Source organism: Vanacampus margaritifer, chromosome 12 (assembly GCF_051991255.1).
Source record: "Vanacampus margaritifer isolate UIUO_Vmar chromosome 12, RoL_Vmar_1.0, whole genome shotgun sequence".
Classification (NCBI taxonomy): Eukaryota; Metazoa; Chordata; class Actinopteri; order Syngnathiformes; family Syngnathidae; genus Vanacampus; species Vanacampus margaritifer.
The window spans coordinates 6,047,202-6,534,788 of NC_135443.1; the positions used below are offsets into that span (position 1 = coordinate 6,047,202).

General features: G+C 40.0%; 28 protein-coding genes, 1 long non-coding RNA gene and 1 pseudogene across 68 annotated transcripts; 16 read left to right on the top strand and 14 right to left on the bottom strand.

The window, feature by feature from the left end:
- Positions 1-546: 546 nt before the first annotated feature.
- ftr14l (finTRIM family, member 14-like) lies at positions 547-5,409 on the top strand. Its single transcript, XM_077581461.1, has 7 exons — positions 547-1,128; positions 1,688-1,783; positions 1,997-2,230; positions 2,448-2,607; positions 2,692-2,802; positions 3,381-3,517; positions 4,505-5,409. Exons 1-7 carry the CDS (start codon positions 730-732, stop codon positions 4,886-4,888), a joined length of 1,521 nt encoding a protein of 506 aa, XP_077437587.1. The 5' UTR covers positions 547-729; the 3' UTR covers positions 4,889-5,409.
- Positions 5,410-6,201: 792 nt separating this feature from the next.
- LOC144061228 (transmembrane protein 150A) lies at positions 6,202-31,671 on the top strand. Its single transcript, XM_077581466.1, has 8 exons — positions 6,202-6,461; positions 6,710-6,945; positions 14,343-14,390; positions 15,718-15,804; positions 17,651-17,718; positions 22,215-22,342; positions 26,389-26,566; positions 27,338-31,671. Exons 2-8 carry the CDS (start codon positions 6,836-6,838, stop codon positions 27,595-27,597), a joined length of 879 nt encoding a protein of 292 aa, XP_077437592.1. The 5' UTR covers positions 6,202-6,461; positions 6,710-6,835; the 3' UTR covers positions 27,598-31,671.
- A 56-nt stretch (positions 31,672-31,727) lies between these two features.
- mat1a (methionine adenosyltransferase 1A) lies at positions 31,728-41,441 on the bottom strand. Its single transcript, XM_077581462.1, has 10 exons — positions 41,147-41,441; positions 38,366-38,443; positions 36,840-36,962; positions 36,546-36,658; positions 36,296-36,439; positions 34,760-34,885; positions 34,587-34,679; positions 34,324-34,506; positions 34,047-34,180; positions 31,728-33,617 (listed from the first exon to the last, which is right to left on the bottom strand). Exons 1-10 carry the CDS (start codon positions 41,211-41,213, stop codon positions 33,515-33,517), a joined length of 1,164 nt encoding a protein of 387 aa, XP_077437588.1. The 5' UTR covers positions 41,214-41,441; the 3' UTR covers positions 31,728-33,514.
- A 7,718-nt stretch (positions 41,442-49,159) lies between these two features.
- Positions 49,160-52,388, top strand: LOC144061231 (peroxiredoxin-like 2A; annotated as a pseudogene). Its single transcript, XR_013296127.1, has 6 exons — positions 49,160-49,658; positions 49,730-49,880; positions 50,436-50,527; positions 50,603-50,743; positions 50,828-50,992; positions 51,966-52,388. The product of XR_013296127.1 is annotated as a peroxiredoxin-like 2A (transcript).
- A 161-nt stretch (positions 52,389-52,549) lies between these two features.
- LOC144061229 (peroxiredoxin-like 2A) lies at positions 52,550-57,645 on the top strand. 5 transcript variants are annotated; one of them, XM_077581469.1, is made up of 7 exons: positions 52,604-52,714; positions 54,017-54,193; positions 55,151-55,324; positions 55,536-55,627; positions 55,696-55,836; positions 56,575-56,730; positions 57,035-57,645. In XM_077581469.1, the coding sequence occupies exons 2-7, from the start codon at positions 54,043-54,045 to the stop codon at positions 57,128-57,130; spliced, it is 810 nt and encodes a 269-aa protein (XP_077437595.1). In that variant the 5' UTR covers positions 52,604-52,714; positions 54,017-54,042; the 3' UTR covers positions 57,131-57,645. The 5 variants fall into 5 exon arrangements, with proteins under 5 accessions (XP_077437597.1, XP_077437595.1, XP_077437593.1 ...); XM_077581467.1 differs by lacking the exon at positions 52,604-52,714 and adding an exon at positions 52,832-53,463; XM_077581468.1 differs by lacking the exon at positions 52,604-52,714 and adding an exon at positions 53,835-53,856.
- Positions 57,646-61,119: 3,474 nt separating this feature from the next.
- sfxn3 (sideroflexin 3) lies at positions 61,120-66,616 on the bottom strand. Its single transcript, XM_077581464.1, has 11 exons — positions 66,366-66,616; positions 65,478-65,651; positions 64,507-64,677; positions 64,058-64,156; positions 63,136-63,211; positions 62,964-63,049; positions 62,762-62,889; positions 62,616-62,665; positions 62,459-62,508; positions 62,313-62,360; positions 61,120-61,357 (listed from the first exon to the last, which is right to left on the bottom strand). The coding sequence occupies exons 1-11, from the start codon at positions 66,491-66,493 to the stop codon at positions 61,261-61,263; spliced, it is 1,107 nt and encodes a 368-aa protein (XP_077437590.1). The 5' UTR covers positions 66,494-66,616; the 3' UTR covers positions 61,120-61,260.
- On the top strand, positions 65,961-77,359 carry LOC144061218 (PDZ domain-containing protein 7-like). Of its 4 annotated transcripts, none has more exons than XM_077581448.1 (15): positions 65,961-67,834; positions 67,911-68,048; positions 68,121-68,295; positions 69,260-69,436; positions 69,712-69,859; positions 70,585-70,645; positions 70,787-71,149; positions 72,854-72,985; positions 73,195-73,340; positions 73,417-73,508; positions 73,602-73,693; positions 73,815-73,883; positions 74,165-74,596; positions 75,058-75,158; positions 76,479-77,359. In XM_077581448.1, exons 1-15 carry the CDS (start codon positions 67,666-67,668, stop codon positions 76,647-76,649), a joined length of 2,466 nt encoding a protein of 821 aa, XP_077437574.1. In that variant the 5' UTR covers positions 65,961-67,665; the 3' UTR covers positions 76,650-77,359. The 4 variants fall into 4 exon arrangements, with proteins under 4 accessions (XP_077437574.1, XP_077437572.1, XP_077437575.1 ...); XM_077581447.1 differs by having other exon boundaries at positions 66,011-66,042; positions 66,867-67,834; positions 67,911-68,295; XM_077581446.1 differs by having other exon boundaries at positions 67,911-68,295.
- A 166-nt stretch (positions 77,360-77,525) lies between these two features.
- LOC144061219 (leucine zipper putative tumor suppressor 2 homolog) lies at positions 77,526-115,265 on the bottom strand. 3 transcript variants are annotated; one of them, XM_077581452.1, is made up of 9 exons: positions 114,973-115,265; positions 99,211-99,327; positions 84,427-85,065; positions 82,620-83,252; positions 82,366-82,488; positions 82,098-82,244; positions 80,773-81,264; positions 80,167-80,271; positions 77,526-79,803 (listed from the first exon to the last, which is right to left on the bottom strand). In XM_077581452.1, the coding sequence occupies exons 3-9, from the start codon at positions 85,030-85,032 to the stop codon at positions 79,627-79,629; spliced, it is 2,283 nt and encodes a 760-aa protein (XP_077437578.1). In that variant the 5' UTR covers positions 85,033-85,065; positions 99,211-99,327; positions 114,973-115,265; the 3' UTR covers positions 77,526-79,626. The 3 variants fall into 3 exon arrangements, with proteins under 3 accessions (XP_077437578.1, XP_077437579.1, XP_077437577.1); XM_077581453.1 differs by lacking the exon at positions 99,211-99,327; XM_077581451.1 differs by lacking the exons at positions 99,211-99,327; positions 114,973-115,265 and adding an exon at positions 95,668-95,916.
- Positions 115,266-125,950: 10,685 nt separating this feature from the next.
- LOC144061560 (semaphorin-4G-like) lies at positions 125,951-155,549 on the bottom strand. Of its 6 annotated transcripts, none has more exons than XM_077582122.1 (17): positions 155,412-155,549; positions 155,228-155,330; positions 150,705-150,729; positions 150,487-150,619; positions 144,038-144,189; positions 141,841-141,903; positions 141,652-141,750; positions 140,961-141,051; positions 140,777-140,884; positions 137,878-138,041; positions 135,992-136,167; positions 134,883-135,027; positions 132,432-132,654; positions 131,487-131,602; positions 131,259-131,413; positions 129,952-130,010; positions 125,951-128,358 (listed from the first exon to the last, which is right to left on the bottom strand). In XM_077582122.1, exons 4-17 carry the CDS (start codon positions 150,617-150,619, stop codon positions 127,418-127,420), a joined length of 2,625 nt encoding a protein of 874 aa, XP_077438248.1. In that variant the 5' UTR covers positions 150,705-150,729; positions 155,228-155,330; positions 155,412-155,549; the 3' UTR covers positions 125,951-127,417. The 6 variants fall into 6 exon arrangements, with proteins under 6 accessions (XP_077438248.1, XP_077438249.1, XP_077438245.1 ...); XM_077582123.1 differs by having other exon boundaries at positions 155,401-155,535; XM_077582119.1 differs by having other exon boundaries at positions 150,487-150,729.
- A 1,528-nt stretch (positions 155,550-157,077) lies between these two features.
- tp53bp2a (tumor protein p53 binding protein, 2a) lies at positions 157,078-185,394 on the bottom strand. Of its 3 annotated transcripts, XM_077581611.1 has the most exons (21): positions 185,272-185,394; positions 184,872-185,021; positions 174,188-174,335; positions 173,498-173,611; positions 171,979-172,049; positions 171,059-171,160; positions 169,589-169,763; positions 169,284-169,465; positions 168,659-168,823; positions 166,513-166,560; positions 165,793-165,985; positions 164,849-164,899; positions 164,307-164,396; positions 163,661-163,782; positions 163,212-163,578; positions 162,241-163,085; positions 160,988-161,125; positions 160,772-160,905; positions 159,826-159,992; positions 159,154-159,353; positions 157,078-158,842 (listed from the first exon to the last, which is right to left on the bottom strand). In XM_077581611.1, exons 2-21 carry the CDS (start codon positions 184,896-184,898, stop codon positions 158,801-158,803), a joined length of 3,381 nt encoding a protein of 1,126 aa, XP_077437737.1. In that variant the 5' UTR covers positions 184,899-185,021; positions 185,272-185,394; the 3' UTR covers positions 157,078-158,800. The 3 variants fall into 3 exon arrangements, with proteins under 3 accessions (XP_077437737.1, XP_077437738.1, XP_077437739.1); XM_077581612.1 differs by lacking the exon at positions 166,513-166,560; XM_077581613.1 differs by lacking the exon at positions 164,849-164,899.
- A 532-nt stretch (positions 185,395-185,926) lies between these two features.
- On the top strand, positions 185,927-203,705 carry xpo5 (exportin 5). 2 transcript variants are annotated; one of them, XR_013296206.1, is made up of 33 exons: positions 185,927-186,135; positions 186,578-186,699; positions 186,781-186,853; positions 186,945-187,082; positions 187,487-187,669; positions 187,761-187,787; positions 188,257-188,442; positions 188,532-188,608; positions 188,684-188,716; positions 188,964-189,054; positions 190,591-190,674; positions 191,217-191,342; positions 191,418-191,508; positions 191,598-191,708; positions 192,768-192,880; positions 192,961-193,116; positions 194,579-194,620; positions 194,695-194,784; positions 195,254-195,453; positions 195,555-195,657; positions 195,754-195,935; positions 196,007-196,107; positions 196,222-196,318; positions 196,385-196,520; positions 197,161-197,259; positions 197,349-197,395; positions 197,519-197,628; positions 197,837-197,896; positions 199,071-199,165; positions 199,245-199,352; positions 199,475-199,612; positions 200,310-201,330; positions 202,423-202,620. XR_013296206.1 is itself a non-coding variant. In XM_077582118.1 (33 exons), exons 1-33 carry the CDS (start codon positions 186,034-186,036, stop codon positions 202,570-202,572), a joined length of 3,636 nt encoding a protein of 1,211 aa, XP_077438244.1. In that variant the 5' UTR covers positions 185,927-186,033; the 3' UTR covers positions 202,573-203,705. The 2 variants fall into 2 exon arrangements, 1 of the variants encoding a protein (XP_077438244.1); XM_077582118.1 differs by having other exon boundaries at positions 200,310-200,474; positions 202,423-203,705.
- A 646-nt stretch (positions 203,706-204,351) lies between these two features.
- Positions 204,352-228,357, top strand: LOC144061768 (uncharacterized). Of its 2 annotated transcripts, XR_013296270.1 has the most exons (5): positions 204,352-204,660; positions 205,831-205,936; positions 213,426-213,522; positions 216,441-216,527; positions 224,943-228,357. XR_013296270.1 is itself a non-coding variant. In XM_077582506.1 (4 exons), the coding sequence occupies exons 1-3, from the start codon at positions 204,445-204,447 to the stop codon at positions 216,509-216,511; spliced, it is 393 nt and encodes a 130-aa protein (XP_077438632.1). In that variant the 5' UTR covers positions 204,352-204,444; the 3' UTR covers positions 216,512-216,527; positions 224,943-228,357. The 2 variants fall into 2 exon arrangements, 1 of the variants encoding a protein (XP_077438632.1); XM_077582506.1 differs by lacking the exon at positions 213,426-213,522.
- efemp1 (EGF containing fibulin extracellular matrix protein 1) lies at positions 224,950-256,498 on the top strand. 3 transcript variants are annotated; one of them, XM_077582505.1, is made up of 12 exons: positions 224,950-225,093; positions 229,351-229,515; positions 230,801-230,895; positions 231,936-231,981; positions 232,672-232,935; positions 247,602-247,724; positions 248,595-248,714; positions 249,173-249,292; positions 250,330-250,449; positions 252,720-252,846; positions 252,927-253,119; positions 254,489-256,498. In XM_077582505.1, the coding sequence occupies exons 3-12, from the start codon at positions 230,812-230,814 to the stop codon at positions 254,648-254,650; spliced, it is 1,359 nt and encodes a 452-aa protein (XP_077438631.1). In that variant the 5' UTR covers positions 224,950-225,093; positions 229,351-229,515; positions 230,801-230,811; the 3' UTR covers positions 254,651-256,498. The 3 variants fall into 3 exon arrangements, with proteins under 3 accessions (XP_077438631.1, XP_077438628.1, XP_077438629.1); XM_077582502.1 differs by lacking the exons at positions 224,950-225,093; positions 229,351-229,515 and adding an exon at positions 229,535-230,538; XM_077582503.1 differs by lacking the exons at positions 224,950-225,093; positions 229,351-229,515; positions 247,602-247,724; positions 248,595-248,714 and adding an exon at positions 229,535-230,538.
- Positions 256,499-256,895: 397 nt separating this feature from the next.
- On the bottom strand, positions 256,896-273,897 carry tppp3 (tubulin polymerization-promoting protein family member 3). 3 transcript variants are annotated; one of them, XM_077581668.1, is made up of 4 exons: positions 273,790-273,897; positions 258,470-258,665; positions 258,044-258,197; positions 256,896-257,222 (listed from the first exon to the last, which is right to left on the bottom strand). In XM_077581668.1, exons 2-4 carry the CDS (start codon positions 258,655-258,657, stop codon positions 257,028-257,030), a joined length of 537 nt encoding a protein of 178 aa, XP_077437794.1. In that variant the 5' UTR covers positions 258,658-258,665; positions 273,790-273,897; the 3' UTR covers positions 256,896-257,027. The 3 variants fall into 3 exon arrangements, with proteins under 3 accessions (XP_077437794.1, XP_077437793.1, XP_077437792.1); XM_077581667.1 differs by lacking the exon at positions 273,790-273,897 and adding an exon at positions 259,184-259,440; XM_077581666.1 differs by lacking the exon at positions 273,790-273,897 and adding an exon at positions 259,216-259,438.
- Positions 265,770-304,004, top strand: mark1 (MAP/microtubule affinity-regulating kinase 1). 3 transcript variants are annotated; one of them, XM_077581663.1, is made up of 19 exons: positions 265,770-266,220; positions 271,450-271,650; positions 275,616-275,669; positions 289,672-289,720; positions 290,719-290,784; positions 290,973-291,043; positions 292,317-292,373; positions 292,616-292,852; positions 294,449-294,568; positions 294,890-294,989; positions 295,069-295,181; positions 296,368-296,521; positions 297,344-297,525; positions 298,206-298,297; positions 298,377-298,517; positions 298,998-299,249; positions 300,671-300,697; positions 301,226-301,270; positions 302,497-304,004. In XM_077581663.1, exons 1-19 carry the CDS (start codon positions 266,170-266,172, stop codon positions 302,840-302,842), a joined length of 2,358 nt encoding a protein of 785 aa, XP_077437789.1. In that variant the 5' UTR covers positions 265,770-266,169; the 3' UTR covers positions 302,843-304,004. The 3 variants fall into 3 exon arrangements, with proteins under 3 accessions (XP_077437789.1, XP_077437791.1, XP_077437790.1); XM_077581664.1 differs by lacking the exon at positions 300,671-300,697 and having other exon boundaries at positions 265,771-266,220; XM_077581665.1 differs by lacking the exons at positions 300,671-300,697; positions 301,226-301,270.
- An 865-nt stretch (positions 304,005-304,869) lies between these two features.
- On the bottom strand, positions 304,870-305,747 carry LOC144061312 (high choriolytic enzyme 1-like). The gene has a single exon (XM_077581652.1). The coding sequence runs from the start codon at positions 305,647-305,649 to the stop codon at positions 304,870-304,872; it is 780 nt and encodes a 259-aa protein (XP_077437778.1). The 5' UTR covers positions 305,650-305,747.
- Positions 305,748-307,079: 1,332 nt separating this feature from the next.
- LOC144061313 (uncharacterized) lies at positions 307,080-310,871 on the top strand. The gene is made up of 2 exons (XR_013296159.1): positions 307,080-307,310; positions 309,487-310,871. It is a non-coding gene; the product is annotated as an uncharacterized LOC144061313 (long non-coding RNA).
- On the bottom strand, positions 307,561-317,132 carry LOC144061311 (leucine-rich glioma-inactivated protein 1-like). Its single transcript, XM_077581651.1, has 8 exons — positions 316,570-317,132; positions 316,418-316,489; positions 315,657-315,728; positions 315,478-315,549; positions 314,018-314,089; positions 312,287-312,456; positions 311,778-311,942; positions 307,561-310,243 (listed from the first exon to the last, which is right to left on the bottom strand). The coding sequence occupies exons 1-8, from the start codon at positions 316,794-316,796 to the stop codon at positions 309,426-309,428; spliced, it is 1,668 nt and encodes a 555-aa protein (XP_077437777.1). The 5' UTR covers positions 316,797-317,132; the 3' UTR covers positions 307,561-309,425.
- Positions 317,133-319,290: 2,158 nt separating this feature from the next.
- On the bottom strand, positions 319,291-326,595 carry LOC144061310 (cone cGMP-specific 3',5'-cyclic phosphodiesterase subunit alpha'-like). 2 transcript variants are annotated; one of them, XM_077581648.1, is made up of 21 exons: positions 326,128-326,595; positions 325,894-326,046; positions 324,513-324,602; positions 324,298-324,438; positions 324,133-324,207; positions 323,868-323,932; positions 323,021-323,087; positions 322,889-322,936; positions 322,577-322,726; positions 322,350-322,493; positions 322,199-322,264; positions 321,974-322,120; positions 321,644-321,751; positions 321,454-321,563; positions 321,185-321,272; positions 320,982-321,082; positions 320,799-320,906; positions 320,635-320,698; positions 320,471-320,545; positions 319,983-320,066; positions 319,291-319,538 (listed from the first exon to the last, which is right to left on the bottom strand). In XM_077581648.1, exons 1-21 carry the CDS (start codon positions 326,593-326,595, stop codon positions 319,347-319,349), a joined length of 2,544 nt encoding a protein of 847 aa, XP_077437774.1. In that variant the 3' UTR covers positions 319,291-319,346. The 2 variants fall into 2 exon arrangements, with proteins under 2 accessions (XP_077437774.1, XP_077437775.1); XM_077581649.1 differs by lacking the exons at positions 324,513-324,602; positions 325,894-326,046.
- A 2,739-nt stretch (positions 326,596-329,334) lies between these two features.
- On the bottom strand, positions 329,335-335,078 carry LOC144061694 (centrosomal protein of 55 kDa-like). 2 transcript variants are annotated; one of them, XM_077582375.1, is made up of 9 exons: positions 334,962-335,078; positions 334,530-334,587; positions 333,248-333,310; positions 332,817-332,967; positions 332,604-332,730; positions 331,349-331,496; positions 330,595-330,669; positions 330,343-330,465; positions 329,335-329,693 (listed from the first exon to the last, which is right to left on the bottom strand). In XM_077582375.1, the coding sequence occupies exons 2-9, from the start codon at positions 334,551-334,553 to the stop codon at positions 329,496-329,498; spliced, it is 909 nt and encodes a 302-aa protein (XP_077438501.1). In that variant the 5' UTR covers positions 334,554-334,587; positions 334,962-335,078; the 3' UTR covers positions 329,335-329,495. The 2 variants fall into 2 exon arrangements, with proteins under 2 accessions (XP_077438501.1, XP_077438502.1); XM_077582376.1 differs by having other exon boundaries at positions 330,595-330,654; positions 332,604-332,733.
- A 761-nt stretch (positions 335,079-335,839) lies between these two features.
- Positions 335,840-362,163, top strand: myofl (myoferlin like). Of its 3 annotated transcripts, XM_077581288.1 has the most exons (55): positions 335,840-335,985; positions 336,451-336,506; positions 336,594-336,685; positions 339,030-339,138; positions 340,680-340,755; positions 341,023-341,195; positions 341,346-341,474; positions 341,902-341,964; positions 342,059-342,109; positions 342,439-342,469; positions 342,538-342,653; positions 342,857-342,983; positions 343,054-343,157; positions 343,236-343,304; positions 343,379-343,422; positions 343,495-343,577; positions 345,203-345,238; positions 345,638-345,673; positions 345,775-345,899; positions 345,998-346,111; positions 346,969-347,146; positions 347,926-348,050; positions 348,140-348,249; positions 348,315-348,507; positions 349,644-349,799; positions 349,875-350,006; positions 350,158-350,321; positions 351,317-351,431; positions 352,415-352,517; positions 352,582-352,718; positions 352,790-352,954; positions 353,973-354,060; positions 354,219-354,296; positions 354,628-354,809; positions 354,882-355,040; positions 355,170-355,271; positions 355,339-355,500; positions 355,671-355,836; positions 355,916-355,986; positions 356,058-356,072; positions 356,390-356,488; positions 357,156-357,284; positions 357,545-357,700; positions 357,842-357,933; positions 358,033-358,203; positions 358,338-358,486; positions 358,577-358,716; positions 359,866-359,954; positions 360,037-360,132; positions 360,204-360,345; positions 360,429-360,528; positions 360,609-360,802; positions 361,447-361,556; positions 361,638-361,785; positions 361,944-362,163. In XM_077581288.1, exons 1-55 carry the CDS (start codon positions 335,898-335,900, stop codon positions 361,983-361,985), a joined length of 6,180 nt encoding a protein of 2,059 aa, XP_077437414.1. In that variant the 5' UTR covers positions 335,840-335,897; the 3' UTR covers positions 361,986-362,163. The 3 variants fall into 3 exon arrangements, with proteins under 3 accessions (XP_077437414.1, XP_077437415.1, XP_077437416.1); XM_077581289.1 differs by lacking the exon at positions 356,058-356,072; XM_077581290.1 differs by lacking the exons at positions 345,203-345,238; positions 345,638-345,673.
- A 151-nt stretch (positions 362,164-362,314) lies between these two features.
- parga (poly (ADP-ribose) glycohydrolase a) lies at positions 362,315-384,104 on the top strand. 3 transcript variants are annotated; one of them, XM_077581293.1, is made up of 19 exons: positions 362,315-362,686; positions 363,920-363,985; positions 364,067-364,419; positions 364,519-364,636; positions 365,949-366,081; positions 366,237-366,359; positions 366,438-366,518; positions 366,910-366,984; positions 369,643-369,735; positions 371,037-371,191; positions 373,370-373,449; positions 373,541-373,601; positions 373,956-374,031; positions 375,630-375,777; positions 378,073-378,151; positions 378,268-378,376; positions 378,467-378,572; positions 380,251-380,379; positions 381,221-384,104. In XM_077581293.1, the coding sequence occupies exons 2-19, from the start codon at positions 363,957-363,959 to the stop codon at positions 381,412-381,414; spliced, it is 2,142 nt and encodes a 713-aa protein (XP_077437419.1). In that variant the 5' UTR covers positions 362,315-362,686; positions 363,920-363,956; the 3' UTR covers positions 381,415-384,104. The 3 variants fall into 3 exon arrangements, with proteins under 3 accessions (XP_077437419.1, XP_077437417.1, XP_077437418.1); XM_077581291.1 differs by having other exon boundaries at positions 364,067-364,636; XM_077581292.1 differs by having other exon boundaries at positions 363,923-363,985; positions 364,067-364,636.
- Positions 384,105-386,140: 2,036 nt separating this feature from the next.
- On the top strand, positions 386,141-403,455 carry ogdhl (oxoglutarate dehydrogenase L). 3 transcript variants are annotated; one of them, XM_077582569.1, is made up of 24 exons: positions 386,141-386,238; positions 386,317-386,434; positions 388,062-388,270; positions 388,392-388,562; positions 389,546-389,648; positions 391,894-392,009; positions 392,797-392,951; positions 394,100-394,246; positions 394,340-394,430; positions 394,496-394,675; positions 394,753-394,881; positions 395,360-395,539; positions 395,699-395,851; positions 397,026-397,128; positions 397,219-397,347; positions 397,528-397,678; positions 399,100-399,227; positions 399,310-399,488; positions 399,824-399,895; positions 400,531-400,656; positions 401,132-401,204; positions 402,299-402,462; positions 402,537-402,691; positions 402,772-403,455. In XM_077582569.1, the coding sequence occupies exons 3-24, from the start codon at positions 388,064-388,066 to the stop codon at positions 402,893-402,895; spliced, it is 3,036 nt and encodes a 1,011-aa protein (XP_077438695.1). In that variant the 5' UTR covers positions 386,141-386,238; positions 386,317-386,434; positions 388,062-388,063; the 3' UTR covers positions 402,896-403,455. The 3 variants fall into 3 exon arrangements, with proteins under 3 accessions (XP_077438695.1, XP_077438697.1, XP_077438696.1); XM_077582571.1 differs by lacking the exon at positions 386,317-386,434 and having other exon boundaries at positions 386,168-386,238; XM_077582570.1 differs by lacking the exon at positions 386,141-386,238 and having other exon boundaries at positions 386,248-386,434.
- A 1,603-nt stretch (positions 403,456-405,058) lies between these two features.
- On the bottom strand, positions 405,059-412,641 carry chata (choline O-acetyltransferase a). The gene is made up of 15 exons (XM_077582150.1): positions 412,557-412,641; positions 411,483-411,573; positions 411,188-411,379; positions 410,882-411,000; positions 410,439-410,492; positions 410,186-410,366; positions 409,674-409,851; positions 409,421-409,590; positions 407,834-407,934; positions 407,611-407,745; positions 407,232-407,354; positions 407,030-407,159; positions 406,242-406,304; positions 406,035-406,172; positions 405,059-405,968 (listed from the first exon to the last, which is right to left on the bottom strand). The coding sequence occupies exons 1-15, from the start codon at positions 412,619-412,621 to the stop codon at positions 405,627-405,629; spliced, it is 2,082 nt and encodes a 693-aa protein (XP_077438276.1). The 5' UTR covers positions 412,622-412,641; the 3' UTR covers positions 405,059-405,626.
- A 1,353-nt stretch (positions 412,642-413,994) lies between these two features.
- Positions 413,995-417,475, bottom strand: slc18a3a (solute carrier family 18 member 3a). The gene has a single exon (XM_077582000.1). The coding sequence runs from the start codon at positions 417,236-417,238 to the stop codon at positions 415,670-415,672; it is 1,569 nt and encodes a 522-aa protein (XP_077438126.1). The 5' UTR covers positions 417,239-417,475; the 3' UTR covers positions 413,995-415,669.
- Positions 417,476-427,218: 9,743 nt separating this feature from the next.
- On the bottom strand, positions 427,219-434,816 carry rgra (retinal G protein coupled receptor a). The gene is made up of 7 exons (XM_077582957.1): positions 434,461-434,816; positions 434,066-434,222; positions 432,460-432,581; positions 430,950-431,103; positions 430,764-430,881; positions 428,372-428,485; positions 427,219-427,390 (listed from the first exon to the last, which is right to left on the bottom strand). The coding sequence occupies exons 1-7, from the start codon at positions 434,537-434,539 to the stop codon at positions 427,247-427,249; spliced, it is 888 nt and encodes a 295-aa protein (XP_077439083.1). The 5' UTR covers positions 434,540-434,816; the 3' UTR covers positions 427,219-427,246.
- Positions 434,817-438,072: 3,256 nt separating this feature from the next.
- Positions 438,073-449,006, top strand: lrit1a (leucine-rich repeat, immunoglobulin-like and transmembrane domains 1a). Of its 2 annotated transcripts, none has more exons than XM_077581645.1 (4): positions 438,073-438,225; positions 443,423-443,883; positions 446,305-446,610; positions 447,119-449,006. In XM_077581645.1, the coding sequence occupies exons 2-4, from the start codon at positions 443,568-443,570 to the stop codon at positions 448,171-448,173; spliced, it is 1,677 nt and encodes a 558-aa protein (XP_077437771.1). In that variant the 5' UTR covers positions 438,073-438,225; positions 443,423-443,567; the 3' UTR covers positions 448,174-449,006. The 2 variants fall into 2 exon arrangements, with proteins under 2 accessions (XP_077437771.1, XP_077437770.1); XM_077581644.1 differs by lacking the exon at positions 438,073-438,225 and adding an exon at positions 440,773-441,066.
- Positions 449,007-449,230: 224 nt separating this feature from the next.
- lrit2 (leucine-rich repeat, immunoglobulin-like and transmembrane domains 2) lies at positions 449,231-453,315 on the top strand. 2 transcript variants are annotated; one of them, XM_077581647.1, is made up of 4 exons: positions 449,232-449,441; positions 449,662-450,452; positions 450,955-451,688; positions 451,821-453,315. In XM_077581647.1, the coding sequence occupies exons 1-4, from the start codon at positions 449,323-449,325 to the stop codon at positions 451,845-451,847; spliced, it is 1,671 nt and encodes a 556-aa protein (XP_077437773.1). In that variant the 5' UTR covers positions 449,232-449,322; the 3' UTR covers positions 451,848-453,315. The 2 variants fall into 2 exon arrangements, with proteins under 2 accessions (XP_077437772.1, XP_077437773.1); XM_077581646.1 differs by lacking the exon at positions 451,821-453,315 and having other exon boundaries at positions 449,231-449,441; positions 450,955-451,814.
- A 2,397-nt stretch (positions 453,316-455,712) lies between these two features.
- On the bottom strand, positions 455,713-486,932 carry cdhr1a (cadherin-related family member 1a). Of its 4 annotated transcripts, XM_077581642.1 has the most exons (18): positions 486,795-486,932; positions 486,441-486,605; positions 468,736-468,831; positions 468,198-468,343; positions 468,063-468,113; positions 467,644-467,733; positions 466,840-466,926; positions 466,128-466,244; positions 465,153-465,296; positions 464,984-465,062; positions 464,789-464,889; positions 464,343-464,546; positions 463,533-463,685; positions 462,808-462,972; positions 461,671-461,738; positions 459,927-460,155; positions 459,340-459,597; positions 455,713-458,129 (listed from the first exon to the last, which is right to left on the bottom strand). In XM_077581642.1, the coding sequence occupies exons 3-18, from the start codon at positions 468,770-468,772 to the stop codon at positions 457,566-457,568; spliced, it is 2,493 nt and encodes an 830-aa protein (XP_077437768.1). In that variant the 5' UTR covers positions 468,773-468,831; positions 486,441-486,605; positions 486,795-486,932; the 3' UTR covers positions 455,713-457,565. The 4 variants fall into 4 exon arrangements, with proteins under 4 accessions (XP_077437768.1, XP_077437767.1, XP_077437765.1 ...); XM_077581641.1 differs by lacking the exon at positions 486,795-486,932 and having other exon boundaries at positions 486,441-486,703; XM_077581639.1 differs by lacking the exons at positions 486,441-486,605; positions 486,795-486,932 and adding an exon at positions 470,511-470,711.
- On the top strand, positions 475,303-482,795 carry chst3a (carbohydrate (chondroitin 6) sulfotransferase 3a). Of its 2 annotated transcripts, XM_077581102.1 has the most exons (4): positions 475,303-475,601; positions 479,003-479,163; positions 479,244-479,762; positions 480,938-482,795. In XM_077581102.1, the coding sequence occupies exons 2-4, from the start codon at positions 479,084-479,086 to the stop codon at positions 481,629-481,631; spliced, it is 1,293 nt and encodes a 430-aa protein (XP_077437228.1). In that variant the 5' UTR covers positions 475,303-475,601; positions 479,003-479,083; the 3' UTR covers positions 481,632-482,795. The 2 variants fall into 2 exon arrangements, with proteins under 2 accessions (XP_077437228.1, XP_077437229.1); XM_077581103.1 differs by lacking the exon at positions 475,303-475,601 and having other exon boundaries at positions 477,799-479,163.
- Positions 486,933-487,587: the final 655 nt, after the last annotated feature.

Here is a 487,587-nt window from a genome sequence, read left to right on the forward strand (position 1 = left end):
TAAATGTGCATATGTCACAATGGCTTTTTTTTTTTTAATCTAGTACAGCACATTTACTTTTAAGTGCATCACATTTGCATTTAATCCGTCAGTACATTATTCTCTTAATTGTCATAATTTTGGAAATTATAAAAAAAAATACATGCGTTATTTATTTACATGTATTTCATAGTTCACTAGTGGTTGATGAAAGGGTTTCATTACTGAAAGGCTCTTATCTGACGAGCCATGTTTGAGTGCCAGAAATGTAATGATAATGCTAATATTTAGCACAGAGTAGTGTGGTATGTGTGCCATTAATAGTAAGCGGGCTCCCTCCATTAGAATCAATTAAACTGTGCTTAATGTTACATTGGTTAAAGCTTCTACAGTATGTTTGTTAAGTTGTATTATACTTTTAGGCACATTCCACCCTTCTGAGTCTTATTTAGTGAGTTCTTGCACATTTAAAGTCAAGGAGCATGTGTTGTTTGTCTAGTTTCAGGTAGCGTCACCCGCCCACTCATTTGACTGGGAATACTGGTTTTACAGTGTGAACAGACCACATAGCTCACATTCTGTCACACACATCAGTTTCAATGAAGCGGACAACTTAAGGAACTTACTGTCTCCTTGTTACTCACTTGTGTTTTGAGTTTTTGGCTGTGAATCTCAAGACCTGTTCTTTAACTCTAAATTAATTAATTAATTTATTTTTTCTCCCCACATTGTGTCTGACTCCAAGACAAAATGTCGCACCCCAACACTCTGGATTTAGACCGAAACAGCACCACGGACCGATCCCGTCGCTCCGCGAGCCACGGGCAGAATAGGACGCAGGCCAAACGTGGCGAGGTCCTTTGCGACTTCTGCACCACCAGGAAGCAGAAAGCTGAGAAGTCCTGCCTGGTGTGCCTGGCGTCTTACTGCGAGACTCACCTCCAGTCTCACTACGACTACCCGGCGCTGATGAAGCACAAACTGGTCAAAGCTACCGGCCAAATGAGGGAGAAGATCTGCGCTCAGCACGACAAGCTGCTGGAGGCCTTTTGTCGTACCGACCAGACGTCCGTGTGCGTCCTGTGTATGATGGATGAGCACAAGCACCACGACATCGTCCCGGCTGGAACGGAGAGGACTGAGAAACAGGTTAGTGGCATACCATTAAGAATTCATATAGTGGGGTTTTGTGTGAAATTTAAGAATGAACGAAAATATTTCAACAGACATGTTCGACTGCTCAGTGTTTCAGTACTTTTTTTTGCTTTTCTCTAACAAGCGGCTAAATGGCGAAATTCACTACTTTAATAGATAAATGGACCAATCATTTTTCTGATACAATTAGAATCGGTGCTTTAACAGTCTGACATCATGAAACCAAGACTCACCTAACAATTGCTCAACATTACCTCGTCATTAACCCCCCCCCCCATTGGCGTTCAACAGAGCACGGTACTTGAACCCTTATTTTAACTTTGTTTCAGCTGTAGTAATTTTTTTAAAGAGTTCTATAGATACATTTGAGTTGAGTTGAATTGAATTGAAAGTACTAAAACGTTGAACCGTTTGACGTATGTTTTGAAAAGTTCAATAAAAGCTGTGACGCATTTTAGGTTCATCCTGAAATATATCCCGAAAACCCCTTAACTCTAACTTTTTTGTTAGAAGAGAAATGTATTTAATTGTAATGTTATCATTTCCCCAATAGAAACAACTCGGCACCACGCTGTACAAATCCCAGCACAGGATTGACGAGAGGGTCAAAAAGTGGCAGGATCTCCGACAAGCTGTGGAAGCTGTGAAAGTAATGGCCTTCAATTACCTTTTTAAGCTAATAGTAGCTATTTGTTTACCCAATTGCAGATAGGTGATGATAATTGTGCTAATGAGAAACCGTACCACTGTTTTGGTTAGCAACAAAATTCCAATGCCTGTCAATGACAACAATATGAACTGAGAACATTACAGCCCAGATTTGTCTTATGGAAATAAATGACCAGCTAATCCTAACAAACAGCACTCAGCTGAGTCCGTGTTGGAGGAGAACGAGCGGGTCTTCACGGAGCTGCTGCTCTCCATTGAGAGGAAGTACAACGAAGTCAAGGAGATGGTGCGCTTGCACGAGAAAACCACGGTGAACCGCGGTGAAATCCTCCTCGACCGCTTGGAAGAAGAGGTCACCCTGCTGAGGAAGAGACACACCGACCTGGAGAAGCTGTCGCACACCGACGACCACATACACTTTCTGCAGGTGGGCACGACCTGTATTATAACCCCTGGGCGTTATTTTATTTTGAAATGGCTTGGTCAGAACCAACAAAAAGCCAAAAAATGGTCAAATAACGCCCAGGGGTTAAGTTGTCATTAATGTATAGAATAAAACAAAAAAAATGTTTTATCCAAACATATACAGTAGTTATAAATGTATTTTTTTGTCATTCATAGATTCTACTTTTGTTTCTTCCCAGAGCTGGCAGTCTCTGTCTGGCCCTTCGGGTTACGAGGACCTAAATAACGTCAGCATTGCTCCTAATTACTCCTTTGAGACCACCAAGAGAGCCATCGCCGGCCTGAAATTACAAGTGGAGGAAATCAGCAAGAAAGAGACGACTAAAATCTCCGCAGCAGGTTGGCAGATGTATCTTGCTCAGCCACACCCATGAATTGTCTTCTATCGTTAAAGCTGTCACGTTCCCTTTGTTTTGTCACCAGTGAAGGAAGTCTACATCACACAAGAAAGTGACAAAAAAAGGAGGGAATCGTCGTTTTTGACAGAGCCGAGGATGACGGAAGAGCCAAAGACCAGAGAGGATTTCTTGAGATGTAAGTTATACCGAACTAAAATATCAACGCAAGATTTTCTTTTTTTCTTCCCGTTTCTTATGTTGTGAACTTTGAAAGTGGTAGTGAGCACTTCTCCTTTGGGGCTGAGGTCAGAAAACCAGTCAGTACTAGTACATCATTTATCTTAATTATTTTTGTTCTGGGATTATTCCGTCCTTGTTGAGCTAAAGATCCAAACCAGATTCCAGAGAACAGAACGGGATGTGTCCTGTTGGGAAAAAAAAAGCTACCAGAAACCAGCGTTACAATAATAACACCTGTGACAGAACAGGTTTGGTGAAATAGGAGAAAGCAAGCCTACAAATCAGGATCACTTTAAGCAAACACAGGTGTTCCTGCAACGGCTTGAGTCATTCAACAAACTCTGTCATAGTTTTAGAAGGCTGCTTTCAAAATGATGTGCAACATAAACTTTCCTGTTTTGTGATGTATAAAATCAATGTGTGTCCCACCCATCAATTTTACACATTTTCAGCCAACCTCTTGAATGGTGTTGGTGCATTACCACAATTTCAAAATCCCCGGCCTCAACATTGACTTATTATTGTTTTGTTCAGATTCTTGCCAGCCGATTCTGGATGTAAACACTGTACACCGCAACCTTCACCTCTCTGAGGGCAACCGGACCGCCACAATGAAGAATGAACCTAAGAACTACCCTGATCACCCGGAACGATTTGACCACTGGCAACAGGTTAGTACTTATTATTAGTGTTAACCCACAAATCACAGTTTCATCGTTTTGATGTCAACCCCCCAAAAATGTATTGACCATAAGACATTTAGGTTAATGTTGCATTAGTGGAAAATGAGTTAAACAGCAAAATCCACAAGTTTTTATCAATATCAGAAGGCGGCCATTTTGCCACTTGCTGTCCAATGAAAATGACATCACAGTTTCTCAGCTCTCAGGTAACAACCAATCACAGCTCAGCTTCAGAAAACAGGTGAGCTGTGATTGGTCGTTGCCTGAGCCCTGAGCAACTGTGATGTTATCTTCAGTACAGAGTAAGTGGCAAAATGGCCGCCCCCTGAGTTGGATAAAACCGTCTAGATTATGCTTTATAACCCATACTTCACAAATATAATATTAATCAGAATGTCATGTTCAGACTAGTGAGGTCGCATATAACATTGTCAAGAAATGTTTAAGGTTGACTTCCTCTGTAGCATTTTTAAAATGTTTTTTTACAGTGTAGACTTGCGTCACTATACCCTAATTAAGTGACACCCCCCACAAAATGGTGGTCACACACTACATGAAACTCCTCAACTTGCTTTTACATAGTTCCTTGGTGCCAAGATGCCACAAGATGGTACCAAATCACTATTTGACACTTCTCAACTCACTTCAACATACACTGGATATAAAAAAAGTCTACACACCCCTGTTCAAATAAAAAAAAAATTGTGTTATTAAAAAAATGAGACCAAGATAAGTCATTTAAAAACTTTTTCCCACCACTGATGACATTTCCAACATTGATGAAAAGTGAGAAGAGAGCTGATCAGAAGAGGCAAATGTTTTTTGGAGAATGTGGGGACTATAAAAAAAAAAAATCACATGGTCTGTTTATATTGGTAATTATATTGGTGTGGAACGTATCTCCCACGATAAACTTTCGAGTTTCACTATAATTCCTTTGCTAATTTTGTGTTTTTCTCTTCCCTCGGTTTCAAGATTCTTTGCAAAGAAGGCCTGGCCGGGGCTCGCTGCTACTGGGAAGTGAGCTGGAAGGGATCGGAGATCGATGTGGCCATCTCCTATAGGGGCATTTTCCGAAAAGGGAACAACAACGCGTGCAGTCTAGGCTGGAACGACAAATCCTGGAGCCTCTACTGCTCAGATTCCAAGTTCTCCTACGTGCACAACAACAAGAGCACGGACATTCCCGTCCCGAGGTCATCTCGCATCGGCGTCTACTTGGATCACGCGTCGGGGGTGCTGGCGTTTTACAGCGTGTCTGATGCCATGCAGCTTCTGTACCAGGTCCGCACTTCTTTTACGGAGCCGGTGTACCCCGCATTCAGTGTGTGGGGCTATGGTAGCACCATTAGACTGTAGGAGAAGAATTAATTGACTTGAGTGGCATCTGAAGTGGGACACACAAAGCATTTTTTTAGCATTGTAACTGATTTGAGTGTGAAAAAAAAAAAAATCAAGTCTGTGCTTAGCCTACTGCTCTAATATTGTGTGGTGTATTTGACATAACTAACACCACACATAACCATATCAACATCGATAATTGTGAGTCTCCACCCCCAAACCAGAAGACTGGTGTACAAGACTGACATCAGAATAATCATTATAGACAACTGAGAATCGGGCCTTTGCTGTTTGACTGAAAAAGAGAGAAATATTCAAATTGTTGTGTGTACCCCACTTATTTTGATCATTGTTGTTGTTTTGGCATATCAAATTTACACTTAAGCATATTATATGAGCTACATAAATATGCTTATGTAATTTCTTGTCCCAAAAATGAATAATGGATTTTGATGTTTCTTATTTGCTCACAGAGAGCATGTTTTGTTTTTTTGAATTTGTGAAATGACTGCAACTTTAATAAATATCAAAACTCACAACGCTTCAAATGTGGTACTAGGATACATGAAGGCCCCATTAGTGCATTTATGTAAATCCAAAGTATGGTGAGAAGTTGAATATGTGACTTCATACATGAAGGCCTGAGCCAAGATCACTATGACTCACTATGAGGAAGCAATGCTAACCAAATGACACTGTGCTGATGATAATCAAAACATCCATCCAAGTTCCAGCTAGTCATTATCTGCCTATATACACTCTAGGCCACTGGCTAGTCCCCATGATGCAAAAGTGAAGATAATACATTAAAGCTCACGGGGGCAGCAGAAACACTTTATTAAACGGCTTACACTTTTTCCTCTATCATAAGTTACAGCATAAAAGCAACCTTTCAGGCACACACTTTTTGTTATGTACTTTATTTATGTATTTATAAATTAACAATTCAACAATAAAAAAAATGACAGATTGTGTTAGCTGAAAATTAGTCTTAACTTTTAACAACGTTGAGATATTACAAGAGAATGTTTATTTACCAAGCCCCTTTAAAAAAAATATTGTACAATAGTTTAATAAACCATACAAGGCAGCATAAATATATGGTTTCATATACAAATTCAAAAAGTAACTTAATTTGTTGCTTGGTGTTTTGATGCTAGAGAAGCGTGGAAAACTGGAAAGTTGCTAAAAAGTAACAAAAAGTGCTAAGTTACCATCAAATATCCTGAGGTCCTCCTGGTTGACTCGACAGCGCCTCCCCGCGCTACTCCTCGGCACACGCCGCCGGCACAGGTTGTGAGGGGCGGAGTCAAACAGCTGGATACCCGGGAGTGTCTCGTGGCGGCTATCATGCAGGTCGGGCTACACGTTGAAGGCAGACGAACTCCCCCTTCTTTTTCCTTCGATAACTAAATCGTCTAAGCGGGATGTCCTACTAGAAAACGACATAAAACTACCGGTTCTGCGCCCTTTTTGCATTTTTTCCGGCTATCCGAAGAGGAGAGAGGACAAGTCGACGAAAACAAAAGTTAAGAACGAAGACTTTTGTGGAGGAAAAAAATACACTTACATGAAAACATTGCGGCGGAAGGTGAGGAAAGTGTTCAGGTTTTCTATTGATGCTCGCCGTTATTTGTTGCTAGCTTGCGGCACGAGACTCCGCGTAGCATTCATCGTTTTATTCATTGCCATTGAATTAAGACGTGACTAAAATATCATGTGTGCAATGTTAACACAACACCCCTGTTTGGTAAGCGCGATTCAAGGCACCTTGTGCTCGATAAAAAAGCAGAAAATTTCTATACAAAGTAATATTGGTTTTCTTTCCCTCCTTTTCAGAAGCTGAAACAAGCCCACCGTCCTTCTAGTGTGCCCGACTTGTTAAAAAATGACTCATTTGACGCCAGTGCAGATGTCAGCCCCACACAGTTAAATGTTAGAACTACTTGAGCACATATTGCTCGGATGGTCGAAGAGGAAAAAGAGGAAAGAGGGTTCGTGGTGCCTGCTATGTCTCTGTGGGTGATCCTGCCTGTTAGCCTCCCAGCACTGACCATCACTGGGATCTGGGTTGTGTAAGTATTCACTTTTTTCTTTTTCATTTTGTACATTGTCATTGAGAACAAAAACAGTGAAAGCATTCATTTCAATCATCTGGGGTCGAAGTATGAAGTCAAGTCCCAAGGTTAGAAAATCCAGCAAAAATCAGTCAAGATCACCTAAATTAAGAGTAGATTGAGCATTTATTAAAAATCCTTCATATCCATCTTAAGGTCCAAGTACGAGTACACTTTTTGTAATTCAACTATTTTCTCACTACTCTATGATGTTTTTGCACACTAATGGGACTCTGTTGTCATTCTAGTAGGATACTAAATGTTACTGCAGGCAAAACCTGACACTACTTGACATCTGTGGACTAATAGTACTACAAGTGAAGCATTAACTAGTGTAAATCTGCCGGTATTAGTAGCATGCAGATGTCAACTAGTAACGTGTACTGATCATCATGTAGTCTACTAGTATATGGACCATAAAATGGATATCAACGATATTAAATCTGTGTTCGAATAAGGTGTATGATTACAACAAGAGTTTTCTTACTAGTGCAAAGAGTGTACATAGACCATAAAGAGGATATCAATGATATTGAATAAATACTGAAAAGGCCTCCCTTATACCTTACAAAAGTGGTTATAGATCTTTGGGGAGCTTCTTTGGAAAGGAGAAAAGGCTAATGAGAGAGAGAGCTGCATTTAAGAAACAAATATCAGAACTCTTACTTCAAATAAGGGTTTATCGCTACAGGTGATTCTCACGCACCAAGCCCGCGTCACGTAATAGGTTGAGACAGGCTCACAAATGAGGCGATGAAGCCTTCGAAACGGCTTTGGCACACTCAGTTGTGCTCTGGATTAAAGTCAAGGGAGACTATGCAGAGATTTCTAAAAAAAAAAAAAAATCACAAAATTCCTTGCATCCTTTTCCAACATCCTATATGAAGTGGCATTTTTTGTAATGATGGCGAAAAAAAAAAAAACTAAATTATGGAATGTGTTATGCATACTTCAAGATAATACTTTTTTTGCTTTGAAACAAGCGCAGACTTCCCACTAATTACAACCGCTACATTCGACGTAATGTTGAGTTGCAGTATATTTTCGGTCAATTCTTCGCTTCTATGCTAGTCTAGACTCGAGTCTACTTTTACATGAAACCGGTCCATTGGCGTAAAACAAAAGGTCAGAGAACTGCTCAGATTATTAACAAAACTGCTGCTTCCTCCTGCCTCCAAGAGAGCAACGCTGCATGTTTACCCTGAATTCCTGGGAGCCATGGCAATTGCATGTGGATTAGCTCTCCAAGAAGAAGCACTCCAGAAAATCCCCATTTAAAATAAATAAATAAATACAGTGAAATGTGCATGACAACCTGTACATCTTCTCTCTCGCTTTTTGTACACTTGAAGGGAGTGAGTACCTCCTGGTCATGTTCGGGCTGACAGCGCTGGTATTATGCCTTGTTATTAGAAGAGGAATGCAAGCTATAGGAGCGAGTCGGGGGAGAGAGAGAGAAAAATGGCCCCGATCCAAATGTTCACAGTTGTGTATGGAGAGTGCAACTTAATGTATGCACGATGTCATGTTAGTACAAGAATGGCTTAGCAAAGATTAGTATTACAATACTGTTGATGAATAGTTGAAGGCAGTCTGTCACATGATGCTGATTGACATTCGATTTGAGGTGCTGGAGCTATCCCAGCTGACAATCCAGACCAGTCAATCACATTCAGGGTTAAAAAAAAATGGTATCTTTAAAACCATGGACGATTAATAGATAGGGCACATTAAGTTGATTTTACTCATCACAAAAAGGAGGAGATGAACAGATAAATAGTGACAATTTTTGTTGGGTTGTGTAAAGAGGAAGTCTACTTCATTTGTTTGTGTTGTTGCATTGGCAAGTGTTTCCCAACACTTACTGAGCTAAGCATATATTTGACAGGAGAAAAATGTTCAAGAAAGTTTTTTGCTAGGTTAATTATGTACCTTCCTGTCATCTATTGAAAGAGCATTTAATTTTTCTTCCTGGTTTGCACTATACATCGGTGGCATAGATGGATGAACCAAGGATGCATTATTTCTTGTAATATGTCATTTTTGATAGGACGTGCAAATCCTTGTTGTTGTGGCATTATCACATCTGTGTATACAAATGTACTCTCGGGAAAAAAAGTGGTTTGGGGCATCCCTAATTTTTGGACCAATTAAAGCAACACTAAGGAACTTTTGGTTTACGTTAATTATGGCGGTGCCATATAGACAAAAGTGGTATTGTTATGTCAGAAGGAAGACCACATTTCCTATGAAGACAAGCGCACTGCGTTGCCTTTTTAGCTCGCGCCAGCGAGTAAAATCCGGGCCAATGTTGATCCTTGACTGTCCTTTCATCCGGAGTAGCTTTTGACATATGCCATAAAGCAGTCAGCACATTTGTAGTTTTTTTGTGTGGCAGAGTTCCTACCATCCTCCTCAAAGTTGCTTAGTGCCAGTAAAAATGATACAGGCCCCCTCAGGCCATGGAAAAGGTACCATTCAACTAGTTTTAAGTCGATGTTTCATCAGAAGCGTTATGAAAATATTGTATTAAGGTTGAGAAGTTCCTTAGTGCTACTTTAAGAGAAACTGGATAATTTCCCATGGCACACTGGTTATGAATCACAGACCTTTGTATAATTCAAGCCAACCTTGTGAAAACAAAAGATAGCTTAGGACACACTTTATGTATGCATGCAGACCTCTACTGTATTTATGCACGCGTGCATTTATTTCTGTCTCTGCCAAACCCAGTTTTCACCACCCTCGAAACCCAGGTTCCTTCCTTTCGCGTTGACAAGGGCGCCTTGTTTTGAGGGGCAGTCAAGGGTCTCCCCCCCCCCCCCCCTCCTGAAGAGCACAATGCCAAAGGATGTGTGACCTGTTGCATAACTTGGTTCTTCGACCGCAGGCGACAGGATAGGAGTAAAGTAAATAGTGCAGGGACATAATGTAAAGCGTGAACTGTGTGTATTGAGCAACACTTTAAACAACAGTCCGAGTTAGAGTTAGGGTTACTAAGACAAAAATAGTCAAAAATAAGCTTCAGGTTCACCTGAAAAAATGCAAAATGACAGTGACATTATCCCAAAACAAGCTTTTTTTTCACCCTCATGGCAGTTGCAGCATGATGCTTTTGGGGTTGACGAAATAAATGTCATGGAAAGCCTACTAGAACATCAGAAATGTTCGGGAGCGGTGATTAATCAGAGGCACTTTAAATGGCAACAGGTTTGTGCTGACTCATATTTAATATACGTTTGAATGTGATTGGTTAATTCTGGTCTCAAAAGATCACAAAAATATGACATTTGAACAAGGGGTGTGTAGACATTTTATCCCCACTGTAACTTTTAAACTGTTAAAAAGCCCCATTTTATGGCATTATTTCCTTTATATGTGATCATTTTTAATGGATAACTGGTTTAGAAGGAGAAGTCAAGCAAAAAAAAAACGGTGGCACCACCAGGGCCACATGAAGACATGGCGGCCCCGGGCTGGCCCGCAGGCCTCAAGTTTGAGAACTATGTGATATAATGTTGCAATGTTCGGTATATAAATAGATGGAAATAGAATTCATAGTTCATGCATCACACCCTTTCCTGTGGTTTCCCCGTGTTTTTGCACAGGCTTTTGGAACTGTTGACCGTAGCAGATTTTTCCACGAAAGAACCTCTTAAATATTCCATTTATAAAAATAAAAAAAACATGCTCCACTCCACCTCCACGTGCAGTTAAAGTTTTAACGGCCGTCGCCGAGCCACGGGAGACGATTTAATTTTGTGAACAAACCTATTATTACATCATGAGAAACTCTAGTTTGAGCTCCGTCGCATGTACGTTCATATGAAAAGCAAACCAATGGAATCATTAGTAAATGTCAGCCAGCCACGGTTTTCCTTTTCTTGTAGTTCTGCGAAGGCAATCGCTCACTAATCCCAACGTGTTTGCCAATATCCTCCTTTGTCTTTGTGAAGATGCTGTCAGCGTTCAAGCAGGGCATTTAAAAGCTTAACGGCTTTGTTAGCCAGCTACCTGGAGGCCATTTCACGCTCACCTGTGGGGTTTCCTCTTGAAAGACATCATGTCTGCCATATGGCTTATACGACTTCACGTTACCGTTCCAAGCAGGAGCCAAACACGCATTACCGAGCTTGAGGTGGAGGAGGGAGAGGAATTCGTTCACACTCGGCGGAGGCCAGTGGGTTCATGTAAAAATTTATAATAAAACATTCTTCCTTGATTGAACATTCTGTTTATTCAAGGTTGCACTTGCCTTCAGTCTTAACTGTAGCTTATCCAAATAGTTTGCATTTGTTGCAGTTCTCACTTCCTCACATGCGAAAAGATAGTTTACCTCTGTTTTAAGCAATTTTCTTAATGAGTTGAGCAATATTTTTCAAAAATATGAAACGTACTGTATGTGAACAAATCTAAAGGATTGACTTTTGTGCTTTTTTCTTCTTTTTTTTTTGTTGAGAGGAGTGGCGGATGGCAAGTTGGCAACAAAGAAAACAACAATGATAAATGAGGACTGGAAATGCCACTTGAGCTTCTTGGTGCAATATTCAAAGTACTCTTTTCAGGGTTGTAACGATACACCAAAGTTAACTCTTTGACTGCCAGACGTTTTCAGAAAAGGGATGCCGTGGGTGCCGGCCGATTTAAGCATTTTTGACTGATCTTTCAAGGTCCACAGAAAATTATGTGTTTGGACTATGGAAACACACATACTACCAAATGAAAGATTGGACTCTCATCTTTCATCAGAAAAAAGTTTGTTTCTACCTTATTCCGTTTTTCAGTAATCAACAATAGAAAATGGTTAGTTTCACCTCGGTTTGGAAAAAAACGTCTTTTATCGTCTTTGGCACTCCTCCATAGGATTTTACTAAACGTTATTTAACGTTTTTGGCAGTCAAAGAGTTAAGATCTAGTTTTGTAATTTTTTTAAATTAAAAACTAATACAATAATTGAAAAAAAAAATCAAAGAACAAGCAAAACATAATTGATAGCTTTATTATTGTTTCTTGCGTCTGATTTTGCGGCGGTTCAAACTCCATTAGTGTTGTCACTATCGATTTTTTTTTTTAATAGAAAAAATTAATCTATTGATTATTCAATCGATTAATTGACTAATCGGATAATTTTAATTTTGCATTAAAGTGTATTACAAAAGTATTTTTTCCCCCTGATTTGTGATTGGTATTCGATTCGTATGGTGATTTAAAAAAAAAAAAAAAAAAGTGAGCGGGTATTGATGCTGTACTGTTACCGGTTCGGTCATTGTTTTCCAAAGTAAAAATGGATGTTTGTAAATGTCTTATTTTGATTAAACACAGAAGATAATCAGTCTTTCATGAAGGACTACAGAAATCTTAGTAAACAATTACTGTTGATGTGCTGAAATCAGAGGATTTGGACAATTAAAAAAAAAAAAGGAACCTAACGTTTACTTAATTATTCAAATAGTTGTCGATTAATTTGATAATTGATTACATGTCGATTAATTTTGACAGCTCTAAACTCCATGCCATTTTAATTGTGACTTTACGGGGATTCAACTTCTCCTGTATATCACACAGGCCGCCATGCTTTGTATTCTGACAGCTTGCGACAACACAATCAATCTAGCCAGGCTGCATGCAGTCGTTCACGTGTGTGGAAGCAGGTGCGCATGTCAGAAGATGTTATATGGCGCGGACACTTTCAGACTTGGAAACGTTCCTAATTGGCACTTAATCTCTTGCTTGAACCGCTCTCTAAAAAAATCACAACAGAAAGTCTGCGTCTTTGATTTTTCTTCTGTCGAAAAAGAAGGTTTTGATCTGTGTAACTATGAATAATGAGGAGTTTACTGAGATCAGAAGGCCACTTGTGCTTTTGATGATTTTATGCCGTTCAGTCTCATTTGCATCTCTGCTTTGTGCGGCTGGTCCACGTATGGACAGAGCAGGAAGGACTGCAAATCAATTTGACTATGACAGCGTTAGATTACGCAACAATCTGAACAACAGTAGTTGTCATTATCTTGCAGATAAAAGGTCCTCTGGTCACTGACTTGTGAGTGATGGAACTGGTCAACGACCTCATCAAAGACAACATCACTGTTGGGTAGGCGCTGTGATTACCCGAGATTGACTCAAACCATCCATTCATACTGTATCTGTCTTTAGCCTTATCGAGTTGGGGATGGAGTGATAAGAAATGGCAGTTTGCCTTTGCCTAAAGCACGGGTGTCAAATATTGTTTTCATTGTTAGCCACATCATGGTTATGGTTGCCGTCAGTGAGCTGATCACGACGAGTAAATCACAGTTTGGTGCGTACTTTGTTGTTTGGGCACAATGTGGGAGCAAATTGCTTATCATTTATGTCAACGGGAACAGATTCAATGACCTTTTAAAATGTTGAAAAAGTTTATTTTTGGGTAATTGGATTTAGTAGTTTGTCTTTTCGGGAAATAAAGGATGCAGACAAATGTAGCAGTTTGATTCATGTGAATTCTTACTTTTTTTAAAAAATTTTTTTACATGCTGCACTTCGACTCATGTTCGCGTAAATGAGTTAACAAGTGTGCCGTTCTGTCAAAAGCATACCTTACATACTCATGATTTTTTTTCTTTTTTTTTGATGTCATCATCATTGCTCTCCTTTTTTATTTTTATTTTTTTTATATATATATATATTTTTTTGTATTTTTATTTTTTTTTGTATGTGTGTGCGTGCGTGCATTCATTAGTTCACCTAAAACCTATAAAAAATAAAATAAAAATCCCATACCGTTTCCCTAAACCGAACACTTCCAGCCAGAGTCGTGACTCGGTCAGGAGACCCGAGGAAGGACCAAAGAAAAGAAAGGAAAGTGATATATACTCATACTCATGATTTTCTTTCACGTGTGTGATGTGATCCAAAATCTTGTATTGTGTCGATTTAAAGAGGTACTTGTATATCGTTGACAAAAATGTTTGGCGTACGAAAGGTCATATTCATATTTTGTGGTGGTGGAAGAGGCAGGTGGACCCGAATGCAGGAAAAACAGCCCGGAGAACACTTTAATATCAAAAATAAAATCCATTCAAAAGCACTGCAGGCAAAGTCACTTTACGAGACATTTTCACCGAAGAACAACAGGCCACACAGAAAATGACAAGCACCCAACATGGGCTAAAACACGCATAACAGGAGAATGTTGGAAAAGACGTAAGGCAGGGGGGAGGAGCTTATTGGTTGGGGAGCAGAGTAGCAAGCGTTAGACGGCCAAGAATTCACAATTTAAGAAGCCATCTCAACAGGAAAAGGCCAAGTACGTAAACAACACCCCATAAAAGTAGTGAATTGTGGCTAATTACCCCTTTGCTCTCCTCCTCTAGGTATGCCATGGCCCTGTACAACCAGCACGTCTGCCCTGTGGATAACTGGTATGTTCATTGAGCTGTTTTTACCTTCTCTTTTAACTAATGCCATTATCTGTATGTAACCAGGCAATTATTTTAAAGTTCAGCCTCAAAAGCCAGTTTCACATGGCAACATGAAATTTGGACAAGACCGTCTGTCGTGCAAAGAACCTCAAAAAAAAAAGAAAGAAAATGGACAGAAAATCTTCCGTTTTGGATCGAAGCAGCCATTTTAAAGTCAGTTTTGGTCATTAACCAAGTATTTCTTAGAATAATAAAAAAAAAATCTCCTAAAGCCAGTTTAATTCATTAACATGAAATTTAGTAGACACGTGTATCATGTGTAAACCCTCACAGATGTCTCCAGTTCTCATGAGAAAAAAAATAGCTTGTTCGCATAATTTTTCGGGGCCTATTTTGTAGTAACATGAAATTTAATAGACATGTCATATTTCCTTATTTCGCTTCTGTTTTTTTTTTTTACTTCCTTTTCTTTACTTTATTTTCTAGTATGTTATTGCTCTGCTCGTGCCATATGTACAAATGCAATCGCGAGTGTATGCATGCATTATGCATGTAGCATTTGCTCTGTTTCTGTTGATTTGTTTATTATGAACAGCACTTTGTGCTGCATTTCCCATGCATGAATTTTGCATTATATACCGTAAATAAAGTTTCTCAAGATGCCATGTCTAATAAGACGCACGAAGTCCACCATATTGGTTTTAAAGCAGCCATTTTAGGGGTTGTTTTTAGGGCTGGGTATCGATTCTAATTTCTTGAATTGATTTGATATTGATTCACAAGAGTTGATTTAATTCACTTAGATCCGATATTGATTAATTATGGAACATCAATTCTTGAATATCAAGGACATGTTAAAAATGCTACAAACATTACGTTCAAAGTAACATTTTAAGGAGGCAGTAACTGGTTAAATGATTTAGTTTATTAATGAAAGTAACACGTATTATAATCACTTGCGTGTACATTATAAGAAAACAGAAAATTTTTGATTTAAATTATATTTTCTTATGAATTTATGTGATAAAAACATTAAAATAATCGATTCATGGTTTTATGAATCGATATGAGGCTCAACAAGGAATATCCACTCGATATCGATTTCTTTTATTTTTTTAACCCAGCCCTCGTCGTTTTGCCCATTTTCAGTGGTCCCTCCAAAACAAACTTCTCCCAACAATCCACAAAGGTTAAATCAAAGCAACTGGACCGCTCTGGCGTATTGGCGATGTTTGACCTTTTAATCCCAAAGGCTTCTACAGCGACAAACGGGGGTTTTGCTGTACAGTCAGATGTCAGACAATGACGGACCCCTCTGCCGTTCCAGGTTGTACAACCAGTCCTGCGAAGAGGAGCTGTATCTGCAGAGTGGACCAACGTTGTGCTGCACGCTCGACAACATACCTCTCATTAGGTCAGTGAGGACCCTCAATCGCCCTCTTCCCACCCCCCATCCACACTCCTGCACGTCTTCCCCTCGTCGCTGTCGTGTCTGTCTGTCTGGTGATTAAAAACAGGAACAGCAGGCCATTGTATCGCCAGCAGCCCCCCCCCCCCCCCCTCGCCGCCTTGTGGATAAAAGTCACGTGAGCTTAAAGGAGACACTTCTCCTCATGCACGTGTGCCGTATGTGTGTGCGCTTGCGTTGGGGAAAATGACTGAAGTATCCCGCCTTCCACTGTGGCTGGTCAGAGGCGGAGCCAGGCCCCATGCAATCATGTAAACACACACACTTGCAGAGCAGTCGGTTTACATCTTTGGGAACAAACCCAAGGCGCTCGCTGTTTTGTTTAACTTTCGGGCTTTTGAACTTGAAAGGCTCATTAGACCCTCGAGAGTTTTGCAGGTTTATGTAACATGTCTGGATGAAATCTTTTCAAGAAAAGCCAATAAATCACGCCTTATGTCCTGGAAGATAAATAAGAAGTGAGACCAAACAAAGGGGTTATGTAAAATGAACAGAGATATAACTACGGGGGGGCTACTTGTCTGAAGTTCTCCTAAATTGAACATGTTTTTCTTGGCCTGTGATGCGGGACTGACTCCGCCAGGTTTGGTAGAAATAGAGTTGCCAATTTCTTGCATAATTCAGCTGACAGACGGACACTGTATACGTTTTGACTTTTAAGTTCTCAACACATAACTTGAATGCAAACGGGCATAAAAGGTCAGATGCTGTTACACGGAGCGAATCTTTTGAAGTTGAACACAGTTCTCCCATTTGTTCACACCTTATTGCCATTTACGGTGGTATTGTACCAAAAAAAAGAAAGCTAAAGAAAAAGCCAAGCACATTTGGATTAATTCTTAGTTAAAAAAAAAAATATATAAAAATCAAGTGTGTCCAGTGTCCACTGTATCGGACTGTGCGTGAACTGCATGTGACTGCAGTCAGCTGAGTTGGCTTTTGGTGGGCAGCAGCTCCGGGTACAGACAGGCGGCCTCTATTAACAGACCTCCAACAAAACAATTGCTGTGTGTAAGAGAAGCTGTGTGTGTAAAAAAGAAAAAGACGTTTAGATCCTAGCTGTATAGCAGCCTTTATCACACCACTTTGGAAGAGTCACACTGTTTAATATACAGTGAAGCCACTACTATAATGGGGTTCATTGTTCGCACCCATGCTATAGCGCAGATTTTTGTACAATCGTTTTATTTTTTTATACTGTGCATGTTTTTGCAATATGTGCAGGTAAGTCCAATTTTAAAGTTGGGCGATTTCAGTGTAGCATTTCCTTGTGCCTGTCCTTGAAGTCTACTGGAAGAGTTGCATTACCATACTGCAATTTGGGATTTTAATATTAATTTAATTTATATATAGCATCTTACAAATCATGTTTATAAAGTGTTTTGACAGAAGAAAAGCATGCTTGAAACAAAATGAGACACAATCACCGTATAACAAAACGGACACCAGCTATCATATAAAGCCAATTGAAAAACTCTGGCAAAGCAAGAACTGAGACCATGAGTTCTACACTCTGTATGTGTTGTTGGTCCATGTGTACATATAAAGAGTTGCAGTTGTTTCAAAGTTGATGCTAACTGTATGCTAAAGTCCGGCTGCCCGCCGTTCAGTGTTTTGAAATATACGTTTTAATGTCTTTTGTTATATGCATAATTTTTTTTTTGTTATGCATCGGATTGACAAACTTTGACCTATCACAGCTGGGTGTACTCTGGGACTGATCGACTAACGTGGGTTCGCTGTACTTTATTTTTGTGTGTGTCATTAATGTCCATGTCCTCTGGTCTTGCAGTAAATGTGGGACACTTCCGCCGGAGAGCTGCTTCTTCAGCCTTATCTGCAGCACAGGCTCATTCATGGGTAAGGAATCATGTGCACACGCTTACACAAACTCAATCACCCCCCCCCCACCCCCCGTCATTAACGCTTTGTTTGTTTATGTCTCTTGTGATCATGACTACACCAAATTTAGCTCCTTCCGAAATACAAGTTATTTCATACTACTAGGAAAACGCAGCTTTTTACTACTAGGTGGGATTACATTGACATGATCAAACTATCGCTGTCTCTGAATTGCAATGCTTTGCACTACTTTGGGGTTTCTTTCAGTTGCTTTCACGGGAGGGAAAGAAGCAGAAGTACAGCATGATCTGACATTCTAAAGTGTCATATTTAACTCATTGATGGCCTTGAAATCGCCATGAGCACAAACACAACGGATTGCGAATGATAGCCTATTTATATGAACTGGATTGCTTCACATTTAACAAAACAAACAGGGTCAACGCAACAATTTTTTTCTTTACATCTTAAACAAATTTGACAAGACTCTACACATGACTCCTACTGCTTTTATAGTGTGTGGTGTACTCGAGATGAGCAAAATAGCAACCAACCGCATATCTACTGTCAGTTCTGAGTAGGGATTGGAATTTAGGGATTCTAATTTTATTATCGATACTGCTAATCAGTCTGATTCCTTATCGGTTCTCTTATTGATTGTCATTGGATGAGGGAATGGAATAATACAAACGATATAATTGATGTCAATGTCATATTTAATATGATAATGCAAAAGATGTTTCTGCTCACACCATAGGTAATCTTTCATAGACGTTGGGCCATCTGGCCTTCACGGAGTTTGATTGGAAGCGATGGTTATCGTTGTCTTTATTAAACTTGTGGGCCTAAAAATAAGAACAATAAATTACATGAACTTGTCAGGCTTAATTGGTTACGTAAACAAGTGACATCACCACTGTCCATAAATGAATAGCGCTGCTATAATGATTGACACATGAGACCAATGTCCAATATCCTTGCAGTATCTGAGAAATGCATTTTTTCACCCTGTAACATTAATCATTTAAGTGCTGTAGAGATGTTTTATCCAGTAATACAACAAATGTCCCTTACACACGCTCCCACCAGGAAGCAAATAAATGTTACCAGGAACTCATTCCCGCCATATGAATTACAGTAAAAACAACTGTACCCAACGACCACACACGTGCGGCAAAAGTGTGCTGCACTCCCGTAGACCCAAAGAAAATACGTATGAGATGATACAAAATCATGTGCCGGTCCAACATTTTTATTTTTTTTTGTTAGTCCACACGTGCTGTTCCTTCTGCTAAGTGCTGGTTCTGACTACCCTCATGTAGTTAATGTTTCCCAGCTGTGGCTCACACATGCTGTGTGTGTGTGTGTGAAAGTACGGAGGGAGGTTGCGGGGGTTGGTTCGTCTCCATGTTTATTCACGAGGAGTCGCCATTCTGCTATTTACAGACAGTCCCTTCCCTCCGATTGGCTGGCACCGACTGTTGCCTGAGCCTTACATTCATCTGCATTCAATGTGTATAATTTACAACATTCACTGCGCTCTTGCGGGTGCTGTTAACCCCTTCATCAACAGCAAGCATGCATTATTTTAGCTACAGCTGCTTGTTGCTGAGAACCAATAGGTTCCTTTTGTTTTTTTTCTGTTTCCAAGTACAGTTTTTCAAACTTGCTATATAAAATAAAAATGATACTGATCAAATACAGAGGCTCTTTTGATCTATTCGCTAAGGGCCACTCAGGGTAACACAATGCAAAGCGCAATAGATGGGCTAACAACTCATCTAGACAGGCAATATAACAATGCTCTTTCCTTTTCTTTTGTGCAAAACAACTATCGGTGCAGCTTATTGATCGCCAAGCAGTTGTGATCGTCTTTGTGTACAGTATATAAATATGTCTGTATAATAGTGTCAGCCAACTTAATCTTGAAGATTGTCGCTACCTACATAACTTTTTCTTTGATTTTGATTACGCTGATTGCAGAAGTTGAGAACATGCAATGCTAACGTAGAGCTCGTCGTAGAGCAAGTAGCTATGGCTCCATGTAAGTAGGTTAAGTTGACGTGGTATGTAGTCCTACTAGAGCCTGTTGTAAAAAAATCTGTGCTTTAGTTTATTAGCCTATTGATTTATATGGTTCAGGGGTGAACTCGATGAAGTGATCATTTCAGTTTGATTTTTTTTTTCCCTTGCCCATACAATCCTTCAAAGTCGATGCTTGTATTATTTGTCCGCTAGGAATAAATTAATACAATTTCATGGATCAAGAATAGAGGTTGTAATTGTAAAACATTGCTTCTTCTTTTTTTTCTTTTTTCTGGAGAGCTCAGTATTGTTCATTCGGTAATTTTACCGATTTGACATGTCATCATCATTGCTCTCTCTTTTTTATTTTTTTATTCTATATATTTTTTTATAATTGTTTTTTTTTTATGCGGGTGAGTATGTGCATGTGAGTGTGTATTCATTAGTTCACCTAAAACCTATTAAAAAATCCCATACCGTTCACCTAAACCCAGCCAGAGCTGTGAGGCCGTCAGGAGACCCGAGGAAGGACCAAAGAAAAGAAAAGAAAGGAAAGCGAAATAAAACATTGCTTCTGATAGTTTAGGCCAGCAGTATTCGCCGCAACATTTTTTAATATAATCTTAATTTGACTGTTCTGTGTGATGCGAAATGAACACGGTCTGTGCTGCAATAAAACAGATTGAGTTAAGACTACAAGGCAAGAGCTTGTCCAGAACCTTTGGATGGAGGTCAATTACACTGCTCGCCATCCAGATGGAGACATTGAATTCTGAAGGAATCTACATAACCCGTCAGCATGACGTGAACTCCAGCACACCCAAGAGAAATCAATCCACCTAAACAAAAAATGTAAACACGGATGATGCATGTATCAAACAGGCCAAATGTTTCTTATCTTTTGCATTCTGTCGACTTTTGGACATTTTACAAAAGTTCCTAAAGCCAGCAAGCTGGAACGTCCTCATCTGTAATGATTAAAAACTCATTTTGTAGAAATTGAAAAAGGTCCACAGTCGGCCAGTCTGCAGCAGAGAGACTGAAATGCTATAATCTAATGCAATAAACCGCTGTTGACTTACTTATCCCTTTAGTGAGCCAGCATGTTTCCCATTTTATACAAGAGGAGGGGAGAAAAAAGGATGAGATTGTTTACAAGGAGATGCTGCTCTGCCCCCCCCCACCCCACCCCCATCATTGCTACTTAAATCACTCTGCCAGGACTTTTTGTGCTGATGAGCCAGTCGTCGTGCAAAGTAGCCTTCAGAAAGACACATGATTCGAGCTCGTTGAGATGAATCGAATAATTGATTGTACATGAATATCAAATGATTTGTTTTGTATCTTGGCCGTTAATAACACTCCGAAGCAGAGATGAGCAATTTCGAACAGCAAAGTGTTTCCTCAGTGCGGCCACGCTTGCCATGACTACGCCGGTTTGGCGACGAGCACCCCCCCCGTCGATTCCCCCGCTCCCACAAAGGGACAGTGACAACAGTTTAGTCTGGTATTACAATATATGGGCTGCGTGTCAAGACACCAGGGGCTCCTTGTCCCCTCTCATTCTGCCACCTCGCCTCCGTGGCCCAGTTTTTACCGTGAGGCTGGTCAGCCTGCGTCAGCTGCAAAGGTTTCAGACAAAGACAAACTTGGTGGGGGCTTGCTTGTCAGCACACCAACAATACCCCCCAGTCACAGCCCATTAGCCCATCAAACGGTCATCTGAACCCTTACAGTTGTGTTTCATTTCCCTTCACCTTTTATCTTTTCTAAGACCGCACCCCCACCACTCATACTCCTTGCACTTTCCCGCCATCTAATTTTCCTGCCTTTGCGAGACTAATTCCACATCCTGTAATTTTCAATCATCTTCCAAGAAATTGTTTTTGGTCTTCTTGGCATGAACGAGGTGCGCTTGAGTCAACATTCAAATGAAAGCCAGACTCGGTGTGGTATAACAAAATGTGCGTACTGTAATCTGCTAGAGCAGTGTAGTCACTGTTTTTCTTTTTAAAGACAATAAGCAGTATAGCAGTGGTTCTCAATTTTTTTTACACAGAGTATAATCTCAACAAATAATTGTCTCTTCTTCATGTACCACCATAATGATCAACATTATTAGTGTTCAGCAAAAATTAGGCTGTTTTTTTACCCCCTGAAATTATGTATCGTCGCTATGTGAATAACACTCATGTCCATTTTTTTTTTTTGCATTTTATGTTTTTGGCATATGTGCATTCAGTTTCATCCCCAAAACATTTTTTTTTTCTAAATGAGAAAAATGGACATAAGTGTTTTTCACATGGCAGCGACAATATTTAATAGTATTATAAGCCACTATGACATGATGCACAACTTTTTATCCTTAGTGTATGTTTAGTATAATACAGCAGATTGTAAAGTGTATTTTGTACACCATGATCCAATTACTGTACTGGCGAGCGAGCCCGAACTGCCTCTATAACTGTATGTTGCTCTTTGTTCCCCAGTCATGGTGATCGTGCTGCTCCGCTACGCCCACGTCATTGAGAAGCACCAAAACTGTGTCCTCAACACGGCGAGTCTTTCCACAGGCTGGATCTGTGCCGCTGGACTCATCATGGTGGGCAACTTCCAGGTACGCTCTCTAAACCAAATGCTCCAGTTTACTGTTGACTTGTACTTCATAAACTGGGTGTAGTATTTTCAAACTAAATGATCCAGTTTACAAACTAAAGAGAAACCTACAAATGTGAATTGTCCCGAAATGGAGTCCAAATTGTATGGACTAATTTTCCGCAAAATTTCCTGTACAGTCGTTTATATTTATATTTGTGTGACAAGTAGGACTATTTCTTCAAACATCACCTTTATACAGGGATGTGATTTTTCCGCTAATTCGCGGAATTCCGCTTTTTTTATCCCCCCCCCCCAAAAAAAAAATCTGATTTTTTTTATTTTTATTTTTATTATTATTATTTTTTTTTAGTAGTAGTTCATTGTGTATGCACATGACTCCGACAGATAACATCTTCTGCTATAACAAAGACATTTGTGGTATGCTCTAATATGAGTTACTTTTCATTTGGTCATGATACAATTATTTGTTCATGAAATTTGAACTCTTCAACATTATTTATGTGTTAACTTAGTAATCACATTAGTTAGATATGATGATATTCTCAGTGATAGTTTTTAAAAGCAAAGGAAGTCCAATGTTTTTGAATGTGACTGATTTTGAGTTGACTAAAACTGCCATTTTATATGGGATAGTTCAATATACATTGAAAATTTATGCTGTTGTTTTGTCTATTTCTTTGTCATGTGAGTGCATTGAAAGTACTTAAAAACACGGAAAACCCATGAGCTCCGGGGGGCCTTGTCCCCCCACCAGGGCACTGCCCTGGACCTAGCTGGGTGCCAGCGGCCCCCAGACCCCCGGCTAAATTTTCAGATAATTTCACTTTGGTCAAATCACATCCCAGTTTATAGTTGAAGGTTTATAGATGAAGATGAGCCTAAAACACCGTGTTTTGAAATTCAAACTACTTAGAAGTCCACCGGATTGAATTTTCCTTTGTGACTATTTCTTAATTATAGTCAAACTCATGACTTGACCTTCTTTTAGCCATTATTTATACATTTCTCAATCCTCCTCCCTAATATACACTTCATGTATCTTGCATTCACAAGGAGTCGTCCATTAATGTTTATTAAAGTCTGTCTGATGGAGCTGTTCCTATCCACTTTGCTGTTGATGTTTGTTCTTTGGAAAGAATCTGCTTGGTTTAAATATTTGGAGAGCTGGCTGGGTGCCTCGATGGATGTCTGCTTTTGTGCATTTTTTTTGGGGGGGGTGGAGATGGGCACGCAGAGGGAAAGAGCATTACGGGAATGCTAAATGAAACTTCCATCTGTGATTGTGTGGAAAGAAGGAGATGTAACAACATGGAAATGCAGCAAATGGACTGAATTAACTATTGACTGAAAAACTGTTGCGACACAGTATAACTATGTTGGACTTGCTGGAATGACAATGACTTCCTCGCAAATGTTATTTTACGTCATTTTCAAGTTAGTTATTTTAAATTGTATTCTTTCATGGGTATACTCCTTGTGTTTCTCCCCATGGCTGTACATAACTTTTGGGGGGGGAATAGATAAAAAGTGTAAAAGTAGACGTGCTTATTCGGCATCTTACAGTAAAAAAAAAAATGTAGGGAATAAAGGAAAGAAATAATTTAAAAAAACAAGTAAAGTAAAGTAAACTTACGTGGAAATTCCACCCAAGTACATTTATGTGGAGTTAGTCTCACCTGGTTCCCACTTCTCCTTTGGGGCCCTCCCCCTCTGCACAAGGAGTGCGATGGGAGGCAGGTCGGGAGTGACTCACGAAGTCTGGCATCGACAGCCGAGGGTTTTTTGGTCAGACCCGTTTGCTAGAGGCTCTATCTTTAACCAAACACAGGCGCTTACACTTGCCACACGCACTCGGAATGCTTGCGGGGAAGGAAATAGAGACGCAAATGATGGTGGATAAATAGTGACACTCCAACACGGAACGCAAGAAAGGGAAGAACAGTTTGTGCAGCGCGAAAGGGAAACATTGATCAAAAAGGCGGGAGATGCCTGATGACATCGCCCGCGCTGTCGCCTGCCGTAGTTTGTTACGTAAGGTGCGGGCTGGCAGGACAGCTGTGGTGTGGCCACGGGGGCTTTCGCTGTCAGGCAGACTGACGGTTTGGGCAGGGAAGGACATAAATAGATGGAGCATGTCGCTTGTGAGTGTGGCTTTTTTTGAAAGTCCTCCTCGCACTATTACAGCGATTAAATACAATACGTACAGGCAGTACATGTAGATTTGATGGTGAAACACAAAAGACTGTTGCAATTAAGCATAGCGGTGATTTTTCGCAGAGGGGGAAGAATATATGCCAATGAGTTGTGTAAAGAATGGGTTAATTTACATCATGATGTCTTAGTGCTGCTGTTTTGGTCAGCAACTGAGTTCAAATGGCTTAAGCATTTAACTCTTAAATGTCCATGTGTAAACGGTTGTTGTTTTTTAAGAATTGAGAATTGCACTTATGACCTGTTTTTGTTGTTGTTGTTTTTTTTCTGCCGAGAACACAGCCACTTGTATATGAGAGGAATTGTATGTGTCATATTTGGATGACTGCGCTGACAGCCTCCAATATTTTAATTTGGTATTTCAGTCGTTGAACCGATGAGGCATACAGTGATAGGACCGGGCGGGTCTTTTTACATCTGAAGCCAGCTCCGCTCACATGATATGACTCAGCTGCCACCAAGAGGCTGAAAGTCCACTTGGAGAAAGTCTTATATAAATGTTATTTATCCAGCTTTGATGTCAACACCAACTCACAGCTGCGTCTGCAGACGTGACATCAGATGTAACCACGATGCTCTGAGGTCATGTCCTATTTCACTCCCTTGAAAAGTTTTAATTGTGGGCCACATTGTAGGTATGGTTTCCCTTAGCGGACAACTAAGACTGTGAAAATCATATATTAGAAGCAAATAGAATTTTGTTTAAAACATGTCGATATTTGAGTCCTCTATCTTAATGCTAATGCTAAGTGCTAACACATCATGTTTTGTGAAAATCTGTTAAGTGATGGAATTGCAATTTGTTTTCTTCCAAAATGAAAAGAATGAATCGATTTAGTAAGAAACATGAGGCAGACACTACATTTTGCTTTAGTGGGCCACAAAAAATGATGTGGCGGGCCAGATCTGGCCCCTGGGTTTTGAGTTTGCCACCACATCATCGTGTCCTTTACATGCCGTACATCACCTCCTGTATACACACACACGCTCTTTCGGTAAGTAGAGTAGCGAGGGCGTCATGCATCATTACACCTTCACTCCCTTAATGATGGCAATTAGTCACACAGGCTGGGACACCGAGCAGCAGGCTCACATGTAAACACTCATGCACACGCTTCAATTCACACGGCAATGTATGAATTATGTACTGTAGTAAGTCATCCATTCTGTTTGATGAATTATTCTTGCCATCAATGAAATACTGGACGCATAATAATATTATCTTGTAGACAAAATGAAAAGCTGTAATTTTGCTCAAGAAATATATTCATCATGTGATGCATAGTATTTTCCTTAAAGAGATGAGAGAAAAATACCTCCCTCCAAAAAAAGCACGTTGCAGTTATAGTGCCTGTTCAAAATATACAACATGCAGAGCTCACCAAAATTGACAGTCTGCGCTTCATGACACTTGGATTGCGTAATAAATTTGCCCAGCACTGTACATAAAGCTGGAAAGACGTGAAAGGCTTTGCCGTGATTGATCTTTCGCTGCGAACAAATGACAGGCCCGCATTTCATATCACACCGTCGGTAAATCTTCAAGGATTAGCCTTGTGCACAGGACTGTTCAGCATGTTCTCGCTGGGTCAACGAGGAAATAGCTTAGAAGCCTGAAGCGTCTTGCTTTTCGCTCTAATCATCTTGCAGAATTATGCGCCCAGTCGCACCTTTAGTCTAGACTGCACAGTATTCAGAGAAGCGTCTGAATTCTGGAGAGCAGGTGTGATTTATTTATTTTTTTTTCAGCTTTCATTTGCAGGTACAGTGGACAGCAACACATCAAATGATCAATGTCTGTGGTCCAATACTTTTGTGATCTCCATCTGCTAGGTGGACTATGCCAAAATTCTCCACTATGTCGGAGCGGGCATCGCCTTCCCCACCAGTATGCTGTTTGTGTGCCTGCAGTCGGCGCTGACCTACCGACTGGCCAAGACGCAGGGGGAGTACAACGTGGCACACCTCCGGCTCTGCATGACCCTGCTCGCCTTTGTCGCCCTGGTGCTCAGTATCCTCGAAAGCCACTTTATTAACCAGCGATTTGTGTTTATTTTGTACTTCGTATTCATATAGTAGAGAGTTTTAGTATCTACTTCTCGTCAAACTTTTTGACAGGTGTGACATCACTTCCTGTCCCACCCCTTCACGACCGTTCTAAGTCCAGACCCTTCACTCCCAGTCTAAGTCCTGCCCCTCACTCCCAGTCCTGCCCCCTTTACCCATATATAGGCAAGTTTTTTCCTATGACGTCATATTTCCTACCCCACCCCTATGCCCATATATGGACTTCCTATGATAGAATACTTCCGGTGGCTGAGATTTCCCAACATGTATTGTTTAGACCCCCCCCATATGGCCAAATATGGACTTCTTGTGACGTCAACGTGTCCATATTTGGGTAAAAGGGGCGGGGTCTGAAATGAGTTAGACTGGGTGTAAAGGGGCGGGACTTAGGCCGGAAGTGAAGTTGCAATACAGGAATTGACGGCACACCGAAGTAGATACTCAACCTCTCTTATAGTGATTAAAAAAAAAAAGATTGATGTTGAACTATGTTACCGGTTCAGTCATTGTTTTGCAAAGTAAAAGCAGATGTTTGCAAATGTTTTATTATTTTGAATATACACAAACAGAATATTTACTCTTGAGAGGCTGAAATTTGAAAAAGAACAAGGTCTCTAAATGAGTCATCAATTATCCAAAATAATAATGATGCTAATCGATGACTTGTCGGTGGCGCCTCTAGTTGTCTCCAAAAGCTCCTTAATGGCGTTTCCAGGCGGCGTGTTTTTCTGCCAGGAGAGCTTCATCCTCCAACACGCCTCCGCCATCTTCGAGTGGGTCTTCTGCGTCATCATCATGCTCTTCTACGGGACCTTCGCCTTCGAGTTCGCCGGCATGTCGGGGGACACCGTGGCGGTGCTGGCCCGAGGGGGCTCCCTGGGGGACGCGGGGAGGGAGCACAAGATGGACGCGCTTGGGCCTCCGCTGCCGCTGCCGCTGCCGCCACACCAGCCCGAAAACATGTCCATCCTGTAAGGCCAGACATGCTCGGCCTGGATTATCCTTCCCAGACGGGGTTGTCAAATCAGTTGAGTCACTCAATCACGTGACGATTTGAACAAAGACAAACCCCCAGTGGAGAGCTTTTTTTGTCATTGCGTCAGACTTTTCGCCTGTCTGCATTTTGCACACGTGTGAAACCAAATTTTCCATCCATCCAGCCAGCCTGCCTTCAGTTATTAGCAGCGGAAAGCCAACGCTCGCATCAGATTCTGAAAAATCTGTTGTCCCCCCTCTCCCGCCCTCGTCTCAACAAGTGACCTTGGACGATTTCCTCTTCAGGTGATTGCAGCGAGGCCTTTTTCATTTCATTTGGTGAGTGCGCGCATGCTAAACAAGAGGCTGCTGGACAGCCGCAGCTGAAAGTAGAATGCGCTGCGCCGTATTGTCTGCTGCTTACGAAGACGGTCAGGAGGGAAGCAATAAACTCTTCGTGTTGTTCGACAGACGAGTATGTAACTGTTACGTGAATACTGCTACATAAAAAAAGGGGACCTGGTATGTGTTTTTGTTCATAGTTTGTTTCGGATCATGTCATCCACTCGTGTTACTGGGGCCCTTTTGAATTGCCCAAGGTCGTAATGCTAAAATAGATTCATAATTAACACGGCCCAATAGAAGAAGAGAAGACATTTCTATTTCATTTTTTCCCTTCCTTTACCACCACTCGCATGTCAGCAAAATAGTAACATTTCAATTTATAACGCCCCAAAGAATCATGATCATTTAGTTAACAATGGCACCAACTGAATCACAATTGTTTGCTTCCACTTCAAGGTCAGTTTAGTACTTGATTGCTCTTGTTTTGTTTTGCTTTTGTGTGAGACCCATAAATCCAGAAAAATCCTTGACTTTTAGCTATGTCACCAGCCTTTTATTTTGTATTTTTTAATCTGGATATAGAATATAAATCAGTACATACGGTGCCTTGCGAAAGTATTAACCCCCCTTGAACTTTAATTTTTTTTTTTTACCTTTTGCCACATTTCAATTTTCAAACGTAAAGACAGAAAATTTTATATTTTTTTCCCACGTGAAGAATCAACACCAGGTGGGACACAATTATGACATGGAATAAAATTATAAGACATTTAGAGCTTCTTCTTTTTTTCAAACAAATAACTGAAAAGTAGGGTGTGCGAAATTATTCACCCCCTTTTCTCTCAGTGCAGCCAACAGACTCACATGTCGTACTTTTCTTTTTTTTTTGTAAAAAAAAAAAGTGTACATTTCATTCCAATTTCCAATTGTGTTTTTCTATTCTTTTAATTTCCTGATCATAAAATGGCCACAAGAAGCCCATCCCTAAATTTTCTAGATTCATGTTTGAAGCCTGAAATTCGACAAAAGGTCAAAAAGTTCAAGGGGGGGCTAACACGTTCTATAAAAAGTGATCAAAACTGATACTACCTTGGAAAATTCTGGCATGTTCAGGCTGTGTAAAAGGGGCTTTAGTCCCAATCAGTTTGCTGTTTACAGAAGACACATTTCCACCCACCGGTGCATAACAGGTCCCCTTTAACACAGCAAATGTTTGTTCACAGCGCCATCCCTATCACTGTCTGTTTGTTCTCATGTCCTCCAAGTACTGCCGCCACCTCACAATGCAGACGGTTGATTGTCCAAACGTTGCCAACAAACCTCCACCACTATACGGTTCTCCGCCAAAGACGCGTAGACACGACGCAGAGTCCGCAAGTCCTGCACGCTCCATCCGCATACTGTAAGCTTCTTACCTTCTCCAGTATTCTTCATAGAGGCGATAGCGGCCATGTTACTGTCAAGTGTGCCAAATATCAGTGCGTACCTGTGGCCTCGGTGCTAATGACAAGCCTCTCGCTCTAGTCTCTAGATCGCTGATTGTAACATTATCACGCTCCTGAAAAGCAATATTGTACATTCGTTTTTAATCAGTATTGTGTTACAGAATGTCACCGGACACAACGTTGGGTACACCACAAACACGTCCCGTACAAAGATTACGACACTTTTACCATGACTTTTAAGTTTTCAGTGTTTGGGCAAATTTACAGAACATTCCCAGTTTATCCGCCTGTGCCTTTTTACACAGAACCCGATTTCCCTTTCACACGGTTGTCGTCTCACTTTTGTTGCAAATCTGGCACTGCCTCTCAAAGGCGATTGCACCAGTATGTGATCGCAAAATGGCAGCAAATGACCATGAAAGGGAAAAAAAACAAAAAAACTTTTGATAGCATATAATTTTTTAAGTAGCACGCAGTCATTTCTAGGTGTACCTAATGTTGTGGCCTAAAATAACGCCAACATGTTTTTAAGACATTTTTCAGTCATCTTTATTTTCTTCCATTTATTGACTTAGTCGGACATAATATGCTACTATGCTGTACTCTAAGGTGTGCCTACCAAAATGACCTATGCAGCTATTGTCACACTTGTAACGCGTTTTAATTCATATTCATATCAGTCATCATCATTCCACACTTTGGTCACTTATTTATTTTCATCAGTACACTGAATTGCGTGTGACTCAACTGGAATTGACTTGTTGTCCCTTGCTCCCTCTACCGGTCAAAAGTTGTAATTGCAGAAGCTTGGTCTTACCTTTTTTTATTCAAAGTCCTTGTGTCCTCGCTCATTTGTCTTGAACCACTTAAAAAATGACCACAAAACGGCTCTAAAAATGTTAAATATACATTATTTTCTATTTTAACAAGCCTGAAATATACAGATCATTTTTTTTTGTTTTTAATAATTAAAGGCCAGTATGTTTACTTAACTAATTTTTCATTGGGAGGAAAAAAACAAATCTAATATCCATAAAATACATTTAAAGGAATATTTGTTCATATTTTTTTGTGTGTGTCTTATTTATATATAAAATTTTAAAACCATAGAAAGTCCTGGTGACAAAAAAAAGCCCCTTTGAAAAAACATTTTGTTTATTGGATGGCACGTTTTTTTTTGTTTGTTTGTTTTTTTACTCCGTTCAAAACGTGCAGCAGCAAAGATTTTACTATTTTTCGCCAGGGTGATTCTTTGTGAAGAATATTTTTTTACTATTGATGTACAAAAATGTCCCAAATTACCTTTTTAGTTCAAGATTGTAATATTTTGTTGTATTTATCTACCAGATGGTGCCAGTTTTCCCAATTTAAAGCAGGCAGTTGTAAAAATGTCATACAACTTTTACTGGTTTATCGCAAAGTTAGCTCGCCACTGAAATCATAAGCATACTTGATTTACAAAAATGTCACACATTTTCCATTTGGATTTCAATTTTATATACTTTCACCAGATGATGATGCCACTCCCCTTTATTCAAAGCATGCAGAAGTGATGTCTCGCTACTGAAATAAGCGTGTCACTGTATGTACAATGTACTCCACCTTATATCTTTTCTGTTAGCTTTATAATTTTCATATTTGTCCACCAGATGGTGCCCTCATTCAAAGCATGCAGCAGTAGAAAAAAAAATCCCACATTTGTACTGTTTTCCTGCCTCAATTCTAAAATAAGCGTCCTTCATGACCCTATCCATAGTTAAGAATTCTTTTGATTTCTATATTGCCCACCAGATGGTGCCATTTTTTCCAAATCATTTCTGCAAATATAAACATTTTTTTCGCCCCCACACAATATAATTTTCTTCTCATTTACTGACTCATCTTTGCACTCAGGAAAATGTTAGGACACAATTCACCTGCTTCTGTTCTGTTGCCTTCTGCTGTTGAAAACCCGTTGTGTACATCTTTTTTTATGGTTCATAAGCAAAAACATTCCCGCCTTGTTAGCTCCTTGGGCCGCTAAGCCACATCATGTTAAGTATTAGCAAAGCTATCATGCAATCATTAGTAGACTCCGGAATAATTAACCTGTAAACCTCACATTGATCAATATTAAGTCTCTATACTGTGTGTGTATATTCAGTACTCAATTATGCTGCCTACGTGCCTTATTACTTTGATAAAGCAAACCAAAGAGGTTGACGTTGTAAATTCTATTTTGATGATTGTATCCTGTGCGTGTGTCTATGCCTTAATGTTCAACAAATAAACCCTTTTAAATAAATATTCTTTTTTCCCCCCCTCCCCTTTATTGCACAAAAACGAAGCACTCTGCACACAGACATTTGACATCTTTAATTTTCTTTGTGGTTTAATTATTTACACAATCCAGTTATACTTTGCCAACAAAAGATGACCGCAGCGAGGACACTGATCACTTTTTTGTAGAATTAAGACATGAAAAGCTCAACAAAAAAGAAAGAAAAGAATAATGCCCCATAAAACACACATTAATACTTTCTTGTTGCTTGTTTTGGATATGAGCAAAACAAATCACGGATCACGGAAGAAGGAAAAGCATTTGTTTTCGGAATTGCATGGCAAAAACAAAAAAAAACTTTTAATAACGGTATTATTAAATAAGATGAGCAATTGTGATTTTTTTTTTTAATTCAAACGTTTGAATAATTGCATGATTAAAAACAGGCACCAGGGAACTTTTCATAATATTAAATAAGATTTTATGATTATTATTTTTTTTTTTAAATTTAATTTGCCCTTTCATTTGCATGATTTAAATAACAATTGCCGACTTTGTAGGACATTAAATATAAGCGTTTGTGCTCGTTGGGGGCTATTTACATTTCATTTGTTTTTAAATTGCATGATAAAAGCAAAGAACTGATTCATTTGCTTTTAGTTCCATGAAGAAGATCACTTTTATTGACACTATTAAATTGATGTTTCATTTCTTTTTTTGAATGGATGGCAAAAACAAAGGCACTTTTAGGTCATTATTAAAAAACATTATTTATATTTCATTTGCTTTTGGAATTACATGGAAAAGGCGGTTCAGATAATAGTTGGATGGATGGCAAAAACAAGCACCTAATTTTTTAGGACATTATTAAATAAAAGGGATTTTCCCGTTTGATTCTTTTCATTGTGCAATAAATACAAAGCACTAACTTTTTTGTCATTAAATTACGTTTTGGGGATTTTTTCTTTTACTTTTACTATTTTTACTCTACTTATTATTGAATATGAGTTCTAGTCAATTCAGATTTTACTTGTTTGGGGGATTGTCTTGCTTTTTGTCATTTTGAGGATTTTTACACTGGATTTATTTTATCGCACAATAAAAACAAAGCGCTAAGTAATGTTTTCTGACATCATTAAATTTTATGACATTGTGGGGTTCATTTATTTTTGTGGAAATTGATGATGTAAATAAAGGCACTCGGCAACTTTTTAGGACATTATTAAATACGATGAGCTTTTTTTTCCCCTTCAATTTTTGCTTCTTTTGGGGTTTGCATGGCAAAAACAAACGCACTTAGCAACCAGTAGTCGCGGCACCATTTTTTTCCCGTGGCATTGTTAAATATGATGAACATTTTGTGCCATTTTGAAGGCTTTTTAGATTTGTTTTGAAAACAGCGTGTAGAGGTCCCTGAACGTGAACATCTGTACACAACTGGCTGTTTTGACACGTGCTTGGTTGTAACATGCTTGCGATGAGATAAAGACGTTTTATTGACCTGTTTTGGTGGTGCACCGTGACGATTGTGATTGCTTTCCAGCAGCACACGTGACATACAAACATTGAGAAGTGAAGCTTTGGTTGAAGCAGTAATTACACTAATAGTTGTTCAAAAAAACATCTCCGCGCGGGGCTGTTGTACGTTCACAGCATTGAGGTGTTAATGATTCTACATTTAAAAAAAAAAAAAAAAAAAAAGAGCACCGAGCAACAATTTAATAGGAGGGATGTCTTTGTTCCCGCGGTGTCCTTCATGTTACACCGCCTCACCTCCACACTTTCTCAGCCCCTTAACTTTGGTTTGATTGGTTTTGCTTTTGGTCCATGTCCCCCCGGTAGTATTTGTTGCGAGGACATGAAGCGCTTAGAGGACGAGCTTTTTGGGAGCCTCCCAGCTGAACTCGGGTCGACCGAAGTGGCCGTAAGTGGCGGTCTGTTGGTAGATGGGCCTCTTCAGCTGAAGCTCCCTGCAGAGAAAGGAAGGTAAGAAATGCCGGCTGCATGCAACTTGAGCTTAACTTTGTTGGGGGTAAAGAAACCTGCTGATTTCGTCTGAGTTTTGGCCACCAGGGGGCAGTGTAAGTCAGACATATTGTACATGTAATATTTTGCTAAAAGTCTGCTGGCTAAACGCTAATACATAACATTATTGAGGCTTACTGGGAAGCTGTGACCGTCCCCAACAGACGAAAGAAAAGTAGCAAAAAATGTTGAATTCTTTACATTTTGTCTGATGATGTCATTGCCGTATGTTTTTTTAAATTTTTTATTTCAGTGACGCTACCACACAGACACAAGAAGCCTTTGGAAATGAAGCTTTGTGAAAACCAATGAAAATTCAGCAGGTGAGGACAACACCGAGTTGTCTGTACCTGTGCTCCCTCTGTTAGCTTTACCTGACGATGACTCCTGGCCTCAGGTCGAAATTCTTGTTGACGATGTGCAGCAGCTCCGACTCGCTTTTGTTGGACGAGCCGTACGTGAACAACGAGATGGACAGAGGGTGAGCAACACCGATGGCGTAGGACACCTGGAGGACACGTGCGCAACATCACACACAGGTGCACATTTCTCACCGCCATTTTAGTTTGAAGCAGTCGGTTTAGGATCAATTGGCTCAGGGAGTTTTTGTTTTTGGAGAATTCAGGGTGACGATTTGGGGGCGACACCCACCTGCACCAAGACCCTCCTGCACAGCTTGGCCTTGACCAGAGACTTGGCCACCCAGCGGGCGGCGTAAGCGGCCGAGCGGTCCACTTTGGAGAAGTCCTTGCCGGAGAAGGCGCCGCCCCCGTGAGCCCCCCACCCACCGTACGTGTCCACGATGATCTTGCGACCCGTCACGCCGGCGTCTCCCTGCGGAAGACAGAGTAAACCGAGGGTTCGAGCGGGCTCGGTGATGGCGTGGCGGACGGTCCGGGTCTCCGGGGCGTCACCTGAGGACCCCCGATGACAAAACGGCCACTGGGCTGCAGGTGATAGACGGTGTTGGCGTCCAGGTACTTGGCGGGAACCACTGCGTTGATCACCTGAGAAGAAAGTCACTTCATTAGGTACAGAAAAAAAGGTGAGAAATCCAAAACCCTGGCCAGATGCAGCAGCGTCGTACCTTCTCTTTGAGGACCTTCTTCTGTTCCTCCAGAGAGATAAAGTCATCATGCTGCACCGAGATGACGATGGTGTGGACTCGCTTGGGGATCACGGCGCCATCTTTCTGCTCGTAATGCACCGTCACCTGCGGGACCGACAACAAAGGTGAGCTCATCCTCCACTTTCTCCAAACAAACACGCTGGGAATTCATCTTTTGTCGTTCTACGAGGGATTTTCTCAGGAGGTCAAAGCGTGCCGGTTATCTACAAAGACTGTAAGGCCTCATGTCAACAAATTTAAAATAATGTAATAAAATAATAAAAGCATTTATGAGACATGCTTATCAGGAATTATGATTATTGCAGCTACGTTTTATTTGATTTATTTGGCATATTTTGACAAGCAACACAGCTATTGTTTTTAATGGACTAAATTCACATTTAGGTCTGTAGACCCTTTATAATTTTTTATATTTTAATTAAAAAAAAAATACTGCTATAAATAATAAATAATGCATAATAAAAGACAAAGCAATATCATTGTAGTAGTAACAGATGTAGCATAAATTGACTTTCCCCCATTAACCCTAAAAATGTATGTAAAGCATATCAATGACAGAACAATAAATCTATGACCAAACAAATCAATAAATGAAAGCGAGAATATTGTCTAATAATGTTGAATTAATAATACTAAGATGATATAAAGTAGAAAAGGCAAAAACAAATGAATGGATTAACAAAATATTTGCCAATGGAAAGTTTCTTTAACCAATCATGTTTCAAATTGGTCCTTGGTGGGCCAGACGGGCCTATTGTTCCGTCCTCTGATTGATCAACCAGAGCAAAACTTGTTCGACTAACAAAACATGTCAGTCGCGAACATTAATGTGAAAATTAGCAACTCTGGAGAGTATGATGGATTTGATTTAAATGTTTCACGTTTTTGTCATTTGATTACTGTAGATACGCTAAATACACTCAAGCCTTGATTCATATTGTATTTTTGTATTGTACTGATATTAGTTTCTATAATTGCAAACTCATAGTGGCACTATTAACTCATTCAAAGCCAAAAACTTATAAATATGTTTTTTAATACTTTGTACTGCACTCCCAAAAACATATTTATATGTTTTTTGTTTTGTTTTAAAGGCTAGAGAATACAGAAGGCTTTGACGCAGCTTCTGACATGAAGAGGTCGCTTAAAGCAATGGTAGTTATTACCCACCCCCCCCAAAAAAAAACGGCCAGCAGGTGGCAGCAGAGTATAAGAGATCAACCAGAGTCATGTTGCAACAAGCCCTTTTCCCAGTGTTTTCAACAGGTTTGTGAATAATGATGAAACTTAGCTATATTCTAATGCTAACTGCTGCAAAATGGAAACAGATACAAATATTTTTTTTTCCTGATAAAAGAAGAGACTCTAATCTACTCTTTCTTTTGGTAGGTTTTATGTTTTTATTTATATCATCAGAACAGCGAATTACAGTAAGTTAGGTAAGTCCCTACCCTGCTATTGGTGTATATATATATATTTAAAAAAAAATCATACCTGGGTTTTGGAGTCTGGGCGCAGCCATGGGATGACGCCGCTGCGTCTGAGTTCGGCCATCTTGGCGTTGAGCTTGTGGGCTAAGACGATGGTGAGCGGCATGCACTCCTCCGTCTCGTCCGTGGCGTAGCCGAACATCAGACCCTTGAAAATACACAAAGTTGTACCACACGTTTTGGTTCAGCGGTTTCACGACGCTGTAATTCAACATGCAAAATATGGACGTCGGTGCTGTTAGCAAAGCCCCCACCTGGTCTCCAGCGCCAATGTCCTCCTCCTTGCGGTCCACGTGGACACCCTGAGCAATGTCTGGACTCTGCTGCTCTAGAGCCACCAGGACATTACACGTCTTGTAGTCGAAACCTGACAAAACGACAGCGCAGATTTTTTTTTTTTTTAAGTGGCTTTTGCTTAATTTGGCAACAGGATTACATAAAATTTTATTTATTTAACTTTTTTTTAAAAAAAAAAATACCACTAAAACTGGTTAATTAAGGAGCAAATCTGGATTTGTGATATTTTTTCTAATGATTTATTGTATCACCTTTATCGGAGTTATCGTAGCCGATGTGTTTGATGGCGTCCCTCACCACCTTCTGGTAGTCCACGTTGGCGCGGGACGTGATCTCTCCACACAGCAGCACCATTCCCGTCTTGCACACCGTCTCTGCGCACCAAAAACAAATAGTGAAATACGGCAGTTTATCGTTTACTATGTTACACACTAACTCTGAGAATATAGGTCAAAATCTGCAATGTAGCAAAATAATACGAATTACAACACCAAAAAAAGTTACAACCCAAACCAGAATAATGATTAATTTATGTCTTTTTAGTGTTTTTTTTTGTATCTTTTTTTATCCAGTAATTGACAAAATAATCTGCAGATTTTTTTGTATTTTTGCATACCGTGTTTATGTGTGGCTGATCCGTGTGTTTTAAATAAAGTAGCTGTTGTTAGAAGGCTTTTAACTCATTTGCTACCAATAACGTATAAAAACGTTCTATTTTAAATATTGCCATGATCCCAAAAACCTATTTATACGATTTTTATGTTTTTTTTTTATGCTAGAGCATACAGAAGGCTTAGCCTCTGACCCGAAGAGCTCGCTTAAAACAATGGTAGTTATTACAAAAAACGGGCAGCAGGTGGCAAAGGAGTATAAGAGATCAACCAGGGCCATGTTGCAAAAAGCTCTTTTCCCCAGTTTTTTCAACAGGTATGTGAAAAACGATGAAACTTAGCTATATTCTAATGCTAATTGCTGCAAAACGGAAACAGATAGAAACGTACTTTTTTTCCGGATGAATGAAGAGACTAGGTTCCATGTTTTTATAGCAATAGAACACAATATTCTGTAGGCCTTGCAAAATCAGTTAAAATCCAGTAAAACAGCCGGGAGTGAAGGGGGTTGCTTCAGTGAAAATGGCTGCGAGTGAATGAGTCAATGACTGTAACACCAATGCTAACTGGCGTTAGCATGCAAATGGCGTTTCAAATTATGTTAGCCTTGAGCTACTGGACTTTTGTTAGACTGAATGATATAGTTTGGTTGAACATTTTGGTGGTTGAATATTCAATGTTTTTTTGTTTTATGGGCAGCATGAAGCAAGCTCAATTCTTTGTCTTTTCATTTCCTCACAAATGATGCTATACGATGATCTCCCATTTCTTGACGACAATTTAAGAAAGAACTTGCGTTATGCAATACTTTAAAAAGTGTTTTTAAAATGTAAATGTTCTCAAACCATGTGTTAGGAGTAAAACTTTTTTTTTTTTTTTTTATCGCAAGTCAGTCCTGGAATATATCAGCCGCCATAAACGTAGGTTCAATGTACTGTAAAAACCCACAAAAAGGGTTCGAGCGGTGAACACAACTATCTTCAAGAAAGATCTCAAAAACGGTCAGACTTCGGCCTTTTGCGTTCGCGGCGATGTGGCAACCAACGTCTGCTTAGGTTCATCGCCGTGTCACATTTAAGAAGAAAGAAGAAGAAATGCACTCCCAGTGGCCTCCATTCCAGATGGAATTCAGGCCGGAGTGTTTCGGAGCGCTCCAGTTCACGCACCACAGGCCACTTTGGCGTCGGGGTCCTGCTTGAGATGCGCGTCCAGGACAGCGTCGCTGATCTGGTCGCAGATTTTGTCTGTGGGAAGAAAACAAATCAATGAGGGAGAATGAAGGAAGTGTCAACTCAGACAGACGGTGCTAATCAATCAGGAGCGCGTGGACATATTTTCTGCATGTGGCTACTGGAGAAGTTCAGAAAAGAGGAAATGTGAGGTGCAGCGTGGCGGGACAATGGGGCGCACTGAGCGCCCCATTCATCTCTCGCACGCTTTGTGTGCACCCCCCCGACACGGACATGATGAAGCAATCTGACACACGGGTTACATCAGAAACAGCAATGGCAATGTTTTCTAGACACAAATAGTAAATACAGTCATACTAAAAAAAAAATGGCAATATGTATTCAGTATATATGAGAATACGTATATATTCTAATTTTTTGAGTACGACTGTTCACTTATACTCAAATAATTAGAATATTTTTTTTTAGTATGGCTGGATTTATAATTAAAATAAATATGATACATAAACATTTTTAATTACAAAAAATATTTATAAAATTGTATCCTTTTTTGTCAATTTTTTTTTGCTGATAAAATGTGCAGGACCACACATATACCCAAAATGTATGTTTAAAAAAAAAAATAAGGAAGATTTATTTATAAATATTAACCTTTTTTCTAAAGGAATAAGTCTAGTTCATTATTTATTTATTTTTAAAATAAATATGACAATAAAAAACATAAATATTTTTTATTTTATTATGTATTTTCTAATTGTAATTTATTATTTTTCGAGCGACTATTTAGGTTTTTATTTTGAATATTTGTAGCATTTTTTTTGTCAAATATAGTATAAAATCTATTATACGGTACTTTTTTTTTATTATCCATGAGTACAATTTATTTTTGGTGTTATGTTTTAAAAGCAATGTTTATTTTTAATAGGAATTATGAATTTGTAAAAAAAAAAATTCTGGACCAGGCCAGCTACTTTACCTGTGAGAACAGAGCAGACCTTGAAGTGTGTTATCAAGTCAAAAGTTTGTACGCTGCACTTTGCTTGCAAGGCTGCACAATGCTATCAATTACATAATATACTGTATATAACACTATATTTAAAAAATCTATAATAGTGTGTAGGAACAGATTTCAGTAAATAGAAAAGTTGTTGATCCTGATGAGTGACAAAAATAAGAATGTTATCGTCAGTTGAACTTCAAATCTTAAATGTGTGTCCAATTCAACAAATCCTTCACTTTTATTTATTAAAATGGATGTATAGAAAATTATAGAGTTTTTTTCATTAAAAAAAAATGGTGACAAAACTGTTATTTGAGTGATATTTTGGGGCACAAGTTAAAGGTCCAGTTACATGATGTACGCGTGTGTGAAGCGGGTCAAGGTGTTTACCCTGCTGTGCCGTGTTTACTGATTATGGATGGAGCAACGTGGACTTTGACAGGATTATGACACATTGACAGGAGGAGGAGGAGGCGGTGCAAGGAGAGGGGGGCGAGGTGGGGTTGGTGGGGTTACGGGGGCGATCCAAAAAGTCCGATGAATGCAAGATGTTTTGATTGAAGATTTGTCATATAAAGGCGATTCTTTGCTTTGAAAGTTTTCCACTCCAAAGCCAAAAGTAAAATGTCGGCTTTTTTTTTTTTTAAGTCATGAAGCTTGCAATTTCTCTGCAAAGGGTCTAGTTTACCAACAGCACATGATATAATTTAGTAAGTCGGCTTCCCAGAGAGATACCAAAATACGCGTCTTTTTGTTTAAATGAATGCAGTGGCCTTCACATCCATTCATCTTCTATACGGCTGATTCTGCCTAAATACAGTTCATTTGTGTTCAACTTTAAATTTCAATACATTTAATCTTTGAGAGATGCTTGTTTTTAAACATTTATTTGGAAACATTTTATTTGACTTATAAGTACTTTTTTTTTTATGTTCCTATATTTAAGTGCAGTGTTAATATTTATATAGTGCACAATGTTACAGTGGGTTGCAATAATATTAAATACACTTTTTCCAGAATAAAATCTCTTTCAAATAGCTAATTATTTTCTAGTTTCGTAACAACTACAGTATATACGACTATCCCAGCTCACTTTGGGCGAGAGGCGGGATATACCGCGGACTAGTCGGCAGCCAATCGCAGGGCAGATAATAGCATTCAATTTAGAGTCTTCAATAAACCTAACATGCAATTTGGGAATGTGGGGGGATATGCATAAGGATTTTTTTTTTTTTTTTAAAGGCGATTCTGATAACAGACTGATTGGTGATTAATTAAAAAATAATAATAATAATAATTTTCGACTTTGGTCCCCTAACATTTATAACAATAAAGATATGACAGGCAGAATATGTGACAGTTTTACAATACTTGTGTTTGTTTGATCTTACAACAGGGAGAAAAATCAGCCCCAATTTTGATTTATTTTTTCGGTGTTTGAATGTCATCATCTTTGGCGTTTGTTGTAATAAGTTAAATATGTAAAGTACATTTTAAACAGCTACAATTATTATTATTTTTTTTAAAGGGTTAATTAATCGATCAGCCCCCATCTTTTTTAAGTTGCTCACTTTTCACGCAACCTTACACCCCCCGCTTGCAAACAAGCCCCCCACCCCACCCCACCCCAGCGTGAGCCTCAAACACATGTGCTATGAATGGGATGCCGAGCATGCCTACTCCGGGAGTAAGTAGGAAGTTTTAAAAAATAAAAAGCAAAAGTTTTTTTCGGGTGGCGTGTGAAATGCGAAGCTCACCTGGATGTCCCTCTCCCACGGACTCCGACGTGAACATAAACGAGCCGTCCTCCGGCAGATCACCCATTTTGCGTTTTTTTTTTTTGCTTACGGGGGGCAGCTTTGGGCAGTGTGTGTGTTGGGATAAGGGGAGGGGGGGCTTGTGAAAGGATTTCCTCAGTTCCCACAGGCGAGCAGTCCTGGTCTTTGACAAGTTTATATTCCCGCCGCCGCCGCCGCCGCTGCTGCTGCGTGTCTTTTTTCTAAGGGAGAGCGAGGCAGCCAACACGAGTTCTGGGCTACAAAACTCCACGTCCGAGTGCACATGCTCCTTTATATAGATACATGGGCTAACACACACATGCGTGCGTCATGTGAATCCGTGGGATAGTCCATTCCAGGAGGGTGGGGGTGGTGGGGGGGGGGGGGGTGGTCAATGGGAGGGTTTGTGGTAACGGCACGTTAACCCCTCGTGGGCCATGAGATGCTGTGGGGAGAGCAAGTGAAATATCAGAATACACATTTTCACAAATGAGGATTAAAATTCAGGAATGAAGGGAAGTGAAAAGATACTTACAGTTGAGATCAAAAGTCTACACACCCCTATTCAAATGCCAGTTTTTGGGTGATATATACTGTATATATATAAAAAAAAAAGAAACTTTTCCACGATTGATGTGACCAATAATAAGTACACCGCAATTGGAAGAAAAACATTTTGAGAGGTGAAGTAAAAAAAACTAAAAACAACTGAGGTAAAGTAGTTGCACAAGTGTACACACCCTCATAACTGGGAATGCGGCTGTGTTGAAGAATTAATCAATCACATTCAAGTCAGCGCACACCTGCCACCATTTAAAGTGCTTATGATTAACCACCAATAAAAATGTGATGTTCTAGTAGGCTTTTCCTGACTAATTTTGCTTCACTTTCCGTAGTTACTTATTTAGTTACCATTACAGTTACTTAGTTACAGTTTCTTACACACTGGGCACTATGGTTCTGTGTTCAGCATTAACCAACCACATCCACATGATTAACCACAAATAAAGTTCAGATGTTCTAGTAGGCCTTTCCCGACCACAACCAAAATAATAGTTTAATTAAAAATCTATATATAAGTTCTCACATCTAACTTTAAAACGTAAAAGTGTTGATTTACTGTTACATAATGATGAAACATTAAATAACAGTGCAGTATTCATGCTGAGGTGTTTGTTGAAACTGATTTTGCATTTTATATGATTTTTTACCATGAATAAATATTCAAACGTATTTTGTTTTTATTTTATTTTATTGAAATTTTGCGCATAGCAATTAATATTTCCTTTAAAATATTATTATTATTTGTATTAATTATTATTAAATCGTTTATTATTATTATTATTATTAAATTCTTAATTTGTCTGTTCATTTAAATAAATGTGCGCATATATTTTGAATATAAACATTTACACTAAAGTATAATGTTTCTCTTAAAAATTGTATATGCTCATTATCGATTACTATCGCAGTATATTGATGGTATCTTTCTGATATTTGCAAACCCCCTGCAATATATAGAACTGGGTAATTGTTAAAATTATAAAAGAGAACCACAAAAAGAAAAAAGGAGTAAAAAAAAAAAAAAAGAAGAAGAAAAAAGAAGTAATTATTCAATATGTGTACCTGAGTGGAGCACAGCATCCATCACATGACATGATGGAGGCAATAATTGCGTTAGGAGGAGACATTCAGCTGTTTTTCTCAACGCTTGCTTCCATCCCTGCGCAGCCTGAGGCTCTGATCTGCGGACCATTTCCTCATCATCAACATCCTCGCTCGTCCTTACCTTCCTCAAAAACAACAAGTAGGATGTACGCGTACGCCAATCATAAGAAACAATGCTTATTAGCTTTTCTTGTAGAACTTGTAGCGCTTCTCAATACATTTAATATTACTATTATTACATCAACTCTGCTCTTACTGACTAGCGATAAGAGATGACCATTTTTCTTCAATTTAGGTTATAGGTCACATTAATGGTGGACAAAATTGGAATTGATTTGATTTATCATATCATTTAAAACATGGGTGTGTAGACTTTTCATAATATGCGCTGTAAGTTGCTCTCGTGTATCTTCTTTTGCGACTTTGCCACTTCCCCCCCCCGCAGGAACCGGATGAAACCAGAGAAGACTTGAACGGTACCGAACAGAACCGGTTGAAAGTGTAACAGGCGGATCCGCCTCTTATTTGTCTTGGATGGCGATGGGGGGGTTGGGGGGTTGTGCTGCTGGGCTGTTTGTTAATGACTGACTACGAATGAGCTTATTTTTCTTTTTCCTGACAAGCTCGTTCTGGTTCTGGTTAAAGATAAGTGCTATCTATCGAGTCGGCTGTCCTACATTTCCAATAAATACTGCATTGCTCATATCCTCGCCGGACACAATATTTGGCATACGGTATCGGTTTGGTTAGTTTAAAAAAGTTTTTTTTATTCAAAAGATGTGAGTGTATTGAATGGAATTGTTCCACTTAAAAAAGTCAAATATCGAATCGTCTTTTATTAGAAAAGATATCTCCAAGGAAAGAAATGTCACATTCACAGTAACCTACTGATAAGTACGTTCATTTTATGAATTGACAACAATAAGTCATTACATCATACCCAATCGAACGAAACCGGAACATGTCGAACCAAATCGAATTTTTCCGCTTAAAAAAATAAAACATTCTTGAATCAAAAATATCGCACCCCATGTATTGCGATACGTATTGAATAGTCTTGTATTGGAGAGATGCAAACCCCTAATATACATATATATTTATATACAGTATATGTATGTACTCTGTATATAATATACAATACATGCATATATTATCGGTAGTTTTATATTTTTTTGTTTAAACGGAAACCCCCAGCTAGCAATGAAAATAAAAAGATACACTACAGTAATTTGATACATTGTAATAATAACAATTTTAGTTCTAAAGACACAGATGCTCTGGTGGAATGTCTTGAGATCAGTGAGTGTTATATTTTGTAGTCACATTTATAATAATGCTATCTCTGTAAAAAAAAAATATTTAAAAAAAGACACAATTGTACAATAATTATAACCTTTTGTTCCTGATTGGTTGGGATTGGTCACATGGTTCTTCTGCCATTTTGAATAAAGGTACCTAATGAGGTCGCAACAAGGAGCTATTAAGATAATCTTTGATAATTGGTATAATATCATAATTTGATCATTGTCAGACTTCATATTGCATTTGCAAAAGAGAAAATATTCATATTTGATGTGAAAATGTCTTATCCATAAGCACTGCCATGCTTCACGTATTTGCGTTCAAATAGATGAATGGGCGAGATGCAGGCGGCTTTATGAGTGCGACTCAATCTAGTTGAAAGTCCAATGTGAAGGTTGACGCACGGAGTTGTGCCGGCGGGCCCCTCGCGGGGACGGCGAGCGCAACGATAAAAGGCCCGGCGACCTTTGTGTTGCCTTAAACAACATTTTCAAACATTAAACTACTCGGTGGCAAACACTCACACTGACTCGAGACAGGGGTTAATGACACCATACACTGTATGAGATTCATTAAACTTTCTAACAGTTTGACAGCTGCAGTCGTCCTTAATCGGCTTCGTGAGAGAACCCTCTTTGTACTATGGGTCAAATGTGCCGTAAATAATTGGGGCTAAAAACAAACAACAAAAATGTATGCTCAATTTGAGTAAAAACTGATGTTAAATTTGAGAAAATACAAAAAAAAAAATCATGCATTTTTATGGCAAGAAAAAAAATTGGAGCAAATAATTACATTTACTAAAAAAAATTATATATTTTTTATTAAACTATAAATGACCTTGAACAAAAATTATATTGTATACAACATTTTAGAATGTTAAAAAATAATATTTGCAAAAAATAAAGTTCAGCAAACTAATATACTTGAACATTTAAAAATATATATATGAAAAACAATAACTACATTTCTGCAAAAAATTACTTCATACATCATTTTAGCGTTTTTAAAATTATATACAAATTTTAATACAAAAATTACATTCATACTAAATTTCGACATTTATTTCAAATTGTATTATATTTTTTCACCAAAGAATTATAATTATTCAAAATTTGAGATTTGTTCAAAATAAACAATTATACTCAAAATATCTACCCAAATTTACCCAAATTACTAAACACTACTAAATTAATTAGATATACAAATTCACAGATAATCATAAAATGTAGTAAATTTGACTCAAAATTTCGCAATTTTGAGCATTTTTAATATAAATAAAATGATACTAATAAAATAAATTAACTAAACGTAAGCAAATTTGAACAAAATAATTAGCTATGTAACCCCTTTTCATTTTTTATACAAAATAGATACATATATTTTTTTTTCATTACATTTATTGTATTTGAAAGAACCAGAATCTGAGTAAAAATAAATTTGCAAAATTTGACTTTATACATTTGATGATTTTTAAAATAAACAAAATATTAACACAAAAATTCAATTTATACTAATTTGAATGAAACATTTACACTAAATTTATTTATTTATTAAACTAAAGAGTTATTTCTTAAATTAAACTCAAAAAATGAAACAAATACATGCAAGTTTAAGAATAATCCGTCTGTCCATCCTACGTTTGAGAAAAAAATGTCCAAATGTACCAAAGTTTGAGAGCTATCCATTTCTGTGCAACTATTCATACTGAAAATGTGTCAGAATGACCTGACAGTGTCGCTAGGGTAACACCTCTTTGAGGTCGTCGGGGTTGGGGGTGTCGTTTGGGTTGATTTTGACTTGACTTGTATGAGATAAACTCCTACGGGTTGTAAAAAAAGTATGTTTGTCTTTCCCCTTCGAGGGTTCAAGGACACAAAGTTCAACGCCACCAATGCAAACCGAGCACTCATCTGACCTGCAACCGCTTTCATGTGGACAATGAGTTTGCTTGCAGATTTCATATAACACAATCGACTGATTTCTGCGGTGCACTGAACCTTTTCTAGACGTTTTGACGTAGTAAATAGAAGGACATTTGGTTAGGGTTCGATTGAGCCACTGAGAACTACAGTGGCCGCTTTGGCGGCACCGAGAATGACGAAATGAATATTGAAACTGTATCTCTTTTACATGGCCGAAATCAAGGATTAGTTGTAGTTCCATTTTCTGATATAGTTGAGGTTCAAAGTGCTATGGACGACTCAAAAAATATGATCGTGCTTTAACTTGGTATAAGTGAGTATTATTTATCATCTTTCATGAAATACTGATGGCTTTGAAAATAGTGTCGAACATCCCTTGCTAAAAATATATTTGAGCAAAAAAATAAAAAATACAGTATATTGTACTGTACTAAATTTGAAAGGGAAAGTTGCAGATTTGATCAAATTTTTTAAAACTTGATTTAAGCTACACAATTTACCAAAAATGTGAACATTTTAAAAAATGGTACTACTTTTGATGAGGGGGGAAAAATCAAATTACAGTAGAACACTTTTTTTCCGAAAGATTTTTCAAAATATTCTTTTGTTTTGCGGAGGGATTGTTGTTTGGGTTTAATATCCTCCCAATGTATTTCAATATTTTCGCTTTTTGCAGGGGTCCACTTTATATACATTTTTAAAAAAAAAATTCTAATTCTATTTCAGGTTGGCAAAAACTTTACATTCGTACTAAATTTCTTTCATCGAATAGCATAGTTGCATAGGTCATATTTGAATGACCCCCCCCCCATGTTTTTGTTTTTAGTAAGTTAAAAATGACTTTTGCAAGTATGCTATTAGGCTAACAATGTCAATAAAAATACCAGTGTGCTACTTTTTTTCTGAAAGCAACTAAGCCGCTAGGCTAACAATTTCAGCAAATATTTATTTTTTTGCAGCAATACTTATAAAACGCCACTAGGTGACAGTATCGTTCTGAAAACGCCATCCTGTTCTGTTTACGTTTCATTCATCATAGGGTGCGTAGTTTTAATTTACTTTAGTTTTACAGTTAGGATAAGCCTTTTGGAAAATGAATGAATGAGTGAATAGGTCACCTTGTTCACTGTATGACAGTTAAATATTTTCAAATGATAGTTAAAACATGGCCTGTGCACTTTATAAATCGGGCAGTTTAAACCTGGAACACATGTATTAACTTTACATTACTTCCTACGGGGGGAAAAATAGCTTTGAGACTACCTGGAAGTCGACCAATGTCACCAATGTTATCAGTGAAGTGAACTCCATGTTCTCGTTTGATTGGCTTCACTATAGCAAATAAAGAGTCTCGGCCAATGGCTGCGCGGGAGGTGGGGTGCAGATCCTGCGCTGTGATAGGCTGCTTACTCGCCCTCCCACCAGCAGTCCAAGCACAGTTGTGTGTGCGTGCATTATGTGTTTGTACACTAACATAAGACCTCGCCTGAACCTCTCAAGTTGTGCATAACACACATGGACTATTTTGAGCATATAGGGCATTTAATATTAAGTTACATAACATTGCGTAAAAATGTTTATTACTATAGTGTCATATGCACTAAGCAGAAGGAATGCAGCAGCTGGTAAGTTGTCACCTGATATCCCAGCTTGCTTCCAGCCAATTTGGACCCCAAAGCACATTCTTCTGTGAGGCAGTTACGGAACTGTCACTACGGGAAGCTCTTTGAGCATTCATTGGATATCATTCATGTGCAGCTTCGGTCCATGTACCGGTGTTCTCTTTGACCTCACTAAGAAGCTGGAAGACTATTTCGCACAATTTAAAGATGAGAACATGTTGAGAAGTAATGAAACACTGACGATACAGTCCAGATCTACACTAATGCAAACTACCAACTCACTAATAAGCATATACTGTACGTAACTGTGTATAACGGGTGTTAAAATGCCTAGAAACGAGAAAAGTTTTTATCACCCATTATCAGTGACTCACAAACTAAAGCCACTTTACTACCACATGCTACAGTGGACCCTGGCATTCATCAACCTGCAAAGTTGTTATCTAACACTGCAAGCTGTTAAAGAAAGAAAAAGAAAAGTACATGAAATAGTGACAGGATGTTTTTCCAACAGTGGACATAATCTATATATAGCATTAAGGTCCTAAAAATGCAGCTATATCTGATGGCGTTACAATATTAACGATGATGATATATTGATTAGATAAGCCGGTTAGTTATACAGTGCATTCAAGTTAGCTTAGCTTACATTGGATGGATGGATGGATGGATATCTTCACATACCTGAAGCCAAGACACACAGATAATAAACCAGCTAGCTAGCTGGTTAGCTGTAGAATGCAAATGAAGAATGCTTTCAAAATGCTGATTGGTGCCCTCTTAAAATAAATAAATAAAGAGGATAAAATTGCCAATTAGCTTGTAATTTCAATTTTAAAAAAATATTTACAAAAAAAAAAAAATCGAAGTTTGTAGTTAGCGCTTGAATTTCAACAGTGGTGACATTTTGCAGTACTGCTAACTTCCTGCGGAGGTCAGCATTGATCCAACAATCTCAGGGCTTCTGCAGACACCGGAAGACTGACGCTGACCTGCAAGTAAATCATTTGCTTGCAAATGCTTCCCTTTGAGACGTTTATTATATGATGTTGATGACATTTAAGAATATATAGTATTAATATATGTGAGATTGTTTTTTGATACATCAACTAAACTAAACATACATGAACTGCTGGGGCCTCATCTGTCACAAGTGACGTGGTAGATTTGGTACCTGGGTCTTTGGTGGTGATTTATTTAATCCACCTCTTAATACCTCCACTATTATGTTGACATTTTAGAAACCATCAAAACTATACAGTAACACAATATAATAGCACACAACTTTCCTATGTACATCATCTGGACCAGTTCGCAAACAATATTCAGGTAATAAGTTCACATAACAAAAACATATTTAAATGCATTATACTCACCAGAGATGCTGGTTGTTCAATTTATCAATTAATTCAGATGTTTATAGATGTATTTTACTGGATTTGCACCATCCGGAAGACAAAAAGTAATGACATCATTGAAGATCAGCGAGCCTCTGGAGACCAAATTTCAAACCTTATTTGTTTAAACGTTTCCTAATATAGTTTAAATTACATCATGGGCTAATTCTGAATGCCCTGAGCAGATTACATTGACATAGCAACACAGAGACTAAAATCTGATTGGACTAAAAAAAACAACAATTGTATTATTGTACTTCCAGCATTCCAACCAAAATAAACATGATGAATAATAACACTTCAATGGAACCAATATTAGCATTCAGGTTGTAGGTCAACACTTGTAAATGTGTTTAAACCAGTAGAGAAGGCCTCACTTGCCCTGACTCCCCCCTGCTGTTGGTGACTATACAACAGCGGTACCTGGTACTGAGGGCTCAGCTCAACACCAACCTCGTTCCACATCAGCCACTTCTTGAGGAATTCCTGTTATGTTGTGCTCACGTAAGAAAGGCTTTTCGCTCACTTCAGGGCTTAAACCGCAGATCCCTGCTCATTAGCGGGCGACCACAGGCCGGTGAGTAACATCTCGCTTATGGGGACATTTTGTTGGAGACGCTGCTGATGAAATGAAATGTGTTTATTTAGGCGGCCATGTTGACGGTGAACGCCATCCTGAAGGCGGTCAGCTTGTTTGTGGCCGAGTTCATCAGCTCCGTCACAGACTGGTTTCAGACCTCGCCGACATGGGCCGACCTGCAGGTGCTGGGCGACACAGAGCTGAAGACCACTGGAGGAGGTAAGTCGGGGATTGTGGAGGTAAAATTTCATATGCAAATATGGATCACAACATGAGGTTAACACAAGCTCAGCTTTGATTGATGCGGTACTGGGATTGAGTAGGATTCAAAGGGGAAGTCAACCCCCCCCCGAAAAAAATCTTGACAATAACACGTTATTTGTGACCTCACTAGTCTAAAAATGATATTCTGATTAGTATTACATTTGTGGAATATGAGTTATATTATGAATATATGAAGCAAAATCAAGCCGTTTTTATCCATCTCAGGGGCGGCCATTTTGCCACTTGCTGTCGACTGAACAAGACATCAATGTTGCTCAGGTCTCAGGTAATAACCAATCACAGTTCAGCTTCAAAAAAACAGGTGAGCTGTGATTGGTCGTTGCCTGAGCCCTGAGCCCCACATTGATATCATCTTCAGTCGACAGCAAGTGGCAAAATGGCCGCCCCCCTGAGATGGATAACAACGGCTGGATTTTGCTTCATAACGCATTATTGTCAAGAAATGTTTAAAGTTGACTTCCACTTTAACTGTGTTTTTGTGTCTTTTAGTCCATGAGAGACACCAGGCCAGAAGTCTATGGGAGAAGAGCGGAGCGGTGGTCATGGTGGTCCGCCGGCCTGGATGATTGCTGTGCAGAGAGGTGAGTAACTGTGTCGCTGTTTGTGTAACTTGTCTCACCGTCATCATTTCAAGAGACACCGCTATGATTATGCAGGAGGCCGCAGAGCTGTCCTCTCTCAAGTCCCAGCTGCAGGACTTGGAGGTGCCTCTCTTTGCTGTGGTCAAAGCCAACCTGGGCAAGGAGCTGGACTGCTTCAAGAAGTACTTCACTGGGAAAGTCTACGTGGATCAGAAGGTCTGCCAATTACGCCCAAGTAGAATTCACTGTTGCGCAGCGTAAAGCCGTTAAGCCGCTTTTTTTTTTTTTGTTTCCTCACAGAGAAATTTCTACGGGCCTCAAGAGCGCTGGATGTTCCTCTCCGTGTTCCTGCGTATTGGAGTGTGGCGGAACCTGTGGCGGGCCTATCGCAAAGGCTTCAGAGGAAACCTAACAGGGGAAGGACTAGTGCTGGGGGGAGTCTTTGTTATTGGGCCTGGAGATCAGGTAGACCCTTTTTAAAGATTGCTATTTTTGGCTGTTTTGTAAGACGTGGAAAGAGAGTATGAAGTCGTCACCTTCTAAAGTAACTTTTTTTCAGTTATCTTCACTCTGCATGGGATTAAGTCATCCTGGCGATATTACGCCATCTGAGATAGCATCATTAAGATACTTTTACACTGCCTAAAAATGTTTACGTTAATGCTTGCTCACTCTCACTGTCCAGACAAACGGACACAAACATGGAGTCTTAACTGCGACATGTTTAAAAAGGTCCCTCCTCTCCCAATCGAGCCCTTTTCTTCTACTGCCTTAGCCGCGCCCACGTAGCAGCGCAGCATAACCTAAACAATGTGTTGGTATCCTCTTATGTGCGACTCCACGGTCTGAACTGGTTTTAGCTGGTTTGTGTGCAAGGGCGCAGATAGATGAGGAAGGTCAAAGGAGGAGAAAGGTCACAACGACCTACTGTATCTATTTTGTGTGAACCAAAGTGGTCTAATCTCACAGAACTAAGACGAAAGTCAAAACAGCAACAATGTGTTGCTGTTCTTTATAAACGGCATCGATAGACTGGGAAGACAGTCAGCCTGGGAATTTTCCATCTTCCGAGATAGAATCTTAAATCCACTTGATATCGGAACTTCTTTTTAAACCGTTGATACAAGTTATGATATTTTTCCACCTTTTTTGTGTCGAATTTCTGTATAAATAGCACAAATGCAGAATGGACGAACAAAGTTATCCTAGTCATTTTCCACCTCTGAGGTTGAATATGATCATTTAACATTAACAATGCTACGTATAAATGGTACTAACACAGAATAGTAAGGAGAAGGTGGTATCACACGCCCCTTTTACAAAATCTGGAAAATCCAGCATGAAAAACTAGAAATCCGTTGACGTAAACAGCCTCAATGTATCAATGTAGCCACCTTCATTTATTTTTAAATGCTATTTTCTTGTTTGTGTTTTTCAGGGAATTCTGCTGGAGCATCGTGAGAAGGAATTTGGGGATAAAGTCAACATGCTGGCCGTCCTCAGAACAGCCCGCAAAATGCGAGATGAAATGAAAAGTTAGACCTGACCTGATCGAGCCTTATGCAATAATGATGAATGCAGAGCACTATTTCAAATGCCTGATGATGTCATTATGAAATGTGTCAAAACAGGCCACTTTGACAGTTTGTTAACTTATTGTTTCTGGTTTGCTCTCGCGGCCTTTTGTGCGCTTTAATGACGATCTGACTCTAAACTCTTCTGAGGGAGCAGCTCTGATGTTTGTTCACAAACAACCATGCAGCCCACCTGACGCTATGAGGAATAACAAACTATGACATTTTTCGTCCGTCTTGTGTTTAAACACGTGATTCAACAATAAATGGGCGGTGACATATACTTACCCACTGATTTATTTATTTATTTTTAATCTCGGGGGTGGATAAAGTATGGCCTGCAGGCCACCTACTTGGTGGAATAGTGGTTAGCATTTAGAAAGTCTAAAAATCATCTATCTATCTATCTATCTATCTATCTATCTATCTATCTATCTATCTATCTATCTATCTATCTATCAAAAAATAATCTAATCTATCGTGCCATCCACTCAGCAAACTGCGAGCGATCCATCTGTGCTCGATTAGTTTCCTTCCCTCGGAAGAGTCTTCAATCTTGGGAGTATTAGTGCGCATGCGTGGAAGTCGCGGTCGCTAAGCTTGTCACAGAAAGGTGAGTCAATTTGAGTGTTTATACCGCTGCCAATGTGTTAATTTGGTACGGAACTTGGCGACCCACAATGTGCATATGACGTGTTTAATTCCGACGGACGTGCGGAAAACCAGAAAACCAATTACATTTCTTATTTAGCGACTAAATCCTAACGTCGACGCGAGCTAGCTGCTATTAGCGGCATTTTTAAAGGTTTCATTCAAAGTGTTTTAACTGTTTCGCTACCAGTGTTAGCTTTGAATTTATTTTGTGTGCGCTACAACCCACAAAGACTTCATAAACCCATAAATTAGCAGTACGTGCTACGGGTTAACTTTAAATGTCAGATATCTGTCGCGTCGACACGTTTAAAGAATAAAAAGAGTAATTTTGACGATTTTTAACTGCAGAGAATGGCCTGCCTTCCCAATTAACCACATTGTCCCCCATAGGCAACTCCTAATACACACATGCAAGCTAATGAAAATTACATTTGAGTTAATACTTTTGATGCTCACTGTGCTTGTCTAGTAAGAAATTTTACAACTTTACCTTATTTATGTGCACGCAGCGTGACCGGTGGCACAATTACACAACCTAGACTCTTCCTTATTGCACTCGTGTGTGTTTTATTTCCCAATGAGAGCACATTCATTATCAGTTGTTCAAGTACTCCTTGTACTTTCCAAATCAGCCCTATTTTGACGTCGCCAACACATTTTGGGATTTGTCTTGGACTGAGCTGATCCGCAAGCAGGCAATGGAGACAAGTTAGTATACCGTATTTCAATATTTATCTAGATTTGTCATTCTGATTTCAGCGCAAGAGAAAGTATTACTTTAACCGTGGGAAGTTATAAAAGAGGCATATCCGCCTCACTATCGGGAGTTGTAGGTTCTTATCTGTTTGACGATCTGTGGTGCTTTCACCATTCTGGATAGTTCAGCTTCATCCTGTATTTAAAAAAAAAAAAAAAAGTCAACTGGGTAGGTTCCAGCACACCTTTTTTAGGACAACCACTAGAAAATGGATAGACGTTATGAAAGACTTACAAAATGGCTGTCTATAGCAGTGATTCCCAAGTGCTGTGATGGAAAATGTATCTTCAATCATCTATGCCATCAACAATCAGATCCATAAAAATTCTTCCACAATATGGAAGGTACGAATAACCAGTGTCCACTTGTTGCACTTTATGCAATGCATGTGTCTTGGCCATTACAATCATTTGCATGGTGACCTGCGTATTAAGATGAATTTGGCATGCAGAGTCATCGAAGGCGTCATATGTTGCCATAAGAGCCTGTACATTTTTCTTCCAGCACGTGCAGTGAATCTCACCGCGGCAATGCTGGCAGCTTTGAGGCGAATTCTGCCCCCTCCTTACTATCGCCGCGTGGCGTTCCCTTCCTGCGTCGCTTGCTATGAAAGAAGCCCGGTCGCTCACTTTCACACAAGTAGATCCAAAGCCAGTCCCGAGCCAGAGAAACGCGCTGCAGGCAAGGATTCACTTCGTTAATTATTCTGTAGTTGTGTGATGTCTGTCACTTTGTTGCGGAACCGGTGTGACTATTAACGGCTTGTTACCCTCGCGCTGAGCAGGGCAGGGTTATAATAGTTTAGAATTTAGTTGTTCAAAGTCAGCTTTAATCAGGTTTTTTTTTTGTGGTTTTGTTAGTTTTAGTATTAGTTTTATTTATTTTTATTAATTGGCATATTTGTGGAGTGTAAGATAAAATAACAATTTGACCTTCCTTCTTCCGTATGGCTGTAGATTATTACCAAAAATAAATCCATTTAAAATTAGCAGTGAAAGATTGTATGTGAAATTGACAAAGATGTAAACTAAGGTCATTTTCGCTATAATTATGGTTTTCGACTTATAAATATAAAATGAAGTATCCGTTTTCTCGTCAACGATAACAACCTTGGCGCCGAGTTGTGTAACAGAACAATGACCAATTAAAATATCATTTTTAGTGGAACCTTCAAAGCCGCTCCTTTTTTCACTCGCATTTGACCCCGCGGCTAATACAAAGGTGCGGTTTATCCATCCCATCACAAGGGGGCGCCACTATAAAGAAAGCGCAAGAGCGTCGTCAGGCAGAGAAAAACAAACCAAGTGAACTGCCCGAATACAGTAGGAGAGACGGAACGAGAGCGAGACAATTTGCACCCTCGTTATGGAAAATAAAGTAGCGGGAACCCGGTGCGGCTTAGCATTTTTTGTTTCTTCCTCCACTGCACTTGAGTGGGGGCGTATATGTGAAAATTGCTCTTTACAGAAAATTTTTACTCTGTAGCCGCCAGTGAAGGTCATGTTGACAAGTCGTTCCAGACTAATGTCACTGTGTTTAATATTATTATTTTTATTTTTATTTTTTATTTTTTTAAATGCTGATAATGAAGCTCATTGTGCTAATGAGTCAACCGTTCTATTTCTGTTTGTGCCGCAGATTTGGGGTCAGTGTCTGACCTGTTGGGGATGGGCTTGTGGTCTCTGGGTCTGGGGGCCGTGGGGGCCGCCCTCGCTGGCATCTTCCTGGTCAACTCCAGTCTGACTCTCCCCAAAGTCGGCAAAGCCTCGCTGGAAGATCTCGCCGATGCCGACCTGCTCTCCACCACTGACGGTACAATAATACGAACCGCGTACTTCTTACCCAACTCAAAAGAGATCAAAATGTACAATTGCAACAAAATATGTAATGATTTTACAAAAATAAGTTGTGATCTAAAAAGAATGGTCAGTAATTACGCTAGTTGTGTGTAAAAGTAAATCAAATCATGTGCTACTTATAATCAGACCAAAAAGATTGTCAGTAAAAACGATTGTGTCCGCAGATGGCAAACTCATCAAAGCAAAGAGTCTGTGGGAAAAGAACGGCGCCGTCATCATGGCCGTGCGGCGACCCGGATGATTTTTGTGCAGAGAGGTGAGATCGCATGTTCCGTTTCAGTGATCCGGAAGCACAAAGAATCAAACGCAAACGTTTCCTTGCAGGAAGCTTCCGAGCTGTCCTCTCTGAAGCCCCGTCTGGAAGAGCTCGGGGTCCCTCTGGTGGCCTTGGTGAAGGAACGCGTGGGCACGGAGATCCAGGACTTCGGACCGCACTTCGCCGGGGACATTTACATCGACCAAAAGGTCAGCCGTCCTTTCAAAACTCACACATAAGTTACAATAGAGAAGTAATAAGATGCCAACGAGTGCTACGGGCGAGCTAACAAAAACGCAGGATAATTGAACTGCAATTTAAAGGAGATTTGCACTACTCAAAAAAGCCTAAAATTAGTTCAAAATGCATTTTAGCCCTGGAGAACCCAAGAACCCTTTTCTTCTTTGGAAAATTATGAATTATACATTAAATGACTGCTATAAATTCACTGAACACCAAAATATATGTTTTTTCAATTTATTCCCTAATTCAGGATTAGGGTGAAATTTGACCCTTTGGGATTTAGGGGTATCATTTCGAAAAATCCGAATAACAAAAACTGTCAGTTAAACTATTTAGAATTTAAGAAAAATAATCAATCAAATACACAAGCTACATTGAACAATATATATTTTTTGTTTTATTTGTTGCATTTTAGCCATCTTGTCACCACCACTCTGGCTCATGTAAGTGCAATATTCATCCACTAGATGGCCCCATGCAGGGGTCAGAAGTGGCACTCTGGACTTTTGAAGTTAAATTTGTAAAAAAAAAACAGGTCTTTGTTATTTGAGTAGCAGAATTTATAGGGGCCAAATTTGACCCCGTGGGTTCTCCAGGGTTAAGTTCACCTTGAAATTTCCTACCAAACCCGTTCAGCCGGCCCAGTTAAAAATGGATTTTTGACATCAATAACCGTGGCTTTATTCATGCCCACCACCTTACAGAAGCACTTCTACGGGGCGAAAATGGGCGCGATGGGGCTGCTGCGCTTCGGCGTGTTGCAGAACTTCATACGGGCCTGGAGGTCCGGCTACCAGGGCAACATGTTGGGCGAAGGCTTCATCCTGGGGGGCGTCTTTGTCATCGGCGCGGGTGAACAGGTAGCGTACAGAAAACACACAGGGGAGTACGGAAAGACAATTTGAGCATTTATTCCATATTCTTTATCTCATTTAAGGTGCATGTACTCGCAAGACTTTGAGCTCGTAAACAAGTGTCTCACTAGTCACGTTATTTGGTATACTAGTAAAGAAAAGCTGTTGACTAGTAGCATGCAGTTGTCAGACTAGAGCACAATTTGTCCTCATCTGACCTTGATAGCCATCTTAACGGAATAAACGCTCAAACGGCTTTCCGTAGCATGAGACGAACCACTCGGCGTGAACTTCGCATTGTGGCCAACAGGGGGTGCTACTGGAACACCGCGAGAAGGAGTTTGGCAACAAAGTGGATGTGGCGGATGTACTCCAAGCCGCCGAGAAAATTGTACCTCGCAAATAAAGTCAATTAGAGCACTGACTACAAAATAGTGAATCTAGAAAGTAACTAATAAACATACGTGTGTCCGCTATCGACACCGAGGCCAGTTTAGCAAGTCACTTCTATTGGAAGGAAAAAAAAAAAAAAAAAGCTGTGAAATGTACAACTGACTCAATTGGTCAAACGTTACCTCTAAAGACACTTTAAAGCTAGACGGGTATGGAAACGGGGTGAAATGAGCACTAGATTATTATGGCACACATTTGTCCCCCATGCCAACACCGCCAGCTGGCCCCCCCCGGACATGACGGCCGTGCGTGCGCTTATGTGGTCGTGCGTGTGAACAATGACGACTTGTCTCTAAACTCTGCGACGAGAAGAGCAAGTTTGATGATCCACACACGTGCGTTTTCCTCAGATGCCGCCAATGTTGTCGTTCTGGGGCCTTCCGGAGTGTGTGTGTGGGTGGGAGACATTTGCGTGCGCTTGTACATGTGAAAAAAAGCAATAAATAGATCAATACAGTACAACCCTCATTGACTTGTTTGATTTTGTTTAACTGCAGCTACTCGCAGTAATGACATCAAATACCAAAAATAATGTTCGCTTTTGGAATTAATGCCTTTTATTTTGTGGTTGTAGTTTCCAGCCGTATACTACTGCATCGCATCATACTGAGAGCAGTTCCTAATATTTTTAAATAATATTTGTAAAGGAATTTATTTGTTGTTAAAGTGTACAAAGTGCATCGGTGCCGTGATTTACAATCGTGCCATTAATCAGTTTTAGCCCCACACACAAATTCGATTTTCATTATTTGTTGAAATATCTGCTAGTTTTGTTAGCCCATCTATCGTGTATCGCATTAGCATTAAGCTAGCCGACTTTTGGACCCGCCCAAAGCAAGGTTTGTAATGGCCTGATAGAAACCACGAGCAATATTCGACAAGTCTACGGCATGACTGAATGAAGCTATTTATAGCGTTCATGACTTTTGCCTTAGCACAAAACTGAAGAAAAGTTCTCAAAAGAGTTTGCAAGTGTTGAACCTCAAATACGTTCATTTTTTTCCCGTTATGAAAGAAACATTTTATCCGACTCCACAAAGTTTTTCTGGCAGTGTACACTGTAAAAAAATAATAATAATAAAAAATAGGCAACTAGTCCTCCGGAATAAGTTTTTGTGATTGAGATTTTGGACGGCAAATATCCCAAAATTAAATGGATAAACCCACAAATCACACAGTCCAAAACTTTGAAAGTTATTTTCAAATCAAACGGAGACATAATTGGATGTCAGTCACATATTTTATTGTAGTACTGAATAAAATGCATGTCAAGAAATGAAATGGGTATATATGCCAACATTTAAAAAAAAAAAAAGGGAGTGCACCTTGCCAGTGCTGACACAGCATTATATGACTAAAACATTCATGGAGTGTCACATGGATTGTCGCAACATCTGTGCCTTCAGTACACATCTGAATTTGTGCCATTACAGTGCTTGACTGCGACGTGACTGGAAAGCATCAAAAACACACGAGATGTAATTAATGAAGCTCTTTCAAAACAGACATGTTTTTTTATGCATAGCGACAGAGTGGAAAAACCACTTCAAATAAAGCTTGCGGCCCAAAAAAAAAAAAACATTCCTCTTTGCCTTGTAGACTTTTGTGCCCATCTTTGGATACATTTGTAACCTCTTCAAATGTATCAGTACTGTGCTGACTAACACCTGCTAAGTGTTGCTCTGAGGAGAGACGAATTAAAATCGGCAGTTCGTAACGGAACGACACTTGGCGAGAACAATCTTCAGTATTTGAACTTTGCAGCATGAATACTTCCTTGTTGGTTTTGAACAGCGACGTGATTCCTTGACAGGAGCGACAAATGCTCGTATTGGTTGAAATGAAAGCGATGTATTCCTGTTAGGTGAGGTATTATGAGATGAATTATGTACAATTAAAAGATACAGTAGAGGATGTTGGAATGAAACCGTTCAGGAATACAACAGTCGAAATAATTTATCGCACGCTGGGAAAAATTCACTAAAGCAAAAAAAACAGAAAGATGTACATACTAGAAATAGGACTTTGTTAACCATGAATCAAAACGGGTTGCTTGTTAAGTTGGTGCATTCAGGGACACAACTTGGCTTGAAAGGGGGAAAAAAAAAAAAATCCCTCTATGATAAACATTTACATTGTTTACATTGCATCCAACAGCAACAACAGAACTGTATTTCCGCAAACATCTAATAACTGTAATGGGGGGGGGGGGAGATTTTTGGACAATTTGACATCGTAATGGCGTCTCCACTCAACATAAGATCATTAGTACTGTATAATTCGCTTGGAATTGTTTAAGGCTTCGGTGCTGCTGTTTTTGGTTAGCAACAGAGCCGTTAATGTCAAAATTGAGGCGTCTGATTTTCATTTGATTTTATTAGAGGCGTGGCCACTATTTGAGGAAATACAGTGCAATGTGTATAGCGATATAAACGATATACCGTAATATAAACCCTGTTCAAGCCAAACACAGCAAAAACACCACAAGCATTAAAACCAACACCCCCCCCCATTTTTTTCCTCAAGTATTCATAACTGCTTTACACGGGCAGCACTGATACCAACTGTGCTTTACATTATAACATTTACATTGATATAGTTTCATAATAATGTTAACACGTTCCACACCTACATACCGTACACCATATGTCCGACACAAAAAAACTATGGCTTCCCCCTTCAAGTATGTTGAGAACTTAAAAATAAAACCACAAAGAAGGAAACAAACATTGTCAGCTTGTTTCATTATTGCTTAACTCCTTTAAATCATGGCAGTGTGCAAGTCTGGTTACAATGACAACTTTAGGTCCACGTGCCAGCCGCTGACTCACTTTTCCCGCGGGAAGCGTGCTGACTTAGCGATAAGCTGTTTGAAACGTAGGAGTATGTTCTCATCCACTGTGCAACAGGAGCGTAGTAGTTTGACTACATACGTGCGTGTGCGAGTATACGCAGTAGGGGTGTGGCAACAAAAAAAAATCGATTCTCATTTAGTACGATTCAGAATCCATTTTCAATGTCCCAAAATCAATTTTATTTAAATTTATTTATACCGTCTTGCCTTTGTGTGTGCCTTTATTGGGAGCGCTGTTCATGTTGTACCCAATTTGGCCACTTAGGGGCAGTGTGGTTCCACTCGGTCACTGTTAAGTTGTAGCTACATTAGAGAGTAGAAGGAAAAAGTCACATTCAAGTTATTCCAATAAAAGTAGTTTTTTTTGCAGCGTGGAGCCGTTATTTTGAGTGATAAAAGTGCCGCGAGTAGCTCACTGGAGTAGATCATTACAATTCCTTACACAGCCATCAATTGAAGCAAAAATCATTGTCAATCAAAAATCGTTCTTAATTGAAAATCGATTCTGAATCGAATCGCCCACCCAAGAATCTGAATTGAATCGAATCGTGAGACATTCAAAGATTCCTACCCCTAATACGCAGTAGCTCATTATCGGCAATACATTGTGGCTTAAGCACGCTTAAAGCTGAGGAATATTTTTTGCAGCATTACAAAGATTAATTAAATGCTTAACCTTTAAATTTTCAGGAGGAAAATACCTTTTTTTTTATATGTAATCTAATTTCTATGGTGGATTTAGTTTTTGTATGCTATAATAATCATCAAAATGACACAAAAGTCAGGAATTATTTCATTCTGAGGAGCTGTTATTTGCTGCCTTGAAAGCTTGATAATTGCCTATAAATGCCACAAGATAGCAGTGCTGACCAGACAAAAAAAAAAAAAAAACTGGAATCTTTCCACTGAATTTCACTCTTTGAATCCTACTATTGAAATTGAATTAAGTGTTCCACTATTGTGGTTTATTATGAGCATTTCTGGTTTTATAAATGAATGCCTGGCCGGATCGAGGGGTAGGAAGGGCTTGACCTAATGAAATAAATCAATAATAGTACCAGTGTAGCGGTACAGGTGGACAGTGACGTTACATTCAAGTTCATGACTAAATACATCACATAAAAATCTTTCCTCGGGAGCAATTCCAAAAACAACAACATATAAAAACAAAAACATAAATAAATTGCTTGTGTAACCATATGTGTGTGCGTGCCGTGCGCATGAAGGTCCTACAGGCCCTTGTTGAAATAGACCACGGTGGTGGCCGGGTTGCTCTGTCGTATCCTGTCCTGAAGCTCCGCCTCCAGCCCGCTCACTTTCATCGAGCTGCAAACATGAAATAACCGAAAGGGCGTGGAACAAAACCGCATTGTTTACTTAACTGAGTGTAGTTTGTGTGAGTGTGCGTTTTTTTTTTTTTTTTTTTTTTTTTGTGGTGTGACGTGGTTGTGAGCTTTCAGTCTAGTTGAGCTAGATTTGATTGAATTAGTTTTCAATCAATCAGCCGACGCCCTTTGTTACGAAACATAGAAATTAAATTTGCTAAAAAAATGAAATAAATTTTAAAAAAAACAAACTCGATGTACGAATTCATCACAACAAAAATATGAAATTAAAAAAATAATAATTCTGATTTTAACTCTTTGACTGCCAGACATTTTCAGAAAAAGGGATGCCGTGGGTGCCAGCCGATTTAAGCATTTTTGACTGATCTTTCAAGGTCCACAGAAAATGATGTGTTTGGACTATGGAAACACACATACTACCAAATGAAAGATTGGACTCATCTTTCATCAGAATTTTTTTTTTGTTTCTACCTTATTCCGTTTTTCAGTAATCAACAATAGAAAATGGTTAGTTTCACCTCTGTTTTGAAAAAAACGTCTTTTAACGTCTTTGGCACTCCTCCATAGGATTTTACTAAACGTTATTTAACGTTTTTGGCAGTCAAAGAGTTAAACTGAGTGCTATGGCAAATTAAATTGTGTATTTTGTACATTATCTGTGCAGTTTTAAATGTAAGCCATAGGATTTAAGCGTATTTAAGTGGCAGGTTATGTGTTTTGTGCATAGTTTGTGTGTAAATTTTGTTGTACGTTTTTTTTAGTCTGTGGGTGGTTTTCTTTTGAAGCGGGCGCGTTAAACTGCTAATCACATTTTTGAGCCTGTTTATTTTTTGTTTTTGTGATGTGTGTGTTTTTTTTTTTTAAGTGTGCGTGTCTGTGTGCATGCATGTGATTTGTGTATGCTTTTGTTTTGGGGCTCATTTTGTGTGCGTTACCTTTTCTGTGGGAACAGGGCGCAGCACAGAGGGGTAGCAAACACCAGACTATCAATCAAAGAGAGCGCAGGGTTATTATTATTATTATTATTATTATTATTCAGATGGTTTCAAGCCCAAAATCGTACGTCCAACCGCCGACTTACCACAAGCCCACGAGCCCCACCTGGATTGGAGCGTTGAGAACAGGAAAGCGCTGCAGGGAGGCAACGACATGTTTTAGGTCGGAATGTGGAAGGATTTTTTAAAAAAAAATTTTTAGCCTAATGACAACGGGGCCGCTACATGACGGAAGAATGTTACCTTCATGAAGGCTCGCTTCTCCAGTGCGTTCATTATGACGGGAGGAATCGCTGAACGGGTGGGGAGAGAAAAAACTAACATTAAGAAACGCAACGTCATCCACGAAGTATGACCGTCGGGGAAGGAATTTCCTGTTGCTTGATTACCCATAGCCGGCACCGCCATGCCAATCCTGGACACCACCACTTGCATGATGGCCTGCCGGGCCGCGTTGGCAGACTCTCCTAGCCTGTTTCCGTTCTCGTCGGTCACGGGAATGCCGTACTTCAACTCCCTGAGGGGGGAGGGGGGGGCACGGAAACACGGTTCGAGTCCAGCAGAGCAGAGCTGCGGTGACGGAGATCTCACCTCTGTCTCATGAAGGGAATGTTGATGCAGTTTGCGGCGGCCACGGCAGCGAAGGGCACGAAGCGGCTGGCGATGGGCGGGAGGCGCTAAGGGAGGGGCACGGACACGCTTTTAAAACCAACGGGAAGATTGCTGAGCCACTGAACAAATCATGGCTTTGATGGGCCGTTACCGTGGCCAGAGTCTTGAGGCCCAGGGCGGTGATAACGGCGCCGGTGGTGGCGCTCACGTACGCCGCGCCGAGCTGACTGCAAGTAAACACGTCAGGTTGTTTTTTTTAGTCGGACATCAAACTTCATTTGATATGCGATTTAAAAGGGAAATAAATAGAATAATACATGCTCTTCTTTTATATTTAATTATGATGCTCATTGTATTATAATTAGGGGTGTCAAAATTGGTGCGTTAATTTAATTAAAGTTCCTTTTTTTTTTTCTTTTTTTTTACGTGCAATGAATGGAGAAGCCTGTACGGAGCAGACATGTCCACATCAAAATTTAGCAGTAGTAAAATTGAATAATAATGCATATATTTGTGGAGACTGGGGTCAAATTATATTTTATAATTTCTTTAAATGTGCAAGAATTTCACAAATTCGTGTTAAAGATGAGATTATTGCACTGAGCTGTCACTGCCTTACAGATGGAATTATGCCATCTAGTGGCAGAAAAATGACCCACACAAATCAATATCACACTCGGGTTGTTGTTGTTTTTTTTACAGTACAGTATATCTTTTTAATTTTAACTCAATTTTATGAATTATTATGAAATTACTGCATCAATGACTACAAGATGCAGCCATATTTCTATTAAAAAAAATTCCCACTATCATGTGAACAAGAGTATGAAAACTTAGGGGGGGGGGAAGTATTATACAATGTACATTTTATTATAAATTTAGAACAGATATAAAATTTGCGATTAATCGTGAGTTAACTATTGAAGTCATCCAATTAATTACGATTAAAAAAAAAAATGAATCACCTGGCACCCCTAATCATAACAATTTACAAATAATGAATATTACGCCTCTCGCAATACTCTTGCCAGTCCTGATCAAGGGGAAAGTGAGAGGTGGGTGGTGGTCCATACTTGATAGTCATGGGAGCGTCGCCACTGCGGTTGGTGTAGTTGACCACCGCGTTGAAGGACTGGTTAACCCACTGCCAGAAAACCACCGCCGGTGTGGTCCTATAAACATGTGACAAATGCTTCATAATGCGCTCCATTGTCACCAAGCGATCATGTGAGCACGAGTGCTCACAAAAAAAAACAAAAAAAACTTTTGACACATTCAAATCAGGTCAACATTGTGCACATGACTACCGACGTGTTGCCTCCGCACAAGTTGTGGCATGACATTTCTTTTAGACTCTTTAAGAGGATTTTCACTCTCAACTGGGATTAAAGCTCGAGTTCAGTCACCGTGATGCTCTCTCAGTACATTGAATGAAATGAAATGTAGTCATTCAGCATCACTGAATTAATTAATTAATGAATTAATTAATTATCACACAGAGTAGAGGCAGAGAAGGCGGTACCTGTAGAAGGTGAGCATGCAGCCAGTGATGGACATGTTCATGGGCACCTGAGCGGACATCCGGCCGATCACGAACATCTTCTCGCCGGTGTCGGGGTGGAAGGCCGAGTCGTACACGTACTTGGCCCGCCACAGCTGGTCCTCCGTCAGGCCGGGCGCCACCACCCCGGACCTGGAGAAAAATGGCCACTTATATATTTCGTTTTGTAGTGTTTTTCCTACATTTCCATAACGTTTATTTGTAATATAATTGATTTGATTTCAATTGCATAAAAATAATAAGTTTTAAATGTAATTTTAAATTAGATTCAAATTTAATTGTTTAATTTTAACTGCATTTGAATTTCTTTTACACTTTATTTTAATTTCAGTGATGTATTTTTGGTTTTTACATTTTAAATAAAACCAAAATTATAATTTATTTGACTGTATTTGATATACATTTTACATGATTAGAATTTCCAATTATTTTACATTTTAATACATTTCAAATTACCAGTAAATGTATTTTAATTTCAATCTAATTAAAAAAAATTATTTGTTAAATTAATTGTACTATCTTATGTTTTTATATTTTAAGTTACATTCATTTAATACATTTCAATGTACTTAATAATTTAATTTATTTTTATTTAACTTAATTTTTATTCAACCAGTTTTATTTATTGGAAAAAAAAATTATTACAGAATTAGTCAAGTCAGTTTTGCTTTTTCTTTAAATTATTATTATTATATATTTTTTGCGTGACAACTACAGAACCCAAACTGGAACTTGGGGCAACATGACACATGGCCTGGCTGCTCAATACAATATGAGCAACACAAATTCATTTATCATTTTCAAGTGAAGATATGAACTGTTAGAATTTTACAAGACATATCAAGTAGCGTACATTTGTGATGCTAAAATGTACTGGCTTCTTCCTTTATCTGTTCTCCTATCCTGCTTCCAAAGCAAGGCCAGCCTTCTACCTGTAGTTCTCCACGATCACCCGCGCCTCCTCCAGCGTCTCGGAAGACAGCAGGACGTTCCTGGGGTCTGTGACCATGAAGAAGTGCATGGCGCGGCCCATGAATGTTCCTTGGTCCCATCGTGGCTCTTTGATGTTGATGTTGAGGGGCAGATCTCCGGACATCTTGGGTACCCTTGCATTAAAAAAAAAAAAAGACACTGGTTCATCAATCATACAGTGGAACCTTTGAAGTCGATGCTGGTTGACTTGCAAGTCGTTAATAATTTAACATTTTCCTCAATAGGAACTAATGGTATCTGTTTTAGACTAAAAACAAAACAAAAAACATAACTTTCTCCCTTACTAATGGACAACCAAGTATGCACAACAGCTGAAACGGTGCAATCAAGGGCGCCAACATGTTCCATGTTATGACGTTATGATGATGATGATGTATGTTCAGTAAATAACTGAACTATAAATGGCATTTATTACGGTTACGTTAAAAACTCAAATCTGTATGGAGACCTGGCGCGTGACCGTGAGCTGTCAATCAATCTGAGCCAATCCAGTGCAGCACACCGGTGAGCATTGGAGCTTTTTCATTTAAAAAGGTGACGTGTTTTCTGATACATAAAGTCCGGGATTGACTAAAACGGCCACGACCCGTCGAATGAGACATTGTGGGGGCAAAATAACTGCACAGCTTCTTCCCCAAATTCCACCATTTCGGCGCCCTCATGGTTAGCGAGTCAGTCGGCTTGGCTAGCGTAGAGCATTTAGCTCGCCGGTGTGAGTCACGGGGGGGAAAGCATCGCGGTGAGGTTTAAACCGCGCAGTCGTCGCGTTATGATGTGAATCAAGAATATTCAAACAGACAAGAATGTGCATGAAATCTAGACGTTACCTGTTCAGGTTGGATTTGAAGACGATTGACCTCTCAATATCACGACAACCGGCTGGGAGAGATGTGTAAAGTTCAAGTGCCCTTTGCAGTGTTGGAAATTTGGCGTTTTCTCCAAGTTGACGGCTCATGAACCGCGAAATACACACAAAAAGAGACCAGCGGAAGAGTAAATGTAGTTATACGTTCATAATATAGCCAGCGTCAAGTTCCCTAAAGGCAAAATTAAACATCGCGTGAGTAAATTTTGTAAAATTTCGATGTATTTAAATGCAGCACAGAGCGACGATACGAGGGTGAACAACTCGACATTTGATTGGTCAGACAAACGCCCTCTCTCTGATTGGTGTTTTTGCCTTTTTTCCAGTGGCACGAAAAGAGACTAATGCCATCGACCTTTTATTATATTATATTTATAATGTAGCATTTCGTATAGTTATATGACCTGACGGTGTTTTCATCATAACTTTTTTTTATTAATTATTATTTTTTCTTTTTTTCGAGATCCATGACGGTACGTCTATGGGAATACACCTTTTTGCCACTAGATGGTGGTGTTTCGCAATATATTGTCACGACCCAGACCTCCACTGCCAAGGCAGTAAGTAATTCTCAAACTGTTTTCACCAAGTAAAACCAAACGAAAAATACGTAAGTCTCCCAAGTACCATCATCATGACTAACAAATTAAATCCAGCAGTGGCCTAAGTGTTCATCAAAATATCGCATCGTATCGTATCAAAATACGTCACATATTTCCACATTTCCACCTTGTATCTCCTTCAGTACTGGACTAGTGGGTGCACAGCTGCCGTGGGTGAAGGTGGGGGGCGGGGAAGTGGTGGTGGTACTTATATAACAAGCTTACACCTCGTATGACACCTGGAGAACATATGAGTCGATACTGTTGCAGCACTGCACGGGCATGTCAGGTATGTCATATTTACACATGAAACTGTTCTGAAGAGGGAGAATGGGTGAGTCATGTCAAAATACTCAAGTACTTGAAATACAGTACTGACGTATTAGTACAGAATTCCTTTCCACCACTGGCAAGTAGTCATTGGATAAATAAGATGGACTTTTACCACCAAGAAGTCCCCCCAAGACACAGGATCTTCCCAGGATGGCTTGTCACATCAGACACCCTTGTTAATTAAACATGGCTCAAGGGGAAAGCACCGTGCATTTCTGCTTGGACTTCACAAGGAGGACGAGAGTGAATCTTAAAAGTGGACTTTCTCCTTTCGATTACCCTCCAAAAAGTCTGGATGACTGAGGGGAGGCTTGTGGCACTGGCGTCATGGCTCACTCCCGGAGGGAGATGACAAACGGGGGTGGGCGCCTCCACGTCCACAACGGGGGGCAGGCCGGGGGGTCCCACAGTTATATGCTTAAGAGGCAACAAGGACACAGACGGAGGTCATCCTCACCTATGGGACGAGTCATCCTCATCAATGCGAGTGCACAGGGTGAGTCGGTCGAGACAAATACAGCTAGTTGACATCTGCGCACTACTACTACTGTTTGGTGTATTTTTTTTTTAAGGAGGAGATGACAGTAAAGACATCCACACAGTGACAGTGGACAAGACTGTGGACGGACGACTTGGTTTCAGCGTTAGAGGCGGATCTGAACATGGACTGGGCGTTTTTGTTAGTAAAGTGGAGGACCACAGCTCAGCAGGTCAGCAAGAAACGCTACGAAAATGCCGTCATTCATTTCATTCTGGACTCGTCTACCTGCTCCCCAACCCAGCTCAGGCCGGCCTGGTCGTTGGGGACAAACTTGTGGAGGTGAACGGCGTGAGTCTTCAGAGCATCACTATGAGCAGCGCCGTCAAGGTCCTGACAGGAAACAGCCGCCTGAGGATGGTGCTGCGGCGGGTGGGCAAGATCCCCGGCATACGCTACTCCGAGGAGAAGACCACGTGGTGAGTGCACATGCTAACTTCTACCATATCCTTCTTCCTTGGTGTTGTATTGCAGTAGTGGATGGATTACTGCTTTCACATTTTGGTCATTTGATGATCTGATAGTGACTTGGCTGTAGATCAGCAGCCAAAAGACGAGAGAGGAAAAAAAAGAAAGACTTGAGTTAGAGCCATATATAGAGAGAGTTTGGCCAACTTTGTTTCAGCAGGGTAACAAGATGGCGTCCATGTGTCATGTGATCAGCAGTTGACCAATTGCACTGGTCAACTGCTCAGATTTATATTACTAATCTGATCATTCTTATGACAACATTTTACATCCATAAATGTAAATTCTTTCATTCTTACATAGGAAAACGTATTTCATTGCTTTCCATTGTGAAATCAGGCAGTACATCGAGTCCACTAAGTTTTCTCGTAACCAAAAGGCTATAGAGACATACAATTTATGCAAACATTTTGATATTTTTTGTAAACGTATCCCCCCTGGCATGTTGTTTTATTTGTTTTCTTTTGTTATATATAGTCAACAATTGTTTCAGTCACTAATTTGTCATTGTTAAGAATGGCTATTGTTGTATGTTTTGTATTAATCAATAAAATAAAAAATCACAAGGCTGGGTCCTCCGAAGGCCGAATATGGCGGCTGCATGACGTCACTCCCGGCGCGACTCGACGGCACGCACAGACTTATGACTGATTTACACATTCATGGATTGTCGGTCAATGTGCTACTTACAGCAGTATTGACAATCCATTCGTATGTAAGTCCGCGCGTGCTGTCGAGTCGCGTTGGGAGTGACGTCATGCAGCCGACAAATTCGGCTATCCGATGACCCAGCCTTGTGAATGGACTCAGGCGACACCACAGCGCCCTCTGCTGGATGTCTTGAGGCACCGCTCAACTTGCCTCCAATGCAAAATGGCTCCTGGTGTTTCACATATGTTTGTACTTATGTATTAGGGTGGACCTGATTCACAGGAGGATGGTGGTGGAGGAGGACGGACACACACCATCAGAGGGCAGCGCGGACAGCGCCCTCCGCAGGATAGTGCATCTCTTCACTACGTCTGACGATTACTACCTGGGCTTCAACATCCGAGGAGGACGGGAGTTTGGACTGGGAATTTACGTCTCAAAGTAATCATAATTTTCAATTTGTAATTTAGTGTTTCTGGCCAGTTGGCTTCTTGAAATTGCAGTTCAGTATTATTTTTCCAATAAGTTCAACATATCGAAAAACTCACCAATTTTGGCAAGCATGTTTATCCTGGTAAAAACGAAAATTAACCACAACAATACAATTAATAAAAATAATAATAAATACATTTAAAAAAAATGGGTGGTCATAGTTGTTGCAAAAAAATATATATTAAAAAAAAATTAAAATTAGTCTTTTCATGTCCATTGGTCAGGTTGGACCCGGGCGGGCTGGCGGAGCAGCACGGCATCAAAATGGGGGATCAGATCCTGGCGGCCAATGGGGTCAGCTTTGATGACATCACACACAGCAACGCCGTGGAGGTCCTGAAGAGCCACACGCACGTCATGTTAACCATCAGGGTGAGAACTTAAAGACATTTTCACTGACTCAACAACCTCATGTCAGTGTGACAGTGTCCATGGTTTGCCCTGTGACGGAGGGTTGTCTTTGTTGGCACACAATACCCACAAAGTGTGTTCAAGATCTGCCGTTCTCTTTTTGTGCTGCTCACATCTCAGGTTGCGCATTGTGAAAAGCGTCCCTTTTAATTATTGATAAGCGGCCTGGGATCAGGTTCGAATTGGCCTATGAACCGATTCATCACATTCACTGTCCCCCTCAAAATAACTCAGTGCGGCTATTTATGTCTAAATTGCTGACAACAAAAGTGAGCACACCCCCAAGTGAAAAATCCAAATGACATTACCCTTGAAAACATTGGTGATGATTTGACTTCATGTAGGCATGGCGCGAATGCTACAGCTAAATTGTAAAGAAAAACAAAAGCCTAGACGTTTTTGCAAAAGTGTTCACACCCTCTTAATTGTGGATGTGGTCACAATGGATCACATTCAAACTGACACGTTTTTATTTCTTGCTGAACTCTGAAGGTCTGCGTCAATTTTGTTTCTCTTGATTTTTCTCTTAATTGCGATATTGTAAAACGTATCGGTCACATTATTAGTGGAAAAGCGTTTGAAATGATTGATTTATCTTGATCTCATTGCTTGACACAAAGTGCTGCCATTTGAGCAGAGGTGTGTAGACTTTTTATACACCATATCATTTTTTTGTGCTATTACAGGAAGCTGGAAGATATCCTGCATATAAGGAGATGGTGGCAGAGTACGGTTGGCTGGACAAATGTATGTTGAATTTTTACACGATATGCAAATAATGTTTATGGAAGCGATTATCTGGAAACAAAACAAGCCAAGCTGATATCTGTGTCTTTTGGAGTTTTTGTTTGCTAGAATTCAGACAAAGGGAAATGCTCCATGTTACAGTTTCAAATGGGTCATCAGCGTTGGCATCGGGTTCTTCCCAAGGCTCCGAGTCGCACTCGTCTGTGTCGTCGTTGTCGTCCAGCACCCCCGCGAGCTCCCTCAGTGGTCTCTCCCAGTTCCTCTTCCCTCCTCATGTCTTCGGGTCCGACACTGCGGACATGGCCATACAGACGGAGGCATCCTCCACACAGGGCCGCACGGTCGGTGCCACGCTGCTCCTGAAGGACACGGTCATACAAGGGAAGGGAGAGGTGGGCGGGGGCGGGGCCGGGCGTCAACAAGGTCCCCAGACAAAAGTCCTCATGGCTCTCAGTAGGCCTCGTAAGCCAATCAGACGGTCCCAGAGCCACAGCCCCGTCTCAGGTGATTATGCTACATTTCTATGTACACTACTTGGTACTCAGGCAGTATACATGATAAATACTATAGAAAATAAATACGACTACTAATAGGGACATTTATGTAAGTACAAATAAATATAGTTTTTTTTATTTATACAAACATTTTAAAAATATTAAAAAGTTAATTACAGAAAAATTTATTTTGATTCAAAACTATTATTATGCTTCTTTATAATACTTTAAAAATAGTACAAATATTTTAGAAATATTTCAAAATCATTTCAAAATATTTCAGCGTATTTGGAAAGTACTGTATTCCAAATATTGTAATACATTTAAAACAGTACAAAATTAAATATTTTTTAGAAATTACATTTTCAAACAATATATATTTTTTAAAACATCGAACATATAATACCTTACATATATATTTTTTAGATTTCTAAAATGTTGAAATATTTATTTTTATTTTAAACAAGCAGAGATAAATGTTTCGATAATTCAATTTCCATCAACTTAAAATAGATTTAATGGAAAATTAAGATGCTAATAGAAAAATACATGAATGTTAAGTAAATTTTAATCTCATTAGCATGTTATTTAAAAAAAAAAAAAAAAAAAAAAAAAAAAAAAGGGGTTAGTATTTTGAGAAACGTATGAAACAAATTTTATATATTCCATTTATGATATCATCCATCAAAAAAGAAAACATAAATTGAGCTTCAAATCCACCTCATTTTCAAAATCAGCATTGCAGTCAAAGATGGACTCGCCTTCAACCTCATTTCCATAAACAAACTGTTCCATAAACAAAGAATTATTTGTAAGTGGTTCATCCAAGCTAGTTGACTTGTTGGCCTTCCCTCCTCATTCGTCAATGCATTAGCCACTTGGCTGATTGGGTTCTTCGTATGGATGGCCTGCTCGGGCAAAGATGGATGCCATTTATTAGCGTTACATTACACACACGCACACACAGAGAAGATTTATTGTGCGCTACAGAAGAAGCGACATCAAGCCAGTTTGAAAGGAACATGTTTACTGGTCCGTTCTTAAAAAAAATAAAAAATAAAAAATATATATAAATAAATAGAAGTACAAGTTTTCTAAATAGTATTTAAAAAAAAAAAATCACTTTCAAAATATTAAATACATAAATAATCAATTACTGACAAAAATATTTTTAGAAATCATTAAAAAATGTAATATTAAAAATATTGTAAATTAAAAAATAAAATAATAAATTAAACTTTCATACATAATTTAACAAATAATTGTTAAAAAAATAATGCATTTCTAAAGAATGAAAAAAATAGTTCTAATAAAATATTTTGAAACATTTTAATAAATTAAAAACTTTTAAAATTTCAAAAATTGGAAACATTATTTTTGCAACAAAAGTGAACGAGGACTCCCGACAAAAAACGTACTGTGATATCATTTAAAAAGTAAAACAAAAAAATCTAACTTAAGAACTGTAATAAACAAGCATGAAAACAGAGTTCTGACAAAATACTATATTTTTACAATATTTATTTTCAAAAGAATTAAAATAGAAGGCTACTATTACCCCAACTTTTTAATACTTTTAGAAATTAAAAAACAACTTGTGCCCGCTAAAGAAGTCAAATCTGTAAATGTCAATGTCATGAATCAATATGTATGATGGTAATAGTAACAACCCTGCTTCAATGTGATGAATGCTGTTTATGGATTGTTCTTTCAGAGGAGCAGCAGAAGACCAAAGTGGAAAAGACGACGCGCAGCCCGGAAGACGAGCAAGCCAAGCTGCAGCGCTCCAAAACGTTTCTCAGCCTGTTTTTCAAGAAAGATCGCAAAGACGGGAGCCCATCCAAAGGTCAGATCACGAAGCGCAATGTCACAGATTCGACTTGGTCATAAATAATCACACTTGGTTCAAAACAGTAATGACTACGACAAAAGTATTTGGACACGAAGTAATACAGGAAGTGAAAAAGAATGTACACTAGAAATGAAGAGTTCAAACCAAGCCAATAAAGTTTTGTATGGTTCTAGTTCCAACTATGTATTCCAACTTTGCTTTAGATAAAGGGCCTGATGGGATGACCTCCCCCAGGGAGTCCCATGCCAGCCTTAAAGGGGAGCAGTCGCCCTTGCAGCACGTGGAGGTCGTATCCAAAAAGCTGCTCAGCAAGGACGAGGTGGCCGCCGTCATGAGGCATTGTCAGCGGGTCAGTCTCCAGCTTCCATGGCGCATGGATTTATTTAAAAAAAAAACATAACAAAAACAATTTTATTCTCCTGCAGTTTTTGTCTGAGAAGATTCTGGACGATTTAGTGCGCCCCCTTTTGGCCATCTTGGACCAGCCAGAGAAGATTCTGCTTCTCCGAGAAATAAGGTCTGATGCAAAAAAAAAAAAAAAAGAAGCATGACGTAATTATAGCATGATATTTTTATTCATTAATATATCATTTTTATATTTTGCATCCAGAATGTTGATTCCTCCCAGTGAGTTGGGCCGCTTTGACAGCATGGTGATGCCTTTTGAAGTGCACGCCTACAATCTGCTCAAGAGTCCGGTTGGTGAGAAATACACTCGTTAGACTTAACTAGATTAAAAAGGACAATAATTGGCTGACATTTATTTTGGGGTATTTTTTTCTTCTTCTTCAAAATGAAATCATTTTCTGGGTTGTTGTCTTAGTGCGTTCTCCAGTTTTACGCTCCCCTTGCTGCGGAACCCCTCGACGGCAGCTTGTAACTCCCGTCCCAGGTATGTGCACGCAAACCGGTTTCCATGGTGACGCCAGACATGCCTTTTGTTGCCGTGGTCAGTCAAGGACGGATTTTCAGTGTGTGACAGCAGCTTACAAACAGCTTTTTTAAATTGCAGTAAAAAAGCTTCACATCATTTTTTCATTGAAACTTATATGTTCATCAACTGTAGTTAAAATTTTTATATATATATATATATATTTTTTTTTCTATTTTTCTACTTTCCCATACAGTATATATATTAAAAACATATTTTGGACTGACCCGTTTCATTTTCAGACTTCCGTGGCGGCTTCCTTCTCCAGCCGGTGCCGAGGGCCTCTCACGTGATTGACAGCATGGAGGGACTGACTTTGTCTCCATCGCAGGTGTTGCGCCCCCTGCTGGACATACCTGTGGACACTTTCACCTCTTCTTCCTCCTCCTCCTCTTCCTGGTCCTCCAACGGCCTTGGAGGAGGCGAGCGAGGAAGGTCCCCCGTGAGGAGGACGAGGAGGAGGAAGAGGGAGGCCAGTCCAGACTCCACTTTGAGGAGTCACTCGCAGGACTTTGCTGAAGTCAGCGTTCGTGTTCCCTCGCCGCGTCGGACCAGGACCCCCCTGAAGGATGTTTTTGAGAGGACGCCCGCGGTCACGCTTAATGGACACTCGCAGATGGCGCAAGACTACCACGTCTCCACTTTGACCATCTCCAAAGACAAACAGTCGCTGGGTGAGTACAAAGTCAGTAAGACGTCATTTTCAAGCGAATATACAGAGGATATAAAAAATCTACACACCCCTATGCGAATGCTTAGTTGTTTGTGGCTTGTGCTTTTATAATGCGATGACAAAAGATGTCAGGAAAGGCCTACTAGAACATCTGAACTTTATCTTGGGTTAATGAGAGGCCTCATCCCTATTTTAAAACTCATTGTGAATGAGTAACTAATTAGTAATTGTAACTAAGTAACTGTAGCTGACAATGTAACTGACTGTAACCAAGTTACTGTAATCAAGTAATTGTCGCTAAATAACAATGGCAGCAAAAGCCTACTAGAACAAGTCGATTTTTTATTTTTTTTTTTAAGAGTAGTGGTAGTTAATTATAATATACTATAATACATAATATTTATTATTATAATAAAATTCCACTACTAGTACAAAATACTAGTGTTGCATGTGTATGTGCAGGTATTAGTGTGTCTGGGGGGATCGAGTCAAGAATTCAGCCTGTCATCAAGATTGAGAACATCTTCCCTGGAGGAGCCGCTTCAATGAATCCTGCTCTCAAGGTAAGCACTAGGTGCAACTTCACTTGCACTACTTTTTCTAATGCTACCGTATAGCAAGATATTTGAGCATCTCGTCAACATCTCACTAGAGCGCTGAATTGTCCATGTACTCATATGCTTTTACTTGAAAACAACTAGCAGATAACTAGTGCAGTTTTTCCTTACTAGTAAGATATTGAGCCCTTGTTGTTCTACTAGTGCACAGAAGTGGAAGGCAGCATTGGAGAAAGTGTTCCAATCGTTCTACTAGTGCACTGGATTGTCTTACTCGTGAGAACAAAGAGCATACTAGTACACTCACCTTAAACTGGATATTCCATATGACAGTTCTGTGCACTAGTAGAAGACTAAGGTGCACTTGTCGAACCACTACATGCTAGTGAGACCAAATCGTGCACGAGTTGACATCTGTGCACTATTAGTAGTGCTACTAGTGAATATCTAGATGTTAACTGGAATTTTATCATGTCACATGTAGTACTAGTAGCACACATTTATCAACTAGTGCAGTTTTGCCTCACTGTCACTAGTAATGTGATTTTCCTACTAGTACACCTCAATTGTATTACCAATGAGGACAAAGAGTGAGTGTACATGGACAACAGCCTGCTATGCCACTATTATTATTATTATTATTATTACTACCACCACTAGTACTACTACAAGGACTACTACCTTCCTCCTGTTTTGCCAACCTAATCACGCCTAATGCACTAACTGAGCATAAAGCGGGTCAGATTAGGTGGCCATCTATTTAATTCAAATAAATTACTTTTTATGCACTTTTTAATCCCCTCTTTGCATAAATGGATCCAAATCTTTTTATGTCGCTGCGAGGGCCTGCGGCAATAAAAAAAAAAGAAAAAAAAAAGAAGAGAGAAAATAAAACAGAAACAAATGCTTTGGCGGTCTAAATGTATTTTTTTTGACAAATGAAGGAAACGGAAACAGAGCTGATTGGTGGACAACAATGGCCGTGTGTGTTTAACCTTCACCACACAGGTGCATCCTCGGCCTTGAAAAAAAAAAAAAGGATGACATCAGAGGAATTTGCTGTCAACACGCGTGTACTTAACACACTGCGGAAAGTGTGCGTGTGCTTATTTTATATTGAAGGGAGCGGCCCAGTTGCGTCTGACATAAATCAGCTTACTGTTACGACGTACAATATTAGCATTTATGTATGTATTCATGAAAAATTGTGCAAAAAAAATGAGAACTGCGTGTACACCAGAGGTTTGATTTCCAGAGGTTTGAAAAAAAAAAAATTAAGCTTGTTAAGCAAGTATCATCAAGAACTGCACGTTGTTGTGTTCACAGGCCGGCTACGAAGTGCTGCGCGTGGACGGCGAAAATCTGCAGGGTGTCACTCACCAGCACGCCGTCAACGCCATTCGCCGCTCGTTCCGCAACAAGGCCAAAGACCCCATGGTGCTGGTGGTCAAGGTGCCCAAGGAGATGCCCGCCCAGCACCCTGAGGGAATCTGCTAACAACTTTACCAAGAGGCGCTCATTGTACAATGTTTTTTTATTTTAATTATTATTATTATTATAGTTAAATGCCACAAAAAGACTGTCATTTATGAAGTTAACATGCGGCGAGCTGTCTGCCAGCAAAGGAGATAATCCCAGGCTGCTCCATGAGATTTATGGCCAGATTAAATCTGATGTATTACGTCAAAAGCCAGGGGTTTTTGGAGATGATTGCAAAATGGCTGCTCGGCATTTGCTCGGCGCTGGATTTCTGTCTGGCACAAGTGCTGCCTGCTCTGGAGCAATCTGCCACTTTGCAGCTTTAATTACACATGAGGAGGAAGAGCAGGATTTTGGGGAGGGGAAAAAAAAAAAAAAAAAAAACTACAGGCAGGCCGTGACACAGTTTGAAGTCAGAAAACAACATTGGGGAGTAAGTGAATACGCACTGTAGTGCCTTAGTGAGGAGAACAAAACAAAAATACAATTACACACACACACACTACAATTTAAATAATCTTTTGGATATATTTGTATTTTTGCTAAGGAAAAATGCTACTAGGCTAGCAACTATTTACAGATGTCAGATTTGCCCTGGTTTATTTCATATATTGTATAAAACAATTTCAGATTGTGATATTATTAGGCAATAATTGAATTTGCACTTTCCTATTTTATATTTTTGACGTTTATGCATTATTTAAAAAAATTAATAAATGGCAAGTTACTCACCAGTTACTTTGCACTTGAGTGGTTTTGTTTCACTACTCCTACCCAAATATACGACAACTTTTTACTTGTCATTATGCCTGCCTGGCCACTGTATGGAGACATCTGGAACATGAAATGGTTAATAATACACATCCGCCATACGAAAACACATCAAAAGTCCGGTTAAAGGTGTGACAGCTTGTTCTTTACTGAAAAACAAGGTATTCATTTATACAAGAAATGTACACATTTACATAAACATCTACTTTATGAATCAAGTGTGACGCAACATAAGCTAACGTATAAAAGGATAACAAAAAAAGAAGCCACGACAAAACAAAACAAAATAATGAGTTAGGTTCCTTTGGTCTAGAGTCACAATGGCTACATATGAAATATATGAGATAATGTGTTATACTATCAACGCTTTTACATATTTACACACACAAAAAAAAAGAAGTAACAGTCTGGAAACTCTTCCCAGGGACACAGTAGATCTCTTTATGAAAAAATAGGAACAAAATGTTTATTATAATGATTTGTAGATTAATTTTTGGGGGGCTTTCTCTCTGCCAGTTCCGCTGAGGTTTTATTTCCGTCTGCATATAATAAATCTATAGACATTCATATAGATAGAATTGGCATATGAAACCCACACCGGTGCCACAAGAAAAAAAACATTAGTAGGTGCTTTATTCGTATTTCTATATAAAAATATACAACCTTCACACTATAGATTTCCTTTTCGATATATATTTAGTCTATAAAATTTAAACTCTCTTATTCTGGGTAGTAAAATAATCAGGATTAAAGTTGACCTTTTGGAGCTATTAAAGTTTGCCTCTAAAGTCTGTGTTGTGTACGTGGTTCAAATTTTGTAGCGGTGGAAGAACATTTGATGCGGCGTGGTGGGCTCGTGTCATCGCACGTCTGTCTCGCAGTTGGAAGGACGTTCGGACTTTAAGGAATTGTTGTTTGTCTAAATTGTGATTGGCTCATCTCCAAAAAAGCTTGGGAAGACTCAAATTCAAACGATTGTGACTTTGTGCTGCTGGAAGCTAATTAAAGCCCGCTTGGAAGGAACAAATGAAAAAGTGCGCATACAAGCCCACAAGTTCAAACGGAAGAGGGGAAAAGAAGCAGCAACGAGACTAATAAAGTCCATTTTTAGTTTCTTAACACTGCTAATAATAGCTTTTAGTGAGAAGGCAGACAAGAGAGCAAGAATCACAAGCATCTTGCTGACATCTCTCACTGATGCACTTCTTTTACTTCCTCTCAGTAGGGACGTATTATGGAAAATAAATTTTTCATTGCTTGTATACAAATAGTTTTGTCTCTGGAGTGTCTGTCCACCAATCAGGTATAAAAATAAAACCACCAAGTAAATCTTAATTGACTGTATTTGCCTATTTTTCAGACATACAAACATTTTTATGTTCAATAAAACATTTTTTGGTTTATTACGTCAAGTCCAAATTTAGAATTGAGCCACCTTGAGTGTAGTACCACATTGTGCCACAATATGCCTGGCAGCACTGAGATCTACTGGAAGCAATATGGGAGGGGTAAAACTATTCAAATAATCTTTTTTTTAATATGGTTCTCTATATTGCAGATTTTAAACTATGCGAACAAAACGGTATGTATTTGTACTTCCTGATCTATGCTGGTCCCAAATCTAGTGTAACATTCGAGTTCTAGAAATGAAAAACACGCTAACGTTAGCTTACACTGTTTCTGTTCTTATACTCCTGAGTCTGCAACCGCGCCAAACTGAGCCGAGTAGAGAAAATCAATATTAGCCAATATGTTGGCTCACTATCGCCCTCTGAAGGGTTGGAGTAGTATTACCAGATGAAAAGAACCTACACGTTAGCATGCGCTAGCTAATATCCCCCTTAAAGAATACACAACACAACATTAAGTAGCAGACGTGTCGGGCGTTATCATCACATGACATGACATGCATGCTTGTGCGCTGTTGTTTAAGAAAATGTGCACTTGGCCAACTTTTTTTTTTTTTACGGTTTCCAAAAATCCTCCCTGATTTGAACACTTCACACTGCTTCAGAAGAAAATGTTTTTGTGCTGACTTTGTAGTGGTGGAATAAAAGTCTTTAAAAAAAAAAAAGTGCAGGTGAAACACTGTATGAAAAATCACGAGGAGTGCAGCAGTAGAGGAAGAACGCACCTTTGGGAGCTGCTCAAGAGGTAAAGCCAGTCGGTGAGTGTTTTTTTTTTTCTTCTTTCTGTCCAGCATTTGCGGGTTGGCACGACGCCTTTAGATCTCGGTGGCGGTGATCTCCTCAAAGTGGATGTCGCTGCTGCCGCTGTGCACCTCGTAGTCGTCCCTGTTCTCCAGCTCCAGGCTGAGCTCCCGCATCACTCGCTCCAGGTCGCGGTTCCGTCGGTACATCTGGATGTAGTTCTGCTGCAGCTGCTTCTGGTAGCGGATCACCTGAGGGTCCGGTTCCAGATTAGGGAAAATGACTCAAGCAAGCCAAGTACAAATACTTTCTTTTAGTAAAGTTTTTTCTTTATAATATGCAATAATATGTTGTATGTGACCACCCATTAATCTTAGCATGGTATTCTGATTAATATTTTGCATATGTGGTGTAAGAATTAAGATCCACATTTGTATCCATTTCAGGGGGCGGCCATTTTGTCAATCTCAGTTGACAGCAGGTGGCAGAATTGGACAAAATGGCTGCCTCTGAGATGCATAAAAACAAATGGATTTTTCATCTTATTTCTTATTCCACAAATACATTACTAAATCTCCGCTGTGCAAATGAGTAAAGACTGAAGGAATTTTTACCTTTTCCTTCTCCTCATGCCACACCCTCCGTTCATCGTCGAATCGAGACAGCTGCTCCTCACTTGTCCTCCTCTCATACATCAGCTCACCCTTCAGCCTGTCCACCTGACACAAAGCACACAAACATTATATAGTCCACCATCCTTATATGACCTTATTTGATTTTCTGTTTCAGTTCATTGTAAAGGTTTTTTTTTTTTTTTTTTTTTTTTACATTTTATTTTAATTAAGTTAGGTATCCCACATTTTTTACCCTTAGCAGTAGTACTCAAACATTTTGCACTATTTTGTCAGGCTTCTCCATACCGTCTCCTGGACAGGCTGTTACTACAAAGTGAATTTCATTGTTCTGTAGTCTGTACTTGTGCAATTACAATCAATTTGATTCCCTTCTATCATGTGACTCAACTGGGACTGTGGTACAAAGAAGTGTGCTCGGGACATGACTACATCTGTACTGGAAGAGCATATTTGACAAATCAACTCGCTTGGCTGTGAGAAAAAGTGAGTGTCCAGGAGTGACGCCACCCCAGACTGATTAATCAATTGATGAAAAAGCGTTTAATGTCGTCATTAATGAAGTAGCTGTAAACGGACGTTTCGTACCTGTTGTCTGAGCCCCAGCAGAGTTTCTGCATTCTGCCTGAGCGCCTTGGCTTCATCGCTCTCTCCTCCTCCCCATCCCACGTGACCATCCTCCACGTCGCGATACACGCATGGGCTGGGCCCCCCCCTCCCGGACAGGCCCCGACTCGGATGGAGGGGCAGGCCGACGCACTGGATCTTCCCGCCGCTGGCCATCAGAGCGTCGCGGCGACGCAGCGTGTCGTTCTCCAGACGTGCCAGCTTCTCCCGCAGCAGCTCGGCTTCGCTCTTCTTCCTCTGCAGCTCGTTCTCGCACACCTCCAGCTCCAGGGAGCGAGTGCGCAGGGCCGCCTGGGCCTCCTGGCAGTGAGCCTGGCCGGCCTGCAGCTCCGATCGGGCTTCTCTCAGCTGGGCTCTCAGCGTCACAATGTCGCCGGCTTTCTGACTCAGCTCCGACTGGATCTCCTTCAGCTGTTGCTTGAGCAGGGAGATCTCTCCTGACTTTTGGCACACCTGCAGCCGCCAATGACATAACATTTGTTGTTGTTAGTTAATAGCGGGTTTTTTTTGCCATTACAATTTGCCTGTATTAACTAACATTTATTTATATTTTCAATATATTGAGATTAATAACTAGAGACCGACTGCTTAATCAACAAAAATTGGTCGTTAGTTTGCAGATTTTATTTATTTGTTACACAAACACTTAACACACAAGACAAAGATAATGACATTCGAATACCCGTCCCAATCCGTGAAAAGAACAAAATAAGGCAGATTTGAATGTATGGCCTCAGGTTTCAAAGTAGTTACCCTAACCCTAGTTTGAAACCCTACTTTGAAACCCTAACCCTAGGGTTTCAAACTAGGGTTAGGGTTTCAAAGTAGGGTTTCAAACTAGGGTTAGGGTTTCAAAGTAGGGTTAGGGTTTCAAACTAGGGTTAGGGTTTCAAACTAGGGTTTCAAACTAGGGTTTCAAACTAGGGTTAGGGTTTCAAAGTAGGGTTAGGGTTTCAAACTAGGGTTAGGGTTTCAAACTAGGGTTTCAAAGTAGGGTTAGGGTTTCAAAGTAGGGTTTCAAACTAGGGTTTCAAAGTAGGGTTAGGGTTTCAAACTAGGGTTTCAAAATAGGGTTAGGGTTTCAAACTAGGGTTAGGGTTTCATACTAGGGTTAGGGTTTCAAAGTTGGGTTTTAAACTTGGTTAAGGTTTTTAATTGGGTTTTAAACTAGGATTAGGATTTCAAAGTAGGGTTTTAAAATTAGGGTTTCAAAGTAGGGTTGTAAACTAGGATTAGGGTTTTAAAGTAGGGTTTTAAACTCATGTCCCCAAAAAAAGGTGTCCCACCTCCCACTTGGTCTCCTCAAGCCGTGGTCCGAGCTGCGTCTGTTCACGCTGGATGGTGGCGCACCTCCGCTCCAGAGTTTCCCTGTCCTGCAGCAGGGACGAGAAGTCCTCCTGTAGCTTCTTTTTCTCTTGCTGGAGTTGAAATATCTGAGGACATAAGAGCATTATTGGCTTCAAAACAGACTTGAGATCGCAAAATTTTATGCAAACTGTTGGGACAGTCAAATAATGTGACATTAAGGAAATGAATGCATTCCAAATAGCCAACCTGTAACTGTAAAACTTGCTGAGCCCTCTGGGCCTTCTGAGAGGCCTGCTTCATCTTGCTGGCACAGTTCTGCCTCAGCTCCTCCATCTCTCTTTCACAGCGACGCTGCTTCTCCTCGTACACCTTACAGGGCAAAGCATCCGGCTTGTAAGGTTTAAGTTGCTGTCCATTTTCTTTATGGTTAAAACATTTTATTGATTTATTATATGCAACAGTGATACGCTGTCAGTGTTGCCAACTGCCTTGGGTCTCACCTGGCAGATGGCGGCTTCATTCTCGTCCAGATTTTCCCGCAGATGCTGTAGCTCCATGTCACGCTCCCTAAGCTTCTCCTCCAGGTCCCTCACCACCGCCTCGTAGCCTTCCACAGGCGGCGAGGAGTGGCCGCACGAGCCGCTGTCCGACAGGGGCTGCCCGCGCCCGCTTAGCGACCCCGTGCTCTTACTGGACGATGAACGTCCGCTATCCGAGTGACCGTGAATCCCCATTCCGCCCGAAGTGTTTCTGATCAGAACCTGCCCAGGCTCCGGGTGAGCTGACCCGGAGCTGGAGCCCTCGCTGGGGGCCAAACTGTAACCTGTGCTGCTGTGGGTGGGCAGGCTGGAAAGGGAGTTTCTCCCGGAGTCTGACATGGAGCAAGACTGGCTGCTGCGAGCGTTGCGCCCTCCGCCGAAGGAGTCGCGCTTCTCCTCCGAAGAGGAGCTGCCGCTGCCGGCCACGTTTGGGCCACTGGTGGAGGCCGCGAGGGGAAGGAGAAGGTTGAGGCTGCCCTGGCTCTCCGACAGACTGCAGCCACCTGGTCGCGGGGACAGGTAATGCACCGAGTGGCGATTCTTGGGAACGACGGGCTTGAACGCTGTTGGACGGATCAGAACTTTCTCCATGTTCTGAAAAGGACAAAAGCATAAAAGTTCAGCGGTGCTCGAATTAGAATAGACTCTCTCCTTTTAGCAGTTAAAAAATATATAGCTTTTTTCTGTTCCTTAATTAGGAATTAGCGGTAAAACAATCCTGTTTCTGACAAAAGTGGAGAAAAAAAACAAAATAAAAAAGGACAAAGACAATCTTATTAAAAGACAAAGCACAAAGCAGAGTGGAACACAGTGTGTGCTAGTTTGTTTTTCTGATCATGGAATGAACGTGCGTTGTGACATTGATCGACATGAGCGCGCAAGGTGAGTGACTGTCAAATGATCCATTTGATCCTGTCAGGTCGGTGATGAAGCGTCTTTCTGAGCGGACAGTGATGAATCGGCAAGTAATCCGCCATAAAAACGTACACATCTGCGTGATTGCTTCATGAGATGCTGTAATTGAAGACAATGTTTCATGTGTGCATCGTCAGAGGTCACACACGATAATTTGTACACACATACGGTTATTTATTTGTAATAATTTTTAGGGATGTAACGATAACAGCGATATCATGATATTGCGATATTAAAACTGCCACAATATCGTCGTCGTCATGTGACGATATTATTAAAAGCAGCATCTGTTAAAAAAGTCAGAATGATTTTCATTTGTGCAGTTCTAGCACCCTCTGGTGGCTATTTTTTTTAGTGCAGTTTAAGTTTTTACAAGGTATGTTTTGGCCCTTCTTTTTAAAATCAACTCTAATGGTCAGATAAAGGGGAACGTAATATGCTTGTGAACCGAGTCAATATGTGGCGGAACTCAATGTGTGCGTGCATTAGCAAGTAAGTGCCTCAATATTAAGTGTGATCAGAGATTGTATGTTGATTATATGTATTGCTGTTATGTACAAAAGCACAATATTGTGGTTTTTTTTGTAGGATCTCTTTTTTTTTTTTTTACAATATTTTGACCTCTTTTTTTTATATATTGCCAACCTCCCCACAATATCGTGATAATTATCATATCGTGATGTTTGCATATTGTTACATCCCTAATAATTGTTCCCACATTAATAAAAAAAATTATAATAATAATTATAAATACACCTGGAGTGGGCAACATTTTGTGCTCAATTGATTTTTAAGGTTAAAAAAAAGTATGTAATATATTTATATATTTTTTAAAATACAATTAACTACTTGCCTTCTCAAGCTGTCCAGAAACTGGGATGAGTTTGGGGGGAGGTCCTCCTATATTGCCATTCAGAGTCCTATTGCCCCGTTGATCCTCCGAGTCGCTGCAGGGACTTACAGCCGCCACGACCAGGTTGTCATTCCAGTCTCCGACAACCACCTCACTGCTCACGTATGCCAAGTTATTATTAACCCCACTTGCCGTAGCACCGGCGGTTGTTGCACCCCCACCAGCTGCAGAGTTCCCGGGCCGAGGCTGCTTCTTGGTGGGCAACGGTGGAGGTAGAACCTGGACTTGGGGGTGTTGTTCTTGCGTTTGGTTGCAGATAAGCAGCAGCTGCTCCAAGGAGCTTGCGCTGCGGAGGGTGTTATCCTGGAGGCGGAAGCAGCTGGTAGCCGGCGTCGAGCGCCGCTGCTTGGCCGTGAATTCGCTGGCCGCTCGGCAGTGCCTCTCTTGGTACGTCCGGCCCGATATCAGACTGCTTACGGAACCCATAGTGGTGGCCGAGCTGCAGGAGACTGAAGGGGAGTGAGAGGAGGATCGCGGCTGGCACAGCTGGACGTCGACAGCGGGATTGGGGTGGTCAGTGACAGGAAGAGCCTGAACCAGAGCCATGGCACCGCGACGGTGTTAGCCACACCACGCACCCTGTGGTAGGAGACAGGAGAAAACATTTACAACCTATATTCTAATACTCGTTTCATCAAATTGTTTTAGTTTACACCCAACAGCGTATTCTTGACCGTCAACTTTACATTATGAGTCAATCCATCAATAATCAGGTTTTATTACAAATCTTGGCAACAAAGCCACCAAATTATTAACAGATCCAATCTCTACTGCCTCATGCATTTGGCAAAGGTACCTCCCTAACAACGCTGCTGCTAATTTCCAATTGCAGTAATGAGGCAGGAGGAGAGAAAGAGTTTGGGTTTAGCAACAAATCAGTCACGATTGGCTGTGTGATTTTGGGGGAATGTCCCCGTCTGAACCAGACGTGCCCGAAAAGTCATCACCGATTGATCGGATCCAAATATTGCGATGAAACGATGTTAACTCGATGCCATTCAAACTGTAAGCGTGGAAGCAGATTAAGTCTTTCCGTTTGCAGATAGTATTATCAGTGTCGGCTGCCCGGGTGAACACACATCCTCAGCCTGTCGTGCCAAGCCTAAATCTGTCTGGCCAAGCGGAATAATCCACAGCAGATATAAGTGCGCACAGTCTGCCAGGACTAACACCATCGTGGCACCGTGGAATACATCAGTCGGGTCCAGTGGAAAAAGATGTCAGGTGATATATGCTGCTTGAAACTACAAAACCTCCATGAAATGTTTTATCCTTACTTAAGGAAAATAAAAAATGTTTTTACTCATGATGAAAATGATGAAACTCATGATGAAAGTTACCATTGTCTACATTGACTTACATGTTATTTGCATATCAAATAAATTTGCAATTAACCAATTCTAGATGCCCCGAAACGTGTTTTTAATAAGAAATTATGAAAATAAATTTTGCATGAATGTGTTTGAAAACTAATAATAATGACAGCATTACTAGTCAATTTTTTTACGACACAAGCAGCGACACAAAGCAAAATAAATAAATGAATAAATAAAAATCGAGCAAATGATAACTCGTAGATCGAAAAACCTACAAGTTGAGGCACTCATAACTTAAGGTACCACTGGACCTGGAAACAAATATGGAAATGTTGAAGGTACAATTCTAAACTGTTTGTGGGTGAGTGCTTTCTCAAATCTCAAACTATTTTCTTATCGCTCCAACTCTGACAACTTTTATGTTGTTTGTGGTGGCGAGATGTATAAAGAATCTTGGACAATCTGTGCAACAGATGTAGGCATTGAAATAACAAAAACAATACTTTCCTGAACAACCTATTGTAGTTTTCAAATGAGCAAACGGACTAAAATAACTCCAGGAAAGTTGCCGATGGTGAGGAAGTCACGCTATCCGGCCCACGATAAGAAAACAAGGCTGCCTAATTATTTGTAATTGATCAGCCAATTGTGTCTTGAGGCAGGTTTTGTGACTGCACATGTGCAAGTGATCCACAACTGTTAACGGCATGTTTGCGATGCGATTGCTTTCCGTACCCAAAACAATAACACCTCGTGACCACCTTCTATGTTTTATCGCCTTATCCCTACAACCGCTCATCTGAGGACTTCCCAGGCAAGGGATAATAGAATTAACAATCCTCTGAGAACGTCAAGTGTGACCCCCTGAGCGCTAACCCAGTGACCCCCTGAACTCCAAGGGTCTGGTTTTGTTCCGGCCACTTGGGCAATAAATCCCCAAAAGCTAATATCCCCTCTGATGTGATGGAAGTCTTCTCTTCATGGGTAAAATAGTAGTAAATTTAGACCACGGGAACTTCACCCCAGAACAAAAAACCTTTGCAGGACCAACCATCTTGTGTCTGGACTTTGAGAAATTTAGTTTGGGGTTCATTTATCGGGGCCAAAAGACAGTCAGGGATAGCACTTTGGCAATGTCCATTGGTCTGAAACCACATTAACGACTCAAACATCAAGACGTTTTCCAATCAGATACGTTCAGTGCTGCACACCCTAGATTCATGGATGTTTCAAAATATCTTTGAAGAGTTCTGATATACCACTGACCTCATTTAGACAATAGGTCCAATGGTCCAAAAGCACAATGATCCTACCAAAGGTTCCTTAGGTAAAATTTCATCCACTTTTTTGTACTGATTATCCTGTTCAGGGTTGCAATGAGTTTGAGCCAATCCCGGTTGACTTTGGGGGGAAAGGTAAACTCTACCCTGAACTTGCCGCCAGTTATAACTGAATGTGAAGTGAAACCACAGTCTTGTACCAACGTCAAATGAACCACTACACTACCAGTGACGAGGGTAAAAATCCCTTGGTTGGAAAGGACCATAATTAGAATATTTAAGTTCCAGGAACGACAAAAAGTTACTATAACATTAGGTTGAAATGTGACTTCTGTGTCCATCTCCACTTTCCTTGTTTATGCATCGTTTCCTATATCAGCACAAGGCAGAAAGAAGAAAACTATTGTCATCAGTCCTAAAAATAGAAAACATCTTAAGAGGCTGAAATCATCCAGATAGTTTTTCACGGGATATTTCTCTCGGCTAGGCATTTGAGTCGACGTTTAAAAATAAACTCCAATCGAGCCGCAGCCAGCAATCATGGGGTCAGCCCGGGGGCACTTTACACTGCATCCTCACGCTCTAAAACTATGAAATGATGCTGAATGTCTCAGAGGCAGGCTTAAGACAGCGACTTGAAGGTGCTTGTGTGTGCTACCAACTGGCCAAGGGTGATGACAGAAGCAAGAGCTTATCAGGTAGTTCTCGAATAACAAGACACACTAGCAGGGTCCTTGATGGGCAAATAATCCCGTTATTATAAGACTGTTAATACCGGCAGCCTATTCTCAAGAGCGGAAGCACATTATTCCGCAGCAACACATCATTCCTCGCAATCACGCGCAACCTCCAAAGCCAAGCTGTTCCGGAGGGATGGCGAAAGAAAAAGATGAAGGTTTCAGGGGTGATGAGACAAAGGCGAACCGGGTGGAGGTCATGATGGGGGAAAGGGCGGGTGTTTGGAGTTCAGAAGGATTCCATCCAGTACCTGCTTGTCTAAAAGAGAGGCTCCACAGAGGCCTTGGGAAAAGCAGAACTCACTAATCCTGTTTGGCGAGCGCACAGACGCCTTATGATGTCCTAGCAGGGGAAATCAATCGTGAAGGGAGACAGTTACAAATAGTACCATCACCCCCCTTTTGCTTAACGCCAAATGTGTCTTTTCTCATCTGTCTTCCAAACATCTGCTTCTTTGGGATAATAAAGAAAGTAAGGCATTTATACTTTTAACCATTTAGTCTGATAATTCAAAACTAAGACAACATTTCCAACTCATTTGGACATTTAACATACCAGTCTCTAATTACCTTGACATCTTGCAAAGTTTGTTTTTCATCAGTAGTGTCAACACGTTGTCGAGTTTGCTTGCAAATAGTATCGAGTATTGTGTACTAATCAGAAGTATTTTTCTACTTGTTCTGCTTCTGTAGGAACAAATATGCATGTCTCTACCCCCATCCCTCCCTCTAGAGTCATACAGACCTGAAAGACATTAAAGTCTTTTTTGGCAATACTTCCTTAAGAGTGGGCCTTGACAGTCAGTTGATTGGTCAAAACAGAATTGCCACTTCCTTAAGTGTTTCCTCAACAACAACAAAAAAAGGTTTGTCTTATGACAAACAGCAACACAGCAAATGAACAAAAACTGCCTGTTGTCCTCCACTGTGGTCTTTTGTATACTGTGGACTGGAGCACTCCTCTTTGTTTATTCATTGACGGGTCACACTGTGTCATGCTGCTATGATGTACAACCAGCAGTGGAAACACAAGCCAGATCAGATTTTACGGTTCCAAATTGTACCGAGACAAGATGAACCAAACTATTCATCTCTTCGGGACACTGCTTGCTCTTGTCATCTCTTCGGCGTGGTGATTAATTTTAAGCAATAAAAAGACATGGCAAATGGAGCCGTCTATCCAATCCCCTCCACACCCGCACGACTTGCCCAAGCTGTGTGGTTAGATTTTCAATCTGCTTCTGTAGTAGCGACACGCACAGCATGACTAACCATGGGCAAAGCCGGCGTGTCGAGGAGAGCGACAGGTGGGGAGTGTAATATTGTCGGATCACGGTCCCTGCATGAACAAACGCTTGACTACACGTTTGGGAGCCACATGAAGAGGCATTCAAGAAAAATATCTTTCTAGGGTCACAAATCAAGAGAGTTTAGAATAGTGCACAGTACCACAACAGTTAAGATAAGTCATGAAAGAATGTAGCCAGAGTTGGGCGTTGAAAATGGGAGGAAATATTCCACTTTTACAGCGTGGGTGGCAGCCATTAATCCTGAGAGAAAGTCAACAGGCCAGTAGGTGAGTCATAGGAACAAAGAAAGATCCACTAGTGCAGGCAAGAAACCCACCGACACGCGCAATCAGTCCACACTACATCACGCTCGCATTTGTTTGCCTGCCATCCAGCGAGAAATGTCTATTACAAAGACATCCCGCCAGCTCACAGTACGTTGAGGGGAGTCTTTTCATGTGTCGCCAGAAGACTTGAGGTTATATTATCCCGCCATTCCAACACTGTGACTGTCTTGTCTGAGAGGCTGCTTACCGTCACCTTCCCCCACATGGCCTCTCTCTGTCTCCGTCTCTCAGCGGGCCAGTTTGGCATCACAAACAGCCGCCTGGGTGCCAAAGCTCTTTTTGTCCACTTTGGCAACGGAACATGCTTGATTGCAACTTCGAACAAAAGCTGTGAGATCAAGCGTCCAGGCGGCTGGGACTTGATTAAGCAGCCTCTCTCATATGAAGAAGGGGGGGGGGGAATAAGCCAGTTTACTGGTAGTAATTGGCAACAGACGCAGTCCACTTCTTTCCTCATCTTTTACAGTCAATTTGGTGCTGGTTCTGGACTTTTCCTCTCTCTGTTTGCAAGCGTTACCAAGGAAGCAGAGACCCGCATTGTTCATGTGTAAGAAGAAAGAAGACGGGCAGAATGGGAGACGTTGGAAAGACAGATTTTGTAAAGATCTGAGAGCCTCAGTGGCCATTCTGAAGTGGGGGCAAGTGAGGCAGTGCACTACCGGAACAAGTTCATGTGTGGCATTACCAGGAAAAAGAGTAAATATGTTGATTGAAATTCCTGCCCATGCTTACAGTTGTCAAGTATGATCACGAACCACGCAAGTTATTTAGTTTTTTTTTGTACAAAAATGCCACTGAATAGCCTGACATGCATTTTTTTGTGTGGTTTGTTCACAGATGTCAGCAACTGGACAGTATGTCACATTTCTCTTTCAGGCTCGCTGTTTTAATTCCACGCTAGTTATGAACTAGCTAATGCAGCTAACGCCATGCCACCTACACTCCCCGCAATGGAGACCTGATAAGGATTTACCCATCCGCACCGCAGCAAACCAAGCTGAGTGCAAACATCGTTTCAATTTGGATGCAAGAACTCTTTCGAGTGTGGGCTGACCAAAGCCAGATCCCTCCTACAGGCACACTCCAAAATTCTCCGAGGGGGTTGACAGCGAGAGCAGCCAGCTACTGACAAAAAGTAGAATGCATTGGACATCAACGACGACATGAGGTGACACAGTCTCGTGAAGACGAGATGGTCATCCGGGGACACAAACTGTCTAGCGCATGCTTATTTATGGGTTCAATTTGAATCAACTTGCCCCGTCTGTGTCTCCGTTGAGAGGCTCAGATGAAGAAAATGAGGTTACAAGCACAGCCTGTCGAGGAAAAATAATTAGAGCAGACAAAACATCTGGTCATAGACTGGTCAACGGCCTCCATGAGCTAAATTAAAGTATGAGCTACTTTTCCTTTGCACTGTTCAATTTTCTCTAGGAAATAATTCTAATTGATTATGAAAGTAATGGATGACTAATTTAACTGTGAACAACAGGCTGATTATTTGTTACAGTTCTGGGGCAGATTGGCTTAGCACTTATTTGGCCAGATGCAGTCTGGTGCAGGTGGAAAGAGAGGGGTCGTAGCTGTCTGTTAAAAAAGTAGGAAGATGGTTGAAATTCCTGATCTGCTGCATGTTGTGTTTTCCAGGAGTTTTTCCAGACGCTGACAGCTACCCGACGGCGGTCAGACAGGCAGACACTGGAAATACCAAGAGTGTCATTTTTAAAGATGCAGTGGACTTTGTCTGTTTGCGAGAATCAATGATACCACTTGAGATGTTTAACTTTGAGGAGACATTGATCTGAGACTTAAATTTAGATGTGCTCTGTCTGCAGAAAGCAGACGTTTTCGATCTGAAACTTCACCACCTTTGCCTCAGGCTCTGTGTACAGTGGAGGGCCAGTAATTCAGTAGTCTCTCTCTCTCTTTTTGTTAACGGAAAGATCCCAGAAAATTGCTGCATCAGAGTTGTAATAGTATCTCAGGCTGGCCCAGAATGTGGCTGGGGGAAGGAGATCAGTGTATGAAGCCCCACAGGGTACGACAAGAACAGTGGCCAAATGGCCCTGGGCCATGACAACGCGTCAGGTCATCATGTACCTTACGGACACTGTCTTATTGGGCCAGTACAAATTTCTACGGTTGATGAACCCATCAAATGGAGAGAACCAATTTCATGAATGTATACACTTGCTTATGACAATAAAGAGGATCCTTCTAATTATACGCCTTTGGAACACAACCCAGCCAATATTTGCACTTTCATATTGTAACATAGCATTCTGCAATCAGATAATTAAATCTGTGAGGACCTCAGCGCCAGCATTTGGTTGGACGTGGGGAATACTTGTTGGATTGCGACAATTGCTTACAACACACCAAGGAGAGAGAAAGAAATGTTAAGTGTTCCAACTCCAAACATCTGTCCTGGCGTTACAGAATTTTGCAGCTACCTCGAAAGATGGAAAATTTATGGGTCAACTCTGTCTCTTTAAGGTACTGATGGTGTAGCGGTTCACTGTAATAATTTCAGTGCATGCAGCGTGGGTTCAGTTCCCACTCAGTGGCGGTAAGATTGCAAGTGTGCTTTCTGTCTTTATATGTGCCTTGTGATTAACTGGCCAACAGCCAAGGATGGAGACTTTCAGCCCAAGTCTGTTTGGATAAGTTCCAGCTGAAGGCGGACTTAAAACAAAAATAACTATAGAGAATAAATGTACAGTGTCCAAATGGTAAGCATATCTGCTTCACAATTCTAGGGTAAGGGATTTGAATCTGGGACTCTTGAGTGGAGTTTGCCTGTTCTTCTGGTGCTTTCGTGGGTTTTCTAATTTCATGTTAGGTTCGTTGAAGACTTCTGATTGTTTGTGGGTATGGAGGACTAAAACTGCCAAAATTCAAAATCAATAAATGACAAAATAAACAAATAGATAATTAAAAAAATATAATTTGAAAATTAAATAAAATTTTAAAAATATATATATATATAAATGAAAATAAAAAACACTCACTCACACCACACACACACACACACACACGTATATTCTTTTTTTTCTCTTTTCATTTTTAGTCATGTATTTATTTATTTAATAATTTATTTATTTAGTCATGTATTTATTTTGGCAGTTTTGGTCCATACTGCCAGGACGAAATGTTATTCAAATGAGGGGGCGTTCCTAAGCGTGTCTTGGGTTGGACTCCGCCATTGCAAACTGCCTTTCAATGGTCGAGTGAGCGGGTCGGTGAACAAGGAAGTCTCGCCGGCTTGCATTGGAGAACTCCAGCAATGGACGACTATCTTGTCCACTGTCACCACAACTTGCGACTTGAGTCGCTCGACAACAAGTCAATAAATGACTAAATAAATAAATGACTACATAAAATAAATAAATGACTAAATAAATAAATGACTACATAAACAAGCAAAAAAATAAATGAATAAAAGTGAAAATAAAAATAGACATAAATAAAATATAATTTAAAAAATCAATACAAATATATATATATATATATATTGTTGTTTTTATGTCCATTTATATTTATTTTTTGGATAAAATTAAAAAATATATATATATTTTTTTTATTTTGGCCGTTTTGGTTCTCCATAGTAGGGGTGAATGTACGCATGAATGGTTGTTGTCAGTATGCGATCTGCAGGTGACCAATCCTGGGTGTACCCTGCCTCCCTCCCAAAGTCAGCTAGGAGGTAAAAACGCCAGCTATTACAGGCTGTGTAAAAGCGGATGCATAGAAGTTTTCCCTCCTTCCTTCACCCCCTGCAGCCTGTGGCTGTATGCACAGCAGAGGGCCATTGTTTCGCCACAACACAGGGCAGAGAGCAGAGAGAAAAGGCCTGTTATCTCCAACATTAGATTAGGCTTGTGATGTGAGAGTGGAAGTGGGGGTGGGCTGTTGCAGCTTTACTCATTTAATTATCACGTGTAGTTTTCACCCAGGCTGTTTTTGTTGTTTTTCCAGCAAAGTCGTTGCAGTGAGCTATTACTTGACGAGGCAGTGGTGCTAAACGAGTTGCTATTGCATAAGCAGCTACGCCTCAGTTCAACTGGGCTAGCCTTGATGTATAATTCACTTGTACTCATCTAAGAAAATATCCGACATATGCGTCGACGTACTGAAGCGTTTGCGCTGCTCTGAATGCGTGTCGCTGGGAAAGCGGAGAAAGATGGAAGAGGAGGAGGAGGAGGAGGAAGGGGGTAGACTGGTTTGGAAAAGTCTCATTCAGCAAAGTGAAGAGAAGCCAGGCCCACTTCTAATCTCTCGGCGTCTCCGCTTGCTCTCGGTCTCCCGTGCTAGGCTTTACATAAATACCTGGCTTGTGAGGTTGAGCTCAACAAGAGCTTTTGAAAAAGTGGATCTGAGGACAATAAGAAGAAGATGAGGAGTTGGAGTGAAAAACAACAACCTTGAAACCTGTGCAGTTTGTGTCCATATATGACTCAGCACAGAAAGGGTGGGGGGGGGGGACAAAAGGGTTCCGTGCGACCTGCAGCACACGTTTACCTCACTGGTTTCGCTTAGAGGAGATGAGGTAACTCGCCTTCCTCTGATTCAAAACCTCATCACCCTCACCATTTTCCATTTCAAAGTTACGTCAGCACCCCAGCACCTGGCCATTTATGGCGGCCATGTTTACGGCGGCCACTTAATGGCGGCCTTCGCTCACATGAAAATGTCAACACGTCACCATGACTACTATAAAGAGTGGAGGGCACGCTCTGCCGACTATAAACATATCTGATGGCATCTTACAATATGCGGCCAGGGGCATGCGGGTAGTCTTGTAATTACACGCACACACACGCACACACAGGAGGAGTGGAACAGTGTGTCAAAGTGATTAATTCCCTAAAGAAACACAAATTCTGATACCGCTAGCCTGAAAGTGTGTGTTGAGCCTGCACCTTCTTATCTTCAATGCTATGTGTACACAGTATATGGTATGTGTGAGATTAAATGACATCCTCCTACAGGCCAACTATCTTAGGGTAAACTAAACCTGCTTTCTTTTTCCTTTTTTTTTTTTAGGTCCTCCAAGGCAAAAAATTCAAATCAACACTTCAACAACCTATAATGAGCAGCACAAGAAAAACTCCTCATTCCACAACATCACTTTTAATGGTGATGTTTGTGCATTCTGGATCATTTATAACAGCTCCTGACGAACAACTCACTATCTTGTAACTAAATGAGACCAAGATACAATTTTCCAGCGTTAATTACAATAAAAACCTCCTTATGCAGATGACTTCATCTCAGCCCCTGGCTATAGGGTTCTGACATTTACTTGTGCCGGAAGGAAGCGTATATACCAGATTGAAATAATAAAAATAATACATCTTTGAGTGTGCACACCCTCTTTTAACTGGGTCGCAGTTCGTTTATTCAGTTACAGTCACATAGTTCCAAACTGGGGATATGGCTGTTCAGAATTAACCATTCCGCTTCAAACAAATGTTAAATGGGAGTCAGCACACACTAGCCACCATTTGAAGTTGCTCTGATTAACCCAACATTTTGAGCATAGCTGTTCATCTCCTTTTTTTCCCCCCAATTCAGTTTGACAGGATCACACTAATGGTGTTAAAGTTTTGAAATGATTTATCTTGGTGTCATTTTTTCACAAAAACCTGGGGTGTGTAGACTTTTAAATGACCACTTTAATTGATCCGAAAAGTATTATTTAGTTACGAATGTATTTTTGTTTATCTATTCATGCTAGCAACAAATAGCGACAGGCAGAATAATTCAATTGTATGTGCCTTACACAATAAAGGTTGTGAAATTACATAAAGGCGGTGTACAAAATGTTCTAATGTTTGAATTCGTTACCATTTCAGGCCAAAATGTCGTCATGCGTTTGAGATCAAACGTCCCCTTCAACGAAAAGTTTGAGTGTGGACAGCTGACCCAAGCATCCAGCTGCTGCTTCCACTTTCCAACATTCATTATTTAATGTCCGAGATGAAATCTGATTTAAGCTTCCCGTGCCGTTAAGTCCATTAGGAATTTGAGAGTGCTCCTGCTAAGCAACTTTTTGTGTCCAGCCTCCATTTGTGGCCCTCGCATCAACACAAAAGTTTCCTCCAGGAAACTTTGCCTTCATGCAAATGAGGCCAAACGGCAGGATGGTGACTTTGGAGCATTTGCAAGACACACAAACAGATATGCCGTTCCATTATGCAAACACTCACCCCGGTGCGAGCCCTGCATCTCTGCCTCCACTTGGGTCTCTGCTTGTTTTGGGGGGGAAATTAAGTGAAAATCAGTCCGGTGGCCGCCGGTGTTGCGGTCTTAACGTTTTCCCGGCGGCGCCGCCCTCGCCTCTGCATCGCTCCGACACTTCTTCATATCCTGACACTTTTCAAAACGGACGCCCCCCTTTTCTTTTCCTCTCCTGTCCTGTCCTCCTCGCACTCTTCTCTGCGCTCCCTCCCTGCTTGCCTGCATTAGCACCGCCTACAACCCCCCCCCTCCACTCCTCCCGCTCCCTCCCTCACTTTTGTCTACACCCCCCACCCCTTTCCTCTTGTTTCCATCTTTAACCCACCCAACTTCCCTTCTCTTTTTTCGACCTACCTCTCTTTCTGCCAACTCCTGCATAGGATTATGTCTTATTTATTTAATTATTTTGGAGGCTGCGCATAAGCACAGGCGAGGCAACACCCCCCTTTTCCATCCAATCATCAGCATCCGACACTCTGTGGAGAAATTATTAACATTAATCGGGTGAGGGCGTGACAAATTACATAACGTCAGATCACCCGTCCAGAGGTGACAGAGGACGTTCATTAGTAAGTAGATTGTAGTCACTGATAGAAATTTGTCATGTGGAAAGCCGTTTTGAGCATTCAATAATATCCTTGAGATCTGGATTAAGGTCAATGTACTAGTTGACCGAGATGCCTCACTAGTAAATCAACTGACTCTCATTAGAATTTTTACTACTTGTGCAAGACTAGTACAATTCAACCTACTATGCTGCACTAATAACACTACTAGGCCCAACTAATAGCACGTCATGCACTAGCAGCACCAAAATGCCCACTGGTACTTTTGTTTCACTAGTAACATAGTTGTCCTACAAGTTTACCAAAGTTGTCCTACTACTACGAGCATGCAGAAATACAGTAAAGTAGTGGATTTCTTTTTACTAGTAAGATGCAGTTGTACTAAAATTCCGTTGAACTCTGTTACTAGTGAGGACAAAGCGTATACTACTACATGGACCTTAAGATTTATATCCTTGAGAACGAATAACTGTTAAAACAGGATTTCCTAAAAAAAAAAAAAACTATTTGAGCATTTATTCAACATCTAGGTCAACTATGGCATACTATTGTAGTAAGACAAGTACATGCCACTAATGTGTCCAGGGAGCTACTAGTGTAATTCTGCCTAGTGGTGTTACTAGAGCAGCACAGTAACTGACTCGGAGGCTTAATTTACTACGTCTAGTGTTAAAGTAGCATTAGTTGTGGACATTTTTTTTTTTATTAGCAAGAAACAGTTATTGTATCGGTGCGCCAAACAGGCTTACTAGTGATGACAGAGAGCGTTACTAGTACATGGACCTTAAGCAGGTATCAAGATAGGATATAGAATGAATGCTCAAACGTCTTTCTATGTAGCTGCGCAGAGAAGAGAAGAGAAGCTCACGTCAAGGCTTTTTGCAACCTGATCCACCGCTGGGATGCTGAAATGAGGTTGACTCCTGCTAATGCACGTGATTAATGCACCAACTGTTTCAGCATCAAGTTATTTACAGATCACTCACACGCACGCACGCACGCACGCACGCACACGTTGCTGACTCTTGCTGCGTGCCAAAGTGGACAACCAGTAAGAGCTGAGTAATGCTGGACAAGAGTAGACGTGTACGCATGTGTGTGTGTGTGTGTGTTTTTTTCCCCCACTTCAACATTTTACTTAAACTTTACATGTACTCCCCATGATTCCCTAGGCGGTCAACAAGTGAGAGGAAAGTTCACTTTAGCTCTCCCCCCGCTGCACTTTGCTGCCATTAACACTGGCCACCTTGCCACGAAGAGTAACACAAAAAAGCTTTTGAGCCTCGCACGCATGTGTGTTGCATGTATGTGCGCAAATGTCAGCTCAGGTTTGATTTTCAGCATCTGAACGAGTAGAGGAGAAAAATGTCATCATCAGTAGTTAAATGTACGGTATGAACACATGTCTAGCATCATGACAAAAGTTGTGTTCACCTAAGTAAAAAAATGAAAATCTCCACGCAACTTTTGTACACCCTTCGTTGACATGTCTCGGAATAAAAGTGTACATTTTGTGAGAAAACATACATAACATCCCATTGGTCTGCCATTTTTTTTTTTCATCTGAGACCAGCTTTCTAGTAAAAACATTAGTAAAAACTCAAGGTAGACAGGTACATTTGCTACCAGGAACATTGCAGAATTTCTAGCAAAGTGGCAGGCCATACATCTAGCTCACACCCGTCTCAATTACAGCAATGAATTATGGGCCGCAGGTGGTCAGTCCTGGAGGGTTAAGGTGAGGCGAAAGGAGCACAATATATTTTGGTACCACTATAAAAAGTTTAAAATACAATGCGGGGCTATTTTTCGAATTAAAAATACATTTTAAAAAAGCTGCAGAGTTTTGGGGAGTGGGTAGACCAGATTAAAGTTATTTTAATGCATTTCAAGGTAGCAGAAATCCAAACCCTTCAACTATCATAATTAATTTAAACCAACTGTTTATAGAGTGTTTGCCCGATCACTGTGATGCCATAGAAGTGCTAAAAAGCTACATGTGGATGTCAACTCCAATCCTTAATAAATGAATTAAATGTTCCTGATGTGACACACTTTTCATGAAAACTATATGTGGGGAGGGGTTGGGGGGGGGGGATTCAAACCAAAAATGTAGGGACAGTAAGCCATTTGTATTACGCGAGGGACCGTGTCAATACAGGCGCTGCAAATCGTTCCGATCTAGTGAGGGACGGGGACAGCTGGGTCTGGACAAGAGGAAACAAGGAAGCCTGTGATGAAGAAATGCTGGAAGGAGGATAAGAAAGACAGCTGCTGCTGTGTTGTTGTTGTCGTCCGCACACGCTTATCACAGCGCGCATCTCGCAAAAACACCGCCCCCACCTCAGCCATGATAAGGTCAGGCTGCGGTGTCGCATGGCCCGCAGGAGGTTGAAACACAAACAAAGTCTGAACTGTAGATTGTGATGAGGAAACGCGATGGAACTGAGGTGCAGTGAGGTGAAAAGCGAGCTGACAGAGGGAGGATATATGATTTCGTATCAGCCTAAGTGCTCAGCTGTGACTCCCTGACCCCTTGAACTTGTAGTCACCCCCTACTCTGAGAGTCATTCATACCCAAACCCGATCCCCTCCACCGACTCTTCAAAGACAGAGGCCAAGAGCCCCAATTTCCATAAATACACTACTCACACAAAGTAACGGATATATGGCTTTTGCGTGAAATATCAGATGAATCAAAAATGCACCATAACACACTATGACAGTCTCAAGTTTATAAAGGCACATGTACAACTGTTCAATGTCAATACATTTGAAAAGATGTGCACTTTAAATTCAAGTTCCGCCTGAAAAGCACAACATCCCTAAATTTTCAGGTGTTTTTTGTGTCTGTGTTATTTATTTATTTATTTTCAACACTAAGACAAGTGCATATGGAGTATCCTCTAATGTAGTCTGGAGATGATGTCAAAGTGTGTTCTTTACCTCACTCTGTTGCCCAAAGTGCTCCTCCTGCAGTTTTGGTGGAGACAAGGTAATGGCAGACAGATCTCATCCCAAGGCTAAGATCATTTTTGGGCCTCCACTGGCTTGGCCACAAGCCTGGAGATAAACAAAAAGCATACTTTATTCAGTAACATTGGCAGATATTCAGATGCTGAGGCGAGGTGAGGATTGTGAGGGGGTAATACTGCCCCCAGCTGGTAACACTTGAGATTTGCAAGAGCATTTTTACTATTCTACACGTTTTCATTGTCATTTGCTAGCTCAAAGGTTTAAGCATTATATTTGTATGGATTTTTGTCACTTTTTGTAAAAACACTTTTCTACATTAGTCAAGTAGCACAGTGGGATAGATGTACTGGATAGAAAATTTACTAATAAGGACCTAATGATTAAGGTACATACCTTCCATCCATTTTGATCTTCTGATTGCCAGGTTATTGTGCAGTTAATGTGATTTGGATTTTGGTGCGGGGGGGGGTCAGGCTTGCCAGGCAGATGGTCTGGCCCTTCCCAAAGATTCTTTATTTAAACTGCAATATGGAACTTTTTCCCCAAAAATAACTTTACAGTAAGCTTTTTATTTGACCATTTATGACCGAAATGCCTTCTAATTAATAGATTAACACCTTAGCTGTTCACAATTGGTACTCCTGCAAGCTCTGGCCAAAAGTTTACAGACTGGAATCGGGTTAGTATGTGTGTATGTGAAGAACGGTATGTGCAGTTTAATTTTTCATCAGCATTCGAAATGGAATATTCTACGTTCAGTAGCTTTAACTGAATCTTGAAGCAAAACACACATAACCTTGTGCCACCCTGCTTGAGGGTCTGAGGGGAACACCCACACGGGTGCAGATTAGAGCGAGACTATTAATCCTCGTGTTAGATAGATTACACGGCTGTGGCAGCATATGTCCTCACTGCGGTCACTGCACTTAAAGCGAGTATCTGATGCCAACTTCCGCGGTGATCAAGGTTAGGCCGCTCGATCGGGGCGCATCGCAGACAACTTCGACGGTCACACATATGAGGGGTAGTCCAGGCCCTTTACTGTGCTCTGTCATTTTGGTGAGTTATGCCGTTTCGTCCTGGAAGTGGAAGGTTGAAGGAGAAAGTGGGACCTGTCAATCAAAAAGTCAGGCTGATACTGTGCCAAGGAGATGAGGCGATTATTACCTCCTCCAAGGAGGTTGTGTGTTGGGCTTGAAGGTCTCACAAAGGGGTATAAATTACATTGTGAGCTTTTAATGTTCATTGCTCACGTCCCATTTTTTTTCTGTGATAATTTTTTTTCATAGTACTTACTGCAATGCTTTTGCATCTGAGAAAGGAGAACCTCAGTCATGCACTTTTAAACATTTCAATTATTAAATTTACAAACAGTATTTTCTATACAGTACATACATTTCATGCTAATTTTGGGGGTATTGAAATATCTTCATTTTTAATTTAAGTTAATTAAATTTAATTAGTACACTCAATTTTGCTTCAAATAATTCAGTCACTCACTACCATACAATTAACTGCATTTTCTTCAATCAAGAAATCTAGAGTTAAAAGCGTACAGTTTTTTTTTGCCAGTAGTGTGTATGTATGTCCTATTTCTACACTGACATGAGCACAAATCTCAAAATGTATTCCATGGCTGCTTGTTGTGACGTTGAAAGAAAATAAATAAAGGCAACGCTTCTTTGTTGTCATAATTTGCCCCGTGTGATGCTTGGCCCACTTTTCCAGCCTGCTCACATTGTGTAAGCACGCGTACATAAAACATGATTTGCTGCTTCAATTCCTGACTTTTATTCGTCGGGGATTAGGTGGCAGACGACGCCCGAGTCATCAGAAGAAGCAAAGCAGAGGAGAGAACGCAAATGCGATCCTTTGAAAGAGAGAGAATGAGCGTGAAGCTGAGAGTTGGCAAGCGTGCCGAGAACAAGCTTTAATCGCTGACCTCCAAACTTACAACACAAGACAAACGGCCGTGATTAATGAGAGCCATTCGTCTTGGCGGTAAAGAAAAAGATGTGTGGGAACCGGCGTTTGTTCGCGAGTGCCGCTCTGACAGATCCATCTGCAGGTTATATTTCACTCTTGTCTTGTTAGCACACACTTCAACCTCTGAACAATAAATGGAAGTCAGGCTTGGTGCACTTTCACCTTGGGCCACTAGAGGGCAAATTACTGATAACCACAGTTCTCACTCGCCATATTCTTGTTCACTTTTTGCGGATTTGGTGTATTGCAGATTTCATAAAATTTCATATTGCGGATTTTATGCCCAATCACATGATTTTGCGGTGATCATGTGACTGGTACATGACTATGGTATGGTAGGATCAGAAGATAAAGTGCCATGTGTCTATAGCTACGTTAATCGCTTCCCTAACTCTTTGACTGCCAAAAACGTTAAATAACGTTTCGTAAAATCCAATGGAGGAGTGCCAAAGACGTTAAAAGACGTTTTTTTTTTCAAAACAGGTGAAACTAACCATTTTCTATTGTTGATTACTCAAAAACGGAATAAGGTAGAAATAAACTTTTTTTTCTGATGGAAGATGAGAGTCCAATCTTGTTTTAGCAGTATGTGTGCTTCCATAGTCCAAACACATAATTTTCTATGGACCTTGAAAGATCAGTCAAAATGCTTAAAATCGGCTGGCACCCACGGCATCCCTTTTCTGAAAATGTCTGGCAGTCAAAGAGTTAACTGCCTAAACCCTAAACATCGTTAACTAAATTAATATAGCCAACCACTGCTAGTTAGAGCAACATGTAATCCATCCACAGGTGGTCATAGACAGACACATCAGCCAGTGCACTTTCAACCACTAACATACAACAATAAAAAGGACATTCATTTACGAGTTGCTCACGACAAACAACTTAGTCAGCACACAGACTGTCTAGGCTAATAGTTAGCCAATTAACAGCCAGGGCTCTCCTGAGCCAAAACAGCCAAACAACTATAAACTCATTAGCTGACTAAGATGCCACTCAAAAGGCCAGGCCAAAGTCACAGATACTACAGTGTAGAACATGACCCAAGTAAAAAAAACAACAACAACACAATAATTGATATTTTGAAAATACATGGTCACTACTTTTCAGATTTTTCATCTGCCGCGCAAACAGCCCTCACATTTACAACTACGGATATTGACTTACCATAACAAATATGTTTTTGGAATGTGGGCGGAAGCCAGAAAACCAATACAAGCACAGGGAAGCCGCAATAACAAATTAAATTCGGATGTCAAAAAAGGACCCCCTAATTGACACAATGTTCCCGAACTACAGTTGTGTAAATAAATAAAAAAACAGACACTGTTTACAGAATTACTGTACGATATTCTTCTTTTCCAACCTCCAAGTCGTCTTCAGTCATGGTGGCCAGATTAGATGAGATAAAGAGTGTTTTTGGAGCCAAAATTAAAGCTAGACTGTGAAAAATCCCTCTTGGGAAGAGAATGATGTTGCATTTTCAGACAGATGACTAATGAGGGTCTGCAGTGGGATACCGGACAGACATGGGGGGGGAGACCACTTGGTGGAAATAAAAGAAATGGGAGAAAGAAATACAAACAATCTCACAACAAAGGCATCTAGAATGTTTCCAATCGCACTTTTTCGGTGTCAAAAGCTTCATCTTTGCCTTTTGTGCTTCTTCGAGGTAGCTGCGCTTTCATTCGCATGCCTTCTTATCTCGTCTGTTTTCTCTGTCTGGAGCTTTTTTTTTTTTAATCCTCCCTCCCAAACACTTTTCTATGAACAGACGCCTCCGCGGAAAAAAAGCAAATGAAACGGACAGATGAAGTTGCCATGGGGCTGTTACAAACACTCAACGGCAGCATCTGTCAGCATCTGTCTGCGCTGGCTTGGAGGAGCTTTCAACAGAGACGACTTGAAATGACTTCAGTGGCGGCCTGCGGATGACTATTCAGCCTGAGCCAAGTCACGTTTCACAGCGAATGCCAATCACACGCGGGTTGATGACGGTGTCACCAAAAACGCATGGAAAAATGATCCCGTTTCAGTCCGGGAGGAAGCGAAAGCGATGTGGCACGAGGCGTGATGAAAACCAGACAGTTTTTACACGAGTGCGTGTTGGGAACGCATTTGTGTCAATGAATGACATTCTGTCCATGCGTTGACTTACAGTAAGTGCGCGATTGGAGCACACAAGAAAGGTCCTGTCTGTGGAACCGCCACACTTTTTAAGTCACCAACTTAAACAGTAGTGGTAAAGTCCTCATAGCATAGGGATCATGGGGAACAACAATATAATATAACTCAGTGGCGTGTCCATAAATTTAAAAAAATAAAATAAAATAAAAAATTCTAGATTTTCACAGACTTGGTCTGGAACATACAGTATCCCTTACGATTGAAGTAACCAAATGGTCTGTATTGAAGACGCTCTATTGAAATCAATGAATCACATTTCAGCCAACATTCCAATATGGTTTGAATCTATCGTTTGTATTTCATGCGGTTTTTGCAAATTACAGTCAATCCAGTTACAATGTGGATATGACAATCTGTTCTGGGGAATTTGGGGGTGTTGGATTCATGCATTATTCACGAAGAAAGATGCAAAAAAAAAAAAAAAAAAGCACTTGTGTTGACAAAACACATCCATATTTAAGTGCAATGGATTGATTACCCAAAAAAAAAGGAATACAAGACCAGATGGCTTTTCCTTAATTTTGCAACCTTACAGGGCAGGGGTGGCCAAGTTCGGTGCTCGAGAGCCACTATCCAGCCTGTTTTCCATGTCTCCCTCCTTCAGCGCAGCTGAATCTAATGATCAGCTCATCAGCCAGCTTTGCAGAAGCCTGATAATGATCCTGATCTTGAATCAGGTGTGTTAGTGGAGAGAAACGTGGAAAACAGGCTGGATAGTGGCTCTTGAGGATCAAACTTGGCCACCCCTGTTATAGGGCGATCAATTGACACCTATAGCTTTAAAACTGATTAGAAAATGTAACGTCACATGCTTGAACTCAATCTGGAGATAATGTTTAAACACCTTCCACGCGCTTCCATTTGAATGCTCCTCTGTGAAGATGAGCTGCATTCAGTTTCCCACCGATGTTGCGCGGCATCTTCATCGTGCACGCGTGGCCGCGCACAAACACTGTGTGGGTTCTTTTAACTCACAGCTGAGTGGCAAAGGTCAGCGCTCCCACGTTTGCGTGACAGGCGTTTTTACGCCCTCGGAGTAATCGTGTGTGTGTGTGTGCAAAGCTAATGAAGACTGACACGAGGACTGACATGGATGCTGAGCTGTGCTGCGCTGGGCCAGGCGGTCTAACCCAGCAGCGGGGATAAACTATAAATAGGCTTTCTCATCCAGCCCCAACAGTCCCCCATCCCCCTGTTTTTTCCTCCTTATTCCCTCTTTTCCCGTTTGCTTTATATGCCTACCTCTTCTGCAGATTTTTTTTTTAACAGTTTATGCTCTGCACACATGCTTATTCTCCCAAAGTATTTTCCCATCCTTTCAACAGCCCCGAAAACAATACAAATCTGTAAGTAATTAAGGCCACCCTAAAAACAGATTATACCGTATTGTAATTGGCTGTAGATGCCCCAAGATGGCAGCACTTTTGTCTAAATTAAGCTCCTCAATTCACTTCAGAACCAAGATGGCAGATGGTGTTTGTTCAACTATCTATGCCAGTGAAGAATAGTGACTGGAATAACAATTACACGCTCTTCCACTAGATGGCGGAATATACATAATTAACCCAAGTACCCACTTTTTGTGAAATTTTTGTTTGGTGGAGTGCCGTGAGATTTTTTTTTTCCCCCTCATAAAATATGTGCTTAGGCTCTGTAAATAAAGGTTGTCTAACAATCAGGCAAACCTTGTGAGAAGGCAAAGGGGGAGAGGTGGGCTAGTTAAAGAGGGGAATTTGGGTGGGGGGGAGTGTTATGTAAGTGATGCTAATCCCTTCCCAACCCCTCGTCGAAAATGAGACAGCATGACACTGCCCTCGTTTCATCCTGCTTGTCCCTTCTTACTCTATTTCTTCTTCACCTTCATCAGGTTGATCTATGACAGTTTCTCGCCAAGCCAACAAATTCTCATCCGACGGCGAGCAGAACGTAGCGGATAAAAAGCATTTGAGCTATCGCGCAACTGACGGTTTCATCATAAAGATGTTCGCGGCAGCTCTTCCACATATTAAAGATAACATCTGCGCTCTCTTACGCAGCGGTAGGATTCATTCGTAGAATGATGACAAATATTCAACAGCAAGACTATTGATCTTTCAACTCTAACCCCACCACCACACAGTCTGACCTTGCCACTCATCACAAGACGCGTTCGTGGTTGTAATCTGCGGAGGTATGCTTGACTCAAAGGGGGTCAGCAGATGTATTTGGTGTTAAAATGACCTTGGGTTCATTCGTCTCAATCAGTTTACAGTACAATTAGACAATCTTGAAAACAAACACCAAAACTCTCCTTACTGAGTGGGATACATTCCAGAACCATCCACTATAGATTAAAATCCTCATTATAGAGACTAGAGAGACCATATTTTTTTTTTTAGAGCTGCTCTCTCCCACGCACTTAACAACAGCTTGAGGAAATTAAAAGAAGACTCGCTTGCACAGTTTTAATTGATTACAGATCACAATTAATCCGTCGCTGGAATACATTTGTCAATGCTTCACTATCAAAACACTAACTGATGATTGGCAAGAATTCAAAGTCTTTTGATACAACATAGCAAAGCCCCCACCACAGGAGGGTGGTCCCTGGTACCGAGGACACCCCTTAAGCCCCACAACCTCACCAATCCCCTTACTCAGACAGGACGCTCCAATAAACTTTGACCCACTTCTGTCTGGTGGACAGTGGCGGAGTGGGGGTACACCAAAGAATCCCTAACACAGCGAGGGTCCCCCCCGTCCCAGGCTGATATGATATGAAAGGCCTATGAGGACAATGCATCTTTTCAATGTCAAATGCCAGAGGGAAGAATGCAAGAAGGATCACATTGATACAGTTCATTGAAAATTCAGCCCACAAAAAACACACACACTCAGCGCATCTCCTGCTGAGGACTTGATTTCAGTTTTCTGCTGATCACACACAAGACCAACCCCGCCCCCCACCCACCCCCCGTCTGCCTCCAATTTTTTTTATCCGTTTCCGAGCCTCCCGTTTCCAAGAAATCCCACTCGGCAGACGGACACAATCCTCCATAACCAATTCCCTGCGGGATAATGCAGAGATGACAAAGACACGGAGGCCGACAGCACCTTCGTCGTCATTGGAGTTGCGTCACGCTCAGATGAAACCAGAGACGCCGTCTCCATTCATCTGAATAGTTCAGTGTGCATTCTTGCCATTTCCATTGTCAAAATGTGTAATGGGTGCCAATGTATTCTATCTGTGTGGCCTGAATGTTTGGTCAGTTGATTAGGCTACAGAAACCTTTGCCAAACTTTTCAAGTCACGCACTTCCTTAAATACCCCCAACAAAGGTAAAGGAGCAGATGAGACGGTACTCCATCGTGTGGTCTGCTTCTCCACAGTCAGATGGTTGGTCCAGTCTTGTAGCCCCCATTTGTTAAGAGCAGCCCTGGTTCCTCCCCTTATTAAGGCGGTTGAGGGTTTTCCATTGAGTCCATGATTGGACTGAGCCTGGAGGAAGTTCTTCAGCGGGTGGTCTCTGGCATGTCAACTGGTGGTGGTTCCTTTTGAAGCTTTTTCAACCAGAGTTGGAGTCTGGTTTCCTCCCGGGATGTTATTAGTGGTTGGTCATGGCTGATAAAGCTCCTTCTTAAACTTCAGGCGTGTTGGAGGTTGTTGTCCATGATTAGATAGTGGCGTTCTCAACTTGTTTTATGACTTGGAAGGGGCAATACCAGCAACGAAAGGTATAGATCGCTATGTTGGTTTTATGCTGTAAAACAGCCTTCCCAAAAATTTTAAACTCCCCTTTAACGCACCAAGTGGTGAAAACCAAAGTCCAAAGTTCCTAACCTAATCATACCATGATAAACTAAACTTTACCACTTGGTGAAAAGATTTCATAAACCATCTTTGACAACAGCAACATGTTGTGGGACGTCATCCAAGGCTTGCTGGGATGTCTCGGGAACTCACGGGGGGGGAGGCCGGACTCTTGCACAAGAGGGCAGTGGGAGTTATGTTGCGGATACCACAGCTGGGACGAAATCCCAAGAGTGTCCAACAAAAACACACGTCAGCCATTAATGAGGCACAGACGGACCCAACGTTTTCATCGGTGGGGGAAATCAGGATGTAAACACAAAAATTAACAAGCCCCCTTTACCTCGCCTCCCGGATTCTACAAGACAAACCCGCCACAGTTTTACAAGACCAGTCAGGTGACACAGGAAGAGGGGGTAGCTGGTGATGATGGGAAGGGTCCGGTGACGGATCTTGCCACGGGGTCATCTGGCAGACGTATCCTCCGATGCACACAAAAGTCGGTCAAGAGGATTTAGAAAATGACGTGTGTGCAAACAATAAGTGTCAACGCATCCCTCTTGCTTACATTGCCACTTAAGAGGTGTAACATCCTGAAAAAGCTCATTCTGCTGAATCAGCTCATCTTTTTTTATCTTTAATGGAAACAACATTCCGGGCAAGAAGAGACAGCTGCAAAGGTTATGAGAAACTGACACCGACCGGATGCATCTTCTAGTTAGCCATAAAGTAGCTAAAAACAGTGTTTTGTGACTTTGCCTAATAAAATCAAACACTTACCTAGAAAGTGAACATTTTGTCTCATAAGCGGGTTACTGGCTGCTACATTTATGACTGTTCGTATATTTTTCGCCCAGCCTAACGCATGTGAGGATATGTCCGTCTTTGAAATGAACAGCTGGCAGAATCACTCAATATTATTTACTGCCAAGCCAAAGAAGCAGGAAACTATTTTTTTTTTTTCTGGAGAGCTCAGTATTGTTCATTCGGTAATTTTACCGATTTGACATGTCATCATCATTGCTCTCCTTTTTTATTTTATTTTTATATATTTTATTTTTTTCTATGTGCGTGTGTGTGTCCATGCGTGCGAGTGAGTGAGTATTCATTAGTTCACCTAAAACCTATTGAAAAAAAAAAAATCCCATACCGTTCACCTAAACCGAACACTTCCAGCCAGAGTCGTGAGGCCGTCAGGAGACCCGAGGAAGGACCAAAGAAAAGAAAGGAAAGTGAAATCCAGCAAATCCAGAAAAAAAAGAAGAAGAAGCAGGAACCAATATTGGCCAGTAAATCAGTGCATCTCAAATAAAAACATCTGGTTCTTCCCGTGCTGGGCCTCCAATACCCGGCCCAATTCTTCTCATCCATCAACCTCGTCCGCATTGTGCTTGTGTGTGTGTGTGTGTTCGTGTATATGTGTGTGGTCTGCTGTTTCAGCATGGGTCATCCGAGCGCTCGTACATCAGCCTCCTGACACTTTGGGACACGCGAGACCGCTTTAGCTTGCATGCGGGGACGAAGTACCGGGTAAGACGGCAAAGACCGATGCATGGGGACGGATGAGATGTCGTCGTGTTGTGTTGAGCGAATAAGCTTTGACCGGCCCACTAATGGATGCTTGGGAGCAGTTGGCAGACTTAAGCACTGCCGCTTCCCCGGGTGATGTGCAGCTCGGCCACTCGTGTCCATTATACAGTCGGCATCGATTCCAGCTTTGCTTACACACTGTAGAGGCTTTTAGTCTTTTCCACTATCAGATTCCAAATGACTTGCTATCTACTCCACTTATGGCACATGAAGACACTCTCATTATAGGGGGTCTTGGGTTTGCTGGCTTCCTGACAACCTCGCCAGGTTATGACCAGGGTGGAATGAAATAGTAATCTATCATTCCTTCTTTCCATTTTCAATTGTCAATTTGTTCTGTATTTAGGTTTGGAAAAATTATCTGTTCCTCTTAACAGGGATGTGATTTGACCAAAGTGAAATTATCTGAAAATTTAGCCGGGGGTCTGGGGGCCGCTGGCACCCAGCTAGGTCCAGGGCGGTGCCCTGGTGGGGGGACAAGGGGGGCCAAGCCCCCCCGGAGCTCATGGGTTTTCCGTGTTTTTAAGTACTTTCAATGCACTCACATGACAAAGAAATAGACAAAACAACAGCATGAATTTTCAATGTATATTGAACTATCCCATATAAAATGGCAGTTTTAGTCAACTCAAAATCAGTCACATTCAAAAACATTGGACTTTTAAAAACTATCACTGAGAATATCATCATATCTAACTAATGTGATTACTAAGTTAACACATAAATAATGTTGAAGAGTTCAAATTTCATGAACAAATAATTGTATCATGACCAAATGAAAAGTAACTCATATTAGAGCATACCACAAATGTCTTTGTTATAGCAGAAGATGTTATCTGTCGGAGTCATGTGCATACACAATGAACTACTAAAAAATATATAATAAAAAAATCAGATTTTTTTTTTGGGGGGGGGGGGGGGGAGATATAAAAAGCGGAATTCCGCGAATTAGCGGAAAAATCACATCCCTGTCTTAATTTGTACTCACTTTCCCTTTAAAAAAAAAAAAAGAAGAAAAAAAAAGAAGAAAAAAAAGGACTTGATGATGGGCTTATTAATACATTATTTTAAACTGGCTAGCTAGCCTTCTTATGGTTCGAAGTCCGTACAAGTTACAAGAACAAGACTGCTCGACGATGACACAAGTTGACCGTGAACAGTTTGTACAGCCACACCTCGAAGTTACAGCAATGTTTTTCATTTGAAGTCAAGAAATATTATAGAGACTTGGAAATTCAGTATCATCCCATCTGGCTCTTGAGTCAGTCAAATGGAGGCAAAATGGAATTTGGTTAATAAAAATGGTTCACCACATGAATTTTTATCTGGCATCTTTTTTGTTATTGCTTGGCAGCGGCATTTTCCAGTGCAGCCGCGCTAAATGTGAAGTCGCTAGAGCAGTCGTACCTAGACAACACAAATCAGTGATTTAATGTCCTCGTGTGGTCTTAAATTTTTAATGAGGGGACGAGCACAACCCCGCTGAAGCCGCTTCAGAGGGCTCGTGCTAATGAAAAAGCTGTCAAGGTGGACGCGGGAATGAATAAAAAACAGGGAAGCTCGGCGCCGTTTTGTCTTTGATCTCGCGTCTGTCGGTGTTTAAAATTCAACGTACGCCATTTCTATAAGCACTATTTGTTCTACCTCCAAGAGATAAAAACTGTAAAGTTCCTAACGAAGCGTCATGAACTCAATTGGCGATGAAATGACCAGTGTTTAATAGTAATTTATGCCACATGATAAAAACAAGCTGTAAACCTGCTCTCGCACAAACCAAATAGTGTGAAAAATAATTATTCTGCATTTACAATGTATTAAGTATTCAATGTGCCGTTTGTAGTTTGTATTAGCGCTGTAGACTAGAGCTTCATTCAATCATAATGAGAGGTGCTTCTTATACGACCTTATTTAGATAAATGAGCGTGTAAATCAGAGAAGCATATGGAGAGAATTAAAGCTTAGAATTTTGAGTGTGGGACAAGCCCATAAAAGCAGGAAAGGTCACCCCAAAAGCAGGCGGCTAACAAATGACAGCTTACAGTTGTTGTACTAGTGTATGGGCGCGCACGTGTGTGTGCGTGTGTGTGTGTGTGCGAGACAGAGAGCCTTTCTCTAAAATGTTCTGACAGCTGTCCATGATGACGCGATGTTCCGCACATGACAGCTGAGGGGACTTAAGAAGCACAACTGGAACCATCAACATGGCTAACAAATCCACACACACACTGAATTGAGACAATGAACCTCATTGGGACGTCACAACATACAGTACACGATACACGCACGCAATATATTTTGCATGGAATAGTGCTGGTATTTGTCGCAAAGAGCGGCACAAACTAAGCCCAGTGCGAGGTGGAGTTTCCTGGCATTCATTCTCGATATTACATCATGAAAAAAACATGTCTTCAAATAGCCTGGGGGGAGTTTATTTACTCATCCATAGATAGAAAAAAATAGAAAACTATGTTAGCGGTATTACATGATTAGGGCTGGGTTTAAATTTAAAAAAATCGATATATCGATATTCTTCTTCATAGCCCAATATCGATTCATAAAATCATGAATCTATACTTTTTAATATGGCTGCCAAATCTGTTATTCAAAGTACCCCAAGAGGACCCCCAGTGTTCTTGCCACTTTATTTACATAGTGATGTGGTTGTAAATCAATTTCAATTATTATTTATTGTTTTGATCAAGTCATGTTCAATAAAAAAAAAAAACATGATTAAAGTGACTGCCTTGGATTTAATTTTAAAAGCAAAATTCATAAATATTGTTTTCATGCTAATGCGCCAACAAAGAGCAAGCAGTTTCTACTATTTGCAGCATTGATACTTTTAAGAATTATAAAAGCAAAATTGGTACTGCATGAAATATAATAACAATCAGTAAAAATCCTCCCAAAACACGATTTGATTCAAAATAGAACTGGCCCCGGGTGAGCATCAAATAGTGAGGGTTCAGTTGAGGGTGGTTGCATGCGAGCGATGGCCGCCATGTTTGACTACTCGTTTACGTAACGCCGCTCCCGAAAGCGCAGACGACAAGCGTCCGTGTGTCGTTAAGCTAATGAGCGCATTATGCAAAAGCAGCCGCGGGGTCCTGAACAGACGGTGCCACCCGATTTGAGAGAAGACAGCGGTGGTTTTTGCATCAGCTGGAAAATGTGGCTCCCGTCGTGCCTACACTCACTGGACACAACGTAGAAGTGCACCGACCGGCACAGCTAATTCAATTCAGTGCATGAGCTATACCCAACATTATTAGAAAACAATTACTTATTACTTACTAGTTTTAGCATTTAAAAGCTCTGAATTGGTTGTGATGTACAATTACGTCAATCTGATATTCCTGCTTGAGTCCAATTCGTTTTCAAGAATAAAATAAGGCTGAACGATTAAAAAAAATTAAATAAAAATCTAAAATTTGTAACATAAATAAATAAATAATACAATCTTAAATTTTGTTGTTTGACTTTGTCCTACAGTATTTGTTTAACTTTACAACAAAAAGAAGAAAAAAAAAACAGAACACCTGATTTTTGCCGATTTGAAAAAAAAAAGCTACGATCAGCCAGCTGAATAATCGGTCATGCCCTACCAAGGATCACCTTTATCTGGTTTCGGCGATGGGAATGCCAACACGACCAGCAACAATGACAGTTTTACAACTTTGCCGTAAGTTACGACGCCAACGCTGAACTGACCGTGACCGTGGCGGTCCTCTCGCTCAACTTCTTCGAGATGATCAGAATGCTCCCTCAACATCACCCCCCCTCCCCCCACCCCCTACCTGCTAGCCTTCCTTCCGTTTAAGCTGCTGCGACCCTGAGCTCTGCTATCACATCTCTACCAGCACCTACAAATCCCCCTCTTGTCTCTGCCCCTCTGGTGACAAGCCAAGGATGATATAGCGTCTCCTTTTAGCGAGGCGGAATGATACCCGAGCATTCCCATGGAGAGGTGATGTAACGCTATTGGGATGAGGAGTTGAAGCATGTGCCACATTTATGATAACATTCAAATGGAGAATTCTCAAACATACGGGGAGGTATAAAAAAAAACAAACAAGTAAACTTTAAGTAAATTTTTCTTCCAAGGTTTTTTTTTCCAGGTATTCTCAGCTTTATTTTTTCCCCACTGACGTTAACTTTTCGACCAATCACATCGAGCGTGGTGGGTTCAACGCAGATGAGAGGAGATGCTCTGCGGGGGATTATTTATGATCCAATCAGACCTTGGTAGGCTTCCATCCCAACTCCAAAGTAATCCATATATTAAAAGTAAGCCCGGCCAGGGATCATAAAAACAAAACGGTGCTCTCTGGCATCTTTGGTGACCTTCAACCTCTTCATTAGTGCTCCTGGCTTTCATAAGAACAGAAAACAGCTGGAGGGATCAGGAATCACAGTCACAATGCGTGGCTGTGTGTGTACACTAACAGCTGCACATAGCAAGTGGTGGAAATAGTGTCTGGTTACACACACTGAGTGCTTAATTAAAAACACAACACAGAAGAAAAAAAAAAAAGTGGGTTGGTCACAGGCTTCAAGTCAGATGACAAACCACTCAGATGCAGTGGCGTTCCAAACACGCAATAATGGGGATGAATTTGAGTATCCCCCCCCCATCCTTCTAATCCAAGTGAGCAAGGGCCCGATTCTCAAATGCGTCGACTGATTACCCTTAAAGATGATACTTGATTGGCATTAACTCGTTTCCTAATGCCATTTTTGTCATGTAGAGTTGTGCAGGTAAGAAAAGGCGACCGACAAAGGAAAATATTTGGATGCACTCAGGGGGGGAAAATAGAATGAATCCAAAATTCTGAACGCGTCTACATTGCTCAACTCTTTCAGCGCCATTGGCATGAAAACAAAACCGGTGACATGTAATATCATCAACTCCGTTTTTTTTTTTTATGTAAATGGACAGAGAAAAAAGGGGGAAAACATTAACTATGGCCAGCAGATGGCAGCAATGGGTCTCTTTTGGATTTTTTTTTTAAAATTTCATTTAATAATTTCAATTTAGAATCAAAGATCAAGTACACCGAACAAGTACCTTTCAAACAAACAAAAAACGCTAGAAGGTAACTAAAAATACATTTCAAATAAAATTATACAAATACGTTACACAACACAAGCGGAAATATTAGTCTGTTTTTTTCTTACAATATCTAATTGACAAAATATAAAGCCTGAGTTTGTTAATGAAAGCCAAAAAAGATGGCTTAATTCCCATAAATTTACACTTATGTATTTAAAATATTGCCAAAATAATAATAATTAAAAAAACATTATATATATATATATTTAATGATTACAAGCAGCTTGTGATTGATCAAAGTGATCTACTACAAAGTGTCACTAAAGAGAGAAAAGATCAATTTAAAAGTAGGAGCGATGATATAATTTACATATGTGTGCACAGACACACACTATTAAATATTACTACCACTAAAGTGAGAAAATAGTTTGTAAAGTTTGTCAAATGTAAAATTGTTACAAAAAAAACAAAAAAAACTGTACATTATTTTGCCATTGTTGTTGCTGGTATCTTATAGAAGAAAATGACTGTTCGACTGTCTGAGCGAAAAAATTATTAGCATTAAATTCATTGTTGTGCATGAAATATATCTTTTCACATAAAGCTTGTTTTCTTTTGGTTCAAAAAGGTCCTTTGGGTGAAACCAAACCCACTCATGTTCTACTGCTGATTACTCCAAATGGAATTCAATAGAAACAAACTTTTTAGTATGTGCTCAAAGAAGAGAGTCTAAAGTCTTTGATTTAGTAGTTTTTTTTGTTTGTTTTTTTGTTTAGTCAGAAAATAAAACTTTTCTGTGACCCTTTACAAGATCGGTTAGAATATGCTAAGTTAGCTGGCAATCAATAGGTTCTCTCTTTTAAAATGGCTTTCATTGAGCAAAAAAAAAAAAATTAACAAAATAAAATAACTGACCCTGGGGGGCCATTTTGTGTCCCCCAACCCTAAGTTTGGGAACCTCTTAACAAGCACACATCACTGTCCACTATCATTTAGTGTTTATTTAACGGCGTACTAGTTTTGTCTAGTTCATTTTTTTTTCAAAACCACAAACAATTAGGGGCGATAGTCCAAAACATGCTCAAGTCAATATTCAGTTAGCCAAACAGCGACTCGGACTCACCTCAAACAAGACGTCTTGACGCTCCGGACAACACTACATTTCCACAAGACTGCCCACGACAGCTCGTCGTATCCGAGTGGAACTTTCGTGGCAACCACACGATAAAATTCCTCTTTTCTTGTCTTTTCCTTTGAGCGAGTTCTGTTGGCTTGGTCTGCCCGACGAAAGTAAGTGTCTCTACCGCCGGAGGTTCTTCTCCAGCTCGAGGGCAGCTGGCGAAAAGGTCCACCAAAAGAGCTCAGGCTGAGGCTGCTCGGCGTGCGCACCCGGAGAGCCCGCTCACAGGATAAGGGGGGCGGGGTTCACGCAGTTAAAGCTCATTTGAGCGTAATCACCGGAACTCCGCCAAGGGGCGCTGCCACAAAATTACTCAACTTTGCTTCTTCACGTGACGTCCATGCACGTATCAGTACGTACTCTCTTGACTGTGCCTTCGGAATCTCCCCCCCCCCCCCCCCGCCGCCCCCACTACTGTTTGACATTTCTAGCACACTACTAGAGCAAATTTGGCATGGAAAAACATCTAGTGGGTTTCTTTTTTCTTTCTTTCTTAGTATTGTTCATTCGGTAATCTTACCGATTCGACATGTCGTCATCATTGCTCTCTCTTTGTTTTGTATGTGTATATGCGAGTGTGTGTGCATATGTGTGTGTGAATGTGTGCTCATTAATTCACCTAAAACCTATTAAAAATCCCATACCGTTCACCTAAACCGAATACTTCAGAATCCAGCGAGAGTCGTGAGGTTGCCAGGAGACCTGAGGAAGGATCAAAGGAAAGAAAGAAAGAGACCTAGTGGGCTTCTTGATGCTACAAGTAGGGACAGAAGGCTACTAGTGCATGACACATGCCTACTCATGCCTAGTATATTATAATTATTATTATTATTTTTTAAATCGCATCAGGAGATTAATTTTTTAATCATAATTAATCGCTTGACTTCAATAGCTAACTCACGATTAATCACAAATGTTATATCTGTTCTAAATGTACAATAAATAAAAAAACTAGGTTTTCATACTCTTGTTAACAAAAAGTGGGGAAAAAATGTGGAACTAATAGAAATAATTCAAATGAATTTTTGACGTTTATAGCCGTCAATGGCAGTGAATGAGTTAATAATCAGCCAGGCCTAAAATGAACTGCACAATAAGTAAGGTAGTTTATTGATCTCATTTGATCACAGCATCACCTTGACCGCTTTGATGTTCAGGATGGTGAACTCTCAGTGACCCCGCCACCACCTCCGTGAAACATTTTCATTTCCCGCGTGACGGCCAAGGACGTGACTGACTGACTGACTGACTGACGTCTCCCCTGCGCTTTCATCCGACGCCTTCAAGTCTCGTCCGTTTGATCCTTTGCAGTGCGTCAGTCCGTCAGTTGCGCCTGCTTCCTCCGTGCCGTTCTCCTTTAAATGTTCTCCACGCTTGATTTCAAGCCCGGCAAGGCTAATATGATTTCCAGCTGAAATGAGCAACGTGCAAATGTACCGCATCCCCACCGGGCCGCCTTCTTAAAGTCGACTCCATCATGTCGCGGAGGGCGTTGAATTTTCTCCCCGTCGCGAGCTGGAGATGATTAAAAAGGGTCTGAGAAAAAAATAGATTCTTTAGCATCTCAAAAATCCACCTCGATCATTTTGTTATCAAGCATTATTTTTGAGTACAAAGGTTTCAAAGTGCATCACCGCTGATGTGCACTGCTTACACTAACAACAGGGCTGCAAACAGAGAAGTGCTATATAAAAAGCACATTCAGTTGGTCACGGATACAGTGACTTTTCCGAATTATTATTTTTGACTGATTTTACGATGTTTACGATGAACTAGTTCGACATAATATACTAAGACTGGTGAGTGACGAAATATATTTATTTTCCAAAATGAAGCACTTAGTGGAGTACATTATCTGTAATTAAGAAAAAAAATAGTTATATTTCTGGAGATGAAATCTTGCTCGTTTAGTACCTGGAAAAATAAAGCTAATCCCGAAAGGGAGAATTTTTTTTTTGATTTTTTTTCTTATTAAATAATTACACTATTTTTTTCTATAAGCGAAGGGGGGAAATTATTTACTGTATATAAGGAGATCAGATTTTATTGTAATGATATAGGCCCAGTCATTAGTTACAAAAAAAATGATTATTCATAATTTACACAAAAGAATGACCAAAAAAAATACGTGTAAAATTATGAGTGGTAATTTATGCAATTTAAGTTGTCAGCAGTCATATTATTATAAGAAAAAAAGTGCTTTAACAACTTTACATTTAAAATAATATTCACAATATTATGAGAGCAAAGTCAATCATACGGTAATAACAAAAACAAGTTCATTTTATCAAATAGAAAGTAACAATGAGAATAAAAATTGTAACCTTACAACACTAGGAAAAAATAAAGTACATAAAAAAATAAAAAAAAGAATAAAAAGTCAATAAATGTCATAAGACTACAAAAAAAGTCATAATTTTAAGAGAAAAAAATATTACACGACAAAAGTTGTGTTGCTTTAGAAATTTTTTTTGCTAATGAATGAAAATAAATTTGCATTTCTAATCTTGTGAGTATGCAGTCGCAATAGTACAATAAAAAGTTACCACCAAATGCTCGTTTTACGAAACAGAAATTCCAATTTCATGTGAATAAAGTCACAAATTTACCAGAATAAAGTTGGAATCAAAATTAGGACTATACCATTAAGATTTAGTCAAATTCAAGCAAAAATTGATATTTATTTATTTAAAGACAACTTATGACATGTCTTCCTTCTTCAAAACAATTAGTATCCATTTAAGCTTAACTTCTTATTGGGACTTTAATGGCACATACAGCATCAACCCATTGCAGCATGAAAAGCTTCTTTAAAAGGAATTGCTGGCACTCCGAAAGAATACGCTCAGCTTTTGTCCCCGATCCTCTTTGGTGCGAAGGCCAAAGAAGCGGATCATATGACTCACTCATGCGTTGTCGCGCCCACCTCCAGGGTCTTCAGCCCCCCGTCAGACACCTGACCCAAGCCCGACCTCCTGCCTCGGCGTGATTCATAAATACCAAACAAACAAGCACGTCAAGCCAAGTGGATGACTACCGGTACTTGAATTTAAACACCAACAACCCTCCAACGCCTCGTGATGAAGCAGTGATTGCTTCTGGCTTCTCAGTAAAGAAACATGGTGGGCAGTGATGAATGGGCCCTTGCAATGCCACGGATGACTCCATGTGAGTACACAGAGTTTGAAGGAAATAGTGGAGCGCAGTTATACTCATCAAACTTCACTGGCTTTAAAAATCTGAAATAGCAGATTTCCTATTACTTTTCGGGCATCGTGTCTTGAGACTTTTTTGGAGATATACTCATAATGGACGTGTCTACCAAATTTCGCAATGCTAAATGAACCAGGCTCTGGGGGCTGAATTTTCAAATAATTGCCAGGCAATGCAACACAGTTTCGGAAATGACCAAACTGACCGTTCACTGGCTGGTTCGAACCAAAATTGCAGACTTCCTGTTACTTTTCGAGCATCGTTTCTTGAGACTTTTTTGTAGATATACTCATAAGGGACGTGGCTACCAAATTTCATAATGCTAAATGAAACAGGCTCTGGGGGCTGAATTTTCAAATACTAATTTCCAACGAATTTTCGTCAATTTGGGAAATGACCCAATCGAGGCTACAATGGCGGCTTCAAACCAAATTTGCAAATTTCCTCTTTTTCTTCGGGCATAATTTTTTGAGGCTTTTTTGTAAGTCTACTCAGGATTGACATTTCTACCAAATTTCACGTTGCTAAATAAAACAGGCTCTGAATTTTCAAATAATTGCCAGGCAATGCAACACAGTTTCGGAAATGACCAAATTGACTGTACACTGGCTGGTTCGAACCAAAATTGCAGACTTCCTGTTACTTTTCGAGCATCGTTTCTTGAGACTTTTTTGTAGATATACTCATAATAGACATGTCTCCCAAATTTCACAATGCTAAATGAAACAGGCTTCAGGGGCTGAATTTTCAATTACTAATTTCCAACGAATTTTAGTCAATTTGGGAAATGACCCAATCGAGGCTACAATGGCGGCTTCAAACCAAATTTGCAAACTTCCTCTTTTTCTTTGGACATCATTTTTTTAGGCTTTTTTTTTGTAGGTCTACTTATGATAGACATGTCTACCAAATTTCAATCTGCTAAATAAAATAGGCTTTGGGGGTGAATTTTCAAATAATTGCCAGACGATGCAACAGTTTCGAAAATGATCAAACTGGCTGGTTCGAACCAAAATTGCAGATTTCCTGTTACTTTTCGAGCATCGTTTCTTGAGACTTTTTTGTAGATATACTCATAATGGACGTGTCTACCAAATTTCACAATGCTAAATGAAACAGGCTTCAGGGGCTGAATTTTCAATTACTAATTTCCAACAAATTTTAGTCAATTTGGGAAATGACCCAATCGAGGTTACAATGGCGGCTTCAAACCAAATTCGCAAACTTCCTCTTTTTCTTTGGGCATAATTTTTTGAGGCTTTTTTGTAAGTCTACTCATGATTGACATTTCTACCAAATTTCAAGTTGCTAAATAAAACAGGCTCTGGGTGCTGAATTTTCAAATAATTGCCAGGCAATGCAACACAGTTTCGGAAGTAACCAAATTGACTGTACACTGGCTGGTTCGAACCAAAATTGCAGACTTCCTGTTACTTTTCGAGCATCGTTTCTTGAGACTTTTTTGTAGATATACTCATAATGGACGTGTCTACCAAATTTCACAATGCTAAATGAAACAGGCTTCAGGGGCTGAATTTTCAATTACTAATTTCCAACAAATTTTAGTCAATTTGGGAAATGACCCAATCGAGGTTACAATGGCGGCTTCAAACCAAATTCGCAAACTTCCTCTTTTTCTTTGGGCATAATTTTTTGAGGCTTTTTTGTAAGTCTACTCATGATTGACATTTCTACCAAATTTCAAGTTGCTAAATAAAACAGGCTCTGGGTGCTGAATTTTCAAATAATTGCCAGGCAATGCAACACAGTTTCGGAAATGACCAAATTGACTGTACACTGGCTGGTTCGAACCAAAATTGCAGACTTCCTGTTACTTTTCGAGCATCGTTTCTTGAGACTTTTTTGTAGCTATACTCATAATGGACGTGTCTACCAAATTTCACAATGCTAAATGAAACAGGCTTCAGGGGCTGAATTTTCAATTACTAATTTCCAACAAATTTTAGTCAATTTGGGAAATGACCCAATCGAGGCTACAATGGCGGCTTCAAACCAAATTCGCAAACTTCCTCTTTTTCTTTGGGCATCATTTTTTGAGGCTTTTTTGTAAGTCTACTCATGATTGACATTTCTACCAAATTTCACGTTGCTAAATAAAACAGGCTCTGAGGGGCTGAATTTTCAAATAATTGCCAGGCAATGCAACACAGTTTCGGAAGTGACCAAATTGACTGGTTCGAACCAAAATTGCAGACTTCCTGTTGCTTTTCGAGCATCGTTTGATGAGACTTTTTTGTAGATACACTCATGATAGACATGTCTACCAAATTTCACAATGGTAAAGGAAACAGGCTTCAGGGGCTGAATTTTTAAATCATTCCAAAGGATTTTATCTTGTCAATTTTGGAAATGACCAAATTGACTCTAAACTCAAACCGAAAATTGCCAACTTCCTGTTTCTCTTCTGACTTTTTTGTAGGTCTACTCAACCAAATTTCAAGTTGCCAAGTGAAACAGGCTTTGGAGGTTGAATTTTCAAATACCACAACTAAATGCACGTACCTGCCACATTTGTTGGTGAGTCTGGAAAAGCTCTCAAACTGCACAGTGAAGCCATTGTTTTGTCCCTTTTAAAACAACAACAACAACAACAACAACAAACGCATCAGTTAGAGACGCACATAGTCGTGGGGAGTTAATTTGCATATTTCCATAATGGTCCGATGGGGAGGGTGCAGTGTAGCATGAAAGGCTCCTTTCCCTTTCAGATGGCAGCTCATCCAATATTGAGTGGGTTGTGTACTAGCGAAGCTTCTCATCTCGTCACTGTCAAGGTTGATCTACCTGACGGCTCACTTTCTCCAACATAAGAGGGAATGATTATTTCATATCTGCTCATTAGGAGTAGAGGGGGGGGGGGGGGTTTATAATATATTCAGTCACCAGCCACTACTTTGATGCTCCCCTTTATTCGCCATCCAGATGCTCTTAATGCATTTTAATAAGTGGCCAACTGTTCAACTGCGCTATGCCCTGCATATGACCTCCAGAGAGTTGATGACAGTAGTACACGATGAATTAAACTTAATGACCCTATTGGCATACAGTAGGACAGCAAACAATGCAAGTCTTGTTTTAAAAAAAATAAAAATCTCAGAAACTGAAGTTTAATTAGATTTTTTTTATTTTAGAAAAAGCAGTAAGCAGTCTTAAATAAACACAAACATATAAATTATTATTGCCATGGTTAAGTATAAAATAAAAAGTAATTAATAATCAATTAAATAAATGTATTGTAGATGGTGGACTCTAAGCTTATGATATAAAAAATATAAAATGCAAAAAAAATTATATAAAAATAAAATATACAAACTATATAAATATATAAAAATATATATTTTCTTAAATTAGTCATGATTTTAAGAAGTAAAAAAAACAAGCACAATTTTTTTTGATTAAAACCCTGATATTTTAAGAATTAAAGAACAGTTACGAGTTAAAATAAATACTATTAGATAAATGCAAATCTCATTATTTTACCATAACAAATTTGTAATTTTACAAGTCACACTATTATAATATTTAAGACGGAATTTATATTAATAAATACTTTTAATAATCATATATTTTTTTTTTTTTTACGCGCGTAATTTTACGAGAAGTAACTTGTTTCCCCCCCTTACAATTATTATAAGAAAAAAGTGATCTTTAAAGGAAACAATTGTAATGTTAAAAGATTGAAGTCCGATTTTCTTCAAGAATAAAGTCTCAGGAGCCGCTTCAATTGGTCAGGAGTCGGCTGCATTCCATCCCACAACTGCGCAAATGCCCCCTTACGGCCAATTCTACCTGTGCAAACTCTAGGAAAATACCAAAAGAAAGAAAACTCCTGCGCTAGACTTTCGGTGGGTATCTAACTAGAGCCCTTAATTAATTAATGCCTTTATTTCAGCCAGCAACACAATTCCCACCGACTTTGTGTTCTTTCTCCTTACAAGTCGGGGTCATTCCAGGCTGCTATAAAAAATATTGGCGCCCTGAGAAATTATTTAAAGCGAGCGTGAGTGTGTGGCATTAATCTGAATTACATAAGAGATCTGCCACAAAGGAAGGGGTACTATGAGAATAAAGCACCATTACTGACAGCGTATTTCCTCAAATAGCGACCTCTACTGAAATAGACGCCATGTCCTCTTGAATAAATAAACATTACACCACAAATAGAACCACTTTGATGACATGACGAATTTACTCATGTGCAATCAATCTTTGCCAGTAAAATGAATTGAAATGCTGCAGAAAATAATTGACACTTCACAAAATGGGGTTTGTAATGACATATAAATACCACAAGATGGCAGCAAAGTACTTTAAATAGAGAGGATCCTGAAGCACCAACACCATACATAGCATGTACATACACAATCATGAATTTATGATATATATATATATATATATATATATATATATATATATATATATATATATATATATTTTTTTTTTAAACAGCACAAAGTGACATCACGCATTGGCAAACAAATATGCCTAGTGATAGTTACTCACATTCAATAAACGACAACTGTGGCTCTCCTTGCCTACATGCGAGGGCATCACAGGACCTTAATGGCTCCGTTTTTTTCTCCATTTGTTATTATTTAGTGCAGGGCGAACGTGCACATGCATGCATGTGCGCGTATAAGTGGGTCAAACCAGCGTGTCCACTGCGAGGTAAACACTCAGAGATGAGCTTTAATCCATTGGATTGCAGCTGCCTCCGGTAACTCAATTATGCACACATCAGTTTCACTATACACACACACACACACACAAAGTGATTCGGGCCAAAATTGCACTGCGAGATTAGTCGCTTATCCAAACTGCCAGACAATGAAGGAATTCAGTCGGACCTTTATGTGCGTGGATACGTGACCTTCTGTCACAGTAACTGCAGATCTTCTTTTATTATTTGCAATCACCTGGTTGTCGCTTCAATCATATTTACACTGAACAGCCATGACTAAGATACACTTAATGATAGTTCTATGGTTATCATATTTTTTTGCCTTGAACCCTGAATCATCATTATTATTAGTATTAGTATTAAAGAAGCTTAAATACATAAGATGATTCTTTAATAATAATTAAAAAAAATATTTCTCTTTAAGCTAGTGTGAGTTCTTCCATCCAATGAATAAAGGAAAAAGAATATTGAAAAAGAACAAAATTATTGAAAACTTAACCACACACACAAGTCAAGTAATGTCCTGTGCAATTTGGATTGCAATTAAATAAATACATTTCAAGTAAATGTTGGATTTTATAAATAAATAAATAAAATAAAAACTGTTTAAATTGAATTTAAAGGTACATATACAAACAAATAAAAAATCCACACGTCATCATGTGTCTGTTTTCTAAGGGAAAAGTGAATTTGACCCATTCTAAAGGTGTGACATTTTTTTCCTTCATCTCGTCAGGTCAGGTAAAAAACAAAAATTTCAACTTGTTAAAAGAAAAGTGCCAGCAAACATTCAACAAGAGGGTTGTACTTGGAAATTTTAAACGTGGCTTTTTTTTGTGGTGTTGATTTTTGACATTTTTTTTACATGCCTGAGGCTGTTGCAAAAAAAAAAAAAAAGTGTTCTCTCCTGTGTGACGTTGAGTTGAGTAATACCAATAAATGAGCCTTTGGCGACCTTTAGTGGATGGAAGAAGAAGTGCACCCACTGAATTTAAATGACCGCTAGATGTCGCTCTATGAGCCTAAAACAAGTCATACTGTCTAAAACAGTGCAACACACACACCGACTATTAGGTTGTTATTGCTTGATTCCAAAATGGAATCAATAAACATTTTCCCTAATAAATCTCCACACAACATCTCATAATGACAAAATTTAAATTATTTTGAGTTGAGGAAATGTTTGCAATTTTGTAAAAAAAAAAAGAAGAAATCACATGCACATACAGTAAATCATCGCAGAATAAAATCTAAATTAAAAGTGGAATAATCTAGTGATTGTCCAATCCATTTATCTGATTAAACAGTTGTGTTCTTCTTTAATTTAAATTTAATTTAATTTAATTTAATTTAATATAATGGTAAAAAAATATATATACAAGTAAAATGACTATCTTCGTATACTGTATGTATGCATTTAACATGGTTGTGTTTTATTAAATAATTGATTAATTAATACTAATTGGGTTCAGTTTATGTGAAAATGAGAAATAAATTATTACAAAGAAGAATATTTTACATAATTTAACCACACTTTAACGTCACAAATGGCCAATGACCACAAAATTTAATTTGTCCTAAACGGTGTTTTTTTTTTAAACAACAACAGAAATCAACCATCAGGCACACGGCTAATTGTGTGTTTTTCCACACCCTTTCTGAAACTTATCCTGATAAAAGAGAAAACAAAAATCAATTTCTTAACCTTCATCTGCCACTCATCTCCCCCAGGATCTTATTTTACGAAGCGTTCCGTTTTTGATCCCATCGCTTCTCTCCAAAATGCTAATTTGGTGCAGAAAACTGGAGATATTTTTACCTTAAAAGCATCCAAAATTGACATGCTGTTTCTTTGAAACAGAAAACTGCTGTCAAAATGAAGCGTTATGGCGAAAAAACAAACTCAAACTCATAGTGCCGGTGGAGAAAAAACAAAACAAGTGAGAACCGGCACTTCCTGCTGGCCCTGTTTAGGAGGAGACGCTTTGACGTAAATGACACGGCATGTTTTGCTGTTGGCGAACTCATGACTACAACAACATCATGTCATGTGACATTAATTAACACTGATTAATCTGTTTCGGCCTCCCACCAAAAATAGTGTTAACAAAAAAAAAGCACTGTAATATTGTACTTTCTAAAAACATGCAGTAACAACATGTTTAAACAGAAAATAAATTAATTTTTGTTGTTGTTGCTACAATTTAATAGACATTGTGCTGATCCTTATGGGGGCAGTATCACACAAATACACAGGAATGAGATGGTCATAATTGCTCAGTAAACTCCAGTAATAATAGTGGAGCTTTACAGAGGATAAAGAATTCGCGACTGTGGGTTTTGTTGTATTATCTATCTACATGTCTCATTCATTTCTGCACTTTATTTAAAAAATATTGACATTTATTTTTAAAATTATGTAGTTATCCTACTCTTGCACATTTTATGATCTTAATTTTTGTTAATTATTTTACAAACTTTTTTTTCCAACAAAAGGGACACTTTATTTGTTATTAATTTTTTTACTTACTTTCACATTGTCGGTCAAAACTTCTTTTTTTTTTGGGGGGGGGGGAGGGGGTCTTATTTCTGTGGAAGTTGACACACGCTAACAGTGGGGAAACATTTTAAAATCTTATTTGGTATCAGAAGGAATAAAGCATGCACAAAAAAACATGCAGGTACCGGTAACTTGTTAAAAAAAAAAAAAAAAAAAAAAAGAAGAAGGGTATTTGATTTTTCTGTAATTGAAGGCCCAGCAAACTTCTTTTCTTTTTAGTCATTTTTTACAGAGCAGCATAAAGTTTTTATTTATTCCCAAGGGGAAGCATGTCAGCTGCTTCCTTATGCAAATGAAGACAAATCCATCAAAATAGAAAATGAAAAACTGAATTTGATTTAAGGTAATACCGCCCAGCCCTAGTAGAAAGCAGAACTTTGGAAACGACCAACCAACAACAAAAGATTGCACAAGAAAAAAAAGTAAAAGAAGGAAAAGACAAGCAATGAGGAAAAGACGGTAAGTAGAAAGTTTATTTAAAGTGAAACGCGGAAGCCGAACTGCGTTCCGTCATTTTTGCCGTGAGTGAAGGACACAAAAGAGTAACAGGAGTGGAGGAACATGCGAAAGGAAAAACAACACGTGGCAATAACAATCACAAAATGAAAGCTCAGTGTGTAGAGTGCAGACAATAGACGGATTAGTGACTTTATGTAATAAAGTGTGTGCTTTGCATGCCGCTCTGCTTGTCACGTCAATTTTACAACCATTTACAACATTACACTTTTCGGTTGCAAATTTTGTCTTTGGAGGTGGCATCCGAGCTGTAAATATACAAATGACATAATCATGTCATTTTCAGCTTATTGTTACAAAATCAATTTAAAAAAACAAACAAATATTAATAGTTGACTACACTTTTTGGCTAGTGAGTTTGTATGTGAACCCTAATACATCAAAGTTTCAAATGTTGTGCAATAATTCATAAGATCAATTAAAAAAAAAAAAAAGGAAAAAGAAAAATGGAATTACCTCGAACGCAACACTGACATTGCCTCACTGTCCCGAATCTGTGCTGTCCTTTGTGTTGCGTCTGTGGACGGTTGTCTTCATAAATCCGAAAAGGTCTGACTTGATGGAATCCAAGTCCTTTAGAGCCTTTAAAAAGAATACTGACAGATTCATAAAGGCTTTAAATAAACATAAGAACACATTTTTTTCCTCTCGGTTTGTTTTGCAATCATTACATTATATCAAGTCATTTATTTTATATGTTTTTAATTATTTTAATCTTATTAAAAAAAAAAGTGTCCTGTACACCAAATGCAATGTTATTAGTAGGAGATTCAGTCAGAAGTTTGACATTTGAAAAGCCTTCAAGAAATTAGTATCCAATTATTTCAAATAGAATCTACATGCATTTGTGGGTCAAATATGATTCTATTAGAACAAAACTTTTTGGGAACGCCATGCGAGGCGTCAGACAGAGAGAAGTGGCCACACAGTTCATAGTGTCATTAGCAGAGATACTGGAGGAGTCACTGAAAGGCATAGAAGTGGTTGTGTAAAGCGTAAAGCACATTTTAGGGTTCATCGGCAAATTTCCCACAAAAGCCCAACTATTTTTCAACTTTCAGCTTGTCCCACCAGTGAACTCGAGTTGACTAGAGTCATCTCCATGAAAGGAAGGTCAGCAGCATGTCCCACTCCTCCTACAAGTGCCCTATTTTTTTTTTGTCAAAAAAATGGGGACACATTTTAAAAATGCATAGGTCCATCTTTGCACCCAGTTGGTGCAAACAAACTTTGGCTAGCTGCCATTTGGATTTGAGTCCAGCCAAATATGGAAGTCTCCACACACTTATTTATATTCGCCATAGGGTGCAGGTGTCCCTCAGGGCACAAATTCACGCCTTCACTCTCATTCCCTCCCATCCCCTCAAAATTCAGCAAAGCAAATCTTTGTCCCCGGGCTACACGGAGCTCTCGTCCGGCCTGGGCATCAGCTGAGTGCATTTGCGCTTCTCCAAGATCCTGTTGAGCTCGTCGGTGAAGGTGGAGCAGGGCGGCGCGGCGCTCTCCGCGTCGCTTTGGGTGAGCAGTACGTAGCTGTTGCCGTTCATCCGTCGCAGGACGCTGGGCAGGGTGGCCGAAAAGCCGTTGGGGAAGTTGTACTCCGGCCTGGTGGGTAGGGGAGGGGCCGGCGGCGGCGGGTTGGGCGACGTGTAAGCCTCGCCTGGGACGATTTGCAGAAAGCCTCCGTCGCGGATGTCGCTGTTCGAGATGCCGTTGTGGACGCCGTGTCCGTTACTTGAGATGGTCTTTAGCTCCAAGTGGGCGGAGTTTCGCTTCTGCTTCCTGTGGGGTCTCTTGCCGCCCGGGTAGGTGGCGGCCGCTGTTGATAGTGAGTACTTCCCTCGGGTGCCCAACCGCAGGCAGAAGCCCAGGTAGAACAGCACCACTGAGAGAACCACACACAGGCTTCCTAGGATGGTGATGAGGGACAGATAAAGGGCTTCCATGTTTTTGGCGGACAGCAACTCTGAGCGCGGCATCTGAGGTGCCGGCGCCGGTGCCCCCTCGGAGGGAGTGGGCGACGGCGAGACAGTGAAGCGGCGGCGAGGGTCTTCCGTGGGCGGGAGGGACGGCTGGGGAGCGACTGAGACGTTGTAGGTAACCACCGCGACCTGGATGTGGTTCTCCACGGCGTAACAGGTGTAAAGGCCGCTCTGGTCCAGGCGGGCCCGGATGATGAGCAGGCCGTCGGTGCCGGTGCGGAAGCCCGAGCTGAGACCGTAGCCGTGCAGCTCCTGGCCATCTAGCGTCCACAGCGGCGTGGCCAGGTTGGAGCTGAGCTCGCACTGCAGGAGCACATCGTCGCCCACTCGTACGGAGCGGCTGCTTGTGGACACGTCTGGAAGAGGGAGAAAAGTCACATTTTAGACCATGTAGTTTGGTTTTCATTAGTAGTTAGTTTTTATTTAATTTTGACTTAAGTTTTTTTTTGTTACATTTACAGTGTAATGAGTTTTTAGAACAGGTTAAATATTTAGAAAGTGCTTCATTAAAAAAAAATAAAAAAAATTTTTTTAGCATACTAAACTATAATCCCTGAACGACGGTTCAACCTTCTTACCTCTGTACAGCTGTACAGTAATATGAAAGTACATTTAAAATAAACACAAAGTATGTAAGACTCGATATATGTATACTAAAATTAGCATTTTGCGCCTCACCAAAACAAATTGAGCAAAACAGAGAATCAACCACCGAGATGGTCTTAAAAAGCTTCACTGGTCTGGAATCATGACGCAACCCCTAACCCTACTTATGCAGCTAGCTAGGAACGAGCAAGCTACTAGTGCGGCTAAACACGTAGCGGAGTCGTGCCTAAGCCTGTCATGACTGCCTTCGTGGCGGCGAGTAAGTTAAATTTCTGCCAAGTATAATTCTCATAAAAGGAATGACAAGGTAAGACACCATGCTAATTGCTAAGCTAACCACGCCATGCTAATTGCTAATCTAACTATGACAAAGAAAGAAACCATGCTAATTGCCATGCTAACCTAAAAATTATATATGTAACAGTTTAACACGGGAATAAAGTGATTGGGTAATTGAGTACACTTTTCACAGACGTCTGGCTGGAACTGTTAAAACCGAGAACATTCACACATTGAAGAGCAAAATAGAAGGCAAATTAATAAGTGTCTGGACTTTGGAGAGAAAATCATACATGCTAACTAGAACAGTAAACCGGAAATGTAAGTTCCTTTACGGCGTACGTCAGCCGGCTGATAAGCTTAAAAGTACATTACAATATAGTAAAAAATATTTATAATAGCAGAAATGTTATTTGGTTGTTTTTACAATAGAGTCCTGAGTAATGATTCTGTGGTCTGAAAAGACCAAACATCCGACTGAGAAATACTAAGCACTTTCATTTTGATTTAATTTCATTAACCAGAATGATAGTTTCAGTTATTTAGTTAGTTTTCGTTAACAATAACAAACACCAACAACTTTGATTCATACATAGCTTCACAATTCAATCTGACAATACATGAACTCCTGCACTCTTGGGTCATGTTTTTTTTTTTTTTTTTTTTTTTACCAAGAGGTAGGACAAGATGCCATTTAAAAATATCAGTGTAGACAATGTCCTCTGTGTCCTATTTCATAAAACAGTTCCTTGACATCTAACGCATGTTATATATCAAAGGCTTGTCCAAAGTTTTAAATTTGTATTACTTTCAGCCATCTTATCACCTAGCACAGCCCCAAACAAGGAGCTGCCACATTTGATCAGATTGAAACTGCGAGGGAGAAGGCAGCATTCGCCTGCCATGAATATCAAGCAGATCTCTCTCAGAATGGGATTAAAAGAACAGAGGAGCGAGCGTGTGCATAATCAACTTTCAAAAGGGGTCTCCACGCCCAACTAGGCATCTTTCTTTTTTGTCTGACTTTTTAATTTCACTTTCATCACTGGTATTCATTTACGTACCGGCTTGAGTGTTGTCACACCCTCTGCTCCCTTGCTGGATGTCCTGAATTAACGTGTATCTGCGGGGCAAAGGTGCGAAAGCAACACATGAGCGCAAAGCATAAACATGTTTGATGTTCCTCGATTCAATATGAACATTGTGTGCGGTTTTGTATTTGGGATACAGTCAAAATGTGTTCATGTGTACAAATAGAAATAAAGATGGTTTGTTTGAGTTAAAATATTGAACTTCTGAATTCAGGTGTTTATATAACATAGGTTCCTGATTGTGTACATGCTAGCAGCTAGCATGGAGTTAGTGCTTATTACATTTTCAACATTCTAAAACTACACTCTAAAAAGAGAATTGTTGAACCAATTTAAGATTACAAATTGAATTGTTGACCAACTTTAAAAAATCGCTTCAATTGGTAACACACAAATTAAGTTAATCCAAAGTGAATATATTAAGTTTAATGAACTCATAATTAATTAAATGTATTATATTCACTCTGGATTAACTTAATTCAATCGTACTTAATTGGTACTTAATTGTGCGTTACCAATTGAAGCAATTTTTTTTGGCCAACAATTCAATTTGTAATTTAAAATTGGTTCAACAATTCTCTTTTTAAAGTGTACTGAATGCAGAAAATGAAATTTAAAATCGCTACTGCTACTACCTGTGACTGAAAAATGAAACTGCATTTTCCCTTCATATAACACAACGCGCACATGACGTCACATTCGCGGACAGAGGGTGGGAAATTCCAACTCGAATCCTGTCTGAAAACTATTGGCCAGAGGCTTGCAGGACTTCCCATTATGAACAGCTAATGTGTTCATCTGCTAAAAATGTCATGTCATAAAGAAAAAGGCTATTGTGTTTTGGGTAAAATTGTGCAGCTTTAATAACCAACGTTTATGTGGCAAAAGTTAACCATTTCAAACCATAGCGTGGTGAGCAAAAGTGTACCAACTTGTTGGAAAGGTGGCTTGGAGTGCACAGCTGCACACTGTGTTTACTTTCAGCTCATGCTTGTTTCTGCCAATAGAGCGATTGCGTAATACTTCTTGGAAAGGACACTGTGACAGGGCACAGCGTTGTTTGAGGTTCGTCAAAAGGCGGTCGGCAGCTTTTTGATCGCCCGATAGCAGGCACACGAAAGCGTACGCGCACAGTCGCCTATCCACGTATGTTTATTGTGTTCCTATTCTCGTTAAATGCTAGACGGATGCGCCCTCACTCTGGCTAAAATGGAAGGTGGCCCTTTTTTGTGAAATGCTCCTCGTTCGCTCACAGACTCGGTGACAGAAAGAAAACGCACTTGTCTGTGTACACCACGACGTCCACGCACTGGTGTCCGCTCCAGGCGCAGTGAGGGTCCCTGGCGAAGATGCAGTCGTAGCAGGAAGCGTACCTACGGCAGTTGAACATGGGCAGCTGCGCCACGCCCGACGGAGAGCCCACGTACACGCTCACCTGTTGCACACACGAGAAATAATAAGCGCTGTGACAAGCATTGGAACGTGTATGTGCAGATCAGACACACTACATGTGTAAGCGAGATGAGCACGCGGTCCACAGGCTGCGGTTCCTCAAAGAGCTGCAGCTCCTCGATGATGTGCAGCTGACCCTCCACGTGGACGGCCTTGTGCAACCAGCCTTCATCTGCGCAGAACAGAGTGAAGTAAAAAATCCTGAATAAATTTTAGTCACTGTATTTTTACTGTGTATGACAGAATTTGACTATCCCATGAAAAAACTATTAGTATATCGAAGAAGTAAATTTTGCAAGGAGATATTTTGACAAAATTTTAAAAGTCTATTTAAAAATTAAAAAATTAAGTTCCATGAAATATTAATAAATATTTTTCACTAAGAAATTGTAAATACATTTTGCAGGAGAGATTTTGGCTAAATTTGACAAATTTATAAAAATAAAAAAAAAGTCCCATGAAAAAAACTATTAAATATTTTTCACTCAGAAATTGTAAGTACATTTTGCAAGGAGAAATTTTGACTACTATTTACAAGTTTATTTAAAAATAAAGTCACTCAAGGGTTAAGGAACAAACAAAGCACTTCAGGTTGGGAGACAGCCAATCTACTCTTTGAGCCATGCCGCTCCTATTGTGTGTTAGTATATTGTTTGTGCCAGCTGGAATCTTTGTACCTCCTTTTGGATAGTAGCAAACAGTGGGAGTGGCATAACTCATGTGGTAGAGTGGCAGCCTTCCAAATTGAAGGTTGTGAATTTTTTATTTATTTTTTTTATTTAAAGGGAAACTTGACTCATTGAGCCATTTTCAGTAATAAGAAGATCATATTTTGTCAATAGTTAATGTGATAATTTTAGGCTGGCAATTATTTACATTTCAGGGGAGGGCGTCCATTATTCACGTTTTTCCTCATTTGCATGAACTCTACAAATAACCAGGGTTGACTGTAAATGAGATAACTGTTGGAAAATGAAAAGCGGCTTCCCACTGGTACCCACCTGTTCCCATGTATAATACATGATATTCTTGCCCATCCAAGCCTTGGACCGCGTTCACAGCCACGTGTGTGTAGTCTGTGGTCCTCCTGAACAACAGGGGGCGGCGGTCGAACGCCTGGACCTGCTGGGACATCAGCGGGTGCCTTCGGACAAAGTTGAGCACGTCATCGGGCAGGGAGGTGGACACGTTGATGCCCCTGGCCCTCGTGGCGTCTGTGATACACTGAAGGGTGAAAATGGGGCGAATAAAGTCTTCAGTTAACAGAGAGGTAAAGGTGGCAAAAGTACATATTTTAACTGGTTTCAGTGTGTTTTTGTCATTTAAAAGGGAAGTCAACCCCCCAAAAAAAATTCTTGACAGTAATATGTTCTATGCAGCGCCACTAGTTTAAATACGGTGTTCTGGTTAATATTGCTGTTTTTAGCAATATCAGAAAGCAGCCATTTTGCCACTTGCTGTGGAGTGAAAACGACACACTGATATGAATATATCACCATGTACATGCAAGCCGTTGAAGCGGCAGGGCGGCCATTTTGCTCCTCCCATCTCGCGAGCAAACTACTGTATAACTATACGGCATACGTACAAATTAGACATATACAACTCGAAGGCAGTTAGTATAGGTCCGGGGGCGGGGTTTGTGACGGGGTGGTCACTATTTTTTAACAAGTAAAAATAAAAATAAAAATAAATGAACAAGTGGATGATGGTATGTGCTGCTTTGAAGACCCCCTTTTTCTTTTGTCACTCAGTTCCTTAGACCCTAATATTATATTTGGCAGGAGCATCATTTGTTTTCACAATTACAGTTATAATTCTTTAATAAAAAATATTTACTTAACTACTAAATTATTTACTAAAAAAAGTTTCCTCCTGTAAACATCATTAAGCATATAATTTAAACATGTATTTAAGGCAAGTCGTAAAATGTCTGAAGTTCTCTCAATCATGTTTAACAAATTAAAACATCATAAATCATGCTGTTTCTACTAAGTACTGTCCCAAATGTTCTTCAATTTTGATATTGTAAATGTATATGATTGTATACCGAGAAACGTTTTTTGGGAGGAGCAATATGGCGGCCTCGCAGCTTCAAAAGTCTTGGCCTATCGCCTGTCCAGTCATATATATATAGATCAGTGAAATGACATCACAGTTACTTTGGTCTCAGGTAACAACCAATCACTGCTCAGCTTCAGAAAACAGGTGAGCTGTGATTCGTCGTTGCCTGAGCCCTGAGCAACATCGATGTCATCTTCAGTCAACAGCAAGTGGCAAAATGGCCGCCCCCCTGAGATGGATGAAAACGGCTGGATTTTGTTGTATAACTCATATTCCACAAATGTAATATTAATCAGAATGTCATGTTTTGACTAGTGAGATCACATATAAGATATTATTGTCAAGAAATGTTTAAGGTTGACGTCCCCTTTATGTAGTGAATCACAACAGTTGGTTTCATTAAATAGCAATCGTACTTTTCCGCCACTGTAAAAAAATAAATAAAAAATAAATAAAGGATTGATAGAAGTATGAGGCAGTGTCAAGAGGCTTAAAGAGTGTTCAAGCATGCAAAGAAACGTCAACCCTATTTAGCCAGTCAGCTCTAAACACCTGATTGAACATCCAAGGGTCCTTTTTCTCAAATGAGTGCGGCTGACTCATGTAAGCGGCTTTCCCGCTCCCTTGACCGTCTGCCGCTCTGCGTTTAATAGCAAAATTAAGTGTTCAAGTGACAGCGCGGCAGATAATGTTAAGTGAGCCCAAGCCCGGGCTGTCGCGCTACTAAGACATCGCCGCCCAATCTGCACGCCGCAGTTAATTGCGGGGGAAATAGGTTTCAGTGGTATAAGCCGGTTGGGATTTGGAGTCTCGTCTTCCTCATTTTACAGACTCGTTATCAGCCTCCATCTGCTAATCTGCCTCCTTTTTGGATCTCTGCTAAGGATCACTTACATTTGATCTCCGTTGAGAAGCAGGAGCTTCATTTAGCTTCTTATGCCTTATGAGGTGAATGTAAGCCACACTGTGACGAGTGACGAGTGCTCAGGCAACGGCCAATCATGGCTCACCTGTTTTCTGAAGCTGAGCTGTGATTGGTTGTTACCTGAGACTTGAGCAACTGTGATGTCATTTTCACTCGACAACAAGTGGCAAAATGGCCGCCTTCTGATATTGATAATAACTGCTGGATTTTACTGCTTAACCCCTAGGCGGTGTTGTGACCCGTTTTGGGCTTTTTGATGGTTTTGACCAGGCCATTTCAAATATGTTAACACAGATTTTCTTAACAGAATATTAATCAAAAATACCATATTTAGACTAGGGGATTCCATAGAACATATTATTGTAAATAATTTTTTGGGGGGTTGACTTCCCCTTTAAATGGAAGAGCTCGTAGATTGGTGCATCGAAAATCAAGGTGCCACTTAACGTGTGTGTGTGTTTACCGTTCCAGGTCGCGGGTCAGGAATTTTTCCACTGTACTCCTTCCAGTTAGAGCCAGAGTCCTGCGTCTCCATGTAAGGCCCTCGGAAGGCCTCTTGGATGTCAGACAGCGAGAAGCGACACAACGCAGACGCCTTTATGTTTTTCCTAAAAAAATAAAAATAAATAAATATTAAAAAACAGAAACAAACACGCACGCACACGGTGAGTGAGAGCAGAGTACATAGTGTGAGAGGCAACAGCGATAAACCCGCCGTTACCATGGCGACCGCAGTAGAAGTACAGTAGATCAGTGGCGCACCTAGTTTAAAAAGATGAAAATAACAAGATAAATGGGAAGAGGGAAGAGGAGGGAAGGCACAGGAGGACTTCTGGCAGAGATTTAAGGAGCAGATTAGAGAGTAGGAGGACGGACGTGTAGAAAATGTGAGATGTGACAAGCAGGAGTTGAGAATGAGGAAACGCAGCACAGTAAAACACAGTTCTACACTTTCTTGAAAATTTGTTGTATTATAAGTGATCATTTGAGATCATTGAGAAACTCCATTTTGAAAAATGCTTTGGCCAACTGTGGCAGTTGGCAGATTGTACAAAAAATATCAAAGTGCTTGTTTGAAGCTCCCAGTTGAAGTTTATTTTTTGTACTATAAAGCTAAACACACAACAAAGACTAAGTCTGTTAGCTTAATGCTAACACGTGGTATAGACGGGCTAACGAAATTAGCGTCAGTGTTACGATAAACAATGCGGTAATTCTGTTTATTTACGTCACTACTGTATGTTTTTATGACGTGCAATACTGTAGAGCTCTAATTTTCACATATAAAAAATTTTTTGGGAGACACTGGAGCAGATTAATGATGTCACATTTCCATTTATTTTAATAAAATAACTTATTATAAGGGTTTACTCTACAGTAGGAACTCTGATTTCTCCCTAGACAGTTCCCCCTTTGAGACATATTCAAATCTGCATTTTTAATCTATTCCACGCCACATTTTCCTTTCGCTCCCGTCTTGGCCGTCTCATCCCACCTTTCATCTCGCTCCGACTGTCTTAAAATATCGATCTCCGACTTTCATCACCCTCTTTCCCCCTCCCCGCTACTCACCAGCCCAGGCCGAAGATGGCATAGAAGAGCGTGTCCCGCGTCGTGACTCCGGGTACGGCGAAGACACTGCGCAGCTCGTTGAAGTGGAAGTCGTACTCGGGCAGGGAGCACGTGAGCTGGGCCTTGAGGAAGGACGTCCAGCGCTTTTGGAGAGTGAGGAGGCCACCTCTGTCTCCCTGAGGGTTAGATACAAGGAAAAGAATGATGCTCGGCTCAAGTTGGCACATGGGAGGAAACCCTGAAAGAGAGCAACAGATGGCATGTAAAAGCAAACTGCAAAAACTTAAATTTAACCTAAATTTGCTTATTTTGCTTTGACGAGTTATTTTTATTTAAAATACAATTTTCAGACATGATCATTGTGCTTATTTTAAGATACTTATTACTTAACTCATCCACTCTCTACCATTTTCACTGAAGCAACCCCCTTCGCTCCCGGTGGCTGTTTTATTGGATTTCAACTGATATTGCAAGGCCCACAGAATATTGTGTTCTATTGCTATAAAATCATGGAACCTACCAAAAGAAGGATTATAGTGTCTTCTTTCATCAGGAAAAAAGTATATTTGTATCTGTTTCCGTTTTGCAACAATTAGCATTAGCATGTACCTAAATTTCATCATTATTCACAAATCTGTTTACAGTATCTCCCTTAGAGATAGGGTGAGAAGCTCGGTCATCCGAGAGGGACTCAGCGTCGAGTCGCTGCTCCTCCACGTTGAGAGGAACCAGTTGAGGTGGCTCGGGCATCTGGTTCGGATGCCTCCTGGACGCCTCCCTGGGGAGGTGTTCCGGGCATGTCCTACCGGCAGGAGGCCCCGGGGACGACCCAGGACACGCTGGAGAGACTATGTCTCTCGGCTGTCCTGGGAACGCCTTGGGGTCCCGTCGGATGAGCTGGCTGAAGTGGCTGGGGAGAGGGAAGTCTGGGCTTCCCTGCTAAAGCTGCTGCCCCCGCGACCCGACCCCGGATAAGCGGAAGAAGACGGACGGACGGACGGACTGTTTACAGTGGGGAAATAGCTTTTTGCAACATGGCCCCGGTTGATCTCTTATACTCTGCTGCCACCTGCTGGCCCTTTTTGCAATAACTATTGCATTGCAAGCCTCTAGCACATACTGTAGGCGTCAAACTCCGGTCCTCGAGGGCCGCAATCCTGTTACCTCCCTGCTTAACACTCAAACATAAATGAATATGCAAGTATTTTAAGAAAATAGTTCTATACGTTACAGCTTGAAAAAAGTAAACATTGCTTGTTTTTAGTCTAAAAATATAGTATTATTTTTTTATTTGTCAAAATCTTACAGGTAAATTTAAGAAACATTTTCTTGTTCTGTTGGCAGATCATTTTGCTTATTTGAAGTAATAATTTTCTTATTTTGCTCTATTTTTTTCTCAAATTTTCTACTGTCCTTTTTGCAGTGAATAAAGAAAAAAGCTATGGTCACCTGTGGGATAAGATGACCAACTTAAAGCTCACTGAGGTCATTTTAAGGCCTGGAGACATTTTTAACGCATGAGAAGATTCAAAAATCTGCTACACTAATTGAGAAGTCCACAACTGGACTCTTGAGGAACTTTCACTTTAATCCAAAAGGCTGAGAGTTTAAGCCAGCCCTTCCTGAGCACAGTCCACGTTTCATTCAATTTTATTCCCTGTGTAATGCTTTCATCCACATAAAAAAAAAAAGAAAGAAAGAAAAAAACGCATTAAAAAAAGTTTCAACGAAGACAGCGATTAATCCATCAGCGTCTTCCGTTCTCCATCCCTACAAGACATTTATCCTCTCCTCTTCTAATCATCCCTAGGGCTTTGCGACAAATGCCTTCCATCACGCATTAGGGTAAAGCCTCCTCGGGTATCATTAGCCAAGTCTTGGCTCACCTTGCAAATCCGAGCCACTCGCGCCACCCTGCTGTGGCCGCCCGAGGTGGCGCCGTGCTCCTGGCCGCCCTCGGTGAAGAAGTAGTAGATCTTGTCGTCGTCGTCGCCCGTCACGCTGCCCGTCGAACTCTCCCTCACCAGCGCTGAGCCCACAAAGTTGGCCTCTGGAAGAAGGATGGACAAATGTAGCAACCAGTAAGAAAACAAATAATTTGTACTCTCAATTATATACGATACTCGTTTTGTTCATTTCTACAAGCAAACGGGCCCCTATTGGAAAACTGTAGTTGTTTGTTTACATTCAACATTCACATCAACATTCAAACCTAAATTAAAATGTATGTATTTTTTTACATGATGAATTGCCATTTACTTCTATTAGATCATTTTGACACAAACCTACACATAAACCTTATATGATACATATTCATTAGTCTAATAAAGCCTAATTATTTGAAATGCATAATCCTCAGGTTTATGTATTTAGTATTAGTAAAGTATAATTACTCTATATTAATAATAATGAGGGTATTTATTTAAAATACATGAAGTACGTATATTGTTTGAATTACCAAATACCTCTACATGATAAACATACTGCTATGTGAAAAACACTTATGTCAATTTTTTGGGGTTATGTTTTTGGGATGAAACTGAATGCAGACATCCCCAAAACATAAAAAAAAAAAAAAAAAAGTAATTATACTTTATTAATGCTAAATACATAAAGCTGAGGAATACGCATTTCTAATAAACAGGCTTTGTTAGACTGATGAATATATATCATATTAGTTTTAATTGGTAGGTTTATGTTAAAATTAGCACACACAAAAAAAAAGTACATGGGAATTTGTTTTGTAAAAAAACACACATCAATCTTAAATTAGGCATGAAATATTTCTGTGAGTGAACCATCATCTTGCTGCAGTCAACCCGAATACAATTTCAGCTGTGTTTTATGCTTAGGTACAACTCATTCATCTGTTTTTGTTGCTCTATAAATAAATCTGAGTTGGGTTGAAGGGATGGGACAAGCTTCATTTAAAGGCCATTGCACTGTCTAATATAAAAGTAGTCCTTTGCTGCCATCTTGTGGCATTTATAAGTAAGTATACTTTTTGTTTTTGTGGGGCTTCCATTTTTTGCAGATTTTTATACCCTATGCCCTGCAAATAGATGAAAACAATGTACCATCAGAACGACGTATTTCCATAGCTTTGCTAATGTTGTACACTAACAAAAAATGCTTAATTAGCCAACGATAACAACTGAAAAAAAAAAAGGTTTAGAAGGATGTGTTTTTTTCCCCCAGCTGGTCCGTTTTACGTCGTGTCATTATCAGCACAGGTTGAAAAAAGTAACAAGGCTGTTTATCAAAGTAAGGTGCACGTTTTCAAATGTGAGGCGTAGAAGTAGAAAGTTTCCAGCAAAGTAAATACTCAAGTAAAGTACAGACAAGTACAGTACAGTAACAAAGTAAAGTATCAGTAGTACTTCTCACTACTGTAAAGGACCGATTTTTATTCCTCGTTGAGAATGAGACCCAATTATATCTGGAGCTTATGTTTATGCATGTTCTCAGCAAAGCCACTGACACTAACATGAGAGGCTCGTTCTGATCCCGCTTGTTAGAAAACAAGCATTAAGATGCACCGCTCGATAACTAGATTTCACTCAGCGGGCTTGGCAAATATCCAATAAAACAGAGACAAGCACGCACTGCAAGCTTTTCAGGCTTTTTTTTTTTTTTTTTTTTACCCCAATTCTCACACAAACACAAAAATCGGATTTATCTCGCCACATGTAGAGACAGTTATCTTAGGGGTGGGCAAGCGTTTGTAGTCAAGGGCCACGTTTGATTTGTAAACTGAATAGATGGGTCAGGTCATTTGAAGATGAGTTAAAAAAAAAAAAAAAAAAGAAGAGACAGGGTCTTCTAAGGTTTTGCTCTGAGTCATCCGTGGAACTTTGATATGGGGTTTGCCTGAGTGTGTGTGTGTGTTTTCCCTTCCTTTCTTATTTTTTATGCGAACCTTAGCATTGTGTTCTTCTATTTATTATTATCTTATATTGTATCGATGGTTTTATGCTAAAATAAAGCTCTTTAAAAGTGTAAAAAAAATGTGAGTATGTAAAATAGATGATATATTTATATATTATTATTGTATTATTATAGAATTTATTTAATGCAATTTAATTTATTTTTGTATTTTAATAGCGAAACAATTGCAATATTTTTAATGAACTAGACAAAGCGCAATTTCTGCAGAAATTGCGTGGGAATGCTGAAAAGCTGAATGCTATTAGCTGATTGCTAAGATTTGAATGAATGCATGTGCTTATAAAGTAAATTGAAAGACAAATTACTAAAGTACTAAAATGTGGTCCAAGCAGGGTTTGAACCCAGGTACTCCGTGGTGGAAGGCAATTGCTCTAACCACCGAGTACACTTGTTTGAAATCATGGCGTATTAATTTTGAAAAGTATCATCTGATGCTGAAAGCTAGGCATGCATTTAATCATTTCAGTGAAATTATAATAATTAATTTCTTGATATGGTAGTCAGTTTATACTTAGCATAATGGGCATGAATATATTTGCAATGCTTCAGCATTCCCACAATTAATTAATCAACCAATTATTTTGTAAAATAAATTAAAATATGGTAAATGTGTATTTAAAAGTATTCATTTTAATTATAACACAGTAACTCATTCTTCAAAATGTTATTTATTAATTTGGAAAGGTAAAACTGTTGATTTGATGATGGTTATTTTTTTATTTACATTATTTAATTATAAAGAAAATTATTTAATGTGATAAATCAATAAAAATATGCACCACTGCACTATACAATTGCTGGCAAAAAAAAAAGAAGAGTTTTAATGTGACTTCTCACCATTCAACCATCGCGTGGGAGCATCCTCCGTCTTCAGAGTGGGAGAATTGCGCCGGATATCCGGGAAACTTCGAAACTCATATTGGGTAGCGGTGAACAGCTCCTGGTCTGAGAGAAAACCAAAGTCATCTCGGGAATTTGCCGTTCTTTTTGGCGGTGGCCGGTATCTGAAGGGAGCCCCTACCAACAATGAGACCGGTGTACCCCGTTGTCGGGTTGTAGGGACATTTGTCTCGGCCCTCTTCGGGCGAAGACATCACAAATTTCTCAGCATCCTGTATAAAAAAAAAACAAAAAAAAAACACAAGACATAGATGGAATTTAAAATACTACAATACAGTATTTAGATTTATTATGAATTTATCTTACTTAAATTTATTAAAACACACGATATACACATATTTGAAGACTCAATAAGCACATTGGAAGCATAATCTGTTTAGAAAAAGTGCTGTGGAATGGATTATATGTTTCCAGCTCAAGCATTAATTCTCCCCTGAAAGCTTTTGTGTTGGCATAACAACCACACACCTGGGCCGGCGGCCTTGTCGGTCTCAAGGCTTGAATACAGCACAGACGCGCGTCAATGTAGCCTTGTGAACCGCAAGGTTGAAATATCAGAATAAATGCAATCAATAGAATACTAAAGAGAAATCTTGTGGACGGTGTTGTAGTGGTTAGCGCGTCTGCCTCACTGCTCCGGGGTTCAGGGTTCAAATCGGAGTACATCTGGGCTTGCGAAACAAAGCAAAATATTTAACCAAGCGAGGGCTCATGACTCGGAAAATTCATAGATGTGTACTACTGTACCCTGATAAGTAAATAAATTATGTAAATAAAACATGAAAGCAGGCCCGCATTCGGGTTGAACATACTATATATGCACAAAGAGGACTGAAGGCGTTTGTTCCGCACATGTAGAGGTGCGTGGAGTTGAACCTCTGCAGGAAGCGGATGTGATTAAAACACTCCGTCTGGTGGAAGAGGAAGAGGAGATTAAAAAAAATAAAAGATTTAGTAAGGATATAAATACAAAAGGAAAGAGGGAAAAGTTAAACGTCCACCTTGTTGTCTTTTCCCTTGAGAAGACACTGGAGCTTTTGCTCAGGGGAGGCCTCCCACTCAATCTGACGTAACAAAACGCAGACACAAGAGCAGGTTACAAAGCACTGACTGTTGTTGTATGATTGATCATATTTTTTTTTTGTCCTTCAGTTAGGAATTTCCAGAGTACAGTGATTAGCATGCATATTACGAGCTCACAATTAAATAATTGTACAATTGTATGATGACCTCAAAGACTGCTTTTCAGTCTCCCTATGCCAACATTTTGGTTATTTTTAGCACCTATACTATAAGTCTTGTTAGAGAATGAATAGCATAAACAGCAGGATATCGAGTGCATCCGGAAATAAGTATAATACTATTTTTTATTATTATTTATTTTACCCATTTTTATTACAGTCTTAAGTCATTTATTTCTCCCCTCTAAAAGTTATTTATGGTGAAAATACTACATTTGAACACAGCCACATGCCCAGTTTGTAACTGTACCTAAGTAAATGATTCTAAGTAAACAAAAGACATGTCAGGAAAAGCCTGACTTTAGTTGGGTTTCATCAGTGGCCCTTTAAATGGTGGCAGGTGTGCTGACTCCCATTTAACTAATTTCCTCCCCAAAACGTATTAATACGTTCTATTTTAAAGTGTCCCAAAGACGTATTTATATGTTTTTTCTTTTCTTTTTTTTTTTTTTTAATGCTAGCGCATACAGAAAGCTTTGATGCAGCCTCTCAACTGGAGAAAACGCTTGAATCAATGGTTGTTATTACAAAAATGGCCAACAGGTGGCAGCAGAGTATAAGAGATCAACCAGGCCATGTTGCAAACAAGCTCATTTCCCCACAGTTCTAAACAGATCTGCGAATAATGATGAAACTCAGCTATATTCTAATGCTAATTGCTGCAAAACGGAAACAGATCTGGTAGGTTCCATGTTTTTTAGCAAAAGGACACAATATTTTGTGGGCCTTGCAAAATCAGTCAAAAGCCAGTAAAACAGCCGGGAGCGAAGGGGGTTGCTTCAGTGAAAATGACTGGGAATGAATGAGTATGAGTTTAAATGTGATTTGGTAATTCCGAACACATTACATTCCCAGTTTGTAACTGATACTAAGTAAATAATGCCACGCAAAATGACGCTGGGATTTTTGCCAAAGGTGCATCAACAAAGTATTGAGCAAAATAGGGAAGAACTGAGTTCTTTCCTGATGCACGTTATACTGGAAAGACTGGTTGAGGCGCTGTCGCTAACTACCATGCTAATTGATGCTTGAACACAGGGGCCTGATTTATTATGATTCCAAATAGCAAGGGATAAATTGCACATTAATTCACTCACGCTAACAAATTGTTGACTGTTGGCAACAGGTTGTAAGTGGCCGGCATATATAAAAGAGCGTTTAGCACTTTAGGTTGTTATACTAGTTTTAATTATTGAGTTACATAATATTTCCATATAATTAAATTAGTTTTTATTTTAATTTTAGGAATTCAGTTAGTTCTAATTTGGTTTTAGAACAGGGTTGAGTTTTTGTTCTTCCAAAAAATGCTTAATTTTAGTTTAGTTTTTATATGAGGAGTATTTGTTAAGTGCAGCATTGCAAACAGGTCACAAAAAGTATTATGTAATGAAGTAAACTACAATTCCTAACGACTGCGTGACCTTCTTTCTTCTGTACATCCGTACAGTAACACTGAAATAAATACATTTGAAGTCAACCCCGAAAGCTCATGTATGAAATTACCGGTAATTGACAAAGACAAAAATTAGGGCCATTTTCCCAAAAATCATTTTCATTTCGTTTCATGAAAGTAAAATGCAATTTTAAGCATTCTTGTTTTTAGTTTATTTTGTTAACAAAAATGTTTTGTTCATTTACATTAACTAATTTGTCCAAAGTGACCATTTTGGTCATTTTCAAGACTGGATTTTTGGGATACAATACTTGAGAAACTGCTCCGCCAGACTTGTGTCAAAATTTTCTGATGTAGAGTTGAAAATATTTTTTTCATGGGATGACTCCTTCTTGTGATTGGCTCCAAGTGAGCCCTTAAAGCACCCGGAAACTCCAAAATTGCATTACTGAATAGGTCATTTTTGTTTCTGGCATTTCAAAAAATGCTTGCACAAGCATCCACAAGCCTTCGGTACGTTTCTTAAAAAATGCAGCGAAATGCAAATAAACAAACACAACTCACAGTGAGCACAGGCCTGGCAGAGATGTCAGCGGCGTCGAGAGCGAACGCGGCCCCTCGGGCCCCGATGTAGAGGCGCTGGCTGCCAGCCTCCAGCAACAAGGTGCTGTAGTTGACGGCCGAGGGGGAGCTGAAGCGCCTGCACCCCTGCAGACCTGCGGGCACAAGCGGCATCGGTTCACCATCGTTGCGAAAACATCAAGCTTGTAACGAGAACAAACAAGGCAGCAACACATGTAGACAGACAATATAACAATACTTATAGACATGTATTTTGCCAAAAATGACCAACATTATTGCGTTAGCTGTGAAACTCTTCTTCATAAGGCACACACATTGGATGGAGTGGAACGATGTCGAGTGAATTGGAAAAAAAAAGAAGAAGAAAAAATTAATTATTAACTTAATTCTTGTTAAGCTTCTAGCACACATTAATGGATTTTCCATTAGTTTGTATGTAAGATGATTTTGAGAGATTTTGGTCGCAGAACAAATAAAATTCATATGTTAAGACACCGGTGTACGTCAAGTAAATTTTTCTCATTGAAATCAATTGAAATGCCATTAATCTGTTCCATTCATCCCTAAAAAAATAACACTATAAAAACTTGATAAAACATGTTAAAAATAAACTAGTAAAGACTTTTTTTTATATAACAAAATGCAATTACTGCACATACTGTAGTATCTGCGTGTGCCTTTAAGAGGCGTGGCCTAGTGAGTGTGGTCAAGAGCTTTTTGTTCCAGTAACTAAATGGCTGAATATTCCTCAATGCGGGTATTACAGTAACTATACAATATAAAAAACAAACATGATATAAACCATATATTAAAAAAAGAAAACAAAGTAGTATAGAGGATAATGTTTACTAATCAAAAAATGCCTTCACCATTTCGCAGTCAATTAACTCAATTGCTCCCAAAAACGTATACATTTTGTTCTATTTTAAATGTATTAAGTGCCCCAAAAACATATTTATACGTTTTTTAAATGTTTTTTGTTGTTGTTTATGCTAGAGCATACAGAAGGCTTTCAAGGCCTCTCAACTGCAAAGAACGGTTGAAGAAATGGTAGTTATTACACAAACGGATAGCAGGTGGCAGCAGAGCAAACAAGCTCAACCAGGGGCCATGTTGAAAAAAAAGCTCATTTACTCACAGTTCTAAACAGATTTGTGTATAATTATGAAACTTAGCTATATTCTAATGCTAATTGCTGCAAAACGGAAACAGATGGATTTTTTTCTTGATAAAAGAAGCTACTCTAATTTTTCTTTTGGTAGGTTCCATGTTTTTATAGCAATAGAACACAATATTCTGTGGGCCTTGCAAAAATCAGTCAAAATCCAGTAAAACAGCCGGGAGTGAAGGGTATGGCTTCAGTGAAAATGGCTGGGAGTGAATGAGTTAAAATAAACGTTCTTGAGCACATTACATGAGGAAATGCAGTACTTAAAAATCAACACACGCTCATTCATGCACGTCACTGAATATGTTTGCATACCGTGTGAGCATGTATTCATCCTCTCTGACTCGGTGTATAGAAATGCAACGTGGTGAGAAATCCTTTTGATACTTTCCACTATATTGCTCTCGTTTCAATTTGAGCTGTAGGACGCAATGAAAAAGTCAGTCTGGCTAAGATATAAGGGTGCATCTTCAATTCGTCATACTGCATAGCTATAGTCCTCAACAGAAATGACAAAAAAAAATGAAGCTTTTCAGCTGGCGGTTCCCTGCAGCCTATATGCGACATCAAATACTGTATATACTATAATGAGATTGACTCTAAGCAAAGAGAGATGGCATACAGCAGGGGTGCTCGAGTTCGGTCCTCGAGAGCCCCTATCCGGCCTGTTTTCCATGTTTCTCTCCACTAACACACCTGATTCATGATCGGGATCGTTATCAGGCTTCTGCAAAGCTTGCTGATTAGCTGATCGTTAGATTCAGCTGTGCTGCAGGACGGAAAGCTCTCGAAGGACCGAACTTGAGCACCCCTGGCATACAGCATACTGCATGTGCTGCTCTCATGGTAAAAGCTCCTCGCTTCTAGGTCCTGTGACGACGTCCCGGGGCTTGCGTAAGCAAAACGGAGCGTCTATCAGGGCGCCACTTGACTTGAGTAAACATGACACCGCAAGCACCTCCGGGTGTTTTGTAACAGCAACATCCAACGGGCGTTGTGAGGGAGAATGTTTTACGGGATCAGACACTTCTTTGGCGGGTAACGTTCCGGACGGACCCACAATATGTGAAAAATAGTATGAAGCTGGCAGGTATCAACGAAGGTGTGCAATTTAGTGGCTTTTGGCTCGCACTGTGCGCCTGATTTACATTTTAAATACATATCCATCCACTCATGAGGAAGCAATATGCACTTTCAAGTGTTTTATGGTCACGGAGTAGAGTAAATCAGCTCCTGTGCCAATTGAGATTCTTATCAGCTGGGGCAGTTCTTTCTATGAATGATCTATCTGTGTGAAATGTGTTGTTTTAGCAATTGTTTCACTCTCTATGCTTCCAAATCATCTTTCCACATTGAAACGAATGGAAATGCCATTAATCTGTTCCACATGCCCCCCCACCCAAAAAATAAAATAAAAAAATGTCAATCCAAAAAGCAGCATTCTAAAATAGGGGTGGAAATCTTTGAATGTCTCACGATTCGATTCTGATTTTTTGGGGTGTGCAATTCGATTTAGAATCGATTTTTGATTAAGAACGATTTTTTACTTCAGATTTGCTTGACAATGATTATTGCTTCAATTTATAGACGTTCAAGGAATCGCAATAATCTACTCCAGTCTGACTGCTACTCGCGGCACTTTTATCACTCAAAAGAACGGCTCCACGCTGCAAAAAGACAACTTTTATTGGAATAACTTGATCGTGACTTTTTCCTTCTATTTGCTAATGTAGCTACAACTTAACAGTGTATCAGAACACGTGGAACCACACTGCCCCTAAGTGGCCAAATGGGGTACAACACGAACAGCGCTCCCAATAAAGGCACACACAAACAAAGGGAAGACAGTATAAAATAATTTCAATCAAATCGATTTTTTTGGCACACCCCTACTCTAAAATACTGTACTTGCCACGGTGAATGTATTCTTCACAGAGGATAAATAATATATGCATGTGAGTATTGTTATATTATCTGTTGCTCCAGTGTTTGTGTTAAAAAAGCCACTGTGTAAATTGGTTTTAACAACGCGACAGCCCCTCTATGGCATTTTGCATTGCTTGTTAGCATTAAGCTAAATAGACTGTGATTGTTTGACAGTAAACTCTTAACTTTGTAACGGCTTGACTGGCCTTGCTTGAAAAGTAACTCGGGATTTGTCACATATGTTGCATATGACTTGCACATTTGTCACTTCCTCCCACCTCTGCAGACGCGCCGCGATTCATTCCTGCTGGCTGATTGTGTGCCGCCTCCCTCTCGGCGGGAGGAAGAGGAGTATTAGCGGATGGCTGCGTGGGATTTCCTGGACAATAACTTTGCCTACGTGAGTGCGCACACTATGAGCGGCTCACCGTGGGCGAACACAATGCTCCGTAGCCCAGACGATAACTGTAAGATTCCGCTGTGCGATCACAGCATCATGGCACCTTATATTTTTCTGTCAGAAAATGCACAATGGGACTGATTTATATGGCTTTCAATGAAAAAACGTTAAAAATATATATTTTTGGCTAGTTATATATTTTTATATTTTATACTAGGGCCAGGCAGATTTATTGGCATATCAGATTATAGATTTTTTAAAAAAACACAAATTACAACATAAAACAAATACTTCATATATTTTGTTGTTGTAAACGTTCAGTGTGTTATATTATATGATGGACAGATTTATCGATTATTTAAAGGGGAAGTCAACCCCCCCCAAAAAAAATTCTTGACAATAATGTGTTCTAAATACGGTATTCTGGTTAATATTACATTAGTGGAGTATGAGTTAAGCACCAAAATCCAGATGTAATATCCATCTTAGGGGGCGGCCATTTTGCCACTTGCTGTCGACTGAAAATGACATCAACGTTGGTCATGTCTCAGGTAACTACCTATCACAGCGCAGCTTCACAAAACAGGCGAGCTGTGATTGGTCTTTGCCCGAGCCCTGAGCCACATTGATGTCATCTTCAGTCGACAGCAAGTGGCAAAATGGCCGCCCCCTGAGATGGACAAAAACGGCTGGATTTTGCTTCATAACTCTTATTCCACAAATGTAATATTAATCAGAATGTCATGTTTAGACTAATGAGGTCACATATAACATATTATTATCAAGAAATGTTTATGGTTGACTTTTACTTAAAAAAAAAAATAAAAAATAAAAAAAATAAAAAAAAGTAATTGCAGCCTTAGCATTAAGCTAGCAGACTTTCAACACCTATCCGGTTTAGTTTGCTTCTTTATTTTAGTGTTGAACAAATTTGATGTTTTCATATTTATGGTGTGTTCGGAAACATGATTTGGGTTAGCTAAAGCAAGTGTGCTGGGACAGCGATACGGGTGGGGGTGGGGGTGGGGGTGGGGACTTCGGTCGGGGGTTACATTAACGTTATACGATGAGGGAATAACAAGCCGAGGCACGTAGCAGCTGCATACAAGATTCAGGGTGAAAGGGCACGTTTTGATTTGCTGTTCGGAGAGGAAAATAAGAGCCAGCAAGACAAGCCTACATCATTCCAAGGTACTTGAGGTGAAGGTTATAGCTGCACATCAAAATATGGCACATTTGTGGAATACTAAATTCATCACCAGATTTGCACAGGTGAAAATTATACCACTCGACTCTGTCATACAAACATTATTGGCGAGTTGTTGTTTTTTTGGGGCTCCATTTGCTATTTTTTCCTCAGCAATTTTGTTTGAATGACGCACAATGCGAAAACAGGTAATTTAGTCACCTGGCTGGGGGGTCTGCACCTTCATTAGGTTGCTAAGATACTAAGTGGCTGGATGACATGGATGCCGGCATTTACATATGAAAGCCTTCACGCAGGAGCAAGGTCAATTAACTCGAGGAGGACTTTTTGACAGAAAAAGTGCGTGCTAATGATTAGAAAAGAGAGTTTGGAGCGCTGAGGCGGATTGTAGATTAGAGCTGCATTGTTGTAGCGGAGGTGAGTCATGTAGGAGGACCCGTGGGCAAGGCTGGAGCTCACGATGCGGGATTTCGATGCCGAGAGGAGCCAGGTATCTCGATTTACGATCTCGGTGTAAATCTACTGGAAAACTGAACATGAGAACAAAGAGAATTACATGCTGTGTATTGAACCAAACACACAAGTTTGCCTCACTTAAGTCTGTTAGCCTAATGCTAACAGACAATGCAAAGCACCATAGATAGAGCCAACGAAACTAGCATCAATGTTACAGTACTGTAGTTAGAAACCATAAACAAAAACTAAAAAATAACTAATATTAGTGCAGAGTGCTGTGACCTTCTTCTTAAATGTATTACGCACTAATGCGATATACTGCCAACTAGTGGCCAAAGCGTGCACTCCAGAAGGACTAGCACAATGTTCACTGAATTAAATCTTGAATCATGATGTAAAAACTGTCTAATTCTTTAAATTCATTGAAATTACTGTTTAATTTTGCACTGTACAATGTTGAAGAGGGTTAGATACAAATTTGTTGGTGTTTTAATGGAGGCTGGAACGGATAAATGGCATTTCCCATTCATTTCAATGGGGAAAGTTGATTTAAGATACAACTATTTTGAGTTGAGAGAATGAATTAAACTCAAAAGTCAAGGCACTACTGTATTAATATCGGATGAACCCAACAGACAACGAACAGATAAAATGTTGATGTATCGGCACAGGTGTAGCCAAAAGTCGAGCAGGAAGGTCGTCATGGTAACGGCGCCTCCCTCAAAAGAAGCCGAGGCGGCGCCGGTCTCTGCGGGGGATCCGAGCGGGAGGACTTTGAGAAACGGAGCTCCGCGGGCGAGACGACAGACGGCGCGTGTTTGCAAGTCGATGTAACGACGCCGTTAGCACTAGCGGGAAGATGTCGGGATTGGGTGGGGGGGGGAACAAAGAGAGGAGTTGCGTCGGAGGAGCGTCGCGACCGGCGGCATAAAGTTCAAGGAAGTAAAGAAAAGCTGACTACATGATGTAGAAGTAAAAGAGCCACAGAAAAAAAAGACTTAAATCACATATTATTAGGAACATATATAAAACCATTTTTGCAATGCGTATTAACAGTTAGCGCAACAACATGGACGCTACCTAGCATTAGCATTAAGCTTAAGGCTAGGCTATGTGTTTTTATTTTAACTACAAAATGTGTAATTGTCTTTATTTTATATTCATTTTGACTGTAAACTTCCCCCGGGAGTGGCAATAAACTGCACGCGTGTACTTAATTAAGGTTGTGGTTAATGAGCACCTTTGGTGACACGAGTGACACAAAACACGCTTACTGTTGCTCAAGACGGTGACGCGCGGAGTCACGTCGAGATCCAGCGGCGGTCTGAACGGGTAGGCGGCCGCCACGCACACACAGCAGCTAACCAGCAGCCGGAGCCGCAGTGATGAGGAGTGGCCCGCCTTCATCTCCACGCACACACACACACACACACACTCGGTGAGCAGGGTGCATACACCAGCAAAAAAAGCTCACACAAACATATTCACACACTGGCTGCCTGGTTCACTGCAAGGACCTGAAAGAAGAGAAAACAGTCAGCAAGGACAACAAAGAGACACTCAAACTGCACAGTTGAATAATAACTATACAAACAATAATAATATATACATATACACACACATACAGTCAGGTCCAGAAACTTAGACATGGACACAATTCTCAATAAAAGTGGGCAAATTAACAATCACAGATATGTATCGTTACTTGAAATTGTCAGAAAGCTTTCTGATGTCATCAAGGATCACAATCAAATTTTAAATCCGATTGGTTAATGAAACGCTCTTATTGCTAAGACAGTCCAAGTTACCAGTGGTTTTGATTCTGAAGGCCCTGGACAGATTAAATTGATATGACATCACATGGAGGCTGAAATCTGATTGGACGGGAAAAAAATAAATAAATCATCCACATAACAGCAGTGCAGCCAAAAGAAATGTAAATGAAGACGAACAAATATCCGAATTTGGATTGTAAATGGAGGTTGTTGCTTCTGACAGTGTGACACAAAACAGCTGGAATAAAAAGAACACAAAGTGCTTTCATTCACTCAGTGACTGCTGATCACGAAACGATCTTATAATAACACACGACTCCAAATATCACTCACCAAACACCGATGTGGAAAAACAGCACAGTTGAATTCACCCTTTAAAAACCTCGTAAAGTTTGATAAGGCATGAAAACAAACAAGTAGGAAATATGAGCCAGTCACTTGAAATGAGGGAAACTGAGCCAAAATGAAACCGAATGCCACCAACCCGTAAAAGGTCGACATTTTAGATACAGGAAACCATTTTTTTTTTAACATGCTTTAAACAAACTTAAATTTAGTAAAACACACTTTTTAAACACGTAAACGTATTTAAACACACATCCCAAAACGCAAATATAAATGTATACAATGTCTATGTTAGACATGCATGTGCCTTTAAGAGGCGGGGCCATGTGCAGTATGTGTGTGCTAATGGTCAAATGAAGTGGACCATTGTTAATAATAAGTCCTAAACCACAGGAAGAAAGAATAAGAAATCCTCCACAACCATCTAAAAATTATAAAAAAAAAAATATGCGTCGTCACTATTTGTTTGTCCCACAAAGTCACAGAGGTCCGTCGGGGCTTTTGACATTTGACAAGCACGCGGGCGCGCATGTGTAAATATTAAATGTGCTCCTTTGAATTTCCAAAAATACACACAACAGCAGATCAGAGTGGCGTACAATAAGTCTCGTGGTAGCCAATTAAAAAGTACTTCATTGTTTTTAAGCTTGTACAATGACACCCCCACAATATCACGCATTTCCAAGCTAATTATGTATTAGCATTAAGCTAACATACATAATAATAGACAAAATGGATGGTGTGGTTGAACATTTTATTTTTTGTTTTACGCTGCGTTTGTTTGTGTTGCTGCTCTGTGTGTGTTAAAGTAACAGTTGTTTTAAGATTTATGTTTACCGTAACATCTATGCTAATTTTCGTTAGCCCATGTATAGCGTTTCATATTACAGTAGCTATGCATTGGGATTATGCTAGTAAATTTGCGTTAAAACGTAATTATATGGATTGGTTGAACATTCATGTTTGAATGTTAGATATTTTTTTTTAAGTTAGATTTACACTAAACTTCAACTGCTTTGCTTCTTATGGACAATTTGCAAGAGTCTTATTTTAATTTCTCCAAAGTGATGTTCTAATTGACATTTATATATATTTTGACAAATATTGGCATCGGCCATTTTGAAGAATCCTATGGATGATAATAGATCCATTTAAAAAAAAGTGTTTGGGGCGGAAAAAAATCAGGGACCTAATTATATAATTTTTCATAGATGCTTCTGACTCTGGGAACTCTCTGCACCTTCTGTCTTTGTTTGAAATTAAAACAAATTAATAAAAAATATATTTTTGGTAATAAAGTTTTTTTAATACTTCAGATATTTTGAAATATAAAAACAACTGTGTAAAAAAAACTGTAGCAAACAATTGGAAGCTATTCACTAAATTTTTATTTAACTTTTGTAGACATGCTACTTCCCCTGGAAGATTTTTGAACTTTTTGTTAGATTTGTAAGATTTTTTTTTTAACTCCAATATTTTACGAACCCTAAACGTTTTTCAATAAACATATGCTTAACATTTTAAACAAAATAAGAACTGGAGTTTGTATTTTTTACATTTTTGTTGTTAATATTTTGCCTTTTAGTGAAAATTAATATCGGCTACAAATATTGGTTATCGCCGTCCTTGACTATTTATTAATAAGGTATCGGCCCTGAAAAAAACATGTGACAACTCGTGACTAATTTGTCATGTAAAACGTCATGTTGTTAGGCAAAATTGACTTTAAGAGCTGAACTTCAAAATGAATCTGCGAGGTACTTCCAGGCCCACTTTAGCTATGACCAAATTGACCGTAAACAGAATGGCTTCTTCAGACTTTTTTGATGTACTCCAAAAAAAAAAAAAACTGTCTACCAGACGTAATTTTGCTAGGTAAAAATGACTTTAGGGGCTAGCTTTTCAAGATTCTGGAGTTTGCTGCCAAATCAATTTTGAAAAACGTCCAAATTGACCCTAAACTGGCTGTTCTAAATCAAAATGTATTTTCACCTGGGACTTACTGAGACTTTTCATTATTGTAACGACGTTCCAACTCTCTAGATCTGTCGCAAATATACCGTACATCGGGGCCACCGATTACTGCAATCGCGGCTTCGCTCTCGTGACGGACTTCCATCCACCCTGAGAGCTGTCAACGCCAATGAAAAAGGTGCCAGTTTCCTTTACAGGCTCGTCTAAGCTTCTTTTATCGGGATGCGGGGGAGGCGCGCCGACGAGCCCTTTAGGAGTCATTTATCTGGCTCGTGCACACTCAAATGGCTGTCAAGGCCTCTCCATGCTTTCAGACGGCCGGTCCATCAGTCTGCCAAAGTGGTGCTGATGTGGTCTGAAGAAAGGACGATGGGAGGCTTTCGCACAAGTCCAAAAAAGAAAGCCCTACAAGTGATATATTAGTCAAGTATGTTTTTCAACAGGTTGGCGTGGAAAAGGGTCTCGCTTAGCTTGTCTTTGAAACAGACGCTAGTAATTATGGCCTGTCCTATTGTTTGTCAACCTGTTCTCCATTTTACTGTTTTACGCGTGATGAAACAAAACATTTGATTTTGTCCGAGCAACCCTCAGTGTCTACAAAGCAGCTGAAAAACATGACAAGGCGACTTCATTAGCAGTCGTACAAAAAAAAAAAAGAAGAGACTTGTCACTCTTTACTTATAGGCTCGTATACAATGCGTGAGTGTCTTTGTGAGACAAATGGTAGAAAAGATGACAGTCAAAGGCTTTGTGAGCTTTTAATAAGCCTCCTTGTTTGTATTGAGTCTACTGTAGACTTTGCTTGCGCCGCAATGACAAAAGACGGCCGCTCTTGGGGATGAATCACTTTGCTTTCGCTTTTGTTTTTGTAATCAGTCCGTCACCAAAAATGGCCAAATTGTGCGCCTTTGTTTGGAGGAAGAGCCAATATTCAATAGAAGAACAGAAACATTGTACCGCGGACACACAGCACAAACAAGCTCATGTTGATCCACGGAGTTCATTCAACTGTGTCGTTTCCACACTCGGTCCATTCTTAACGGTGGTGGCGGGTTTCTCTGCTGGCTTAAATCCAATCACAAGCACACAATTCTAATCATTTGTTCCATGTCGATGTAATAAGGTATCGCAACAGTCTATTTTCTTCGGATTCCATGTGTTGCCATGTCAATCTGATAATCCGCCCAGGCCAGTGCCGACCTATGTCACTTTAACTAGACTAGCAATGAGAGTTTCTTTAACCAATCATATTACAAATTCATATTCACTGTGCTGTCCGCTGATTGGTTGGTCAGAGCAAAACCGCTCCGCTAGCAAAACAAATATGATGGATTTTATTTCTGAACCGCCGAAGGAAGACGGTGACAACCCACACAAACAAATGACGTTCAGTTAAGATACAGTGGTGCTTTTAGATAAAAGTTGAATTTGCTCACAGTAAAACACAGTCTACATGTGTTACTTGAATGCTTGGGTTTAAAATATTATATACAGTACATAGATGCTATTCCTTAGCCTGTCTCTGGCTTGTCCCATTAATTCAACTGCTTGCTTACTTTGAATTGAGTTGATTTGAGTTCTCAAGAATGAGCTTGCATGTCAAATTAAAAAAAAAGAAGCCAAAATTAAACAAACAAATACATTTAGAGAGGAACTTGAAGTAAACACTTTAGTGGGCCAGAAAACGTATGTGTCTAACCAAATTTGGGCCCCCGGTCCTTGAGTTTGACACCTGTTTTTTCTCTGGCACACACTCCGATGACATGTGGCACCATGGCAGTAAATCAATAAATGGTTTCGAAATGATTAGATCACACACACCGGTTGATTGATTTGTCAAATGTCACACAATAATGAACACATTTTAAGCATGGAATGAGTGAAGGTGTTTGAAAGTCGGTGGTGTGGTGTTTAGTCTCACCTTAAGCGCGTAGAAATCGTGAGGGAAGGGGGGTGAAAGCAGGAAACGTGAAGTCTTCCTCTAGCAGTTAATTCCAAGTGGACTTTAGTCCCCTTTGACAGTCCTGCAGATCAACAGCCACCAAATGGGAACACTCAGCAAGCCAAACCCGCACACGACGCTCACACTTGTACCTTCCTCTTACCGGCTCCCCTTGTATATTCACTTTATCTGGTAAAAGCAGCTTCTTATGCCCGGCGAAGAGGCGTCGTTTACGATGTGACTGAGTGTGTTGCGGGGGGACTCGAGAAGGTACAAAAAAAAAAGGTGCACTCGAGCAACCTGTCTGTTTCAATCTTAGTGAAAGGGGCAGCAGTGACACCAGCAGGACACTTTCCGAACTGCAGGCAAAACACTCAACTTTATTTATTGAGTTGCGGTTTTCACGTTTGTTTTTTACACTTACCTTCTAAAATAAAAATACTTAGCTCTTCCTACCCACATTATAACCAACAATAAAATACCCAGCAAATGTTTTATTCAAGTTATATTAAAAGTTAGTATATAGCACGGTTCTAACATGAACAACTCTTTTTGCGCTCAATGACAATTAAAAAACAGTGCTTAAATAATAACTTGATTAAAATGCATTGTGAAAAAGTTAATCAAAAATTGTACCAAAAATAAAACCGTTCCAAAAGATTAAATGCAAATGTATTGTACCTAAAAGATAACTGCAACCGAACTGTGCTTACCAAATGACCTGTGTAACAAAGACAATTATAACAATAAAATGGAGTTCATAAAAGTAAAACGTTGCCAGAATATAAAAGTAAAGCACATCAACAAAATATTTGTACTTCCTTACTTTCCATCAATGTGAATTATGTATGGTGATGTGTTTTTATTTTGATTCACAATAATACATTTTTTTCAAGGATTTATGTCGAACGCAGTTATATAATACAACAGTGACATCTGCTGGTGGCACTTTGACATGCACTTTAGCGATATGAAATGATCAGTACACAATAAACTTGGTTATGAACTGAAAGGAAACCAGTCAATGACTGGCGCCCACTCCAGGTTGGAAAAAAAAAGAAGAGACAACACATCCAAACTTAATGGGAATCCACTGTATCGCATTCCACCTATGGCTCTTTTCGAGGCACAGACAGCAGAAATAGTGCTTTGCTGATGAGGCAGATCCAAGATCCAAATCACTTGAGGCTGTCTCCATACTTAATGAGCAAGGCTGGAAGGAGCGGACATCCTATGTGGCAAGGACAGGACTTTCTTTTTCATTAATCTGTTGGACAACTATAGATTGGATTGAAACTTGCATGAGAAGTCTGCCTGCGGGTCTTTCACATTGGCTATAAAATCCAAGCAATGTCTTTGGATCACGAAGCCACCCCCATTCTTTGTTTTTGTTTTGAATAGAGAAAATATCATATTATACTGTTCTTTGTGTATTCAGTTTGCGCATCAATTAATTGTACTGCTCCTTCTGGTGACCATGCTTTGGCCACAAGAGGGCAGTATACTACAGTCCTACAGACTAAGTCATGACTACACTGGGATTCAGTAATCTGCAATATTTATTTCGTATTTTTTTATTTACAAATATATATTTTTATATGTAAAAAATACTTTCAATCGTATTTTAATAATTTAACAAAATAAAAATTTCCATGCTACATTTAACTTCCAACATTTTTTTCCCATTAAAAAAATCAATTATAAAATTGTGATTGCATAACATTTACATTTTTTCTTACGCGCGGAGGGCAGCATATGGTCTCTTGACAGCCCTACTCTAAAAATGTCCATAGGTGTTAATGTGACTAAAGGGGAAACAGGAGGCCTGGCATGGTACAAAGTATTTTTTATTATAAATGTTGAAAATACTACAGTACATTTGAGGTTATACTTCTTAAGACAGCATACAGAAACACGGTAACAAAAATAAATATATCTGCACTGTGAGATATGCATGGATCTAAGTATGTGAGTTCTATTCTGTCAGATTTGACTGAGAACCAGTCGGTGAATTGGGAATACATGGGAAGCCATCATTATTACCTTAATAACTAAGTTTCGTGGTAGTCAGCTCAACTAGTCACTACATTACTTTATTAGCAGGAGAATGGCTGGAGTAACGTTATACTAGGCATATCCTCTTGGGAGTCTTTTTTTTTTTTTTTTTTACTCCTTTACAGAAGTAGTGGCATCTCAGCCAAAGCCCAAATGGCTATGGAAAGCTGCTTGAGCATTTATTAAATATCCTTGATATCCAATCTTTGGGCTATTAATACAAAATTTGAAGGAAAACAGATCAATGCTCAAAAGCTGTGATATCCTTGATATCTAACGTCTAGTGCACTAGTAGATGGCGGCTACAGACGATTTACATTTACTTTTGAGGTCCATGCACTAGTATGCACTTTACTCCCACTGGTAAGACAATTCAGTGTACTAGTAGAATGACTTTTGGCCTAGTAGTGCCTGGTTCTCAAACGGTTTTATGAAACGCATCAGCATTTAATTGATATTTTTAAATGCTCACACGGTCTTGATATCAAAGATATCCAATAAATGGCTTTCCATACTAGTAACCTTCGAGTCAACTAGTGCACAGTTTTTCTTTGAAGTGGAGAGGACAAAGAGCATACTCGTACAAGTACCTTACATCAAATAAATGCTCCGAGCGAGGCTTTCCGGCATCATCGGCCACATCACAATTTTTTCTTTTTTTTAGCTTAGCTGAGGAGACTAACAGCTCCAGTGCAGATACACAAATAGAGGCACAGTCCACTAGAAACAAGCCTCTGCTAAAGATTGTCACGTTAAGGGAGCATTTGACGCGGGTCAACTCATGAACCAGAAACCTAACAAGACACGTAAAAATGTCAAATACTGCGTGTTCCGTTTACGTCCACAGTTTCGGTCACTTTAGGAATTCAGACAATAGTAATAAAAAACAAACAAAATAGTGGAACCAGGAGAAAAAAAATGCCATTAGTATTGAGAAAAGTGCCACAGTTGGGCCACAAAGTGTTCATTAGTTGATCCTTCATTTTAGTGCAGGGATGGGGAACCCTGGTCCAAAAAGTCCTCGGAGGGCCTTATAAATTTATGAGCAAATACAACGTGTCGAACATTTCTCCAAAAGGTCCTCTGAGGTTTGATTTTCTGTATATGGCCCATACGGTGCTGCAGGCTCCCCACCTCTGCTTTTTTTAGTGTTTCTTCATTGCAGCAGTTTCCTTCTCTTCCCGGATTGTTGAAGCCAGCGTGTGTATATACACAGTATGTACACGCTACTCACAAAAAGTTTGTTATATTGGGCTTTCGTGCGGAATTCCACCATGAACCTAAAATGTACTCTAACCCTTACAGGTGAATCGAATTGAACCTTCTCTAAACTTTAAAATGCACATGTCAAACTGTTCAATGTTTTAATACTTTTTGCACAACCTGCATTAAGAAGCTGACGGTGAGAGTTATCCTGAAATTGTACCCAAAAGCCCAATATATCAACCAAGTAGTGTATGTGTGTGTTAGTGTGCATGTTGAAATGTGCAGGAATCCTTAAGCGAGGCTTCTCTGTCGTGGCTTTATTCGCGGGTACAGCTGCAAAAGGCAAAAAAAAAAAAAGATGACAACCAAGCATTAAAAATGCAAATGGGGGGTGCAAGAAGTGATGAACAAGACCTCTTTACAGTCTACTTTTGTCTTTGTGAATCCTGAACGATTAACAAGCCAATATTGAAAACGACCAAATTTAATCTAAACTGGTTGTTTTGAATGAAAATAGCTGACATTTACAGTCTTTGACGCTATAGTTTAAGAATTTTTTTCCTGATTCTATTCATGACAGCTATGCCGACCAAATTTCATGTTGCTCAGCAAAACTCGCTTTGGGGGCTCCGTTTTGGTCTTACCCCTAGTAGGTTGCGGGGAATGTAGCCCTCTTCGTCTCCTAGGCGCGCCCACCACCACTCAATCTCGTCCTCGTCTTCCCTGCGGACCACCGTCATGCAGTCCCCCTCGCGGAAGGACAGCTCGTCAGGATTCTCCCCCGTGAAGTCCCACAGGGCGTAGACCACGCCCCTGTTCATGATGCCCATCTTCTCTTGAACACCTGGCCATAGAGGGGCACACAAAAATGAAAATTTGACGTATCAACCTATATCACATCCATATACATATGATAATTATATATATATAAAAATATATATATATATATTAATTATATTAATTAATTAAATATATATATATATAAATTAAATATATATATATATATATATATATTAATTAAATATATATATATATATTAATTAATTAAATATATATATATATATATTTAAATAATTATCACACTGATAATTTCCATTAGCACGTCTATGCTGTTTTGCATTATATGTTAGCACAAAGCTATCACTTATTATAAGGGTTCAGTTTAACATTTTGATGCGTAAAATTTAAATATGCAATGTTGATTTTCTTTGTTTGCATATGTTGCTTCTCATAAATTACTTTATGGCCTCTCGATAATGCGGGTGTGTCAACGAGGATTCACTGTAAAAAAAAAAAAGAAGTCATTTCCAACTGACCGTAAAGGAACTGGGAGCACTGGGTGTAACCTTCCTCCATCTCCTCGCACTTGTCGGCTGCCGTCTGCATGTCGCTGTATGTCGTGTTGAAGACGGCTGCGGCCGACTCCACCAGAAACTTGCATACCTGAACGTTGTTACAGGAGGCGGCGCAGTGAAGAGGCGTCCTGAGGTCCAAGAAGAAAAGAGACCAAGTCAGAAATTGTATATTTTGCTTTTTTTCAAGCTTCATGTAATTTTTTTTAAAATTTCGCTTTTAGAAAAAGCAAGTGACAATGATAAGTTTTTTTTTTTTTCAAACCAGCCAACCTGACTCCAGCTCCTGATGTCAAGGCGCATTTCAACATAAAAGTAATATATAAAATATGTAAAACCAGTTTATTATTGATATTATTTTTGAGAGAGCTCAGTATTGCTCCTTCGGTCATCTTACCGATTCAACATGTCATCTCTCTCTTAAAAAAAGAATAATAAAAAAAAAAAGTTTATTACATTAGGTTGTATTTTTGTATTTTACGTACACACAGTGCTATTTTTCTTTATTGAAAATATAATGAAAAAGCAGGAAATTAAATCAGGTCAAGGTACCACTTAAGAATTTGTTCCTTCACAGATAATGTGAAAATGTGTCCTTACAACATATATGCAAATATGTATGTAAAATATTAATTTATAAGAATAATATAAAATGCTAATTTGTTACGACAAAATACATAAGTTTTCTAAAATGTAAAAAAATTGTCATTTTGGAGGTGGAATTCCATGTCATTTTCAAAGCTCGTTGGTATAAAGAGAATGTAAGCAAAACCAAGAAGAAAAAAAAGAAAAAAAAAAGAAAACAAGTACATTTTGCTTTAAATAATCTGTCATTTGCTATTTCTCTAAGTGACGCGGGAACCATTGATTAAAAAGGAAAATCTGATTTCGTCTTGACAAACTAACTCACCAGCCGTCACTGTCTGCAGCGTTGACGTTGACGCCATACTGGACGAGAAACTTGACAATCTCCGTGTGTCCGGCGCACACGGCGTTGTGTAGCGCGGTGATGCCTTCGTCGTTGGGCTGGCTGGGGTCCTCCACCTGAGCGGGGGGGGGGGGTGCAGTGGGGTGGGAAATGTCAAGCCTGAATCCCAAACAGCATTATTGGTCTGAGCGTTTTTACCTCATAAATAATTCTCTGGACCAAATCGAACTCTCCCTCCAGAGAGGAGTCGAGCAGGAGGGCCAGCGGGTTGAACTTGACTCTCATGTTGTGGTCGATCCGTTCCGAGCCTTGTTTGCGCAGGTTGGTCCTTTTGCCCTTTAAGAAAACGACCGCAACAAAAACAAGTGAGTGTCCTGCAAGGTTGTCCGTTCTTTGCCGCGTTCGCGCTCACAACTGAGAGAAGAGGGCGGGATGTGATTCTGCACAATTAAGCCGAGACTCAAGAAACAACTTTGCCTCTCTTAATTGGGCGTTATGCAACCTGATTAGCCGGACAAAGAAACGAGACGGCGGGGGTCAAGATAAATAGGCCACAGCATTGATTTCTAATTGGTTGCTTTTTGGGGTAAAACCTACACAAATCCTCCTTTGACGGTGGGGGTCACAAGGACGTGTAAACTGGTGTTTCAACACGGTGTGGTTGAGGGAATATGGAGGCGTGTCGAAACCTGCGAGAAAAGTAGGCTGAAATTCTATGTAGCCTAAGTAGAATAAGGACCGTTTTTATCCAAGAAACAATAGCAGTGCTTGATGGGGATTATCTAATTATATAACATTGACCCAGCTCATTCGGGTTGACTCGAGGAACCAACAAACGGGGCGTGATGTACAAAAACGTTGCGTACTGATTTAGTTTTCTGCTCTTTTTCAAGATAAGGGTGATGAGTCAGTGTTAGGTTTTCAAGACAGAGTCTCGAATTGGGGTTTGAAGCCTTGGTCAGCGTTTCAAATGAGGATTTCAAGCCTGTGCCAGGGTTCCAATCAAGGGCTAGCATAATTTCTAATTAGGGTTTCAAGACAGGTTTAGGATTTCAAGCAAATAGTAGGGTTTTAAAATTGAGCTTGAAGTCTGAATCTGAGTTTCAAGCAAAAAATAGGGTTTTAAGTGCAGGTCTGTATGACAAATTAGGGCATCAAATTGGGGTTTTAAGTCATGGTGAAAGTTTCGAATTAACATTTCATGCGTGAGCGTTTTTTGAACCTGGCTTATTTACTTTTTTCAAAATTAGGGTTTCAAGCCAGGGTCTGAAAACAGTGTTAGTCAGTGTTTCAGGCAAAGGGTGTTTGAAAGTAATGTTTCAAGCCAGGGTTACAGTTTTAAATTGAGAGTGAAATCAAAGTCGGCGTCTCTAGCCTGTTTTAGTTAGTTGGACAGTTAGGGTTTCAAACAATGGGTAGAGTTTCAAGCCACCATGACATTTGGTCCTTACCGGTGGCAGAGCAACCTGACCGGTGACTTCAGGTGCTTTCATATTAAAGGTGTCCTCTCCCAGGCTGTCCTGCTCTGCTCCGCTGGGGTACGGAGGCGGTGGGTAAGGGGGAAACTCTTCCAGGAAGCCTTCCGGCGGCGGAGGGGGAAGTTTGGGGAGCAGGTCATCCAGACCAGCAGGGGGGGGCGGCGGCGGGAAGAGCGCGTCTTCGGGGCGAGGTGCCGGGTGTGACGGAGGAGGAGGGGGGATGATGTGTTCTGTGTCGAGAATGGAGGGTGGCCTGGTTTGTTCAGCGGGTGCTGGAATGTGAACGTTACCAAATGGGGAATGAGGTCCTTCCAGAGATCGTCCCACATCCGATGGGAGGCTCTCTGTACCGCTCAAGGGGCCAGGAAGGTGTGGCCCCACGGATAGCTCCGCCCCCTTTGCTGCTTCACCAGGAAAGGTGGGAGTGCTCGGTGTGATCACTGTGGTCTCCATGGCTGCCAGCGTGGTTTTCTGATAAAGGAGCTTCTGGATGTTGGGCCCCGCGGGTCCCTCCGGCTCCGTGATGGAGCTGCGCTTCTTCAGGGGCCTGGGGGCATTGTAGAGCTTCTTCCTCAGGGCCTCCAGGTCGCCATCGCTCTGGTGCCGGTAGGGGTTGGAAATAAACGGGAGTAGCTTGGTGGGGCTGAGGGGTCGCGGGATGCGCTCTGTTTCTGGTTGGGTGCCCTCGGATGGACTGGGACCCGTGTGACTTGCTCCGTTGTGGTCCACCTCAGATTCGGGTGCCGGGGAGCGACGTTCCACGTAGGGGTTCTCTGGGTGCTGGGAGCCTCCACTGGGAATCACCGGCTTTCCATACACTACAATAGGACATTATGTTAATGATAAGAAACCATGGAAATGTAAGTCCCCGAATGAATAACAAAATCACAAAATCCATTACATGAAGTAATGTGGGCTTGTTTTTTTGTGACAGGCTTACTTACCACTAACGAAGCCGTTGGTGCGTCCCTGGGACCTGTTGAGGGCCCCCTGGATGCCAGCTTGCTGGGTATACATGGAATAGATGGACCTGGTGGCGAGGGTCTGCGGCTTGGAGGACGGCAGCTCCGGGGTGAAAGGCCGCACAGTGGCTGCAGGTGGAGGGTCCTGCTTCGGGGGCAGGGGGAGTGTCTGGCTCTGGGAGGGCGGGAGAGGGACGTGGCCGTGGCTGGGCTGGGGTTGGCTGCTGTGTGGCTTAGCTTTTGGGAAGGTGCCCGTGTTGAGGCCCTGTTTGCCATACGGGATGACATTTGGGCCTTTTGGTTTTGTAGGCACAGGTGGTGGGACCTTGACTGGAGCCTTGGGAGCAGACTACGATGGCAAGATGGTGAAACCCATTACATACACAAATCATTCATTTCTGCAAATGTTGCAATTATATTTGCTTTCTCACCTGAGCATCTCTGACCAAGTCATCACTGCTCTGGTTTTTGTGGAGTGCGGTGGCGGGAACCTCGGTTGGCTCAAACATGGAAAATGGACGCACCTTTCTATCCCTCCTGGGCTCGGTGTCATCTAATCACCAGAGCAGAAAAGACACTGACGTTTGCATGAGATTTAACTTATATGCAGTACGAGTCAAACAAAGCTGAAAGGAAGTCACCATTTTGTAGGCATATTGTACTATGGCTGGGCGATATGACCATTTTTTTTTTTTTTACAAAAACAGATTTCCAACTTTGTTTCCCCCCCCTCCTTGGCTTATAGAAAACTGACACTATTCAAAACAAGATTTGCTTTGTCTTTTTCAATTTGTATTTGCATTATTTGTCCTGATACCAAACAAGCTTTGAGACCTTTTTTCTAGCAAAAAATAAATTGTTGTATACTTTAATTTTAATTGCCCTAAAAAAATAAAAAAAAAACAGTTTTTTTTTAAATAATTTTTTATTTTTTATTTTTATTTTTTTAAAGGAGAGCAATGATGATGTCAAATCGAATGAACAATACTGAGCTCTCCTGAAAAAATATATATATAAAAAAATAAAAATAATAATTTTAATTGCCCTGCCCTACCTTTTATAAATGGATGTTGTTACCTTGGTCTTTATGGGAGTGAGACGTCATCCGTGGGAGTGTTGAAGAAGCTGGAACATGGCCGTTCGACTCCAGTTTTGATGGCTGGTTCCCTGAAGGATACACATGAGCCCATGTATGAATAATAATTAGAGGCAGTTTGCTGGAGAAGGCACGTTTATTCAGGATTTTCCTCATTGCAAAGAAATGTTTTACACGTCTTTTTTTTTTATACAAATTTTGTTAGCTTGTGGAATAAAGATTTCTAAATATTTTTTTAGCTTTGGATAATAAATAAGCTCAAAATATTTTTAGGTTTTTATTTTTTTAATTATTTCAACTATGTGCCACTTGGACCGGCCAGTGATCTCAACCACACACAACCTCACTTTAAGGCAGACATTAGTGGGGAGAAAAGCTTCAAAAGCACTCATCAAAAGAAAACCAAAATAAAAATAAATAAAAAATAAATGAAAAAAATAAATAAAGTGAAAACACCAATCTTTTCTTCTTCAAAAATAATAGCTATGAAAGCCAGTGTGAAGCACACACACACTTTTTCTACCTTTTCTCTTGGCTCGAAGTTCTTTAAGAGGCTCAAGTAAGAACATGGCTTCTGAGGAAGATGCATTCCAAAGGGGGAAAAAAATAGAAAAAAACAGTATGACTTTAGAGCTGGACATGTTAGCTGGTGCTTGAAAGGGCATAAAATGCTACAATAGTCACATGCAATAAATACGTTTTCAAATCCAAATCCGCTGCTCGGTATATGAATGCAACATTGCTGCTTAAGGGAAGATTTATATAAGTCCTGGATATGGAATAAATTTCCTTACCCTATTCAATGGAAAATTCTTACACAAATTTTCAGCTTTACAAATGCCATGTCTGTCTATGTTGACAACACATTTGGTGTCCATTGAGGGGAGGCACTATATTTTAAATATGAAATGAATTGTCAGCCTACAAGATACTGAGGCTCTGATTCAAGAGTAAGTCAGCTTTCCCCCCCCAAAGAAATAACCGGGGATGGCGCAAACATTTGTTTTACAAAGCTCAGCTCAACAAGTCACTGCAAAGCAAGTCAAGAAAGAAAACAAAGCTGTTTTGAAAGCTGATGATGAACAGAAACAAACACGGCAAACCAGGAGGTTAACTCGCTACCTTCTGAGCTCAGAGTGACGTCACAAGCATCTGAAGTGTCACATTTCTCTGCTCCTGCTGGGGGGCAGTGCAGTCTGGTTAAATGTCAAAAGTCTTGTAGATTTGTCTATATGTTCACGTGTCATTTTTGACTAGTTAATATGGTGCTGGGCAGGTTTTTATACTAATGAGGCACATTCGATTTTTGGGTACGGATTCTTGTCCGGAAATTACGGTAATGCAACAAATATCGCAGAACTCTTGATAATGTTAACGCTCATTGGAACAGATTAAAGAACGAATGGAAAAGAGAAGGAGGGTCGCAGTGGTTTTTGGTCTTTAGATCTGCATCCAATGTTCACTCACCTGTTGCGGCCTTGCTCTGCAGATCGTGCGTCGGCAAGGTGGAGGTGCCGTCCGGGTAGGCTGGTTTTACAAGCAGCTCGTGTCTGCCCGAGCCACCGCGGGGCAGCGTGGACGACTGGATGTACGGGCCGACTGCTGCCACACGAGATGGACCGCCTGGCTGTTGTTGACTTGCTGGGCCATCGGAAGGCACCTGGGGATAGGGAGAATTTTTTTTTGATTATCATTTAATATTCGGACATCCTATATGAAGTGGAGAATAGCCAAGGAAAAACTGGTTAAGACTCCAGCACATCAAATAGAATGACAATGATTATTCATAATTACTATGTTTTGGGAAAACATGTGGAGCATGCTGAGGTTGACGCCATTAAATACAAGAATGCAAACATTTTATGCTATGTATTGTTTAAATAAAAACAACAAGAAAAGTAAAGTCCATAGCTACGCTAGTTCACAAGCACCGAAACAATCCAACCCCCCCCCCAATAAACGCCCTGTATTCACTGCTGTGTAAGGAAATTTTTACTTTACTTAAAGTAAATTACTATAACAATGTCAAAATGTCAACATAGGTCCATGAAAAACTGGACACAGGTGGCGCCACTACACCTATCACGGTTCTATTTAAGAGCCACTAAAACTTGTTGCAAGTCAAACTGCAGATATCAGAGGAAAACAAGGAAGAGATGATCCTGCGCCAACGCTAGTTTTGATTACCTGAGGATGTGTGTCTTTTGAAGCCCTCTCTTTACTCGGATAGCCATTCTTGGGAGAACAAAAGCACAAACATGCAACAGCAGTTCACAATAAAAAAACAACAACAACAACACTGCCCCTCTTTTTAGTTCCTATGAAGTAATATACCACCCCTGCGCTTAGATTCTGCTGAACTAGCTGACTCACAAAGGAAGACCAGCTTCAGTGAGCTGTGTGTGTGTGTTATATGTCAGCCACGCAGTGGTTGTTGAGCTGAGCTGGAGGAGAGAGCAGCTTGGGATGGATAAAGTCTTTGTGTGGGTGTGAAAAAGGCCCGCTCATTGTGATTCCGGGCAGGGTGGGTGAATCACCTCCTTGCAAGAACCTTTTCTGGACCTCCCGTCTAAATGAGACACTAGTCCTACTTTATTGTGCATGCAAAAAAAAGGGCCTTTTCAAGGAAAAATATCCTTCAGAATGATGATAGAAAAGTGTATTTCAGTTCAAAAAATGAAACAATTCTGAAAGATTCGTTGGACACAAAAATAAATACCTTTTTCAAAATGCCAATTTCTGGCTAACTTCTGCTTTTTTTTATGCGATATTCAAAATTCTTAAGATGGTGAAAATTGAGTTTATGCTAGCTGTAAGCAAACAATCATGAAATGTTACTTGTAATGAGTTTCACTTTAGGTTTTACATAATATTCAAATTTATTGATAGGCACCAGAAATTATCCCTTCTGTTGAGTTAATGTTGGTGAAAAAAACATGACCCCTGTGGATATTTACTCATGAATAAAAATAAAGAATAAATAAAGGAATAAATACATAAAAAACACCATTACTAACTATTCAGTCAATAACAATAAAAACTAGATGGACTTATTTGCAAATGTACAAATAATTTTAAACATTAAAATGTAATACTGTATTTAAAAAAAATCGAATTTATTTTTTATTTTTATTTTTCGGGGAAAAAAAAATCTAATTTAGAAAATGCCAATTTGGCCTACAACTGAAGAGTTAATATCTACAAAATTCTTTGGGCCTCTACGTACTATAAAATAATCACATTAGTTAAGATTTCATGTAGAACAACTGACACAAATAAGGTAAAATATAACTCATAATTCTTAATGTATTAGCATATAGAAGAATCAAATCTCCAATCATGCCATTTTGGCAAAAATACAAACATTTTGTTCTGAAGACAAATTCTATTTCACACTTTCCTTAAACAAGGGCGTGATGAACGTATATTCCACATTATACATTTAACAAATTCATTTCTCCATCAAGTCTTTCCTAAAATGTTTTTGTTTTCCTTTTTAAAAAAAAAAGATGGTTCCGTGCCCTTTAAGGAAAAATAGTCAATCTCGCCCTTTTCCTGTTGCAAGCCAGAGTAGATAACATCTCCCCTGACATTAAGGTTTGTCTGCAATGTCAGCAGGGCACTTGTAAGTCCACTCGCATGTTACGGAGTTGTTTCCCTCCAAATAACAGACAAGCAGAAGTGGAACACGAGTGGCACAAACAGCATAAGAGTCTCACGTAGAAAAGCAAGTAGTGTTCTGTGCTAATATCGCGGTTCGTCATTTGCCTTCCTTGCTATATTACAAATTTTTAATACTGCTTTCAAACATTCTCTTTATGAAGCTTTTGACTCTGAGTCTGAAACTGCTACTTTAACACACTCCCTGTGTGTTAAAGTAGCAGTTTGAAGGTTTCGGGCTCTTTGATCAAACATTTCAGTGTCATTTTTACATTTAATTCCATCTTTTAATGTGTTTGTTTAACGTGTCAGTTTTATAGTAAAGTACAACTAGGAGCGACAAACAGTTTGAAGCAAGCACCACCAGTTACTGGCACATCTTAATAAGCCTTAGTTTAAATGTGTGTGATTTTATATGGTTTCTCTATTTCATGGATTTCCACCTATCACAGGTGGTTCTGGAACATAAATGGGCTTCACTGTACAGAATACCTCTCTGAGTATAAGAGTGTCTGAGAGTTTAGTAAAAAAAAAAGAAAAAGGGGGCCACTAGAGAGTGATAGCACTCTCTAGTGGCCTCTTTTTTTTTTTGATCAATGATCAAGAGCATTCCTGTTTGTGGTCAGCTCATGACCTCAATTAAAAATGGTTGAATAATGCATGTGATTCTTACAGGTACGTTCTCCTTCTGCTGCAGTGCCACTTTCTTTTTCCACAGCCGATCACGGAGCTCGATGATCCTCTTGTCCATGGCAGCCGCCTCCATGTTGCGCTTGTTCAGGTTCTCACGCTGCTGCTGCAGTTTGGAGTTTTGGTCCTGGTTGAGCTTGTTCCTCAGCTAAGACAAAAAGAGTTCCATCAGACTTAAGTTACACTTTAATGGATATGGCCTTAAAGTAAAATCTTTCTCCCCACAAAAATCTAATTTCCAATTTTAACTGTTTTTATTATTATTATTATTATTTTGAACAGCATTCATTTCATTTGTTTTATTTGTCTATGACTTGTATTAAGAGATGGCATGTTTCATGTTTTAAATAGTATCTGTCAGTGTATGATGTCCCAAGCTAAGTGGCAGATTTTTTTTTGTATGGCTTGGCTGGTCGACATTGTCTATTGCCATCTCTCTCTCACATTCTTTTCTAACGGCGACTTCGCAAAAATAGTTTCACCTCAAAAGCACATATCTGTGGTCAAAAACAAAAATAATAATATATATATATTTTTTTTATTGACCTATCTATTCTATAAATTGCCCAGTCAAAGCTGTGGCTTTGTTTGCCTTTCCAAGTGCACACCTGTAGCTCTTTGTAGAGGCGGTCCAGTTCAGCCACGGAGCTCTGGTTGTCATGAAAGTTGTCTACTTTTCCACTTTTGAGCAAGTCCAGCTGTCGGCTAAGGTCCTCCACCTTGGACGCGGCCATGACCAGCTCCCTCTGCTTCTGCTGGAAGAGGTTGTTCATCTGCTCGATTTCCTCCACTGCACAAAAACGGAAACCCCCCCAGCGGGTGAGGGAACAAATATAATTGCAATTGTATTCTAAATTCACATCCATCGTAGCATATTACATCATAACACATCTTAATGGTTTCAGAATCTTACCGAGTTTGCCGTTGCTGAGGCGTTTCTGCTCCACTTGGCCCTTGAGGGCTCGGACCTTCTTGAGGCGACCTTCCTGGTTCTCGATGTTGTCTCGCAGGCGCTGCAGCTTCTCCTGCTCGGAGGCCTGCTGCTGATGGCGCTGCTCCTGCTGCTTCAAGTAGCGCAATCGCTGCTCCTGGTGGCACAGGTGGCAAAAGTACTCACACAATGCGCACTCAAGTAGAAGTACAGATATTTGAATTAAAAAAGGCTCTGAAAAAAGGAGCATTGATTGAACTCTTGAAATTACCGAAAGTCTAAAACAAAAATAAACTTTAATACAAAGCTAAAATGAACGTTTACTGTCAATTACATGCCCATTTTGTTAACTTCTACGCACTCAAAATACTTATTGTGCTCGTAATGAGAATACATTACATCGTTGGCGCGACTTTTATACGATCAAAACACAAAAGTGTTTCCTTATGAAATGTGGAACAAATAAATGCTCAATTCACTTTATAGAGCACTTAAAAACAGGAGCTGGAACCAAATGCTGTACATAAAGTAAAGATCAACTTTCTTCTTTTTTTAATTATGTATTTTTCTTTCAAAACATAAAACTAGTCAGTGACATCAAAACACACCAGCAGCGACTCCGTTGTGTCTTTATGTTGGCTTCCTGCCGTTCCGCCATTGGCCTACTGGTGGTTTCAATCTATGTTTTTCAGATTACACGGATAATGTTTTAAACGCCAGGATCTGGTGGGTTTTTAGGCTGGCATAAGACATCACATTCCACCCGAGTCCTTGTTATTGCTACTTGTGACTCAAGTAGCAAGAACGTAGATTGTACTCTAACACAAATTAAGAAGACAGGAATGTTATTTACTAGCATCAAGGGGATGCTTTTGTATCATCTATTTTGACATGAACATGAGGGGGAACAGTTTTGAGGCCATGTATGCCGATGGGTAATTCCTATTTGTTGTCATTCGCGAGTTCTGATGATTGCTTCAAGGTACAATTCTTGGCTTTATGCACAGGTTTACATAAATGGCGGCTTGCGGAAAGAGATAATTGAAGGTTTATTAAAACCGCTTATCAGTCTGTAATAGCGAAAGGGTGTAATTTGAAAAGGTGCCATACTATCAAATCTTGATTTTATTTTACTGTGGTTTGTCTGAGAGCATGAACAAGAGATCTGACACGTTTTATGAGAATTCATGAGGGCTCTGTCTTAGGCATCTAAAATTCGAAACAATTCACCTGCAGCGATTCATCCTACCTGCAAAGGAAAACCTCCTTATCTTAAAATTGTCATTCTTTTTTTAACCACAGTCCTCCTTTAATCCTCTTTTCACTATTCTTCCATCCGCTTGCTGTTACTTTTATCAGCACCGCCACTAAAGCTCTTCATCCTGCATATCCAATCATCTCTACCAGCCCCAGTCTGGACTTTGATCTTCCGACTATTATGCTGGTTTGTACCTTGGAAGCGAGGAGTTGCTGTTGGGCTTCGATCTGCTGCTGCTGCCTGGCTGCCATCTCCTGTAGCTCGGCTAAAGTCATGTCCATCCTGGGAGCTGACACCTGAAAAAAATTATTCAAAAATACTGATTGCAGATAATGAACACATGGCCGACGTCGGGCAAAATCCTGATACCTCCAAAATCATCACTTTTCAGGATACCCCAAAAACATGATTTTGGTTTCATCATTAAAATTGCACTGTCTTACCAAATTGCAAGTACATAGGAGGTTTCGGTCCAACACCAGCGACACATTTATGATACCTTTTGAATTTTAGTGCATAGCGGAAAGTGAAAGTAAAAAAACAACAAAAGCCTGCCAATTTGTGGGATAAAAAGCATTAAAAATCAAAGGCTTCCATGTTAAAAAATTTACTTACTGGTAAGTTATTATCATGGCAATGTTTGCACACATCTTAATATTGTTTTAAAGGGAGAACAAAAACGTTCTGGAATGAGAACAACTTGAAAGTCAAGCAGACTTTGGAGGTTAAGTACATGAACAAGCAAGTCTTTGTACACATGCCCCCATTTAAATTCTAATTTGCATTTATATTCGGGATTAATTAGTTCCCTCGGTGCACAGTATAGAGAAACAAGATAGTGGGTCACATACTTTATGTTAACATGATGTGCTTCAAAGACAATAGCAAGTCAGTGGTTTAGTCAGACATTGAAGCCAATGTGGACTTAATGAGGGACGAACATGGGGGTTTAGTTTTTTTTTTTTTACCATCTAAAAAAATGTATATACCTACTCTTTTTTTATTTTTTTATTCCAATTATATTGTCATAGCAGATCCTTCTTACTATCTTCAAACAAACTTTTTTTTAAATAATTGGATTAATTCTTCTTTAAAAAGTAAGATTGGTACTCACCCCATTCTCAATCCTTCTATCAGTAGGACCTTTCACCCCATTTCTCTTTGGTTCTAAACCTCTGGACCCCCCTAAGGAAACAACATGGTAGAACACCCAGTCAGACATGAGTATACGGAAAAGGTTGGTTTGTTTAATAACAGTAATTGTTCCCCTTTACAGGCAGCTCAGACCGTCGCTACAACAAAGGCGCATACGCACACATTACTCTGTTATCTCGCAGGTGCTGCAGTAGGAAGCAATACAAAAGGCTGGCTGCCCCGCTCTATGATCTCCCCTTCTCCGGGAAACAACAGCATTCTTTGTGACTGGCAATCTCGGGATTTAACTTCATACATAACCCAGCGGCCCGGTGGGAGGGCCCCGCAAGTACGCATTCACCAAGATGAGGGGTGGGGTAGGCTTATTGACCGCCGGAACAGGTTGCTTACATTTTTACGATAAGGGAGGGGACCATGCAGGCTAGATCCTATAAAGCCCTTCCCAATGACCAAACCCCTTTAGCTTGCATAATAGCTTTGGATGACCAATGACGTACTATTATGCACGTTACTTTGGCAGTCAGGTAAACGTAAGGGCCAAATAAAACGTGTTGTTTTTTTTTTATCCTTACTTATTTGCCTTCTTCATAATTCCTGTCTAATCAGATAAGTGATCCAAATCCATTATCTAAATTAGGAAAGATGACACAGACTACAACGACAAACCAAACAGAATTTCCTTAAAAATAAGAGGAATAGGCATCAAGGGACAGTGTCATAAATACAAGGCAGAGGTGAGCCAACTGTGGGAAAATAAGAGGGGCTAAGATAACAGGAAGAGAAAACAAGCGTCTAATCTCTAGCCCAGACTCAAGCGGTGAGGGGGCAAAAGGGGCTTAGTTACGCAACTAAGGGCTGAGAGGATCGCACACCACCAAAAATACTCAGGTTTTCTGTGTTCTTAAGGAAAACAGAAAGGTAACAAGCTTATGCCAATTTGACCGGGAGACCCTGTGTTCTAATCCCGCTCAGACTGTACAGCAACATAAGGTCTATAGTACGGCGGCGCCTTGGGATACTAGTGACCCGACTTCAGAGCCTTTGGGAATACAAACCATTCATTTGTAAGTTTTTTTTTTTTAAATCTTTGACGTAACAAATGAATGGTGTCAGTGACAACAAGTTAAGTCATTTCAATTTGGCAGATGGTGAGCAATTCTTTGGGGGGAAAAAAAGGCTTTAAGTTGTTCAATGCCACTCCAAGTTTAAGTTGACTAAACATAAAACAATATATTTGATTTTTGAAAACTGTGGAACAACACATGCAGATAGATAATATAAGAATTCTTAATTCTTTATCCTCTGCAAAGAACGACGGACTACTACAGCTATTTACTGAGCTATTCTTTATGTATATCCATATTCCTATCATGCGGTGTCTATCCTGAAACAAGGTATTTTCAGGACACTTTACCAGATAGAGCAATTTTCCACTTCTGTGGAGTGAAGAAACAGGGGGGGGGGGTGCACACACTTACCAGATTCCCTATTTGGGGCTCGGTTGTGACGCAGAAAGAAGCGCACCTCCGCTCTGTGTTGTCCTCTTCGTTGGAGCACATCCAGCATCCGCTCTCCATCCCCTACAGCTCGCTCTGCAACACGGAGGATAGTAACGTTTACTCGGGTCCAAAGCACCAAGTTAACACAGTTATGGTGTCAGAATCAAAGCCATCATTGCCTTCATCATATTGTTCAAATGACCTCAGGGAGAATATGACTGATGCGCTGTCAATTACTCTTGCAGATATAGAGCCAAATAATTCATTACCCATTCAGGAACAATTTATTCAAGCCGTTCCATATCATAACACATTTTCAGTCAAGCAGATGTTGAAAAAGGAGAGAATAGTCTGTATTGCGAAATGACTTTTTGAGCTGTCCCCCTTCACGCTTCTTGTGAAAGTCCTCAAACATGATAATTGGCACAGCATCGCCATGGAAACACAGACGCAACTACCTCCTTCAGCTCCAAATGCTTCTCAGGAATGGATAGATGCTAAATGAGGTCTGGGTGCTTGAGTTTGTTGCAGAGATTATGGATTCCATTTGCATTTGAGAGCGTTAAGGGGTCTTCAGAATGAAATCGCTTTCGAGCCAAACACACAGCTAATATCCATTTAGTTTTTTTTCCCAGAAACAACATAAGCAAGGTAACTCTGGTCGCTCACCGGATCCGCGCCACATTTCTGACAGGTGACAGTCGGCCTCCCCAGCCTCTTTGCACAAGTCCACCACGTCCCGACATAGCGTGTCCGGAGTGATGGGCACCTCAGTAAAATGTTGGTCATTGTTACTGAGGTAAACTGTCAGAAACATCTGAGGACAAAGAGAGAGAAATTACATTAGAAAAACAACTTCTTGAAAACTGTCGAGTCGAGGTACAACTATAAAAACATAAGATCCCGGTGTTCCATGTGGAAGCAACTAGAACAACATGATTCTCTTTAGCTGGCATCTTATTTCAATGTATGTGCATATGAGTCTTGCATCACTGATAGCAGTATCAGCAGGCCGGCCCGCATTCCTCTGTCAAGATAGACATCAGAGGACAGCTTCCAAAATTCCATTTCACCCTGTGCCATGTACCTGCAAGCTAGTGTTGACACGACTGTGACGATTTACCCGGCTTGGCTAAACCCGATCGTCTCGCTTTGAGATAGCTGGTTTTCTGCCTCAATATTGTAGGAAATTACGAGGAAATTACGAATGCATCAATTAGGATTAGAAAGAGGGGAAAAAAAGGATTAGGAAGAGACATGCTAACAAACTGTTGCTCTATCATTACATCAGGGTGTTGGCCATGGTATGGAGAAAAAATATATATTTAAAAAGAAACTGGCATACAGTGAAGCCAAGCATATTTGCAGTTTAGCTTTGGTGAACTCTGGTGGCATGGAACTATGTTGTGTCTAATAAAAGAAAAAAAAGTACTTTGCTGCCATTGTGTGACATCCATAGGCAACTACAAACCTTTTTGGGTGGCCGTCAATTACTTGACGTATATTGCCATTTTGGCAGGGCTCATTTAGTGACCCTTGCGAATAGCGGCAGCCACATGCATGTTAAGACAAAGACTGATTTACTTGCTCTGGTAAATTTCCTTTACACTTGCCAAGTATCAATAAATGTACCCCCATATACAGGGGTGTCTTGATAATATGAGTCAAAGGCAGTTAAGGACCATGAAAAGTGATCCATAACCCTACAACAGATCTACAGTGGGCACTAGATCATTTTTTTAATGTAATATATATTTGACTAAAAGCATGGGACGATGCATACACTTGCACAGTATAGTTATGCAAGTCCTGACAGATGCATATGTATGCACTTATAAATTTCACACTACACTGCTTTTACACTCATTAATAAAAAAAAAATATGTACAGTATTGTCTTTATGTGTACATCACTTTGCACTTAAAAGCTTTGTGCACTTCTGGTAAGACTGCATTTAATAGTGGCGTGGCATGACAATAAAACAGACTCTAATCTAATCTAGTCTAATCTAATGCCTAAGAGGCTTTTGGGCCAACACAGGAATATGCTCTCAGATGTAATCTGATCACACAGTAGGAATGGCAGCTTTGATAAGGCTCAAGTAAAAGCAGTGCAGTACCATACTGCATCAGGCACTGGTTTATAATATTGTACTGCCATGGATAAGTGGCCATCGTGTTACGTCGTTTTCCCTCAATCCCCAACCCCAGGTCGAGCTGTTAAACGGTTTCTATTCTTGGGATGCTGAGGCCTACAGGGGCCACAGTAGGAACACATCATGTCAGCCGGGTCACAGATACAAAAGCGAGTATGCAAGGCAGCCGAAGCTATTAGCCAGAAACAAAAGTATCTGGGTTGTCTTTATACCGGGCGGCGAAAGAGGGCAATTGTGACACAGTTCTAAGTGGCTTTATCCTCCCCTTTTCATCTTCAAGTAGATCAGTGACGCCGGGGGAAGGAGTCACGTTTCCTTAGCAACATGCACGAGTTGTCTTGCACAGCAAAAGGTATGACACAACTAATGGACTGCCCTATTAGGATTCAGATACCCATTGATAATGTGAATCGGCGCGTGAGTCATCGTCGAGAGTAATGCAGCTGGTGAGGAAGCTATAAACAGCTCTGTTCAAATGTCCTCCTCCTGATTGCTCATCACCTTTGTGGCCAACCTGGTGAGTTAGTTATCATGACAACTGCTCTAACGTGTCTTTAGTCAGGATTCCAGCAACAGCAGAGCAGCTGACATCATCAAAATTTCCCAGCAATGTAGGACATTCAAATGACCCTGTTAATATTTGGAGAGTGGAGGAGAGACAACACAGCGAGGGGGGGGGGGGGGGGGGGGGGACTGGTGGGGGGGGGGGCATGGTGCCTGCTGAAAAGCCAATTCCTCTTAGCGCTAAAGTTAATGTACCAGGGCCAAAATGATCTTGTACTGAGCAAGTAAATATTTGATGCAGTACACTGCAGGTATGTGCAGTATGTGCATAATCAAATAAGCCAGAACAAATATTCACATCTCTTTGTGCATGGCTGTTGGCTCTTTCATGACTCAAAAATAAGGCCAATATCAATATTGGGGCTCAATACTCCAGTCAGTATTCCACAACATAAATAGTACTGAACGCCGTCAGAATGAGGCATCAACAAAGAATACTGTACTTTTTAACCAGACGGGACTGAGGGCAGAAATGAAACTTACTGCTGCAGCCAAGTGGAAAATGTGGACTTGTGGAGTTCAGTACTGCAGCACCCAGAGCCGAGCAACGGGTTAGCCTAATATGTTAGCATGCGTGTTAGTTTGCCATTTCGGTGACTATAAATTTTTGTGACCAATAGGCAGCCTGTACACTTGGAAGTCTGACTAATCAGGTAATCAAAATTAGGGGTGAACACAGGTGTCCCGTGATAGTGCGTACCTTTTGTTTTTTTTGGGCCACAGTTGAGTACATTGTTGTCATGTAACGAGTACTATAACTTCATTTCAAGTTAGCTGTCAACTCCTAATCCTTGTTAAATATTATCCAGCTGATTAATAAGTTAATACATTCATGGTTTAAAGGCACGTTATTAAGACGGCGTCTTCAATATTTTACTCTTGGCCCGACAATTTGCATGTTAACAGAACATTTGTCTGAACAGTATGTGCCATTTAAAAAACCTCAACCGGATGAGAGTGTCAAAACAAACAGGAGAACTTACGAGAACTCAGTGCCTTAGGAAACCAAACGATTCAGTGGCGAGCCAAGGACAAGAGGCAAGTGCATTGACCTTAGGCCAAGCGAGAAGGAAATCTATCACTATAACTTTTGATACGAGTTCTATAACACAATCAAAGATGCAGAAACTCTTTCCGTGCATTTTGGACTGATATGACAGCTTCAAAATGACAAACTGGCAATTACAGTGTGCACATGTGGGCTTCAACTCAGCAGGGTTCACTGCAGATACTCTTAAAGCAGAGCCGTGATACGGCTGAGGCATTGGAACCACATCTCAGGGATTAAATTAATCTGCTATATATATATATATATATATTAAAAAAAATACAGCTTCTCACCAGGCTACTGGCTCAGTATTACAACGGTAAGCTTAAACTGGGCTTGTTGCAACTCTATAGGCAGCGACTGTGCCAACAGCTGACGAATCATTAATGTTGTTAATGTTGCAAGCGTCCATTCTCGGGCGGTTCTTACAAAGCAGTCTCAAGTAATTATTTTGTTGTCATCCAAAGTTAAATAGTCATTCATCAAGATCGTAAGAAACAAGCGGACTGTGAAGGCATGTCCATTATGCTAGGGTTAGTGTTAGGGAAACGTGCACGGGGCCCTCTTTTACAGACATAAAAACAACCTCCCCAAATGAAAGGCAGCAAACATCAAACCCTCGACCACAAGGAGTGCTATAAGAAGACATCTAAGGGACAATAAAGCACCTGCAGCTGGCAGCACTTGCTCGATTTGCCATCTTGAAACAGGGCTGACAAGGAATTGAGCTGACGATGAGGGATTGGAACAGAAAAAGACACTGTAACAGTTTCTCTTGGTTGTAGAAAGAGAAAGAGAATCCTTTGTGTCACCTAGTGTGCGTTGCCATTGTTTAAGCGTAGGTGCGAATAAAAATATGTTTCTACCAAATATGGCAGTTTTGTTTGGTTCTGTACATTCTTTTTGGGGATACTGTTGTCAATATGGGTAAAAGGTGCAGGTATTTTTTTTTTTGTAGGGTAGATTAAATTCGTTAATATTGATAAATGAACTTGTGTTGGTGATCATGGATGTGACGTAGTGGTACACCAGTTCTGCTTTGGAGTACGTGTAGCACTTTATCATAAGTATAAACTGTGGATATTCTGTTGTTTTAGGGACTGTCGTCATGGCTCGTCACTGCACCAAACCATTTCTACGTGCAACCAGTCGAGGCTTTGGAATCTAAGAGATTAATACAACTGCAGCTCAAAGTGAGCTGGGTTACAGAAAATATATCAAAAACTTTCTGCATTTGGCAATTTATTATTATATTTTATTATTAGTATGGGATTTTTTTTAATGGGCTTTAGGTGAACTGATGAATACACGCACGCACGCACATACAAAAAAAATATATATATTAAAAAAAAACATTTATTAAATTTTTTTTTAATTTATTTGTTTTTTAAAAAAAAGGAGAGCAATGATGATGTCAAATCGAATGAACAATACTGAGCTCTCCTGGGGGAAAAAAAAGAAAATATATCAAAAACAAAGAAAGAAAATGATTTGGATTAGCCTTGGATTATTTTGGTCACGGTTATATTGTAGCTGTCAATATAGTTTATTGTTACACGGTCACCTGTTCACGCAATGACGCGAAAGGTGCTCTGCCAAGTCTAGAAGGGGTTTATAAAATAAGCAAATCAGACGTGAAAGCAATAGCTTTCTTCTTTGCACTTTCGCACAAGGATGTAAATATTCTGGATTTTGAGAGGATTAAAAAGGAACTTTTATTTCTTGTTTGCATACACCCAGCACGATATGGCTTCCTAAGAATTCACCAGCGGGTTACACGGTGTCACACTGCTATGATAGACATGCTATTTACTGGTGTGGGTTAAAATCAAGCCAGCATTCCAAAGCATACAGACAGAGGTAAACCAAACTCCACAACTTGGCAGAAGCAAGACTTTTGATAGCTATTTGGCCTTAAACGCATTTGGAAGGCATGCGGCCTTGCCTAAAGAAACGGGACCCTTCGTAGCTCTGGGGTAGTTGTTTAGACTGTGAGAAGATTTTCAAACGTCAACACTGCAGCCACAACCAATCACAGTCAGGGAGGAATGCGCTACAGGAGTGTAGCAGTCTCCCGTTGATTATTCAGATATGTGCAGCAGAAAAATGGGTGAACGCACGCAGTGCGCTTGGCGGATGATTTATGATTTACAGGTAGTGAATCAGCAGAGTTTGAAAGCCAATCAAAACTGCAGTTCGAACAAAGGTGGGTTAGAAGCACCTGCACCAATCTCAATCCATATGTCAACCCTTGAAGCCCTCATTCTCCTTGTCAGGGTCAATTCGCCTCTGAAGACCATTGTTCAAACGTGATTGGTCGCATATTGAGTTAAGAGCGATGAAACCTCTGACAGGGGCACTTTCCTATTTGCGGGGACGGACAGATCACAGGGGATGGCTCTGTAATTGAGTTACTCTGCACCAACAGGATAACTAGCGAATCTAAGGTCATCCTCTCACATTCCACATTGGTACTGGCTAGAGAAAAAAAACAACACTGTCAGAAAAGATTCCTTATCTCTTCATTTGGCATTTGGAAACTGGTCCAAGTGAGATAAGCTATCCCGGCTGTCGATCTGTGCAGAGCAACATTTTTGTGCTCTCAATTAGTTCTTTGTATTCACCTCTGTGGGACATAGGAAGAGAAAGTAGGCTTTTCAACTCTAGTGTCAGGACAGACATTGATTCATGCGGCTGTGCATTTTCCATCTTATCGGGTTCAAGGACGTTCTCAACTGGCTGAACGGTGAGAGGCAGACTACACCCTGGACTGGTCGCCAGCCAATCTCAGGCGATTCTGACAGCTGCAGAAATTACGAAAAGTCTTGTGCCAGCTATAGGAATGACAAAAGTCAGATCTGTGAACTACTAGTGCAGCTGTATGCGTTAACATCAGTCCATGTGGAAAACTGTTCAGAGTGACGTTTCGAGGCAGAGATTTTGCTTCAACTTTTTTTGTAATCAAATTATTATTATTATTCTATTAATACTTTCAAACCTCTATTGACTATCATAGTTAAGCTTGACACCTCAAGACTAAATCCCTTGGACAAAACAACACCCAATCTAATGCCATATCCTTGACGATTCCTCCGGAGGGTGATCTTAGCGGGCTCGTCGTCGCACACTTTTGCTTCTAGCTGAGGTAAGCAAATTGATCAAGTAGCCAACAGTGTCACCTCCGAATGCTGATTACTGCCCAGTGGCGAGACACTGCAGCAGTATTTCCCTCGGTGGCCATCGCAGCTGTCTCCGCCACAGCTTTCAGCGTTGACACAGCTCCAATATGTCATCATGAGTCCTTCAAAAAAAAGCCAAGGCGGCAGAAACCACCCAGATGGACTTTTTGTCCCTGCCTAAATTGACTTTTTGTCTTAGGTGAGACCACCTCTTTCTGCACTTAATCAGCACCCCGATTTACATTTAACCTAACGGGATGGGCAGAGTGTGTTTTCTAAACTACCTTGCTGACTGAAGCCTAACAGACATTCATATTACAGGAAACTGTTACAGCATGGTGCTTAACCTGAAGCACTACAAATCACAACAAAAAATAAGTTACTTATAGACAAAGTGACATTACAAGGTAAGCAATTCCCACTCTGTGAGAAATGTAACAAGAGAGGCAAAAAAACAGCAACAGAATATACACTACCGTTCAAGCACTGACACACAACATGGTGTCCAGGCTCGTACAGTCGTACACCGCCTTAAGACATGAACATTGACCAAAAGTGGTGAGTTCCCTCCACGTTCCTTGTGTTTCCTCATACAGAGCCACCACAATGTCCACTGGAATTGTACCACTTGGATGCTAAATTCTGTACTACAAGCCGTCGGACACGCACAAGCTGCTTGTCGAAGCCTGCGCATTGCCGTACTGTAAAAAGAAGACCATGGTAGTCAGCACTAAGAAGACATATTGGCAACCACCATAAGCATAATTTCGCCTTGCAAATCGATAGTCGCTCTCACAACGCTTCCTTTGTAGGTAAAAGTTTAAACATCGCTGTTGACGACGCGCTTACGTAACAGCCACAGGGCACAGACACAAAAGCCTATAGCGGCTGCACGGAAAGCATGCTCGGGTTTCTGTTGACACACACACACACACGCACACACATTTTCCCACCAATGTAACATATTGGGAGACATGTGTTGTGGTTTCGCAGCAAAAAAGAACAAATACGTACAAATGTGTGTTCAGAGAGGGAGGCCTATCTGCTCTTAATCTCAGGGATGTGATTTGACCAAAGTGAAATTATCTGAAAATTTAGCCGGGGGTCTGGGGGCCGCTGGCACCCAGCTAGCTCATGGGTTTTCCGTGTTTTTAAGTACTTTCAATGCACTCACATGACAAAGAAATAGACAAAACAACAGCATAAATTTTCAATGTATATTGAATTATCCCATATAAAATGGCAGTTTTAGTCAACTCAATATCAGTCACATTCAAAAACATTGGACTGTCTTTGCTTTTAAAAACTAAAAAAAAATCTGTTTTTTTTTTTTGGGCGGGGGGAGATAAAAAAAGCGGAATTCCGCGAATTAGCGGAAAAATCACATCCCTGTAATCTACACAGTAAGCTTCTTTTTTTCATCGAAGAGGTTGGTGACTGCGAACGTCACACGTACCCAAAAAATGCAAAATTCACTCAGAATTTTCTCATTATCTTAACTGTATGTAATACAATGAATATTGACATTAACGAACGAGCCTATTGACAACAGCCACTTTATTCGAGAGAATATTGACATCAATCGCCCACGGCCAACTTACCATGGTAAAATGTTGCTGTAGCGTGTGAATTTGGTTGTTACATGACAGCGGCGTGCCAACAATGTCAGGGCTTTCGAAGGAGCTGCTCTGTACCGTTTCACACGGACATCCTAACGCTGTTGTTGAACTATTCAACATTCTCAGTGTTTAGCTGTACTACCACCAAAAAGTACGGTACCGTTAGTTTGTTACAAAGAAAAACAACTCACCATTAGGCAGAGTCACAGACTATAAACAGGGATGTGATTTGACCAAAGTGAAATTATCTGAAAATTTAGCCCGGGGTCTGGGGGCTCATGGGTTTTCCGTGTTTTTAAGTACTTTCAATGCACTCAACATGACAAAGAAATAGACAAAACAACAGCATGAATTTTCAATGTATATTGAACTATCCCATATAAAATGGCAGTTTTAGTCAACTCAAAATCAGTCACATTCAAAAACATTGGACTGCCTTTGCTTTTAAAAACTATCACTGAGAATATCATCATATCTAACTAATGTGATTACTAAGTTAACACATAAATAATGTTGAAGAGTTCAAATTTCATGAACAAATAATTGTATCATGACCAAATGAAAAGTAACTCATATTAGAGCATACCACAAATGTCTTTGTTATAGCAGAAGATGTTATCTGTCGGAGTCATGTGCATACACAATGAAATACAAAAAAAAAAAAAATCGGATTTTTTTTTTTGGGGGGGGGGGGTAAAAAAAAGCGGAATTCCGCGAATTAGCGGAAAAATCACATCCCTGTATAAAAACACATTTTTTTTTATGATGGCAAAATTGTGAGAAATAGAGTGAACTTATGGGAGGTTAACCAGTGTCCTGAAATGGACTGTGCTCAACCTTCGGAGGTTTCACTATCCAATCATCGATCAAAGGGAGGTTTGAATGGAGCGGGACAGTAAATCATAAATCAGAGGCACGTGACTTATTTTGTGCAGTAAAGGGTGCCTGTCACTTATCGGTGTGCTGCGATAGCGCAGTCACATACAATCTGCTCTCTACATTGCACAGCTGAAGAGTCTCTACAGCTCATTGTGTTCACTAAAGAAGTCCCTCCCCCTCTATTTACAATCCTGGGAAGCAATTACGACACTGCATTCTCTTTCGCCTCCAGTCCCCTGGCCTGTACAAGCAGGACCATCCATGGGTTACGGCTGTCATTTCAGGACAATACCTCGCATCAGAGATGGCGTACACATGCTGTTTTGTTTTTTTTATCAGGCAAAACCCAGGGGCTGTATCTCATTCAAACACTCGCATATAAATTCAACTAGTGACAGCTTCAAGGCAAATGTGCTTGATAATGAAAGTAATCTTGAAAGGATGCCGATATTTACAGCCGTCCACGCGCCGATAAACGCCATCACGGGGAGTAAGCGGGCGGAGGTCGCACGCCAAGAGGAAGTCATCTAAAGGCAACCTAGTAGCCGCCGCTTAGGTGATTCATTCACTTATTGAGCTGTCTTACTAGAAGCACCAGTCTGAGCGGAAGGGAAGAGAATCCTTCAAAATGCAACACGAGTTTGTACAAGGCATTTTTGTGCACGGTGAAGCCTCGCAATTTTCCTGAGGGTTAGGGACTGACGTGAGCTACAAAAATTCGTGAATAATTATTTTCCAGCTCACAAGCAAAAAAAAATGTTTTTTTAAATGTCTACATTAATCGATTACACTCCAAATTATGATTCAAAAACACATGAGTTTAAATATCCTGAATACAAACACACACATGCTTTAAACGCACTTACATTTTTAACACAATGTATTTTAACAAACAAAAACTAATTGCAAGCATAAAATGCATAGACAACATAGTGTAGTGCCTGCGTACATGCAGCGCCATGGGTGGCGTGTGACAAGTCTGCATTGAGTGTTTGGGCGTCGTGAGCTGTGGCTGACAGCAGCTTAGGCATGACAGCGTTTTACAGTCCTAACAACACTTAAAAAAAAAAAAGGCTGAAAATTGCATCGACTGTAGCTCTCCTTTCCCACATGTGAGGGCATTACACTAAGTAAGTATACTATAAAAGCTGGCCGAGCACCCCAGCTTCCTATGCGGAGAGCGTCCATCTCTGGCCGGTAAGAAGATAGATTCGTACCTCGCTAACCTTGGTTGCATCAGCGTCTGAATGCTGGCTAAAGCTTGGTTAATTGCTGCCCAGACAGCGGCAGTAGTGTTAGCCAGTTAGCCGCTGCTTGCCAATGAAGTCCAACAAAACTTTAGCGTTGCTAAATGTCTGAAAACTAAGACCAATCACTACCAAAATTCATTAGTATAAACTATTGTCCTAATTCACATTTTTCAATTTTAGTGCTGACATCATTTTTACATAGCAACTTATTATATAAGTGCAGATATTCAGCCCAACCAAGTGTCTTTTTAATGCAATTTCAATTCATTGCGATGGGGAACTGATGATTTGAGATACTACTCTTAAGTTGAGGAGCGAATGCAATTCGTATCTCAAAGCAACATTGTATTTTATTGTACAAAAAACATTACATAAGTGACAAGCTGTGCGCGTCCCACCCATAATATAAACATGAACCATGTCCCAAGAAGAGTGTCAACACTACTATACGTCATAAAAGCAAACACAGACCGTCATGTCGCTTTTACAGTACATACGTACACAATCAGACTGAACATTAAAGTCACAACGATAGCCATAGTAACGACTGCACATTCGCCATGTCAAATTGGGGGAACGGTGTGTGTGAGTTGAGCATTAAAATTGGATTATAAACACAATGGCAAAAGGGTGTAGGTAGAAAACATTTTTTCACTCACCGGCATCATTTTAGCTTCGTACCGCATTTAGCTAAGCATGAATCCACACCACTGGCAGTTTCGACGAAAGCGGAGCGACTTTAATCCCCGCACAGTCTGTGAAGCCGCCTTGGGCAAGGAGACTTTCTCCTCTCCGTAACCCCCGCCGTCCTGTCATTAAAGAAGAAGAAAAAATATTTCGAATTTTCATCGGAAAACCTACACGTCTACTGCCGACCTGTTGCAACTAATAACATGGCCTCCTCAGCTACGAAGTTTCGACTAAACAACTTTACACACATTCGTTACGACTCGAGCTCGGTGGACGACTTAAAAAAAACAGTTCTCTCAACTTGGCGACACACAGCCTCTTTATATAAGCATATTCGGTAGCATCGAGCGTGTTTTAGGTGAGACTTACCCGTGAAAAGACGATGGGAAAGAGCCACAAACTCCGTATTGGTACAGCGGTGCTCGCTAGCTCGCAACCGAGCCCAGAATGACGTGCCAGGAGGAGGAGGAAGAGGAGGCTGTGGAATCCAAGCCCTGCCCACCTGGCCGAGCGGTGCACAGTCAAAACATACATTTGAAATGTATTTCTACAGAAGTGTATTGCATTCACTTGTTTTTCTGAATATTTTTTTTCTGTTTTCTGAATAATTTCCCCCTGTTTTATAAAATAATTATTGTTTCAGTTTTTTCTGAATATTAATATATACTATAATACCAGAAATAGACTCACAAGTTTGGTTTCCTTTGAAAACAAATTGATTCACACAAAAACATGTACACATTTTAAAACGCATAAATATTAATGTAATCGTTTTTTCAATTTTGGGATACCAGCACCAGCTAAATATTTTCTCACCTTTGCTATCAGGTTGATTTATGCAATTGCCAATTTACAAACAGCCATTTTGGGTATTTTATAATGACACGAATACAATATTTGGTGACCCACATTGTATGTACTTTACAACTGCTATTTTCCGCAGTTGAGACTGGAGTTTTCAATAAAAACTACATCTCCCATAAATGTCCTTCTACAGCAAGCGAAAGGTTCAAAAAGTATTCAGTGTCACATTTTCCGCACGTTGGGTTTGTGTGGACGTCGCCTCAGACGGTGGAGCAGGTGGTTTACGGCTCGTCTCCTTGTAAACATTAGCCCGGTTCTACGTGGACCATGGATGAGAATGTAACCGCCACGTGTGATCAGCTTATCAAGGCTGTGAACGTGACCATGGATGCGGAATCGAGTCAGATATACCGGCTGGAGGCCCTAAAGGTAGCATCGTTGCTAGCTCGTTGCTACTAGCCGGTAGCTAAACGCGTCACTTAGTTGAATGAGTTATTTTAAAAAAAAACTGTAGTGTTGTTCTGAAGTCAAACACTTTCTCAACATTAGTCCTGAATCATTAATGTTGTTAAAGTGGCTTTTCTGCTATACGTACTGGCAGTTGGTTGCTAGATGTTTTGAAAGTTAGCTATATTGCTAACATCGTTCCATTACGTTCATTCAAACGCCAGCGTCACGTGGACTATGATAAAGGACCAATATATTTATGTAAACTGGGTGGATGGATGCAATGAATAAGTGAAATAATCAATCTAATGTTAGTTGTTAAGTTTTAGCCATTCAGTTATAAGGTTATACTTATATGTGGTTACTTTATCTTAACAAATGTTGGGAACGTGGGATGACATGACATGTGTTGTCTTTTTGACAGTTTTTCGAAGAGTTTAAAGAGAAAAGCCTACTGTGTGTCCCATGCGCCTTACATCTAGCAGACAAATCCCAGCCAGCTGTAATCAGGCACTTTGGCTTGCAAATTTTTGAACACGTCATCAAGTGAGTCTCACAATTAACTTTAAGGGCTTTAAAAAAATTATGAAAATGAACATTTGCAATAAGCATCTTTTCCCCTCGCAGGTTCCGATGGAACGATATGCAACAACAAGAGAAAGTCCAGGTCAAAGACTGCACCATGCAGCTCTTGTCAAAAGTGAGTATGATGTGTTGGTGTTGTTTTTTTTTTTGTTTTTTTTAAATAACTGTAATGGCTAGGTTTTGATTTGACTCCTGTTTGCACTCAGGGTACACATCCGATCCTGGAGGAGGAAAGCTACATCAAAGATGTCCTCTCACGAGTGGTGGTCGAAATGATCAAGAGGGAATGGCCGCAGAATTGGCCGAATATGCTCAAGGAGATGGAGACACTCTCGAGCGAAGGGGTGTGTACAATTCAGTGAACCTCCCCTGATAGCAGGGGACATTGATGCCACAAGGTGGCGGCGAAACACTTAGGTATTGAATGTCTTTGAACCCATGAGAGATGTTGGGAACATTGTGAACTTGGTCTTGAATTCAATTTGAAATGGAATTAAAAAGTATTGAATACAACTTTGAGCTGTAGGAACCCTTTAACTGTCATTTTAAAAGTAGTTACATTGTAACTTGGAAAGTTAGTGACGAGATGTATGCTGAACTTGACTCTTGTGAGGTATACTGGCATCTTATGTAAACTCACACATGGGGGTGGTTCCTCTTTTGTAATACAAGTTACAAAAAAGTCAAATTAAAAAAATCAGTATTCAAAGTTTATACTTTATTCATGAAACTGACACCATTCACATAGGAAGCCCAGACAGAGCTGGTGATGCTGATCCTGCTGCGGCTGGCGGAAGATGTGATCACCTTCCAGACATTGCATCAGCAGCGGCGCCGAGACATCCAGCAGACGCTCTCGCAGAACATGGAGAATATCTTCAGCTTCCTGATGGCCATTCTGCACCTAAACATCGAGGGGTACCGGAAACTGGTAAAAATAAGATGTTGAAAAGATAAGATCTTTAAACTTGGAAAAGCTGCAATAACGTGACCAAAATATCAATCTGGTCTGTTTTATTTAGAAAGGGTCGCCAGAACATGAAATGAAGGTGAGTGATTCTTTTCCATGTTTTCAACTTGTATATCTCAAATATTTTTTCCCCCCATTGAAATGACTGAAAGTTCCATTATCTGTTCCAGCATCCCCCAAAATCACCAATAAAAATATATTTTAGAAATATTAGTCATTTCCATTTTTTTTTCTAGATCTTTACATACCCGTGAGTAACATTTTCTGTATGTGTCACTGTTGTTTGTATTTTATTGTCTGTTTGATTATAACTATGAAACATGCTAGTTTTTTTAAGCCTATCTATGACCGTTTGCATTTTGTGTTAGCATAAAGCTAGCTGACTTATAAATGTTATGTTGTGTGATGAAATGCAAAATGTAATTTTTGATGTTTATGTTGCGACAAGGAAAAATGCTGACTTTACAAACGGTGTAGAATGGCTTTTCAATCAAAATCGTCGTTTGACAAACTTTACCAAAAAAAAAGCCCGTTGTGTGTTATGTCAGGCCAGGGCTCACTGCAAAGTGGCCGTGGCGACCCTGAGCACACTGGCCGGCTACATCGACTGGGTGTCTCTGGTGTACATCACGTCTGGGAACTGCCGTCTGCTGGAGAGCTTGTGTCTACTGCTGAGCGAGCCTGAGCTGCAGCTGGAAGCGGCCGAGTGCCTTCTCATCGCCATTAGCCGCAAGGTTCGACTTGCCAGGAGAGATATTGGGTATCATTATTATGGAATTTTTGTTACAGCTTAGAAATGTGTGTTGTTGTTGTTGTTCCACAGGGCAAACTGGAGGAGAGGAAGCCGTTCATGCTGCTGTTTGAGGACGTCGCCATTAATTATATTCTTTCTGCAGCCCAGTGAGTGTACTTGTGATTCTCATTGTGCGCTTTTAGTATTTAGTGGTTGTTTCAACCTGGTGTGTCTCCTTCCAGGTCAGCCGACGGTCCGACCTCCTCTGAAACACAGTAAGTAGATGGTACAGATGTGGATGTAGGGTTCTACATTAACAGTTGCCCGGGTCCACTACACAAAAATTTTCTTTTACAGTATGAAAATGCTAAAAATTAAATAAATAAATCATTGAAACTTATTGTATTATATCATGAATATATAGTACAGGGCCATAGCAGGTTCTGGCAGGGCCACAACCCAAAAAGGTTCCTGTGATGTTTCTAATATTACGTAGACGGTGACTGTGTTAATGTATTGTAGACCAGTTGTGGTGGTGGAGCGGCGCTACGTGTTCCTCAAGAGGCTGTGTCAGGTGCTGTGTGCACTGGGAAGTCAGCTCACCTCACTGGTGGTATGTATGAAAGTCCTTTTTAATGTGTATTTGTTTGCACCATGCACTTTAGTTCTGTTCACTGCATTGCACAGGGATGTGATTTTTCCGCTAATTCGCGGAATTCCGCTTTTTTTTATCCCCCTCCCCAAAAAAAAACGTTTTTTTTTTATTTTTATTTATTTATTTTTTTGTAGTTCATTGTGTATGCACATGACTCCGACAGATAACATCTTCTGCTATAACAAATACATTTGTGGTATGCTCTAATATGAGTTACTTTTCATTTGGTCATGATACAATTATTTGTTCATGAAATTTGAACTCTTCAACATTATTTATGTGTTAACTTAGTAATCACATTAGTTAGATATGATGATATTCTCAGTGATAGTTTTTAAAAGCAAAGGCAGTCCAATGTTTTTGAATGTGACTGATTTTGAGTTGACTAAAACTGCCATTTTATATGGGATAGTTCAATATACATTGAAAATTTATGCTGTTGTTTTGTCTATTTCTTTGTCATGTGAGTGCATTGAAAGTACTTAAAAACACGGAAAACCCATGAGCTCCGGGCCCCTTGTCCCCCCCACCAGGGCACTGCCCTGGACCTAGCTGGGTGCCAGCGGCCCCCAGACCCCCGGCTAAATTTTCAGATAATTTCACTTTGGTCAAATCACATCCCTGATTACAGTATAGAGCTGTAAACTGTAAGCTCACCACTTTGGTTGGCTACATACCAGGAAAGCTGTGCTCCTCTGTCTTTTCCCCATTTCAGTTGAAGTTGAGATAATGCCAATCATTACCTAAAATTAAACAATATGGTGAATGCTACTTCTACTTCAGACCACACATTCCATGTCAGTGCCGTGTTACAGAGCAGCGACATGGGGAGAAAAAAAAAAGGCGGGAAAACGCACCCGCTCTCTATTTGTAATTGTTTAGGCCAGTGGTTGTCACAAAGCAAAGTCGTGACCTATTTGCAGTTGAGAATAAAGCTTTTTTTTTTGTTGTTTAAAAAATAATCTGAAAATACTAGTAACGTATGTAACATTTTTAGATGGCAGTTTTAAATGTTTGATGCACCACCAAAGGCATATTGGTAGTTATCCAATTGTCTACTAGCCAAAGGCGAAACTGCATTGTACAAATATTTGTTTAGAATAGCTAGTAACTAAAGCACAAGTGAGTAACATTGCTTGATGCTTACTCAATATTGTACGTTCCATGTGGGAACTCGGTACACCTCACTACTGTTCTTGGAAGAGAAAAAAAACAGAATGCAATTACATGTAAGCTGAAAATCAGTGGTTTAAGCTAAGTGAATGATTATAAAACTTGCCAAAGTTGCCACTTGAAATTAAAGTTTGCAGGCTCGGTGATATAGATCACAATTACCTTTTTGAGGTCCGACATTTTTGGTACTTAATGTAAAAGATACTGTGTACTGTACCAAATGAACCCGACTTCAGAGCTCGGTGGAATCAAAGCTTTTAAATTTCCAAACGGTCCCCACATAAATGAAATGAATAAATGATACGTAAAATGTCTCCACAGGGTTCTGATGTCAAAGTAGATGTTCCTGCGAACCTCAGCAAGTACTTGGAAGCGTTGTTGGCTTTCACGACACATTCCAGCCTGGTAAGAAGAAATGAACAGCAAATTCTTACATTCTACCTTGCAGATAAAATTTGGGGACATCTGTGTCTCTATTTTGTCATCATGAAAAGTTATCTGACAGGCATTGCGCTAAATATTTGTAACTGCCATTGTGGTCTTGTAGCAGAAACAGTTTGAAGTCATTCCTTAAATTCATCATATTGAAAATGTGTCAGATGATTTTGTGGATTTCGCAGACACAAAAAAAAAAGGTTTAAATTTTGGGGTTTTCATAGATGTCGTCTTAAAAGAGTGAGTAAGGTTCCGGAGCAGGTGGTGACAATGGTTTTTAGAGAAAGAAAATGTTAACGAACAATGAAAGAAAATAGTAAACAAATACCTAAAAGAAAAAGTGTTTGAGCCAGGCGAGTGAGCCCACTGCGAATGAACAAAATGGTACCACCATGGTATTAATGGTATTATCTATAGTTTATTGTTTTAATGAAATTGATGATTAGACCTTTTGTGTAGAAACCTTTTATAGAAAGAAATTGATTGAATTCAATGTGTCTTTTGCCCCACAGTTTCTGAGGTGGTCCACTCAGCCTACGTGGGCGTCCGTCTTCAAACACGAGACTCTCTCCCAGGAGCCCATTGTCGTAGAAATGGCCATCAAGTTCCTCAGATCTTCCATAAGCAACTTCGTCAAGGTCAGCGTGTTGTCATTGTCGCAGTGCTTTGGAACCAACGCGGATGTTCATTCATGTTTTGTTTTTTCTGTCCAGACGGGTTTTCCCAGCAAAAACGATCACCCTAGTGGTCAATACTCGCGTGTGGACTTTGACAGTGACGAGGACTTCAACGCTTTCTTTAATTGTAAGCGTTTCTTCTGTTGAAATATGAGGAATTGTATCCCTCTGTAAATGTCATGGAATATTTTGGATATGTGTCGCTCTCCCTCTTAGCGTTCCGGGCGCACCTGGGAGAGGACGTGCGATGCGCTTGTCGCCTTGTTCCCTTGGAGGCTTTTCAGATGGCCGCCATGTCGCTGCAATACCAGCTTGGCAATGCTACAGGTACGTACTTTTGCAGACTGCTCCATTCACTCTTTAATCGGAGTGCTTAAATCATTAAAAGTGCAGGATTGTTGACTGAAGTTGAACCCAAGTTGTGTGTTTCACACAATTGCAAAAAAAGGTTGGTTGGATACGAGATTTGTATTTTCATTTTATTTTTCAAAAGAAAATGGTAATCAGTCCTCAATAGTTTTTTAGCTGTCTTTATTACCTGGAATTCTAAAAAGTCTTAATTTTGTGGGGGAAGAAAATAACACTACAAAAAAATTAAAGTGTAGTGTTACAAGAAATAAATATCCTAAAGTTTTGACTTGTTTCTGTACTTTGTATTATGACTTGATTCTTGCAAAGTTACTTTTTTCTTGTAAAAGGACTTACTTTACTTAAAAATTCATCCAAGTTAATAATTATTTAACTTATTTGCTCCCAAAAACGTATAAATACGTTCTATTTTAAATGTGTCCCAAAGACGTATTTACAGTATGTTTTTTATGCTAGAGCATACAGAAGGCTTTGATGCAGCCTCTCAACTGCAAAGAACGGTTTAAGAAATGGTAGTTATTACAAAAACGGCCAGCAGATGGCAGCAGAGCTGAAGAGATCAACCAGGGCCATTTTGAAAAAAGCCAATTTACCCACAGTTCTAAACATATTTGTGAATAATGATGAAACTTAGCTATATTGTAATGGTAGTTGCTGAAAATGGAAATGGATAGAATAAAAAAAATCCTGATGAAAGAAGAGACTCTAATCTTTCTTTTGGTAGGTTTCATGTTTTTATAGCAATATAACTCAATATTCTGTAAATAAATTGCACCACAGGGAGTTGCACAGTGAATGCAGGAATCATGATGCACCAAGTGTGTCATTGTTTACATTCTACCAATCCTATGCAGTATCCTTTTTTTCCCCCAATTAAACACGTTACAAAATTTTTTTGTTTGTGTTTTATGGGGGACTTGAAGCAAATTCCTTTCATTTCAGTAGGTTAAGATCATTTGAGCTATGCGGCACTGTAAGTGTATAATGTGATACTTGCTTCTCTCACACTTTCTCCAGCTCGGGGCATGGGGCTGAACTCTCTCTTCTCCACGCCAGTGCATGAGTGGGATGCCGTAACAGTCTTCATGGAGTGCGTGGTGCCACAGGTCTTGAAGAGTCTCGAGGAGGAGGTAACGGACGCAGCTTATAAACCTAACATGGCAGTTGATGGCTCAATATAAGCTCAATACTTTTGAATGTGACTTTGCAGAAATTGCCCGTGGACGGGAGCATGGAGTTGCTGCAGGCTGTGCTGCGCTTTGACACCCAAGATCCTCACATAGTGTCATGCGTGCTCACCAACGTGTCCACTCTTTTCCCCTTTGTCAAATACAGACTGCAGTTCCTGCCTCGGGTCCTTTGCAAGGTCAGTCAAGGGTATTGAATGTGCTGTCGTTCAGGGATGTGATTTTTCCGCTAATTCGCGGAATTCCGCTTTTTTTATCCCCCCCAAAAAAATTCATTTTTTTTATTTTTTTTTAGTAGTTCATTGTGTATGCACATGACTCCGACAGATAACATCTTCTGCTATAACAAAGACATTTGTGGTATGCTCTAATATGAGTTACTTTTCATTTGGTCATGATACAATTATTTGTTCATGAAATTTGAACTCTTCAACATTATTTATGTGTTAACTTAGTAATCACATTAGTTAGATATGATGATATTCTCAGTGATAGTTTTTAAAAGCAAAGGCAGTCCAATGTTTTTGAATGTGACTGATTTTGAGTTGACTAAAACTGCCATTTTATATGGGATAGTTCAATATACATTGAAAATTTATGCTGTTGTTTTGTCTATTTCTTTGTCATGTGAGTGCATTGAAAGTGCTAGCGGCCCCCAGACCCCCGGCTAAATTTTCAGATAATTTCACTTTGGTCAAATCACATCCCTGTATTAATCACGTGATTGCAATTTATTTCTCAAAATATTCTGATTTAGCTTTCAATATTATAGCTTAATTCTGGTAATTCACATACAATTTTTTCTTACTGTATTTCGGCTCATTTCACATATTGTATTCTCATTCATTACCCACAAAATTCTGACTTTATTTTTGCTCAATTCCGACTTCTTTATCATACTAAATTCCGTAAAATTCCCCTGGTGATTAGTGTGTACCTCTGCGAGGTCCCCATCATGATTGATGATGAAACCCGTCAGTTGCTCTCCGCAGGGCTCCACGATAATTTAGACGGATGTGCCTGTCCGATCACTACGACCTAGCTGCATTGCTTCACAAGGTGGCCAAGCTGTTTCTCTTCCCATTCGTAGATTTATAAACCAATTTCCAGTATAGCGAATGTCAGAAGGCTGCAGAGACAATGAGGACCTTGATGATGTTCCCCCACTTCCACTAAGCTGGTGGTAACAGGATCATTTGCAGACTCGACAATTTGGCTTTTTGTACTGCCGCGCAGCAGGCGCGGGAAGCACCGCTGGGCCGACCAGACGAAAGATTCAGAAGAAATCAGAAAGCGGCAGCCTCGAAAAACAGCAGGGTTCTTTTGGTTAATTGGCCTAAACCCCACCCATCACATCACAAATTTGAATCAAGCTTTGAATATTTGTTAAGCAAATATTTAATCGTTAAAGTGTGACTAATAACACATGATGCACAACATGGGTTCTTTCTGAGAGATGGTATACGGAGAAATCAACAGAAAATGTAGACTCTGCACTTAAATTCAGCTCTCTTCACAAGCTTCAGTGCTGCAGGGCCAATTCTGCTTTGAAATGTAAAACTTTCAGTATTTATTGTGGGAATATTCTGATCGTTTTGCAAAATGGCAACATTCATTCCCCTATCTGTTTTGGCTTTGCAGCTTTTTGAGACTGTTTCGTTTGGGTCTGTTCAAGAAATTAAGGTAGGACACAATAGTATTCACTGCTTTTCCACAACATGTAGATTAAATACTGAACAAATCTACTAATAAACCAGGTACCACGCACCCGAGCTGTAAACAACGTGAGGAGACACGCCTGCTCCGCCATCATCAAGATTTGCCGAGATTATCCACAGTTGATTTTGGTAATTGAATTGAATCAAAGTTTTGAAGTATGTGTACGAGTATATATTGTGGGGGGGGGTCTGTAGTTTGATTTTGATTCAAAAAGTGAAACTTGTATGTTTTATGAAGATTCTCTCCACACACTGGATCTGTTTCATTTTGTAAAATTTTTTAAGATTTTACTTTAGAAAATGTACATTCTCGAGAAATCAAGTTTTTTTTTTTTTATGTAGAAAATAGGCAGGAACTGGCTTTTGGAAAAATATTTTATGAATCTGTGTAATAGGAGTTTTACTACTTTTTTTTTTTTTAACCACTTGAATACATTTCTACAATACTGTAATTTATTGATGTTAAGGCTTTAACATAGCAAAATGTGGAAGAAGTGATGTTTTAATTCTTTCCTACTAAATTTTAATGTTGGTCACTTCGAGAGTATTTTTTTAGGTGGTACTTTGTAAGCCATTTATTTTTCTCCTCTTGTCGCAGCCTTGTTTCGACATGTTTTACAACCAGGTGAAGAAGATGTTCTCCAGCGACGCCACGCTCACATTTATGCAGAAGTGTGCCCTGATAGAGTCTCTGGTGCTCATCAGTAACGAGTTCAAGGACTTTGAGAAGCAGAAGGTGTTCATAGATGAGCTGCTGGCCTCCGTGATGGCCGACTGGACCTCAGACACGACGAAGCAGTGAGTTTTGAGTCTCTTCCGCTTTTGAAGTATTTGCATTCTTTTTTTAGCTCTGTTGCAACTTTTTGTTCATTGAATGTTGGCCCTGCTTCGCCTGCCAGAGTGCTTTCCAATCCCGCCGTGTTCCTATCCTTCATTGGAGCCGATCAAGTAGTCAACGAGCAGCACCAAGAGGCGGAAGCTGCCGGTACCAACAGGGGGAGGGTAAGCAATAACATATCTTATTAAATCGCATTTACCAGAGGACTAAGTCAACCAAGAGCCGCATTTGCTAATGTTTTCTTTCCAATCTTCTCCCAGCTGGGCTTCTGTTTGAACGCCATGCTGGCCGTGGTGAAGCGGGCGCGCTGGCCTGCGGACCCAGAGGCCGCCAAGGCCGGAGGTTTCTTCGTAGGCCACTCGGCGTCAGGCACTCCCGTCTACAGAAACCCCTGCGCCGCCCAGTTTTTAGCCTTCCTGCCCAACCTTCTGGCTCTTGTCAAGTACGTGCTGGAGATTCACCAAGCAGCTGAATGAAGGATTTTCACGTTTTTCTTCCATCCCTCCCCCACAGAACTCAAAATTGTTTGTTTGCGCCGGAGAACAGAGCTCGCCTGAGTGAGACCTTTACCAGAGCGCACGAGCTGATGGACGGAGAGAGGAATCTGGTTCTCGGTGAGCCTTTTTTGCTAATTTTCCCCTGAAGCAGCCAGGACAACGTCATCTTATGGTGGATTTACACTGTTTGGTGGACGTGACACAGCATAATTCTAACCTTATGTTCTCCAGGTCTGGCTCATCCTATTCAGGATTCGGATGACACGCCTTCCTTTAAAACTAATTTGGAACGAATGCAGTTCTTTTTCAGCCAGCTGTACGACAACTGGTAAGTGAAACCCCACTTTTGAGTGTCACTTCCTATATTCGTATCCCCATGTTACCTCTTCTGCAGTTTCCAAATCCTGGGAAACGGAGGGCTTTCCCTGCAGCAGGATTTCCACAAGATCGATAGGCTGGCCGAAGAAATATCCGCCTCGACTTTCTTCTCCCTCGATCACGTGCCGGACTACAGACTTCGCCCTGTCATTCATATCCTCTTTTGCTTTTGTTTGATGGTTCCTTTTCATATGCCTGCACAGTTTAGTAATGCTCATTCTTTTTCTATAGTGCTTATCCTCATTAGGTCTGGTCTGGTTGCCCACCGACAGAAGGGCACATATAGAAGAAAAAAAAAACATTCAGAGTCATATCTTAGGACAATTTTGTCTTGAATAAACCAAACATGCAAACACTCTACGAGGGGTGGCAATTTAACAATATGATAATAATAAAAAAGAAAAAAATGAATGCTTTTTCGCAGAGGAATAAGGGACTGTGCGCCCTGCTGCAAATAGCAAAAATCTGCAAATAATTGTAACCCCTCCCAAAATGGGTTTGTAATTACACATAGATGCCACAAGATGGCACTTGAAATGGAAGATCCTAAAGCTTAACACCATGCATCTAACATGCACGCAACAATATAACCAAAGTTACATAACTTTGAGTTCACAGACGACAATTTTTTTTAAGTCTTGAACCCTTTTACTCTCAGAGCAGCTTTTTTTTCAATGGATCACAGTGGAATGTACAGGCTTACGTAATATGTACTTTAATGTGTATTTTTTTTTTTTTGTCGAATGTGTTTCTGACAAGGATCTAAAGTGACATTTCCTTAACCGCTGTAAACGCTTGTTTCTAAGGCAGTTGGTGCTGTCGTGTCCCGCAGAATACAACGACAGTCTCCTGTGCCCCCTGCTCGGCCCGCTCTTCACCTACATGCTGCAGGTTTTATACTCTACTATAAAGTCCGTTATGAAGCGCCTGTCAAGCCAGTTGCTCACTCTCCTGCCCTCTCTTTTTATACGTTCATGTAGCGTTTGAACATGAAGTGGCAAGTCATTATCCAGAGAGCTTCTGTCAAGTAAGTCTGCACGGGATATTATTTTATACCTCAGTGGGTTTAAATGTTCCTATTCTGGATGTCAGGATATGTATTCTGTCAAACGTGTGAACAAAAAAAAACTGGGTTGTTGTTTTTTGTCAGTGGTGAGGAGGAAGAGGAGGAGGTAGTGTGTCAGGAGAGTCAGGTGACAGAGGAGATGCTGCAGGAGCAGCTGGTGCGCCTTCTCACCAGGGACATGCTGGATTTCATCAGTATGTTTTTCTACTCCCCGCCTCCATTTTTTTGTTTTGTTTTACATTCTAAAAAATGGGGAGGAGCATGATTGGCAATGGGGTGAGTGGATGTGGGTCAGTGTATGGTTTGTTTTTACTCACTTATATGTGTGTGTGTTCTGTTGTTTTGTGTTGTTGTTGTTGTTGTTGGTTTTTGTGATGATTTTGTAATGTTTGTCATTTTCAGCTGTAAGCTGCATTTCACGAAAAGTGGCCGAACCTGCTGCCAATAAGGAGGAAATAGAAGGTGAGAATCATATCTGGCATAATGAAAATATTGATACACCATTATAAATGTGGCTTGACAGTAGGCATGGGCCGATATTAGATTCTGACGGTGTGATAACAGTGAGCAAAAATATTGCGGTATCACGGTATTCAAATTACAGCTCTAAAATGTCCTTTTAAAAAATACTCAACACATTCGCTTTCATTTTTTTTCTCAATATTAGCAGTTATTGAAACCTTGATTTTTTTCTTAAAACCACGGTAAATCGTCAAATCGCTTGACAAATTAATTGGTCAGCTGATATTAGCTCTTTTTAACTCTTTGACTGCCAGACGTTTTCAGAAAAGGGATGCCGTGGGTGCCAGCCGATTTAAGCATTTTGACTGATCTTTTGACTGATCTTTCAAGGTCCACAGAAATTTATGTGTTTGTACTATGGAAACACACATACTACCAAATGAAAGATTAGACTCTCATCTCTCATCAGAAAAAAAGTTTGTTTCTACCTTATTCCGTTTTTCAGTAATCAACAATAGAAAATGGTTAGTTTCACCTCTGTTTTGAAACAAACGTCTTTTAACGTCTTTGGCACTCCTCCATAGGATTTTACTAAACGTTATTTAACGTTTTTGGCAGTCAAAGAGTTAAAATCACATTAACACACCGCAATAATAAGACAAAGATAATGACCCCCCCCCCCCCCCAAAAAAAAAAATTGCTGTTGTAAAGTTAAACAGACTAAAGGTCAAAGCATTGTAAAACCATCAAAACGTTTTGCCAGTTCGTATGTTTATAGTTAGAATGTTTAAAATATCTTTTAGTCATTGTGTGTGTGTGTGTGTGTATATATATAATATATATATATATATATATATATATATATATATATATATATATAATATAATATATATATATATATATATATATATATATATATATATATTTTTTTTTTTTAAATTAAAGGCTGATTAATTGGTTATAAGAGTTTTAGTCTGCCTCACATTGTACTCTGCATCTGCCCCAAAAATCTATCGGTGAAGCCCTAATTATGAATAAAATATACAGTAATACGTTCGAGAAAAATGCAGTACATCTATTGCAAAAAAATCCTTATTATTTTGGTCTTTCGTATTTGTGTGCACACAAATAGATAAATGAATCAATTCTAAGGGCGCTTCTTTAAAATGTGCAGAAGACGACGTGATGATGGATGCAACACAGGCGTCGTCCGCTGCCCCGCCCACAGAAGAGCTCACCGAGCTGGGGAAAAGCCTGATGAAGGATGAGGTCAGAACGGTCAGACCCTTGTTATCACACACGAGAACGCTCCAAATGTTTTTCACTTGTATTTTTCTTCTTTACACAGGACATCTACATGACCCTGTTGTCCTTTTCCTTCACCTCGCTGTCATGGAGGGACGCCACTTACTGCCACCGCGCGGCTTCCATCATCTGCTGGACTCTTCTGCGGCAGGCAGGACAACCTTTGAATTGTTGCCACACACAATTAGATTGATATGACTCTTTCCATGGAGTGGATGTTGCTGGTAGGCGACGACAAGTGTCTTTGTTCAATTTGGTTTGGTTCTTGTCCAGGTGGTGGGATTCAACCTTCTTCCAGAGGCAGTCTCTTGGTTCTTTGTCAGCGTCCTCAAGGCTCTCCAGACGCACGGGCAACACGAGGTCTGCAATGCCAGCCTCTCTCAGCTGGCCATGCAAATCTATGACAACCTGGTAAGGCCAACACACTCCGTGGGCGGAAAAATAGTACGGTGTTCAAGGAGTTCTGTGCTTTTGTTTCTTTTAATATAGCCTTGTTTTCATTCCTTACATTCATTCATCGTTCCTACCATTCATCTCACATCATTTTGTCACCCTCTTTCCTTGATTTTCCTTCTAGCAATGCTACCTGGCTTCCTTCTTTCCTTCCTTGGTTCTTTTTCTCTTCCATCCTCCTTTTCTTGATCCGACTTTGCTATCTTCTCTCAAACCTTCCTCCTTAGCATTCACTTCACTTCGGTATGTTTATGTTATGTCATTCCTTCATCCCTACCTTCTTTTCTTCCTTATTTCCTTTTTTCCACGCATCATTTCCCCCATTCTTTTCATTAGATCCATCTCTCCCTTATTCCTTTCCTCATCGGTTCTTCTCTTGTCCTGCCTCCCTCCATTCTTTCCTTCCTTTCCTCCTTCTTTCCTACCGTCCATCCATCCGCCCTCCCTCCCTCTTTTCTTCCTTTGCCCTTTCATCCCTCTTCCTTCCTTCCTACTTTCTTTTCTTTCTTTGTTTCTTCCTTCCTACTTTCATTGTCAGTCTTTCCTTGCTTCCTTTTCCCTTCTTTTAAAAAGTGTATACAGGGTACCTACTTTTGGTCCACCATGTCCAGTACAACAAAGAATATCCGCGTAACTCGTTCCTGTCCTTCCTCAGCGCCCTCGCTACATTGAGCTGCGGGCGGTGATGAACCAGATCCCCAACATCGATATGGAGTCTCTGGACATGTACGATCGCAGGCTGCTGGAGCCCAACACGCAGAAGGTCGGCGAGAAGAAGAGGAGAGAAAAATTCAGGAAGCTCATCGCTGGGACCGTTGGGGTAATGTCATATCCGGTCTTTTTTTTTTTTTTTTTAAACCAGGAAAATCCCATTGAGATCCGCAGATCTCTTTTTCAAGGGAGTCCTGGCTAAGAGGCGCAACACAACACATCATTACGTACAGTTAAAACAGTAAATTAAAAACAGCAACAGGTTAACTCTTTGACTGCCAGACGTTTTCAGAAAAGGGATGCCGTGGGTGCCAGCAGATTTAAGCATTTTTGACTGATCTTTCAAGGTCCACAGAAAATTATGTGTTTGGACTATGGAAACACACATACTACCAAATGAAAGATTGGACTCTCATCTTTCATCAGAAAAAAAAGTTTGTTTCTACCTTATTCCGTTTTTCAGTAATCAACAATAGAAAATGGTTAGTTTCACCTCTGTTTTGAAAAAAAAAACGTCTTTTAACGTCTTTGGCACTCCTCCATAGGATTTTACTAAACGTTATTTAACGTTTTTGGCAGTCAAAGAGTTAATCACTTCATTTCCAGGTCCTTTAAAATGGCATCAAACTGAGACAAAGTTGTGAGATCTGGAAGTTGAAGTGTCTTTTTTTTTTTAAGAGTTCCAATCTTAAGGTGCTTGATACTGAAAAGCCATCTCTCCTTTCTCTGTCTGAGCGTAAGGTCCATCAGACTTCCGCTGAAGATACACTTTCAAGAATGGACGGAGTAACCCTATGAGTCCCTTGTAAATAAATCTGTGTCAGCCGACGAGTGTCCAAAGCAGGCCATCCAACCCGGGAATACAGTTCACAGTGATGAGTTTGTGGACCATAGTTTGTTATGAAGCGCAGGGAGGCATGAAAAACAAGAGTCAGACAACTTATGTAGAGCTTTGGCCGGGGCATGTGAGTATAAAAGGTCTCCATAATCAAGCACAGGAAGAAATGTTGCAGCCACAAGTGTCTTCCTTGCATGGAAAGAAAAACACAACTTGTTTCTAAAATAGAAACTTAACTTAAGGCGCAGCTTTTTTTTTTTTTTTTTAACAAGAGTTTCAATGTGAGAATCAATCTTTAGGTGGCGGTGTTGCCTCAGTGCTACCACACAACGCGATCATGCCAGAATACTGTACTGCCATTAACTAACTCATTCACTGTGAACCCTTTCTAAAGCATTCTCCCATATTGCCAGCTGTTATAGAGCGTTTTAACGGATCTTTCCAGAGCCACAAAATATTTTGCTCTGTGACAAGATAAGAACGGAGCCTTCCAAAAGAAAACTAGACTCTTTTTCTTTTCTTTTTCCCTTTTCTTCTTTCGGCAAAAAAGATTTTCTAGCTTTTTCCTTTCTTTAGTAAAGTGCAGAAGAACAGCAAAAGGTGGAGAAAACTAACTTCTTGTGAAGAAACATGTCAAACATGACAGTGAATTTAACATCTCAAACGATACAAAAGTTAAAACAAGACTGGGAGATTTTGATGGCAAAATAATAATTTATTTACAGATGTACAGCGTGAGCGATGTAGGCTCGAATTGAACGTCAGAGGCTTCTTTTTTGTACATAGTGTTCCTCTTTCTAAACTTGTTCAATTCAACCTGTAGGCATTTCTCTCCCTCCTAATCTTCGTGACAAGCAGAGATTCACCCCCTAATCTTTTTCTACTCAAAACCTGTAATGCAACGCCACCATCTACAGGGGGCTTTTTCATTACAGTGTCGAAGTTTGAATTTTACCCTCTTTCATGCCTACCTATTGTTAAACATACTTGGTGAATATTTACAGTATGTCAGTGGCAGTAAACGGTCGGAGTCCAGTTGACAAATTTAAACATCTTTGGCAGTGAATGAGTTAATTAACTTGAAACACATTTTTGGTCCCAACCCCTAGTTTGAGAAAACGCTGCTCTGCAGAATGCATCAATTTCCCTGAGAAAGTGAGAGAGGGAGGGGGGCGGGAATGCACGTTTAATAGACTTCTCTCTTTTCTCTCGCCAACAGAAAGCTCTGTGCCAGCAGTTTAGGAAAGAAGTCCACATCCGGAATCTTCCGTCTCTCTACAAGAAGGTGAAGCCAGACAAGGATGTGCTGAGCAGCGACGAAACGACCGGTCTTACGGCTCTTTTCGATCCGGAGAAAAACTCTTTGTAGGAGGAGGAGTGGGCCACAGCTTCTCTAGCAAACTCTTTTGGGACTCGAGGTGTGCTGCAACCAATATATTGTTAATTCCAAAGTCTAATTGCCTACACCATTTTTTTTAACCTTTTCGGAAAACAAGAAATGATTCTGCTAGCAAGAAGGGTTCAGGTTACTCGAGTTTGCGGATTACAATAACCCGAATGACTGAAAATCTATACATACACAAAGAAAATTTATTTCAGCAATCACATTTATTTTTTATTGATATTGTGATAATAAGTTAAAAATAACTTAGACTATTATGCTTTTAGGATAACAATCTCTTGTCAATGTCGCGTCGACCACTTATTACTATCGTTATTACTACACAGCATTTTTTTTTTTCAAACTGCAAAACAAGCTTATTTTAATGAGGAGTAATATTTTCCCCTCATTCACACTAATCAGCTCAGAAGTGCTCACGTTATGTTTTGCATCAAAATTGTTATTACAGTGTGTTGTATTTAAACAAAGGAGGCACTCACTTTCTTTTTTTAACAATAGAATTTTACTGGATTGATTAATACTTTTGGATCATCTGTTATTTGGTACCTCATGTAGATCATTTCATATGATGTTTGTTTAATAGTAAAATAAGCTTTTTTGTATTGTATATAATGTAAAGTACTTGGTATTTGTCAATTCTAATCAGCTCCCCCAAGTACTATTTTATGTTATGTTTTTTTCATTACAGTATGTGCCAAACCATGTTTAAACAAGGCCACATTATAACAAACATGTTCATGAGTTAATAGTTTAAAAAAAATGCAATGATACATTCCTATTACCTCCAAGGAATTGATTTTAGGTATTATTTTAATTTGATGTGCTCTGTTTTTAATGAGCTGTAAAAGAAAAAAGAAAAAAAATGATTATTTTCTTTTCATTATGTTTATTAGCATTTGGGATTTTTTTTTTTTTTAGTTTTCCCATTTTTGTAAGCATGAACCAAAAAAGGTGAGTGACTCAAATCCTTGGAACATTCATGTCAATCTCTGTCCTGCTTGTAACACTAAAAAGATCTGTAAAAACAAAGGGGAAAAGCCTTTGTAAAAGTTTAGTGTGGTTGATAGTTTGCTTTTGAATAAAAAGAAAATTGTCTTTTTTCCTGTGCTGAAAATGAACTCAATTTAAAAATGACTTAAAATAACTTTTAATCATTTATATTTCACAACATATGTACTTTTTTCAACATTTACAAATATTTTTCATACTTGGTTACATGTTTAAACTTTTATATACAATTTGGCTTAATAGAAGTATTTAATTGAATAATAGTTTATTCCACTATATTTAATTGTAGTACTACTTCATCACTGTACAATTTTTTTTGCAGTGGCTACCAACAGTTTTAAATTTATTATTTCAATGATCGTTATGATGGTAGTTCATTTAGGCTTTTTTTATGTTTTATTTTTTTGAGGTAGTTAAAAAAAAAAAGTTTGAAAACCACTTACACGAATTAATGATTCCTCATTCGTTTTAGAAGTGTTCTCAAACCTTGCAAATATTCATTAAAATACATTAAATTCGGTTTTGGGGAGATGGTACTTGGTGTAAAAAGTGTGAGAACAACTGTCCTACTTCACCTTGACTTTTACCTCATCCATGACCACCTTGACGGCAACAACCGGGGTTGCCTGGCAACCACAACATTTCCGGTCCAGTTAAATTGGTTGATAGCAAACAGGTGAGTTCAACTCGCCTACATGATAGCAAACAGGTGAGTTCAACTCGCCTACATGATAGCAAACAGGTGAGTTCAACTCGCCTACGAGTCTTCAAAACTTGCCTTTCTGACCCACACTAGTGAAATACGCCCGGTTATTGTTAGGTTGGTTCGACATGTTCGCGTTGGCGTGTGTGTCTCTTTTCGGAACAACAATAACCGGTCCAAACGGCCGCCGAGCCAATTATATGACCGGCCAAACTCGCCAGGTGTCGGTAAGCGACCGCCGGGTGCTGGCGGCTGCTCGCTTCGCCGTGGCCGAATTTAACCGAATCAACCCCGAGGCGCAGTTTTTGTACAACTTGGTGAATATAACGTCAGCCGAAGTTCAGGTAAGCGGAATGGAAGTGTAATAAAAAAAAAAAAACTTTCACGGTGTGTACTGTGTGCAAAGCAGGTGGCAAATACAAGTTATACAATACATGATTCATCACCTGTTAAGTAAAAGTACACACTTCGAAGTAACAATGCATTTTACGGCCAATTATATGCGCAATGGCCATTTTTTATGAATATTTTTATTTAACAACAAAAAATGGATCTGCACTCGAGTTTACTTTTTTTTAATAAAAAAAAAAGAAAAACTACATAGTGCTAGAATCAAGGAAAATGGTGTCACGTTGTGAACTGTAAGAAAAAAATTGTAACTGAAAAAGCCACGTTAATTTTATCTACTTAACGGAGGTTATCTCAAGGAACTTTACGCCTTGTTTGCACAGCTCTTGAGATACAAGGTCTGTATGGTGGTTGTGGGCTTAACTCTCTTCACAGTAAACAGCACTTTGGCAAATAGTTAATAATGATAATAAAAAAGGCTTTAAGCTAAGTTTACTGCCACTCCCAGTTGAAGCTTTAAAGTAAACGTAAAACAATTGTTTTTAAAACAGCCATAGCGTTGCCTTTCTGTCACACAGTTAATATAAATACTAGTTTTAATCTTCTTGTGGTGTTTCTTCGTCGTTGTTTTTTTAATTGCTGACGTACAAATGATGATCTGGAAGAGGACTTGGGTGTCATTATGACTCCCACTTGGTTGTAGGCAGCATATGTTTCGCTGCATTATGATTGGCTGCTGCATGCAGTCTGCCTGGATGCAGCAGCCAATCATTACTTGCTCAATCATGGGCTCGTCCTGCTACAACCATGGGATCAAGAGGACTCTTCAAGAAACAGTTTTTCTTAGACTGCCCCCATGTGGCGAGCACACCAATAGGCGCAGTACAGTATTCAGTTGCAGCAGTCAATAACTCCAGTTATGTCATTACTGGAAGATTCACAAGGAACCACTTTATTTAGAGGGGGGAAAAAATTACAAGCCTATTTTGACAAGAGTAGAAAGTACTGATGTCTGTCTTCATGTATTGAGGAAAAGTTAAGTCTTTAGAAAAAATTCTAAATTTAAGTACAGATCCCTGAAAATTTTACTTGAGTACAGTTACGCCATATTTGTGTTTGATTCCCACCACTAGTGGAATATTTTAAGAGTGATTTATTCCCGGCAGGTGGTGTCCCTGCTTGGAATATTTCCTGGTTATGCAGCTGGGCCGTGCACTGGTCTGCGGGAAGGACACATCCCCGCAAGCTTGCACTCACCTCATTCCATACAAGGCAAGTTTGAACCGTTTATCTTGACACCACAGCACAGTGAACCCTCACTATTTGCAGGAGTGAGGGAGTAAGATGCAATTAGTAAAATTTGTCTTAAGATGGGAAATGATTAGAATTGCATATAGGAATATAAACTTTTGTGCTTAACATTTGATTTGTAAAAGTGACAGATGGGTGTTTTTTTTTACTTAAATGTGTTTGTATGAAAATTGGGTGAAGGTTTGTTTTATTTAGAATTTTTTTTTATTTTTAAATTGCACTAGAATTTAACTTATTTTGTGGAATGAGAATAATTATCATTTTAATTGTATTTTTCATCAATTTATAGGCCATTTTTAAGGGTATGTATTGGGCAGTGCGTGTTTATTTTAATGAATTATTCCCATTTTAAAATTGTATTTCATTAACCAGTTATGTAATTCATATTCATTTTTGTTTGTAATAAAATGATGGTTAATTGCACAATTTCCTAAAAATAAATATAGCATTTTATTTTACAATTGGTGTACCCCCACATGTTTGCAGTTCGGCTTATTAGTAGTTATTTTGACCCCACTTAGGGGTTGTTGTTTTTTTCCATTGCAATTTCAAGGGAGCTAATTTTCGCTATTTTTGCGGCCAGGCTTGGTCTACTCATTCATGAGTATCTGGGGTGCATTGTAATCTAATTTTAACTAACCTATTGTAAACAAAATAAAGTAGAACAGATCTATGTCAACTTTTCTATCTAGCACAATTCATGTAATAGAAAATAAGAAAGTATAAGAAAATACTTGCATATTAAAAAAAAAAATAAAAATCAGTAGAAGTCTCACATTTTCATTGTTAATATTTATAATATACATTTTATATTATATTGAATATTTACATGTTATGTGTCCAATTGTTTTACTTTATGTACAATAAATCAATATACAATTATTAAATGAGAAAAATAAGAAAATTAATCCATACATTTTATGAAACAATTTTTGGGGGAGAAACTAAATATGGGACTCAATTCAAATCTTGATGGGTCAGATTTAATGATGTCAAATTCATTTCACCATTACAAAAAGTAAATCTTTGATTTCGAGAAACACTCACCACATGTCAAAGGTCATTGGTATAAATTTAATATATAGAATATAAATATATTTTTTTCTTAGTTTTTTTTAAATGCACATGACAAACTATCTTACTGTAGCTTAAAGCATGTTGAGCAGTTATTTGTTAGCAGCTGACAGTAGCCGTCCGGACCTTTCTCTGCATCATTTTGAGACGTTTACCACTCTGCTTTTCCTGGCGTCAACCCCATAAGGAGCCTCGCCTGCCTGTCTGACCTCTACTGGCATCTTCCATTGCGCTGTATGCCGTCAAGCCTAAAATCTGTGTGTTTTTCAGAGAGTCATTTGTAGTTATTTTCAACAGGCAAATTGGAGAGTAGGCGAAGGGTTCGCTGTACTGTTGCGGCTCGTTCAAGTGTACACTTTTTATTAATGTGATGTAATTACAGGAGCTTCATTGTGAGCGAAATCTCCTGGGAACATACTTATGTGCTCTTTCAGAGCAGGTGTGCTGCATTTGCTACTTGAGTAAAGTCATCAGAGATTTGTTTGTGTGTGTTCATGTGTGGGGAGAAAAAAAATAGTGCTTATTATTGTAAACAAAACAATATTATATACGTTCATTAAGCGCCGACTCATTGGAGCCACTTGTTCCGACACTCTGCTTGAATGAGTTCATTGACCTGCACTCCAAGTCTACATTGTATGGGACTGAAAAAAAAAAAAAAGTGGCAATTATTCTCATTGAGTGACCAGGGGCAGCTTTACTGCGCTTCATCTCCCAGTGTGAGTCCTGGCAGCTGTAAAGCTCGGCTTGCGTGTCAAACCCGGACAGACGCGAGGCTGCTAAACGGAGACCAGGCCGCACCTCGCGACGCTAGACCACTGCCACCGCCGCGCCCCTCCAGAAGGGGTGTGTGTGTGTGTGTGTGTGTGTGTGTGTGTGTGTGTGTGTGTGTGTGTGTGTGTGTGTGTGTGTGTGTGTGTGTGTGTGTGTGTGTGTGTGTGTGTGTGTGTGTGTGTGTGTGTGTGTGTGTGTGTGTGTGTGTGTGTGTGTGTGTGTGTGTGTGTGTGTGTGTGTGTGTGTGTGTGTGTGTGTGTGTGTGTGTGTGTGTGTGTGTGTGTGTGTGTGTGTGTGTGTGTGTGTGTGTGTGTGTGTGTGTGTGTGTGTGTGTGTGTGTGTGTGTGTGTGTGTGTGTGTGTGTGTGTGTGTGTGTGTGTGTGTGTGTGTGTGTGTGTGTGTGTGTGTGTGTGTGTGTGTGTGTGTGTGTGTGTGTGTGTGTGTGGAGGATTACTGGTGTTTTCAGATTACTGCGCAGCAAGACCGAACTGTCTGCCGTCTCTGACCCCCTTTTTTAACAGACATATCTCTACGCTTACTGTAAAAAAATGGTTAAACGCAAATGCAGCGCAACCTCCAAAGTCGAACACAATCGGTGACGCTGGTTAACTTCCATGTTAAGCAATGACAGAAGTACTCGAGTATAAAAGTAAAAACCTGCTTGCTAGTTTTTCAAGTGGCAAAACTTGTCGACTGGTACAATTAAGGTAGTCTACTGTTTAAAAACTTAGATCATTTTAACGACACATACTTGATGTCAAAATTGCCTATAGGTGACCTCACTAGTCATTAACATGACATTCTGATTAATATTACATTTGTGGAATATCAAATTTTATTTATACAGCACCTTTCATACATTAAAATGCAACTCAAGGTGGCGAACAATTAAAACATCTATAGTACAATAAAATGAGTTATGCAGTAAAATCCACCCGTTTCTATTTCCGTTTGTCACTTGCCGTCGACCGAAGATGACATCACAGTTGCTCAGGCAATGACCAATCACAGCTCACCTGTTTTCTGAAACTGAGCTGTGATTGGTTGTTACCTGAGTATTCTTAGCATTGATGTCTCTACCATTTGTAACGCTGGACTCTTATTACCCACCCAAAATGGCTTCAGGTCTCACTTTTTGTTGCTGACCCACCAGTTGAGAATCACTGATCTAGTTGATGAAAATATTAGCACTAGCGCTGCTAGCAAAGTAGCATTAGGGCAAAAGTGGTCCATGTTTGTTTACAGTAAAAGCCTTACGGATAAGTGATCGGCCCCTTCTCTCCCCCTCCCTCGCCGTCCCTAATGTCTCTAATCACGGATGTCTTAATCAAGTGGGGGCAAAACCTAAAGAATTGGCTGGCATCAGTTGGCAGAGGTTGGTAATGTGGCAGGGGGAGGGTCTCGGGGAATACTCTCTTTTAATACGGGCAGTCTGTGGGTGCCAGGACGGTGCCCTGCCCATCTGCCACAACGCCCACCCGCCCACTGACACACTAACAGGTGCGTGTGTGTGTGTGTGTGCGTGTGTGTGTGTGTGTGTGTGTGTGTGTGTGTGTGTGTGTGTGTGTGTGTGTGTGTATTCCTTGTCCTCACTTAGCCCGGGTAGCAGATGGTGAGGGTAAGGCTTGGACCCACCGCCACCCCTCCTACACACACACACACATACTCCACTCCAAGCCACCCCTTATTTCCCCACCCCACCCCTCTTTGTGTTGTTGAGGAGTGCTGAAAGGCGAACCCCAGTCAGCCCCCCCACCCGCTCCATCTCAAACACACACGCATATAAATCCTTGGCTGCCTGCCATTGGCGGGACTCAGTCAGGTGTCCTAATGCTTCAGTTAGGGGAGGAAACGCTGCTTAATCTGCCCATCGCGTGCCACCGGCCACGGCCTGGCCTCTTTTGTGTCTGGCACCCCTCTGATCCCCCCCCCCTTCATCTGTCTTTGCCCCCCATCCCAACCCAGTTTCTCGACGCCCAAGACGGTGTCATCCTTCTTCTTCAACATCAGCCCTCTTACTGCCGCCAATAGTCGACTTTCCCCGTCAGTCTGTATTTTGAAGTGGGTTAACAAACTTAAGGCTTGGGGTCCATACCTTGCCTGCCAAGTCATCTTACGGGGCCCACTAAAGTGTGTCATTTTGGCAGGAAGTCTGCGTGGCAATTGCACGTATACATTCCCCATCAGGACGTGTTTACTATTGTGGGTGGTAGTATCATAGCGCTACCCGAGGCGGCACGTGTGTGAGGGAATGCCAAGCAGGAAGGGAATGTTGCCAAGCTTCCCGCCCTGTCTGACAAGAATGTCATGCGTCACACCAGTGCTGATCGCTAAATGCTCCGTTTTGTTCAGAGGTCGAAAAAATTTCCAATTTCCAAGTTCTCACATTCCCAAAAACGGTTGGGTAAAAAATAACCCAAATTGGTTCAATAATGGATGGACCCAACTTTTTGAGTTACTAAAAAAAAATAATGAATACAATTATTAAAATAAAAATAATTTAAACAAATATATATACATTTCACAAACCAACCTATTTTTTTTTTTTTGTGCTTGTTTTGTGGTTTATCCATTTGACCAAACTTCTTGGGTTAATTGAATACAGGTATTCCAACTGAATTTGGTCAAAAATGAACTCTCCCGTTTTTGAGTTATTTAATCAAAAAAAGTTGGGTCAAATCAAAGTAACCCAATTTTTAGTTTATTCTTTTAACCCCCCCCCACTAAAAATAAATTTACTACAAAACCCAATTCTTGGGTTATTTTGTAGGTTTATCATTTGACCCAACTTTTTGGGTGAAAGGAATAACCCACAAAGTTGAGTTGGTCCATTTTTTGACCCAATTTGGGTTATTTTTGACCCAACTGTTTTTAGAGTGCTGGAAGGCAGCTTTTGAACAAATGTACCATGATGCTATAAAGTGAGCATGTTCAGTGTGGTTTGTGCCCCAAAAAAAGCTCGACCTTTGATCATCAGACTAAAACACATTGTCTCACATGCTTTTGGGGAAACTGATGATTTATTTGATGTTTTTCATCTCCTCTAAAACATCGCACTACATCACCATAAGAGCGCCATACCACAGTGAAGTATGGTGGTGGTAGCATCCTACGATGCAAGCTATTTTTCTTCGGCTGGAACTGCAGCTTCAGTCAAGCTGGTGGGAATTATGAACACTTCCAAATAGCAATCAACTGCTGTCCTTCCATTTTTTCTATGGCGCTCGTCTTCATGAGTGTCACGGCTGAGCTGGAGCAGACTTTTAGTGAGAGGTGGTAGAGCCTGCACTGGTCGCCAGTCAATCACAGCAATCAACTTTTTTGACATGGCTCGGATGCTAGAGTGGTCATATCCCAACTTGAAGGTTATGATACTGAACCGCTATTTGCTCCTGATGCTGCGTCAACAGTTGGTGAATGAGGAGATGGTGTTAGTGCTTTGGATAGCTTGAAGGTAGAAAGTGAAAGCACAATTGGGCCACGCTGAAACGACTTGAGTGGACTATCACAAAAAAATTAATTTGCAAGTTAAGCTAGCTTAACGCTAACAATTCAAAACGCCATACATGGGCTAATGGAAATTAGGACAGCTATTATGACTATTTTCTACCTTCAAACAACTGCTACTTAAACAAACATGGAGCATCAAAAATAACTCTGGCATATATTCTCTCTGCCATGTGCAAAAACGACTATTACTGGAGTTCCATTCGGGGCCTTCTCTGCCTTTTCTTGCTGGTCACACTGTATTTCCCCCCCCACGCTCACCATAGTGCTGCCCAGCGTAATGCAACTTTAAATTCGGACTTAAAAATCTACATTGTAGTGGCGGACACAAAGAATGAACACCGAAATAGCGAGGGTCCTGTATCCTACATTTGAGCGACCTTCACATTTCGTGAATGTAAACGTGTACATTTATCCCCCATGCATCTTGTGTATGTCACGCATCCATCACACGGAGGGAGCATGGCGCCCTATTTGCGCAAGGTGCAGCGCTCTGATTAGGATGAATGATGCTTCTCGGGGCACTTTGATACCATTTGGTTGCGTAACCGGAGTGTGGGGAGGTCATTAACATTTGACCCCTGGCGACCTTGGCTTTAATTGACCCCTGATTTGGTCAGCGCTTGAGAGCACACGCAGTGGTCCATAAGGTCGGAGGGCAAAGTGTCCTCAGCTGTGCTGTCATGGAAACGGCAGCGGTTGCTCCTCCGGATGGTCAATTTCAATCTTAGGACTGCGGCCACCTTTGTTTTGTTTTGTGTGTGCAGCTCTGTGGCGATATATAAGGTCTTAGCCCAATTTTTATTTTTACATAATTTAAAATATCAATATCGGAATAGCTATATGACAGAGGGGAAAAGCAATTAAATAGGCTTAATTTTAAAAAATGTTCAATATGACATGCATTTTTCTCTCGCAAATATAGTCTTGGCCACCATACTGATACTCAATATTATGTTATTGGCTCTGAATAGCTTGCCTCTCGTCTGCAATCAGTTTGATTACCTCCTCTTTGTGACACGGGAACTGTTATTACTTGACTTTGTTTTGGTTTGGTCATCACGTGTGTAGTGGGACTTGGCAATACACAGCATGCAGGAAAGGCCCCAAAGTCGTTCATTGCTAAGGACTTTTCGCACTGCACTTAGTTTTCCTGGTGATCACCAAGGGGCAGGGCGCATGACAGACACCATTTGGGTGCAATCTTGCCCGTATTTGGAAGCATTGAAGTGCTTGCCACTTGCCTCGTGCTGTTGGCACTTTGAAATCACTCCACCAACCCCTCCTCTTTGGATGGATGGATTTGTTTACTGGCTGGCTAAAGAATAAAAACTGTTGTGCAGAAAGGCACTGAACCTCATCTTGCTAGTCCACCATTTTTGTCCATCCAACCCCCCACCCCCGCCACCCTGTGGTTTTGCTTCCCCACTTCCTGTTTGTGACCGTTGTGAAAGGGTTTCCTTGCAATCAACGCTGCGGTAGGGGAGGGAAAAAAAAAAATCAATACTTTGAATGTAACGAGTAGCCGTGGAATATGGGAATGATTTATGTCGGGACAGGGAATGTGGAGGGGCGATGATGTTGGCACTATGTGAGACCCTAGAGGAAGAACTAAAAGCCTTTGCTGCTTGTTCATCCTGGCACTTCTTCTCCTTCATTCTTCATCTCCCTCCCTGTTTTCTATCCGACACAACCGTCGCCTTTTACCGTCCCGCTCAATCACGATGGGACGTGCCGGATCGGGGCAAGTTGTGGACCACCACTAGCCATAAACGGCATATGCCCCCCCCTCCCCCCTCCCCCCTGGGATTAATGAGAGCATGTTAATATGAGCGTACAGTCAAGACAAGGGAGAGGGAAGCACAAGGCGGGAAAGAATGTGAAAATGAAGGAGCATAGCGAAATGTGTGTATGTGTGTCTGTGTTGCTTTATTGCAGTGGCCCCACCTACCCCTCCATCCCATCGAGGAGGCAGTCCCAAGAAGAAGAGGAAGAGGGGAGGGGTCGGATCCCCTCCTCTCAGCCCCCCCATTGACACACATGCATACACACGCTCACTTCTTTTCTGGCTCATACATGCACTCTGCTCCATGAGGGGAGCAGCGGCTGAGGAGAGAGAACACGCCAGCGTCTGCAGGTGTCCCACCCCTCCGTCTCCTCTTCCTCTTCCTCCTCATGGATGCTTCATGACGGTACTATTCCCTTTTTTTTTTCTCGTGTAGACTTTCTTCTACCCGTAAAGTTTTTCCTCTTGCGTTGTTGGGGGATCTCCTCTCGTGTTCGCCTAATCGGCCGGCGTGCATGCGGTCTTGGCGTGTGTGTATGTGCGGGGTTCCCTACATGCTTGTACACTTTCTTGTAGCCTACATCTGCTTGTACTATTATATTAGTTCTATTTCATTATTATTATTATTATTGTTATTGTTATTTTTTTAATTATTAAAACAGTATTTTTTATTTAAACCTGTTATACAGAACATGGGTGGGCAACCGACGGCTCGTGGGCCACATGCGGGAGCTTTTGATTTGGCCAGTAAATGTTAAATATTATTATATAATAACAACAAATGCCATTAATGTGAGATCAGTTGTTTTTGTTAATGAAGGGCGTGCAAACTTAATTTTCAAGGCACTTTGGCTGTTTGCTGCGTTTCTCGTACTTTACTAATCCATAATGTGACTCATGCACATAATATTTGTATATTTACGTTGCACATCTTGGTGGTTACTGCGGGATATTTGTCATTTTTGGTGATATTGGCGAATACGAAAGTGAACAAGCAACATTTTCCACCGTTGTTTTCGGTAGCTTGTTGTACACCATGTCGAAATCCGTTGGATGGAATGAGTGAGTCGGAAAACGCAGTGGCTTGCCTCTAACGTGCCGTATTGGCAAGCACCCAACACACCCTTTGGATTACATATTGGACTCCACGTGGCTCCCATGGGCAATTCTGCATGCTAGCCAATTCGGTATTTCTGGTTTTGTTGTACTCCTTTTAAACTCTTAGTTCCAATTTCTACATTTTACTCAACTAGGCTAATTGTTGGACCGTTTCCTTTCAAATTTTTGCACCCTAACATCATTGATGTTTCTGTTTGGAAGTCTCATTGAGGGGAAGAAAATCTACTATATAAGGAGTAGAAAGAAGCTAAAACAACCCGAGATAAAGTATCCATCAAGAAGTGCAATCCAAAATGCATACATACTTTCTTCAATTTCCATATCCACACCCAATTACATCTCCCTTTCTTCTGCTCGTCCTAAAAAAAAAAAAAAAATCCCACTAACCCCACCCACCCAAAATCACACACGAGCTTGTATTGACCTGCTAATAGTATTATCCAGAGAGCGTGTGGCAGCAACGGGGTCACATCCCTCTTGGGTTTTGAATGGTCAGCCCCTGTGGACACACTCCGGCCGGAGTGGCGGTCATCCTTCCATCTTGCGCTTTTTTTGTTGTTTTTGTTTTTTTTTTTACAGCAGAGGTCACGCAAGTCAAAGGGTAATAAGTTTAACCCCCGAAGGCAGCAGGAGTCAGGGGTCACCAACAAGGCTGTAGCGAGAAGGTTTGCATCATCAATCAGTAAGGCCCGTTGCTCATATCGATGCCCCTTGCTCATTTGCATGTGTGCCAAGCACTAAAGGGCTGATACAATCGGACATATGGACAACAACAAAAGAGAAGAAAAAAGGTTCGGTTGCTTGGTCCAACTTGCTTGATAGTTGTTTTTCCTTTGTCTGACGTCAAGGTAATCCCAAAGTGCAAATATGGAACCCAATATGGAGGTTGGAGTTTGTTTTTGCAGATCTCTAGGCCACACCTTTTTCAGCGCCATGCGGCACGGAGAGGGAACCCCGAAAAAAGAAGAAAAAAAAGCCGGCTGTCATTTTTGCCCCTTTTTTTTAATTTTTATATATATATTTTTTTTTTGGGGGTGAAACTATCATTTTCATTGTAACTCAAACACATTTGGCCCTTTTTCAGGAATGTTTTTCTTCTATTTGAGGTGTCCATGTTAATTTAACGCATGCGCAAATGCTTCATATTGGTGCAATGCTTTCTCGAACCATCGATAGATACCATACAGTAGAAAGATGAAATTGTTCAAATTACCGAATGAACTGAGCTCTCCAGGAAAAAAAAAAAAAGATGAAATTGTCTCAGCAGCTAATATTCACGAACTGTATATACACTTGTATTAGTGATACATGAATAAACAGTGGTCAGAGCTGCAGAGCAGAACTTGGATACACAGATCACTACATACTGTAGATACTTTATCCAAAAAGTATTTAGAGCAGGGGTGTCTAAAGTCCAGCCTCTGGGCTATTTGCAACATCGCTATGCATCTTTTTTTCTTTTTCAACCGCATTGGCCAGCTGCATATTAATGCGAAAATGAAATTAAACAGGGCCTGCATGAAAAGGTTAACAGAAAAGGTTAGAGTTGGAAAAATGGCAAAATAAATAAAAATAAAATGATACATGACACAAAAGGTTAAATGTTACAATTTTTAAATGTGAAAATAAAATTATCATAAATTAAGGTAAGGAATAGTCTGAATTTTTACATAGTGGACCTTGATAGTTCCCTAAAAATAGTGATTAGGCAGCAAGGAAATGAGTGAATGGTTCCGAATGCAGTCGCTGTTCATTTCATCACCAATCACACCAACTTGAGATTTTGACTTTTTTCGGGGTTTAACTTCTTAGCTGTGTGGACTCGCAGAACAATGAAATGGTTTTAGCGTGTTTCCTAAGCACACACCAAGTGCCTCACCCAATCTTCCGTATTTCTGTATGTGGCCCTGAGTGGTAAAATTTCGGATATCCTCGATCTAGATAGATATGAGACCTCACTGCGGATACGCGGATCCCATCTTTTGCACCCGAAGTGGCGCTGTGCTTCTATTTCAGTATCTTTCGAGGTCTCCCCCCACTTGGCCGACATTAACTGGATGTCAGCATTACGCTGGGCTGCTAGTGCCGAGGTGGCCGAAAGCCAGACTTGTGGCGCCATGTCTTGCATTTGATGACAAAAAAACACAACTGTGGAAGCTTTAAGGGTGACTTGACATATAAACGTAACAATGTTTGATTCAACAGTGTGTGCCATAAATGGAGGAGCCAAGACGGAAGGGTGCGAGGTTGAGGCCGCTAACCCACAAACGGAGTGACCGTCATGATTAAAAGGTACGTTTCATCACTGAACGCAGACCACATGCTATCAAATGGGCCGCAATCCATGTGTGCTTTTTAAGTGTGTGGGGTGGGAGCGACTTGCGTTGCGTGGTCAGCCGCTTGCACAGAAAGAGAGCATCAATCAAAAAAAAATAAGAACATTGCGTGCACGGTTCTTCTTCCAGGTGAAGTGAAATCAAACTTGACAAGTAAACAGGCGTTTTTTTTTTTTCTAAACTTCATTTCAACACAGCATTGTAAGTTTAGCTGTATTAGCGCTTATTTTGGTGAGGTAATGGAAAAATATACTTCTGTCAAAAAAACAATACACTTGCTTATGCTTTGTATCATGTAATAAAGTACTAGAAGAAGAGCTACATAATGTCCACGTGAAAAGTTCCGTAGCCCACCTTTTATATGTGCGCTTCTATTGTCGGAGTACAATTTTTGGATTCTCAACAGAATGATCGAGACGGATAAACTGTGCCTCGAAAATTTGACTGTTTATTCAAATTTTGAGATTGAGTTGTTATGGCCTTTTAAATTAACTGCTTTTTGTTTATATAATGGAGAGTGTAGATGGCGGTACAGTTAACTATTATGTGACAGACTGTTTAAAATTGAGTTCAAGTTAGAGGTAAACATAGAAATTATCATTTTTGTACTGCTCCCTTCCAATCATAAAAAAACGAAAAAAAAAAATTTTGTACACTAAAAAGAGTTTAAAAATTTACTACTCATTCTTTTACGTGATTTATATATATATATATTTTTTTTGTAAAATAATTTGTTTTATTGAGCTGCATAACTTGTACATAATGCAGGGGAAGCTTTTACAAATCGAGCAACATTTTAGTTTTTACTCGGAAGTACGTTGACAGTTTAAAAAAAAAAAATGTATTTGAACGGTTCCTCTGGTTTAATTTGTTTTTATAACCACATGACGGCCCAGATTAAATGCTCTCGTGGGGCCGCGTGTGGCTCACGGCATGTAGGTTCAAAACCCTGCGTGCAATGAACGCCTTTGAAGCACTTTCTTTATATACGTAATACAAAATCTAGTTCTCATGCATCCGTTTTAAATTTTAGCACTTATCATTAGGATGGCGGGTGAACTGGAACCTACCCTAGCTGACTTTGGGAGGCGGGATCCACCCTGCGTTGGTCGCCAGCCGATATAGCAGGGCGCGTTTGTATTCACATCTACTTTATGAAGTATTTATTCTTGTTTTTGGAATGTGGGCGGAAGGAAAAAAATATATAAATTGTCACTTTAGCTACGTTGGTATATGCTGACTGTGGGTACAGCCCATCTGGTTTTGAGAAGCGCATGTCAAGACCTTGGATAAGAAAAAGCCGGAGTGTTGGCGTCGTGCTAATTTCGCAAGTGCGGACGAGCAGAGGGCGTGTGACAAACTGCAGGTGCTATGTTGATAACGAATCTGTGACCAATCGCACGCTCAAGGTCTTCCCAGTTGGTTTGATCAGCTGAGAGGTTCACGTGTAATAGTCACTTATCACATGGAAGTTTATTTGTTTATATTCCTTTTTAGCTCTAATGCTAGCTATTTAAGAAGGGAGATAGAATACGAGAAGGTAGAGAAAATACTAATTAATTAGTGGTGTTGTCTGATTTAATCAAAATGGAACTATCCCCTCAAGCACAAACATACTCGACAGTCTAATCAGTCATTAGTCAGTCCGTATTAAGCAAGTCACATCGTCACTGCCAGACAAAATCCTCCCATGTCCACATTTGGTCAATTCCACATTTTTTTCACAAATCCATAGTATTGGCCAATCCCCACCTTTCAGTCTGTTATTTATACAAATTGACCAATCAGCATTTGGAAATGGCTTGCTCTCTTTGATCTACTACTAAAACATGCCATGTTTTTGGGGTTTTGGAGATGAGGATTTTACGACTGCTAGTGGTATGCAAGACTAAAAGTTGTGAAGAAGCAAGTTTCTTATTGTAGACGTTCTCCATCAATGCAGTACTTTTAGATTAGATTGCAAAGAGGTGGAACTTTTCCAGTAAATTTCCATATCCTTTCTGGTAATTATTATATATTTTTTAACTCTTGCAAATTGGAATGTTTCTGTAGAAATTAACAGGGATTTGAGGTTAATTCAATAGAAAGCCCTCATATTTAAACTAAAGAAGCATTTTCTTTTTACTGAGCAATTGATTCTTTCATTGAAGAAGAAAACATGAAGGATGAGTTAAATCTATTCATCCCTCAACCCAATCCATAAAAATAAAAATCATCCCATTCCGAAAACACTTAAACACCCATTTAATATTTTGTACATTCCTGGTTTATTCCCTATTTATTAATTTTCATGGAACATCTCCAACTTTGAAACTCCTGTAGTTTGCAACCCTACTCTTTATATTTCAATCTACGAATGCTAATTTTACCGTACTGGACAATAGTCATATCAAAAGTGGACACATGGCCTTGTCCTCTAATGGTGCCAGGCTGTAGTAATGTGCACAAATGCTCTTTGTAAAGGTCATGCGTTAACTGCCTGTACCCAATAAAACGCCCATTGAGTGATCCTGTGAAACGGCACTAATTTAATGTTGGACTTTTTGCCAACAGACTGCGTGCTGTTCGGGGGGTTATATATGAAAAAAAAAAAACATTAATGGTAGCCGCTGTCTGCCCTTGGATGACGCCGGGGATTCCTTTTTAGCCTGCGGTCAACCACGTGCGCCGATGCTCAGACGCAGAAGCAGTAAATCAGAAAGCTGTGCTGCTTTGTTTGAAGTGAAAAACCAGGTTACCAAATTTGACATTTGATTGCAATGGAATTGGGATTGAAAATTTCAGTTTCTGTTGGAAAAGTTTCAATGTGTATTAATAAAGAGGGAGTTTGCATTTGGCTGATATGTGAATTATATATATATATTCCACTATGCGGAATCATGCACTCATTTCCTCAGTCCTGAATCCCTATATCAGGATTTTTAATTGACTTTTTAGAAAACTGTCTAGGTCTGGAAATTTTCTATCCATTTTGCAACCCTAGATGTTCAATTAGTTGCTGTAAAGGATATTTGGTGTCATTTTGCTCCCTTAAACTAATGGCCATGTATTTATAAATAAATAAATAAAAAAAGGTGGTTGGATGGCGAGACCTGATCGAGTATGTGCTATAGTGGAAAAAGGAGTAAATGACCATGGGGCCTTTTTCAAACATGGCGTCCTGGGGCCTAAATGGGACGGCCCTGGCCCACCTCATTTGCATGGTGAGACATAAATTCACATTTTAAACGGTAGAAAATTGCTCCGCGTGGCTTGTGTGACATTATAATTGTAGCCATCCGCAAGGGTGATAAAAGATTGGGCATGGGCAGGGGATGGGGGGAGGGGGGGATTATGATCCCAATTACTGAGACAGGATGTAAATATGGAAAGGACAGCGTGCAGTCCACAACCAACACGCCGTTCAAGCTCAATAATGTAACATAGTGGATTTAACAAGTTTATACTGCTCTGTTCAAATGCCATTTTTTTATGATCTACAGTACAAAAATAAGACCATGATCAATCTTTGCAAAACATTTCCCTCCATAATGTGTCTTATAACTTGTACAACTCAATTTACATTTTTTTTTTAAAATATTTTTGAGAGGGGATGTTAAAAATAAACAGAAAATGTTTTTGCAAATGTGTGCACACCCTTCTTAATTGGAGATGTGGCTGTGTCCAAAATGCACTAATTACATACAAAGTCCTTATTAAATGTAAGCGCACTCCTCCCACCATTTGTAGTGCCTCTGATTAACCTCAAATAACGTGCAGCTGTTCTAGTAGGCTTTTCCTGACACTTTTTGCTTACTTCAGTTGCTAAGTAAAATGGCTGCTTACAAACTGTGGGTGGTGCTGTGTTCAAAGTTGACCAAATTTATGATAAATGGGAGTCAACACACACTTGGCACCATTTTAAGTGACTTAGGTTCACCCCAAATGTTCAGCTGGTTTAGCAGGCTTTTCCTGACATTAAAAAAATATATATATATTTATATATATTTTTTTTTCCCCCAATGTAGTTGAGAAAATAAATGTTATCTTGGTTTTATTTTGAACAGGAGTGTGTAAACTTTTTAAGCCCACTGTAGTCGTCTTCTCCAAAATGATCTTCTACATTTCTACTTTGAATTTTTTATTTTGGCTCATAATCCATTTTAAGTGTGACTAAACTCGTCATGTAATTGCTTGTGTGGCTCAGTTTTCCATTTTGTAGTGCTGTTTGAATGTGTCGAGTAGAATTTATCCCATACATAGTACCCTCAATTCATCTTAAGGCATGAACAACTAAGGTCATTTGGTCATGATGGAAGGAAGATACATTGAGTGAGGGGGTAACAATGAAGAGTATATGGACTGATTTTTGTTTCTAGTCACCTACAGTACTTGTGTGAAAAGCGTGTTGTGAATGACATGACCCCATGCAGCGTTTCCTCTGTCACATCTACTCTAGCCTGCTTTCTCCATTCATTTTTTTCCCCTCCTCTTCTCTCTCCTTTCACTCCTGCAGCGGGACTCCTAAATCCAGGAGTGATACAAATGTCACATCAGTTCACAGAGATGGCGATTGTTTTTAGCCAGTGCGCACCACTCAAGAAAATAAAACGGCGAGCTGTCGTCATGGGGTCATCATAGATGTTGTAAAAAGCACGGTTGTCAAATTTGTTTTTGTCGCAGAACAAATTGTAGTGTCCTTCTGAGGAAAATCATATGCAGTAAATGTATAATCAATTGGTGTAATATGTAGTACACATTTGCCCCTGCATTTTATTTTTTAGCAAATTACATTTAAAAGTAGCAGAAAATGGTGACAACTAAATGTTTAAGCATGCTGCTACAGTTCAATTTATTCCGATAGGATTAGGTGAGAAAAGATAATATTTGTAAAAAGTGGGGGAAATCAATTTTTGACAGTCATGACTCACCTGTGCTCTTGGTTTGGTCACGCGATGTTTGCAACGAAAGCCTGAGAGTACAATGATGTCAATTTTAAATTGGCAGCAGAGGGCGGTATACAGGGGGAAAAAATGATTGAAAATGGATGCATTCAGTTGCGTAATTTATTCCATAATATTCTTAAAATACAATATTTATGGGAATATTGTGTTTAGGTTAGTGGGTCCACACAAGAATTTTTTTTTTTGTCATGCATTCCCCTTAAAACAAATTTTATATTCTGTGATTTTTAGTCTGTTGGGCTCCCTCTAGTGGTATGCAAAAGAATCATTGCTTAAGTGAAATACTTAAAAAATAAAAAATAAAAAAATCGGCACAATTTTAATTTAACATTTACTTGCAATATATTTTAATTTAATAATTTAAGTGTTTTTTCTTGTGTAAGCACAGTGTTACTGTTCAGTGGTTTCAATAATAGTTTTAGGAATCAAGTATGTATTTTTTTTTTATTTTTTTTATGAACACTAATTTGGTTCTAGTCAAAACAATAAATGTTCCAAATCAGAGGAACTGCTACTTTTTAGTCCCCCGCAACCCCCAGCTGTATGTGAAAATGCAATGCCATTGTGTATACCTACTCATAATGAGGTTATACAATGCATTTATTTGATTGTCAGGGTCATAACGGAACTCTGATTGAAACCATAACTACACTATGGCTCGCGATTGAAAATGAGTTTGACACCCCTGGTCTAAAGCATTCTCACATGAGCTCTGATGTGCTTTCCATCTGAATCTCACCCCTCAAGTCCAAAACTGGCATGTCAACAAACAGTACAATATGGTTCCGCAGCAGGAGGCCCCTCGCAGACCTGTTTCATAATTTGGGCTGGTCCCACCATTGTATCGGCCTTTCTTTGATAAATTTACCTCCAGCTGATACAATGCGTCAGTCTTTTTGTCCGGGCCCAAGACAATTGCTTGTGCAGCGGAGGTCCTCGGGGCCTTAATGAAGTGCTAAAGAGCACACATTGCCTACAGGGCACCGGGGTCATTTTCTCGTTCTTAACGTCGGCTGACAGCTAACGGAATGGACACCCGCTTTTGAATGGGGCCTAAGACTAAAGTTCATAGGATGATATCATTACGGCATTGTTCGGACCCATGTACACGCTGAGGTCAGCAAAGCGTAAAGGAACTCTGTCAAGACTGAATCCCCAAATATCCGTTGAGTCTCAGTGAAAGGCTAACTGAAGCGGACAATAGCTGTGAGTGGCTCGTCCGTAACGAGTTACAGGAACACGAGGGCGCGTACTTGGATGAACTCTCGGGGCCTAATGGTGGCCATTTTGCCGTATTTATTTAAAACAAGCATTTTAGCTAGGTTGATGCAAATTGTTAGCTCAATAGCAACATGGCCAAAGTTATTTTTAACTACACAATTTCCCCAAAAAAATACCAATGTGCTTTCTAAAAACAAAGCAAGCAAAGTAGCATTAGGGCTACACATCGTTAGCCTAATAGCTTAATTGTCCAAGTCATTTAGTAGTGTTTACAAAACCAAGAAAAAACTAATTCAATGTACTACTACTAAATATTATTACTACTACTACTTGTTACTACTTTTATGTATGACTACCACTTATTGCTACCGCTACTACAGCCACCGCTTATTAGGCTAAAGCCAACCCCGCTACGACCACCATTAGCACTGACTATGACTACTCCTACCACTACCAGTACTACTGCAACATCTACCATTACTACAAATACTAGAACCCAACAACTATGACTAGCACTAGTTAGTACAACTACTACTATGCTGAACTGTTTGAGGAGACAGGTTTTTTTTTTTTTTGAGGGGGGGGGGGAGCTGAAGATTTTGGGACAGATGGCATTTAGCTCTAGCTGCGCGAGCTCAGTGGGACCCAAAGCTTAAGAGGTTAGGCCTGTCAAAACCACTCTGTTCATTTAGCGCCTAACAAAGTCGGGACTGTCAGCCTGTTCCGTTTAATAAACTTAAGATTTTCCTTTTGTCAATGTCCGAGCAACATTTTTTCGCAACCCGGTGACCCTGACAATATCCTCAAATGTACTGTGACTCTGCAGGGAGGAAAGTTTCAAAATGTATGAACGCGCGTTGTTTGCGGATCCTTGAAAAGTCCAAATTGAAGGCCTTAATTGTGCTTCATATGGCACTTAATGCTTACATCTGCAGTTCAAAGGTCTTAAAATGTGACACGCTAATGTTGTGGTGTTTGGAAGCCTTAGCCATTTGTAATTGGTCTTATTTTGAAAATATTTTACAATTCTATAATGCTGTATTGTGTATATACAAAATGTTAACACATTTTTTTCAACTATTGGTCTTAAATTTTAGCCTACTCTTCCCTATTTAATGAAAAAGTGGTCTTGAATTTCTAAAGCAGCCTTAAAAATCGTCTTTAAATCTTGAGTAAGGCTTCTTTTAACCTGCATACTGGGTTTGAATTACACTAGTTAACACACATTTTGGTGCCATGCAGAAAATGGTTTTAGGATATTTTGCTAAGCTGTTTCATATAAAAACTGCAAACATAAGTGGGTGGGGGGAGGGGATAATCACAATTTATTTATATTGAAATCCAGATTAATAAAATGCTTATTCATTGATTTCAAAACTTGTTTATTATTCAACTACCCAATCAATCAAAACTTTATAAAATGCTTTTCATGCAAAGATTGCAACTCAAAGTGCTTTACAGATTTAAATATTTGACACCCAGGCCGCACCCCTACAATGTCAAACACATGATCAGTTGTACTCATCCCACACGCCTCCCTATTTGAAGGAATATCACTTGCAGAATTTGATGCTAATTTTCCGTTGGCACGTCAATGGGATTTTACACTGACATTAGCATTAGCGCTGATGACGTTTTTAAAACCAAACTCGCCTTGTTCTGTAGTTTTTTTTTTGCAGTTTAGGCTTTTTCTTTCTTTCATTTTTCTTTTAAGTCGAGGACGGTATGTTTAATTTTAAACTACAATACAATTGTATTTAATCTTTTGGAACGGTTTGTTTTCAAACATTTAAGATAAAATTCTTATTCAACTTAATGTGAAATACTTTTGAATTCAATTATTTCAGCACAGTGGTTCAACTGTACATAATGTTTAGTGGCTTACAGTAATATGAAATATGTGTTGAAGCAACTGTCATGTCTATGAACACTTTGGCTTACTATGCAAACGTGTTTTCAAATAATCGCATGAAGATCCTCTGCACTAGTGTGCAGTTGACCTATAATCACAATTCTCCCTACATTGAATGTATTAAACTGTATGTTGGATAAGGGTGACCACAAGAGGGCGACATTGCAGTTATCCAATCATTCTCTACTGTCCTGTCCTGTACAGTGTCCAAAAATAAACAGTAGAATCACCTGCTTTACTCTCTCGTCTTGGTGAACAAATGTCCACCTCATCCTCTTTTCTCAATTTGTTTCAGTGTTTGCGACGGGTCAAAGGTCGAAGGCGGGCCGAGCGGTGACCTCACAGAGAGGCCACGGTGACATCTGACCCCTAACCGGGCGTGCGGTTCAACCCTGGAGGATACAGCTCAACAATGGCCAGGCACGTGCCTTGGCCTGGTCACCATGGTAACGAAGGACCTTTTGGCAGGAGGGTGGGAGGGGCGGGGCATATCGGTCGTAGCTGTCCCCTCATTGTGATCGGTGTTAACCATCTGCTGCCGATTGACTTGGATGCGTAGGAAACATCCTGGCCACCATTGAAGGGGCTGACTGGGTAATCTCTGCAGGCAACTGTGAAGGTGCTTTTTATTCTCACAATCACCTGGAGAGATTCTGCAGTTTGTCTCACAATTGTGGTCTTATCATCATCATCAGTGTGTCAAGAGCACGCATTGCTAAACTTTTCGCCAGCATGACAAAATGGAGGGTTATTATACATAGACAGATGTTTGAGTTGGCAGTGGCATACAGCTGCACTGCATCATTGGGTTTCTAATTTTTTGGTGTTCAGCTATATTAATAATCTTTTTAAATTGCCTTTTACTCCCAACACTCTGTTTTCTTCATTTTATAGCATTTCCCTTGGCTGCACTGCTTCGAGTATGTGGATGTTTGGGTTTTTATTTTTATTTTTTGTTCAATCGGATTCCAGCATTTTGTGTTGCCATATCAATTTAATCTGCCTAAGGCCTTCACAGTCCGTAACGACTCTGATGTAATTTAGCAATTTCTTTAAGCATTTGGCGTTTCCGTCTTCTGATTGGTTGGTCAGAGCAAAGCTTGTTAGTCAACTTCAACTAGCAAAACACACCTGTAGCAGCCTGCACTCATCAATATTTTTATTCTTTCCGACTTGTGTTCATACATGAATTTGTCAAATTGTATTTTTATTTTTTCCATTCTGTCCTCTGATTCGTTGGTCAGAGCAAAATATTTGCCTACAATAATATACACACAAATTATACGTTTGGTGAATGATTTTTTTTATTTTTAAATAATTCTTTTTGTCATGTTATTAGACAAATATTAGTCCAGATGATGTACATGACAATTTTGTGCTGTGATATTGCAGTTTTGCAAGTTAGAGATGGTTTCTCTATCACATGTGATATCTGTAGTGCAAGGAATATATTAAGTTTAATTATGAGTTAATTAAACTTAATATAGTCACTTGAATTAAGTAAATTCAAAATTAATTCTAAGTGATTTTATATATACAAGTTTAATGAAATCATAATTAATTAAACCTAATATAGGCACTTTTGATTAACTTAATTCAATCGTGTGTTACCAATTGTTTGTTTTTAAATTGGCCAACACTTGAATTTATAATCTTAAATTGGTTCAACAATTCTCTTTTTAGAATGTAAAACTATAGTAGACTCTAATGCCACTCTGTCATTTTTAACTGAGCATTATTCACTCTTAAACATAAGCCAAAATGCAGAAGAATGTGATTTTTTAAAATGTTTTTTATATAAATAATTTAATGAATAACATTATACATACTAGTGAAAAATTATAGTAATTAATGCCAAAAAAGTGTTAATTATAAAATGTAGTTATTTAAATAAATCTGTATTATAATTCTCGTCACTATAAGCACTTTCATGTTGGCTGTAAGTGGGTAGTGTCTCTATTAGTTAAAAAAATAAAAATAAAAAATACATAAGAGATCCAGAAAAAATACTATGACAGAGATGTAACAGAAGATCTGGCCTTCAATCCATCTTTTATAAATTAACTGCAAGCAGACAATGTACAAAATTCTGGTCTTATGACACTGAAAACATTCTTAAAGGGCCAGTTCACCCAAAATATGCATGTCGTTATAAAAATGATCAAAATGACTCCAATAAAACAAACAAAATGGCTAAAACTACTGTGCTAACTATACTATACAAAAACATGTGCAGCCAATGAAAGTAAATGGTATCAAATGAAGGACATTCATTTGAGACTTATCCTTGTACTTTTATGCGGGCAACTGTTTGACCCTATCAGATTTTACATGTGCATGACGACAGCGATTCTAATCAAGACACCAAAGGCACTTTACAGTGACATTGATCGTTTTCATTAGCTAAAATGTGTAAAACAAAGATGGCCCCAAAAGGCCATTCCAGACCCAAGAGGGGTTAAACACATCTGCATTTTCCTCCTCAAGGCTGCTGCTGCTTCTCCCTTTCCCCCTTTTGCCTCCCCCCTTGTGTCTCGTCCCCCCCCCACCCCCGTCCACATCTATTCTGCCGTGTTTTGGTGAAATCTCAGCTGGCAACTGTGAGTCGTTCACTTGCTCCTCTCACAATGGCCTCTGGGATTATGCTAAACGCGGCGCCTCGGCCCCTCACTCTCCCGCGCCCATCGACCGGCATCAGCGACGCCCTTTTTGGGAGGGCGCGCGGCGAGGAGACGGCGGGCCCTCAATGAAGATGTCACTGCGATTACACAAGGGCCTCTCACCCGGGACCTGTCTGCTCTTCCTCACCTCCCTCCTTCCGCACTTTTCGGGGTGGTTGGTTGTAAAAAAAAAAAATGTTTTTTTGTCTTTTTGAAGCACAGCCTCCTTTCATAATGCATGCTTCTCTCGGATTTGCATGCACTCACTTTCCAGATGCTTGCGCTGCCATCTTGACTTACAGTGATGTGTACTGTACACTCAGCCCTATTTTCCCATGGCCATGAAGGCAGCACACACTTTAATAGGTTTTCCTAATAATTGCCTTAATAGGTGGTTAGAGAAGCCCAAATTATACTCATGTAAATTTACTTTAGAACATTGAGTTAAATATTTTTGAGATGGTAAATGTTTGAAAAACAAAGTACCTCCATAATGAATGTTAAAACAATTCCTAGATAGTTTGAACCACTACTATAAATATAGGGAATAAACAAATTGTACTTAAAAAAAATACTTTTTTTTTTTTATTATTGAAATGTACTGCACATAAAAGTAAAATAAGTTAACACCTAAATAGACGTTTGAAATCAGTCAATAGTTTGAAGATTTAATTTGGTGATTCTTTCTCATACCACTAGAGGGAGCCCACATGCCAATGTTGGTACTCGTGACACACTTGAGTACTGCTATAGAATTTGAGTAAAAAGTAAAATGCAATCCTCCAAATAAATACTCAGTGGGTCATCTGGGGAAAAAAATACTTGTGTACTGAGTAATGAACATAAAATAGGCCAAAATGTAAAATAATGTGCAAATTCAGCTATTTTCTAACAATATCTCATAACTATCCATCCATTTTATTAACCACTTTATTAAAACAAAAATAATAAAATTAATCTTTACGAAATAACATAAATGAAGGCAAATACAGCCACAGTAAATACAGTAGTTTTAAATCGACTTCCATTGTTTACACTTAAGAAACAAGATGACTTAAGAAAAAAAAAAGTAATTCGTTAAAACAACTCGTAAATACGCTTAATACAACAAAAAAAATGAAATAGAGTAATTGTAATTTTACTGCTCATCTCTGATAACAATACTAAACACTTACCAGTATATTTGAAACATTTTAGTGTCGTTCCTCTTAAGCCCAGGTCATTTAAAAACTACCGTTCAGTTGTATTTAACTTTGACATACAAAACATTATGCACGTTATATCTTTTACGACCATTTACATTTTTTTTATTTACCTTGTATGTGCAGTACATTTGAATTTAAATCAATAAGTACTGTAGAACAAAATAAGTCTCAAATTGGATGTATGTTTAAATATTGCATATTTATATTTACTTTTGACTTGGTCCACCAGCAAGCCAGATTGGGTCCTACATTTAGGCCTCATGCTACTTACATGAGAGAGGTTCGTTTTCCTCTCCTGCACCGATCGATGATGATGATGATGATGATGGGATGAAGGAAGAGCTTTCTGATGTGGATGATACTGCATCAGGAACTGATTGGCCCGCTCTCCAAACGCCAACAGTACCTGATGCATTGCCTTCAGCATCGAAAGAAACGTCGCTCGCACCCTCTTACGGACCACCGTAGCGCACCTCGCTGCACTTTTACGCACACACGTGTACGTGCCCAACAACAGGTAATAACAGAGGTGGGAGCGTCTTGTTGAAAGTTTTTTTTTTTTTTTTTTTTTTTTTGTGTAGTGTGCACGTAACTGGTAATCTACCAGTAGGTTATGACTTGACCTTTTGTGCTGACCAGTCTGGGTGCCTGTTTGAAACTTGAATTTTAATACTTGACATATTTGACTTACTCCCACTTAACCAATCTTCTGTAATCACCCTGGAGCTGATTGTATCTGCTTTTGTCCGTGTGTTGCCAATTAAAATAAACATTCACGCAAAAGCCTTTTACCTTCTTTTTTTTTTTTTTTCTCCCTTCTTTTCCATTTGACGATTAGGAAGTGACATCGTGGCAGCAGATGTTCCTTTTGTAAACGTCCTAAAATTTGCTGACACATCATTGGCTTTCGCCGCCTGCTGACCACTGCATGCCTCTGACTGGAGAAGGGCAGCATTTGTAAGACACAAGCCCCCTCCAACGATGATGGAGGAATATTAAAAAGGTCAATCATTTAAATAATAAAACCAGTGTCGGTAAATACCAGCAAGATTTGACATTGCAGTACTTGGCGGTTTTGCTAAATCAAATGTTAAGATGCTGGGAGACAATCAAGGAGTTCTTATTTGCTTGTTAGCACGCTGCTGTGTCCTATGCGTTGTTGTGACGCGTGAATTAAAGGATCCATCATCTACTACTACTTTTTTTTTTTTTTTTAAGGCAAATGGCACAAGTGTGTATATTGAACTTTGATGGTCCATTAAACAACCGAATGGGAAAAAAACCTGAATATATAGTCTTATATACTTTAAATAATTTTTAAATTGTACTTTTATCTAGAACCTTTTTATGAGATGAATGCTTAACTAATAAAAATACCTTGTTTTTCATATTTTAAAACATAACTCACCCAAGTCCCTCAAAATAATTTTTTTTTAAAAAAAATGATGAAGCCGTAATGTTAAAAAAAAAAGGCCCAAGGGTGCTTCAAATATGCAGTACCAACACTTGACGCTAGAGAACGCCATTTCAGCTTTTTCCGCCGGCTCTGCCTACAGTTGTACGCTTAAAGGTTGCTTTATTTTCATTGCTGTATTTTCAATGTAATGTATCTTTTTAATTATTTAAAATAAATAACCTATTTAACGAGCGAACTGATGAATTCTACACCCGAAGGATAAATCAGGATATATAAATCTTTAAAACAAAACAAAAAAAGAAAAAAAGTTATTTACGAGCCTGTAATGAACACGTAGGCCTTCAAAGGGCATTTCACGCATGCAATACCACCAGGTGTCGATAGAGGACGCCGTTGTAGCCTGTTTGGTGGGCTCCGGTTACAGCCCGGTGAGCGAGACACAACCTGGCCGGCACACCGGCCCCCGCCTCCCGCCCCCTGCATGTCATCCCCTCACCCAACTCGTGTTCATCCCAAATGCTGCACAACTCGCGCACCTTCACCGCAAAACTACATTTAACATCTCCACCTTATCGGACATTATTTGTATCCACTTGCGTGGCCCCCCAGGTAAGCAATTGACCGATTTTTAAATTAAAAAAAAACTATTATTTTTTTTTAACCCACGGATGCTTTACCCACTCGTGCGTATTTACGCACAGGTTTGACGCAGCGATTCTTCATTTTCCGTGTTCACATTCCCCCAGGTTCAAACATCAACATGACATTACAGGAGATGTCAGGACTCGTTGAAGACGTCATCATACGTGCTATTAAAACTTAACTGTGCTCTCCTTCCCTCTCTCTCTTTCGCTTTGTCTCATCCCCGCAGTGACCGTCAACATGTTGTGGATCTGCGTGGGTCTCCTCGCTGGACTTTTCTCCTGCGTTCTCCCCCAGGAGGCTCAAGAGCCCATCTCTTACTCGGTAAGTAAGCACAGAAAAAGTTAAATAATATTCATGACCAAAAAAAAACAAGAAAAGAAAATATTTTAACTATACAATAAGAACAACAATGGACTGTTAAAATAAATATCAATTTTGAAGATTTGGGGACATTGTAACAACTGTGTTTTTTTTTTTTTAATTATTTGTATTTTGTAAAAAAAAATAAATAAAATACGTGAAGATATTGCAGAAAATGCAATCAGTACTTTGACTTATGAGTTTAAATTGTTCAGTGACCAGGCCTGTAACTCGAGTTAAAATTTGAACAACACTGTTTGAATATATGAAAATTAATAGCAAAATTCAATAAAAATGTCTTGCAAAAAAGAAAGGAAAAAAACTAAATATGTGTTGTTTTTTTTGGTTTTATCAAGTGCAAATGTATTGTGTTAAAAAGTTAAATACAACTGAACTGTACTTAGGTGGTGATTTTTCCACACACCACTAGATGGCGCCGGTTTACTACTTCTGGGACTAGTACCACACTTTGAGAATCAGCGGGATAGTATTATCAAACCCTGCCCACTGAAATTAATTAAAATTCCGTTCACCTGTTCCACCTCCCAAAACCGTCACAATGTATTTTGTTGATAGAAAAATATTACTTTATTGTGTAGAAACAAAATAAAATAATAATAAAAAGGATGTAAAGAAATCAAATAGCTTTCTAAAGTGTAAGTACTGCAAGTTGAAAGTCACATCAACAGCTGTGCGCCTGAGCTGTTTGCCTTTGAGGGGCGTGGCCAAGTGAGGGACATCATGAGAGCATTGAAGTAGCTTAAGTTAACTTTTAATCTTGCACCCGATAAACACTCTTTACAGAATTATAAAACCAATGCTAAAACTGATAGAAACTAAACTAAAATTAATAATTTTCAAAACATAAAACAAAACAAACTAATCTGCTTATCAAGCTATTTTAAACTACCTGAATTAAAAAAATAAAAAACCTTATAATTAGAATTATTTGTCATTGTTGGTCGATTTGTGTTATTAATATGATTGTGTTTCCTTCACAGTGCACTGAAGGTTATGAGTACGACAGTGTGAGTGAGCAGTGCAAAGGTAAGTCTGGTCTATAGGTGGCAGAATTACAAAATGTTATTTTAATTCTCATAGTATTTTTATTTCTTTTTTTTTTAATTTCAATAATAATCAAACTCTTAGAGAGTTATGTAATATCAACTGTACCATTTGGGAACTGAGCTTCTGCTAAGCCACACCCCCCAAAATACAGTCCGGCCAATCACAGCGAAGCACAGAACGGGCACTTTCCTGGTTGTTAAATTCAGCATACTAATTACCATTTTTGAAAAAAATATATAAATATAAAGTCTACATTTCAATTATAGATGTGTGATGTGGTATACTTTGGATCATGGTTTAAAAATTGACATTATTCCTTGATGGTAAATTATTATTATTTTTTTGTAAAAACCTTTTAAATTAAGCCTTATGGTCTACACTTTGGTAGTAGTGGAAGGATGTGCTGTGCTAATGCTAATTCCTATCTGGTAAATGCCACAATTTTGTGGAACCTCTGACGTCATAGCTTGAAGTCTAAACTTCGGTACTAGACACATGATGTGGTATGCATTGGATCACATTTTCAAAATGGCTGTCATTCCTTGAAGGTGAATGCTTTATTTTTGTAAAACCTCTTAAATGGAAGCTTAGAGTCCATACTTCCTTATTGCAAAAGCTGTTCTATTCCATTACACGCTTCTGACAGCTCTTTCGGTCGTCCACGTTTAGACATCGACGAGTGCGCACTGCTGGACGGCGCCTGCAAAGGAGGCATGCAGTGCATCAACCACTACGGCGGCTACCTGTGCCTTCCCAAGAGCGCCCGCATCTTCATCAGCAAGGAGGGCGAGGAGGCGCCCCCTCCGGATCCCGTCGCGCCACCTCGCCAGCCGCAGGCCCCTCGGGTGTTCCCCGGACAGGTCTCTTATACAAGCCGGACGACGGTCCGCTGCTCCGCCGGCTTCATGCCGGACGATCAGAACGTCTGCAGAGGTAAGACGGGATGAGTTGAAAGTGAGCGTTGTTATTTGTGGAAATATACGTGATGTGGTTGATCAGTCAGCAGGAGCGACATTTAAATGTCAATTTTCTATATGGCCCTTTAAACATTGCACCGTTTGACAGAATTGACTAGCAGCCAACAGCTCAATTTCCAATTGGAATCCTGACACGCTTGAAAAATATTTGGCCTGAAGGTGCTCCTTATCTCCCCAAAATATCATCAGTATGCCTCTGTTGCACTTGGCCAATTGCGGCAGGAGCGTGCGTCCCCGAGCCGGGCCGGTATTCGATAATTACGTGTTAATGACTTGAGCGCTCCAGAGGTGAAGCGTTCATCCATCTGCGTGACACATGCACGCGTGCGCGCCAGATGTGTTGCAAGCTTGTGTGTGTTGTGTGATGTCACGTTTTGTAAACCGCTCGCTTGCGGCGTCATGTTTTTGGCTTCTCCTCAACAAGCCAACCAATGTGTTCAGCTCCTTGAATCAGGGCGGGGGGGGGGGGGGGTCAAACTTGACGACCACTCTGGTTTTAAATATGGTGGAACGTCCAAAAGCTTTAATATATGTTGCTTTTGGACATTTTTTCCTAGAAGTGTTGAGTTAAAATGTATTTATTTGTTTTTTTGGTCAAGATTTTTTTTTAATTCAGTTTGGGTGGATTAGTCATGGTGGAAGGAATTATGAAAAGTTCCATATAGCAGTCAAGAAAGCAAACAATGTCAGGAAAAGCCTACTAGAACATCTGAACTTTATTTTATTTTAGGTTCTCAAAGGCACTTAATATGGCGACAGTTGTGTGCCGACTCCCATTTAACTTGTTTGAATGAGATCTGCTAATTCTGAACATGACCACATCCCCAGTCCTAAGAGGGTGTGCACACTTATGCAACCACACTACCTCAGTTATTTATTTTTACTTTTGTTGAGTTGTGCAGGTTACAGACCACATTAACGTTGGGAAGAGCTTTTAAATGATTTATTTTGGTCTCTTGAGCAGGGGTGTGTAGACTTTTTAAATGTGCTGGAGTTAATTGAAAAGTAGGTTAACAGATTTATTTTCTAATAAATAAATAATGTGAATACTTTTTTTTTGTAAAAAAAAAATAAACATCCTCATACTGTATATAATTTTTGGAGGTATTTTTTTTTAAAATTAAACAATTTTTAGTTGATTGTAATTAAAGCCATTCTTTTATTGGTATTTTTTTTAATAAACATTTAATTTATGGAAATTAAATTAATTCTAAATATTAAAGGTGCTAATGAATAATGATAAATAAATAAAATAAAATAAAATAAATTATTTCAAAAATAAGATTCAAATAAATTAATAAATAAAAGTAGATAGAAGAAGACCCCAAAAAGTCATATGAAATTAATTGACAAAGACAAAAACAAAGCACATATTTGCCATAATTTGTTAGCTTTACTTTTGAACTACAGTACTACTAAAATGTAGTAATCTTTCATCTCTATATTAAAACTTGATTTAGCCTATATGTGAAATGTACTGTATGCATTTTCTGTATTCGTTTCCGCACATAACTTTAAAACGACAAAAATCGAGGTAGCCCACTCTCGTCCTCAAATCAAATACTTTTTTTGCATGCATGTAGTATTTATGGACGTGTTCTGTGGTTTGACTGCACCAGGCATGTGGCGAGCGGCTGCGGTGGTAAAAACAAAAGTAACAAATGTGATTTTTACACCTCCGGCAACGATCCGTGTGATGATGTTCCTCACGTGTGTGTTTTTGTGAATCGTAAGTTTTCATTGCGGTGTAAAACATGGCAGCGCTCACTGCTGTTGAGTCAAAGCAGTATTGCAGCGTCAGGCCGGGCAGAAAAGCAAAAAAAAGAAAAAGAAGAGGGGAAACATGAAAGTGTGGGAGCGATCGCCCGACCGCAAAAATGCTCATAATAACGTCACGGCTTTTGACGGGCCGCCCCGCTTGTTTTCCGGTGACTCCATGTCGCGTGTGTGGCGAATAAACCGAGATCAGCGAAACGCTCAGCGGGGAAAAGAACACGGCCAATTTTCCACAAGCTGGACTGCCAAAGGAGTGTTTTGAACTGAAAAATGATGATATGACAAGAAGGGGCTGTGATGGGAAGTACAAATGCTTTTTTCGGTATCTGTCCTTTATACAAATAATTTTTCTACCAATTTTTTTACTTTGACTCCCTTCATTTAAACACTCCTTACTTTGTCAAAAGAGGCTTATTACTTGTTTCAACCTCTGCAGATGATGAAAGAACATATTTAAATTGGAAATAAATATTTTGTCGTTGTGGGCGTGTCCGTCAAATAGCGTAACTACGGCCTAAAAAAAAATGGATGCTACTTGCACATCAGAAGGAACAACACAATGACTGTTGAAGTGAAGCAAAACATGACAAAAACAGAAAAATGTCTTTACATTCTATTTAACTAAAGTAGGAAGTAAAAATCAGAGAGCTAAATTATTTAAAAAACAACAACATTTTTATATTTTATGGGTGTTTGGAACAAATTAATGGCATTTCCATTCATTTCAATGGCAGAAGGTGATTATACCTCAAGGCATGTGTGTATTTGAAAAACATTTTTTTTTTCACCTATTGCGTGTGTATCTGGAACATATCCACTGCATTTAATGCATACAATTTGTCACTGCGCCATTTAGATGACAAGAAATGGCCAAAAATGACAGATGTTATACATTAACCTTCTCCTCATAGGGAATTTATTGGATGCCTTTCATATTCAGACAGGGTATATTAGGCGTTGTTAAATTGCCAAGCATGTGAGCTTTCATCGCACGAAATGGGGGTGGGACGGCGGCCAAGATTGGGCTTCGCCGAAACATCAAACTAGAAGATTTTCCACAGAGATGATCACAGCTCCTCCAAAATACATAAAAAAAAAAATATGATTTAACATTTATTTATCCAGGTAAAGCAATTGGGCAATTCTCATTTGTAATACCGACCTGTCAGACAAAATAAAAGCATATACAAATATAAAAGACAGATAAAATATACCGTCGAACTACACATAAACCACAGAGAATTACACATTGTGTCAATAAAACAACCGAACAATGTCATCTTAAGAATGCCCTGCTAGCATAGCAATGCTAACGTAGAATGAAAAACGCCATTGACATGCCAACACTTAGCATCAATATTTGTGGTTTTAGAAACTTGGATACATTACTGACTCACAGTAGTAGAAGAAGAAGTAGATGTAGGAGAAGAAGTAGATGTAGTAGTAGAAGAAGAAGAAGTAGTAGTAGAAGAAGAAGTAGAAGAAATAATAGTAATAGTAGTAGAAGTAGGAGAAGTAGAAGTAGTGGTAGAAGTAGTAGAAGAAGAAGTAGTTTTAGAAGAAAATGAAGTATAAGAATAGTAGAAGAAGTAGAAGAAGAAGAAGAGGGGAAAAAAGTAGAAGAAGAAGAAAGAAGAAGAAGTAGCAGCCTTCAATTCATCAGGGATGCGAAGGACGAATCGCCATATAGCGAGGTAACGCCGTAACTTTAGCGCAGTTTGCTGCTTTGTCTATTAATGATGAGCTTGCAGATATCTTTTGACAAGTAACAAAAAAAAGACCTTCAAGTTGAACCCAGTCAGTTTGTTGTTGTAGTGACACAAATTGGCACCTACATTCGCAACAGCCACACAAGTTATAAAACTTAAGTGCCAGTGTGACAGCTTAATGATACTTGCATTTCCATGACCTCGCCCACCCACTAAACACACACGCACGCACACACACACACACACGAGGGAAGATGGCCACAAGCGGCTGGCGGCTCGAAGTCGTATTTATGCATATTAAGTCTGATTTCCAGCAGTGGTGAGATCAGCCTCTCCCGCAAATGAATGTTGTCCATCAAACGTGGTCTAATTAGTCATTAGCAGTGTTGACAAGCGGTTAGCGTTATTATTTTAGGGCATTTTCCAGGACCTCCCGAAACGGCGACTTGGAGTCGCCTGTGACAATATCGCCTGATACTTTTTAATACTTTGCTTCTGACTGCCTATTTTGAGTAAAGATGTACTTTGACTTACAGTACTTTTTAAAAAAAAAAAAAATTAAACAAACACCAAAATGGTGTCAATGGTGGAAAATTGATTTGCTAAATTGAGATACGATCTCAGTTACGGAACAAATTAAACCCGTAACGTATCACTGTATATTCTAAAATCCTGATAATTGATAATACTAATTGGAGCTGCACACATTCATCAACAACTATTTTGATAGTCATTTAGAGACATGAACTTAAAATTGTCAATCAGGAAGTATTAGTGGCTGATTTAATTGACCGAATCAAATACTGTCCCCCCCCCCTTTTTTTTTTTTACTGATACTAGCTTATTTTTTAAATCGACAAATCAGTTGTTTTTTTTTCTAATTTTGTTTTGTCCTGTTTTCCTTTTTTCATGACTTGTTCCTTCAGTTTTTGTTTCCACCTATCCTCATCAGCCTGGTCCCTTGTGCCAACCAATCAGATCCCTGCTTGTGGTTATTCCACATTCCTTATTTGCCTTTTTGTTTTGTTTTTGAAAATGAACATTTGTAGACTCCTGCTCTCGTTGCATCACAGTTTTCTGGCGTTAGGGTCCTCCACGCTAACCACGAATGGCGTTTTTTGAATGAATCGACAAATACAGCAAAAAAAAATTTTTAAAGACGAGTGGCCGGACGGAGGAAGCTGATTGGCTGACAGAAGGAACAGGGTTGACGAGGACAGGTGGAGAAAAACAAACAATACATGAAAAAAAGTCAAACAAGGAAATCATGACAAAACCAAATGTCATCAAAACAAAGCCAACGAAAAGACCGATCATGACAGTAAGTGAGAAGGCACTGTTGTATTATTCATGGTCGAAATGAGACACTCATGCGCTGCAAGAACCAACTTGCCCCTCCTGTTTACCCGTTTGCTTTTGCCGAGGTCACGCCGGCCACGTGAGCACCCGCATGCCTGGCAAACTTCGGCGACATCTTCACCTGAAATCCTTCCCAAATATTAGTACCGCTTTAACCCCCTTTACACTTTTTCATTGTTTTCCGGTTGCTAACATTTTTCCGTGAGCATGCAATGCGCTCGGGAGGAATATCTCTGGAATGTCGGAGCGGGGCTTTTTTTTTTTTTTTTTTTTTCGTTTGCTCCCGTTCTTTGTGATGGTAAAAATTACTCACCACCTCGACAGATAAGCATCACATCGATCTGCGGGAAGGAGGAATGCAGGCGGGAGAATGAACACGGGGAGGGAGAGGGAATGAAAGGGAGGGATGGAGAGAGAGAGTGTTTCACCTTTCGACTTGACAGCCTGCTGATATTTGACGGAAGGAGACACGCGACCATGTTTTTAGCGCGAGCCAACTGCAATCGCTGAAAATCTACCATATAAAAACCAGGGGGAAAAAGTTTTTTTTCTTTCTTCCAAATTCATTACAATCTTTTTCAAGTAAACATATGCACGCCTACACTCACGCACATACACTAAACAACAACAACAACAAAAAGAAAGAAAGAAAGGTAATGTCAACACAGTGACTTAGCCACTGGGGGGCAGTATAATACAGTTATGCAGACTCAAATGAAGAAGAGCTTCACAAGTACTGTAACTCGCTAAGCTGCAGTAATGTTAGCCATTTTTCGCAGAGGAAAAAGAAAATATGCTTGTGAGTGTTGTTATTCTCTGTTATTGGCGCGTGAAAGATGCGAGTTTGAAAGAATAAAAAGGAATCGAACAAGGATTTGTAAAATTGAAGTTTGGATCTAGAAGTTTGTGATACCGTGACCTAAGAATGCCCCCCACTTAAGTTAAGAGAAGCCGCTTTGGCTTTTTTCTTTGTTTTTCTTTTTGTTGTGATCCAAAGTTTAAAAGTTACAAACAATCTTTGGGTTCGCTGCCACTCAAGTGATGTGATTACAATTTAGAAATAAAAATGGAGCTATTTGTTTTACATGGATATTGTTTTTAATGACTTATGATTAAGCTTAAATATGAAACCTATCTGTTAATTACACTCAGAAAGTTTTAATTCGGAATTTTTCTAAAATTCCAATGCTTAACTTCCCAGGGACTAGAAACTTTCAAAAAATGTATGGACATCTCTAGTCAGAATTTTTCAGATTTTTTTTTTTTTAAATGTCTGTCCTGTCGCTAAGTCTGGCTGAGTTATGTGTTTTATGCCGAGTCATCAAACTTTGGCTCCATGCTCCGCCCAGGCATTAACGAAAAATTGAATGGCATGGACTGGAATCACATTTATTGCCATTGAACATATCACGAGTACAGAGCAATGAAAAATCACTTAATAGTTACAACCCATCCCGGAGACAGAATTGGAAGCCGTCCCGATTTTCTTCGATCAAAAACACATTTCTCACATTTAAATCACACAAAATGCATTAGGAAGATTAGCATTAGACAGCCATACATTTTGGATTGTTGGTATAGTTCCAAGAGAAAATCAATTATCCACTCTCACATTTGGCTCGGTGGAGGTAATAACCTCATTTTTTTTCTTGCGGCGCGCGTATCCATGGTGCAGGCAGCACCTGCGTACTTGATGTTTTTCAGCGTTTCCTGGCATCAGCGACGGCTGCTCGGTGAGCGCCACCTCTGCGCGCTGTCCTCGGTGAACGCGGCCACAAATCTGTTTGTTCTCCTGTTGTTGTTGGTGGCGGTCCAGAAGCCAGCTGCTTCCTCCGCTCATCTGCTCACCGTGTGCCGATCTTTCCGTTGACCTCATGTCGGGAAAGGGACACGCAATGCTTATAAATCTCCATGTAGCGCTTTTGTTTTTTATTTTGGTAATCGCAGAGCTTCTGCAAATCACAATTCCCGTCCAATTTTCAGTTCTATTAATCAAAAGATTTTCATTCACCTAAAAAATTCACCATATGAGGACCTTTTTTTTTTTGTTTTAGAGAAAATGTTCCTATTTTTTTTAGAGAACAATGGCATCTTTCCAAAAGGCGTGATACTACAAAAATAATCATTTTTTGAACTCCTACAAAAGAAAAAATATTTTCATGATTCTTTTCTCATTATCTTCAACTTTAGAGAGATATATAATATACCATATACAAAACATTAAATAAATGTTATTTGTTAATAATATAACAGGATATCACACCATTTTAAACTCATTCACTCCCAGCCATTTTCACTGAAGCAACCCCCTTTGCTCCCAGCTGTTTTACTGGATTTTGACTGAATTTGCAAGTCCCACAGAGTATTCTGTTCCATTGCTATAAAAACATGGAACCTACCAAAAGAAAGATTAGAATCTCTTCTTTCATCAGGATTTTTTTTAATCTGTTTCCGTTTTGCAGCAATTAGCATTAAAATATAGCTAAGTTTAATCATTATTCACACATCTGTTTTAAACTGTGGGGAAAACAGCTCGTTTTCAACACGGCCCTGGTTGATCTCTTTTACTCTTCTGCCACCTGCTGGTCGTTTTTGTAATAACTACCATTGCTTCAACCGTTTTATGCAGTTAAGAGGCTGCATCAAAGCCTTCTGTATGCTCTAGCATAATTTCTTTTTTTGTTAATGTATAAATATGTCTTTGGAACATTTAGAATATAACATATGTATACGTTTTTGGGAGCAAATGAGTTAAACAAATGGTATCACGTTTTTGGGGGCATTTGACTTTGGCTGTAGTTCCTTACAGCTCATTACCAGACCGGAGCGAAAGAGGGAATGTTGCTGGCACACATCGGGATGTTTCTGACCTTTTGGGAGCACAAATCAAGTGAGGCAGGCTTTAAGTGTAACTAAAACGCCCCTCTCAACAACATAACACGGAAATATTTCACACAGTTATGTCTCTGCTTCTTTTGATTTTCTTATCTGTCTTCTGCTCCGGCTTGCTTTGAACTGGAAATTTATTTTCCTGTATTTGAGCACAGTGTTCAAATTGTGCAATGTTACTGTAGCTAGCTAGTTATGTTACACTGTGCCACTGACACTGTACTACATCTTAGCTCTGTGATTTTTTTTACACTAGCATTGCATTTCTTGCCCCCGCTGCCCCCACCCTGTCTTCTTTTTGCAAAGATTAAATTATCCTATAATCCCAGATACATAAAGAGAGAGCGATGCTATCCAAACCGTTGCTTGGATCTCTTCCTGCTTTTCCATCGCGATGGCTTCAGCGAAAACACAACTAAATACTCTCGAGTGATAATTACAACAGGCCCTGTCATGTCATGAATAAATCTGCAGTGAAAAGGGGGAGAACAAAAAAAAAAGATCACACACGTTTTCATTTTTGGGCTTGTTCTTTGCACACTGGTGTTCTGTGAAGCTCATTTAAGCAGATGTGGGAAAAGTGCTAAAAATTTGCACGTAAGTAGATGGACAGATACTTTTGTAAGAAAAAAATTCTGGTGAATGTAGAAGTTCTGATTCTACTCTTTTACTTAGTCCTTTAACAACTAATAATAAACAAAAAAAATTTTTGGGGTGGAGATATAACAGAAATTACTAGTATTTAATCTTACCGTTAGCCTAGTGAATCAAAGAGATTTGACATAAGTTGTTTGTTAAAAGTGCTGTTGTTTTTTCTTTTTTTCTGAAAACATCCCCCCCAAATTTTTTTTACAGGTAATGGTGATGTATCGAATGTCAAAAATGTCAAATGTGTACTCCTAAATGCCATGTCATAGCTTAGGCTAACGATATGGCATAATAGCATATTAGCATAATTTAGGCTAACGGTATTGGTTAATAGCATATTAGCATAGCTTAGGCTAATGCCGGAAGGGCATAATATCATATTAGCACAGCTTAGGCTAACAATATGGCATAATAGCATATTAGCATAGTTTAGGCTAACGGTATGGCATAATAGCATATCTTAGGCTAACAGTATGGCATATAAGCATTTTAGTATAGTTTAGGCTAACGATATGGCATAATAGCATATTCGCAGAGCTTAGGCTAATGATATGGCATACTAGCATATTGGCATAGTTTAAGCTAACGGTATGGCATAATAACATTAACTTAGCATAACGGCGTAAGTTTAATAGTTTAGTTGTCCATGTCATTTTTAATATAATAAACAAGAATTTTTTAAAAAGCATATCAGCATATTTTGACATTGTGCGTAACTAAGTTAAAAATGACTTGGTCGATGATACTAGGCAAACGAAAAGTTAATTGTCATCAGAAAGAAAAAGACTCAAGTACAGATTGAGGAAAAACTAATAAAAAGTCAACTAAAATGTCGCATTTACAGAAACTAATACTGACGACCTCACTATAAAATCAAATTCAAATTTACTGAATTTACTGAAAACTTAAGTCAAACTGAAACACGGTGGGAAATACCCTGATACAAATACCTGAAAAGTATTTTTACTTCATTACGTCCCAGCACTACATCGCGTCCAAACACCTCACACTCACACACACACGCACACAATATTACGCACACGCATTCTTTGAGCTCCCCCTCCAAAACTCCCACGAGGCCTTTAGAATTAATCCCGAAAAGAGCGAAGGGAGTTTTAAAACGCTGACATAACGCCGTAAATCTAACTTCAAATCTTCAACAACAACAAAAAAGAAGTCCTCCACCCTTTTTTTTTTTCTCTCTCTCCTCATTCTTTCCACTTCCACTTGTCCCCTGGAAAGCCTCGCTCCGGCGTGTTGCTAACAAGAGCGCTGTGTCAAGTCAATGCGGATGAGCTCACACATCATCACTTTTGGTGGCTTGTTGCAGTTTAAAAAAAAAAAAAAAAAAAAGCTTTTATGTGTCAACTATATGGACTTACTCCATGCGGTAAGCTGCGGTTGGGGGGAGGGGCTTTACGGGACCCGGGAGCCTTCCAAGTACGGGATAACCCCCCCTCCCTGGCAGCGTATCAAAGGCTCAGCGACAAAGTAGCAGTTAGTGAGATGTTCCCGGGCTGCGCATATGCTTTTATTTAAAGTGTTCTTTGCCTTACAGCGCACACGCGTGTGATAATAATTTACTTTAGATGTATTATATGCCAGCTTTTCTTGTCTTAATCATGACAAGCCAACTAGTGCTCAAGTTCATCTTGAAGTCGTTCCGAAGAGAAACAAACTGTCAGAAAATGATGATTCAGTTTAAATGTAGCCCAAGTGGCTCATTACAAGTGTTTTGATGGGGAGGGGTTCAGTCCAAATTGAGTTAGACGCCTTGAGTGTAGTACCATATTGAACCACTGCAATGTGCCTGGCAGCATAGAGCTCTACTGAAAGACATGCAGCGGGATTTACAGTGAGAAAAAGAAGAGACAGAGAACGTAAAAACCCTGCCACAGTTTGGCTTTAGCCCCAGAAGCTAGCTAGGGAGCTTGCTAGCTGTCCAACTGTTTGAGATTCGATCATTTTGAGATACAAGTATGGTCATCTCATGGCCTCAGAGGTGGCCAATCCAGGTCCAAAAGTAAAAACCGTGCTACAGTTAAGCTTTAGCCCATTGTGCTAGCTCACTAGCTCCCTAGCAGATAACCAAGAACTCTAACATAACATTCTAACATCTAACATCTTGGCAGATAACCAAGAACCCGGGGTGCTAGCTAGCTAGCAAGCTCCCTAGCTAGCACCCCGTTCTACGTTCCCACGTTCCCGATCTACGTTCTACCGTTCCCACGTTCTAGCTCACTAGCTCCCTAGCAGATAACCAAGAACCCGGGGTGCTAGCTAGGGAGCTTGCTAGCTAGGGAGCTTGCTAGCTAGCTAGCACCCCGGGTTCTTGGTTATCTGCTAGGGAGCTAGTGAGCTAGCGCAATGGGCTAAAGCTTAACTGTAGCACGGTTTTTACTTTTGGACCTGGATTGGTCACCTCTGAGGCCATGAGATGACCAATACTTGTATCTCAAAATGATCGAATCTCAAACAGTTGGACAGTCAAAAGTTTACTGAAGGTCAAATTAAGTTCACTTGCAAAGGTTATAGTGCATTTTTGGTTCACCCTAAAATTTCACCCCAAAGCCTAATATCCTTAACAAAATTTTTTTTTTCCTTTTTCTTTTGCCAACAAAAACTTGTTTGGGCAAATAAAGGGCCTCCATTCCTAATAGCCGCCTTCCCCTATCTGCAGGAATTTGGCTAAAAGTCATTTTTCCCCAGCTCTGCAATAAAAACATCCAGTACGAGTCATTTGTAAATGTCAGGCCTGCCTACTTTGGCTCCTGCTTCACTCGATTGTCCACGATGTTCCGCAGCTCTCATCCATGATGAGTGGGAGGCACTTGGGATTAGCAGGTAGTGATTTGAAGAACTGGCGAAAACAGCGTTTATTGTTTGTTTTCTAGAGATCAGCATTGTGACGTTGCAAAGTTTTTAGCGCTGGCGTTTGTCTGCGGCTGCTGACAGGAGAGGAGACACGCCATTTCCAGTCCCTGTGAATCACCAAATACCTTCAGTCGGAAGGCGCGGTCCTGACTTGATCCCGGCTTTATGTAAAGTGCACCTGTCTATTTACTGACGTTGATTCAAATGGTCTTCCATTAAGAGGCCACAGAAAAAAAATACTGAACATGGTGAAATATAGCTGATTTCATAATACCTTATTTAGGCTTAACTGTATTCCCTTAATTCAGCTTTCAAGTTAAATTCTTATTAGCTATATTTGTTGACACTTAAGAAATATGGGTGGTCTAATCATTATTTCTTTGACTACGTGTAGTTTTATCCCACACACACACACACATGCTGATGACACATTTAAACAAAAAAAAGTAAGAAAATGAAAGATATGAAAATAAGAGGCCAATATACACGTAAAACTTACTCATAAAACCAAAGAGAATGAAAAAATTCAATATTTAAACACCAAAATGTTCAACCAAACCATATCATTTTGTCCACGACCTTAATGCTAACATATAATGCAAAACGCCATAGACGGGCTAACGGAAATTAGCATAGTTCTGTGTTTTTTTCTTTTTTAAGATAAGAGAAGCTTCTGAGGAAGGCGGCAGCCGAAACTTGTCAAGGTAAAGCAGAACCTTTTTTTGTCTTAAAAAGGAAAAAACACAGGACGATATAGAATTGTAGACAGGATGATTTTTTTGTTTTGCCAATTAGCATAGTTGTTACGGTAGTTATATAACCTTTTATACTGCTACTTTAACACAGAGCATTCGATAATACCTACGGGTTTACATTTTATTGTCTGTGCTCTGCGGGAGCGACGGCAACATTTCAATTGGAGAAATTTAACCGACGTCAGAGAGTAATGTGACAAACCCGTCTTTGACTACTTCACACGGGTCACCTTCCTTTACTGTGATGCTATTGAAGTCGGTCACAGGTGCCTTCCAAGCCACATCAGTGAGTTGTGGATTTCCCGGCACAACGCTGCTTTCATGCTTTTTTTTTTTTTTTTTTTTTTTAAATCTTTTGTGGCATGTGGAATAATCTTGTCTGTGCCCGTATGAAGTTTGCACCTGATGTCTCTCAGGTTGCCCTTTTGGATCAGCCTCGCTTTTGTCTGTTAACGCGCTTAAACGCTTTGTCTCGTCAGAGCGCCAAGGTGCACATGGGGCAGATGCTCCGGGTGCATTTAGATGGCCGACGCTCACTTTCAAAAGATTTGTCTTCTGTGCTTGGATTTGAATTCACGGAGACAGAGTGTCTCTGTTTTTATTTATCTCAGGGGGCGGCCATTTTACCATGGATATAAATGGCTGGATTTTTATCTATCTGGGGGGGGGGGGGGGGGGGTATTTTGCCACTTGCTGATTGGTTGTTACCTGAGCAACTGTGATGTCATTTTCACTCGACAGCAAGTGGCAAAATGGCCGCCCTCTGATATTGATAAAAACGGTTGTTGTTTTTTTACTGCTTAACTCATATTCCACTAACACAATATTAACCAAAATACCGTATTTAGACTAGTGGGTCTGCATAGAACATATTATTGTCCCAAAAATTTTGGGGGTTAACTTCCCCTTTAACAGCAACAAAAGTAGCCTAAATATCATTCTTTTTCATTCTACTAAAATTATTTTTTGTAGAATTATAGAATAATTGACTTATTAGTTTTATTTCCTACGTGATGGATGGCCCAGGACTCCAGCAGAGGTGGCAAATCCAGATCCAGAAAGTAAAAACCTTGCCACAGTTTGGCTTTAGCCCCTGATGCTAGTTAGCTAGCTCCCTAGCAGGTGAACAAGCAACATGGGAGCTAGCTATGGAGCTATCTACGTAGCTAGCATCAGGGGCTAAAGCCAAACTGTGGCAGGATTTTTACTTTCTGGATCTGGATCTGCCACCTCTGGACTCCAGAGACCCAAATATTTGTATATGCATACGGAAAGTCAATTTTCCGTAATATGTTACCTGGAACATAACCTGAACAATTATGTCAAGGTTTTGACAGACTTTTGGCTCTTTTAGTTGCATTGTTCACATCTCCGAGCAGCAGCAGCAGCACATTTTTAGCTTTTTCCACTCACTGCAAACATCTTTTTTTTGCACTATTTTTGGTCCGCACAGATGCCAGATGACAAAAATAACGACTCCCTCTTTCCCAATTCTGTGCGTGTATGTGTGTGTGTGTGGTATTAAGGATAACTCACTTGACATACTGTGAAACTGATGCCCAATGGCTGTCTACATTGGGGGTGGAGACCACCCAGGAGGACTGCTGGTGGGCCTGCTGGGATGAGAATGCATGGGCGTGTTTGGACGCTCTTAGCGTGTGTGTGTGTGTGTGTGTGTGTGTGTGTGTGTGTGTGTGTGTGTGCGCGCGCGTGCGTGCGTGTGTGTGTGTGAGGGGGAGTTAATAGACACGCATTAAGAAAGGAGAAGAGGAGTTAGGTGGGAGGGAGGTAGCAGATGGCGGTTAATCATGTTACATGAGTTTGAAGAAGAAAAACAGACTCCAATCAGTTTTTTTCTCTCTCATGTATTAGAAGTAGCTTCTTTGTTCCGTAATCAAACTTGAATTGATTGAAGTATCATTTTTCATCCATTCCATTGTATGACAACATCATAATAGTCAATGTAAACTGTTTTTGTCAATTTTCAAAACCGTACATCCTGTAGTATTTGTTGGATGTGCCTTTAAGGGGCGTGGCCTAGTGATTGACATCAGCAGCTGGAGTTGAGTTGGCGGGCAGCTCCTAGAGAGTATTTTCATGTTGTAGTTGTGTGTTTGACTCTTTGTCCTGCGCAACGACTGGCTGAAAGTTGATTAGCAATTCTGGCTCTCCTTGCCCACATGTGAGGCCACTTAATTGCTCCATTTTGTTTTTCACTTTACCTGAGTGACAGCGTATCCAAAAATGTGCCAGTAACACCGTTTTTGCAACATAAGGCAAAAAAAAAAAAAAAGAGAGAAAACAGCTGGCAACTTGAAAAAAAATATTATTATAATTATTAGCTGACATATGGACGTGTGTTAAGAATGAAAAACAAGGCCACCCATATATTGTATCACACAAAATGATGAGCCGCGTGTGTGTTTTTACCCGCTTGCTTTTCCTGTGTGAGTTTATGATGCGTGCACTGTGTGACCATGTCAGTGACCCCCCCACACAGCGTTTTTTACGGTGCAAAACCTCACCTTGCGTAGCCTTGCTTGGCTTTGTTTGCCATATGTTTCAGTATGCGTGTGTGTGCGTGCGTGTGTGTGTGTGTGTGTGGAGAGCAGACATAGACGAGTGCACGACAGGCCGACACACTTGCGGGCCCGAGCAGACTTGCTTCAACACCAGAGGCTCGTACAGCTGCCAGTGTCCTGCGGGCTATCAGAGGAACAGAGACCAATGTGTAGGTCAGTCTTTGGCATTTACTAAACATTTACTAAAAGTGCAGAATTTCAAGTTACTTCATGTTAAAGATTAGATAGCTCTTAATACTAGACTAAGTGCAATTTCTGCAGAAATTGCTTGGGAATGCTGAAAGCTGAATGCTAATAACTGAATGCTAATAGCTGAATGCTAATAGCTGAATGCTAATAGCTGAATGCTAATAGCTGAATGCTTATGAAGTAAATTAAAAGATATATTATGTGAAAATTACAAAGTATTAATTGGAGTTAGAAAACGTTAAATGTCAGTCCCATTGAAAATGAATGGGGAAAATGTGATATTTATATTTAACATAAAATTGTGCCAACACTTTACGTAATGTGGAATCAGACGATATATACCCAAGATGGCGTGAATTTTTTAAGCAAGTTGAAATTCGAACGGTGTCAATTGGATGCATTATATGGGAGTTTTTGCACATCGAAAAAGTGTGGAGAATAAAATGTACCTGAAATAATAATAAAGACTGCACTGATCTGCCACTAACGTCTTACATATACAATTATGCCATCTAGTGGCAGAAAAATTAACCTCAACACAAATCAATATCACTCATTTTTTACAGTACAGTTCATCTTTTTTATTTTAACTCAATTTTATGAATTATTATGAAATTAATGTAGCAATGATTAAAATATGCAGACATATTTCTATTAGTTTAACTTTAGGGAAAAAAATATTGTACATTTAGAACTGATATAAAATTTGCAATTAATGGTGCGTTAATTATCGACGTCATGCGATTAATTACAATAAATAATAATAATAATCGCAAGACACCCCTAATATATACATATATATTCAAAATTGACCGACCGTGTGTCTCTCTTCAGACAGTGACGAGTGTGCCGTCTCCAACTACTGCATGCACACGTGTGTGAACACTCAGGGCTCGTACTACTGCGAGTGCAATGCAGGTCACCGGTTGGCCAGCAACAACCACAGCTGTGTCGGTAAGTCGCGCAGAGGACGTGCGTGCGTGCGCGTGTTTACAAGTAGTAAAAGCAGCATGGTACGCTTGGTCGACAGCAACGTCGTAGTCATCGGCTGCCAGGTTCAATAATACAAAGGCCAGGCGAGCCGCAGGAGTCGTTAGTAGTGCTCGTCATGGCTGATGTTAGAATGCTTACAAGGGCCGGGAAATAAGGACCACACATCAGGAATCAATCACGACAGAACTTTTGGGAGTGAGTTGGCCAAATTATTAGGTACACCTTCGCCATCACTTTAAATAGACGTTTAACACTTTTCGTGTGTGCTTAATGCTCTAGACAAAAAAAAAAAAGGACAAAGAGCATTAAGTCCTCCTGCTGACAGACTTCCACCCACACGTAGATTATACGCCTCTTTTAATTGTCTGCCTGTTTATTAATGTAACATATTAACATGGTTTTCGTTGCCACATTGTCAGATATCAACGAATGCGACACGCAGAGTCCATGTCAGCACCACTGCTACAATCTGATTGGCTCCTTCTTGTGCCAGTGCAACCAAGGCCACGAGCTGGCCCCGGACTTGGTCTCCTGCCAAGGTAAACGTCATATATCACATATACCAAAGTTAGGGGAAATGGGATTTTGGGTGAAATTTCATAGATGAACTTAATTTGACCTTCTCTAAAATGTTCCTAAAACATTTCAATGTTTTAGTACTTTTCGCACAAACGAGCTAAACGGCAATCCTTGAATTTTGCCATTCAGCTCCTTGTTAGGGAACAACCATTTGTGCAAAAACAATTGAGACATTGAACATGCACAATCAAACTAATTAAATTCACCCATAATGGTAATGAAATAATTTACCTGGAAGCCCAATATCCATAACAAATTTAAAAGTTAACGAAAAACTAAAACTAAAATTCCCAAAAATATTTTCGGTAATGAAATAAAATAAAAACAAAAATGCTTTTTGAAAAACTAAAACTAACTGTAATTATAGCGAAAATGTCCTTCGTTTAGTCTTTGATAATTAATTTAATACATAATAATAATACTGAAAATTTAAAAAAAAAATACTGAATATAAAATACTGAAAATAACTAAAACCAAGCATTACAAAAAACAACTAAAACTAACAAAAACAGAAGAAACCAACTAAAAACTAACCCTAAAATTAAATTGTGTCGAATGTCAAAAATGTCAAATGTGTACTCCTAAATGCTATGTCATAGCTTAAGCTAACGGTATGGCATAATAGCATTAGCATAGCATAACGGCGTATGGTTTAACAGCATAATTGTCCGTGTCATTTTGAATGTTATAATCAAGACATTTTTAAAAAGCATATCAGTATATTGCCTGCTTTTTCATTTAACTCAGCCGAAATGCAACGCTAGGTAAGAAGCGTGTTACTTCTTTCATTTTACCATGATGTTTATTAAATATTGCGCACAATACACATTTAAAAAACAACAAAAAAACTAAAACTAATCAAAACTAACACCATGAAAACTAATTAAACCTAGCTACATTTAAAAAAACTAATCTCAAAACGAAAATATAAACGAACTAAAATGAAACTGGTTAGTGTATCATGACATCATCGTGTATATTGCTGTTTCCTGCGCAGACATTGACGAATGCAGCTTCTCCAGCTACATGTGTCAGTACCAGTGCATCAACAGTCCGGGAAGTTACTCGTGCGAGTGCCCAGAGGGATACCAGCTGCAGGGCAACAGATTGTGTCAAGGTACTGCAATTTCTTCCATCAATCAGTCCTCTTGTCAGGTGCAACCTTTTTTTTTTTCTTCTTTTTTTTTGCGCCGCGGACCAGTTTCATGTAGGCTATATTCTATCCATCCATCCATTTGACATACTATTTATCCTCACTAGCTGGAGTAGAACCCATCTGACGGTGTTCACATGCCATCGGGACGCATAGATAGATAGATAAATGTGGACACTTTATAGCTATTAACGGCTTGATGAAAGCATGTACAGATTAAACAATAAGGGTCTCAGGATTGACCCCTGGGGAACACCACTGAAAATCACACTTGTTACCAGTGGTTGAGGACTGCTGCACAAGTCCGTTAGCTAAGTAATTTAAGTAACATTATAACAATTATTAAAGGGGAAGTCAATTATTCAGTTTAATATTGTGTTAGTGTAATATGAGTTAAGCAGCAAAATAGAGCCGTTTTTATCCATTTCAGGGGGTGGCCATTTTGCCCCTTGCTGTCGACTGAAGATGACATCACAGTTGCTCAGGGTTCAGGTAGCAACCCATCACAGCGCAGCTTCAGAAAACAGGTGAGCTGTGATTGGTCGTTGCCTCAGCCCTGCGCAACTGTGATGCCATTTTCAGTTGACAGCAAGTGGCAAAATGGCCGCCCCTGAGATGGACAAAAACAACCGGATTTTGCTTCATAACTCAGTCCACAAATGTAATATTAATCCGAATGTCATGTTTAGACTAGTGAGGTCACATATAACATATTCTTGTCAAGAAATGTTTAAGGTTGACTTCAGTTTAACACTATGAGACAATCAACCGAATTATTGTCAATCAATGAATGCCTTGCTCATGATTAGCGTTGGCGTTTCTCCTCTGAAGCAGCGCAACAAGCCACCAACACATCAACATCGTGTTTCCCCTCTAAGACACCTCAGTGAATTCACACACACGGTGTTAGTTTTTTGAAGTGGATTTATTTGATGTTGTGTTTTTGCCCCGGCTGCCCTGGTCAGGTGCAGGCCTCTCGAGGGGCGCTCATGAATCCTGCCGCTTGTGCGAGGGAGGAGATGAATCCAGGTCACTGTGCCGCAAATAGACCTGCGGTTTGGACTACCTGTGACCTGGCTATTTTTTATTTTTTTGCACATCCTTGCTCCTAATGCTCCTTTGCATAACTGGCGTCAGTCATGCAGGATTCCCCCCCAGGAGTGCTTACTCCGTGGCAGACCGCATATTTTGGTACCTGGGTGTTTGTAATTTCACCACCATCCGCTAGCATCTGTGCCACGTACATCATCTGGAGCAGTTCATAATATTAACTGTATCTACATGTGACATTTTTGAGCTGAGAAAACATACCTGATTGAAAAAACGTGCTAGGACCTTTCATGCCATGACAACGAGGCGCTCTAAAGCAGCCATGTCAGAACAAAGCCCCTGTCCACATGCTTGTCGCGTCCAACTTTTTTTTTTTTTTGCACTTCTTGCTCCACTGCCTTTCTCTCCTGACGTGTGTATTAATTTTGTCAACAAAAACTAAACGAAAATAATTTCATCAACACACATTTTTCACCGGACTAAAACTAGACTAGAATAAACCCTTCATTAATAAACAATAACTAGGACTAAATCAGTATGTATTTTTGTCGACTAATAAAGACGAGATTGTACTTCACTTAATAAAAAGTGGACAAAAATATATGGACATTTTAGTTCATGAACAAAAACGAGACGAAAATTATATGATTTTGTAAGTCTGTCATGAAACACACATTCTTTCAAATCTGCAGCTAGCTAGCTAGCTAGCGACATGCACAATAAATGGGACAGACAGGGGGTGGTTTCACGGTGAAAAGGTTTAAATATATATATATCTATATATATAGTTAGAATACGTAACATTAATCCAACAGCTGTAACATTCTAACAATAATGTTAAACCGACTGCTAACTAATGTTAGCTAACTTACTTGCTCATAGCATGGAGCCATAGTAGCCACTGTAATTGTGTGTCTAGTTGTTTTTCATCCAAAAAATGAGAGAAATTTTTATGTGAAATAAAGACTAAAATGCTAGACTGATAGTCGACTAAAAATTGACTTATTAAAAATGGTATAAGGTTGACTAACTATGATAAAAACTAACAAGCGTGATTGAAACTGGACTAAAACTGAGACTAAATTCAAAAATGTCGGATAAAATTAACACTAGACAACGAGGCACTCTAAAGTGGCTACTGTAGTTATATCTTAATACAAAATTGTTTGTTGTGTCATGACTAGACGTGAACGAGTGCGAAACGGGCACGCACAACTGTCAAGACGATGAGATGTGCTGGAACTACTACGGCGGCTTCCGCTGCTATCCCAGAAACCCCTGCGAGGCGCCTTACACCCAATCCTCGGAAAAGTACGTCACCGCCGCCCAATTGCTTTGCGTCTGTGTTGTCGCTCCATTAAAAATCAGGCCACCGTCTTGCATTTTTGCAGCCGCTGCATCTGCCGCTCTCAGAACGAGTGCCAGGGTCTGCCGCCGTCCATCGTCTACAAGTACATGAGCATCCAGGCCGAGCGGCCCGTGCCCGCCGATATCTTCCAAATTCAAGCCACTAATATCTACGCCAACACGCACAACACTTTCCGGATCAAAGCCGGAAATGAGGCGGTGGATTTCTTTCTCCGGGTAAGTCGAACAGTACGCTGAGATTTGTACAAAACACTATGACACTAAAAACATCTTTTTATTTATCCATCCATTATCTGAACCGCTTATCCATTTGGGTCAAAATAACCCAATTTTTTAATTTTGTATGAAACAACCCCAAAAATTACATCGATTTCTACAACAACAACAAAATGGGGGTTTGTACAAAAAATGGCAAAATTTGGAGAAAGATTTGTTTAAATTGATCCACGTAGTGGATTGGTCCATTATTGACCCAAATTGGGTTATTTTTAGAGTGGACTGTGGACTCTAAAAACAGTTAGTTCAAAGTTCGATCAAATTGTCCCAATGGATCGGTCCTTTTTTTTTTTTTTTTCACCCAAATACCCAACTATTTTTAGAGTTCACTCTAAAAAATAACCCACTTTGCCCAATACATACAGTATCTTGTATCAAATATTGATCCATATAATGGATTGGTCCATTATTGACCCAAATTGGGTTATTTTTTAGAGAGGACTCTAAAAACAGTTGGTTAAAAAATTACCCAATTTGAGAGGGGACTCCAAAACAGTTGGTTCAAAATTAACCCAATTTGGGTCAATAATGGACCAATCCACTACTTGGATCAACATTCAATACAAGATACTGTATGTAGTGGGTATTGGGCAAACTGGGTTATTTTCTAGAGTGGACTCTAAAATCAGTTTGTTAAAAAATAACCCAATTTAGGTAAAAAATAAAAAAAATTATAAAAAAAAAAGAAAAAAAAGAAAAAAGGACCAATCCACTGCTTGGGTTAATTTGATCTAACTTTCTAAGTTGTTTTTCACAAATCAACTCCCAAAAAAAAGTGGTCGTTTTATATGGGGGGGGAGGGGGCCGTTGGGCCGTTTTATATACAAGAAAAACAAGTAGTGGATTGATCCATTATTGACCCAAATTGGGTTATATTTTTTATTTGTTTAACTGTTGAGTGCTATTTTTGACCCAACTGTTTTTTTAGAGTGCACTCTAAAAATAGCTGGGTCAAAAAGTAACCCAATTTGGGTAAAAAATGGACTGATCCACTACTTGGGTCAATTTGACATGACTTTCTGGGTCATTTTTCTCAACTGAACACAAAATAAAATTTAAAAAACTCGGCCATTTTGAGTTGTTTTGTACAAAACCACCCAGAAAGTTGGGTCAAATTGCTACAAATTGGGTTATTTTTGATCCAACTCTTTTTTTCCGTGTAATAAAACATAATCAAAGACAATGTGCAGTAAATAAATCAAATTAAATAAGATGCATACTGTAGTATTCTTTTGTTGGGTGTGCGAGCCTTGAAGGGGCGTGGCCTAATAAGTGACATATGTAACTGAGTGATGCCTTGTTTCTGCAGCGTTCCAGCAACGCCAGCGCCATGCTGGTGCTGACCAAGCCTCTGTCGGGCCCCAGGGAGTACGTGGTGGACCTGGAGATGATCACGCACCACCTGACCATGAATTACCACTCCAGCTCCCTGCTGAGGCTCACCGTCATCGTCGGGGCGTACGCCTTCTGAGCGCACGCCGCAGTCACGCAGCCAATGTCTGTCTCCGCCTAGCATATTGTACATTTCCCTTACGTTATTATTATACATCAAATAGAAGCACTTGCATATGGGACCACCGCAAGATGATGAAGAAACTTAGTGGACGCACATTGATGACTTTAAATAAATATCTATATTTTAAACATGCAGTCATTTAAAAACACAAAAAACAAAATGTACAATATAAATATTCCAAATGAAAACAACGTACTGTTATTTCATAGAAAATGTAACAATATCCTAGAAAAAAAAATATTGCATGATTTGATGTCAATTTTCATATTCAATTGAAATTGCTCAATCTAAAAATATGCAGCTGATCCCGATTGCAAATCTAATATCAGATTTCTTTCAAGTCTCACAAGATTTGACAGATATAAAAGCCTTAACGTGTTAAATTAAATGTGCAGTCTTTGCTTTGAAATATGCTAACCAGGATCAAAACCAAATTACAATATGTTAATTGAGATCATTTGGTTGAATCCAGATTCAAATGGTTTGCGTCTTAAATGCCTGCATAAACATGTACAATTTTGTTCAAACTGGATATGATCTGAAAGAAATATAAACCCCTAGTCATGTTAAATGGGATTATCTGGATTGGATCCAGATTGAATTGGGTTTGAAGCCTAGTTTCAATTTTATTTTATTTTACGGATGTAAATGCCCTACCATGTTAAAAATAATTATTTGGATCGGATCCAGACTGAAACGAATTTGACATTGTGTTGGAAGCCTATATGAACATACTGTATAATTTTGATCAAATTGGCTATGAATTGACAGAGCTATGAACGCCAGATCATGTTTGATATTATCCGGTTTGAATCCAGATTAAAACAGGTTTGACATCCTATGTTTCAAGCCCATATGAACATAAGCAATTTTGTACAAATCAGATACTATCTGAATATAAACGCTGGTGGGATTTTTTTAATTCAATTTAAATTAGCTTAAATCGGCAAACAGGATCAGATCCGGAGTAACTTCAGTTTACATATGGATAGCAAAAATAAGATTGAATTTTGAATGATTTTTTTAAAGTCATATATTTCATCAAATAGCTACTAAAAAAAATGTAGTACAAGTGTACAAGAAGTTAGACAAACTGAGCCAAGACTCAATTATTACACAAAGCTTTTAAATTAAATTTTCATGAGAATTTCATTTGCGCCATCATCACTTCGTTCACAAGAAGTTCGTGTATCGCTCATGAGGAACAATTTCCCAGAAAGCTTCAGAGAGAAGGCATCTTGCCAGTGGCTTGCTTCATACGCATTAAGTCATGTACATAGCTAGGTAACAAATCTGTGTGTGTGTTTGTGTGTGTTTGTGTGTATGAGAAAAAGCTGCCTCAAAGGGCGTCCTTAATGTGGCCGAGCTGTTTATACTTTTGCGCCGTCGCACTTCCAACCCCAATAACAGGAAATGTGGATGCAAGCTAGCCAACTGGCCGGCCTGTGGGTCACTCGGCCCCACTGTTGCTTCACACGTCACATAGTAGTGGCTCACTAATGCAGCACATATGGAGAACGTGTGTGTATGTGTGTGTACTGTGTCGCCTTAACTCACTTTAATGACAAAAAAAAATCTTTAATTGTAACGTGGTCATCCGCCATCGTGCCTTAAGAGAGATTGGAACAAAACGCCACCATCACGCACAGCACTAATCCAGCCGGTCATGCTTTCCATATATTGTTTATATATTTTTGGGTATCTTATATTTAAAATATATTTTTTGAAATACGTATCTTGTATCGAATGTTTGTACCCAGAAGAGCAAAGGTTTATTGTGGAATAAAATATGATTTCCAAGAATGTGGCTTGTCTCAATTGAGTTTTCTATTAGTTTATAAGACCCTTATTTTTATTCAATTCTGTTACAATTGCTTCTTTGATGTCCGTTGAATAATGGTGAACATCGACCTGGATGGTCGTGTGAGGTAACAAAAAAAATATTGCTAAAAAAAAATCTGATGACACTTTACAGTGAACCTTCACATATTTGTGGATTTTTGGGGTGGACGCATGTGCAATTTTTTCTGTGCTCAGGCCTAAAGCATGTCTTAAATATAATTATTGGCATCTTGGTGCCATTTAGTCAGGCCATAACGTTGTCAAATAGAACAAAAGTGCTTTGTTGCCATCTTGTGGCATCTATAGGCTACTACAAACCATTTTGTGTGGGTGTCAGAACACATTAAGTAGCAACAAGTAGTATTTAATTATGACTTTTATTATCTTTCAATCACCTGACAGGAAGTTACACACGTTGACATGTGAGGGTCAAAGTTAAAGATTGCTTACATTTCCTGTGTGTGTGTGTGTGTGTGTGTGTGCGTTGAATTCATTTTTCAGAATTCATTTTGCCGTCAAACGTTCCTTCGTTTTTGTAGGAGCTGACGTATCCCGTGTTTTCAACGATGTCCTCTCGTCCCTCGCGTCCTCGTCCTCGGCCGCTCTCGTCAAAGCGTTCCTTGTGCGCCCCCGTGTACAAAGACGTGTCCGTCAGACGGCCTACTGCGCCAGCCTTTACGGTCTTCTGTACAACAACAACAACAAAAACACACTCACAGGCCAAAGTGGGATGAGCGTAGTTACACTTTTGCACCCTAAACATCATACAAACAGCTCATTCTAACCCAAATGCCAATGCTACTGATAATGCTAACCCAGCGCTATAACGTAATGTTAATACTAACCCTCATGAAATCTAATCCTATAAAAGTAGTGGTAATGCTAATGATAGTGCTAAAGCTAACTTCATGCTAACCAACTAATGTTAATGCTAACCATTGCTAATGCTAACCCTTGCTTCACTTCAACCTAACACTAATGCTAATGTTAACACGATTGCTAATACAAATGCAAAATGATCCCTTCTGAAAATTCTGACCATATCAGCAATGCTAATAATGATGCTAACTAGACAAATGGTATTGCTAAAGATGATGCCGATTTAAAGAAAAAGTAGTCATTATTTGAAAATATATTATTTTTGCCCATTTTTTCCAGACATGTTTTTTTATCTAATATTTTTTTGTTTTATTGTAATACATTTTGATTTTTTTTTTAAAGGTTGGATTTAGGGGAAAAACAAAATCGACTTGAAGAGCCAGAATTGTCTATTATTTCAATAAATGGTATTTTAAAAAGCTGTTTATTTTGAAAAAAAAGTCCCTCCCCCTAAAATTAGGAATTTAGAAAAATAAAAAATTCTGAGAGCCTACAGTATTTGTCTTTTCTTTTCCAATCCATTTTTTCCATCAGATTTTAAATTTTTCAATTTTTGCTTTTCCAATAAAAACCTTGCAAATCTCTCAAGACAAGACTTTGCCTTCCTGTGTTGTGTGTTTTTCTGACCGTGACTCCAAATTTGCTGGGCTCTCCAGACTCTGCCATTTGATAGATGGCCATGATGGCCTCCTCGCGGGTTTTGCCCTTGAATCTCCTTGGTGCCAACTCCTGCAGAGCTTGCATGAACTCATTAAAGGTGATCACGCGGGCCGACTTCTGCCTACACAAACATACACGAATATACAATGACTTGATGGAGGCCTATAGTGCCCTCTACCATCGGTTTCCCAACCTTGAGTGGAGTGAGTGACATCAGGAGTTTTGACACCCCCATTCAATAAATAGCAAGAAGAGCCTCAGATTGAGAACACTCGCAAGAAGCTGCTGTAAGCCACAACTCACGGCAAACGCTCACACGCAGACTAACCCAGCAGAGATCCTGGCATCACTCACTGAATACTGCTTAGGAAAGAGCGGCGCGGATGTGCTCACTTGACTTTGGAGAAGACGATGTCAACGTCGGTTGCGGTGACGTTCTTGCCGTCGATGATCTTGCAATCCTTGCAGAGTTTAACCCAGTTCTTCCCGTTCATTTCCGTTCCGCTGGCCATGGTGTCACCGTGGACCGCGAAACGACTGAACGCTGAAAACAGCGAATCCGAGTTCAAATTCTCTGCCATGACTTGACCTGCAACAAATACAATAACCAGCATTAGAACCAAAAGTAATACAGAGAATAAGTTGATGTAGAATTAGAATTAGTAAAATCAGGGGGTGGGGTTGAAGTACAACCAGAAGTAGAACTATAAGTATCTGAAAAAGTAGAAAAGAACAATAAGTAAAACAAAATGTAGAGCCAGAGGTAGTGCAACAAGTAGTAGAACCACAAAAGAACCGCAAACGCTTGAACAAGTACTGTAGTAGAAGCAGAAGAAAACAGTGGACGTACAAATTTCCGAGGCGTTCGAGGTAACGTGAACGCCTCACTCGCCCGGATTGGTTACTTGTAAAGCGGGAAAAGGCGAACGTGAGTAGGGAAATGCCGAAAAAAGACTAAAGAAGCCGAGGTCAGCATTTCATATTTTCGACACCGTCGTAACAACAGAGGTCCCGCAAATCCCGTATCTTTTTATTTTTATTTAATTTGTTTTAATAGTTCAAACGAAAACGTATTATCATTCGATGTTACCAACGATGTCTGCTAACCTTGGTCGTGTTTGTAGATTTAAGCAACAAACCTCGATGTTGTATTAGTAGAAGTAGTAGTTGTTGGTCGTTGTCTATCTTAGGCGAAGATGCAATTTTCAGGCAAGCACAAGCACCAGAAACGCAAAGTGAAAACGTTTGAAAACGTTCATTATGTTTAATTATGTCATATCTATTACGTCACACAAACGCCACTTTGTTTATATTGATTTGACGCGTGGACGTACGCCACGTCGCGACCTTGCATTGTGTCATTTAGGGATTGCGTGAGTATGAATGTTCACGTGTACGCGCGCGCGTGTTTACGTGTCATTGCATAAGCGTGTACGTGTGCACGTGTTTGTTTACTATTTGCATGCTCATTTGCATAGTGTATTCAGCATGCGTTAACTCATGAACATAGTTTTCACCCCCCACACACACACACACCTACACACTTAAGAATAAGAGTGGTTTGATGGTAAATTGTTACTCAATGGTCGCGTTGTGTTGTGCGGTACTTGTAAGACGATCCGTGATGTGTCATTGTTTCCCATCTTTCGCCCCCTTGCTCTGTTGTTTCACTGGAAGCGCGTGAGTCAACCCCCCCAGGAGGGATCCTTAACCCCTTCTCTTGTCTTCCCTTTCTGTACCACTTTCTCATTTTTCTTCCTTTAAAAAAAAAAAAAAGAATATTCCACTCAGGAGGTCATCAGCGAGACTTTGCGTTTTTTTTCAAGGATTTTTTCAATTTGCATAAAATAAATAAATAAATAGCCCACAAGTCACTCAGGGTTAGAGTTTCAAACAATTAACAGCCTGGGTTTGAAATTAGGATTTCAACAAAACTGATGTTTAAATGATTAATTTGACATGGCAACACATAGAGGCTGACATCTGATTGGACAACAAAACTTTAACATGTCGCGTCGCCAGGAGAAAAGACTGGTGGGAAAACATTAGTTATGATTATTCCCTTTCTATTTGAGTTGTTGTCCTGTGGGGAACGTGTTAAGTGTTGCAGCCTGGTCCCATCTTATGATAAGCAAAACATACATTCACTTATTACTTTGATTTAACAAGACAGGCCCGGGGGGTGAAGACAGTGTAATTATATCCTGACAATTAATGGGCCCGCTCTTCAGAGAACGCAACCACGAACCTGATCTCTTTTTTTTTTTTTTGGGGTCGCTCACCAGGGAAGCCTTTGAATTATGACATAATTACAAGGCCAAACATGCTGTAAAAGCAGGAAGATTATAGCTACCATGCTGCAAGTTCATATCGGTGAGAAAATCTTTGTTATTCTTGTCAGAGGGCCCATTGAGCATGTTGTGTTCAATGTCGGCGCAATCTAATGACATCCAATACGAGAGCCGTAGCACAAATTTTGCCTTTGCCGAGGTAATATATCTCATATGTTTAGCATTATGGTTGTACTGTAGGACATAATTCCAATGTGGTCCGAAAGTCTAAACTAAGGGACATCGTGATCAATGTACAAAATATTGGCAGTACAAAGTTGAGGGAATATTATTTTATATTTACTTTAAAAAAATGTTTCGTGGCTGCCACAGCCATACTGAGTGCTAACAGAAGCTGGCTCCTACAATATGGAGGCAGAAAACCGTTTGCCTCACCTTGTGCTTTGTTTGCCGTTTTTAGCTATCAGCAAAGCTAAATATGGAACACACAAATATTCAATACTAGCATAATACTACGTAAAATCAGAATGTATATTAAAAGTGTCTGAAAACGTTAGAATTGAGACGTCTTTTGTAGTACAATCATTTTACCAGTAGATGGTGCTATTTCAGGTTTGTTTTTTGTGTGTGTTTGTGGAGGATTACGCAACCAGAGGTGAGGCTGTTTGCTCGCTGCCTTAATTAGCATCTTAAAATGAAGAAATAAGCAAATTCAGCAATTAAAACAATTGTGGCCATTATTGGATTAAAAACTAAATCAATACAAAACAGACCAGACAACTAAAATGAAAGATAATTTTAAGGCATAATCTTATTTGTTTCTTTTATTAATCTTTACATGGCCTGGAGCATTAGTGTGGAATGTACTGTGAAAATCAGGGGTTCACTATACATCCCGTTTTTACTTTTACTTTTTTCCTCCATATATTTTTTTTTTACTCATGGCCATTGCATGCGTGGGCGTGAGCGCATGCATGAGTGACAGCCATCAAGACGAGCAGGTGAGGGCAGGTGAGGAGTGGGGCGGAGGATTCTGGATGTTCCACTCAGTTCATAGAAGAAGTTTTAGGGTGTGCTGCTGCTGCTGCTGCTGCTGCTGGGTAATAATAATGAGCTGGAGGCTAGCTGGCTGGCTTGCTGGCTCGTTGCCTGATCAAATTCCTCGGCGGCCTCGTATCTATGCCTACCAAAAATATTCAGCATACCAGCAAGGTTTTGTTGACTTGTCCGAGCAGGGTGCACGCTGCTGCCTTGCCAAGCGTTAACAGCTTTCTCAAGCAACCATCAGTGGATTCTCATCCTTCATTTTATATTTTACGATCATGTTTTTATGGAGAGGAGCATGCCAATTTTTTACACTTATCAGCCACAACATTAGGTACGCAAAAGGATCCAATACAACAATTCCTGTCTTTACAAATGTGATCACGCTGTTTTGATTGACACTGTCAGAGACACTAATTTAGCAGGTTATTGAACTTGTAGTTTGTAATGGTGTACACTTTATCGTAATGACAGCTATTATTTTGTCAACTTTTCCTGATTCGCCAGTGCAACATCATAGAAAGTGAGGTTCAATGTCGTCTTGTCATGATCATAAAAATATCACAATTGAAGAACGATTCATGTAGCAAATGGTGCGTTGAGTGTATGCAAATTCCTACATAGTGAAAGCATCCTGAATGTACCATGTTTTTTCTGCCCTTCCTGCGCGGCATTAAGTAGTTTAAAAACAGCCCAGTTGGAGTTTACAGTAAAAATAAACACATAAAAAACAGTTACACACATTGTATATTTAAATAGAAGACATTCTTTGTTGTAAAACATCGCCAGTGCTAATGCTAAAGTCAATGTAAAATCCCATATAAAATTAGCATTGAGTTCCCAGAGTGATATTCCTTCAAATAATGAATATTCACACACAAACACTTTAGTAATACATAAGACAGTTAATATAACAACACTTAAAGGCATATATTCTTCCTAAGATGCGAAAAACGAGTCTTATTAATCAAGTTTAATCAGGACTTTCTTCTTTTAACTCATTTCAAGTGTGTAACTCCATGCATGCATCGCTCCACACTGCCCCCAAGAGGCTAAGGTGTGCATAGCAGGAACAGACGGTATTTTTTTGTTGTTGCTATTATTATTATTTGATACAAATTTATTTTTGTTTAAAGTTGAGTTTTGGTAGTTGAATAATTACTACATTTTTAACTCATTGAATTATCGTGTCTATTAATCATGATTTCAATATCAGTCAAAAAATAATTGTGATTATTGTTTTCCGCATAATTGCCAAGCCCTATTTATCATCTTTCAAGAAATATTCAGCAATTTGACAGATGCTTGGACCACTAATCCACCAAATTTTCAAATCTCAGTTTGTTTCATGTCTTTCAGGTGACCTTAAAGATACTGACCCGGTATCCAACATTGATTATGAAACTGAAAATGAAAAAAAATCGTTGTAGATAAAACTGTTATTGAAAGCTCATCAAAATCAAAATCATTATGTATGGCAAAATGCCAAAATCTGAGAATCCCTGTATGTTTCCAGAAGTAATCATTGCCATATAAATCACCCGGGTATAAATCCAACAGATTTTATTGCAGCCATAAAACTAGAAATCACTCTCCTGCGAAATGACAAAAATGGAATTAGCCCACTATAATTCTCAGTGGCTCAACTGTTATAAAAAGTATGAGAACAATGACCCCAAAAATATTCGTAGCCCGCTGAATACAGTTAGTTGCAGGTATCGGGAGCCATTAATGCTGTTCACAGCTGTCTCTCTATATCACTCTTTCTTTGCTCTTTCTCTTTCTTTTTTTTTATTGATGCTTGCTTGTGGGAGCATGTAATTGCATTTGGCCCTGGGTGTACATGCACTCATTAAACCAGTGTCAGTGCCCATTACATTCCGCGGCATTGCAGCTCAGGTGCAGCGTTGGAATCCCAGGCACGAATAACGTTCACTGGGCGGATGCTCCGAGGTTAGGAGGAGTGTAAGTCATTCCCAGGAATAGAATGGAATCTACAAAGTCAAATGCAGTAATAGTTGGACAGTTTCATTCAATTAAGAACTAACCTTTTATATATTATTTTATTACTGTAGTTTAATTTTTGCATCAAACGCATTTAACTTACTAAATGACACTTTTTTTAAGTCTCCCTTAACGCCTGTTCTTACCCTTGATTGCTTTATTTTATTACACAACGTTATATATTGCACTCTACAAATATGCCATATGTACAAATAAATAAAACTAAAGCTAATACAAAAACTATTAAAAAAATTAATCACAAAGAAGCATTTTTTTTTAAACTTACTCTAAAAATTTAATTAATTAAAAATCCCCACTGCACAACTCGTATTGAATCCAGCAATACCTACAAAGCCACACTAGGTGGCAGTCTTGCTCTACAAATTAACTTTATGATTTTCTTTGGGACCAAGTCCTGCCAACAATGAAGAAAATTTCCCACAAGATGGCAGCAAAGCACTACATGAAGCTCCTCAACTCACTTCGACATAGTCCCTTATTACTGGGATGCCATAAGACGATGGCAAAAACGTTGTTTTTTAGCGAATAACAGGAAGGGTCCTACAAATATGTAGGGCAATACTGCGCTTTTTTTTCTGAGAATTCTCATTTGAAAGTAGGAGAATTTGAAAGTAAACCAGGTTCCATAGAAGGGAGGTAGCATTGTATTTCATTGTTTGATTGCGCAGTTTGATGCGGGCCTTGTAAATATTATCAGATCTAAAATAGAAGCGTATCAACTAAATATCTCACCATGACTTGTAAGAAAAAAAGCAATGTAATTCCGACGATTCCATTTGTTTGCACTCAGAAAAGATTAGATCTGCTATGTTTGGGAGCCAATCCATTTTGGGATCAGATGTGCAGAATTCCAAAAATGCCCCGCTTCCTGCCAAGATTCGGTGTCTGAACCCCCCTATTTTGTTTCGCCAAAACGACCTCATCTCTTTGTTCTGCTATCGCAAAACATCAGCTAAGACAAAATATTTTTCAGTGACATTTATTCGGGAAAAGATGAAGAGGCGAGAGAACCTTGTTGCTGTAAGATGGAAAACAAACTTCAGATGCCTCCAAGCCGTGCAGAATGTTCTCAGTGGCTTTCAGGTCCCATAATCATCACTTATTGTGATACGTGGCGTCATGCTGAGTCCATTGTTACTCTTGGGGCCTCACTGCTGACACAGCAGCCGACAAGAAACTTGGCCAAAAGTTTTCAAAGGACTTTCACTTTTGTTGTTGGAGTAACTGAGCTGACTGTAGACAACATTTGAGTTGTTTTACCGCATCTTAGTGTTGTAGGCCTACTACTTTATGCAGAGGTGGAAAGAATACTAAATTGTTTTAAAGTCCAAGTACTGTTATTCTGTATATAGCAAATAGTAATATAGATACTGTATTATAAAGTATTCATTTTCTATACCAAATAATATTAAAATGTAAAATTAAATAAATAGTAAATTAATTAAATAATAAATAAAATCATAACAAAATAAATAACTACCAATAGTAAACAATTGGTAGTATAAACAGTATTTAAATATTATTGGTATTTTCCAGATGCATTTGTCCTTTTATTTAAAAAAAAAAATACTTAAAAGTAAAATATGGGACTTTTAATTTACGTTGGCACATATAATACCCCCCACACCAAATAAATAAACTACAGTACTCATTTACCTGACTGGTCTACGATAATGAGTTTTGTTTTACCTCTGATTTCATGTATAACGCGCTACAAGTTCACCTGCTCACATTTGTTGGTATGGCCTGACACCTAGTGGCCGCAGCACTCATGTACACCTCATACACCATTAATCTGTAATCCATCCGTCCTTATGCAATGAAGGAGTGACTGCACGTTAAACATTTAACGAGTCGGATAAAGATTTATTTTTGCCCTAGTTGGATGTACATCACAAAATACAACATATTTTCATCTTGAAAATATGTTGTTCTTTGTCCTAGGCGTGGCTGTCAACAGTTGAGAAGCACAATCACAATGACTGAGGCGCAATACTGACGTTCTCCGACAGATGTCAGAGTCGATCAAATCGTAGAATTTTGACAGGACAGGCCTCACCCTGCCTGCTGCTAGGGAGCTAAACCCTGTTTACCACACAATTAGCATCTCAACAAACCGTACAACCAATAGGAATACAGTACATTAATCCTAAACGTCGTGCTGCACCCTTAATTCATTCACTCCACCCGGCGACGTCTAAAAAAAAAAAATATAATTTAGACCGGTTCGTCAAGGGCCAAACACTCCCTAGTCACCTTTTACACGGGATTTAAATGTTTCCTCACTAACTGTTTGCTGGTGACTCCAATGAGGGGGGGACAAAGGGAGAGAGGGCGAGAGAGCATCACAGGCAGTGAGAGAGAAATAGCGTGAGAGACCTCCATCCTTCCTGGTGGGAGGTTTTGAGATGCGCATCTTCCTTACTCCCTCCCTCCCTTGCTCTCCTCCCTCCCTCCATCTCCTCCTCTCCGTGCTCGTCTAGTCTGAGCCGGCCTAGCTTCCTCACGCCGAACCCCGGAACCGAACGGAAACCATCTAGGCGCAAGCCGGCCGGGGCCCCACTTGGCCGGGCAATGCTGCGCTAAACTAGCCGCCGTTTGCGCACTTCCTGCCGGCTTGGCTTTTGTGCCGAGGAAGGAGGGGGGGATGTAGAGAGAAGGTGGGACCCGAAGCCGCGTCTGCTCTGTGCCCGTCCGCCGAGCGGCCTCATTGCCAGGCTCCCCTCACACAAGATGTCGACCAGGACGCCATTGCCCACGGTGAACGAGCGTGACACCGAGAACGTAAGTCGTGTGGTCCACTTTTTTATTTTATTTTTTTGGGTTTGTTCCATGTGGCGTTGTTTCGATGCGGGGGGAAATGGCAGCGGTTAAGCTAGTTCGAGGGAGGGCTAAACCGCACACGGCCAATGAGGAATCACCCCACCACCTCTTTTCCCGTCCTCTGCCGGGAATAAAACCCACCCGGGACCAGAATAGCCCGCTACGGATGGTGCACTTGGCGTGGATGACGGTACCACTTGAGGGTTGGGGAAAAGCTAGCCCAGACAACGCATTGCGTCAACCTCCGTTGTCGAATATACAGCAACGTGAGACAAACGAACCGGGCTGGGTGTTTCTCGTCAATATTTAGGGTGGGGGATGTCATGTTGCCCTACTTTTTCGCTCGGAAGCATCGCAATGTAACATCCATCACCTCGTGGGCCCCGAGCTGCACGCTCAGTGCTGGAGAAAGGGTGGGGGTGGGGGTATTATTCATAAACTCCCCCCCCCCCTCCCTGACACGACACCGACCAGCATATGCTGCCCATTTTTATTAGAGACATATTTGGAATAAGGATAATGATTTTGAAAGAGTAGGAGGGATGTTGAACAAATTCTGCTGCATGGTGACAGCACAATAACCACACAAAACCTTGCAAGTTTTCAGTTTTTTTTGTGTCCAGGGTTCCACTTGTAGCTTGAAATGCTGAAATTGTCATGTTTTGGGGTGCCTACAATATGTAAATGCTAGTATTGAAGCGTTGAGTGCTTGGGATGAAGGAAAATGGCTTGATTTTGCATGGTAAATGTTTTAATTAGAATGCATTGTGAGGTTGTTGTTTTTGTGTATGGGGGGGGGGGGGGCTCTAATGTCTGTAATTGTAATGTTTTTTGGTGCTCGAATTTGTAAATGCTTTTATTGTGAATGTTTCAAGTGCCAAGGATGCTCGAAATGCTTGATTTCTCATGTTTAGAATACAGTACTACCCTTGAAAATGCTTTGAATTTTTTGATAATGGCAGCACGGAAAGACATGTAATAAAGATAATAACTTACAAAATAGTATTATGGATGTTGATGATCAAATACAATACATTCTAGTTTAGAGCACACGCTGCATGTTGACGGTACCATGACCACACAAAATCTCTCCTTTTTTTGTGTTCAGAGGTTCAACTGGTTCTTGAGATGCTTTACAAGCTTGGATTTTAATGTTTGGAGTGTATGGAATGGCTGATTTATGATGTTTCATCGTTTTTGAATGCTCGGAAATGCTTTAAATTTGCCCGGTGAGAGCACAATTAACACACAAAACCCTCCTCCTCTTTGTGTTCAGGGGTTCCATTGGTGCTTGAATTTTGGATGCTTCACATAGTTGGAAATGCTTGAGTTGCTGAACACATTATTGTTTTGAGGTGCTTGAAAATGTTTGCAGTCTCGGGTTTGAGTGCTTGGGATGCTGTGTTGGAATGATGAGAGCACAATAACCAAACAATACATCCCTTTTGCAGTGAGAGGTCCAACTGGTGCTTGGATTCTAAGAGTTTGTTCTTTTGGGTGCTTAAAATTCTTGGATTTTTTATGGTTCAAGCACTTGGGATGCTTTACAGTTTTTGAATTTCAATATTTTGTATCAAGGTCTGATAAGCGCTTTAAAATTGCTCCATGGTGTAGTGCTTTCATCTCTCACAATAATGGTCAGATTTGATAGCGATTAGCTAGTATTTTTTCGGGTAGAATATGTTGATATCGTTTAGTTTCATTTCTATTCTATTCATCCTTCAGAAGCACACACAGAATGCTTTGTGTATGTCAATGTCACCGTGAAATTACAGTATGCGTTACATTTATGTAAACATGTAAGTGAGCTCAGTGTTAGTTTGCTGAAAGTGAAAAGGCTTAGAGTTTGATTTAAAAGCATAGGCAAAGTGCTTAAACACGACCTTTTGTAGAGGTGTGTGAACCAAGTGTGTTTGACGCACTGTTTTAAAGGTCACGCTAGCCGTTTTCTCTTGTTTAACACTTTCAGCTGCGATTCAGACTCGACTTGAACCGAATGCGGTGGTCTCAACTCTCTAGCTTTAGGTCGGCTCAGATGTTGGTTTAAAAAAAAAAAAGTCAGTATACTCTGTCCTGTTTGAATGCCAGGCATTTATGTTTATGCATTTATGAAATCATTACGATACACTCCTCACTGAATGCACATACTGTGACTCGCTAACTAGCATAGCATAGCTAACATCAGTTTGTTTATGCTCTGATGTTACGTCATAACGTGGAGAAGAGCAAGTGGATATATTTTACTCTTTCACTACATATTGATTTTATATTTGCTACATGCTAATGTACCAATGGCGCACCTTCAATGGAAAAAAAGTGACATAGCAAAACATTTTAAAATAATGTATTCTAGAGCTGTTAATTGGAATAATTGTGATACCGTAAAGCCGCAGTGTTTTTGCTCATGTATATCATATTGTCACAATCTTATATCAGCCCATGCCTTTCTGCGACAAAGTATGGTGGTTGCAACTTGCAGCATCATGCTTTAGAGCTATTTTTCCTCAGCTGGAACTTAGGCCTTAGTCAAGGTCGAGGGAATTCTGAACATTTACAAGTACCAGACACTAGGCACAAAAGTTTTAGGCTTCTGCTAGAAAGTAAACCATGACAAGAAAATCTGACTAGAACTGACTTTATTATTGATTCCAATTTAACATGAGTTTGAATGGGATTGGTTCATTCTGAGCCCGTGTGCAACCATTTTTTTTTATCTCACTTGTTTATTTTTATTTTTCTCTCAAAGATTTCCAATTTTCAATTGAGTTGCACAGATGAAAGCTCATATTAATGTCGCAAAAAGTGTTGTTCTCTTTTTTTTTTTTTTTATATCCCTGAAAAAAATATTTTAACGGATGTCCGTACTTTTTATATCCACTCTATATGTGCCGGCTATATAGAAAATCAATAAATAAAAAGCACCCAGGCTCGAATGAGTTGGACTCCAGCTTGCAGCCCCCCGGGCCCACGAGCAACTGAACTTCATTGCATAACATCTCATTACTCAAGGGAGACGGTAGGCTTTTAGTGGACAGTCTCGTGTGCGCGTGCGGGTGCGCGTGCCAGACTTCCGTGAAGATGTTACATCGATGATATGGAAAAACGTTATTTAATATTCTTGATATCTTGCTTACGGTCCGTGTACTTCTACGCCCTTTGTCGTCACGACTAGTAAGCCAATTCAGCTCACTAGTAGAATGGCTGGTCCTTCTGGTACCATTTTTTTTTTTATACACAGGTACTAGTGCACCCTCTGTCCTCACTAGTCACACAACTTTGGCATACTTGTTGGATGTTACATGTGAAGCCAAACTAGCTAAACTACACTACTTGACATTGTCACTTTGTCCTACTAATATGCCAAAGATGTCCCACTAGGGAGGACAAAGAATGCACTAGTAGTATGGAACTTGAACTGATTATTAAGAATTTTGAATAAATGTTTGAGTATTTATTACAAAAAAAACAACATGACTAGTAAGACATTGTTGTTCTAGTTGTGTGCTAATTTGTCTTACTGGTAATGACAGAGTGTATTCGTGTCAAAGAGTGTACTAGTGTACTTTCGAATAATTGCTCAAGCAGCTTTGCTTTAGTTGGTATGGCAATTAGTGGGGGGGGGGGGGGAAATTACTCGTAAGTGTGCCATACTCATTCTGCTAGTGTGCTGAATAGTTTTACTAGTGATGACAGAGAGCATACAAGTACATGGGCCTGTTGCTGGAACTTGTATAAATGCTCAAATGGTTTTCACTAAAGCCGTTGAAGTATTTATTGGAAAAAAAAAACTTGGCCGAATTAATTGGCCAATATTAGCTTTTTTTAAATCGGCAACAATGAACTGATTTCTGCAAATTATTATTTTATTTAAAGATTTGTACATTTCAACTAAAGACAGATAAAAAAAAAAATCAGATTTTTTTTTTTTTTGCAGATTTTCTGTCTGTTCTACAGTTAACTTAATTATTAAAGGACAAAGTAATTTAAAATAGGCAAATGATCTGCCTGTAATTTATACCTTCATTGTTGTAAGCATTAGGGGCCAGAAACAAAGTTATTCTATTCATTAGAATTTTTTGAAAGTTAATCGGATGTCAGAATTTTATTTTGCCAAATATCAGAATCGGCATTGGCCCCTACAAAATCCACATCAGTCAGGCTCTACTTAGTGCATCCTAGTCATTCTACTCGTGTTCTGAATTTTCTGACTAGTGAGGACAAAGAGCATACCAGCACATGGACGGACCTTAAGCTGAATACCAATGTTTTTCCAATCCAAATAAATCACCTCTGTCGTTTCGTGTGGCTGGGAGTCCATGGGAAGCAAGGTTTGTGTATTCAGTGTGACGCACCAGCCCGTCAAGAAGAACCTGTCCCGGTTCCCCGTTTTGGTTCATTCCAGAGCGTTTTGGGACCAGGCCAAATGTTCAATCACACTTGTTGTTTTTTTTTTTTACCAGTTCATCAGTCCAACAAATACTCTCAAGGTGATGCAGAAAATCCAAAGTAGTATCTTCCCCCCCCAAAAAATTCTGTCAAATACGGCCTAGTGACTCATGGGATGCCAGCATGCACGCTCAGATTGAGGTGATGCGCACCCTGCAGTGTCTTGTAGCGTTTCCTTGCGTGAAACGGGAGCCAGGCGGCCCGGGTTACCGCACCGGGGAATTATCCTCTGGCTGGAGGATCATGCGACCTTTGACCCCGACTGACGCGGGCAGTTGCCGTTGCCAGCGTTGTGACCACAGCCAGCCACCGCTAATTCACCTTCGCATGCCAGGACAGTGCGACTCGTATCGCCGTATTGTTAGAAGGCCTCTCGGCGGTGTGCTGGAATTTTTGGGAGTTCTCTCAGAAGCTTGAAAATGAATGAGTGTCATCCGGTGCTGATAAGGTCAGTGTGTCACTGAGGGGTAGGAGGTCACATGGCTCGCTCATTAGATTAGCATGCAGGCTGTTACTTTGTGTTCTCGCTTGTAAACAGCAGTACAAACACAACCTTTGCATGCCTCACAAGTTGAATCACAGCAAAATAAACAAGGCCAGATGATCATCATAATTGAAGATTTAAAGTATAAATTTGGAAATGCATTCCAGTAGATGAAAACCATAGTTTTACCAAGGAATGGTCAAGTCCCGTTATCATGTATCGCTAATGCCTCCGCTAACCTCCACATGGTCTCTTTACAGCACTCATCTGTGGACGGCTTTGTGGAGCCCCCGGTTCCCCCCACAAAGTCGTCGAGTCGTCACAGCCTGCCGCGATGTCGCAACTCCTTCACCTCCACGGAGGAGCAGCCGCACATCGGGAATTACCGCCTCCTCAAAACCATCGGGAAGGGCAATTTCGCCAAAGTCAAGCTGGCGCGACATGTCCTGACTGGACGAGAGGTAAGAGAAGTCATCTCCACATGTCATTCCACTAGTTTGGCATTTCCTCACAATTGAGAAACTGCTTGTGGACTCTTGTTACTTGACTTTTGCAGCTTGGAATCCTACTTCTACCTTTTTAAACAATAGCAGGCCTCGACTGCGCCAAAACGGTCGCATATGCGACCAGTTTTTCAGCGTGTGAATAAGAATTTCATCCGATCACGTTTGTGCAAGTGCACAATAGCAGGCCTTTAGGCTGCGACCAAAATGGTCACATATGCGACCTGTTTTTTTGGCATGTGCGAGTAAGAATTTATTTTGGTCTTGTTTGTGAAAGTGCACAATAACAGGCCTTGAGACTGCGCCGAAATGGTCGCATATGCGACCTGTTTTTCAGCGTGTGAATAAGAATTTCATCTGATCACGTTCGTGCAAGTGCACAATGACAGGCCTTGAGGCTGCAACCAAAATGGTCACATATGCGACCTGTTTTTTTGGCATGTGCGAGTAAGAATTTATCTTGGTCTTGTTTGTGCAAGTGCACAATAGCAGGCCTTGAGACTGCGCCAAAACGGTCGCATATGCGACCAGTTTTTCAGCGTGTGAATAAGAATTTTTATCTGATCACGTTCATGCAAGTGCACAACAGCAGACCTTTTAGGCTGCGACCAAAATGGTCACATATGCGACCTGTTTTTTTGGCATGTGCGAGTAAGAATTTATTTTTGTCTTGTTTGTGAAAGTGCACAATAACAGGCCTTGAGACTGCGTCGAAATGGTCGCATATGTGACCTGTTTTTCAGTGTGAGTAAGAAATTTCGGAGCATTGACGCCACAAATGTATTCCCTCCCCCCGTTTGGAGCGCTAATGGCGTCCTTGTCGCCGGCCAATGTTATACAGGCGTATTGGATACGGGGTCCGGGTCACGAGGAGAAGGTCAGTCGCTTGCTTGCTTTGTGTGCCCGAGTGGCTTTGCTGGCTCATCAGAATGCAAAGACGCGGATCAGGGTGCGGGGGAAAGAACACTTGCAAAGAACACAGAGCAATAAAACCGATGCGATCTGCATGCGAGGGGGGAGACAAAACAACCAAAGGCGCGCTGTGAGAAGCCATGGGCGGGATAAAGCCTGACTGATCACCTGTCAGTCACACTCACAGTTTACCCAAGGTTTCAGTTAAATGTTTTTGGAAGCGGTAGTCTTCAGATTACGCCCCACACTTTGGTTGTGATGCCAACATTTGAAATACAAGTAAGTTTCAGACAGTTATGCCGCAGCTAAGTGGGGGAAAAGGGAGTGTCAAAACCTCGCATATGGGTAAGGAAAGCCATAGTCACAGATGCGGTTTCAGCCGTTATTTCAAATCAAACCACCCAATCAAGCTTTGTGGCGAGGCGTGCGTTTTTGTTGCGTGTTCTTCAGGTTTTTTCATGGGTTCGCATGTTGATGACAAACAGGAATTTGACTCAAGAGGCTCTCGGCGTACTCGCACTCTCCACAGAGAACAAGTGCCGGGAAGACCTAAATATAGACACACGCTCTGTGAAAAAGCAAACATAAGTGCAGAGCTCCTACAGTATGTGAGAAGTATGAGAATAATTGGATAAGAGCAAAAGTGAAGTACACTGAAGTCATTTGAAATTTTATCAATGGAAATCCATTGTACATTTGCTACTACTAATACTGTATAATGTGAGCGACTGGAGAACCACGCCCCGTATTCTGCTTGGGCGGATTCATTTATCATGACCACCGGGGGGGTAGAACTCGGTGATTGAACATCATTCTAATATTTAATTGTAATGATCTATCAACATCATATCGACCCATGGTTGGTTTGTAGAAATCCCTGTTACAGTGGAGCAACTAAGGTGGAATGCAATCTGTTATGATTTATTTAGATCTCAGAACATTTTGCCCCATAGGAAATCATGGAAATTAATTTAACTGTGGCCAAAAACTCTAGCCAGGCAACCCGCGGGTAGAGGTGGCACCAGAATACTCCATCCACAGCCCACTGACTTTGAATGCATATTTAATGCTTTCAGGACATGCATGTGGTGACTCGCCGTAAACACGTGCTGAATAATTCAGAGTTAGAGAACAAAAACATGGAAATACTGGCTCAGCATGTATGGTAGGAATTGTAGTAATCACCTGTGACTCAGGCAGAGTAGTAACCGTCGCCGTGCCAGTTTTGCTGTTATCAGTTGTAGCTTCCATGTTGGGATGGAATTAAGTGTCCGGGAGGCCAGCGGCTTGTAGGTCTTAAAGAAACACAAGCTCCACATGAATAACCTGCACTCTGCTGGCCATGACTCAGCGCTTTGCTCTTTTGTTTGCTAGAACAGCAATGATGTTTTTTTGTAACTTGTACTGTTATGTAACTGTAATATAAAACACTGAACCCCCTGTTTATAACGAGGGATAAGTTCCAGACCCACCAGCGAATCTCTGACCTGTAGAAGAACACATTTAAATGACGTACTTTTTAAAATATTACTTAGCTCCGGTCATTCTCTCACTATCAAAAAAAATTGGAGATTATCGTTTAATTTCACGTTAAGGAAATTAAATTAATTTATTTGTCACTCCCAGTTAAATGTCACCAGAAAACTGACACCAAAAAAGATAATGAAACATTGTATATTCAAACCTAAATTCACCTAAATCATAACGAAACGCCAGCTAGCTTAATGCTAACACATACCTGTAACGTAAAACACCATAAACATCTTAACGGGAATAAGCATAGATCAAAGGTCACCTACCTTTTTGAAACTGAGAACCACTTCTTGGGTACATATTAATCCGACAGGCTACCAGTAATAACAAATTTGCTAAAATGATTTAGAGCGAAGTCATCTCTTCCATCTTTGTTGCGCTCACTCACTGTCTCTATGAATGCTTTGTTTTGTTCATGTGCTACAATACACTCTAAAAATAGTTGGGTACAAAAATAAGACCAGTTTGGGTATAAAAAAAAAAAAGGGCAGAGCGGTTACTTGGGTCAATTTGACCCAGATTTGTAAAAATTGGGTTGGGTCAGATTATTACCCATGTAGCAGGTTGATCCCTTTGACCCAACTGTTTAGAGTGCACTGACACTTTTTTTTTTAAAAGTAATATTATAATTTCCAAATTTACACCAATGTAAGTGTAATTTAAAAAAAAAAAAGAAAAGCAACATAAAAGGGGGAGCTCACTGATGACCTATTTTTAGAACAGGACCAAATCACATTGGTGACCGCTGGTGTAAATCGTACTGTAATTATTAAAAAAAATGAATGGCGCAATTCTGGATTTATAGCTTTGTGTGTGTGCAGAACACATTTTAATTTAAACTATTTGCATTTTGGTGTGTTTTTCATGAAATCTTTTAGAAATGGACATCCCCCAATAGGTAGAAAAGCTGCACTGTAATACACCTAAGTGCAGAATATGTCCAGTGGGATACATTATGATCGTGACTATGCATTTGTTGGTATTGATTGAAGTTGTAGCATATTGTAAACGGCAGTGAGTAGGAAGGCCGCTGAACGCTCACAAAGTGCAGCGAAGACGATCTATTTCTCCCTTTTGCACTTTGGGCCGATCATTGAGCTGCACGTCTCACGCTGCTGACACCCGTCCAACCCGCCGGGCTAAAGCTGACCTGCAGAGTCATGTACAATTTTTTTTCATCGCTGCCTTTTTATGCTAATCTGTCTGTGTTTCATTCTTCATTTGCATACAGTGCACCGCAGGAAAACAATCACTCTGGGAAATAAATATTTCTGTTTTATGTCAGTCAAAAGCTTTTTCAAGGCGCGATTCAGCCGCGGCATGTTGTGGCAAAGCTGCCACATGTGGGGAAATAATGAGGATGGTTCGCAACAAACAAAATGAAACTCCACGAGAGTGGGAATTAGGTTTGGCACTTGCCGAGTTTCTATCTCACTTTCTCCTTTCTCCCTCCCCCGCCCCGCATTTTGTCTCCCAAGGTGGCAGTCAAGATTATAGATAAAACCCAGCTGAATCCCACCAGTCTACAGAAGGTAGGTCCTGTTTGTCATCTGTATGATCCAATAGCAATTTATTCATTTTTAATATCATTTTAATTATTTTTTACAAATCAATTTTTTGTCTTTCTTTTAATATAAGGTCTGGGGGAATGTTCAGATTTTTTGGGGGGGATGTCAGTGTCATCGAACAACCACTAAGATGATATTCGCCTTTCTCTGAGCTCGCTTTTTTTTTTTGTTAGTTAAAGAGTACGCTAGCTTAATGCTAACCCATAATGGGAAATGCCATAGATGGGCTAATAAACTGTTGCGGTTTTAGAATGATTTAGGTAATATTTTGTCATTTTGAGCTTTTTTTTGGGGGGGGGGGGGGGGGACTTTATAGTCCAACAAATAAAACTTCTTTTTTTTTTTATTTGTTGGACTTAGTGGACTTTGGACTCAGCACTTAGTATAAAGCCCTTTATCTTCATCATACGTTTAAAAAGCCATATATTCACTTATCTCATTCAAACGTATCATTGATAGCCCACACCAACGCCTTGACAAAGCGTATAAACTATCAACCCACATCTCTTTCATTCTAGTTTAAACCCATCCCCGTAGCGTCGTCTTAGCTAGTGCTAAGCTAGTTCTTCTCTCACGTCTGACGTCTGCACAAGTACGTACGTACGTACGTACCTTTCACACATGTGCTCTTCCCACATAGACACGTCAGTATACTATGACCTGTTCCTACTCAAATGTGAAAATTTGGATTTAGTGTTCGCTTTCAATGGCCAATTCCTAACTAAATTCAAGTCACCACCGGCTGGTTTAACCTAGAAGTAGTTGACGAAATCAAATTTGAACCACATCTCAGGTAAGATAACGTAACGCTGAAGTCATACAACGAGGAAAAGCTAAAAATAACAATTTAGTTTTTCCTGTTTTCTTTAAATGCAGTAAAGGATTTGTTGTAATGACATATAACCTCAGGGTGTGTTTGATATCCTCACCTCCACTTCCCTTCCTATTAAACCACACCCATTACTCTTGACTCAGTTTGTTTTGTGGTTTGGCCGCAGCTAAAAATACAACCGCCTGCTTTTCTTTGTGTCACTTACCTTTTGTCTAACAGTCATGACCAATTACAACAAAAGGGCCTGTTTCCTGATTACTGCGACTAAATCTGGCCCTTTCTCATGATTTTACACACTCGCGCCCACATACACACACATTGATTAAAAACTCAGTCCTTATAGACAAGCAGAACACTGCCACTAATGCTAATGTGTGTGTGTGTGTGTGTGTGTGTGAGCCACCTGCTTTGAGTTTTGCATCTAAAAATACCGCGGCTTGACTGGCAGAGGCACTTTACTGTATTCGTCTGCACATCACATTATCACAGCTCACCTCTCTTGATTTTGCCGTGTAGTGGATGACGAACAAATTGCCATGCGGATGTTGTAGGCGCACATTAAAGGGCCATTACAACAATCACACCCTGTAAAAACGACAGTTAATAACTTGATGCATCTCTTGGCTCGGCTGCAGTGGCGCTCATGATTACAATATCTCATCGATATTAAAGTAGCGTTAAGGGAAATCATTTTTTCCCCTCCCTGCCAGGTTCCCATAAAAGTAGTAAAATAATTACTTTTAAGCCGTTGTCATACAGTGAATCCCAAAGTCCACCGCAATTGGTGAAAATATAGAAAATAGGGATACAGGTGTTTGAATATTTTAGTAATTGAATGTCAGGCCAAGGTATAGTACATACTTGTATTCACAAAGACGGTCACAACTGCTCCGTACGCTGCAGTGCTGTTAGTCGTTTTATGCGGAGGATAAAGAACATTGTCAGTATGGTGTTTTGTGTTGTGTGTTGGGATTAAGCTATCTGACTGTAAAACAAATTGTTTCGTTTAACTCATTGACTCCCAGCCATTTTCACTGAAGCAACCCCCTTCGCTCCCGGCTGTTTTACTGGATTTTTTTTCCCAGCAATTAGCATTAGAATGTAGCTAAGTTTCATCATTATTCACAAACCTGTTCAAAACACTGGGGAAAAGAGCTTGTTTGCAACATGGCCCTGGTTGATCTCTTATACTCTGCTGCCACCTGCTGGCCATTTTTTTTGTAATTACTACCATTGCTTTAAGCGACCTATTCAGGTCAGAGGCTGCATCAAAGCCTTCTGTATGCTCTAGCATTAAAAAAAATAAAAATGTATCAATACGTTTTTGGGACCATTGTAATATTTAAAATAGAACGTATTTATACGTTTTTGGGAGCATGTGAGTTAAATACACATTTTGGTCTTTATGTTTAATTTTACATTAAACTTCACTGATCAGTTGTTTCACAAATCACTTATAATACAAGAAAGTAGCAAGGTCATGCATTGTCACCACATTTTTGCATTGGCTTGCAGGAATCTAATGACGCAAAAAGGCCTTTTAGCTGCAAGAAGAATCAATTCTCTTAAGAGTTGAATCTTTGGCAAACTGCTGAAGTAATAAACACATGACGCGATGATGCGAAATAGCTCCAAAGTGAAACAGGAGTATCACTTTAATTCTCGGTGGAGCTAACGCTTTCAAATTTACAAATACAAAATCTCGCGTTTTTTTCCCACTCTTGCGCAATATCTGTCTGGATTGCGCCCCCCACCAGTGCTGCTCTCCGTCCACCAGCACATGTGTAATTGACTTTGATCATAATGGGATCTGACTGCAATTGTTCAGCTAATCAGCACAAAAGAGACACTCATCTCATCTGACCGAGATTCATTTCGGTGTGCGGGCTCTTTTGTTTAACAGCCTATTATGCGGTTTGTAATCTGTGCACACACATCGCAGTAATGAACATCCACGCCGCCGCTAAGTACGAGTGGCTGGACGAGCCGCAATTTGAGTTCGGTCCAGGTTACAAGATGATGGGTCGGGTTATCCGCTGCCAGGTGACGACGCGTAGCAGCGGCGTCATCCTGTGAGAGCGGTGACCAATCCGCTCTCTGCTATGAATTATTCAGCGCGCCTTTCAGATGTCTGCTTTGGTTGCTCTGAGTGGTTCAATGCAGGTAGACGTCCTTTGGAGTTTTATGGCTGATAAATGATTGCTTTGTTGTTTTGTGTGCATACTTTTATCACTTGCTTGTTGAATAAAAAAAAAGTGTACTTTTCATATTTCTATGACTTTAATGCGGTTCATTTCAGAAGGCTGATCCGATTCCATTTTAATTTGCCCAATAAGATCAACAGCACTTACTGTATGTCTGTGTCCTTCACTAAGGTTGAATTAAAGGCAAACATCATAAAACTTTATTCAAGGGGTCTTCGGTTTACAACAGAGTTCTGTTCCTATGACCGGAATCAGTAATCTGTGCTATTATTTGTATGAAAAGGACTTGTAGGTCATAAATATAAAACTCCCAAATGAAAAAAAAAAAAAAAAGTAAGTATGGCGGTAGCTTGCCTCTCTTGCCAAAATCAAATTCTGGTGACATGATAATCATGAGCAAAAATATTGTGGTATCACTGTATTGCAATGATAGCTCTAGTAATGTATTATTTTAAAATTGTGAGTGTAAATAACTTTATTCAGTTGAACGCACTCAGGAGGTACGTCTGAAATCAGTTGTTTTTTATCAAATCAAATCAAAATGTATTATCAAAGCTAAACTACTAGCTACTTCTCTACTCTGCTCTATGAAGTAATGTTAGTGTCAGAGTGTAAACAAATTCCGATTTTTTTGGGGGGGGGGTCTGCGATTCGATTCAGAACGATTTTTGATTCACAATGATTTGACTAACAATGATTTCTGCTTCAAGAATCGTCCCGATCTACTCCAGTCCGACTCGCTAATGCTAATTAGCGCGCTACTCGCTACTTGACTTTCATCACTCAAAAGATTCTATTCATACAAAACGCTTCAGGAATGTATACAGAGAAGCATCTTAACGTTACTCACCAGCATATGCTCTTCCTACGCTGCAAAAAAAAAAAACATCTTTTATTGGCATGACTTGATCGTGACTTTTTTTTTCTTCTACTCTTTAATGTGACTACAACGTAACAGAGTATCAGAACGTGCGGAACCACACTGCCCCTAAGTGGCCAAATCGTGTACAACACGAACAGCGCTCCCAATAAAGACACACACAAACGAGGGCAAGCCGGTATAAAATAATTTAAATAAAATCAATTTTAAAATCGATTCTGAATCGTTCTAAATGAGAATCCATTTTTGGGGCACACCCCTACTAGCTAGGTAGTTACAGTGTCTCAGTACTGTATAACGTACCGTAGCTGGTTGCAGACGTTCATTTCAAGGCTGCATTATAGTCATTTTTTCTCTCCCAAAAAAAAAAGCATTACCTTGAATGTGTCAAAGAGCGACTAACCAATTGCTAGTCTTTGACTTTTGGATCACATTGTCCAAAAAAGAAAGAAAAAAGTCCTGGTATGATACAGTACAGTTCTAAACAGCACCCATAATTAAATAAACATTGTTAAATTATTATCTCCAATTGGGCCAATCAAAAGCACTCTTGACACATTTAGTGGATCACGCAGTCGTACCAAATGTTGTGGTGTTCCTTGTTGCATATTTCAATGTCTTCTACTTCACCTCCCATGGTCGACTGTAACCGTATACAGAAGGTCCATCTGCAATGCAGACGCGCGTGTCTTATAATGCAGCAGTCGTCTCCGGGGCTGAATCGATGACCTCATTGACTCAGCGTGTCCTATGCCATCCTTGGGAACGGCGCTACTCGGGCTGCATTAAACGGGAACGCCCACAGTCAACTTTTTTTTCTCTCTCTCTCTCTCTCTCTTTCTTGGCCGACCGACATGTGAGGCGGGGTACTAAAACATCAGCATTGTTTCTGGGCCATCAAGTGTTGCTGGGGTTTCACGTGCCAACCGGGCTGACGTTAATTAGAGTCCACAGAGCTTTTAGCGGCATGTCGAAGGGGGGGTGTGGGGGGGGATTTTTGGGTTGAGACGTCTAGTCATTCTTTGACGACGTTCCTTGAGGGTGTCAGAGCTGCTTCTAGATTTGCACACGAGGACAATTGCATTTTAGTCATGAATGAATGTTCAGTAAAAAGAAGACATGGAGCAACTTGAGATGGCTTTTACTGGCAGCGTCCTCTTTTATGGTACGATGCGTTCCAGGACCACCCGTAATTTTGCAACAGGTTAAAATCCACTATTTAAAGGGAACTATGAATTTGTGTTTGTTTTGCACCTTCCACACACTACGTTTACGGTCAAGTGAACATCGTTAGCTATATTAATATAGCCTACCACCGCTAGTTAGAACGTATTGTGTTCAAGGATAGACACAGCCACCGGTGCGTTGAAAAAGAAAAAAAAATCGCTTTATTGAACAAACGGTAAGAAAGCAAACACATTCACGAGCTGCCGATGACCACAACTTCCGCCAAGTAAATCAACACACAGACTGGCTAATAGTTAGCCATTTAATAGCCAGCGTGATATCCTGAGTCAACACGACCAACTCTCCAAGCTCAGTCACCGACTATGACATCACGTAAGAGGCTAGGCTAAGCCTGTTATGGCAGCAACACGCATTCCAAGTCACAGATACTACAGTGGAGAACATTAGGATGGTTTTGTATTGGTGTTCTGTGAGGGACTGCTTTACAATAAAGAGGCATCCTTTTCTTGCTACTAACAACACTGTGGGGTTTGTTTAGTTTTTTTTTGTAGTGTGTTCCAGCACAATGTGATTCTGCGCTAAATGATTTGCACTTGCTTGAGACGAGTGGATTTTGTTTGTTTTGTTTGCTATTTTAAATATTGCCATGGTTTGATACGTTTTTTTCATATTTTTTATGCTAGACCACATTGAAGGCTTCGCTGCAGCCTCTGAACAGAAGAGAACGCTTAAAGCAATGTTAGTTTTTTTTTTTATGGCCAGTAGGTGGCGGCAAAGTATAAGAGATCAACCAAGGCCATGTTGCAAAAAGACTCTTTTCCCCAGTGTTTTAAACAAGATTTGTGAATAATGATGAAACTTAGCTATATTCTAATGCTAATTACTGCAAAACGGAAACGGATACAAATATACTTTTTTCCTGATAAAAGAAAAGACTCTAATCTTTCATTAGGTAGGTTCCATGTTTTAATAGCAATAGAACACAATATTCTGTGGGCCGAAGGGGGTTGCTTCAGTTGGGAGTAAATGAGTTAATCTACTGATTATTCAATCGATTAATCGACTAATCGGATTCATTATAACTAACAACACTGCGTTTTTTTTTGTAGCAGTAGTAGTAGGGCATAGTGCTGCCTGGCATGTTCCAGCACAATGTGATTCTGCACTGAATGATTTGCATTTGCTTGTATACTGTAAAAAAAACAAACATCAAAACCAAAAAAATCATGGTATAGCTTAACATGAGCGATGAATCGGGATGTAGCATGAGAACGCTGTGTTTGTTCATGCAAAAATGTCTTTGGCAGGAGACTATTGTCTGACAGTTCTATTAGTGCGGATCATCGTCGAGATTGATCACTAGTGCACGTGTCGTGTTAAATATGGCTTCCCGTGTTGCTGAGCGGGCCGTTTCTAAAAGTGGCTACCAGCAACATGCGGTCATCCTTATTGATGAGTGACTCGGGTGTCTTTAGGTGCATGACAGGCTTAAGGCTACAGCATCCTTCAAATGCCGCAGCAGGCCGGACACAGTTTGCTCGTCTTTTTCACCATTTTCGCTTCGGTAAATCGCCGATGTTAATCGCATGAGGCAAACAATCGATTTTATTATGGGACTGCTGAAAGCAGCACATATGACTCTCCACCCTAGAAAATCCCCAGATTTTTCCGCAAAAATGCGGCCCGTACCGTAGATCGCACCGGGACAAATGAGGTATCAAACGATGCGGCTCGATCTGACTCGGTGCGGCATTACTTTTCTAGGAATTCCGAGTTACCATGGCGACGCAATTCCCCCAAAAAATCCCCAAAAAACTCCCATAGGAAATGAATGGAGAAAGGGGGGACAAATCAGGCACCTTTTTCCAAGACACGCTGCGCGCGCATACATTATCCAACCGATATGAATTTTAGCTCATTTTGTAGCAATTTTTCCCATCTTTAGCTCAGTGTCGAAATTTATTTTAAGGAATGAAAGCTCTCCCCCCTGTGCGGGTTCAAAGACAGTGAGTGAAATAGCCTTCTATTACACTCTGTGGAGCAATTAGGCTTTGAGTGGCGGGAACCAAAAAAATATATTTCCAAAAGTTTCAGTTCAACTCGTCACCATGGCCACAATCTTTGCTCACTAGACATCAAATTCTCACATTTTGTAGTGACAAGTCTCTTCTTTCAGACAAACTAACTTTTATTTGGCTAAGGTGTCATTTAGTACCTTTATTTTCACTTAAAGCGAGGAGAAGTCGGACTAACTCGCCTATCTTTTCCATGTTAAATTTGCCTCCTTTTTCTTCTTCATTTTGTTTTCAACCTGCTCTCATTTGGTCATTTTTCATCCGATTAAAAAAGTGAGAACATGCTCGCGTTCCCCAAACCCTTGCCGTTCTAACGAGCCATTTCTTGAATCTGCATCTTGAACCGTTAAGTCGTGAGAGGCTTTTGTTCGAGGTGTGCGTCTCTCATACAATATCAATGGAATGTGGGTGCGTGACGTCTCCAAGTCAAATGTGTGTGCGTGAAAAGTGCATTTTTCTTAAAGAGACAGTGAGATACTTTTAGTTGATGTTGATTATGGTTAACTTCCACATTTCCTGACCGATTCCAGTCGTTTAAATTTTAAACTGTTCAGCTCATTTACAAGAGTCAGCAGTCCCATTCAAAATTTCCGCGGGAATTTTTCTAGTGTCTATTACTACTCTATGGGTCTTTTACTAGATCATGAAGAAAACACACTTTCTGGTTGTCATTTCTAATATACATTTTGGGGGCTCCTGCACGAGTGATTTAAATTCCAGATTCCGCCCCCCTGGCGCCTTTATGTTAGTCTGTCAATCTGACAGTGAATTCTCAGAGGGGCCATGATGGGCTCGCCATCTGCCACTGTGGTCGCATCCTATACCGATGCACGTACGGAAGCACATTTTTTTGCTTTCGTGCAGAAGGCTAGCGGTTCTTCATAGACTTAACCCTGTCTTACCATGGTAAGCTTTTTTTTTTTCCAATGTCGCCGTGTGACGACAACACTGCAACAGCGTAGCCAGCCAATGGCTTCTACCAAGATGAGCAATACAACACAGTAAACAAAGGACGATGGAGGGCATCCAGTGTTTTTTGTTTTTTCTCCCTGGCGCTTCGCTGTTATAAAAAGAAAAGGACAAGCTTTGTTTGGAAAAGACACAATTTGTATTCTTCCCATTCCATTCCCACTGTTGCACAAAGGGTACTTTTGTGTTTGTCTTTTTGTTTACCTGCTCGGAGACAGCAGACGCGGAAATTAGCGTTAGCGTCTCATCCTGAGATGAGTGGATTTTGTTTGCTATTTTAAATATTGCTATGGTCCCAAAAACAGCAATGTTATTTTTTTTTTAATGGCCAGCAGGTGGCATTAAAGTATAAGAGATCAACCAAGGCCATGTTGCAAAAAGACTATTTTCCTCAGTGTTCTAAACAGATTTGTGAATAATGATGAAACTTAGCCATATTCTAATGCTAATTACTGCAAAACGGAAAAACAGATACAAATATACTTTTTTCCTGATAAAAGAAAAGACTAATCTTTCATTAGGTAGGTTCCATGTTTTAATAGCAATAGAACACAATATTCTGTGGGCCGAAGGGGGTCGCTTCAGTTTGAAAATGGTTGGGAGTAAATGAGTTAATCTACCGATTATTCAATCGATTAATCGACTAATCGGATTATTTTTAATTTTTGCATTTAAGTGTATTACAAACGCATTTTCCCCCTGATTACTGTTTAATAATAAGTGATTGGTGTTTATTTTGTACTTATTATGTTACCGGTTCAGTCATCACCTTGTTTTCCAAATTAAAATCAGAATTTGCTAATTTCTTATTTCGATTAAACACAGAAGATAATCAGTCTTCTTTAATGAAGGACTACAGAAATCAGTGAACAATTACTGTTGATACAATTTGAAATAAAAAAAATGGCCTCAAACGATTACTCAATTATTAAAATAGTTGTCGATTAATTTGATAATCGATTACTTAATTTCGACAGCTTTAATCTTTAGTGCATTGGATACACTAACAAAAGACTACCAAAAAGTGGTAACTGTTTGGATTTTTTCACTTCATATTTGGGCTTCGTGATTACACGATCGTGATTAGAGGTGTTAAAATGAATCAATTAATCGACAACTAATTGCTCATCAAATTAATCTTGTGCGTATTTGTGTACAGATCCATTGCGGAAAGAGGGACAACATCAGCATATTTTGCACGTGCTAATTAAACGTTAGCATTAGGGTAATTGTTTTTTTTTTAATGTTAATTTCAGTAACCTTTTGGCTGAGAGTGTCAAGCTAGCCTGAACTGCTCCGTTTGCGTATGACCCGGTGGCATCCTCGGGTTCACCGTGACTCTGTGGCTCTTTGACTGCACGCAGGAAATGAGGTCAGGCCGAACTTCCAAATCAACTCCTGAGAGCAGCCGGAGGAAACACATCATATGACATCTGTGGTCGGGGGATGTTGATGCGGTCGTGTTTTTTAGGCATTCTATCCTTAAAATAGGGCTCTTTGTTAATCCCTTCTTTTCCCACCGTCACATCATCCCACTCTGCTCTGTCTGACTCGCTCACACTAATCTGTAAATAAGAGCTGTTTTATTTTCAATGCTGTTTCAGACCATCCAAATCCAAGGTCGATACAGGTTGGGAATTGGAAAAATCCAGTAGACTTGCTTTTCATGGCCTATAACGCTAATTCAGAGAAACATCCCGCCTCATTTTTTATTTTTTTTTCTAACAGTTGTAAAATAGCCCGCCGTCAGGCCGTGCTCCCATAATGGCTGTTTTACGTGCATCTCGTGCCTGCCACAGTGCGTTAGCCAATCAGACGCCGTCAAGCTTGGAGCCCGACGGCGGCTTTGGTCTGGTTCAGATGAGCGGAAAGCAATTGGGCGGACACGTCGAATGTTGACTCGTGCATTTATTTATGACTTCATGTGTTCATGGATGCGTTTTTAATGCTGCTTGTGCTTTAGTTTTTGTTGGCAATAATGCTAATGCTAATGTTTTGACCGAGACTTAAAAAAATTTTTTTTTTAAGTCAAGATTATTTTCAATTTTGAGGAAAATTGACGCCAGTAAATAATGAACGTATTTGAGGGCAGGACACGATTCTTTTCGAACCACGATTCACGCTTGACCTATGCGCATGCACACACACACACACGCCCTCATTAGAGCAATGAGGACTTCCTAACAATAACGCCCTTGTTGGACGAGCATCTGCGACTGAAATAGTCCAGCCAGTCTGCGTGAATGTTCCCGGTCTGATATGTGTTGGTCTGCGTGTCGGGACTTTGCGGTAATTAAGGCTAGTTTTGTGAGTCTAGGTGCCCCCCGGGTGGCTTGGAAGTAGGTCACTGGCACAGACTCCCGAAACGCAGGCGCGTTGAACAACGTGCGTGTTGTCATATCCGTGTAATTCGCCGTTTGTTTCTGCCATCGATTTTCTGCCATCGATTTCTCTTTTAACTTAATTCATTAAAGGGGATAAATTCCAGAACAACCCTAAAAATGGCTTCAAAGGGGCTACTGTGTGACTCGGCCTCGCGCCCGTGGATATTGTTGACACGGATACCGGGGCCTCATCAAAGATCTCATTATGCTCCGTCAGCCTCTGCGGTGACAACATCCCCCTATTGACCGCCACCTCGTCTGTCATTTTCCACAGCTCTCCTCGGATTTGTTTGTAATTTTTGCTTCCGAGCGGCTGCACGCGTGCTTCCCATGTGAGGGGCTTCGGGGCAGTGACGCACACGAGAGAGGGAGGGAGGGAGGGAGGGATAGGCCGACATCAAGATGAGATAGCTGAGAAGTCTTCAGTCCAGTCATTCATAAGGGTGAAGAATGTCCGTCTTGATGGCAAAGTCACATGAACTGAGGCCCTTAGCATGTTTGTTTATTGTCTTTTACTTCAGTTCATTCTCTGCTTATTGAATAACTGTAGTTGATTAATAAGCTTTTTACAGAGCTTCAATTTGCTGCATGATTTGTTTAAAAGGCGTTTCCTTTTTTTTTTTCTTTTTTTTTTCTGGAGAGCTCAGTATTGTTCATTCGGTAATTTTACCGATTTGACATGTCATCATCATTGCTTTCCTTTTTTTTTAATATATATATATATATATATATATATATTTTTGTATTTTTATTTTTTTTTGTATGTGGGTAGAATATGTGTATGCGCGTGCATTCATTAGTTCACCTAAAACCCATTAAAAAAAATAATAATAATCCCATACCGTTTCCCTAAACCGAACACTTCCAGCCAGAGTCGTGAGGCCGTCAGGAAACCCGAGAAAGGACCAAAGAAAAAAGAAAGGAAAGTGAAAAGGCGTTTTCAATAACCGGGCAGACAATTAATGACGAATAGAAAGCATAACCTGACAAAAAAAAAAAGAAACCACATAACCATTTAGTTTGGCCTTCAATGTATTGGAATAGAAAATTGATCGAAGGATCACTTCCCATTTGGAGTTATTGATGACCTTTCAAGCTAAGAAGCCAGAATGCTGAAAATGTAAGAGAGACGCCGTATGGTGCAATCGGGTGGCAATCGCATATGATAACTCAGCAATACGATATCTGCACAATATGCTGTAACTGTATCGCCATACAGCGGGATTTACATTTCTGGTAAAAATGTATTTTTGCTATAAGTCCCTTATAGTTTGTCAAGGTATTTAATTTAATTTCAAGATTAAATGTCTTGTACTAAAAAGTTAAGAAAACTTTATTTATAGTGGGAAACTGTAGGGAGCTATTTACTTGCTTAGTTTTTAAATTTAGCTTAACATGCTGATGACCCTCATTTTTGTTATATATATATATATATATGGGTGTACAGTATGTATGTATGTATATATATATATATATATATATATATATATATATATATATATATATGTGTGTGTGTGTGTATATATATATATATATATATGTGTGTGTGTGTGTGTGTGTGTGTGTATATATATATATATATATATGTGTGTGTGTGTGTATATATATATATATATATATATGTGTGTGTGTGTGTGTGTATATATATATATGTGTGTGTGTATATATATATATGTGTGTATATGTATATGTGTATATATATATATATGTGTGTGTGTGTGTATGTATATATATATGTGTATGTATATATATATGTGTGTGTATGTATATATATGTGTGTGTGTGTATGTATATATATATATATGTGTGTATATATATATATATATGTGTGTGTGTATATATATGTGTGTGTGTGTATATATATATATATATATATATGTATATATATATATATATATATATATATATTTATATATGTGTATATATATATATGTATATATGTATATATATGTATATATATATATATATATATATATATATATATATATATATATATATATATATATATATATATTAAAGCTGTCAATTCTTTATATGTTTAAAATTTTGAAATGAAAAGAAAAAGTCGTTTAGAACATTTTTGGCTCTAATATTTTCTCTTTTACTGCAAATGAATATCGGCTTGAATAAGATCAGCTATCGGTCTCCTACTACAAATAATCGGTATTGGTATCGGCCTTGAAAAAAACATATCGGTTTATCACTATAGCTTAGATAAGCAGTGTAAACTGAACGATGTCGATACTGTACAGTAGAAATAATACAATATATCACTTTGCACATATTTTGTCACCACCCCACTGTTTATTATGCTATATAGCAAATGGAGTGATGCTAATGGCTTATGTTAGCATCAGTGCTAGTTCTAGCAACACAAAAAATGTAGAAGCTAGGGTGGCTTCTCCTCACACAGTTGCAGATGCCTTTTCAGGTGTTTATAGAATGGTACAAAAGTAAAACATACATTATTTATTTACTTTCTCATTTATAATATTTAAAAAAAAAAATTAAAAAACACTCACAAAAAACTTTGATTTTCTTGAGCAGGCAGTAATGGATTAATGCAATTCCAATTCCCTTAATGGTGAACCTTTATTTTGTTTTCAACTCATACCACTGTATTAAAATGCATAAATCAACGAATTAAGTGTTCTCCCTTCTTGTTGAGAGTTGTTGTGGGGAATCTTAACGAGACGAGAGGCGCCCGAAAGAGCAGTAGAGCCTCAGACCGGAAGACTGAATTAGCGGAGAAAGTACCTGAGAGGTCCCAGCTGGGTCGGGCTCAGACCTCACTAACTACATTTGATGACCTAGAAACACTCGCACTCCATTTACTCGCTTATTTATGTAACATCTCCGAGCGTAGTTGAATTCTCAGAAATATAAATTGTTCTCTAAGTATAGGCAGCAGGTAAGCAAAGATGGCCGACCAAGACCGGCGTCGCCGTTGACGTCAAAAGGCAAAGTCAAATCTCTTTTTGAGAGGGGGGGGGGGGGGCTCCGGCGGGCAGTCAGCAGAATGTAAATGATTCAACAGCACCTCTAAGTGGCTGCAGGAGATCGTCTGACATGACGCCAAGCTGCTCTTAAAGCTCTGCAGTCAATCAATAAACATGATGCTGGGAGAACAAAAGATGAGCGTGCATGATTGGATTGGATTGGATTGGATTGGATTGGACTGGCTGGAAGCTTGTGTACTGATACCGCAGTGTATCAGTGGAGGGGTTTTTTTTCTTTCCTGGCTGCTCATTATCCAAGACTTATTGCCAGTCATGTTGCCGTACATCGCACCCAAGTCCCATGACGCTCCAGTCCTCTCACGTCTAATCCACTTTGCAACTTTGTGTGCTGGAGTTGTGCGCTTAATGGCATTTTCCCAAGCACGCCTTATCAGCAATTTTCAAAAAGACAAATGTCCCTCTGTGTGTCAACAGCTCTTCAGGGAAGTGCGAATAATGAAGTTACTGAATCATCCAAATATTGGTAAGTTCTAACACTTGCAAATGATATTAAAAGTATTCCACTATTACTTGTAGATGGAATGCAAGGATTCGTATTTGGGAATTTAAATGCATTAGCAAGACATCTTTTCACCATTACTCCCAGCTAATGAAATATATTAAAGTAGGGCATATCATGGAAATCTGTATGTCATTATCATGAAATATAAATACATGAATTTGAATTGTAGAAATAATTTTAAAAATCGCTATTTTTGTTGAACACACTCCACGCCAAAAATCTTACAATGTCCATTTAATGCAGAATTATTTTTAGGTTTTAATTTAATAAATATATAACAAAAGGATGAATTACATTATATATATTTTTACTAAATATTTGTCTTATTTATAATTGTAAAGTCTAAATTTCAGTGTTAATTATTTTTCTGGCAAATGCAACATAATTATTTAAAATTATATCTAGAAAGAAAGAAAAAAAATTTAGATTTGTGTGATGTAATCATTATCTGTGTTCAGGCTATAGTATTATAATTCATTTCATAATTTGTATATATTTATACATTTTTGTGTATTTATTTGTACATTTAAAACATTTGTGCATTTTCTTTGAAATAGTTAAATAATATTAATAATTATGTGTCGTTATTATTTTCACAATTATATAAGTACATTACAATTTACATTATGAATTATGTACATTTTTAGTCATTGCAAAGCATTCTTAATAATTATAAGGATGTTTAGGAAACTTTTTTACATATTTTTTTTATCATAGCCAAACTTAAACCTGATAAAATCGCATTAAAATTATCAAGCAAATTCTCCGAATTTAAGAGACCCTTGAGTGGGGTTGCATGCTTTCTGGATGCCAAACATGACTAAACAGGCAGGACAGAGCTTCAAAATGAGAAAACACAGTAAATGGAGAAATTAATGTCTTTTCTGATGGTTTATGCTGTTTGTTTAAAAAAAATAAAAAATAAAAAATCCTGTTTGTCTGTTTTTTGCCCTCTGCAGTAAAACTATTTGAGGTGATTGAAACGGAGAAGACGCTCTATTTGGTGATGGAGTACGCCAGTGGTGGTGAGTGACACTCTGTTGACTTTGTGAATGCGCCTCCACAATATCGGTGGCGCAATGACACGTGCCGAACCACGCTTACGACTGCAGCCCTCGAACCACGCCCCGCCTCCCCTAATGAGCACTTGACTCCGACGTGTTCTCACTCCACATACCCTGAACACACATTCATGTTCTTCTGCGTGCTACAGGTGAGGTGTTTGACTACCTGGTGGCCCACGGTAGGATGAAGGAGAAGGAGGCCAGGGCCAAGTTTAGGCAGGTGAGTCACCGGCAGCGTAAGCCCGCGTCATGCGCCAATATCATGCTGTGTCACCGACTGCGGAGGAAAGCTGGAGCGTGCCCGGCTTGCTTTTTTGCGACTCGCTCACGCTCTGCAGCTGCATGTGCTGACACCCAGTGGTGCGCCATCAACATTGATCCAACGGCAGCAAAACACAGTGAATGAAACGTGCCTTTTATTCACTGTATAGTCGAACCCATTTGAAGGATAATCCACTTCTTTCAACATCCACAATAACGGTATTTAAAAGAAGATGACTCGCGCTGCGTTTGTAGGCTTGTGTGAGTTACGATTTGCATAACATTAGGTTGCACTTGCACAGTCACAGCAGGCACTGTAGTGGTTCTCAAATATTTTATCCCAACTAATCACCTAAAAAAATACATACCGGTAGTTCACCAATTACCAGGATCCACAGAATTATTGTATTGCTTTGTGACCTTTTAAAAAAATAAAAAATAAAAAAATCCATCAGCTGGAAATTGGACAAGTCTAGAAAAAAAAGTAAAAATTAAATGAAAATTATTCTTGAATGTTGAAAAACAAGCAGTTCTTAAAAGTAAAATGCTAATTTATTTCACTGTACTTAAAAGTTAAATACAACTGTAGTGTACTGAAAAAATAAAACTGCCTTTGAAAAGTAAAAATGTACTGTAAGGATTTTTTCTTTTTTTAAGTTGAAACATGTTTCATTTTTAAAAAGTATAGTATAAAATTGATACGGAAGTGGATTTGGGCCAGTTGGCAGGATTCGGACTTTATTCTCAGCATTCTGACTTTAAAGTGAGAATTCTCACTTTATTCTCAGAATTCTGACCCCCCCCCCCCACACACACACAATTCATAGCTTTGTCTACGTCACAAAGTCAGAATTCTCACTATAAAGTCAGAATTCTGAGAACAAAGTGAGAATCGTGCCAACCCTTTTGTTTTTTCTTCACTGGCCCTAATCCTCTTTCATAAATTGTTTATTGTGAGCCACTTGAGCATTAGGCACAGTTTAAACAATGATACTAAAAAACAGAAAAAAACTGTAAATAATTGAGTTAATAATTATTGACCAAGAAAGAAGTTCTTCAAGATTAAATGCACATTTATTTTACTGTATTTAAAAGTTGAACAAACTGGAATGTATTTGAAATAATGAATGTTAGAACAAAAGATGGCCGAATGCTGGGCGAACTTTAGCCGGCTATCATCTGATGGGATTTCCAGCCAGAGGCAAATTTTGCATCTTGTTACTGTGTTTCAGATTGTGTCTGCCGTGCAGTATTGCCACCAGAGGAGGATCGTTCACAGGGATCTAAAGGTGACGAGCCACACAATCCCGTGTATTTAATTCATTTGATGAATGAATGAATGAATGAATGACCTCGCTCATTTTTGCAAGCGTGAAAGCGTCCTGCTGAAAATGTACAAGTTGCAACAGCAAAACTCACTTTATGGAAAGTTACTTAAAAAAATGAGTCCACAAAAACAGTTTTCACTGAGGGACATGTTTATCAAAACGGGAATTTGATCACTAAATGTGCCGTTCGTCTTCCCCCTCAGGCCGAGAACCTCCTATTGGACGCCGACATGAACATCAAGATAGCCGATTTCGGTTTTAGCAACGAGTTCACTGTTGGCAGCAAGTTGGACACCTTCTGCGGTTCTCCGCCCTACGCCGCCCCGGAACTCTTCCAGGGAAAGAAGTATGACGGACCCGAGGTGGACGTGTGGAGCCTCGGGGTCATCCTCTACACACTGGTCAGCGGCTCCCTGCCCTTCGACGGACAAAACCTCAAGGTACGAACACACCACGGAACAGAAACTTCCTATATTTCTTCTATTATCGTCCTTGCGTTTTAACAAGTAACATTTTTTGTACACAATGTCATGGTGAAAGTTTTTGCTATTAGCATTTGAGCAAAGCAAACACAAGACACAGTTGTGTGCCGGCCAGGTATTTCCCAACTGGATGTTTTTGTTTTTTTTTGTGTGTTTTTTTTAGTTTACATGCATCAACATGATTCTGTGTTTCCTGAATAAACAGATTAAGAGTGGAATTTCCTGTTTCTATCATTGGGGAGAGTAAGACTCTCCGGAGGTTTATCTGCCCTACTTCAATAATGCACAACTGTCGAAATGATTCATGAGGCAGCGGCAGTTTACAGAGTGGAAATGTTGATACACTTTTAATTAATTTTCATCGCAGTTTTTTTAGCCCCCCAGTATGGAGGTTATGTTTTTTATCAGTAAAGGATCACTCTTTTGTTTTAATGCAGGAAGTCATCCCACAATATAGACCTAAATTTGGGGCCCAATGTTGAGACTAATTGCAAAAGTGTTTTTGTTATGTTCTTGTTTAAAAAAGCAAATAATAATTTTTGTTTAGTTTCGAACGTTTGCAGCGAACTTCACAACCAGCATTAGCTGGTAAACATTGTTGATGTTGATTGCTGCCTGAAATAAATGAACAATGAATGAAATGAATGAAAAATTAACAGGTCTTCAAAAAAGTAATTTGCAAGTTGAAGTTTACTGTTAAACTACATGTACAACAAAGAAAATTGCACTTTTTTGTATTTAAGTCAGACCAACTTAACTTTGCCCTACAAAAGTCCCCTAGCTTAATGCTGAGACACAATGTGTCATAGTTGGGCTAGCAAAAACTAGCATCCATGTTACAGTATACCCGTTTAAGCAAAAGATATTGGAACACAAACTGAAGCAAAACATGTAGACAGACAATGCGGAAATACACACAATCACAAATTTTATATCTGTTCTAGTTGTACAATAAAATGTACAAGAAAATATTTTTTTCCTAAGTTTCACACTTTGTTAACATAAAAGTGGGAAACTAACTAATAGAATTATGGCTGCATCTTTTAGTCATTGATGCAATAATTTCATAATAATTCATAAATTTGAGTTAAAATAAAACGATGTGCTGTACTGTAAAACACGAGTGACAATAATTTGAGGTCATTTTTCTGCCACTAGATGGCATAATTATTTGTAAGACATTGGTGACAGCTCAGTGTATTTTTCTTTTCATATTAAGAGCTATTTAATCTTTAACATGAAGTAACTTGTGAAATTCTGCACATTTTTAAAATTGTAAAATACAATTTGACCCCAGTCCCCACAAATACACGCATTATTAATACATTTATTACAGCTAAATTTGGACGTGGATGTGTTTGCTGCGCTGCGACTGGAATTCTCCCAGTACAGGCTTTCCAAGTAATGGGCGGTAATTTAATCGCGTGTTAAAAAAAATTAGTGGCATTAAAGGAACTTTAAATTAACTCAAACTCAACGCACTCATTTTGACACCTCTAATGAATTTGTGTACATTGTCGTTGCTGGCTTGCCTCCTTGTTGCTCGCAATGCAGGAGCTGAGAGAGCGGGTCCTGCGGGGAAAGTACCGCATCCCCTTCTACATGTCCACAGACTGTGAAAACCTGCTGAAAAAACTACTGGTGCTCAACCCGGTCAAACGTGGCAGTTTAGAGGTACTTTTGCATTGTTACCTTTCACGCCATGATCATTTGCTCTCTCGGTTTTTCGGCTGGGGTTCATTCAGTGTGTGTAAGGAAAGTTAGCTAGCTTAATGAATCATTGCAAACATTTTGTTATTTTCAGTCGACAGTCAATACCGTCGCTACACTTGCTCCACGAACCACGCCAAACAAAGCACCACGCTAATAACAATTGATCAGTTTGTTATTCAACTGTGCTAGTCATTAGAATGTTTGGAAATTGAGTCATTGATGCCCGGAGTCATGATGAAACAGAAAAAGTGAAATAAACAACATTTGAATTGTCTTTGTTAGCAAATCATGAAAGACCACTGGATGAATGTGGGTCACGAGGAGGAGGAGCTGAAGCCGTACATCGAGCCCGAGGCCGACTTCAGCGACTCGACCAGAATAGGTACGTTTTGGCGTGCGCGGAGGTCATTGGCAAGGTCGTCTTTGCCAGAGTCACTCACTTATTTTCCTATTACCGACAGAGCTCATGGTGACCATGGGCTTCCCTAAAGATGAGATCACAGAGTCCTTACAAGGCCAGAAGTACGATGATGTCATGGCCACTTATCTGTTGCTGGGAAGAAAAGCACCAGAGGTCGGGTTCCCTCTCATCTCAACATCATCACTGGTGTTAAATGCAATTGAACTGTAATTCAGTCACTGGCACTCCCAGTCGCTTTCAAAGCAGAGTTCCCAATATTGCCAGGCGTAGAGCATTTTAACGGATCTTTTAAGACTCACAGAATATTTTATTCAGTGGAAGAAAAATCAGATACAAGACAACAGATTAGTGTCTTGAGTTAAACTGCCACCATCATAAAACTACGGAAGAAGATTAGGGCCAGTGAAGAGAAAAAAAGGTTGGCAGGATTCTGACTTTAATCACATCGTTCTGACTTTAAAGTGAGAATTCTCATTTTATTCTCACAATTCTGACTTTAAAGTGAGAAGTCTGGCTTTAATCACACAATTCTGACTTCAAAGTATGAATTCTGATTTTATTCTCAGAATTCTCGACTTTAAAGGGAGAATTTTGACTTTAATCTCAGAAATCTGACTTTAAAGGGAGAATTCTGAATTTAATATCAGAATTGTGACTTTATTCTCAGAATAATTCTGACTTCAAAGTAAGAATTCTCACTTAAGTCTCAGAAAAATTCTGACTTTAAAGTGAGAATTCTCACTTTATTCTCAGAATTCTGACTTTCTGACTTCCCCCCCACAATTCATAGCTCTATGTCACAAAGTCAGAATTCTCACTTTAAAGTTAAAATCCTGAGATTAAAGTGATAATTTTCACTTTCAAGTCAGAATTCTCACTTTAAAGTTAAAATCCTGAGATTAAAGTGATAATTTTCACTTTCAAGTCAGAATTCTCAGATGTAAGTGATAAAGTGAGAATTCTCACTTTGAATTCAGCATTCTAAGAATAAAGTAAGAATCCTGTCAACTCTTTTTTTTTTCTCTTCACTGGCCCTAATCCTCTTTCGTATAAAACCTTTATTTATTTTAATAGGCAATGTTTTAAGTAACATTAATATTCTTACAATTGTACAAATAAATTAACTGCTGTGTAACAAAATCAAAATACAGTATATCTACTCACGCTCACATGAAGTAATAGTGTTTAAGTGGAAATGATAGAATACAGTCGTACATTGACTTAATGGATACATTCTCAACCGTTTATTGAACGTCAGATTTTTCCTAATAATTTTTTAACATTTTAAATTCTACAATATACAATATGTGACCATATATAAACCTCTCTTTCATGCTAGTTCGAGGGGAGCGAGCCCCTGACCAACAGCGTCCTGGCCCAGCGGCAGCGTCCCACCAGCGACATCAACAACGGCTCCAGTATTTCACCCGCCCACCCCAAAGTCACGCGCAGCATCTCGGCCAATCAGAAGCAGCGCCGCTACAGCGATCATGGTGAATATTTTTTGTATATTTAAAGAGGAGGTCAAACCATATTCTGATTAATATCGCATTTGTAGAATATAAGTTAAGCAGCAAAATCCGCCAGTTTTTATCCATCTAAGGGGGCGGCCATTTTGCCACTTGCTGTCGACTGAAAATGACATCACAGTTGGTCAGGGCTCACGTAACTACCAATCACGGCTCACCTGTTTTTTGAAGCTGAGCCGTTAAAAAATCAGTGCTTTAGTGGGAAAATACTCAACAGTTAGAAAGTCATGTCAAAGCAGCTTCCTCCTGTCATGTGGGATTGTTGTCTCTGGTGACCTCTGCTGGCTGGCTAATTTCTCGCAGCTCCTTCAGGAGCAGCACCTCAAAGCATGACCAGTTTTCTTTGCAACACATTGAAATGAGTGTGTTGTTGTACTGTTTATGGATTGAAGAGGCAGTGATATGTAAATTGTGGCTTTCAGTGGCTTTGCTTGATGTTAAGGGAGACAATTCTTTCATTGGTGTGTTTTTTTCCTCCCCATTGCTGTCCCTTTAAAAAAAAAATCATATAAGCTTGGTAAGTTTTCAACACGATACAGCCATATTATCCTGGCATCCATTATAAGAACTAAAAACATGAGATAACCCCCCACAAAAAAAATCCATGTTGTTCCTATGTGGCAAAAGAGTCAAAATCAGCAAAAAATGCCCAGCAGAAAAAAGGGGGTAATCCTAATCACTATCTGCTGCTGTTTTTTGAATTAATGAATTTATTTTAATTTTTTTTGTCATGTCAAATTATGCTCTTTCTCTGATTTTTTTTTCTCTTCTTTTTTTTCTTCTTAGTGGGTCCCTCCGTGCCGCCGGCGGTGTCATACACGCGGCGCGGCCAAGCTTTGAGCGTGGAGAGCGACCACCGAGAGGAGTGGGACGGAGCCCGCCGACTGGAGCTGAGCACTTCCAAGGGAGACGTTCCTGCCTCGCCACTGGGAGTGCAGGAGAGGAAGAAAACCACAAGTGGTGTGGGGGTGAGGGCTTTTATGTACACTGCGAAGCAGGAGTGGGCAATTAATTTTCCAAATGGGGGTCACGTGAGAAACTGGAGCAGTTGTCGAGGGCCACACTATGCTAACCTCCGTTGTGTTTAACTCATTCACTGCCATTGACGGCTATAGATGTAAAAAAAAAAAATCATTAGAAGTATTTCTATTAGTTTAACATTTTTTCCACTTTTGTTAAGTGAGTTAACTAGTGAAGTCATGCCATTAATTACGAAATGTTTTAATCGCCTGAGGCCCCTAATTTTTAATAATCTTTTCTTCTTCTTTTTTTTTAAAGTAATTTTAATTATTTTTATTTTTATTTAAAAAACAAAAAATAATGAAAAAAATGTAAAAATAAAAATTGGGCCGATTAATTTTTTTTAAATCATAATTAATCGCATTATTTCACTAGTTAACTGACAATTAATTACAAATTTTATATCTGTTCTAAATGTACAATAAAAAATTCTAGGTTTTCATACTCTTGTTAACAAAAGTGGGAAAAAATGTAACTAACTAAACTAATCGAAATAGTTCAAATGAATTTTTGACGTCTATAGCCGTCAATGGCAGTGAATGACTTAATATGAATGACTGAAAGTGTATGTTCTTGTGGCATTTAGGGCATTTCAATGCATAGTTAATATGCGTATTTGTCGCTTCAGACCAACGGATCAATGACTCGCAGGAACACGTACGTGTGTGAGCGATCCTCCACTGAGCGCTATTCGGCCATTCCTAATGGCAAAGACAGCAGGTAACCACGGAGTTCAATCACAGTACGAGAGGAGCTCTGCCGCAGTGTCATTTTGAAACCGTGGGTCCTGTCATATCAGTTTAACCGAGGTGTCGGGCAGCACCCCGTCGACCGCAGTTACCTCCACGCGGCCTCGTCACATCAAGTCCATGTCATCTTCAGGACACCCTTCAAAGAGCACACTGCCCCCCATCGATGACAACACAGAGCTGAAATCCAGGTGATTTTCATCATTTTTTATACCAAAAAAATAAAAATAAATGTAAGTAGCAAACGAAAACGAGGCAATTAAACACTGAGAAGTTACGTGAGCTACAAACATATAAAACACACATTGAACCACAGTGAACATACATTCAGACAGACTACACATAATAATTTTTCGCAGAGGATAAAGAATATACACCCGTGAGTCGTGTTGTATGCTGTCTGCTTGTGTTGCTACTGCTTGTTTTTAAATATAATATGCTAAGAGATTTACAATTGCCGTGACATAGATGCTAGCTTCATAGCCCTTCAATGGTGTTTGGCATTGCGTGTTAGCATTGAGCTAGCAAATAGTGGTTTGCTTGAATACACGGGTAATTCTCTTTGTTTTAAGTTTAGTTAGTCAACTTCAGCTGGCATTTGACACGACGAGAGACAGCTTGCAACTCAAAAAATATCACTTATAATCATGCCCCCACCCGCCCCCCCCCAGCTCCTCTCCGAGGGGTCCCTCCACCTCTCCCTCCGCACACAGTATTAGCACCCCCGAGAAGAACCGCTTCCCGCGGGGCACCACCAGCCGCAGCACCTTCCACGGCGCCCAGTTGCGAGACCGCCGCAGCGCCACCTACAACGGGCCGCCGGCCTCGCCCACGCTGTCGCACGACACGGGCGCCCTGGCGCAGCAACGACGGGGCACCTCCACCGGCATCATCAGCAAGATCACCTCCAAGTTTGTCCGCAGGTCAGTGGAGGGGGAGGATGAGCATTATGACCAGAATTTATGATATGCTGTAGATCTTGTATTGTATTTCCCCGCATGACATATTACCTATAAGATTAATTTTCCCCTCAAGAAATAAATGGCTTAGAGATTTGATTTGGGAAAAAAAAAAATCCCCAGATGTGCACTTTTGTCGTGCAAATTCAAGTATGACCAGATGTTGCTGTGTTAGGGGGTGCAGCACTTATTTTTGGAGCAAAGCTTTTGCACTCCCTATCGCGTACCGATTGATCGATGTACAGTCATTCATTTTTTTAGCTGCAGTATAAACTTTTTAACAGTAGAGGGTGCTAAGAAACACTAACATGGTCAAAAGGACCGTGATTTGCACTGGCTTAAACGTGCTCATTACATTCAGATATTTGTTTTTAATTTCATTGAGCCAATTCATCTGCCATTTGTTTCTCGTTGTTTTTCCTTATGTTAAAATATAGTTATTATATATAAATATGTACATATATATTAGTGCTGACAAACTGATACTGATTAATTACTCACCAAAAAAATATTGCATTAATCGTGAATTAACGCAGATTAATCACACTATTAATTTTGACCATATATTACCCTTTAGCGTGACAGCGGATGGCTACGTTTAAGGTAGCACAGGTTTGAGCAATAAACATAATTGCATGCATTTAGAAAATGTGTTCATGTCAAAATATTGGGGTGATTTTTTTCCCCCATTTTAAATTATGCAAGTAATTCATTAATTAGGAAAAAAAAAAGGAGGATGAGCGTGTGCAGTGGATAAAATAAAGATCTGATTAAATATATATATATATATATATATATACATATAATTTAAAAAATAAATTATATATTTTTTCTGGCACAGACTGATTGGATGTTTATTTTTCACTATTGGTAATAATACTTTGTTTTTTTTGTCTGATTTAGTTTTTGTCAAATTCATTCACAAAAAAACGAAATTCCAGTGTAGTTTAATGTGGACTCTAAACGTTTTTTCGATACAATACCCTTTTTTTTTTTTTGTCGGGATGTGTGTAGTTCTTTTGTTTGGCATTGCTATTTTAGACACTTGAATTTGACATTTGACCTATATTCCGTTTAACTGAGCTTCAAAACAACCCAGTATCTAAATTTCAGTCTATCTAAACAGCACCTCATAATTATGTCGCGAAAAGGGGTCGTACCTCACCAGAAAGACGCAAGACTTAAGGTCATGCTAACTTCCTTAGCATAAGAAATGTTTGTCTTTAAACAGAGGCAGACTTCAGACTTGATAAACTTGAAAAAAAAATACTTATTAAAGCTATCATCAGGTTTCACACCCTCACTCAAAATTGTGGTTATTTGGCCGCCCTTTGGCTCTTTGGTTCACGTCTTTCTTTTCTTTTCTTGCCCTCCCCTTCGCATAGAGCTCTGTCTTTCAGGTCCACTCGGAGGTAGGACAACACTTTATGCCCCCCCCCCCCCCCAGCAAATAAACCAAATAAACCAAGAGTTTTTAATAACTCCTCAGCCCCTCTGTACCACCCCCTTTTACCTACTGACACTTTACCTGTTCTGTTGTTATGCTGTTTCACCCCCCCCCGTCTCTCTCTCTCTCTCTCTCCCTTGTGTCCACTTGCCTTGAGTTGAGAGCAACCTCACACCTCACCGGCTTCATTGTAACATGCTTCTCATGTTGTTGGCTCCTTACTCCGCCCCCCTCTGCGCCTTCATGCCGGGAGAAAAGAATCAGGAGTGATGCATTTGACCCAACGCGGAGAAGTTAGCAGAGCAGTTAGCCTCATTGTGTGCTCGCCCGGGAGTGTGGATTCTTTCCTGGCATGACGCCTGAAGCCCCTCGCTGTGTCACACTGATGATGATGATGATGATGATGATGAAGATGATGATTGTGGGTGGTGGTGTGTGTTTCCCTACATCCGGCAGGAGTAACAATGTATTGTTATTCCTGGTTTGATTTCAGAGTGCCCAGCGAGGGAGAGGCCAGTGCCAGGACAGAAACACCCAGGTGAGGTTTGGCGTTCAAATTAAGAGTTTTAGTCTTAATTCACGTCCAGATGTTACACAAAATCTGCAGCTTGCTAGCTTTTTTGGCCTAAACGGTCTGCCAAGGAAATTGTCACCAAAAAATGACATTTTTTAAATCAGATTAATCACATCTAAGAAATTGTATTAATCACGATTAAATGCTTAATTTTTTTATCAGCATTTTTTGCCCGCCAAATTTGACGACCTGTTATGTGTTAATTCTTTTGACATTTCATGTTATGAAGGACGTCGTCAACATTTTTTGATCCACTGCACACTCTCATCCTCCAGTCAGTTGATTACTTGCATAATTTCAAATGGGGGGAAAAAAATTACCTCAATGTTTGACATGAACCAATTTTCTGAATGCCATACATAATCATTTATTAAATGCTTCACTTGAATGCATGTTTATTGCTCAAACAAAGGATCATCTGCAGCCAAAATTAATATTGGGATAAATCTGCCACTTTATAAAGTGGCAAATTTGAGAGAAAAAAACTAAAAAAAATAAATAAAAAAAATGCGCGGGGTGGGGGTGGGGTACTCGTAAATTTGCGAGTTTTTTTCTCTGAATATTGCCCCCGCCCTCTAAAAAATATATATATTTATACGTCGTAGTTTTCAGCTCAACCTAGTTTTTAGTCTTTGTTTGTTCTTTACTCTTTAATCCTGCTTTTTATGCTTATAAAAAGCGGCGGCTAGGTTAATTTTATATTGTACATCTTTAGGCATGACTATTGATAGTGTGAGCTGAAAAAACACGGTATTTACTTTATAAGCTAGGCTGTTGATTTTATGCTATCTTTTTTTATATATATATATATATATATATAATATATTTATATATTATTAATGTTTATTATATTCGATCTCTTTGCAGTTTCACTCTTAGTTGTTTGTTGACAAAATTTCAGAAAGTCATTTAATTCCCTGATGCAGAATTTAACTTAGCTGTTCATCTGTTTTCAACACTCGTGGGAAGTAAACAAAGATATTTTTGTGTTTTTCATTGCTCTTTCTTTCTCTCAATATATTAGTTGTGTTTGTGTTGTATTTAAATGCGCTTTAAAAAAAAAATCCAAGTGCCTTAAATGGTATGTGTGTTTTAATGGGGTCTTTTTATATCGCAGATTCCACTTATTGCTTATCTTGCATCATGTTTTGAATTCATCTAACCGCGTCACTCCTCTGTCGCGGTCTCAGGAGCGCGTCCGGCGACCCCAAGGAGGACGGCGGCCGGGACTCCAAGCCGCGCTCGCTGCGCTTCACCTGGAGCATGAAGACCACCTCGTCCATGGAGCCCTCGGAGATGATGCGGGAGATCCGCAAAGTCTTGGATGCCAACAGCTGCGACTACGAGCAGCGCGAGCGCTTCCTGCTCTTCTGCGTGCACGGCGACGCCCGCCAGGACAACCTGGTCCAGTGGGAGATGGAGGTGTGCAAGCTGCCTCGCCTCTCCCTCAACGGCGTGCGCTTCAAGAGGATATCGGGCACGTCCATCGCCTTTAAGAACATCGCCTGCAAAATTGCCAACGAGCTCAAACTGTGACGCAAAAAAAACAGCAACGGCAAGCGCGGGCTCATCTCATCACTGGATTCATGCACTGAACTGTCCTCGTCGCGCGTTATCAGGGTGGCCTCGGCTGGTAGCGTTGCAATACTGGCCACGAATGTACTGCACAGAGGATATCGCCTCGTTCCACCCTCTGTGACGACTTACAGCGACATCTTTTTTTCGTTTGTTTGAAACTGTCCGTCCAGGCCTGTGTGTGTGTGTGTCTCTCTCTTTCAAAGGAACCAACATGCAGTATGCAGCTGAACACCCTGCAATAATGATTTTTTTGTTTTGTTTTCTAAACAACTACTACCAGATCTTACGCTGAATAACTAGCCGCTTTTTCCACCTGTGTTCCGCGTGTATGTAGTGCAGGCTGGAGCTCATACTAAAAACTATGTAAAAAGAATTGTACTGTATGCATAACATCTGCAGGTACTGTATATTGATTTGTGAGTTGTGTACAGATTTTTTTTTTTCATGGGATTTATTTTCATTTTTTGTTCCTAATATAAGTGATGTCTCTTAGAGCATTCTTATCCATTTTTATTTTTTATTTTTTTTTAAAGAAGCCACCATTTGAGAATAGTGTTTTTCATTTTATTTAAAGAGCACTAAATTATTTTGCAGAATATGAAAGGGAGACGTTCCCTTGCCTTTTGTGTTCTATTTTATTTGCCTGTGGCGGTAACGGAGAAAAAAAAAAAACACTAAGTTGCACCACGTAGTAGTAAAACTGAAAATGTGTTCACTTTATTTTTTTCTGGGCAGTAGTGGGGCAACGTGGAGGCCCTTGCTGCACTTTGCACAAGTTTTCTCACTATAACAGTATGCACCTGTTGTTTCTTCCCCTCCCCAACAAGATTTGCTGGTCCTCAGTTCCATTAAAAGCAGGCTTTTGAGTCTGTTCGCCAAGAAGCATGAGAAGTAAAAAAAAAAAAAAAGAGTTAAAAAGAATTTGTCTCTGCAACCTCGTTTGGTCCTGCATCTCCACCAATGTGATACTTGTGTATCTCCTGTTTTTTTTCTTCTGTTTTTTTTTTTCTTAATTCAGCAAATTTTATTGTATTTATTCCATTACGTTGTAATGTGCTGCTTTGTAGAAATGAGGTGTGCACTTTGTTGGAGAAAATAAAAAGGATTTTATTTGTTTGTATTCCTGTCATTTGATTGCTGACAGACCAAATAAGGTGATATCCTTTGTTACTTCTATTGTGATGAATAACTTGGAGGACTCGTTAGATTTAAAAAAAAAAGATTTATAAAAATTCATAGAAAAAATTGAAAAATGTGAAATTGAAAACTGAGGCGTAGCTCATGCGGCAGACACACAATTTAGCTATTGAGCTAAAATGCTAATTTGTATGTATAAAAATGCATATAAAAGATTAAAAGATATTAAATTAAAAAACAAGAGGTGTGTATCATGCGGCAGACACACCACTACTATCCCACACTAATTTTGAGAAAATTAGTCACATGACCTGGAAGCTATTGAGCTAAAATGCTCATTTTTAAGTATAAAAATTCATATAAAATATTGAAAGATGTGAAATTGAAAAACAAGAGGCGTATATCATGCGGCGGACGCACAACTACTATCCCACACTAATTTTGAGAAAATTAGTCACATGACCCGGAAGCTATTGAGCTAAAATGCTAATTTTTACATATAAAAATTCATATAAAATATTGAAAGATGTGAAATTGAAAAACAAGAGGCGTATATCATGCGGCAGACACACCACTACTATCCCACACTAATTTTGAGAAAATTTGTCACATCACCTGGAAGCTATTGCGCTAAAATGCTCATTTTTACGTCTAAAACATTTTTCTGTATGTGGCCCTTGTAAAAGTGTGGACAACCTTGACTCAAGCCAATGTTTTCTGCATAGTCATTAAATTTTCTTTTCCCATTTTTTCTTCATTTTATAGCACAAACAAACAACTAGAGACAAAAAGCAGTGAAATAGCATTGACTTTATTGAGAGCATACTCAAGAGATCACAAGTGTTGTTTTAACACTCATAGAGTAAGTTGATCCTCTTGATGTCCCATTCGGACATGTCCGACCTCTGTCCGATCTGGACGCCGGCATCGGGTATGGGGGTGATGGTGTCCCTGCCGTTGGTGCTGAAGGCCGTTCTTCCGTAGTGCATGACGGAGGAGTAGTCGTACGGGGTGTCGAGGTTGTTGGTGTCCTGCAGGTTGAAGTTGTGGCCCATCTCCGGCTCGATGTTCTCCCAGTTGATCGTGACGTAATTGTCGCGGTCGCTCCTGGTCTGCTCGTGCTGGAAGCCCAGAGCGTGGATGAGCTCGTGCTGGATGATGCCGTGGTAGACGCAGCCGGGGCGGCTGATGGACACCACCTGCTTGCCGCCCTGCCGTCCCAGAGAAGAGAAGCAACCCCTTCTGTTCTCTACGCTGATGAAGTCGTGGTGGCCGTTCCGGGGGACGAAACGGATGCAGGTGCGGCCGTGGAAGGACCTCATGGCCGTCTCGATCTTCTGCTTCTGGCGGGCAGAGAACTCTGGGTTGACGGTGTAAGGGATTGTCACGTGACCGTTGGCGGCTTTCTTCCACTGGCATCTCTGGGACCAGCACTTCATGGCGTTCCTGGTTCTGGGGACCAGCATATCTCCTTCAAGGAGGATCTCGTCGGTGTCTTTGTTGGTGGTGAGGATCTTGTCGGTGATGTCGACTTGTTCTTCCTCGTCTTGCTCTGGGGCTTCTTCTTGCTGGTAAGCCTGAGAGAGGCCGAGCAGGAGGAGCATCAGCAGGCTGGCGAAGCGACTCATCTTCAAGTTTCTATGGAGAGACTCTTGGAAGATTGATGCCCCTGTTTGGGCCGTTCTAACAATTTATACTCTCCGTTACAGGTGTGGCTACGCAAGGATTTGGGGTTTGGTAAGCCTTGTAAACCTCTTAAGGGTGGACTCCACTGGCAATCCTTTTGGTGTACCGGGTTGGGCAAGTTTGTTTAAACACAAAGAGTAAACAGACGACCTATTGCGGGGGTCCTCAGACTATGACGGCATTCGATTCTGTTGATGGATCGCAATGCAAAGTGAATAATAATAATAATAATAATGAATAACAGTACGACATGGAATCAAATAGCAAAATTTGTTATATTTTATTAACTGTTTGAAACGTCATTATTGTCAGAAGTGTTTTTTTAATATATATATTTAGTTGTAGTTTGCAGTGCTGTAACACTATACTGTATTTAAGCCGTTTCAAGTCTTCCATGTAGCTTAATGAGATAATCAAAAATAATAGAAATGTTGATGTGGTACAGTCTAAAGTCATCATCATTTATAGCCTGATGAACGATTTAACCAGATTTGGACACAAGCAATTAAACATCTTACTGATATGTAGCTAATTGGCTGGCAACCAGTTCAGGGTGTACCCCGCTTACTGCCCGTAGCCAGCTGGGATGGGCTCCAGCAACCCCCCCCCCCCCCCCCGTGTCCCTTATAATGGGTTACATTAATGCATTTAAAAAATATATATATATATATATATATATATATATATATATATATTAAAATGTAAATAAAGTAGGACAAAGCTGTTGACCTAAAACTAACTTTTGCTTTATTTTTTATTTTTTATATACAAACCCTCCCCACTGTCAAATTACAATTACAAATAGTGACCCTTAACAACATAATGGGGGCATACATGTGCAATCTATGCAATATTTATTTATTTGTCTCTATTATACACTCATTCCCAATGTTTGATCTGTCATACAAGCACAAGAAGCAAACTTCATTACTTTCAAAATATTTTCATGAAGAAATGAAATGACTTTCATCATATTTAAATGGCTATATTTACAAGCTGACAGGACAATTTAAAATGTAATGTCTACTTTTTAGTGTCTCGTTTTGGGTCGCCCTTCATTATACTGGAGGTTATCCACAGTAACTGTAAATGAAAAAAAAAATATAATCTATCATACTTATAAAACATACAATAATGACAAATAAAAACAAAATTAATTTTAAAAAAAATTGCTACACTTTCTCATTGAATTCAATGCACATGTGGTGTTGCTCATTTTGATGTGTGCATCTTGGCCACCAGGGGGCAGTAAAAGACAGCCAGTCGGACATGAATGCAACAGAGAAGACGTCACGACACACGAAAAGCAGAAATTATCCAACTATAAATTCATTTGCATTCTAGTTGTAATTTGATTTATGACTGACTGATTTCCACCACTCTTGTTTTGTGAAGTTGTCATATTGAACAATTAATTATTTTCCCAAATTGTTCATCGTTTGGGTCGTTCTACCAATTAGTACTCTTCGCTGCAGGTGTGGCGACAGGAGGATTTTGGGTTTGGGTCCACAATGCTAAGCTTGCGTAAACCTCTCAAGGGTGGAGTCCACTGACAATCCGTCAAGCACACAATGCTTTGTAAAAAAGAAAAGAAAAAGAAAAGGTAAACATGCGTTACTCGGTTGGACAAGATTATGTATATGATGCAGCTAATTGTATTTTGGATAGTCAGCACGACTGTCGGACTGATTGATACTGAAATATTGATACAGTCACGTAACAACTCTTAAAGTAGCCAAACTACTAAATGTACTAATCAAGTATCAATACACTGTGGTGCAGTCAGTTATATCGGGACACATTCATAAAATCTACAGAATTCTGAATAACAGAAATCATGCCACAAGCTCACATGAAACTAATCGGTGATTGAAGCTTTTATTGAAATAGCACAATGTTAGTCATCAATGATGATGTCATCCTAACCGTGACGCTGTCAGAGCTGCTGCTACAATTCGGATTCATTGCAACTAGACCAGGCAACTAATTGATTCTTGAGAAGAAACGAAAGAAAGAAAAATGTTAGTTGCAGTACCAGTTTGTATACGTGACAGACAAAAGGGAATCAAACCTTAGTTTAAGGTTGTGAAAATAGTGTCGAGTGCTCCTGAAAAACGCTATCATCAATAGTTAAAAAATACAAACATTCATAATTAAAATGTACAAGGAGAGAAAGGCAGGTATCTTTAAATATCAATCGAACTGCTGTTGCCCCTTACAAAAGCGCTTTTTTTTTTTTTTTTACAAATTGGAATCTGAAAAATGTAAACATTTATTTTTTGGCAGATTGGTTCAAAAGTTCCATGAGCATTACTTTGTGCTGATAAATACATGAGCGTACAAATGTAATGCGTGTATGGCTGATGGTAAAAATCATGTTTTAATGCACATTCTGGATTTGTGGACGATGATGCATGGATGGCTTTGATCATGCACGAAGTCTGATTCTAGCTTGAGATGCATGCATTGCGCCCAACCTGGATCATCCGAGTAAAATATGATGACGGGTAAAAAGTATTGGGACATGCTGGAAAAATCCTTGAAAAACAACTAAAATGGCCGACTATTCGTACATGTGTGCAAAGTCGGCCATTTTAGTTTGAGGTGGCCATTTTGACGAGGTTTAGGGCTAGCTAGCTCCCATGGTGCTCGTTTACCTGCTAGCTAGCTACCTGGGGCTAAAACCAAACTGTGGCAGGGTTTTTACTTTCTGGACCTGGATTTGCCACCTCTGATTGCGATCGTCATTGCCCGATAATACAAAGGAAGTCGGCCATTTTAGTTTGAGGTGGCCATTTAGACGAGGTTTAGGGCTAGCTAGCTCCCATGGTGCTCGTTTACCTGCTAGCTAGCTACCTGGGGCTAAAACCAAACTGTGGCAGGGTTTTTACTTTCTGGACCTGGATTTGCCACCTCTGATTGCGATCGTCATTGCCCGATAATACAAAGGAAGTCGGCCATTTTAGTTTGAGGTGGCCATTTTGACGAGGTTTAGGGCTAGCTAGCTCCCATGGTGCTCGTTTACCTGCTAGCTAGCTACCTGGGGCTAAAACCAAACTGTGGCAGGGTTTTTACTTTCTGGACCTGGATTTGCCACCTCTGATTGCGATCGTCATTGCCCGATAATACAAAGGAAGTCGGCCATTTTAGTTTGAGGTGGCCATTTGGACAAGGTTGAGGGCTTGCTAGGTCCCATGGTGCTTGTTTACCTGCTAGGGAATTAGCTAGCTAGCTAACTAGCTAGCACCTGGGGCTAAAGCCAAACTGTGGCAGGGCTTTTTACTTTCTGGACCTGGATTTGCCACCTCTGATCACAATAGGATGAAGTAACCACTTCTAAAGGCCGGTAAACGAGCTTGTTTACCTGCCAAATTGTGTTTTTACTTTTTAGACCTGTACTTGACACCTGGAATTGGACAAACCTGTAGTACAAGGACTCGTGGAAAATGACCCTGAAATAATCACCTCAAACCAAAATGGCTGACTTCCTGTGTATTTTCAGGCATGACTTGTGGGTCTACTCATAATAGATGTGCCTAAAAAATGTCATGTTGTGAACTGAATATTTCTTCGGAGGCAGAAATTAGATTTTTTTCCCTCCTGATTTATATGTCCCATTACTTTTTCCCAAGGAGAACATATAGTATAATAATGCATGCCTTTCTCAAGATAGCATCAACTGTCATCTAGGCGTACGTAAACCCGTCCGTCATAGCACTCAGTTGCTCAGGTCGATGACCAGATGCTCGTAAATCTGCGTTTTCCCTTTGAAACTGGAGGCTAGCAGGAACTGGCGGTTGTCGATGGAGACGGGCGAGAAGGCCCTCGGCGCCTGGATGTTGAGCTCCTGGAAGTGGACGAACTCGCCTTTCTTGGCATCCCAGCGGTACACCTGAGTGAAGGAGTAGTCGCTGCCCAAGATGGCGTACTGCCAGCTGCCCACCGCGAAGGGCTGGAACACCATGGACCCCCGCGACGGCACCGTCTGCAGTTCCCGAAAGAGGGCGCCGTCCCAGCGCATGACTTTGGAGTCGCCGATGAAGCGCGTCAGGCAGAGGAAGAGGTCCGACTTGACCTGGAAATGTTTGACGGCGTAGACGTCCTCCATCTCGGGGATGTCGGTACGCCGCTCGAAGAGCTTGGTGCCTTTGTTCCACTGGTAGATGACGGGCCGCTGGGAGCTGCTGGACAGGATGAGGTGAGGCTTGGAGGAGATCTCCACGTATTCCACGTCGGTGTCGCGGTACCAGGGGTGGAGCGACTGGTGCGAGTAAAAGCCGTTGCCGTTCCACTTGTAAATGGTGGTGGAGCCGGCTTTGGAGCTGTCGGCGATGGCGAAGAAGGACTCGCCGTCGATGCGGAACGTCTCCACGTCGTTGGGCTTGCGGATCTTGAGGATGTCGATGCCTTGGAGCTTGATGAACTTGTTGGCCGAGATGTCGCGCTTGTAGATGTGCGAGCCGCCGAAGAGCTGAGCCACGATGATGAAGAGCTGGTTGTCGATCACCAGAGGTTTGCAGATGACTGTGGAGGTGCCTGAAGTGGAGACAATTGATGCTTTAGGTCAGGGGTCAGCAATCTTTACTGTTTAAAGAACCATTTTAGGCCAAATAAATAGCCGGAAATCTGTCTTTAGTCACAAAACATTTGAGCATTGTGATGAATGAAACAGCATGTTGGTAGTAAGTCTAATGTACTGAGGACCCAAAAGCTATATAAATATATATGTGTAGACATTTAATTTTCTTCTACCTTTCGTCTTCTGTTTTTGTTGTAATTTTTCATACTTCATTTGTCATAATTTTTTAGTCCTTTCTGTTAAATTTCTGACATTTTTGGCAATTTTATGGACTTATTATGGTAATTTACTGCCTCACTTCATTTTATGGCTATTTTTTGTCATTTTTTCTTGCCTTTTTTTGCTATCAATTTTCTGACTTTTTTTTGGGTGCAATTTTGTGGACATTTTATGATAATTTTTTTTAGGATTTCTTCTTTTGTTTTGGGACATTTTATGGTTAATTTTTCCGCACTTTTTCTGACTGACGTTTCTGGCAATTTCAAGGACATTTTATGCTAATTTGCTTTTCTTCTGTTATTGAACATTTTATGGTCACTTTCTGGACATTTTTTAAGATTAGAAAAAAAAACACATTTCCACCTACCTTCCTTTGGACATTTTTTGAATATTTAATTATTCATTTTTATTTAGTTATTAATTAATTTAAAGAATATTTGTATTTGAAAATCAAAAAAATCCACCCATCATCCATGATTTAAAAAAATAAATCAAAAAGGAAATATGTAAAAATGTTTAAAAACATTTAATAACAAATAAATGAATATATATATCTCTTTGACTGCCAGACGTTTTCAGAAAAGGGATGCCGTGGGTGCCAGCCGATTTTAAGCATTTTGACTGATCTTTCAAGGTCCATAGAAAATTATGTGTTTGGACTATGGAAACACACATACTGCCAAAACAAGATTGGACTCTCATCTTCCATCAGAAAAAAAAAGTTTGTTTCTACCTTATTCCGTTTTTGAGTAATCAACAATAGAAAATGGTTAGTTTCACCTGTTTTGAAAAAAAAAAACGTCTTTTAACGTCTTTGGCACTCCTCCATAGGATTTTACGAAACGTTATTTAACGTTTTTTGGCAGTCAAAGAGATATATATATCAGCTACTGGCATTCCTTAGACAAAATTCCATTCCATTAAACAAACTATTGAAACTTAGGACCTAGTCTTTTAATAAATGGCAACAGCTGCCTTCAGGGGTGGCTAAACATCCTCACTGAAACTCCACTAAATCCAGAACCAAATGTTCCTTGCTGCACATTCGGAATTGATTTGTCTCTCAGTGATCATGATCCATGTAAATGACACAAGTGGCTTGAGTAAACAGGGCTGACATCATCTTGTTACTATGTGTGTGTGGCAATTTTATTAGATGACGTTACTTCCCGTTTGAATCTGCAGTTTAGCAGAGCATACAGAAACTTGGACTATTTGTTCACATTATTATTCACAGGACAAGACCGATCCCAATTTGGTTTTTGTACTTACTGTCAATATCATCAAAATTCCTGAAGACCATCTCCACGTGGTCCCACTCCATGAAGCTACACTTGCCAATGAAAGGCTGAGCAAAGACCACATACTGGTCTTCGCCGAAGGTAAAGGCCTCCACGGATATGGATTCAAATTTGAGGGACTGGTAAGAAGCAAACTCTGTGAGAGGGACACAAAAACAAAAGCATTCAGGAGAGTGAAATATTTTACAATTAGCATAATAGGCTTCAACAATCACACCTCAGCTTCAGAAAACAGGTGAGCTGTGATTGGCCGTTGAAGCAACTGTGATGTCATCTTCAGTCGACAGCAAGTGGCAAAATGGCCGCCTTCTGATACTGATAAAAAGTGCTGGATTTTGCTGCTTAACTCATATTACACTAAAACAATATTAACCAAAATACCATATTTAGACTAGTGGGGCTGCATAGAACATATTATTTTTGTGTTGACTTCCCCTTTAAATCACCCGACCCAACAAACCAAAATCTGCAAGACAGCACCTGTGGTGATGCAGTCGAAGGACTGCGGCACAAGGTCGTTGATCTTCTTGTCCTGCAGTGCCGACGGGCCTTTGCAGTAGATCTGATCCACTGTGGCGTTGGTGCTGTCGATCCACTCCACCAACCACTTCAACTTACAGTCGCACGTGAACCGGTTCCCTCGCAGATCTCTGGACAACGGGTCACAAAGTTCAGAATTCAACATTTTCGGTTTGAGTTAGCTCAGGTTAGCCAGTCTGAGCATATTTTTGAATTTTATAAAGCGTCCTAAAATAAGTAATATTGTAATTCTACTATGCTCTCATTAAAACCAAGCGAGACTGGAGAGAGAGAGAGGGGGGGGACAAAAGTTTTGTTCCGTTTTGTTTCATGCGTGTCTCTTTATGATGCAGCACTTGTTCGTTGTATTACTTCCGGCAGCGCCATTTCAATGTGCGTTACTAAAAATAAGTAAGTACTATAGTTGTGATGAATATCACTTAAATCTGCTGCTCAACGTGTGTTATATATGTTTGTAACTCGCGTAACTTCGCCGTGTTTTTAATTGTGTGTTTAATTGTCTCGTTGACGTTGCTGCGGCGCTCAATTGCCTCGTTAATGTCACGAGCTTCGGTGCTAAAAATAGAACGGTGCCTCTTGCCGGCCTTCACAGACGCTAATTGTAGCCTTTATACATCCTAGATTCTATTTTATAATGTGGCTTTTTGCGTTCCCTATTGGGTTTTATGTATCTAATTTCTGCATATTGTTTCTTCTGTTTCGCACATGATGCTCATGTCAATAATTTTCCACCTGCTGCCATTAAAGCATTCAAGACATTCTAGACTCCTGATTCTCTGACCGGTGATAGATATTATAACATTTTTAATTCTTCATTTCATATATTAACCATTGTTACACATTATTAACATTTTAATTCTTTATATTAACCTTGTCGAAATGTTTTGTGTTCTGTGCAGAGCAGATGGTGTTGATTTCGGTATAATTTGACCTTAAGCTGGGACATACTATTTAGTCTAAAAAAGTTCCTTCTCAGAGCTTTGTGCGAAAACACATTTGGTCCTTGAGAACAGAATCTGTTTCGAACACGCACTCCTGACTCTGTTTTCGCCATCGCTCATGGAAAAGTACCCAGAGAGTATGTTTTGTCTACAAATGAAAGAGAGGAGGTCTTTTAACTATAAGAAGCCATTGTACACGCGGAAGAGGCACATTTCGACGCTCTGAATCCCACCTGTTTAAGTGATGAATTAGAGGCTGTTAAATGTCCAGAGATCTCTGTTGATTAAAAAAAATCATTTTTGCAAAGGTGTTTTTCTTACATTAAATCTGTCTTCAAATTTTGGAACACGCAAAGAGGACAAATATTTTTATTCCTCTTTCACCGGAATCAATCAATCTGCGTAATTCTTATAATTAATGTGGACAACACGACAGAGGAGTCACAGACATGTTCAAAATCTCATTAATTCCAAATTCTCCCCCCCCCCCCCCCACCACCACCACCCCCTTGTGAAATTTTAATGGTGTGAAATGTGCCAGCAGCCCACACACTTTTAGAGCCTCGGCCGGAGAGGCGTAATGATCGACTAAATTTAGAGGCCGCTGTACAAGAAACTCATTGTTCATGTTTGCATAGTTTGACCCATTATGTAACACAAACACATTATGCAAATTTTCAGACTTGCAAGTGTTAAAAAAAAGAAGAAGAAGAAAATAAGTGATACTTACACTTTTGTTAAGGCTTCCAGGCCCTTGAACAAATCTTTGGGGAGGCTCTCAAGATTATTGTAAGCCAGACTCCTGTAAAAAATAATAATAATAATAATCATGTGTCGTCATCGAATCCAACAGCTCGCTTTATGCTAACGATAAACACACGATATTGCGCAATAGGAGGAGCAACATCTCAGTGCAGATGTTTTTAGGCTGTGTTTTCTTGCCTGAGGGTGTACTGTGCAGGAACAATGCAGGTTCGTTGCTTTTTCAGGTAACACCTTGAATTATGATCTTTATTATTATTATTATTAGTGTTATCATTATTATTATTATTATAAGAATAGAACCATATTGTTTGAAAACAAACCGAATGTTAAGCTGTAAACACATCATGACTGTGCGTATTGTAATATTGGTGTGTTGGACGTATGCCTTTAAGAGGTGTGGCCTTGTGAGTGACATCAGCTGAACTTGCTTTGGTTGCTATGTGGGAAATCGACTATGGGACGACCGTAATTTGAAAAATGTGTAAAGTTTGGCACTAGCATGTCAAGCTACCACTGTATTGTATGAAAAGATTTTTAGAGCCATTCATCAGCAATTATATTAAAGAGGCGTTTATTTACTCAACTGCAGATTGGAAAGGCGTTTATTTGGAATACTTGTAAATAATTTGAAGTCATGCCAATTGAAACAAAACAAAATATAAAGGATGTTTGATAACTACTTTCTCCACACAATTTAATCAAACAGAGAAACTGTTTACATTATAATGCTGCCGTTTTGGTTAGCAACAGAGTTCAAATGGGCTCAGCACTTAACCCTGTAATGTCGATGTCTAAACAATAGTCGATATTAACTAAGATAGTTACAGCTAACTAACTTTTTCCCCCCCTCTGAAGGGATTCATTTATTTGAGTGAGGCATTTATTTGAGTGAGGCATTTATTTTCCGCAGCAACTAATTGGGGCATGATATCGTTTACAGTTAATCTGAAAAAATACATTATTTATCTACGTTGGTCGTTACTGAAGACGCAGAAGTAAAGCAGCGTGCTGTGTACCTCAAATAAAGCCCCCACTCCAATAGATACCATACTTCAATTATTCATTGTAATCCAGTTAAACAAATGATTGCCTCATCTCAAATAGACGCCTGCTTTTCCCCCATCGGGAAAGAATCCGTAGCTTTATTGTTAGAACGAGCCATAAGAACTTGAAAATAAAATAATTATACGACGAACAAAATGCACATTAGCAAACTTCATTCACCAAGACTACTTGTCTATTTCTCGCACGCTGTTCATCCATCATACGTGACGGGGCGGAAACCTATTTAAGGCACAATTCATTCTTCCTCCAATTAATCTGCAATATAATTCATGGTGTCCTCATTTTTCATTTTTACATATGATAGTGAAACCTCTCAGTCTAAAATGTGCAGTAATACACTTTGGAGTGTGTCATACTCACAGATGCACTAAGGTTTTTAGTCCTCGGAACGCATACGGCGATATGGAATTAATCTGGTTGTTTTCAATGAACCTTTGACGAAAAGATAAACAGTGCTCAGTGAAGTCACGAGTAATGAGAAAATGTTGCATATGAAGAACACATTTTTCACAACTTGGATTTGTGGGTCGTTCGCTCACAGATATTCCAGATGGGGAAGGCCGAGGAAAGCGTCCTCGTCGATAGACTCCAGGTTATTGGCTGTGAAAAGGCTGCACAGAGATGTCACAACTCAACATTATACTTTTTTTCAAATGATAAATGTTATGAAGGAGAAAAAATAAATAAAGACTTGAAATTAAAATGAAAAAAAACATCAACATTTAATTTGGTTTATAACCTTCACAATGCAATTGAAAATTATAAAAATATTTTTGAGATTAAATTTTTCAAAAATAATTTCCAGTTTAATACATTTTGTGGAAACTTTATTTGGACGTACTGTACGCCGCCATTGTTATTGGCCTATCGGCTATCCAGTAATATATACAGATCCGTGAATATTACTGAAGTTTATCAATCCAGATCGCAGCGACTCTTCTTCGCTGGTCTAGATGACTGTATTATACTGCCCCCGGTGGCTAAATTGGGCACACCAGCGGGAGCAGCCATGAAATTATTTCATTCTTTGCAACCTATGTTGTTATATTATGACATATAGTACACTCTATTTTCCTTACTAGGAGACACATTTCCAAAAACTTTATTTTGAGGGGTGAAGTTGGAATGGTTTACAGTAATTGCGTATAGATGAGTTTAGTTTCAATTTCAATGAGGAAATATTTTTTTTTTCAGTTTCAAACGTAGTCAAGGAGGACTCAATGCTCCTAACATGGCGTTATTTTGCAGCAAAATAAGAAGACAAGGGGGGGGGGGGGTAGAATTTGAAGAGTTTGCTTACAGGAGGTGCAGGGCGGGCGTGTGGATGAAGCTCTCCTTGGGGATCTCTGTGAATTCCGACTTGACGAAAGACCTGAGCAAGGAAATCGAACAAAAACACCACAATGAAGAGGAGGGAAGGAGGCTTTTCAAGAGTCGCCGAGGCTGCCTTACAGTGAGATCACATCGGGCGGGAAGGCTCTGGGGATGAGGCCGGCGCTCTCGCACAGCGCGTTGTCTTTGGTGCAAGTGCAGGACGCGGGGCACCGCGGCTGCCTGGCCCGCCTGCCAGCCGCTGGCGGCGGCCCCGCGCACGCCAGCACGAGCGCGAGCGCGAGCAGCCACGGGGATGCTCGGCGCGGTGTGGGAGCCATCCTCCTCCCGGGTCGTCCTCCGCGCATCAGCCGCTCTCCTCCTCCTCCTCCGCCGCCGCAGCCGCTTGTTTATTCGCGAGGCGAGCCTTCTCTCCTCCGTGGCGAGGACCAAGCGAACCCGAAAATGAAATGTCAAATATTGCGACTCACGAGAGGGAGCGCAGTGTGCACGGGCGCAGGTGGGGGAGCCCAGCGGTAGCAGACGGAGCTCGCATCTCCATCCGAGTACAAAAAAAAAAAAACACCACGCCTTATGGTTTGGGGTGAGGAGGAAGAGGAAGAAAAAGAGGAGGAGGTGTGAGCTCTGTGGTGAATCAGCTGGAGAAAATGCATGTCATTTCCACTGGTGGGTGGATCAATCCGTGATACTGGATTCATATCGTTTGATATCGTTTGATATCGGTGTGAAAATACATGTCCTTGCCACTGGTGTGGTGTCGTTAGAAATATTGATATTGTTTGAGACTGACAGGAAAATGCATGTATTTTCTACTAGTTGGGCCAGTTTCATTAATGCATTTTTTTTTAATGGATCAATCCAGATAAAATAAAAATAATACAAAATTCACAGAAAAGCAATAGTAAAAATATGGACGACGTGGGCTATTCGTGAGACCAAATGTCGACACAGCTTTCCCTTCACCGTCAAATGGTATTTCCTACCCTCAGCAAACATGTTTAACATATTTTCTGCTTGAGTTCCCATGTATTGTTTCCATGACGACTAATGGGCCCGAGACCCCTGTGCTAGTGGGAGTGTGGGGAATGCCCCCCTGTCATAGTGACAGTCATAGTGACAGCTGGTGGGACCCGCCACACTCAAACAAAGAATAGGTTTGATGTCATCTAGCAGGACACAGCTAAATAGATGTTTGTAGTTAAAATCGGCCTCTTCACGGTGTCTAATCAAATGTACAATTAATACAAACATCATAAACAAATAAAAAGCACTCCGAAATTGAATGAATGGCTCTAAACAGAACCTCCTTAAATGACGCCTCCCCCTTCTGCAGTTGAGCAAATAATTCCTTGGGCCGTCTCCTATCCAAGGCAATGAGGTATTAAAGATCTCTCTCCAACACAAGCAGTCTTCCAAGCCTCCCCTAATGAGATTACAACATTTCATATCCTGTGTCTGTTTATCATAATAATGCAATTCAGCCTGGGGCAGTCGGGGCTTCTTTTTACGAGCACTCCGGGGATGCTTTAGGCCAATGAAGCTATAAGCAGGCATGTAGAGGAGCGAGCGAGCGAGCAAGAGAGAGAGAGACTATTCCCAGAAGGAGAGTAACAGTAATGGACAAATGGCATTTTTCATGAGCTACACGGAGAACAGTGGTCACGATTGTGGTGCGACGAGAAGACGGGTCGTGACAGTGCAACGGAAATAAGACAATAGAACACACTGTCCACTGACCGCTTATCTCCGATGTTGTTCGTATGGTTCTTCAGTGATTAAAGATGACTATCTAAAGAAAAATATATATATCTATATCACGTGTTTAAATAATCTATAATGCAATTTGTTAATGAATTGTAATTTCTATAAATAAAAAAAAAGTTAATAGTTGCTATCATTATAAATTACAGTATGTACATTTTTGCATTATCTTCATATACTTGTATATAATGACGTAAATACAACACTGGCATGATTTTCAAAAATAGACTTTATTTACACATTTGATGTTCCATACAGGCTCTTGTACATAAAACAATACTCAGGGATGTGATTTGACCAAAGTGAAATTATCTGAAAATTTAGCCGGGGGTCTGGGGGCCGCTGGCACCCAGCTAGGTCCAGGGCAGTGCCCTGGTGGGGGGACACGGGGGGCGAAGCCCCCCGAAGCTCATGGGTTTTCCGTGTTTTTAAGTACTTTCAATGCACTCACATGACAAAGAAATAGACAAAACAACAGCATAAATTTTCAATGTATATTGAACTATCCCATATAAAATGGCAGTTTTAGTCAACTCAAAATCAGTCACATTCAAAAACATTGGACTGCCTTTGCTTTTAAAAACTATCACTGAGAATATCATCATATCTAACTAATGTGATTACTAAGTTAACACATAAATAATGTTGAAGAGTTCAAATTTCATGAACAAATAATTGTATCATGACCAAATGAAAAGTAACTCATATTAGAGCATACCACAAATGTCTTTGTTATAGCAGAAGATGTTATCTGTCGGAGTCATGTGCATACACAATGAACAACTACTACTAAAAAAAAAAAAAAAAATTTTTTTTTTGGGGGGGGGGGGGGAGATAAAAAAAGCGGAATTCCGCGAATTAGCGGAAAAATCACATCCCTGAATACTGCTACTTGAAAAAATAAATACGACTTCTCATCCTGTGTGTTCTCGGCCTCGCGTGTGAGTTCTAAGCAGGACGTCAGTATTTTTACTTTATGTAGTAGTAAGCCAGGGGACTAAAAAAAGCCCAGGGTCTCCAGTGAGCTTATAAGAAAATCCAATACGGTCAAATCTCCTTATGTCGCTTGTCAAAGCAAAGTAGAATGGCATCATGTAACTTTTCGCCTGCGTTTGCTCAAACAATCAACAGCCTTTTTAGCAGATGACGCACGTTTTTGACTTGCCGCCCGCGTCACCCTGCTCTCCTCCACCTTCCAGTTTTTTCTTCTCGTCTTCAACGGCCTTCATCTTAGCCTCGTGGACGTCGGCCAGTGCTTTCCACTCCCCCCGGTTGTTGTTCAGACCCGCGAACATGGGCGAGATTTCCGTGTGGAAGCGTGAAAACTCCTAACAGAGGGAGAGGAAGTTTATGAACTCAATTGGAGAAATGTCAGTGTGATGTCATGGAGTGTCTCAATACTTTAACTCTTTGACTGCCAAAAACGTTAAATAACGTTTAGTAAAATCCTATGGAGGAGTGCCAAAGACGTTAAAAGACGTTTTTTTTTCAAAACAGAGGCGAAACTAACCATTTTCTATTGTTGATTACTGAAAAACGGAATAAGGTAGAAGCAAACTTTTTTTTTTCTGATGAAAGATGAGAGTCCAATCTTTCATTTGGTAGTATGTGTGTTTCCATAGTCCAAACACATAATTTTCTGTGGACCTTGAAAGATCAGTCAAAATGCTTAAAATCGGCTGGCACCCACGGCATCCCTTTTCTGAAAACGTCTGGCAGTCAAAGAGTTTAAACATATAAAAAAAAAAAAGATTGGACAAACGTGCACAAACCTTGTACACGAAAGAGCAGACAAAATCGATGAAGCCACATTGCATCTTGGGTAGCTCGTCGGCGTGATTTCTATCCATCATTGGCTAAAGAAAACAGATGAAAGAATTAGAATTTGAGCACTAACCTCACGTTTGCATGCTTTCTATTCATTGTTGGCAAAGGAAGAGGGAAAAAGAGATAATCGTCAACGGCATAAATCCTGTACGGTGCGCAGAGGAGGCTGGTTAGACCTGGTGTTGGTATTCTCAGTGCCAAGTTTCTCCTCTTATTCCATTTAAATGCAGCTTGATTTCTATCCATGTATGGCTAAAAATATGTAATTGGGTAAATTATAAATCTAATGCCGGAGCAGAATGTAATTTCTTTCCCTGATTGGTTTAAGAAGGGTAAACAAACTGGTAAGCCTGATTTCCATTGTTGGTTGATGAAAAAATTGGAACCTAATGAAGATTAGAATTGGAAAACATTTGGCACCCCAAGTTCTTACAATAGGCTGCTGCTCAAGGACCGTCCTCTCTAAGTCTCCCTGCTCCCAGAATTCCGCTGCCACCATCAAAGCCACCTGAAAATTGCAAATATGGAAGATGGATTTTTGAAACTTGCATATGCTGTTGAGAAATGATCATGCATCCAGAGAAGCAGAAAACTCACCTTACTCTGAACCTCCCACGGCTTCGTAATGGCCGACAGATCACACGCTGTCATCATCATTGCCCTGTCGGGGAAAAAAAAACAACAACACGATGACATCATCGCTTATTTGTCACACGGGAAGAAAGAAACCAAAACATTTTTGAGATCCATTTTGAGTTTACATGATGATCTCCTTCCTGGTGGGGTTGTTGGAGACGTAACTGACTTTATCCTTCTCATCTGGAATCCCCTCCATCGAATCCACAATCTTCTGGAACATGGTTCTCTTCCTGGAGGTGAAGAAAACCAGCTGGAAATGTCCAGAAACACATCATCCAAAAAAGGCTAAGCTGATGTGAATTTACTTGAAGTAAAGGGCCAGGTCAGTCGCGATGATGCAAACTTCAAACAGATGCTGCACGGTCTCAAACTGGCGCTTTTGCAGGTTTTGGAAGATATTCAAGTTCTGCGGGTGGCGCGGGGAGGGGGGGGGGGGGATTTGGTTGTGATTAGATTAGGTTGCAGTGTGGTTTTGTGGCCCAAAAATCTTGGATTGGCGAGGGCCCACCTCATCCTCCATGAGCGTTTTGCTGTACTCCAGGTGATGTCGCTCCATTATGGAGCTGCTGTGAAGTTTGGCTAGCGGTGATGCGCTTCTACAAGAAGACACAACAACAGTCGTATCAACAATGGTAATAGAAACGGTAGTACTGTTTACATTTCCAAAAGATCACTTTACAATATTCAATAACACTCTGTAGGGAAACCATCCGAGCCTGGAGACTTCCCATGTGGTCATTGGTACCAAGTGCATGTCGGACCTTCCTATCCCCTTACTTTGTCTGATAGAGGTTGTTGGTCCCCCTGTGGTCGATGTCGTGGCAGAATCCGGCAGCCACCATGGCAAAGGCCTCCAGATCCGAGTAGTACTTCTTCAGCTTCCCCGTCTGTTTCGGAAGAAAGCAAGCCCGTGTTTTCACAAAAAGCCACCAACGGTCACTGAATCGGGGACGGTCGGCACGCTCACAAGCAGGAGGGTGAACATGGTTTGTCCCACGTTGAAGCCGTGCCTCCAATTGTGGTAGGTGATGTCACGGTAGCCCCTGCGAACCGTGTACATCCATCGCGTCAGGATCTGCGCAAAGAAATAAACATACCTTCGTGAGTGCTACAGTATGTAAGGGGTATTCAATCAATTTAGTTTTAAGGCTTATCATTACTGTAACATCAATGCTAATTTCCATTAGCCTGTCTATAGCATTTCATATTATTTGTTAGCATTTAGCTAGTGATATGGTTTTGTTTTATCAGTCGGTTTAAATAAGTGTACAAATAAGTGTAGAGGCTGCTTGCGTACCTCCGCCGGGATTTTAAACTTCTCAACGACACCTAGCTCGAAGAAGCAGCGGATGCCGCACTTGATGAGCTCAAGCTCTGACAGCGGGAAGTCACTGAAGCTGAACTCAAGCAGATTCACCGTCTTGGATTCGGGAATGTTGGCTCTCTGGATGCGTGCAACAATGTTAGCATCACCGACAGGGTGTAAGCGGTCTTAAAATATTTATGAAGTTTGGGTGCCCACCAGTAGTTTGTACATCTCCTTCTGATCACAATCCTCAGGTGTAGAACCAAACTTTTCTTGAGTGTTCTATGGAGGTCAAGAACGTTTCAAAAATTCTGCCTTGCTAAGATTAACATCAGTTGACCGCCCACCACCGAGTACGAAGTCTTACCAAAATGCTCTGCACGTCATTTAGCGTAGCTCTGGTTTGGTACATGAGCATTTCCTGCGCTATGTCCTTACGCCACTCGGTCCTGTTAAGGTTGTCATACGTGTCGCTATTCAAAGTAGACCAGCCCAGGAACTGGGTCAGAGCCTATACAGACACACATTATTTAAAATAAATAAATCGCATGCTTTAAAAAAAAAGAAAGAAGCAATTTCAGCCTTTTGACATACTTCTATAATTTGTTCGTCATTCTCGTCGAAGGGTTTGCCATCCCTCCTGTTGAAGAAGGTGGCGACGCCGACGATCTCTTCCTTTTTGTTGACGATGGGGAGGGAGAGGACGTTCTTGATCGTCCACCCGCTCTCGTCTACCGCTTCTTTCTGTTAGTTCAAATCCACAGGCATGACTTTACGGCTGTCAGACAATACCGTCCTATACTAACTTTAGAGTTTAAGGGACACACTTGATTTTTAAAAAAACGCACAGATGGGCCTGTTATATTATATAGACGAGCCCTAATCCGACATGAAATATCATCTCACCTGAAATGCAAAATACTCGTCCCCCGTGGCATTCATCATGTTGCAGATCTAAAAGTACATAAAACAGGAGTGAAATAAAGGTCTTTCAAAATGATCTCTCCAAAAATAATGCATCAACAAAGTGGAGCTCACAAATCCATTCTCAGCCACGTAGGTTGGCAGTCCGCTAACCAGAGCCCAGTGGTCCACTGGGGGGCCGCTGTCAAGTCACACGGTAATTAGTTACCGCGTCACTCGATATTCCATTAGAAAAGTACGTTTTTTCAGTCGTTCATCTCCAAATGTAAAAGTCCTTCTTTATACAGATTCATTCAACACATACAGTAGGAAAATTTCACAAGGACAATTTCTACCCAGTTTTTATACCCAAAATGCATGGCTTGTTATGCAACTCATTCACTCCCAGCCATTTTCACTGAAGCAACCCGCTTCGCTCCCAGCTGTTTTACTGGATTTTGACCCACACAATATTGTGTTCTATTGCTATAAAAAACATGGAACCTACCAAAAAAAAAAACATTAGTCTCTTCTTTCATCAGGAAAAATGAACATTTGTATAGAATGATATATTTGTATCTGTTTCCGTTTTGCAGCAATTAGCATCAGAATATAGCTAAGTATTATCAATATTCACATTCCTGGTGAAAACACTGTTGCAAAATGACCCTTGATCTCTTATACTCTGCTGCCACCCGCTGGCCGTTTTTTTGTAATAACTACCTTTGCTTTAAGCCACCTCTTCATGTTAGAAGGTGCATCAAAGCTTTCTGTATGCTTTTTCATAAAAGAGACATAAAAACGTGTAAATACGTTTTTGGGAGTGAAGGACAAGGTATTAAAAACAGTGTTGACACGTTTTTGGGGTTTGAATGAGGTAATCCATTTTCTTTTCAGATGATGAATTTGAGTTTTTTTTTATCTGTAAGAGCTCAGTTAAAACAAAGGGTTATGATTTATTTATTTTTTCAAATGTACTTACGGTATAACTTTAATTTCCTCTTTGTCCTCCAGTAAGTAGTCAATGATCTTGTAGAAGCTGATTTCCTGATAAGGGGGAACACAAGGACACATTTATAAAGACAAAGTGTTGACTTGTTATGGTAATATTTCTTTATTAAAACAAGAGGGGGAAAAACAACTGCTTTAAAATGTGATGTCATGTCGCAAAACTATTGTTAAAGTTGTTTGGAAGTGGGAGTGCAAAAAATATTGTTCCATAAATGTATTTTGATGAATAAACTTACTCTGCCATCAGGTGTCTTCGGACCCTTGTATGGCTCCTGCTCCCCAAGTTTGATGGGCCACTCGTCAAAGAATTCCTGGAGGGGAAAAAAAAACAACAAGAAAAGCCTCATCATGAAGAAGTCAATTATGAAAACAATAACACTTCACAAGTATTTCTCCCTCACCTTGTCTTTGGTCATGTCCAGAAGGCCCACCGAGTACCTCTCGCACTTGATGTAAGTCCTGACCGTGTACAGGGCTTTGTGAAACTGCCTCTCGATGTCCGTCAGCTCCTCAAACACTTTGCTGGCCGACCACAGCAGCACCTGAGGAGGATCGTACGTGTCTTAAACTTTTTATTTTGTGCGTTGTTCACTGGTGGCGGTGGTGAGGCGTTTACCTGGCTTCTCCTGGATTCCACATCCCACATGTAAGCGGTGTGTGCTTGGAGAGCGACCACGCATGCAAAGTTGACATATTTATTGAAGAGCTGTTAAAAAGAAAAAGAGAAAAAAAAGGTAACTTATGAATCTTATTCATATTATATGAATGGAGTCTATGGCGTTTCCTGTCAGGTGAGATCTGCACAATCTCACCTACCTTGATGATCACAATCGCAAAACAAAATTTTTTAAGAGACCGCCAAGAGGTCACAGAAAGGAAAGAAAAAATGTCTGAGCTCTTCCGCCCTAATTAGATTGTAAAACAAACGAGGTCAGGGATGGTGAGCACTTGCGGTGACCTTATTATTATCTGCGAAGCGAGGAGTTAAGCATGTGTTTCTAATGCTAATGCTAACACGTGACTCAATTCATTAGGCACACCTGCGTAAGGTCGTGAGGGAATTTGGTACTTTTTTGTCCATTGAATGCGCAGAAACCTCAACTGTCAGTCAAAAGCCACTTCTACAACCTGGAAACAAGGATGCTACTTTGTCTAGCATCTTGGGTCGGGAATATATATCGCTTAAGGCTAGACTGTTTCCCACCGGGTCATGGGTGGGCTCTTCCACGCCGTGACAACGAGGCACGCAACCAACATTGGAATTTTCAATCAATTATTTTACCTTTGCGGCTTTTCTCTGTGACGTGCGGGCACTCAGGGACGACGATGCACTCGAAAGCAGCCATGCTTATATATTTTCGCGGCGTAGGCAAATGCTAACTAGCTAGCCAGCTGCTCGTAGCAATTGCGTACCACTACATAATTCACACTTTTAGTTTTCAGTAGTTTATCTTCAAATGTGTAGTGTTGCCTTGAGATAGGAGTACCTTGACTTGTGAGTTTTGCTCGATATGAGCTGTCACTTGGCCATTGTTTTGTCTTGAGATACAGGCAAATATTGAGGAAATGAGTACAGACCCCCACCACTAGAGGGCAGCAGTACACTGCTGATAAAATCCACAGAAGAACAGCAAAGACAGCTTATTACTACATGTTTTTATACAGTATGTTGCTGTGTATGTATAAATATTTTTTTTAATCGAATGAAAGACATGTTAAAAATGGGTTTTGGGTGTTTTTTTGTTGGAACTGATTCATTGCATTTCCATTCTTTTTAATGTAGAAATATGTTCACGACTTCACTGTGTGATCTGAATTGAGCTTGTATCTCAAGGCACCACTGTAATGTATTTGACGCTTTAAAGGGTCTTTAACTCAAGTAACCACAAATGGACTTGTCTTGGCTTGAGACTTACCAAATCCCACTTGTGCTAAAAAGACACATTCCCGGATGCGCTAATCTCACTTTACCTGGCCAATGAGTGCCGCACACTCACCTCCTGATCACTTTTTGAGAAGGCGTCGGCGCCTTGCTTGTTGAGCGCCATGACGACGCCGATGGGATCTTTTCCGCTTAAGATGGGAGCGGTCAGCATGCATTTGGTGGTGTATTTCGTCTGCTTGTCCACAAAGTCGCTAAAATGGGAGTCCTTGGGGTACACAAACGCAAAGACAGGATTTTAATCTGAATCGGCAACATTTGGTGATCACTCGCCTCCGACGGGCTTTACCTTCTTCACATCGGCAATATTTTGAGGCTTCTTGGAATGCGCCGTCCACCCGACGATCCCCATGTCCGTGGGGAAGACGATCTCCACGTTGGGGTTGACCAGGTTCTTCTCGAACGCCGAATTGTGCGTGACGTCGAAGAGGACCGTGGACAGCTCGGGCGTCCCGTTGCGCGCACGATAGCCGAAATAGCTGCAGCGGTCCGCATGGACCAGCAGCGCGATCCTCTGGAGAACTTTGTGCAGGGCCTTTTCCATGGGTCCGGTGCCTTGCATCTCCTTGACCATCTGGAACATGAACTGAGCCTCTTGGATGGTGCTGGCGTCATTGAAAGAAGACGGATCTTGGACCTGCACCTGATTGTCGAAGACGGTTGCGATAACATCCGCCTTGACTTTTTTGTCGTAGTACTCCTTGGCAAACTGGGGGTTGTTGTCCAGGAACTTTTCCACGGTGTCTTTGTCTCCCATTTTTTTTTTTTTTACCCCTGGTTAGAATCCAAAGATGCTCCTTGAAGTGAATGTGGCGGTACAACTCCCCTTACTGAAGCGCCATCCAGCTCCTGCTTTCTCCACTCTGGGGAACAGAAGGCAACCAGTGGCTTACTGGTTAAGGGGATCCCGGTGCGCGCTTATGAGTGACGCAAGCGTTATAAAGCCCATGAGCTTTCTTAACGTGCAAATCCATCCACTTGACATTTGACTAGGAGTCAATCCCATCATGGATAATGATAGCTGAGTTATGGCATCAACAGAATGACGTCTGGTTATCCTTAACGTGGCCGGCTGGGCATTTTGGTGCCTGGGGATGGACTTCATCCACGGCTTTATACCACCACTATCATGTCGCAATTGTAGTAACTAGTGCAGTCACTTTCGAATATGTTTAGAATCGATTAATCTGTCGATTATTCAATCGACTAATTTGATTCATTTTAATTTTAAAGTGTATTACAAAAGCATTTTTCCCTGATCACTGTTTATGAACTTGTGATTGGTGTTTATATCGTACTTCGTATTTGTCATGTTTTGGTTCTGTGGGGGTTGGGTTTTTGTTTGTTATGCACGTTCTTGTTGTTTTTGTCTGTGGTTGGTGTTTTTTGTCCGGTGTTCCTGATTTCTTCCCTTGTCTCATTATGTCGAACCACGTCCACCTGTGTGAGTGTCTTCCCTTCCCCAGGTGTGTCCCATTGGTGTTGGTGTATTTATTCTGTTGTGTTAGACCAGCCAGTGTGGATGCATTGCCTATGTTATGTGTGGAAGCTTTTGCGTCAAGTCTTCGTCACAGCCAAGTTGTCTTCGTCACAGCCAAGTTGTCTTCGTCACAGCCAAGTTGTCTTTGTCACAGCCAAGTTGTCTTTGTCAACGCTGAGTAGCTATTGTCATTGCCACAGCCAAGTCATCATTGTCACAGCTAAACAAGTTGTCGTCACAGTCATCACCGTCACAGCTAACCAAGTCGTCCTCGTCACAGCTAACCAAGTCGTCCTCGTCACAGCTAACCGAGTCAAGTCCTCGTCACAGCTAACCGAGTCAAGTCCTCGTCACAGCGAACAGAGTCAAGTCCTCGTCACAGCTAACCAAGTCGCCCTCGTCACAGCTAACCGAGTCGCCCTCGTCATAGCTAACCGAGTTGTCCTCGTCAAAGCTAACCGAGTCGTCCTCGTCACAGCTAACCGAGTCGTCCTCGTCACAGCTAACCGAGTCGTCCTCGTCAAAGCTAACCGAGTCGTCCTCGTCAAAGCTAACCAAGTCGTCCTCGTCACAGCTAACCGAGTGGTCCTCGTCAAAGCTAACCGAGTCGTCCTCGTCACAGCTAACCGAGTCGTCCTCGTCACAGCTAACCGAGTCGTCCTCGTCACAGCTAACCGAGTCGTCCTCGTCACAGCTAACCGAGTCGTCCTCGTCACAGCTAACAGAGTCGTCCTCGTCAAAGCTAACCGAGTCGTCCTCGTTAAAGCTAACCGAGTCGTCCTCGTTAAAGCTAACCGAGTCGTCCTCGTCAAAGCTAACCGAGTCGTCCTCGTCAAAGCTAACCGAGTGGTCCTCGTCAAAGCTAACCGAGTCGTCCTCGCTAAAGCTAACCGAGTCGTCCTCGTCACAGCTAACCGAGTCGTCCTCGTCACAGCTAACCGAGTCGTCCTCGTCAAAGCTAACCGAGTCGTCCTCGTCACAGCTAACCGAGTCGTCCTCGTCACAGCTAACCGAGTCGTCCTCGTCACAGCTAACCGAGTCGTCCTCGTCACAGCTAACCGAGTCGTCCTCGTCACAGCTAACCGAGTCGTCCTCGTCACAGCTAACCGAGTCGTCCTCGTCACAGCTAACCGAGTCGTCCTCGTCACAGCTAACCGAGTCGTCCTCGTCACAACAATTTTGACAGCTATAGTAGAAACAATCACTACGATGCAATAATAGAACACGTAACTATTTCATGACGTATCGAGGGACGGCTTGATGGCCTTGTGAGGATGAATTTGAAATCTAATTAAAGAGACAGTCCCGTCGCTAAAGTTGCTAAAGTAACATCAAGCAGCAGTTGCAGTTTTGGGTGTGTGAGGCCGTAAAGGCTGGCATTGCTCGATTGTTAAGAATTTGATTGATTACATGGAATTAGTTGTTGAAAATAGTCTTGCAACTAAAAAAAAAAGAAAAAAAGATTAATTTCTGCGGAAATGTAGCAACTCAACTTTTTGTTTTTAACTTGTGTAAATGAAGTGTCAGAATCCGAGGTAGAGTTGACAGGATTAGTGAGGATCTCTCACAGGGGTTGTGAGTTAAATTAGCAGTGTCAGTAGGTGTTTTGGAAGCATGGTCTGGTGATGATCTTACATTCTAGTTTAATGTGTTTAACAAATTCTTTTGTGGTAGGATTAATTAATCTGTAAATCGTTGCCGTCTAATGAGAAAAATTGTACAGTAGCTTCAAATTGTTTTCCTTTGGTCTAAAAGGAAAAAACTGAAACTTCTTTAAAATGTGCTTTTCATTCGACAGTGGAAATGTACAGTTATGAAAAAGACCTTCATTGGATTTGATTGAGGAGCAACACGATTAACACGTGATGCACCACGGCCTGCTCGGTTATTTCCCAAGCAATAATCTGTGACCTTAAATAGTTCAGAAAAGGGATTAACTAAAACAAGCTGCTTTGAGCTATTTATCTTATCTGAACAGAGTGAGGAATATAGCAGGAGGACTCGGACCAAGGCATGTCAACGTGTCACATAAATTCATTTATTAGTTTTTCAAACAACAATCGAAGCACACAAACAGAACATGGAAGATCTTGGGTGCGAATTTAAAACGGAACATTTGAACAACTCGCACTGTGAAGTGCTGGCGACCTCGGGATGTTTTTTTTTTTAGGTTCAGTTCAATTCAGGCAGACTTCCAGGTGGTCCAGCATCTGCCGGTACTGACTAACACGACAGCGGATCCGACAAACGGGGCAGTCCAGGTAGCTTCCATCCAAGCTGCTGTCATTGGGCGACGACGCCACGCAGGGTCGCATTTCTTCGTAGACGGGCTCTTCCTCGTCTTCCTTCTTGTCGTCTTCCTCCTGCCGCCTTTCCTGTTAAAGGACATGAGAAATAACAGCTTCTTTCGTCAAAATTAGCGTGTTCATTTTGAGTTAATGTAAAGTTCCTTTAACTTCGCAAAATTTTTTTAACCCGTGATTAATTACTCGGAAAGACCGTACTGGGTTAATTCCGGTCGCAATGCAGCAGACGACAAAAATAATAAATTTAATAATAATTCATATATTTGTGAAGACTGGGGTCGTGCAGAATTTCACAAGTTACTTCATGTTAAAGATTAGATCGTTCTTAATATGAAAAGAAAAATGCACTGAGCTGTCACCAATGTCTTACAAATACAGTTATGCCATCTAGTGGCAGAAAAAAAATGACCACAACACAAATCAATATCACAGTACAGTACATCCTTTAAATTTTAACTCAATTTTATGAATTATTATCAAATTACTTTATCAATGACTAAAAGATGCAGCCATATTGCTATTAGTTTAAACCCCCCACTTTTATCTTAACAAGAGTATGAAAACTTAGGGGGGGAATTATTGTACCTTTACAACAGATTTAAAATTTGTGATTAATCATGAGTTAACTACTGAAGTCATGCGATTAATTATGATTTTTTTTTAAATTATCGACTGACGCCCCTAATTTTTATTAATAAAAAAAATAATTGAGACAAACCTTATTATAGTATGCCAGTTTATCGTCGCTTCTTTGCAGCATATTGACAAGTCTGACCAGCTGTGACCTCAAGTATGAAGAGTTTTCCATCTCATCCTCAAGATCCTGGGAGGAACTATGGACCTAAAAGCATTTGACTAGAGTGGGCAAATGGGGTCTCCTTCATGTTTGACATCAAGTATTTACCCTTCTCACTATTTTCAAAATCAGTTAAAAATGTCAATTCCATTTTTGAGAGGTGTTGACTCGTACCTGTTGCTCCAGGTCTGCGATCTTGTCCTGGCTGGCATTGTGACGCTTCACCATGAACTTCTGAAAGACACAAGACTGAGACAACAACAATCACCAACTCAAGTGAACCATCAAGTCAGTCGTGGGTTCATCTTGATGGGCAGAGACTCATCTTAATTCTATCTTTACTTTGCCAAAACCAATTTTTCTCTCTTTCTCTGTTTCCGCTTCTTCCCTTCTGACCTTTTTCCCGCCTTTCATCCTCTCATTTGAATCATCACTGCACCGCTGTCACGAGCCATTAAAGGGTGAGTTTTTATTTTACTTTAAGTTATATTATATTGTGGCTGGCGTCTTTTTCCATTAGTAAGACAAACTCAAAATCGCAACGTATCAAATCCACTCGTTTTTCAGACAGCCTTTCCCTCCACTTCGCTACAACTCCATCACATCATCAATAAGTGACTACTGATCAAAAATGATCAACACACTTTAAAGCCCTCCTCCATATTAAATGTCATCAAATTAGTGTCAGTAAATTCCCAAGTCCACCAAAATGCAAATTGTCTAAAATGGCCGACTTTCCTTGAGGCTTCACGTGTCCTGTTATGAAAGACATGTCCACCAAATTTCGTGTCGATTGGTGACACTGTTTTTTTTTTTTTTGTTTGTTTTTTTACCATCCAGGCAAAGATACTAATTCAAGTTTTGAGGAAGGGGGCGGTATGGTCATGTGCTCCTAAAATTCATAGTTCTAGTAGAGGTTCTCGTGTACCTGCAGCTCCAATTTAGCGGTGCGACGCTTCTCCTCATCCAGTCTCCCCTGGAGCGCTTTCATCTCGTCCAACATCAGCTCTTTCTCCTCGGAGCGACGCTGAAGCTGCTGCTTGAGCTCACTGGCCTCCATCTCTTTTTCCTCGTACCTGCGCATTCATTTTTAATACATGCATCGCAGTGGATCTGAATGTGCTGGAAAAGTTATTTTAATTTAGTCGTTCAGCTTGAAAAGTGAATCTCATGTTATAGATTCACTTGAGTACTGTGTAATGTTCATTTTTTAATAATGTTGACGATTATAGTTTACAACTGATGAAAACCCAAAAATCATCATCTCAAGAAATTAGATTAGGCCCTACATGAAAAAAATTAATTGGGTAGGAAGTAGAAGGCACTATGGGAGCTAGCTAAGGAGCTAGTTAGCTAGCACCTGAAAGAAAAACCCTGCCACAGTTTGGCCTTAGCCCCTGATGCTAGCTAGCTAGCTAGTTGGTAAACGAGCACCATGGGAGCTAGCTAGGGAGCTAGCTAGCTAGCACCTACATGAAAAAAATAAATTGGGTAGGAAGTAGAAGGCACACTATAAACTTTTTTAATAAACTGAATGAAGCCACTGGGTGATGGAATTCAAAGGTGGCAAAAACCAAGTCCAGAAAGTAAAAACCCTGCCACAGTTTGGCTTTAGCCCCAGGTGCTAGCTAGCTCCCTAGCTAGCTCCCATGGTGCTCGTTTACCAACTAGCTAGCTAGCTAGCATCAGGGGCTAAAGCCAAACTGTGGCAGGGTTTTTACTTTCAGGTGGTAGCTAACTAGCTCCTTAGCTAGCTCCCATGGTGCTCGTTTACCAGCTAGCTCCCTAGCTAGCTACCATGGTGCTAGTTTACCAGCTAGGGAGCTAGCTAGCTAGCTAGCATCAGGGGCTAAAGCCAAACCGTGGCAAGGTTTTTACTTTATGGACCTGGATTTGCCACCTCTGAATGGAAAAAAAGTAGGGAGGATGCAAAATCTGAGGCAAGAAAGGAAGTGTAAAGAAGGCATAAAAGTAAGAAAATAAAAATCGGGTCTGAGAGAAGCAAAGAACTAAGGAGGGAAGATAAGATGTAATAAGGTATATACCTAACTTTTAATGCAGTACATTGGTTTCACTTTGAATTGAATAAAATAAATAATTTTTTTCAAAAGTATTAAGAAGCACATATACTGTATGTGATTCTGTACACGTAGTTCACACCGTTACCATTTCCTCCAGCGTACCTATTTTTAGTGTCTGCCAGGTCCTGGAGGGTGACGTCGAGGTGCTGCTTGAGAATCAGCAGGTTGTCTCGACCAATCACCAGAAGGCTTTCAAAGTGCTCCTTCATCTCGCTCGTTCTTTCCTCCGCTGCTACCAGCAGGGACACAAACAAAAACATCTTAACAGATCTCGTTGTTGTTGCGCCTTTGGTGACACGCCGCCTTGTGTCTTACCCTCTGAATGCTCCTTATTGTGCTGCGTTAACTGGGCCCGGACGGCCTGGTCCAGTTGGTTGTCCAGCCACAGCATTCTGTCCACCACTGCCCTCACGTAGGTCTCTCGCTGCTGGTTGTAAGCCAGCCACTGCTGGTTCTTGGCAAAGGCCTTGGTTTGAGAAACACGTGAAAGAAAGGCAGTAAGGAAGACGTGTTAATAATAAGCTCCGGCTTGAGAAATGAGTTTTTATCTTGTCTATGCTTGTAACTCAAAACACTTTACAAACACTCTCCCCATTTGAAATGAATGGAAGTGCCGTTTGTTCCGGCCTCCAGCAAAAACTTTGTGTAATGTGTCTTTTGATAAGGAAAACAGCATCCTATAAAACATAACTTCATAAAAACATGCAATAATAACATCATTTAATAAAATGTAAAGAATTGCATACATCTTTGAGAGTCTTTTGGAGCTCTGCAACATCACTGGAGAACTGCTCATTTGAAGCGTCGTCCTGAAACAGTAACAACATCAATATTATTATATTATCTGTATAGAACCAGTCGGGTACATTTTTTTTCTTTAACTCATGCAATACATTTGAAGTTATGAACTTTGAGGTTGTATCCCCAAAAGCATAATTCAAACATTAATATTCAAAATATTAAATATACTTTGTAGGGATAAAACCTGTTTTACTTTTAGATCAACCCGTCGACCTACTTTACTGTGCTACTGTATTTAAATGTTGGTTAATAATAGTGGTACTTGGAAAGCTAATTATTTGGTTTAAAAAGTTTGAGAACCACAGCATTTAAGGATAAGAATTCTTATTATTTTTTAAATCACAAAATAAAAGTGATATGGTGAAATCATACTTTTGGCTGTGAAAAAAAAAAAGGTTATCAATAAAGTTTTTAGGGCAGCTTGAAATATACCAACAGTTTAAGGATCATTTTAGCCATGTTGTCCCCCATTCATGTTTCTCTGCTGGCTCATGACTACCATCTAGTGGCGTAAACTCATAGGAGGCAGAATGGCCATAAAAAAAACAAATACAGGTGGTGATCAGATTAATAGGGTGAGCTGGAGTCTATCCAAACTGACTTCAGGCGAGAGGCGGGATATACCCTGGACTAGTCGCCAGCCAATCGCAGGTAACACCTATTGAGAATTTTAGAAGCTCCAATGAATCTGCATGTTTTTGGAAGATAGGAGGAATCCACATGAAAGTCTAGTCAATAAAGTGGATGACTTGCCTAGAGATTAATCGGGGCTTTGGGGTCCGTTAAAATGGAGGCCACCATTTTGAGGAAATCAGCCTCACAGCTAAGGAAGGCATCAATAGCTGGACATTACAACACAATTTGGCATTCTTGGCTTAATAGTTCACCAGTTCAAACACAACAATGAATCAATACAGAGTATTGTGTTGCTCATTACAGACCAATGGTCACATTGTGTCTTTACTGCTCAAACTGATTGATTCTCGTGCTTATCTGATATCAGCACTGACAACATGATGTCTGGGACACTTCTGTCGATCAATTTCATTCATTGAACACGTGACATAATACTGATTGCTTCAGCTATTTTTTTTTTTTTAATTTATTCTTTTGCACAATTTGCTGTTCTTAAACAAGGAGCTGAATTGCAAAATTCACAGGTGGAAAAACATTTATTATTTCAATTGAAATCTCATTATCTGTGGGGGGGGGGGGAATCAGTGATACCTGAGCCTCATGTGCAGTAGACATGATGGTCCACTCCTTCAGATTGAGGCGATAGCTCCTGCAAGATGGATTTGACAATTTCAACACATTTATACGTTTGTCGCAGGACATACTTGATGATTAATTGCACCAGAAAGAAACATTTTTCAATACACCGCAATTGAAGAAGAAAAATAGCTTCAAGTACAACTAGCAAAAGTAGGTAATTTTACCAAGCTTCCCGTGTGTAATTTATGATTACTGCATTTTTTTCATGAAAAAAAAATACAAGAATACGACAATGACTAACCCCCCAAATTAATAAAGCTAGCTAACACAGCACTACTATACGCAACGATCGTAGTTAGCTTAAACGACAACGTGCAAGAAGACAAGTCGTAACGCTTGTACTATCGCTGTAATACGACAAAAAAAATGTTTTTAGTTAGTTACCTGTTAGAAAATGCAAGGGTTGTAATATTATTTGGAGGTAGGATCAACTTTATCGAAGAAAAAGTTTTGCAAATATGTTTCCCGCAAAGAGCAGGACGGTGTGAAAGACTAGGACGCCTTCGGGGGAGGTCGGAATTATTCACTTTAATTAGTGATATGACCATTATGAAAGTACACTTGATGTATTTAGTGATAGTTAAGTTTTACATAAAATTAAGTATATATGTGGAGTTTATGAAAAGGTAGACTCGTGTGTGCACTTCACTTCACTATGGCTTCAAGTATCATCAAAAGTCATATTTCCCAAGTTATGGAACGCAGCACTGTTTCAATATCGCCACTGGGAGGCGCAAAAGTCATAATTGCGGTAACTTAGCAATGGCGAAGCAAAAAATAAAAAATAAACACTTAAAACACAAATTAAGTACGGTAACGGAACGGGATGCAGAGGAGGCTCTGTTGAACTTACATATTGTTGGGGTTAAATGTCATATGTTGTTGTTGAGGTGGCAAAAGTATTCCATACTTAAATGGAATTTGAAAAAAAGAGAAAAAGATAACATCCTAAAAGTGATTTGACTCTTATGTAGGCTAAATGTAAAGGTATAGACTCTGGATTGTACTAGTAAAATAAAAAAACGTTTTTTTAAAACGACAGCTAGCTAAATTGGCACAGGCTTATATGCTCAGCAACAGTAAAGCGTCATCATAACAATAAATACTCAAGTAATGTTACAGATTTCTTTCTGTTTTATTGGTTTTGGTTTGAGTCAGCACATTGTGATTTACAAATGAGGTTGCCCTCCTCTTGCTCCTCCTCCTGTGGCCGCTCATCCCCCCTCTTCACTTTTGCTCCTTCACTTCTCCTCTGACTCGACTCTAAGGAATATGGTCCTCCCCGTCCTCTGAGAATACATTTTGGATTTATTATCAAACATGTTGCGGGTAATTGTTGAGTCTGCATGCGGGATCCCCAAAAAGAAACTTGGCAACCCTGACCCAATTGCTTCTGTTGTATTCAGAGGTACGATTTATGAATGACTATTTACTGGATGGTGGTATTTCAACAATATAGCATTTGGAGTGTAGCGTTTAAAAGTGTATTTTATATTATCTTACCTTTTAGTCACCTTTAATATATGTGTTTTTTTTTCTTGAGTTTAAAGTGAATTGGGACCATATTACTAATTGTATGTGGGCTCCCTCTAGTGTTTTATTTCCCATGAACAGTTCAGTTCTATTTAACTTTTATGTTCCATACCTTTGCTTTTCATCTTTCAGAATGTTTATTTTTTACACATTTATATACTTATTTTTGATTTAATTTTTATGTTCTGCTAACCAACACAGTAATTAATAATCCCACTTGCAAGTGACTTTTTGATAAAATAAAAATCACTTCCCTTATTGTGTCGACGCTGATTTCAAACTTGCATAATGCCGCTGTGACACTCTTCTTTTTCCGACGAGGTTACCTTTGTGATTTTAGGTGAAAAGAAGAAAACTAAAGCTGTTGACAATGAGCTAAATCCCGTGTGGAATGAAGTGAGTGCAGTTCACGACAGCTTTGGGACACTCAAGAGTGCTGAAAGCATCTTTGCTAAACAAATGCATCTTTTTTTCTCATTGCAGGGGCTTGAATTTGATTTAAAGGGCTCGGCCTTGGACGCGTCTTCATTCATCGACGTGGTTGTGAAAGACTACGAGACTATCGGCCATCACAAGTATGAAATGATCACTTTAAAAAAAAAAGGAAATCAAACTTGCAGTGTTGCAGGGCGTTCACGTGTGGTTTTACAGAAGTAGGAACTGATACAAAACGTAAATTAAGTTAAAATTATTGTACCATTAATCTCTTTGAATATAGTGTAGCCTATTAAAACTGCTAGGTTTCATGATGAATTCATCTGATTAGATTGCATTCCATTTTTCTTCTGATAGTCACAAAAATGTCAGATTTATGTATTTATTGCAGCAATTAAAAAGTCAAATTTGCGTCCAGCATAACGGCTAAATGCCGCTTCATCATGTTTGCTTTGAAACCAAAAAAAAAAAAAACATTAAAACTGTTTAAAGTCATCAGTTAACTTAACAGGCATGCTCTTGGAATGTGTCGGGAAGCCCCGAGTACCTGATGAAAATTTCACACAGGAAAATTGCGGCTGACATTCGAACCCAGAATCTCAAAACTATGGGGCAGATGTCTAACCAACTAAAATAAAAAGCCCAACACATTTACCCATCACTAGAAAAAAACTAAAATGAAACTGTAAAGTATGTAATATTCACCTTTTAACCATATAAACATGATTATATTCCATGATAGGTTGCAAACTGTTATTATGAGCTTCTTTATTTATTTTTTTTCTAATGAACATCAACGTCACTGCAAACGCATTATTATGACTGTTGTTAAGTTCAGACTTGTAGATTCCGCAAGCAAAAACATATTGTCTCCCTCATCGTTGTGCTCATAAGGAATGTTGCCTTAAAAGGCCACAATCGCTGCTCTTTTATAAACTTCCCTCCACAGGATGCCACACCGTCACACTCAGTATAAATCATCTCCTTTAGAGATATACTTCAGAGCACTGTAATTTGAGGGTTTGTGCACTGCAGACAGGGGGGGAGGGTATAAAATAATCCAGTGACCCATCGTCAGAAAAATTCTAGAATTTCTGTCTGTCTGTCGCAGCCATGCGCGCACTTATTTGGATATTTTTCCATGACCCCGGCTCTAGACGCATGACGGCGGGTTGAGCAAGAAGAAAGCCTGTCCTAGCTTGTCATACTGGCACAGCTGTGATATGCAGAAAGGACTTCTTTTTTGTGCCGTGGCCTGGATTTTAGGAAAAAGGAATGTGAGCCATGGTTTAAGATAAGATTAAATAAGATAAGTATCCAATTTGTCCCTGCCGCAAACACCAGAAATCTAAAAGTAATTGACGCCTGCCCAAAATGTTTGTAATGGCCAAAAGATGTCACAAGATGGCAACAAAGCAATATTTTTTATATTTGATATGGTTATGGCCTGAGCACAGGGTTATAATAGTTTTGGGTTTTTCGTTATAATTTATTTTTTTCATTTTGATTAAAACTTTGTTTTATTTAGTTTCTATAGCAGGTTTTTTTTTTCTCCAAAATGCTTTGTTTAGGTTTATATATATATATATAAATAAACCTAAACAAAGCATTTTGGGAAAAAAAAAAAAATATATATATATATATATATATATATATATACTATAAAGGATGACCTTAAGTGCTGTTTATAGCAGCAGAGTTTGTTTGACGAAAGGTCTGAGCTGTTGTAGCTGCACATGCGTATGTGGTTGATGGGTTCAACTTTTTTGAGGGTTCTGGACGTTCATCTAGTATGCAAAGTATCACGTTTGTTCTCAGACTGAACGGCTGCAGCTGCCATTGAAGGGAAAGTAACTTTATAACCCATGTGACGTGTTAAAATTGATGAGGGGGGGAAAAAAAAATAGTCCAAAGCCTGCCTTCCCTCTTGTTTATAAATTTGGCCACACGGGCACGGAACATGACATGCCTGTGGTGCGTTCTTTCCATTCTTTCCATCTTTTGTCGTTATTCATTTCATGTTCCCATCATCCCAAACGTGCTTATTAGATACAGTAAATGTATGTAATACTTGAAGAAAAAAAAATGAACTGAAATGAAGCTCAGAAAAATGTAAACATCAACCATCCATTTTCTATTTTGCTTATTTGAGTGGTGGGTGAGCTGGAGCATATCGCAGCAGCCTAGGTGCGAGAGGAACAAAACATTGGACTTGTTGCCAGGCAATAGCTGTGCAAAATCGGAATTTTCTGCAAAATAAATGAATCACATTTTGCAATCCTTTGCGGTTAATAACCACACAGCACCATCGCAAAGGTGAACAATTGGAATGGGGAAGTGGAAGCGATCCAGTCCCCCACAGGGTTTCAAGCAATTAGTCACACAGTGGCTAGTTTCCTCTCACACCAGATCTTTCCCAGCAGACTTTTTGCATTAAATGACTAACTGTCAAGATTCATGTTAAATATCTCACTTGCTTTTCAGGTTCATCGGCTCTGCGAAAATCTCACTGAAAGACTTGGCTGGAGGCCACGCTAGATCACTCCCGTCCAAGAATGTGCCCCTGAATAATGAGAAGCAGCAACCAATTGGGGTAAAACATTTTGTTTTTAAAGTAACATCAAAACAAATATGTCAATATCATGAGCGCCGAATCGCAAATATGTCAACTCAATGAGCACTCTCGAGCAGGAACTGCTGTTGGCCACAGCTCACACCGCGACACTCACACGTAGATTTGCTGATGTCACATGCCATGCACCAGACCCCGCCTCTTCAAATCACGTCAGACACACAGATACTAATTATATGTAGGCCTACAGTATATGTTTATACAGTTTAAACTTACAATTGGTTTTGTTTAAAAGAATGTGTTTAAGTGTATGGGAGGGTCAAAACTATTTGGGGAAAGAAATTCCCTCTATGCACTCTTGCAAAGTTCCCTATTGTTGAATAATAAAGGTTATGCTCAGACTTATTGCTGATTTTCACATAATGGGAGAGTTTGGATTATTATTATTTTTTGATGAATCAGTATCCATGAGGAGACATTCCAATTTTCCTTAAAGAAAAAGAAGAAGTTAGTGTTTTCCCTTCAACGTCATATCTGTTACAAATGCATATTGCTCAACTCCCACGTGTTTTTATTTTTTATATATATCCACAAGCAGACAATAAACATGTAAATGGCAAAATATGAGCTTGATAACAGGGTGGACATGACAAGGTGGACATTTTTGGCTCATGTTAGCATTTAATGAGCACATAGTAGACCTTCACTTAGCAACATGCTAGCATCAGTTGGCAAGATGTCTGTGTACTGTTTAACAAATGTTTGTTTATTCTTCTGCATATTATGTTAAATATGATCATTGAGACACTTTTTTTTAGGTAACCATTAATTTGCTCATTGTGGACATTTTTGGCTAATGTTAGCATTTAATGAGCGCATAGTAGACCTTCACTTAGCAACATGTTGGCAACAGTTAGCAAGATGTCTGTGTAGTGTGTACTGTTAAACAAATATTTGTTTATTCTTCTGCATATTATGTTAAATATAATAAGTTTACCTTTTGGCTAATGTTAGCATTTACCTGTTGCTAACATGTTGATAAGTGACTTAGCAACATGTTAACAGTTAGCAAGACGTCTGTGTACTGTTTAACAAATATGTGTTTATGGGTTAGGGTTAGGGTTAGGGTTATATATCCACAAGCAGACAATAAACATGTAAATGGCAAAATATGAGCTTGCTAACAGGATGGACATGACAAGGTGGACATTTTTGGCTAATGTTAGCATTTAATGAGCGCATAGTAGACCTTCACTTAGCAACATGCTAGCAACAGTTGGTAAGATGTCTGTGTACTGTTTAACAAATATTTGTTTATTCTTCTGAATATTAGTGTTAAATATAATAATTATGGCACTTTTTTTTTTAGGCAACCATTAATTTGCTCATTGTGGACATTTTTGGCTAATGTTAGGATTTAATGAGCGCATAGTAGACCTTCACTTAGCAACATGTTGGCAACAGTTAGCAAGATGTCTGTGTAGTGTGTACTGTTTAACAAATATTTGTTTATTCTTCTGCATATTATTTTAAATATATTAATTATGGCACTTTTTTTTTAGGCAACCATTAATTTGCTCATCGGGTATGAACCACCTGGGGATGGGGCTGATGGCAACTTGTCTCATGTGGACAACGGTAGGAAGACAGTACACTTAAAAGTTAGCTATACCGCTAACATAATGAGATCCAATACAAGAGCTCTATCAACTGTGATTTATGCCGACAATACATTTTAATAGCTCTTTTGTGTCATTTCCAACTAAAAATAGAAGATAAAATTTAAAACAATCTCTTTAACTCAAAATGTGGTCAGGATTAACATAACTAAATGATTTGGTCTGTATCTATGATGTAGACGACTGAAATATAAATGTCCAGTATTCATTCCTCTGTGGACCTCAGGAGCCTACGACGAGGAGGCTGACGAAGGGGGCACTGAGGTGGATGCAGGAGATCATGCGGGAAGCCCGGCTGGCCCGGGCACGCCAGTCAAGCCCGGGAAAGCGAGTCACAAACCCTTTCGCATTAGCCATAAGAAGCACAGACCCCTGACTAACAAGCCTCAGGATTTCCAGGTATTGTGTTGGAGCGTCAATTAGGAGGGAATTTGTAATCACTTGAATGGCAGCAGGCGTCAACAATAAAGGCTCGTGATTTAAGATGACGTCAGTCCTGCATGTTTTCTTGGGAACTACCACTTAAATAAATTTTAAAAAAAATTCCAGATTCGTATTCGGGTCATTGAGGGTCGACAGCTGCCTGGCAACAACATCAAGCCTGTGGTGAAGGTGAACGTATGCGGCCAGACGCACAGGACACGAATAAGAAGTGGCAACAATCCTTTCTTTGATGAGGTATTGAGTTCGTTTACAGCCATTTCTGCATAATTGTGTGAACGCTGAAGAACATTTACGCGTGTTATTCTGCACCCAAAAAAACGTTTGTTTTCACCATCTTTCTACATTTCTCTTTCCAATTAAACCATTCCAGCTTTGGAATAATCACCTCATTTAGGGTATTGTGACAACTGCTGTATTATCCACATTTACCTGAAAATAATTCACAGTGAATTGAATGGAGACATTTTCCAAATTCGAATTCATCTTTCCAGATTTACCATGTGTGATATGCTGCTAATAATGGAAATAAAATAATATACAGTATAAGCAGATAACTAAAAATGCACTTCGTTTAATGTCACACTTTCTAAAATGTTTGGTACAATTTCAATGTTGTTTGGCCTATATTAGATTTTTATCTTTTATTTCGCTTCCCCTTCAGATATTTTTCTACAATGTCAACATACTCCCTTCAGAACTGTTTGATGAGAGCATCAGTCTAAGGGTGTGTACCTTTTTAGTTTTTAAATTTATAGCATGTTTGACAAATGAAAGACTCATTTAAATTTCATTAAACGCTGTGCTTTTTCTTGGCAAAGGTTTATGATTCCTTCTCCCTCCGAGCTGACAGTTTAATGGGCGAGTTCAAGGTATTCAAGTGCAAAAGCTCATCTGCTGGCCTTATTTCATTTTTTCAATTTTTTTCTCCAGAGGAAAAAATATATATATATATTTTTGTTTTTATTTACTTATTTTTTAATTTACTTGGTAGCCTATATTAAATGTATGCTATTATTATTGTTATTATTACAACTTTTGTTCTTCATTTTTAATGGTCAATGCAGCAGGACACATTGACTCATTTAAAGAAAGTGCAAAAAAACTCTTATTGCACCATTACGAGTAAACATAGCTTTTAAATGTATTCATTTAAAAAAATATTTGACTAACAATGGTGTTAAATTTCTGTCTTCCCCAGTTGGATGTTGGCTACATCTACGACGAACCAGGTGGGTCTTTGCCTCTATTTTGTTTTTCTTTCTGTGTATGCAATATGCAAATCGGACACTATGTTCAGGCCATGCCATACTGAGGAAATGGCTGCTGCTGAGTGACCCCGATGACTCCAGCTCTGGCGCCAAAGGTTACCTGAAAGTCAGCATTATCATCGTGGCCACTGGGGAAGAGCCGCCGGTACGTGTTGTTTATCCTCTGAGCACAGTAACGGGCTTTTCTGTTGAATTTGGATTGCTAAAGTACACGTGCAATAGTGGAAGATATCATATCAAAATGTTCTACTCTTGAATTGGATCTCATTAAACATTTATAAGTGTTTGGATTGAAAATTGTAATGATCAATTCTAAATAAGTGCACTGAAATTTGTCCTGCCATTCAGACTGAGAAGAGAGAGATGAGCGAGGATCAGGATGACATTGAAAGTAATCTTCTGGTGCCGGCAGGAGTCACCATGCGATGGGCCACTCTCAGTCTCAAAGTGTTCCGTGCAGAGGACATGCCACAAAGTATGTAAACGGCCATATACGCGCTGTGTTGTTGTTAAATCTCTTTCAACATTTTTTTTCTCTCTCATAGTGGATGATGCATTTGTTCAAACGGTAAAGAATGTCTTTGGTGGGGATGGAGACAGGAAGAACTTGGTGGATCCGTATCTGGAGGTCAGCTTTGCTGGGAAAAAGGTAATTGCGTCAAAGCCAGATTATTTTTTTGGTTTCCCCTCGCCTTGGCAAGAATAATTGTTATTTTGGCCATTTTAGCTGCGCACCAAAACCATTGAGAAAAATGCAAATCCGGAATGGAATCAGATCATCCAGCTCCAAGTCAAGGTACAAAATTTCACCTCATGTGGTACCAGTGGGCGACAGCATGAGCCTTTTATCACCCCCGTTGTCCTCTGCAGTTCCCGTCCATGTGTGAACGCGTCAAGTTGACGATGTTTGACTGGTAAGAAGTCAGTAAATTTCCCACGCTGTAACGTGGCAGCTGTTGTTTGACGTGCCCACGCGCTCTTGGCAGGGATCGAGTCAGCAAGGACGACGCCATCGGAACGACATACTTAAGTCTCAGCAAGATCTCCTCTGCTGGCGGTGAGGTGGACGGTAAGCCTGTTTGTTGTCATTTGGGGGGAAGGGTAAAAAAAAAAAAAAAATATATATATATATATATATATATATATATATATATATATATATGGGCAGCACGGTGGCTGACTGGTTAGCACGTCCGCCTCCCAGTGCAGAGGACGTGAGATCGAGTCCGGGCTTCGGCCTTCCTGGGTGGAGTTTGCATGTTCTCCCCGTGCTTGCGTGGGTTTTCACCGGGTACTCCGGTTTCCTCCCACATTCCAAAAACATGCATGGCAGGTTAATTGAACACTCCAAATTGTCCCTAGGTGTGAATGTGAGTGTGGTTGTTCGTCTCTGTGTGCCCTGCGATTGGCTGGCAACCAGTTCAGGGTGTACCCCGCCTACTGCCCGAAGCCAGCTGGGATAGGCTCCAGCACCCCCGCGACCCTAGTGAGGAAAAGCGGCCAAGAAAATGGATGGATGGATGGATGGATATATATATATATATATATAATAAAATATATATATATATATATATATATTAGGGGTGTTAGAAAAATCGATTTGGCAATATATCGCGATATTACAGCGCGCAGTTCTTGAATCGATTCGAAATGCGGCCGAATCGATTTTTAAACATCAATTTTTTATGGGAATATTCAACAAAACGTTCTTACTTAGGGTTTGGATTCACACATTAAGCATGGAAGAATGTTATATTAATGGAACATTAAGCCTTAATATTTTATTTCAGTGCTGTTCAAACATAAAACAGACTGCAACCTGTTTGTTAAATGCAGTGGCTCAGTTAAAAGCCTGAACTTTCAGATAAATAAATACATTTCTCATACAAATCTTACAGTGTACATATAGAAGTTTACTGATTAGTATTTTCTAAATTTAATTTAATTTAATTTAATTTAAATCGCAATAATCAATTTATAGATTTGTATCGGGATTACTCTGTATCAAATTGAATCGTGACCTATGAATCGTGATACGAATCGCCAGATACTAAGCAATTCACACCCCTAATATATATATATATATATATATATATATATATATATATATATATATATATAAAATAAGATACATCAAAAACAAAAGTAGAGGAATCTATTGGTACATACTGTATATTAAAACAATATGCATTGATATTAACGGCATTAGAAATTAGAAATTATATGAAAACAAAGTAAAGTTGCCATTAACTTCATGCAATTTTAAAGAAAAATTATATATTGAGATTTTTAAAATCATCTCTTATTTATGGGTGGGGAATTTTATTTACTAGTGGCATCGGTATTTGGTATCAGTAGCAGTGGCTACTCAAGAGTTGCGTATCGGGAAAAAAGTGGTATCGAACATCCCTAATCCTGACCATGCGCCATGACGTGCATGTATTCTGTATTCTTTTTTTTTACAGGCAACATATAATAATCCCATGTTTCAATAATAAGAATAATAGTTCCAATAAGAATATGACTATTATCATGTTAAAGCATTCATTCACTCAGTCTAGAGGTGGCGAGCAAATAAGGTGGAGGTGGCCGCCTCTGAATTTTGTACACAGGAAAAACCCTGGCATTTGGAAGTCGTAATTGTGGATTTCATTTGTATAAGGCTATTTAATATCTTGTTTCATTTTCAAACAGACACACAAGGTGAACTTTGCAACAGCATGTCTGAACGTACGTAAGACATTGTGGGCGCCATTTCAAAAAGGCTTTGGCTTTCTATCTCAGAAACATCTTCGTCGTGTGTGTGTGTGAATGTGTGTTTATGTGTATGGCAGGATTAGCCCAAAGCTACTTCACCGATTTCTGAAAATTGTTCATTTCACTGAGTCCTAGTGACCCAGGCCAAATTGTTTTTTTTAACAAGAGTTGGTTGTGTAGCTTTAAACCCAACGTCCCCTTCTTCACCCCATGTGTGACTTGGTCAAGTAGTTTTTGTTTTAGTCTTGTTAAAACACACACGACTGAAGACGTGCCTATCTTGGTGGTGGGAATAACATATTGTGAAGTAAGAAAACGAAATAATAGAAAATTTACAGGGGTTGTTAAATGTCTTGTTTCATTTTCAAACAGACACACAAGGTGAACTTTTCAACAGCCTGTCTGAATGTACGTAAGAAAGGGCCATTTTAAAGACCTCGGCTTTCCGGCTCAAAGATGTCTCAGTCATTTTTGTGTGTGTGCGTGTGTGTGTGTGTGTGTCATTGTAGCAAACCTTGCAACAAGCGAGTCTGGTTTCCTGCCAACTTTTGGACCTTGTTATGTCAACTTGTATGGCAGCCCGAGGGAGTTTACCGGACTCCCTGATCCGTACGAGGAACTTAACCTTGGCAAGGTAAAAAAACAAAAACAAAAAAACAATCTCATCTCTGTGTGGAATGTTTTAATGATCTCTCATTTAAAAGTCTGCATGGAACTTGATTGCACGTGCAGGGTGAAGGTGTCGCCTATAGGGGGCGGGTCCTTGTCGAGCTGTCCACTCTGATGGATGCAAAGGTGGATAAGAACATTGACGATATATGCAGTGATGACATCTTGGTGGCACAGGTATGATTATTCAATGAGATAAACTCTATTAAAATGTTCTTTTTTTTTCTCTTTACATGTATAACAACAGTTAGGCTAATTTGAATAACACTGCATCCATGACTTGGCAGCTAGGCTTGGTGAAGATCCGCCAAATGCAGTCCTTTGTGGCATCTCGAGGCAATTCTAAATCTCTCTGGGGAGTCAGTCAATCGCGGATTTTCACAGATTAGCGAGGAAGCTAAGCAGAGCTTCAGTAATATCATGGATGCCAGCTAATGAGCAGCACATGTAAACGTTCGGCGAGTTTGTCTATTAATTAATTAACGAGTGTAATTTGCCGGCAAGTGCTGCATCCACATGCGAGAAAAAACAACAACATTGCTTGTCTTGCTTATAGCCACTCACTTTTTTCTTTCTATGCTGGGCTAATGGTAGCGGCTAGCCTCGAAGCAACCCCTTTAGCTCTGCTCTTCCAATTAGGGTTGCTTGATTATGAAGAAAATATGAATCATGATTAATTTAATAATAATTGCAATCACGATTAGGACAATGGTTTGTTTTTTGGTACAAAACAAGAAAATGTTTAAACATTTAAAAATATTAAGACAAATAAATTTCTTTGAAACACTAAACAAGAGTTATTAAATGTGTAATTTTAAATTAAAAAAGGTGCAAATATATGAACTTATAATATAAGTATTAATAATATTTTATTTTTGTTTACGAATATGCCGATTCAATTTCAATTAATTGCACAGCCCTAGTCCCAATTGTAGTTAAATAGAGGTCAAACTGAGAGAAGGCAAATGAAAGCTTACACTAAGTACGCCCATTTTAACCTCTAACCCCGCCACATCCTTCGCCCTTGCATGCAGAAATACCAGCGAAGGAGGAAGTTCTCCCTTTGTGCCGTGTTCCACAGTGCCTGCATGCTCCAAGAGCCAGGCGAGCCCATCCAGTTTGAGGTCAGCATGGGGAACTACGGCAACAAGCTGGACTCCACCTGCAAACCTCTGGCGTCCACTACCCAGTACAGCTTTGCCGTATTTGACGGTAGGAACGTCAGACCTGAATTTGGTACCTGGGCTCCAGTGGGTCTTACCTGACTGAATATAGCCATTATCAAAGAAAATATATTTTTTTTAGGGCAGAAGTATAAATAAACAACTTAGTATGCACTGTTAACCCCGAATAAGTTGTCAGAACCAAAAAAAAAGTGAGGTAATCAGTTGCCTGAATTTTTTGGGGTTGTTGCCTCACATTTTTTGATTTGATCAACCCAGTCCAACCCAAGGCACGCTTAGGACCGCCCCCTCATTATAATAACATTTCGTCCTGACAGAGCATGTGCAGCATGAAATAAAATAAATGTGAAAGCAGAGGGGTTTTATTTATTGATTGTTATTTATTTCTATTCATATATTTATTTTGACATTTATTTTTATATGTATTTTAATTTTTTTAATCTTTTTTTTTTTTATTTTTTTTTTTTACTTTTATTTATCTAGGGATATATATATTTGTTGTTGTTTTAATTTCCACATATATTTATTTTTGGATTTAATTTTTGAATTAAATTTTTTATATCCGTAATTTTTTTATATCCGTATTTATTTAAGTTAAGTTACGTTTTGGTCCTGCATAAGAAACTAGTATACTGTAGTTCAATTTAATCAAAAATTATTAGTAAAAATTACTCATAAAAGCATAAAAAGCAACACCAACTTAAAAAGTTAAGTTAGTAGTAGTTTTTATAAACTTTGAGTATTGTGTACTTAATCTATTTGATTATTTTGAACATTGGGGTTTACAGTGATTTTGCCTGCCCTCAGGTAACCACTACTACTACCTGCCCTGGGCGGACACGAAGCCCGTGGTAATGCTCACTTCCTCTTGGGAAGACATCAGCCACCGTTTGGACGCTGTCAACATTCTTCTCTTTGTTGCGGAACGACTGGTAAGATTAAGGCACAATGATGCGTTGGAACAACACGTCAACGCAAACGTCGCTTGCTCATCATCACTCCTTTTGTCATTTCAACGTAGGAGCACAACCTGTCTTCTTTAAAAATGTCCATCCAGTCCAAGGCATCGGAAGACCGACTGCTTGAAATTTGGCTTAAAGTCATTAGTCACTTACTTGAGGACTTGAACAGGTAATAGTTTATCTGTTTTGTATAATTGGCCATTTTTGAAGGCATTAAGAGCTTTTTGGCGACAGCTTCCAGCTTCCAGAGGTGGAAGGTCAGCCCAATGTGACCTCATTGGATCTCCAAATCAAAAACATGCGGGACAAAGCGCTGGAGAGCCTTCAACAGATGGCGAATTGCATCAGAGAGGAGGCCACGGATGTCAAGGCAACTGTTAGCGACATTGAAGACTGGCTGGACAGAATCAAACAGCTGGCAGATGAGGTCAGAAAAACATCTTACTGTCTTATGGTTGCCTTTACATTCATCACAGTGGGGCGGACGCGGTCCACATTTGCAATATGGAGAGAACATAAAAAACATTTGTGAAATTGTTGTACCCCTCCCACATGCTGTAAACACATTTAAATATTTAAAAAATACACTTTTGAAAGTATTCCATAGCACCTGTTTTTACTCTCACGCTCGTACCTCTCTCCAAATAAGAGGCACAGCGTGCTTGCTTCCAGTTGTTTATATGTCACTTCCAGGTGAAGTTTACTGTAAAACTGCTCACAAAAATCCAGACAGAATTAAATATTGTATACTGTTGGAGAAAATGATCTTTTCTCCGCGTGTTCGTTTTCTTTCGGGTAGTGAGAATGTTGGTTATCCGAATGTAGGCCGGAGATCGATGAACAGTCACTTCGAAGCTTTTATTTCTACAGAATATTCCGGGCACAAGTAAGTTCCCAGACAATGGCGGCAGCCTCTCACTAGTGCAAAGATTTCATAGCACTTACAACATTCTTATACTATCTTGAAGGGCGGTACCACAAAACCCCCAAGCCCCCAGTCCACCCGGAGTTCACCAGACATGAGAAAAGACTTTTACAGAAATCATTCAATACACATTGACTTCAACCACAGACAAATGGTCTATTGTTGTGGAAATAGAGGAGGCCCCCAGACAAACCGGCACGAGCAGAAATTGCGACATCACTCACAAAGACACATCCACAGATAAAAGTTCTACTGAGGAAATAAATAAATGAAAACAGTTATGACTAAATCTGGGCAGAAGATCCTTTTCAATACTTAAAAAAAAACAGCTGGTAAATCCAGGTCCAGAAGGTATAAACCCTGTTACAGTTTGGCTTTACTCCCTTGTGCTAGCTAGCTACCCGAGGAGCTAGCTAGGGAGCTATCTAGCTACCCAAGGAGCTAGCTAGTGAGCTCGCTAGCTAGCACCTGGGGCTAAAGCCAAACTGTGGCAGGGTTTTTACTTTCTGGACCTGGATTTGCCACCTCTGTTAAAAAACAAAAATGTTCAAAGAAACCATGTAATTTTCTCTAACAAAAGTCTGCTAGCTTAATGCTAACATATAATGTCTAAAATGATTCTGATCATCTTTCACCAGCCTCAGAATAGCATGCCCGACGTGATCATCTGGATGCTGAGAGGAGAGAAGCGTGTCGCTTTCGCCCGCGTCCCGGCTCATCACATTCTCTACTCCAACTTCAGCGAACAGGCCTGCGGAAAAGACTGCGGACGCACGCAGACCATCTTCATGCAGGTACCGGTACACATCGTCATAGCGCTGCTGTGTATTTCATTGCTTCATTTTTTTCCCCTTTTGGGTGTTTTGCAGTACCCGATGGATAAAAACAAAGGCGTCAAGATTCCAGTTCAGCTGCGGGTCAACATGTGGCTTGGTCTCTCTGCCTGGGAGAAGAAGTTCAACAGCTTCTCTGAGGGAAACTTTAGTGTATATGCAGAAATGGTAGCTATAGCTTCTGATTGGCATTGACAATGAGGCACACCCTAACCTTTGATAATCCTTAGATTTTTCTTTGTGGCACTTGGAAGAATAAGTTTGGACATCCCTGACCTATCCGTAACTTTTATTTCCCATGACTACTTTCTCTCCATAGTATGAAAACCAGGCCCAGTTGTTTGGGAAGTGGGGACCCAATGGTCTGGTGGGTCGCCACAAGTCCTCAGACGTGACTGGAAAAGTGAAACTTAAAAAGGAGCGCTTCCTGCCACCACGCGGATGGGAGTGGGACGACGACTGGTTCGTCGATCCTGCGCGCTGGTACATCTAACGAAGATTTTTTTTTTAATCATTATAAAGTCTTTCCATGCTATATCACAGTTATTATATCAGATTTTCATTTTGTCACAAGTTTACTGAAAAATTAACACATAAAACAAAAGAGAATTAAACAGGATTTAAAGACCAAAATGTTCAAGTCCGCTAGCTTTATGCTAACATATAGTGCTAAATACCACAGAAAATAGCATACATGTTACATTAATTATAAACCTGTAAACAACTTTTATTTCAGCATGTACAGAGCATACAACAACGTTGACACCACAGGCATAGGCTGACTGTACTATTTTATTACTGGAGCTGACTTCTTTTTTCTTTTTCTTTTTTACACTATACTTATATACAGCAATGATCTTGCACGTGGGAACTTGCACTTAATAACCATTTATTGAACAGTAAAAGACAAGCACAATGTGCACACTCATGCAGGTGCTGCTATTGTCCACAGCTCACAATCAGACACTCACACGTAGTCTCATTTACCAGCTTTTTTTTGTTTTGTACAAAGCCAAAAAATAAATATATTTGTACCCTAGTGAAAACTGAGCTTTATTATTTTATTTAGAGGGATCATTTTTAAAGCAGCTCTTTTATTGGACCTTATTCGATTATGGAATTAGTTGTGATTTCCCTATTGAAACGTGTACCCTTAGGTCACAGGCCACATTCCTAACCACTTGGCCGCCTCGGGTTCTGTTATGCTACACGACTTGATATCCGCACTTTCAACTCTTTTCCTCTATTAATTGTCAGTAATCATAATTCACTGCACCGTAACCAACGACTAACACAATCAAAGGAAATGAGGAAAAAAATAAGGAATTTCGACATCCAGCGGTGTTTTAATATGAGGAGGTCTATTTCCCTTAGTGTTAACATTCTCCTGCCAGGTCCCGTGTAAATAGTTTATCATGGCACACTGTCTGAGTCACAAAGCCTCCCATTAACATGTGTGCCTCTGCTGCTTTTTACAGCCTGTTGACAGAAGCCGACGCGGGCCACACAGAGTTCATGGACGAGGTTTTTCACAACGAAACGCGTTTCCCCGGCGGAGAGTGGAAACCTGCTGCGGAGCCCTACACCGACGTGGTACACAATACCCTCCCCAGCACACACACACATACATTATACACACACATTCAACCTGTGTCAACACTATGCGAATAATGCAGGTGAAGATTACAGGACAAAAGCCTTGTCTCACTCACGCAAAATTCCACTTTTTATAAGTTTACTCTGCGCTATTATGTCGCCGCCAAACCCACGGAGACTGTTTCACACGGCTGCAGCTGGCCTCAGATGTTTGCGAGCATTTTGAAACCATTCGGCTTTGTGTTTTGTTGTACTTCCTCTTCTCATTAGCCCCGACGCTCTAGGCTGCTTTTTTTTAAAGGTCGCGTTAACTCATGATGTGACACGCGCAGCTAAAAATAAGGGATTGAGGCACAAAGTGACCCACGGGGAATGATACAGGCTACATGTGCTTTCTTGACTACTGATTGTCAAAGTGTTGTACGAGTACGACTAGAAGTATGTGAAGAATCAAGCAGTGTTAATGTTGCAACTGTGCATTATGTTCAAAATAAACACGAAAGATAAAGAAGCTTAATATCCAATTTTAAATTAAGTGAGTGTATATTACGTCAACTTTAAACATTTTTTGACAATAATATGTTATACGCGACCTTACTAGTCTAAACATGACATTCTGATTAATATAACATTTGTGAAATATGAGTTATGAAGCAAAATCCAGCTGTTTTTGTCCATCTCAGGGGGGCGGCCATTTTGCCAATTGCTGTCGACTGAATATGACATCACAGTTGCTCATGGCTCAAGCCACAACCAATCACAGCTCACCTGTTTCCTGAAGCTGAGCTGTGATTGGTTGTTACCTGAGTCCTGAGCAGCTGTGATGTCATATTTACTCAACTAGATAAAAACTGCTGGATTTTGTTGCTTAACGCTCAACTAACGGAATATTAACCAGAATAACATATTTGGACTAGTGGGGCTGCATAGAACATTTTATTGTCAAGAATGTTTTGAGTGAATCTGTCCGTGTGCTGTAGAATGGCGAAAAGGCTCAGAGCCCTTCAGAGTTCGAGTGTCCCATCGGATGGACTTGGGAGGACGACTGGAGTTTTGACAGCAACAGAGCTGTAGATGAGAAAGGTCATTTAACATGCGTGGTGGGGCTTCACTGTTTAAAACGTGCTAAGGTGTTTTTTACCTCAAGGCTGGGAATACGGAGTTACCATCCCACCTGATGACAAACCCAAAACTTGGGTGGCAGCGGAAAAAATGTACCACATCCATCGTCGGAAGAGGCTGGTCAGACCCAGAAGGAAGACATCTGATAAAACCACCACGGATGTAAGCAGCAGTTGATTACCGATTTAGAAAAATAGCACGCAAATGGTCATTCTCGACTTTGACGTCTTCAGAGGCGAGAGATAGGGGAAGGCTGGGAATATTCTTCTCTCATCGGCTGGAAGTTTCACCGCAAGGAGCGCTCGTCCGACACGTTCCGCCGCCGACGCTGGCGAAGGAAGATGGTCCCGTCAGACCGCATCGGAGCATCCGCTATCTTCAGGCTGGAAGGCGCACTGGTGAGTCGAACCATCGGATACTTCATCTGTGTGTCGCACTTATTTTCATCACGAACCACATAGGGGGCCCGGTGAAACCACGTACGGAAATGTATACTTGCTAGGGGTGTTTCTAGTACACCCAAAATCACAGTTTTTAAGTTCAGTTTGGTTTACATAAGGCACGATATGAGAATAAATGACAAATAAAACACCAACAACTGAATTTTTAGGGATGCGCCACATCAATAGTTTCTTTGTTCATTTTAGGAAATGAAAAATGTAGACAGTAACAGTTTGAACAGCTTTGAGGCTGCAACCCTTTAAGCAATGGATATTTGGAGATAAACAGTGTAGCAACACCTCTAACAGACACTATAACAATAATCAAATGCAAAATACACAGTGTTACCCATACCATGTTAATACTTGGATGGGCCACCCAAATAAACTGGCCACCACTCAAGTAGATTTCAAGAAAATGTAATAAAAAGATATCACAAAACAAAACGTGTAGCAACAACTACTATTACTGCATCCTACTAATTAGTTGTGACTGTTTTAGTGTATGCTGCCCCCTGGTGGCCAGACCGATTTGCGCAATGAACGCGTGATACACAAACTGTTTAATGATTTACATTCTGTTTAAATGTGGTCATTTGTATGCGTTATTACTGTAAGTATTAAAAGTGGGTTTTCCATTCATTTCATTGAAGAAAAATGATTTGAGTTACGATTTGTGTCACCAGGTATTCCTAAAGTGAGAAATAAATCTTATCTAATCTAAAGTGACTAATGAATCTTGTATTCCAAAACAATAATTTCTGATGTGGCCGTTGCCATGAAAACACGGGTTACATTATGAGTCATACTTTTTGAGTTAGTGATTCACTTGCATTTGACTCTTCCTGTTAAGTTCCTTAAGTAATCTTCATCCCCTCCTAGTTTGACTTAATACATACACTAACACTATGTACCGATACGTGCAAACCTGAAAATGTCCTTGACGCCTGTTTCTCCCTGCATGTTTTGTTGACAGGGGGTTGACGTGGATGAGAAGGCCAGTAAAACGGATGCTGCCAAACTATTTGGTGCAAACACTCCCACCATTTCCTGCCACTTTAGCCGTGAGTAATCAGTCAGATCAAGCAAATGACTGATTAAAAGCCTTTGTGCTTTTTATATACCACTTCCCGACTCGTCCCATTGTGAGATAATACAAGCATGTTGTTGGATTATGTTGTATTGTTCATAGCGATGATTGATTTGAAAATGCTCCATTCAGGGTCTTACACTTACCAGCTACGAGTTTACGTGTACCAGGCGAGGAATCTTTGTGCCATGGACAAGGACAGCTTCTCAGGTGAAAAGCCCAAAATGAGAATAATTTATTGTACGAGGCAAGAGGAATGTGCTAGAACAACAAATAAAATCACTATTAAAATACTGTATATAGAATATACAAAAATACAGGTATGTTTATTTAAAAGTGTTTTTGTGTCTAGAAACTATGTACAAATGTGCAAAAGCTTTAGTAACTTCAATTTTTTTGACATTTTTGTTGTGATTATGTTCTTCCTCAATACTCCCTTTTGTTAACTGTTAATTGCTCTTGGGGCCCCCCTAGTGGTCATGAGATCCTAAGCAGGTCCTCAGTTATCTTATACTGTACCAACTGACTTTGTCCTATGCAGATCCATACGCCCACGTTTCATTCCTTCACCTGAGCAAGACCACGGAAGTCATCGGCGCCACCTTGAACCCCACGTGGGATCAGAGTCTCATCTTTGATGACGTTGAAATCTACGGGGACCCACAAACCATCGCCCGCAACCCGCCAGATGTAGTCCTGGAGCTTTACGACAGCGACAAAGTGGTGCGTTTTGAAGCAGAAAGTCACGGGCCGTGCGCCATGACCAGACTTGTCTAAGAGTTTTTGGTCCTCCAGGGTAAAGATGAGCCCATGGGTCGCTGTATGTGCCCTCCAGTGGTCAAACTCAACCTCAGTGTAAATTCTGGCAATAAACTGCGGTGGTACCCGGTTACCAAAAAGGGGCGCGGTGCTGGAGAAGTACTGCTGGCGGCCGAGCTTCTACTGAAGGACAAGGTAAACACCGGACAATGACGAATAACATTGACTTGCCATAACTTGACATCTAGTCCAGATTCAGATTCAGACAAAAATGAGGTTCATAAAACAATATGTAAGACTAAACACTGTGCTCTTGCCTTGCAGGCGAACGAGGGAGATCTTCCTTTGGCTCCTCCTCGGCGAGGGGAGAAGCTCTACATGGTTCCTCAAGGAATCAGGCCTGTCGTGCAGCTTACTGCCATCGAGGTATCATCTTTCAACTCCTACAATTACACTCATAATTGAAATGAGCAATGAATATGTTTTCTTTCAGGTCTTGACTTGGGGCTTGAGGAACATGAAAAGTTACCAGCTGGCTACCGTCAGTTCCCCCAACTTGATCGTGGAATGCGGCGGCGAGATCGTTCAAACAGCCATCATCAAGAATTTCAAGAAGAACCCCAACTTCCCTGGATCTGTGCTGCTACTTAAAGTGGTACGAACCTCTATCTTAATGCTAACATATGGTAACCAAATTATCATCAATATTATGGTAATTAGGTACTATATGTATTTTCTCTACTCTGTGTACGGTTCTCGTGTTTTAATTGCACCAAGCCATTCAAATGTAGATTTTCAAAAATATGTGCCCTTTTTGTTTTCCAGCTTCTCCCCAAAGAAGAGATGTACACTCCTCCCATCATCCTGAAGGTCATCGACCACAGACCCTTCGGGAGGAAGCCGGTGGTGGGCCAGTGCACCATCGACTGCTTGGAGGACTTCCGCTGCGACCCCTACCGAGTCAACAGCCAAGTCTGCATGTCCGCCAGAGGTAGACACACTCGCTTGCGCACACGCACATGCACACGTCGCGATTATTCACTACTTTCTGCCTTCTATTCACATTTCAGTGGCAATGATAGCAGCTGCTAAAGGAGACGTTGTCATAGACATTGAGGAGAGGTCGACTGTCAAAGCGGAGGTGAATTGCAATACACTCACATAATAATAGATTAGAATGTATTAACAGTTTCGTTGACTTCTAAATTACAGGTTCAAACTGACAAGGTGAGTCTCTTTCAGTTTTTTTTTAAAAATTGTTTTAAATAAATTTGTACCTTGACTTTCAAGTGCCCCATTTTAGAAGAATTTTAGTCACAAGCCGTCGCTTGATTGTTTGCTTTGAGTTAGGAGATAGATATTTTACTTCACTCCATAGCTAGAGTGAAACGAAACTAAATTGGAGTATTTAAGTATGTCGTTAAAAAATAATGCCCTCACATGTGGGCAAGAAGAGGCACAGTGGCCAATGACATCACAGAAAGAATTGCACTTGTAAGTCAAGGTAGCACTGTTTTTCATCGTAATTCCTCTCTATTGTGCAGGAAGAGGAAGCAGTCGACTGGTGGAGTAAATTCTACGCCTCGGTCGGACAGCAGGAGAAGTGCGGGCCTTACCTGAAGAAGGGATATGACACATTACAGGTGAGGACATGATCAAATCTCTAGCACTGTTTGTAGTCAATTTTAAACAGTACAGCTAGTGAGCGAGTCAGTTTGATTTAAGACTTACATTATGTCCAAAACAAAGACGAACACAAATGATTTTGCTGGAATCAAAACTTCCTTTCAAAACTTGGTCCAACAATAATGTGACCTCTGACCTTACAACTTAATTGAATTTGAATTTGAAAGATTTATTTCTTGAAGCCTGAAGTTAACTCAATTAAAAACAAAAACAAAAAAACATTGATTTCTTGAAGCCTGAAGTTTTTTTTTGTTTGTTAACACTACTATTTTGAACTGTTTATAATTCCTTTCACCAAGTTTAACAGCTCTAGCTGAAGCAAACAGCAAACAACACTCATTTACACTTCCTGATAACGTTTAACATTGGATGCCATGAGATGGCACCAAATAACTAGTTTTCCATCTTAAAATGTTTCAAAAACAGTAAAAAAAAAGTAAATGGGCATTTTTTTCAGCGTATAACAAATAGGTTTGTATATACAGCATCTGCAAATAACTTGATATGCAAACAGGTAACTTGGTATTTTTATTATTTTTATTTCATGTACATTATCAAGGCTAGATCATACAAATCCTTTCACTATCCAAATACTTGTGGACCGAACTGTTATTGCATCGACAGGTGTATGACTGCGAACTGGAGCAAGTGGAACCGTTTCAGGGACTCACAGATTTTTGCAGCACTTTCAAACTCTCGCGAGGAAAGACGGACGGAGAGGAAGACGATCCTTCTGTTGTGGGAGAATTCAAGGTAGTCGGAGAGTCTGGCTTGTATTTCGGCACCTTAAAATAATTGCCTGTGTCATTTTTTCAGTTTTTTTAGGAAACGCAAAAATGAAACATTTGCATCATGAGGAGATGATTAAGCCAAAAAAATAATTTAAAAAAAATTGCAGAAAAAATTATTTTAAGAGGGTGACGATATGTATGAAAATGTCCGCTCATGACCGTATTCAAGGAAAGATTTCAACTTCTTTTTAAGGCTATACTTAATTCATTCCTGTTGCGCAGGGCTCGTTCAAGATCTACCCGCTGCCTGATGACCCTGGCGTGCAAGCTCCTCCCCGACAATTCCGGGAGCTTCCTGAAAGCGGGCCTCAGGAGTGTCTGGTCAGAATCTACGTGGTGCGCTGCATTGACCTGCAGCCCAAGGACACAAACGGCATGGTACGTTGATGATCAACCCCTAGGCGTTATTGTGACCATTTTTTGTTTTTTGTTGGTTCTGACCAAGCCATTTCAAATTAAAATACTGCCCACGGGTTAAAACATTATGATAGTGAAGACACAGCTAATATCGTCCTTCAGTGTGATCCATATGTCAAGATTTCACTGGGGAGGAAGACTGTGGACGACCGGGATAACTACCAACCAAACACTCTCAATCCAGAAATCGGAAGGTGAGTCAGCGGAGATTTTTGCTCGAATAATTTATTTTTTATTTTTTTTGGTATGAAGATTGGACGCCAAACTGTATGCACATTTCTTATTTTGTTTAGGATGTTTGAGCTGTCCTGTTACTTGCCACAAGACAAGGATCTGAAGATCGCAGTGTATGACTACGACTTGCTGAGCCGGGACGAAAAAGTGGGCGAGACCGTCATCGATTTGGAGAACCGACTGCTGTCTCGTTTCAGGTCTTGCTGCGGCGTGCCACAGACTTACTGTGTGTGAGTATTGACAAATAGCTACATGCATATCTTGGAAAATATATGACGTTTATCGTTCGTCGGCCTCTCTCTCTTTTCACATATTAGATGTGCGATACAAAGCTTTATTTTTGTCCTTTTGGATTCCCTTGCAGCTCTGGGGTGAATCAATGGAGAGACCAGCTGAAACCGTCTCAGATCCTCAAAAACTTGGCCAAGATTAGAGGCGTTCCTCCTCCACGTTTTGAAGGAGACGGAAGCGCTCTGTCTTTTTCGGGAAAAGAATACAACCTGCAGGATTTTGGTATTACTGATTTCTGATTTGCAACCTAGCTTTTATCCATGGGATTTCCATCAATGCATCTCCACTGTGGTTTTCTTTTCACCTTTGCAGAGGCAACCACTCCCACGCACACACACCTTGGCCCAGCCAGCGAGAGACTGCCGCTGCATGTCCTCAGAGACCAGGGCTTGGTACCCGAGCATGTGGAGACCAGGACACTTTGCAGCTCCCACCAACCCAACTTGTCCCAAGTAAAGAAACTTTTCTGGATGATCACGTTATAGAGCGACTTTGCTAATTGAATACAGTGGAAATCTTATGAGACTTCAGCTTGAGCATCTAAACCAGAGGTGGCAAAATCATTTAAAGGGATACTTGACTCATTGAGCCATTTTCAGAAGTAAAAAGTTAATATTTTGTCCAGAATTAATTTGATAACTTCATTCTTTTTCATGTACAATTAATACCTTTAAAAACAAATGTCTTCACTTTCTGTTGATTGAAGATGACATCACCTGTGCTGAGGAAGTAGGTGACGACCAATCACGGCTCACCTGTTTTCTGGGTTTGGTCAGCAAACTGAGCCATGATTGGTCGTTACCTACTTCCTCAGCACAGGTGATGTCATCTTCAGTCGACAGCAAGTTCAAACATTAGTTTTAAAAGGTATTAATTGAACATGAAAAATAATGAAGAGGCTGCTTGATTATGAAGAAAATATGAATCGCAATTATTTTGGTAATAATTGAAATCACGATCTTTTTTGTAGCGTAAAAAATATTAAGACAACTAAAATTCCTTGAAACACTATAATTATGCAAGTTCCTTTTGAATGAAACAAAATGTATTCAATTAGTAATTTTTACATTTAAAAATGTATCAATTTAAGCAACTCAAAATTAGTATGAATAATCTTTTTTTTGTACAATTATGCTGATTTTGTAATTGTTTGATTAATTGCACAGCAATAATAAGTTATCAAATTAATTCTGGACAAAATATTAACTTTTTACTGCCGGAAATGGCTCAATGAGTCAAATACACATTTAAATATGAATTCTGATTTTATTTTATTTTTTTCTCTGGAGAGCTCAGTATTGTTCATTCGGTAATTTTACCGATTTGACATGTCATCATCATTGCTCTCCTTTTTTTTATATATATATATTTTTTGTTATATATTAAAAAAAAAATAATAATAATAATAATTCTGACTTAAAAAGTGAATGAATTTACTTTGCACTATTTCCTATGGGAAAGTTAGTTTTGAAAGTTTTGAAATCAAATTATGTGTTAAGTCCACCAATGTGTCACTGGATATTTTGGAGCTTTCAATGTACATGAATGACAACGACTAATGAGGTATTTGTACTTAAAATGTCCTTTTTTTGCAAATACAGGGGCGGATTCAAATGTGGGTGGACGTCTTTCCCAAGAGCCTCGGTCTGCCGGGGCCTCCATGTGACATCACTCCACGGAAGGCCAAGAAGTATGAAAGTTTTGTGAGGGAGGACATATACTGGGAGGGACGGGTAATAAATACACCGTCTATTGTGTTATCTTTCAAACAGATACTTCTTGCGTGCCATTGTTTGGAACACAACTGATGTCACTCTGGACGAAACGAGCATCACGGGGGAAAGCATGAGTGATATCTACGTCAAAGGGTATAATATATTATTCGTATAAAGTATATGCATGTCGTGTATTTTATGTCCTAAGTGTGTGTATTTTACAGATGGATGCCAGGAATGGAGGAGGACAAACAGAAGACGGACGTTCATTACAGATCCCTAGACGGCGACGGCAATTTCAACTGGAGGTTCGTCTTTGCCTTTGACTACCTGCCCGCGGAGCAGCTGTGCGTCGTCTCGAGGAAAGTGAGTGAGAGCGTCCAATCGGAATGCAAAGCTGCCATTGTGCACAGGCCAAATGTCCAATTACGCTTCCTGTACTTTCCTAGGAACACTTCTGGAATCTGGACAAGACCGAGTTTAGGATTCCTCCCAAGTTGATCGTCCAGATATGGGACAATGATAAATTCTCCTTGGATGACTACTTGGGTAAGAAAAGATTTGTACACAGAAAATTTATGTCATAGAATTTTTGACTACTGTAATGTTTATCCACTTTTGTATCACAGGCTCAATTGAACTGGACCTACTCAATCTAATCGCCCCTGCCAAGACCCCCGAAAAGTGCAGCTTGAAAATGTTGCCCGAAATGATCAGTTCCAACTCCTCCAAGAAGTCCGTCTTCAACTCACTCTTCTCCCAAAAGTCAGTTCGAGGCTGGTGGCCGTGCGCCACTGAGCAGGACGGGAAGAAAGTCCTTGCCGTATGTTTGAACCGACATTTGTACTTCTTGAAGACATATTATGCATCCATCCATCCATTTTCTATAGTGCTTGACCTTATTGGGGTGAGCTGGAGCCTGTCCCAACTTTACTTTGAATAAGAGGCACACAGATACACCTTTTTCAATCAAGGTGCATTTATTCGATATAGCTGATAGCAAGCTTAAAGTCCATATGCTAGTGTGCTTTTTCCTTATTAGTAAGACAATTCAGCACAGTAGTAGAACGGCTTGGACTTACTGTTAACATTTTTATCGTCAATATTCATATAAAATTCCACCCAGTTAACATATAGCACTTTACTAATATTACTAGTAACATGTGTCCTACTATAATAGTGAAAGTTGTACTGCTAGTGAGGACAAAGAGTGCTCTAGTTTCTTGCCACAAGATGGGGCCGAAGCACTACTTTTTATTAGACAAGGGCTTTGGCGTCATCTTGTGGCATTTTAGGAGTACAAAAATAGTGAATACTTTTTCAGTGAATAATAGAGGATGAATTCCAAAATTCAGAATTACATTACATACAGAATTCCAAAATTAAAAGGTGGGGCAACACTGTATTTTCATAAAAGCAACTAAAAAGTAAAATTTTCATAATATGTCAAATTGATCTATTTTATAGGGGAAAGTAGAGATGACATTGGAAATCGTGGAGGAGAAGGAGATGGAGGAGAGACCGGCAGGGAAAGGCAGAGAAGAGCCTAACATGAACCCTAAACTGGAGCTACCAAAGTGACTATCCTTTCAAATATGAGTTATCTTCATATTTTCTTGACCTTGCGTAGTTATCATCTCCACATTTCTCTCCGGCAGCCGTCCCGACACATCGTTCTTCTGGTTTACAAACCCTTGCAAGACCATGAAGTTCATCGTGTGGCGGAGATTCAGATTTCTTTTCATCATCGGGATCCTATTGCTGCTAGTTTTACTGTTCTTCGGGATCCTTTTCTACTCTCTACCTGTAAGTTCCCCATTTGACGTATTTATCCAAAATGTTAAGCATATGACTTCATAATTTGACACTGTCAATTATGCATACATTCTTGGCCTGGGTCAAAATTACATGGAATTTTTTTATAATGCAAAGGTGAACAATTATGTTCAAATTTATCTCCACAGAATTATATTTCCATGAAGATTGTGAAGCCCTTCTCCAACTGAGACCAAAAAGATCCTGTCAACCCTTTTAATGCAGAATCTTCCAATCGATTGACTCCTTCACGACTTGATAAAAACTCATCATAGCTGTTTGCATTGTTTGCACTATCATTAGTTTAGTTTGTTGAACATTTCAAAGTGTTATTTTTTAATAAAATGTACATGAAGTTGATCTTGTAAATTGTGTCTCAACGTCATGTCTATAGAATGTAACAATATGCGGATTATTTAATTAAATTTCTGTTTGGTTGTCTTACTAGTTTTAGAAATTATTGTTGTACATAATGTTTACATTTACTAATGTAAAATGTATTTTATACACATTAATTTAGGTTTAGTAAATCAACTGAATGCGTACAATAATACATTACCCTGACGTCATCATATTTAGCCCCTGCAGTGATTTGCGCTTTTTCCTTCAGACGACAAAAAACTCGTTTGCGGCCCTGTCGCTAGGATACCACCATCTGAGCCCGCCTACCCCCCAAATAAAACTCTTTTGATTGGTCCTGCTTCCGCTTGCCGTCAAGCGATTGTGGCGGTCGCGCTGGCATGTCAATAAAGTAGAAATTGGACAATAACCGTAATTTAGTACAGTATTTTGAACGATATACAATATGGCGTGACACTGTTGCATTCGGAATGAAAAAAACAACTACATAATGTATCAAGGCAAGGAATAAAACCCTGGGAGGGACATGCTTGTAAGTTGTATCTCCTAATTTTTAACAGCGCCCGCTAGCTTGACGCGGCTGCTTTGCTAGCCAGTAAACCACAAACATGTTGATATAATTAGCATCTCGATGCTAAATAAGCCTTAGCGCTGAACATATATGCGTTTAGGTTTCATAACGTGCGCATTTCGCTACCGATAGACTGTTATATAGAATTATTAGACAGGTTTTCGCAGCCTTAATTAACTCGCCTTTTTACGTTGGCTTTTGCCACTTCTGCTTATGTTACCGCTTCTGTCAAAACACATGAAAGCTGACTTTATTTGGTGTTCATGACGTAATTTCAACAATGAATACATTTTAAACGCTCAAGTTGACTTCATTATTTAATAATGGATTTTACTAACTATTATATAATAATTTTAAAAACAAACAAAGCCTGAGTTAAGTTGCTATTTTAAAAACAACAACTAATTTCCCTAATGTGCAGAGTGGACCTGCTAGCGCTATTTTGCCGTGAACGGCTCTGATTTGGTCAATCGCCGGAACGAGTCATGCTCTGAGCGTTGTTACTGATTCGCTTCACCTCCTTCTGTCATTTCACGAAGTTTTCTTTTTGTTTTACCACCGAAGATAGGCTCTTATCGTCATGACCATCCTAACCATAACCCTCAAACCATACAGGCTTTTGTAAAAAAAAAAAAAGTTGTAGTATAAAAAAAAAAGAGAGCGGGATTCGAACCCTGACCCTGGACTTTAGGGGTGACAACATTAAAACCCTAACCAGGTCAATGGCTTGAAACCCTAACAATTCTTGAAGCCCTAATTTGAAACCTTAACCCCAAAACCCTAATGTTGTCTTGAAACCACGATTTGAAACACTAACTCAGGAGAGCAACACTGACCTATCCTAACCCTAACCTATAACCTAGCCTATATCTCTCAATCACCTATTTTTTTTGCACCCGAGTCCTAGTTACTTGATTTTGTCTATTTGCACATTTTGCAGATGCCGAATCCCATTCAGATAGCCCAGCAATACATTTAAAAGAAAATAAGTTGTGCAAAAAGTGCTGAAGCATAGAACACTCAAATGTGCATTCAGACGTTCAAAATTAACTTAACCTGGTAAGGTTATGGTGCGTTTTAGGTTCATTCTTAAATTTAACCCAGAGTTCATTTGCCCTAACTTTTTGTGACTATTATATGTGAGCACATATCCTTTTATCAACTCATTATTATTATTTTGTATTATTTTTTTAGTAGCTTTCATCCACTCACCTTGTCTGACCGCTCCAAAATGGATGCAGAAATGGATTCTCAGAGGAGGTAAATAAAAAGCACACTCGTGACATTTGATTGTATGCACTCTGCTTATTATTTTCTTCTGTTATTTGGTATGTGTTCCAGTATGACTGGTGATAGCCAATCTGAAGGCGGATCGGCTGAGCTCTTCTGCAGAACCCCGGAGCAAGATGGAGACATTTTTTTACGGGGAGACACGGCCTCTCAGACTTTAATGGACTGCGGGCCTTTAAGCGGGTTCAGCGATTCTCCTCTTTCAAGCATTACAAGTAATTCAGCCCCTGCGCAGTGTTCTAATGGACAAAAATCAAAGAGGTCTGGTTCACCCGGCCCTCACCCCGTGAAAACAACCTGTGTCGCCGTACACTCCTCCAACTCCAAATCGACCTGCTGCGCGAGTCCGAGAAAGGGTCCGACATCCAACGACGTGGAGATGCAAAGTCCCAACAGCCCCGTTGGTAAAACACTGCTCGTCAACAACTCGGCAGGAGATGGCAGCGCTTGTGTCGAAGAGTGTGCAGAGGCTTGGGCAGACAAATCTCAGCATTTTGTTTCAGAGCCCGAGGCCACACGTTCGCCCGCAGGAACTGGAGATACCTTGGCGGAAGACTGTAGCGACCTATCAGATTTAAGCCAGGAATTTATTATCAACCAGTCAGGTGCCACTTGTGAAAGGTATGTGTAACATTTATTCCTTTAAAATGAGCACAGGGTGGAACATTTTGGGAATTTTTTTAGTAAATTTACTTGGGAAGATATATTGAGGAATTCTGGGAATACCGCGAACCCAGTATATGTACATATTTTTTCCAGAACATATCCTCTGTTGTTAGTTGAAAATCTTCTCTATTTACTGCTTTTGTGCTCAGGCCAATGCAATTAACTCTTTGACTGCCAGACGTTTTCAGAAACGGGATGTCGCCAGTGCCAGCCGATTTAAGCATTTTGACTGATCTTTCAAGGTCCACAGAAAATTATGTGTTTGGACTATGGAAACACACATACTACCAAATGAAAGATTGGACTCTCATCTTTCATCAGAAAAAAAAGTTTGTTTCTACCTTATTCCGTTTTTCAGTAATCAACAATAGAAAATGGTTAGTTTCACCTCTGTTTTGAAACAAACGTCTTTTAACGTCTTTGGCACTCCTCCATAGGATTTTACTAAACATTATTTAACGTTTTTGGCAATCAAAGAGTTAAAGGCAATTAAATAGCACATTTCATGCACACAAGGTATTAGGTAACGCACCGTGGGTTACATAATTAAATGAACAACATTTAAATGCATAAAAATGTATATGCATTGGAAAAAGCATTGTTTTTATCCTGGACTTAGCTTTCACACTTGGGGCTGACTTGACCTCTGTTGGCAGCATAACCGCTACATGCTGCTTCACCATGTTTGCTTTGAACTCTGGTCTCTGCTAATTGAGCCGAATCTGCAGACCTGAGAGTCATATTGGGTTTATATTGTTAGCTTTTTTTTTTCATGCATAAACCATTCAGTGAGTTATAGACCAATAGTAGGACTTTAAATTCTATTCTACAGCTAAAGTATTATTTTAGTGTCATCTGGTTGATTGTTGTTGTTAGATTTATGTTTATTTCACCGTCGTTTGAGATGTCCTGTTTTGTTGGTGGTCCTTGAATGCACCTTGTGCACCATCAAAAGTAGAAGTTTGGTTCTGTTTCTCTCCCAATACAACTATTAAAAATCTGTCATTACCTAAGCTTTATTTTCGTGTGTAAATGTCAAAAGGTGAGTGTACTTGCTTGTTTAAAGGGCTAGTTAATGTGCATATTTATTTTCAGTTGATTATGTGACATGGGTTTGCGATTGCGTACGTGCAAGGTGTTAATACAATAAAATGTATTTTCCTCAGCTATATTTAAGTGCCCTATTAAGAGCCAACCTTCACAAATGTTGTCAATTCCTGATCACCTTCTATAGCACCGCACTGTTCTCATTTATTTGTCTTTGCAGTGTTCCGTCCCCTGTGCATGACATGACCAGAAGTTGGCTGGGGACGCCCATTGATGAGCTGAACAGGATGCCCCAGTGTGCTCCACCACTGTCTCACCTCAAAGTTGTGCCTAACCACACTGTCACAGTAAGGGTGAGGGAACCTTTTTTTCATTTCTGTGTATAGGCCATCATGTGGAAAAACATGGTGGGAAAGGTACAGTGGTACCAGACTGTTGTTCATTATGTGGCACAGGTTCCTTTTAAAACCGTCCTTGAGAATACATTGTTTGTCTGTCACTGGTACAGACAGATCTCCTCAGAGAGGGAGAGGTGCCTGTCCCGTACCCCGGCAAGTTCAAAGACTCGTGGGATGACGTGTCCGTTAAGATGCCTTGCTCGGAGAAGAATCTATTTCCAATGGAGACAGAGGTCCAAAACGCACACGGACTTCAACCCAAACATAACGCTAAAGTTGGAGTCGTAACCAAAAAACAACGTGTGTTGCAGGATGGAGGTGGTGTCCAGAGTCGGTGGGAGTTAATCCACTCTGCCTTGCAAGGAGGGTTCAAAAGTTCTCTGGATGTGAGGGTAAGACACGTTTGCGGTGCAGGTGCTTCTCAATAATAATAATTGCAATAGTATAGAAAATTTTGACTTTGTTCAGTAATTCAATTCCAAATATGAAACTCATGAAAGTACTTAAAATCAAAATGATGGTTGCTTTAATTTAATTTAATTTAATTCTGTATAATTTAGAGTACAATTTTCTTTTCACCATAACATAAATATCCACAGTCATGTCAGCAGTGTTGCAGCAATCCACAAGGTGGCAGTGTTTGCAAAAATATCACCCTACAATTTATCTCCTGTTGCATCTGATCCTTTGTATCACATTACCTTACCTTCTATATAATTATGAATATTTTTTTTCAGTTGTGCGGTGCTTACATATGACATGTAACCGACTTCCTCTCATTAGGATGCTATCTTGAGATACAACACAGCACATGCGAAGAAATGGGACTTCACTGCCCTCAACCTTCTTTGCACAGAGGTGAGTTGCAAGCTTGAGGAAGTGACAAGTAACCTAGAGATCATTACCAGAAGACTGCAACAATATTTTTACCACCTATAATAACAAAGGCTAACAAATATGGCAGGAGCACATCATTTTTCTTCTAATAGCTTCTCTGACAGTTATTTCAAGTTATTGCAGCAGACATGATTATCTTAATGGAACTATTAGGATTTTGCTGCGTTTTTCGAGTACCATTTAATGCATTTCAGTATCCGTTGTAAAATGTTATACTCACACCCACTGCTAAATATAGACCTTACTAAATGGTCCTTTTTTTTTTATTTCTGCTCCTTGGACTCAAGTCTCGGTGCGAGGCGGAGCTTGAACGATCGATCGGCTACGTGAGCCACTTTATTGCTTAATCCAATTTAATTAAAAGGGTCCATCCCATCTGAAATGATGCTAAGTAAGCCCTTCAACATTGCCCTTCCACTGACTGTCCTCCATTCTAATGGAAGTGAGGCTTTCCTTAGTATTCTATTTAAAAAAAAAAATGCTGCTAAGGCATTTTGCAAAAGCTTACAGTACAAGAGGACAGGTAAGCTTTTAACGATGGAATTAAGGCTTTTTAGCATAAGATAAGCTTCAATACTGCCTTTGCATTATTTTTTTTTGTGGTGGCTCACTGTATAATATACTATGTTGCTCAGTTGACAACATTCAATTTATTTAATTTAACACGCACTGAATAATTGTCCAGACATACCACAGCCAAGCTCCACTGATTGACATTCCCTCCGTGGCTGTAGAAGAGAAGATAAAAAAAAAAAAAAAGAAGAAGAAGGAATTATACAAATTGGAATGAGTCTGTAAATTGTCGTCGTGTTTCTCTCCTGCCAAATGAAACTGTCACAGTGTCACTTTCTGACAAATGTCTGAGGGCCTCGCATGGAAACGGTCCAGGGCTGAGTACAGCTGATGCCCCGAGGGAGTATACAAACATTTGTGCTTTGTCAAGCATTTCCCACTTGTTTGTCAAACGCTGAAGTTTACTTGTCCTTCTGAATTTACACATCTGCTTAAAAAAAACACTTGCAATTGAGTGTTAAAATTAAATGTTGCATATACAGTTTTAAGCCTGGAATTCAAAACAATTATTACCACTAAGAAGGAAAATTTAGAAATTTGAACAATTTTAGAAGTCAACCAGCATTTTTGAATGGATTATGTGCCACTGTAATCTGCCAGAATAACTTTATTAAATGAATGTGTAAAAAGTTCATGAGTGGAATCCTGAGCTCTGGGTCCTGTAACCGGAGTGATGCCATTTAAGGTCAACGGCTATCGTATTTTCTACCTTCATACTGCCACATCCTCCATCTACCATCTATTAGTCCCACGGGAGCGTTTTATGATGCCTGCCAGCTCATTACTTCTGACAGCGTTTAGTCAGACCTGCTCTGCTGCCATATAAACGCTTCCCCTGGACAAATTGCCCAGCGAAGACTTCGGCGTCGAAAATCAAGCCACGCCGCCGCCGCCGCTCTCTCTCTCCGGGATTGGTCATTTGCATTTGCTCCAGAAGGCCCATTTAATCAGGCTGCTCTGCTTACCTTGATAGAATAAGGCAAGTGATTGATCACGGTGAAGTTTGAAGCCAATACACTCATAAGTGATTGCGTTGTAAATCTAGCTGTATGACGGAGTAAGTGTGTTTATTTGAGAGGGAATTGCTGAGGCAAGCTGGAGGCTGAAGTATGTTGCTGCTTTTACACCGGCAGGCTCCCTTTCCAGATTGATGTGGCTTTTTTTTTTTTTTTTTTCACCAGTGGTTTCTACATCGCGAAGCCTTCCATTTTGTGACACTTACCCAAATTGTGTTGAATGACGTACGCTTGGTGTTTCATTCTAGCTACTCATTGTCACGCCTCCCGAGGGACTTCCATCAAGTGGAATCCTGAAGGTTTTCCTACCTGGAAAACACGATGGGCATTACAGCTAATTAACAGTAGATGCTTGATACTCGTCATAGGCCTGACCGTAGATTGTAAGATGGTAGCTCTTAATTCACTGATAAAGTCAGAACCGAACAAACATGCCTCGTGACATATACTTGAATTACCTAAAGGGCTTCGCAGCATCTGTTCTTGGTGTTTCATCGTGAAGTGAAGCACGGAATTGGCCTGTCACAACATAAACTGCTCTTATTGCTATTGACGTTTTGTTAGATATGAGAGAACTGAGCCTCCTGTTGTATTGGCTGCAAGTATTCGTTTATGTCCATGGATTGCGTTTCAAACTTTCTCAGACTTTTTATTAAGTCTGCGGCGACTCCTTGTGTGATTAAAATAAAAAAGCAGGGGGGGGGGGGGGGATCAGAATGCACTTTTTTCAAACTGATACCCAAAATGTAAAGGTTTTGTACTTTGAAGAGCACTACTCAAATCCAGTCATGTTTAAAGAAGATCAGCTCAAGTGCAAAGTATAAGCACATATAATTTGTCAAACTTTGAATTTAATATGTATAATGCAATAAGCAGTGAGTTATTTATCCTTAGCAGTGTTTATAAAAACAAGCTTTGCATTTGCTTTATTTACACAATATGAACGTGAAAATGTTGACATCTTACAAGCTAATGGCTCATGTTCACATTGAAATCCCACTTAACAATATGAACCTTTTTTACCCTCCAGTGTTTGGAACATTGCGAGGTTCAGCACCTTTATGAGGTCGTGCTGCCTTCCATGGTCAAGCTGGCACTCAGCGCTCCACGTCTCTGCACGATGGTATGTACTGCAGTCTTCTACCTCTTTTTTCCAGTTTTCCACAGTGTTTGTAGGAAGAAATATTGTTACTTGTGCTTCATATCATGGAGATCAGATCGGAATGGTGCTGTAACACACTTGATTTCATAAAATCTTATCTATATTTTTTCACAGTTTAACAAAAAAAGAAGAAGTGTGTATTACTATTTTTTTAAAGGTATTGTGATGGCCTCATATTTGGGCATTGAGTGCCAAAATTGCCGGTGCACATTCAGCCATTCACAGTCACACAATGATAGAATGAGAACACTTGCAAGGACTACGGCTGACTCCAGCTTCTCCACTCACTAAGCCACACCCCTTAAAGGCACACATGCAGCACACAAATACCACAGTAGATACACTAATTGCACTTTATGAAATTAGTTATATACAATACAGTGCTGTTGTTTCTTGCTTAAAAATGGGGGGGGAAATTTCTTAAATTGTTTTTATTTTGCCGTAAAAAAAAGGACAGAGGAAGAAAAGAACGTACAAAATAATGAACAAAATATAAAGCTAATCTTCCAACGCCATCTATCAAATACTTCCCAGCTCCGATGAAAATCAGAAACATAAAGAAGACGCCTACTTTGTATAAACTTTTGTACCTTCCTATTTGGACAAATGTTGTCTTTTTTATCATTAAAAAAAGTGGAACAATTTGCCTTATATATTTTTATATTATAAAAGGCAAGGAGCTACTGAAAATAGTATTTATTGTGGACATTGTACCCATGATTATCAAAGCAGATTTTTACAATTATTGAGACAATAACTGAGGGTTGCAATTTTAATCTGGCATTATGATGGAATTTCCGGTGCACAGGAAAAAAAATCCTCCTTTCCAGTGGTTTGTTAATGACGATTCCGTCCGGCTCCGCTTTGTATTGCAGTAGTAAGCCTCAGGCCAGATGTTCAGACTTGTGTTATTAGAGCTAGTATTGATCCGCTAACTGGGGCAGCCTTGGGAGGTTCTTAAACTCTAATCAGCCAAGATCTATGAGCCCGTGTGCCTGACTGGGAGAACCTGGGCGAGCGCAAGGAAACACAGACCTTAATTACTTCTTCCCATTTACTTAATAGAACCCTTCTTGTCGCTTCTGCTTGTTAAATTGCTATACTAATTATCCATCCCATTAGCCTAAAGTGCCGCACTATCATACTCATGTAACCTTGTATGTACCTTCAGTGTCTCCCCTTGGACCGCTCCCCCTGTCTGATGTGTCCGTCATCCATATTGGCATAATCCTCACAGTCTCCCTTTTTTGTCTCTTCCCCAGCCAATCCCTCTGCTGAAGTCACAGATGAACCATTCACTCACGATGTCTCAGGAGCAAATCGCCTGTCTTCTGGCGAACGCCTTCTTCTGCACATTCCCGAGACGCAATTCCCGCAAGTCGGAGTACTGCAACTATCCCGAGATCAACTTCTACAGGTGAAGGCGTGATTCGCAAAGTTGAACGTAGCACAAAGAGGTGCTCTTTTTTTTTTTTATCCTGACACAATTGTTTCGATCAGTTTGCTGCACTGCTGCTTCTTATTAAATTGATTTTGGAAATATAAAATGAATAAATAATAATGTGTTCCTGAGCTAGCTCAACATATGAAAACCTGCACCAACTTGTAAGTTTTAAAGTCACGGGTTGATTCTCAGCCTTTTTTTTTTTTTTTTGCCTTGTCTTGGGAACAAAAATTTCCATAAGGGGGCACTGGTGCACTAGAAACCCCCTAGTACCGGTAGTTGGTCGTCTGTTTTCAAACCTGTATCCAATATTGCACCACATTGACTAATAACAACTTCTTTTTTTGGCCACTAGCCCGTATGCACGTAATTTTTTTGGAATCGGACTGAGGGACTTTTTGAATTTTTAGGAGTCTCTCACTGTTTGTGTGGGATTTCAACACTGATGACTTCAGATCCACAGCATTAAAAAAAAGAAAACAGGCGCTTACTATGCTACCATTGTGGGGCAAGATACCTCAAGACAGTGAAGATCTTTCTTTCCAAGCCATGAAGACAATGATGTTAAAATGTACAGTTCACTGTTTTGCTTTTGCGTTATACACAAAATGTCATGCACAAACATACATGCCATGTTCTAATCACATTTAAATACCATCTGTCTTATTATATTTACAGCCACCTCCTTACCTGCTGGACATGGTCCAGGTTTCGTCTCAACTCAATTTTCCCTCATCTCTTTGAGGAGCTGTCTCCTCGTTAGTGACATGGTTGATAACATCCGGTCCGCTTGTGTTTTTAGCTCATTATGATGGCGCACAGTCGGCCGAGCATTAAGTGTAGCATCCTACTCTTAGAGGCATCTCAGCAGTGGAAACCTCTAAAAAAAAATACAACTTGGGTAAAGGTTTTAGGAAAATTATGTAAGGCGTCATTTGAGACCACAGCAAGTCAGACCTCAGTTCAGAGCATCAAATCATTAATTCCGCGCATGTTTAGCTTTTCTTTGACTTTTTGTTGAAGTTCAGGGTCAAATATGTCCGGTTACAGGAGAGTATTTAAAAACAGAAGGCACTTGAAATAAGCCGACTTTAATTCAAAGCAGTAAGACTCACACGCTCATGTTTTACAGTGGTGAACCTCATTGTACAGTTGTGTTGTAAGAATGTTAGAAAGTCACATTACATCTGTGACGCGAGTCATTGTTGCTTTCCGCCTTAGTAGTACAAATCACTACTTTTTCACTGTCTTTACATTTTGTTTACAATATGAACTTTTCTTGGGGCATACTGTGGTTCCAATGTATATTTGCGTATTATTAGCTAACATGAGGGGTTTTTGGCAGTATTCTTTTCGAACCGATTCAGTCCTTCAGCCTCCTATGCTGTCCGAACCTTTATCCTTGTATCCTTCCCAGCCGTCTTCTCCCTACGTTAGCAAGAGGCTAAGTGAAGAAGGCAGTGTAATAATATAAGCATCGATTCCAGTCACAGAGCCAGCAGATACTTGGGGCCCACCTTCCCGATCAGCGTTCCTTCCCGCAGCATAATATAGAACCGAGTTTGTGAGACGATGAGACAAGACAAGCAGCGCAGTCTAAAATGGGCGGCGGATCGTTAGTGCGCTAACCCCCCCGAACTGCCCCCCACCCCACTTCTCTTCCCCCCTTATAATTGAGGGAGTGTCCGTCACTTTGCTTATTGGCTACAGTGGCGCTCCGTCTTGGACAGGCAGCGCGGCAAGCAATCTGCTGATTGCTTTTTTGGCAGAACTGTCGAGGTTTGTCCTCGTTAAGTGATGGATATGTTGGAGAGGGAGGATGGAATGCTGAGACGCGCCTCTTCAGCTACTGTTTTCCTCTGCTTGAGAAGGAAATGATGTGGAAAACAATATGATATCCAAACTGAGACATAGGCTTTTTTTTGGTATGTGTTAATATAATAAATAAATATGAGGCTGGCAGTTTCATTTATTCAAATAACTATTGTTATCAGCTCACCCTTTTTATACTGGATAAGGTGGACAGAACAAAAATGCAAGAAAACAAGAAGCTATGGCTCTACTGTAAATCTTACACGTGTTGTTTTCAACCCTGACGTGATGTGACAAACTGTTTGATTGAAACAACACTTTATCTGCTTCCTCTTGCAGGTTATTCGAGGGCTCTTCATCGCGAAAAATTGAGAAGTTGAAAACGCTCATCTGCTACTTTAGGAGAGTTTCACAGACCAGTAAGCGTCAGGAAATCACATTACTCGAAGCGTCAGTTCAATACATCTTGATTCATAAATAATTAACGTGTTGATTGTTGTTGTCTTTTAGGACCAAAGGGCCTTGTGACATTCACAAGACAAACGTTAAACACGCTTCCAACTTGGGAGAAGTATTACTCTTTTTTTTTTTTTTTATTCTTTACTTAAAAATCTAAAAAATAGGACACCAAAAAAGCTACTTTTATATGTTTGTGTTATATTATTATATGTTAATTAGCTCTAAATGACAACACTGTACTGTAAATGGAATTTGAGCAGCAGTTTATAGAATAAAACAAAAATTTAGATTTTTACGAGCACACACTTATAATTAGCGTTGTTGATCCATATTAGGAAGAAATGCTCAATATGTTTTAGTATTAGTGATATAATTGTAACTGTGTTAAGTGTAAATTGATGATGATTATTTTAATGTATTTTTAGTGAAATGGCATCATTGAAAAGTGTCTCTTTGTTTTTTTAAGCTGCCAGACTCAGCTGATGCGCTTGCATATCACTTGTGAGGGGACAATTGAAGATGATGGTTACGGGATGCTGCAGGTATGAAATCCATTTCATGTCAAATCTGTCCCTTTTTTGCTAGCAAGTTTGTCGCTGTGTTTTTCTTTCAACCCTCCACATAAAAATAAAGCGCTTGTAGTAGATGGCCATTAGCTTTTAAAAAAATGAAACTCTGCATTCCTTGTGTGGAATTCACCCTTTCTTCACTTCTCTTTGGTCAAGCTATGGCAAATGTATTTTTAAATTTTGCCTGACAGCTGCGGTATCCACATGAGTACCTCAAAAAATCATAGGGGGATAGCAAGGACCCGAGGGTGCAGGAAAAGAGATTCACATTGAGAAAAAAAAAAGATGAGGAGGGTGAGGCATCTTACTGGGGCGACCCTGCCCGGGTTCAGGAGTCCTGCGAGGGTGGATTGGCGCCGCCTTCGGCTGTGGCTCTGTGCTGAGGTTTTGATAGGCCAGAGTTTGCTGTCATTCTGTCAGGGGGGGTGAGATTGAAGGATGAGAAGTGTGAGGCTTGGGTGAACGAGGTGAGGTTACAAAACCATGCACATAGAAACACACTGTCACAAGGATTGACGTGGCTGCGGGCCAGTGAGCAGGACCCTCCCTCTAACAGACATGTTTAAATAGCAGCATTTTCATTCAAATGCACTGGCCTCTCTCTTTCTTGTGCTGGCGTAAAATAAAAATATATACACATGAGGAGTTCTTGTGGATCGAACATGCATGATTTTGCTTCCTCATTTGATTATTCCCAAACAGGAAGCAAGCACGTGATCTTTATCTGTATTAAATGACCACAGTGGGTGGCAGGAAATAAGGACATTCTAATTGACTCATTTATCTGCATAACTGGAAGTGAAATCTCACAGTTAGTCCCAACCATCTTAAATAGACAAAACAGTTCTTTTTTTTTTTCTTTTGAAAGTATGCAGTAAAATGAAAGAAAAAAAACTCTTGTGAACAGGATTATTATAGTTTTGGAATTTTCATATTAGTTAGTTTTTATTTCATTTTGAGTTTTGTTTTTTTATATTTAGTTTGCCGTTTTTATTTTAAAATGCTAAGGTTTAGTTAGTTTCAGTATTAGTATTTGTTAAAAAAAAGTGTATTACTTGTGTGCAATATTTAATAAACACCATGGTAACATGAAAAAAGTAACTAATTTCTTACCTAGCGTTGTATTTTACGGCTGAGCTAAATGAAAAAGCAGGCGAGGTAAGCCATTGGAGCCAAAAGTCAAGCCTGCAAAATTGTCGCTTAAGAGCGACGTCATCTGAAGGTGCTTTTCTATTGGCTATTGCTAGATGACGTCACTTCTGTGTGACACACTTTCAAACGTCCTTATTGCGGTTCAATAAATATACTTAAAATCACATTTAAAATCATCCCCAAAGGCTGATGTATTAAATTAATTAAATTAAGGACATTTTTGCTATAATTATAGTTTTATAAACATAAAATGTCGTCTCAGTTAGTTTTAATTTTTGAAAAAGCATTTTTGTTTTTATTTTATTTTGTTAACAAAATAGTTTTTTAAATTTTAGTTGTAGTTTTTTCGTTAGTTTTTGTTAACTAAAATGCTTGGGACATTGCCTCTCTGGTAATAAAATTTCCTTTTTCCTCAAAAGGTGGACTTTGCAAACCGATTCGTAGGTGGCGGCGTCACGGGACATGGTCTGGTCCAAGAGGAGATCCGGTTCATCATCAACCCCGAACTCATCGTCTCCCGTCTTTTCACTGAAGCACTGGAGCACAACGAATGCCTCATTATTACAGGTAAAAAAGTCATAGACTGGCAATAATTGATGAATCAAGTTTTTTTTTTTTTCAGACAAAAAATAATCTTCTTAATTTTCTTTTATAAATAGAGGTATACTTTTATATACATCCCTATAGGGTGGGTTATTTATAGATGTGCCCCAGGATAAGCATATTTGTGTCGATTTGCACCAAATGTTTCTGTAGTAGAGCAGACAGACAACGACACTCCGCCCCAGCAATGCCACCAAACACACACAAACTGCTTCATTCTGCGCCGTCAATGTAAAAATCGACTTTTGTCTTATTAAGTGCCGCGGCCAGCGACACAGTGGCGCCGGCCTGCCTTCTCTGGCGCATTCATCTCTTTCCCGAGTCACCTTCAGTTGTTAGTCACCGTCCTCCCGCAAGCCCCAGACCATTCCCACCTCCCTCCCTCTATCCCTCCTCCTCTTCCGCCTCCTCCTCTCCACTTAACTTTATTACATTTGGACAGAAAGGAATTTATATCTGCACTAAGGTCATCGCTCCACTAATGGAATGGGCCAGTTACGCCATAGATTCATTAAAACCTCGCAAAAATATTCTTTGCACGCATGCAGTCTTTGCTATGATTCTAATCCAGGCTCTTAATCTTTTCTTTTGGTCCAGACGTTTGTTCACCTCTTATTTTTATTCCTCACTAACGCGGGGGTCTTCCCGTACATTTGCATTGTGACGTGGGTATTCCTCCATGGGGGCGTTGTCGTCTGGGAAGGTAGAAGAACGCCACGATGCAATCTGGTGATGGGAAGGAGCCGGACAGTTTCCGGCACAAATGACATCAAGGTGATTGGCGAGGACGGCGGCTCATCTGTTGATGAAGGGAAGGATACGAGCAGCTTGTTCCCGGAAGAATAAGTTGCTTGTTTTATGGAAATTAATGACTTCTTTGTTCTTAGCTGACTTTTTAAGAGGGTCTTGATGATGAAAAATGTTCCAAAGAAAGTTTATTTCAGTTTTGTTGTTTCACACCCTGCCTCCAATCACAAGCTACTTTTTGATTGGAAAAGTTTTCACACGGTGCATTTTGATGCCATGTGTTTGAAATCAAATCAATGGGAAGAAATGAGAATTCAGCGATTTTAAGTAACTCGACGTTGCTCTTGAAACTTCATTTGTAAGGAAGGTTAAATGCAAATTCAGGCCCTGCTGTTTACAGAGTCTGTGGAAGTATCTCAGACTGTGTATTCATAGTCCACATAGGACTGAATGACCCGCGTCTCCGCTGATGATCAATTGATTTGTTAAAAATCAATCGATCTATTATTATGCCCATAATAAGTACCACACTTCCGCCATGGTAACTGTCATTCACCGCCTGTGTACATGTGGCTTCTTCTTTTTGAACCATTTCTTCCCATTAAGACTGTAAGCTTTTTATTTGAACCACAAAGCAGATCACTTATTAAATCAAAGGCTTTTATTGATGTCAATCCAGCTCTTGCTGATACTGTGTGCGCATTGAGCACTGAATTTGATTTGATTGACAAGGCGCTGAAACACATTCAGGTCCACTCTGTGTGCTCTCACTGCTGATTACGTCCTCATATTGTTATGCCTTTGCATTAGTGACATTTTAGGGTTTCCTTTTGAACATGACACCTCCAAGACACTTTTTAAAAATGGAATTATGGGTAAGCCTGTACTACTTGGACTCATGGGGATTTTGTCTGTATCTTTAATTAGCAATGTTCAAGCTTCAGAGTTGTATTAATCAACAATCAACTCCACACAATCGACTTTGATTTGATTAACTGATGATTATGTATTATTACCCCCTGTCATAGCACTGCATGTCTTTTGGAAATTAGACAGCTTTGTTGTGAACGACAAACTGTAAGGCACAAATTCTAGGAAAAAACTCCAGGAAAAAAAGAAGAAGAAGAAAAAAAAATGGTAGTTGAAGCTGTACTAATTATAGAACTCGATGAGTCCTTTAAAAATATTTGACAATCATGATTAAGTAAAATATTTTTAATTGGACAAAATTTATAAAAAAAATATGCAAATTACCAAACATTTTTGATAAATGGCACAAATTATTTATTGAATTTTTATCAAAAAAATTGCCCGAAATACAAAATTTTATTTTTCTGATAATAGAAAATAAATATTTTTTTCCCCAAATAAAAACAAAATTCAAAACACAATAAGTAATTATAGCTAACGCAAGTTTTGTTATATTTATTAAATATAAGTTAATTTTTTAGGAAAAGAAAGAAAAAAATGTAAGGCACAAATTCCATCTCGCTTGTGTTTGTTTCGATGTAGGTGCTGAGCAGTACAGTCGATATTCTGGCTATGCTGAAACTTACAAGTGGGATGAGTGCTACAAAGATGAGACTCCCAGGTATTTTTTCACTCTTGCCCAAACTTTTTTTTTTTTTATTCCTCTACGTCAACCTTGTTAACATGCTAAAAAGAATATAGGTTTGAATTTAAAAAAGTCTTACTGTACATTTTAAGGGATGACTGGCAGAGACGATGCACAGAGATTGTGGCCATTGATGCTCTGAAATACAAAAACTTCCTGGAGCAGTTTTTGCCTGAAAAAATGACGAGAGAGCTCAATAAGGTGAAAAAATGCTTCTTCTTTTTTTTATGTGTAACATATCATCATCCCCTTTTCTGCTAAACCTTTGGTTCTTGTCACTCTTGTTTTCAGGCGTATTGTGGATTCTTCCGGAAAAATGCCAACAGGAAGCATCTGTCTGCGATCGCCACTGGCAACTGGGGCTGTGGAGCTTTTGGCGGAGACACGCGACTCAAAGGTAGAAATTCCTAGAAAGTCCTTTATCTTAATGCTAACACACAATGTAAAAACCATAGACAGGCTAACAGAAATTAGCATAGATCTGACAGCAATTAAACTCATTCAAACAATAAAAAAAATAAAAATACAAATAATAAATAAATAAATAAATAAATAAATAAATAAATAAATAAATAAATAAATAAAATAAAAAAATTAACTCCTTCAAACAAGTGCAACAAGCACACACTTAGCCGCAACACATAAAAACACTATTGTACTGTATAATAATACTGTTATTGTTCAGTTAATGCTTCCTCCAAGTGTACTGTACACTTTAGTGTGGGACTTGAAAACAACAACTCAAAATTTTGTAGCTAGTCACAGTTTTTTTTATTTTTTTTTCAAGCACTACGGAACAGCAGGCCGTCTGAAACCCCCCTCGCTCAATTAGTAGCCGCCCCGTGTGTCACTCATCCGTTTCTTCCCACCCTTTATCGATCCGCTGACACACGTTTATGCTTTCCATTAAAACGCCGATTGATTACGGGCAAGGGAGACCATAAATCGCATCCCCTGTGGACTGGCGCTACATCACTCTTCATAAGCGAGGGCAACACTTACCGTCCCGGGAAGACTTAACACTGCACATTTTCTTCCAATTGCTAATGGTCAAATGTGACGCCGTTTGAGCAACGTAAATTTAGTTCACACTCGGAGTTAAACAAGTAGCATCCTTTTGGATCCATGTGCTTACGTGTGTGTATATATATATATATATATATATAGTCTGTAGACTGATTTATTTTATCTCTTGGACTTGTTGCTGAGAACCCATAACCATTAGCTTTGGAATTAGCTTAGCGTTTTATGTCCACATACTGCGGTGGCATCATACTTACACGACGCCGAGCGATATTGCCGCTGTAAAGATTACAGCCCTTTTCAAAATGATGTTTTGAGTCGTGTGTTCATTAATCCGGAGTTAATGCCCATAATGTTAAATATTTAACAGTCCCTAATTTGCTAAAAGATGGAAGGCCTCAACGCGTGGACTGCGGGCAGAAGGCATCCCTCGTTTTGGATTATTGACCAATTACTAACCAAGCTCAATTACTTACATCCGTTAGCTCAGATAGGGTTGGGCCATATGGTCTTAAAATGAAATCTTTTTTCCCCCTTCACAAAATTATCATTTCTGAATAAGATTGATTCTTTTTTTGCTTTGGTTAATAAGCAAATTACAATGATTGCATTTAAAAAAATAAGGATTTTATTCCCTTTAGGAATTATATGTAACAACAAATGTCACTGATCGTAACATGCATCCAAACAAAATGAACTTCAGTCCTTGAAAGATGAACTCATTCACTCCCAGCCATTTTCACTGAAGCAACCCTCTTCGCTCCCGGCTGTTTTACTGGATTTTGACTGATTTCGCAAAGCCCACAGAATATTGTGTTCTATTGCTATAAAAACATGGAACCTACGAAAAAAAAGATTAGAGTCTCTTCTTCTTCATCGGGGGGAATTAATTGATTCCTGAATCATTGATTATCGATTAATCGCCCAGCCCTTACTTCAGTTTGCCATTCTTTCAATTACTTGAATTAATCAAAAAAATACGACAAGACAATGCAATGCAAGCATTGTTGCCTGGGTATCGCTTTCAGCCGTCTCGATTTTTCTTTCATCAGCGCTGATTCAGCTGATGGCAGCGGCAGAGGCGGGCAGAGAATTGGCATACTTCACCTTTGGAGATGCTTCTCTTATGCGAGATGTTCACAACATGCACACGTTCTTGACTGAGAAACAAGTCACTGTGGGTAAGTCAGACAGCATTTCTTTTTTTGTTTTTGTTTTCAAAGCTATAAAAGTGCAACCTCTAACGTCGAACAGGTCAAGATATACAATAAGGCTGTGGCATTTGTACAATGAAAAATACGCCTTGAAAGTATTGAAACTTCATGTATTGCTTTTTTTGTGACACTTAACCAATTAAAAACGTGATGAATAAAAATCTTTCAGGTATCTCAATAAATGAGAGGTAAACCAGCTCCCTGGGATGGTCCAACACGGATTGTTCGACTTTAGAGGTTCCACTGCGTCTCATTAAATCCAGCACCTGCCTTTTTATGGAGCTCTTATAGTAGAGTACACAATAAATGGAACTGGGAACGATATTTGCCACCAATGAGCTTGTGAAGATTGAGAGGCTTGTCCTTGCTGCTACTATTACCGCGCCAGTAAAAAAAAATAAAAAAAAAGCAAACAGCAGCCCATGTGCATGCTAAGTTATTACATCTTATGGGCCACGTCTTTTCCTTGGGCCCATCCATTCAGCATCAGAGTGGATTACTGGTCACCCCAGCCTCTCTTCCCCTCATTTCATTCCCCCCCCCCGCTGACATTTATTGAAGCCTTTCAGAGAAATTCCCCTCCAGCTATCCATTTCCTAAAGTGGAGCTGCAGAGACGCACCAGCACGAGCTCAAACTGGCTTTCATTTAGTTTTGTTTTTTTTCGTGGCATGATCTTATCCTCTCTTGCTGTTTTTTTTTTTTTTTTTTTTAATTACCAACCTGTTTGTTCTCTTTGTCTCTGTCACCCAAACCTCTCCTTCCTCATCTTGACTTGCACCGTCTCCGTCCTTGCCGTCCCATTCCAGGGAGGCTGTACTGCCTTTTGCACCAATATTCCAGTTTGGTTTGCAAGAACTGCCGCAAGACGAGACCCGATGTCAGCCTGTACGATTTCATCTACCGGAGGGTCTCTTCCTCCGCGACCGCCGATGCCTTGGACTCTGCAAAGGACTCTGCAAAGGACTCTGGGATGTCCCCTAAAACATCAGACTCTCATTAAAAAAATTTTTTAAAAAATAAAATAAAAAGCCAACTCCCCTCTTCCAGGTCTAAAAACCTCAGTTGTGTGCTTACAATCACTCATACAGGTGCACCTCAATAATTCAATTGTGGAAAACATTTAATTCATTGGTTCAACTAATATGAATCACTGTACAAAAATCTGTCATAATTGGAATTTCTCTATTGAGATTTAGCAGTTGAGAGCCACTCATCTAAATGAAGTTCCTCCACGCATTTCAACATACAGTAATTTCTGGACTATAAGGCACACTTGACTATAAGGCGCGCCAGCTAAATTTGGGGAATACTCGAGCTTGTTACATATATAAGCCGCACCTGACTATAACCCGCAGGTGTTTTGATATTACCGCACCGGGTTCCCGCTACTTTCTTTTCCATAATGAGGGCACAAATTGACTCTCTCACGTTCTGTCTGTCCTACTGTATTTGGGCTCACTTGGTTTGTTTTGCTCCGCCTGGATGTTCTTGCGCTTCCTTTGTAGTGCGCCCCATTGTGATCTGATGGATAAGCCGCACCTTAGTATTAGCTCCAGGGTCGAATGCAAGTGAAAAAAGTAGCGACTTATAGTCCAGAAATTACTGTAGTTGCAAGATGCCACAACATGGCGCCAAAGTAATCATTTTATATTAGACGGCTTTGGGTCTGAGCACAAAAAACATGAATGGGTGAAATTTCCAGCAAGTAACTTATTTTTTTTTTAATGGATTATAAACAATGACCGCAAATTAAAATACAGTTAGCCTTAGAGCTAAATTGTCTAGATTAAAAAAATACAAGTGTGCTCTCTAAAAAAAAAAAATAATAATAATTATGATCCGCAAAGGTTGAATTGAGGCAAGTCTTATTTGTTGATTTTGTTTAGTTTTTTCACAAAAACATTTTTTTTAAATGACCAAGGCAATTAGGACCAACAATCAAAATGATGTTAAATACAGTAAATGTTATTAATATTGTGTAAGAACTTGGCCTTCTCAAAAATAATGTCCCCTTGTGTTGAATGACTGAACAATATATAACGACTGAAATAACGGAACTTTTCAACTATATTCTCATTTATTGAGATGCACCTGTATCCACACTCCCTTTAAGTCTGTGATTCCTCCAACACGCAAACTACCAAAACACAGCCTTGCCTTTCTTGCTGATGTTGAGTGTTATAACAAAAGCCTTGTTGTAGTCACCTCATGTGGTGGGTGAAATGTTTCCAGTTAATAGCAATAGCGAATCCTTGTTGCTGTTCAACCTTTTTTGATCGTGCAAATGTGGGTTGTGGAATGTTGACTTTTCATTCACGTACGGTTGATGACAGACACCTAAATGTCGTTTTGTTTTGTTTTTTTGACTGTAATGTACCGGCTAGGTTAAGTTCGAAGTCGCTGTACTCGCCTCGGTATGGGGATAGGAACTGCAAAAAGCAATTTTGCGATGAATGCGTAGGTCAGATTGAGGCATGCTAGTATATAATGGCAATGGACGGGAACGAAACATTTACACTTATTTTCATATTCTCGGTCGCGTAAAAAAAAAAAAAAATGCCAGTGTGGAAAGTGCCAGGAATGTTAAGGATAAAAACACTTAATGTAATAAAATGAAAAAAATAATACAATAAAATTCTGATAAGTGATTAACCGGCTGATTAATTTAAAAATTATATAAAGAATAAAATAACTTATTTTACTGTCCCTTAATGATTAAAGCAATAAAGGCATAAATTACAGGCAGAACATTTGAATGATCTACCCTAATTTGTCCTATAATTAAAACAAAAATCGGATAATTTTAACGTTAATGTTAGCTAATGTTGCCTGATTAAATCTAGCCGGCCATTTAATCCACGTGGCCCTAATTTTGAGCAACCAATGTTGTCTGACTGAAATTTTTGGGGACACCCTGAACTTTTCGGCTTATACTTGATGGCCACATTAAGAGGACATTTTATGCACGTCAGCAAAGCAGAAACTTTTGACTAGTATGATTATTGTCTAACCTCAAATGGTGAATATGGTCGACTGCCATTTAATATACGATTTTTTTTTCTCGTCCCCTTCACAACACAAGCAAAAAATTAATCTGTATTACAGTAAAATAGGTTAGATTAGATTCAGGCCTACTTGGAAGGTTCTACATAAAGAATAGTATGCCAAGTTGAGCCTACTGGCTGTTTAAATACGTCCGAATATTCTCCACATGCATGTTTGTGGACAAATAATCCAAGATTTGATGATGCTCCATTATTAGTATCATCTTGTCTTTTCTCTTCTATTTTAGAAAAGTGGCAGCGAAAGAGGCAGTGAGTGACTGAGAGATGTTGCGTTGTAGTCTGTGCATGGGTAACATACAATATATCTTATCGAATATTCTACATTTATATGCTGCTCTCTTATAACGTCGACATTCTTTATTTAAAACAGCACAACAGACTGTCATTCTTTAAAAAAGAAAAGAAAAAAAACATCCCCACAATTATGTACGAACTACGAAGCAAGGGATACAGAAAGGATTGCACGTTGAATATAATTTATGTTTTTACACAGCATTTTTATGATTTATTGTAAATGATGTATGGACACTATTTAATGATGCTTTGGTTACATATCCAGTAATGGCTGTAGTACTTAAGTACATTTTTTTGTTATGGTTTCTTAATTAAAACATATCCTGTTCAAGTTGTTTCTCCCCTCTTCTCACTGTAATTTAATTATTCATAGGTAATTGAGAAATAACAAAGTTTTATTGCGGGCTCTTCAAAAGCGTGCCTCGGCACGGCAGATCCGTGGCTTGATTTTGCCAAATCATGCATTATTGAATGACGAGAAATGTGATTGATTTCCGTGAGGCCGCGTGCGCCCACAGCACCCGAGGCAAATTAAATTGGGCCTTCATACATGCTTTATTAGATGAATTAGGCTTACTAAGTACCGTCACGACTTGGAAATCCATCGGCTCACGTAAGTGGATTACACATTATGCGCCCCGAAACGAGACTTTGCTACAAAGTCACTTTGGGGGATGTCAGAGCCAGACGCTGTTGACTTTTCACTATATGTATTTATTTTGCTGGTGTCTTCTAAATTAAAGATTAACTTGTTCTCTGAGCTTTGATCACCAAATGTTTTTGCTGCAGTCAACAGCAAGGATTCACATGCAGGGATGGGTCAAATCAAATGTCAGCTTGTTTTCTTTGTTTCTTAGAACAAACTTGAACTTTTTTTTTTTCTTTTTTCTTTTTTTTATATTGTGTCGTGATGGTAATTATCCAAAACATGATGTGATTGAACACAAAGCCTGTAGTATGTTACCCAGCGGCACAGGTCTTTGCAACCACGGAGACTATTAATAAAACGCCAGAAAGCAAATGGCCCTCGCTCCGTCTTTGTCAGGCAGCGGTCGCCCCACAAAAAAAAAAAAAAAAAAGGCATTTCTGTTCATAATTGCCTGACCCTTCTTTCGGCAGGTCATGTGGGGGAGCGATGGCAAAGACGCATGCAAATAATGAGTCTGCAGCTTGTCATGTTACAGATGATGTGGTTTTTTAGGGCATCAAGGCGATCTTATAGTGTAAGAACCTCCACTGCCTAATATTGTTTTTGAATTAATAAAAATACCAAAAAAAAAGGGGGAGTTCCTTCATGTTTTGTCATCTCTCGTTGCGCTGGTTTTACTGATGTTTTAGGTTTTTACAGGTATAGTTATTGGAAGTCATAAGATGCAGTTCAATGGATTCTCATGCAACATCTCGTACACTTACACCCCCCCCCCCCCCCCACCCACACCCCCCTCTTTTTAATAGTGAGTGTTTTATAACCATCCCTTTTTTCCCCCGCACAGCCAGCAAGTATGAATGATGAAAGTCAAAATGAGGAGCAGCATTTTTAAATTGTGCTGGGCAAATTATTTGATTGTTTTTTTAGCCCATCAATCTGAAACCACTTGCCCAAATGATTTTATTTATTTATTTATTTATTTATTTTTTACCTCAAGTTAATTTAGCTTCTATAAATGGCTTCTGCCTACCACCCCGCCCCGCAAAGTTAATGCTCAGTTTGGACTTCCAGTGTGTTTGGTTGTGGTACTGCGGCTTCCTGTCACATTCCAAAAACAAAAAGTAACAAGAATAGATTTTTAGCATAGGATTAGCAAAGACATGAAATATAGCAACATAGCATTCATGCTAAAGCACATTACAGTGAATCCAAAATGGCGTAAAAAATAAAATTAAAACATTAAGGTAACAGGACTGCTGTGATTTTACTCAGTGATTATTGAAATTTTGAGGGGAAAAATAGCAAAAATAACAAACTTTTGGCCTTATCAAACGTCATGTCACCGTGAAGTTTTCTATCAGAGGTGGTATAAGAGAAAATAAATCAAAAAATAAAATAAATATAATAATGTGTAGGTGAGACAGAGAGAAATACAAATATGGAGGAAAATATAGAACAAAATTTAAATCAGACTATTTTATGGTACGGTCTAATATAAAATGCGACCGGAAACGGATGTTATTTGTTTTATTTTACCGTTTTCACGGTTGCTTTAAAAACCACGTATTTTCAGTACTTTTGAGATTTTATTTCCCGAGTAAGTATTATTCAAAGATGAGCCATAATGAAAAACCTAAATTAGCTGTAGGTGTGCCTAATGTTGTGTCCGATAAGAATATGCTGTTGATAAATGCTCAATGTTGTTTGTCCTACTAAAGTTGGGGGGGGGTATGTGGTGCAAGTGCTACAAGTGCATTGGAATCACCTGTCCCTCCCTCACTCGAAGTCTGCAGCGATGACGTCGCAGCGGCCGAAGGTAAACGTTAACGAACATGAGTGATTTTTCAACATGTCGTCCTTTGCACTTTTATCCTACTCTCTACGTCACACACAGGCCAGCGGGCAGATTATGAGGGATTTACATTGAAGGCGGCGGATTAGTGGTCCCGTCACATATAGCACACGCGAGCATCATAACAAAGGCAAAGTCAAAAGCACGGGTGCAAGAACAGGTGAGACGCACAACACGATCTCATGATTGTGTTTTTTTTTTTTTTTTTTTACGGCGCGCGAAATGACTTAACTCCTTGCAACAGCTTCCATCTCTAGCGGACATTTTCAAATATTTACGATCGAGCTTCTCTCTCATAACAAACGGTCCTGCAGTAAAAGTTGCCGCCGCCAGGACGTTCACCTTGAATCGCATCTGTGTGGAAAAAGTAAAGAGGTGAAAGGTCATTTGAGGCTCCGACGAACTGCGTTGACATACTTCCCACTTCCTAAACATTCATTATTGGTCTAGCTATGCAATATTCCTGGTACAAAAACGTACTCTCAGTAGCAAGTAGAAGTACTGATACTTGGGTAAAAATATAATAAAAATCCAAGTAGCAAGCAACTGTATTGATTCATTCATTGACAAACTCTTGAGATGTCCTGAAAATCATTAACGGCAAGTTATTTTTCAAAGCAGTTTCACGTTTTTACACTTTTTTTTTTTTTAGCATTTACGGGTCAACCCACAGCCACATGGTATTGTTTTGTGACAATGGCACTACCAAACAAAAGTAGTCTGGTTTTGTTTTTTGCTAGAAAAAAAAATGCTTTTTAGCTTTTTTTCTTGTTTCCTCTTACTTTTTAAGTCACAAAAATAAAAATAAAACACGTTTTTGACCAAGAGGGAGATCAAAACAAGCTAGAAACATGCCAAGCAGAACAGTTACTGTAAAACATAAACTACATAACAACAAAAACATAAAACTAAAGGCTTTTGATGGCAAAGTTTGTTTTGTTTTTTTTTACATGATGATCGCCATTCACGCAATAAACTGCATCATCTTCAGAGTTTCTACTACCATCTGTGACGCATACTCCGTACCATACAGACAATTCCAATGTCAGGTCCCTAAACGTGTCCAACTTGGCAAGATGGCGTCCTAATCTGTGCAGATCTCAAATCCAAAGCAATTTAACCCTGGAGAAACCACGGGGTCAAATTTGACCCCTATAAATTCTGCTACTCAAATAACAAAGACCTTTTTTTTTTTTTTTTACAAATTTAACGTCAAAAGTCCAGAGTGCCACTTCTGACCCCCTGCATGGGACCATCTAGTGGATGAATATTGCACTTACATGAGCCAGAGTGGTGGTGACAAGATGGCTGGCAACATGCTGTTTTGTTGAGCTGGAAATCAATCCAAACAAAACCATCTTCTCACCTAACCATCAGATGGTAAAATTGTGTTTTTTTTTGTTAATCTATTTCATATCATGTTGCAGAATGCCTAGGAGTATGTTTTATATATATATATATATTTGATAAATTAGCAACTCTGAGCTAATTAAAAAAAAGGGTTTAAATTGAAAAAACATATATTTTGGTGTTCAGTGAACTTATAGCAGTCATTTAATGTATAATTCATAATTTTCCAAAGAAGAAAAGGGTTCTTGGGTTCTCCAGGGTTAAAGAGATCTATTAGTCATTACAGTGATTTTACAAACTTATGGCTGGGCGAGACCCTGGTCTTCATCTACCTATTGAAAAATAGACTTGATGGATATGTACTGTACGTGGGTGGCAATAAATGATTTGATACCAGTTGACGAATATAAACAATTGTCTTCTCTTTTCCCCCTCAGCCATGAGTCCGTTTCGAGCATTGGCGTGCGTGTTGAGGGGTGCTGGAGGAGGTCCATGGTGGCGAGGAGGCGGAGGGACTTTGGCCAGGTGCGGGTCTCATCCCAGGAGAGTGTGCTCCTCTGAGGCCTCTCAAGCAGCCGCCCGTAGCTCCAGTTATGTGAAGGACATGTACTTCGCCTGGCTGGAGGATCCGAAAAATGTCCACCAGGTAACAACTCAATCCAACCTCAAATTTGGCCTCACATTGCTATGAAAAAATAAAAATAAAAAATGGAGTACGTCTCAATCATAATCTCACGTTTTTCCCCTCTTTTGGATTTATGCTCCAGTCATGGGACGCCTTCTTCCGGAACATCCAGAGCTCCGGTGCGTCTGGCGAGGAGGCGGAGACACGCCCCTCCGCCCTCCTCCAAGGCCGAGTCGCGTCCCTTTCGCCAGACGTGACACAAAAAGTGGTGGAGGACCACCTGGCGGTGCACACGCTCATCAGAGCCTACCAGGTCGTCCGCACGCGCTCGTTAATTGACTGCCAAATGTGTTCCAAAGAAATTGGCCATCATTTGGAAAATGAATATTTGAGTAAGTGCGTGTCTTAAGGCAAGCACGATTAAACAGGTGTCATAAATCAATCTAAAATATTTATAGAAATGTTGAGTTTTTAAAAAAGAAACTGATTTCACAAATGTTAGTATTTTGTTAGTGTGGCAATATTGCGGAAATATACCAATGTTGCAAAAAAGTCTTTATGTTTTCGAGATTCTCAGTCATCCATCTCGTATCTTCTTATTTAATTGTTCCGTTTTCCCAAAACATTACAAAATGACTTCGACAATTGTCCATCAAATTTTCTTTTTTGCCTTCCTCTGATTTTTTTTTTTTTTTTTTTTGTCTTGTCCAAATTTGAAATTGACCGTTACTGGACTATGAAATTAATTTAAAATGACTCTCTATAATAGGAATATACCATATCGTTAGCCTTAGCGCATTAGCATGATGTAATTTTTGATGGAAAACAATTTCACCAATAAGAAACCTTAATTCAATCTTTGCAGACATGACATGGATAAGTGAGAATCTACCAAAAATGAATAAATACGCAAATAAATATTATCATTATTATGGATATTGTAAAAGTAAGTTGAAAACTTACTTTTACAAGATTCCTTTCCCGGTGCACTTCCATTCACACTGACACTAATTAAGATGCCATTTGTCTATTTTTGTAATTTATGCGTGTAAAAAAAAAAAAGACATCCAAACTTGTCAGAAAGGACGGTGTTAAAAATGGAATATACAATTTGTCACTGCTTTGGATTATGTAAATGTCCCACTTTTTGAAGGTAAATGTTAATATCAAAGAGACTTGCTAAACAAAACAGATGCTCACACTTCCCTTCGCCCGCTAATGAGTCAAGCCATATTCAACAATATGAATATGATGACAAACTGTGATTTTTTATATGATATCTGTGCCCGTTTCCAGATCCGCGGTCATCATGTGGCTCAGTTGGACCCTCTGGGCATCTTGGCATCTGATCTGGACTCATTTGTTCCCTCTGACCTCATCACCTCCATTGATAAATTAGGTGAGCAGCCAAGTGACACACCTCAATGTCACATTAACTCATTCACTGCCATTGACGACTATAGACGTCAAACATTCATGTGAAGTATTTCTATTAGTTAAAAAATTTTTTTTTTCCATTTCATTAATTTTTTTATGAAAACCTAGAAAAAAATGTTTATTGTACATTTATAACAGATATAGAATTTGCGATTAATCGTGAGTCAACTATTGAAGTCATGCGATTAATTACGAACACAAATTTTAATCGTCTGACGGTCCTTATTTTTAATAAAAATAATAATAATTAAGTGCGTCAGGCGATTAATTTTTTTTAATTGTAATTAATCACATGACTTTACTAGTTAACTAACGATTAGTCCCAAATTTTATATCTGTTCTGAATGTACAATAAAAAAAATATATAGGTTTTCATACTCTTGTTAGCAAAAGTGGAAAAAAATGTTAAACTAATAGAAACAGTTCAAATGAATTTTTGACGTCTGTAGCCGTCAATGGCAGTGAATGAGTTAATCAGAACACCGCATTAGATAAGACTTGATTGATCTCTCACGAGGGAAAATATGTGTTAGAGCAGCAAGAAGAGGTCATTGGCATGTATTATTTAGCATTTATAAATATAGATATTTTGGAATGCTAGAACAGATGAATTGCATCCCTATTTATTTTAATGGATAGTGCGTGTGTGTGTGTGTGTGTGTGTGTGTGTGTGTGTGTGTGTGTGTGTGTGTCACAGCATTGCATTGCATTTTGTGTTCTATTGTCACAAGAACCGATAGAGCTCACTAATGAAACCTAATGAGGCCTTTACTTGCTCATGAATCTATTCTTGTCCCCTTTTTTCTCTTTGCCTTGCTGTTAATTCGATTTGAACCTGTCTCCTCTTATGTGCCTGGTGAGCTTTGAGCTTAGGCAGCTCGCTCAGGTGGTCTGCTCGACTTCTGCGGCGACACCGATGGTGTATAATGCAGAAAATGACGAGTAATCCAGGATCATATTTACCTTCCAGAAACGTGCCATCAACTCATTCACTGCCATTGACGACCATAGACGTCAAAAATTCATTTGAACTATTTCTATTAGTTTAACATTTTTCCCCCTTTTTGTTAACAAGAGTATGAAAACCTAGATTTTTTTTTTTTTTTTTTTTTAGAAATACAGATATAAAATGTGTGATTAATTAAACATTTTAAGCCTGACGCGACTTAGTAAAGATTATGAAAAATTCGGAGCGTCAGGCGATGAAAATTTTTTATCGTAATTAATCGCATGACTTTACTAGTTAACTCACAATCAACTCTTTGACTGCCAGACGTTTTCAGAAAAGGGATGCCGTGGGTGCCAGCCGATTTAAGCATTTTTGACTGATCTTTCAAGGTCCACAGAAAATTATGTGTTTGGACTATGGAAACACACATACTACCAATTGAAAGATTGGACTCTCATCTTTCATCAGAAAAAAAAGTTTGTTTCTACCTTATTCTGTTTTTCAGTAATCAACAATAGAAAATGGTTAGTTTCACCTCTGTTTTGAAAAACAAACAAACAAACGTATTTTAACGTCTTTGGCACTCCTCCATAGGATTTTACTAAACGTTATTTAACGTTTTTGGCAGTCAAAGAGTTAATCACAGATTTTATATCTGTTCTAAATGTACAAAAAAAAAATCTAGGTTTTCACACTCTTGTGAACAAAAGTGGCAAAAAATGTTAAACTAATAGAAATAGTTCAATTTGATGACGTCTATAGCCGTCAATGGCAGTGAATGAGTTAAAAGCCTTGTATTTTGGTTGTAACTGTACAATGTGTCCGCAGTAAGAATTTAGTAGGAAATGGTAAAAAAATTTAAGAATGGGACAGTTTCTAGCTTTTCTGTACCTTCCCTGCAACAATATATATATGTTTTAAAAAATCGGTTCTACACTAAAAGATCACATTGTTTTTCCCCATTTTTACTTAAAAAAAAATTAATCTAAAATCAAAAAATGTTTTCTTTTAATTACTAAAAAAGCACAAAAAAAGTATTTTTAAGTGCAGTGCCATATATATATTTTTAATTATAATTATACCAGCGAAGAAGAAAATGAATCCAATGAATTAATAAACAAATACTAAGTTCTATCGAAAATCGATGCATGGACTTAAAAAAAAAGTTATTAGAATACACATACGAATGGGTTTTTATGGACACAAATATTTTGTTCACAAAAGTTTTGAAATGAAATAATGTGTTTCTTAATGCCAGGTTTCTACGGTCTGCATGAGTCCGACTTGGACCGAAGTTTCCGCCTGCCTCACACCACCTTCATTGGCGGAGGAGAGACGACGCTTCCCCTCAGGGAGGTCATACGTCGACTCGAGGTACACACCGTGACCCACCCCCTCAATATCCAAGTCTATTGTTTTCTCATTTTATACAACCGTTTTTTTAATGCGATTACTAAGGCCCTGTGAAATTTTAGAATTGTCTATAGATGCCACAAGATGGCAGCAAAGCACTACATGTTTATTAGACACGGATTTGGGCGGACTAATGAAGCTCCTCCCCTCAAATAACGAACATTTGAGAATAATGGACACACCCTATCAGTGGTGTGTAATTGTGTATATATATGATAATGTTAACTCATTCACTGCCATTGACGGCTATAGACGTCCAAAAATAATTTGAACTATTTCTATTAGTTAAACATTTTTTAGAAGAGTATGAAAACCTAGAATTTTTTTAATTATATATTCAGAATAGATGACAAATTTTAATCGTCTGACGCCCCTAATTTTTAATATTTTTTTTCTTTTTTAAAGAAAAGATTATTTAAAAATTATGGGTGTCGGGTGATAATTTTTTTTTATTGTAATTAATCGCATGACTTCACTAGTTAACTCACGATTAATAACACATTTTATATCTGTTCTAAATGTGCAATAATTTTTTTTCTAGGTTTTCATATCGTTAACAAAAGTGGAAAAAAATGTTAAACTAATAGAAATCGTTCAAATTAATTTTTGACGTCTATAGGCGTCAATGGCAGTTAATGAGTTAATTATTCAAACACAAACAAACCACCTTCACATGAAGCAAATCAGTACTATTTGCTAGCAAATGATGTGATGCGCTTTTCCTTTTTTCCACACTATCCCGTTCCAGGCATCCTACTGCAGTCACGTGGGGGTGGAATTCATGTTCATCAACAACGTGGAGCAGTGCCAGTGGATCCGTCAGAAGTTCGAGAGTCCGGGAATCATGCGGTTCACCAGTGACGAGAAGAGAACGCTGCTGGCTCGCCTGATCAGATCAACACGGTCAGCAAAGAAATGAAGATCTCGACCCCTCATTCACTGCCATTGACGGCTATACACGTTCAAAAATTCATTTGAACTATATTAGTTTCCCATTTTTTCCCATTTTTTGTTAAGAGTATGAAAACCTAAAAAAAAATTTTTTATTGTGCATTTATAACAGATGTAAAATTTGTGATTAATCAATTAATTACAATAAAAAAAATAATAATCGTCTGACGTCCCTAATTTTTTATAATCTTTTCTCTCTTTTTTTATTTTTTTTATTAGGGGCATTAGGCGATTAGAATTTTTGATTATAATTAATCACATGACTTCACTAGTTAACTCACGAAAAGAAAAATCTCTCTTCCTCGCTCTTCTGTCTTTCTCTCCTTGATGTGCGCACACTCATGGCCAACAACAAGGCGCTCTAAAGCAGCCACGCCAGCATGAAGCCCAGCTCCACATTATAGCTGTGAAACTGTTTTTTTAAAAATCATTTTACTCCTTTGTATTGTGCTTGTACTAAAAGCCAACAACGAGGCGCTCTAAAGACATGCCAGTGCAACGCTTAGGCCCACACACTTACTGTAAAGAAAAGAAAAGACATATCTCTCCTCCTCGCTCTTCTGTCTTTCTCTCCTTGATGTGCGCACACTCATGGCCAATAACAAGGCGCTCTAAAGCAGCCACGCCAGCATGAAGCCCAGCTCCACATTATAACTTTGAAACTGTTTTTTTTTTAATCATTTTACTCCTTTCTCCCTGTATTGTACTTGTACTAACAGCCAACAATGAGGCGCTCTAAAGACATGCCAGTGCAACGCTTAGGCCCACACACTTACTGTAAAGAAAAGAAAAGACATATCTCTCCTCGCTCTTCTGTCTTTCTCTCCTTGATGTGCGCACACTCATGGCCAACAACAAGGCGCTCTAAAGTGGAAATGCCATTGAATATCTGAAGAGAGTATGTTAGTCAATAGGATTATTGAACAATAGACAACAGATTTGTACAGAATTTTGTGGAGGCTGCCAATACAGACAACTTTTTTTTTTCTTTTTTTTGCCGTGCAGTCAACATTTTACTTATGGTATTCAGACACAACGTAAATCTACATCTACATTCCCAGACCTGTTCAAAGCGGCTTGTACTCTTATCGACTTCATAGGTTTGAGGACTTCCTGGCCAGGAAGTGGTCATCGGAGAAACGTTTTGGCCTTGAAGGCTGCGAAGTCCTCATCCCGGCTCTTAAGACCATCATTGACAGCTCCAGCGCTGCCGGCATCGACAGCGTGATCATGGGGATGCCGCATCGGTAATGAGAACGATTGACTTCATCAGTGCTGGTCATCATCAAATCTTTAGTGAGTTTGCATTTTGCTTCAAAATTCATTCACTCTTCTTCCAGGGGTCGTCTTAACGTCTTAGCCAATGTGATCCGCAAGGACTTGAACCAGATCTTCTGTCAGTTCGACCCCAAATTAGAAGCCGCGGATGAAGTGAGACCATCTCGACCCAAGTACAACCTTACCTTTAAGTTACCCGCCTGTTATCCCACTCGCAGGGTTCCGGGGACGTCAAATACCACCTCGGGATGTACCACGAGCGAATAAACCGGGGGACGGACAAGAATATCACGCTGTCCCTCATGGCTAACCCGTCCCACTTGGAGGCGGTGGATCCAGTGGTCCAGGGCAAGGCCAAAGCCGAGCAGTTCTACAGAGGAGACACGTTTGGCAAAAAGGTTAGCATAATGCTAAGATGGAGATTTCTTATTCGTCTAACACGTTCAGTGTGAGCGAGACGTTTTGTTTTTTTCAGGTGATGTCCATCTTGATGCACGGAGATGCTGCATTTGCCGGCCAAGGGGTCGTATATGAAACGTTCCACCTCAGTGAACTCCCCTCATACACCACACATGGTACCATCCATGTGGTGGTCAACAATCAGGTAATGGATGACATTTTTCAATTTAGTTTTGTTTTTAAAATACAGTTAGTTTTAATTAGTCTTCGCAGTGGTTCTGCTATTTAAAAAAATAAATAAAAAAATAGCAGACACACTTTGAAACGTCCTTATTCCGGTTAATATGGAAATAAATATACTTAAAATAACATTAAAAATCAACCCCAAATGCTCATGGTATTATATTAATTTCCAAATATTAAAACGAAGGATATTTTCGCTCTAATTATAGTTAGTTAGTTTTGTAAACATAAAATTGAGTTAATTTAGTTTTTGTTTTTTAAAAAGCATTTTTATTTTATTTTGTTAATGAAAATATTTTTTTAATTTTAGTTTTAGTTATTTCGTTAGTTTTTGTTATCTAATATAACCTTGATTAGGACAAATACTAAAACCTAATGAATTAAAAAACTACCAAAAAATTGTTTTCCATTTGGTGCCATCTCACATTTCTCACCCGCAGATCGGCTTTACGACCGACCCCCGGATGGCCCGCTCCTCCCCTTACCCCACCGACGTGGCTCGGGTGGTCAACGCTCCCATCTTCCACGTCAACGCCGACGACCCCGAGGCCGTCATCTACGTGTGCCGCGTGGCCGCCGAGTGGAGGAACGCCTTCAACAAAGACGTCGTTATTGACCTGGTTCGGATTTTTTCTTTTTTTTTTGGGGGTTGGTTGTCAGACAAAATTTTAGTTGTTTGCGAGCTGTGGATGTGTTACGAATCGAGTGACATGAAAAAAAAAAGTTTTTTTTTTTTTGCTTTCGCATATACTGTAAATGTGTGTGTGTGTTTCTGGCAGGTGTGTTACAGGCGCTCTGGTCACAATGAAATGGACGAGCCGTTGTTCACGCAGCCGCTGATGTACAAGCAGATCCGGCGGCAGGAGCACGTGCTGAAGAAATACTCGGACAAGCTCATTGGCGAGGAAGTGGTGACGCTGCAGGAATTTGAGGTCATTTTTGTATTTATTTTTAATTTTGTTCATTTATGGATTATTATTATTTTTTTTTTCGTTTTTATTTCTATTTCCATTTCTATTTCTAGTCCTAGTTCTAAAAACCCTGCCACAGTTTGCCTTTATCCCCTTGTGCTAGCAAGCTAGCCTCTAGCAGGTACTGAAAGATATTATAACATTTTTAATACCTAATTTCATATATCAACTATTGTTACACATTATGAACATTTTAATTCTTCACATTAACCTTGTCGAAATGTTTTGTGCCCTGAGCAGAGCAGATGATGTCGACCTCGTATGGTCTGGCCTTAAGCTGGGACATACTATTTAGTCTAAAAAAGTTCCTTCTCAGCGTTTTGTGCGAAAGCACATTTAGCCCTTGAACCAGAATTTGTCTCAAAAACACACACACACACTCCTTAGGCTGGTATACACTGATTGGTCCAAAATTCCTTGTTTTATTTGTACACGCACATCTCGGTCATGAAAACAGAATTTGCTTTGAAATAATACACACACACACTTTTTACTTTCTTCATCAGTCACGGCCACCGTGAATTTGATTCAACTTGTTTGTGAGATGTTGTTATGGGGAAAAATAGATCCTTCAACTATATAACATATTCAGTCCCGAATACATACACCGAGATCTGACCTTGTTTACGCCATCTGCTCTGGAAAAGTACTGAGATATGTTTTGTCTACAAATAAAAGAGGGGAGGTCCTAAAACAATAAAAGCCATCCACCACTCGGAAGAAGACACATTTGACGCTCTGAAATCCCACGTTCTTTAAGTGATGAAATCGGAAGCTGTTGGAATACCCAGAGATCTCTGAAAGATTAAAAATCATTTTTGCAAAGGTGTATTTTTCTTGCATTAAACCTATCCTCATTTTTGGAACACGCAAAGAGGACAAAATTCCATTATTCCTCTTCAGTACCCAGGCACCCGGCGAGCTAGCTATGTAGCTCGCAAGCTAGCACCTATTTCTAAAGCCAAACTGTGACACGGTTTTTACTTTCTGGACCTGGATTTGCCACCTCCGACGACTAAAGACTTTCTGTTTTTCTCCTCCGGCTCGCTCTCACTCACTGTTGCTGTAGTTGTACTTGTGAGCAAACAATATTGGTTGAATGAATTGTTTTTTTCAACCTGTGTTGTGTTGACAGGAGGAAGTGGCCAAATACGACAAGGTATGCGAGGAGGCGTACAACAGCTCCAAGGACGAGAAGATCTTACAGATACGACACTGGCTGGACTCACCCTGGCCAAGTACCAAACTGTCTCATCCATCCATCCATCCATCCATTATGAAACACTTATGATGATGACAAATGTCCCCCCCCCCCCATCCCTTTGTAGAATTTTTCACAGCAGAAGGAGAACCCAAGACCATGAGTTGCCCCCCCACAGGACTAGAGGAGGAGATCCTGCAGCATATCGGCCAGATCGCCAGCTCGGTGCCTTTGGAGGATTTTAACATCCATCCTGGTGAGATGCGCTTCAACCATCATTTCGCTTTATTCACTTTGGAATTCCTTTCCAAGAAATCCTAACATCAGCCAGACTTTTAGTGTCCACAATCGACAACACCACCTGTCGTCTTAACAGTTTCTGCTTGCTCATCATTTTCTTTTTCTCCCCCCCCCCCCCCCCCCCACCCTGTACAAGGTCTGTCTCGTATCCTGCGCAGCCGAGCGGACTTGGTGAGGAAGGGTCAGCTGGACTGGGCCCTGGGCGAGTACATGGCCTTCGGTTCACTTCTCAAAGACGGCATCCATGTACGACTCAGCGGGCAAGACGTGGAACGGGGAACGTTCAGGTGTGTCTGTGTCACTACAGTTTATAGGCCCACTTGCACAATATCACACTGGCATTATCATTTTGTTATTTATGACCTTTAGCTTTTTATTTATTTGATCTTTTATGTGTATTTCATCTTTTGAGTAGGGGAGAATGAAATCTGGCGAAAGTATACGTATTGCTTCAAGTTCTTTACTAAAGCAAAAGTAAACAAATGGCGACTCTGAAATGCACTTAAGTGAAAAATAAAAATGACTTTTCTTATTGTCCATTGTATGTATACACAAAGGTGCCAAATCCAGGTCTAGAAAGTAAATACCTTTGCCTCAGTTTGGCTTTAGCCTCAGGTGCTAGTTAGCTAGCTCCCTAGCTAGCTGCCATGGTGCTCGTTTTCCTGCTAGCTCCCATGGTGCTCCTTTACCTGCTCAAGAGCTACCTAGCTAGCAAGCTAGCATGGTAGCACCCATGGTGCTCGTTTACCTGCTTAGAGAGCTAGCTAGCTAGCTAGCTAGTACTAGGGGCTAAAGCCAAACTGTGGCATGGTTTTTCTGGACCTGGATTTGCCACTTCTGTATATACAGTCAGTATCAGCCTGCCATGAATAGCGACAATCTGTGAGTCTTTCACCTCACCAAAAGTTGTATAATTGTCTATAAATGCCAGAAGATGGTGCTTTTGTCTAAATGGAACTCTTCAATTCACTTCAATCTAGTTCCTTGGCAGCAAAGCACAATTTTTTTGGGTGTGTAAATGAAGCTCCTCAACTCACTTCAACATAGTTCCTTGGTACCAAGATTCCACAAGATGGCGGCAAAGCACCGCTTTGGTCTTAATGAAGCCCCTCAACTCACTTCCTTGTTGACAAAATGCCACAAGAAGGCGGCAAATCAGTTCTTTTTGTGTAAATGAAGCTCCTCAACTTATAGTTAAGTGCCGCCGAGATGCAGCAAAGCACTACTTTTGTCTAGAGGACGCATCTCCTTTTAAATTTTAACTTGTTCCAACTCCCTTTACAGACTAGCAGTACACATATTTGTGTTATTTAATCATTATGAAATATTTATGTATTTATTTATTTATTATTTTTATTATTTAGTTTATATTATTATATTAGTTAATTACTCTACTGTCCTTTTTCGAGCCATTTTCAGCACAAATTTTTTGTCTGCTGTTTAAATACTTCACATCTTAGCGTCTTCTTCTTTTGCTTTCCTCCTGTCGGCGGCTGGCGTCGTCTTCTCACAGGAGCCGAGCATATTGACGCGTTCCGCTTGAGCGTGTGTATCGGCCAGCGCCGCACCAAACTTGACGTCTTTGGGTGCGGGAATGCGTGCGCCCTCCTTTCCCCGCTAATGGGGCCCCCGAAGACACACGGCGGCATACCGTGTGTGTGAAGATTGTGTGTGAGTGAGAGTATTTCTGCTTTTGCACGTTTGCTAGCCACCGTCATCATGTCCTCCATGACCAAGAGGTGGACAGACTTACCTGTGTCCCCATGAACCACCTGTGGGCCGACCAGGCTCCCTACACCGTCTGCAACAGCTCCTTGTCCGAGTACGGCGTGCTCGGTAGGTGGGCGAGCCGCGCCGCGCCGCGCCACACGAACTGCTCAAGCATCAACCTGTCACCACTTTTTTTTTTCTTATCCAGGGTTCGAGCTGGGCTTCGCCATGGCCAGTCCCAACGCCCTGGTCCTGTGGGAGGCGCAGTTTGGAGACTTTCACAACACCGCCCAGTGCATCATCGACCAGTTCATCAGCTCGGGGCAGGCCAAGTGGGTCCGCCACAACGGCATCGTCCTGCTCCTCCCACATGGGATGGAGGGAATGGTGAGAGTGAGATTTGAAGTGGCCAAGGACACTCCTGTGCAATCATTTTGCTTGAAAAGGATTCTAGTAGTTTTGATTTAGTATTAGTTTTAGTTAATTAAAAAAATATATATATATAAAAAAATATATATATATATATAGATATATAGATATATAAAAAAAATATATATATATATATAAAAAAAAAATATATATATATATATATATATATATATATATATATATATAGTAAATACTTAATTAACCACCTTGCTCACGAAAATGAATTAAACTCAGCACTGGTGTGTTTAAATTTAATCACAGTACACATTTAATAGTCTCCTCCTTGACTTCAGGGTCCAGAACATTCCTCAGCACGACCCGAGCGCTTCCTGCAGATGAGCAAAGACGACCCGGACCATTTTCCTGTACGTCCACCTGTCCTATTCAAATTTTTGAAAAGTGAAATTCCCCCAAATCAGCCGAGACATTTTAACATTGTGTATTGGATTGAACTGGATAAGGCAGGCACTCTTAACTGCTGCAGCGGCTTCCTGCTATGTCATCAACAATTTAAGTGATGATTGCCAATTTCTTCATTAAGGGCCCCTGAGGGACTCCGGCTACGGGATTGTGTTCAGCACTTAGTCAGGTCCCGTGGGTCGGCTTATGTGAGGGAGCTTTGGAGGGCAGATCAGCATAAGGCTGCCAAATTCATCGGCAAATGGGATATTGATCAAACCAATAGTGGGCGGGGTAGTATGGAATTAAAATCACCTGTGGCATTGATTGTAGAACCGAGACTAAGCTTGACGCCTGCTGGAATCACGTCTAACTATTGGCGCAGGTAGTGTAACACAATTCTGATGATTTTGATCAAATCTTTATTATATATTGTGTATTTTTTAAACAATTACACAGGTCTGCAAAAATACCAAAACATTATCTAGTCCGCCCCTGCGCAGATTTAGCCTGCGCCTTGTGCCCTGGGCACGAAAATCGAGCCCTTAGTCTCATTTGTTTTGCTGCTAGATCTCACTTTTTCCTCTTTTCTCGCACGAAGGAGTTTGGTGGAGATTTTGAAGTGCAGCAGCTGTACGAGTGCAACTGGATCGTGGTCAACTGCTCCACGCCTGCTAACTACTGTCATGTGCTCAGACGGCAGATTCTGCTGCCGTTCAGGAAGCCGGTAAGGCACGACTAACAGTTTCTTCATGTATTGTTTTTTTTTTTTTAACACTGTGTCTATGGCACGTAAATGACAAACTGCTCAGTTCAAAGTGTACTCCGCCTCTTGCTCAAAATCAGCAGAGCACCCACAACCTTAATGAAGACAAACACGATTGGAAATGGTTGGATAATATGACTTGTATTATTAATTGGCAGAAAACTTCTAGGCTGAATATAAATTATTATTTTTATACTGTTTTTCAGCTACAGTGAATATCTTAAGTGATCCCCTGTCGCCCACAAATGTGACGCTCCGTTGAGCATGTGAAAACAAACTACCCTGAGCAAATTAGTAACGACGTCAATAGGGAATATTTCTGATTCTTTTCAGTACAAAGTCTCAAGTCTGGTTTTGGTTGACTGAACATTCAGGCTTTGTCCCTCTGCTGGGCGGGGAAAAAAAGTCAACAAAACTTTCTTTTCTTGTTTCACAGCTGATAATATTCACTCCGAAATCTCTGCTGAGGCACCCCGATGCCAGGTCCAGTTTTCAAGACCTCGCCAAAGGTAGACTTTGGCATGTTCTTCACTACCCTATTTTTCGGACTATAAGTCACATCAGTCAAAAAATACATCATAAAGAAGTAAAAATAAAATAAAATTAAATCATATTATCTCAGTAGCATTTTTTGGGGACATTTATTTTACAAAATCAAGAACAGTAGAGCTCGGACTCTACTGGACTAAAATTGGACCAAAATCCCCGTCCCCTAATTGTGCGAAAAACTTCCGCTTCCGAAGAAATAAAAGTAGTAGAAGTTGTGACGTCAGCTAATGTATGTCATTTGTTTGCTGTCGTCTCCCCAGCTAACTCGCTAATTTAGCTTGCGGCATCCGCCACAACAAGCATTTGCTATTTAAAGCACCGAAAGGCAAAATAACCGACGGGTAAGCAATTTTAAACTAAAGAGTGAAACTTACCTATAGTTTGAAGCTGAAGTTTCAAATCCAACTGGAACTCGTTCAACGTGATGAACTCATTCAAACCCAAAAAACGTATAAATATATTTTTGAATACTTTGTCATTCACTCCCAAAAACGTATTTATACGTATTTTATGTTTTTCCTATGCTGGACATACAGAAGGCTTTGGTACAACTTCTGGCATGAAGAGGCTGCCTAAAGAAATGGTAGTTATTACAAAAACGGCCAGTAGGTGGCAGCAGAGTATAAGAGATCAGCCAAGGCGATATTGCAACAAGCTCTTTTTGTCAGTGTTTTGAACAGGTTTGTGAATAATAATGAAACTTAGCTATGTTTTAATGCGAATTGCTGCCAAACAGAAACAGGTACTTTTTTTTTCCTGATGAAAGAAGATACTCTTATCTTTCTTTTGGTAGGTTCCATGTTTTTATAGCAATGGAACAGAGTTTTCTGTGGGCCTTGCAAAATCCAGTAAAACAGCCGGGAGCGAAGGGGGTTGCTTCAGTCAAAATGAGAGTCCGAGCTATATTTTTAATATACAAGTCGCACCTGAGTATGAGTCCATGTCAGTCAAACTATGTAAAAAAGTACGAGATTTATTCCGAAAAATATGGCACTTCGATGAGAGGTTAAACAAATATGTCATTAAATTCAGATCGCAAAATAAACTTCTGCAGGCACTAAATTCAAAAGGCTGATCCCAGACGAAGGCCCGTCCAGTCAAAGTCCAGACCGAGTGAAAAGGCTTATCTTCTGCACGGGTAAAGTCTACTACGACCTGACCAAAGAGAGGAAGCAACAAAACCTGGAGAATGACGTCGCCATCGTCAGACTGGAGCAGGTTGGAACGACGCGCCGGAACATCAACGCACGATTGAGTACGTCGGAGCGGCGATGCATTCTCTTCTTTTCCAGATCTCGCCGTTCCCCTTCGACCTGGTCCGAGCGGAGGTGGAGAAACACAAGAGCGCTGAGCTGGTCTGGGTTCAGGAGGAGCACAAGAACACGGGTTACTACAATTACGTCAGGCCTCGTTTGCTCACCGTGGCGGCCAACGAGAGACCCGTCTGGTCAGAACGCGCCGATCCGGTTTGCCGGCACGCGACGCTCGGTCCAGTGAAAATCACGCTCGTTGTGGTTTTCCTTTCAGGTATGCCGGGCGGGACCCTGCCGCCGCTCCGGCGACGGGGAACAAGTCGACTCACTTGAATGAGCTGAGAAAGTTCATGGACGCGACCTTCGACTTGAGCGCCTTCCAGGAGAGGAAAACTTGAACCGGGCAGGAGGTTGCAGGTTTGCTTTATCTGAATTAAGTCGGTGCTCAAAGTGGACCTGACGTGATTCACTGTCGAACGTCAGCCAATAGAAAGAGTCGTATTTTTATTATTGCAATCTAGGAATATATTTTTCTCTCTTACAGGGTTTTAAAGTCATTGGAGAATATGTTTCGAGTAATAATAAGCCTTGTAGATTCTCGGAACTCTTGATACAATCGTTTCCAGGAAGTTGTTTGACATTTGATGCGTTTGGGTTTTGAATTCCTTCATTTTCACCATTATAGGACGTCTCGTCATTACGTGATCCTCATTCTTGTGGTATAGCGTCTTTTTTTTTTTCTTATTGCAACTTTATTCTAGTTTGATTTTGAGGACCTTTCTTCTTGTAACATGAATATGTTTTACATACATTTCTTCAGTTTTTTATTTCGTAAACTCTTCTGCTTCCAGTTTGAGTTGATGGTGACAAATTGTGATTTATATTCTCAACATAAAAAAAAAAAATCATTAAATTGTGACTATTCTTGAACCATTAAAAAATTCTAGTAACCATCCAATTTTATTCTCGTTCTATTCTGAGTTTATTTCCGTAATTTTAACAACTTTTATTATCTTGTGTCATTACGGCTTCTATTTTGAGTTTAATCTCGTAACATTAGGACTTTATTCTCGTGTGGAGTTTAATTTTTCACTTTGATTTTTCAGTTTTCATTTCTCCATCTGCCCATTATCTGAACCGCTTATCCTCACACGCTTGACTTTTTTTCTTTAATCATTACGCCTTTAGTCTCATTTTATTCTTATATTAATCTTGTAACATTAACTCTATTACCTCGTAACATTTCAATTGTATTGTTCTGTTAATCTTTTTTGTTTCATTACCACTTTGCTCTCGTCCAGTTTTTAGTTAACTTTCATAACAGGAGTTTTTTTTTCCTTCTATTTTGTTTCGACTTTATTGTTATAAAATTGCCACTGTATTCACGTTCTATTTTTTCTTGACTTTATTCTTGTTCTCAAAACATATATTTTGCATTTAATTTTTACTCCACTTTGGTTATTCTTGTAACAGCATTAACACCACTAGAACATTCACAGTTCATTTTTGGTAACATTAGAGCTTTATTTTCCCATTTTCAGTATATTGCTTTTTTTTTTTTAAAGTGTAACTTTACTACCTTTTTTCCCTATTGCATTTTCAGATCATTCTTGTAACAAAAACTTGAATGCTCTAACATCAGGTTGCTTATTTTTTTAATACTCCTTTGTTGTCAAAGCACCATTTCTAGAGCAGCTGTTTATACAAAGATGACTGTACGTCTCCTATTAGGTAATTAAACTTCTTCTGACAGGCATCGGTAGTTGTGTGTGTGTGTGTGTGTGTGTGCGTTTGCCGTGTGAGCTGTTGGAGAAGGAAAGCCTCTTTATTGTCACAGCTTGCTTCATTAGCAGACATCAGCCAGCTGGCATCGAGACGTGTTTGTTTTATTTTTTAGGGCTCATAAGGAGCAAACACAACAAAGGGCCGAGAGGCGTGAAGAGCAATACTGACACTCGCTCGTCTCAATCAGATCCTCACATAAATAATTATGTGGCCTGAAATGAGATCTACTGGTAAAGGTGTGGTGTCATTGAATGTTTAGAATTACTGTGACATCTATGCTAGTTTCCATCATTTTTATTTTTTTTGTGTTTTTACGTATAACGTTTTGATAGTCAATTTCAAATTGGAGTGACAAAAAAAAAACAGCTTGAAGCAAGCGTGCTGTGCCACATATTTGGAGAACTGTCCAAACGAGTCATCATTTTTCGTTTCCTGAAAGTGAAGCTATATAATAGTCCCCGTTTCTTGTCCAAAAGAGAGCGAAAACAGGCGGCAACGATATATTTTAAAGGTGTGTTTTAATAAGTTTACGTGTTTGAATAAGGTGGGAGGAATATCTATTAAAAAAAAATAATAATAATAATAATAATTGTTTTATTGATATGTGACAGTATACCAGTATGATGAAACAGTAATTTATTTATCAAAAAAAAAAAAAAAAGACTGAGCAATGGTGTTAAATAAATCATACAAATCCAAGAAGAACAATCTCGTTGCTCTTATTATTTGCTACCAGCTTAACAATGTTAAGTCCATCATTTATTAATATTCACACAATACACATAAAACAGTGGTCACAGACTTGTTTTCAATTGCACATGTACTCGGCCTTATATACAAAATAAATATATTTGCTTCACAGATGCAACACAGTACAATCATAACATAATTTTTTTTTTAATTTCTTAAATTAAATTTTTAATTTATAAAAGATTTTTTTTTAATACCGATCAATTATACACGTATGCTTTGCTTTATAATGCAAAGCTGAAATAGATTCTTTTTTTTATGCAAAAATAAAATAACTGAAAAAAATAAAGTACTGTATTGTAATCCAGTACAAATTCATTGTACAATAATAATTGAACTTGTAATGGTCTTGCACTACATTACGCTACATTAGCAATTAGCATGTGTCGTTTTCTGTTTTTTGCACCATCAATAACGCAGCACAGTTGGAGGCAGGACAACATTGTGGTGGAAACGTATCGCCGTACTAAAGGTTATGAGAGTAACTTAGTGGCACCAACTCCTCCGGATGGGAGGCATCTATTTGAGGTACGGCTTTTATTTGTTCAGTAAGATGCTGAAAACTAAATAATATTTCACCAGCTACAATATTTCTTAGGCTTTACCTCCAGCCTGCAGTTTAGTCTGACTTAGCGATTTCACAACAGCACATGTCAGCGCTTCCTGGTTCTTGCTCAGGTCAGCTGACATCTCCGCGCTCGTCACCGTGGTCGAACCCTGTTTGGGCTGATGGAGGTTGTATTTGTGACACAAATCCCTCATGTCTAACAGACCCCGCTCCAGACTTTTGACCAATTGTGACGAGCACGTGTGTTGGCTCTCCCTAAAACTGGACACGCAGAAGACAAAATGATCCGACTGAGGATTGTAGCACACCCCGTATCCGTTGGGGACGACCGGTCCGTAGCAACAGAACATCTCAACAGTGGTGGGGACCTGAAAGAAGTGTGACCAAGATTGTTTGAATGGATCCTTTTCCAATTTCACATGATCTCGCACTACCTGACTTGTGGAGAGGATGAACTCATTACTGATGCGATAGACTTGGTCTCGAAAGATCTCCGGCTTGTCAATCTTCAGATCTTGTGCCATCTCGCGTAGTCCCAGGAGGTGATTATCGATCGCCAGCCCCATGATGGCCTGGAAAAAGGATCATTTAGTTTTTTTTGTGATGCTAATTGAAGGTAGTGAGAGGAATCTGACAGCTACCAGTGTCGAATTTTTTGTCTGTGCTGTTATGGCGGCCTGTAACGACTCCATCTTCTTTGCATCCTGGTGGAAATGAGTAAGATTCAGCTCCAATAAATGGTCTTTTTTTTTTGGTTGTTAGCGGAGTATCACAGCTCTAGTTCACATTTGCTGGTCTAGATCTGATAATTGATCTTGAGTTTGTGTCATTACTACCTTTAGTTACGTCTTTGTCCAGGACAGAAGTGGCAAATCCAGGTCCAGAAATTAAAAACCCTGTTTGGCTTTAGCCCCAGGTGCTAGCTAACTCCCTAGCTAGCTTCCTGGGTGCTCGGTTACCTGCTAGGAAGCTTGCTAGCTAGCGCAAGGGGCTAAAGGCAAACTGTGGCAGGGTTTTTAGTTTCTGGACCTGGATTTGCCACATCTGGTCCAGGGTCAGACTGGATCACTTTCTGACCCAATCTGAACCGCTCTAGTCTGTTTTGACCGGACCACGAAGCTTGGTTTAACCGAGTTTGACAGTCCAGTTTGTGTGTGTAGTCAATCATCCAGGTCTTCATTTAGGTCAACTCAAACTCGAGTCTCTTAAATATCAAGTCAGTCAAGTCATTGCCAAGTTTTTCGCCGAGCAAGTCTCACGTCCTAAAAATGACAACTTGAGTGTGTTTCGAGTCAAATCATGTGATTCGAGTCAAATCATGTGATTCGAGTCAAATCATGTGATTCGAGTCAAATCATGTGATTCGAGTCATCCATCTCTCAGCTATGCTAGCGTGAAAGCACAAATCTAGCTCTCAAACTCTGCTCACGTTCCCGTCGGCCATTGCTCGAACAAATGCCAGAGCCTCCGGCGTGGCCGAGCGAATGTTGTCCACTCGGCCGTCCTTAAAGCGACGTATGGACGCGCTCTCATAGGTGGAAACTGCTCTGCCGTGACATCTGGGCACACGGAGAGAATTATTTAGGAAGACGTGTCAGTATGTCCTGCGCTTTCATTGAACTTTCTTCTACCTGTAGTAGGCCAACTGAAGAGCCACCTGGATGAAAGCATCTGGACTCATTTTCAGTCTCTTAATCATTTCTTTCCCATAATGGTGGAACTTGTAGACGTTCATGTCGAGATTCTTGGCAAGCCTTTGCAGACACAGCGCTGTTAGCTCAAAGCCAAGATAAGAGTTTGCAATGAAATTAAAAATGATTTTTATGGAGAAATGCAGTCAAGCAAAAGAGCAGCCCAAAGTATTCGTTTGAAAAATCACTGTTCGTCATCCAAGATTTACATTGGAGAGCCTGTGCTTTGGTGCTGCTGTTTTTGGTTAGCATCAGCATTAAATTGAGATCAGTAGTTGACTCTTTCACATCATATTTCAGAAATAATGTAAAGCCAAACCTGTGAAGTCTGTCTGCAGATGAGGTAAGGAATTTACACACGACCGGGGTACATTTCCAGCGGAGTCGTCGCGGAGCTGGCAGCTCGCTCACACTCGCATTCGGGACCGGCTTGGAGGGGCTGCCAAGCCGAACGCTGCAACATAGGCAGGCATCAGTCAAAACGTCCACAATGCTGGCTTTCTAAAATTCCTTTGTATTTAATCTTAGAATTGAATTCTTACAAGTATTTGAGAAGGTACTCCGTGCACTGCACAAGAACGATCCCTTCAAACGCCGAATGCTCGCACACAACTCCGCAGCAGCCGTCGGCCCCTACGACAAACTGGCACAATGATGCTGTTTTCAGAGCAAAAGCCTCCATCAGGACTTGGGACCTAAGAATGGAAACTCGGACTTGATTCTTGTCAAGCGCCGAGGTCCTCTTGTAGTATAGCTATTGTAGTGTTGTGCTCTAGACCACACTATCCGAGAGCAAGACTTTTGGGAGTTGAGACCGAAATCAAGACCAAGCTTGTGACAAGCCAAGACTGGACCAAGACTTGGTTGCGACGAAGACAAGATCAAGATTTTTGGTAGTTGAGACCGTGTCAAGACCAAGACTGAGACAAGCCAAGAATGGACTAAGACTTGGTTGAGACTAAGACAAGACCAAGACTTTTGGGAGTTGAGACTGAGTCAAGACCAAGACTGCGACAAGCCAAGACTGGACCAAGACCAAGACTTTTGGGAGTTGAGATCGAATCAAGAACAAGACTGAGACAAGCTAAGGCTGGACCAAGACTTGGTCAAGACCAAGACTTTTGGGAGTTGAGAATGTTCAAGACTGAGACAAGCCAAGACTGAATCAAGACTTGGTCAAGACCAAAACAAGACCAAGTCAAGACCAAGCAAGAGACAAGCCAAGACTGGACCAAGACTTTTGGGATTTGAGGCTGATTCAAGACCAAGACTGAGACGAGCCAAAACTGGACCAAGCCTTGGTCGAGACCAAGACAAGACCAAGACTTTTGGGAATTGATACTGAATCAAGACCAAGATTGGACAAAGACTTGGTCGAGACCAAGACAAGAGCAAGACTTTTGGGAGTTGAGACCGAGTCTAGACCAAGACAGACAAACCAAGACTGGACTAAGACTTGGTTTAGATCAAGACAAGACCAAGACTTTTGGCAGTTGAAACTGAGTGAAACCAAGACTGAGACCGACCAAGACTTGGTCGAGACCAAGACTTTTGTGAGTTGAGACCGAGTCAAGACCATGACAAGACCAAACTACACAAATTGACTTTAAAAACCACGACAAGGTTGAAGTTAAAGAACATTCTTTAAATAGTTTTCTTTTAAATACATTTTGACAGCCCAATACATGGTCACAAAAACCTCAGTCACAATTCTGCGAAGGTTGCAGTCATTACGGGAATTGTTGTTGAGTGGTTATCTTATTACGCTAATGAGGTTGAAGAACAGAAAATCCAGAGTCTAGCCAGTCCAAGACTGGGAGTGGAGTCCGAGACAAGACCAAGACTTTCAAAATATGAGTATTAAGTATGACAACACTAATCCATAGCATCTGTTTTGCGCAGATGTGTATGTTTGGCCTACATGTGCCTACTGTAGCATGTTGATTCGTTACAAATCAAAGGGAACATTTGAAACGACTCTCTCAGGGACTAATTAAAAGGTTTCTTGATGCTTTCAGCTACGTGTACACACTCTTTGTTCTTTAGACATAATCCAAGCACACCCAAAGAGAGATCCTACCAGTGACATCACAGAAGCGATCAATGACTTTCTCTGGACCAGCACAAACCTGCATGCTCTTGTCGTACCACCGGTTGCCCCCGTTGACGGCCGCCCCTCCCCCGTGCAGCATCAACATGGCCCGAGCGGAGTCGGTCAGCTCGGCCTTGCTGGCGTCATCCAGGCAAACCAAACAAAGGCAGCGCTCCATCAGGTCCAAAGACTTCCTGTTGGTCGACTCTACAGGAGAAGGCGGAGCAGTTAGTCCAGTGCGGGGATTGTAAACGGACCCACGATGTCATCGCCAGTGGAAAGTTCAATACCTCTGACGAGTTCTCCGCGAGCCTCCGCCCACTCCGTTCGGCCATCGGAGGTGAGAAGACCGATCGGCGGCTGCCGCTCGTTTTCGTCGTCAGCCATTTTCACGATCTTCTCCAGCTGACTCAGGAGGTCTCGTTGGTTCAGACGGCGAGAATCGATCGCCACGTCCAGGACAAAAAACTGAACACAAGTTCATATCACATCTCAATCCTGCATTTCTTGTCAGTTTTGCTTCAGTTCGATTTTATGTTGGCCTTGGTGGAGGTCTGAGGTCAACAAGTGTTTATTACCTCCACCAATATGTGACCTACATTTACAACTCAACTGAAAAAAATAGGTGAACTAAAATTAAACATGTTTGCATAAGTGTGCACACCCTCATAAATGGGGATGTGGCTGTGTTCTGAATTAACCAATCACATCACACTAAATAAAATATAAAGTTAAGATGTTCTAGTAGGATTTTCGAAAGCTTTCTGCTGAACGAGATGTAATTAAGGTTTTTCCATCTGACCTGGTTCTTACAAGCCACGATGATATATTCTGGATCTGGCAGAGCGCTACCGTCGTTCCCCACAAGCACGTCCCTCTCACGGCCTGGCAGACGGTAGGCGCTAAAGATCCGATGGTACTGCTCCATACAAAGTGGGGTTCCGGCAAGTTGGCCTCGGGCGTAGTCCACAGGTAACGTACGTCTGCACACACCCATTCACAAGTTTGGATGTCATAAATTCACCTTCTGTACATTAGATTATTCTCTTACTTACGCATCAAGCAAACTTTTGTACTCTAGAATTCCAGAGATCAAGTTGGCAGCGAACCTACAGGGAAGAAGAATGTAAGATCTCGTCAGATGACTAAATGATGCTTGTTTAACTTATTAGCTCCCAAAAACGTATAAATGTGTTCTATTTCATTTATTGCCCTGCTCCCAAAGACGTATTTATACGTTTTAATGTTTTTTTTGTTTTTTTTTTATTTAAATATGTTGGATACATGCAGAAGGCTTCATCAGTTCATACAGCAAGTATTAGTTGAGATGATCTGGAAAACCCAACTAATCATGCTCCAAGTTGAAGGAACACCTCACCACCGTAAATGGTATCATTCTTTTGTGAAGCATTTATTGAACAGGTTGAGGAAAATTGGCATCAAAGAAGTGAGCATCTGTGATCTCTGTCCCAGTCAACATTTGCTGTGTCCCGCACACCTCAGAGAGTCGATGGGAGCTGTGAAGTTCTGGCGTGGGAACACCATGGCGGGGCTGGAGTTGACCGGCAGCGGCAGTCTGTTGTTGAGGTACATGTCGTTCAACCAGTAGTCGTACACCTACACAGGCAAAATAAAACTTTCATGAAAGAGCCAAACCCAAATAATTTGTTCAAATCAAATCAATCAATCAAATGTTAGTTAAACCTTAAATAGAATGATGATGTTAATACTAAAAAAAAGCTAATATTGCCATTAGCAAAACAGTTAAAACAAACAAACAAAAAAAAACATGCATATCTTTTACCCAGTTGTCCATTTTCTCCCTCCTCTCCACCAGCTTGCGTTGCAGTAGCTCCCCCACGCCTCCAGGGGCGCCAAAGCGCTTGACCGCCTCCTGAGTTATTTGGTAGCGCTCCTCATTGAGCAGATGTTTCACGCATCTCAAGTACGTGTCCAAAGTGTCTTTTAACGCAGGCAGCGGCAGTTTGGGCACATTCTGGAAGGAGACGGGGGGGGGGGGGGACGGTACAAAGTTTCAATAACCAAATGATAACTCCATATCATTTGAAAACATGTTTTGTGCAAAATGATATAATCACATCGGTGGCCTTGGAGTCTTTGGAGGGCTCTTGGTGGATGAGTGACATGTCGCTGGTGCACAGGAGAAGTCGATTCCCTTTGACTGACTGACTGACAGACAGAAAATGGCTGGCTGAACATTCATACAATTCACACACGTAGAGATTGTATGTGTGTTTGTCAGTTTTTTTTTTTTTTTAATAATCTGTTTTCACTTGATAAACTCCCTGCATGTTATCACGTAATAATGCTGCAAAAATAATTTATAAAAATAATTCAACCATTTTAAAAAAATACACTAATAAAACACTATATTTCCACTACTTTTATTATTAATAATGATAATATTCATAACTATGTAAAATAAAGCAATATTAAAATATAATACCAGTCTTTTATAATATTTCAATAATTAAGCTATATATTCCTACTACTCCTGTTAATAATAATAATGATGATAATAATAATAATAATCATAATAAAAACAATAATAATAATAATAACCATTTAAGTAATTGGTAAAACAAACCTGATCAATAATACCCATAATGATAATAGATATAATAATAATCATCATCATCATTAAAAAATACAATAGCAAACATACACTACAATGCCTTGTAATTATCATCACAATCATCATCACATGAATTATAATCATAATAAGCATAAAAATCTCAACTAAACAAGTTTTTTTTTTAGATAATCACTGTATTATTATGATTAACACAACTATTTTTTTTAGCTATATTTTTTATTGCTAAAATATAAATTGTCATTATTTACTGTGGATACATTTTCAAAAACACAATTTTCTCTCTCACTCTCTCTCCATCCATGTCATCATTAGTACCACACATATCAAAAACTGCATTCATATTCATCTTCTTTCTCTGACTTGTCGCCTTCTGCTCGTCTACGTCTGAAATATTTACCAAAAAGTTGCGATTGGTTTTCTGCTATGAATGACTGACACCTGTTTGTCCCACTCACAAATCAGAAATGCGATGTAGCGTTGGAAATCTCAACCTCAAAATAAAAAACTTGAACTAAGTCATAAAAAAATCTGATTCTGAATAGATAAATTGTCTTACCTTTCGTAGACAAAATGTGCGTCCTCGTCCTCAGGCTCCAGTGAGAGATTGACATTTGTCTTCATTTTTTCCCGAGCATCCTTCATCCAAAGACATGACCAAGAAGAAGCTCAACTACTACTAAGTCCCTCGCTGTGGCTCCGCAGAGATGCTGACGGGGGGGGGGGGGGGGGGTGCATGCGGTTGGCGGCGGTAAGGTGGGTAGTGGTGGTGGTGTTGGGGGGGGGGGGGGGTTGCTGGTACCAAGGCTCCTCCCTGAAGTCCAGCCATTCGCCGGCAACTTTTATTCACCGCATCACTTGTTCACTCCGCCATCACCATCTTGTACACGGATCTTGTAAATCGTCCACGTGTGGACTCTTTTTTTTTTTTTTCTCCTTTCTTTTTTTAAAGTACATGCTGGCCAAAAATGCCCTTTTAGTCGTTATTTCCTGTCTGAAAATAATCATTTAATTTTGGTTAATTTATTCTAATTTAATTATGGCATTTTTTAACTCCCCCACGTCTATTTAGGCTTCAATTTGATATTACGTCTTCCAATGAGTGCTAATTTAGGAAAATATTGTGAAGATTTTGTATATGCAGCTCTGGAAAAAAATTAAATGATCAGTTTCTCTGATTTTTCATGGAAATTGAGTAAAATCAACATTTTTTTTCTATAAACTGCTGACGACATAATTTCCGAATTCTAAATACAAATATTGTCATTTAGAGTGTTTATTTGCTGAAAATCAAATATGGTCAAAATGTTTTTGTGTGTGTGTGTGTTTTTATCTGTTAATTATTTCTACAACAATATATCTAATTAAAAATAGTACAATGTAAATATAAACATCCTGTTTTTAATGCACATCCCTCCACTTTTATAAATATAAATTTCAACCATTAGTGTGAAGAAATAATTTTTTAGCTGTACTTTTTGCAAACTCAACTTTTAAATATGACAAATAACACATCTTTGCCAACTATCTATGCCGGTGACTTATAGTGACAGCGAGAGCATGCAATTAAATTCTCATCCACTAGGTAGCATAAGGTAAGATTGACTTGAATCCACCTGTTGCCATTCATACAACAGAAAAATTCAATCCGGGAGTTAAACTGAGACAAGATCATCACTTTGAGTACTCTTTTAGTAACATTTTTATTTGGTGGGTTGCTGTGATTTTTTTATTTTGTTAACTGGCAGCCTTGGCTCAATAAAGATTGTGAAACACTGTCATAAAGCACCAAAGGCCATACATCTAGCATGTACACAATCATGAGCCCATGTTACATTAATAACTGTAATCAGTTGTTAAATGAATCAAAGTAAACAAACGACTAGCTAGCTTTAAGCTAGCATACTAGCATAATAATAACCAGGATGATGAGTGATTTTTGTTTTGGGGTGTGCCGTGAAATATTTCTAATGTAAAATATGCACAATGGCTCAGTATAGTTTGGGAAACTTTTTTTCTTTTTTTTTAATGATTCCCAACAGCAAAGCGGTTCACATAATATCCATTGAATGTCTGTACACTAATATACATGTATATACAGTATACAGAATCAGATCATACATTGAGGCTTTGCATTCCGTGACTACATCTTCATAAAAAATAAAAAAAAAACACCAGAAATAAAAATATTCAGGGACACACACACACATACACAACCATACACGTACATTTTGCATAATTATTGAGTTGATAGCGGCGCAACTGAAAACGTAACATACATTGCACGTGTATATTCAAACGTATTGACACTTAAAATCCCTGAATTGTAAACTTCTACAATCACTTTTTTTTTTTCAAGGCCTCTGCATGGCTATCGTCTACTGCAAAAAGCTGAAGCTGAAAGGACACAATTGTAGATTTGGCACTTCAATTTAAATTTTTAGTCGCCAATTCCATATTTGTGTTTTTTTTTGTTTTGTTTTGAAATCTGTGGAATCTATACTTAGCTGTTTACTGAAAAAATATTCGTGGAATCGCTGCATTTATTTTTGCTCTTTCTGTAATGTGCTAAAATGCCACACGATGGCGCCAAATCCCTGGCTAATAGGAAAGTAGTAATTGGTGTCAAGAAAGTCTGTTGAAGCGATGCATTACGGCTGCTGTAACATTTTTTTTTGTATGGGAGGAGTTAAGTTTAGCCGAGGTTGTTTCGGAGAGTATTGGCAGATGACAAACAATTGACAACTCCTGTTAATAGCGGAAAAAAGATCGTAATTTACAGCCATTACAAAAGGTCAATCATTTACGTAGATGACTTTTGTCTAAATGAAGCTCCTCAACTCGCTTCAACAAAGTTCCTTGGCACCAAAGCATAACTTTTGTCTAAGTGAAGCCCCTCAACTCACTTCAATATTCTCCCTTAGCACCAAGAAGCAATCCTTACAATATTTTAATATTAGACAGGGCTTTGGGCTGAGCACAAATGCAGTGAATAGGTGAGTTTTTCAGTGAATAATGAAGGGTAGGACTACAAAAAAAATGTGAATGCCAAACAGTCGGTCTGCATTTTCGTTTTTTACAGTTAACGGCCCTCCAAGAGAAACATTAACTATTGTGATTCTCAAAGTGGCACACTTGCTCCCTCTAGTGGTACGCAAAAAATCACAGATTTTAAAATGAATGCGTTTTTAAGTTTGAATTAAATTTTTATGTAAGTGTTGTTTTTTTTTACTCCAATTTAGGGTAATGTTAAATATTCTTATATATATACTGTTATATTATTTAGAGGGGGTAATGTTCTGAGAAAAAAAAACTTGTATATTTGTGACATAATAAAGTGGCAAATTTGAGAGTTTATTTTTTGTAATTTTTTTGGGCAAATTTGCCACTTAATAATGTTGCTAATATACACGTTTTTTCTCATAAATTTGTAAGTTTTTCCTCTGGATATTATTACCCTAAATCTAAGGTGGATTTTTTTAAGCCCCTAATACACCGTCGTTTGTTCATGATAGTACTTGGAGAGCGAAATATTTTTAGAGGTGGTCCACGTGGTAAAAAGTTCAACAACATACAAGCGATCCTAAAAAATATATTTTTGAAGTGGGCGTCGTTTGCTCGATCGCGGCCTCCCGCGAATAACGAGGGATTCTCGTCCCTGTTTTTCTTTCTTCACGCATACTCGCCCCCCGAGGACTCCTCCTCGGAGAAGGATGGTCGCACGAACGTCTCGATGCCATTTTCGTCCAAGGTGGCGCACAGGCCTTTCCTCTTCTTCTCCTCCTGCTCCATCTTGATGGTGTCGTACAGGCCGGTGGCGCCGTCCTCCAGCAGCATGTTCCTCTCCGAGTAGGAAGGCCTCATCTGGGCCACGTTCTTGAGCAGCAGCAGGGCGGGCGCGTACAGCACGTTGGCCAAACCCATGCCCAGGTTGAGCTGCACGAAACCCAGGTCATGCACGATCTTGCCGGCCACCACCGGCCCCATGGCGTAGGCCACGCAGTAGGAGATGTCGGCGATGGCGTACACGCTGCCGTACACGGACACGTAGCGCAGGTCCACCAGGAAGCCCAGCGTGGGCAGCAGCGCCGTGTCGACGAAGGCGATGCCGAAGCAGATGCCGCACAGCGGGATCATCAGCTCGCCGAAGTTCTTGCACGCCGGCACCGTGCACGAGCTGGCCCCGATGAACACCATGCCGATGGCGCCGTAGAACCACTGCAGGTGGGGGTACTTGGCGGCCAGCTTGACGGTCAGGAAGACCCCCAGCACGTGAGGGAAGAAGGCGGGGAACCACGTCATGCCGATCTCCCACTGACTGGCCTGCATGGTCTCCTCCATCCACTTGGCGATGGTGGGCTCCAGGAAGGCCAGCGGGATGTTGCAGATGGTCAGCGCCCCGGCCACCACCGCGATGTAAGGGTCCATCATCAGCCGGTAGATGGGCGTGCCCACCGGCATGTTGGCCCTCTCCCGGTTGGAGAACGGTTTGAGCACCACCAGGCACAAGACCCCGTCCACCAGGCACACGGCGGCCAGGATGAGGAAGGGCACCCGCTTGCCGGCGAACTCGTACAGCACCCCGCCGAAAGGGGGCGCCACCAGACTCCCGAACGAGATGAAGGCCAGCGCGATGCCCAGAGACTTGCTGCGCTCCGCCTCCTCCGTGTAGCGGTCCGCGATGAGCGCGATGCCGGAAGTATCCGCGAAAGCCGAGCCGATGCCTTGCATGCTGCGCGCCACGAACAACGAGGCGTAATTCTCCGCGAAGGCGAACATGAGCGTGGACAGGAACATGATGCTCAGGCCGATCACCAGCGGGATGTCGTAGCCCACCCGGTCGATGAAGGTGCCGCTCAGGGGGTTGACGAGCAGCTGCACGATGGCTTTGGAGGCGAACAGCACGCCGATTTGCACGTCGAAGTTGTCCGCGGCGACGACGCGCCGGTGCGAAGTGGCGTTGCTGGAGTTGCCGTGCGTCGGGAACGGAGGAAGTTGCGCGTGCGCCGCCGCCGCCTGCAGCCCCTCCAGGTAGTCCGGGATGATGGGCACGATGACCATGTAGAGCATGTTGTCCAGAAGCAGAACCACGCACACGATGACCAGGATGATGCGGTTGTTCCGAGCCGGATCTTGCATGGCGCTGCCCAGCTGCTTAGTTCGGTCCCCCATCTTGGAGAGTTTGGAGGCGGCCACTTGCGCCAAATTCGGAGCGTGTCCCGTGCTTGCCTCCGGCTCCATTTTTACGTCTTCACTTTTATACGCGCAGTCAGCGGAGAATCACAACTTTTTCTTTTACTTACAGCTTTCTTTGTAGCGTCTCCATCTCAACAGGTAACTTTGTCGCCATCTTCCTCCAGCAGATTTACTCTCTCGTCACTTGTTTCCAGTCATCGTTTGGCGACGAGCGGGCTGCTTTTTAGACGCGCACTGACAAGCTTGTTGACTCCCGCGGGTGAAGCCTGCACTTCGCTTCCCCTCCCAACTTGAGAAGCCAAAGGCAGTGACGCACGCTCCTTTTATGCTAATTAAATACGTGCACACACGCGCGCGCACACACTCAGCTCCCCGCATTGCCACGCTGAAAAAATTCAGGTGCTTCCCCTGGTTCCACATTGTACGCAACTTTATATTTAATTGATGCCATAAGATAAAAATAAAAAATAAATAATAATAATAATATATATATATCACTTAAAGCAAATCAATTAATATTTCTTGATGCTTGTTTTTTTCATTTTGCCAATTTTCTTCACTTAAAAAAAAAAAAATTTAAAAAAAAAAAATATATATATATTAACCCCCCCCGACAGCCCCACCTAATCTCTTCCCTTAAATTGAACATATTAATAATATAGGTGAGACCGGGGTTTGTTGTCACATGGGTAAGTTGTCACATATCACATTTATCTTCCATACCAGAGGGCGCGGCTAAAAAGTGGAATAGCAATCTATGAGCCAGAGCCAGGCAGCAACCATTTTGCGCAAAACAATGTAAAGAAAAGCTTGATATATTTTAAAACAAATTTATTCCAGGTAAAAATTCTAGCAGTGATACATGTGGAATTGTTTGAGGAGAAATTGGAGCAACTTGTCATACCGTAGTCATTGTTCTCAAGGTTTTGGTATTCTCAATGGTGACCCATTGACTTTATTGCATGTTGCATAATATTTTATTTGTTCAGTGATTCTGTTCAACAACATTTTCAAGCGCAATGATTAACATTTTTTTTGTGCCTGACTTCAAGTTCACTTTGAATCAGAAAAAGAGAAAATGAGCAATAATCTTGTCCTTGTTTTATTAGTTGCAAAAGCCAGTGTGACATCTTACCTGCCCCATATGGCGAGACAACTTACCCGATGATGGGGCACCATGACTCGCAATATGAAAATAACATAAATGCAAAATATATACCTTTCTTTCGTCTGATATATATCTTGTTAATATATTATGTAACGAGTCCATTGAATATGTAAGACTGTAAAAAGTCTGACATCAAGCTAAACGTGGCCAGAGTAGCCAGAGCCATTTCAAGCTGCTTGCAGCTCGAGTCATTTTTGGTATTATAGCCCCATCTAGTGGTGCATGTGTGGAAACACTGTCGTCCAATTCAGTGTACTGTATCTCAAATTGTATTGAGCCAAGGCACATATAAAAACTCTCACAACATGCCACCAAACAAAAATGTAATTTAAAGTTTAATATACTGAAATAATGTTGATCTAGCCACAATTAATCACAAATTAAATCTGTTTAACTGAACACAAAACTATATAAAAAAAAATATTGTATGAATGGCAACAGGTGGAAAAGCAGGTTCATTAAACCTGCTGCCATCCAGTGGAAGAGATTTCATTGATTTGTCTGTCACGTTGCTGGATGGACAAAGATACAATATTTGTTTTAAATATATGCATAATTTGTGGAACAATTAAATGAAATTGGATTAATTTCAATAGAGCAGTGATTTCCGGCCACTATTTCGTGACTTTGTTTATGTATCTAATCTATGCTAGAGGCAGAAAACAAAAATAAAGTACCACTGATTGTCACACCCAACAAATTGGGGCTAAGAACAAGTAAATGCCCATTACATGTAAGACCTATTGAAAAATAAAATAAAATAACTGAAAATTTAAATAATGTTAAATTTTGCTCTTTCCTTTTGAGAGGTATTCAATAAACAAGTAATATGTCGGTTTATAACAGTGCTGTAAAAGAGGACTACTGTAATTTTGGTGCGTTTATTTCGGTGGAGGAAAAAAAAAGGGAGAATACTGACATCTAGTGGACAAAAAAAGTAAGTGGGGAAAGATGTGGAAAGACGCTAGTGATGTTTACAAAATTAACTTTAAATATCTAGGTTCTATAAAAAGCAAACAAGCAAGAAAGAAAAACTTTAATAAAGTAATAAGATAATATAAAGATATATCATTTGAGCAAAGGTGGCACCGTGTGCAAATCCGTGGTATTTTTTTATATTTGGCCAGCAGAGGTCCCTCTTCGCCATACATTTGTATGAATAATTACTCTGTGTAATTTGCTCGGACAAATATTTAGAAAGATAAAATTTTAACCCTAGAAATATAATGTGGTACATTAAGACTTGTTCTAAAAAACAAAAAACAACAACAAAACAAAAACTAAAGCACTTTAAAAACAACCTGCATCCAAAGTGCCGTACATAAAGAAAAAATCAGATATTTGAAAACAAGACAGATAAAACAATAAATACAAATTAACTTGTTATCATAATTAACTTTCTCACCAATCACATTCAAACTAAATGAGAGTTAGTCAAGTCAGCACACACCTGCTACCAATTAATGTGCCTCTGCATGATGAACCCTCAAATAAAAGTTCCGCTGTTTTAGTAGGCTCTTTCCTGACAATTTTTTCTTTCTTTACTTCTGATTTAGTTACTCAGTTACAGTTACTTTTCAGTTACTTGGTTCGTCACAAACTGAGGATGTGGCTGCGTTCAGACTAACCGTTACACTTCGAGTACTTACAGTTGCTTAGTTGAAGTTCATTTCTTAATTCCAGTTACTTAGTTACAAAGTGGAGTTTTGGGCTGCGTTCAAAATGAATCACGTTCAAATTCGTGTTAAATGGGAGTCAACAGACGTGATATGTGAACTTGTTCTAGTCGGCATTTCACCATCCTAAACATTAGTTAAACTTCCTTCACTTTCCAAATGCTTTTGTCCAATAACATTATTATTTTTTTTCCCATGCAGCGCTGACGTACACATGAAGACGACATGCACTTTACGTAAGCGCTAGCATGTTTTTAAGCGGTTTTTGACGGCTTTGCCACACTCGCCTTCATACAACATGAACGCGGCTTGTGTTGTCCTTTCCTCTCGGGTCTTTGTGTGACGTACGTAGTAGGACACGTTAAATCCGGCCAATGAACCCAATCCAACCCACCCCAAAAAAAAATAAGGGGATCAAAATTTTCTCATTTTATTTTTAGATGACCTGTTACGTCAGTCAGCATCGATAATCACATTTATTTCCCTTGGCGAGCGTTCTCTAAGTGGAAGGCTTAAGCGACACACACGTGAACGCGCGCACACACAAATCCATTTTAAAAAGTCATTTTTACATTTTATATAACGATGAATGCACTTTTGAAGTAAGTTTCTTTATACATTATTGTTGTACTTTTATTTAAGTACGAAAGCTGAAACATCTGCTTTTAGTCTCACAAGCAGGCCAAAGTACTATATCAAAGAAAAAAGTAGTACTTTGGCGCCATCTTGGTGCCAAGGATGAAGTGAGTAGAGGAGCTTCTACAAGAAGTCCCATAGCTGTGTCTAATAAAAAAAAAAGTAGTATTTTGGCGCCATCAGTTAGTACTAACTGTTGCTGTGAGGGGAAGAGCTGATTCAGATATTAAAGTAGTACTTTGGCGCCATCTTGGTGCCAAGGATGAAGTAAGGAGAGGAGCTTCTACTAGAAGTCCCATAGCTGTGTCTAATAAAAAAGTAGTATTTTGGCGCCATCAGTTAGTACTAACTGTTGCTGTGAGGGGAAGAGCTGATTCAGATATTAAAGTAGTACTTTGGCGCCATCTTGGTGCCAAGGATGAAGTGAGTAGAGGAGCTTCTACTAGAAGTCCCATAGCTGTGTCTAATAAAAAAAAAAGTAGTATTTTGGCGTCATCAGTTAGTACTAACTGTTGCTGTGAGGGGAAGAGCTGATTCAGATATTAAAGTAGTACTTTGGCGCCATCTTGGTGCCAAGGATGAAGTAAGGAGAGGAGCTTCTACTAGAAGTCCCATAGCTGTGTCTAATAAAAAAGTAGTATTTTGGCGCCATCAGTTAGTACTAACTGTTGCTGTGAGGGGAAGAGCTGATTCAGATATTAAAGTAGTACTTTGGCGCCATCTTGGTGCCAAGGATGGAGTGAGGAGAGGAGCTTCTACAAGAAGTCCCATAGCTGTGTCTAATGAAAAAAAGTAGTATTTTGGCGCCATCAGTTAGTACTAACTGTTGCTGTGAGGGGAAGAGCTGATTCAGATATTAAAGTAGTACTTTGGCGCCATCTTGGTGCCAAGGATGAAGTAAGGAGAGGAGCTTCTACTAGAAGTCCCATAGCTGTGTCTAATAAAAAAGTAGTATTTTGGCGCCATCAGTTAGTACTAACTGTTGCTGTGAGGGGAAGAGCTGATTCAGATATTAAAGTAGTACTTTGGCGCCATCTTGGTGCCAAGGATGGAGTGAGGAGAGGAGCTTCTACAAGAAGTCCCATAGCTGTGTCTAATGAAAAAAAGTAGTATTTTGGCGCCATCAGTTAGTACTAACTGTTGCTGTGAGGGGAAGAGCTGATTCAGATATTAAAGTAGTACTTTGGCGCCATCTTGGTGCCAAGGATGAAGTAAGGAGAGGAGCTTCTACTAGAAGTCCCATAGCTGTGTCTAATAAAAAAGTAGTATTTTGGCGCCATCAGTTAGTACTAACTGTTGCTGTGAGGGGAAGAGCTGATTCAGATATTAAAGTAGTACTTTGGCGCCATCTTGGTGCCAAGGATGGAGTGAGGAGAGGAGCTTCTACAAGAAGTCCCATAGCTGTGTCTAATGAAAAAAAGTAGTATTTTGGCGCCATCAGTTAGTACTAACTGTTGCTGTGAGGGGAAGAGCTGATTCAGATATTAAAATAGTACTTTGCACGCACGCACATACAAAAAAAAAAAAAGAGAGCAATGATGATGACATGTCAAATCGGTAAAATTACTGAATGAACAATACTGAGCTCTCCAGAAAAAATAAATTAAAAAATAAATAAATAAATAAATAGTGCATCTATTGGCCTTTCAAAAAAAAAAAACAATTGGTGCGATTTTGCGGCAATTTTGTCGTGATCTGATTTCAACGCAAGCTCAGGAAATTCAAGATGGCCACGTCATCTTGTACACTCGCCAAAGTATTCACGTCGAAATCCCCGAACCCGCCGCTGCCAAATAACGTCGGAAATAAACCTGGCTGAGCATGAATGGTTGCACAATGAAACTGCGAGTGTGTGACTGAAAACATCATGTAAAGAAGCACACGTGATAACGTGAAGCACGTCAGTGTTTGCAAAGGCAAATTCCTGGCGTATCAGCCGGTGACTTTCCCGCATGCTTCACATTCCAGCTCGAGTAGAGCTTTCTGCAATCCTTTCAAATTAAGAGAACGAGATCACATTCGTGTTCAAGTGTGGCTGCATTCAAAACCTTTTTTGTTTATTTTTTTATTTGTGTGCGTCTTTTTGTGTTAGCGTGTACATGAAGTGCTCGTAAGCCACGTGGTGTGAAGAGTGTGTGGCGGCCGCGCTGTGTTCAACGTGAGCGGTTTAATGAATTAAAAGCGCGATTTCTAAAGAGCACTGACGCACAGCCAGGCCCACTTTAATCCAGATTACACTCAAACACTAATCCTGTAAAAATACGCTTTCTTCTAGACAAATAATGTCTTTTTTTTTTTTTCCTCCTCCCTAGTGTGTGAATTTAATTGTTGTCCCTGGGACCCCCGCAACAGGGCAGGCCACCCAGACCAAAGGGAAGGGGAGGGGCTACAACAAACGGTAAACAACGACAAATTAGTGCCACTTCTCATAAAAATTGCGATTCTCATTTAGCACGATTCAACTGTCCCAAAATCGATTTTATTTAAATTGTTTGTGTGTGCTTTTACTGGGAGCGCTATTTATGTTGTACCTGATTTGGCCACTTAGGGGCAGTGTGGTTCCGCACGTCCTGATACACTGTTAAATTGTAGCCTCATTAGAGAGCAGAAGGGAAAAGTCACAATCACGTTATGCCGGTAAAAGTTGTTTCTTTTTCGTAGTGCAGGAAGAGCATATGCCGGCGAGTAATGTAAAGATGCTTCCTGAAGCGTTTTGCATGAATAGACGTTCTTTGGAGTGATAAAAAAGTGCCGCGATTAGCGCGCTAATGCTAATCTGCATCTTCAATAAACAATCGCCATTAATTGTGTTTCATTCAAATGACTTGTTTCGTTTTAGTTTGTTTAACTTTTGCAAGAATCCTTCTAAGTGGGTCAGAAAACAGGAAAATAAAATGATTCATCGCATGGCCATTAAAAAAAAAAAAAGCCTTACTGTGCACGGTCGTAAAAAAAAATGCTTTAATATATATACATGGTTGTTTTAAAAAAAACATGCCTGACTATACGTAAGGTTAAACATGGTTGTTGTTGTTTTTTTAAAGACGCCTTTTTTTTTAAAGACTATAAATGGTCATTAAAAAAAAAATGCCTTACTCTACATGGCTGTTAAAAAAAAAAAACGCCTTACTATATACATGGTCATTTTCTTTCTTAAAAGATGCCTTACAATATGGTCATTACTACATACACTCTAAAAACAGTTGGGTCAAAAATAACCCAACAATGGGTCAAAAATGGACCGATCCTCTACTTGGGTCAATTTGACCCAACTTTGAGTCAAGAAATGGGTCTTTTAGTGTAAAACAACTCATAAATATTGGTCGGATGCTTTACTTGGGTCAAAAAATTTAAAATTGACCCATAAAGTAGCTCGGTTCATTTTTGATCTGTAATTATCAATAATTGGGTTACTTTTGACCCAAGTGTTTTTAGAGTGTACTATGTAATTCCCATTCGTTTGATGTTGTTTCATCTCTTGCACTTTTTTTTTTATCCCATCGGAAAGTTGTGCGTAGTCGACAATCCCCATTGGTCATGTAATCCTTTCAAAAAGCCCATATGACAACCTCATTGGTTGAGCAGACATAATCCTCGGTGAACTCTAAGTACCTGAATATGTTTGATTGTAAGAGAGGGAAGCGGCTGGGAGATGGTTTAAAAAAAAAAAAAAAAAAAAAAAGAGACTGACAGCCATGTTAATTATTAGGTTTTACACTGTTCATTGTTTATTATTATTATGATTTGTATTATTAGTAAAAGGACAATCTCCCCGACACTCCCCCATATTTAAGTGCAGTGTCTGATGTGATGGCACTTTGCGTAAAAAGTTTCCAAACCAATTGCAAGTAAATGAGAGCAATGTGATTACGTAACACGTCCGACAGGCTGTCAATAATCTGTTAAGCAACACGCGGGAAATTCCAAATGTCTGTCGCAACCTCTGGCTGTTATTATCTCCAACCTGCATTTCATTGTAATTACACGCATGTCACATCTTCATTATGTTAGTCCAGTGGTTAGGATGGCGGAGAGGGAGAAAAAAAAAGACAGAAGACTTTCAATAGATTGCATAATTTGTTTTCATGTTAAATCAGGTTTATAGACAGAAAATAGATCAGGGAGGAGCAAAGAAAATGTCAGGAGGAAAAGAAATTAAAGGATGTTCCCATCTGGAGAGCAGAAACGAGGCCAAGACGGGCACAAATCATATACAGTGGAACCCCAAAAGTCACATTCCCCAAAACTGGGCTACAATTTCAACTTATACCTCGGAAAGTCACACTTCATTTTTGTAAAGTTTTGTCCAAACCCACTCGCTGGGTAGCAGATTGGGCTACTTTTACCCAGAGTGGGGGTAATCATTTTGATTGGATTAAAGATTGGATTTGGGTGTGCTGAAGGATGGAAACACATATAGTTGGGTCCCTACACTTGGGTCAAAAAAGTGGGTCAAAAAGAGACGGTCTAGACTTTTTGGGTTATGTATTTAACCTAGAAATTTGGGTCAAATGAATAACCCACAAAACAGCCCAATTTTGAGGGGATTTGTTGGTTATGGTTTTAGTTTTTTGGTTATTCATTTGACCCAACACCCTTAAAACTGTTGGGCGAAAACTAACCCAATATTTGTATAAAAAAAAAAAAAAGGACCGATCTACTACTTGGGTTAATTTGACCCAACTTTGTGTTATTTTGTACCAATAATTGGGTTGTTTGGTACAAGACATCCCAGGAAGTTGGCTTAAATTGACCCAAGCAGCAAGTTAGTCCAATTTTTGACTGAAATTGGGTTATTTTTCAACTAGACATTTTAAGTGTGATTTTGGGTTAACTGAATAGTTCAAAAAGTTTGGTCAGCCTGTTTTTGACCCAATATGGTTATTTTTCAACTAACTGTTTTTAGAGTGTACACCATTAAAACTGCTGGGTCAAAAATTGGACCAACCCAGTAACTTGTGCCAATTTTACCCAACTTTGTTTTATTAGGGCGTTGTTTTGTACCAGTGTTTTTGTTGTCTTGTGCAAAACAACCCAGATGACCAAATTGGGTCAAATTGACCTAAATTAGCGGCTCAGTCCAACTTTTGACCCAAGTTGGTTGTATTTGACTCAGCAGTTTGACGAGTGCAGGTTCGAAGCCCGGAAAAAATGGAAGAAAAATTTAAATTGAAACCGCAGGTGAACTGATAATCTGGTTAAAGCCACTTCTTGATACCTTTAACTCATCTGTTTGGGTAGTACCGCCCTGTTAGATCAAAATCTTGACCTAAAGTGCTGGGTCAAATTCCCAACCCAATGTGCTGGGTGTAAACAACCCAGTCAGTACCTGTTGGACCCAGTGCTGGGTTATCTATTTCCACCAATTTTAACACGGCAGTTTAAAGAGTGCACTCTAAAAACAGTTGGGTCAAAAATAACCCAATTATGGATAAAAAATGGACCGATCCACTTTATGGGTCAATTTGACCCAACCTTCTGGCCTGTTTTAGACAAAATGACCCAATTTTTTGACCCAAGTAAAGGATCTGACCAATATTTATTAATTGTTTTAAGATGATTTACCCATTTATTGATTCAAAGTTGGGTCAAAGGAGGATCGGTCCATTTTTGACCCATAGTTGGGTTATTTTTTACCCAACTGTTTTTAGAGTAGGAAATCAAGTGTCGGCGTTTCTTTTTTAATGGGCATGTTGTTGTTATTTAAACTTTGACAGAAATATGAACCCAAATTTTAAATTCTTTGAACTAATTTGTTTTAATTTCAATTTTAATTTTATTTTATTTTATTTTATTTTTAAAGGACTTGTAATTTTTTTTTTTTGGAGGTTCCACTGTAGTACACGTACGACAATCGAGACACATTTTGTTGGTTTTTTAAACCTACTGTCAGGATAATGATTATATGATAACCAATGTGCAGCACTGATGTCAACAATACAATACGGTAAACAGATCAACACCCAGATCAATATTGACTCAATAGGAGACACAAAACATATATGTCATTATTTGCACATTCATTTGGGATTAAAGTGGAATTAACAATCACGAGGATCAATTAAAATATTGAAAACATATTCTTATGGTTGTATGGAAACTTGTCGCGCTTCAGTCTGGAGGCACGCGGACATAATCTGGAGCTTTTGACTAATCTCTGATTTGTGGTGGTGGGGGGGCGGAGGGGTCCGAGGGAATAAAAGTCTTCTTGTTTTCCGGGATTAGCGCAAATTCTACACACAGATCAAGTTGACCTTTGGACCGTGACCACTCGTCAGCGGCATGCTCCTCAAGGGGGTCAATGCAAAAATAGATCAAACGAAATAGATACAGTTCACGTGTCGTTAACGATTGTTTAACTTTTTTAAGGTACACTTTGTATGAAATTAGAAGAATGAAGTAGTTATACCACAAGGAGTCCATTTTTTTTAAGCATAAAACTATTCACGTAATATCACAATTTTAATCTTGTAATTAAAACTAATGAATGACTACGGATCGCATCTATTTGTCTACCTGTGCGAGAAAAAGCACCAGAAGCGAAATGACTGTGCAACATTTGCAATCTGAAGTTTATTTGGATTTGTTATCAACTTGAGGCATTTCGATCTTCTCGCCGGTGAGGAACTGCCAGATGCCTCCTCGGTAGTTCTCGTTCCCCAAAGCGTACAGGAAGACATTAAAGGTCGGGGAGGTCTTGGCCAGGATGGGGGCCATCTGCGGCACACGTGTGCAGGAAACAACAAGCGGGTTACACATCCCAAAGACCAGGAGGGAGGACAGCGGCTTTAGCGGGAATCAATTCGAAATACAAGAAACATCCAAGTCACATCTTGACAATTTGGAGCTTCCTTTCAACTCTGCACATAAGTTGTTTTTATTTGTTTATTTTACCAGAACAAAACAAATGTGTGCTATCTGCAAAAGTGATGTTTAAAAAAAAAATCTGTAAGTCTGCAAATTCCATTCACGTAAAGTATAAATAGTTGTGGATCGATCATTGATCCTTGAGGTACTCCGCAGATAAGATTGTTAAACGCTGATACATTATTAATCTTTTTTTTTTTTTTTTTTACACATTGCTGTCTCTTCTCCAAGTAGTTTTCCATCCATGCAGCTAACACCTCATATCACAAACTTCTCTATTTTTATTTTTTCTCAAGGAACTGTGGTCCATCGTGTCAAACGATTTCTGCCAGTCGATAAACAAATCAACAAAATATTCCTTATTTTCAGTTACAATTGCAGTTTCCTCCACCATTTGGATCACTGCAAGTGCTATCACTTTTTACTATTAATTAATTAATTAATTAATTAATTACATTATATAAGTCAGAGGTTTTACAACCAATCAATTACATTTTAAATAATTACCATATTATTATGATTATTATTACTATTATTTATTTATTTTTGGTATTTAACAATATCTCCTAAATTGCCTATTGTGGTATCAAAGCTGTTTGAATATGATTTATTACCTTCCAAGTCCTTTCTATATTAGTTTTACTCTCTTACAGTAGTTTACTAAAGAATTTTTTTTGCTTGGCTCATATGATTTACTTTTTTATTTGATTTGTATTTTTCTTCACTATAACAAATTCTTAAATGTTCTCTTCATGGAAAAAAAAAAAGGTGTGTAGAATACCCCAAGGCGGATTCACAAAATGTGCGCATCGTACTGGTGGATGTTCTTACCATCCTGAGCTTGGGTGAGACCAGGTTTGCGTTCTCCACTGCGGCGTAGAAGGCCAGGAGGCCGTAGGGGCCCCAGCACAGCAGCATGGTCTTAAGGGGAGTATTTGGGTTGAACTGCAGAGAGTGAGGGCACGAGTCAGAACCAGACCAGGGGGGTCTTTGACAACACATTGTGCCCTTACTGAATTTAGTGCAAGTAAAAGTAGTGATGGGAAAATGAAGCCTCATGAAGCTTCATGAAACACTTTTACTATTTTTATTACTCCTCTAGATGGTGCTCTTGGTTCCATTACAAAATGTATTACATTTCCACCGCCTTTTCAAACCAATAGTGCCATCTAGAAGAGTCGAAAAATATCACAAGTCCTTCATGAAGCTTCATTTGTCCATCACTCAGTAAAAGGTTTATAATGGTGTTATAAAGGCTTTATAAAGCATTAATACACAGATATAAATCATGATTAATCATTATGAATCGAAATTCACTATTTAACAAGTGGTGTATTGCTCAATGTTTCTGTTCCCTTCCTGGTACTGATTCATATTTTTAAATTGCAAAAAAAAAAAAAGGTTAATAACAGCATTATAAAGCCTTTATAAACCAACCTTTATAAACTGTTGCAAATCTGGTGTTCACTATTAAGCCAGAAATTTGCACAATGTTTTTGTGACTCTCTGATCTATTGTGAGTATATACTTATTGAAAAGTGGTACCGACATCGCAGTCAGCTGGCGAGTAATCCAAGATATTACCGAGAAGCGGCGAGTACAGGATTAACCCCAGAGAATACATCTCTTTATGCTACTCCGTAAATCCTCCTGCTACTTCATTAGCTTCACTCAGTCACATGCAATCCGTCATGTCGTGACTTCAACCTTGATGTTGCTGGTGATTTGTTTTTTTTTTTGGATAGTGTCAGCTTTTACATTTTGTAATGAGCCGTTCTTGAATCGGATCGTACCTCGTGTATTGTGATATTTGTTGAATCGCTATTTATTGGAGAGACATACACCCCTAATATATATATATATATATATATATATATATATATATATATATATATATATATATATATATCCTTATTATAATCATGTTGCCATGCAGGTGTTTTAGTTTGTTTCCACCAAGGCAGTTGTGTATCCGCAAGTAATGACCTCATGCGATGTAAAAAGCTTGCGGCAACGAACAACATTGCAGCGGCCGTCATTCCCCGTACATGCCGTGACGTTCTCCACGGCGCATTGTTGGACCTATCAGCTCCCGACCTCATTGCTAACAGAAGCGGCGGGTCGTGTGTTGATGATGACCTACATAATGTGTTGTGTTGCTCTCAAAGAGGATCGCATGAGGAATGCGTGTGCACGCGTGTGTGTGATGGGAGAATTCCTGCGGTTTTCTCCCGTTGAGTTATTTCAAAGCGCGTTTGATGGAGTCGGGCTTTGGGAGTTCTGCTTTCTGTTGGCTACCGTGCTCCAAATTGCGACAGGATCACATTTGATCACTTTGAAAGATGGACTTTGTGTTTACAGTTAAGTTCATCGTTTTGAATCCCCACTGTATCGCAGATTTTTTTACGGAAGAGGATTAGGACCAGTGAAGAGAGAGATTTTTGGGCAGGATTCTCACTTTATTCTCAAAATTCTTACTTTAAAGTCAGAAACCTGACTAAAGTGAGAATTCTGACTTTAATCTCCAAGTGAGAATTTAAAGTGAGAATAATAGTAGCACTAATAAAGTGACGTTAAAGTCAGAATTCTGAGAATAAAGTCAGACTTTTGACTTTAAAGTCAGACTTCTGAGAATAAAGTCAGACTTCTGACTTTAAAGTCAGAATTCTGAGAATAAAGTCAGACTTCTGACTTTAAAGCAGACTTCTGACTTTAAAGTCAGAATTCTGAGAATAAAGTCAGAATTCTGAGAATAAAGTCAGACTTCTGACTTTAAAGTCAGAATTCTGAGAATAAAGTCAGACTTCTGACTTTAAAGTCAGAATTCTGAGAATAAAGTCAGAATCCTGCCAACCTTTTTTTTTTCTTCACTTGCCATGAATCCTCTTACGTAGATTTTAAAGCGATTTTTATTTATGGATAAAAAAAAAAAAAATCTAAGTCAAGTAAAACATTTGAGTTGCGCACTTTTAGTGTAGTACCACATTGTGCCACCACAACATGCGGGGCAGCACTGAGCTCTACTGTAAGCGATATATTTTATTTTTCTTAATCAGAACAAAACTGATTTGTGCCGTCAGCCAAAATGAAATCCGTATCCCTGCAAATCTTGTTCATGTAAGGTCGAAATAATTGTGGACCCATCGTTGATCCTTGAGGTACTCCGCAAGTAAGATTGTACACATTACAGTCTCTATAGCAAAAACACTTGATTTGTACCAACCTTGGTATTTCCAGTCTTCTTGAATTTCTGTGCGATGGACTGGTAGGACGACATGACAACAAACACCTGGATGGCCATGTTGAAGACGCTCATGGGGATCAAGTAGGAGACGTAGTTCCTACGCGGACACAGAGGAAGTCAGTACCACAAACGCATGAGGAAGTGTTTGAAGCTATGCGTCAATACCTGTCACCCTTGCTGTAGTCCAGAGTGCAGCAAGTCCTGAGCGGCTCGTAGTCGTACTCGCCCCAGCCGATGAGAGGCATGGCGGACCAGAAGGCGGTGAAAAGCCAAACGAAGATGACCAGAGTGATGGCGCTGCTCCACTGCAGCTTTGTCCCTGAAGGGAAACGGTTTCTTGATTGGTCAGTATTCTGTCCTTTGTGTGCAGGAAACGACTACTTTCTTGACATTGATGTTCTTTCTATGTGCCCTCATGAGTCTCTTGAAAGAGAATTACGATTAATCCTTTACCTCCATCTCTGAGAGGCCATTTTGTCCTATAACCGCCCTCTGCTGTCCATAAATTTGATGACAAAGTGCCCTAAGGCTCACATTGCGTGTCATGGCTTAGCAATGCCAGCCCAAATGCACTTTGACGTTAACTCATTCACTCCCAGCCATTTTCCCTGAAGCAACCCCCTTCGCTCTAGGTTGTTTTACTGGATTATGACTGATTTTGCAAGGACCACAGACTATTGTGTTCTATTTGCTATAAAAACATGGAACCTATCAAAAGAAAGATTAGAGTCTCTTCTTTCGTCAGAAAAAAAGTATTTTTTTTTTATCTGTTTCCATTTTGCAGCAATTAGCATTAGAATAAAGCTAAGTTTCATCATTATTCACAAATCTTTTTAAAACAGTGGGGAAAATAACTTTTTGCAACATGGCCCTAGTTGATCTCTTATAGTCTGCTGCCACCTGCGGGCCGTTTTTGTAATAACTACCATTCTTCAGTTCAGATGCTGCATCAAAGCCTTCTGTATGCTCTAGCATAAAAAAACAAAAAAACATATAAATACGTTTTTGGGACCATGGTAATATTTAAAATAGAACGTATTTATACATTTTTATGAGCAAATGAGTTAAACGGTAAATGCCAATAAAGTTTTTATTTTATGAATAAAATATTATTCAGAACACCGTTTGGACAATATATTTTTGCTAAGATTTTTTTCTGTGTGCGGCTGAAGACCTCGAACATTTTTAGCAATTTTCCCAGAAGACATATTTTTCTTTACCAAACAAGTGTCTATTTTGCACACAAAAAAAGGCAAGCACAACGAGTATAATTGATCAATTTAATCTTTTATCTGTTTTTTTTTTATGATTAATTTTATTAACAGACTTTGGAGTCAGCCAGCCCTCTCTCAAACACATTAAGGCAACAGCATTTTGGACCAAATGGCTCCATCCTCAAATCCAGTTCAAATATATTTAGCTTTTAACTACAATACCTACAAGTTCATCCTTTAGAACTGTGTATTTGGCCAGAATTATTTAGACATATTTTTTAAAAAAAATTGGTGGTACTATAGGAGAGTCAACTATTTTTGATGTGGTACAGTACTTGATGTAAAAAGTTGGAGAACCTCTGGCTTAAAAGTACTACTTTCCTTAACATTAGAGCCAACTTGTATTTTTCGGCCTTCTAACAAGGATTTTCCTGTCTGTGTTCTACCGGAACTGGACTCACTTGTGCAGTACTGATGGTATCTGTCCCAAGCAATGGCGGCGATGAAGTGGATGCTGGCCAGAGCCATCACGAAACCCTGGAAGCCGTGAGTCTGACATCCCTCCGAGCCATACGGCCAGTACCTGCGAGGGGGGGGGGGGGGGGTGACGTAACGTAATCATAATAATGGTGACCATCTCCTGATTACGGCATGAAAATCCTGGGCCCCTTTCCTATTAATGGAGTATTAGCAGCTACCTTTAGCCCACAGCCAGGATTGCTAACAATTTGACGCTGTACCTCTGGAGGTTATGAATAGTTCTTCGTCACCCGTTGAGGTCCACATGAAAAAAATTGTGAGTTTTTACTTTTTATCCAAAAACAAAAGAACGTTTGTTAATTGTAACGAATAAGTCATTTTGCATAAACCAAGCATTTCTTGTTATATGTACAGTACATGTCCATATTTTGGCTGTATTTCCCCCTTGTATACAAATAAGACACTGCGATCCATTCATGAGCCACAGATGGGAAATTCCCTTTTTTTTTTTTTTACAGAAGCACACATCATTGTTTAAAAGATAAGGAAAACAATAAATTAATTGAATAAAAATAAATAAGTATGTAACATTTCCTAAGGATGAAACAAAGGATAATCTAAATGTATTTAAATGTATTTTTTAGACAGGCCTAATGAAAGTAAATATCTGAATAATAATAAAATGGTAAAATACATATTTCTTAATTTTTTTTGAAATATGCGTTTTTGTCTTTTGGTGTAAAATAGAAAAGTGTGGATAGTTGTTTTGTTCTATATAAATCGCCTGTGCTGTTGCTGTCCTTATTACAAACAGATATCCCGAATTTCATGAAAATCTTTCTTTTTATGCCAATTTTTATGCACGTTTTGTGAAGTTCATTAGCAACATTGCTGTGTTGATTATTATTTATCGATCTATGCATCAATGTTGCATATACCTCCCAAATTTTTCTTGTTGTTGACTTTTCATTATTAGCATGCATGATTAAGAAATCATTTGGGTGGTTTTGGAATTTGTAAAATATCATCCAATTTTGCAGGATTGTAAATCCTGGTGAAAAGTTCACGTTTTTGGGGTCTTGCCGTAGCAAAAAGGCTCTCAAGTGGCAAGATTGCAAACATTAAACCGTCCAACGGTTTTACCAATTGCCATGAAGTTTGTTAGGCATGTCAATCAATCATGATTAGACACATGAAATTGGAAGAAGTCATTTGTGAAAATAAACAGGTGATGACGTGATTTTGCTTTAAACGTGTTGTCATTGACAACATAAATATTAAATTATTATTATATCATCAATTTTAAATCTTACTGTTTTACTGCTACTAACAAGGCAACGGATTGGAAGGCAATGACCAAAAAGTGTTATGCTTCTTGTTTATAAAATAAAAGATTAAAGTTGTGTTAAAATGTGCAAAATAGTAAAAAAAAAACTCTGACCCTAGAGTCGCCCCTGTACAAGCTATTTGTGATTATGGTGAAGTATTTCTTTGGCGGAGGTAGGCTACTCATGATTAAAAACTAGTAAAAGTACATTTTTGTCCAGACGGGTGCTGAGAAGTGTCTGCCTGTGTGACGTCACTCACCTGAGGAAGCTGGAGAAAGCTGCAACGGTGGCGTTCATGGAGATGCCCATGTCGGCCATGGCTAAACTGAAGACCAGGAAATTGCTGGGGGTCCTCAGCTCCCTCACTTTGAGGAAAGCGGCGATGGTGACCGCGTTTAAGAAGAAGCCCATCAGACCTGGGAGGGAGGGGGGGGGGGCACACACATGATGACAGCTGTCACTCAGCAGCAACCGCGCGTCGACGGATGGCAACAAACGATTTTAACAAAAATAGACTCGAGCGGCAATTGCGGAGTATGAAGGAATGGGCGACGCGGACGCGCACTAGGCGCGCGCGCGCACCCACGCCCACTGAGGGCGAGCAGATGCGGGCTTTAATTTCGCGGCCGCATTCCACGCGCAAATAAGACTCACCCTCGACCAGCAGACACGATCCCAGGGAGAAGACATCAAAGTCGGAGAAGCCCTCCGGTAAAGGGTACGACGACACCATCCTCGGAGCCGATTTGACAGCAGCTTGTCACACGCTCAAAACCAAAACACGCAAGCACGCACACGCTCCTCTCCGTCCGCCTGTTTACGCAGTGCCTCGGCCTGATTGGAGGACGCTGGCTTTTTAAAGGGCCATTTCACGTGAAAAGCACGCCGCTCATTATGTAAAGCCGCCACCCTCGTCGCGTTGTGTCGCCCCAATCCGCGCAGGAATGTCTTAAAACCGCGCAACCCTTTCGGCTAAAGCGTATTTGCCCTCCGCCGTGCACGGCAAAGCCCCCTCAATTAGTTACACAACGAGCCTTTTGTGGACGTGCGTGCGTGCGTGCGCATGTGTGCGGCGGAGAGGATGCGGAGGATGATGATGATGTCAAACGGCGAGCCCTCTAAATCATCATGCACACAACAGGTGTCCCCCGCAAGCAGCATGCATTCCCGTATATTTAGCTATAAAAATAGCGAGAAAGGCGGCAAAATGTCGAGAATTTTCCTCTCATCCGCCAGCAACATCAACATAGCCAATAAATCTTCCTCGCCCTCCCCGTTCAGGAGTCACGCATTCCAGATGCGGGCTTGACAATATTTTTGAAGGCACAAATGGATGACACTCTTTCCCTTCATCAAGTAAAAGTTACTAATATACTAGCTAGTCGAGTCGTGACTATAGTTCTAAAGAGTTCAAAGCAAACACGGTGAAGCAACATTTAGCTGTTATGCTGCACACAAATGGAATAAGCTACCAACAGAAGTGATGTCAGCCCCGAGTGTAAGTGCTTTTAAATCCCCGTTTAAATTTTCAAATACCATTACGTTTTTTTTTTAAATAATAATTTTTAAGTTTTAGTAATTTTAGAAACCTACTTTTCTTTACTTCACTTAAGTATTTTTAAAGGCGTCTATTAACTCATTCACTGCCATTGACGGCTATAGACGTCAAAAATTCATTTGAACTATTTCTATTAGTTTAACATTTTTTCCCACTTTTGTTAACAAGAGTATGAAAACCTATAATTTTTTATTGTACATTTAGAACAGATATAAAAGTTGTTATCAATCGTGAGTTAACTAGTGAAGTCATGCGATTAATTATGATTAAAAAAATTATTGCCTGAAGCCCCTAATTTTTAATAATCTTTTCGGAAAAAAAAAAGATTGTTAAAAATTTTTAAAAAGAAAGAAGAAAACATTATTAAGAATTAGACGCGTCAGGCGATTAATTTTTTTCCGTAATTAATCGCATGACTAATAATAATTGACTGCAGATTACGGTTGCTGTAGTTACAAAAACAAACAAAATAACTCAAAATTAACCAAACAAAAAAACTTTTTCATTAACATAATCAAATCAAAACAAGAGTGTATTAAAAAGAAAAAAACAAGTAACCGAAACTACATTTTACATTTACAAAACTAACTAATGAATGAAAACGTCCATTTATTTATTTATTTTGTCTTTGGCAATTCATTTTGTTCATGAGATTTGGGGATTTATTTTGAATATTTATTTTGGGGATTATTGTACAGCTGTATAGACGGAAGGAAGGTCGAACAGTTGTTTGGGAATTGTGGTTTATTACACAATACTTGGTGCCTTTTTATAAAAAAAATATTGTTCTTGACAAATAATGCATATACAAAAAACAAAACCAAAAAAACTAAAACAAAAATGAAACTATAATGAAACTTTTTTTTCAAACTAGCTATATAAAAAAAAAAATCCTCTACAAGAACGAATTAAAACTAACGGAATTAAAAAAAAAAAAAAAAAAAAAAAGAGTCAAAACCAAATAAAAACGAACTATAATGAAGAATCCAAAACTCTGCTGTAGGTGTAAAACAAACGCTCCGCCCTCAACAAGATGAACCATGCACATACGTGAACACGTGTTAGTATTTGCTAGTCTGCAGAGTCGATTCCAAGGTCAAACGTTCATCCTAATGAACGTTAAGATGATCACGCCAAATGTGCAAAAACTGCCATCCAATCCAGACCTTCGGTGTGGATTTGTCATGGTTGGTGTAACGACAACGTCATCATTCGCAGCTTTTGGTGCCCCGCGCTTGCGGGGTGAACAAACCTGACATTGTGTGCGTTCGGTTTCGGGATTATAAGATCAGAAATGTTGTGAAATGTAGGTGAGAAATTGCCTAATCGTGTGAAAGGCCACTTTTAACACATCCTCAATTTTTATGTTTACATTTGTCAGCTTTACTTCATCCACCGCTCCCCAAAAATCATCTTCATTTGTACTCAAAATGCACTTACCAGATGAATGATTGTCCTCTGCGGTATGTCAATATATTAGTGGAACATTCAGTTCTGAGTTTTTTTCCCCCATGAGTTCCCACTAAACATGGAAAGAACTCATAAATAAACATTACATTTTTACATAAAACCCCCTTGTGCTACCTTACTTTGATTTACAGCAATGTTTTACCATTCATCCTATAACGCTGCGATGCATTCTTCCCCAAGCTATAGTAAATCCCCCACCGAAGAAACTCATTCTTTTTAGTATGACTGTATAGCGTTTTTTTGAATACTTGAAAAATTTACTGCCACACATTATCCAAAAAACAACCTCGACAGTGCAGGACGATTTCGAGCATTTTAACTCATCTTTCAAGGCAAAAAGAATATTGTGTACTTTGATCACACAAACATGCTCGATCGCGTTCCATTCCTTCATAAGAAAATAGAGTATGTTTCTACCTTATTCCGTTCTTTAGTAATCACCATTTGAAAATAGGAAATTTGGCGAAAATTGAAAGATAAGGAGAAAAGAAGCTTTTTGTGATAAGATACTTTTTCCGCACAACAGTGACTTTGAGACTAATATTTTTTGTTTAGTGACGCTCTGTGAATTAAATGTAATGTGACAAAGGCTTTGATCATTCACGTCATCCTTGAAAACGTTCTATTTCCTTCGATCCGCCATGTTTCACTGCAATTGCATACACCTGCAAAACATTGAAAAGAGATACAATGCTGCCATCTGCTGGCCATAGTTAGTGGCTGTTTTGTAATTTTTACACCGATTCACAAAAGACGTTGCACTGCCCATTGAGAAAAACAAAACAAAAACGTAGTAAACGTCAATTAACGTTTTTGGCGGCATTCATTTGGATTTTAGTAAACGTCATTAAACGTTCTTGGTAGTAAAAGTTGTTAAAGTGATTATTTTTTTTTTTTTAAATGTTCCATCCACTGGTAGCCCAACAGGGACACTCACATTGCAATGTCGTCGTAGCAACACCAAACAGCCAAGGGGACAGGCAAACAGAACGCAGGAAGGGCCAAGACCTGAACAACAATCTGGCAAACAAGTCAGCATGAAAGGCCTAAATAGTGGCTGATTGCTGATTTAGCGCACCTGTGCGCCCAGCAGAGTAGACTGGCTAACGAGGTGGCTGATTGGCAGAGTGGAGCAGAGGAGAGAAATTGTGGCACAACCAACCCAAAGCCATTTATTCAATTTTATATTATTTTGAAAAACTACGATAGCAAACCCCCCCCATCGTAAGAATGAAATTTACTACAATCCCTCTAAGAGATTACAGTCTTGCGCCATATGGAATGTTTGAGTTTCTTTCAGCAATCGATTGCCCAAGAGGTTAAGAGGCTCACTGCAGGCCTTCGCAATCACTACGCGTACTTACTCACAGGGATTTACCATACAAAAAAAGGTGAGATAAAACTTTAATCCAAATGTAGATTATGCATTAATATGATTCAGCAACGTGAGAATGTTACGTTTTTGTGTGTGACATGATGTGGAGATCTCTCAGTTTAATTCAATGTCGATTGTTCAAATCCTACCCTTTCAATCTATCTTGTCCTGTTCTTTTTTTGTGTGTCAAACTCTGACTTGTATTATAGCCTATCCTATCCACGTCCACCTTATCCTTTGCCTATTTTGTTCCATCCTGTTCTGATATCCTATTTTATGTTTTCTTATCCTGTGCTGACCTGTCCTAACCAAACCTATCACATCCAAATCCTTTTCTATTATATTCCTATCCAATTCTGTCTATCTTAATCTACCCTATGCGGACCTGTTTTTATCTAATCTATACCTCGTCATATTATACCCTTTTCCTATCATATGCTGTCCTGTGCTATCATATAGCACCCTGTCCTGACCTAGCCTATCCTACAATATCCTATTTTAGTTAATCTGATCCTGAGCCTAATGATTTTATCATATTCTATCTCAGCATTAGCATGTCCCATTTTATCCTATCTAGCCTATAGTATTCTACCCAAGCCCCAATATCTTTTTTTTTTGTTTGCCTATCCTGTCCTGCCACATTCTTCGGATCCTTTGCTTATCTTAATCCATTTTATTGTTTACCTGTCCCATCTTGTTCAATCTCAGCCTGATTCTGATCCTCAGGTTGTCATGTTTGACTCTCAATCTCTTAGTATTCCATATGATCTTGTTCTTTACCTATCCTATTCTGTCCTGCCCAATCCAATAACCATGTAGCATAATCCTTTTTTTTGCATATCAGATCTTATCCTATCCTGTGCCTTCTTGTCCTTACCTAACCTACCCCATCTATCTGATCATAGACCTGTCCTGTCCTATCCTATCCTGTCCTATCCCATTTTAGCCTAGCCTAATCTTAGCTCCGTCCGAACTACAGCTGCTTCTTTGTCTTTAATGCTCCCGATACTAACATTAACTGCATGTTTTTAGCATAGACTGTTGCCAGGAAGATCGAGTACAACGGCTGTGGAGCCTTATCTACCACATAGATCCGGAAGAAGGTCGAACTTGTACAAAATGATTCCCTGTTCATATGCTGTTTTTCGTCACATCCGCACATAGGATGACATAGTGGATACAAATCTCAGTATGTGAACCAAATTTGGTCTTAACTGGTTTTAACCGGTGTACAATGAGTGCAATCAATAGCAAATTCAAGGTCAGCTCAAGTCAAATCTAATTTATTTAACAATATCCCAGCCTTACTCTCAGACTTTCCTGTCCTAAAGTATACATTCCTAGTCTAATTTAGCCCATCCTTTCCAATGCTAGACTTTGCCTACCCTATTCAAGGCCTACTCGGTCGGGCCTTCCCACCTTTGACCATTTATTTGGTCATATACGGTTTTAGAGTAGGCACACTTTTCAGAGCATTGATTCATGATCTTGGAGGTCTTATGAGTACAAAGTTCAGGTGCTACAAATACCCAAAGTTCTCAGAATGAAACAAAAGCTTTTCAGTCGGAAGTTCTTTGCACAAGTAGCCCGGGACGGTCGCCAAATAGGTTATTGAGTTGATAGCCAAAGTTGCCTTTCACCCACTGGCGCTTTTCCCCCTTCTCTCATGTGATACAGCAGAAATTTGTCCAACACAAAGCTTTGACGTCATAATTAAGTTTTCTTATTTAGCGTGAATTAAAATGTTCTCATTTATGATGAAATTATGACCACTTTGAATTTTTATTTGAGACGAATTTTGAAAATGTGTTTGCATCAACATTCAAAAATAATTTAGTAGTTTGAAGGTTATTTATTTTACTATTTTATTTATTTTACTATTTTATAGTATTTTATCAAAATGAGGTCCACTTAAAAAAAAATTGGTTTGCTTCACTTTCAGAAATTCATTTACATGGATTTAATTTTATCTAAATTTTCCTCTTTTTTCCCCCCCAATTTATCTCACAATTAGGACTTTTTAGTATCACATTAATATCTCATAAGTATGACTTAGTACCTTGTAATTATGATTTAGAAACTCATTGTTATGACTGAACATCTCATTATTATGACTGTTTTATTTATTTATTTATTTAAACTCAGAAACGGGTTTCCACTGTCCCCATTGGCAGGGCAATGAAGGGCAATGAAGGGCACCTTGATAAAAATGCACAGCGAAAATGAACATCTGCACGGGTTCCACTGGTCTGTGAAATGTCGCCACGCAGGGGCCACCTTGTGGTCAAACGCAGCGACGTCCACTTGCAGCTTAACAGTCACGGCACGGCTCAAATGAACAAACTACATTTGAGAGGAAAAGAAGAAGAAAAAAAAAATCATCCAAACGTCACAGAGGATTATGACCATTTCGGAAGTGTGTGTGTGTGTGTGTGTGTTTTTTTTTTCTCCCCCCCTCTGTGATGTGATAATACACAGGGGACGTCTCTGCGCAGCCTATCGGATTCCGGGATGCAGGATACGCATCCAAATGAAAAGAACGCCAGTCCCCCGCACTAATCCTTGTCTATCCTTTTTATCTGGGGACTCATGGGCAGTCTGATCACTGATGGGACAGCGGAGTGGTGGAGAAGAAGCCATGCGGATGATATTCCCGTAGATGAGCGGGGAGCCAAAAGTTGGATGCAAAAGTGAGCACATGCATGTTAGGCGCGCTGCGTAAAAGTGGGCCAAAAATGTTCCTCGTCCTGGTCGTGGGGCTCTACGCGGCCACGGGTGGACTTTTCTCCCCGGTGAGCAGCTGCCCGTCGCAGTGCAGCTGTTTTTACCACAACCTGAGTGACGGCTCCAAGGCCAGGTAAGGGGCGAGCGTCGCATAATGGACTTTCGAGTTCCGAGGTCATTCTGTGCGCTTTTACGCACATGCACAAGTCCTTTTTTTCCTTTTTTTTTTTTGTGTGACATTTAAGGTTTGCATGAGGTCGACATGTGCGCCAAAGATAAATCAGGGAGTGCATGTTGGTCCAATTTTATTTAATGCAGGATTATCTTTCAAAGGCACTTTCAAGCCCGCCATCAGCGCGTTTTAGCTCACTTTGGTTGTTTTTCGCTCTCAACTTTCCAGCACACAACCTTGGAAAGCATCACCACAAATTGGGACTTCAGCAACAAGAAATGTTTGTTTTTTTTGGGGAGGAGGGGACTATAACACAAAATTTCGAAATACCTTTCCTTATTTTCCATTAAAAAAAGAGAGGAAAAAAGCATATAAATGTCAAGTCACCCCTTCTTACCGTTACAAATAAACAATTGCCTCTTTAATTGCTTGTTAAACACACTACTGGTCTTTTTTTTCTTTTTTTTTTAGAACACCTTGATTTGTCTTTTTTTTTTTTTTTTTTAATTAAAAAAAAACATTTTTTTAAATGGTAATTTAAAAAGTATAAATTCAATGGTGAACTGCCAGAATAAAACAAAAACAATAAAACAGGTAAAGTTGACCCAAAACTGAAAATAATGTACATTTCAAAAATATACAAAAAAGGAAAAGTCTTCAGACTTTTTCAACCCCATGAAGTTGGAACATACATAGAATAGCCAAAGCCCAGATTTGAACCTTTAACCTCTGAACTGTGAGGATGTGCTAACTTTCTGATTAGATTTCCACTCTAAGAAAGAAAGCCACGAGAGTGTAGAGCCGTTAGGTCTGCATAAGGCGGCACCTGTAGAATGTGAATTTTTTTTTCTAATGGAAATTGTGGTTCTCTAAAACTTTTGCCTGGAAGTGGATATGGTTAAAAAAAATAAATTGAAATTACAAATCATGGATAGTTATGGATGTATTTATATATTTGTTTATATATTTAAGTTTTGCTTAATTAATGTTAAGATGATTTGGTTAAAAGTATATTCATGTATTACCCGTAAAAAGTGAAGCAAAATTGCAATTTCTGATTTTCCGCCATACAAGAAAACAAATAGGCAACAAAAGGGGTGCAACAAAAACATTTTGAGCTGCAAAATCGATTCAAACCGAATCATTCCATTTTGAAAAAAATCGAGATACGTATCGAATCATATTTTTATTGAAGAGATATATCTTAGAAGAAAATGCCACATTTACAAAAGTGATAAGTTCATAACGACAAAAAAAAGTCATTGCGTCATACCCTCTTGAACTTAATTGGATTATTTAAAATAAATAGCCCATGTAGAGAAGTATTAACCCATAAAACTGGAATAAGAACCATATTATCACAATATTAAATTACTATTGTATCTCTTTAACAGTGTCTAGCAAAAATAAACTTATATATATATATATATATATTTATTTATATATACATATATAGTCAATCTAGTACAACAGCAATTGCTCTCTATATGTGAAATTTTAAATGAATTTTAACCTTGATTAAGACCACTACTTGTCTGAAAGTTATACCTTTTCTCTTGTCACTTCTGCGCTTTAAAATGACCCAAAAAATAATAGTTATTTGTATATGCACTGTTCTAAAAGTCACAGTGTATAACAATACACATAGCGTTGTCGTATTGCATCATATTTTATCTGGCTGACTCCTGTCATGCCTTATATCATATACAGGAGCGTAGCCAGAAAATTTTCATTGGGGTGGCCAGGAGGATTTTATAATAAATAAATCAAATAAATATAATATAGTAACAAATAAATTTATATATAATATACAGTAAAAATATAAACAACTTTGACATTAAAACTAATAATAATAATAATGATGATGAGTAATAATAATCAATCATATGAAGAAAAATCACGGATACCAAAATTTTTACTTTGGTATGGGGGTGGCCAGAGAGTGACAAGGGGTGGCCATGGCCACCATGTAGCTCCGCCCCTAATCATATACATATCATTTTTTTTAATGGTATTGTACCATAGGATATAGTGTATAATTATATGGTATCATATTGTATCGCATCTCATCATATTTAATCATATTTCATTGTATTATATCTTACATCGTATGGCGTAGCATAGCATATCGTATCTTAGCATATCGTGTCTTAGCATATCGTGTCTTATCGTATAGAATCTCATCATATCTAGTTCCATCTCAGTGTATCGCCTCTCCTCTTATATAATCATATTCCAGCATACCGTATATAACCGTCCCTTATCGTATTAGGCCGATGTCAAATCATTGCGTATGATGTGGTTTTGTCTTCCCCAGGAGTGTGATTTGCAACGACCCCGAGATCTCGCTGGTGCCTGTGGGCTTCCCCGTGGACACGTCCAAGCTGCGCATCGAGAAGACGGCCATCCAGCGGATACCGAGCGAAGCCTTCAACTACCTCTCGGGTCTGGAGTTCCTGTGGATGTCCTTCAATGCGCTGTCCGCGCTGGCCGCCGACAGCTTCCGCGGCCTGCTCAACCTGGAGGAGTTGCGCCTGGACGGCAACGCGCTGGCCGCCTTCCCCTGGGAGTCGCTCAGCGACATGCCCAGTCTCAGACTTCTGGACTTGCATAACAACCAGCTCACCTTGCTTCCCGCGGAGGCCACCACGCACATCAGGAATCTCACCTACCTGGACCTGTCCAGCAACAGTTTGCTAACGCTGCCCGGCGCCGTGCTGACCAACTGGCTGGCGGCCAAACCCGCCCAAGGACCCGAGAGCTCCAAAATGATCCTGGGTAAGGGTGGCGTACACAACCTTGCAGCAGCTCTTCTTCTTGATGGCACCACTTCAATGCAATAGCTGAAAAAGAAGAATGAAAAAAAAAAGTTATTATTCATCTAACAATGTACTCTAACTTTCACTCAATTTAGATTCTAAAAATAGTTGGGTAAAAAAATAACCCAATTTTATCTCAATTACTCGCTCAATTTGACCCCCAAGTTTTACCCAACACAAACAACACATGTTACCATGTTGGCCATTAATTTGACCCAACAATTTGGTTGCTCTCAGAACAATTAGCAAGACATTTAACCCAACCCAAACACAACCCATTAATTGGGCTAACAACATAACTAGAGCTGTCAAACGATTACATTTTTTAATCAGATTAATCACATTTTAGAATTTTGATTAATCATGATTAATCTGTTAGTAAAAAAAGTTTTTTTTATAAAAAAAAAAAATTCCCGCCAAATTTGAAAAGCACCAGGTTATGTGTTAATTTTTGGGACATTTAATGTTATGAGGACGTCTTCAACATTTTTTGATCCACTGCACACGCTCAACCATCAGTTCATTACTTGCATAATTTAAAATGGGAAAAAATGACCCCAACATTTCGACATGAACAAATATTCTAAATGTGATACGCAAACATTTATTAAATGCTATACTTTAATACATGTAATTATGTTTATTCTTTACCTTAAACGTAGCCATCCACTGTCCCGCTAAAGGATAATCTATGGTCAAAATTAATAGTGCAATTAATCAGCGTTAATTCATGATTTATGCGATAATTTTTTGTGATTAATTAATCAGTTAATGCTTTAACTTTGACAGCACTAAGACCCAAGTTTTTAGTTTTTTTTGTTTGTTTTTTTCATCACAATTGCTCATATTTTTTTATTTTACCCATTTTTGTTAGCATTCACCTTCCTATGTAAAAAAAAAAGAAAAAAAAAAAAAAAAAAAAAAGGAAAATTTCCCACACAAAGAATAAGCACTAAGTACAATAGATGCTTATACTTTCACTGTCAGGTAACCAAGTAAACTGATAGTTGCCAGATGTTGTGAATTTCATTGCTCTAAAAGGTGCTAATGAAAGAATGATGACATTGTCGGAATGTACCCACAAAACTTGACCTACTTTGTGTAAAATCTGGACCTGTTTATAGCACCAAGCTATTTTATTCAATTTTCTGAATGGCAACAGGTGGAAATACTGCTTTATTGTACAATCTGCCATCTAGTGGAAGAACATTGAATTTTTCTGCTGTCAATTATAAACCACCAAAACACCAAAACAAAGACAGACAACAAAAATACCACCAAAAATGAATGATGTATTGTACATATTGTGACATCTAGTGAAAGTGTACTTAATTGTTCTGCCCGTCACTATACATCACTGGCATAGATAGATGAACAAAGATACATCATTTGCAGTAAACAAACCATCTTTTTCACATAAATTTACTGTAATTTGATCAATTCCTGTAAATGCATTTGGGGGGAAACAACATACATTTTATTTACATTTATTTTAAAAAAAATCCTGAAAATAAGCATTTTCCATGAAAAACTGGAGGTGCCCCACCAAAAAAACAAACATTAAAAAAAAAAAAAAAAAAAAAAGCAAAAAATACACTAATAGGTGAATCCGAACCTCAAGTATGCAGGGGTCACAAACGAAAGTGATTAATGTCTACCAGTTTGATACGCACTTCTTAAGTAACAACTTTGCTCAAATTCTTTGGGGGTAAATCATCTTCTCATTGTTGTTTTGCTCGGGAGCTTTTCTCTACTAATACTATGATTTGGTCACATGCTACAATGTTGACCTTTGACCTTTAATATTTTTTTGTGTGTGTGTGACTTGAAATGAATAGCAAGATTTGATGCAGATTACTGTCAAGTGGCAATTTTTAATAGAATTTTTTAGAATAGTTAAAAAAAAAAAAAAAGACATGTCACTGGTGAGCTTATTTTAGAAGGCAAGGCTACTCAAGTGTCCAAAAAACAAAATTATACCCATTCAGAACTATTAACATAAGGTCTTATAAAACATATTAGTAACTGAATGCTACGTAGAGCCGAAAAACGCCTACTGGGTTTGCATGTAAAGTTTTATGTTTCATGTGTAGCATGTTAAAGTACAATTATCAAATTTAACTCAATACCGAGAACAGCTGTTTGCGTTTCCCATGTAAAAGCCGGTGGTCAAGGGCGCGAGTTTGAACCTGACCTTGATCACAATCCTCATAATCATCATCAACATCATCATCATTGCCGTAGTCATGCTCATGATGTAGTTTATGAATTAAACAATAATCCTCTTACAAGATTAATATCCTCCACATTGGCCATCTGCAGGCCGCGCCACCGTGGCGACGACCTTCCTTCACCTGTGAACCTCTCCACCCCCTCTCAGGTCTCCATGACAACCCATGGGCGTGCGACTGCCGCCTGTACGACTTGGTCCAGTTTCAAAAGTCTCCCACTTTGGCCGTGGCGTTCATCGACACCAGGCTGCGCTGCTCGGCCCCCGAGAGCGTGTCGGGCGTTCTGTTTAGCGACGCCGAGCTGCGCCGCTGCCAGCCCCCGCAAATCCACACGGCCGTGGCGCGGGTCCGAAGCGCCGTTGGGAATAACGTGCTGCTCCGGTGTGGGACGATCGGGGTGCCCATTCCAGACCTGACGTGGCGGAGGGCGGATAAGCGAGTCCTGAATGGAACGGGTGAGTCTGCGGATCTTCCGATTACATAAGATAATGAGTGTCATCAGATTAGATAAAGACATGATGAAGCAGCATGTGGCTCTTCAACAAAAGTTATCTTGCGCACCTTGTTCCAAGTGCATTGAACCTCCACGTCTTTGGGGTGGGCATTCACCTGTTTGGTGATTTGCCCCCCCCCCAAAAAAAAAAAATCTATCTTCTGTTTTTCACTGGCGCCATCCGGTGGCAAATAAAGGCAATTACAGTAAGGCCCAACCCTTTTTGGGGCACGTGACAAAAAAATGATCTGTGGACGAGAGCCAAGCTGCAGACCAGAGGTTGGGGACTGTGTGGAGAAGGTGGGAGGAATCCAGAGTAGAAAATTTACACAGACATCTAATCCTCAAGACTGTGAAGCATATGTGCTAACCACTAATCCAACATGCTGTCTTGTGTGCATTAGTGCAAAGAAGAACATTTTGCCACAACAGGTCCTAAACTAATGTCAGATCTTATTTATTTTTCACAGTCCAGCAAGAAACGTCCAAAGATGGAATCACCTGGTCCATCCTCAGTGTCCCAGGCGTGTCCTATCGCGATTCTGGGAAATACATGTGCAAGGCAACAAACTACGCTGGGAATGCCGAAGCTGTCATTTCCTTAGTGGTATCTAATTCTCCAAAACCGGAAGGCAATCAAACCAGCAACGAGAAGAAGGCCAAAGTAAAAAAATCCAACCCAGTTGGAAAAGCAGCCTACCAGGAGAAACTGGTGGCCCGATACGTGGTGCCAACCTCCACCCCTGCATCCTTACCATCTGTCATGGATCCTGGCCTTCCACCTGAAATTCCTGACCCCAGTTCGGACAGTTCCAGTTCTTCCCCCGACCCGGCCGCATCGTCCAACGCGGACACACTTCTGGATCTGGAGAAGACCAACCTCAGCAACCTGGCTGCAAACACCTCATCTCTGCAGCAGGACCCGGACCGGGTGGTCCGCTCAGTTAAGGTAGTGGGGGACACGGACAACACGATCTCCCTCAACTGGCGAGCTCCCAAGGCCAAGAACACGACAGCCTTCAGCGTGCTGTATGCTGTATTCGGGGAGAGAGACATGAGGAAGATCAACGTGGGGGCAGGTCAGAACAGAGTGACCATCGAAGGCCTGGTGCCCAGGACCAAGTACATCGCCTGCGTATGCGTGAGGGGCCTCATCCCCAAGAAGGAGCAATGCGTCATCTTCTCCACGGATGAAGCTGCCAGCGCGACTGGCACGCAGAAGCTGATTAACGTGATTGTGATCACGGTGGCCTGCATCATCGCCGTGCCCCTCACCGTCATCGTGTGTTGCGGGGCCTTGAAGAGACGCATCCAGAAGTACTGGGGGAAAAAGTCCAAGGACATCCAAGATTCCTATGTGACCTTTGAGACATTGTCACCCGGGACCAAAGCCAAAGGACTGGAAGGGGAATACTTGAACAGACTAAACCCAGAAGAGTCCAACAGGCTGCTGTCGGCCCGTTCCAGCCTGGACTCCGAGGCCACGGCTAAAATCGAAGGACAGCCTAATGAGTACTTCTGCTGACGTCATGCTCCAGCTCCGGCTCCTCCGCCGCGTCACCTTCCTCGCAGTTACCCTCTTCCTCCTCCTCCACCACCTTCCAGTCCTAATCACCACTCGCACTCGCACCCTCACCCGCAGCCTCACTTCCACCCACATCCGTATCCCCAGCACCGCCCGTATCCTCACGCCCGACCACATCCTGAAGTGAGCCCCCTCGCGGACCACCCCCCACACACGCCCTGGGATTCCCCACCTCCTGTTCCTCCTCGCTGGGTCACGCCTCCGACTCCGCCTCCACCCCGAGCCAATTTCTATCAAAGGACCTTTGCACGCTGCACCATCATGGAAATATCCGTATAGCGGATATTTATCACTCAACTTATTCTCTTCTGGATATTTCCAAAGAATGCCATGGTTTATATCACCTCGCATGGCGCAGTGAAGAAACAGTCTGATCCAACCCAAAGGGAAAAACAACATTAAACACTCCATTGTCAATATGTATGTGTATGATTTGTAAATACTTTTATGGACAGTGTACACTTACATATACGGTCAAGTCTGTGCCTCTGTATATATCTGTCATATGTTCACAGAGGAGATATATACTGTATCTTTATATACACACGCAGGCATGGTGAACGCAGACAAGCTGGAGCTGGAGACAAGTGCAGAAAGGACTGAACTATGACGCCGTGTAAATAAGACGTGGAACTATTTCTATTCCCCAGCACTTTCTCCATGTATTTGTTTTTGCGCCACTTAGAGGCACCACTACCCCAGTAACTGTATTTATTGATTTCACTGAGGATTTAAATAAGAGTTAAATAAACTTTTCTATATCAACATGCAAATATGTGCTATGTGTCTGTTCTTATACTACGGTACTCTTTTGGTTGGAGTTTACATTTTAGTAGTTCAGTACCTGCCTAACATCAAGGTCAAAACAGCAGATCAGGTCACGTCATCATCCAGCAGCACCTTTCAATCCCTTACTAAAAGGTTTCTTATCAGTGGGCGTCACCTACTTAAACGAATAGTGGGTCAGACCTGCTGACTCTGTCAAGAATTAGGTGTTGTGCACTCAGGGATTAGTCCTAATAAGCTTCCCTCGTCTGCCTCACTCGACATGTCTTGAGCACGAATGCCATCCGCCTTTTGGGCAATTGTATGCAGACTATGGACAGGATTGGTTACCTGCTAGTTATAGTTTTGTTTGAAGTCCGAGGGTATGAAAGTTTTTCTCAGTGTTTGCGAGGGTGCAGCTGTATAGAAGACCGTCATGGAAGGTAAGATTTAATCTTCACCGAGGTAGATTTTGTTTCTGTGTCAGTAAGGCAATGAAAACATAGAGTTTAGCCCACGTTATAATCTTTAGTTGATGTCCTTACACAGCTATGTAAAAAATTTAACAACCCCCCAAAAACACACCCTTCAATGGTATTTTGGCAATTTTTTTTAATGCTGTGGTGAATCTAGATCTAAATTAATGTTTGAATTAACTCATAGGTCTCTCATATGCATGGAGGAGAATGCGTTTGGGGCCATACCAGAGAATATTCCCCATGATATGACCAAAATCCGAATCGAAAAATCCCACTTCACCGAAATCAAGCGCGGGGCTTTCTCCAGAACGCCTGCCTTGGAGAACCTGTGGTTGAACTTCAACGACATTACCCTGATCAACTCGAAGACTCTGGAAGGTTTGCGCAACCTGACCGAGCTCCGCCTGCAAGGGAACAAGCTGCGCTCCGTACCATGGACGGCGTTCGAGGACACACCGGGTCTAAAGATCCTGGACCTGAAGCACAACCAGCTGGATGTGCTACCGGAGCATGCGTTAAAACATTTGCCCGACCTGACTTACTTAGACTTATCCTTCAATCGGCTTACAGTCATATCCAAGGAGGTCTTCCAAAACTGGCCTCTATACCAAAAACTGCAGAGCAGAGAGGAGATGGAGGCGAGCACCTCCGGGCCGAACGTCGTCCTGGCGCTCCACGACAACGCCTGGCTGTGCGACTGCCGCCTCAAGGGATTCGTGGAGTTCATCCGCTCCCTCAGCCCTCCGATTATTCTGATGAACTCCTACTTGACCTGCTCCGGGCCGGACTTTAGGGCGGGCAAGTTCTTCCACGAGGTCGAGCTGCAGGCCTGCGTAAAGCCCGTGGTCACCACCCCGTCAACCAACGTTAGCTTACCGCTGGGCGCCAACGTCACTCTGCGCTGCCTGGCCAAGGCCAGGCCGGACCCTGCGGTGTGGTGGACATATGGTCTGAAGATAATCAGAGGATTTCATGGTAAGAGTGTGATAGCCGCAGTGTGACGTTCAGGCAGGCGGATCGCCTGATATCTTGTGCTAAATTAGATACTTATGCACACATTTTAATCACAGACTTCTATAAAGCTTCCTTTAAGAGGAGTCAATCTGGATGAAGCTGCACACCATCGGTGTTGCAGATTATCGTGTGCCGCATAGGCTTGGACGGCCGGTGTTAGCAGCCCTATTGAGGCTACACGACTAAACCTGCTTGCATTTAAGTGTAAGAATCCTCAGCGTGCAGTGGTATACGCAAACTTTTCAATGTGGCCCGGCATTTTGAGATAGCGCCCGAAAAGCTCGAAACACTAAATCCTAAATTGCCTTTCTACAGTAAAAACTCTGCCATAGAGTGGCGGCGCGAACAATGAACTGCATTAGAGCGAGGGCTCACTGTACACTGATAATGTGCATTCTCATTTCTTGATTCTGGTTCTTTAGTACTGAAACCATATTTGATCATCTTATTATCTTCCTCTCAGAGTCTCAGGAGAGAGTGGATGAAGACACCATCAGATCCCTCTTGGTGATCCCTTCGCTCCACGCGGCCGACCGCGGCGTCTACACATGCAGTGCCGTCAACTTCATCGGAAACTCCTCGGCAAACATCCAGCTGGACATCCTCTCTCCTGACGGCTCCCAGTCGCCGTCTCTTCCCGGCTTCCCTGCGGAGGACCAGAACGTCTACATCGACATCCGTATCGCCAAACAGACAGTACGTGGTATCTCCATTGAGTGGTTCGCAGTCTTGGACCAGCCGGATCAGACGTGGTTCACCATCCATTTGGGCCGAGCCAACGTTGATAAGAAAGAGACTATCTACATCGGTCCTGGCATCCGTTCCTACTCCGTTTCTGACCTGATGCCTGCCACCAAATACGAAATCTGTGTGACGCTCAAAAACCAGACGCCGCGGCCCGGCCAATGCATAGTGTTCGTCACGGGAAGCGACATCACCGAAATGGAGCAGCGGGAGAAGCTGATCCACATCGTGGTGATCGTCCTTGCCATGGTGCTTGCCGTGCCCATCGGCATGTACGCCTGCACCACTGACACCAAGTTCACCTGCTTGGAGGGCCTGATGGCGTTTTGGAAGAAGCGGCGCAGCGAGAGGGGATCGGCCGGGTTGGAGCGCGAGAGGCACGGCACCTTCGACAGCCTGCAGGCGGCCAGCGACGAGGGCCTGGTCCGGAAAGAGTCCAGTGAGGACAGGAAGGTGAGGCGGAGGTCAGATGACAGGCCGCTTAAGAGCAAGGCCGACCACAGCAGAATCACTGCAGAACTATACTAAACAGCACCAAACACTGTGATATCCTGCTGATACTCTCTACTCTCTCCTCTGTTCTAGGGCGGGAGGTTTGTTGAGAAGGTGTGATTGGTCAAGATTGTTATTCAAGGGATTGCACCAGTGTAGAGATGTACTTCGTTATTTTTCAATCTCTCTCTTTCTGAATTCATTCTGTTATTATTCAGTATGTTTATGACTCTGCTGCCTTTGTGACTGAATTGGGCTTGATGGCATGTTTGCGGTTTCTACAACGGTTAGTGCAGTTGACCGTTCACAACCTTTTCTACGCCAGGAACCGGTTCATGGTAGGTCATGTCAGAGGGTGTGGGCTGACGTACATGCACGGTTAGAATGGATGTAATAACTATGTGGGAGTGATAACGTACATTCCTGATTGGGCTTTGTATGCTCCAGTAGAAAAAAAAGGATTTTTTCCGTAAATATATCTATGCGGCTTTGTACCAAATAGCCGGTCCACGGACTGAGTTAGTGTACACAATTTTGTGTTAGCACTTTAAAGGTACAGGAAATCCTTATTTATCACAGGGATTTTTTTTTAATTTATGCAACTGCAAAAAACGTCATTCAACCTTGTATAGGCAATTTTTATTTTATTTTACTGCTCTGTATATATTTGTTGCGCAACAACAAAAAACATGTACAAATCTTCTGGTTTTTCATTTATATCTAAAAGTTAAAAGAAACCTTTTTTTTATTTCCCCCCCATTATATTATATGAACGTCACATGATATCGAATACAAACGTGAAAAATGTCAAACCAGAATTATTCGTAACTTGCACTTTGCCAATTCACTGTTATTTTGCAATAATTGTCATCGATAATTACTTAATTTTAGTTCTTTTTTCCCCCTCACACGGTGCATAAAAGACTTGCTTTCCCAGGAACTCATGTTGAAAAACTATACAGTGGTACCTTGAGATACAAAGCTTGCAAGCTTTTTAAGACACGTTTGGAATATTTTTTTTTTTTTTTACTTTGAGTAAGTAAAAACTTGTGATGGGGGTGATGTATAAGTGTAGAGATATCAACTCTTGCATGGCAGTTTACATAAAACAAAGATAATTACACTATACAGTAAAACAGCCACAAAGCTTAGCCTTTCTGTCTGCTAGTGTAATGCTAACACTAAAATGTATTTATGTTGCGGGGCTATAACCATTGATGAAGTACGACAAAAACCTGTTCTGTTCAATTCTATTTAACTCTCTTTACTGTATGTTTTATACAGCATTTGAAGTGCTGTTTTCCTACATTGAAATACGCATCACAACAATTTTTTTTTTGTGGAACAGATTAGTGGTGTTTCTACTCATTTCAATGGGTACAGATGATTTGGGATAGCATGCTCATTTTTATTAATATCTCAAGGCACCATTGTATAATATTCATAAATCTCCCAAAAATGATGGGTCTTCAATCTTGTGATATGGGAAAAATGCTTAGTACACATTTTCCCCATATTTAATTCTTACAAAAATAACTTGTAAAAATCATTATTTAGAGAGAAGTATGAATAAAAAGTATTGCCTGTATGTGTGTGATTTTTTTTTTTTTTTTTTTTTTTACATAATCGCTGAAGGAAATGCTACAACGTCCATTTACTGTGCTTTGTGAGATAATCACATTTATGTCCTAAGTGACCAAACTGGACAGTGTGTGTGCTCCAAAGTTTCATCAGTTGATCTTTAATCCTTGCCTGCGTCACTGCACTCCTATAATACGTCACGGGTCGGATTTCTGCAAACAAACAAAGCACAGCAGCTGCGGGCATGCGCCGGACATGATCTGTGCCGAGGAAAGTCGGACAGATGGCACGCCGCATATGTACGCGGCCGTCCTCGGCCATTGTTCATTTGACGTTAAGAGCCCAAAAGCAGCAAATTCACATCATTTCTTCTGTTCTGACTTCCTGATTCGCTAAGATTTCCAGTTGTTTCACAATTGAATCAACATCTCCTCGCCAAGATGACAAGGGAAGGCTTTGTAATCCTTTGCATGGACACTTCATTAGGTACACATGTACCAAAGGTAGAAATACTTTGTAGTTAAGAACTCTGTGAAATTCAGAGATGTGTTTCTAAATACATTATTTATGTGTGATGATAATTGATCAAATCTGTGAAAAACTGAGAAATATGCAGTAGTACACTCACTTGTGGAGACATAGCGTTAAATTATTTTTCACCATTTCTTAGCTAGCTATGCCTCACACCTTGAAAATGTATCTTACGTGGATGCCACAATTTACACAACAGCTCAGTGTTGTTCTTTAAATTTCTGAGTGAGAAAGTGACACCGCAGATGAGCCTGCCATGCGCCCGCCGGTCAAGAGGAGCCCCGGAGCCTGTTAGCTTGCCAGCTAGCTGGAGGCTAACGTATTTTGTCGCGGCTGTATATATTCCAGCGACTATATTTCCACACCTTAAACATGTGTCTTCTTTTTATTAAATTAAATTATTAGAGTAATGTTATATAATGTTATATTATCTGTCCACGTGTTGTTTCACCATTCCATTCAAATATCTATTGCTCAAAGGGATGTAAAAAATACAATAAAAATCAATGCTAACCGTTAGCATGTCACTGACACTTTCATTTATAGGTTAGCATGAAGATTGTAGGGGCTGTTTAGCCAAAGCTATGTGGTTCTTTTAAACAATGTGTAATTCAGACTCTTTTTTTTTGATGAATTGTTCACTACTTGCCAAAACGCTGCGTATCGTCAAGTGAGTTGAAATGAGTTTACCGCCACAGAAAAGGGCATGCATTTCAAGTCAATGCAAAAATATCCCTAAAAAAAATAACTCTCGAGGCTGGGTCATCAGTATCTCAAGGCCCCATTCTGAAAACACGATGTAGTAGCCCATAGTTTATGTCCGTCCAGCATCAGTGCTTTTTGCAACTTCCCACTGTGTAATCCTCTGTGCAGCAGTAATCCTGGCTGCCTCTTACATGGCATAATGCACGGTCATTTGGGCTGCTTGGCGTATTATTCCCTGTCCATTTCTCTTTTAATAGCCATTGAAAGTGTGTCACGGATTCCTCTTGTTTAAAAAAAAAAAAAAAAATTCATGGAAGGATTGATTTCGCCTTGTATTTATTGTCAGCGCTGGTTTTAAAATGCACCAAAAAGTTGATTATTCACTCCTTTTGAAACTGAACCAGATGAGGTCCTATGCACCTTAGGTTTGCAGCCAACGGTGCAATATTGCTGAAAGATGAACAACTTGGCCCTTGGATTAGCGAGGGGTAATCTGCACATTCCGTGTTTTATGTAATTTTGAAAATACGCCGCTGCTGCATGTTTGGCTCCAAAATGCTCAAAGGGCGCTTTGAGTGTAACTTGGTAATTGGTAGTGCTCACGCTGGGGATTGTACACATTGGGAGTCAAATGTGACTTATTTGCAGAACATCTGCTCAGATTTTGGCACACACAAAAAAAAAACGTCATCAAATACTGTTGTATAACTTCACCGCCAACTGATTTCTATTGTCCTGATAAACTCCTTCCCTTGTTTACTTTTTAGACCAGGCAAATGGATGCAATTAATTTATCTTTTTTTTTTTTGCTCGTTTGCTAGAATTTTTTATTTTATTATAAAGTATAGAGTAAATTTGAATGTTGCAAGATGTTATACAAAAATAAATGTCATCTTTGAATAGGTTTAAACCAGTTAGCAACTTAGCACATGCTAACGCTAACCCATCTTGAACTAGTTTTAGGATGTTTCCCAAACACAAAGTAACATGGGCCCACCTCTTCCATTTGTCTGGTTTCATGTTTTGCAAACTGAAAATTTCTTCTATATTTCCAGAAGGCGGCGCTAGAGCTGATAAACAAGCTAATTAGCGTAAGTGTTAAAATGGTGTACCAAGTGTTGAAACATAATCCATTGGAAATGATGAAATAAAGAATAAATAAACAGACTGGACTTTTAAAGGACAACTTTATTTGCAAAAATACAACCAAAAAAAACAGATACAACACAGCAAATACTGTAAATGTTGAACATATTGTTTACATAAGAAGAAACAGACCGTTTTCAGGACGGTGTTGTGCACCTGTATTCAGTTGGGATTAAAAGCGGTCTTAACCGGATCACTGTGGTTTCCTTCCTTTGGACCAGCTCAGGCTGATCCCTTTAGCCAGCGCCAGTGTCAGTGAAATCTCCCCCGTAAGGAGATTGCTTGGAAACCAAATATACAGTCTTGTCTCAAAGTGCCTTCAATCCTTGACAAGAGACTTTTACACACAAAATGGACAAGCAGCAAATGTTTTGAGGATGGAGGGCAGAATAACATGCTTGCTACGTTAAAAAAAAAAAAAAAAAGGGCCCCATATTGTACAACAGGGCAAACTGTGCAAAGTCTTAGCCCATTAGGCTACTAAGAGTTGTCGATTTCACAGTTGTGTAGAGAAATAGATAAAAGGTACTCACGGTTCTGGAGTTCGGGATTTAAAGATTCAGAGTTTGCAGCAACTCATCATCATGTTTGCATTGGTTTAATTACGAAAACCCGCAACGTTAGATTAACAGAAGACTAATTTGTACAGTTTGTACTTTACTACTCAAAGTCATTTGGGATAAGGTCATATAGGCTTCATCTTTGTCTATTTTGTTTCAGTATCATACTGACAGACATGAGGATATTAGCAATTGACATCTTATTCCCTTGCTCATGGTTTTGCCAATTTTGACCTGGTGAGAAGTTTTTCTGCCTTTGACTGCAGTTCAAAGCTAGTTTGAGAAGTTTTATGGTCACCACACAGCTCCAGGGCTTGGTACAATTGATGCTATCCATGACGAATTTCTCTTTTGAGGATCTGTTTTTGACCAAATATGCAATGGAAAGCCATCACAGATGACAACATTAAACTTCTAGAATTGGGATTCGTCACGGAAAGTCTACCCAAAGGGCTGCACTAGAACTCATGATCAACAAAAGCTGTATTCACGTGAAAGACTATGACACTCATCAACCTAAATTTGGTACACTTGATGACTCTCCGAAGGAGTCACTGAATGGAAGTTTTGTTGATTCCAAGTTTCAGTGCAGCCTCTAGTATCCAGAGTCTCTAATCTGCGGCAAAGAAAGGCAGAGAGGATCTAGAGCAGGGTTCACCAATTCTGGTCTGCAAGGTCCTTAGTCCTGCAGGTCTTTAGATGTTTCCGCCTACCAACACACCTGATACTGAAGATCAGGATCGTTATCAGGCATGCTGATGAGCTGATTATATGAATCAGGTATGCTAGTGGGCGGAAACATCTAAAACCTGCAGGAACCTGGACCTTGAGGACCAGAATTAGTGAACCGTAATATAGAGTCTATATTGTCTTTGCAGAAACACCTGCTCTAGGAGTTCTGTGTTGTGATAGTAGCAGGCCTTCCGCTGCATGGTTTGACAAAAATAGATCTTACGCATGTTGGACGACAATTAAATCAGTGTGACGAGCTTCTCAACGTAGCACTGAACTGCAGCCTGAGACCGAAAAACCTTCTTAGCAGGCGCTGCAAAGTCAAAGTCGTCAAACGCTGATGGGCTCCCGTCTGCTTGAATGATGCCAGAACCGTATAATATTTTATTTTTAATAGTGTTCTAATGAAAAGTGTAGTGAGTGACTTTTGGGTCACCCTGTTTGTGGATATGGATTGATTGATTGCAAAATGAAACTGAACTGGTTTTATCCATAGTATCCAAAGCTTGTGGTGGCCTAAGACTTTTGCACTTTTACACTCACACGGCCACTCACAAACATCCACGCACACACACACAGAGCACTATAAATGATGATTGAGCATCCTCTTCTGCTCCAGTCTCATTTTCAGTTCTGACACCAGCGCATTGTTGACCGTGTTCTGCGCTAACGACTTCTTCTTTGGCCGCGCCGCCACGGTGGCCGAGACGGTGGGCACCGCCCACTTCCTCTCCCCGGGGACGTTGGTCGGCGGGGGAGGCGGAAGCGAGGGGGGGCGGGGCGGTGTCGGCGGCGGCGGAGGCCAGTGCCTGACCGCATTGCCCACGTTGTTGTTGTGGTTGAGGTTTTCCGCCGCATCCCCAGCGTCCTGCTCCTCCTCCTCGACCTGGAACTTGGCCTCGGGGTTCTCCGCTTTCCTGAAAAGGTTCTTGAAGGCCCACGTGTGCTGGTTGCGGGGCCGCCTCCTGACACGGCGGTTGGGCACCACCCGGTTGGACTTGTTGTTGCGTACGAAGGTGACAGTGGAGATGATGACCGTGACCGCGACCATGAAGCTAATGACGCCCGCGAGTACGCCTACGATTTGGAAGGACTTGTTTTTATTGTGCGTTAAAAATGATCCCAAAGTCCCCTCTTTGAGTTTGGTCTGTAAAAGAGCACAAGGAGAACGGGCATCCATTGTCACACGTGTGATGTTTTAGTGTTCCCTCTATTTGCACGTACTATTTTGGCAAAGGTGTTTAAAACATATAGAAACTAAATAAGCTGCCATAGTAGCGTAGGTATAAAAATATACTGCATACACTCGAAATAAAAACACGCTATATTATAATGATATTTGTTTTGGTATTTCAAGACAAGATCAGAGAGGTTGTCCAGGAAACCATTGCTGAGACCAATCAGCAATTCACAATGACATTTAACATAATTTGGGTGCCCTACTTTCAAAAAGGGAACTTAATGAGTCATATTGTGCTCCTTTACAGACACAGCTCACTCCAGAAGGAACCAAATAACAAATAGCTGCGAAAGCTTTTTATGTTTGTGCTTTATGATCTCAAGGCAAGCGTCACTCATGGCCTCCTGATAATCTTTCTGATCTTGCCCTGAGGTTTGACACGGGACTTTTTCACAGAGTTCCAGTATATGAGAGTGGAAATGAAGATTGTGAGGGAAATGGCGAAGGTGACAGCGGTCATAAAAATCCCAAACACAGCCCCCGGACGTTTCCTTAGTCCCAGGAAGTACGACACAAATCTGGATTTGACCTGAAAACATGACGTGACACAAGAGATCTTGTAAGACACCGCCACAATCAAATTGGTCTGGTGGACGCTGTTGAATCCAAGCGTGAAATTCAAGTCTTGAAATCTTAAATTAACTTTGTGGGAAAGCGGTTCAAATGTCAAAGTCAACAAGTATGCTCTCTAAATTACACGTTGATTAAAGATGGAGATGATGGGCAGTGAAAAAAAAAAGACTGCAAACTGCTAATTTGAGCGCTTTCTTGTGGCTCTCAACATGTATTTCCAACCAGACAAACATGCTGCCACAAAAAGGAATTCCCCACACAAATAAACGGCATTCAGGGAAATACCGCACAGGCAGATTTGGTTGCTTGATGATGAGACTAGTATGAAAGGAACTTCATTTTATTCAACTCCTTTTTGGTATGCTGTCCTAACGCACTACGTATTTTAATGTCACTGTTAATGGTGGCTATTTAGAGAGTTTGTAGTTTAAGAACCATTGCGATAGAATATTTCTAACCTTTTTGCGCCTGTTATGTTGGCATTGTCATTTCCAACACGACTCAGATTGCTGGATATGTAAAAAAAAAAAAAGTGGCTACTCACCGCTTCGGTGATGTCGATCTTGACCACGGCGGTGGTGCTGAAGGACGGCTGGCCCAGGTCACGGGCCTGCACCACCAGCGACCAGGTCAAGTCCCTCTGCTTGGTGATGTTGTGAATGATGGCCATGGACTTGATGTACGACTTGAGGTTGATCTCGCCAGTGTCGGCGTCGATGTCAAAGATGTTGTTGTCCGGCTCAGCTTTCATGATGGCGTACTCGATCACGTTGTTGGGAATCTCGGCATCGTCGTCCACAGCCTGGAATCAGAACGGCTTCAGAAGTTAATATAACATCCAAAGGCAGCTTTTAGGTTAAGGGTGTCCAAACTTTTTTTTTTCCTTAGAGGAAGTAACGAGGCAAATAATTTGGGATATATTCAGGATATCCCACTAAAATAGACTGCCAGCCATTTTAGCGCATTTGACTGAGAATATTGCGTTCTGTGAGCCAACAAAAAGAAAGAATATACTTTTTGGTTCCGTTTTTAAGAATCAGCAGTCCAACTTGGTTTGGTTTCACACTGTCCCACCTTTTAGACTTTGGACACCCCTGTTGTTGGCACTGGCCGATATGATACAAGCATCACCTCAATTTTGACTGGTGCTCCAATCACCATGGTCTTCTCCAGGAAGTTATTATTGAAAGCAGGCGGGTGGTCGTTCAGGTCCAATACAGTGACGAACACTTCAGCCAGGCTGTACTTGCCCTCCGAGTCCTCCGCCTTGACGTAGAAGTTGTACTTGGACTTCACCTCCGCATCCAGGCTGGCCCACGGCTGCGTGTAGATAATCCCAGTGGAAGGCTGGATCAAGAATCTGAAAATGGACCATGTTACCATAGCTAGCAAGCTAATTAGCTAGCTATCTAATTTATGGCTATCTGGTTTAGATAGTGTTATTTTTCTTTCGGGTAGTGAGAATGTTGGTTATCTGAATACAAGCTGGAGATCGGTGAACAGTTCCTTCGAAGGTTTTATTTCTACAAAATATTCCGGGCACAAGCGAGCTCCCAGCAATGGTGGCAGCCTCTCGCAAGTGCGAAGTTACAGCGGACGCACAACATTTTAATACCATCTTGAAGGGCGGTACCACAAAACCCCCCACCAATGGGATAAGACTTTAAACACATCATTGATTATAGACACTCCAACCACAGACAATGGCCCATTGTTGTGGAAATTGATAAGGTCCCAGTCATGACGATAAGACTTTAAAAACATCATTGATTACAGACACTTGGCAGAAATTGCGAGATCACTCACAAAGACACATCCACAGATAAAAGTTCTACTGAGGAAATAAATAAATTAAAACATTTATGACTAAATCTGGGCAGAAGACCCTCTTCAATAGATATCTAACTAGCTAGATAGTTAGCTAGTTAACGATATCTTATCAACTATATAGCTAGTTACCTGGTTATTAAACTATCTAGCTAGCGAGCTAAACAGCTAGCGAGCTAGCTAGCTAGCTAGATAGATAGATAGATAGATACTGTCCAGTCCATTAGCCTCAATGAACCAAAAGCTAGCTTGCTAACTCACAAATACGACGCTTCTATTTTCTCTTTTTGCTATTTGAGTTGTGATGAAATCATTCCTGCTCCCTCAGAATAGAAAATAAAACATCTTACATCATCCTTCACATTGTCTTATTTCACATTTTAATTACAAGATTACATTGCACCAGGAGTTGATTGATCTTGTTTTTCAAAAACTTCCTAATCTTGACATGGATCAGTAACCCTCCTGATTTTGATTGAGATGGATGTGTAAATTTCTCTCGGTGACTTTGGCGGTGGTTAGAAGTAAACAACAGTCTATTTTCACCCCCTATCCCATTATAGGATTAACAAGGGCAAGCGAAAGGGTAGCAAAGATTTCATGATCTCGTCAATGCTCAAGTCTTCCACAAGACATTTACAGTAAAGCTTTGAGCGTTTTTTGATTGTAGTGCATTCTTTCTTGTGGCATGGCTTAGTAGTAACAGATGTTCACTGAAATGCCGTTAAAGTAAACATGTCAAATATTGTAATTGTCTCTGCGAGCTTAAGGTACATGAGGCTGGAATAACACTCTGGCATCCACAGGGAAAAGTGACCCCACCTGAGCCTGGATTCTCTGGAATTATATATATTTGTGTGTGCAGGAAATCTATTCATAAAAGTTGAGACGAGGGACAATACCAGGAAATCTTCACAGGGATGAGTTCTGATATTAAAACAAATCTGCAGCGATCATTGGCAGATAACAAATATGCAATACTAACTGTAAGCTTTACAAAGTAAAACGTTTTGTTTACACTCATTCCAAGAAGTCTTAATATACTCACAAGTCAGCCCCAGATCCATAGATAGAGTACTTCACATCACCCCATGGTCCTGAGTCTGGGTCTATTGCCTTTACAACAGAGGGAAAAAAATATGTTGAAAATAATATGTAGTGGTTTTATCTTAAAATAAACATTTTAAAATGTTGGTGCTACACGGGTTTAGAATCAAGAAAATGGTGTTGCTGTCATTATCATGGCGGCATGGGATCACTTGCTATAGTGGTCTATATATGATGTTTAGGCCTTTCAACTCTGCTGGGGCTCCAAATAAGCCCGACAAGCTGACCTCATAGAACAGAGAGAAAGTTGTCGTATTTTTATGGGGATGGAACTGATTAAAGGCATTTTATTTCCGTTTAATAGGGGGAAATGGTTTGATAAACAAATAACTTGAGTTTGGTCACGGAACGAATTAAAGCCAAGGCGCTGCTGTATTTTGTTTCTGCAGAATGGTCGAAAAATGAAGGGGCGCTGACAGGTCACGAACACGATGTTGCGGTTATAAAAAGAACGCTTGTTTGATGTCATCATCACATCATCATGTCATCATGCTAATCTGTTGCATCAGTGAGGCCTGTTCGCTGTCTCCGTGTGTGCAAGGTCACTTGTCGGCTGTTCTTTTATCTGATTGAAATTGCCTGGGATCAAGGCAGCGAGCCTTTGCTGGTGTTCACGCAACGGGAGGATTTACGAGGGCGCCCCTGTGCCACCTCTGAACTCAAGCGCCGCTCATGTGAAGGACGACTGGGTGACCAAAGTAAAAAAAAAATTGGTTCTTTTCTGTGGCTTGGTTCAATCAGCCGGGCAGTGTTTCAGTAACATTCCCAAATAACTAACTTGACCTTCAAATTGTTCAGAACACAGTATGTCTGCACATATTTTGTCCAGCTTAAAAAAAAGAGAGAGGCAAAACTGGGAATTTGGTGTTACACAACAAAATGAAAGTGATAGCCATCTGGCAGCTTCCCTCGCCTAGCTTTTATCTACATGTTTTCACATATTATCCCTACCTCAGCACCAAAAGTCTACATTTAGAGAATTAAAGCCTCTTTCTGGCATTTTGTTCAAATCGAGCATTCAGTGACGTACGCTGATGCGGGGTGTATTTTTAGACGGGATGATGGGCGACTGGCTCACCAGGACGGACACAACATTGGAGCCGCCAGGTGAATTCTCCGGGATTCTGGCGATGTAGTAGTCCGAGGAGAATTTAGGCGCGTTGTCGTTGGTGTCCAACAGATGGATGATGATGTCGGCCGTGGAGCTGAACCTCTCGGGTGTGTCGATCTCGACAGCGAGTAGCTGAAAGAGATAAATTTCTTAAAATTAAAATGATGCTTGCTTTGTCGGGCCGAGGTCGACGGCTCCCCTCTTTGGTGGAGCTTTTCATGCATGCCAGATCCACCACACCGGCATCTACTGAAACTTGAAAATAATTTGCTTCTCCCACTGGTCACTGAATCAGTGGAGGTTGCCGTTTGTGGATCTCACTCTGCTTCATCTATCCCTTCCTTCCTTCCTTTAGTCTTTCCTCTGGTCACTTGATGCCGCCCTAATCCTGTTGGAATTCAGATATATCTGCCGTTGGTGAAAGATTCTGGATTTGTAACTCTGTGGGTGGAAGGTGGTGCTAAGTTGGTGTTGGATTTCACTTTGCTTCATCTTTCCTTCCTTTGATCCTTCCTCTGACCACCTGATAACTTTAGGACTCTGAACTATCCGGTTAAGGTGAAGGGTCTTGGATTTATAACAGGTTTCAGGTGAATTAAAGAGCACAAACTCACACACACGCACACAACACCCACTCCCCCCAAAAAAAAAAAACAATGAAAATGATGGTTTTCCCTTAACAATGCACACACCTTGTACGTGAGGAAGTGATGCTTCTCATAATCCATGGCTGCCGAGTCTTCCACCAGGATTGTGACTTGGGCCTCGTTCAGTACCGTCTGTGGGACCACGCGTAGCATTCTTCCAGGTCCAATGAGCCTCAGGTTGAATTTTGCATTGGCGCCCTAAAAGTACACAACATTGCATGCTAGTGTACACAAATCTGATCAGCTGGATCGGATCGGCCAATATTTTACATTTTATGCAAATTTTTTGACTGGCTGTGATGACTGTAATTTGTCGATCATCAATGACTGACTGGTTGGCTCAGCAAAATAAAACATTATAGCTGCTACTCATGACCTAGCCCCCGCCAGTTTTCTGACTTGAAGGGGTAATCAAGGGGACCCATTTCGAAGACATGTAGGACATCAAAATGGCGGTTTAACGGCATCACTTTGTGACAGCAGTCCTGGAACTTTTCAGACACCTTGTATTATTCTAGATAGCCCTATCCACTCTTTGCACTGTGCTATATAGACAACATAATCCATGCAGCAACCAGCTATTTCAATCACACTTAAAGGATTGTATAGAACTATGAATGGCATTCCAAGAAACAATCAATAGCAGTCATCACAATCACAAGCTGACAAATGCCACATTTAGCTTTTAATTTGTGTCCTTGAACAGGATTGTGAGCGATAACGGCGGCTCAAAGGCGTCTCATAGCCACAAAGGTCACCACCTCGGTTCAAACCATTTCTCATTAGTTAAATGGTGAAATGCGAACATGTGGAATGTTAGGCAACACCAGTGTTCCTTTGCTTTGGTGTGCTCACCTGATCAGAGTCGTTGACTGTGATTTTAAGCCCCCGTAGTATCTCCCCTTCTGGGGGATGCTCGTACATGGTCAGCTCAAAAGTGCTTTGGGTGCCGTTTTCGCCATAGAAAGTCGGCGGGTTGTTGTTCAAGTCAACCACGCGGATCACCACCGTGGTCTCGCCGTAGTCTAGTAGACGACCCATGGGATTTATTTCAGATGCCTGGAATGGGTGGGTGGGGGGTGGGGTGGTGACGGGGTCCAAATTAGGCCCATATGAAAAGATTTTTGAAATTGTGTATGTATGTATGTATCCTAAGAAAAGATTTGGTTTAAGTCAGACATGATATCTTAACTGATTCCTAATATAAGTGCAAATCGTCTCTGTTGGGCGGAAACCTTGTACGTCTAAAGATGATCAATTTCATCACAAATATATCAAAACACACATTTCTGAGTACTTACTTTGACTTTAATGTTAAAGATTTCTCTCTTTAGAAACATGGGACTTTTTAGCAAGGTGATCCGACCAGTGGTCTCATTGACGCTGAAAACGCCATCATCACCTATAAACAAAAAAACATGTCGACCAGAGTGGCAGCATACGAGTGACACATTTTTTTCAGGGTATATTTCACAATAATTACTTTCTGAACTTACCTTCTTCAAAAGAATAACGAATTGGATTTGGATTTCCCACGTCGCCATCTTTGGCCACAACAGTGAAAATTTCAGACCCCTGGGAAACGAAACACAGAATATCACAGTTATTTAAATTAAAATATAAACACAAACTGTAAATGGCAAGCAATTCCAAGTATATACTCACAGGCAGTGACACTTCATAAACGTAGCCAAAGTATGGCGTCCCGATAAAAGTAGGCGGCGTGTCTTGTGCATCTATCACGTTAATTGTCAATGTAGCCGAGGATGACAAAAATTGCTCTATGCCATTGAAAGTGCCTCCACCATCCTGCAAAAAAGTCATGGAAAATCAGGTTTATTAAAGTGGAAGTTAACCTTAAACATTTCTTGACAATAACATGTTATATGTCACCTCACTAGCCTAAACATGACATTCTGATTAATATTACATTTGTGGAATATGAGTTATGCGGCAAAATCCAGCCGTTTTTAACCATCTCAGGGGGCGGCCATTTTGTCACTTGCTGTTGACTGAAGATGACATCAATATTGCTCAGGGCTCAGGAAATGCCGAATCACAGTTCACCTGTTTTCTGAAGCTGCGCTGTGATTGGTTGCTACCTGAGACCTGTGCAACATTGATGTCATCTTCAGTCAACAGCAAGTGACAAAATGGCCGTCGTCCGTGAGATGGATAAAAACGGCTTAATTCATATTCAACTAACGCAATATTAAACAGAATACAAATTTTAGACTAATGGGGCTGCATAGAACATTTTATTGTCAAAGAAAATGTTTGGGGTTGACTTCCCCTTTATGAATTGGCATCATGTAAAAGCTCTCGAAAGCACAAACTATTCAAGTTAATTAAATTCAAATTAATGACAAATCATCAGCAACACCAAACCCATTCATATGAGCCGCATGGGTTTTTCATAAAACACAATTTGATTAAAAAAAATGTCAATAAATGGGGTGCGATATGATTCGAAGAAACCTTTTAAAACATATTGATTATATTTGGTTTAATCATAAACAATTTTACAATTCAAATCGGGTTTCATTACACCCCTAATATATATGTATACATAGCCCCTACCTGGAGGAAATTGACACCTTCATCTCTGAACATTAAAACGTGCTGTGATCTACTGCATACCTTTGCAATGACAACGACAAAATGTGTTTTTGTTTTCTCATAGTCCAGCGTTTCCTCAACCTTGATGCGAATGACTCCACTGTGTCTGTCAATGGCAAACAAACTGGACTGCGCATTCTGCAACGGAGATACACAACAAAAGCAGGATTTAAAAAAAAAAAAAAATGCAAAGAGCAAATTGACTCAAACAAGGTCACATGAGTGAAAGCCTATCAGTTGAACCTCCATTATGAGCTGTCACGTGAGCGAGCACCCAAAGTGGTCAGATGGAAACCTGCATGAAAACACTAAGGGGCCGCTTGAACTAGGCCACGTAGTGCATTTCTCTTTGTCCATCTGGATGTAAGGAGCCCATATGCTCCATATATGCAGGTGAAAGCTGCCCCTGTCCAGATGTGCGCCGTCTCACTGGTCCTCGCCACCACGGGCCAGATGCTCTTAAAAGCCCCAAAGTGCACACTAACGTTGATGGCCATTCGGTCGCCAAATCAGCCGCACGTGCGCAAATGAAATTGTTATGTTAATCCTCACAACTAATGCATAAACGCTCACTATGAAACGGAGCAAATCATTGTCACTGCATCTGGACCGGTTGTCACATGCATCATTTGATGGTAGAAAATAATTAAACGAGGGTGTAAACATGTAGTGGGGTTATCAAAATGTGTGTCTCTGTGTTTGTGTATGGGGTGGGTGCATTGCTGTCAATTACCAGTAGGTAGTAGTTGACCGATCCCCCTGAACCTGTGTCTTTGTCCACCGCCTGTGCTTTGAAGATGCTGTGTCCGGACTCTGTGGTCTACAATGAGCACACACACATACAGGATATAAGATGTGACGTTTGCAGGAATGTGAAGGGTCTATCTATCTATTGGCTTGCTAATAGCGCGCTAGCTAATGGTTCTCTCTATCTATCTATTCATCTGCTTGCTAATAGCGCGCTACCAATGGTGCAATCTATCTATCTATCAATCTATAAGCTACCTACCTACCTAGCAAGCTAGGTAGCTGCTAGCTAGCTATTGTTAACATTTTACTATTTCATTTGATATTTTACCTCTTTTGAATTTAGTTATAGTTGTGAAGATGTAGATATAACTATGTTAACTCAATATAGCTTGATGAGTAATGCGTTTGTCCTCTTTGTTATCTGTTCTCTTTTCCCAGAAATGAGAAAGTTAATGAGTTTCTTTTATTTATCTAAGAAGTCTAGTTTCTGTCCGTTAGAAATACGTTTTTTGAAAGTTCAAGGACGAGCTAGCATACTGGGAGGGGAGAGGCGGTTTCCTGGGAAACATTGTTTTTTCTAATAAAAGTCCCGTGTCTGAGAGAGACGACACACATTTGGACAGAAACATGGCTTGGTGAAATTCCTTTGTATCATCAGAAGCTTCTGATTAAAAAACCTTGCAAGGACCCTCTTCACGAGATCTCAACTCTGATTTATTTGAACACGCAAAAGATTACAAAAACAGGTAATCTAACACTATGAGGTTGGTTTGTAAAACCCACATACTTCAAGGACGTCAATGATGGCAGGCATGTTTTGGAATTCGGGTTTCTCGTCATTTGTGTCCATCACAAATATTGTCACTCTTTCTACAACCTGAAAAGGAAGAACCCCACTGATTAAAAAACAACTTTTTCTATATTGTATATTTAGTGTGGCATGCGTAACATCATACAACACATTGCTGTAAAATGTGAAACCAATAAGCTATTCTTCCTTAGCAACCTGCTAATTTCTGGCAAGCTAATTGCAAGCTAGGCACTAGCAGATAACCTTAGCCATCAACCATTTCACATTCCGCTTTTTTTTGTGCCATTTTTGTTAACAGTTCAGCCTTGGTAGAGTTCAAATTTTTTTGCTTAAACAACACGGTGGCATTAGGCTTACTCTACAGTGAGTACTGATGGCAATCAGAAGAGTGTTACCTTGCTTTTGCCATCTGAAATGCTGACCATAACATCGAATGAATCTTGTTTCTGAGCAGAGAAAGAACACAAGTTTATATTTCTTCAAATACGTTGTACTTATAAACTCTTAATTTTAGCGTCCTTAATGTTCACCTCTCGATCCAGCCTTTGCACTAAGGTAATATTTCCAGTTTTGGGGTTGACCCTAAAGTACTCCTTGGAACCTGGATCAAACGAAAGGCCGTAGCTCACCTCCTGGCCCTCAGGGTCAGTGCCATTAAGGCAGTAAATCTGTGTACCTAAAAAGAAATGCAATCATTTTAAATCCTTGCATAAAGAAGTGTCCTAAACAAAATTACTTTCTCAACAAAACAGGTTATTGTCTCACTATATTAATACATAACCAACACTGTAACTTAATGTTGCTTACACGCCTTTGTGGGTTTATAGGGGCGACTTAAGTCGGACTATAGTCAAGTCATGTGACAATGGAGCCCCCACCTCTTGTTTCGTGCAACTAGAGGTATGAAGGGGAGTCCCCTCAATTAAACAGGTCGCCCACCAGCAGATGGAAAGTGTAATGGCATGAGCATGTACTGTACTCTACATGTCACACAACACAACAGCTGCTGTGCGTTTGACATTGACAGATGAGCATCATAGCACGCCGGTGGTCACGAGCCAAGCTCACCAACAGGCGTGTCCTCCGAGAGGCTGAACAGACCCATGTTGCCGTTGCGGCTGTACGGTCCATTGTCAAAGAAATGCGGGGCAAAGTCTGCTTGAGCTGAAGGACATAAAAGGAAAAAGGATATGATGGATTAGTCACTGATAAACCAATGGTATTATGAAGAAGGTTGTCAACATGGTGCCAGTCTTTTAATGTAATAATGGAGTATAAATACTTACTGTACTACTTTTCAGTTTTACGTATCATAGGCCATGCACTTTACTTATAGTAGTTATATTTTTGGCAATTTTCACTTTTGACTCCACCACATTTACGAAATAAACGCTTGTTGACTCTTGAAACTTGGAGTATAGTATAGTAGTATACTGTAGTAGTTAGTAGTATAGTCTTGTCCTCTCAATAATCATTTTTCAAGACTACATTCCTCTTATGAAAACCTAACGAAACAGAAATACTGACATTCAAAAAACTCCCCGTCCACCCTGAAGAAGTACACTGAGGCAAGTTAAAATAATTGATATTAATTCAAGTGAAGCCAAAATTCCAAGGTTCTTTTAAGTATCATGAGCTTGTTTAGCCTTAAGGCTAACATGAAGGCCAAGCTAGCATGTGTTAGCTAACTTCAACCATTAGCCAAAATAGAGCTCTTTAACCACACTGCATAAGTAAACTTAATTAATTAAAATTTTAAATATATCTGAAGCCTTTGTGTGTGTGTGTGTGTGTGTTTCCCCCCTTATTATAATGCTTTATTGTAAGAAAGTCAAGTACATAAAAGGAAAAAGGATATGATGGATTAGTCACTGATAAACCAATGGTATTATGAAGAAGGTTGTCAACATGGTGCCAGTCTTTTAATGTAATAATGGAGTATAAATACTTACTGTACTACTTTTCAGTTTTACGTATCATAGGCCATGTACTTTACTTATAGTAGTTATATTTTTGGCAATTTTCACTTTTGACTCCACCACATTTACGAAATAAACGCTTGTTGACTCTTGAAACTTGGAGTATAGTATAGTAGAATACTGTAGTAGTTAGTAGTATAGTCTTGTCCTCTCAATAATCATTTTTCAAGACTACATTCCTCTTATGAAAACCTAACGAAACAGAAATACTGACATTCAAAAAACTCCCCGTCCACCCTGAAGAAGTACACTGAGGCAAGTTAAAATAATTGATATTAATTCAAGTGAAGCCAAAATTCCAAGGTTCTTTTAAGTATCATGAGCTTGTTCAGCCTTAAGGCTAACATGAAGGCCAAGCTAGCATGTGTTAGCTAACTTCAACCATTAGCCAAAATAGAGCTCTTTAACCACACTGCATAAGTAAATTTAATTAATTTAAATTTTAAATATATCTGAAGCCTTTTTGTGTGTGTGTGTTTCCCCCCTTATTATAATGCTTTATTGTAAGAAAGTCAAGTACAGAAAAGCCAAATACTTTTAAACATTTTACTAAAGTAGTATTCTACAAGGGCTAGCAAAATTGTGCTTTTATCACCCTAATACAAGATAGGATGGTGCAAACATTCCCTTTCTTGGTCCCTTCTGGATTAAAAGTGAGTTACGTCATTCTTCCTACAAACCTTTTCTTTATATAGATCTCTGACGCTAATGCTTTTTTGGTGTGTATTAATATCTTCAGATTGCAATTTCACAACACGAGCCTGAATCCATATATCAACCACATAAATATCTTTTAACCACAGATCCTCCCTTCCTGAACCAACAGTACACACACACAATTGTACATCATAATAACAAACTTACCCAAGCAGACGCGCAAAAAAGCAAAGAGTAGTGGCAAAAGTGTAATCTTCACATGCGTCATCCTTTAAAACATAAAGCGATGACGCGGCACCATGAAGGCGAGCGCATGAGGTGCACCTTTCAAGGTGTTTGCTATCCGACTGAAGGCAGATGCTCCCCGGCTAATCCAATGACACTTCTTAAGAGTCCCTCCTGGTGCTGCTCAAGTCCAAATGGGCTTCGCAAAACATCGCAGACTAGGCCTGGAGATGGTTCGTCTTGCTTTCATATTCATTCATGGTTCATTTTATTTTATTTTAGCGTATGCCTAGCCTATAACGGCAACAAACAAAAAAATGTGTACAATACAGTTGATATTGTTTATTCTAATACAGATTAATGCATGGCTTGCATTTGTTAAAAAATACAATGGAAGAGGACCTTCAAAAAATAATCATATATTAAATCACAATCGCAATATTGAGGTGGTAAAATTGCAATAAGACAATTTAGTAGTAGTTCAGCCCTAATGCATAGTTAAATTAATGACCTTCCTAAAATATCCAGCGTAATGATTAATAAATCTTCAAACCTAACAATTGACAAGTGAAATTAAAAGTGAAATGCTTGGTCAACTGCAGTGGACAAAAGAGGGATTTAAAAAGCGGGCAGCATCTATTCTGTGCCAGAGGTTACTTGATGTTGTGCACCATCTGCTGTGCACTCCACAACCATCTGTTGGACTAAGAAAAGAGGGGAAAAAAAGTCACTATTTGCTCCAATTAGTCGAATCATAAAACAGAGGATGATGCAGATGAAAGCAGCGAATGATCTGATGGGATTACATAGCTCCGGTTGGAGTGTTGTGGCAGAAACAGTGACCTCCACTATGTCAATTCTAAAATGGGGGCCAATACTAATGACCCCCCAATATATTTTTAAATACTTTTTCCCCCAGTATATTTACTGCAATGCCTTCACATGTGGAAAAGGAGAGCCACACTCAGAGCATATATATATATATATATATATATAAAAAAAAAATATATATATATATATATATATATATAAAAATATATATAAAAAAAAAATATATATATATATATATATATATATATATATATATATATATATATATAGCCACACTCAGAGCATGTATGTACGTGTGTGTGTATATATATATATAAAAATATATTTAAAAAAATATATATATAAAAATATATTTAAAAATATATTTAAAAAAAAAAAAAATATATATATATATATATAAATATATAAATAACATAAAAATCAAACTTGCATCCAAACAAAAAGAGGCCACATATTGTTCACTTCATACCTATTAAAACTCATTGCACGCCAAAGGATTAAGAAGCATGACTAAACCTTTCACTGTCCATTCTCGTGCTGAAGTACAATCGACTTTATAATCTGAGTGGCGGCGGATGAATGTAAACAACATGAGCTCAGAAGCCGCTTGCTGCTTTGTTGCAAAGAACACGTAGTTAAGTACTTTACATATAAGTACACACAGCTTAAAGATGCAAACACACAAGAACAAAGGCAGCAATGGGCATGTTGGGCCATTTTCCAGCAGGATCATCTGTCATTGAAGTGAATCGGAAAAAAGATGGGCTACCTTGCGCATTGGATGTATGGCGAAGGCTACGGCTTCAGGTTTAATTCTCATGGCGCTGGCAGATGGCAGGCCGAAAAGATTAACCAACCCACTGCGGTCTAATCCAGCCTCATCTTGTAATGCACAGCCTCTGTCTGTGCAGACGTCGAACTTCAATGTAAATCACAATGGGCACCAACAATGTGGATCATGCAAATGGTCAATAAGAGTTCATGTTTACAAGCATGTTTAGTGTTTGTGTTTTGTGTGCGTGTTTGACGAATATCTCTACTTTACATGATGCACATCGAAGAAAACGATAACCAAAAATGTATTTGTTTTTTAAAAATAAGAAAATAGCTGACCAAGGTGCCTGCTGAGAAATTCTGCCACGCGCTTTATGACTTGAGCCCGTCGCTGCAAGCGTAGGCCATCATCTGACGTGGATTGCTCGTCATCATCAATGAACACGGCCAAGTGTGCATTAAATGTGCTTCTGAAATTTGGATATAAAAAGTCTGCACATCTGGGGCTGCTTTGCCGTTTCAGGGCCTGGACGACTTTATCAGAAAACCTCGTGAACAAAACAAAACAAAAACAGAATGAAGGTTTTGGAGTGACCTAGTCAAAGTCCGGACTATGGTCACTATTGATGAAGCAGTTCACTTGTTAACTAAGAAGGAAAGCAAACTACGTATATTGCAACCCGATTTTGTAAATCAGTTGATCAAAATGAAACATTTTACGACATGGCGGTATTACATGAGAAAACATGTTGAGGCGAGCGTGTCATCACGCATGTTTTTTGGCCCGCGGTCAAGAAGCGATGTCGACAGAGAATGAGTTTGGCTCTTGGTCGGCTGCACGACTGGAATGCTGCGTAAAAGTGTCGGGAGAACATGTAGCGCGCAGTGAACACATGCCAGGAACATTTCAGATTACTGAAATCCAAAGTGCACCAAATGTACACAGTGGCGGACCGTCTATTTGCTACCTGGGCCTCCATTGGGGATTTAATCCATCTTTTAATTCCACCACTACCACATTGAAATGATACAAAAATGTAACACTGGCATATACTTCATGGGGAGCAAATGAGAATTAAAATCGATCTAATGACATGACAAAAATATACAAATAAAAAAAGTTAATTAAATACACCATACTCAGCAAAAATGCAGATTTTTAATGTAATAATGTCAACATATTACTGGTACTCTAAATTTGTTTTTTGAAGTTGATGACATCAACGGCAAGGGAGGACAAAAGAAAAAAAGCCTCTATTAGATGGCAGCAAAGCACTACATTTGTCCAAATGAAGTTCCTCAACTCACTTCAACATAGTTCCTTGGCGTCATGATGCCACAAGATGGCTGCAAAGCAAGGAGTGAATGAGCTCCTCAACACATTTGAACATAGTTCTTTGGCACCAACATACCACAAGATAATGTCAAAGCACTACTTTTATGGAAAGGGGTGTTCTCAACTCACTTAAAAACAGTTTATTGGTACTAAGGTGCCACAAGATGGTAGTGAGAAACTACTTTTGTCCAATTGAACCTCCTCAACTCACTTTGACATAGTTCCTATTGGCACCAAGATACCTCAACAAGGCAGCAAAGCACTCCTTTTATTTAACTTAACCTGAACTCAATTCAATATAGATCCTTGGTACCAAAGCACTGCTTTTGTCCAAATGAAGGTCTTCAACTCCCTTCAACACAGTTCCTTGGCATAAAGATTCGACATGATGGCAGCAAATCACTACTGTTGTCCAAATGAAGCACCTCAACTCACGTCAACATAGTTCCTTAGCACCAAAATGATGGCAAAGCACTGCTTTTGTCTAAATAAAGCTCTTCAACCCACTTCAACATTGTTCCTGGGAACAAAAATGCTTGCAAGATGCCGGCAAAGCACTACTTTTTGACAGGTCCATATTAATAAGTAAAAATTACACTACTCGGTCAAAGTTTTTACCTCACTTGTGTGAGCACAGGATCACACTGTCTGCCCGAGCACCTGTCGTCAAGATACCCAATTCAGCTTTGCCCATTTTGGATTATTATTCATAATCTCCAGTGTGGTTGGCCAAGGGCAGAGGTTTGCTTTTAGTCCCGGTCCACTCCAATAAAACTAGGTCACTCCTTTAATCTGTCCACGCAGAGTGGACTGTGGGGTCACACAGACCCCCCCTTCAGTTAATAAACCGCAGAGAGAGTGTGTACAGTGACTACACACAGTCATCATAACTCATAAACCCAAAAGATATGAAACACTGCAGTAAAGTTAGAAACTCAAGTGATGAGGGCTAAATGTACTGTATGTTATTGTTATGAATATGTATGTGATCAGATTGCATCTCAACCATGAGGGAGGCCACACTGCAAATGTAGTCAACGATGGGACAAATAAAAAGATTCAAGCACGAAAAAAAATATGGACTAGTTGGAGGACAAATGCTGTCTTAAAAACCTAATAAGCAAAATGTTCATACAGAAATATTTTATGCTGTTATGTGACATTCAAACTTAATGCAACAAAACGTTAATACATAAGCAAAATGTTTTTTTTCTAATTCAATGTTGACAAAAAAAAGCACAATTTGCTGACTGTACTTTAGACTCAAATTCTTGTACACTGCTGCTCCCTAGTGGTTAGAAATGGTTACCGTATCTTTTGCGTTTAGATACTGTATTGAATTAACTTCAAAATTGGGTTTGACTTCATTGCAACAAATCCACAATCAATTACGAGTATAATTGTAGTAATAATAAAGTAGAAAGTAAAGGCAAGGCAGCTTTATTTGTATTTCACATATACCAGGCAAATCCATTTGCTACTGTACTTTACAGAGGCAAAGAAATCATGAAAAAAAAAACTGGATTAAATGCTAAAAATATCAGCAAGAACAAGGAAAATATGAAAAAAAATAACGGCAAATTACATTCCATTGTCAAATTCCAGAATAAAAACAAATAGTTAAAAAGGGAAATATTATATTTATTCGCCAACCTGAGTGGTCTGCAAACGTCATATAGAACTAGAACTGGTCGACTGTACTGTACGGTATATGTTGTTAAACCCAACCTGTTTGTGTGTCTGCGCGTGAAAAGTTTTGGGACGTGTCACGTGACTTTGGCCAACGGGACATCTCACGATTCTCACGCGCTCCATTCAGTGCACAGAATGAGATGCGTGACAGAAGAAAAAAGTTCGAAGGACTGGAGATAGCTAAGTTTCTTTCTTTTTGACTAGCGAACTTTTGGGATAACATTTCGCGAGTCTTGGTCACAATTGGAGTTTTTAAATTGTATTTGTTATTTTTTTAACTAATAATTGTTTTCTCCGTGGATCCGCGGATATTTCTGGGTTTGCTCGTGTGTGGCTCGTGGATACAATGAGGCAGTGTGCGTCCTTGCCGGGGACAATGCAGCAAGATGCTGCGTGGCTGAAGGTTCTCCCTCGACCACAGACAGAAGAACAACGTAAAGGTCGGTTAAAATAAATTATAAACATAATCGAAATGCGTACGCCATTAACATGCTGTATAGGCCGATCGAACGGACCCTTTTAAAAGCGTATGAAAAGGTACGATAACATTAACCATAATTGTCACCTTATTCACAATATACGGACAGTAGTAAAATGTAAAGAGGGTTTGACAGTCGTGAAAATGTGGAGGTATAATGCATGCTCATCAGAACGACGTTTCTTCATCTCGTTGACAGGTGTGTAATGTAACTCATGTTTTTTTTTTTTTTTTAACATTTGCTGCTGTACACTTTATGGCATTCAGCAATATTCATGAGTGTGCATTCACTACATGTGTGGAAATGTGTGAAATGCTTCTATTCAGTAAGTACCTCCCTCCCCCTATATGCTTGAATGAAATGGGTACCAGTACCACACTCATGCAACCCCCACCATGTTGTCACCATCAGTTGCATGTATATTTAAAGGGGAAGCCACAAGATCCCTCAAATTTACTAAAATATGCTACATGCGCCCCCACCAGTCTAAACACGGCATTCTGATTAATATTGCCTTTGTAAAATATGAATTAAGCAGCAAAATCCCCCCGTTTTTATCCATTTCAGGGGGCGGCCATTTTGCCACCGACTGAAAATGACATCACAGTTGCTCAGGGCTCCGGTAATGACTAATTAAGGGTCACCTGTTTTCTGAGTTTGGTCATGTGGCGTTCGCAAGATAAGTCGTGAGTCGTACCTCTGTCATTGAAGCAATATATTATCAGTGTGATGATCCGAGAAATAGTCGGGACGCGCTACTACTGCTTTGTGGTATCACTCTGCCAACACACCATTTATTCCTGGGCTGTTCCTTTTTATTGCAAAATTTAATTACAGGTGGGTGCCAAAAAACCTGAATATCAAGGTTATTCCATTTATTTTTGTATGTATATGTATTATGTATCATGTATACAAGGTATGTATGCATAAATGTTGTTTTTCGTATGTGTGTATAAAATGTATACATACCCAAGATTTGGTTGAAGGCTTTCAGTGGTGGCCATGTGACAAAAGCATCTGCATTTGAATGAGCTCCCCGTTGCTTCAGCTGTTACATTTCCATACAGACTCAATGCTGTCCCATATGTGGCCTTGTCTGTGTGACATTCTATAGAGCTGAATGGGGGAGCCATTTTCCTACCAGAGGCTGTTTCAAGTCCTCCAAGGGCCATACTCAAAAATATGATGGAAGAATGGCTGGCGACCATATACAAACCTTATTTATATAGTTTTACCCTTCTCACATGCTTTTTAAATAAGCAGTTCTCCAAATTAGAGGACGAATATCAAGATTGTCACTCCGAAAGTTTGCTGTAAAACCAATATATACAACATAAGATAATTAAACATTGTCTATTGTGAACGCCAGTATGGTCAACCAAACTTGAAAATTTTGTCCAAAAAATGTCTGCTAGCTTAATGCTAATGCTAATCCATAATGCCAAATGCCATCAATGGAATATTAGCATAAATATTACAACAATTATGAACCTTCCAACAACTGCTACTGTATGTTAACAAATACGGCATACTCACATCCCAAAAAAAAAAAAACACTGCTTTAATCCGTTTTCAAGCCTTTATTCGAGGTATGGTGTTAACCGTTTACTGTCCAAGTATTGTGACTCACAGAAGTCAAATCAAGTCATCTCTATTTATATAGCGCTTTCAAAAAGCCGCAGTCTTATAGAACATACAGTATAACATAAAACAAAAATAGAACCAACACACCAACAAATATAGATGCCCTTTCAGCAGTTTTGACGTCACACACGTCTGCTACAAGCAAAATTTGAAAATAGAGTGAAGTGGACTGTGCAGCAGCACAGGCACAACGCAAGTCCGCCGAGCTATTCACCCAACAGATTAAGCAGCAGGCCCAAAATCCAGCAATGTGTAATCTGATCGGAGTAAATGTTTCACTGGGAATATTTTGGGGAGAGTCATGCCAATGTTGCAAATGAATGGAATAGTGTTTAGTACACTTGATTTCACTTTGGCCTCACACTGGAGACCTGCTGGCAACAACTTGGGTTTGGTAGCTGTTAGCAGTGGCTTGGTCAGTAGCCGAAGAGCTGGACGATCTGTTTCAACTAGCAATAATCGCGCCTCGGATAAACCTCATAGGCTACGATACTGTTACTTGGGAAGCTTCGAACTCACGTTCCTCAAATGTGGCTGGATTGTATGACAAATTGTTATTTGCATGGAAGTCTTTATAACAAATTCAATCGCTAGTCATGGTCATGTTTTCTAATGCTAAATGCTAATTCAGTTGACAGTTCAACAGGGCTAATAACGCACTCACCAATATCCCCAAAATTTTTGGTCGGTCCTGGTATTGTAGTTTACCTCGCGCCGGTCCTGCTTTGGAAGAATGGGAAGTTTGGACAGAAAACAGGTTATCTTAGTTCTAGCTAGCTATAACGATGCTAGTACAACACAACTGGATGGATTTAAGATAGGACCAAAAAAAAAACAAATAAACCCCCGGGTTCTGCTGTTGACCAAAGTATCTCAAGGGATGCTGGAGGTTAAAGAAAGTTAGTTTAAACTAAAAATGAAAACCTTTTTCTACACTAAATATGAGTATATAATGGCACTCAACTTATCAATCATCAAATCAAAATCACTTCGAGTCCTCTTTCAGTACACACGCGAGGGCCAATTAATCAGTGCTTGCAGCTTCAATTCATTTGAATGAATTTCTTGTTTATCCAGTGACAGTTGATTTACAGTAACATCCCAGAAGAGAAAAAAACAGCCAAGCTTCTAGTGGGAATTCACCTCTCAGTATTTCCACTTGTGAAGGCAGCCATTAATGCAATTTGTAGCGAGATGATAAACAGACTGATGTGTGTTTCCGCTTGAGCAAATAGTCCGAGTTGCCAAACGCTCCAGCAACTCCTGAATATGTAAAAGTGCGCAAGCTCCAGTGCCTCAGTCTTTTGACGGTCGTGACGTATTAAAACTGAGATAATTGGGTGATATTTACTTACAGAGCACACAACCGCCCAACAAGGGCCTGAAAATTGTGTTTAATTATATACTTGAAATGCGTAAATGAATAATTCTCGTGACGGGTCCAAATTGCATGATGGGATGTGGGAATATAGTCTATCAGATCCTCAAAAAGAAAAAGTTCAATTAACTTAAAATTGCTGATGCAAAAAATACTAACTCACATATAATATCATCATGCAGCGCAATCACTTTTAATTAATTAATGCGCGCACATCCAAATATGGGGATAAGTGTGTTTAAAACACAGCCATCTTTTGACGGTGCAATACAAGATGGAAGGACGTTAGCTAATAATAAATGTTTATCATACTATTCTTGTTGGGTTTTTTTGGGTGCAGAATGAAGCTGCAACCTGTGCATGAGAAGCCACACATTGACTCTCTAGAATTAGAGTTGGCACACCAGGACTTTCCAAAAAAATGAAGATCAAATATGCTGTTGTCTTCATCTTCATTGTGGCGTTGGTCATCATTGAAAAGGAAAGCAATATCATATCAAGGTAAGTTCTACATGCAATTTTGAAACTCAAACTTTAATGCCTCTTAACACTTGTTTGCTAATTGTTTGGTTTCTTATCAGGGTGTCGGATAAAATGATGCAGAGGCAAACTCCGCAGCAGACGACGCAGTCTTCACTAGATTACGGCAACACAACACAAAACAACCCGACCGTGTTCGACATGCTGCTCTCCAAAGTCAATTCTACAGAAGAGCGTCACGCCAATCAAACGGAGGAGCAGGAACAACAGCAAGAACTTCAAAATGGTCGCAAGAACATATTGCTCATGGCCGCCACGAGAACAGGTTCTTCATTCTTGGGTGAAATGTTCAACCAGCACGGAGAGAACATGTTCTACCTCTTTGAGCCTCTGTGGCACGTCGCGCAAATGCCCAACAAGACAAACGACAGCGCTTTGTTGCAGGGAATTTATCGGGATGTACTCCAGGGTCTCTTTCTGTGCGACTTCACCCCTCTGGAGAAGTTCCTCTCTCCCCCGCCCCAGGACCACGTGACCTCGTGGCTGTTCCGCAGATATTCCAGTTTGGCGCTGTGTGAAGAGCGCGTCTGTTCCCCCGTCATCAAGGAGGATTTTGAGAGGTATTGTTGATTTTGTAAGATTATAAAGGCCCATCCCATTACTTCCTCTTCACCCTTTGTCACGTTAATCTCTCCCCTCTCTTTTCTACTTCTTTGGGGAGGCAAATATAAAGAAAAATATCTCTAGGAATTGGGAACGTACTATAGCTATCCAATCCGCTACGTCGTCACCTTGAGCCGCCGCAGCTGCATGCTGGTTGTGACGCAACTGAGACGACAATAGCAAGCGTTTACCAAAACACGCAATTTTGCCAATTCCTGCCAAAGCATTGAACATTCGATAAAACCACTATCATTACTATGGCATTCAATAAATATTAACATGCTTACATTTACGTGTTTCCTGCTTTTTTTAATTTCCTGGTGTTGCCATTGCAGTACTTCCGCCATTGCGTCCGCCTGTGTTGCAGAGGGGGCGTGACTGTAGTAAGGGCGTCTATCTTTGTGAAAAGGGACCTGCTGCCCTTGTCTGTAATGCTATCCCAACAGTTTATGTAAAATTGGGAAACTCCTTTGTCCGTGTGAACGAGCATTCTTAACTCTTTGACTGCCAAAAACGTTAAATAACGTTTAGTAAAATCCTATGGAGGGGTGCCAAAGACGTTAAAAGACGTTTTTTTTCCAAAACAGAGGTGAAACTAACCATTTTCTATTGTTGATTACTGAAAAACGGAATAAGGTAGAAACAAAGTTTTTTTTCTGATGAAAGATGAGAGTCCAATCTTCATCTATCATTTGGTAGTACGTGTGTTTCCATAGTCCAAACACATCATTTTCTGTGGACCTTGAAAGATCAGTCAAAATGCTTAAATCGGCTGGCACCCACGGCATCCCTTTTCTGAAAACGTCTGTCAGTCAAAGAGTTAAGGGGGGAGGAATGAGACGAGGGGTAAGGGGCGGTATTGGGATTGGGCCTAAAACTAGGGCCTAAAACTAGGAACTAGAAAACTGTTTGCTCTTGATGTAGGAAATCTCTTTTTTCCCCACTTAGACACTTGGTCCATACTATCTATAGGTCAGTGCTTCTAACCCGAATGACAGCAATCCACCCGTTTCCCCCCAAAAAACATAGTGAACGTCTTTGGCAGCCCTCCTTAGGATTTTACTAAACGTTATTAAACGTTTTCGGCAGTCAAAGAGTTAAAAATTGTCTAAAATTTGTGCTCTTGTTTTAGGTACCACTGTAAAAACCGGAAGTGCGGTCCGCTCAACCTGACCCTCGCTTCGCAGTCGTGCCTTTCGAAACGATACCGAGTCATGAAGACGGTCCGCGTAGATCACTGGGAGACCCTGCAACCTCTGGTGGAGGACCCTCGCCTGAACATCAAAATAATCCAACTAGTCCGAGATCCACGTGCCATATTAGCGTCACGCATGGTGGCCTTCTCGCACTACCAGACGTGGAAGTCCTTGACGTGGGACGGTCAGTTGCCTGACAATGACGAGGAGGTGAAGAGGCTGCAGGGAAACTGTGACCACATAAGGTGGCTGGCAGAATTGGGCCTGAGCCAACCTCGCTGGCTGAGGAGACGCTACATGTTGGTGCGCTACGAGGACGTCGCTCGCAACCCAATGCAGAAAGCCGAGGAAATGTACAAGTTCACGGGGATCCCGTTCAGCCCTCAAGCCCGCGAGTGGATACTGACGAACACCCAAACCACGCAGGGCGCCAATGACGTCTACTCCACACAAAAGAACTCGTCGGAGCAGGCGGAGAAATGGAGATACAGCATTCCTTTCCCACTGGCTCAGGCGGTGCAGCGACTGTGCGGACAGAACATGAAGTTGTTTGGTTACAGGTTTGTGGACGATGCAGAGATGCTCGTCAATAAGTCCGTCAGCTTGTGTGAGGACAGGACGTTTCGTTAAATTTTTTCACTCTCTCTCCCAAGAGCCGTAAAGAAACCTTGAATCTATTTGACATGCTACAACTAGTGCATCACCATTAGCTTAATAGCATAACTGCCCAAGTCATTTTTTAACTTAATAACAAAACACCAATGTAATGTGCTTGTTTAAAAATCATATTCTACTTTATTTTGTGGAAATTGTCATTCATCCAAATCATGGTAATCCGCAGAGGTTGAATTGAGGCAACTGTTTTCCAAAAATCAAGTAATTTTGATTAGGCTACAAACAGTCTGGTGATTTTATGTGTTTTTCTGGAGTTTTTGGGTGGTAAACTAGAATTGTACCGCCTCTGTAATAGGCACATTCCAAACAAAAACGAGCACTCTGTTCTAAATTCACCTCAACACTGAGCATGAATAGACATTTTGTTACAGTTTCAGTATTGTGTGTTTGGTGAGAGATGAGAATGTCTTTTTTCCCTGCTCTTCTGCTTCCTTGCCATATAGTGTAGAAAGTAAGTTGATTTGGGCCGCTAAAAATGGACGACAGACCCCAAATAACCCCTGACAGTATTTTGGACACCCGTGCCTTACTGTTATTCTCGCTACTTGTGGGGGCTTGGTACTGAACACTGCTGGGAAATACGGGAAAAAAAAAGTGAGGAATTTATCAATGGTGTTGGCTTCTTGTGGCATCAAAAGTAAACCGTAAAAATGCAGGAGTATTGTATTTCACAGAGCAAAATGTATTTGCCCACATTTGGCCTGTGCAACGTTTAAGAGCTGTATGGCAAAGAGAAGTATTATGTGTACTGTGCCCACTAGGAAGCTAATCCATGAACAAAAAGTGTAATTTTATTATTATATCTAGACGTTCAGGGATGTGTGTTCATGTTGAAAATTTATAATAATGCTGTGATAGATGTGGCCAAGAAAACAAAATGTGCTTTAATTTTTTTCGACTCAGGTTAAGTGAGAGCTGAACTCAACCAAATGAGAAATTCTCATATGCTACGGAATATGAATATTTTCAAAGTACCGCTTTATAATTGTAAAGGGATTCAATTGTGTGTAGAAAGTTGGAAACATTCCCGGTAGCAAAACAGTTTAGTGTTTCTACCTCCTACAAAGTATCTTTTTGCTGTTGCAGCATTCCTACTAATAAACTGCTGTCTGTCCACAATGTGGATACAAATGTGTTTTGTAATTACTTTAAGACCTGGAAAGTTTTAAGACCTTGCAAAGTGAATTAGCAAACTGGTGTCTAAATATGCTATAGATGTTTGAAGATAACTGCTGAAAACTTGCATTTAAGTATAGTTATACCTATGTAATATTAAGCTGCGGAATATATAACGTCTAACTTTTTTTTTTTCATCATTTCAGTTAGTCAGAATGTTTTGTTTGTGGTTAAAACAGGGCATCTACCCCACTATATCCAAACTTGAGCGACTTCATTCACATTAGCGGCTGCCCGGCGTGTGCAGTTAACTAGCTAGCTAAGATAGCCTGAGAAAACGCTGACTAGCAAGTGTGGGAGTGCGAGGGGCGGTTTCAATATATCCCAGCCACCGAAGGCTTTAATGGAATGGACTGCTATTTAAATAGGCGTTTTTTTTTTTTTAGCTATACTGCCTGGTCTCTCACTTCTGCATAGCAACTGCCTCAGCCAATCATCTCTCTTACTGCTGAGCTCAACTCACCCCCTTTTTTTTCTTGGTGTACTCAAGGCTTGGCCTATGCACGGGCGGCCATCTTGGCCAATTGATTAGGTACGCACAGGATTCTCGCCACTCCGCTCGCCCAGGGCGGCGGCCATCTTGGACAATTGATTAGGTACGCCAAGGACTCTCTCCTCCTCGCCCACCCGGGTCGGCGGCCATCTTGGCCATTTCACTACTATTATATTTACTACAACTACAAGTACTACTACTACTACTACTACGAGTACAAGTACTACTACTACTACTATGAGTACAAGTACTTGCTACTACTAAAAGTCCTACTACTATACTACAAGTACTACATGCGTCTTTCCACCTTGCAAGAGTCAGCATTCAAAATTTCCGCGGGAATTTTTCTAGTTATATTTTAGTGCCTTAAACATGTAGCTATTTAAATAGTGTTTTTTTTAGCTATACTGCCTGGTCTCTCACTTCTGCATAGCAACTGCCTCAGCCAATCATCTCTCTTACTGCTGAGCTCAACTCCCCCCCTTTTTTTCTTGGTGTACTCAAGGCTTGGCCTATGTACGGGCGGCCATCTTGGCCAATTGATTAGGTACGCACAGGATTCTCGCCACTCCGCTCGCCCAGGGCGGCGGCCATCTTGGCCAATTGATTAGGTACGCCAAGGACTCTCTCCCCCTCGCCCACCCGGGTCGGCGGCCATCTTGGCCATTTCACTACTATTAAATTTACTACAACTACAAGTACTACTACTACTACTACTACAAGTACTTGCTACTACTAAAAGTCCTACTACTACACTACAAGTACTACATGCGCCTTTCCACCTGGCAAGAGTCAGCATTCAAAATTTCCGCGGGAATTTTTCTAGTTATATTTTAGTGCCTTAAACATGTAGCTAATTTTCACTTTAAAGCTAATCAGTCTAATAATGAGCTTTCTGCCTTTATGAGCTGCACATTTCTGGATAGCTTTAGGAGACGATTTGAGTGTACAAAATGTGGCCTATAAGTCTTTAAGTGAAATCCAGGTGCTGTTCCGTTAACTGTCCCTTTTGACGGTGTATGAAGGTATCCACTGTGACTCAACATCAATGGGTGCATTGTGTTCCCTCTGACTCTGCTGAAATTGCTCTTTTTAACGCTAGTGAAAAGGCCTATGCATCGGACGTGCCTATATGCGAGAGCCTAAACTCTCCGTGATTTAAAATGTGAACATGAAAGCATTGCAGCTGGTGTGGAAGCATTTAAAGACAAAACCGGTACAGTGAAGTCACAAGGGAGCCGGAAACAAGTCATACAGTCGACTCATTTAGACGCCTGAATCACTCTGCTTGGCTATTACGTTTTAAGTATGAGTGCTCTTGTTGTTCAAGCCTTAAAGGTCAAGTGTGACTCAAAGGCTTGACTAACCCTCTCTCAAGTAGGCTAGGACTTTTATTTTTGACATTGGCTAAATATGTGCATGAAAACGACTTCACCGAATGCACAGTTATTGCCATGGATCCCCAAAAGGCAGCGGGGCAGATCACCAGATGAAAACAGGGAGCTCATTCAAGTCTGCATACTTTCTGCCTGTTCAATTGCCCAGTGGAGTGAAAGCACTTTCGAACCCACAGCTGTTGATCAAGATGCCCCCTTATCCCACCCCCACGCTGCTTAGATAATCACACTCTAAGGTTGAAGAATCACCCAGCCAAGCAGCAGATGTGTCCATGGTGTCGAAGAGGGGAAACAAGTCTTGGTTTGAATGCATAATGATTAAAAATAATAATAATAAATGTCAATAAGCGTATGAATGTCACGCTTGCTTTGAATTGAAAAATACAGTTGTACAACTAATTTTGAAGTTATGGGAATTGTGTACAAAAGTCTCACAGATATGCTGCTACTGGTTAAAACTACATGAAACATTTTCAGTGAAACTGTAGAAATGACCAAACAACAATAATCAAATATATTATTTGCTAAAGTAATGATGTAGAAATAATATGGTAGATGTTTATATAATTTATATGTGATCTGTGCCTGTCTTTAAAACTACGTTTGTCCTGTATATGCATACGATATTTGGGAGTTTTTGTGGAAGGATAAAAATAAATAAAAAAGTGAACAAAATACTTGAAAATAGACTTCCAATGTAAATTCAGAATTTACAAACCCAAATCTTAAGTTTTATTATTATTTTTTTTATCATAGTTTATTATGTATTTTTGTATTGCATATTTTACATCCTTCATAATAAAATTGTGGTATGCCTGCTTCAATGTGAAGGTTGTGATTAAGATGTTGAAACCTATGTTTGACTATTTTGATTTGTTATTTTTGCCAAAATAACATGCGGATTGAGATTAGTGTTTGTTTTGGCCCTGCTTACTCAGAAGCAGACACTAAAACGAAAATACCTTCACTATACCAACAGATAGACACAGTGTTCTTTTTATGCACTTGCACATTCAATGAGCGGACTTGTGCAATTGACGGGAAGGGAGAGCGGCAAAGGAAACAGGATGCAGTGGCTCCCAACTTGCAAATAGGCCTCATCTGAGTCCCATCTATATTCCGTGTCTCCTAAACACTAACACAAATCTTCTCAAGTCAGCTAACACCCTGTTAAGTGAAGCAGGGATTTGATTCTTTATACATCATAAATGTTTGAAGATAATTCCGTTGTTATTCAAACAGTTTTATCACAAGGCCCGTTTCTACAACCACATCATGCATTTAGCTAGCTAGCTAGCTAGCTAGCTTTACCTCCAACTGTAACTTCCCTTTATGTCACAATTTACAGAACTGCTTGGTGTTTTAATTTAAATTCCTGAGCAAGGAGGTGGTGCTGTGGACGAGCCCGCCGCCAGTCTGATGGTTGATAAAAGTCTCGCAAGCATTTTATCTTGCAAGCTAGCTGCTGGCTAGCCCCTTTGAGGTGGGATGAGGCTTTAAGTGCTGTTCTCTACATAACCTTCCAATCAAATTAAGTTTACTTGTAAAGGCTACAATCCATTCATTCAAGTTGAGTAATGTATCCCTCACTTTTTGTGAGGAGCATATATTTTCGGTGTCACATAGGGACTGGACAACTCATGTTCAGTTCTCCACCTCTGGCAAACACACACATACACATACACACTGTAGCCCTACCTTTCTTTGAGCGTATACTCCATCATCTTGGCCGCCCCTACTTGCAAGGTAAATAAATGCTGAGGTTGAGCAGGAACACTGAGTGGCCTCACATGCTTCCCCATCTGGCACTGGCTGACAGAGGCCTTGTATTTGGCTCCACTCTATTAGCCTTTGAGTGGATATCTGTGGATTACATACAGAATTTTTTGTTGTTGAAACTGAAATGAGTAAATCACCAATCATTAATTCAAGGCGACAAAGGTCCTTTACGAAAAGAAATATGTTAATACTGTGATTCTTTTTTTTTTGCGTGCTAGCTTGTGTCACATCTAATCAGGAGATATTGAGTGCACCTGGGTCCAACTCACACACCTGTTGACAAAAGCCGTGTGGTAATCGTTTTGCGCAGCCTCCTTGGCTTGCTTATGCAGCAAAATATTTTGCTTCTTTCATGCCACAACAACAAGCGGTGTTGTACTTGAATCACTCGCCATTGTCACTTCTCCTGTGTTCGTCTTTTTCATGTTGTTTCGATACATGCAGAGCCATGTTTGTTTTGTAGATTGCAATAAAGTTAGAAAAAAAAAAGTGTTCTTCTTCTACGCTCTCTGTTAACTCCTTGTGACTGCGCGACAGCGCCACCCCAGACTTGGCATATACATTACAGCCGTTAAACGTCCTCAGCGTCTTCTTTTGGACACACGCAAGTCTTGAAATGCTTCTGTGTGTACGAGATTTGTTTGTAAAACGAAGCCGGCTTTGCTTACGTCTGGGCCTTAAAGGATTTTTACCCCCATTGTTGACTTTCTCTATTGTCTAACTTTATTTTGGTTGTGACATTAAACTTGATTTCATTTGGTTTCAGGTCCACTTAATTTTTAATTTTAATAGAATTATAACCTGTGGTCGGGCTGAAATGTATTATCCCAGCTTCCTTTTAGGAAACATTTCCCTTAAGATAGGTTGAAAACTTCAATGTCTTATATGTTTGTTTGTTTCTCAACCAGTGAATCTATAAAATGCGTTTTAGGAGAAAATACAACAATAGTCATAAAAAGCAGAGTCTATGTATACAGTTCTGTGATAAAGTGACTGACTATAGTTAATGCTGACTTGCTCGTGCTTATTGGTCCTGCAGAGGGAAGCAGAGACCACAGCATGACGT

Bases quoted from the DNA above. Each gene is read 5' to 3' on its own strand.
- sfxn3 (XM_077581464.1), bottom strand. From the start codon at position 66,493: ATGAGCCGTCAACTTGGAGAAAACGCCAAATTTCCAACACTGCAAAGG. The intron at 64,157-64,506 runs GTACCGCCTTCT...ACATGTTTATAG, and splicing joins TGCATGCTCACCTTCTACAG to GACCACACCGGCGGTGGTTT. The intron at 62,509-62,615 runs GTAACATTCTTC...GCCTCCCTGCAG, and splicing joins AGAAGCGAGCCTTCATGAAG to CGCTTTCCTGTTCTCAACGC.
- LOC144061310 (XM_077581648.1), bottom strand. From the start codon at position 326,595: ATGGGAGACAAAGACACCGTGGAAAAGTTCCTGGACAACAACCCCCAG. The intron at 324,603-325,893 runs GTGAGTGTGCGG...TCTTTTTAACAG, and splicing joins TCTCAAAAAGTGATCAGGAG to CTCTTCAATAAATATGTCAA. The intron at 321,752-321,973 runs GTACGCAAGCAG...TTCTTTGCGCAG, and splicing joins AGTTTAAAATCCCGGCGGAG to ATCCTGACGCGATGGATGTA.
- ogdhl (XM_077582569.1), top strand. From the start codon at position 388,064: ATGAGTCCGTTTCGAGCATTGGCGTGCGTGTTGAGGGGTGCTGGAGGA. The intron at 394,882-395,359 runs GTAATGGATGAC...TCTCACCCGCAG, and splicing joins ATGTGGTGGTCAACAATCAG to ATCGGCTTTACGACCGACCC. The intron at 399,896-400,530 runs GTACGTCCACCT...TCTCGCACGAAG, and splicing joins ACGACCCGGACCATTTTCCT to GAGTTTGGTGGAGATTTTGA.
- mat1a (XM_077581462.1), bottom strand. From the start codon at position 41,213: ATGGGTGATCTGCCGGAGGACGGCTCGTTTATGTTCACGTCGGAGTCC. The intron at 36,963-38,365 runs GTGCGTGAACTG...TTTGGTGCGCAG, and splicing joins CGACGCCAAAGTGGCCTGTG to AGACGGTGTGCAAGACGGGA. The intron at 36,659-36,839 runs GTGATACAATAA...TCGTTTTGTCAG, and splicing joins CTACGATAACTCCGATAAAG to GTTTCGACTACAAGACGTGT.
- parga (XM_077581291.1), top strand. From the start codon at position 363,957: ATGGATGCAGAAATGGATTCTCAGAGGAG. The intron at 378,152-378,267 runs GTATTTTTTCAC...GTACATTTTAAG, and splicing joins TACAAAGATGAGACTCCCAG to GGATGACTGGCAGAGACGAT. The intron at 380,380-381,220 runs GTAAGTCAGACA...GTCCCATTCCAG, and splicing joins TGAGAAACAAGTCACTGTGG to GGAGGCTGTACTGCCTTTTG.
- rgra (XM_077582957.1), bottom strand. From the start codon at position 434,539: ATGGTGTCGTCGTACCCTTTACCGGAGGGCTTCTCCGACTTTGATGTC. The intron at 432,582-434,065 runs GTGAGTGACGTC...CCCCCCTCGCAG, and splicing joins GCTTTCTCCAGCTTCCTCAG to GTACTGGCCGTATGGCTCGG. The intron at 430,882-430,949 runs GTATTGACGCAT...GTGTCCGCGTAG, and splicing joins GACTACAGCAAGGGTGACAG to GAACTACGTCTCCTACTTGA.
- ftr14l (XM_077581461.1), top strand. From the start codon at position 730: ATGTCGCACCCCAACACTCTGGATTTAGACCGAAACAGCACCACGGAC. The intron at 1,129-1,687 runs GTTAGTGGCATA...TTTCCCCAATAG, and splicing joins CGGAGAGGACTGAGAAACAG to AAACAACTCGGCACCACGCT. The intron at 2,803-3,380 runs GTAAGTTATACC...TGTTTTGTTCAG, and splicing joins CAGAGAGGATTTCTTGAGAT to ATTCTTGCCAGCCGATTCTG.
- LOC144061694 (XM_077582375.1), bottom strand. From the start codon at position 334,553: ATGTCTACTGCACATGAGGCTCAG. The intron at 332,731-332,816 runs GTAAGACACAAG...TGCTGGTAGCAG, and splicing joins CAATAAGGAGCATTCAGAGG to CGGAGGAAAGAACGAGCGAG. The intron at 329,694-330,342 runs GTTTGTCTCAAT...GTCCTTTAACAG, and splicing joins AACTGGCATACTATAATAAG to GAAAGGCGGCAGGAGGAAGA.
- lrit1a (XM_077581644.1), top strand. From the start codon at position 440,912: ATGTTAGGCGCGCTGCGTAAAAGTGGGCCAAAAATGTTCCTCGTCCTG. The intron at 441,067-443,422 runs GTAAGGGGCGAG...TGTCTTCCCCAG, and splicing joins AGTGACGGCTCCAAGGCCAG to GAGTGTGATTTGCAACGACC. The intron at 443,884-446,304 runs GTAAGGGTGGCG...ACCCCCTCTCAG, and splicing joins GAGCTCCAAAATGATCCTGG to GTCTCCATGACAACCCATGG.
- efemp1 (XM_077582502.1), top strand. From the start codon at position 230,289: ATGCAATACCACCAGGTGTCGATAGAGGACGCCGTTGTAGCCTGTTTG. The intron at 231,982-232,671 runs GTAAGTCTGGTC...GTCCACGTTTAG, and splicing joins TGTGAGTGAGCAGTGCAAAG to ACATCGACGAGTGCGCACTG. The intron at 253,120-254,488 runs GTAAGTCGAACA...TTGTTTCTGCAG, and splicing joins CGGTGGATTTCTTTCTCCGG to CGTTCCAGCAACGCCAGCGC.
- chata (XM_077582150.1), bottom strand. From the start codon at position 412,621: ATGAAGACAAATGTCAATCTCTCACTGGAGCCTGAGGACGAGGACGCA. The intron at 407,355-407,610 runs GTTTGGCTTTAC...GTGTCTGCAAAG, and splicing joins TCTGCAGACAGACTTCACAG to GCTTGCCAAGAATCTCGACA. The intron at 406,173-406,241 runs GTAGCTGTCAGA...TCCTTTTTCCAG, and splicing joins AGACAAAAAATTCGACACTG to GCCATCATGGGGCTGGCGAT.
- LOC144061768 (XM_077582506.1), top strand. From the start codon at position 204,445: ATGTTCGCGTTGGCGTGTGTGTCTCTTTTCGGAACAACAATAACCGGT. The intron at 204,661-205,830 runs GTAAGCGGAATG...TATTCCCGGCAG, and splicing joins TAACGTCAGCCGAAGTTCAG to GTGGTGTCCCTGCTTGGAAT. The intron at 205,937-216,440 runs GCAAGTTTGAAC...TTGATTCAACAG, and splicing joins CTCACCTCATTCCATACAAG to TGTGTGCCATAAATGGAGGA.
- mark1 (XM_077581663.1), top strand. From the start codon at position 266,170: ATGTCGACCAGGACGCCATTGCCCACGGTGAACGAGCGTGACACCGAG. The intron at 295,182-296,367 runs GTCGGGTTCCCT...CTTTCATGCTAG, and splicing joins TGGGAAGAAAAGCACCAGAG to TTCGAGGGGAGCGAGCCCCT. The intron at 301,271-302,496 runs GTGAGGTTTGGC...TCGCGGTCTCAG, and splicing joins GCCAGGACAGAAACACCCAG to GAGCGCGTCCGGCGACCCCA.
- cdhr1a (XM_077581639.1), bottom strand. From the start codon at position 470,571: ATGACGCATGTGAAGATTACACTTTTGCCACTACTCTTTGCTTTTTTG. The intron at 460,156-461,670 runs GTGAGTATATTA...GTCCATTTTCAG, and splicing joins TATGGATCTGGGGCTGACTT to ATTCTTGATCCAGCCTTCCA. The intron at 459,598-459,926 runs GTGATGCTTGTA...TTCTGATTCCAG, and splicing joins GAGCACCAGTCAAAATTGAG to GCTGTGGACGACGATGCCGA.
- slc18a3a (XM_077582000.1), bottom strand. From the start codon at position 417,238: ATGGAGCCGGAGGCAAGCACGGGACACGCTCCGAATTTGGCGCAAGTG.
- xpo5 (XM_077582118.1), top strand. From the start codon at position 186,034: ATGGATGAGAATGTAACCGCCACGTGTGATCAGCTTATCAAGGCTGTG. The intron at 188,717-188,963 runs GTAAGTAGATGG...AATGTATTGTAG, and splicing joins CCGACCTCCTCTGAAACACA to ACCAGTTGTGGTGGTGGAGC. The intron at 197,629-197,836 runs GTATGTTTTTCT...TGTCATTTTCAG, and splicing joins GGACATGCTGGATTTCATCA to CTGTAAGCTGCATTTCACGA.
- tppp3 (XM_077581668.1), bottom strand. From the start codon at position 258,657: ATGGCAGAGAATTTGAACTCGGATTCGCTGTTTTCAGCGTTCAGTCGT. The intron at 258,198-258,469 runs GTGAGCACATCC...ATGTTTGTGTAG, and splicing joins ATCGTCTTCTCCAAAGTCAA to GCAGAAGTCGGCCCGCGTGA. The intron at 257,223-258,043 runs GTCAGAAAAACA...GTTGTTGTACAG, and splicing joins CCAGCAAATTTGGAGTCACG to AAGACCGTAAAGGCTGGCGC.
- LOC144061311 (XM_077581651.1), bottom strand. From the start codon at position 316,796: ATGCGCGGAGGACGACCCGGGAGGAGGATGGCTCCCACACCGCGCCGA. The intron at 312,457-314,017 runs GTAAGTATCACT...CCCGTTGTCCAG, and splicing joins CTGGAAGCCTTAACAAAAGT to AGATCTGCGAGGGAACCGGT. The intron at 310,244-311,777 runs GTAAGTACAAAA...TCTCCACTTCAG, and splicing joins GAATTTTGATGATATTGACA to GCACCTCCACAGTCATCTGC.
- LOC144061560 (XM_077582122.1), bottom strand. From the start codon at position 150,619: ATGAAGGCGGGCCACTCCTCATCACTGCGGCTCCGGCTGCTGGTTAGC. The intron at 136,168-137,877 runs GTGAGCCAAGAC...TCTAACCCTCAG, and splicing joins GAGTGGCTCGGATTTGCAAG to GGAGACAGAGGTGGCCTCCT. The intron at 135,028-135,991 runs GTGAGTAGCGGG...TTATTTTTTTAG, and splicing joins GCCATCTTCGGCCTGGGCTG to GAAAAACATAAAGGCGTCTG.
- LOC144061312 (XM_077581652.1), bottom strand. From the start codon at position 305,649: ATGAGTCGCTTCGCCAGCCTGCTGATGCTCCTCCTGCTCGGCCTCTCT.
- LOC144061218 (XM_077581446.1), top strand. From the start codon at position 67,666: ATGGCTCACTCCCGGAGGGAGATGACAAACGGGGGTGGGCGCCTCCAC. The intron at 72,986-73,194 runs GTCAGATCACGA...ACTTTGCTTTAG, and splicing joins AGACGGGAGCCCATCCAAAG to ATAAAGGGCCTGATGGGATG. The intron at 75,159-76,478 runs GTAAGCACTAGG...TTGTGTTCACAG, and splicing joins CAATGAATCCTGCTCTCAAG to GCCGGCTACGAAGTGCTGCG.
- tp53bp2a (XM_077581611.1), bottom strand. From the start codon at position 184,898: ATGCGGTACGAAGCTAAAATGATGCCG. The intron at 169,764-171,058 runs GTACAAACCAGC...CTGTGCCACCAG, and splicing joins AGCAACTCCTCGCTTCCAAG to GAGCAGCGATTGCGCTACTT. The intron at 158,843-159,153 runs GTAAGACCAAAA...TGCCTTTTGCAG, and splicing joins TTCCCCGCAACCTACTAGGG to CTGTACCCGCGAATAAAGCC.
- lrit2 (XM_077581646.1), top strand. From the start codon at position 449,323: ATGCAGACTATGGACAGGATTGGTTACCTGCTAGTTATAGTTTTGTTT. The intron at 449,442-449,661 runs GTAAGATTTAAT...ATTAACTCATAG, and splicing joins ATAGAAGACCGTCATGGAAG to GTCTCTCATATGCATGGAGG. The intron at 450,453-450,954 runs GTAAGAGTGTGA...TCTTCCTCTCAG, and splicing joins GATAATCAGAGGATTTCATG to AGTCTCAGGAGAGAGTGGAT.
- LOC144061228 (XM_077581466.1), top strand. From the start codon at position 6,836: ATGGTCGAAGAGGAAAAAGAGGAAAGAGGGTTCGTGGTGCCTGCTATG. The intron at 14,391-15,717 runs GTATGTTCATTG...CTGCCGTTCCAG, and splicing joins GTCTGCCCTGTGGATAACTG to GTTGTACAACCAGTCCTGCG. The intron at 26,567-27,337 runs GTATCCTCGAAA...TGGCGTTTCCAG, and splicing joins CTTTGTCGCCCTGGTGCTCA to GCGGCGTGTTTTTCTGCCAG.
- myofl (XM_077581288.1), top strand. From the start codon at position 335,898: ATGTTGCGGGTAATTGTTGAGTCTGCATGCGGGATCCCCAAAAAGAAA. The intron at 341,965-342,058 runs GTGTGTACCTTT...TTCTTGGCAAAG, and splicing joins ATGAGAGCATCAGTCTAAGG to GTTTATGATTCCTTCTCCCT. The intron at 345,674-345,774 runs GTACGTAAGAAA...GTGTCATTGTAG, and splicing joins TTTCAACAGCCTGTCTGAAT to CAAACCTTGCAACAAGCGAG.
- chst3a (XM_077581102.1), top strand. From the start codon at position 479,084: ATGAAGATCAAATATGCTGTTGTCTTCATCTTCATTGTGGCGTTGGTC. The intron at 479,164-479,243 runs GTAAGTTCTACA...GTTTCTTATCAG, and splicing joins GAAAGCAATATCATATCAAG to GGTGTCGGATAAAATGATGC. The intron at 479,763-480,937 runs GTATTGTTGATT...CTCTTGTTTTAG, and splicing joins ATCAAGGAGGATTTTGAGAG to GTACCACTGTAAAAACCGGA.
- LOC144061219 (XM_077581453.1), bottom strand. From the start codon at position 85,032: ATGGCTCTGGTTCAGGCTCTTCCTGTCACTGACCACCCCAATCCCGCT. The intron at 80,272-80,772 runs GTACGAAACGTC...GCTTTGTGTCAG, and splicing joins TGCTGGGGCTCAGACAACAG to GTGGACAGGCTGAAGGGTGA. The intron at 79,804-80,166 runs GTAAAAATTCCT...CCGGACCCTCAG, and splicing joins GGCATGAGGAGAAGGAAAAG to GTGATCCGCTACCAGAAGCA.